General features: G+C 39.3%; 8 protein-coding genes across 23 annotated transcripts in view; 3 read left to right on the top strand and 5 right to left on the bottom strand.

The window, feature by feature from the left end:
• SGCE (sarcoglycan epsilon) overlaps positions 1-17,872 on the bottom strand; it is a 67,663-nt gene extending 49,791 nt beyond the window's left edge. The window contains exons 1-2 of one of the 3 annotated variants that reach the window (XM_079786291.1): positions 17,686-17,872; positions 1,822-1,929 (exon numbers count right to left, since the gene is read on the bottom strand). In XM_079786291.1, the coding sequence (XP_079642417.1) occupies positions 1,822-1,929; positions 17,686-17,794 (217 nt within the window). In that variant the 5' untranslated portion in view covers positions 17,795-17,872. The remainder of the gene's footprint in view (positions 1-1,821; positions 1,930-17,685) is intronic. The other 2 variants (XM_079786290.1, XM_079786289.1) reach the window with 2 other exon arrangements.
• A 1,381-nt stretch (positions 17,873-19,253) lies between these two features.
• PEG10 (paternally expressed 10) lies at positions 19,254-25,297 on the top strand (the record flags this gene model as incomplete). Its single annotated transcript, XM_079785329.1, has 3 exons — positions 19,254-19,292; positions 19,467-19,762; positions 23,909-25,297. The coding sequence occupies 3 exons, from the start codon at positions 19,254-19,256 to the stop codon at positions 25,158-25,160; spliced, it is 1,587 nt and encodes a 528-aa protein (XP_079641455.1). The 3' UTR covers positions 25,161-25,297.
• A 96,700-nt stretch (positions 25,298-121,997) lies between these two features.
• PPP1R9A (protein phosphatase 1 regulatory subunit 9A) lies at positions 121,998-357,819 on the top strand. 14 transcript variants are annotated; one of them, XM_079785689.1, is made up of 22 exons: positions 122,182-122,203; positions 122,881-123,089; positions 124,396-125,993; positions 253,432-253,564; positions 255,976-256,096; positions 266,209-266,313; positions 279,183-279,318; positions 284,366-284,431; positions 297,404-297,559; positions 310,080-310,133; positions 313,019-313,248; positions 314,731-314,827; positions 314,934-315,105; positions 327,304-327,461; positions 327,962-328,262; positions 336,531-336,618; positions 336,716-336,805; positions 346,214-346,412; positions 348,325-348,444; positions 349,366-349,389; positions 350,411-350,593; positions 351,908-357,819. In XM_079785689.1, the coding sequence occupies exons 3-22, from the start codon at positions 124,602-124,604 to the stop codon at positions 352,109-352,111; spliced, it is 4,029 nt and encodes a 1,342-aa protein (XP_079641815.1). In that variant the 5' UTR covers positions 122,182-122,203; positions 122,881-123,089; positions 124,396-124,601; the 3' UTR covers positions 352,112-357,819. The 14 variants fall into 14 exon arrangements, with proteins under 14 accessions (XP_079641808.1, XP_079641821.1, XP_079641811.1 ...); XM_079785682.1 differs by lacking the exon at positions 122,881-123,089 and having other exon boundaries at positions 121,998-122,203; XM_079785693.1 differs by lacking the exon at positions 122,881-123,089 and having other exon boundaries at positions 122,000-122,203; positions 328,016-328,262; positions 351,908-357,816.
• On the bottom strand, positions 140,297-151,516 carry LOC307108647 (U6 snRNA-associated Sm-like protein LSm3). Its single transcript, XM_079786800.1, has one exon. The coding sequence runs from the start codon at positions 150,444-150,446 to the stop codon at positions 150,138-150,140; it is 309 nt and encodes a 102-aa protein (XP_079642926.1). The 5' UTR covers positions 150,447-151,516; the 3' UTR covers positions 140,297-150,137.
• Positions 357,820-360,209: 2,390 nt separating the features above from the next.
• PON1 (paraoxonase 1) lies at positions 360,210-387,551 on the bottom strand (the record flags this gene model as incomplete). The annotated part of the gene is made up of 9 exons (XM_079785697.1): positions 360,210-360,379; positions 362,877-363,005; positions 367,188-367,269; positions 369,080-369,280; positions 373,803-373,929; positions 377,379-377,547; positions 379,239-379,294; positions 380,797-380,867; positions 387,481-387,551. 9 exons carry the CDS (start codon positions 387,549-387,551, stop codon positions 360,221-360,223), a joined length of 1,065 nt encoding a protein of 354 aa, XP_079641823.1. The 3' UTR covers positions 360,210-360,220.
• A 10,325-nt stretch (positions 387,552-397,876) lies between these two features.
• Positions 397,877-423,511, bottom strand: PON3 (paraoxonase 3). Its single transcript, XM_079785696.1, has 9 exons — positions 423,389-423,511; positions 421,739-421,809; positions 417,736-417,791; positions 411,318-411,483; positions 407,403-407,529; positions 403,878-404,078; positions 402,635-402,716; positions 401,991-402,119; positions 397,877-399,041 (listed from the first exon to the last, which is right to left on the bottom strand). The coding sequence occupies exons 1-9, from the start codon at positions 423,460-423,462 to the stop codon at positions 398,883-398,885; spliced, it is 1,065 nt and encodes a 354-aa protein (XP_079641822.1). The 5' UTR covers positions 423,463-423,511; the 3' UTR covers positions 397,877-398,882.
• Positions 423,512-428,062: 4,551 nt separating this feature from the next.
• On the bottom strand, positions 428,063-454,633 carry PON2 (paraoxonase 2). Its single transcript, XM_079786586.1, has 9 exons — positions 454,452-454,633; positions 446,163-446,233; positions 440,081-440,136; positions 435,815-435,980; positions 435,163-435,289; positions 433,336-433,536; positions 430,167-430,248; positions 429,339-429,467; positions 428,063-428,708 (listed from the first exon to the last, which is right to left on the bottom strand). Exons 1-9 carry the CDS (start codon positions 454,523-454,525, stop codon positions 428,550-428,552), a joined length of 1,065 nt encoding a protein of 354 aa, XP_079642712.1. The 5' UTR covers positions 454,526-454,633; the 3' UTR covers positions 428,063-428,549.
• Positions 454,634-493,437: 38,804 nt separating this feature from the next.
• On the top strand, positions 493,438-551,520 carry ASB4 (ankyrin repeat and SOCS box containing 4). The gene is made up of 5 exons (XM_079786820.1): positions 493,438-493,775; positions 504,464-504,763; positions 539,904-540,394; positions 550,169-550,282; positions 550,490-551,520. Exons 1-5 carry the CDS (start codon positions 493,589-493,591, stop codon positions 550,676-550,678), a joined length of 1,281 nt encoding a protein of 426 aa, XP_079642946.1. The 5' UTR covers positions 493,438-493,588; the 3' UTR covers positions 550,679-551,520.
• The last annotated feature ends 25,196 nt before the right edge of the window (positions 551,521-576,716 follow it).

The raw sequence follows: 576,716 nt of genomic DNA, 5'->3' as shown, positions 1-576,716 counted from the left end.
ACGTCAAATAGCAGCATGAAGTTTGAAAGAGGAAGAGATAATACCTCTATTAAAGGTCTTGGAATAGTGAATTTCCCCAAGAACAACACCACAGTAGACAACTCAACTGGGTTTAACAGCTGGTTAGAGAGTTCCTTTTTGGCAAATGAAATAGGAAATGAAGGGACATGCTCAAAGAGGACAGAAATTCTAGGGATCAAAGTTAAAGAGAAGAAATTGAAGAAAAAGGAAATGATAACTGCAATTTAGGACAAAATGGTGTCAAGTCCAGGGAAAGAGTCTTTGGGAATCTTGAGTGGGTCACCAGAATCAGGCAAGTCCCAAGTCTTTGGGAGATGGCAGAGGAGAGGAGCATCTTGCAGATGGCAACAACGAGGGCCACCTGATGAGCAGGACCAGAAAGTCTAGAAAACAGGAGGAGTGGATGTGCCAAAGAAGCCGAAGGCCCTCAGCTTGATTGAGGAACCAGCCAGATAAGGGTAGTCAGGGGTGATTTCCTTAAAGAAGCCAGGGAGAATCCCATGAGAATATCTAAGGAGGGTCTGGGGAGCAGACTATGACACAATGGGCTTAAGTCCTGGAACAAGTACATCGAGTGTTTTATAAAACAAATTTTTGTGATCTTTTCATGGGAAGTTCTTATAATAAAACTATATTTTCTTATCGATATTAGCAATGGAAATTACTTAAAAATGCAAAGATGTTTATTGGTTTGTTTCAAAGAAGCTGGGTAGGAAAACAATGGGATCTTCTGTCTTACTCTGAAATAAATCTGGGAATAGAAGATTCCAGCTGTGGAATAATTTGGTGCTGGCAGGAAAAAAGTTAGTGACCCCCAACTTGAAGAATGTATTAATAAAATGAGGTAAGCCAGGAATCGCTCCTACAAGGTACCCAGATTTTATTTGGCAGTAAGGCCATTTGAGCACATAAAATTGCTATGCTTTTCAAAATATTTTAAAATTGTTATTTTTATAGACACTTTAGTTGCCCCAAAGTTATAAAAACCAGGCTACTATTCTACTAATGTTCATGACCACATATAGTCAAAATTGTGTGTACGTGTAGTGGTAGTGGCGAGGAATGAGGTGCAAGAGGGATCATAAAGGTAAATAATCAAGAAATATAACACTAACTGAAAACTTATAATAATTGATATTTTGAAAACAACTAATATTTGGTTATTAATATTTTTCTCCCTGATGAAATGCAGTATTTCAAAGGTCTTGGCATATTGCTAATGGACACATTTATCCATATAAAAGAAAAAATGAAAAGGAACAATAAATCATTCAAGGGTCAGGTCATCTTTCAAAACAAAACAATTGGCATCAAATTATTTAATTGCAAAACATATCAATATGGTTTTGCACAAAAATCATTCAAAAAATCATCCACAATTAGCCAAAACATTTTATGACCACTTTTCTAAGGTTATATAAATACTGTCTTAAAATGATTTATGTTAAATGTACGTCTTAATGTTTTTCAATGTTAATTGTTATAATAACCACACTGGGACAATTTTTATAAGTGGCAAGCCAGTGACTGGATAAGGGGCAACAATAGGTTAAAAACATAATTATTTTTAGTTTTTTTTAAAAAAAAGCATATAACTATCACAAAGGAAAAACACTTGGGAAATAATGGATTAAGAACACAGGGAATCGGAAGTTTTAGAAGATTAGGAAAACAAATTTTAATCTTTTTCAGATTGACTTAAAAAAAACCCACACAGGACTAAAAAGAGGAGAAGGGATATTGGAAGCAGACATTTAACTGACTCCCCAAAAGGGATTCAGATTTACAACCTAAACTCACCATGTTTCTTCCCAGCAGCCATTTTTCTGCTGATAATAAAATTGTTGGCCTGTTGGGTCTTCCAGTTAACTGTTCCACTTATGCCATCAGCAGAGCTTAATAAAAAAGCTTTTCAGATAAAACAAATGCACAAAAAATGAAATTAATGTTAAATTAAAATGACTCTCATAGATTACCTACTATTCATTGGGATCAGAATGCCTCCAGCCCAGCCAGTTGTTTAATTCCATTCAATGCACATTTGTTGCAAGTCAATGCAAGGAATATATGGTGGTAGCAGGTAAATAAGAGACAGTTCCTGCCCCCCAGGGAGCTTACAATCTATAGGGATTTATAATTCATGTGTAGAAATATATACATAACATGTAATATAGTATATTATATAATAATCATACATAAATACACAATGGTAGAAAGCATAAGTGCTCCAAAAACACTGAGGGGGAAGCAATTATCTCTGGCTAGGAATGTCGAGATAAGTTTAAAGTGTCTTCTAGCCTGGCCAGTGTGGCTCAGTGGCTGAGCATCAACCCATGAACCAGGAAGTCACAGTTCCATTCCATGTCAGGGCACATGCCCAGATTGCCACCTCCATCCCCAGTAGGGGGCGTGCAAGAGGCAACTGATTGATGATTATCTCTCATCATTGATGTTTCTATCTCTCTCTCCCTTTCTCTTCCTCTCTGAAATCAACAGTAAAACTTTTTTTTAAGTGTCTTCTAAATTCACGGTTGCGTTTTGGAAACATTAGATTGGCAGCAATGAAAAGAACAGGGGTAAGAGGATACTAAATAGGGGACTATCTCTGGAGTGCTGAGTAGCAGCCAGCCCATAAATCAGCAGCTGAAACAAAAGGTAGTAAAGGTAGGGCCAATTATAAGACATCATGGAGATAATACTGACAATACTTTTCAAATAGCTAGATGTGGGCTAAAAGGAGAATCAAAGATGGCTTTGGATTTTTTATCCAGAATGACAGAACAGTGATATATTAGGAACCCCTCCCCTCAAAAAATGTTGGTTTCAGGATAAAGAAAATAAATTTGGTTTGGAATGTTAAATTTGGGGTACCAGTTAAATAAATATCCCAGGGAAACCATCTAAGAGGAATACTGAAATACTAGTAGAACTATGGTTCATAGGAGAATTTAATGGGGATTCAGATGCAGATTTGAGGTTCATCGCCTGAGAAATGATTGTTGAAGCCAAAGCCAGCAATTCCTTCAAGAGATCATGCTCCCAGGTAATACGCATTGGGCTCTCGTGTACAAAGTGATTGGAGAAGATATATCTTCATGCTCTTGTCCCATCTGTCTATTTTCCATCATACAAACTACTACTCTTACTGCTTAATTTCCAATTTTTCATCCTTACCTTTCAGACTTAATATTTGGGCACCATTTCCTAACCACAACATTGGATCTCTCTTCTGCCATCTCAGATATATTTCCTCCGGATTCAGTCTAAGAGTCCCTCAGGGGGTAGCCCATAGTTTTGTCCTAGCTCCTGGAGCTAAAATACAGCAAAAAGGAATGCACAAAAGTGGGAGGAACAGCAAAGGCAGAAGAACATGTTAATAAACACATTTACATAGCAAAAGCAGAGAATGATTCAGCAAAGAAGTAAGAGGCAGGCAGTCACAGAGGTTGGACAACTGAGGCTGAAGTGTCTTGAATGTCCACGGAAGAGATGTCAAGAAGGAAAGTGTGATCAGCATCCTCAAATACTGCAAAAAGGTCAGAGGATGAGAGCTTAGAAAAGACGGCTAGATGTGGGAAATAAGAAGTTATTAGTGACTCCGTTAAAATGGAGTTCCAATAAAGTGGTAAGCATAGAAGCCAAACTGCAAAAGGTCAAGATGTAGAGGCAGCAAATAAAGTTAATCTTTCAAGAACATTGGCCGGAATAGAGAAGCAAAGAGATAAAATGACATGGTAGATTGAAGCGCAGCAAGGTGGAGAGAAGGGTTGGTTATTTTCGTGTGAGGAAACAAATTTTTGTGCATAGGCTGGGGAAAAGACAGAAAAAGAGGATAAAGAAAAGGAACATAAGTGAAGAGAAACAATCTAAGAAACACTGGAATAGGTGGGACCAAGCATATACACAAATAAAATATACTTCATGAATCAGACAGTAAGGATGAGTGGAGACAGAAACATTTGCTGGGATAGAGGAAACTTAATGTTGAATCAGAGATGAAACGTACATTTCCTTTTCAAACTGAGCTTCAAGTAAAATTCTGAATTATGTGAAATACCAAGTTACCTTCCAAAATGAAAATGAAAATGCAATTCAAAACCCAAGCTGTTAAAAACAAGCAAACAAAACCTCAGGTGATCATTTCAGCGATACCTGGGAGTAGAAATCAAAGGCCCTAGCACCCCAAGCAAATAAACGACTTGATTGGTATTCAATTTTTAAAATATGTAAACCTAAGTGTACCAATTTTACATCTACTGAAAGGTCAATCTTATGGTTGATTCGGCTAATAAGTGGTTGATTCACTTCATAACTGAAATTATGTCCTTTTAAACCTTCATAAAAATACAGTAGTTATTTCCTAAATAATTTAAGCTAAAATAGGCTCATAAATGTTCAAAGACTCCTGTGGCAAAAATATATTACTTCCCAGGTTTATTCTGGTTGCATAAGAATCACCTGGGCAGTTCTCTAAAAATACATATTCGAACATACCCCAAAAAAACACATAATAAAAAAAAAAAAACATTTAAAAACACATAGTCATGACTTCGCCATGGAAAGTCTAGGTAGGCGGTTTACACAATTTCATCAGGTGATTCTCACATAGAAATCTGAACTCTAGAAGACCAAGAGAAGACCTACAGATCCCAAGGGTTATGTATGATATTCAACTGAGTCACATCATATCCACCAAATGTAGGGCCTGACCTTAGAACTGAAAACCTCACCCACTCCTACCTCCAACTGGCCCACGGAGGCAGCCAATGTGCAAGAACGTGTAAGTCACTGCTAGACAGTGGGAAGTCCCAACCTAGAAAAAACAGGAGGCAGCTGGCCAAATTCTTCTCTACAACTTTCCAAAGAACAATGACAAGCAGCACTTAGATTTAAACCTAGCACACCAACCTGGTCCTGAGCAAGGTGCGTTCATGCTTACTGTCTAACCTAATCCTTACATTACCAACCGCATCTAGTAACATGTCTGAAGATTACAGAGGCTTGATCTCAAAGGAGAATGGGGTAAATCCTGCAGGCAAGCAGGATTCTTTAGAATTCTCCACTTTTCCATGGATTGGGGAGCTACCACAAAGAAACAATCGTTTGCGTGTCTAGACTGCACCCCTTTTGTTCCTTCCTTTATTCTAGCCCAGTGGTTCTCAGACTATGTTGTGCATAAAAACTACTCTTCAGAGTTATATACACTAAACTGCACATATTGTACTTTAAGGGCAATTTAAAGAAACGACTAGAATAACTCTATAGGATTTTTTGTTTTGCACCCTGGCTTTTAGAGCCTGACTAAGCCAGTATATGACTGAGCGCTACTCCGGGTCCCTGCCAGGGAAGCTATCATTGCTTGTACTTTCCAGGTCCTATGGAAGGGCAGTCCAGTTGCCTTCCTCAGGATGAAAAATACAAACCTGACTGGGGCCTCAATGGTTATCAAACAGAGGCAGGGTAAAATAGTTTAAACACACCTCACAGATATTGCTCTATTTGAAGGCCAACGCTGCTTTGAGCATATTCATTTTTTAAAAGTCCATATTGATCCATCTAAATTCCTACTTTAACCACAGAAGACCACAGCCCAATAAATCTCAATAAAAAGACAACTTTTGGGGGCTCTACTCACAAGACAATGTCACAAAAGGCAAGACAGATTGTCACGAATGGGATGTCTACTTAAATATTCAAGACTCACAGCTTGAGGGAAAAATCTCAATAACATGAAAATAACCATTTGTTTTTAATGGTGTGGATCCACTTGACTAACTTCCTGTATAAAAAAGTTACTGCAATCTGCACACTGACAAATGCGGAATACTCCCAGGAACAGGCTAGTACTTTAAAATTTGATTTCCATTAGAAAAGCCCAACATTTTTTTTTTTCTGTGAGCACAAATTTCCTTACTTAGGATAGGAAAATATGACTTAATTTTTTAAATATTCCACATATAACTTTCAAGATTAATTCTAATGAGAGGGGAAAAAAGCCAGCATGTACAAATTGGTGGACTCTTTTCAAATATAATTGACCATCCTCAGAAATATTGAAAGGAACTCCACTGTGCTCACGCGTTCAGGATAATATATGCTATAATTGTACCTGGATGTGTTTTTGCTCTAATTCAGAAACACAAAAGCAAAGAATTACATGCATACTGCGCTTACACAGCCCCGACTAAAAAGGCAGTCGCAAAATTAGCTAGCATATCAAGTTATACAATTTATTCAATTCCTCAGTGCTCCCTCTGAAAAATCATCAAAGTCAGAATTAATCCAAAGGTGACTGGCATACCCTTGTATTCCCTAGAAACCATACAATACTTAAAGTTTGTCTTAAAATTCCATGATGCATTCAAGTCTTGTAGCAGCACGACTACCTTTCATCCTGCCTGGAGCAAGCTCTCTCTCAAGAGACAGGACTCTTTCCTAAATGTGAATAATTTGCTGACGGGGATGGGGGGTGGGGTGGCTACTTAATAAAAGCAATTGAAGAGTGAATAGTGACTGATTGCTGATGAGCTAATCAGAATGTCAAGGGATAGAAATAATAAAAAAAAATAATAACTTACTCCAACATCACTGTCCAAGTAAACAGCAGGATATGCCAAATGGAATTTAATGTGATTAACACACTCGCCTTACAACCAAGGTGAGTCCACTGTTTCATCTCTAGTCATATTTCCCTGGAAGGGGACACAGACTTTGTTTTCCTAGATTGGATGTATAGCTTACATCCCCTACATCGCTCCCCTTCTCTCACCGTTCCCTGTGTCACGGTGCTGCTCCCTTACTCTCTACATTTTCCCTTCATTTCCTTTATGCAACTGCCCGTGATACTTTTTAAATGGTCTCATATTGTTCTTACATTTTTCTCTCTCACAAAACGTTAGCTGACATTATTATTAGCTACCATGTTTTGAGTGCTAAGTGTGAGGCACTCCACTAAGGGATACATACATGTTAACTAATGTAATCCTTATGTTAACGGCTTTGTGGAGTACTTATTAGTTCCATTTTGCAATGATAAGAAGTCTTAGGAAATTATGTAGCTTATCCCGGGTCATACCTTCAGTGATTGGCAGAGTTGGATTTTTAACCCATTTCTTAACTGGTTCCAAAGTTCATATCATTTACTTACTCATCAATAGAACTCCCCACCCCCACCCCACCCTCCCGGTTAAATGCAAAAACAAGTTAAAACTATATATTTTAATGTCATTTGAGATATGACTATTGTTATTATTAGCAAGTCATCTTCAATTCATTTTTCTTTCCAGAAAAAACAAAGGCTTTCCCTGACTGCTGGATTAGAAATAGCTAGCAAGGAGGCAATGGCTGTGGAAATTAATCCCATATTCACACACACACACACACACACACACACACACACAACTCATTAAGAGAAGGTTAAAATGTTATATCTCATCAGGTATTTGCTGATGAGAACTCTCCACCTCCACCTCTGAAAGGAGTGAGGAAAAGCTGTCCCTCAGAGAAGTGCAATAGCAAGAACACCAGAGTAAGAAGCCTCCAAACTTTGTTAAAACAGAAGAGCGTGGCAAGGCATGACATAAGCAATTATTTAATACAATTAAGTTATTAGATATTTAATTTTAGCACAAGCTAGGTAAGACATTAAGCTTCAGAGTGAAGTAAGATTGGAGTACAGAAAAGTAGTGTATAATATCGGAGTCTCTGGAGACAGAGAGCCTGGGTTCAATCCCAATTTTTGTCCGTTGGGTAAGTTATTCCATGTTTTCATCTGGTAGGAAGCTGGGGTACAGTGCCCACTTCATACAGACATTGTGAGTATTAAATGAGATAATGCATTTAAAACCCTTAGAAGAATGCTTAGCATATAACTCAAACACCAAGTCATTATTACCTTTAGTCTTCAACTAATATTAAGAACATTTTAGATTCCTTTATATGTGATTTTTAAAAAACAGATGTTCAAATAAAAAATCTTATTGTTCCTATAGTTGGTATTATAAAATATAACACTCTCTTTTTTTTTTACTCATGGACATAAGACACATGAAAAATGATTATAATCTAAGGCAGCCTGGAGTAAACGCTCCGAGCATTTACCTCTGCTCAGAGCAAAGCAAGAGCCCATGGGCTCCAACCCTCCCAAACGCCACATGGCCTCTTGCAAGGCTAAGAAGATGGCATTCTAGCAAGACTTAATTCAGCGCTGGCCAAGGCGTACCTGTTGAGAGCTGCAGTTTAACCCTTCTGAGGAAAGCCAGATGCAATAAGAAGCGAGTTACATACTGATATTCGTCCCCTCTGACTCTCATCAACTCAGGTTTATGCTGAGGAAATAATGCAACAAAATCAAAACTGAATGAGCACGAGATTCAACTTTGCTTTACACATATGAAAGCTGAAGGGGGAATTAGTCAATAAAAAGAAGCGTTGGCTTAATACAAGAGTTAATGGCAAGGGAAGGGTTATCCACTTCTTGGTAGTTTTACTCTTTTGCTCAAATAACCCGACCAAGGCATATACAGTATTACTGGGTTTCCACTGCCCGGAAATAGAACTTCCTGTATTTTATCTCAGAAACGTTAGGTGAGTAAGGCGCACCAGGGGGACCCATCACGAAAGGGATACCTAGTATATGCGGTGATTATATGAACCATTACTATTTAATATCCTCCTCTGCAAAATGCTGGACTGTTCTGAAATTAATAAAATTAGTGAAAGGCAGACTACAAAACAGTATATTAGACTATATAAAATCTAGACTATATAATAGTGCAGTCTAGTGGAAGATTAAAAGGTACAGTGTGAGAGCTACTGGGTTAGGGAAGTAAAACTGTAGGGGGAAAAGCTCTTCAAAACAAAATATAATCAGCTTACAAGGTTTTCCAATTAAGAAAACTCTGAAAGAAAAAGACTCTCACCTTAGCTGTTTACTTGAAACTGTCATTAATTCTCTTTTTTATAAAAGCCATACGTTCTCCTTGTAATTCATTCCTGTCAAATAGTACAACCAGGGGTAGGGGTATAAAATATGAAAGTTTCCCTTTCATGTATCTATTGCCATCCCTCCAATGCCACTCTCAATAGTCTTTGCACCTTCCCATATTCTCTGTAAACATGTTTGCATACATGTACATATAAACACTTGTACTCTTTTTTACATAATGCGATCCCACTTTTTCACTTAGCCTATCTCTTGAACATGTTTGCATGGTATTACATAGTAAGGTTGCATGGCTTTATGTTGCGTGGCTCAATCATATTTTTTTTTAACCAGCACCTCAAATCCAGCCTCTCCAACGAGGACCCCTGATGGTTCCCTTTACAGTCTGGTCCTCCGGCATGCCTCATCCTCACGAATAGGAACAGAAATCTAGAAATCATCCTTGACATCCCTTCCTGCCCCAGTTCAATCCATGACCCACTGCTGTTGCTGTTTACTCTTTAAAATGTCCCTCCTATCTTCATCACCCCCCACCCCCCAGCCCAGGAGGTCATCACTTGCAGCCCGGATTGCGAAAAGTAGCCTTGGAGCTGATCTGCTGCAATCTCTCCTGACCCTTTCAACCCTCCCTGCACAGAGCCACCGGGGCACTCTTTTTGAAATGTGCATCTGCTCGTGCCCTGTTTAAACCCTCCAACTATTTTCTATAGGTTTTAGGGGGAAAAGGTTACACTCTTTGAAGTGGTCTAACGGGTTCTGCAAAATTTGCTCCCTCGCCTCCCGTCTCCCCTCCTTGCACACTGTGCTCCCCTTTCCCTCCCGGCTCCAACCTCACTGGCCTTCGTCCAGCACCTTCTATCTGCCAAGCCAGCTTGCCCCCGGGGCCCCCAGAGCTCCTTCTTCTATGTCAAATGTACCTTTTCTCTTCCCCTCAATAACATTTACTCATCCTTGGGCTCTGAGTGCTTCCTCAGAGGAGCCTCCTTTAATCCCCCTGTCTGTCTAAGTCCACGACTTAGAAATTCTAGCGGTGTTCGTAGCCTGTAGCACAGGTCGAGGGGCACATTTATGTGGGTGATTATTTAATTAATCTTTGTCAACCCCAACCGTGTAAAAGTTCCATAGTGGCTGGGAACGCGTATTCCCTGGGAACTCACACGGGGTCTCAAAACCCGTCGCCATCAAAAACATAAATGAATGAAAAGAACGATCGCTTAGTAAAGATGACCGCTATTTTTCTAGTTTTCCCATTATTACTACCAATGCTACAATAAACATCCTCATCCTTTTGTCGTTGAGCACTTTCACAAACAGATCTACGAGCTAAACGCTCAGAAGTAAAGCGGCTAGGCAAAAATAACACACATTGGGCATTCTGCTGCGCACATGTAGCAACCTGCCCCGTTTCCACCTCTGCAGAGCTGGTCTGTGATTGGAATCCACTCCATTAACTATAGAAAATGAAAGATGCTAAAGATGCTGCTCTAACGATGAACTATTTCATAGGGGAGAAAAGCTAGGGTCATTTTACCGCGAAGTGAGAAACACCAATTTCCTAAGGGGAGAAAAACAAAACAGCCTTGGGTTATTGTTTTTTTTTCCTCTCTTTTCTTCTGCATCCCGAGGTAAAAGAGCAACTTTACTTCTATTGCCTAGTCCTGAAGGAACGGGGAACTAAAATTTAGCCACCACAGGAAAATCAACTGTGATCTTTTCTTTCAAATTCGCAGTGTGCCCCAAATCTCCATAATAATCCAAGAGGTGACCAGATGAATGAGTGGAAAGCTAAAGAATGGGAAAGAATTTATACCAGAGCTGCCTAACCCCTAAACATTTTTGAAATGAGCGGCTTCGTTTGTCCGAAGAGAAAAAGTCTGCCTTCTATGTCACAACAGATGCCGTGGCGATTCCCGGGGTACAGAATGCCGGAGACCCATTCTAAAAGTCTGATTAGTCCCGAGGCAATTAAGCAGAAAGTGAGACATGCTAAAGAATAGTGCTTTTTAAGGAACAAAACACATTGAACCCTCTATTGCATCAATACTGCATAAAAATCCTTAGAGGAAGATACAAAAAAATAAAATAAAATAAAAATTCTACCCAAGTGACTCAAGAAAAGAGCACTTGAGCTTTTTACTAACAGATTGGTGTTTTGTTTTGTTTTTGAGAATCCAGCATTAAGAATCATGCCAGCAACTCCTGCGTTGAGGCTTCCTATTCATTTCTGAAATAAGTTCTCGAAATTTCAGGCTGTAAACAGGGGGGGCTCCTGCACCTCCCAGGCCCAGGAGCAGGAGCCCAGGGTGCCTTCGGGGATGGTGGCCAGCAGCCGCCCGGGGGGCAGGTGCGCCAGTGGTGCCAAGCCAGACGCTCCTCCCCGAGCATCTCTCTCCCGGGAACAGGAGCTCGGCCCAGGCCCGCCTGTGGCATCTTCGGCGGCCGGGACGCCAGCCAGCAGAGGTGGCCCTGCGCGCCGCCGCCAGCCCACAACAGGGCACGGCTCTTTGATAAACGGGAAAATAAGGAGGCACTTGTTCAACACGAGAAATACACTTCACCCAGTGCCTGCGATTCTGACCTAACAATTGGGGTAAAGGATGGAAGTTCTGGGTGTGGAGGGAAGAGGCAGGAGTAAAAAGAAAATAAGAAAAAAGGAAAAAAAAAAAGCAGGGAAAAGTGAGTGAAAAGAGATAACTGAAGAATGTTCTTGCTTCACATCTCTCCCTGGCGGTCCCTTTAGTTTTCAAGGCTCTGGTGCATAAAAATGGTTTCTGTGGGGCCAGATGCTTTACAGCCTATCACTCCTCAGGAGTGGAGTCCTGTGTGCATACTTGCACCACGTTTCCCAAGTTAGATAGGGTAATCAGGACAAACCATCAGTAGGCAGATGGACAGTCTGCCCCGAGACATGTTTGAGACACTGGGAATGTACCCCTGAGGCACTCCGAAACCGGGAAGAGAGAGAAGTTGAAAGAGCACAGTGCCAGAAACTACTTTTGATGGGAAGGTGTTTTTTTTTCTAGTGAAAATAAAGCAAACATGTTAAGTATTGCAAGGACATATAATGTGGGGGGGGGGGGGGGGGGCTGCAGAAGGAAGAATTGCCCCACGTGTCCCCAGGGGTAAGAGGCTCCACCAGCCGAGGGCTGAGCTGTCCTGGACCAGCAGCCAGCAGCAACCTGCTCCCCTTAACCCTGAGTGCCCCCGGCATCTGTGGCCACTCTGCCCAAGAAGCCTGCTCCCAGGGAGCTAGAAACCCGAGGGAAGGAGTAACTCTAGGAAGCAAGCAATGCTAGGACACTTTTAGGGGGGGGGGGGGGGGACGGGGGAAGGGAAGAAAACTTTAATTCTCTTCTGGGTTTTCATGTTTGAAATGGAATGAGAGAGGAGAAAGGAATGTATTCAGTTGCCCTGTTGCAGCAGTTTTCAAGTTGTAAGAGATCAACTTGCAACACGTAGGACTATTTGTTTTAGACAGTTGATCAGAAAGAATAAAATGTTCCCATCACAAGTATCTTTGCTGCCCTACACCAAGACGGTATCATGGCCTTCAAACGAAATGTTCATTGCAAGAAAGGTGAATATTTCTGATGTTTTAAAAGAATAGACTGAGTAAAGGTGTTAAGTCGATCGTCTTGCTGAGCTGCACTGTTAGGAAGGTCTCCAGTGGGAACCCTGTCACCCACTGGTACTAATTCAGCTTTCTGAAACAAACAGAAGAGTTTATGTCTACTTTTAGTCGTCAAGCTAAACATTTCCAGGCTCTTTGAAGATAGCTCCCACGACAGGACCGCCAGACCTCTCACCATCCCCACGGACGGCTCTGGAAGTTGTCTAATTTGTCAACATCTCTCTTTAAATGTGACAGCCAGAAATGGACACAATACTACAGATGTGGTTAATTAGAGCAGGGTGCTATTCATTTTTGTGACATGTGGGCACTATCCTATGACCAGAATCTAAATTTGATTTTTATTTTTTTTTGCAGCCACATCATGCTGCTGGTTCATATTAACCTTTTTTTCCCTCAAAAAAATCACCACCATGTAAAGCCACCTCCTTCCTCACACTTCAGTGAATGATGATGCATTGGCTAGTATAAAACATCTTTTTGCATAGCATTGCAACCTATTTAAACCATGTTAACTCTAAGTTCTGCTATCTAATTCTAACGGTGATCCCTTTTCAAGTCATGTATGGCTTTTACAGCAAGTGCCCTAGGTCCTCATCAAAGTCATTCAGAAAAATTTTGAAGAAGAGAAGAACCGAGGCAAAGGCGTGTCGTTCTTCGCCGGGGACCACTGCGGGACCCACGCTCAGTAACCCACACACCTGGCAGGTGCTGGTTCAACCGGAGTCACGCTTACAAAGCAGTCCTGCTGGTAGTCTGCACACCATGTCACACACAAGAGCATCCTAGAGCCCTGACAAATGCTTTGTTGAAAGCAAAATTCACTTATCTTTCGCAACGAAGTGTAAAAAAATCTACACAGATTAAAACGATAGTCATGTAAAAAAATATATATGCACATGCATCAGACTAGAAAACCACAGCATCCATGCACATGTTCTAATAGCAGACTGCGGGGATGGTTTTCACTCAATCCTGTCTTTGCTGCAGTTACATTGTTTTAAAAATTGAAGACCCCGGGAATGTTGCTTCCATCGGAGGCAATTCATGTGAAACAGCTTTCAGAGCATCTGATCCTACCAACCTGAAAACCCCAATCAGAAAAAATGGTCCTTTGAAAAGACTTGTTGATCCTTAGAAACACCAATTTCTCCTTTTTTTATTTTTTATTTTGCATTGCTGCTTTTGGTTTAATATTTCTGCAAACCAGGGAGATAGCAGACTGGATCCTAAAGTTTAGGAAAAGATTGGATTTTTTTGTGTGTGTGTCTGTGTGTCTGTGATGTCTGTCTCTTTGTCTTTGCTCATTGGAAAGAATGGAAATAAACACAAAATCACCATGTTACTATTTCTGTGAAGCCCCTGACTGAAACAGAGCTCCAGCCCAAGAATCTCTCACAGACACGTACACCCATAGCATCTATTCACCGAGAGTCCCTTTGAACACTAAGAGTGGAATCAGCAATAGAATTTGCACTGGTATTTAGAACGGAGGGAAGGATGAGTTTTAAGAAAAGGGGACTGATAGAGTAAGCGTGGTCAATCAGTAAAAAAGAAAAAGGAACAAAGTAACTAGTTATTTTGGACAAGATGTGATCTACAAATACGGCACATATTAGAATCCCACCCAATTTGAATATTTGATTGAGAAATTTTAACATGCCAGGTTTTCTTCACTGTTGCCGCATTTTGATTTGAACATGGTTTCCATCCATGGAAAGCCAGCGTTAGAGAAACTGGATACCTATTATCTTTATCTCTTTGAGGTTGTCTCTCACAAGTATTTTTTCATTACAGTAAGTGAAAATTCCACTTTGCTTAGAAATACAATTTGTCAACGGTACTAGAGTAAAGCTAAATATATGAGGTCAATCAACAGCTTTTAAATTTATGGCAAACTCTTACAATAAGTGGATAAAATGATCAAATACCAAGTCCAGTTAATATCTGACCACTGAAAATTTTACTTTGCTTAGAAATAAATTTTCCAACCATGCTAAAGGTTAAGCCAAATGTATATGGTAAATCAGCAGGTTCACAGATCCATAGCAAACTGTCATTTAAAATAGATAAAGTGTCCAACTAGAAAGTCCACTTATAATTTGACAAATGAAAATTCCACTTTGTTTTTGAAATACAATTTTCCCACCATTGGAGAAATTAAGCTAAATACATGAAATAAATCAACAGCTTCACAAATAAATGGCAAATGATCATTAAATAGGTAAGATGTCCAAATAGAAGTCTAGTTATTATTTGACAAGTGAATATTCCACTTCGTTTTGAAATACAATTTCCCCACTAAACTAGCAATTAAATGTTGGTGGTAAGTCAACAGCTTCATAGATTCAGAGAAATTTTTCATTAAGATGGATTAAAATGTCCAAATATAATGCCCAGTTCTCATTTGGTAAAATAGATAATGCACATTAGCAATGAAATGTAATCTGGCATTACATTTTGCTTTACATGTAATCTTGTGCAAAATAGGTAAGAAATAGTCAACACTAGGAACAAATACCTGAGAAAATCTAAAATTCACTTATGATTCTAAATGTCAAAAAGGTATTAAAGTCTTTGTTAATATCGGGGGGGGGGTAGTTTTTCATGTTGTTTTGTTGCTTTAGGTAACGCAAAAATGTTATCTAAAGTATTGTCTATTAACCCTGCATTTTGTTTTTATTTTTAACATTTTGTTGTTTTAGATAAGAAAGGTTAATCAAAACTAGTTATCTACTGATTTCTTCTCTAGAAAAATTGTATTGCTAAGGCAAAGTAAAAATTATTTCATATGTAGAAGAATAAACAACATAAGAAAATACACCAAAATGGTCACTATGTGTATGTTAGAATAGTGAAATCAGAGAAAATTCTCAGTTCTCTAGGTATAGATCTTTATGTACTAATGTTCATTTAAAATTCTAATTAGAAAAAATAATCACCATTTCCTTTTTTAAAAATCTGTGAAAATGTAATGTTATTTGACAGCTAAAGTATCCTTGAAAAGAAAATAATGGAGAAAATTCATTTGATCCCTTTTTTAATTTTAGAAATTATATACATACAACTCTCACCAAAATAGGTATTAGTTAGATTTAGTCCGAAAAAACAAATTCCATAATGCTTACCGGGGTTATCTTAGAATGAAGAGGTTACAGGTGATCTTGATTGTCTTCATTTTTTTTCCCAATTTTCTGGAATATTTTTCCCTTACTTTTTGTACAATGAATAGAAATTACTTTTTTGTGCAATGAATAGAAATTATGATAAAACTAATACTAAAGCTTTTTTTAAACAACAACAAAAATCCTGGTTAACATTTTGAAATTAAAAAAAAAATCAATTGATTCAAACTTGTTCAAACTTTAAAAATCTTGGCATAATTTATAAACTTGAATTTCCCCTGCCATCTATACTGATTTTTAATCTGACTTTTTGGAAAAGACTATCTATTGGTTAACAATTAGATGCAGTAAATTTTCTGGATTAAAATAAAGCTAAGCATTTGACAGTTCCGTGGTCACCACAGCAGTACTCTAGCCAACATAAGCAAGCCTGATATTCTTCTATCTTGCAGAAAAGGGTGCACATCCTAAAGATTACAGGGCACTTCTCAAAAGAAAACTGTGTCCCCCAAGTTCCTAGATAAATATCTTTCATTGTTGGAAATCTGCACTTCATTCATTCATCTATCTAATGGTCAATATTACATTTCTCAGCAAATAATGCTACAATTTTGTTTATTTCTAAGAAGCCTCGCTTTAAATAGGAGCCTGCCACCCGGCTATCGATAATGGGTCAAATTCTTATTTATTCTCTCCGTATAAAACAATCTGTGGCAACGTTACTAAACTGTGCTGAATGTTAGCCTTCAAATACAAACGTGTCTCATCGGTTTACGGAAACTTGTTCAGCTGCCGACAATTTGTTTTCCCATTTTAACTTAAACTTATTTTGCTCAGATTATCAACAGATTGTCCGTTTTCTCAGCGCCTAACACTTTGGGGCGCTTACAGGGAAATCCGCGCTAAGGCTTTTTTTTGAAAAAGCCTCCTTCCTCCTCATTTAATGGGTCTTGTAAAGCGCTGCCATTTCCTCTACTGTAAAACATACATGTTTATATGTGGAGACGAATCTCGGCATCGCAGCTGAAAGGCTTAATTAACACTGAGGTTGCTGTGACTAAAATGTGGGCATTCTCCCTAGGAGATTTACAAAAATGTAACGTTACGGGGAGACTAAATCTCTGCGAAAATCTCGTAATCACCACAAAAAGGCCGTGGCTGCGAGCCTCTGAGCCCGCCAGGCGCACTGGAGGCACCCACAGCTGGTTTTAATTGTCTCTGCTCTCTTGAAATAGTGCACTTGGTGGGGCAAATAGTGCTGTTTTCGGCGTCTCTAGCCCCCAGCCGGGGCTAAGCCTGACCTGGATGCCAGCTTAGAGCCCGTATTTCAAGATTCCGCTTCCCTACTCAGCCAGGACTAAGAAAGAAACCAGAGATCCGCCGCCGAGAAATGCGCTCAGGAAGAAGGGTAATCAGATGTTTCCAATGCACATTTTTTTCTGTTCTCTCCCGATCAGATTCAAGAAAAGGAAAAAAAATGTGTTTTTTGTAGAGAGGGACGCAGCTTGACACCCCCTTCCTATGGCTCGCCTCTGGGCCGCCGAGCCCCATTCGTGGGGTAACGAGCCCCCCAAAAATGGGCAATGACCCCCAGCCCTTTGTTGCCCCCCAACCCTTTGTTGCAGGGCTCGTAGAGGTCCACCACCAGGGTTGGAGATGGGGGGGTGGGGGGGACAGGGCTGGGAATGGAAATTGGAGGTAAAATTTCTGCGCTTTCTGGGCAGGGAGGGGCCCTGGGGGGTGCCAAGAAAAAGAAAAGGCCAAGGGTCAAGCCCGGGAAGCGACGCACAAGGCCCGGAAGTGGGGTGGGGGGCGTCCTGAAAGAGGGGTGCAGTGGGGACCCAGGCAAGAAGAGGGGCTGACGCCCAGAAAATGAACACGAGTACCCAAAACCTCGGTGGGGGGATGGGAGGGCGGAGGCCAGTTGGCCTTGGTACCTCCTGTCGCGCGCGCGGGTCACTAACCTGTCAGCAAGAAGGTGCCAGTGGTCCAGGGGCGCATCCTGCGTGTCCCCCGACCCTGTCCCGTCCAAGCACAAGGGTCTCCCAGCTCCCACCACGGGGGAAACTGCATTCTTGGCCTGCCTAGGCCGGCCGTCCTCGCTCTCCCCTCCCCTCCCTTTCTTCTTTCTTCCCAGCTTGGCCAGTTCAGCATCAGCATCCCGCACCCCCTCCGTAATCTCGTGCTCCCTCTAGCGGCGGGCCCGGGAAGCGAGGCAGCGCTCCCACCCCCATCCCTCCCGCCCCCGCACCCCTTCCGCCCCCCTAACTCGCGGAGCACGCTGGGATTTGGCGCCCCCTCCTCTGTTCAGCCTATAAAAGGCGGCCAGTCGGCGCTCCGGGTACACGCGCTTCAACTTCGGTTGGTGTGTGTCGAAGAAACCTGACTACGACCTGGGAAGAACCAGCGGAGAACATCGGAGAGGGTCCACCGAGCCTCGCGAAAGGTCCGCTGAGCGGGCTTCGCAACCGGAGCCACTCCGGGCTGCGGAGCACCCAGCGGATCCCACGCCTGGCACAGGTGTGGGACCCCGTCCTTCCTGTCTTCGCAGAGGAGTCCTCGCGTGGTGAGTATGCGGTGAGAACGTTTTTTGTTCTTTTTTTTTTTAGATCCCGTTCCATCTCCCGTTCTTATCGGGAGATGGAGTAGCGCCTCGGAATATCTCCACGAAAACCTTGTCACGCCTTCACTGGCTGAACCCCAAAACTGAGTGGAGAAACGAAGCCTTCAGGGCTTTGATTTCCAGAACCTAAGTCCAGATACGGGCTGTAGACAGACATGAGCTGCGGACGGACATGAGCTGCAGACGGACATGAGCTACAGTCCAATTTGGAATTGGCTCTGCAAATGCGCTACTAAGTGATACGCGCTACAAACTAATTGGCGCTTCATGCGCTGCAGAATGATAAGCGCTTCAATTGCGCTAAAGGCTGATAAGCGCTTCATGGGCGCTAGAAGCCAAGAGGAATTGCAGCGATATAGGAGCTGCAGATTGATTTGCGCTTTAAATGCGCTACAAAATCTGAGCTGCAAAAGATGAGCGCTACAAAAAATGATGATTGCACTGCAACAGTGCTTCATGGAGCTACAAGCTACAATGCACAGGAACTGCAGAGGTACATGAGCTGCAGAACAATTTATGCCCTCAAATGCGCTACAAAGTAATAACAGCTGCAGAGATGTGCAAGCTGCATTGGCGCTACAAAGAAACCAGCTGTAGAGGGATATAAGCTGCAGAGTAAAATTACTCTGGCTTCTTAGAGGGGGGACCCCACCCTTTGTCTCTAACATACCTTTTGGAATGGTTCCCACTACGTTTTTCTGCAGGTCGGGTCTCTGCGTGCTGGTGGTGGTAGACAAAATGGAGCCCCGGGCAAAAATTAGCGTTTAACATTCTGCCCACACCATTCCTGCTATATAGCAGTGGAGTGGAGGGGCCCCGACTTGAGTGTAAAGGGGAATATTTCGGTGGCGGCAGAGCGGGCTGCCTTGCCTAGCTGCGCTTGATGGAAGCGGCGGTCTAGTTGTAGTGATGGCGCGAATCCGCGTCCAGCAACAGTTTGTGGAAACTGTTGGTTTGCTTAGTATTGGGGAGGGATTGGATCTGGAGGGGATTGCTCTTGTTGCATGAAATGAATCTGGCTGTTGGAGACTGGTGGGAGGGGTGTCGGGAGGGGGGATCCTGGGAGAGGCTTGCAGCCAGTCTCAGACCTGCCCCGCCCATTCTAGCGCGCCTTCTCCGCAGTATCGGCTCAGAGCCGGCTTAGCGCCTCCTAGCGCCTACTGCGAGCGCGCCTCCTCTGCAGCGCGCCTCCTCCGCAGCGCGCCTCCCGAGCGCGCCTCCCAGAGCGCGCCTCCCCAGAGCGCGCCTCCCCAGAGCGCGCCTCCCCAGAGCGCGCCTCCCCAGAACGCGCCTCCTCTGCAGCGCGCCTCCCAGAGCGCGCCTCTTAGACCCTGCCTCCCCCCGACACCTCACTCTGAGCCTGCCTCCTCTGAGGCGGCTCACAAGACCCCGCCTCTCTCAGAGCCCCCTCCTTGGAGGTGGCTCCCCCAAACCCCGCCTCTCTAAGCCCGCCTCCTCTGAGGTGGTGGCCCCCCCCCAGGCCCTGCCTATCCAAAGCCCCGCCCCTCCCTGAGCCAGCCTCCTCTGAGTTGGCCTAGGGCCCCGCCTCCCCAGAGCCACCTGCGCCTGCGCAGTGTGAGCTACCCCTCCCCAACCAGGCCCATCTCTGCGCATGCGCGCCTTCACTACCTGAGCCTGGCTGCACAGCCCCGCCCCCCTGCGGTTTCTCTGCTGCGCCGCTTTTGCTTTTTATCCACTAGTGTCTAATATAATAATAATAAAGGACAGTTAATAATAATAATTATACCTGGAATTCATAAGCACTTTTTATAAGTGCTTTGCATATTAAGTAACATAATCCCACAATTTAAATTCTCGATAGTGGGCTTTAAAGGGTGCTTCTATGCTGACATGGCTGGCGCCTCTAAAGGCAATCCAGCTAAATGTTTTTACTACAAATGAAAAACAAAATGTTTTAAATACTTCAATATTTAAGGTTGTTGGTTTTGTTTTTTGTTTTTTTGTTTTCTTTTTGCGACACTACTAGATTTTTGTGGCGGTACCTGCTGGAATCCCATGCCTTGGTGGATACAAAATAAGAAACAACTTGTGGCTTATTGGTGCTTGGCCTCTGAGCGAGGATGAGGTGTTTAATTACGTGCTTATGAAGCTGGATTTTTTTTTCTCTTGAAACTCTAGGGTATTAGCTCTGGCTAACTTGTCTACATATTTATTAATTGTGCCTGGCATATGGTAGGCACTCATTAAATATGTGTTAAGTGACCAAAGTAAATTATTTTATTTGGTGTTTGCCTTGGTGTCTGCAGGATTTTTTTGGTGTCTTGCGCCTGGCTCTTTTCTGTGATGGATTGCTTGCCTTATCTCTCTCACATTTAACAGGAACTTTAAAATATGCATCTTAAAACTCCAATGTAAGCTGTAATTATAACACAACACAACTAAATTAATTCAAAATACTCAAAATAATTAGCTATTTTTAAAGTCAAAAGCTAATTATTTAAATTCGGGGCGAATGGATTATTTAATGGTACATAATTGTCATTTAAAATTTAAAATTTGTGTAATGTAACAAAGTGGTTACATTACAAAATATAGATTGAGGGTTTTAATTGGCATTATTAAACATCTCTTTAAAACAAATCCATACTTTATGGCCAGTCAGATGTACCATGTTTATGTTTCTAACTAAATGAAGAAATTTAAAAACCTGGTTCTATATATTATAAACCATGAGCCAGGACTTTGTTATGGGAGGGACTTGGGGGCTTTGGCTTCCCCAAATCTGTCACATCCCACCCCACCCCCAACAAGTATACAAACATGTACTTACATAATTACAGCTTTCAGTAAGTCCCCAGGCCCTTTGACCCACCTGGGCACCCTGACACCCCCACCCCCTCCTTGGAAACTTTGTATCTGCATTTCAAAGAGGTTCAAACCAGTGGTGAAAACATGTGCATATTAATGAACTTGCATTTCACAAAAGTACACATAGTACTCAAAAAGAAATTTGGACGTTTGAAAACGTAAAACAATTAAGTGTTGCTTAATGAAGTGTCATTTCCTAACAGAATGTTTAATGTACAGCGGTCTTTGGTGTGTTTGGGGAATAGACTTTTTTAGAGGTCATCCTGAAGAGGCAAAGATTAAACAAATGTATGTATTTAATTTCTAAAAGACTAACACAAAACTCTTTTTCATATGTAAAAAATGTCACCTGTCCCAGGTGACTTGGCTTTATGCTGGGTGTCCTTCCAGGTTTTAGCAGTGGGGCCCCCGTCTCCCCAATCTGGCCCCCCTATTAAGGGGGCATTTAAGGAGCTGTAATTTAAATCCAGTCTCAATGCTCCTGTTCCTTTATTAATCTGTGCTCCAGTTGCTGTTAAAACATTTTAAAACTTTCCTTACACTGAAAGTTAACCTACCTGCCCACTACCCTATCGTCTTTTTTAAGACTTCGAGCCCCACTCCAAAATTAGAGTTCCTGAGAGTGGGGACTGAGGCCTGATAACAGTAAAGGTCAGGGGTCACAACTGGTGACCAAATAAGGCCCTGAATTTGTTTGACCAGCACTGGATTTACATTTTTTTTAAAGATGTGAATGTATTTGGGAGGGGAGGCATGTATCCCCCAGTTACATAGCTGCAGCCCCTCCCTATTGTCTGAACTTCAGGTCTTCTCACTTTTCTGTTACCTTCCTGTCTACTAAAAACATGTTAATTTTAAACCCTTATTGATCTTGTTTCCCTAAACAATTCAGTGATTATTTGCTAATTTCCTAATGTGTTGTTATTTCTGACCTATCATTGTGTTTTGCAGATGTTAAAACCATCAGACCTGGGCCTCAATAAAGCCAACTCACTCCAGTGACTGGGATTGACATGTAGGTTAACCTTTCTGACCTGGTCAATCTGCACCAGGCCTCTTCAGAAGTCTGTATTTTCAAACTCCTAATATCTAGATGACAGAAATGGCACCTGAGTCACCTGACCTGTGCTTATTGGTTTTTTTAATGGGACAATAAAACTCTTTATTCCTTAAATTTAATAAATAAAAATTACATTATTTGGTGACCTTATATTCTGAGTGTCATCAATACGATTGTCTTTAATGTGTTGGAAATGAAATTAAATATCAAACTAAGGTGTGTTAATTGCATCTTCTACTTTTTAAAAACAAATATTTTATCTTAAAGGTCATTTATTCATTATTTTTAGAGCCTAAGTTATTAAAGTAATTAAATAGAAAGTTAAAACTATTAAAATGTCCCTTAAGGACTCTGCTGTATAGCCACTCCTTGGAGAGGCCACACCAACAGCAAAGGGCACAGGGCATATAGGGTGTCATTTTTCCAAAAATGACAATATGATGCTCATTAAAAAAATAATTGAAAAGTTAAAATAATTTAATTACTCTACATACATTTACCCCTGTACTCAGGAAGAATATAGGCACTGTGTGATTGTCACCATACACATAATTAGGACATTTAGTCTCTTCGCTCCCATACCCCCACCCCCACACCATTCAACCCAAGGAATTCAGCCCTATCCCACTCTAACTTACAAACTTTCAAGTAGGGCTCCATTGATAACTCCTTTTTAAAAAGCAGGGATTGCAAACTGGTGACCTGCAAGTCAAATGAGGCCCTGGATTTGTTTGACCAACACAATATTTAAAAAAATAGTATCTTTAGGTGGGAAATGCATGCCCAGATCGTCATATTGCAGCCCCTCCCTGTTTTAATCCCAACCTCTTTACACAGAAAGTAAATGTTTCTGCTTTCTTATTAGTTACCTTATCAATTAATATCAGCTAACAGTTATTAAAAACTCACTATGTGCTTTACCTGCATTATTTAATTCAACCCTTATTCTAAATTTGAGGTGTACTATTATTGGGCTCTATATATATAGCCCAGCTCCTCCTAGAAGGTAGCAACTGATATTTGTTAATTGCCTACATAATAAGGAGTAAAATTGATATACACATGTTGCTGCTCCGTGCCATTTCTGTCCCATAGGAACTTCTTTTTGGGAAATCAAATTATGGTCAGAAAACTATTTTAGACAATCCTATGTGTTTTCTGGCAGATTTTTTATTTGTTTATTTGCTATATTATCTGTAACTTCTTTAATAACTGTTTTAAAAACAGTTATCATTTTGGCTTTCTCTTGTGTAATTAATTTGGTAGCCATCTTACCTTGAACGTTTCTTGCTCTACTCTCTGGATTCAAAACAACCTGTTTGGAGTGTCTTGGCATTCTTTGATAGTCACAAAGCTAAGCAGTGTCCTGCTGATACAGTTATGTATTGTTGAATCATAATGAGTAGGTGATTTTTGAGGAGAAAAACATCATTTGAACATCAAAAAGAGGTGTTTTTTTTCCCATTATCTATGGTTTCTTTGCAGGGGTTTTGTTTATTAACTATTAATGTAAGCAAGTAAAGAGGTACTTTAAATACTCATGTATTATAAAGTACTTTATGCTTTAAATACTCATGTATTTAAAGTATTTTAGTAGGCACTTTCAATACTAAGCTCTTTTTATTGTGCTGCTTTGACTGTGCCTGTTGAGTTATGCTTCTATCCTCCTTTACAGAAACAAAAAGCTTTTGAAAGCAAAACGAAGAAAGGGTGGAAGAGGAGGCCAGGATCCAGGCCTTCATCCCCACAGAAGTGAAGCTACAGCCGGGAGGTCTCCTCCCACCCCAACTGCCACCCTGGGGCCCGCCGACTGCCCACCACCTCCTCCTCCTCCCCCCCCCAACGACCCCTCGGCCTCCTCCAACAACTGCCAGAGGGATCCGGGCAACCCCAGCCAGGAACGCCGGCGGCGGGAGAATCTCTCGCAGGAGATCAACGACCTCAGGGAGAAGGTCATGAGGCAGTCCGAGGAGAACAACAAGCTGCAGAACCAGGTGCAGAGGCTCACCGAGGAGAACTCGAACCTCCGCGAGCAGGTGGAGCCCGCCCCCGAGGAAGAGGAAGAGGAGGAAGAGGAAGAGGAAGAAGACGAGCTGGAGCTCTGCGGCGCCGCGGCGGCGGCGGCCCCCTTGCCCCCCGCAGAGGAAGAGTGCTCCGAAGACCTGCCCGAGAAGTTTGACGGCAACCCCGACATGCTGGTGCCCTTCATGTCCCAGTGCCAGATCTTCATGGAAAAGAGCACCCGCGATTTCTCCATCGACCGCGTCCGCGTCTGCTTCGTCACCAGCATGATGACGGGCCGCGCCGCGCGCTGGGCCTCCGCCAAGCTGGAGCGGGCCCACTACCTGATGCACAACTACCCGGCCTTCATGACCGAGATGAAGCACGTCTTCGAAGACCCCCAGAGGCGAGAGGCCGCCAAGCGCAAGATCAGGCGCCTGCGCCAGGGCATGGGCTCCGTCGTCGACTATTCCAACGCGTTCCAGATGATCGCCCAGGACCTGGACTGGAACGAGCCCGCGCTCATTGACCAGTACCACGAGGGCCTCAGCGACCACATCCAGGCCGAGCTCGCGCACCTGGAGGTCGCCCGGTCGCTGCCCGCGCTCATCAGCCAGTGCATCCTCATCGAGAGGAGGCTGGCCAGGGCGGCCGCCGCCCGCAAGCCGCCCACCACCACCACCACCACCACCACCACGACCACGACCACGCGCGTGCTGGTGTTGGCCCGCACCCACCACCACCACCCGGTGGACCCCACCGAGCCCGTGGGCGGGGCGCGCATGCGCCTGACCCAGGAAGAGAAAGAAAGACGCCGGAAGCTCAACCTGTGCCTCTACTGTGGGAATGGAGGCCACTACGCCGACAACTGTCCTGCCAAGGCCTCCAAGGCTTCGCCGGCGGGAAACTCCCCGGCCCCGCTGTAGAGGGACCTTCAGCGACCGGGCCAGAAATCACAAGGTCCCCACCGGATGATGCTTCATCTCACCTGCAAGTGATGCTCCAGATTCACATCCCCGGCAGACACACCCTGATTGTCCGGGCCATGATCGACTCTGGCGCCTCCGGCAACTTCATTGATCACGAGTACGTGGCCCGCCACGCCATTCCCCTGAGGATCAAGGACTGGCCGATCCTGGTGGAAGCCATCGACGGGCGCCCCATAGCATCGGGCCCCGTGGTCCACGAAACGCACGAGCTGATCGTGGACTTGGGGAATCACCGGGAAGTGCTGTCCCTGGATGTGACTCAGTCTCCGTTCTTCCCCATCGTCCTGGGGGTGCGCTGGCTGAGCACCCACGACCCCAACATCACCTGGAGCACCCGCTCGATCATCTTCGACTCCGAATACTGCCGATTCCACTGCCGGGTGTACTCCCCGATCCCAGCCTTCCTCCCACCGGCGCAGCCCCCCTTCTTCTACCCCGTCGAGGGGTTCAGAGTTTACCAGCCCGTGAGGTACTACTACGTGCAGAACGTGTACACCCCCGTGGACGAGAACGTCTACCCGGACCACCGCCTGGTGGACCCCAACATCGAGATGATTCCTGGAGCGCACAGCATCCCCAGCGGGCACGTGTACTCGCTGTCCGAGTCCGAGATGGCCGCTCTGCGGGAGTTCATCGCCCGGCACGTGAAGGATGGTCTGATCACTCCAACCATCGCGCCCAACGGGGCCCAAGTCCTTCAGGTGAAGAGGGGGTGGAAGCTGCAGGTTTCCTACGACTGCCGCGCTCCCAACAGTTTCACTATCCAGCATCAGTACCCTCAGCTCTCTGTTCCCAATTTGGATGACCAGGCCCACCTGGCCACCTACGCTGAGTACGTTCCTCAGATTCCTGGATACCCCACGTACCCGGCCTACGGCACCTACCCGACCTACCCCGTCGGATTCGCCTGGTACCCAGTAGGAAGAGATGGACATGGACGCCCGCTCTATGTCCCCGTGATGATCACTTGGAATCCTCACTGGTACCGCCAGCCTCCGGTACCCCAGTATCCGCCGCCGCAGCCGCCGCCGCCTCCGCCGCCGCCGCCGCCGCCGCCCTCCTACAGCAGCCTGTGAATTCTGTCACATCCTTCAGGATCTCTGCCCTCAGCGTGTGTTCCTGGGCAGCTTCTCCATCAGTGACTGTGTGCCAACCTGGGCCCCTGTATCTTCAGGCCAACCTGTCACCTCTGAAGAGCCACAGAAGGTCAGGGCCACCCTGGACTGGCGCACATCCTGAAATCACCAAAAAGATCTCTGGGAGCAACAGAATATTTGACCAACAAATTATCTTCCTTAACTGCCAATTCTAACCAAAATTCGCAAGTTGACTTCCCAGTGAATCTTGGAAATATTTACAGAGAAGCTGATGCCAACACACAAAATGCTGTTTTCTCTAAAGAGGGGGAGACAAAGAGGAGGAGGATATAACTTTCTTACAGTTTCGGTTTTCTCTTTACATCATGGGAGAACCGCCGCCTTATTAAGGAAGCCACAATTAACTGGTGCAGTATGAAATGGCTTCCGTGATCTTTCTGCTGCACCCTTAAAAACTTCACCACCTTCGAACTTCTCTTTCGTGGTTCTGTTATAATTCTCAAGGAGCAGCAACTTGACCAGTTCTCCCGGGAGCAGGCCACATCCCTGCAACACAGCCCCTCGAGCTCGAGAAGGAAGTGCCCTTTCGGATGGACTCTTTTGCATGTTGAGTGTGCCTTCACGTGTGTCCCCACACTCATGCCTGGGAAGAATGTCTTTGAAGGAGAGAGATTGGGGCACAGGATACTGTCTTGAGGGTATGGACTTCTGTAGTGAGCTTCAAATCCAGTTGCCAATGAATAAAAGGACTCAAAACAAAATGACTCAAAGCCACAGACAGCCCAAACGTTGTGTTCAGTCCAGTGACATCATCTGGTGTCTCCTGGGGACTGCCTGACTTCCTTTAGCCTGGTCCCTTGCTGCTACCTTGACCTGTTTGTCTAACCTCTCTTTCTTTTACTTCTTTACTACTGCCATTACCCTGCTGCAGGATTTGCGTCATCCTTCCTGCCTGGTTGCTGAGGCTCCATTTTGCTGCCACGCGTGGAGAAGAAAGAAGCAGGACTCAAGGAGTGTGTGTCAACACACAGTCTCCAATTGCCAAAACACCCCTTAAGCAGTAGAAAACAATGTGATATGTATATATATATATTTCTAATTGCCTATCAGGAAGAGGAGTTTAATGGTGAAGTTTCATTTTTTCATCAACCTCATTTTTCACTATTCATTATCATCCACCCTTATTCTTGCATGTTTAAATACTTAAATGTTTTAACTGTAGATTAGTGATGAACCTGAACTTTTAACTATTTTAGAGTGGGACTGCTCATATTATTACTATTGAATTTACAAAGTACTATTCGATTCTTACTGTGTTAGAGTTAAGCTAATTAAAATCGAGTAAGTAATGTAATGTAAAATACTGTGAACTTCTCTTAACAAACACTGTGAATTAGAGGCTCCTCGGAACTGGAGTTTTGTATAATAGTTCATCTTGTTCATCTTCAACCTTTTATTTTAACATCGTATATAATTTTAGTTTTATCAATTAGGCCTCTAAAAAAATCACACACACAAATATGCAAATCCAAAGAAGATACCTAATTGGCTATTTACTCCAAAACAACTTTCTTTTTCTTTTTCAGTGGAATCAGACAACTTGTCAGTCACTCATGTGTTTTTAAAGTATGTCATTATTTTTTAAATGGTGCATTTGTGCTTCTGGACTATTTTGAAGCGTCACTTCAGTTTACCTCAGATATCAATCCATCCTCCATATCTTTGAATTCAAGTTGTGTTGTGTCAAACTTACAGTTGTCAATTGATCTTTAAGCTGCAGGGGGCCTAGAAATGGCTCATTGTCTGCAGCCCCAACATGTGCACACGGACATTTGCCATCACTGCAAGCAAAAGTCTGGAGACGTTGGCCAGTGACAACAGTGGTCACGGAGAGCACGGATGAAGTCGCTGACACACATCTGGCTGTTTAGTAAAGCTTGTGAAAAACTTTGGCAGTGTGCACTATGTTGTATTGCTATATATGCTGTCTATGAATGTAGATGTTAAAGATAAGTGATCTCAAATTTATTGTTCTGTAGCAGCAGAATTTTAATAAGTTTCCTTTCAAGCGATTGATTTAATTTGTTGCTGTTGATCAACTTATGTTAATTGGATACTTTAAATTTTTTGGGCATTTTCCAACAGAGATGCCTTTATTCTTAAGAAAGAAAAGACCAAAGTAATTAAATTTTTAAAGAAACTAGGGAGCAGAATAAAAACATAAAGGAGATAAATAAAGCAATATCAATTACTAAACAAAGCCAATAGTCAACCCTTTGAAACAAATTGGCAAGATTGATTGACTTTTGGCCCAAATTCAGAGAGTTAATTAAAAAATCAAGGAAGAAGAAGGTATGAGCTCCCATTTTTAGGCAAACTTGGAAAACTAGCTAAAGTCATCATGCTAGAATATTGAAGAAGTTTACATTTTTGAACGGTCAATTCAGTTTGAGCAATTAGGTACTTGTAATAGATGCTGGAAAATGAAGAATTAGTTTGATTAAATCATGTGAGGTAGCACAGTGAACTAACAGGTGGACAAAATAAGGGGCACATCTATAGAGTGCAGTCTGAATTTCTGTTTAAGTTTGCAGGTACCTCTTAGACTCCTGAATTGATCCAGTTGTCATCTACCACAGACATCTAACATCAGATTGAATTTCAAGATTGGCAACAGAGAACACTGCTGGGAAAGACCTGGGCGGAAATGAAAGACCACCTGCAGAGATGAAAGCCAGTGGGAACCACACTGCATTTTCATCTCAGGAAGAGCACATCTTGTGGGAAAGTTCTTTGTTGTTTCAGATTGTAGAATGCTATTGAATTGGTCTGTGGAAAATTGCATTGTTTCTATTCTTTGTGTAATCACTTTAATGCATAGGGGATATATATAATCATAAGTAAGTTTAGGGTGGGAGGGATTAATAAGTAATCTTAAGTGGGTGGGATTAGTTACACAGCATGATTATATCTTAGATATCACTATAAGTAGACATGTGCACTTGTGATCCTTTATCCTGTGATTGCTACCTTTAATAATTTCAAATAAACTCGGAGGGAACTGCAGGGAGATTAACCTATTTAGGGTGACTTGAACATGGAAAAAAACCCTAGTGGGATAAAGTTCAAAGGTGATCAAATAGATCATTTAATAGATGGCTCTTTGCCTTGGGTATTAACTCCAGGGATTAAGATTGTGAGCAAAGTCTTTAGTGAGTTACAGGGTGGATAGATACCCTTTGAGAAATTGTTGCTGAAATGACATTGATATGATGTATGGTGAATATTCATGGAAGTTATGCAAAAATGATGAATAAGAAATGGAAGAGATGAGTAAGGAATGTTGCTCCCATCAGTCGCCCTCCTCTTTACCTCTTCTCCCTACCCCTATCTCACATCCCTACCCTTCCTCATTATTATTGCTGTATTCTCTTTATTTCTCTCAAATTACTAATATTGATGTTATAATAAATTCAATCAATAAAGATTTAGTGGTTAAGTGCAAATTGTGTCCTGATCATTTCAGCGTCCACCACCATCAAGGGAACAGGGTAGGGAAATGGAGGGGTGAGGGAGTGGACAGGATGGAGGGAATGGGGGTGGAGAGTGTGAGGTGAGGGAGTGGATGGGGTGGAAAATTAGATGGGGGGAAATGAACAAGGTGGCGGAGTGAAGGGGTGAGGGAGTAGACAGGATGGGGGAGTTGGAGGGTGGAGAGTCTGAGGTAAGGGAGTGGATGGGTGGGAAACTGGGTGGGGGGAAATGAACAAGGTGGGGGAGTGGAGGGGTGAGGGAGTGGACAGTATGGGGCGTTGGGGGTGGAGGGTGTGAGGTGAGGTAAGGGAGTGGATGGGGTGGGAAATTGGGGGAGGGGGAATGGACAGGATGGAGGAATTAACTGGGTCAGGGAGTGGTGGGGGAAGAAAATGGAGGAATTAGGAGGGTGGGGCAGTAGGGTTGGGGGATATGGGAAGAAGGGGTGTAGAGTTGAGGGTAAGTTTCCAAGTTGGGGATAGCTGGTGGGAAAGTGGGATAAAGAATACATTCATAAAAATAAATAAATAAAATAAAATAATAAATAAGAAAAAAAATACATTCATTAAGCAAGACAGTATCAATTATCCACAATACTTCAGGAAATCAACTAAATTATTACACAGCTGCAAAAGTTGTATAAAATGAAGTCACAATAGCAACTATTGACATAATATAAAGAATTAATGCTGCAAAGCTTTAACATAAAAAAGCCATACAATAGAGATTTAATTGACAATATATAAATTTATTTTTAATATCAACTTTACATGGAATACTTGAGATTTATTAATTGAAAATTATAAAAACATAAGTGAGGACAAAAAGGAAGACATACCAAATGAAGTCAGATAGTGATGTGCAGGAAATTAACACATATTTTTAACAACAATTAGTACAATATTAGAGTGACTATAAAAGTCATCTAAAGAAAAGTGACAAATGATGTTTTTGAAGTAATCATCCTATCAGATTTTCAAAACATAATGACATTACTCAAAGTTATAGAATAATAGGTTGCATATAGAAACCGGAACTAATAGCAGTAATCATTTCAATGTATATAAGTTGAACCACCATTATGCTGCACACCATAAATATTAGGTCTTAATAAAACTGGAAAAAATACACACAACAGATTGCCATCTCATCCCCACCCTCACCCCCATCAAAATAAAACAAACCTGAAAAAAAGACTCTTAATGAGGTATCAGTTTTGAAGAGTTGCTGGGTTCATATGACATGGTGGTCACATAAACACAGGGGTTTATTGAGAAGGATACATGGAGTACAGTGACTAAATGGGAAGATCTGGGTAATATAAAAACATAACTAAAAACTCTCCCGGGAAGCGAGGTACCCTGAATAGTTGTCCATCTAGCCCAGAGTTCACAGACTTTCATGGAGTGCAGTGTAGTGGATAGAAATGGAGAAATGGGGAGGGGCACACAATCAAATGACTATCAAATGCCTGGCTGAGGGATTACTTGTTTAAACCATATATATAAAAGCCTAAGTGACGGTTATGACCAAATGACCAGAATGACCTGTCGACCAGTAACTATGACATGCACTGACCACCAGAGGGCAGGCTCTCAATGCAGGAGCTACCCCTCTCTGGTGATCAGTGCGCTCCCACAGCCAACCTCCCACAGCCAGCAAACTCCCGCGACCCCTCCCCATCGTGGCCCATCAGGGGGACTGGCTGGGGGGGTGGAGGGGCCACGGGAGCTTGGCCAGCTGGTGGGGGGGAGGGGCCACGGCAGTGTGGTCAGTGGGGAGAAGGGGCCACGGGAGGTGGGCTGGCCAGGGGGAGGGGCCACGGGAGGTTGGCCAGCCAGAGGGAGGGGCTGCAGAAGGTTGGCTGGCCCAGGGGAGGGGCCATGGAAAGTTGGCCAGCTGGTGGATGGGAGGAGCCATGGGAGTTTGGGCAGCAGAGGGGGAGAGCCACGGGAGGTTGGCCAGGCGGGGGGAGGGGCTGCAGGAGGTTGGCCAGCTGGTGGGGGGAGGGCCACAGGAGTGTGGTCAGTGGGGAGGAGGGGCTTCAGAGGTTGGCTGGCTGGGGTAAGGGGCCACAGGAAGTTGGCCGGCTGGCGGAGGGAAGGGGCCGTGGGAGGTTGACCCCTCCCCCCACTGGCCCTCCTATCGGCCCCTATTGGGGGGAGGGGTCTGGCCAACCTCCTGTAGTCCCTCCCCCTAGCCAGCTGTCCCCCCTCCCCCAGAGGCCTCGATCGCCGGCCAGGCTGAGGGACCCCACCCATGCACGAATTCGTGCACCAGGCCTCTAGTGTGGTATAAAAGCTAGTAATCAAATCACTCTGAAAGGAAATTGAAATGTCCTATTCATCCCTGTTTTTTTATACCTAGACTCCTCCCCATCCTGACCCCTCCCCCCCCCCATAAATCATGATTAAACAAAAAAAAAACTAAGTAAAACAATAAAAGTTGCTAAGCCTCAAGATTGTATTACCTTTGATTATATAGCAAGATCACAAGGCTAGTCCAGAAAATTAAACTCACTGTACTCATCAATGGTAATATTTGTTGAAAGCCATGCCTGTTCTACGAAAAATTAAAAAAAGTGGCTTCCCAAAGTGATATCAACAAATCTATTTATAACTACAGAAATTGCTTAAAGAAACCCTCTAATGCAGTGTAGTCTATGCCAGTTATTAATCAAAAAACAATCGTTTAAAATGAGGACCACACTATATAACGTAAAACACATAAATGTACATTTACTGGTCAATCTTGATAGAGGCCTGTTTCACTTTATTGGAGCTCTGAGTTACCATTCTTGAATAAATTATATCAGTAACACTGGGAAAGTGCAGAACTCTAAAAAACATATAAAGCAATTAAATATTAGTGTGGAGGAGAATCAGTTTTGATCCTTACCTCAAAAAAATATACTAATAAATTCCAGATAAATCAAGAACTACAGAAAGAAAGAAGTGCTCAATGGTGGGGGTGGTAAACAAATTATTTAGGGATTAATAGTAGCAATCAAAATTTAGCTAAATGGTTTTGAATTCATAAAGAACATGCACAGCAAGAATGAGGAAATATTTGGTTCATGCCTATAAAATATGTGATAACTAACTTATTACCCAAGTACCTAATGCTTTCCTTAGAGAACGTAAATACCCAACTCCTACACTTTACAATTTTTCTGGCTTCTTTGAATATATATAGAAAGAAATCTGGATAGATAAATAATAATTAAATAAATAAATAGATGGATGGATGGATAGATAAATGAATAAATGTGCCAGAGATTAAGTAAATACCCAAACCCCTACCCTTTACTCTTTTTCTGGCTTCTTTGAGTACATATAGTGAAAAATCTGGATGGATAATTAATTAAATGAGTAAATGGATATATGGATAGATGGATGGATGAATGGATCGGTAAATGAATAAGTGAATAAATGTGTTGAGTGTTCAATAATTAATGATTTCTTTTAATGTGCCAGACACTAGGTTAGGTGTTGGAGGACACAATGCTGGAAACTGACCTTATACTGAGATACCTAATGCAGTTGAAGGATGAACACCTAATGATTCTCCAGGCAAGTACTCCAACTTTCTTAGGCACCATGGTTGCCCAAATTGTTTGGGGACAGGCACTATTATATCATCATTTAGTGCAGACAAAGAATTTGTCTTTCCTAATTTTTGGCATTTGAGTTTTTTTCTAGAATATACTCAATTTCTTAAATGTTTATTTTTATTAGTGTTTGAGAATTCAAAAAGATTAACAAGAGGAAGAGAGACTAGATGTTTTTTCCTCCCTAATTAACCTCCCAAGAAACCCTTTTAGCACACAATAAAGCGTCCTAATTCTATTTGCAGATAATCCCCAGAGATAGTTGATACATTACATTAGGAATCTTGCTTCCTGGTAATTCAAAATAAGTTATAGAATGACATTTAACCCAAGACAAAACTCTAAAGAGAGAGAAAGTGACCCCCTGGAAGATCTTTAATTACTATTTTATATCTGGCCTTATAGTCCTTACATAAGAAAACGCACTGAATTAAAATTAATTATCACGTCCAGCCAGCATGGCTCAGTAGTTGATTGTTCACCTATGAAGCAGGAGATCACAATTCGGTTCCCAGTCAGGGCGCATGCTCAGATTGCAGTGCAGGAGGCAGCTGATCCATGATTCTCTCTCATCATTGATGTTTCTATCTCTCTCTCCCTCTCCTTTACTCTCTGGAATCAATAAAAATATTTTTTAAATAATAAAAAATTAAAATAATTAATTATCACCTACATAATTTGTATCATTGGCTAATTCTACTCAAGGAGTCCATGTCATAAACCAAGAAAAAAATAGGTAGATGCTTTATCCTGACACAGCCCCTCATGAAAATTTATTATATATAAAAGAAATTAAATAATAAAAACATATTCTTTCTATTCTATTTCTAAGAGTTTTCATCATTTTCATATCTCATTTACATCAACCTGAGGGTAGAATATGTCTAATAAAATACCACAACATCCTATCTTCTAGCCCTAAATTGATTTCAAGATTATGTATTGCTCATTTTTATAACCTGAGTATCACACAGATTTTATCACTGACTGAAGTCTTAAGAATAATTACAGTAAGGTGATGGTACTTTACTAACATTAGGGCCACAAAATTGGCATATCAAATTATCCTGTCAGTCCAGCACTGACATAATGCCCAGTTCTGAAAACCAGATGTAAGCCTTATTAGTAGTATTAAAATCCAATGTTCACTAATCACTTCCCTTTTGAACCTACTTGAGAATGAACACAGGAAGTTAGGTGTGAATTAAAGTGTGTTTTCTTTCCTTTTTTTAAATTAGTTTTAATTTATATATAATTGACATATAGCATTATATTAGTTTCAGGTATACAGCATGATTCAATACATATAAATGATCACAATAAGTCTAGTGAACATCCATCATCATATCTACTTACAAATTATTTTCTTATGATGACCACTGTTAATTTAGAAACTTTTAAATATACAATACAGTGCTATTAACTGTAGTGCCATGCGGCACATTATACCCAAAGGACTTATTTTATAACTGAAAGTCTAACTTTTGACCACATCCACCCATTTTGCTCAGCCCCCCATGCCTTCATTTCTAGTAACCACCAATCTCTTCTCTGTATCTATGAGTTCTTTATCTCTCTCTCTCTCTAGGATTCCACAAGTCAGTGAGATCATATGGTATCTTTTTCTGTCTAATGTATAATGTCCTCAAAGTCCATCCATGTTGTCACAAATGGCAAGATTTCCTTCTTTCATATGGCTGGATAATATTCCATTGCATACACAGGGTGTCCCAAAAATGTATACACACTTTAACAGCTGATAGTTCAATTGATGTTCTTTTCTTTTCAAATTTAACCCATTGAAATTAGTAGATTATTCAAAGTGTATATCCATTTTTTGGGACACCCTGTATACACCACATTTTCTTTATTCATTCATCCATTAGTGGACACTTACGTTGTTTCCATGTATTAGCTATTATAAATAATGCTACAATGAACATGGGGGTGCAGATATATTTTCCAATTAATGTTGTTGTTTCTTTTGGATAAGTACCCAGAAGTGGAATTGCTGAATCATATGGTAATTCTACTTTTAGCTTTTGAGGAACCTTTATACTGTTTTCCATAATGACTGCACCAATTTATATCCCCACCAACAGTGTACAAGAGTTCCCTTTTCTCCACATCTTTGCCAACACTTGTTATCTCAAAGTTTTTTGATAATAGCCATTCTCACAGGTATGAGGTAATATCTCATCATGGTTTTGATTTGCATTTCCCTAATGATTATTGATGTTGAGTATCTTTTCATGTACTGTTGGCCATCTGCGTGTCTTCTGTGAAAAGAAGTCTTCAGATTCTCTGTGCATTTTAAAATCATATTGTTATTTACTATTGAGTTGTATGAATCTTACAAATTTTGGGTATTAACACCTTATCAGATATATGATTTGCAAATACTTTCTCCCATTTGGTAGGCTGCCTTTTTATATTGTTGATTATTTCCTGAACCGTACAGAAGCATTTTAGTTTGATGTAGTTCCACTTGTTTATTTATGCCTTTGTTGTGTGTGCTTTTAATGTCATATCCAAAAATTCATTGCCATGACCATTGTCCAAAGCTTTCCCCCTATATTTTATTCTAGGCCTTTTATAGGTATCCTTTATCAAGTTGACTTGAGGAAGTTCCCTTCTAATTCTAGGTTGCTGAAAGTTTTTGTCATAATTGCATGTTGGAGTTCATCAAATGCATTTTCTGTGTCTATTGAAAAGATCATGTGATTTCTCTTTTTTAGTCTATTGATGTGATGGATTGGGTTAATGGATTTTAAAATGTTGAACAAGCCTTGCATACCTGGGATATGATATCATGATGTATAATTCTTTTTATACCTTTTTGTTGACCAATATTCTTAGACATAGGCCTATCTTACTTTATTACTTAAAAAAATATATTTTTTATTGATTTTAGAGAGAAGAAGGGAGAGCCAGGGAGAGATTAAACATCAATGAGAGAAAATTATCAATCGGCTGCCTCCTGCACACCCACACTGGGGAATCAGGCCCATAACCCGGGCATGTGCCCTGACCAGGAATCAAACCCATGACCTCCTGGTGCATGGGACGACACTCAACCAACTGAGCCACACCAGCTGGGCTACTATGTTACTTTTAAAATGTAAAGTGTTATTTGATGTTTGTACAATTCATTTCAGTACTTCTGAGAAATGTTTTCTTAGTTATCTGAATCATATATATGTTCATGAACATAAAAACATTTAAATATACCTATATTTTTCATATGAAAATGAAAATATTTGTATGGCTATTCTGGAAGGTGAAATTTTGAGTGATAGTTTTGCTTTTGATTTTATTTTCTACACTAAATGTGTGTAATTAAAAAGGGAGCATTTTGCTTGGCTGGTGTGGCTCAGTAGTTGAGCGTAGACCTATGAACCAGGAGGTCACTGTTTGATTCCTGGTCAGGGCACATCCCCGGGGTTGCGGGCTTGATTCCCAGAGGCAGCTGATCAATGATTCTCTCTCATCATTGATGTTTCCAGCTCTCTCTCTCTCCCTCTCTTTTCCTCTCTAAAATTAATAAAAATATTTCTTTTTAAAAAGGGAGCGTTTTTTTAAAAGTGTATTTAGTTGGTTTTCTTTTAGTTTGCTATACAAATGTTATACCATGGCCATAGTTACATAGAGAAGTAATCATGTTTTTGAGCAGTAACTTCACAGTGTGGGAAATCTAAAAGCAAAAGCAGTCTTATGTTACTGGTTACATAAAAATTTTTGTGTGTGTAGTACTGTATGCACTTTAAAACTTCATGCATTACTTCTCTGCTTTTTCTTGCCAGCTGCTGACCTTCAAAAACAGCATATTATTGAGCTGACTCACAAGAATCAGTGGGAAACATAACGTGTTACTGCTGGAAGTTTTCCCTCCTTAGCCTGCTTAGTTCTATTTGGCAATATTGTATAAAGGAAGAACAAGTTATAAAAACCAAGATCAGAAATTAGTCCTGTCAGCATTCCTTTAAAGCACTATAATTTTGTTAGGAATGTGCAACAAAAGAATCAATGTTAATGATTCATTAAACAATAACATTTATTATGCAGAAGAAATAATGCATTACCAGCATCATAAGAGGAGATCTCTCCTAGGGTCTAACATAGCAAATACAAAGCTTTGTCAGCTCCATTGTAAGTTGGCTAACAACAGTTCACGTCTCTCAAATTTCTCCATACATTACATGAAATTATAGGCACAAAGATTATTTTATTAAAATGTTACAGCACTAGCATTTTTAAAATTTAATATTTGGGACTCATCTTATAAAAGTACTTAAGGAATAAGAGACAAAAGGTGGCCTTAAATATGGAAGCAGTGTTAGGAGGCATTTTCAAAATCTGGGAAAAATAAAAGAGTTCAAAGTGTTAACATTTTTATTTGCTGTGAAGAAATAGGCAAAATTTGAAAGTGAGATGGAAAGTTGGGTACCGTGTTTCTGCAATATCATACTGGGCCATAGCCACACACGGATTATCCGGGAACACGGTTCTCAAAATTCGCTGTGCGTTAGGATCACCTGAAGGACTTACTAACTCACAGATTGAATGTAAATCCCATCCGGGTTTCTGCTTCTCTGGACCTGATAATTTTTATTTCTAACAAATTCCAGGACATGCAGATGCTCCTGATCCAGGGACTACAAGTTCAGAAGTGCCTACTTATACGTACTGTACACTATCAATTAAAGTTTTCAGATGTTAATTTATAGACAGTTAAATTAATTAAACAAGGAGGCCATTAGAATGATGTGGCTCTAATCCCTGGCAGCCTATCTAAGCAAACCAAAATCTAAGCCTGCAAATGCTTCAAGGTTACAGAATCAAAACCTGAGGACAACCAATCACAAACACCCTACTACATTTAAAACTCTAGCCAAGGAAATAATTTCCTTTCTTGGCTGCTGATAGCTGAGCCCTACTAACCACTTCCTATTTGGTGCTTTCTGATTTGAAATTTTTTTATTATTATTTTTGCTTAAATAAACTTTAAAATTTTCTCACATGCCTCAGTTTATCTTTTAACAAGAGTTTTGTTCAATATAAGTGGAAATAGACTCTGTCCAGTGAGACAAATAACACTAATTATTATTGCCCTTCAAGACATTATCTTTTTTTATCTTATCTAAGCATCTTATCTAAATGCTCCTTGCATTGGTTTGAACAGCTTACTGGTTTCCTCATGAATGAGTTCAATAACATTTTGACACAGGTTAATATATTGTATGAAAATCCTGATTTTAATTTTATAAAATTATACTTTAATACATATAAATGAATCAATTGTAACTTAATTTTGTGCTTTTCTGGACTTTAATATATAATTTTAACTGAGTATTGTACACAAACCATTAAAGTAAAATGTTTAAATTAAAAATTACATTTTTTAAAACATTAAATTACTTCAAAATTCCTTAATGTTATTTTCACAGGCTTCCTTTTCTTGCCTCAGATTCATGTGCCTTTACATTTTCTTTTTTTAAATGTTTTTTTTTTAATTTATCTTTGCTGTTGAAAGTTACACAGATTTACCCTTTTTCTTCCCATTGACCTCTTCCAGCCCACTCCCACCACCCAACCCAGGCCTTCATGAAACTATTATTGTCTGTGTCCATGGGTTATGCATATATGCATATAAGTTCTTTGGTTAATCTTTTCCCACCCACCCATTTCCACCTTCCCTCTGCGACTGATCAGTGTTTTCCATTTTTTTGCTCTGGATCTATTTTATTAAAGTTTATTTTGTTTTTTAGATTCCACATATGAACAAGATCATGTGATACCTGTCTTTCTCTGACTGGATTATTTTGCTTAGCATAGTACCCTCCAGGTCTCTCCATGCTGTCTTAAAGGGTAAGTGATCCTTCTTTTTTACTGCTGCATAGTATTCTATGGTATAAATGGAATACTTTTTTATCCACTCATCTACTGATGGGCACTTGGGCAATTTACAGATCTTAGCTATGGTAAATTGTGCTGCTATTTCTAGTCTCTATGTCACTTATTTCCACTCTGATCTTTATTATTTCCTTCTTTATACTTACTCTGGGCTTTTCTTGTTGTTCTCTTTTTAATTCTTTAAGTTGTAGGGTTTGATAGTTTATTAACAATTTTTCTTGTTTTTTGAGGTAGTGCAATGAACTTTCCTCTCAGGACTGCTTTCACTGTGTCCCATAGATTTTGGGTTGTTGTGTGTTCATTTTCATTTATTTCCAGGAATTTTTTTATATCTTTCTTGATCTCATTGGTAGCCCATTCATTGTTTAGTAACATGTTGTTTAGCCTCCATGTATTTGGATATTTTTGAGTGTTTTTACTGTAGTTGATTTCTAATTTCATGCCATTGTGATCCAAGAAGACATTTGATATGATTTCAATCTTCTTGAACTTGTAGAGATTTGTTTTGTGTCCTAAAATGTGGTCTATCTTTGAGAATGAACCATGTACACTTGAGAAGAATGTATATTTTGCAAGTTTGGAGTGAAATGCTCTGTAAATGTCAATTAAATCCATCTGATCCAATGTGTCATTTAGAATCAGTTTCCTTATTGATTTTTTTCTCTGCAAGAGCTATCCAATGAAGTCAGTGGGATGTTAAAGTCCCCTACCATGACTGTATTGCTGTAGATCTCTCCCTTAAAGTTCTCTAGAATATTTTTTTACATATTTGGGTGCTCCTATATTGGGTGTATATATATTTACCAGGGTTATATCCTCTTGTTGGAGCTGTCCCTTTGGTATCATGTAGTGACCTCTACTGTCTCTTGTGATAGCCTTTATTTTGAAGTCTATTTTATCAGATATGATTATTGCTACCTCTGCTTTTTTTTTTCATTCCTATTTGCATGAAAAAAAATTTTCCATCCCTTCATTCTCATCCTGTGTGAGTCTTGTTCTGAGGTGGGGCTCTTGTAGACAGCATATAATTGGGTCATGTTTTTGTATCCATTCAGCTACCCTATGCCTTTGTAGTGGAGCATTTAACCCATTTACATTTAAGGTTATTATTGATAGGTACAGTATTTATTGCCATTTTAACTCTTATATGCCTATGTTTTTCTCCCTCTCTATTCTTATTATTACAGCAGTTCCTTTAGCATTTCTTGCAATGCTGGTTTGGTGGTGATAAACTCATTTACTTATAGCCTTTTTTTTTTTGTCTTGGAAGATATTTATTTCACCATCTATTTTGAATGATAGCCTTGCTGGATATAGTAGTCTTGGTTTCAGATCCTTGTTTTTCATTACCTTAATATGTCATGACATTCCCTTATGGCCTGTAGAGTTTCTGATGAAAAATCAGTTGATAGCCTTAGAGGAGCTCCTCTGTAGGTAACAAGTAGCTTTTTTCTTTTACCTTTAAGATTCTTTTTTTGTCTTTAATTTTTGGTATCTTCATTAAGATGTGTCTGGGCATGGGCCTGTTTGGCTTCTTCTTGCTTGGGACTCTCTGTGTCTCTTGAACTTGTGTGACTTTGTTCTCCATCAGGTTACGTATGCTTTCTGCCATTATTTCTTCAAACACGTTCTCTATCCCTTGCTCACTTTTTTCCCTCCTGGTACTCCTATAATGTGAATATTGTTACGTTTCATGTTGTCCCACAGCTCCTTAAGCTGTTTTTTAATTTTTTTCTTTTTTTCTTTTCGGTCCTCTGATTGGATTATTTTTTTCCACCCTGTCTTCTAATTCACTGATCCAGTCCTTGGCTTCCCCTAATCTGTTGTGTATTCCTGTCAATGTGTTCTTTATTTGTGCTATGTCATTTTTAATTTCTGACTGGTCATTTTTCATAGTTTCTATATCTTTTCTCATGCTGTTGAGCATACTTGAATTCATTATTCTGAACTCTATATCTGATACATTTCCAATCTCCATTCAATTTAGCTCCTTTTCTGGAGAATTCTCTTTCATTTTGGGCTTGTTTTTTTGTCTCCCCATTTTGGCTGCCTGTTTGGGTAGATCTGCTACAACTCCCAGTTTCCAGGGCTGGACAATTTCAGATGCTGTTTGTGACTGGCCCTGAGTACCCTTAGAAGCTATCAGCAATCCACAGCATGTAGTTCGCTTTGCTGAGGATGCTTGCCTTTGGAAAGAACCAAGATGTGCACTAAGGTCTGCTTTTCCTAGCTCTGGGTACAGAAGGATATCAGGCAAAGACTCAGAGCCTCCAGAGATTCTCCTCTACCTGCAGTCTGTTATTCTCAGTCTCAATGAGCCTCAGGCTATAGCCCACTGTAAGGTGTATACTCCACAGGGTGGGGCAGAGATTTTCCAACAGGGCGGGGCACTTGCTCCCCCTCCCATGGCAGAAGCTGCCTGGATGGTGGAGGTCTGTCTGCCTGAGAAAGATGTCCTCTACAGTGTGAGGGAATGACTCAGCACAGGAAACCAGTGTCTGCCTTGAGATATCTAATTCCAGAGCCCCCAACCCTGGCTTCTGCTCACACAGCTCCAATCTACTCTGTCTTCCCTCTGCTGGAGCCCAAGGTGAGTAGCTGCACATGAAATTTTGTGTATTGGCCCTTTAAGAGGGTGCTTGCATTTCCAGCCATCTCTCTCTGGCAGACAACAACCCCACTGCTTTTCACAACCAGATGTTATGTGGGCACCTTTCTCTGGTGCCCTGGGCTAGGGATCCCAGCTTGGCGTTTAGACCCCAGAGTTCTCAATGGGAAACCCACAGCTGAAATATCCCTCCAGAACTTCAGCTGCTGTCTGTGGGAGCCTGGCCACCCCTTTCATGTCTCCGAACTTCCCACCAGTCTCTATGAGGTCTCCACTTTCTGTCCTTGGTTATCAAGGTTCTCTCCAGTTAAGTCTTCAGTTAACTATTCAGGAAGGTTTTTCTATATTTTAGTTGTAATTCCAGTTTAGTCAGTGTAGTTTTTACTTAATCTGCCACCATTTTGAAAAAGTCGTTTTTACATTTTCTTAAAGATATGTCAGAAATTTGTATTATATAATGAGTATCAATCAGAAGTCTTTTCCTTTCCATTTTATTTAAGTAGCTTATAAATAGTTTTAAAAATACTAACATGACTCTATGTATGTTTTTCATAAAAAATTGGTGGCATCCCTATTAGATAGTAAAAAATATATATTTTGGCATAGAAAAGTAATAATAGAACATTGAGGCCAGATGTTACATGTGCTTCTAGGAGTTAAGTAAATGGCTGGGAGATTCATAATTACAAATTCAACTGCCAATTTACCATTCATTTCTTGTTAGTCATGGGAAATCACTACATTTTTTAATTCTTTTGTGTAATTATTTGCCAAGTATTGTAATATTTGTAGGTATATGATATAGTAATTAATGAAGTTGTAGGCAATGTTTATAAAGTGAATGGTCTAGTGCCAAAAAAAGTTTTGTATCCAAAAATATAAATCTTCAAAACCACCACAAGATAGTATTTCACATCCATTAAAATGGCTACTATTAAAAAAAAAAACACAACAAAAAATAACAAATGTTTACAAGGATGTGACAAGAAATTGGAGCCCCTGTGCTCTGTTGGTGGAAATGCAAAATCGTGTGCTTGCTATGGAAAACAGTATGGAGGTTCCTCAAAATATTAAAAATAAAATTAACATATGGTCCAGCAATACCACTGCTGGGCATATATGCAAAAGAATTGAAAGCAGGATGTTATAGAGATATTTGCACACCCATGTTCATAGTAACATTATTCAGAATAGCAGGGAGGTGGATGCAACCCAAACATATTGGATATACATACAATGGAAATCATGTCACATGCTATAACATGGATGAGCCCTGAGGACATTATGCTGAGTGAAATGAGCCAATCACAAAAGGACAAACACTGCCGTGAGGTATTGAAAGCAGTCCATTAATAGGATAATAGGAAAGTGATTGCCAGAGGCTATGGTAAAGGAGAAATGGGGAGTTGTTTAATGATTATAGAGTTTCAGTTTTGCAACATGCAAAAATTCTGAAGATGCATTACACAACAATGTGAATATACTTAACCCTCCAGAACTGTACACTTTAAAAAGCTTAAGATGGTAAACTTTATGTTTTTCTTTAAACCATATTTTCAATTAAATATAGAAAAAATTTAAATCTTTCTGGATAGAACTAACTTAATGATTTTATAAGATGGCAGTTAGGAGAGTGTAATTTAAGGCTTACCAAAGGATTCTCTTTTCTCTAATCTGTCTTTATGTCTTAAATGTCACCCGTGGAGCATCATACCTTGTGGTTATGACCACATTCCCTCGTGTGAGTAAATGCCTAACATAATGACCTATAATCAGTATTCACATTGTAAGAACATTATGTCAGATTCTTAGGAGTAAGCTTTGATGGGATAAGGGAAGGAAAAGAGCAGCAGGGCAAGGGGTCCTTGGTGAAGGGAAAGTCAGAGCCTGGGGAAGCCTGATTGTTTACCCAGAAATTCACCTATTTAACCCCACCTCCCACCTGCAGAAATATTTTTCCTTCCTACTTCCTGTTGCCCTGGGGAAAGTTGCCGTTACCATAGAAAAGGGAGTCTAAGCGTGTAACCTATGCATTCCTTTCTAGGGGCGGACAAAAGGAACATTGTGAGGGAATTACTTTCACAGCCCCTCACCTCTAGTCCATTAAGTTAGCATGCTCAGTTTTAAGCAGTCTTTTTCCTGATTTTGAAGTTAAATTACTTATTGATTGTTTCTTCTCCTTGTCACACCTTTCTTAAGTTCAATTGAGGAACATTATTGTATGATCCTTTCAAAGGAACCAAAAGTGTTGATCCATTTTAAGGTCAATTTAAACACAGACCACTTACCTCTCAGCCTTGTGCTATGAAACTTCTGGGGAAAAAACTTCATTTTTAATTTTGTGATCTTTTACACATATACTTAAAAAGAAAAGTGGTTACAGTGTGGTAAAGGCCAGGGGAGGGGGGCAGGGGTTGGGTGGAGGTGAGCAAAGCGGGGGGTGGGGGGTTGGGGGTTGGAGAATAGGGGACATCTGTAATAGTATCAACAATAAAAATAAAAATAAAAAAGAAAATTGGTTACCATGGACTCTGGGCAATAAGTGACTTGGTAACTTTAACAGAAGTGCATACTTGCTATTGCCAAAGCTGGAATAACCATCTATTATTCAGCATTTCTTAATTTCTTGGGTCGCTGGGATGGGCGTGGCTGGCTTGCAAACCACCACAGGCCCCTTGCCCAGGCCACCCCATGCCCCAAGGGAACCCCCACTCTGATCCGGGACACCTTTCAGGGCAAATCAGCCAGCCCCCACCCGTGCACCAGGTCTCTATCCTATCTAATAAAAGAGTAATATGCAAATTGATTGTCACTCCAACACACAAGATTGCTGCCCCCATGTGGACAAAAGATGGCTGCCACAAGATGGCCAGCAGGGGAGGGAAGTTGGGAGGGACCAGGCCTGCAAGGGAGGGCAGTTGGGCGCGATCAAGCCTGCAGGGGAGGGCAGTTAGGGGTGACCAGGCTGGCAGAGGAGGGAAGTTGGGGGGACCCAGGCCTGCAGGGGAGAGCAGTTAGGGGGGACCAGGCCTGCAGGGGAGGGCAGTTAGGGGCAAACAGGCTGGCAGGGGAGAAGTTAGGCATCAATCAGGCTGGCAGGGGAGTGGTTAGGGGGTGATCAGGCTGGCAGGCAGAAGCAGTTAGGGGCAATCAGGAAGGCAGGCAGGCGAGCAGTTAGGAGCCAGCAGTCCTGGATTATGAGAGGGCTGTCCGACTGCCCGTTTAGGCCCGATCCCGGTAGAATCGGGCCTAAACAGGCAGTCGGACATCCCTTGAGGGGTCCCAGACTGGAGAGGGTACAGGCTGGGCTGAGGGACACACCCCCCAACGCCGTGCACAAATTTCATGCACCAGGCCTCTAGTTGATGTATATATATTTATTAAGACATTTTCCCTTTTTACTAAGAATTATTTTCTTATAAAATTATGGGTTATTTTTTCACTAATATAAACCTATTGTTAATTTTAATTAATAACATTACTTAGAAACTAGTACATAATTATACAACCCAACATTTTATTTCTTTTTTGAAAATAAAGTTTTTATTGTTGACAGTATTACAGATATCTCTCATTTCCCCACCCTCCCTTTACCTCTGTCCTCCCAGCCCCTACTCACCCGCTCATGTCTTCACTATTCTATTGCCTGTTTCCATGGGCTATGCCTTATTAGTATATAACCTCTTTGGTTTATCTCTTCTTATCCCTCCAACCTCACATTGAGGTATTTCAGTCTGTTCCATGCCACCATGCTTCTTATGTTGTTGGTCAATTCATTTTGATTATTAGATTCCACAAATAAGTGAGATCGTGTTATATTTGTCTTTCTCAGATTGACTTATTTCACTTAGCATAATATTTTCCAGGTCCATCCATGCTGTCCCAAAGGGTAAGAGATCCCCTTTTTTATAGCTGCATAGTATTCCATTGTGTAAAGGTCCCACAGCTTTTTTATCTATTCATCTACTGATGGGCACTTGGGCTGTTTCCAAATCTTAGTTATTGTAAATAGTTCTAACTGTTTATCTATAATAATAAAAGGGTAACATGCTAATTAGACCAGACGTCCTTCCGAATGACCTTCTGGATGAAGCCGGGGCTATGAGGGAAGCCCAGGTCCTGGGTGCCAGAGGGAAGCCGGTGCTGGCAGCTGGGGGAAGGAAGACCTACTCTTGTATGAATTTTGTGCATCGGGTCTCTAGTATTAGACATAAAGAAACATTTAATAATATTGATCTAAGGATTCTACCATAGGAACCTATAAGCAAAAACTAAGTTCAAAGAAAGAAACACTAAAGATTAGAGGATAAATTTAAAAAATTGAAAATGACCAATTAATAGAGAAAATTAACAGAGCAAAAATGTGTTCTTTGAAAATATTAATACAATTGATAAATCCTAGAATAGAAGACATGCTGTTTGTTTTCTTCTGGGACATGAGCACGCTTACCAAAGAAATTCAGATATATCTGTGTTCTAGATAATAATATTTTTTTTTACCCTGAATAGTACCAAAGCAACTATGGATAGTAATCTTTATTAAAGCATTAGGTAAGACTTTGAAGTGTAAACAGTTAAGGGGAGGGAAGGACATTCTCGGTTATCCATGCAAAGACATCAAATTATGAATAAGCATCTTATGGTCACAGTTTATGAGAAAAATATCCAAAACTTGGAAATATAGCCAAGAGAGTACAGTGTTTATTTCCAATGTGATCCTGGATGATTATGTGATAAAAACATCTGAGGATTACATAATTCTTTAAGAAAATTAAACAGGCATGTTTACCTGTGTTTTACCATTCTCTTCAGTATTTGGTTAGAGCCCAGACACCCTGAAACTTATATTAGCTTCTGTGATAGCAAATTAACTCCTAGAATTATGTGGGAGGATTTTTTTGTTTGTTTGTATTTTTTACTGTAAAGTAACCAGTTTTGTATCTAATCTAGCAATCTTATTCTGACATTATTTTACTTAAGTGCCTGCAAATAGATAGTTCCTCAAAATGGTTTTTGAATGAGCTGTATCTTACTTACTAATGTAAGGAGACAACTTTCCCTGGATCTCTCACATTTATGTGTGTCTTATGAGCAGAGGTCCTAATTGTCTTCGTTCCGAATTATCTTGTCTCAGGAATGTTTGTGTAGCAAACAGCCTTGGCGGATACAGTATTTGCTCCCATAGCAAAGTTCAGGTCTGCGTAGAGCCTTGGAGGATCAAGATGGGTCTCCCTCTTGAGGGTGGGGAGGATGGCGGTCAGGCATGCTTAGACTATATTATCTGAGCTCAGCGTTCCTCTCCTGCATGTGCAGGCATCACCTCTCCTCCTTTATAGCACTGTGTGAAAATTGTCGTACGAAGAACTGGCATGAAATATGCTTGTGCTCTTGCTGCTTGCTGTGCCATGAATGATACGTTTCTTTTTGTCTCTGACCCAAGCATCTTAGGTCTTCGGCCAGCACCCATCGGTCCATGGCAGGTAACTTTTGAGCTTGCAAGTAGGGTAAAATCTTAGACCCTTCACAGTTCTTGACAGATTCTTCATTATTAAAAAAAAAAAAAAATGGACAAAATGTTTCAGTTGTGTTCATTCTATATGTATATGAGAGCTATGTTTCAATTCTTTGAAAACTGCACTTTAACATGTTGATAGGTCATTCCCTGCGATACTCCAGCGGACTTATCTGCTGCATTCAATAGAATAGCATTGTACAATAGTGAAATTGAATGAGCTGTTAAGCCAAGCATTTCTTTTCTTGGTTCATGTAGTGATTTCCAATCAACCATGTTAATTTGCCTTTACTGATTATTTCTCCAGTTTTCTCCCTTTCTTTCTTTGTTTTTTCTCCCTCCTGATTTTTATTTACTTTCTTGGTTCTTGGTCAAGTCTTTTAGTTGGTTTATGTTTTGTCTGAAGTGTTTGGACTAAGTCGCTTTCTACAACCAAAGTAGGGACAATGGTCTAGGAGGGTGGTCTTGACAGCATAATCAGTTGAGCACCTTGTGTGATTTGTGTGTGGCTAACTGATTGCAATAATGACTGGTAATCTATTTGTACGGTCTTGCCATTTAGTAATCTCTGTAAGGGTGATGGGGATCTGTTCTTTATCATGTAAGACACAACAGAAAATCTGGATTGTTTTTCCTGTTTGACTATTTGTGAACACTTATCAACTAAGAAAATATTTGCCCATTGGAAAGGAGAATAGCCCTTTGATATCTGAACTGTGGAGTTTTGTGTTCCATGTTTACTTTTACTTGTGGCTGAGGTTGTAGAATTAAAGCTGCAAGCTCTCTGTGGTTTTCTGTGATTGAGAAAAGTTTTTAGCTCCTTTTGGGTGATTTCAAATATTTTCCATCTCTCGAGAGTATTACTAAACTAGACTGTAAAGTCTTACAAAAGAAAAGAGCTCTGTTCTGATTGGTTTATGCAACTTAGATTATTACACAAACTATAATTCCCAGAATTTCTAAAATCTGAACTAGGTTTTTAGAATCTTAGTTCAGAATCATTTTAATTTAAGAACCCAAATTCACATTATCAAGATGAAAATCGTGGACAAGTCAAACTGGAATCATAATTTTGGTTTAAAATGGGGTTTCTCTACTTTAACACTGTTGACATTTTGGGCCAGAAAATAAAAATTTAAAAGATTAAAATTTTTTCAAAAGACATCTCTGATTACATTTTCATTTAAACACATCTTTATTTATTTATTTTTTAATTTTAAATTTTGGTGGAACAGAAATAACTTACTGGATCCATGGAACTAATGTAGAAAATCTTAAACATTTAAAATATAAAAATCTTAAACTCATTTGTACTAACAACATTATTTTGCTAAAAATTTTTACATGTTAAAAAATTAATAAAAAGACAGTGTTGATTTAAAGCTACAATTAAATTACTCTAGTTTGTCCAGAGTATTATCTACTTAAGAAGAATATCTTTTCTTGATTTCCAAATATAAATAAATCTCTGTAATAAAATATCAAACATTTTAAAGACTACGGAATTTTGCCAAAAGTTCTCAGTATTGAGATCTTCTTTCAAGTAGGAACCAAGTCCATTATTTAAACTCACAGTTAACTTTTCTTCTTCCAAGTTTCACTCTTGGCAAGGGAAAATAAACAAAAGAAGCACGAACAATTTAATATTTCCTCTGTCCCTTTTTTATCTTTGAAATTATTGACCTTATATATGCACTAGATACTCCTGGAATTTGCACATAACGACAGAGCAATGCTCATGAAGAAATTAATTTCCAAATTTCCCAAGAGAAGGAAATATAAAAGGAAAGAAAACAGGAAAGAAAAAGCAAGAGGAAGCCAGCTTAAGACAGATATAAAATTATCACTGTAAAAGGCTACTTGCCTAGATTCTAAAGGAGGAGAAGAGTTAGATGAAAGAAACACTATATTTACACATACACATACTGGAAGAAAAACATTCCAGTTCATTTAAGCAATGTATAAGGCCTTTAAAATTTCTATCAAACCTTACGTTTAAAAAGTTAGTACTTAGTACTCACCAAAGTAGGAAAATTTGAGGGGTGAGCTCATGTTAAAAAATAATCTCTCATTTGGAAACACAAGTCTGAGAATCTCCTCCCAAGGTTTTCTTCTCATTTGTTCTAATTTGTCTCTCAAATGATTCATCTTGTTCATTTCAGAAATAGCCCACAGTGGCCACCTTCATTCTAAATTCTCCTTGGTGAAATGAGGTCAGTTAGAGAAGTAGGTACATGAATGAAAGCATGAAGGCACACACGTGTGGCCCAGAGTGTCAGAGAAGACCCCGTGAGAAAATTGGCCCAATCAGCAAGTCTCACAGACTTCCAGCTCCAAGCAAAAGAAACTAAATGAAACAATTATCAAAGAAACAAAGGCAAGACTGAGGAAAGGTGTTACTAGGTTTGGATGGGTGGCCCAAGGCAGAATTCCTAAGATAAGGATGCTGCTCTGATGAGACCTGAATTTGTCAGGCCTTGTGGATAGACTGAGAAATAAACTATTGAACCTATGCTAATCCTTTCCCCCTGAATTTTCCCTTATGGACTCACAACAAAAAAGTGACATTGTGTTATTAGTACCAAGCCAGGTTTCCTTCCAACTATAAGAGTTTTCACATCTGACCAGATAACTAAAGGATTCCTAAGAGGATTCCTCATCCCCAATACACAGTTTCAAAGGACTTCCCCTGAGTCTATTAGACCTGAGCACAAGTGCAGGACCTATCTCCCTGCTGCAGTGGGAGGGACCCCTGAATGTGAAGTTCTAGAAGCCTCGAGGGTATATGTGATTTCAAAGCTGAGGGCCTTGAGCCCTGTCAACCAGGAGGTCTTGATCAGATATTATGGCCTACAGTATTGTCACTGTCAGTTTACCAAAAAAATAAAAAAATTTGTTGATCAAGCAAAGCTAAGTTTACTAAACTTACTCTGATAAGGGAGAGCATCAACTTGAAAGTTTTAGTAGTGTCTTCAGAGGGAGATTTGAAGAATTCCTATATGTAGGGTTTAGAGGGCTGGGCTCATAGGGTTTAGAGCAAGCCTCTCGTGGCAGGTAAATGGTTGTGATAGGATTTATGGACACAGCCAAGTGTTTTGATGAGTAAACTGTTGAAGGATAAGCTAGCTGTTTGCACAAGCCATCTATCTATTGCCCCAATAAGAGAGATGGTTATCCAAATGAACAAAATATTTGCCAGGAAAAACTTGGTTTTCAGAAATTCCCCCAATAAATGGTAAAATTTACTGCTTTATAGTCTCATCTTCTTGGGCCAAAATTCTCTGGAATAAACAGTTGTGTCATGGCGGCATAGGTGGTCCGAGTTTTCAGAACCTTTCTATTCTGTGACCTCTACTACAGCTTGTCTAGGGGTGTGCCAGGGAGGGAGGATTGTCTTAAGATGATGTCCCAGGTAAAAATCAGCTAATATTTTTCAGAGGAAAATTTTTCTTCTGTTTTCTTAGAATATAATATACTTTCTTTAGAGTGATATTATCCTTTTATTGATTTGGCAATATTTCTGTTTTCACTTTCTTTCAAACAATAGAGTTAAAAGAGGTTTTACCAGGGTTTGACTCTCAGGTTCTTTTAGGCTTTCTGGATGCACTTCCTTAACTTGTTCCCACTCTTATCCAGCAAGACTTCATCAAACCTCTAAGGCCAATAGCAATCTCTTTTGACTTTTATAATTTACAGTTATTTCCATTTCAACCCTTTTGTAAAGCACACAAGATGGACATTTTCCTTCTTACATGACTGGTCAAATAAAAATAGGATTACATATGACAAAAATCACTCTGGTCACTTGATAATATGAGCTATTTCATTATTTTAGGCTAGAGCAAAAATGTCTTTGTCAATGGTAATGCAACAAAGCAGTTGGAATAGAAGCCCGAAATGCATGTTTTACAGCACACATTTATTGAAACAGAGAAACTAAAACCTAAATTTGACTCAGTAAATTTTAGAAACATTTCTATAACCAACCCCAAAGAGTTTTTTAATTTGGCACGGTGGCTTCAGCGGCAGACTTACAGGCAATATAGATACATAAAGAAAATGATCATACTGTGTGTACAAGTGTCAACAGAAAGATCTTAAAAGTCAAGAGTGCAAAAACCAGACAAAGCCATGGGGATGCCTGGAATTTAATTAGGTGTCTTCTAGTATCTATAAAAATTATAGTCCTAGAAGATAGAAAGAAAGAACATTAATCAAATTCAAGATATGGTCAAGTCCAAAGACTTTTGAAGGTAGACAAAGAGATATTCAAATATCTTAGGAGACAAAGAAGTGAAAATCCAACTGAGATGACAAAGGAAGTGGCAAGATCCTGGTATGGGCTGCACACTTCTTTCAGAAGACAAAGGCAGGCATTTCCTGATTAATGTCAATAAACTGTTCCTGACATCAGCACTTATGCAAACAATTGTTAACAGAAGCCTGTGTCAATTATTTTAAGTGACAAAACTTTTAATAGTTAACCATTGTGGGGGCTAAAAAAGGTGCTTTTACTCCCACCTCCCAAAATTCTTCTAGCTGGGCTAATAATGGAATTAACAAAGAAAGATTAACAAGAGGAAAAAAAAAATCACATTTTAATACATGCCCAAGGGGAATTTACATAAGCATGAACAATTCCCAAGATGGTGAGGTAAAATTTGGTGTATGTATCATCTTGGACAAAGGAGAAAAGGGGGAAAGGGGTGTGAGACTTCAAAGGAAGTAGGCAATTTACAGGCAGTTGAGGAAGAGCGGAACATGAAGTTTTGCTGGGCAACCCACAAGCCCATGAGACACAGGGGTAATGTATAAACAGGCCCGCTTGACTCCCTCCCATCCGCCATACATCCTAAGGTTTCCTTTCTGGAGTAGGTCTTTCCTCTGAATCTCTTAGGCAGGAAAGGGGGGAGGACCAAAGATTATTTCTGAGTCTTTTGTTTCTTAATAAACAGCTTAAAGTCAATACCCTGAAAGGCAGCTTTAGGGTGGCAAAATTTTGGTTCCCTTCGCCATCAATTCAATGCCTCCAACCAATTTCTTAAAATAAAGAAAACACTTGGATATGAGTAACAGACTCTAATGTTGGGATGTGATGTTATTATAACTAAATGTTATGTTGTTTGCAGTAATGCTGCATTGTCTCTCTGAACACTATGGATATAATAAAAGTCACGTCTCTTTCTTAAAACAATATTTTTTTTATTCATTTTTGAGAGGAAGGGAGAGAGAGATAGAAACATCAACGATGAGAGAGAATCATTGATCAGCTGCCTGCTGCACGCCCCCTACTGAGGATTGAGCCTGCAGCCCTGGCATGTGTCCTGACTGGAATTGAACTGTGACCTCCTCCTGGTTTATGGGTCGACATTCAACTACTGAGCCACACCAGCCAGGCCACATTTCTTTTATTGAAGTTACAATATACTTGCCAAGGCTTCTCCATTGATTCTGTCATTCTGTCAATTATATTTGGATCACAACTCAAGGAAATTACCTTTTCATCATTCTGGTAAAAAATATTGCATTGAGCTTTTGGGACATAAATATACATTTCCTCCCATATAAACACCAACCTAAAATATTGTTTTGAGAAATAAATATGTTTTATGAAGTTAGGTGTATTAAAATCCAAGAGGCGTCCTAGTGGGAAAACTTTAACTGAGGAGAGGATCGGCAGTTTATGCCTATATTAGAAAATGTGTAACTTATTTGTGACTTGAATTCATGAACATGAACTATGTGAAACTCTTCTCCATCCCCACTTTAAAAGTATAGTGATTATGGCAAATGACTTAGTTTGAGGCCCTCACTGTTATCATTAAGAGTCATTCTAGAATCCTGTTTTAATAAGGAACAAAATTCTGACACACTACAACATTAGGACATTACGCTAAGTGAAATAAACAAACACACAAAGACCAACACTGCGTGATGCTACTTACACGAGGAGTCTAGAGTAGTCAAATTCCTGGAAGGAAAAAAATAGATGGTGGTTGCCAGGAGTTGATGGGGAGGGAGAAATAAGGAATTGTTATTTAATGAATATTAGAGTTTCAGCTTTTCAAGATGAAAAAGTTCTGGAGATTAGTGGCACAACAATGTAAATATTTGTAATACTACTAAAATGTTCTCTTAGAAATGGTTAAGTGGTACATTTTATATGATGAATTTTTTACTACAATTAAAAAGGACCAAAAGGGAAAAAATCTAGAACCTCATCTTACTCAGAAAGTGTTTTCAAAACAGTTTTTGGTGTGACATAATTATTTCTTTAGTGATTAAGCATCTTTTCACCGAGGAAAAATTAGGAGTATATATAAAAACCTTAAGAAAATGAAAAACATAATGTTAATAGTTTGCATTAAGAAATCTTACACATTTGCTACTATGTTTTCTTATAATGCTTATTTGTCTTATTAGCCTTGCAATTCCATTTTCTGAAGCATACTTTAGGTTTGTGATGTTAAATTCAATTCTAACTAAATTTTTGTATGTTCTTGAAAACATTAAGATAATTTGAGGTATTTATAAGTTTCGTTTCTAAGATTAGTAAGAGTAGTCAGGAAGACTAAGTTAGATCATTGTACTGCTGAAAAGAAAAGTAAATATTTTAACATAAAATGTTAAATGGAACAGGAAATTTAATAAGCTGAGATTTTTAAGAAATTTAATAAGGTTCTAAACTCCCCCTTAAAAGCAACTGTAAAAATTTGCTAGACTTTTTAAAAAGAATTCAAAAACTACAAGGTAAGTTAAAAGCTTAAGAAAGTATCAAACGAATACAATTTTCATTTAAAAAGCAACCTTTGTAAACCTCAGTCTTTCCTACACATAAAAGCTATCCTTGAGGGAATCAAAAATTATTGCACACTGGCAATAATATTGAATGTAAAGAAGAGAATCAGAGTTGGGTGGCTCAAGCTCACTGCCACAGAGATGGAGTGAGCACATCAGGTATCTAACAGAATAGAAATAGAACTAAATTCGAGGACTGTAGAGAACCACAGCTAAAAACACAGATGTGAGGTATTTGCCTTCCTATTTAAATGATCGAACCCTTCTTGGTAATTTTTAACCTCAGAGTCTTTCCTCAGTTCTTTTATTCATTAACTGCCTCACCAGCAGGCAATTTGTGAGTTCTAGGGTTGGCCTGAACCTGTGGGGCCACGACTACCAAGAGCCTTGGTAATGAGCAGCCTAATTCTCTCTTCCTCTCCGGGACGGAGTAACTTCTAATTCTGCTCAGGTGCAAAAGCAGTTTGAAACTGACGATGTCTCCAGTTCTCAAAGATTCCCCCCCCCCCCCCCCCCCGCCCCGCTCACAATCAAAAATAGATTTTCTTCTCTTTATCAGTAATCGGCAAAGCACCCTGCTTGGTAACATGTACATTGAATAATTTGGGGGGAAGATAATAAGGATGACCTGTGTGATACCATTTTAATGAGCAGGAAGCTCTGGGCCGCGTGAATCTAAGGTACATTTCTAAATGAGTCAGAATCACTCATTGATCACCCTCTGTGTGTAAATGACTGCGTTAGAATTACTGACAAGTTAAAGGAATAACAAAAGGAAAAGCTTTGGACTTCAAAGTGTTTCTGACAGCCTTTTGGGAATACGGAACTCGGGCAGGCAAGGCAACCTGCAGCAGACGTCTGTCAGCTTCAGGGCACCGGGTCACGCAGCAGGAGAGCAGCAAAGGAAATGAAAAGTAGACGTAGGCTATAAAAATGAAATTGCCTCCAAAGAACTCCTCAGACCCTGGTCCAATGGAACGTGTCTAGCAGGGACTAGAGAAACCCATCCAAAATTATATTCCTCACTAACCCACAAGACTCGGCCCAACTATCAGTTCAAGGAAGACTTTCAAATTAAAAAAAAAAAAAAAATCACTGCTCTCCCAGAAAGATTGAAAATACAAACAGACAACGCCAGAATATATAGGATGAGACACCTCCGTTTCACCACCTCTGCAGCCGCAAACCCTCAGGACTTGGTCAATGATTGCCAGCTTCTTCTAATTTTTACCCCAGCTTCCAGTTCAGGACTAAGCAGAGAAAGGCGAACATCTATTAACTAGCCAATCTCCAGCCTCCCCAGGCCAACAACCTCCAATCAGAAAATACGCGAGGCCTACCTCCAACCGCCCACCCCCATCCCTACTATAAAGCTTCCATGGTAGGCTTGGAGTCTCTGCTAAAAGCAATTGATAGTGGCTGCCTTTGAAACTCTCATTTGGGTGATATTCATGTATTTTCCACAGTTTTACTGGAGGCCCCGCCTAGATACCGTCTGAGCTGCCTGTTGCCATGGACGCCAGGCTTCAACCAATTGCAGTAGCCGCGGAGGCCCTGTGCCTAGCACCTGTGGCCTGTGGAGTGCTCTCCAATGCGGTAAGTCACCACTGGGTCTGCACTCTGCTGTCTGCATTGAGTTCCTCAGCTCTTTATCTGCAGTTTGATAAGCAGAATTTGTTATTGATTCCCTTTGGGTTTGGCATTGGTGCAATCAGTTCATCCTTTTTAACCTCTGTTGCTGTGTTTTGTGCTTCTGTTTTGGGTTGTGCTGTCTGAAAGTGTTCTTTGTTATAAAGAGAATCACAGGTGAAAGCACAGGTGAAGACCCTGTATGCCCGTTGTTCCAGCCAACCTCACACACTTCCAAATTTGTTGTTCTTACCAGAAAGACGCCCCTTTGGACAAACTCTGCTGAGAGTCACCAAAAACCATATGAGTTTCTTCTTCTGTCTTGACTTTTTGTCTTGAGAGCTTGGCTTTGATCTAGAAAGAGTGTTTGCACTCGTTTTCTGCCTGCCAGGTAGGAATTTGGGGGGCAGGGGGACAGATTATGGGGTCTGTATCAAAATGTGAGGTTATAGTTTATAAGCTCATAAAGACTTGGACTACTGACCAGTGCCAGCTCTCTCATGGAGTCATCTAAGCCTAAATACTCTCCTCCCGAGGAAAAGTTCCTTCTTATATATACACTCTCATTACAATTCTAATTCTTGCATCTATCTTTCTGAATGGCATAACTTCACGAAGGATGATTTGGGCCGTGAGAGGCCACTCTGGGGAATAATTTACTTGACAAAAGTGTCCATTTGAGGAGCACCCCCGAAAAAAAAGGGAATAAGATATCTTAGTCCTAATGAATAGCACATTTTGTTTAGTGTGCAGAGACCTCTAAATGAAATTCTGAATAAAAAGTTGTTTTACTAAAAGAGTCTTCGATCAGCCCTGGCCCGGTGGCTCAGTTGGTTGGAGTGTAGGCCCATACACCAAAAGGTTGTAGGTTCAATTTGTAGTCAGGACACGTATCTAGGTTTCCAGTTCCATCCCCAGTCTGGGTGAGTATGAGAGGCAACTGATCAATGTTTCTCTCACATTGATGTTTCTCTCTCTCTCTCTCTCTCCCCCTTCTTCTTTCTCAAAAAAAAAAAAAAAAGTCTTCAACCAATAACAAATTTAAGCAAAAACAAACATAGTAAGTCCTCCCCCTCTTTTTCCTCCACTTGCCTCCTTATATCCAGCTCCTTCTTCTTCCCTGATCCTCTGATTTCACTCCTTCTGCACCTCTATGGACTCCTCCCTCATCTTTCCCTGGTCCAGATACTCTTCCTTTTGCCAATGACTCTCCAAAGACCTGGAAATAGCACTTTCCTCCAAAGATCCAGTCCTCTCATTAGTCAGTTATGCAAGCAACTGTAAAATTTAAACCTTTGACTCTAGGTTAATTAAAAACTGTAATAAAGGATTTCCCTAAACCCAGACAAGACCAGCAACTATTCATAGATGAATTTATAATTCTTCTGGGTGCATATGACCCAGGGTTACCTGGCCTCTATACAGAGGTTGGTCAGAACCTCAGATGCTAAATCCTGGATGGCAACAGTTGATTGGATCAACTGAGGAAGAAACCTACAATATCCCTGTGTTGACAGTAAATCTGGAAAAGGCTCAAAAAAGAGGTCAAAGTCTCCTAAAAGCCATGCTTTAAACATTTTCAATAAAAATTGATTGGACTATAATTGAATTAGAGAAACAGAGAAAAGATGAAACTACAGGAATAGGTCCTCAATCAAGATTTAAAACATCTAATTTCTCTTGTGATTCAGTTCTGATATAATATGTAGAGGATACCGCACTTTGTTCAGAGAACAAGGAAGTCTGTAGAAAAGATTACATTTATTTGTTCTCAGCCATAGCCAAAAGAGACATAAAGCTTCAAAAGGTATTACAATTTTGCCAAAATACCACCCACTATTTAGTGCATGACCTAATTAGGAAGAGAAAAACACTCTTTCCTACTAGGTTAAGGACTATCCAAACTTATCCTGCACCAGTGGCAAAATGACAATTGAGAGGATTCTTGAGTTTCACTGGATATTGCTGACATTTGGTGCCAAGTCTTTATGAGCTTATAAACTATAAATTAAACTGAAGATCTTACAGTGCAGTTGACTATAGAGATGACTGAACAATCCTCAATTAGTGGAGATCTGGATCCTTAGCCTTCCCTGAATTGACCCAAGGGGTTGGGGTGGGGGACAAGAGACTACATATATAGACTGTTAAGGGTCAGACCATATGTGTAATCCAACTCCGACATACAACCTCTGCCCCAACTAGCCCCAGAAGAAACAGAACTTGATCAATGTCTGTGTTTCCCTAATTTTTTCCCTGGCTTCCAACTCAGGACGAACCAGAAAGAGCTGAATGATCTCCCCCAAACCAATCACAGAGGATGCCCCCTTTCTAGTTAGTTCCCCCCCACCTACTGTAGAGCCTTTGTATTCCCCGTCTGCCAAAGGCTAGTGATGGAGGCTGACTGGCTTGCTACAGCAAACTCTGAATAAATGAGCCCTGTCTGGCCTCATTTAGATTGTCTTTGTTTATTTCCACATCTTCCACTTAGCCTTTTCCCATTTGAAAATTTTTGATTTCTACTTATAAGTTCCTGAGCACCATTAATCATACCCAGAGCCAGTGTAAAGATTATGCTACTTGATCCTGAATTCCAGAGTCAACATTCCTGAATAAAAGTACCATTTTATCTTATTCTAAAGAAATATATAGACATATCATTTATCTGTGCCCAAAGCTGCATGGTAACTGTCTGTTTATTGAAAAACGATGGTGGTCTCCATTCAAAGGTTGTTGGAGTCAAGCTGACTCATCCGTGTTTGACTATGTCTTTAAAGAAATCAGGTTATGGTCATCTTACTCCCCAAACCAACCTCCAAAAATTAACCCTATAGCCATACATATGGATCCTGAGTAGTAAATTTCCAGTGACTTCAGTCATCTCCACTCGCAGAGATTTGGAGGGCTACTGGTCAGAAGTTAAGTTTGGGGAACACATTTTTTACTCATGTAGTTTTATAGAAATGTCAAAATTATACTCAGTAAAATACCAGCCAGCCCTGCACAAAGCTAACATATATCTCCACTCATGTGGTAGAAAAATTATCTGAAAATCAGAAATAGACAGAAGTGAGTACTGGGTATTCATTAAGCACAGTGCTGGGCTTGGAGCTTTGATTAATCTTCTGTTGCCTGCTTTGTTTTACAACTCTGTAGGGACAGAAGTCAATATGCAGATTTTTGTGAACCAGAGAGGCAAGTAACTTCTTTGTCCTGTAAGATATCAACCTGTTTAGTATCTACCCCCAGAAATCTAATACTACGATTCTTTTATTAAATTACCTACAGATTCCTGGCTCTTCAAATGCTCTCTGGACTAGTTTGAACATTTTACTGATTCCCTCATTCATTAATGAGTTGAATAAAATCTTTGACACATGTTCATTTGATATTTTCATGAGAGACATGATTTTACCTTTTTGAAAATTATACTTTAACCATTAAAAATGTAATCTCTTAGCCCGGCTGGTGTGACCTAGTTGGTTGAGTGTCATCCCATGCACCAAGAGGTTGCTGGTTCGATTCCCAGTCAGGGCACATGCCTCAGTTGCAGACTAGATCGATGTTCTTTCTCATCGATGTTTCTCTCTCTCTAAAATCCATTAAAAAAACATAAAAAAATAAAAAAATTTGTATCTCTTAACAAAAGATAGCATATGATTGGTTTTCTTCTTAAATACTATAATATGATAATACTTAGTAATAGCTACTCTAACATTGAATCAGCCTTAGATACCTGGGCTATAATATATATGATATTGTGGTACTATATTTGATTTGCTAATATTTGTATTTAGGATATTTGCATTTATAATTGTTATCAAATGTCAGCAAAAGGGAGAATCATGCCATTTATATAAATATCAGTTCCCTAAATATAAAAAGAGATGCAAAATAGCTCAAAGACAATGAACTGGACTAGAATCTGATACAGATGATACATAGTTTCTATTGAAGCACAAAATTTGTTTTTGATGATATTGGTCTGTAATTCAAATTTTTAATACAATTTTTATTGTATTTTGGTAAAGAATATATTTTTCCAACCCTTCCATCAAAGAAGAATTTTAAGACACATGAACATCAGTGGAAATGGTGGAGTAGGAACATCCAGGGGCCTGCCTCTCCCAAGAAATATAAAAAACAAACAAACAACCTTGCAAAAACTTTCAGAATTGACCTTATAGGAGGAACTCTGGAAAACAGTCAAAGGTTTGCAGCAGCCAGGAGAAAGGCCACAGATAGAGGGTAACATAATTTTGACAGTTACCTTAGCCTTGCCCTGCCCTCTCCCCAGTACAACAGCAGACTTGAAGAGTGTAACCTGTGTTCCTATAAATTGTGTTTTCTCTTTTGACCTGTCCATGGATTCCCTGAGGGACTGATGCAAGGGGCCTGCCTTTGTTTCTCCTAGCATGGAACTCTCTCAAGATGGAGAAGTAGCTACATGGAGGATGTTCCCCTAAAACATCAAATGTCAAAAGAATGAACTTTTGCCAACTGGAGCAAAAATAACTCTTGGGACAAAGGATACACACACAGAAAGCTGAGAATAAAAAATTGGAGAGTGAGAATTTTTAGAGGATAAGAGCTTTGAAAAGTTCCTGCCTATGACGGGGAACCTAGAAAGCCACGCATGCCCAGGCATGATGCCTGCTCAGAAAAGACCCAAGAAGAACATAACCTTTTACTTCTGGCTGATCTTTAGGTTCAATGCAAGCAGGAAGTAAAGGCTGAGAGTTGTGAAGAAACTGGCTAAGCAATAAAGGAGTGCCAATCTTCAAAGACCTGGAGTATATTGTTTTTCTTTCTTTTCTTTCCTCTTTTTTTATTATTCTTATTATTTGGGCGGGCAGCGGGGAGGAGTTGGTGGAGGGGAGGGGGCAGAAAGGGGGTTCCAGGAGTTTAAATTTCTGTTAAGCATTTAACTAACAACTAAACTAAAGGAACTGAGACCTCATAGACACATGACAAAGAATATAGTCTTTACAAAAATAGTTTAGAAAAATCATTAAAACCACTACAACCCACAGCAAGCAAAAACAAACAATCCTGGAGAGCCCCAGAGACAAGGAGGCATGGATCAGACTGCCGGACCTCAGAGGGAGGGTAGGGGAGGGCAGGGATAAAGGGGAGAGATCAACCAAAGGACTTGTGTGCATACATATGAGCCTAACCAGTGGTCAAGGACAACAGGGGGTTGGGGGAATGCGTGGGGAGGGGTGTGGGATGGGAATGGGGGAATGGGAACAAATATGTGATACCTTAATCAATAAAGAAATTAAAAAAAAATCCTGGAGAGATGGGAGAATTTAAAATTATGAGTTACCAAATCATAATTTTCAAAATGTACAGGTTTTTAATATTTTTTATATATTTTTATTGATTTCAGAGAAGAAGGGAAAGGGAGAGAGAGATAGAACCATCAATGATGAGAAAGAACCATTGATCAACTGCCTCCTGCATGCCCCACACTATGGCTCGAGCCTGCAACCCAGGCATGTGTTCGGACGGGGAATCAAACCATGACCTCCTATTCATTTTGTTCATTTTTCTAATATTTTTGTATATATATAGTGATTTCTAAAATAAAAACAGTTAATTTTTATATATTTATTGTTAACCATTTACTAAATTCTCAAACTATCTGTAATAGTTTTCAAAGTTGAGTCTTTTGAGTTTTCTAGGTACAGATTCATGGTAACTATAATTTTCTAATTTCAATAATTGTGCTTAATTCCTTGTACTTATTGCATTAGCTAGAATGTTTTAAAAAATGAATAATGGTAATGATATTCCTGATCTTCCTGTTTTTTTCTCTGGTTTTGATGGCAATGCCTTTAGTGTTTTTCTATTATGTATGACTTTTGTTTTTAGTGGTGTCTTCTTATAAGAACTCTCATCTTTATGGAATTTCTTTCTGTTCCTATATGCTTAGAGTTGTCATCAAGAAAGTCTGGTGAGTTTTACCAAAATCTCTAAACGTTATCACTTGATATCATCACATAGTTTTGCTTTTTGTAATTGTAAATATTACATTGATAGATCACCTAACTATAATGGCCTTTCTAGTGTAAATCTTACTGCTCTTTGAGTAGAATCAGACTTCCTCCCTGGCTCTGCAGGATCAGGTTCTGACCTGCCTCCCACATCTTTTCAAACCAGTTTCCCTCTTGGCCCTTGCTTACTACTATTTCTCCCCCCTGTCCGACCTTTTATTCCCCAAGATCATTGAGCCTTTCCTTCTTACCTATTGTTATCTTTGTCAGGAATGCTCTCTCCCTGGTTCCTCACATGTCAGACAGTCTCAAACCAGAGACCGCTGTATCTCTTCAGACAAGTTCTCCCTGACCAATCCATCTAAAGATAATTCTCTTCCAGGTAGTCTCCTTCTCACAAATCAGTTTATTTTCTTCCATCAACTTTTAAAACTATAATTATTGTTATAACTCTACAGTCTATTTCAAGGTCAGTGAATTTTTTCCACAAAGAGTGAGGTAGTGACTATTTTAGACTTCATGGTCCTTATGATCTCTATCACAACTACTCAATTATGCCACAGTTGGGTAAAAGCAGTTATAGACAATACATAAACAGATGTGGTTGTGTTTCAAATGAATCTGTGTTTCATTTTTAAATTCATATTTCTTCTTTGCACCATATTAAAGTGTTTTCAATTATGAAGCAACTGTTTATATATTTTTTATTGATTTTAATTTTTCCACATTTTAATGAAAGAACATTACTAACTCGATTTATATTTTTTCAAGTTTTTTATTTGCCCAATTTCAGATTATTTTTTATAATTGTTCATGAGTGTAATAAAATAAGAAACACATACAGTGACAGAGGTAGATACAAAATATTGGACAGTTGGTGACTGTTCTATTCAAAATCTCTATATTCTTAGTTATTTGATAAGTAAATATTAGTGATTGTCATCTCATTTTTGTTGTATTTTTAATCATTATAAATATCCCTCTTTTTGTTAAATTCTTTTAAATCATACTATATCTGATATCAATAATATCAACCACTAATTTTTTGTATTTGTATTTGAGTAATATATCTTTTCTCTATCCCTTTATTTTCATCCTTTATGGCTAGATTTTATTTTGTAAACCAATCTGAAAGTTTATCTTTTCATAGGGTAATTTAACCAAATCAATTATTCAGTTTAATTTTATTTGATATCTATTATATTTGCTCTTTAGTATATTTTGTTACAGTCTTGTTTTCTCTTCCCATATGTTGTTTGCATTGATCTTTTAAAAAATTCTTTTTCTTCTGTTAGTAATTTAATCTGTTACATAGCTCTATTTTAATCAATTGTATTTAAGACTCTAAGTTTCTCTACTGATAATGCCAAAATGAAGTAATAATTATTGTATTGCTCTGCCCCAACTCTGCTGTCATTCTCTGCTTTTTCTGATTTGGCGGGATGGCTGGTCTCTGAGCTACAAAGCAAAGCTGTGGAGGCACAATATCCACGCAGATAATTCTCAAGGTCTCTTAGCTCTTCTAAATGACTGTAGAAGGAATGAGCTAATGAGGAGGGGAGTACAGGGAGAAGAATTTCCTCCCTTAGAAAGTATCTGCACTGAGAAGGTGGCGTCCCCAGCCAATTTCCGTGTTGTTGACCCTCTTCCTGTCAGAGGGCTGGGCCCCTTCCCTGTTGCATTGTTCCAGGGCAAAAGGTCAAATGTTCATTGGCTATGATTTAGACTTCTTTAAACCTTAACATCTGCTTGTAATTAGTATGAATCCTTCCAAGATTGTGATATATGATGAACTCTAATCCTATGTTTCCAGAGCCGTTGCACATGTTTTTCTAATGTGTGTTTTCATACATATTACATGAAAAATTTGAGGATTTTTTGGTAGCTATTGCAAAAGTAAGACACAATGTTGCCTTACATTTGGAAGATACAAAAAAGTTCCCGAAAAGAAAATACCAATAATCCATTTATATAGATATAATATGTTATCAGAATGTTTTATATATAATAATCCTGGTCTTATATCTATTTTTCTAATGTAAGAGTCTATATACTTGCAAACTGTTTTATATTTGTGAATTTAGATATCATGAATATTTTTTTATTTCATGTAGTGTTCTTTAGCATTTTTGTTGTTTCTTAGTATTCCATCTATAGTTTCCAGAGAATTATTTTCAAATTTATTAGTAAAACTGTCTAGTATTTTCTTTTCACCTTTTAATATCCTCTATATTCTACATATATCTACTTTCTTATTCTTAAAGGCATTTATTTGTGTTTACTGCTATTATTGTTATTAGATACTAGAGATGTTATTAAATTTTGTCTCTCTCCTTTTTAAAGCAACATTTTAAAAAATCTTTGCTAAAATTTTATTTTAATATTATTTCAAACTTGAATGAATAGGACAGGAAAGTCCCATATGTCCATTATTTACATTTTGTCCATTTGCTGTATTATTTTATATGCATATGAATGTTTTATAACAAATATATATCACATATGTATTTCTACTACTATTCTTCATTATACTATTTCTTCTGAACCCTTTGGGTATAAATTGAAGATAACCCCGTTTCCCCCTGAATACTTCCATATGTATTTCCTAAGAACAAGAACTTTATTTTTTTCAAGACTAAGATTTTAATGGATGTTCAAATAACTAGGTACTATAAGTGCAGAATTTTTCACATGAATTGTCAATATAATGACATCAATTCTTCTATTTTCTTTTTTAAAAAAATAATTCTTTTTTGTTGAAAGTGTTACATATGCCCCCTTTTTTCTCCATTGACCCCTTCCAGCCTGCACCCTATTGTCTGTGTTCATGGGTTATGCATATATGCATACAAGGTCTTTGGTTAATTACCTCCCACCCACCCACCTTCCCTCTAAGATTCCAAAGTCTAGAATAAGGATTTTTCTTACTTAAGCACAGTATAGCTGCCAAAATTAGGAAATAAGATATTGATACACTATTGTTGAATCCATAGTCCATATTCAAATTTATCTATGACTCAATAATGTGCTTTGCCTTAGTTATCACATCTCTTTAGTTTTTCTTTAGTCTGGAAGAATTCCTCAGTCTTTATCTTTCCTGACCTTGATATTTTGAAGCAGGCAGGGCAGTGATTTTGTAGAATGTTCTTCAATGTGACTTTTATATTTCTTCATAAGATTTAGGTTATACATTTTGATGAAAACATCACAGAAGTGATGTTGTGTCATTCTCAATGCATCTTATGAGGAAAATATAAAGTGATGTTAATTTTGATCACTTGATTAAGGTGGTAACTCTCTACTTTAGAGAAATTGTTTATCTTTGTCATTAAAGGAAAGGGTAGGTGTGGGAGGGTAGAAATGGGTAAAGGGGGAACACTAAACATCCTATCTAATAAAAGAGTACTATGCAGATTGATCATCACTGGAACACACAATATAGCTGCCCCCATGTGGTCAAAGATCCTGCCCCCATGTGGACACAAGATGGCCACCACAAGATGGCCAGCAGGAGAGGGCAGTTGGGAGGCACCCGGCCTGCAAGGGAGGGCAGTTGAGAAGGACCAGGCCTGCAAGGGAGGGCAGTTGGAGGTGATCAACCCTGCAGGAGAGGGCAGTTAGGGGTAACCAGGCCGGCAGAGGAGGGAAGTTGGGGGCAAACAGGCTGGCAGCAGAGTGGTTAGGGGGTGATCTGGCTGGCAGGTAGAAGCGGTTAGGGGCAATCAGGAAGGCAGGCAGGCAAGCAGTTGGGAGCCAGCAGTCCTGGATTGTGAGACGGACATCCCTTGAGGGGTCCCAGATTTGAGAGGGTACAGGCTGAGCTGAGGGACAACCCCCCTCCGTGCATGAATTTCATGCACCGGGCCTCTAGTTTTTAATAAAAAAGTGAGATATGAGATAATTTGAGTCTATGAAAATGTCCTGATATTTTTAACATCTCTTGATGATTTTTACTTAATCATTGCTTTTGTATTCATTGACATTCACTATAAGAAAGATTATTTATTCTTTCCTTTTTACTTTTATCTGTATGGGTGTATGGATTCTTATGTTATTAAATTTGTTATAATCCATTGCTATATTTATTTTGATTGACAACTCATCCTAAGATTACCCAGTATATGAGTCCCTTAAACTTGTCATTTTATTCTTTTCTTTAACCTTCAAATTGCATTGCTTTTTCATCAACTCTATCAACTATTTCCATGTGTACTCATTAATTAATACATTGAATTGTGATGTGTAGGCGATGTAAGAAATTTCAAACTTCACACAGAGATCTCCAATTCTAAATAATCTTGACTTGGTAAGAAATTTTCTGAATTGGGTAAAACAGAACATGGTATCAGATATCAAATACACTAACCTCCTCTCTTTTGTTTTACACCATTTTAGTTTTTCATATGGTAACTCATGGAAAAGCATCTGTTGTTTTTGAGTTTGGGATAACTGTCTTCTTGATATGACATGGTAGGAGGGCCTCATTGGATTTGTTCATGTTCTAATATAACTTCTTTAGTGTTTGGACCATGAATCTGTATAATCCCTGATAAACTTTTGGTTTTCAGTATCATTTTACTCTCACTAATTGCAAGTAAGAGCTTATGGATTTTTACTCTTAATGCATTCCAGGCTTTCATTTTTAAAATGTTAACAAAATGTACAAGTATGGTATAATTTCCTCTGAGATTTTTGACCTAGGTATATGAAAAAAGATAGAAATGAGTCCGGGCCTGTTTTATAAATTTGTGAAGAGAAATCTCTGTTACTTATTATTCTCTTTGTCCTAAAATTGTATAACCCTCTTTGCATGCATATTAGAATCCTTTCTTCCTTGGCCTCTGGTCTTGACTCATCATGGTGGGCTTTTTATTTTTGTTACTTAAATGTCATTCTGAATGAGACTGTTGAAGATGCCAAAAGCCAGTAGGTATTTGGTAGAGACTTTGCTACCAATGGTGTCGTTCCTAGCCAATGCCACTGCCTGACCTCTCTACGTAGCAGTAGGGGCCACTGGCTACAGTCCATGCTTTCACCAAGGCTCTTGTTTAATTTTTTGACATATCTCTATAAGTCCTTTTATATTTATTTAAAATTTTAAGGAATCCTAGTTGTTTTCAGTCAAGAATGACATCTAGATAGTAAGACCTACATGCTAAAGTCTGATCATCATTACTAATGTGTCATTGATCCTGGTCTCTTTCAGCAAAGAGAACTAGGAAATATCTTTAACTGTCTATTCATATCCATACACTATGTCTATATTTTTTCTATGCCTATGTTTTTATTTCTACATCTAAATAAAATCTTTGAGTTTCATTTCCAATTCATTACCACAGGGCACCAACATTGGTTCTCCCCTTTCATATTTTTATTCCTGTTGCACTCTTCCTGAGCTATTCACTGATCCATTGGAATCTGGATTCCATTATTCTCAACATTTTATACTCATTTGCACAAGTCTGAACTACACAGAAGTTCATTCCAGAATTATCATACACTGAGAAAAGTAAGCCTACTAACAAGAACCTTGTTCACAGATTTTGATTTTAGGCAAAATTTATATACAGTTAGCCACACAAAATCTAAGACTGCAATTGATGAGTCTTGAAAAGTATATATATATATATATATATATATATATATATATATATATATATTATATAATCCACATCTTATCAAAAACAATTATCTATCTAAAAATGTAGAGCATTTGTATGAATTCAAAGCAAAGTTGTTATTAGCTTAAAATACTGTTATAAATATGTTTTATGCAAGTCTCATGGTAGCCATAAAGCTTAACCTATACTTAAAACATAAAAGGTAAAAAGAAAAAAATCAAAGCATGCCACTACAAAAAAAAATCATCAAATCACAAGGTAAGAGAATCAAGAGGATCACAGGAATAACAAAACAACCAGAAAAACATTAATAAAATGGCAATTGTGAATCCATACCTCTCAATAATTACTTTAAATGAAAAAGCATAAATTCTCTAATCAAAAAACATGGATTGGCTGAGTGGATTAAAAAACAAACAAACAGTCCAGCCTGTGTTGTGGCTCAGTGGTTGAGCATCGACCTATGAACCAGGGTCACAGTTCAATTCCCGGTCAGGGCATATGTCCGGGTTGCAGGCTCAATCCCCAGTGGGGAGCGTGCAGAAGGCAGCCCATCAATGATTCTCTCTTATCATTGATGTTTCTATCTCTCTTTCCCTCTCTGAAATCAATAAAAATATTTTAAAAAACAAAAAATCCAGACCCACCTATATGCTGCCTATAAGAGACTAACTTCAGCTTTAAGGACACAAACAGACTGAAAGTGAAAGGATAGATAAAGACATTCCATGCAAATGGAAACCAAAAGACAGTAGGGGTGGCTACACGTATGTCAGATAAAACAGATTTTGATCCAAAAACTGTAACAAGAGACCCCGGCAGAGAAAGATGGCGACCGGCTGGAAGGTAGGGAGAGAGTGCGAGTGAGGAACCCATAGAGGAGAGTGTAGACGTGTGTGGTGTGTGTGTGTGTGTGAGCTAGGGTCAGTTAGATTCTGCACGTCTTCCAAGGGGCTCCCTAACTGGGCAGTCCTAGACAGCGCAGCCCCGCGCACAAAGCGGACACTTCTCAGCGGCTGGTGCGGACGCGGAGACCACGCCATCTTGGGAAACAGAGCTGCCTGAGACGCGGATCCTGGCTTCTGACACAAACCAGGACCCTGCAGCCACTGGGGACAGAGAACTGCTATCACAGCTTCAGACCAACAAATAAGAATCCAGACTTCTCAGCAGAATTCCGTGAGTCAAAGAGCCTACCCCACTCCCAGCAGGCGCGCGAGCGCCATAGTAACTGATAGACCCGCCCCTCCCCCAAGCTGCTGAACGCTCACAGGCGCGCCGAGAGCACAGTAACTGATAGACCCGCCCCTCGCCCAAGCTGCTGAGCTTTGCGCAGGGACGCGCTCCCCACTAGGGAATTTGGCGCGGCACGGGACAGAAGCAGCTCCCGGTCGGGGAAATCTGTCAGTGCGCACAGAGGGCTCCCCTTCGGGGAATTTGGCTTGCGGGTCACAGCTCCCCCTTCTGGGAATCTTAGGGCGTGCACAGAAGGGCTTCCCTTCAGGGAAGTTGGTGCGCAGGACGGACTCCGCCCCCCTTCCGGGACTTTGGGAGAGTGCACCACAGAATCAGCTCACCTTCAGGATTTTAAGAATGTGCGCTCTAGCCGGTTTGGCTCAGTAGAGAGAGCACACACAGGACGCAGCTCCACTTCAGGGAATTTGGCACGCCGGACACAGCTGCCGGGGATCCCTGACTCACAGCGCATTCACACTAAGAGCCAGCGACCCCAATTGTTGGTGCATGCACACACAGGGACCCTGATTCTCAACGAGAAACCTCACAAGGCAACAGAGACTTTGACACTCGAGTCTTGGTGCAGACACAGGGAAACTCTGACTCCTGGCACATCCTAAGGATCTCATTTTCGGCGCATACCAACAGTGTGGTGCAGACAGGGCCCCTGATTCCAAGTGTGCACATGAGACCACACAGAACACTGGGGACACTGACCCTGGGCAAGTCTGGTTCCCACCAACCAAAGGCAGCCACACGTCCTAGTGTCAGAGCACTCCAGTGAAACTCGGGTGGAGCGAAGTCCCCACAGCACACGGCCCAGGTCCACACAAACGGAAACTTGAGCTTTCTGGTAATAGCCAGAATGGGGAAACGAAATATCTCACAGAGGAAACAAAATGTGGAGTCACCAAGAAAGGAAATTAGTGAAACTGAAGCTTGCAACATGACCGAAAAGGAGTTCAGAGTAATGGTCGTGGAATTTATACAACGGATGGATGAGAAAATCAACAACTTATGCAAGAATCAGGAAGAAATGAAGAGTGATATAGCTACAATCAAAAACACCATGGAAAGTTTCAACAGTAGACTACAAGAAGCAGAGGACTGAATTAGTGAGTTAGAAGATCAGGTACAGAAACAAGCTCAAGCTGAACAGCAATTGGAGAAAAAAATTAAAAAGCAGGAGGAAAGCCTAAGGGAGCTTCGGGACAACATGAAACGAAGTAACATGCGTATAATAGGGCTGCCAGAAGGACAAGAAGAGCAGCAGGGTTTAGAAAATCTATTTGAAGAAATAATGACAGAAAACTTCCCGGATATGGGAAAGATAAAAGTTACGCAAGTAAAGAGAGTCCCAAGCAGGATCAACCCCAAAAGACCCACACCAAGACATGTCATAATTTCAATGGCAAATATAAATGATAAAGAGAGAATCCTAAAGGCGGCAAGAGAGAGACAGAGAGTTACCTACAAAGGAACACCCATCAGATTGTCAAATGATTACTCATCAGAAACACAACAAGCTAGAAGTGAATGGAAGGAGGTATACAAAGTGTTGCAAAGCAAAGGACTGAATCCAAGAATACTATATCCAGCAAGACTATCAATCAAAATTGAAGGGGAAATCAGGAGCTTTGCAGACAAAAAAAGCCTCAGGGAGTTTATCACCACCAAACCAGCAATGCAAGAATTGCTAAAGGGAATACTGTAAAAGGAAGAAATAAACAGGTAAGAAGGAATACAGACACAAAAATAGATATGACTGCAAACAAATACCTTTCAGTAATAACTTTAAATGTAAACGGACTAAATGCTCCAATCAAAAGACATCGAGTAGCTGAATGGATAAAAAAACACGACCCATGTATATGCTGTCTACAAGAGACCCACCTCAGAACAAGAGACTCACACAGATTGAAAGTGAAGGGATGGAAAAATATCTTTCAGGCAAACGGAAATGAAAAAAAAGCAGGGGTAGCAATACTTATATCTGACAAAATAGACCTCAAAGTAAATGCCATAACAAGAGATAAGGAAGGCCACTTCATAATACTAAAGGGAGAAATCCAACAAGAAGAAATAATTCTGGTAAACATATACGCTCCCAATATAGGAGCACCCAAATACATAAAAAAAACTCCTGGAGGATATCAAGGGAGAGATTAATAGCAATACAATCATAGTAGGAGACTTTAATACCCCACTATCACCACTGGACAAATCCTCTAAACAAAAAATCAGCAAAGAAACAGCAATCTTAAATGACTCACTAGACCAGATGGAATTAATTGACATCTTCAGAACATTTCACCCCAAAGCCACAGAATATACATTCTTCTCAAGTGCACATGGGTCATTTTCAAAGATAGACCATATGCTGGGTCACAGGCAAAATCTCTTCAAATTCAAGAAGATAGAAATTATATCAAGCATCTTCTCAGATCACAGTGGCATAAAACTGGAAATCAACTACAATAAATACAATCCAAAGAAATCAAACACATGGAGACTAAACAGCATGCTATTAAACAAGGACTGGGTCACCAGAGAGATCAAGGAAGAAATAAAAAACATCATGGCAACAAATGACAATGAAAACACAACAATCCAAAATCTATGGGACACAGCGAAAGCAGTCTTGAGAGGGAAGTTCATAGCTCTACAAGCCTATTGCAAAAAACAAGAAACAATGGTAACAAATTACTTAACCCTACAACTCAAAGAGCTAGAGAAAGCGCAGCAAGAAAAGCCCAGTGTAACCAGAAGGAAGGAAATAACAAAGATCAGAGCGGAGATAAATGACATAGAGACCAAAGAAACAATACATAAGATCAACAAAACCAAGAGCTGGTTCTTTGAAAGGATAAACAAGATTGATGGACCTCTAGCCAGGCTCACCAAGAAGCAAAGAGAGAGGACCCAAATAAACAAAATCAGAAATGAAAGAGGTGAAATAACAACAGACCCTGCTGAGATACAAAGGATTGTTACAAAATACTACAAACAACTCTATTCCAACAAACTGGACAACCTGGAGGAAATGGACATATTCCTAGAAAAATATAACCTTCCAAAAATCAATCAAGAAGAATCTAAACAGCTCAATAGGCCAATAACTATGGACGAAATTGAAGCAGTCATCAAAAAGCTTCCGGCAAACAAAAGCCCGGGGCCTGATGGCTTCACAGGAGAGTTTTACCAAACATTCAAGGAAGAACTAAAACCTATCCTCTTCAGACTATTCCAAAAAATTCAAGTGGAAGGAACACTTCCAAGCTCCTTCTATGAAGCCAGCATCACCCTAATACCAAAACCAGATAAAGACAACACAATGAAAGAGAATTACAGACCAATATCCCTCATGAACATAGATGCCAAAATCCTCAACAAAATTCTAGCAAATCGGCTCCAGCAGTACATCAGAAAGATCATACACCATGACCAAGTAGGATTTATCCCAGGAATGCAAGGATGGTACAATATCCGCAAATCAATAAACGTGATACATCACATAAACAAATTGAAAGATAAAAATCACATAGTCATATCAATTGATGCAGAAAAAGCATTTGACAAAATCCAACACCCTTTCTTGATAAAAACTCTCAACAAGGTGGGAATAGATGGCTCATACCTCAACATAATAAAAGCTATATATGATAAACCCACAGCAAACATCATACTCAATGGACAAAAACTAAAAACATTTCCCCTAAGAACAGGAACAAGACAGGGATGCCCACTCTCACCACTCCTGTTTGACATAGTACTGGAAGTATTAGCCATTGCAATTAGACAAGAAGAAGAAATAAAAGGCATCCAAATTGGAAAAGAACAAGTAAAGCTGTCTTTATTTGCAGACGACATGATATTGTACATAAAAAATCCGAAAGACTCCGTCAAAAAACTAATAGACTTAATAAATGAATTCGGCAAAGTAGCAGGATACAAAATTAACGCCAAGAAATCTATGGCCTTTCTATACACCAATAGTGAACTTACAGACAGAGAGACTAAAAAGGCAATCCCATTTACCATCGTGCCAAAAAAATTAAGATACCTAGGAATAAACTTAACTAAGGAGGTAAAAGACCTATACACGGAAAACTACAGGACACTGAAAAAAGAGATAGAGGAAGACGTAAACAGATGGAAGAACATACCATGTTCATGGATTGGTAGAATCAACATCATTAAAATGTCCATACTACCCAAAGCAATCTATAGATTCAATGCACTCCCCATTAAAATACCAACGGCATATTTCACAGACCTTGACAGAACTCTCCAAAAATTCATCTGGAATAAAAAAAGACCCCGAATAGCCACAGCAATCCTGAGAAAGAAGAATAAAGTAGGAGGGATCTCAATACCAGATTTCAAGCTGTATTACAAAGCCACTGTTCTCAAAACAGCCTGGTACTGGCACAAGAACAGACATATAGATCAATGGAACAGAATAGAGAATCCAGATATCGACCCAAACCACTATGCTCAATTAATATTTGACAAAGGAGGCATGAACATACAATGGAATAAAGACAGTCTCTTCAATAAATGGTGTTGGGAAAATTGGACAGATACATGCAAAAAAATGAAGCTTGATCACCAACTTACGCCATACACAAAAATAAACTCAAAATGGATACAGGACTTAAACATAAGACGGGAAACCATAAAAATACTAGAGCAATCCACAGGCAGCAAAATCTCAGACATATGCCAAAAGAAATTCTTCACTGACACTGCTCCTAGGGCAGTGGAAGCTAAAGAGAAAATTAACAAATGGGACTACATAAAAATAAAAAGCTTTTTCACAGCAAAAGAAACCATCAACAAAACAACAAGAAGGCCCACTACATGGGAGAACATATTTGCAAATGGCATCACTGATAAAGGTTTAATCTCCAACATCTACAGGCAGCTTATGCAACTTAATAAAAGGAAGATAAATGATCCAATAAAAAAATGGGCAACAGACCTAAATAGAATCTTTTCAAAAGAAGACAGAAGGAAGGCCAAGAGACACATGAAAACATGCTCAACGTCACTAATTATCCGAGAGATGCAAATCAAAACAACAATGCGGTACCATCTTACACCTGTCAGAATGGCTATCATCAACAAATCAACAAACGACAAGTGTTGGCGAGGATGCGGAGAAAAAGGAACCCTCGTGCACTGCTGGTGGGAATGCAGATTGGTGCAGCCACTGTGGAGAACAGTATGGAGTTTCCTCAAAAAACTGAAAATGGAACTCCCATTTGACCCAGTAATCCCACTCCTGGGAATATATCCGAAGAAACTAGAAACACCAATCAGAAAGGATATATGCACCCCTATGTTCATAGCAGCACAATTCACCATAGCTAAGATTTGGAAACAGCCTAGGTGCCCGTCAGCAGATGACTGGATCAGAAAACTGTGGTACATCTACACAATGGAATACTATGCTGCCATAAAAAAGAAGGAATTCTCATCATTTGCAGCAACCTGGATGGAATTGGAGAACATTATGTTAAGTGAAATAAGTCAGTCAATGAAAGAAAAATACCACATGATCTCACTCATTTATGGATAATAAAGAACATTATAAAATTGAACAAAAAGATAGATACAGAGACAGTAAAGCATCAAACAGACTGTCAAATTACAGGGGGAAGGTTAGGGAGAGATGGGGGAGATAAGAGATCAATCAAAGGACTTGTATGCATGCATATAAGCATAACCAATGGACGCAAAACTCTGGGGGGTGAGGGCATATATGGGAGTGGGGTGGGGGGGGCAATGGCAAGATATGTACACATATAATACCTTAATAAAAAAAATTGGGAAGAAAAAAAAAAAAACTGTAACAAGAGAAAAAGGAAGTCATCAAACACTGAAAAAGGAGACAAATACTCCAGAATAGATAACATGTGTAAATATGTATGCATCCCAAACAGGAGTACCTAAATATATAAAGCAAACACTAACTGATCTGAAGGAAGAAATAGACAATACAATAATGGTAGGAGATGTTAAAAATCCCACTTTCAGCAATGGATAGATCATCCAGACAGAAAATCAATAATGAAATATTAATCTTAAAGTACATGTTAGAGCAGATGAAATGAACAGACATTTACAGAACATTTCACCCGTTAGCAACAGAATATACAGTCTTCTTAAATGCACATGGAACATTCTCTAGGATAGTTTCTATGTTCAGCTATAAAACAATCTTTAAAAATTCAAGAAAATTGAAATCCTATCAAGCATCCTTTCTGACCACAATGATATGGAACTAGAAACCAATTATAAAATGAAAACTGGAAAATTCACAAATATATGAAGATTAAACAACATGCAATTAAATAACCACTGTGTCAAAAAAGAAACCAATAGAGAAATCAAAAAATATCTTGAGACAAATGAAGATGGAAACACAGCATAGCAAACTTATGGGATGCACAAAAGCAATTCTAGGAGGGATATGATATCCTACATTAAGAGATAATAAAGACTCCAAATAACCAACCTAACTTTATATATGTATACACACACACACACACACACACACACACACACACACACACACATATATATATTCCCTAAAGATGATACCAAAAAGCTGTTAGATTAATAAATTAATTCAGTAAAGTTGCAGAATAGAAAATCACTACACAAAAGTCAGTTGTATTTCTATACACTAACAACAAACTACCAAAAAGAGAAATTAAGGAAATAATCCCATTTACAATAGCATCAAAAAGAATAAAATGCTTAGGAATAAATTTAACCATGGAGGTGAAAGATATGTACACAGAAAACTGTAAGATTTTGATAAAAGAAATTGAAGAAGACAAATACAAAGATTTTCCATATCTATGGATTGGAAAATTCAATAGAGTTAAATACAGTTACCTTGTTTCAAACTATAGTTAGATCTTTTTTCATAATATATTTATTTGAATTAGAATTGCCATATATTAATTTATTTGAAATATATTTATTTGAATTAGAATTAGATAGTAGAAATACCTACTTTCACAAAATCACAGATTCTCCAAGGTGAGCTCTTATCTAAGTCTAATGTTACTTTTCATCTGATACTTGAATCCCTTGAACCAAATCACTTATTAGTGATCTTCAACACTGGTAAAAACCCAGCCAAAAAATATATATATTATAAATATGACCTATTCTAGTTTTGCATATTACTGATGTTCCCATTAACCCATTGACTATGTGGTTTGTTTAGTTTGCTATGATTTCCCCCATATTTATGCTTAACTAACCCCTTCCCACAATTTTAAATAAATATCTTATTGAGAAAATGGCCTTTTCATCAAGTCAAGTGGCCTCTTTGGAACTGCTCTTTCTTCTTAGTAATCAAACTAAAAGAAACAAGTTGATGATTGTATATAGATATTGCTACTAACAAAATTGTATACATAGAAAAATAAAAGTTTTCCAACTTGAATCAACCTAGTACATGTTTAAATTGTCCTATTTTAGTAATTTTTTTAAAAAAAGCAAAATAAAGAATATATATATATATATATATATATATATATATATATATATATATCCCTAAGCAGCCATTACGACTGAACAATCAGAACGACCAAACAGTCGCTATGACGTACACTGACCACCAGGAGGCATATACTCAAAACAGAAGCTGCCTCCTGGTGGTCAGTGTGCTCCCACAGGGAGAGCGCTGCTCAGCCAGAAGCTGGGTGAGCTCAGCTGTGGTGGTGGGGGCCTCTCCCAACTCCAGCAACGCTACAGAGCAGCGGTGGGAGGTACAGTGGGCCGGGATGAATGCGAGCGGTGCAGTGCCTGTCCCAGCTCCAGGTCCTTCTTGGCCACCTGCCACTTGGTGCACTGCTACATCCCCTGAGGGGTCCCAGATTGCGAGGGCTCAGGCCAGGCTGAGGGCCCCCCGCTACCCCATGCATGAACCCATGCACCGGGCCTCTAGTATCAAAATAAACTCAAAATTATAACAAAGGGCATTTGAATTAAGTAACTCTTTATGTGAAAAATAAAATTCCTTTTCTTCACAAAAAATATATGTTGTGACAGTGGATTAGAGTTAAAAGATCAGTATAAACTCATGTTTAGCTTAATATAAATACAGATGGTTATATATGAAAATATTTATAATATACTAGAGGCCCAGTGCACGAATTCGTGCACGGGTGGGTTCCCTTGGCCTGGCTAGTGATCAGGGCCAGCCGGCCAAGGGGAGGGACTGCAGGAGGTTGGCCAGACATGGGAGGTTGGTTGTTGGAGCACACTGACCACCAGAGGGCAGCTCCTGTGTTGATCGTCTGTCCCCTGGTAGCCAGTGTGTGTCATAGCTACCGGCCGGTTGTCTGGTTGTCTGGTCATAATGGTCGCTTAGGCTTTTTTATGTATAGACTAGAGGCCCGATGCACGAAGATTTGTGCAAGAATGGGCCTACCTTGGCTGCCGGCACTGCCTTTGCTCCGGCCCGTAGCCACCTTTCCACCTTCCCACATTGCCCAGAGGCCCAGAGCTGCTGGGGTGGTGCAGAATGCCTGCGGCCGCTCAGCGTCTGCATTAACCCACCATCTTTGTTGGGTTAATTTGCATACTCACTCCTGATTGGCTGGTGGGCATCGTGAAGGTACGGTCAATTTGCATCTTTCTCTTTTATTAGTGTAGATATTTATCAGTAATTAGTAAACACACACACACACACACACACACACACACACACACACATATATATATATATATGTCCTTGCTCTATCTGATGAGAGTGCTTGAAACAATGGCACTCTGGGAACAATGAGGATGCCTAATGCCTACATCTTGGTTTCCAATATCATTCTCAAAAAATAAAATAAAAAAGGAAAAAGGGAACCAGGGCTTCATAAAGAAATGACTTATTCCAAGGCTGGGGCAGGAAGTAGACAAGATTAGCTAGAAGTATAAACATGCAAAATGGAGAAGAAACAAAACATGGTGGGTGCATGTCAAAGGGACACATTAGCAAACTAAAAGATTTACCAGTGGCCCAAGATGCAACAACTTGAGCAATTAAAAAAACAAAACAGTATTATAACACAAAGTGTAAAACAAATATCCATGAGTCTATACTGGATAGAACTAAATTATTGAATAAATAAATAAAGCAGAAGAGACAAATTTCCCATGCAGAGTTCCAAATAATTTGTGTACTTTGCTATCATAAAATCAAGTAAGATTTTCTCCACTCTGTGCATAGCGACTTGCTTCCAAAGGATACAGTATGGAAAGGAGGGGAAGAAGTCATTTTATAATGGAGAAACCTGGCAAACTACCTCAACCAGTTGACCAAGGTTAACATCAATGGTGTAAGTCATATTAATAGCAGATGCCCTTGATAGAAAATGATGGAAATGGCACTTTATCTCTGCAGTCTTCCTTCCAAAAATTCATAACCCAAGTCTAATGATGAGAAAAATACCAGAAAAATTCCAACAGAGGTAAACTTCTACAAAATATTTGGGAAGTGCTCCTTAAAACTGACAAGGTCATAAAAAGTAAGGGAAGCCTGAGAAATTTTCACAGCAAAGAAAAGACATGATAATAAATGGAACATAGTATCCTGGATGAAATCCTGCAACAAGAAAAAGACATCAAGTTCAACGTAATAATAATGTGTCAATATTAGCTCATTGTGACAGATGTATCATACTGATATAAGATGTCGATAAGGGAAACTGGATGTGTGGTATAAGGAAACTTTATATTATCATTTCAAATTTCTGTAAATCTACAACTATTATGAAAAATAAAATCCATATTTTTAAAAGTATATATTGAAATATAAAAAGCCCACAGTTTAGGATTGTATGTATAAACTCTTAGCAGTCTAAAGGTCAATTGAATTGAGTTATTATTTATTATTCTTTCCTTGGTTTGCAATGTTAACTGCATTCTTTTCATAAGATGATTCAAAGTTATTTACTTTCACTCCCTCAGGCAAAAACTTCTGCAGATGCTCTTCAATATGCTGTTCTGTAACCTCATATTGCAATACTTTTTAATAAAAATTCTTTTCAGAAACAATACATTATGGAGCTGGGTTTTCAACTTTATTGAGTGAAGGACATTAGTTCTTTCTGTTATAAGTTCAAATAAACTTTGCATTCAAGATTCAGATTTCACATATATTACTTTTTCTTTGAAAAGGAAAATATGCCTTGTGAGATAAACATAACACAGTGCAATCGTGGCTCTTGAGGGCTGAAAGTGACCCTGAAACAAGGAACTCCAGGTACCGCATTGTACAAATTATTCCAACAATGACTAAGTTATGGCAGCCAGGGTAAAAAGCAAAGTGAATAAACAAAACCAACTATAAAGCTCAAAGCATATCATAAGTTGAAATATTTATAAATGTTAAAAACAATATTCATATAATAACGGTCATTTTTTCCCCAGGATTTCTCAATGTGGCATAGAAATATATTTGGGTGTCTGTTTGCCATAGTTATATTAATATGCAGTCAATTCCTATGTTCCTATTTTTGGAATATTAACATCAAAGACTCTTCCCTGATATTAAAATTCTGTACAACCCTGGGAAAATTCCAGAAGAAAAGTTATTTTTCCCTTTGTACAAGAATGCATAATCTGCCCTGGCTGGTTTTAGCTCAATGGACGGAGCATCAGCCTGTGGACTGAAGGGTCCCGATTCGATTTCGGTCAAGGGCACATGCCCAGGTTGCAGGCTCGGTCCCCAGTGGGGGGCATGCAGGAGGTAGCCAATCGATGATTCTCTCTCATTATCGATGTTTCTATCTCTTTCTTCTCCCTTCCTCTCTCTGAAATCAATAAAAATATTCTTTTTTTAAAAAAAAGAATGCATAATCTATGATGCTAAAGGGGAGAAGTCAGTTAAAATAGGGGGCCTTCTCTAGGACCTGATAATGTTAAAACTACAGAAGGCAGCCTTTAGGTATTGGGGAAAGAAATTGGTACCACCAAAGAAAACTACACCAGTTCGAAATAGGACAAAAGCATGACTGTATATCCTTTTAATGTCACAAAGAACATTATCTAACAGGACCACCAAAGGATTATCTGATACTCTAGGGCAGGCGTCCTCAAACTATGGCCCGCAGGGCCACATGTGGGTGTTTTTGCCATTTTGTTTTTTTACTTCAAAATAAGATATGTGCAGTGTGCATAGGAATTTGTTCATAGTTTTTTTTTTTAAACTATAGTCCGGCCCTCCAGTTCACTGTCCCTCAGTTCACTGGCCCCCTGTTTAAAAAGTTTGAGGACCCCTGCCTAGGGATGTACCTTTATTTGACTTACTAGTTACCTTTGATTAAGGCCGAGGTTCTATGGATTACATGTCAATGGGATGGATTTGTTTTTTTCCTAGTAGAGGTACAAATGATTTCTCTCTGGTAAAAAAGATAACCCAAAGGGTTATAGTTTTATTGCCCTATAGGATATTAATCAGTTTTGTCTCTCACTGAGTAAACTTATTTCAGCAAGTCTTTTATTTTTCCTGAGTGACAATTAAAATCAATTTCTGTGTGAGCATATGTATGTGTGTACATATACATATGAACATACATACACATACATACAAACATATATACACATTATATCAATGTATAATATACACTGCATCGTATGGGATATGGAAGCCGAAGGCCTGTTCAAACACCTTTGCTGTCTGCAGTTACCAAGATAAAACGTCTCCAATTTGCACAGGAACACAAGGATTGGACAGTCGAGCATGGGAAAAAAGTCATGTGGTCCGATGAATCATGTTTCCAGTTGCATCATGCAGATGGCAGAGTGAGAATTTCGTGGAAACAGCATGAAAGCATGCACCCCACATGCATGAGTACAACCCTTCAAGCTGGTGGGGGCAGTGTTATGGTTTGGGGCATGTTTTCCTGGCATGATTTGGGCCCTTTAATTCGTGTGGAACAATGTCTGAATAGCACAACATACCTAAGTATCATTGCTGATCAAGTTCATCCTATCATGTTGATGGAGTATCCCAATGGAGATGGCTTCTTCCAACAAGACAATGCGCCATGCCACGGTGCTCATATTGTGCGACAGTGGTTTCAAGAACATGAGGGAGACTTTACCTTGCTTACGTGGCCCCCACAATCACCAGATCTCAATCCAATTGAGCATTTGTGAGACGAAGTTAAAAGAGCCATCAGGCAGCTGGTTCCACAACCATCAAATCTCACAGAACTGGACAGTGCTATTCATCAGGCATGGTGTCAGATTCCTCGCATCACCTTTCAACATCTCGTGGAGTCAATGCCAAGAAGAATCGCTGCAGTGTTGAAGGCAAAGAACATTATCTAACGAAGTACTGATGGGGTGGTCATAATAATCTGGCCACTCAGTGTATATTCTGTGTATATATGTATCTCAAATGTTCTTTGAGCCAGCTTAACCATTCTACTGACATGCTTATTAATAAGTCAAATACATCTTTGGCATACATTAACTTTATTCAAGTCATGTTCTAATAGAATGTTCCAAGTATTTACTTTTACTTCCCCAGGTGAGAACTTCCACATATGCTCTTTAACCCTCTAAAACAGGTCACCGAAGAAAAGGCTTACCTATAAATGTGTTGATTTAGAGCTACATTACTACCACTAGAATTCATCTCTTCCTTGCTGCTACATATGTTCCCCTCTATTTACAAATATGAGCTGCCTCATACAGTCTTTGTGAGCTATTATCAGTGGTGTTAGGATACGCAAAGTTGAACAGTGTGACCTTGTGATGGATGAACAACTTGATGTACCATAAGCTCTCAGAGCTTTTAAGCAGATATCAATTGGAGAAAATGCTTTTAACATTTACACTTTAAAAGAAAACCACTTCATTAATGAAAATCAATATTTACTCATCTTTTATCAAATATTATCCTCAAGGGAATGGAATGAAATACATTGCAGTCTGTGGGTTATATGAGGGATGAGATAACATAATTAATTAACATTATTTATCAAGCAAGTAGTCAATTCTAAAAATTGTCTCTTTTGTAATACAATCACCACAAGATCAAAGTCCATTACATAAATAATTGAAATACATAAAGCAAGGGTAAAGTAACTATTATGTAAAACTTCATGAAATAACCATGTAGAGAAATTAATGAACAACAAATCGTTTGGCAACTCTGTCAGTCTAGGAATACAGTTCCACAAAATGACAGTCATCCTTGAAACCTTCTTGTCTGTAGCTTCTGGGACAAATTAAATAAATGTTAACAAAGGTATCTGTGCGGTGTAACCAGTATTAAAGATGAGAAGGACTTAATTATTAGACTTTTCCATAACACAGTCAGCATTTTACAAATAAATGGTCTGAAAGTACAAATTCTGTCCCAGGGAGAAACCCTTGCTTTTCCTGCTTATATTCACTTCTCAGGGTTCTTACTGAATCTGTAATTTACAAGTCACCTTCAAGAACCAGCAAATAGCATGGCTGGGATTTGAATGCAAGACTTTTAACTTTTCCTAGTGCTTCCTCTAAAGGATGATAATATCTAAATGTTCTGAATATTTTGACTTTACATAATTTCAGATCATGGTTTATTAAAACCTTTTTTCATGCCCGGCCAGTGTGGCTCAGTGTTTTAGTATCGACCTATGAACCAGGAGGTCACAGTTCCATTCCTGGTCAGGGCACATGCCTGGGTTGTGGGCTCGATCCTCAGTGTGGGGCATGCAGGAGGCAGCCGATCAGTGATTCTCTCTCATCATTGATGTTTCTATCTCTTTCTCCCTCTCCTTCCTCTCTGAAATCAATAAAAATATATTACACACACACACACACACACACACACACACACACACACAAAACACTTTATTTCGTGCTTCAGCAAGGGAAACAATATTTTCAAGGTTTTACCCCATCGAAACATGATATATGCATATACAGTAAATTCTCAATTACCTATGCCAGAAAAAAACTTTAGCATAACAAATGAAAACATCATAACTAGCATACCACTTGAAATAAAGAAAGGTCTCAACTGCAAAGAAGTAAATGTTCTTTCAGATTTATATGTTACATGAAAAATACCATACATTCAGCTCCTAATTGTTTCCCACATATTTTCAGTCCAAAATATATGGTGCCACCCACATTGAGGCTTCCCAAAACACACATACTCAGAAAACTTGGGGGCTTTAATCATTCTTTTACTGAAGTACTATCTTTATTACAGAGGCAAATTACACTTTTGACCAAGAGGTCAACAAATCTAGCAAGCCTTGGGTTTTTTAACTACTTTAATAGACATACATAGCAGAACCATTTGGACAGTCTTCAAACATAAAGGTGACTTATAAGTAAGTCAATTGGAAAGGCCAACCACACTGAATTGGGGTCTAAGAACCTCGGGTTCCAATAGAGTTCACACTACAGTGGAAATCACCTAGGACTATTCTCCTCCAGTGGAAAACCAGGGGACTGGGCTAAATGCTAGAAAATGTCCAAGTCCTTTCTCTTCCGTATCATAATTCATTGACTTCTCTACAGCTTTTCCATTATGAAAAATAAGTTCTAAATAAAATTGTTACGTTTTTGAAAGTATAAATAAGCATCTAAAATTTAAATAGATATTTCTACTAGGGGAAAAAAAGAAAATAGTTGTTATAACTATATCTAACTTCTACACTTACTCAAAAAAGACCTTTCTAATATAACTATGAATTTCTGTTACTGAAAAAATGTTTAATTTATTGTAACAAACCCTGTAACTGTACCAAATAAGTCAAAATTGTAAATATTTCCTAAACTTGGACATTCTGCAGTATACTTGATATATTGATTAAAAATGTAACTAGCCCTGACCGGTGGGGCTCAGTTGGTTGGGTGTTGTTCCATACACGAAAAGATTGCCAGCTGGATGCTTGGTCAGGGCACATGCCTGCGTTGCGGGCTCTGTTCCTGGTAGGGGGCACGCAGAAGCCAGCCCTTCGATGTTTCCCTCCTTCTCCCTTCCTCTGTCTCTCAAAAATCAATTAAAAATCTTTTTTAAATGTTTACTAAGTGCTAAGGATTATAAAATAACTCTAAAAAATAAGCATTTCACAGATTAAGTCACTTATTTATCTATCACTTATTTACAAATTCTCATGAATAATTATAACATTCACTTTTCAGGATTACTGATGAAATCAATGGGAAAGCCTACATAGCTGAAATGCCCAACTTTGAAGATGAAAAAATTTGTAAGTGTGAATTCTGTTAGCTTTTGTTTTCTAACCCTCAAACTCTTCTTTCCCTATTAAAACTTTTTTTCTCTCACTTAAGTATTATCTTTAGATTTTTTACAGAGAGGAAGGGAGAGGGATAGAGAGTTAGAAATATCTATCAGCTGCCTCCCACACCCCCCACTGGGGATGTGCCAGCAACCAAGGTACATGCCCTTGACTGGAATCGAACCTGAGAACCTTCAGTCTGCAGGCCGATGCTCTATCCACTGAGCCAAACTGGTCAGGGCTATCGTTACAATCTTTAATAGCCAAGCCAATGTGGTCTTGACTAAATAATTTGGCACCTTAAATACAGCCAAAAAAAAAATTAAAACATGGAATTTTCTATTAGTGTTGGCATTTTAGTTCTGTTCAGAGACCCTCTCAAATTTAGCTGGAGATAGTTTCCATGGTAACTGAAGAATGTGCTCTTATGAGTCTTAAAACAGATAAATAAGAATGTTTGCTTCTACAAGTGGGCAACAATTCACCTCCTTAATTCTTAGACATTTGAATCTACTTTGGTTTCAGACAAAAGTTGGAAAAAAGCCAGTTCCATCAAGTATACACAGTCTGAAAGGTAGGTATTAGTAAAGTTGGGGTTAGTTCAGAATATTGGTATACATCCCATCTGTTTTAGCCTTCCCAAGATATATTTTCCTAAAAGATGAATATATTATTTCCTGATATTAAATATCTTATACTAACATGAAGAACTTTAAAAACGAATTTTCTTAGTTCAAGCAAATCTATCACTTTCCATTGTCATTGTTGTTTTTTTAATGAATTACTTCCTCTGGAATATATAATGCAGAGTTGTAACACTGCAAAAAACCAAAATGGTGTTTAATTTTTTTCATGGTTCCTTATGGGGTAGGGGAAAAGTTAGAATGGATTAGTGGGAATGTACAAGTCAGTACATGAGGGAATGAAACACTTGCAAACTAATTGGAAAGCAGGTACAGCTTTTCAGTCTTAAAAACACATAGGTGCGCGCGCGTGCACACACACACACACACACACAGACACACACACACACACAAAACAATGAACATAAAAAACAAAATTGGTATTGCTCAAGAATACATCCTGACCCTACTTGAAACTCTCTCTGCATAACCTTGTATAACAAAGATAATAAAGAATAAATCTACCCTTACCCAAAGACAAAATCAACAAAAAGACAGTCAACTCCCTGGAGAGGCATCTGTGTTTCCCTTGGTTGTGTCATTGGTTACCTAGGTAGTGATTATATTGAGAGGCCCGTGGCTAATAAATCCATTTTCTTGGAAACCTCAGGGGACTCTAAATCAAACAGACCTTTATAATGGATTAACTTGTGCTCCCTGGTGCTCAAACACCTGAAGCAAATGAAACCTCTTGTTGCAAAGCAAAGGCAAAAAAATCAAGACAATTAACGAAAAGTTTGGTTTAAAACTGCTTTTACTTCAACTTCCAGAACAAAATGTTAGGACATCTAGCAGCATTTGGAAGCCTGTGACCCAGGCATTTTGACTGACAGGATAGCTACTAGCCAACATTTGTGTGACTGAGAGGATGTGAGTGCAGGTGTTGGGGTCAGAGCAAGTAAAGCACAAGCTGGATTTCAGCTCCCCTCACACCTTCATCCAGACATACTTGTGCAGTATGCAAACTGGTGGCTCTAAGACTGGGTCTTGAGTATGCAGTGATAAATAGAACAGTCCAATAAATATCAATATAGAACAATGACTCGTATCTGGTCATTAAAGGACTATTATGATTTAAGTAAAATTGATTAAAATTCATTGAGAACCTACTATGTGCCAGGAATACTGTGTAAGGACTACAGAGATGGGATTTAAGAGGTTCTAAGATAGCACTGTGGTTCCCCATTCTTTGTGGAAGGATGTAATCCTAACTTCAATAACTGCAAAATAATTCTCATCACGTAAGGACTCCTCGAAACTTCTGCACTAAGAAACTTTACTAAACCAATCATGGCTTCTGGCAGCGTAAGGCCACATTCCGGGGACACCCAGCCCCTCTTAGAGTCTCTACCTGACAAAACTCAAGGCTGTCAAAAGAATCTGCTGTTTGTTTTATCCAACTCCTAATAATAGGGCCCTGCCCATTTCTTCCTTAAAATATTAACAAACAAAAAAAAAAGCTTATAATTATAAATCCTTCTCCCTCCCTTTGAGTTATCTATAATAATAAAAGAGTAATATGCTAATTAGAGCGGACAGCCGAACAAACTTCTGGACGTCATTTCGGATGTCCTTCCAGACGAAGCCGTAGCGGTGGGGGCTGAGGCAGAGGCGGTTAGGGGCAATCAGGCAGGCAGGCAGGCAAGCAGTTAGGGGCGATCAGGCAGGCAGGCAGGCGAGCAGTCAGGAGCCAGTGGTCCCGGATTGCGAGAGGGATATCTGACTGCCAGTTTAGGCCTGATCCCGCCCAGCAGTAGGACATCCCCTAAGGGGTCCTGGATTGCAAGAGGTTGCAGGCCGGGCTGAAGGACTCCTCCCCTCCATGCATGAATTTTGTGCACTGGGCCTCTAGTATATGTATATATATTTCCTAAGACTAATAAGTGTCTTCCTCAAGGACCTGAAAGCCATTCCTTCAAAATATAAACTTCAAGGATAGAACCCCTGTCTCCCAGTTTCTATGGGAGGATATAATCCTAACTAATCATTGCTAACCAGCAGACACAGCTGGCTTACTCGCCTTTACACTGCCTGATCCTTTTACCCACTTTTTGTAATTTGTCACACCCCTGACACTGCTGAGCACTCCCCTTTCTTCCTCCCTCATTCTTGCTATAAAACAGTCAGTCACCTCTGCACAAATTGGAATGGAGCTCAGTTCTTTCCCCTACTGTCAGCAGTTACTGAATAAAATCTGTTTTCGCCACTTTAACTAAAGTTTGGCTTTATTATCTTTGACAGATATAAAGAAAATATACTAGTGTGAAAAATATGTTAAAAAATGACCATAAAATACAGAATAACAATACTATGATAGTACATTTGATTACTTAAATTGAAATTAGGTAATATAAGGTCTAAACATTGGTGCAGATAATATATATATATATATATATATATATATATATATATATATATATATGCCTAAGTGACCGGCCAACCGGCTGACTGGCTGGTTGCTATCATGCACACTGACCACCAGGGGGAGATGCTCAATGCAGGAGCTGCCGATCAACCGCAACTTTGCAGAGTGCCCTCTTGCTCTCTGGGACCCCTCGGGGGATGTTGAACTGCCTGATCCCTGCAGGCCAGGCCGAGGGACCCCACTGGTACACGAGAGTCTGTGCACTGGGCCTCTAGTAATAATATCTGAGGAGAAGAGAAACATCCATTGGGCAGAAGAGGAAGGCATATGGAAGGAATAAAACTTTGTGTGGGCTTTAAGAGTTTGCATTTGAACAAGGGAAATGGAGAATTTAATTTAACATTGACATAGGTTCATGTTATTCCAGAAGACATAAGAATTGTCATAACCATACCAATAAATTCCAAGACCAATAAGGCGAGAGATCTTTTCAAACATGTTTGCATTTCTGTATCATCAATGTGTAAAATACAAGAGTCTCAACAAAAATTTCTTAAGTTAACAAATAAATGAGCATTATTTAAAAGTCTAAATATGTGAGCTAAAAAATCAGTTTATGTAAATTTTATCAGAAAAAAAGAGACATTACAATTGATGTCACAGCAATAAAAAGGGATTATAAGAGACAGGTCAATAAAGAGGAACCTAGGAGAAATAGATAAATTCCTAGAACAATTACAACCTATCAAGACTGAATCATAAGAAAAATAGAAAGCCTATAACTAGTATAGAGATGGAATCAATAATCAGAAATTTCACAGCAAAGAAAAGTCCAGAACTAGGTGGCTTTACTGGTAAATTCTACCCAACAGTTAAGAATTAATGCCAATCCTTATCAAATTCTCCTAAAAAATTTGATAGAAAATCTAAAGAAAACTATAGATCAATATACCTTATGAACCTAGGTGCCAAAATCCTCAACCAAATGCTAACAAACCAAATCCAACAGCACATTAAAAAGGATCAGACACCAATCAAATGGGATTTATTCCTGGGATGTAAGGGTGGCTCAACATGTGAAAATCAGTTAACATCATACACTACATTAAGAAAATAAAGTATAAAATCTCATCATCTCAATAAATACAAAAAAGTATTTGACAAAATTTTAGATCCTTTCATGATAAAAAAAAAAAATAAAACACCTCTCAACAAACAAGGAAAGTAAATCAACATAACAAAGGCATACATGAAAACCTACAGCTGACATCATAATCAATGGTGAAAAATGTAAAGCTTTCCCTCTAAGATTAGGAATAATGCAAGGGTACTCATTATTGAAATTTGTATTCAACATAGCGCCAGAAGGCCTAGTCAGAATAATAAGCAAAAACACTTGGGAATACATTTGCAGAGGAGTCTCTGATTCCTCTACTTGAACCTGAGGATCCTTGGTTAATAAATAGAATGTGTCAGGAAAGATGCTATATGAATTCTGAGGCTTTGTTAGCAAGTCTGTGCTTTAAAAAAAAAAGTGCCTCAATACTTCAGAATTATTATTATTGTGCTAAATAAATTTGTTAATTTACATAATGTGTTAGTATATATGTTTTGGTCAGATTGACTAACATGTAACACCTACAATTGTACTTAAAACAATTCCATTAACAAATTAAAAAATAGAAATAGACTCAGCTTTGCGTACAGCACTCAGCTTTCAAACCACATGAATCACAATCACTAAGAATAGAGCCCAGCTGGTGTGGCTCAGTTGGTTGAACATCATTCCATGCACCAAGAGGCTGCTGGTTCTGTTCCTGGTCAGGGCATACACCCTGGGTTGCTGGCTTGATCTCTAGTAGGGATTGTGTAGGAGGCAGCCAATTGATGTTTCTCCCTCATCGATGTTTCTATGTCTCTCTCCCTCTCTCTCTTTAAAAAAAAATCAATAAAAATATACCTTTTAAAAAAGAATAAAAGAAAACAATTGTATAAGACCATTTTTTCCTGGTTATTCTACAAAGAAGTTGTGAGGGGCTGGCCAGTGGCTATATAGTTGGTATAAAGGCAAAGTTTTAGGGGTAAAGGAAATTAAGAAGTCCAAGTCCAGGTCAACAAATAAGTTCACTAAATCAGAATGCATTAGATGAATTCAGTGTGGTACCATGGAACTAAAGTTGCCCTGTTCTAGACTAAACTCCTTTCCCTTCACTGCCTTAAGTAAAAACTGTGTAGAGGTCCTGAAATGCAGCTAATCCATTTACACTGAAAAGCTGAATTCACAGCACCACAGGTCAGCTGGCCAGAACATGTGTGAGAACAAATGAGAGGAGTGTTGCTAAATGGTGTTTGTATGTGTACAGAACGAGGGCAGCTGCAAGCAGAGCATCCAAACCCAAATTCATAGAGAACACATAAACAAAGCTTGCAGTAAAACTGCTTAGCAACAGAATGTGGGTGGGCAGACGTTGACAACAGCAATTAAATTTGCAGGAATCAGACTAAATGGATTGTGTGTGTGTTTTTCCAGCAGGACTAAGACATGCTGTCCATGACATGGAGATCATGAATGCACAAGGGTTGAGTGCAGAAACTATAGCTTCCCAGGAGAACAGCATGAACTTTCTACATCTGCCTATTCCTCTAAAACAAAACACGAGACTCTGTTTACTGCCTGTTCTCTCCCTCTGTTCAAGCTCTTCTTCTAATTTGAAATAATTTCTTTACTCCTGCTACCACTACAAAGACTTTCTCTACTTTAATATCTGGCCCAAATCTCCTTGACGGAGCTCTGCTCAATTTAATACATTTCACATATGATTCAACATTTTCCACGAATTTAATGTTGCTTTGTAAGTAGGCCTGAGGGTTATTAAGTGGATTCTATAATGTTGACTAGACTGTAAACTCCTAGAGGTGAGTTTCCAAATTTTTTCCAATTTTATTGAGATATAATTGGCATAACGTTGTGTAAGTTTAAAGTGTACATGTGTTGACTTGATACACATATTGCATTTTGATTACTACTATGGCATTAGCTAATACCATCACATCACATACTTAGCATTTCTTTTCTTGTGGTGAGACTATTTCCAATCTACTCCCTTAGCAATTTTTTAAGTATACATTACAGCACTGTCAACTATAACCACAATGCTGTGTATTAGATTCCCCAGAACTTATTTATCTTCTAACTGGAAGTCTGTACTTTTTGACCAACATCCCCCTAATTCCTCCACCCCCCAGCCCCTGGCAACCACTTCCCTATTCTCTGTTTCTATGAGTTTGACTTTTTTAGATTTCACATATAAGTGAGATCGTATAGTACTTGTCTTTATCTATCAGACTTACTTAACACAATGCCCTCAAGTTGCATCTATGTTGTCACAAATGGCAGGATTTCCTTTTTTCTCATGGCTGAATAACATTACATTGTATATATACTCCATCTTCTTTAGCCATTCATTCATTCATTCATTCATTCATTGATGGGTGCTTAGGTTATTACTATCCCAGGGCTATTGTGAATAATGCTGCAAGAAACATAACAGTCCAGATACTATTTTGATATTCTGTTTTCATTTCCTTTGGATATATACCCAGAAGTAGAATTGCTGGATCATATGGTAGTTCTACTTTTAATTTTTTAACCTCCATACTGTTTTCCATCATGGCTGCGCCAATTTACATTCCCACCAACAGTGCACCAAGGTTCTCTTTTCCCCACATCATCGTCAACACTTATTTCTTGTATTTTTTATGATAGCCATTCTAACAGGTGTGAGGTGATATCTCATTGTGGTTGTGATTTGCATTTACCTGATGACCAGTAATATTGAATATCTTTTCATATAACTGTTGCCCATATGTCTGACTTCTTTGGAAAAAAATTAGCAAATCAAATTCAGCAGTACATTAAAAGGATCATACACCATAATCAAGTGGGACTTCTCCTTGGGATGAAAGGATGGTTCAACATACACAAAGTAATAAATGTGATACATTAGATTAATAGAATGAAAGATAAAAATCATATGACCATCTCAATAGATGCAGAAAAAGTATGTGACAAGATACAACATTCTTTTATTATAATACCCTCAACAAATTGGGTGTAGAGGGAACATACCTCAACATAAGAAAAACTATATATTACAAGTCACAGCTAATATCATACTCAATGGTGAAAAACTAAGTTTTCCTCTAAGATCAGGAATAAGAGAAGTGTCCCACTCTTACCAAACTTATTTAACAAAGTTCTGAAAGTCTTAGAGAAATCAGGTAAGATTTTAAAAAATCATCCAAATGGAAAAGGAAAAAGTAAATTTGTCTTTATTTGCAGATGATATGATCATATATGTGTGTGTGTGTGTGTGTGTGTGTGTGTGTGTGTGTATAACATATGTATATTAGAAATAATCAATGACTTCAATAAAGTTGCAGGATAGAAAATCAACACACAGAAATCAGTTGTATTTCTAATACACTAACACTGACAAATTGGAAAAAGAAATGAGAATTGAATGAAGAAGGACTCAAAACAGTTTATTGTAAGTGTAAATGGGAACCAGATGGGAAAGAGAGGGAGAAGGAAAATGAGGCAGAAACAAGATTGGAAATGATACCCAGGAATTTTCCTAAACTAATGAAATATATAAATAGTTTCAAGAACCTCAGGAAATTCCAAGCAGGATAAAGACAACCACACCTTAGGCCCATTACTACTGAAAACAAGCAAACAAAAAAAGAGACTCAGAAAAGCAGCCACAGAAAAAGGCCCACTACATTCCAGTACAGCAGTCCTTGAATAACATTGTTTCACTCACCGCCATTAGTTATAATGTGGATTTAGAAAAAGAAAAATTGATTCCCAGCCAGGGTCACTCTGTGTAGAGTTTGCTGTCTGCCTGGGTTTTGTCTGAGTACTCTGGTTTCCTCCCACATCCCAAAGATGTGCGCAGGAGGTGAATTGTCAGGTCTGAATTGTCCCAGTCTGAGTGTGTGTGTGTGTGTGTGTGTGTGTGTGTGTGTGTGTGGAAAGCCTTCCTGCTGGGGGTAGATAGTGCCTGGCGCCCTGAGCTGCCAGGACAGGCTCCAACCACCCGACACTGAATTGGAATCAGTGGGTTGGAAAAGAATGATCTGCCTTGTTTTTATTACATGTGTAGCTCACATGTATTAGGAGTGTTCAGGTCTTTATTTAGAAGTTTGGTGATGTGTTTGTGACCAGAAATATGCCCTAGGAACTTAACTCTTGTTTATATCAATTAGCCTGTAGCAAAATTGGTTTTGTTATACGTCCTTTCACTAAAAGTCACAGTTTCCAAGAACCTATGGGGGATGATAAGTGAGGACTGATTGTAGTAGAAATAAAGCTGTCAGATTAACTTTTCAAAAGAAACGGTGGAAGCAGAAGACAAGTGAATGGCATATTTAAAAATGCTGAAAAAATACTAGCATAGGCCAGCATGCATGGCTCAGTGGTTGAGCGTCGACCTATGAATCAGGAGGTCCAGGTTTGATTCCCCGTCAGGGCACAAGCCGGGGTTGTGGGCTCAATCCCCAGTGCAGGAGGCAGCCAATCAATGATTCTCTCTCATCATTGATTGTTTCTCTCTGTCTTTCTCTCTCTCTTTCATCTCTGAAATTAGTAAAAATATATTTTTAAAAATAGCAGCATAACTTTATGCTCAGCAAAAATATTCAAAATGCAAGTGGAATAAAGATGCTTATAGACAGACAAAAGCTGAAATAATTGTCAGCACAGCCACAGTACAAGAAATACTAAAATAAATTATTTAAGCTGAAATAAACTGATGCCAGATAGAAGCATAGAATTGTGGGAAGGAAAGAAGAGTTTCTGAAAAGGTAAAGACGTGAGTAAGTATGCCCTAACCAGTTTGGCTCAGTGGATAGAGCGTCGGCCTGTGGACTGAAAGGTCCCAGGTTCGATTCCAGTCAAGGGCATGTACCTTGGTTGCAGGCACATCCCCAATAGGAGGTGTGTAGGAGGCAGCTGACCAATGTTTCTAACTCTCTATCCCTCTCCCTTACTCTCTGTAAAAAAATCAATAAACTATATTAAAAAAAAAGATGTAAGTACACAAAAAACATTACCAGTTTAAATCAGAATGACATCAATATCTTATTGAATTTATATGTAGAAGTAAAATATATGTTGGTAATATCATGAAGGCAGGAGATTGGTAAATGTAGTAAAACTGTCAAAAGTTTTCTAAATTATTTATAAAATGGTAAAACTACTAATATGATGTAATCTGAAATAACCACTTAAAATTAATACAAAGGGTACATCTAAGAATTTAGAAGAGATAAAATGAAATTATTTTTAAAACACTTGTTTAATACAACAAAAAGCAGTGAAGAAGAAAATTGGAGCAAAATAGAAAACAAATGAGATGGTAAACTTATAGCCAAGTGTATCTTTATTACGTTGAGTGTAATACTAATAAAATACTAAAATTAAGAGATGATAGCGAGACAGATTTTTAAAAATTGACCAAATTATTCTATTCACAATAGGCAGACTTAAAAATATGAAAATTGATAGGCTGAAAGAAAAATAATGAAAAACTATACTGTGCCATATTAACCAAGAGAAAGCTGATGTGGCTGTATTATTATAAGACAAAAATAAACTTTGATCCAAGTAGTATTACCTGAGTTAAAGATGGACATCTGATTATAAAAGATTCAATTCACCAGGAAGCATAACATTATTAATTCTTTCCACCTAATTATAGTATATATAATTAGATGAAACCCAAAGATAGAAACAGACAAATCCATAATCACAGAAGAAGATAGAAACACAAGTCTCTCAGCAAATATTGGAACAAGCTGACAAAAGCATCAGTAAGGCTATAAAAGAAGTGAATAATTCTATTAACCAATGTGACCTAAATGCCATGTTTGGATTACTACTTACATAATTGCAGATACATTCTTTTTAAGTGCCCAAGAAACTTTACCAAAAAATAGACCACACACTGCACCACAAAGCATGTTCCAAAAAATTACAAAGGGTTGAAATAGTGGAGTAATAAATTGAAAATCTACTTTAGAGGCAGAAGCAGAAAATCCCTCAGATGTGAGTATTAATAACTTTCTAAACATTTCACTAGGTAAGAAAAAAAATGAAAATTAGAAAACACTTTGAATTGAATGTAATGTAAATAAACATGACAAGACTTGAGAAATATAGTTAAATGCATAGAGAGAAATTGCTTACTTTAAATTCATATACTAGAAAAAATGTAAAAACAAAGTTTCCATCTCAAGATGGTAGAAAAAGAATAGATTGAACAAAAAAAACACACATATAAAAATAAGGAAATAATAAAAGTAAGAATGTAAAAAAATTAAATAAAAAGTAGATATACTATAGAGATAAGTGATAGAGCATAAAGTTAATATTTTAAAAATTTATAACCCCTAGAAAAACTGATCCAGAAATTATAAAAAAATGAGAAAACTCAAATTACACTATCAAGAATAGAAAGGTAGGGCGATATTATATACCCATTTTTAAAAATCAGCAGACATTGCAAATTTAATAGATTGTATAAAATATAAAAACTTATTATAAACATAAAAACAAAACTAATACAAAACAAATTAGAAAATCAGAAAACCTTTTTTTCTGCTACTGTAATTGAAACCTTCCCACACTGAAAATTCCAGGCCAGGAGGACTTCAAAGGCATATTATTTCAAACATTTAAGAAAGAAATAACGAAGTTTATTGACACAATAGAGAAAAAGAAAAGACTCCCCAATCTGTTCTATAACGCTAGCATAATCCTGATACTAAATTACCAAGTTCGTACAAAACCATTGCAAGAAAATAATATTACAGGCAATATCTCTTATGAATGTAAATTTTATAAAACCTGATCAAAATATTACCAAGTAAATCTAGCAATAAAAATACTATATGTGAACATATGTAAATTATATTACATATATGTTGTTGTCTTACATTAGAAATGATGTTTATTTCAGGAATGCAAGATTAATTTAATATTTGAAAAGCAAACAATGTAATTGGCCACATTAACAAAACAAATTAAAATAACCACATGATCATTTCAATAGTTTTTTTTTTTTTAAAAAAACAGCATTTAAAAAATTAAAATTCTATTTGTTATAAAAATTATTTTTTTCAGGGAACTAGGAATGGAATAGTATTCCTTTAATCTGCAAATAAAGAATCTAGAAAAACTCATTTCTACCATCATACTTAAGGGGATATATTGAATATTTTCTCTTTAAAATCCAGAACGAGACAAACTAAATATAAGCACAATTCTATCCAATATTGTGCTAGAGGTCTTAATTCATCAAGACCAAACAAATAAAAATAATAAAAAGGATGAGAGAAGAAAGAAAAAAAGTTTTAACCATATAATTTCATACATAGAAAGCCCTAAATAATCTCCAAAGAAACCATTAAATTAATAAATGAATTTAGCAAGATTGACAGGTTCAGGTTAAATATACAAAAGTCAGTTGGATTTCTATATACTAGCAACAAACTTTTGAATTTTTATTTACTCACAATAAATTATTGCAAGAAGAAATTTACATATATCATTCATATTGGAATTTTTAAAATATCAAATACTCATATAATCTATTGAAGGTGTTAAATCTTCTTCACTAAAAAAGTATACAGATACATTTTTAGTATTTATATTTACTTGTATTGCCTGAAAGTGTTACTGAACAGAAGGACATTGTCTACCTGGCACTAGCAGAGCCAAACACTAAACACGGAGAATTGCAGAGGCTATTTTGTTATGAAGGACACCACCTAGGAGAACAGGAAGCTAATGCTCAAAAGTCAAAACTCCTGGATGGCGTATAGGTTACAGATTATAAAGGGCAAAATCACAAGATACTGTGGGTTAGAGGGTTTGAGGTGCTGGGAACTGATTGCTTGGACTTGAGATAAATTAATGAATCATTTCTTCAGGTTTTGAGAATAGTTCTGAGGTCAGTTCAGGTGGCCCTCTGCCTGGTTCATGGGAAAGTAGCCAGGGGGTTGTCCCACCTTGGGGTGCAGAAGTTGCACCACTACAGTGTGGTAATGGTGGGGGGCAGCGGGGAAAGGCTATAAGAAGGATAAATGGCGATGGACGGAAACTTGACTAGGAGTAGTGAACACACAAAACAGTGTACAGATGATGTGCTGTGGAATTGTGCACCTGAAACCTGTATAATTTTGTTAACCAGTGTCTCCCTAATAAATTCAATACAAAAATAAAGAAAATCATACTATAAACAAAAGTGATTTTACTTTCCGTTACTTGTAATTTTGTTACTGGTTTTATGTTTTTGAAGGTATGTCATCAGGTAAATGTAAGCTCATAAATTTTATCTTTTTAATAAAATTTCTTTTATGATTAGGTAGTGGTCTTTTTTATTTGAAATACTGTTTGTTGCCTATTTTGCCTGATTATAATACAAACAAACCATCTTTCTCTTAAAAAAACAAAAAAAGATGTTATTTTAACCTGCCCAGGTTCAGACCTTGTGATCATTGGTCAGGTCTAGGCTACTGTTTGCAGCTGCCTGGGGTTGGGGGTGCTCATAATTGGGGGAAAGGCTAGGACTTTGAAGGAGAAAGAGATGATTTCTAGTTAGGATTTAAAGCTACAATTAATCAAAGTCATAAGAACCCTTGGTGTCAAAAGTAGGCATGAACCTTCTGGAGCAGGTGCAATTTATGTACTTAAATCAATAACCATATCAATTCCCATTTGCCCCAATTCTTTTCTCTTCTGGGAATATATGAAAAGAGTCTAATTAAATAGCACCCTACATGTATGAGGGTCTGTACTGTAGGCTCAGAACTGTGAAAGGGTGAGTCTGGAAGTTTAAGTAGGAGAGGGATAGCTGTGCGCCTTTACCTTCTGGGAGGAGAAGACTTTGCTCCCTAATGTAAACATTCCTTGAGAAGATAAAGGGAATGATCCCGTTCCCTTACCTTTGAGAGTGTAAATAATGTCTTTAGGGAAGATAAGCAAAGCATCTTTGAGTTTTACAATTGAGGTTTTATCTCCCATAGCTTTAGAACTTATCCCCTTGAAGTGAAAACTTCTTTATTGAATAAGTTCTCACTGTCTATTTGGTTAACATTTAATTTCCAAAGCTTATGTTTTAGCCCAGGTTTCAGCTGTCTTTGCTTTAGAAAGCGCTGATCATACAAAATCATTAAAAATAAAAACTTCTATAGCCCCATCAGTACTACTCAAATAATTAAAAAATATATCTTAATATATGTCCATAGATAATATTTTTAGTATCTTCATTGTTAGCAAAATTGTCTAGACAATACAATTCCAATCCAAATCTCAGAAGAAAATTCCCCAAGGAAATTGGGAAGCTGATTTAAAAATGTATAGGAAACCACAAAGACTCAAGACAATTTTAAAATAGACAAAGATATAGAGCAGACAGTACTAGATTTTAATACTAGAAAACTGTAAAACTTAAGGCCCTATGATATTAGTGCAAGGGATAGACAAAGAATCCAATAGAATAGAAAAGTGTATGAAAATATAGGCCATTAATACATGACCAATCGGTTTAAGACAAACAGATTAGTTTCATTTAAATTTCAAAAGCAAATGGATTGTCTTTGCAGTATTAATAGTATTGATCCAATTGGTTATCCATAGCCACATCTATATTTGCAAAGCCATTAATTAAAAGGCAAAGCAGTAAAGCTTCTGGAATAAGAGAATACTTTTATGACATTAGAATAAGCAATATTGCTTAAACAGAACACAAAATCCAACAAATTAATTTAATTATTAAATATTAAATAACCAATATTATTATCAGTCTGCAGGAAAACTCAAATTAAAACCACAATGAGAGAGCATTTCATATTTATTGAAATGGCTAAAATAAAATTTTTAAAACTGTATAGCAAAGTTGGTGAATATGGAGCAACTAGAACTCTCATACATTGCTGATGGGAGGAAAACTAACCATTTAAAAAAACTGGCAATGTCTAGTAAAGCTAAGCTTACATCTATTCTATAATGTAGGAAGATCCATCAGTTTCAATCCCATATTTATATTCATGAAAAATAAGTTCATATGTCCACCAAAATATGTACACAAGAATGTTCAAAGCAATTTTGTTCATCATAACCTAAAACTAGAAGAAACCCAAATGTCTATCAACTGGGGAATGGATGAATATATATATATATATATATATTTAAAAATTTCTTTATTGATTAAGGTATCACATATTTGTCCTCATCCCCCCATTCCCATCCCACACCCCTCCCCATCCCCCTGTTGTCCTTAACCCCCTGTTGCCCCCACCCCCCTGTTGTCCTTAACCACTGGTTAGGCTCATATGCATGCACACAAGTCCTTTGGTTGATCTCTCCCCTTTATCCCCACCCTCCACTACCCTCCCTCTGACAGTCTGATCCAGGCCTGACAGTCTGATCCATGCCTCCTTGTTTCTGGGTCTGTTCTTGTTCATCAGTCTATGTTGTTCATCATTTCCCCTAGATGAGTGAGATCATGTGCTACTAGAAATACACTTATAAGAACCGAAAATGAGACAAGCAATAATAGTTATGCTGAAAGGCAAATGAATCAGTCTGTAGTGAGTTTCTTTATGGGCCAACAGTTCTTTTGAGACCCAATTTCAATGTCAAACAGTTCCTTATGTGTACATGTTAGCAATGATATTTCAGTTCTGGATGGTGGACAAATGGTGGTAATGCAGGTCCGACCCTCTCTGGTTTGGTCCTAGGCAACCTGCAGTGACGCACAGCTGCTGACTGCTAGTATGGCAAGGCAACATCAGCGTCTTCCATCTCTGGACTGCTTCTCTTCTGTCTTCATGGCTGGAGTAGTCCTGTCGATTCCTCTCTGTTGCCAGAATCCACATGGTCTCGGAGTTGTTTTCTGAAAATATACAAACATATTCTCGACCAAAAGTTAATAAAGGAATATTTTCTACAAATGTGACTTGGGATCCTTTTTCATTTTTTGCCCAAATGATTTTCCTCTGGCTTGTTTTGACACCATGTGTGTTTTTCATGGGTGTCTTGCTGTTAGCATTACAATTAATTTTCTAAAGTACAAATTTTCTAGATGTAATTTACTTACAGGATTTTTTTTTTTACATGATATTCTTCTACTATCCCCCCCTTTTATTGATTTAAATATTAGGAGGCTTTTGAAAATTTTATAATGTAGTCTTGATAGCTTTTAAATTTTAATTTTTTGCACTATAATATAACTGCTTTAGGTTCATTACATGTTATGCAATTTTATCATGGGATGAACTACCAATAAAAATTTTAGTTAACACTTTAGGAACTGCTTTTTGTCCAGTATTATTTATTTTTCTAGAATATTCGCTTGTTTCAATTAGCCAATTTAAGTTAGCCTGAAAACTTGACTACTATTTTACTGTCAAATTTATTACTCTAACAACAATCTTATTTTACCCTGTAAATATTAGTGGAAAGGATTATTTGCCTTCTTGAGTAGGCCTTGAGCATTCCTGGTGGTAGGCTGGATTTAGATATCAAAAACCCACTTCCCCACACCATGGGTTCAAGACAACTCAAACAAGTCTTGTTGCAGTGAGAGAGCAGCTGCTGTCGGCCAAGTCTCTGTCTGTTACCCGGGTCCCGATTTGAGCTGGGCATGGGAAGTTAAGCAGCCATGGGGGCAGGAGACTTCCTTCAGAAGGGGATGAATATATTTTGATATGAGGGTAGTGCTAGCCTCATAAAATGAATTGATAAGGGTTTCCTCCTCAATTTTCTGAACGAGATGCCTAAAATTGAAATTATTTCACTCCTGAACATTTATTAAATTTACCACTGAAGCAATCTGAGCCTGGAGTTTTCCTTATACTTAAAAGGTATAAGATTTTCTATTTTTTTCTCAAGTTAGATTTGACATGTTATGTCTTTTGAGGAACTTGTCCTTTTAATATAAGTTGTTGAATTTATTGGCATAAAGTTGCTCATAATATTCTTTTGAAATCTTCTGTAATCTGAAGGATGTATAAGTGGCATCTCCTCTTTCATTCCTGATATTGGTATTTTTTATCTTCTTTTTTCATATTACTATGAATACAATTTTATAAATTGTACTGTTTTCAAAAAAAGCTTTAGATTTTACATTTTCTATTACACGTCCATCATTCTAAGATTTAGAATGAGTGAGAGATAGGTGGTTGGAGTTACAGTGAAACACTCCCCCTCCCTTGCCCCATATCCCAGGTTCTGAGCCCAGTGTTTTCAGATGGGGCTGGATTAAAAAACAAGGAGTTAGTACATGCACTGACCTCTTTTCCCTTAGGTTGTCAAATAAAAAGAATGACAGCAGCCAACACAACAACAGCTGTCTGGTGTGAAGGAATCAAAATTATACCTATTTTTTTGGTCAGATCAGCAAAACATATAATCTATTCTTTGGTGTGCTGCAGAATTTTTGTAATTAGTTCATTAATTTTTGCTATTAGATGAAAAAGGTTGAAAATCGCTAGTATAGGTCATATCAGTTGACTGCATTTGTGAAATTAAAGGAGAAACTAAGCAAATGCTGCAGGGGAGATATTTAATCAATACAGTCACAAAAATCAACATTGTAATAAAACAGTACAAATATTTAGCTAAATTGCAAAACTGTTATGAGTGTTCGCAGCATGTAATTTGGCATTATAACAAATCACAAGACAAACCTTCCCTATTGCCTTTGTGCAATAGCAAATGTGAAATGAGAAAATGAGTAAAACTATACAAGGTTGTTCACTAGCTCTAAAACAATTGTTTACTTGAATTTTTTATGAAGGCTTTTAATTAAATATGCTTGATATCTTGGGTAGCATGTCATCTTCTATTTCTTAGTGCTGTGAATGTTTCATATTTGAGAGCTATGTATTACATATTCTGAAAATAAAGCTAGGAAGATCATTTTAATGGTTTATAAATGATTATTTTATTGCCAAGTGCTCTTTTACTATTTACCAAATATGCTTCTGTCTAGTCACCTCTATTCTTCTAACCCATTTTAAAGCAGGAAATGGAACCTCCATGAACTTTTTCAAATGAGGATTGCAAAAACTTGTTAATTGGATAATTTACCTTGAATATATAATACTGCTTATATTGATACAGAGCTTAGAAGGATGGGGGGAGGTTAATTAGAATATATAGTTCTAATAGCAATATGATGATATCAAAAGTCAAGAAATAATTAGTTCTGCTGTCCATTATTATTTTTTTTTGTAGCTTTTCCTTTACTGTATGTAGCCACAGCAAACAGGAAGGAAGTCTTCTACTCTCACTATGATCAGTTTTTAATTTGGAACCCTGGATACATCTCTCAATATCTGTCCTTCTGAGTCAAATTTTCCAGTCTTAATTTAAGTTCCCATTTTTTTTCATTGTTCTTTCACTCCGCTTTTAATGAATATGTGCTTCATCGCTATAGGTGCTTATAAGTCTTTTGTTGCTATACTTTACATCTTAAATTATTCTTCAAACATATAGACTTGCAGGTGTGTGAAACATGTACATCTTACTATTTCTCTCTTCCAGTTCTACATTGTTAAGAATTGTCTAAAACTTACTGTGTAAAAAACCAATTTGGACATATTGGCTTTGCGCCAATTAAGGTATTACATATTTCACTCAGTTCATTTTAAAAATAAATAGTGAGAATCTATCAGGCATCCTCATTTTGCATCCCACAGGAAGCAAATGAGAGTGGCATTCTAAAACCTGGTTAGGGTGAGAGATTGCACACAGAAAAAGTCATTAATCGGTTTTAAATATATAGTGAAGGCCACATACAAAGGATATTGAATCACTACTTGCCAAATTGGTCAGAGAATATTTTATGTTTGAAATTCTGAGTAATATCAATGTAATGGCCATATTTATGGAATTCAATAAATTTATGAAACATTTGCATAGTGTCTATAATTTTCAAAAAATTTAAAAGTGACTCATGCAAATATACAATGAATACTTGTCATAGAAGAGTTAAATTATTAAGGAGGGATTCAGTAAGATGGTAAAGCTTGGTCAAGGACCATTTCGAGGCACTGGTTACTTACAGGCATTTTGGGACTGGTGAGAGGAGTATGTTAAATACAAGTTAGCATCCTACAGGACAATTGAATTATAACCTTTGTAGTTTCCACTTCTAACAAATAGAAATCCATAAGTTAACATGTCATTCGCGGTACTACTTGTACTGCAATCAAATAGAAAAATAGCAAAGTCAAGCATAGGCACTTTCTCTTATAGAATTCAATAGTCCTGGGATAGGCCTTTTATACAATGGTCTATATTACACTGAAAAGTCATACTGCTCCACCTCCTACCTCTTTCCAAATTTTGGATAAATGTTTTCAACACTTACCCCAAATTGGTTGCTGTAAGTAAATTACATAATTTCTTGGCCTCATTTTTTTTTTTTTTTTTTTGCCGATTGTTAAAAAAATTGACCAATTTTGTCCTGACAAGATTAACATATTCAATGTTAATAGGTCTTCTTTTTTATACTTTCTCATTTTCCATTTTTCTTTTCTATATTTATTCATATTTTTCTCTGGGACACTAAAAAAAAGAAAAATTCAAGATTTATTTTTCTCACAGTGTGGTTAATAAGCTACTGTGCAAAGATAAGATAAGATAACATACTTCATAGTTACTAATTATTAGTAATGTCCAACTCAATGTTCTTTTTTAAAAAAACGTGTGTTTTTTTTATTGATTTTAGAGGGAGAGAGGCGGGGAGAGGGAGATAGAGAGAAACATTGATCAGCTGCCTCCTGCATGCTCCTTGCTGGGGATCAAGTCTGCAACCCCAGGCATGTACCCTGACCAGCAATTGAATCAGCGACCTTTCTGTGCACACGAGATTATGTTCAACCAACTGAGCCACATGGGTCAGGGATCCAATTCAATATTCTTGAAGAAATATGTACACGAGATTCTAGTTTATCTTTTTTAAGGCATGTTTTTAGAGGTTAGGAACCTGTCTCTTTCCTATCTGAATTTCAGGTGCTCTTGTACATTTTGACTCATGGTAGACACCCAACAAATGATTGCTGAATGAATACCTAGTTTTTGTAGATTTCACTTTTTGTTAATAAGGGGTACATGGTGTTCAAATACACCTACTAATGACTTTTTTTTATTGTTATGGCCATTAAAGCAATGGTTTTTCTCCTTAAGTAAGCACCAGGTTCTTTATTCCAACAGATCTTGGTCTTCTTTGTAAAGATATTAACTTAGTCTGGAGAAGTATTTTGATGTCACACCACTGTCAATTGACAGTGGAATGGGGGTGTTATTTTTTTTATTAATAGCCTTTTGATATATTTTATTAGCCAAAAGTAAATAGTAATTCATCCACTTGTGTTTTTGTTAGCCTTTTAAAGCAACTAACATGTCAACACTTTTCATGACCAAGCATCAGATTGTTAATCTTTTCTTTTTTTTATCTGTAAAATAAGGAAGTCATATTTTATTATTTTTAAGAATCTTTCTAGCCTGTAATTCTCCTTTGAAACATTGAAACAAATCTTTTTATAATTTATCCACTTGGCTAAAAGCAACAACAACCTAATGGACCTTCATAGTTGTAGTTGTTCTTAATTCAAATACCGTAACAGCTATCTTTACTTGGCATAAATTTTCTAGTATCTTCACTATTAGAGACAGCATCATATAGTGAAAAGAAAAAAGTGTTGAGCTAGGACTGAGTGTCAATTCTGGCTGTCCCTCTTGCCAGGTTTAAAAGATCACATGTGATTAATTTTCAGGAATACATATGAATATCATAAAACTTAAAATCAGACAGGTACAAACAGACCTTACAAATCCCAAATGCCAGTATGTCTTATTTCTACAAAATATTTACATTTTCTCACTGATAAGAGATAGGAATATGTATAACAAAAATTCATTTTATTTTTAAAATATATTTTATTGATTTTTTACAGAGAGGAAGGGATAGGGATAGAGAGTCAGAAACATCGATGAGAGAGAAACATCGATCAGCTGCCTCCTGCACACTCCCCACTGGGGAGGTGCCTGCAACCAAGGTATATGCCCTTGACCAGAATCGAACCTGGGACCCTTCAGTCCGCAGGCGGACGCTCTATCCACAGAGCCAAATCAGTTAGGGCAAAAAAATTCATTTTATGATAATCATTTTATGGATACCAGATATAAGACTAAAGGCAAAAACATGTCCTAGTTACAGAAAATCTCACAGAAGCAAGAACTGTTCAGTTAGCTTGGACTGCGATAACATACCATAGACTGGGTGGCTTAAACAACAGACATTTAGTTTTTACAGTTCTGGAAGTTGGGAAATCTAAGATCAATCTGCCAGCATATTCAACTCTTGGTAAAGGCTCTCTTCCTGGCTTGCAGACAGCCACCTTCTTGCTGTATCTGCATGCACGTGGCAGAGAGGAAGCTCTGGTCTTTTCTTCTTCTTATAAGGGTGCCAATCCCATCATGGTGACTTCACCCTGATGACCTCATCTAAACCTAATTACTTCCCAAAGGCCTCAGTTCCTAACACCATCACATTGCGGGGTAGGGCTTCAAAATATAAATTTGGTGGCGGGGGTGGGGTGGGGAGTGAGGTCACAAACATTCAATACACAACAGTGGGTTTATAAACTAAATCCTCTGAATGTGGGGAAAAGACGGAAGAAGGCAAGGCATGTGTATTCCTCTGTTGACTCTCCCTTAATGCTTGTGAATAAAGAAGACATTGTATACCCTCCAGGTTAGTAAGTTGCTATAACTCATCTTTATGAGATCCTTTTTAAAAAAAGATTGATTGATTTTTTTAGAGTGAGAGAGAAAGAAACATTGGTTTGTTCCATTTATTTATGCATTCATTGGTTGATTCTTATATGAGCCCTGACCAGGAATTGAACTCACAACCTTGGCATATTGGGATGATGCTCTAATAAGCTGAACTACCTGGCCAAGGCCTCTGTGAGAGCTTTTGATTTAGTATGTTTGGTGCAATTTCTGGGAATATGCATTTTTATTAATCATTCTAACTGATTTTGACTATATACTCTTACTAAACACTGGATTAGATGATCTGAGAGGTCATTTAAATATCTAAAATGCTGTTTAGAAAAGCCTAATTTATTAGAATTCCCTCTGATTTTTCTCTGTGCTAGTACAGATTGTAAAAGAAACAAAATACTACCTGTGAGTTATCATGATAATTACCTAAGAAAGATTAATAAATCATCTTTGAGATTATTTTCTAAACTTAACTAAAAGAAATAATTAAGAGTTCTTTTTGTCCTCTGCTTGACATAATAAATTTTGCCCTGGTGAGATTAGATATTCAATGTTAATAAGTCTTCCTTTTCATTTTCTCATTTTCTATTTTTCTTTTTTATATTTATTCATTTTTTCTCTGGGACAGTAAAAATACAACTATGCATAATTCTAACATAACCAATATCATTATTGGTAAGTAATTCATGTGCTCCTATACATACTAGTCATTATTTTCCCTTTCATTTTGTGTTCACTTTTATGAAGAGTTCTAGGCCACAGTGTACTTTGTTTAGTTCAAATTGTTTCTAATTAGAATATCAGCCTCAATTGCTCTTTTATGATGCCCTTGAGCTATTCATTTCCATTAGTGTTTAAAAAAAGAGGTGGTGAGTAATGTAGGGGAAGAAGTCAGAGCATCTGACTTCTATAATCTTGCACAGTCTGTAAAACTACTTTGCTTCTCAACTAAGAACCTTTTCTGTGAGTGTGTGTTGTTTTCCATTTTCACGGTCATATGTGCCCACCATTAATAATTGACAGTACACAGAAGCTGGACCAAAAGAGCAATATGTCCTCGGTGATCGTCTTCCTTTTGCTCTGCCTCTTAATAGTACAAGAAATAAGGTTTCTTGGTGTAGTGGCCACCTCTGTTGTCAAGAGCTTTTGGTCAATTTCCAGGGCAATGAAGCTTCTGAGGAGCCAAATAATTTAAATGCCCTGGAGTTAAATTAAGGAGCTCTATTCAAGTAGACATTAGCAAAGGTAATAATACTTCCACAATTCCATTAACAAATCATGAATTCGCAGCAAATGTTGATGAGTTAATTTAATCACCATGGTTAAAACAAATGGAGCTTAGATTATGCTAGTTTTTCTTCTTCATCCACAAAACTTTAATTTGACTTTTTTCTTTTTAATGAAAATGCTTTGGAATTGTAGTAGGCTGCTTCATATTCTAGACCTAGTCCTTATTAATAGTTTTAGGGAGATTATGTAACCTCTCTGAGTTTTAGAGAGGTTACATAATCTCCCAACAAAGTAGGAAAATACAACCTACCTCATAGAGGTATTCAGGACTTGATATAAGAACCAATGTAACGTGCTTCATACAGTGCCTAGCGTATGTGTTAGACTTAATAAATGGTAGCTATTTTTTAGCAAGAGGCCAATATTGATGTAGATGAATGCGCATGCTTTCTTTCCTCACTCCCTTCTAATCCTTTTAATTATTTTCCCCAAGCTACAAAAGATGTTTTCCTACCTGCGCATCCTCCTACCCCCATGACTTCCATGTCCACCCCCCAGGTATCTGAGGGAGCCCAGGGTTTCCCACCCTGGCCTTGCTCTTCCTGTTGCTGTGCTATTTTAAAGAATGTCCTGACTCTATTGTTATCAAATATAACTTATCTTCTACATGGTTTCCATTCCTTCATTTCCATTCCCCATATACACTGAGTGGCCAGATTATTATGATCTCTGAACGCATAATAATCTGGCCACTCAGTGTATATCCTATATAATAAAAGGCTAATATGGAAATTGTCCCCTCAACCAGGAGGGGACAATTTGCATTATATATATATATATATATATATATATATATATATATATATACACACACACACACACACACACACACACACACACACACACACACTGAGTGGCCAGATTATTATGTGTTCAGAGATCATAATAATCTGGCCACTCAGTGTATTTTATAGGGATTGCACCAACCAAATAGTGGTGGATAATAGTGAAAATGACTTGCAACCAGGTAACATACAGGCATTTTTACTTGTATTTGGAAAAAAATCCCTTATCTTAGGAGTGGACATTATAATCACCATAGCCAATCCAGTAAATGAGGTATCAGTGGACAGGGAATCCTCACATGTGAACCTTGTCAGGGAGGCAAACCTTTTCCTCTACTCTCTTAGGTTCAGTACTGGGGGCTGTGACTTAAACAAATGGAAGACGGATTACCAGGAGAAAAGGCATACAATCTTTCTTAAGCTTTACATGCAGGGGAGTTCACAGAAAAGATTTGAAACTCAAAAAAGTGGTTAGACTTGGGGTCTTATATACCATTTTAACAAAGGAAAGGGAGTTTGAGAGATGATAAACAATAGGAAAGTGACTAGGCAACATACTAGCTAACTTATGGGAGATAAGGGTTATTTTAGTAAGGTTCATTTATACAAACTCATCTAGGTGGTTGTAGATTCCCCTGGTAGGGGTAGGAAAGGGCAAGAAACACCTTCACAAACAGAAATGTATGCCTGCTTTTAGGCACACGATAGGGAGAGTATCTGTTGGCTGTCAACTGCCTTCAGCTCAAAATAATCCTTATGTCCAAGTGGCATATTTGGGATTGACATATCCTGATGTTCTTCGACTTCACACAACACCTTATAACAGTTAGATGACTACCCAACACTTACTTACTCAGACAGCTCTACCTTCATGATGTGCTCACCATAATCTCCCACATGCTGTCAGCATCAACTGTGTGTCTCCTTAAAAATGTGGATGAATAGTCCCTCTTTCCAACCTATCTCTGGAGATGCTGATCTGCATTGTCCACAACCAGCCCAAGCGATTGTTATACAATTTAAAATTTGAAAACTTCATTAGTGAATCCTTAAGTACATACATATACTAACACAGCAATAATGTCCTTACAAATAACATTTACCAGGTTTTCAGGAAGGCCTGAATAATAAGTTGTAAGTTATATCTTGCAAGTACATGGAATCATTTTCCCTAAAGTAAAAGAGATTGCCTGGCATCCTGCTGATTTCCTTTGACCAATCCTGGAAGTTAGGGTTATAAACAGAACCAAGCTGAGTTCTATTTTGAGACATATTAACATCCCCTGGAGAGCTCTTAAAAATCCCAATGCCCAGGTCACACCCCAGAACAATGAAGTCAGGACCTTTTGGGGTGGAACCCATGCATTTTTTAAAAGCCCCTGAAGGCACTGCAACACGTAGCCACCCTTATGAATCAGTGTCCTTAGATTCATGATTCTCAACACTGACTGCAAATGAGAATAACCTAGGGAGGGCTTCCAGAGGACAGCTACTTGGAGATCCACTCCCAGAGATGCTCGTAATAACTGTTCTGCAGTTACCCAAGTTGTACAATGGATAGCCAGGTTGAGAGCAAGGACATTACAGCCACAATTCAAAGTAAGAGTGAGGAAGGAAAACTTACTTTTAGATTTTCAACAGAAAGAGGAAAGGGAGAATCAAGTTCAGAGTTTCCGAGTAGGAAAAAAGCTGGTTTACACCGAACGATCTGGCATAGGCACTGTAATATGAAAGTGAGCTAATATTTCAGGCACGGTAATCCTGAATGCACAGTCCAGGGGTAGACTGTTCCTATTTGAAAGACTAAGCAATATACCATAGGCTTTAGAGAGGCAGCTATTCTCACTATCATCAACACCAGGTGTGTTTTGAACTAGCATAACACATGTTAGAGTTCTTTCATTGGTGTTCAAGATCTGTGGTTGGCTAGATCCTCTTGCCCTTTCATGAACAGCCTATCAGAATTTACTGAGATCAATGGTCTATACCCTTGATACTCAAAGTGTGGTCTAGACTAGCAAGCCCAGCAACTGGAGGGATTTTGTTAGAAATGCGGGGTCTCAGCCCCACTCCAGGCCTCTGAATCAGATTTGTGTTTTAACAAGATCTGCGTTGAACATGATTTGTGTGTACTTTAAAGATGGGAATGCACTGAATGGCACCCTAGACTTAATATTTTGTACCAGCCCTGTATTCAACCATATAACTTAAAATTTTGTCCTATAACTACTGCTATGCTATGATATAGTATCTCCCAAAGAAACTTTTGTGCAAGAAGCTTGCTGGAGGGCCTGGAAAAATAGAACAGAGAATTGGGACTTCTTTGAACTGATAGAACAGCTTGTGTCTGCTTGCTAATAATAAGTGTGTGCATGTGTGGTGGCGTGTGGTCCAAAATTTCCTTCATTGTAATACATTTCAACTAGGAGCGAGGTTGTGCTAGCCTTTATCTCTAAATATCGGTGGCTACTTACAGCTATCCGAAAGAACCTAATTAATTATAAATTTAAAAGTAGATTTAAGTCAGTCACAAGGTTAGAACATTGGGGTCCAAGGAGGCTAGAAACTCACCCAGGTCCCATTGATGAATGAAAACTAGGACTAGAACTCAAAACTTCTGACTCTCAAATTTAGTCTTTTTGTTTATACCACCCTATTTCTTTAGAAAACCACTAGATCCTTTTTACTTTGCTTTGAAGTAGAGGAATGAAAATGAAGGTGAAGTAATGAAATTCAAGCTCATCAAGCTGGAAAAAGGAAACCTCAGTATTGCTTTCTCAGGCATCTCTCTGGGGTGTCTATGCACAGGGAGACCAGAGCCCTCTTACAAGAGATGCTGTAATTTTTACTTTACAAAATTAATTTTCATTTGTCATGCTAACAGCAAGACACACATGAAAAACACACATGGTGTCTAAATAAGACAGAGGAAAAATCATTTGGGCAAATATAAAAAGGATCCCAAATCAATTATATAGAAAAGATTCCTTTATTAACTTTTGGTCGAGAATATGTTTGTCTATTTTCAGAAAACAACTCCAAGACCATGTGGATTCCTGCAACAGAGAGGAATTGACAGGTCTGCTCCAACCACGAAGACAAGAGGAGAAGCAGTCCAGAGATGGAAGACACTGACGACGCCTTGCCACGCTCGCAGTCAGCAGCTGTGCGTCACTGAAAGTTGCCTAGGACCAAACCAGAGAGGGTCGGACCTGCATTGCCACCATGTGCCCACCATCCAGATATCATTGCTGACATGTACACATAAGGAACTGTTTGACATTGAAACGGGGACTCAGAACTGTTGGACATTGAAATTGGGACTCATTTGTTATTATATGTTTATTTCTAGTCTGCAGAGGCAAGATTTTTTAAAGGAAAGAAATGGGGAAAAAATAGATACAGAGGCAAAGAAGCATTGAACAAACTATCAAACTACAGCGGGAAGGCAGGAGAGGTTGCGGGCGGGGGGGGGGGGGGGCTGTAAGAGACCAACCGAAGGACTTGTACGCATGCATATAAGCATAACCAATGGATACAAGACACTGGGGGGGAGGGGCAGGTGAGGGCATGTACTGGGGGGTAGGGGAGGCCGGGGGGAGGTCAATGGGGGGAAAAAAGGAGACATATGTACTACTATTTGTAATACTTCAAACAATAAAAAAAAAAATAACTTGTCAAGCCAAAAAAAAAAAAAAAAAAAGAGATGCTTTAAGAGAAATGAAGGGCTTCTTCCCTAAAGCATAGTTTTATTAATATCACAGCTCAAGAATCATTTCAATTTATGTATGGCATTTTTTAGAATGCAAATTTCTAAAATATACATATTTCTCATATATATGTATATATATATATATATAAAAGAGCCATACATAAGTTGAAATGAGGAAGGGAGAGGAAGAGAGAGATAGTAACATCAACGATGAGAGAAAAGCATTGATTGGCTGCCTTCTGCACACACCCACACTGGGGAGTCCACAAGCCAGGCATGTGCCCTGCCTGGGAATGGAACAGTGACCTCCTGGTTCATAGGTCGATGCTCAATCCCTGAGCCACACCAGCTGGACTATGTATGGCACTTTTAAAATTCGGGGGGGGGGGGGGGGCGGGGTCAGGGAATTGTTAGCAAGTTAACAAATCATGAGTAATCATTTTAACTAGGTTAAAAGATAATTCTCAGAAGAAAGTAAGATAATTATTCTAATATACGTAGATCTTAACAATGACTCTCACATAGTGTTAAGTATGTTATTTTACTGGTTAATCAATGAGCGATTAATTGGTTGACCATGAATTTGGTAATTGCTAAACCCTGTTCATGCAGGGGCAGGAGGACCTAGGTAGTCTTCCTAACCAACCACGTGCCTTGAACAGCAGTGAAAGTTCCCTAACATTTCTTATGCTGCTTCAAAACACATCTGGTGCTGATAATAGTTACAGTAGTTGCCTCTCTAAAGCCTAGACTATAGTGTTGCTTATTCTTTCAAAGAGAAACCACCTATCCTTGGATGCATTCAGGATCATGGTGCTTGAAATGAGGGAACCAGATAGATGTCAACAGTGGCTCAAAAGAAAATTCAAAAAGCACACATTTATATAGAATAAAGGATCTGGATCACAAAGCGAGGCAAACTTTTTCCCCCACAGGAGTTAGAGAGGTCAAAGAAAACTCTATTGGAAAAAGGAGTTTTCATATCCACCACTTACTAGGTATATACAGTTTAAAAAGAGATGCAAAGTAGCTCAAAGACTATTTTAATAGAATTATTACTACACAGCTTGGAAGGATGTTATAGACAATGCATCATTTTTCATGAAAGCACAAAATATTTATTAGTAACTGATTAAATAACTCATTATTTCTTACTTTTTCCACAGCTATTGCAATGTCTATGTGTTAATTTCCCTTAAACATAATTTAGAATAATAAAACATGGTCACTACCTAATACTATAAAAAAACAGATTCCAAATAGATGAAAGACCTGATTGTGAAAAGCAAACCTATCATCTTAAAAAAAAAAAAGATACTATAAGAAAATATCTTTGTGGTACAGAGATAAGGAAGGGTTTCTTAAAGAAAATCTAAAAAGCAAAAATTACAAGGCAAAATATGAGTACACCAAAATAAAGATCAACACAGGCAAAGTTAGAGACATGACAGATTGGGACATGCGATATTTGCCATGTCTAGAACCAAAAAGGGTCTAATATGTAATATATGGGGACCTCAAAAAGGAACATGCATGAACCCCAGTAAAATAATGGACTGAGAAGTTTATCTAAGACTTTCTTTCATTGTAACATATTACAGGATCAGAAAGTCCAAACATTTGCCTTTAATTGAGAAGGCCTACTAATACTTTTAAAAAAGAATTCAATAATCATTGAATGGCCAAATTCACTTAGCAACATCAACCAAAAGTTTCTGTGATGGAAACTCTAGACTGGAACGTTTGGATGATGCAGAAGAGGAAGTAAAGAACATGAAACACTGAACTGAGAGATTCTTCCGGGGAAAGGAAATGTTTGTGGCCAGTAGAAAACAAGGTGACTGTCACCTTGGGAACTGAAGAGTACTAATGGAACCAGTGAGATGTCTACAGAGATGAATGCAGGACACACTTTGCCATCTGGGCTGGTCTTTATCACCTCTTACCCCTTCTGCTTACCACCCTGAAACCTGAGAAGCTGCTGTTTACAGACCAAGAAAACCAAACCTAAAAATGTACACACACATACAGTATATGTATTTATACAGCATGTCCCCCCAAAATGTATATACATTTTAACAGCTGATAGCTCAATTTTGAAAATGAAATGTATTTTAATAAACACTGCTTGTATAATTATTCAAAGTGTGTGTATACACTTCTTGGGACACCCTATATTTGTGGATTTGATCATTTACTTAAGTTTAATACACTGTTAATGATATACTGTGCTTTATGTAATCAACATAAATCCTTAGTAGATAGAGCTAAATTTAAATTTGTACTTTGATAAAATGAGTATCATTGGATATATACTGTATATCTAAGACAAGTTATATTACAAAGAACAGAGGAAGTATATAAATAAATACTTGCCTGGTGTGTGTGTGTGTGTGTGTGTGTGTGTGTATGTGTGTGTGTGTGTGTGTGTGTGAGAGAGAGAGAGAGAGAGAGAGAGAGAGAGAGAGAGAGAGAGAGAGAATATGAACTTCAAAGTAGGGAACAAGGGTACAGTCCAATGACATGGGAATTCCAGAGTTCAAACAGGAATTGGAGTCTTCTCTGGCTCAAATTCAGGGGATTAACTTCATGGCAGCAGTAGCAGAGAACTGAGAGACTCTAATTCATCAGAGCAAAGATGAATCCCAGTTCGGCTGGACCAGCTAAAATTATTCCTTGTCAGAGTGGAACATATCTCCACCTAATCCCAAAGGGGAGTCAGGATCAAAATGGCGCCTGTATTGATGATGAAATAGTTTGACTTTTTGTTCTGCATTAGTAAAATAAGAAGTCGGACCTGCAATTACAAATACAAAAGTCAAGGTTAAAAGAACTTTTACATCTATGCATACTTTCAAAGTATATGGCAATTAGATTTTATAACACAGCTAAGTAATAAAATGCCTAAAAAAGAAGGAAGCAATTTTCATTCCTTTTGAGGCATTTGTAAAACTAGAAATGTGAAACTTGGCAAAGCACACTTGTGTATGAATTATCTTCTCCTGCCAATTAACCCTGATTTTGATCATTCTCTGGGGACTATTATACATGAAACTGTTTTTCTTTGTAATGTGAATTATTCCTGACCTATATATCTAGTACTTTAAGAGAACCATTCAGTGATAGACAACAGTGTTAGTCAATAAAATTAACTTGATTTAAAATATCATACTAGACAAAGGCAATTGATTATGGGGCTGTAGACTTCATTATAGATTAACCAAAGGTATTTTTTACAGCTTTATTGAGATATGATTCACATACCATACAAATGACTCATTTAAATTGTACAATTCAATGTGCTTTAGTATAATCACAGAGTTGTACAACCACCACCCAATCTAATTCTAGAACATTTTATATTCCCTAAAAGAAACTCCATACCTTTTAGCTGCACTCCTCAGCATCAACCCCCACATCTTAGCCTTAACCAACCAGTAATTTACTTCCTATCTTTATAGATTTGCCTATTTTGAACATTTTGTGTAAATGGAATCATACAATATGTGGCCTTTTGTGATTGACTTCTTTCGTGTAGCATGTTTTGTTTTTATTGCCAACTATATTCCATTGGATAGCTACATTATGTTTTATTTATTCATTCATTATTTGATGGACATTTATGTTGCTTCCCATTCTTTGGCCATTATTAATAATGCTGCTATGAACATTCTATGTTAATCCAAGCGTTTGGAAATAAAGAAAGGAAACCTCATGGAGGGTCTGATGTCTGACATTGTAAGAAAAATATTACGGTTCAATAGAAAACTGTGCATTCTTCCAGGCATCTGATTTTAGTCTTTCTTTGTCTTTGAGTTGTTTTACACCTCTGCAGGTTCACTTGCCTTCTCCCCTTGCTGGGGAAGAAGTTATTTTTTGCTTTCATTTATACATTAATTTCAATATTTCTGGTCTACAAATGTGTGTTTTTAAAAAACGATCTCCCTTGAACTGGTTGTAACATCTTGCCAGTTTTCTCATTAATGAATTACATAAAATCATAACATGTTTTCATGTTTAAATCTGTGTGGGAGTCATGATTTTACCGTTTTTGAAAACCATCTTTTAACAGCATGCTGCATGTTTGGCTGCTTCCCAAATGCCTCCATTTTCTGGTGGAATTAGAATTTCAGTGGCTCTGAGAAGTACCCTCCAGTTGGTTGAAAAATGTCTGAAAGAAATCTCAATAAAGGTGACTAAATATTACGGCACTCTCAAATTTAAATACATTCTGTCTAAAAGACTAACATTTTCCTGGGTAGTCTTGAAGTTAGAGGAAAGTTTTGAGCAGAGAGACTCAAGGAGACTTCTCAATTCTTGGAAATGTGAGTACCACATTTAAAAATTTTTCTAGGCTGCTTGGATTAATGTAGAGAGCCAATCAGCCTGTAATTATAAAAATCATAGCAGGGAAGCAGGAGGGGCAGCATGATTTCTGATAGCTCCTATTCATGGTCCCAGAAGCTTCTTCACATATGTGACAACCCTACAACACAGGGTTCACCAAATAGTGATTCAGGAGTGAGAACTTCAGGGCTAACCTAGACATTACCAACTTACTAGATTCTAATATCAGTTACATCATCTAGTTAGTGTTTCCCAAATATCCATCTCAAGTCCAGCTGCACAACAGAATCCCCTTTGGGACATTTTGGAGTTTCTTTTGACTCCACCCGGAGATTCTTATCCAGGAGGGCTGGCCTGGGACCCAGGCGTGGAAATCTGATCATGCTCTCCAGGTGACTCTGACTTTCACATGGGGTTTGGAGTCAGTGGATATGATACTACTAACAAAGAGAAATAGTTTCTAAATTTTGCAATATAATTTGTGTTTTCTTACATTTATTTCCAAGCATGCTTTACAAAGACAAGAATAGCTATCCTTCACCTTTTGTGTCTAGCACTATGCGAGGGAATTAAGTCCAAATAATCAAACTTTCTATGAGCAAAGAGCATCGCAGAGTTTTATTAACTTATTTAATACAAATTCCGTAGGCCACATAATTGGTGTCTGTGAACCTAATGCACAAGGAGGTTTACTTTTTAAAAAAAAAAAATCTAAATTCTACCAAGAACTATTCAAAATCAATTGCACATTTGATTTCTACAGGGTGAACCTACAAGAGAGTAATTTATTAGAAACATTTTGTGTGATTTTATTGATCCCTTGGTTAGTTCTGAATTGTGTTCCTTAAATATTTCTTAGGTTTTACATAACCAAACATATGGTTAGAATCTTGCAGAGAAGTCATATCTTCCATAGTTGGAGACAATTTTATTTCAAGCAAAATGAAAGTCATTATAGTATGCAATGACCTTGCAATTCAAAAATCCCACAGAAACTATCAGAATGGTGCTAATGAGGTGATGATGATGTACATTTTGGAAACTATTCCTCTACGTAAATATGTAAGTTTCTGGGTCAGCACTCATCCGAGAGTATCTCAGTGTCAACTTGAAGCTTAGTGTTAGATTTTTGAAGGTGCATTTGCTTTTCAGAAAATAAAACTACATCACATAATAAATGACTATTTATTCATGAATCTAAATGCCTTATTTGGCCTTGGCTCAACTTTGGGCGAGCATATAGTAATCTATCATTTGATTGTTTGTTGCTAGCCTTGCTTAATTTTTGAGGCTCTTGAGGTGAGCTTAACTTACAAATTTGTAAAATATGTATAGTTTGCACAAGTTATACACATTATATTATAATACAATATATTCAAATACTTGTAATTTATTATAATAAAATTATTCAGGCTTCAAAAAATCAGATTAGATTGTTAGATTCTCAAACAAAGCAAAATTTTAAAAAATTCAGCTTCCCTGCCCTTTAAAGTTACAACAGGTCAAATTTACATTCCCAGCGAAGATATATTGTTTTTGTTTTTGAGACCTTGCTATTTAACCACCTTCTAAAATTTTAATTAATATCAGCTCAATTTCATTTCACATTAATATGTTTGTTTTTATTCTCAGTATCATAAAATATGAATTTAATTTCTTTTGAGGAATCAGCTAGGTATTAAGCTGCTTTCAACTATTAACTTTGCTGCTTCTATTTTCACAAAATAAAGAAGATGTTTAGTTTATTGTTTATGTTTTTGTCTCAATTCAGTATGGAGAATAAATAGCATATTTTCTATTTGCATAGATATATACTACCATGGTACCCATGTTTTTCTTTTAAAAGTAAATTGATATAAGGGAACAAACACTTGGCATGGTAGGTCAAATAATTTTAATGTAGAATTTAATAGTGTTTTATTCAACTACACAAAATCAAGAGTGAAATTAAGACACAAGATTTGTAGACTTACTGGTCTTTTTATTTTAACTTATATAAATACGTTTTTAGAAAACTAAAATCTTACAATTTCAGTTGGAAAGTGTTTTTCTGCTAACAACAACACAAAAAGCCCAGAAAGCATGTGATCCATCAATACATTTAGAATCTAATCAAAGACCCTAGTTGAATAAAGAACTTTGTAGTGTCTTATTCAAGAAGAAACAAAGTCCAGCAACATTTCCAAATATAGTCACAGGGCTGGATGACAAAACTAGGACCAGAACAAGACGGCTGGTTGCTCAATCTCTGCCCAGTGATTAGGACAAGCACTTGTTCATTATTTATCCAATTCAAAAATTTAATGGTGTAAAAACATGTAAGGTTTTATTATATATTTTAAAACTTTTTTTGAAACTGTGTTAAAATAGTGGTAATTAATAAGGATCTATTCCGGACATCAGGATTATGGCTAAGAACCTATGAGAAAGGTACTAACAACTTCATAGCAAATTTGTTATTATGTCTAAAAGCAGACAGACAATTGCACCTACAAATTAAATACTAGAATTTTTAAAAAATGCAGTTTGTTATAATTTGAATTTTATAATGGACCTCAAGGTGGTTTTATTACTAGAACTAGACTGTAAGTGGAAGTAAAACCACAGAACTCTCCTGTTTAACAATAGGCAAATGGGGTGTTCATTTATTTACTTTAATAATTAATTCACCAAGGCTAATGCCATGGAACTGAGATGCTGTTGAGAAACTTTGGTTATTCTCTGACTCTGTCTGCCATATTTTCACAAGGAAGAGTGTTTTGGACAGCTATGTCCCCCAGCAGTTGTATGCTAAGAAAAGCTGTGCTATCATATAACTCAAGAGCTAGGCTTAGCATCTCCAAGGTAAGAGGTACTGAATATGAACTCCAGTACAATGTTTTCAGTTTGAACCTCAATTTAACAATTTGCTAACTGCTCTCTTTGTGAAAGGTCACTGTGTCTCTCTCGTTTACTTCCGTTTTGAGATAATACATTATTCTAAAGCAGAATAGATAGCAGGCCAACCCCAAGGATGCCAGAGTTCAGGTGCACCTGTGGGTAGAGGACCGGCAGATAGAGTCCTGCTACTAGAATCTTCCAGCCAGAGGGCTAATCTGTTGAAAGTAAAATGGGATTCTAGAGAAGCAAATAAACACCTTACATTTCTTTTTTTAAACATGCAATTTACACCACTATAAAATGGAAAACTGAAAAGAACGGGTATAACCGCTATTGTTTCAACCTTAGGCAGTGACAGTAATGAAAACATCATACCAATGTCCAGTCCAATAAAACTCTTGGTTTTCTGTATTTTGTGTGGGCAACCAAATAAACTAAAATAAAGAAACAAAGAGAAGATGAATAACTTCAGCTTAAACACTGTGTAAATCTACATAGTTTATTTGTAAAGCTATTAATAATAACTTAAAAAATGACTTTAAGAAACAAGGTTATTACTTGTAGCAAATAAAAGTAGATACTCAAACCTATCATGAGCCTCCTTTTAGGCTGTAAAGCCAAGAAGCTGGATGTGTTGTAGAACAAGAAATAGGCTAAAATGACTGTATAAATTTTCAATGGCACGGCCAAGCCATGAATGCAGGTAGAAAGTCATGCTGGCTCATTATCAATTTATTTGGGCAGAAATGATACCTTCTAGATTACAAAATCCATTTGTTGATTTAAGCTTAATGTTATAGCTGTATCACAAAACCAGGCTGATCTGAAGGCAACAAAGCTCTCTGATATTGACAAATGTAGAATAAGCAGTTATAACTAAACTTTTGGAGAAAATGCTTTATTACTATCAACAAGTTTTTCTTATTAATATTGGTAAAAATAAAAAAGTAGTATGAGTAAAATATTCTTTTATGCTAAAGTTTTGTGTAAAATTACCTGTAGGGATTGCTCTTTCATTGCGTTGCCTACTCCATAAAGAAATTATTCTAGAGTCATTAAGTTTGTTCATTTATTTATTTTTTTAATGTAATTCTATTAATACAAAATCAGCCAGGTGCCTCCTGCTATAAATTTAGGAGTGGATAGGGCAGTCTGCTGACTCAGCTTAATCAATTTTCCTTACTGTTAAAATTTGATTCAGGCTTGATTTAAGCTTTCACAGCTGCAGCCAATATTTCACTTACACACAAAAATTTAATTATTTGAATAGTTACTTAGAATACTGGCTATGACAAACTTAAAAAATATATTTAGAATCCCTCTAAAACAGTGTAGGATACATTTTGAACTTTTTATCAACTAATCTTATGGTTCATTCTTACTAATCATGATATTATTGGTTAGAAAGGAAATCAGAATAATAGTCCAAAATATTTTTCATAATTTATGAAAGAAATCATATATGAACATCAACCCCCTCCCCCAAGTACATTGCATCTGAATACCTTGCATGTCAGTACAAAACTTCACTTTACATGCCTTAATACTGCCCCACTCCTTTCCATTGGAACATGCAAAATGTCTGACCTTGAATCTCAAATACATTAATGACATATTATAGAGCTGACTAGAGGCCCGGTGTATGAAATTCGTGCACGGGGGGGGGGTCCCTAAGCCCAGCCTGCACCCTCTCCAATCTGAGACCCCTCAGGGGACATCCCTCTCGCAATCCAGGACCACTGGCTCCTAACCACTCACCTGCCTGCCTGCCTAATGCCCCCAACGGCCCTCCTCTGCCAGCTTGGTCACCCCCAACAGTCCTCCCCTGCCGGCCTGGTCGCCCACAACTGCCCTCCCCTGCCAGCCTGGTCGCCTACAACTGCCCTCCCCTGTCGGCCTGATCTCACCCACAATGCCCTCCCCTGCCAGCCTGATTGCCCCTAACTGCCTCTGCCTTGGACCCCACCACCATGGCTTTGTCCGGAAGGAAGTCGGTCGTCCAGAAGATGGCCGGTCGACCTGGTCTCATTAGCATATTACCCTTTTATTAGTATAGATTTGTACCAGTAACTCATATTAAGTCACTATACCTCTTCTAATGTATAGAAATGCAAATTCTGTCCAGGACAGTCCAATAGAAATTTCTGTGATGGAAATGTTCTGTATCCACAGTTCCAGTAGGGTAGCTACTAGCCTCCTGTAGCTAATGAGTCCTTCACACATGGTTAATGGGAATTAGAAACTGTCTTTACTTGTATTTAAATTTAATTAATTTAAAGGTAAATAGTGTCACGTATGGGATTACTACTGGCCTAGTAGCGCTTTCAAACATTCAGATAAATGTTAGAAGTGGAAAGTAGATTTTTGCCAATCCATGAATCTTAAATTATCAGCATTATATTTTTAAAACTCGGTCATTGATTCCTTTGGTATGACTTTTTCTAGAAGGTTCACATTTCAAAAAAAGTTAAACACAAAGCAGTCATAGTCTTTAGTCTGCTTTTCTGTATGAATCGTCATTTTTTTTTTTTTTTTGCAAAGAGGTGAAAGACTGATTTTATTGCCAACTCTGCCCCCTCTACTATAGACAGAATTCAGTGATTAGGTTCCTGCATTTATTTAGGTTATTTTTTTCTAAAAATCATGGTTTCCACACTGCAAATAAATGACAGGAACTTTTCCATTAAATTCTCCAGACAGCACAAGTGTTCTTTCCAAAAGTGGAGACTAGAACCACAGCCCCCTCACATTGCCTGTTATATCTGTTTATACTTCTAGAAGTCACATCTACTTTGCAGACAGAGAATGCCAATTTCTTGGGAAAGCACCCAGAATGTGGTGAGACTTGAAGAAAAAATTGCACTCTTCAAAATAAAAGATACATAGATTAGCTACAAAGCCCTTTTAAAAATCTTTTCTGGGAGAAAAGATTTTGCTCCCCGAGTGTAGATTTGGCATATTTGCAGGAGTTCCTAATCAGCCACAATCACTTACCAGCTGATGAAGCTGTGGGGTAAGTTATAAAACCTAACCTCAGTTTTCCTATCTGAAAAATACATACAAATAACAATTCTGTTGGAAAAACTTGTGTAAGACTTTGAAATGGGCAAAAGACGACTGGGTGTCCTTTTGATGGAATGCTGGATGTTATCTGCAGGAATGTAGGGATTGCGTGGTTTTTCAGTAGGCTGCGCCTTGGACTGCCTTTGACTAGGCTATCATCTATAAACTTTAGAAATTTATGGTCATGTAAATAGTTCTTATCTATAGATAAGGCGAATTCTTTTGTTCCTTAGAAACAGTTGATTACTGCCCGTGGAACAGATCATTCAACACATTATATTTTAGTATCTGAAGACCATATTAACCGGTTTGGCCTTTCCCCTGATGGTCCATAAAGGCCTGTTCCTCACATTCTCATTTGAACGGTGTTGCAATATTTTTTTCTCTGGTCCCCTCCCTAATTAACGAGTCAAATAACATTTTTGACACATCTTGGTTTTATATTTCTGTGAGTCATGCTTTTACTTTCTTGAAACATTATCTTTTGAGAACTTCTAGTCCATAAAGTTTTTCAGAAGATGGGTTTAAAGGTCTATATTGAGGGTCATGATCAGTTTTATAGTTTGCAGTAAGGCTCTAACACTTCCACTATTATTATTATTTTTTGGGGGGAGTGGGGTGGGGGGTGGGATGATGTAGGAAGGGATACTGAGCATTAATTATAAGCGGGCGAAGACCTGAAAAACAATCTTCTGTCAGAAGACCTCCTCATCCCTTTCCTGAGCTGTGGAGGCTGAAGGTCAAGGTGGGTGCAGGTGCAGGTGCAGTGGCCTAGGTGAGCCCAAGGCACCTGGGATCAGGCCTAGGGAGGTGGACGCCTTCCAGCCGGCCAATGGCCTTGTGTGTGTGTATGGGGGGGTCTAGCTGCCCTGGGGTCACGGAGTTCCCTGCAGACTCCGTGGGGCTCCAGCAGCGGGCAGCCCCAGGGCCCAGCTCCCGCCGCACCGACAGCCCCGCAGGGCAGGCCCCACGCGGGCAGGCCGTGCCCCCAGCCCGCGGGCCCTCGCCCACCGCCGGGGGTGGGGCGGCCGCGCGGCGGGCCGGGCTTTGCGCCCTCGGTCGGCCGCCAGAGGCTCCCTCTCGCTCCCTCTCCTGGGATTTCGCTGCCGGGCTCCCTTCTCTCCGCGGCCCTCGGGTTAATCCCATCAGCCGAGGTGAGGCACCTGTTACCCCAGGGCTTCCTCTCCCCCGCGGCCTCTCCCCGCGCGGCACCCCGACTCCCCCGCGGCCCAACGGCCGGCGCGGGGACTGCACGTGGGCGAAGCCCCCTCCCGGGCCCGGCTGTGCGAGCGCGTCGGGGCGGCCCCGCCGCGGCGTTGGGGCAGCGCCGCGCGCCTCCCGGGGTCGCCCGCCGCTGGGCCGGGCGCGCGTGGGGGCCGCGGCGCGAGGGGAAGCGGCCGCCTCCGCCGCCCCCCGCGCGCGCGGCGCCGCGAGGAGCGGGTGGAGGGCGCGGAGCGGGCGGCGCGCGGCCGAGCGGCGGGCACCGGGGGGCGGGGGCGCCGGGGAGGAGGGGTGGGAGCGCGGCCGCCCGACCCTCCCCGCCGGCGGCGGCGGCTCCCGCTCGGGTAAGGGGGAGGCTGCTCGCGGGGCGAGGAGTTGGGGCGGGTGGAGGGGGAGAGGGAGGAAATCGGGACGCACAAAGGCTGAGTTGCAGGCTGGGGGTGGGGGTGGGCTGTGGTTGGGAGCGATAGGTTGGGAGATCGGAGGCATGATCAGTGGCATCTATTGTTTCCTGGCACATTGGGAGGAAAAAACAAAGGGATTTAGGAGCATTACCCTGTCTTTTTTTTTTTTTTTTGTCTTTTTTTTTTTCCTTTTTCAATGTGGGCAGGGAGCCCGGCTCTCCCCGTGCCACCCTGGGATCCGCCTGGCAGCCGCCGGCAGCCGCAGCCAAGGTGCTAGGACTCCAGGTGCTCCTTGGCACCAAGCTAGCCTGCGACCTCCTGCCATAGCGCCTGGCGTCACCTGCTCTCCCGGCCCTGCCCCGGGGCCGAGGGCCGGCGTCCCGAACCTGGCTGGGGGAAATCGGCCGCCTCTCAAGTTGGTGTTATTTATGTTTGTCTTTGGTGAGGGCAGGTTTTGAATCCCCCGGCTGCCCCAGCTCCCCCGCCCCCGCCCCCCCCCCTCGAGCTGGAATAGGCGGGGGAGGGAGTAGGGGGGATGGAGGGGGGGAGGGGAGGGTGTGTGAGGCTTGAAGCCAAGGTCCGGGTGGAAGGAGACTAGATCGATGATGCCTTACCCCCCAAACCAGGCACCACACTCGAAAGCCTTTCTTGTCTGTCTGCATGGGCCATGCATGCGTGCTGGGCCAGGAGCCGAGTTTGGCGACGATTTAAGTGAAAAGTGTGTGCAGGCTCAGCTGATGGTGCGTGAGGCTGATGTGGCTCGGCCTCCTATTGAAATCCCAAACCAAAACCAAATGCAAAAAAAAAAAAAAAAAAAAAAAAATCTTCAGAAGGACAGGGTCCGCTCCTCGAGAAGCTCTGGAAGTATTTATGGCTGTCCTATTGATAGGAAACCCAGCTGTGGGCTCCAGGAGACGAGCAAGCCTGCCTGGCGTGGCATGTTTTTGAGCTTGTAGTAAGTTAGAGGCAAGTAGGAATAAACAAATCAGGGCTGTTAAGTAGAGGTTTCATGGTACATTTGCTTTCTGATCATCACATTCTCATGCTTTTATTCCCATGACATCCTACATCCCTTTCTGTAATTAATAATATCCACTCTGAGGAAACTTCCAAATATTTGCTGTCACTGGACGGAGAGGGAAACTTACTGCCATTTAAGAACTTTGTTCTGCTCGTGTTGGTCTGATATTGCGCTAGTGTTGCTTTGGGGATGCTGTCAGTGAGAACCCTGGACCAGAAAGAGGGAAGTAAGCCTCGATAGGCATGCTTTGGAGTTTGTAAACATAGTTTCCAAACTTTTAATGGTTTTTAAACAGAAAGAATAACTTTTGTCTGATGTGAAGCGTCCCAAATGAAGTTCATTTTTTTTTTTTTTCTGGGCAGTTTGATGATTTCTTAAAGATGTACAAACATGCTTATTTCTTTTAAGGCGGTTCACAAAAGCAATCAAAACTTGGGCTCCAGTATTGCTTTCAAGTGTGCTTGTGTAACTTGTATGTGTGCATGTTGTGATTTTGGTAGAGCTCTCTCCAAATTGTGTTTGAAACATTTTGTTACCAGAGACCAGAGTTATAACTTTTAAAGTCTTGGCTTTTAAATTCCAGCTTCAATAAGTAATTTCCTCTGTTTGAGGCATGTTGAAAGGAAAAGTGTGTGTTAGTTGAGTAAACATAAATTCAAATAAGTAAATGAATTCAGAAATTCATTCTTTTCTATTACAGATGAACCTCTAGTCTTGCTTTGAAAAAGCCATTTTGTGTAACTCTTGACTGAATGATTTCCTAATACACCTGTTGCGTGGATCACTGACACAGTATGCTATTTGAGAGGTACTTTTTCTTGACCAAATACTGGTGATTAGAGAAGAGAGGTATATATATATTTTTCCTGATCATTATGAACATTGGCTTTTCACCCTGAAATAAAAATGTTGAAAACCGAGTCTTCAGGCGAACGAACCACGCTCAGAAGTGCCTCTCCTCACAGGAATGCATATAGAACTGAGTTCCAGGCACTGAAAAGTACCTTTGACAAACCCAAGTCAGATGGGGAACAAAAAACAAAAGAAGGTGAGGGCTCCCAGCAGAGCAGGGGGAGGAAATACGGCTCCAATGTCAACAGAATTAAAAACCTATTTATGCAGATGGGTATGGAACCCAATGAGAATGCCGCAGTCGTTGCCAAAACAAGGGGCAAAGGTGGACCTTCATCCCCTCAGAGAAGAATGAGGCCCAAAGAATTTCTGGAGAAAACAGATGGCTCAGTTGTTAAGTTGGAGTCCTCTGTTTCAGAGCGAATTAGTAGATTTGACACAATGCACGATGGCCCTTCGTATTCTAAGTTCACGGAAACTCGCAAGTTGTTTGAGAGAAGTGTGCTTGAATCAGGGCAGAACAACCGCTATTCCCCAAAGAAAGAGAAAGCTGGAGGGAATGAACCCCAGGATGAATGGGGTGGTTCGAAGTCCAACAGAGGCAGCACTGATTCCTTGGACAGCCTTAGCTCCCGGACAGAAGCTGTCTCCCCAACTGTGAGTCAGCTGAGCGCAGTGTTTGAGAACACCGATTCCCCCACTTCCATCATCTCTGAGAAGGCTGAAAATGAATACTCAGTGACGGGACATTATCCCCTGAATTTGCCAGCTGTGACTGTTACAAATCTTGACACCTTTAGTCGTCTTAAGGATGCTGATTCTTGCACTCCTCCAAGCAAACCCGGTGATGATGCAGAGGATGCTCAGAAGAGTAACACATCCCCTGTACCGCAAGTGGCTTCGAAAGGTACCTCTCTAGCTTTGATACCCAGTGAAGAGGCAGAGCAGAGCAAGGAAGCCGAGGACTCCACATCTAACCAAGAGACTCCTGACAGAGTTGACAGAGACGCTCCCGGAGAACCTGGTGCTGAGAATAAGGCAATGCCAGCGTCTGACATCCTCTCCCCCCAGAGTGAGCCTTTGGGAGATGCCAAAGCGAATTTGGTTGGCAATGAGGCAGCAATGCCACAGAAGCAAGAGCTTGCAGGTGGTGATTTTATCTCTGCTGATGCTTCTGGATCCAGCTGTGGGAAGGAAGTACCTGAAGATTCAAGTAATATTGAGAGTCCCCATGTTTACATGCACAGTGACTATAACGTATATAGGGTAAGATCCAGGTATAATTCCGACTGGCGAGAGACAGGCACTGAGCAGGATGAGCAGGAGGATAGTGATGAAAACAATTACTATCAACCTGACATGGAATACTCGGAAATCGTTGGATTGCCAGAAGAAGAAGAAATCCCCACAAATAGGAAAATTAAGTTTAGTAGTGCTCCGATTAAGGTAAGTAGGTTTTCTCAGTTTGTTTTGCAAGTTTTTTCTAAGTTTTCTTCGTAGTATTTGGGCCTAACTGTATGCAGAACAGATTTTTGACAACTAGAAGGAACTCAAGGTTGTTGATATACACATGTTGTTGGTGATTTTAAAAGTATGGGAGATATCCATCATAGTTCCTAATGTGCTTTAGAGTTGCCTAAGCCAGTATTGAGTAATATTAAAGTTGGAGAAGTTTGGGGATTGTAAGATACTTTCCAATGGACCAGAGTGTGGATATAATATTATGAACACTGAAAACCAAGGGTGTTAGTCTGAAATAGAGTGACTTCTATAACTAATTTTACCTAAAGTTACCCATAAATAATAACCTTTTCTGAATCTAAACACTAGGATATCAAGTATAACACACAAAAGGGAGCCTTATGGTAAGCTTGAAATAATACTCTTTATTTCCTAGCTTCAAAAAATCTGAGTTATCCCTTCCTTGAGTGTAAGTAGATTGTGAGGAATGTTGGAATTTTTTTTTTTTTTGTACTGCTACTTGGTAGTGAAAGTTTGATTCATGGCAATATATTAGCGGACTTAAATACTTTAATTGGAAAGCTATTACTGTAAATAGCTTTGCGTTCAGAATTTGATCTGTAGCTTTAAAATGAAACTTTGTGAAAGGAAGTTAAGTTGATTTGCCATTCATGGATTTATTTTTACCTCTTGAAAACTGGACAAATGCCAGCTGACTTCGGATGCTCTATTCTAACGACTTCACTTAGTTCACATTTGGTATGGAGGAAGAGCGCAGAGTGCATCAGCAGCGGGTGGTGAAACATTATTAGCTGGTGATGGCAACGGGGCTAAGGGGTTGAGTGTCAGAATCTCCCCGAGTGCCGTTTCAGAGTGGCCTTGCCACCAGCCCCGTCCCAGGATCCTGGCATGCCCTCCTAGGGGAATCTGGAGGGTGGCAGTGGCAGAATGTGTAGTTTCAAACCACTTTCTAGGGGCTTCTAACTTACACACTGTATATATGATAGATTTGGAATTTGAGATGGTTTCTTATTGAATTTTCTCCTCCAAATCTCTGACCACTGTCTGTTGTCACTTCCTTCTTATGAAACTCCGATATAAGGCTGTAAGATGTGCAGTTTACAAAGCAAAGAGAAATCTGATCTCGCTTTAATGGTGCAATACTGTTTTGAAATAAAGTTATAACCTGTGAAGTTGTCCACAGGTGTTAGACGGGAAACTTTCATTTCACCAATGTAAGGCACAAGTTCTGGATCAGACCGGGCCATGTCAAGGTCAACTGTGTGTAAACTAGAGGTGTGAGTCTAGGTCCCGAGCAAGCTGAGTTTATTTGCAGTGCTTTGCCCCCTTCCTTTGTTATTCTCCCCGGTCCCCACCCCCCCCCCCCCCCCCGCCCCAATTCCAGGTGCTCTCTTCAGTGAGCCTGTTCCGGGCTTGTTCAATGAGCTCCCGAATTTGACAGTTCATGTCCCCTTTGCAAGTGCTCCCATTTGAACATCATTGTTGTACCCCTTAGGAAGAAAGCAATAGGATTAAATTGTTTCACATTGAACAAAGCGAGAATAACTGAAATGAACTCTTCAAGGAGTTTGTTAAAACCAGTGACTGACTTTCTTTTTTTTTTGGGGGGGGGATGGGGGGCCGTCGCAGCTTATGAAAGTTGATCAAGTAGAATGCTACCCACTCAACCAAATGGGGCACTGGCTATGTATTTGGGTTCTGTGCTGCCCAAAATATAACTGCACAGGAATAGGTTTAATGAACTTTAAAGGATTTATCTTTGAAATATGGCTGTTCATATATGATCAAGCCAGTTTTGGGATATGGTATTTTGAAATTCAAATGATTTTTCCCCTAGTATTGCTTATACCAGTAGGCATTTTGCCTTTTAATTTTTATACAATAAAGATACTGTATATTTCATATAACAAAGAATTAAATAGATTACATATATTTAAATTTAGCATATTTCATCAAGAACATAGATCAAGCAAAAGATTTGTGCAGCAGAGAGATAATGCCCGGTTTTAGCGGGCAGTTAACAGCACTAGTTGGAGTGGATTAACTTTACAAACAGAGGATCCATTCTTTGCCCTTTGTAATGAATAAGACAATTACTCTTTCTTGTTGTTTCCATTGTTTAACATGTAAGTGTGGTTTCACTTGGAAATTTTGAGAGCTACTTTTCTACTGGGTGATGGTAGTATTTAGATTAATTTGCAATTAAGACTGCCTTAGAGAGTAGTAATACTTAACTAAATTCAGTGTGTATTTATTGAAGGCTTGTGTGTGTATTCTTACGCTGTTAGCTGCAGGAGAACAAAAACTTACTGGGTTATGTCTTGCCTCTGTGAGCTTGTAGAGTCGAGTCTTAAACACATGCTATTTAAACCCATGTAACAGTGTACAAACTTATGCCTAAGTGTCTAATGAGTACTTTAAATGTCCTTGGCTGTACCAGGTGCATGGAGTGAACAGGACCCGGTCAATCATTTGGAAGGGAATACATTCACCTATTTCATATGTGTGTTTCTTTATTCTTTTTATAAACCATTATTTATAGAATGAGAAGTTATGATTTTCAACCAAAATCTTTCCCTTTGAAATTTAAACACATTCCTTCTTTCAGAAGCAATAGGAAGCATATTTCTTACAGAAATGATCTTTAGAACTTTTACATACTTTCTCAGATACTCTCATCTTATTCTTCACAAGGATAAAAATTCTCAACACCTTTAGCCTCTTGTTTTAGATCTTGTTTATGATCTCGGTGTATGTGATGTCCTCAGTGTCTATTTCAATTCTCCTGTAGATATTTTAGAAAGATATTTCCCTTGATCATAAATCTAATTTTCAATCTGGACTTAGAAAATCATTTGAATCATACCTGATCTTCCTTGTCTAGCATATTCCTTATACATAATTGCTGGTGACTTTTAGAAATGGTTGGATTGTTTCTTAATGGATAGGTTAATGTGTTTCATAGTGTCCTGGAAAACTATAATGAGATTAATAATAGAAAACATAAAATCCAACTTCGAGATATGGAGTGAAGGAGTGTTATGAACCATGCTAATTTGGGACATGGAATTATGCCTTCATTCTCAGGAATTTCTCAAAACCAAGAGATTGAATTACTTAAATTTGTCTTAGATAAATCAAAGATAGAAAGGGTGACACTTTTTCATTATTTATGTTAATTCAGAACATTTACTGAGTCCTTACTATATGTTAGGAACAATGCAAATGTGATAACTATATAAAATGATTGGAGCCGGTCAAGTTAGAAACTGCTGTTAGGGGGAAGTGTACAGCCCATTAGGGATGCTTCTAAGGCTATTCTCAAGCCTATGCTTGGCTGATCTTTAAGGCCACAGAAACTTTATTAAGGAAGTCACACCCCTTTCTCTGTTTCTGGTGGCCTTATGCCCTTCGGATTGGTGCTCTTGAAACATAGTGTATCTGAAAAGAGATATTTTCCTAATTCTCAGCAAGAAGGAGATTGCAGGGTTAATGTTGAGGTGCAGTGTGCTATCCTTTTCTGAGTGTTTCCTCAAACTGTATAGAGTTTTACAGAGCTGGGTTCAAAGGGGAGTCGCCCAGGGCAGCAGTGTTGCTCTAAACCAGGGGTCCTCAAACTACGGCCCGCGGGCCACATGCGGCCCGCCGAGGACATTTATCCGGCCCGCCGGGTGTTTTTGCCGCCGCTGCCTGTTCTGCTTAGCAGCCGACTTAGCAGTGTGCATAGGAATTTGTTCATAGTTTGTTTTTTTTTAAACTATAGTCCGGCCCTCCAATGGTCTGAGGGACAGTGAACTGGCCCCCTGTTTAAAAAGTTTGAGGACCCCTGCTAAACCCTACATGCTAGTTGTTGAAAATAGTTTCATTAGCGTTTTCTTCCTCACTTGGGGCTCTTGAGTTGTCAGGGGGTACACAAAGCTTTTTATTCAGGATAGTGCTCAGAGCACAGTTCTGAGATCCCAATTTCTGTCCTTGTGGAGCTTTTTCTATCCATTTAGTTTTTCTATTTATATTTAGTTTCTATTTGCTCAGTGCTCCTTAAACTAAATATGCGTATGAATCAACTGGGGGTCTTTTAAAATGTGGATTTGTGATGCAGTAGGTGTTTTGTGGGCAGTTACCTTGATGCGATGGTTAGCCTCCAAGAATGCTACCAGCTATCCGAGGTTATGGCATACAGGCTCAGCAGCCAAATTAAAATGCTGGAGTCACACGATTTATCAATTTAGTTTAAAACCCACAGCCGGAAGCAAGAGGAAAGCCATAGAGTAAGTTCCTATACCTACAGTGCTAATGAGTTTGGAAGGACCCACTGCCTGAGTCCTGGGTACACAGTATTCACCTGTCCCATTCCTTTTTCACCTCAACCTTCCCCACTGATGGTGTGGTTATGAGGGCTAAAGTTGATATGTGAGTAAGGACTCCACCGACTAATGATGCCCTGCGCTAATGACACAGACTTGCTCCGACGCAGAGCGTGAGGACAGGTGCACTTAGATACAGCGGTAGCGTTGCCGGTTTGCCTGCTGCTGAGCCACGGGTTTTATTTGCATTTCTTGGGTAGAACACCTTTGAGTCTAGGATAGGACCATACTGAGTGTCCTCATGGGTGGCTGCAATGGAGAAGTCATAGCTGTCAGTCCAGATATGGCATGATGGTAACTTGATCTTTCCACCCCTTTCTATTGCAAGTAAACCTGTTTTTTTTCCATCATGTTTTCTATTTTGGCATGTCTTACAGGTTACTAACTTACTTATTTTTAACATATATTATGAATTTTGCTCTCTTCTTACAAGCTTTTTAAAAAAAATACATTTTTATTGATTTCAGAGAGGAAGGAGGAGAGAGAGATAGAAACATCAGTGATGAGAAAGAATCACCGATCGGCTGCCTCCTGAATGCCCCTCAGTGGGGACCAAGCTTGCAACCCGGGCTTGTGCCCTTGACCGGAATCGAACCTGGGACCCGGCCGATGCTCTATCCACTGAGCCAAACCAGCCAGGGCTCCTCTTATAATCTTTTATTACCTATACTTAATCGAGCCTCTGAGTGTTGCCTCTTTCATAAGCTACTAGCTTATGAAATAATCAAACATTATCACTTATGAGTTTCTCTACCTTTATAACAGAATTTAATATTCTCAAATAAATCAGCAAACTCAGAAAACTTGAGGTCCGGGGTGAGATTTTGCATTTCTAACAAGTGCTCAAGTTAGTGCTGGGCTTCTTTCTGGTCAAGAATCCTCTTTGGGATCTGATTTTGAATAACAGTCTCCTGACTTCTGAAAGGGGCTGGTCCTAAAGTACTGGGGAAGGTCATTTAACAAATCTGCTTTCCAGATGGGTCTGCTGTATATAGCTGGTTGTGTGGAATAATTCTTTGAAGATGAAACAGGTGTAAAGTTGTAAAGTGCATGAAGCACTCTGTCTCTGGATACCAAAGCGGATTATGACCCCTAAATTCATTAGGAGTTTGGATCATTAAAAATTCTGGACCCTTTGTGTGGTCGAAGTTTTTAAGTCTAAAAAGACAGGAGGAAGAAGTTCCCGATAGATTCAGAAATTCCATTTCTTTCATTATTGTGGAGTCTAAATTAATATATTTCTATAGAGAATATAAGAATTGTCCTCTTAGTTTGCTCTTATTTGGATAACTTTGATGTCATGACATTTAAATTGGATTTCCTTTTAAGTTTTGATGTTTTGTAACCTATAGTTCATAACCAGGTAAACATGTCAAATATTTGAATATACTATGTAAAGTCTAATACTGAATATTTATTGAATGAAACCCTTTTCTAATATTGAGTACATATACTAACACCCTTTTCTTCCCCACTGAACATTGGTCATTTGACATGTAAAAAAGCATTATTCTATACAGCAAAATATTATATATATTTGTTGTCGTTTATTTGTAATACAAAGATTTAAAGTTTCTTGCTTTTTGTGTCATCCATATATTTTATCTTCCTCACAAAGGACACTAGGACTTTAAAGATACGAGGCTGAATTTTGGGGAGAATAACTTTATTATGTTATTCATCTACTATTTACTTTATTAACCCAGTTATATGCCCCTTAGCAGTAATTCGACTTAAATCTCATCTGCATTAGCTTTTCTCTAACATCGTCTTCACCACTCAAAAAGAAAAAGATTTCAGAATTTCTGTGGAAATATACAGTTAGATATAGGATAACTTCTGTATAAACAAAACAAACATTGCTGTATTAAACTCTGAGTATTATTTCTTGGGTGCTCGCTTTGGCAACAAATATACTGAATATTATTTCTCAGTTTTTGTGTTGTTATCCAATTTATTTAATAGTTTTTTCATAATTTTCTGTGCTTTCTTTTTTCATCTATTTCAATTCTGTTCTTTTGCCTCCTTATAGTCTACAGTTTCTCATTTTGAATAGGAAGACAACATTTCAAATAATGCTTTATACTTTTATTCCTAGTCACTTAAAAAAATTTCCCCTTGTTCCGATCTCTTCATTTTGGTTTGTGACACAGCAACTTAAAGACGAAAAGTACTTAAACGTAATCTAGTGTAATTTCCCGCTCACTTCAGTTAGCCCTTGAGTGGCATATTGTTGACAGATGACCCTTCAGCTTCTGCTTGAATAATTCCGCTATGGGGAGTTTATTATTTTGCCAGGTCAAAGGAAAGTTAGCAGAAGGGACACGCTGTGTGTGTGAGTGCACACACGCATGCACATGTATGTGCTTATTTTCATTTACTTTTACCTTGCAATTTTCTATTGAGATAAAATTCAAATAACACAAAATTCCCATTTATAGCGTACAATTTAGCGGTTCGCCGTATATTTACAGCGTTGTGCAGCCGTCACTGTTTTCTAATTCTAGAAAATTTCCACCACCCTAGAAAGAAACCCTGTGCCTGTTAGCAGTCACTCCCAATTTTCCTCCTTCCCGCATCCTCTGGCAAACACTAATCTACTTTCTGTCTCTATGGATTTGCCTCTTCTGGACGTTTCTTATAAATGGAATCAGGAGCAGGCTTTTAAAAGGAATACAGGAGACACAAAGAGTATGACTTGGGCTATGTTAAAATTTAAGATTGCATGAGGACATCAGACTACAGGAAACCCAAAGAGCAAAGGCAAAATAATTTTCTGGACGGTGACATGGTCTAAAGATTAAGTGGCAAGAAGTGGGAGCAATAAATTCTGTCTGCACTTTTATGCAATGTCCTGGAGAGGAAGAAGACAAGAAACTGAGGAACAGCAGGATCCAGGAAGGGATGAGGGTACGTATTTGTCACCTGAGGAAGACTCGTGTATGCAGCAAAGAGGATGGCTGCAATAACTCCCTGGTTCGGGACACTGCACTTCTGTTCATGTGCTCTGAAACTGCTGTTGATGAAGCATAAGTCTCTGCTTCAGCAGAGCGTGTCTTTAAAGGCACAAATAGTGCTAGTGCTGATTTTCATCTTGACACTGGCCTTTTCTCTAGCATGTAGAGACCCTTACCCTTTTCTAATGATCTGATGCTTATTTGCATCCTACTGCTCTTATGTTGTTGCTTTCATGATTCTTTTATGTTGACTGGAATTGTTCATGGACAAACTTCACTGTTTATTTAAAATTTTTTTTCATCTTTCATTATTTCAATATAGATTTCAAATGCCATACTTAATATTCTCTGTAATATAACCATCTGTGAGGTGAGTAATTGTGAGTGGGCGTTTATTTAGTTTATTGCACATTGTCTACTGAAGTGTCTTATATATATATTTCTATTAAGTATTATTAACTGGTAATGAAAGTAACCAAGAGTGACTTGATATTCTGTAAACTTGGGAAAATTTTCCTCTTATGGTCTTCATTTTTTTATTTGTAATTAAGGCTATCTTACCTGTAATTTATCACTAAGACACTTTATCAGCTTTAACAACTTGTGATTTTTCTGTTAAACATATTTGTACAATACCATTATTATACATAGTAAATATCTGTGCTATCATTTCAAAGAGAACATTTTGGACATCCTTTGTTGAATTGTCAAAATGAATTCATAGTCAAGTGCTCTTGCGAATGTTATCTATACTAGACATTATAGTAAACATTTTTAAGTGATTAAAGTATTAAATCTAAGGGAGTACATTTTTATAGAGTGTACATCTAGAGTACATCTTCAGAGTGGCTCAATTATTGAAATTAGTGTTGAACTATATGTTAATACACCCTGCTGGGTACCTAAGAATAAAGAGAGAAATGCTTTGTAATACAGATGCTGACATATTAATTGCTTCACTCACTTTTGTTCTGGAAATAGCTGCACCGCATAGTTCAGCATAATTGAGATACTGGTAATTTTTTGCACAGTTCCTAAGTTTTCAGCCTAATTTGCTTCTCTTTCTCACGCACCTATCCTTACAAAAAGGACAATGAAATAGGCAGAGTATAAAAATATCTGAAAATACAATATTTTAGGAGAAAAGTTTTCTTCTTTGATTACCTAATCTATTTCAGAGGGATTTTTGAAAAGCATTTGTAGAGTTAAATCTGTTCCTTATATATTTATGTATGAGGAAAAGTGGTTTTATAAGAGATATTTCCAAATTATTTTCTGCACACAGTGGGCTAGATGGGGACACAGAATGATTGGCAAGGGTCAAACTGATAAACAGAGTCCTGACCGTGGAGGCTTCTTTCCGGGAGTGACCAGTTGAGTCAGTATTTGGTGTTGTGCCCTTGATGCTTTTGGACCAGCGTGGCCTTGAGAAGCTGCATGACTCTGTGCCCGAGTCTGTCACTCTGCAGTGAGGTGGACCTTTCTTTCATCCACTTCAGATCTCTCCTTCAAAAATTACTTTTTACTTTTAATTTTCTTTCAAAAACTTGTTGGGACAGAGTTTCATGGAGAGTACGTTTATACTGGAAAATTTATCTAGAATACAGGGACTTTAGAGTCCTTAAAGTCAGGAGGGTCTGTTCAGGCTACCGAGCGGTTTTTCTTCCTCTGTAAGTGGACAAGAGAGCTAGACAGGTTTATTGGTTGGTGTTTAAGATTCACCTGTGAGTCAGTGCTGTGTTGATGGGTTCTATTACTAAGCACTTGTTTCAGATGAAATAGATGTACAAAGTTGTTACATGAAGGAAGAAAAAGACAAATTTACCTTTTTTGTTATTAATCAAGTGGTATAAGTATTATTATTATTATTTTTTTTAAGAAACCATTCCTCGGGGGGAGAAGCAAAACTTTACTGTAGGGTGTTTGAATATTGTGCACCATTACATAAAACGTATTTATTTTTAGAAGTTTATTCTGAAGGTAGAATAATAAAGGGCAGTAATTTAAGTGGTGCATCATTTATTATGGACTGTGCCCAAAGCACCAATTTCCTCTTAGAAATTTCTAGGTTGAGCACGGAACATGAAAATAAATACTTAAACAAAATAAAAGCTGATCCAGAAATGAAAATCCATGGTAAAACAGGGAAATTAGAATACAGGGATGATAATAATGTAGATCTTCATTTACTTTTGGTATCTATGCATAACACTAAATTAACAATAAAAGGGAATTAACCCTATATACAGTTTTTTGTTCAGCATCTAGAGTTTAGATTATTTAGCTAGAAATCTAAAAGTAAAATTATTGGCTAAAATATGTGTAAGCCGTTGATGCATACTGCCTGAATTATTATAATTACCACTCCATTGGAATGGTTTGCTCACAATCCCTGCACGAGCACTTGGTATTATTTATATGCTTTACAGTTTTCAGTTTGGTAGATGAAAAATGTCTTTCATAATTTCTATGTATTATGTTGATTTATTGGTGAGTTTGAATGCTTTCATGTATTTACAGGCTTTTTAAGATATGAATGTTTATTGCCTTTTTTTTTTTTTGTCAATGATTGTTAGTAAGGAGTTTATCAAAGTGTTACTTGTCTTGGTAGACAGTTAAAAGAACTCATGTATCCAATAATAGAGAAATGGATAAATTAATTATGACATATACACATAGTGTAATAGGATAAAACTTTTTAAAATCATGTTTTCTAGAATTTTTAAAAATGAGAAATATTTTACAATATTGTGTAGGGTAAAAAGACTGGTTAAATATTTAATTGCATTTTTATCATTATTTTATTTTTAAAGTATATGTATTTACACCTAAAACAACGATCGAAAGCACATATATCAAAATGTTAATTCTCATTATTTCTGGATGGAGAGAATAAAGGTGATGTTTAAAAAATTACTTTTATTTTTTTAAATTTACTAAATTTTCCATAATGAACATGTTACTGCTTTAATTATATAAATATAAAAAAGGTGATGGGAGTCACAATTGGAATGGTCAGCAATAACAACTTAGGAAGTTGACAAAATACTTTCTAAGATTCTAGTAATATTTAATATAATTTTATTTGGCAGTCATTGTATCAGAGGAAAAACATTTTGGTTGAGGACTGTAAACTTATGGAATACTGAAGAAGGGTTGGGTGAACTTTTGACAGTTGAATTCATTAAGTGCATACTTTTTTACTTCTTGATAAAATTGATCCCACATTTGTGGCTAAGCTTGTAAATATCATGGGGGAAGACCTTTCAATGTATTTTAAATTATGGTGTAACATTTGTATATCTGTTAGATATTTTCCTTGAGTTGCTGTTGTGTTACTTAAAATATGCCTTAAACACTGGGCATGTATTCTGGATTTGAAGTGAAAAATATTTGAAAAGGCAGTCTTACTAAAATGAATACATATTTGTTTAAAGAAAGCCTAACAATGGTCTCAGGTGAGATTATGTCTTTCTTTTGATCTGTTAAATCATTAAGCCTCAACAGGCTTTCTCTCTCCAAAGATGAGACAGTAGAGAAATCAAATTTAGTATCTGGTCTATATGTAATCCTATGAAAACATTCAGTTAAAAACAGGATTTTGAGTTCTAGACCTCCACAGTGTCCTTTTGAATATGTTTCCTGTTCCAAAACACCAACCAGTATGTAGTTTCCTGTTGTTCTATTTAACAAAACTTTTAGCTGAAAAGAGAATCATTTGATGTAGGATTAGATTATATGGTAGTGTATAATATTTTTAGTTAGAGTCAAAGGGTCAGTTCCTCTCATACATTGGGCAGTGTTCTATCTTTGCAAAGCTTTTGTAGATAATGCTGGAGTGTATAAAGGAGAAAAATATTTTTGTTGGGTGGTAGAGTTTTCCGAAATTAGAAATTTAAAGTATTGCTTCTGGCCTAATTAGATCAACTGATAACTCAAATCTTAACAGTTGTAAGCAGTTTGGCATTTTATAAGCGCTTGTGAAGTCCTAATTAAATTGCCTTATTATTTAATCTGGTGCTACATTATAATTTTTCATTATGTATAGTTAAAGCTTACTATAATATGGCTAATAAATTCTATTTGTATTTCACCGAATATTGAGCTTATAGTGGTAATGTTTAGATGGTTGTATATTATTGTAGGGATTATTTAAAGAAAAAAGGCAACACTACTTTGCATCCCACCAAGTTTGAGATGAGATGTGTTTTTCCATTGGAGACCACCATGATTCTTGTAGAATTGTTATGTTGCCGGTTTCTTTTTTGAATAACGAGGTCTGTGATTTATATGTTTACGGAACTAGAGAGCTATCAGGAGGTTGCCCCATTTGCAGATGGAGCAGTCAGAAGTTTTAATTTAAAGTTACTTGGTTTTGATTCAATGAATTTCTCACCCTTAATCAGATAGGAACCATTGACTAAGTAGAATTGATCTATTTCGCTGGAGGGTGGTGGAAATATAAACTCTAAATATTGATATGAAATAATTTTAATGTTTAGGTAATATATTAAGGTTCTATTTAATGTTTAGATAATATATTAGGGTTCTCCAGAGAAGCAGAACCAAAAGTGTGTGTGTGTGTGTGAGTGTGTGTGTGTGTGAGTGTGTGTGTATGTGTGTGTGTGTGTGTGTGTGTGTGTGTGTGTATGAAGAGAGAGATTTAAGGAATTAGTTATGGAGGCTGTGCTGTTAAGCTAGAGACCCAGGGAAGAGCCGAGGTTGCAGTTCAAGTCCAAAAGGTGTCAAGCAGAAGACCCAGGGCAGAATGCAGGTTAGACACTCTGGGTTCAAGTCTGAAGGCTATCTACTTGAGAGTTCCTTCTTGCTCAGGGGAAGTCAGTCCTTTGTGCTATTTAGGCCTTCTACTGATTGGATGAGGCCCACTCACATTATGGAGGGCAATCTGCTTCACTCAAAGTTAACCAATTTAAATGTGAATCTCATTTAAAAAAATAATCTCATAGAAGCATCCAGAATAATGTTTGGCCAAGTGTCTGGATCCCATGGCTCAGTGAAGTTCACACAAAATTAACCACCACAGTCTGGGATTCCTATTTGGTTGTACCCCCCTGAAGATGTTTCAGGGAATGAAAAACCTACATTTTCCCCACATATCTTCGTGGAGGAGTTGTTAGAACACCTGCTAAAGGGGTTCTCGCTCTTGGGGCAGTAAGTAGTAGTAGCAGGTAGTAGATCACATGGTTTGGAATATCAGACCTAGATGCAGATCCTACTGACACATGATCTTCTTAAGAAAACATGTTTAAACTTTACAGGCAGGGACTTTGTCTGTTTTATGCTGTGTCTCTAGTTCTGTCATGTTGCCTGGCACATAGTAGGCATACAATTAGTGTTAGTAACCTTTAATGTCCATCCCCCATACTCCTTCAACCTTCCTATTTCCTACTCCCACAGGAAGGTTCAAAGTGGGATGATGGAGATAATATTTGTACATGTATAATGATTGTATAATTTATTTATAGGTAAAATCCTTCAAGTTAGCAGTTATAAATGAAAATGGAGTGATTCTATTACAGATTGTCATCTTTTTCGGCTCCTGCTCTGGTTTGCTGAAGCTGTTGTGCTCTCTCTCATTTGGGGAATCTCCATCTATTGCCCTGTAGTGACAGTTTATAAGTAACCAAAAGCAGTCATTAAAGTATGGTTGCATGAGATATGGCTGTGAGGGGAGAAGGGGGAAAGTATTCATTTTGCCTTAACTTTATTTCTGCTCTGAGTGATTGCCCAAGCTTGTAATTAGTTGCAACAGAATATAAAAATTGAGTCTCCATATAAAAGATGGAAAGTAATGCTCCTTATTTGAAATTGCAGTAATTTGCTACAACTTTGGTAGCTTGAATCTATGAGTCTATCTGTATTCTTACATGAAAAGTTAAAGAAGGCAATTAAATTATTTCTTACCATTTAGTCTTTTATCACCTTTTATTTCCTCACCTGTTTATTAAAATGTGTTTTTGTTGTTCTTGTGAGCCATTAGAAAGGAATTACCTTTTTGGATAATTTCTGCGTTCGTTTTTCTCAGTGACTCACAAGTTAGTAATAAACTTCATGGAAACAAATAATCCAAGGTCTTGAAATCATATTTTTGGTTTGTATGTTTCCTCCATGAATTACATTAACTGGAAGATGTCTGACAGTTGTTATTAGGCTGAAATATGAAGTGGTTTTGCTTGTTCATGTAAATTTGTTTATATACATAATGTATATCATTTTCCCCTGGCAGAAATAGCTTTTAATGGCACTTTAAGGAAGAAAATTGCTAAGCTGTTTTCTTTTTAAATAAAAACACAATAACTTTTCATGAGTTTATATACATTTCTAGAGACCTGCAAAAAAAAAAGTGTTTCATAAAAATAAAAAAACTCCATTTAGTGCTAGTGATGTTGGGGAGAACGTATGATAATATGAAAGTCCATTGTGTTATTTGAATGTTAAATGTTATGTTGTTACCGCTGATATTTTTTGTTTTGAGATTAATATGATTATAACATTTTGTAATTACTACATGGGCAGTAGTCAAGGCTGATAAATCACTTATTATTTGGGTGTTTATAAATAACTGGTTTGCTACAGTCACTTAGAGAGGCATTGTCTTCTGAATTGATAGTAGTCAACAAACATTATTAAATATACTTATTATGTGTTAAGCTTTGGGCTCTGTCTGCTGTGTAGATATTAATATAAATATGACAAGCCCTTGCTCCTCAAGAAATTTATAGTCTTGTGAAGGAGACAGGCAGAGAAGAAAACGTTTATAAGATAGTGTGATAAGTGCTATGATATAGGTATATGCAGAAGGTGACCATATAAAATTTATTGTCCAAACTGACTCGTTTCAGAAGAAAAGAGGGGTAAATAATAATTATACATATTTGAGAAGTTAGCTAGTCTGAGTCTGTTTGTTTATTTATTTATTTATTTATTTACTAATTAAATAAGAGTATAGACTGTTGCCTCGTTGTCTTTGTAGCACTCAGTGTTAGGGTGACCATGTAGTTTATTGCCGAACTGGGACACTTTTGGAGATTGAAAGAAATGCTGTTAATACTTCTGTTGGGACAATAGGCATAACCTAGGACTGACCCAGGGCAGCCAGTACACATGGTCACCTACCTATAACAGAGGTGCTCCTGAGTAGGAATGTCTACCTTCAGTAGGAGAAAGGGCATCATCAGGGAGGGCTTCCTCAGAGAGGTGGTACTTGAATCTTTAAAGATGAATAAGAATGAGGTAGATGTGTGGGACATGCTAAGTTGAAGGAAAAGCATGTCCCTGTTTGAGGTACCTACAAATAAATCAGAACAGCTGGAGGAACAGGAGGTGTGTGTGTGTGTGTGTGTGTGTGTGTGTGTGTGTGTGTGTGGTGTGAGAATGTAGGCAGGTAGTATTTCAAGGAGGGATTGTATTCTAAGGGGTTGGAAATTAAATGCAAAGTCTGGGGAGTCACTGAAGAACTTGAAGGACCAGATGACCTTATCATTTTGCTGTAGTGCCTCCCTCCCGTATATTGGTGGTTATGGAAGGTTGGAGGAAATCCATTGGTTCTCTTTCATTTTCTCAGTCTTTCAGTAACATTTATCTTAGAAGCTTTCAACCAACTTCTATTTAACCAACTTACTGGATTAACTGATGTTTTCCTTTTGCCGGAAAAGACGTACTGACTGATGCCCATCTGAATGATTCAGGTTTGCAGACTGTTCTTATGCCCTCACTACTCATCCTGCCAAGTTGAGTTGTAGGCTTTCTATGGGTTGGTTATTTATTTCTTATAAACCTGTTTTTGCTCATCTTTCTTATCTAAGTATGTATTTAATTGAATATTATGTAAATTGGTGAAATATGATTATGAGAAGAAATACCCTTTCTATAAATATGTAAATTGAATTTTTGTAAAGATCTGATAAAGAGGTCACTTAAAAATCTTGCTGTTGAATTAAGTGAGGGTGATATGAGTGAATAACACTGTTTGAACAAATAGCTAAGAAGATTATTTTGTGAGTATTTTAAGTTTTTGCTCCACTTTAAGAAGGCCATACTGGCCATCATGGCCAGTGCAAGAAAGATAATTCCTATCGTTAATGGCCCGATGATTGCTGAATGAATGTACCTTTAGGTGTCTTATATTAATATACACATAATAAAATATATATCAGTTTTTATGAATCCAGATTTTAACTGCCTCTCTCAATTAGCTGACAAATTCTTAGTCTAAATCGCATTTACTAAGATCACATCTTCTTGTAAAGAGTGTCTGTTTTAGACTAGGCACTATGATACCTAAATTACTTAGCAGAACAATCCTCTCTCAAAGAGCTGTTCCAGTGGGACGGATGGACACATAGGTCAACAGTTATAATGTAGTGAGAGAAACACTGTGATAGAGGTGTGCACAGGACACTGTGAGTGCAGAAGGCAAGGCACATGGGTTCTGGAGGCAAGTTAGGGGAAGCTTCTGGAAGGAAATAAAGCTCTAGCTGAGCTTTGAAGGTTTAGTGTTTGCAGAGAAAGGGGCAGGTGTGTAAGGTAGCAGGAAGGGACAGAAGGGAGAAAAATCTGGAATCTTTTGCAGATCTTTTGGTGTGGCTCAGTGGTTTAGCATTGACCCATGAACCAAGAGGTCACGGGTTAGACTCCAGGTCAGGGCACATACCCTGGTTGCAGGCTTGATTCCCAGTGGGGGGCGTGCAGGAGGCAGCTGATAGATGTTTCTCTCTCATCGATGTTTCTCTCTATTCCTCTCTCTTCCTCTGTCTCTAAATTAATACAAAAATATTTTTTTAAAAGTAGTTTAATATTGTTGGGACATGGTAAGGCACAGACAGATCAGGAAGGTTCCTTTGCAGACTGTTTTGAAACTTATCAGTCATTGGAAGGGATATTGAATGAAAGTCATGGTTGGATTTATGTATGAGAAAGACCACTCTGATAGAGAGTGGAAGATGGATTGAAGGGCAGGTGTGGATAGGGGGGTGGGGTGGGGATGCAGGAGTCCAGGTGAATAGGGAGGGATATGCCTGATGAATGTAAGAATGGGTATCAAGACGGGCAAATGGAAAACTGGGGCAAGATGGGTTAGGCAGAAGATGATGAGAGGTGCTGATTTTTATAAAATTAACATTTCAGTGCAAAAATTATATGCAACTGTTTCTTCTCATCTATGTATTTCTCCTTCCCTGCAAAGGACCTTTTCTGGTGCTTATTTTATAACTGGTATATACCTCAGCAAATGAGAGATAGTGAAGGAATTAGCCAGATACAAAGAGGGAGTTTGTAGTCTTTGGTCCAATATTTGCAAAATAGGATGGGTGAACGAATGGGGTCCTTGGAGCGAAGGCTGTGGATCTGATAGTTGGATCCAGGTTTCAGTGCCATTTGGGTACTGTGAGAAGAGAAAAGACTGGACTAAGGGATTAAGACCTGGTGAGAGTATTTGGAGACAGCATGGTAGTGCAGGCCTACATTTTGGAGGAACAGACTTTGAGAAATATTGCTTTGGAGAAAGTTTGAAAGAAAGATTTAATAAGTACAAAGGTTTAATGAAAGACCTTGCTGCCGGTACGTTGGTAGAAAAAGTAAAGAACTCTTACTAGTAAACTGGCAGATTTGGAATCAGTTCAGGGCCTCAAAGAACCAGTGCTGTGCTTAGCTGTCAGAGCCTTCCAGTTTAAGACTGGATGGCTAATGGGTCTGCCCACTACAGTCAGCTGTGCAGATTGCTGGTACTTTCTGTAGAATTACTTTGCATGGTCAGCTAGAAGTTTTTCTTTTTTTCCGTTGAAGATTTTTTTCAGCTGTATTTTGCACTCTGATATGATGGATCTGTAATGATTCTAAACAAAGTAACATACATGAATATTACTCTAAATCAGCAGTTGACCGCAACAGGATGCCTTTCTATCTTAATTTACTTTGGAAAAATACGTCCTCAACAGTAGGATACTGTGCCTGTTCTCTTTTCTGAAGGCACTGGGGGCTTCAGATGGTATTCTGGTTACTTCTTATTTATGACCCAATTGATTTCAAGCAATAGCCGTTTGGCAGGTCATTGTAAATTAAAATCTTTTTCCTATTGGCTGAATGTCATACAGTGAGATTTCATTCCTGGAAATAGATGCCACCTTATAAAAAATACTAAAATTAGTCATGAAAATAAACGAAGAGAACATACAACGAATGTTTATGCAAATATTACGTATACTAACCAACACAATAATAATGCTAACATTCCTTTTAGGGTATTTTTCTGCATGAATTAGACTGACTGTGGCTTCTTAAAATACCACTCTATGTGTAAGAATGTGTGCCTCTGAAAGTATTTGGCTGGGAGTGGCTGTTTCCATGGCTATTTCTTCTCCAGTGAATTTTTGCTGCTGAGTCTACACTGACCTGCTTTTGGCACTTACTTCACTTGAGGTAGGTGTTGGCCTGGGCATTAGCCAGTTTTAAAGATAAGTTTAGTTTTATTTGCTGTTTATAAGATAAGCTGGCAAATGCTTGTGCCTGAGCCTTTCTGTCTCAGGGGTGGAGAGAAAATGGTATTGGCCCTCTTTAGACAGAATGACTTATGATGGTTATTATTTTAAAACAAATTTGTATTTTCTAGCTGAAAGATGCTTTGGATTTTGTGCTATTATATTTTGCTTTCTGATTTTGTAAGTTGTGTCAAAAAGATTGACTTGCTACCAACGCCCTACTTGAATTCCCTAAAATGAAGGTGCTGGATTAGATGATCTTCATATCTAGAAGTCTCCTGTAGAAATAAAATTTTGAGCCTTTATTATATAATTCTTAATTTGCTACATGAATAGTTAGACCCCTTCCTTTTGTGAACATTGCTTTGAAGTGTGAGTTTAGTGTTTGCTAATTTATTAGAACTGAAGCCAAGTTTCAGAGAAACTAATTCTGGAAGTTATTTAAATTTGGGCCTATGTTAAAATTGAGAGAATATGTATTCACAGCATTTGACCTTGGAATTCTAAGTAGGAGTGTTTGAGAAGAAAAGGGGATGGTGGAACTCATTGTGACAGCTCGTGAATTAAATTAACCACCTACTCTGTCTATAATAATTATGATTCATCTTTTTTTATACTGCTCTTCATTTACTAAGATGGAGACGGGGATTCCAGTCTACCTGGGCCTATGCTTTGTTTGTCAGGAAGGGTGATAGGGTTTTGATTCACTCTACTGTCTGATTTCCTGCGTGACTGGTAATCACATAACTGTGAAACAGATGGTCGGGAGTGTAGTACACATCTATAGAACAGCACAGTGTGATAAAATATGCGCCTATGTGATTAAAAGTCAGGAAAGAATTGACTTTGACTATAACATTCACATTTTGCCTTTGGCTGTATATGTAGACCCACATCACTGTGCACATGTATGTATATAGCATATATAGTGTCCTGCTGTCATTTAGGAAAATTTCAGTGTTCTACTTATTAAGAACAGTTACATTATCAAACTACAAAGCTGAAAGAAATCCTCTGGGAACATAGTTTGCCATAATTCCACTGGAAATGTGCATTTACATGGCAATTAAGAGACAAATTTCCTCTCTGAAAAGTCAGAAATACAAGTTGAAGTTAAAATATTCGGAACTATTTGAATAAATGCCAGTGTAGCATGTGAAGTATCAAAATGCTTCTTAAGTAATCACTGAATTTAGATAGGCAGAGAGATCATAATAGAATTGAAGTGGGAGTCATTCTCCTCCCTTTTCTCAACTATATTGGAGACAGTTTCAGTGTGGTTAATGCTGTGTGCATATATTTGAAAGTCAGTGTGGTCAGATCTCCAGCCTGTAGAACTCTGTGAGCTGAAGAGTGGCATCATAGGGCAAAGCAGTGAGGTACAGTGAGATTAGGATGCTCACAGTCCCCAGGTAGTCGCCTGAGTAAATTTTAGTTTAATCACTTTGTCTCTATTCTGTAACCACCTAGAATTTCTTCATAATAGAAGGAAGTTTTCTAACCACTTGAACACTTCACAATAATAAAATAACAAGAAACAGCTTTGATTTTGGAGGTAAAAAAATAGCCTCTGTAGGTTCTTGAGTATAGGTAGGCTGTGCATTCCCAGTGGATCAGCAATCAAGTGAGATTTGAGTGCCTGCTCATCCTAGCTGCTGCAGTCTTCAGGAAATTCATTTGCATTCCACCTCACAAACTTTTATTTTTTTCAATATAAAAATTTTTTTGGTGATATTTTGTATTCTCTTTTTCATTTATTTAAGAAAAAGCTTAATTTATTGAGGTGATATTGGTTAATAAATTATACAGGTTTCAGGTAAACAGTTTTACAGTGTATCATCTGTATATTGTATTGTGTGTTCACCACCCCACGTCAAGTCTCCTTCCATCACCATTCATCTCCCCCTTTTACAACTTCTTCTACCTCCCCACACCGTCCTTCCCTTTGGCAATCACCACACTGTCTTTGGTGTCCAGGAGTCCTTTTTTCTTTGTTTAATTCCTCAAATAAACTTCTCTTTTAAAGATCCTTTTGTTATTCTGCTTCATCCAAGTAATCTACATGACAGTGAGCTCCTTTGGGGAAAGGAAGCTCTACGACTTTGTAATTTTTATGTCCCCACGGCCTGTGGCACCAATTAAGTGCTCATTAATTAATTGTGAATGAATGCACCTTTACAGCCATCTACCCATAATTTAGTTATATGAGCTTAGTCCTGATTTTCAGAGCTCTTAGGCATTAATTAGGCTAACGAAGCCTATGAATTATAAGTCCATGACAATAAGTGGTTTGGTTTCATACAGGAACTATATGAATCTCATATAAACTGATTTAAGAGAAAAATTGGAGAAATAAATAACTTTTTTTTTCTATCTGAAATTAAAAAAAAAAAACACCCACATTTTTATCTATCTGAAGAACCAGGTCATTGTATAGGTGGCCCTGATGATGGGTATTGGCGTTTCCTACAATATAGCATTTTGGATGGTTGCCAACCATCTCATTTCTTAGTTAATTCGGAATAACTTTGACAATTTGTTTTTTTTTTAAAATAGGTTTGTGATATTGCTCATGAAGGGATTTGTTCTTCCCTTGCCATTATCCCAGCAAATATATGACATTTCTTATGGGAGGGGAGCTGATATTTGAGATGTTATTTATTTAAATGACATGCTTAACTCCTTTTGCCAGTGGAGGGAGGTGCTTTATGAATTTCAAGCAACTTCTTACTATTACCCTTGTAGAAGTCTGGAGTTATACAGAAGTGGTGTTTCAATTTCTTATTTGTTTTTGGATTTTCTTTTTCATTTAAAATACTATGAAATATATTTCTGAGATTTTTTATATCATGATTACTTTATGTATAACTTTTATTCCCCCCCTCATTTGTTTTCAATGTTTTTCTTTTTATGTGGTTTAATTTCTTGCCCTGTGAGAAAGTAATTGGATGGAGCCCTTGAATCTGCTGTCTTTGTCTTTTGTAGCTTGTTATACACAAACATCATATGGTTGGAGTTGATATGATAAAAACATTTTTTTTTTTTTAGTTAAAAAAACTTACCTGTTTCAACAACAGAAATTTAAATTGGGTTTTATTTCGGTTGTAATTTGTTTATTATTTCCATAAGGTTCAGATTCCCTAGTTAAGTTGATATGTACAATTTTGTAACAAAATTGCCAGTTTAAGGCTGCCACTTTCACCCATAAACATCTTATAGAATTCCCCCTTTTGCCATCAACTTAATCAAATTTCTTGTTCTCACTTTTCGGGTTTTCCCTTTATACTCTTTTTCATAAGTTCCCTTTCTACTAACATTTCTTGCTGTTTTCCATTTCATTTTATTTTGCCTACATAACCATATTTGTTTCTCAATGGGAAAACTCAGTTTTAGAAGTGTTGGTTTTTCTTTTTGAAATTTTGCACAAGGCATTTCATGGAGGATTTCAAATGATTTACATAAAAACACACAATAAAAACAAAAATAAATAGAGAATCAGGATAAAGCAAAGAAGAGTCCAGATGCAGAGACTGTGAATGAGCAGATTGGTTACTCTGCTTGTGTTTCCCATGTGATCTTAAGCATCCTTCAGACCAGAATGAAAAGGAGGTTCATTCAGTTTACTTGCTCCTAACGCCTAAGGACAAGCAGCATTTTTAACCTCAGGAGCCACAAAACTTGATGATAATAAAAATAGCTAAAATTTACCCTACTAGGCACTACTTAAAGGGTTTCATTTGTGTTAATTCATTTAGTCCTTAGGATAGCCAGTCACTTTACAGCAGCAGAATTCTAGAGAGAGCACTTGAACATGGAGCCCACAGTTTATGTATGGCTGGACCCAGCATGTGGCCAAGGTGGTCTGGCCCCAGAGCCTGTTGTAATACTCAGTCTTCTGAGTAGGCCCTTCATGATACGCTGTGTTCTTTCTATAGTTTTACTCCATTTGGAAAAATAGTTTTCCTGCAAATACTTTTAACTGAGTTTAGAACTGGTTACCATTGTATAGCATGGTCAAATACATTTCAAATTCTCGATTTAAAACAAATAAAACTAACATTTTAAGTTTTCCTTTGTTAATGCTATTTTATTGACTAGTCTTTAAAAACTTCTGTGAAATAGTTTGTATTTAATAAACAGGGAACCTGAAGCAGAGTGTTAAACCCACAAGATCAGGGTAATTAGGAGATGGCCCAGGAGTCATTTGAAAGTAGTGTTCTGTTTGGGCAACATTTTGGCCTTTACAGGATGTACTTTTTACATCCAGAGTATAGCATTGGACCATCGATCAGTTAATGTGTTTTTCCTGTATCAGACTCCCTGACAGCTCAGGGAGTATAATTGAGTTGCAACAGCACACCCTTTACAATTTAGACATCAAACACTTGCTTTGAACATATTGTCCTTTGTTTAATCTCCTCTAATGTGACCTTTCAAAATCCCTAACATGTGGTATGAATTTGAGAGCTCAACCTTAACTGCTAAGATTCATCCTGAGTTTTAGCATCCAAATATTACCCTTGTGTTTATAAATTAGTATTTTTTGTCACAAAGATCTGGCCTTTGAATTCAGAACAGATTCATTGCAGAGTTAAGAAAATACTTCAAAGCAAATATAGTCAGCAATTCACAGTACCTGTTTAGTCTATTATCTGAACCTTTGTCTTTTCTTTTAGCCCTTTTACCTTGTTTTGTAGATTATCCTTTTAAAGTACATGCTTCTGGAGTATTGAATATAATGTTTTGATTAGCAAGAATTCTAACAGAATATTATTTACTAAAGTATGAGGATAATAGAGGCAGAGGTTGAGCTTTAAGATATATGATTGTCATACTTATCATATAGAGTGTATGCTCATAAATTGTGTACCTTGTGTTTTCATACATTATCTATGGAGAGGTAATTTTCACTGCCTGGAATTGGTCACCTTCAGTTCTTTTCTCTCTGCCAAGGACAGAAAGGATGCTAGGGGCTGTTCTACTACCTAAACATTATTCCTTTCCGTAGTCCTTCTTCGAGCACCAATGAGCAAGGGTTTTGTACAGTCTAGAGCGAGCATGTCAAACTCGCGGCCCACAACAAATATTTTTGTGGCCCAGACAATATAATGGCATGTAAGAAATGTTTTAATAAAAATTTCATAATTTAATTTTACAATATCCTGTTATACATAATGATTAATAATGAACTACACAACGTTCGCTAATTCCTGATTACTATAATTGTGTTGCATTCATTTCCCTTAGCGCCTTACGCGCAGGCGCATCATTTCTCTCCGCTAATACCAACAGCGAATATTCTAGCAGCCGATTGCCACGTCATTAGTCTTGGACTGACTTGCTTGGTGTGTGCAACAGGACATATTTCACTTTCAGAGAACAAGAAAAATAGGTTCATTTGTGTTACGCTTATTAATTTGTGCAGTTATTCAGTGTCTGGTAAGTTAATGTTCAAGTAAAAATATTAATTTTGATTAAAATGTTCTATTAGTTTATATTAACAATTACTCATTTATTTCAGTCCTTTGTATTCAGCATGTCTCTATCGAAATAAATCTACGTTTCTATGAAAATTGAAGCTTTTGTTTTTTGCGTCCCACATAAACTTAAACCTTGTTTATTTGGCCTGTGTTAGCCTTGGAGTTTGACATGCTTGGTCTAGAGTCAAATGACAAGATATGGTGGCATGTTCCAAAGATGTGTTTTACTGGATATTAGTTGTTTAAGAAGTACTGTGAAAAAGTGATTTTGTGGTTAAATATGTTTGGGAAACGTTTTACCATAGCCCTTCTTAGAGAATCACAGGACAGTTAGCCTTCTCCTGGCTCAAGGAGACCACACTGGTACATTTCAAAAAATATTCTCTTCCTGCCTTATTCGTTTTCATTTAGCATTCCATGATGTTATTTGGCATTCCTTGACTAATGGAGCACACTTTGGGAAAAATTGTTGTACAGTTTGTTTGTTTTTTTAAAAAAAGAAAACATCAAATTTAATTTAAATTAAAAAAATCAGAAATTGTCTGGAAAAAACAATGGAGCAAATTAATGCCTAAAAAAGAGGGCTGCATTTAGTGAACACATTTATTGGAAGGGTTGGAGAAAAATAAAAATGCCATTTAGCTTAAGAATTTGTGAGTTATGTGCAAATAAACTCATTTCAGGAGCAGAAGAATCCTTGGTCATTTATTAATATCAAAATTTACGCAGGTTTCTCTTTTGAATATCTTCTATTTTTAAAGACGCAATCATATAAAGTCTCCTAATTTCCACACAGGATATATTCTTTGTTTCAACCAACTCTCAATGGAGGGGAAACTAGGACAACACCATCTCCCCGGACAAAAAGCATTGGAATATTCCGTTTTGTTGATTTATATATCTCTTCGTATGTTTCTTCATCAATTTCTATAGTAGTCACAGTTTCTTCCACATCTCCCAATATCATATTTAAATGTTGATCATAAGCATGTAATCTACCTCGAAGCTCTCTGTCATTTCTCATTTTCACATAAATTCGCTCATCCAGGCTGAGCCTGATAAGATCCAGGGGCTCTTCCACAGTGTTGGTAGTTTGTTGCTGGTCCACGTCGTCCGCCATGTTTCAAACCCCTGTTGTACAGTTTTTAAAACTGAAATTTTCCCTTTAGATTACATTTCAAAAGTTCAGTTACTCTTATTACCTTCTCCCTTCTGCCCTCACTGATTATGCCAGAAAAATGAAATTTTAAAATGAATCTTGGGTTATGATAAAGTGATGTCAATTAATGAAAGTACTGCTATAATAAAATAGTTTCAATTTTCAGTTATGCTTGTTGATTGAATAAGTAGTCCATTTTTGCTATTACATTTTAGAAACCAGAGATTCTGCATTTTAAATTTTCTTTTAATATGAATCAGCCTGGATTATAGCATGCTATATTTTCTGTCTCTTGATAACCATATGCAACAAAATCCAAGGAATTTTAAAAAATATGTTTTCTTACTGTTTAATTGGTAAGAGTGAAGTAAATATTTTAGGCTATATTTATATTTGGAAAAGGAGATTTGAATAGTATTCTCACCCCTTAGAGATAGCCTGTTTGGATAATTAAGCCTAAATTAGTTTTCTTCAATCACTAGGTCTAAGTGTTGCTTTGTGGGTACCAGAGAAGGCATTGGCCTTGGAGTGAGGATTCTTTTAGACTTCCCTGGCTATATTCCTCTATCGGTAATCATTAGCTATTAGTGATTCTTTTATAAAGGGCCTCAATTTCCTCTTCTGTAAAGTAAGAGTCCTATTATATGATCTTTATAGGATCTGTTCTAGCTCCTAAAGTCAGTTTTCCTGAATTCTACATGTTAAACAAATTATTTAGGTTTTTTTGGCCTGGAAACGATTTTAACACCAAATCAAACTTAGGCCAGTAGCATTGTTTGTTCTTTGATAACTAGAGGCCCAGGAAAAGAGCTTCTCTGTTTTCATCCTACTATTTTCTGTCTCATTCCTTGCATGGCCTTCTTTATTCTGTGGATTTGAATAGAGCCGTCTTATTTGTGGAGGATCCATTTATTGTTGAAGTTTAAACAGAGAAACCTGAGCAAACATCATATGAGAAAATCTTTTGAAAGTACTTTACCCAGAAATAATAAAGTTGCTTAAATCAAGATATTAATAAAAATTTCTATTAAGTACAGGGAGAAAGAAACAATAAATACAGGGTGGGCAAAAGTAGGTTTACAATTGTTCATATGGAAATAATACAATAATTAATAAATAATAATACAAGAATAAACTCTGTGTTTCATGTAGAATTACTGAGAACTATTACCAAATGGTAAAACATTAATTCTGTAATATATTCAGATTAATAAATGACCAGCCCATGATCATTAATTGCTTCTTTGACTTTGAAAAAGTTATTTCTCTAGTTCTCAGACTCCTTAACACACACACACACACACACACACACTTAGAATTATCGAAACACATTTACATATATAAAAGTAAAAATAGGACCATGTTTTTTGTGGGTTTTTTTGGTCTTCATTAGTCTTCCTTTTTTCAATTAATAGTATTGAAAACTGTTATAGTCATTCCATGTCTCTGTATCATAATTTTTAATAGCTCCTTAGTATAGATGTTATAATTTATTATTTACCTTTCTTCTATTGATAAATATTCAATTATTTCCAAAATTGTTTGTGGTTTCAAGAAATGCTGCAGATAACATTTTGATATATTTTGTGCATGCATGTGTGTTGTGGGATAGATTCCTATTCAGAGTCTTTTCATGTAAACTGGGTTGCATCTCTCTCTTCTAAGCACCCAAAGCTCCCAGGGCATCCCTCTATCACAGTACCAAGCCATGTTTTATTGGAAGTGTGAGGCTGTCTCTTTCATTGGATGTTCTTAGGGGATACAGGTTGTGATTCATTTATTGTATCCTAGCACTGCGCACATAGTCATTAAAAATACATTTGAACTGAACTTGAAACTTGAAACTCATTATCCAACTTTTCCATTTTAAAGTCTTGGCCTGTATCTCAGAGACTTCTTTAACACTCCAGTATTTTTTCCCCAGTGCATTTGGATCGTGACAACATAGATCTCCTGATGTCCATAGCCATCAACATCTAGAGTAGCTCCTCTTCTTTGCAACTTAAGTTTCAGAAGCTTGGCGTGACCCAGTTTCACAGATGTGGTTTCTTACAGAATGAAATGTTTTACAAGTCTCTTGAGATAATTCTCCTAATTAGAAATCAGGGGATGAGAACTTTTATGTAATCAGCTTTGTGTTGGAGTGAAAAGGATACATACAGATTTTGGAGTCAGATGTTTGAATGCACCTTCTCTGTGGTATACTAGAGTCGTTTACACAGGTTAAGTTTATTGATCTCTGTGAGACCCAGTTTCCTCATCTGTGAAATGAAGGTAGTGTTATATATTAAGATGGGTTATTGGAAGGATTAAAGAAGGTCTTAAGTGTGAAATGTCTAACGTGGGACTTAGTTCAGGGTAGGCACTTGGGAAATGTTAGTTGCCTTCCCCAGTTACCTTCAGAGTTTTCCAGCCTTAAGGGGAACTGGCCTGACAAAGCATCCACTGTGGTTTTCTATAGCACTGGAATTCTCTGGTAGAGTAGAGGGGTATTATGCTTGACAGGCACTTCAAACATTTTAGATATTTACTGTTCTTTTTTTTTTTGTCATTCAGACATATCTTCTGTCTCCAAAATTTTTCTCCTTGGGATGAATATGTTGACTGTGACCAGGAGAAAAGTGCTCCTACTTTATCACTGTTAATGATTTCATATTTGTATTGCAAGTTCTTTCTCTGTCATCCTCTTTAATGAGCTTTATTTGAAAAATTTCCTTGATTTGTCCTCTTTCAAAGTGAGTCAAATTATACTTGTCAGAAGGTCAGAAATGGTCCTAGTTCTCATCTGTCTTGATCAAACCCATTTTTAAACTAATTTGTAAATTTCATCAGACCAATTTGTGAACAAACAGAAAAACTACTTTTGAGAGCATGTACTGGCAGAGATAGAATTAGTTGGTTCTTTTCTAAGTAAGCTCTTTTTGGGGTACAAAACTGAAATATGTTAGCTTTGGGAATTGAGTGAGTTCTGGCAATATTTTCTCATATAATCTTTGACAAGTATCATGATGTGTATATAATATTTCTATGTATTTAAGGGAGAAATAAATGGTGATTTTTCTTCCTTCAAACTGTGGGGAAAAAAGCATATGGATTTTATAAGAAAATGTATTATTATTTGTTTGCTGGTGTAGTTATGCTAAGCCAGGACTTTACTGATGTGTGATGTAGGTGAATCACTGTAGAGGATGGGTTTGGAGGGAGAAGATCCAGGTGTGGGACTCAGCTCCAGAGCTTATTTGTCTGGTACTGGTGTGCGTGTAGCTCTTCCCAGTCTCAATTTCTTCATCTAGAAAAAGGGATAATAATACTTCTCCACAATGTTGTTTTGGGAATTAAAGAAATGAATATGTGAAACCAATTTCTAAACTTGAAAGTGTTGCCTACGTTCTGTTACTATGCCAGCACATAATGCAGTGCTGGTAGATGGTGGGTAGACAGTAAGTACTTGGTCAATAAATGGACCCGAGAATTAAGCTGGAACAATTTGCTTCTTAACAAACATTCAGGTTCCCCCTTTTTATTTTATTTGTTCTGTGTGTTCTAAGTGAAGAAAAGAAATATTAATATTTAATACATAAATTTTTAGCAGAGACAAGATTTTGATAATAATGGACTGCTCAGTATTCATTTGCACTTCAGTCAACAAAAGACTGAGGACACAAATTATTTATATTGTTGAACAGTTTACATAATACATATTTGTTGAACATATACTGCGTACTTAGTATTTAATCAGTTAGGTAAACTTTGATTGGGAGCACACCATGTGTTCAAACCAAAGGGACTGTATAGTGTTATGCTTACTCACCCAACCCTGTAACCTGCCAGATATACTCTGTCTCTTCGCTTCCTCCCTTACCTTGACCTGTCCTGATTGCTGATGGCAAGTTCCACAAGTGCAGGGTTGTATCTCGTCCACTCCTGTGCTACCAGCATTTGGTGTGGTGCCTAGGGCAAAACAACTGCTCAGTAAATATTTGTTCAATCATGAATAGATAAGGTCTTGATTAACAGTGTTTGTACAGAAAAGAACTTGAGCCATAACAATCATAATGGCTAACCTTAATCAAACTCTTACGAGTCATGTCCTATGCTAAGTGATTTACAGGCAATAACTCATATAATTAGTATCTCATAATACCTTGAGTTGGCTACTGTTATTATTCACACTTTTACACAGGAAGACTTGGCGTCTCAGAGAGGTTAGGCAATTTGCCTGATGCCTTATCTCCCATTTCTTCTTTTCATCCATTCGGGGATCAAATATAGCATGACTCTCCTTTTTGTTTTTCTTTTGCTAAAACTTAGTTAACTTGAGCCTAGTCTATTTCATCCAGATATACAACATCCTCCTTAAGACTGTTTCCCTTCCCTCCCAACTCACTCCTAATTACTCCGAAGAATCTCTCTTCCCTTGATTTGTGAGCCAAAGATAATGCTTGCTAATCATAGTTCATTCATAAACATGACATCGGTATTGTTATATTTGTAATAAAAGAAAAGAAAAGCTTCAAGCTTTAAACTAAGATAAACCTCTAGAATCCTTGAAAATAATTAAAAGTCAATTCTGGATCCCTGCAAATATCTTTATCTGAAACCTGCTCCACTGAAACCTGCTTTTCTTCAAGACCAGAATGCAAGATCAAAAAATAAAGTAACATATACAATATTTTTTGGTAGATTCATAGAATTTGAAAATTGGAAACAAGCTTATTTTATTTTTTAAATTGGGAAAAACCTTTTATAAATTAGAAAACGTCAAAAAATAAGTAAGGAAACTAGAATTCTTGGTGTTAACTCTGCCAAAAAGCACCTTGCCAAGCTCCCATCTTTCTGTAAGCCATAAAAGTCTTTCATAAGCAAGAAATAGACCTCTTCGAGCAACAGTAAAATCAAAGAAGAGCTGAAAATCTGAAGGTTTCCATTATGCATACTCTCACTGTGATTCCTCATTGTGCCAGGGAGAATGAAAGATAAGTATCTTCTACTTGGATTGATGTTATCTATCAAAGACCAACCGTTTTAAAAATTGAGAAATAGTAGGACAGAGTAACATACAAGGGCTGAGATAAAATAAAAGTAGAGAGAAGAAAAGGTTTTTTAAAAGTAGTGAAATTTAGAAGCCTTTGCAAGATCAGGTGGAACAAACAGTAAGAAAGGCACAAAGAGGTCAATTTTGCCATGAGCAGGTGCTTGTGATGAGTTACGTAGGTGAGTAGATGGTGTGGGTGTGAGTGTGGGTGTGTGTATGTGACCTAAACGTCAGTGAAGATATGGACATTGGAATTGTATCTTTAGCCTTCTTAACTGGCTTCTGTACACTTGGCATATGTGACAGTGATTCATTGAGATTTTGTACCTCTTCCATGTGCTGTTTTTAAGAAGACATGAAAGTATGTTTGCATATTTCACAGAGGAGTTTATCTAAAGGGTTCCTAAAATATAATTTGACACCAAAATGGTCAAGCCTCAGTTGCTAACTTTTTTCCTTTTTTTGCCCTGGGTTGACCCATTTCCCAAACATAAAAGCCACTCGTATTTGGGGTCTGAGAAGCTTCTGTGGGCTGGCAAGTGTGGAAACCTAATTTCTATCTAAATCTTGATTTTTGTACAATTAACTTTTCATTTCTATGTATCTTAAAAAATCTTTAAAAACTCATCTTCATGATAAAAGTTGGAGTGCTTTCTTTATTTTTACAGCAGTCAAGGAAATGAGGAAAAATGATTGAATTTTTAGTGAGGCAATATAGTTTATTGGAAAGAGCATGGACTTGGTGATATAAGTTTCCGTTTTCACGTCCTTTATGTGACTTTGGGCAGAAGGGACTTTCTTTGACCCTGTTTCCTCACCTGAAAATGGCAATTTTTGCTTTACATGGTTTTGCAGATTACATGAAATGTATTCAAATGGTTTAGGTTGTGTCTGATATGTAAACTCACACAATAAATATTATTTTCCCCACTGCTTTCTTATTCTAAGTCAGAATATTTCTCTTTGATTCTTACCCTGGGACAATCACTCAGAAGCCACAACAGCACAAAAGTCAGTTTCCCTGAGCTACAGAATTCACTAAGAATTTAACATGAGCTTCAAATTAGCTCTCCTGTGTTGTGCAGCAGGAAACAGCCACTTCCTAGACTTGGATGGGGGCATAAAAAGAGTATGAATCCATCTAGGAATGAGTCAGCCATCTCATTAAAAGGCTTTCACCATAATTGAATAATTTAGAACAGAGGCAAACTATGACCCCTTGGGGCAAATCTAGACCTCTGTTTTTGTGAATAAAGTTTTATAGAAGACAGTCATGCCCATTCTGTTAAATATTGTCTGTGGCCACTTTCAAACCCTATAGGCAGGGTGAGTAGCTGCAACAGAGATTATGGCCAGCAGAATCTAAAATTTTTATTGTTTTCCCTTTACAGAATAAGTTTGCCAACCGCTTATTTAGAAAGCTGTGATAGTATATTAAGTGAATATTTCCTGATAAACTTTGGCTTAAATGTTCATGCTTAAAGAACTGCATTAATTTCCTTACTTAAAAATTCACCTTGCACCTTTTGAGAGTTTGCTACACTAAGTCTAGGTTAAAATGTGATCTGGAATTCATAGATCTCAATACTTTTCTATTTTGGGCTAATTAGGTGTTTTAGGTAGAACATGTTGTCTTTATTATTAATATTTCATGTGTTTTACCAAAATTTCAGGAAACCTTTTACAAGGTTACTAAAACTTAGTGAACTGAAGATTAAATAATTTTAAGTGTTTCTATTACTTGACACCTGTTTTTGGAAGCAAAGCTTTTGTCTGCATCTGCTTTATCTACTAATGCATTTTGCCCTATCATGGTGCACGGCGGTGTGTAGACCCTGGGAGATGGCAGTGGGTGGATACAATATTTATTGACTGAGTTTCACACGTAGTGGTAGGCCCTTGTCCATATCTACATTGTAATAGACAGACCTATGGATTATCAGTACTAGTATTTCTATGCATGGTACATAGTGATAGCTTATAAATAGGTTGAAATGTGTTATGGATTCAGATCTCTTGCAGTTGGGTGTGATTATGAGAGAATCAGTGAAGGACCAGTTATGGTCTACATTTTAGCAAAACTGGAATATATATTCTTTTTAAAAACTTTTCAATGATGGTTTACTTTCAGGATTATTTTGATTTCAGGTGTAGAACATAGATAAGCATATAGTTTACAAAGTGTTACCCCCAGTCAGTACCTATAGTCAGTAATATTGGAATACGTATTTCTTAAATGTTGTCAGTTTGCTCATTTCTGAATCACCCTGCCCCTTTGTTTATAAAATATCTCCCTCCATCCATCTATATGAGTTCCTGCCCTAATTCCAAATCTATTTCCAATAACACCTCCTCCCTTCCCAACACACATACCCCCTTTGATCACCTGCCCCTTTGGAACTATGATACTTAAATGAAATAATGTCGGATGTTACCATCAATAGGGTTCAGCATCATGTCCTCTACACACTTATTAAACATTTAACATGTAACTAGTAGTTTGTGACTATAGTAGAAATGTGCTTCACTGTTTAAAAAGAGGTCATTGCTACTGTTCCTTGGAGTTGACTCATGGTTCTTTAGATCAGCTAATTTTTACTTAATGGGGAGAAGGCCCATTGTTTCCTAAATGTGCACTTAAAAGTTAAATTTTGGCCCAGCCAGCGTGACTCAGTGGTTGAGTGTCGTCGACCTATGAACCAGGAGGTCAAGGTTTGATTCCTGGTCAGGGCACATGCCTGGGTTTCCAGCTTGATCCCCAGTGTGGGGCTGTAGGAAGCAGCCAATCAGTGATTCTCTCTTATTATTGATGTTTCTATCTCTCTCTCCCTCTCCTTTCCTCTCTGAAATAAAAATATATATTAAAAAAAGCGAAACTTTGACTAAAAAATATATATGTTTTGACAGTCTTGTCCAATTTTAGAAATCCTAATCCTTTTTCAGGGCAGTTTCTGTAGCCACTTTTGTATACTTTCTTGGGCTCTCCAAATCTTTTTTTCCGAAATAGTAGATTGCCTGGAGATGTATTCCATTTATCTCAGAAGAGAGTTTTGAAAGCTACTGCAGAATTTTAATTGAATTCCATTATTTAAGGGCATTGGGGGGTAATGCTTTTCAGATGTGCATGGATAGTTTGATTCCAAGGAGTCAAAGAAATAGAAATTCTTAATCAAATTTTCGATCCTAAGTCCAGATTCTCCACACAGTTCCAATGGGTTTTGGGGTGTTGGCCTATGATGTCTGTGTTATCAAAATTACATGAGAGAATATTTTTGAAAGTGCACGATAGCTCAGAGGCAGACATTTGTTTTTAAAGATCTGTTGATTGCCTTTCTTTTATATGCACTTTTACTTAATTTTCATAAGATGTACATGTATATAAAAAAATCAGAGCAGGATAGTAAGAAACACATTTAGGTTAGCTCTTTTGCAAGCTTGAACAACCACATGTAGGTTATTTAACCTCTGGTACTTTTCTTTCCTCTTACAAAATGAGAATGATTATACCTTCTTAAGTGGAGATTGTGAAGCTTATTATCATGACATATACAAAAGACAGGGATTCCTAAGGTCAAATGAACATAGCAGGGGTCATCTGGATAATTAAGGCTGATACCTTGAGAAAACCATTTTATGGGGGTGGAGTGACATATTTTAGGGAGAGTGTCTAAATAATTTAAATTGATTCATTATACTTGTCCCAGTTCACTGAAAAATGGCCAATATTTTATTTTATTTTGTATGAAATAGGCATAAAAGTGCCATCTTCATGATTTCATATCAAACATCCTCTTGCTGTTTAGTCACAGTGAGAAGACAATAACATCCTATTAAAGTACATCAGTTGAATAGGCTAAAATATTTATGAACATATGTTTTGAAACTTGGAAATGTTGGAGGAAAATAATAAAGATGTAGTAAATTTGTTTTGTTGAAACAGATGAAATCTGTTAAATAGTAATCTGACATGCACAAAGCACTATGAAGAAAAATAAAAGAACTTGTTAACAAAGAAGTTTGCATAAATACAGAATTTACTTTTTGGATTTTGTTTCATTATTCTAATAGTAATTTTAGTTTATTTTACTAGATCAGTGGTTCACATAGCATTAATTCTGGGAACTTCAAGTCATCAGAAAGCTAATATGATGCTAAGAATGTACAGAGATTCTTAATCAAGTTTAAAATTACACAGGGAAAAGAAGTATTAAGACTCTTCCAAAACTTAAGTGACACCTGTTCGTACTGCAGCAGAGGTTCTGAAAGCTATTTTCCCTCTAGAACTAGCACGTTAAAGCTCTCTGGGAATACCTTAGGTTAGTGGTCGGCAAACTGTGGCTCTGTTGACTAATGAGTTTGCCGACCACTGACCTAGACTCTCGATTCCAATAATTACAGGCTGTTGTTGTTCCTTGTGATTAAGCCCCTATCCCAGTGGTCAGCAAACTCATTAGTGAACAGAGCCGCAGTTTGCCAACCACTGCTTTAGGTGACTTACACCTTAATGCTCCTTAGAAAGCTTTGTTCTTAAGAGTGTGGCCCAACTAGAGTCCAGTGATTTTTGCTTTTACTTCCTTAAGCACAGCTGAGATAGGTTAGCATTTTCAAAGAGAAATTCTTCATTACGGAGGGAGAATGTGTGCCCATCCATTTCCAGTGTTTTAGAAGATTTATATGTATTGCTTTATTTAATTGGCAGCAGCATCATAGGAGTTGATTCCCCACTTTTATTGAGACACTAGAGGCCTGGTGCATGAATTCGTGCATGGGTGGGGTCCCTAGGCCTGGCTGGCGATCAGGGCTGTCTCGCCCAGTCCTGATCAGGGCCTGCCAGCTGGAGGGAGGGCCACAGGAGGTTGGCCAGCCGGCCGGGGGTAGGGACCAGGGGAGGTTGGCCAGCCACAGGAGGTTGGCCAGCCGCGGGAGGTTTGCTGTGGGAGTGCACTGACCACCAAGGGGCAGCCCCTGCATTGAGTGTCTGCCCCTTGGTGGTCAGTGTGCGTCATAGCGACTGGTCAACCAGTTGTTCCAGTTGTAACGGTCACTTAGGCTTTTATATCTATAGATAATTGACATACATTGCTATATTTGTTTGTGTTCAGCATAATGGTTTGACTCCATATATATTGTGAAATGGTTATCACAGTAAGTTTAACTAGCACTCATCATTTCATATAGATACAATAAAAAGCAAAGAAAGAAACTTTTTTTTTTTTTTTGTGATGAGCACTCTTAAGGATTTACCCTCTTGACAACTTGAATAATGTGGAGGTTAGGGATACTGAGTCAAAAATCTGCATACAACTTTTGACTCCCCCAAAACTTAACTAACAGCCAGCCTACTGTTGACTGGAAGCCTTACTGATAACACAGAGTAAACTAACACATATTTTGTATGTTGGTTGTATTATATACTATATTCTTACAGTATAAGTGAGCCCGCACAGTTTAAATGTGTGTTGTTCAAGGGTCAACTGTATATCATACAGCACTGTTAACTATAGTCATCATTTTGTACATTATATCCCTAGTACTTATCTATATACTAGAGGCCCGGTGCACAAAATTTGTGCATGGGGGCGGGGATCACCTCAGTTCAGCCTGCACCCTCTCCAATCTGGGATCCCTCAGGGGATGTCCAACTGCTGGTTTAGGCCTGATCATAGGGATTGGGCCTAAACCGTCAGTCAGACATCCCTCTCACAATCCAGAACCACTGGCTCCTAACTGCTCATTTGCCTGCCTGCCTGATCACCTCTAACTGCCCTCCCTGCTGGCCGGTTGCTCCCAACTGCCCACCCCCCCCCCCCCCCCCGCCGCCAGCCTAGTCACCCCCAACTGCCCTCCCCTGCTGGCCTGGTCACTAACTGCCCCCTTGCTGGCCTGGTCGCCCCTCACTAACCCCCCTGCTGGCCTGGTCACTAACTGCCCCCTTGCTGGCCTGGTTGCCCCACGCAGCCTGTTTGGTCATCCATTCAGTTGCGATGGTTGCTTAGGCTTTTATTATTATAGATATAAAAAGCCAGCGATTGGAATGCCTTAACAACCAGAACGACCAGTTGCTATGATGCCCACCACGGCCAGTGAACTGGCAGGATCTGGGGGTGGGGCCGGCCGGCCAAGCCCCTGCAACCCCTCCTCCCAGCCGGCCCCACCCCTGATCGCCTCCCCACCCCAATAGGGGGCGGGGCCGGCCGGCCAACCTCCTGAAGCTCCTCCCCCTAGCTGGCCGCCCCAATGGGCCCCCCACACCCCAATCAGCCCACAGCCCCTCCCCCTGGCCAGCTCCACCCCTGATTGCCCCCCCCACTCCAATAGGGGGCAGGGCCGGCCTGCCAACCTCCTGCAGCTCCTCCCCCCACCTGGCCCCACCCCAATGAGGGGCAGGGCTGCTGGCCAACCACCCATGGCTCCTCCCCCAGGTGGCTGGTCCCTGATCGTCCCCTGTACCCCATTCAGGGGTGGGGCCAGCTGGCCCACCTCCCACAGCCCCTACCCATGGCCGGCCCCACCCCTGGTCAGCCCCCACCACTCCGATTGGCCCGCGGCCCCTCCTCCCAGCCAGCTCTGCCCCTGATCGCCCCCCTACACACACACCAATTGGGGGTGTGGCTGGTCGGCCCACCGCCCACAGCTTCTCCCCTCAGCTGGCCCTGCCCTCAATCAGCCCCCCGACCCCAGTCAGGGGTGGGGCCCATTGGCCAACCCTCTAGTTTGTTTGTAGACCCTTCTCCCAACAGGCCTGGCCCAATCCTCCCCAATTGGGGCTGAGCCAGCCTGACCCCACCCATGCACGAATTTGTGCACTGGGCCTGTAGTTTATCTTATAACTGGAAGTTTGTACTTTCTGACCACTTTCCTCCTTTACCCTTCCCCTCCCCCCTTCTTCTGGTATCCACAAATGTGAACCCTTTTTCTATGAGTTTGGTTTTGACTAGAGTGAGTGGAACCAAGGTAAAGGGATTGTGTTATCCATACTACTGTACTCTTCCTGTGGCAGGGATAATCAAGAATAACCTGTAGGAAGTTCAGAGTCTTTTATTTCTATCGCAAAATTGGCCCAAAATAGTTCTCCTATTTCTTTTGATTCCCACTGGATGGTACTTCCTTTCTTGCTCTAATTGCTGTCCTATAAAAATATCCAAACATGACTTGTGTTAATTTTCTTTAGTTCCCTGAACTGTCTGGCCACTGAACTTCCTCCTAACAGGGGAATAGCTATACTCAGGACATTCTCATTTGTTGCGCATTGGTTGCTTCTTATGGCTTTAAAATTCAGTGCTTATTTGAGGGAGAGATAGGACTTAGCATTTCTTCATTTGTATATGTCTTCATTTGTAGTTTTGACATTGTAATAACCTGCATGACTAGGTGTCTCCAAATTCTACCAGTTAGTTTCCCTTGAGTTTGCATACTTTCTGAGTCGGTCCTGACTTTGGTTTTGGGGCTAATATTGTTTGGAGTTAGGGAGGATTAGTGTCCTATGTTCCTGTTGTATAGGATGGGAGTCTGTCTGGCTTCTTGTGTGTGGTTATCTGCCTTCATGGTACCTTGGCTGGGATCTCCCTACCTGCTGCCAGGTGTGCCTGCCCGCCTGCCAGCCTGTACCGGTCGCAGTGTTGCTCAGTCTATCCTGTTGCCTGAGGCTGTGCTCTCCAGTTACGACTGGCCCCCAGCTTGGTTGGAATCCTTCCATCAGGAATGCTGCTGGATGAACATCCAGGCCGGTCATCTCAGTAGGTATGTCTGATTTCCCAGGGCAGCCCATTCTGTTGGTAGCTGAACCCCTGTTCTAAAGTACCTGCGGGCATTTCAAAAGGGACAAAGTTAGTTTGTTACACAAGCTTTCAAGAGAAAATTAGCTGCAAGTAAGAAACCTTTCTTTATTAAAAATATATCGAGTATTAATATTCTTTGTTTGTTTGTAGTTTATTTCAAATAAAAATATAACCACCAATTGTGTGCCTAAAGAATAGAATTTTAAATCATTTATTTTGTGTATAAAGATGGATTTCTTAATTTTATTCTTCATTTTGCATTTCATATTTTGTCATATTTAATATGACTGAGCAAATGGATTATTTTGTATAGGACTGAAACACTACCTAGTTAATGTCTTTCATTTTTTTAGTTCTACCTGGTGATTAAGTTCTGTAACTCAGCAGTAGTTGCACTGTAGTATGACTAGCTAAAATTGAGCATAACGAAGTTTATAAGTTGATGCCGCGGTCGTGAAAAATGTTTTCAGAGTGTGCATTTTTGTCTCTATCAGCTATACTTTCAAGTACAAAGGGAAATGATAGCAGTAAATGCATTCAATTTCTCTTCTCAAATAATTCTGCCATTACACTGGTATCTTCAAGTAATTTTTCCTTCTGCTAAATTCCCATGCCTTCCGGCTTATGTTAACTTTCTTGTGTGAATACTCACTTATTACTTAAAGTAAAAAAGTAATATGTGTATGGATGGCTAGCCCTCTGAAGGCAAATCTTCCCTTTTGTTATTCCATGGTTCCTGGCTCAGTGATTGTCCACAGTGCCTAGTATGGCTTCAATCAACGTTTGAAGGGAACTAAAATCAGATGAACTACCATTGACAGATTCAGAGCTTCCAATTGTCAGAATTTGCAGGTAATTATAAGATAACTACTTTCTTACAGTTGTTTAAATCCAGATATCAGTATACACGATCATGTTTCCTTTTCACAAATAAAGTACTAAACATCAAAATGGTTTCTATTATACATATTTAAATATATCTTTTGAAATATAATGCTCATTATACACTTTATTTTTCTAGCATATATGAGACTTATAGGTCGCTGAGTTCTCAGTTGTTTTTTTGTCTTACTTTGGAACAGTAGAAACTTTGACTCTTTATATCCTTCTTTGTTTTAAAACTATACTGCAGTATGCTTTATCTGTTAAGAGGAAACTTATTCTTGGCACTACTTTGGGTGTTGAAGGGGAAGACAGTTTTCTGCCTCAGTCATTCATAGCATAAAAGGTTAGGACAGTGCCGACTCCATGCTAGTTACTCCAATGTCATACCAGATAAGGGCTGAACCTCCGAGTTCCTTATCTCTTACACATTTTTGTGCTGCTGAGTACAATCCTGTTAGCATTTCTGAAAACATTCTTGTGAGACTATGTCTTAGGGAATGGAGAATTTTGAGAAGTGATTCTGCTGGCTAGAAAAGGAGAAGAGAATGCTCTTGGGCGGCGGGCGGCGGGGTTCTGATGGAAGAGTGAAAGCCACAATTCTAGGAAAAGAGGATTAGGGGGCAGATGGAAGCATAACTAACTGGTTATGGTCAAGTGTGGGTGGAGCTGGATCCCAAAAATTAGGTAAAGGGGAGGGGGATTGTTGTGTTCTGTTCTGCTGTGGATATTTATTTAGGCTTTAGGTTTATTGTGTTATTGTAGTTGATATGCACCTCATTTTTAACTTTTTCCCAACATAAACTTGGTATATTAATAAAACTACTTGTTTTTAATTCCTTTTCTGTATATTATCTGTTACCTTTTAAATTAACTGTGTCAAATTTGGTAGCAAACTTTTATCTTTTAACAAGTGGAGGAATATGGACTATTACTATTTCGGCTGCTTTCTAAGGGACCAGCATATTCATCCAGTTTAAAACCAATACCTGAAATACTATACTTAGCCCTCTTTGCTGAAACCCCTCTTTATCACACCTCTTTTTGTAGGAGCAACAGTAACAGTAAGAAGTAAGCCATACCAAGTAAAGCAATGAGAAGTTTTTCTTTCTACCTTTGGCAAAGTAGTTATGAGAAGGCATAGGTAGATGTGATGGGCCTATCATCATGATTCTGGGTAAACATTTTACAAGCAGCTAATATTCTCTTTTAGATTAGAAATTGGATCAGTAGGTGAGGTATTATTGTTAGACCCTTATTTTTTATTAATCATTAATCAGCCACAAGTGTGAATTTTAAGTGTCAATCAAAGGCAAAACATAATGTGTATTTTGTGTGTCAGAAAGCCCAAGATGTGGTAGCTAATCTCAGTATATTCAACGCTTGCCAAGAACATGGTAGAAACTACTTAAATTTTGTGAATGATGTGCTGAAAAAAGTTGTAAATTTGCCTTCAGATTATCATGATCTTCATGCTTGAACTAGGCTCCTGACTGGCCTGACCTCCCTGCCTCCAGATATTTGCGTGGTTGGTCTCTGATATCCAGGCCTCTGTGCCTACATGTCATCTCCTTAGAGGCCTTCCTTGTTCTCTAGGTTAAATTAGGCTCTCAGGCCCTATCATATCTCACTTTTTGTTCCCACAATATAACTATCCATATCTGATCTTTCCTTCTTCAGTTATTTCTCTCCTACTAGAATCTGTGCTCCAGAAAGCAGAGACCTTGTCTCTCGAATGCAGCTCTTTATCCCCAGGGCCTAGTGTCTGGCACAAGACACATGCTCATAAATATTCACGGAAGGAATGCATATGTTTTCTCATTCAAACCCTTCCTTTGATTTTTATTTGTTATGATGGTACTGTGGAAGTTCTCATGGAAATAAATGATAGTTGAACTCTAAAACATAACGAATGGCCATGTCAGATTAGGTCTCTGAGCTCAATACAGTTTCATTATGTCATCAGCAATATTAAATTAAGCTTTGCTATTGTTTTTGCTTTCTTATTACATTGATTATACATTTATTTATATTCATAAAATTGAAACCTGGTTGTAATTGAAAAAATAAAAAAATGATGAAAAATATTGAAACGGCTAAAATCCCAGATTACATAAACAATTTCTCTTTTTAAATCGACTTGGACATTTTCTGTATTGCTGCTCACATTTCCTTCAGGGCTTTTACAACAGTAGGGCTTCAAATACCAAGGACGGATATAGTTATATATTTTACAGATTACATTGTTGGGAAACTAGTTAATGAACAACTACTACAAAATTAATGAAAACGGTTAATGAACAACTACTAAAAAGTAAAATAAAAGTTTTAATTTATATCCAAACCAAATCTAGAGTGTGATGATCAAAGGACACTCTAGTTTAGTTTGAATATAAATTAAAAAGTACAAAGTGTGTTAAGATTAGAAAGTATTTCATTTTACTGTTGGAAAGAGTCATTTAGTTATACCTTCAGTACTTAGTAACCACCTATAGTTGAAGGGGAATTCACATTTTATGGAATTTTAATCTTGTCCTTCATTCTGATTTATTTTATATGATGTTTTTGAATTTGTTTAGTATGATGGCTTTGGTACTCCTGTGCATACTGGTTGTGTGTAGAAAAAAGTATCCAGAAATTATATTGATTTTAAAAATTATTATTTGAAGTGACAAAATCTAATTCCTAGTTTCACATTTGGCTTATAAATTTAGTTTATATTAATCATATTATTCTTGTTATACATCTCTTAAATTTTAGCAATTTAAAGGTTTTGAATCATATTTGTCTCATTTACAAACTTAAAAACTTCAAGCCATTTAAAACTCTATATAAATTTTATTATATTTGATTTGAATATTTTTCTGAAAACATAATGCTTGTATATCTCAAAATTAAACTTGCAAATATGGTGACTCTGAAGTTCCCAGTGTATGTTAACACTATGTGTAGAGCTAGTGAGGTTTCTATTTATAATAATTGGCCTAAATCAGTTATTCTAGTTTGTATTTTATTTGGAATTACAAGGTTGTCCTATCACTCTATTAGGTCAGATTCTCTTAAAAGTTTCAAATACTTAAAATATAATTGAACTTATTATCCTAAAATAGTAATAATATGAGTTTGGTTTAAAATGAAATCTCCTCAGGTTTATATGCATCAGTTTTCTCAACCATGTGAGACTGCAAGGAATTTGAGTAGGATGCTTATCAGACTTTTCCGTTCATTGCTCAGATGCATTAACCTTTATTCATAGACTGGAGGCCCAGTGCACGGGTAGGGTCCCTAGGCCTGCTGGCGATCAGGGCCAATCAGGGCCTTCCTTCCCCTGGCTGCATCTGTAGGCTGGGGCCTTCCTTCATTCTGCACCGCCCCCTGTTGGTCAGCGCACGTCATAGCGAGAAGTCGAGCACCCGGTCGAACTCCCGGTAGGTCAAACTCCCGAGGGGACAATTTGCATATTAGCCTTTTATTATATAGGATAATAGGGACATAATGTCAGTCCCTTCTTAACCATATATATAGCCCACATCCCTATTCTACTTATATATAGAATATTGTCTATAATACTTGGTTGGATTTTGTATTTCTTTGGCTCAAAAGATAATTCAATACATTTTCACCAAACTTTAAAGACCTTTGAAATTATTCTTTCCATCTGGCTGGAGCACAGAAATCTTACTGATAATAAAGATATCTGATGAATGTTGGCATTTTGTCAAGACTTTAGTCACAACTTGCAAGGTCATTTTGCTGATATTAAGTATCAGTGAACTGTGTTAGTCTCTTGACCCTTCTTCAAGGGTTTGTGTATGTTCTGTGTGGTAGGAGGAGAATAAGAAAGTGCACAGAAAAGGTACACTGATGCTAATTGTTTGACACTTTATATTATAATAAGCTCTGTCCTTTTGGTTTAGGTCAAAATAAAATGAAGAGAGAACTCTGAAATCCTTTTAGAGAGTAGGAGAGGATGAAGGAAATAACACTAAACTGTACACTTTGCCAGGTGTTTTACACATATTATCCAATTTAAATTCATTTCATTCTTAGCACATACCTGTCAGATAGTCTTGTAGTTTCTCATAAAATGTCTTGTTTTACAGATAATGAGATAGTGGTTCAGTGGGGTTAATAACTTCCCAGAGGTCATAACACTGTTAAGTTACAAAGCCAGAATTTGAATCTAGATCTTCGGTATCCAGATTTCTTTCTCTGCGTTGACAGAAGATAAATGAAAATAAAATGGATATTGTGTTTATTTTAAAAATATGCTTCCTCATATTTACTTTCCCCCTGTTGGTGCCTTTAGTAGAAAAGCAAAGTGAATGTATTTCTTAAATCAACCCTCTAGGCTTTGTAGACTCACTTGTTGGCAGGGGAGATGCAGGTTCCATAGAGATGGCATCCACTTACAAGTTTCTATGGCCTTTTCTCTATGCAAATTGAATAGGTAAAAGGGGAGTTGAGTAATGTTATGATGCTTCTAGTAGGGAAGAAAAACTCCTAAGTTCGATACCTTCCCGACTCTGGTTTCTTCTCTTCTCTTTCCTCTGCTTCATATGAAGGAAACAAAGTTGACCAATAGAATGACAGATATGTCCTTGAAGGGGGATTAGGATATGCTTCCTCAACACATGCCACTTTGGCATAAAGATTACTTTGAGCTGAAGGAAATTAAGTCAAATTAAGAAAATGAATAACCTGAGTCACATACCTCAGGTGAATTCAGAGTAGAAAATCTATAATCTTTTAAATAAGAGGAAGACTGTGAGGTTTTTAATAAATATGAAAATATATAGATTTAGGAGTTCTAGCTGAATATTTTTATAAGGAGTTGGAGCACCTAAGGAATTAAGGTTAATTTTAGAAATGACTGGTGCCCCCTTTGCAAAAACTATTTTGAAATATTTATGCCCACTGTGGTAGCAAATAGTGCCAAATGGCCCCTTAGGCAGCCAATTACTATATGAAGTTTGAGTTAAAGTATTTGGAAAGTGTGTGCTTAGCCTTTTAACACACTCTCGTTTTACTTGTGATTTGAGCACGCATCCGGGAGCAGATTTTTACTGGTTTAGCCAATGTACCTGGGCAGAGCCTGTGGGTCGCTGTCAGAGGATGCTCATTTTGCATTAATTTATGAATATTGTTGATGATAACAAATATCTGAATGCTTTGTATGTGCCTAATATGAGTCTTTTGAGTGATATGTTGAATCTACTTTTTGAATTTTCAGTGGACTTTAGAATGGAAACTTACTTTTCACTCAAGTGAATTTCCTGAGATTCACTGGAGATCAACTAACCTCCTAGTTTTTATTTAGATCTCACTCTTCTAGAATTAGGGTGTTTTTTGTTTGTATGTTTGTTTTTGTTGTTGTTTTTTGAGGAAAGGGTACAATCCATCCGGTATCCATCCTTTACATAGAAATATTGGTTTATGTTCAATTCATTCTCAAATTACCTCCTGCTGTATTTCCATGTGGCTTACTGTTCCTAAAATTTGTAAATGACAAAAATGTACTACTGCTCAGATATCTGTTATTAACTTCACCAAGTATATACTAGCAACTCTAATGGCTTAGCTGTTCTTAGTTTTTTTCTTTCCCAATCCTCATCCGAGGATATTTTTCCATTGATTTTAGAGAGAGAAGGGGGAGAGAGAGCAGGACAGAAATATCGATGTAAGAAAGAAACATTGATTGGTTGCCTCCCATATGCTCCCCAACCAGGAATTGAACCTGCAATCTAGTTATGTACCCTGACCAGGAATCGAACCAGCAACCTTTTTGGTGTAAGGGATGAAGCTCCAACCAATGGAGCCACCCGGCCAGGGCTGTTATTAAATTTTTAAAGAACTTCCTGATAAAGCAAGATTGTTAGGTATTATTATGTTGGGTTGTCAGTTGAAACTAGTGGGTTTTAAAAAAAAACCTTCCACTTAATAGTTTTAAAAATATTCAAAGGAGATTTTCCCCCCTCTACGTTGAGGATGTATGACATATGACCCTAAATTGGATCTTCTTCTAAGATAACCTCACTTTTCTGTTTAAAGAAATGCAGAAATTAGTCCTTATATGGAGAACATCAGAGTTTTATTTATATGCATATAGTATTCAGAAAAAAACAACCAAAATCCTCATGTTGAAAATTCAGATAGGAAAATAGCTAGGAAAATCACCTTACATTAAAAAATACATTGAAATGATACATGTGGGATCTAAAAAATAAATATAACTTAAATGTAATGAAAACCACCTTAATTTCAGACCTGTTCTTGGGAATCTGAGTGACTACAGCATCATCGATGTGAGCATAAAAGGTCTAAGTATATCCCCGCTGGAGTTAAGCTAGCACATTAACACAGCTCCCTTTCAGTTTCTCTATCTGTGGGTTTCAGTGTAGGCAGAAGACTTGCCACAGAATAGCAGTATAATACATAGAACTCTTAGAGAAGAAATTTTCTTTTCTGGATTTGTTTCTTTTTCAGATATGCTTTATCAGGGAAATGATTTACTTTTGAATATATAAATTCACAGCTTTTAACATTTCAAATGGAAATAATTTAAATGCAGCAAACAGCTCTCTATTCAAGATGCTTAAGAAATCAAGCATTTAGGTTTCTAGAACCATATAGCCTTTTTACATGGACAACCAATTCTCAGAATATTAAACTAAAAGATATAAATTTAAAAAACATTTTTTAATGATTTGAGAGAGAGAGGAAGGGAGAGGGGGAGAGAGATAGAAATACTATGATAGAAACACTGACCAGCTGGCTCCTGCAAGCCCCCTACTGGGCATTGAGCCCACAACCCAGGTATGTGGCCCTGACTGGGGATTGAACCAGCGACTTCTTTCTTGGTGCATGGGATAATGCTCAATCCAGGAGCCACACCGGCAGGGCTAAAATAAAATACTTTTAATGTCAAAACTTTTTGAATATAAATACTTGTGTGTGTGTTTTTTAAATGATGTAAAAATGGCATTTTAGACATTTGGAATGAATTTTGGGTTTACCAATTAAGCAGAACTTAACTTTTATTAGTGAAGCATGGGGTGGAAGTTTGTGATTGAGGATTTTCAAGTTCTAATATGCCAGATAAATCCAGTTTCAACTAGAGTTACTAATTTTTATAACAGCTTTTTTGAGATAAAATTCACATACCCTAAAATTGCTTTTAGTATATCCACAGAGTTACTCAACCATCACCACAATCAATTTTAGAAAATTTCATCACCCCTAAACCAAGCTACTCTTCTTGCCCCTCATACCCCAACTCTAGGCAAATGCTAATCTGCTTTCTGTGTCTTGCTCTTCATGTTCTGTACATTTTATATAAACAGACTCATATAATATATGGCCTTTTGTGTCTGGCTTCTTTCACTTAGCAAAATGTTGCAGTATGCAACACTACTTTATGGCTTTTTATGGCCAAATAATCCATTACAGTGTGTGTACATACCATATTTGTTTATCCATTTATCAGTTGATGGACATTTGGGATTCTTTCCCCTTCTTGGCGATTATGAATAATGCTGCTATGGACATTAAATGTGTAAGTTTTTGTAGGGACATAGTTTTTGCTTTCTTTTGGACATATACCTAGAAATGTATATTGTGTATTTGAAAACATTAATTTTACATTGTTAAAGTAAATCATGTTCTATATATAATGAAATAAAGTAAGGAAACATCTTTGAGTAGTGGAAATGGTTTTTTTAATCCTTTAGTATTTAAACCATTTGTATCTCTAATTTCTTACATGGCAAATGAGAGTGGAACTGGAAGATCTCTGTGGTTCACTTAAACTCAAACCCTTTCTCTCGCTCTCGCTCTCGCTCTCTCTCTTTCCTCATTCAGCAAACATTTGTTCAGTATCTACTCTGTGGCTGGTTTGTACAAGGACTTGGGATAGTGAGGTTTTAGAGTAGCTTGGAGGCTAGTAGGAAGGTGGAGAGTGGGAATCATAAGTCAACAGTTAGAAACCAGTGTGTTTGGCCAGAGGAGGGTGGCAGTCACCAAACACTAGTGGACCATTGAGGAGTGGTAACTCACCCATTTGTGGGTCAGGGTATAGGTGCGGGGAGGTCTGAGAAAATCTCTTGGTGGAAATGACACTTAAACAATCCTCAGGAGTCAGCCAAGTGAATTAAAGGGTTAATGGCATTTTATAACAAAAGCTACTTGGTAATCTTTCATGCTTAAAATTTTGAGTAAACGAATCTTTAAAGTTGACCAAGAAAGAAAAGACTGTAACAATTTTTTTTTATTTAGTACTCATTGCCAGACTTCCTAGTCATTTTTTTCTCATTGCAAAAGAATGTAAAACAAGCTGATTAAGCTTAAAATAACTTTTAACTCTACTCGACCTTTTACTTGAACTATTCTAGTCACCTTCAAAGCTTACTTGAACTCTTACCTGAACTTTTCTAGTCCCCTGCAAAACTATTTGAGATCAGCATGAGAGAATTCAGTTGTTGTTTTTTTTCAAGAAGAAATTAAACTTTATTTGTTTAATCATTTAGTTTTTTAGTAGTTATATATCTCCTCCCAAGGAAATGCTTGGGAAGTGGTTTTGGCTGAGTGTCTCTGGGTGAGAAAGCCTCAGAGTGGAGTTGTCCGGGCATGGGTGAGATGATGCTTGAGCCTGAGTCTTGATGACTGCAATATCTAATGTGTGGAGGGCCACTTTTCTCCATGAGACCTGTCAGGTAAAGCCCTTTTTGTTGTTGTTACTTGTGAGGTTCTTGGGCCCTCCCTCCCTCCTTTCCTTCCTTCCTTCCTTCCTTCCTTCCTTCCTTCCTTCCTTCCTTCCTTCCTTCCTTCCTTCCTTCCTTCCTTCCTTCCTTTTTGAGATATAATTGACTTATAACATTGTGTAAGTTTAAGGTATACAGACTGTTGATTTGATACATTTATATATTGCACTATGATGACCACTGTGGTGTTAGCTAACACTACCATCACCCCATAATTGTAATTTCTTTTTTGTTGTGAGAAATTTAATAAGTAATCTCTTAGCAACTTTGAGGAATATAATACTGTGTGGTTAAACTGTATTGTAAACAGAACATGATTTACTTTAACAATGTAAAAGTAAAAGTGCATTAGATCTCCAGAACTTAGGCATCTTCTAACTGGAGGTTTGTACCCTTTGACCTCTCCCTAATTGCCCCACTCCCCCGGCCCCTGGTAACCAACATTCTACTCTTTGTTTCTAGGAGTTCAACTTTTTTAGATTCCACATATAAGTGATATCATACAGTATTTGTCTTTCTCTGTTTGACTCTCTATCTATCTATCTATCATCTTTAAAATAAAAATACAGTGATATTTCTGCCCTGATTATGATGACTGAGGTGCACACAGAAGATGACTGCAGGACATGAATGACGACTCTTAATTTTAATTAATAAATGCAGTTTTCTGTAGTAGTTTTTTTTTCAAATATCCTTGGTTTTGTACATATTATTTCAGAGTCTTGTTATTTTAATTAGGCAGTTTGTCTCTTCTAAGTGTTAGCTTCATGTCTATAAGTGGGTAAAATTCATACTGACCTCAGCTTTCATGATTTATTTCTTTGAGGCAAATCAAACATAGAACAGAGAGAAGGGAAACAAACTTTCTTAGATGAAGCAATACATTCTTACGCTGTTAAGATTTTTTTTTTTCTACAAATGTGACGGGCGGCTCATTCTCTGGCAGTGACCTCTACCTTGGCCCTGACTGAGCTGGTATGATGGCTCTTTGTGCAAATATTTTCTCAACCTTCAATTTGTCACAAGTAGCTAAGCATTATCCCATGAATAATAGATTTATGATTTTTTTGTAGCCTTAGCAGAACGGCTAGGATACTAACTTGTTCCAGCTGTGTTTCCTGGATTTGGTTTTTCTTTCGGGAACTGGCCTTTCTGAGCAAGAAGAAAATGAATGGCCAGTTAAATAGATTTCCTATAGGAATGTACTGTTGTGGCCCTGAGGAAGATTACTCTGAAGATAGGTTCAGATTACCTGTAATACCTTAGGTTTTTGATAATCTGAATATAAAGTGTTACTAAGTGTTGGGGCCAGGTAGCTACTAAAGGTAGATTGAATCTTAGAGAGACAGAGGGACTTCCCCCAAAGTGGTTTCATTCTTAATGTAATACTCACTTTCTGACTCCCAAGTTCCCCATTCTTTCTATTATTACACTCTAGTAATAGACCAATGAAATGAATAGATTTTTTATGGTGAGCAAATAGCTACTTCCTGGGCAGAGTAATAAAAAGCAAACAGCCAACCAACCAGAAGTAGCATTTACTTACTACATTTTCTGAGTGCTTGTTATTTAAAACTATAAGCCCAGCGCAAAATCGCACGGCCCCGTCCACCTGCGTGCACCTCACCACGCACGCAGCCTCCTGGTGACCGGCCTTTGGTTGTTACGGCGTTACGACCACTGGGTTCTTATTATATAGATAAAGGAGAGATTTTACTTCCTTCACTTTTTTGCCTTATGAAATTTTTGTCCCTTTTTATTAAATACTGTGAAAAGAAGGAACCATCACAAAACATAAAGTAAAAAAATCTAAAGTATTTTCTACCTTAGATGATAAAGTCCTACAGTTAAAAGGGCCAAACTATTTTTTAACCTAGTGTTGCTGAGTCTTGTACTGTTTATTGAAGGAATTATAGGATTTTTGTACTGTAGAGTGAAAAGAGATTCTTCTAGATAAGAGTAGCTTAAATAAAATCATGTTTTGGGGACAACTGGGATTAACTGATTTATTGGAATTGATGGGGCCTTATATCTGATTCCTGGGATTTGGACATAATTAAGGGGTAATAAAGACCAGCATTGGCTATTGTTGAGTAAAAGGGATCTTTTAAAAAAATGCTTTAGTAAGATTGTTGTCTAGGAGATGTGGAGTGAACAGAAGGCTAAAAAGAATGTCTAATAGCAATTGCAATAATGTGATGTGTTGAGAGCCAAGAAGGGGGTTGGGATTTAAGCTTTCCCATGAAAAATACATAGATAAGAGAGGAGTGGACATTGGAGATTTTGGGGAGTTGAGTTGGTGGTGGTGGAGTATGTCAGACTAAAATGAATAAAGTCATTTGATTGCATTTTGAATGAGGGTTTGTGACTAGAGTAGAGAGTTTATGGGGACTAGAGAGAGATAACTTGAGATCTGGGAAAAGTGTCTCTAAAATTAGGAAGCTGAGTTTTAATTATGGTGTGTAAGTCAAGAAAAGTTATAGGACATTGAAAATAAAAATAGTGTTTTAGAAATCTCAATTTGAGAAATTGTTGACACCATTTAGAAAATGGTTGTGGTTTTAGGATCTTGGACTCTTGTCCCAATAGGATTTGAGAGAGGAAGTATATGATATTGGATGAACTGAGTGAGTCAAGTCTGAATATAATGTAGAATTTCTCAAACTTGAATGTGCGTTAGAATCACCTGAGGAGCTTGTTAAAATTTCTAGGTAGCACTCTTTGAGGTTCTGATTTTGGAAGGATGGATAGAGTACCTTTATACTCATAATTCTGATGTTAGCGATAAACCAAAGTTCCCAGGCAGAGATACTGGGATAATCACAGATGAAGAAATGGAAATGAAGGGAATAATTTTGCAAGGCAAATTGTGAGTTTTATTTTGGACAAATTGAATGTGATCTTTATATGAGTTTGATGACGGGACATCCAAGTGTTTCAAGAGCTGTCTTGTAAAAATAGGACTTTGCATTGGATAGAGTGCATTGTCTGGCTGTGAGAATGGATGACGTATCAAGAGGAAGGGTTTGGAAAAAGAGCAAGAATATGACATTTTCTTCTGATTAATTTACCTCAGAAACACCAGGGCACTGATGAATCTCTTTGGTTAGGTCAGCCCAACAGAGCTTCACTCTTGTTTTTTTTCCTAAAGAACATTGATATTTCTTATTTTGTTTTCTTAGCTCCTGGGAAATATACATAAATATCTCTGGCAGAGTCAAAGCTGGTCTTGACATAGCTAACAGTGTTTTCAACCACTGTAGACAGCTATTTGAACTATTCAGTTGGGGCACATTAAAATGATTCATAAATAAGTACAGCACTGTTAATTATTATAGCACTAATCTGTGACAATATGTCAGTGACTTATTTGGGTCTATGCCCTCTATTCCTTACCTCTTTCAATGTAGGCATTGAATTGTTATTATGTTAATGGATTTGAAGTATTCCTGTATATATGTGACTCTCAATTCATATTTTTGGAAACCACAGAAAATTTTTCTGATAATTTTAGCTCTTATTTTTAAATTCTCAAAAATTAATTTTAAGTTTTCTTAATTTGGAAAACAAATGCTGTATTATACTATTTAGAAGAGTCTGGGTATATAAATTGCTCTGTATCTAAATCAAATAAGTAGTGACATTGTACTTCAACTTCCCAATGGATATGAATCACTGTGATAAAGGAAGTTTAGTATGGTCCATTCATAGGAAAAAAAGTAGCCTGGTAGCTTGAAGCCCTGCTTTTAGCTTTGCTGTACATTTTGTAAAATGGTAAGCAAGTTCATTCACCTCTGGACAAGCTGGAGGTCTTTGAAACTGTGCCATCTGAGTGGAAGAGGCCTAATACAAAGTGACTTATTCTTAAACATATTCAGAAATGCCGTGGGCCAAATGGAATCTCATGAAACCTAACCTATGTACAGATTGTTTCCAGCATACGAGCCAGTTGTGTTTCAGAAATGTATGTGTAAGGCAGCTGTTTGGAACTCAGACACATTTTTTCTCGGTCTTACTGAACTAGTATAAAAAAATATTGGCAACATTCCCAGGCCAGCTCACAAGTCTTTCAACCCAAACTGTACCTTAAGTTTTAACAATAGTTCTACTTTATTAAGTGGATATTTTTGTTTCTATGGGAAAATACATTCCAAGTCAGTTTGAAAGAAATAGGTTATCTTTGATTAGCTGGGTTAGGGTCTTCTCTGAAGATGTCACTGGTCAAGCTTGAAACCAGTAATTTATTAACTATACATTCATAAACAGCTATCCTCTCCCCATAAAACGGCATATTTTTAGGTCATTCATTCACCCCAGGGAGTGCTGTTTTAGAAAGATGACCTTAGTTTTTCACTCCTTTTCTATTTTCTCTTCAAATGTGGGTGCATGTTCACAAATCAGGGGTTGTCTGTAACAGATTTTGCTATAAAATGTATAGCTCTCCTCTATTTCATAACCAGCACTAATTAATAGGGTTGATCACTTTCTGTCTGAAATGAAGCTGGTGAGGGCTTATGATGTAAAGTTTGTTTGGGAAATTGCCGATTACCTGGCAAGAATGTTGATGATTGGTGCTATCCTGGGCAAAAAAAGTGAAATATCTACTAAATTATCAATGACATAAAATTATATGAAATATTATAGCATTGCTTGTTATATTGGATTTGAATGCTGTGAAACTTGGTGAGCCATCCATAATAAATTATCTCTATTACAATTAGCATGTTTTATTCTTAATCCATATTTTGTTTTGACTGGTCATGGTTGGTGAGTATGTATTCATTAGATGAAAGGAGCTCTGTAAAAGAATGATTAAAGCTGTTTCAGGTTCAACCTTGAGGACTGTTTTACCTTCATGAGATTGCTATTATTTTGAGTGGAATTGAGGATCTGGAACTTCACATTCATTCATTTCATTTTTCTCTCCACATATATTTTTGAGGGTCTTCTGTGTGTTGGGCTCTATTCTAGTTACTAGGGATAGTGCAGTGACCAAAAGAGATATGGTTCCTTCCCATATGTAGCTTATTATATTCTTGCTGGGAGTACAGAGAATAAACAATAACAGAAAAAGTAAACATATAGTGTGTCGCTATAGTGTGAAGGTAGATCCCACTCTGCTAACAGATTAGCTGTGGTGTATAAGAGTCAAGGATATAGGCAGATTGTGGCCTAAGTAACTGGAAGCATGTTATTGCTTTTCCTTACCACGAGGAAGACAGTAGGAGATGGGGGCTTGGAGGCACTTGGTAGATCAAGAATATAGTTTTAGCATACTAAGTTTGAGGTACCTATTAGGCATTTAAATTGAGATATTAAATAGGCAATTCAGGAGGAAGTCTGGGTTGAAGATAGAAATTTGGCAGTTGTCACTAGAGAGTGGATATAAAAGTGCAGAGGTCTTTTGGAATGCCCTGGAGCACTCCAAAATTGAGGGACTGGGGAAATATGGAATCAACAAAGGAGATGAGAAGAGCCAGTGAACAAGAAGAACCAAGATAGTTGGTGCCAAGTTAAAAAATGTTGCAAGAGAAAGGGAATGATCAGTTCTGTTAAAAGTTATTTATAGTGCAACTGATATGAAATTTGACCATTGATTGAGCAACATTGAGGACATCAATGACTTCTGACAAGTAATTTTCATGGGGCGTAGATACACAAGCCTGCATGGGGTGGGTTCAGGAGAGAATTTAAAGGGGAGAAATGAAACATATTACAGACAGTTGAAGAGGAGTGAGCTCCAGAGGGCATAGCGGCATTGTTTCAGGCTCTGAGGAAGGATGGGAGATGGGACCAGATCAAAGAATAGAGAGAGCATTATGGGGATGAGAGACCAGGTAGGTGGTGAAGTATGATTTGGGCTCCTTGAGCTTCTTGTGTTGACTGATGTGATGTGGAATAAAGAACATAATGCATTTAGCCCCCATAGTTTGCCAAGTAGATTGTGATGCAAGGCTGATGAATGTGGAGCTAAGGAAAATGTGGGTATCTGGCCAACATCACCTAGAGCACTAGGTTGTAGTCTTGATCTTGGCCAATAAAATGATTTCTTTTAGAACATTTTGCTAAGGAATAGTCTAGGAAAATAAGTTGCTCCAGTTTATCTGAGATTAATTGTACCTAAAAAGCAAACTAGTAAAGACAGAGCCAGCATGTTTTTAATCAAGTTGTAATTATAAACTAGACTAAATTATAAATGGCTTTTGAAAGGTTAAATGCTTGAAAGTATGGATAAATATTACAGGTTCACTCTCCTTTTAGTAATTTCTGAAGGCCTGATAAATAATTTTAGATGTGAATAATATTTTTTCCTACACATTTATTCCTTTCCTCAGGTTGCGTAAAAATTCTACATTGCCACTTCATTTCTCAATATTTTTTTCTGCCTTGGTCTTTTATTATGGGACTGCACTCATTTTCATTCAGCAATTTTTTTCTGATTTATTTTCTAAATAAACACCAGTCATATTTAGAATAAAGTCATGACCTCAGTATAAGTATTCTGAACACTGTTTCAACTTTTCAGTGTTCATACAAATTCAAGACTAATCCATTTTCATTATCCATTTGATTTGGGTGTTCAGAGTAATATTCCTTTCCAAAACATCAAAAATTTTAATGACAAAATTTGAGTTTTTTTTAAGTAAATTTATGGAGCTTTCTGGGCAAATTTTGAAGGAATAAATTACTCTTTTACTATTAGAAATTACTTATTTGAACAAACACTATTTTGTAAGTCTTTACTACAGAAATTACTTATTTAAACAAGCACTATTTTTTAAGTCAAATCTGTCATATTTGTAACCCAGATCAAATTTTTAGTTTCTTAGCCATAAATTGCTTTAATTTCAGTTTGATAATGATCAGGCATATTCCATATGTCTCTGTTAGCGAGTCTTTGTAGGACAGTATAGTCGTGAATAAGTGCCATCTGTTATATAGGTGTGAATTTTGTTGGAGGTCTCAATGGGATGTGTGGTGTGAGTGTATCACCCTTATATTTTTACAGAAGATAAGCACCGATGTTAAATGCTATTTAGAAAATGTTTACAAGGGGTTGGCAGTAATTTTAGGTTATGGCTAGATAATGTGAACTTAAATTCTTTTAAGAAAGACTTTTCAGTTGACTTGGCAGTTGTTTGTAATTTGCTGTTATCAAGGTCACCCCATGAAAGATCTCTGAATACTCATTGAGCCATGTGTAGCTCTCACCTCTTAATGTTCCACAGGGACAGTGTCTGTGGTAGCTTAGGTGGGAGAGGGAGGCTCGTTATCCAGTTTGTTTTGAATGGTAACTGTACAGCTATCTTCTATAATCTATGGCCATTTAACACAGTGGAAGCCAAATTCTAGTTCGATGTTATATAGGAATAAATCATAATTACCTATTAAGAGGAAGATAAAAGTTGTATATAATTCATATTGGTTTACAATGCAAAAATTACTGTATATAATTGTTATAGCAACACGTGTCACGTAAAAATGTTTAACACAAGTTTTTACCATTTATGTATGAGCCATTTTTTAAATTCTCAAAAACATTTAGAATGATTTTTTTTTTCTTTTGACTAATTTGCTAACTTACTTTTGTACCAATTGCTCCTTATCCCATACAATGAACATCAAGGATAAACCCCAAAGTAAACTATAGACTTTGGGAGATTATTATGTGTCATCATAGGTTCATCCTTGGTAAAATTGTACTATTTTGGTGAGTAGTATTGATAATAGGGGAGGCCTTGCATGTGTGGGGATATATGTGAAATCTCTGTACTTTCTTAATTTTGTTGTAAACCTAAAACTGCTCTTTAAAAAAAAAAAAAGCATAGAGTCAACAAAAGACTAGAATCAACTAACAAGGGAGGGTGTGCATTAGAGTCCTTTTAATTTTTTTCCATTGGAAAACACTGTAATCATTTTTCTCATTCTCAATTTCATTTTAGTGGTTGACTATAGAACTTGCCCATAAGGTGGTGGTCATCTTTTTACCAAACCATCCAGGTGATCTTGATACACTCTAAAGTTTTTGAACATAATTAGAAAAAGTCTTTGTTTTGATCCATTGTAAGATATGCTTCATAAAGCATTTGACCTATCAACATATTAAAAACTTTAATGGAAGATCTTTTAGTAGGGTATATCTTAAAATAGCATTTTTACATATAATAAAATGTGTCTCATAATTGTAAAAGAACCCAGTTTTAAGAGGCCAAGTGTTGTAATTTAAAGAGCGCTGAATTTATGTCAGGCCTGGTCTGTTCCCGTTTTGTAGAAAGTTGTTATAGAATTTGTCATTCACGGTGGTGATGAGAAGACAACGATAAATGCAGTAAGGCTCTTGTGATGATGCAGCTTGCTATTGGTATCTGTTTTCTCACGTATAAAATCTGGATGGTAGAGCCAACTGAGATCCAAGGTCTTCTTAAGCACCAACATTATGTGATATTTTGGTATTGCACAGTGGAAATCGTTAAGTGTGTGCTAAATTGTAGTTGCTCACCATTTCTCTTTCTCATTTTTCCCTTTGGTTTTCACAAGGGGAAAAGTTATTCTTTTAAAAATAACTATGGAGGTACAGTCAACATCTAATAAACTGTACATGTTTAATGTATAATTATTTGGTAAGTTTGAGCTATATCAGGTTAACACAGCCATGGAGATAATGACATATCATCAATATAAAAGTTTTTTGAACCCCTCTGTAACTTTCCCCATCCCACTCCAGACACCCCTGAGGTGCTTTCTGCTACTCTAGACTATTTGTATTTTCTAGAATTTATATAAATGGAATTATAGGGTTTGTACTCTATGTTGTCTGGCTTTTTCAATAGCGTAATTATCTATATTGTCACATATTAATTCTTCATTCCTTTTTTATTGTTGAGTAGGATTCTATTTTATGTTATACCACAATTTTTCTATACATTCACCTGATGATGCTATAAGGATTGTTTCCAGTTTTGGGTATTACAAATAGGGTTGCTATGAAATGTGCATATACAAGTTTTTGTATAAACATATACCTTTTTTGGAGGGTAAACACCTGGGTGTGGGTTGATTTGATCAGATGGTAGGTGTATTTCAACTTTTTAAGAAACTTCCAAACTGTTCTGAAGTGGTTGTACCCTTTATGTTCCCACTTACAGTGTAGGGAATTTCAGTTCCTGTAGGTCTGCATCAACACTTGATATGGTCAGTCTTTTACTTTTGGTCATTCTAATAGGTATGTAGTAGAATGTCGTGGTTTTAAATTTGTTTTTAAAGGATATTTTTTCCATTTATTTATTTATTATTTATTTATTTGTTTATTTTTTAGAAAGAGTGCAAGGGGGAGAGAGAGAGAGAGAAAGAAACATTGATGTGAGAGAATTGGTTCCCACCCCTGCAACCTAGGTATGTGCCCTTGACTGGGAATCTAACTTGCAACCATTCAATGCTTGGGGCCCATGCCTCAACCACTGAGGAACACTGGCCAGGACTGTTGTAATTTTAATTTGAATTTCCCTAATGATGAATGATATTGAGCATCTTTTGTTGTTGTTGTTGTTAATCCTCACCTGAGGATATTTTCCACTGATTTTTAGAGAGAGTGGTAGAGAGGAGGACAGAGAGAGAAACATCAATGTGAGAGAGTGGCTTCCTTCTGTATGAGCCCAGACCAGGGCCAGGGATTGAACCTGCAACTGAGATAAGTGCCCTTGACCAGAATCGAACCTGGGACCTTTCAGTCAACAGGCCAGCGCTCTATCCACTGGGCCAAACCGGCGAGGGCGATATTGAGCATCTTTTAATGAGCCTTTTGTTTTTCATCTATATCTTACTGTGTGAATGTCTGATGAAATATTTTCCAATTTTTAAAATTAAGTTGTTTGTTTTCTTATTGTTGAGTTTTAAAAGTTCTTTATGTACTCTGGATACAAGCCTTTATCAGATACATGCTTTTTCAAATACTTTTTCCCAGTCTAGCTTGTCTTTTTATTCTCTTAACAGTGTCTTTTGGATAGAAGAAGCTTTTTAATTTTGAAGTCCAGTTTAGTAATTTTTTCTTTTATGAATAATCTACTCAACTTTTTGACCATATGGTATAGTTATAATGATGGTTTTATGTCCTTATCTACCATTTCTAAAATTTGTTTCAGTTCTAGGTTGGTTTCAATTGACTGATTTTTTTTCAGCATCATGGTTCAAATTTTCCTGCTTCTTTGCATTTCTTATAATCTTTGCTGGATGCCAGCCATTAGTGGGTGCTAGATATTTTTGTATTTCTATAAATATTTTTGAGCTTTTTCCCTAGGGTGCAGTTAAATTACTTGAAAACAATTTGATATTTTTTGATCTTGCTTTTAAATATTTGTTGGGCAGGACAAGACAGCATTTAACTCCGTGACTCATTATTCTTCACTAGTGAGACAAGGCCCTTCTGAGTATGCTACACAATGCCCCATAAATTATGGTGTTTTCCAGTTTGACTGGAACAACTGGATATATCTTTGGGGAAAAAATTTACCTTGACCTCTAGCTCATGATATATACAAACATTAATTTGTGATGAATCATAGGAGATCATAGGAAAATATTTCCTTGGCCTGAAGATAGAAAATGATTTATTATAGAAAGCATTAAACACATAAGAAAAATTGATAAATTGGATTTGATAAAAATTAAAATCTTACCATCAAAAGCACTGTTACAAATGAGTGGGAATACTAGAGAGTAGGAGGAAATATTTGCCGTACATAAATCTGACAAAGACTCCTAGGTAAACAATTTAAAGAACTCCTGAAGCTGCTTTACCATTTTCTCTTTATCACAGGGTTTCAGTCATGTGACATTGATGTACTCTGGTGTGGTTTTCATTGTGCATTTCCCACTTGAGATTCTTCTATCTGCGTGTACATTACTTTTATAAAAATCTGGAAAATTACTGGTCATTATTTCCTCAAATGCTTTTGCTGACCTTCCCTTCTTTTCTTCTTGATTCTAATTTCACATATCAGACTGCTTAATATTGTCCCACAGGTTACTTAGGCTCTATTAATTTTTTGTAGTCCTTCCTTTTTCTCTTTTATTTTTGTTAGTTTCTATGGCTATTTTTCTTAATGTAATAATCTTTTCATTTTGGCTATTGTGTTTTTTATCTCCATAAGTTCCATCTTATGCCTTCCATTTCTCTTTTATCATATTTTGCATCTATTCAGATAAATTGTTTTAAGGTTTGCATATTTGATTTGTTTATTAATCTTTGCATTTTGTGGTCTGTTCTGTTCTTCTTTTTACTCATGCCTACATTTTTTTGATTGTGTGTCAGATATTACTATTAGGCTATTAGGTGACTAGATTTTATTGTGTTCCTTTAAATGTTTTGAAATTTGTTTCAAGGGGATGCTAAGTTACAGAGCTTTAACTTGAGTTTTTGAGTCCTTTTTTCAAAGCTCTGTTAGGATGGGTCTAGTGACACCTTCACGTAGGCTGGTTGAGCGCTACTACTAAAATGTAACCTTTCCGGGGAATCTGCTTAATGTCTGGGGTGTTCAATGAGTTTGTCTACGCACGTCCATCAGAACTTGAAGGTCTCCCAGCCCTGTGAAATCACCTGGAATTATTAGCTTACAGTTCCCTAATAGTCAGCCCCACCTCAGCGTTTTCTCCCTACATGTGGATAGTCTATGGCTTAATAGTCAGCCAGAGACTCAAGGTATCTCTGTGCAGATTTCTGGACCTCTTTCTCTGCCAAGCTCCCAACTCTCCAGTATCTCCAGTATTCTGCCCCACAAACTCCAATCCCTTTAGTGTCCCCCAACTCTTATTTCTGTCTCCTCAGCTAAGTGAGACTGTCATGAGTAACTTTCAGGAGGTGCCCCTCCCTGCACTCAGCTATGGAAAGTGCTGCCTGAAAAAAGAGTTGCACTCATTGGTCTGGTTTTCCTCACTCGTGGATCACAGTCCTGGGCTTCCTATTGTCCCAGTGTCTGAAAAAACAGTATTTTACATTCTTCTAGTTGTTTATGGTGAAAGGGTATGATCAGTTCTATTGTATTATGGCAGAAGCAGAATGGTTTCTGTTTTTAATAGAAGTATTTATTATTGCAGTCTTGATTTTGGATAGATGTGATCTGAGGTTATTTATTTTTGTAGTATTCTGAGGAACTCTTTTTAGCAGCAAAGCTCTTCCCCCTGTTTCTCCAATGAAATCCCACAAGGGACTGCAATAGAGAAAATAGTTAAAACCTCATCTGCTCTCATTTAAGTGAGGTTTGGAGCTGGCTTGGCTTCCACCTAACCCTGGAGCAATCTGGTACTCCTGAAAATAAAATGTGAAGAACAGTGAACTATTTACCCCTCTCATTTTACATGTGAGGAAACTAACTTCTAAAAGGGTCAAATGTTTAGTCCTAAAGTAATGAATCTTAAGCTATCTTGCTCATATGGGTTTTTCTAGCATTTGAAATAAAACCTCTTATATCCAAACTCAGTGTCTTATTCTCCTTAAGTCAGCTTGATTGGGGGGAAAAGGGTCCCTTTGATTTTGAGCTGTTTCAGCATGAAATTCTTAGAGAACTCCGTTTCCCATTAACCTTTGTATAGCGCATTGCACGTGCATGGTCTCTATTGTAGCTTTTACATGTTTAAACAATCTTAGAATAGTTTATTTTAAAACCAGCCCAGCATTTTGGTTTATTCTGCTTTCTCAGTGCTCTGTATATTAGATTTCTGCTTATCCATTTTACGAGAAATCTGTATGACGATGGCAACATATAGTTGTTTTATTCCTCCCTCCTCCAGTTATTGTGGTTATGTTACTTAATCTAGAAACTACTTGGACTGCATTCTAAAGAATGTCGTACTTTGAACTCTAAATAGTAGATCATTGGTTGTGACTTTGAATTGTTGGGGAAGTTTTTATGAAGGAAGCAGAGTGTCAACAGCTTGCATTGTGTTTCTTGGCAGGAATCTGCTCTGTGTACACCTGGGGCCCTCTGCATCCAGGATCTGAGAGTTTACACTTTCATCATTTCATCCTGAACGCCATCCTGTGTTCCTTAGTGTGTTTCAGAAGTGAGAAAAACACCATGGGTGGATGAGGGGTAGACAGGCAGGGTGCATATAACATTAGTTAGCACCTTCAGTAGGCTAGTTAGAGCTAGACTTTAATATTGAAGAATTATGATGCTGCTATTCTATTTTGTCTTCTTACTGAAAAGGGAAATGAAAGCAACTCATTTAATTATGTATTGTGTCCTTGTTGTAGAGTCTTAAAATGAACATTTCCTTTGAGTCACATCTGTGGTGACTATTCGGGGATCAAAGAATACTTATCCAGTGAACAAATGAACCAATCCCAATAAAATAAAGAAACATCCTAAAAGAAATGGTTGATGATGCAACTACTGAGTTGCATTACTTTATAGAACAAGAGGAATATGATCACTCTTTGGTAAAACCCGTTGAGTTACCTTGTTATTGTATTAAGGTTAATATTGAATAGATGTGATCTGATATGCAGTATTGATAGAGCTCTTCTTTGTGTGGTGTAGGAGGAATGACCTCTTACGCATCTGTATGTCCTTAGCATTCAGCAAAGTGCTTTCACGGCATGGGTGCTCTGAAAGTGTTTGTGGATTGAGGTAGTAAATCTGTTCTATTACAGCCCAGTGTGCCCATGGACAGGCCTAGCAGATCTTAAGACAGCTATTTTTTTCTGGCTGTCATGATCATATGTGGATTTTTACATGTGCACTTTACATACTTATACATTTACTCTCTAATTGTAAAGTAGTAGCCATTTCCTTTCCCAACATTGACTAGAAATTTTTATTTTTAAAAAATCTTTTATTTTTAATGTAGTATTTGATACCTTTTTGTATACTCACCCATATAGTCTAAATAATTTGAATTTGATTTATTTTCCTTTTCCAGGTGAAAACTTCCCACTTATTGGTAATTTAATTTGTAAATTTTTTTTTATTGATTTTGTCTTGTATACATGTATATAGTTATAAAAGATAGGAGTTTAGGAGGGGTTATCATGCCTATTATCTTGTTTGCTCTTTCAAATTCTTTGTCAGGTAGGTAGGCAGGTAAAGTAAGTGATGCAGATAGATTGTCTGTCTTAGAGTTACACAGCAAGTTAAGTTTCACGGTTAGGATTCCAAAATCAGTATTATTTTTGCTGATCCTAAACTGTCTATGGATATTATGTATCAAGAAGTGACATAATCTATTTGCTTTAATTTTTATTAGAATGACTTACAATTTTGAGTAAAGAGAATAATAAAGAAATGACACTGTACTTAGTGGAGGTAATATAATTTCAGGGGTTGATTCACATATATGCCATATATACATATATATTTAATATATATTTTAAATCTTATAATTTTGATTTTCTTGTCTTTTCATGTCTTAACATCCTCAACTAAACAATTTGTTTCTGATATAAGCAGATGTTCAGAAAAAATTGTTCTGAGATCTGTTATTACTGTAGTACTAATTTGATCTTCTACAGCATTTTGATTAAAGGGAGACTAGTTTGGAATTCATGTGTCAGGGGACCCATGTTGTTTAGCTTTCGAAATGTACTGCACTAGAATTCAGGAAGGTTGTTGTAAACAACAGCTTGGCCTGCATTATAATTAAAATTTGAATCTTTCTGTAGCTATTTCTTTGAGCTATTAAAAGTAAAAAAAAAAAAAGTTATCTTAATTTTGAGATAGAAAATTTGAAACTTTTCAAAATCATCTTTTTATCTCACATACCAAATAACCATTACAGTGGTAGGCATTCATCCTATATAATAAAAGCCTAATATGCAAATAGACTAAACAGTGGAACGACTGGTGGAACAACGGGTCGCTATGATGCGCACTGACCACCAAGGGACAGACGCTCAACACAGGAGCTGCCTCCAGCCCGCAGGCCCCAGGCCAGCCATGGCAGGTTCCAGCGCCCCCCTCCCCAATCGTCCTGCCAGTCACCCTGAAGAGGGAGGCGGCCAGCGGAGGCAGCAGGGCACAGGGCAGGCTGACGAGCAGGTTGGTGCCATCTTCCAATCACCCCACCAGTCGCCTCCTGCAGAGGGAAGTGACCAGCAGTGGCAGTGGGGCGATTGGGGGGCAGGGCCGGCCAGTGAGCAGGTGGCGCCAGGCCAGCCAAGACGGGTGCCTGTGGGGGCCCCCTGATCACCCCGCCAGTTGCCCCACAGATCGGCCCTGATTGCCAGCCATGCCTAGGGACCCTACCTGTGCACGAATTTCATGCACTGGGCCTCTAGTTTGTATATAAAGGCAGAAAAGTTGAAAGTCAGAGGTATTAAATCTTTGCAATGAATAAAGAACCTTTTTTTGATATAATACATCAAAAAGAAGTAAGTTCTGAGATTCTTATCAGTCTAATTGCCATGTGACTCCTGCCTGGACGCTTGTATGAGGATAATAAAATGCTTTAAGAGATTTTGGCAACATTGAAAATCAGTTGAAATGCCAATATTATTTTGATTTGTTAGCCTATTTATTTACAATTATCTTTCATTTTCCATGTTACTTGTCTTTTGGATTAGTGTTTTTTGTTCATCAGTTCAAGAGGAGTTAATTTTTACTGTCTTCTGAAAGTCGAATCTATCTATATCAGAAGTTTTCTAAATGTATTGAAGACAAAGAAATTCATTAAAATCTGATATTAAGCTCTTATTTTCCAGAGGCATATTTAAAAATCAAACAAAGGGAACTTGAGTGTTCTTTCTAAATGGCATTAATTCAGTTATGTCTACTCTGAAAGTTAATCATTGACAAACTAATTTGAAATGCTTTGGTGTTCATGTGAATATCACCAGCCATGCTTTTTAGAAAAGAGAACTTTGTAATGAGTGCCCTCTCTGTGGAGATTGAAAAGTGGCCTCATCTATGGTAAATACTAGTGTTGATCCATCAAGGGGGAAGCAGCTAGCCCTTCAGAACACTTTGTGGGAGTGAAAATTGCCTCTCATACCAAAACTTGTCAACTCCTAGAGTGGTTAAGGGGAGGCTCCAAACTGTCCAAAACAATGTGGTTAGAAATATATGAGTGTGGCATTTTAAGTATATGAATTACAACAAAAATTATGATATTACAGATTAGGATCTCTTCATACATTGAAGTTCTAATATGTTGACATGAATAATATGCCCCCCCCCCCTTTTTTTTAAGCAGAAGTCAGGATTATGAGCAATCTGGAAGTTTGTCCAAGTCCTATACATTCCAGCAAGGAAGGAAGAGTTGGAAGGCAGCTGGGTGGGTGTCCAGATAGGATAGGTGGTGATGGGAGTGGGCTTGTGCTAAGGGCCTAAAATAGAAGAAAAGTCTAGTGAAAGCAAATCAAATCCGTGGATGGATTTGTGGGCTTAGAACCTAGAGTTAATAGAAAATATACAGAATTGAAAGCTATTATGTGGCCTAACATCAGAAATAGAATGATCTAACAGGAAAGGAAAGTTTAAAAGGAAATAATCATTTCCTAGGAAAAACAGAACAGTGTAGGGTAGAAAGAAATCCTGGTATGTTTTTAACCTGAGCTTAGCTCATTGTATGGCATTATGGGTGTTTAACTCTCCTATGTATACTCTGTGTACTTCTGATGTCCTTACCCTATAATGAAAGTGTTTGTTTGAATTTACTCTGTATTTATATTCCAACAGTGAAAGTTGTACTAGCTATGCCTAGAAAAGGCAGGGCCTCATAACTCCTGAAATAGTTATCTAGTAAATATGTCTTTTGGGAACCTGTTCATGAGGCCTTCTGAGTGGGGAGTTGCCAGTGTCATTGTAGCATATAAAAAAGCCCTATCTATATATACTGTATATAAGCCTAAGCGACTGTTACGACCAAACGACCAGAATGACCAGAACGACCGGAATGACCAGTCGCTATGACGTGCACTGACCACCAGGGGACAGACGCTCAATGCAGGAGCTGCCCCCTGGTGGTCAGTGCACACCAACAGCCAACATCCCATGGCCAACCAACCTCCCCTGGTCCTTCCCCCCCGCCCCTCTCCCTGTCCGGCAGGTCCTGTCTAGAACTGGGCGAGATGGCCCTGATAGGCCCTGATCGCCAGCCAGGCCTAGGGACCCCACCCATGCATGAATTTCATGCACCAGGCCTCTAGTCAGATACATAAAAAGGATATGTGTTTAAAAAAGTGTGTAAGAGTAAGTCAGCAGAAAATTGCCTTTTAAAAATATTTATGTTTTCTCCTTAAGATTCATTAATACTTATATTAGGTGGTATTCTTTTTTTAACATATGTTTTTATTGATTTCAGAGAGGAAGGAAGAGGGAGAGAGACATAGAAACATCCATGATGAGAGAGAATCATTGATCGGCTGCCTCCTGCAAGTCCCCCACTGGGGATCGATGCCACAAGCTAGGCATGTGCCCTTGACTGGAATCGAACCTGGCACCTTTCAGTTCGCAGACTGATGCTCTATCCACTGAGCCAAACCGGCTAGGGCCAGGTGGTATTCTTAATGACTAAAGAAAACAATTGTTTTCGGTAGTCAGAGTCAAGCCTATTTTGAAAAACTGATGAGTAATTATTTTTGTCAAGAATCATGTATACAATATAGATCCATGCTTGTCTCTAAAATAAACAAGAAAATACAGTTCTAGGTTCTATTAGTTGTTATAAAACATGGTTACTCAGCTATTATTCTGTACTTGGAGCGGGGGGAGGGGGGATTTTCCCTGTTGTTTCCAAGTGGAATCATTTAGAAATTAAATTATATCATGTGAATGTAGAAACAAGATATTTTTAAGGGAATATTCCTTCAATCTGAAAACTCTCTGATAAGGAAACAAAAACATAACAATTGTTTGGTCTCTTGATATACAAATAAAAATCTTCCATTTTGATGAGAAACCCTTTTTTGATGAGAAAAATTTTAATCTTTATATAAATTTTTACAGAAATAATTTTGGCCTGTGCAACTTTCAATCCCAAACATAGGCCAAATACCTTCTGATTTGTTCGACCTATGACATGGGTTCTCAACTTGGGAAGCTTCTTAAAACTATCAGTGTGGTCTCATCCTCAGGGATTCTCATTTTGTATTGGTCTGGAGTGGGGCTTGGAATGGTTGAGTTCCATAGGTTATTCTAATATATAGTCAGAATAAGAACCACTGCCTTGGAAACATTCTGTTGCACTTTCTTTTGTCTTCCTTCATATGAAGTCAGAAGGGGAAGAGGAAGGAAAGAGTGACTGGTAGCATTAGCTACCATCTGTGCTTCTTCTAAGGGATCAAGATCAGGGAGCAGGTGAAGACCTGGATTTTTGCATCCTGTGCACAAGGGCACGTGGCCTAGTATGCACTGTTGGAAATGTTCTTGAATGTTGCAGTGTGGTCTCATTTCTTGCCAGGGGTGAAGGGAATGCTAGATTATTTTTGCTTCTCCAGTTCTGCTTGACTTTGAGTAAAAAGCTGACCATCTCATGCTCTTAGCATTTTAGGGGGAAAAAAATTATGGTACCAAGAGCATCAGGTAATATGTCAAAAAATATATGAATGGAAGAGATGTGTGTATCACCTCAAACCAAAGTTTAAGAGCATTCCTTTCTGCTTTCTGGCTAAGCTGTGGGAGTGTAGCCACTGAGAATTTTGTAAAGAAGTTTATTTTAAAACAGCATGAGAGCTAAAAAAAAAAAAAAAAAAAGAGCTTTTGGAGGAAGAGGGAGAACACACCTGTGTTATATTGTGTCTCCTTTAAAACTTGTGAGAAGGGTTTAAGTCTTTAAAGAAAGCTCATTTTGTCATTATCCCATTTCTGCTATACTTTTTGTATAAACCTAATTTTATATCTCTAAATTAGCTAATTTATGAATACATATTTATTGAATGGGTTCCCTGTATATGGATAAAATTATTTGAAGTCTCTGAAAAGAAGAACAGAGATCTGTCTTGTTAATAGCAAATCTGGACACTATATGCCTAAATCAACGTTTTGTCCCCCCAAATCTGGAGTAGTACATAGTAAGACTGGTGTCCTGTCAAGTATTGCTCCCCTGTAGTTATTACTTAAGGATGCTTTTTATCCAACATTTGCTGCTGCACACTGCCATGTTTAAGGGAAGGACACACTAGAAGGGATGATTCTTTCCCATTACCCTTCCCAAAGATCTGATGGGTGTTTCCTGCAGAAAAAAAGGAATACATTTTCCCCTCAATCATTTGGGTAAAGATTTTTTAAAAAAATACATTTTATTGATTTCAGAGAGAGGAAGGGAGAGGGAGAGAGAGAGAGAAACATCAACGAGAAAAGAGAATCAGCAATTGGCTGCCTCCTGCATGCCCTCTGCTGGGATGAAGCCTGCAACCCTGGCATGTGCCCTCTCCAGGAATTGAACTGGCGACCTCCTGGTTCCTGGGTTGATGCTCACCCATGAGCCACACTGGCCGTGCTAGGTAAAGATTTTTTATTATTCCAGAACAGAAGTGATGGAAGTAATTTTTATGGCAACATACACTCCTTTGTTAAAGTGGATTTGCATTTTGTTGGGTTCTAGGCCACTAGACTCTAAGTTCCATCTGGGCAGGGATTTTGTCTGCTTTGCTCACTATTGTATCTTCAGTGAAAGTTGAACTGTTTTAAATTTTGATTATGTCATTTATGTACTTCTATCTTTTTCCTTCTTGTTATTTCATTTCATAATTATATAATCCATTTATAGTTTTCTCCACAGGGCTAAATATAGTAGTAACATTTTATCATGTATTAAAGACAGTAAAACTAATGATTTGTGAATAATTTATGAATTAATTTAATAGAGAATAACAGTTTAAAAACTAATGACTTGAACATTAGTGTTGAGCCTTTCTCTTGTAATGAACTTTTATAAGAGTTTAAATAAGATTTTAGAGTGTTCCAAGGCATGTAAAATTCTATTTAGAGTCATACTGGTTTATTTACATTTTAAAACACTTAACTGTGTAAAAAAATTTCTACAGGATGGTTTTAAATTACCTAGTCATTTTAAACCTAATTTTATTTTCTAAAACTCAAATTTCAGATAATTCAGGACCGTATATATTATAAACACTAGCATCTGGTTATAGTCAACATCTACCAGAAAAGTTAATCTAGAATTTCTTTAGGATGTCTGGTTCAGAAAAATGTCATGCTGTATTTATAGTAGTCTGTATAAATAAGTGCTATAAACTTGAATTCTTTCCTCCCATGAACCAATGCTAGTAGAAAAAGTAATTAGCTTTTTTTCTATATTTGGCATAAATTATTCTCACCTAAAGGTATGCAAAAAATGAATGATGTGCAGAATCATACAATTTTAGAGGTGGAGCCCCTATAATCTAGACTTATTTTTAGAATCTTGATTATGGATTATAATTGTGTAAAAACGTGATTGTATTTTTATGGAGGGATATTATTATTAAGCTTTAGGTGCCTTACTATTCCTGCAATAGCCTTATTTGTTAATTTTTGCCATGAGTCCCACTGAGAGATCTAACTCCTTACTCCAATTTGCTACATAAGAATGAAAATAAATGGAGATCTTAGGAACATTTTCTGATGCATTTGATTTGTTAAAAGAAGGCTCTAAATAAGATGCACAACCTGTTACAACTAATATTTTTACAACATGCGAAATTCACTTTTCATTCAGTAGGCTAATGCCTTCTGGTAACATTTTGAGAGAAAAATCAAACTGACTACATTTTAATTTTAAAATTAGTTTGTCACACCCCTCCCCCGCTTTCTCAATTCTGATATGGTCTGCCTGAGGTCAGACAGAGTTTGCTTCTGCAGCAGTTCAGTTTTCTTACCACTGCCCGTTTCTCCCATCCTTTGAGAAACACATTTCAAGGTGTGTGTTTAAATACATGGTCAACCCTTCCATCTTTTGGGAGCAATCACTTTTCTTTGAATGGTTACCCTAACTTTTAGGTGCTTAATTGGAATATAGTTTTGCCCTAGGTTGTAAATTACCCTAGGGACAGGTTTCTCAACCTACGTTCTATGATTTTTAAAGTCTTCGTTTTGGGGAGCTGTCTTGTGCATTGCAGAATGCTTAGCAGTATTCTGGGCCTCTACCCACTAGATGCCAGTGGCACCTTCTCCCCCCATTTTTGACAACTAGAAATATCTCCAGACATTGCCAGATATGCTCTCGGGCCCAAAATTCTAGTTGAGAACCACACACGTGTCTCTCCTAATTGAATAATATGTAAAAAAAAAAAAAAGAAAACCACACCAATAAATTTTTACTGAATTGAAATAGTAACTTTATTTCAAGGCCTTATTGTATGGTGTTGAAATGGTAACTTTTATTTCCCAGCTTTTGTGTACAACAAATATGTGAAAACTTGAAGAGGACATCTAGTGTAATCCAAGTATAGTATACCTAAGAGTTGGTTTTGTTTATCTATTAGATCAGATTTGGATCCCATGCTTATTTTTCCATTTGTGTCTGTTACAGAGTTATGGGCCCTAAGTTTCAGTTCTTTTCTTCTGTAAAATGGAGATGATGTCTATTTCATAGTTTCGTTGTGAGGATCAAATTTCTTGGTTAATATATAATAGGCTAAGCCCAGCTGAAAATCAGATGCCTTTGGTGGATGTACTTTGGTGGTACCCTTCCCCACACTTTAACATTTGCTTTGGTGACTTACCAGTGTTACCAGCATCTAGGTATTAGGAAATTATGGGTTCCCCTTTGATTAGCACATTTCTAGACCTATCAGGGCTGCATCTCGATGACCTGTGATAGGAAGTAGAAATCAGGAGTAATCCATGGGCTCTTGCAAGTGCTCTGATGGGCTTCTGACAATCAAGTAGATAGGGCTCAGAGTCATTGGCCAAGCAACTAGGAGTTTAGAATCATTAAGAGCCATTCGAAATGAGGGAAATAAACATATGTATCCATGGCTGGTGAAGTTTGAAGAAGCTGGTAAGATATAAGGTGGCTAGAAGAGTGTACATGACATACCGCTCCCTCCTTCAATAGCCATGTTGCCCAGCTAGGTAGAGGGGAGGATAGAAGGCAGAAGGACTTAGCAGAAAAGCGGTGCTCCTAGCCACATAGGGTACATGGTCCTTCAGGATTTATAGACACATCAGGTGGGTAGCAAATTATTTGATTATAAGACAAACAGAAGACCTTTATAATTAAATCACTCATTTAATGAATGTTTTATCCTATTAGCCTTTGCATGCTAGAGACCTTATAAAAACATATTGAGCATTTAGTTACCAAATGTACTATTCGGAGGGCACAAAATTTTGACAGTTCCGCAAATGTTAATATCAAAGACTATTTTCAGATATTAAATTCCATACTTTCTTCTAAATACAATCTAACTTATAAAGTTATTCCATTTTTCTTTGTAAGTTTGATAATTATCTCTACTTTTAAATGAAAGGTGTTTTTTTCCTTTAATTTTACTTTCTTTTTTGTTTCTGTTGCTAAATTCCACTCATAATGAATATTTGTAGCAAGCAACAGGGGGTCAAGTTATATATCATTTAAGTTGAAGTCTTTTAGTGTAGCTACTCAATATTGATGGTGTATTGTGAGCAACACTTACGAATATCTTCTGTACTTAGTAGGTCTTTGAAGTTTTTCTACTTGTCTTATCCATTGGTTTACCTTAAAATATACAATCATAGTACACAGGGTTGTTTTTTAAATTCTATTTGCTACTCTTTAAAAAGATTGTAACTATTTTAATCAGGAAGAAATTAATCAAACTGCAGAGTAATTATATTTTAAATAACTCTCATTGGTAGAAATAACACGTTTCAGAGACTTTGGGGGAAATTAAAAAAAATTATTCTGAGTTTCTGCCTTCTGTTGATATAAGAGATAACATTTCAAGATTTGAAGATAAATAGTAATATTTGTTAAGAGAGCAATATTCTTGTATTGTTGTTCTGAGTTTAGTTGTATGTAATATTATCCTACCTAATAAAAGAGTAATATGCAAACTGACCGTACCTCTGCTATACCCACAAGCCACGCCCACCAGCCAATCAAGAACAAGCATGCAAATTAACCCAACCAAGATGGCTGCAGCCACGGAGAGAGCAGGAGGCTTGGGTTTCCCCGGCAATGGAGGAAGCCAAGTTTCCGCAGCCCTGGCCTGCCTTGGCCTCTGCTTAAGGCTACAAAGTTTCAATTATAGAAGATAAATAAATCACAACAAAAATGGCTGCAGCCACAGAGCGAGCAGGAGGCTTGGCTCTGCTCAAGGCTACAAAGTTTCAATTATAGAAGATAAATAAATCCCAGATACCAGGGCCTCTGCTTGGGTCACCGGGGGGAGGGGGGGCGTGGCCAACCTGCAAACCACCACAGGCCCCTCACTCAGGCTGCCCCAAGCCCCAAGGGAACTCCCACCCTGATCCGGGACACCCTTCAGGGCAAACCAGCCGGCCCCCACCCGTGCACCAGGCCTCTATCCTATCTAATAAAAGAATAATATGCAAATTGACCATCACTCCAACACACAAGATGGCTGCCCCCATGTGGTCAAAGATGACTGCCCCCATGTGGACACAAGATGGCCTCCACAAGATGGCCAGCAGGGGAGGGCAGTTTGGAGGGACCAGGTCTGTAAGGGAGGGCAGTTGTGGGTGATCAGGCCAGCAGGGGAGGGCAGTTGGGAGGGACCAGGTCTGCAAGAGAGGGCAGTTGGGGGCGATCAAGCCTGCAGGGGAGGGCAGTTAGGGGTGACCAGGCCAGCAGAGGAGGGAAGTTGGGGGCTACTGGGCCTGCAGGGAAGGGCAGTTGGGGGGGACCCAGGCCTGAAGGGGAGAGCAGTTGGGGGGACCAGGCCTGCAGGGGAGGGCAGTTAGGGGCAAACAGGCTGGCAGGGGAACAGTTAGGCATCAATCAGGCTGGCAGGGGAGTGGTTAGGGGGTGATCAGGCTGGCAGGCAGAAGTGGTTAGGGGCAATCAGGAAGGCAGGCAGGCAAGCAGTTGGGAGCCAGCAGTCCTGGAATGTGAGTGGGACGTCCCTCAAGGGGGTCCCAGATTGGAGAGGGTGCAGGCTGGGCTGAGGGACACACACCCCCATGCATGAATTTTGTGCACTGGGCCTCTAGTTGTTCATAAAAATACACAAGTTTCACTGATGTCAGTATTGCAGATAGCAGGTGGACAAAAATTGTGAACTGGTGGGTTAGAAATGCAGCGTGAGAAGAAAGCTTTTCCTTTTGAACAGAATTCTCTTTACCCTTGGCCTGAATTTCTTTAAGATAACAATACTGCCTTTCAGAATTCAGCCTTTTTCTAAAGACATTTTTCATATCAGCATATTGCATACCAAATATCTCATGCTAAATTTTATGTTAAATTTAAAATGAGAATCATCCATATGTTAATATCTGAATTAAGCACATCAAGCCTAATGTTATACTTTTAAATGTGGAAATTACAATAGAGCATTCTTTTACAAGGTTAAGTTTTAGATTATCTTACAAGTCAAAGCATCTGAAAAATTTTGGCAAGTGTGGTCTTGTTCAGAGTGAGTATGACTTCCTTTTTATATGAAAGTCCTGACAGATTGTGGTCTGTCTGTGAACTACTGATTGTAGGGGGAAATACATATGGTATTTATTTATTTTATTTTCTTGAAACTGAGCAATCAAGTTAAATCCTATGGTAATGTTTCAAAAGTAATCACCATATATGTGTTTTTATCCTTACATCTGTATTTTCTATGTAACTAACAAGCTGATTATAAAATTTACATGGAAGCTCAAAAAACCTAGAATAACCAAAGCTGTTTTAATTACCTATTGCTTCTGAACCCAAATAGTTGCTACTCTTTGTAAAACACAGTATTCTGCATTAAAACTTGAGAAGAAATATAGGATATATTCTGTCACAAAACTAGAACTTTAACTCTGCAACACAGCAAGTCATAAAAGAAAATATGAATTTTATAAAATTAATAAACTTTTTCTCTTAAAAAATCCATTAGGGAACACAAAGACAAGATTGGTGGAAAACATTTACAAAACATTTGTCAGACAAAGGACTTGTGTCCAGAACATATATAATACTCTTTCAATCCTATCTAATAAAAAGGGAATATGCTAATTGAATGCCATGCCCTCAAAGATGGCGGCGCCCACAGCCACAAGATGGCAGCCCCCACTACCCTCAGCCCCCCAGCCGCCCAAGGCCTGCCGAGGCTTGCGCTGCCGGCAGTGGCAGCAGCAGAGGTGTGATGGGGGCATCGCCTTCCCCTGATCGCCAGGTTGCCTCCCTCAGGCCGGGCTGAGGGACCCCCATCCAGTGCGTGAATTTTCATGCAACGGGCCTCTAGTTTAATAATAAGAAGACAACCCAATTATAAAAGAGTAGACAACTATTTGGACACTTCACAAAAGAAAATATATGAATGATTAGCACATAAAAAGATTGCCAGCATAATTTGTTATCAGAGAAATGCAAATTAAAATCACATTTTTATTGTAGAATAGGGAGCATATGGAGCAATTGGAAATTGTATGCATTGCTGTACATATGAATGCAGTGTAAAATGGTATAACTAATTTGGTAGACATTTTGGCAATTGCTTAAAAAGTTAAACATACATGTACCCTATAAGCCAGCCACTGCATTCCTAGTTATTTATAGAAGAGAAATGATAACATATGCCCACACAAAGAGTTGTACATGAATGTTTATACCAATTTAATTTGTAATAGTCAAACCTGGAAACAACCCAAATGTCAACAACAGGTGAAAGGATAAACAAACAGCGTCTACCCATACAGTGGACTTACTATTCAGCAGTGAAAAGGTGCACATGGCTGGTAAATGCAGCGTTATGGGTGAATCTTAAAATAATTACACTTAAAGCAGCCAGACAAAGAATACTTATTATATAATTCTATTTACATAGCGTTCTAGAAAGCCCAAATGAATTTGTAATGACAGAAGGTAGATTAGTGTTAGCTTGGCAATAGTGGTAGATTGAGGGATGGATTAAAAAGAGTTGCAGGTAGGTTCTTGGGGCTGGTAGAAATGTTTGTTATATTGACTGTAATAATGGTTTCATGGGTGTATATAAGTCAGAACTCATCAAATTGTGCATATTACATATATGTGGGTCAATTAAATCTCAATAAACTTGGAAAAGAAAGACAATTTTCAATTCAATACTTCATTATTTTTTAGGATATTCAATTTCTAAGTTTGGCTTTATCATACAAAAAGTACTCTATTTTTATTTGCTTCATGTATTTATGATTGTGGCCTCAAGAATGATTTGCCTATATGTTTACTTTTAGGTCCATCTAGTCCCATATATTTAGATTTGGGGATAACATAAAAGTAATTTAATTTCAATTGCCCTCATTTCCCTCCACTATAAATTTAGGGTTGTATCAGATCACTAAAGATTCTTCTATTACTGAAATTCTGTAATTGTGATTCTGAATCTTTGGGATTCAGAATCACCTCATAAGAGGACACTGTAGAGAGATCAGGAACAACTAATCATAGAGGTCATGATAATTTTTTCAGATAGTATTTTGAATAATTTTAGACCAACCTGCTAACGCAGAGTTGAACAACCAAAAAGCTGCCCAAAGCTAAAACCCAGTCTTTATCTGGATGAGCTAGTACTTATAATCAGGAATATAAATGAAATGTAAGAAAAAATAATTGATTATATAAAAATGAATTCATATTGCTTACTATGTATTTGGAATGATTTAGAAGAGCAATCGCATGCTTTTCTCAAGGAAATTCTGAAATTAATGCAGAAATTTTATGAATATATATTTAATGTAATTGCACATGTCACTATGCATTAATCTAGATAAGTTTTTCTTAGAACTCATGTAACGGGACAAGTACTAGATAACCTTAGAGATGGGGAAAGAAGAGAGTTCACCTGGCTAAATAGAATATGGAGCATGGGTGAAGAGAATCAAGAAAAGGGGTCTTTTTCTAATGTTAAGGAAAAAAAATGCTTTTCACTGCCCTTAGAATATGCTTATAAGTTTTATTCTAATATACTTGTCACATAAAGCACATCCTGTTTAATACATACAAATGTCATAGACAGACGTTCCCCAGGACAGAAATGAAACACCTACAGAAGTCGTTTGTATCAGGCCTGCACTGATATAATAGTCCTCTTTGAGCAGAGCCTGAAGCAGGGAGATAGCTTTACTGACCACACGTTGTGGTTTCACTCCTTAGGCCATGCTTAGACAAACAACGAGGTCAGTGTGAACAGTCTATTTGCGGGTTGGTCTCAGAAGAAATTCTCAGAGGTTATTTTTTAAAAAGCCAAGGAAAACAGAGCTCCTGTTTTTGGTGTGTATGTCACAACTGAGCCTCTCTGTTGAAGAGCTTCATTTCATATATTTTGCTTCTTGGAGTGTAAGCTATAGACTATATCCTAGACACTGTAGCATTGATAAAATGTTAATGTACAGAGGCTCTGTGTATTTTCTGCACCAAATACTTTCCTCTCTTACGCTGCTTTGCCACAAATCTTTTTCATAGGGTGAGGAAGTGTTTCACAGATGGCCAAGCCAGATTTTAAAAGATGGTGTGAAAACATCAGTTGAAATTTGTTATTGTTATTATTATATTTGTTGTTAGTAACTCCTACATGAATGGAACTTTCTAGTATTCTGGAAATGTAAGCAGGTTTTGAGTCCATTGGAAATAGGCCAGATTTTGATTTAGAAAAAGTAAATCATGAAAAAAATTAGGGAAATTATGATTGAGATCATTGGTATCAGGCAATAGCTTATGTTGTTAAAATTCTAAGCAATTTGATAGAATGCATACTAAATGATAATTAACTGTTCAATTATCAGTGAATAAACGGATCCCAAAGACCTGTTTAGTCTTAAGAAATTACAGAAGTTATGTGTGTGTGTAAAGTGAAATAAGGTGTTTTCCTCTTAATAAGTTCAGTAAAGTACAATTAGGTATAGCAGATTTTTAACACTCTATGGCTGAAATTATTATAAATAATTTTCAAGTGAGAGTTTTCCTAACAAGTCCTAGGGAAGAAAAACATATTTGGAAGCATGACATTTTTATCTTACTTATTAGTTATTTGCTTTTGGGAAAGTTATTTAGACATGTGTTTGATTTCTTATTTCTGGTGAATATTTTACTGAATCAGAGCTGACATAATTACCATAGTAGTTGTTTATTTGCTGTATTGAGTGATTGTTACAGGTCCTGTAGTTTTTGTTACAGTTTAAAGTGACAGTTGGCCTATCCTGAGCATTGTGGCTGGTACAGGAACTGGGGTGACTTCGGTAATGACAGTGCAGGAGTGGCGTCACAGTCGTATGTCCCTTCTCAGACTCTTCTTCATTTCCTCTCTCTGACTGTGTCCTTTAGTTAGAATTTTAAGTTTCTTTAGGGAACACTTTAGGTTTCTTCTATGCTGTCCACAGTGCCTAGCCCCGTGCTGGAGCTCTTTTTCCAAGTGTCATGCTTTAGTGTTCAAACCCAACTGAGTTTTGGGCAGATGTTTGAGAGCATCAATTTCCTCATCTGTGAAATAGAGATAATAGCATATATCTCAAGACAAGTGGTCAAATCCAAGTGAGATAATATTTAGAAAATGTGTTTTCAAAATAAAAGCGTTATTCAGATGTTATTTACCTTAGCTCACTGTTGAGTCAGTAAATTGAATTGAACTGTTAACCTTTTTGCAACCGGTGGTATTCTAGATAGCTGGTAGGTGCTATTCCACTTAAGTTCCCTTAGACCAGTGGTCGGCAAACTCATTAGTCAACAGAGCCAAATATTAACAATACAATGATTGAAATTTCTTTTGAGAGCCAAATTTTTTAAACTTAAACTTCTTCTAATGCCACTTCTTCAAAATAGACTCGCCCAGGCCGTGGTATTTTGTGGAAGAGCCACACTCAAGGGGCCAAAGAGCCGCATGTGGCTCGCGAGCCGCAGTTTGCCGACCACGGCCCTAGACTGTAGTCGGAGGAAAAACCATATATTTTAATATGTTTCATTGAAAACGTTTGTTTTTAATTTCACAGATTGGGACTAGGGAATGAGACTGGCATATACTTTTAGATACCCGATTTCCTAGAGGCAAATACTTTGTACTCAGGCTAGCAGAGTTCTCTTGTCCAAGGGTCAGGTCTGAACTTCTTATCACTGTAATGACAACAAAAGAGAGAATGTGGCAACCCAAAGGACAAAGAATAATTCTGGCTGCCTACTTACATTGTTGGCCGATCCAAAAACGAAATAGTAAAATTTGATAAGTCAGACCCACTTAAACTCTTGTCTTTCCTTTAGAATGTAAAAAAATATGTGTTTTATATACTTCCAGTTTACCCAGGAGTGGTTTTCCAAATATTTAACAATCAGTATGGCATAGGCACCAAATTGTTAGGGTTGGAACAGTGTACTGGGGGACACCCTGTTCTACTAGCGATTAGGTCTTTAGTTGTAGAATTGTGGTAATTTAGGCTAGTAGGTTCAGGCCAAGGGGACTGGGCTTGTGTGGGAGGGTGGCAGGGCTGCTGGCTAAATAGGACAGAAATCTGTATGTAACTATTGAATATTTTCCTGAATGTGTATATCCAAACTGGATTCATTCTACCTAATTTTAAATTTAATTGTACAGTACTTGTTCTTTTCTTCTTTAATCAGCTGTGGATGATAGTTGCAGGTATTACTTAATATAACATCAGTTGCCTTTTAAAGAAGGTATATGTAAAATGTTAGTTTTCTCAGAACTTATATTGTTATTTATTAAAGCTATTTAAAGAAACCTTATTTTGAATCCCTTCATAAAATGATTTTAATTTACTTTACATAATAATGAACTTTTATTTGTTAGTTTGGTCATAAAAGTGGTTCTAAGAAAGCATAGATTCCTAGATAATATAGTTTTGGAAGGTCTAACTTACATGTATTCACAGAGTTGGGAAAAGAACTAGAATGGTCCAATTCATGTGTGGCCAGTCACCCAGCTGGTAAATGTCAGAGCGAGAACGTCTGATGCGTTTCCTGTTATTCTACTGTACCTTGTTTGTATTAGAAGCAGTGACACTCTCTCCTCTGTCTTCTTCAGATCAGTTTGGTAACAATTATGATATATGGCCTTCAGATATGTGGCATGAAAGATACTGTTTCCATTTGACGTATGGGGTAGCTGAGGTCCAGTATTCTTCAGTTCCCGATCTGTTTAATTTCATGTTCACACTTGTCACTTTTCCTGCATAGCCAGCCACAGGTATACTCTCTATTCTCTTGGTTGGTTAAAGTCACAGTGAGAGTTAATAGACGGGGCAGACCTATGGACTCCTCAAATATGCATGTTGTGCACTGTATGACTAGGAAGAGAAAATCTGTGACTTGCATTTTTGCTAAGGCATACTCGTTTTTGGTTTTTTTTGTTTGTTTGTTTTTAATATATTTTATTGATTTTTTACGAGAGGAAGGGAGAGGGATAGAGAGCTAGAAATATCGATGAGAGAGAAACATCGACCAGCTGCCTCCTGCACACCCCCTACCGGGGATGTGCCCGCAACCAATGTACATGCCCTTGACCGGAATCGAACCTGGGACCTTTCAGTCCGCAGGCCGACGCTCTATCCACTGAGCCAAACCGGTTTCGGCGGCATACTCGTTTTTGTTTGTTTTGTTGGTGATTGAATGGAAAAAAAAAGTGACTCAGGGAAACAAGCTCACTCAGAAGATTTACTCCTCAAACTCACCTTAGGATTAGCGGAACTGATTGAATCCCCTCCCCATTCTACCCATACCTAAATCTTATCCTTTAAGGCACAGGCCAAGGGATACCTCTTTCTCTTGAGAAAGTCTATGTGACTTAAAATGGGAAATCAGACTAAACAACAACAAAATGGGGAAAATCTGAACGTAAAAGTTCTGTTTTTAAGGAGAACCTTTATTTTTGAGTATATAGCCTGCGTTACCTGGAAAATTGTCATGATCTAGTCCGACTGAGTTCTTTCAGTACACTTAAAAAAAATCTGCTCTTATTACAAAATATAACATACACAAAAGTGTATAAAATTGTGTATTATGTAAAATTATGAATAACTAGAAGCCCGATGCATGAAATTCGTGCAAGGGACTCGGCCCTCGCAGCCGCAGTAGCTTGCCTGGGCCCTCGCAGCCCCAGTTTCATCTGGAAGGTCTTTCGGCTGTCTGGTCTAATTAGCATACTATACTTTTATTATTATATATTATAAAATTAACACCCATGTACACACCTCCCACATGACTCAGTAGAATATTTTCATCACTTCAGAAGTCATTGTAGTTTTAAGAGGTAACCACTATCTCTGACTTTAATGGTAATAAGCACTTTATTGTTTTTCAAATGAAATTATTTTTTAACTTTTATATGTATTCCTAAAAGTTCACTTTACTCTTTCCTTTTTCCTATTTTTAAGTACATATTCAAGTCCTTTGTTCACTTTTTATTCTGTGGGCTATGTGTTTTTTTAATTTATCAGTTTGTAGAATTTCTGTATAGCTTTTGACTGGAAACCTATTGTTGCTTATATGGTTACAGTGTCTTGTTTCACTCTATACCATGTCTTTTCATTCTTTATTATGTTTTTTGTTGAACAACCATTTATTATTTTTAATTTAGTCAAGTTTATCAATTATTTCCTTTATGTTTAAAGCTTTTAGCATACTGTTTTTTTAAAATATATTTTTATTGATTTCAGAGAGGAAGGGAGAAAGGGAGAGAGAAACATCAATGATGAGAGAGAATCATTGATCGGCTGCCTCCTGCACGCCCCACACTGGGGATCGAGCCCACAACCCAGGCATGTGTCCTTGACCAGAATCGAACCTGGGACCTTTCAGTCCACAGGTCAACGCTCTATCCACTGAGCCAAGCCGGCTAGGGTATCATACTGTTTAAGAAATACTTTCCTCTCCCAAGATTATGAACTTATTCTCTTATATTTAAAAAGCTTTATAGTTTTGTCTTTTAAGGCCTGAAAATTTACTTGAAGTTTCTTTTTAAGTTCTTTTTTTTTGGGGGGGGGGGTGTGAGGGAAGGATTCAAGTTAATCCCCCCCCCCATGGATATCTAATTGTCCCAACATTGTTTATTGAAAAAACTTTCTCTACTTTCATAAAGTGCTACTTTTGTCCTAAATCAACTCTTCATATATTATGGGTCTGTTTCTAAGTTCTTTAGTGTGTCCTACTTGTCTTTTGTGTTTGTGTTGTTGTACCAATACTGTGCTATCTTTTATGTATTTTAATTTAGAAAGGGAGAGGGAGGGGAAGGAATGGAGGGAGAAGGAGAAATTGATTTGTTGTCCCACTTATTTATGCATTCATTGGTTGCTTTGTCTATGTGCCCTGACTGGGGATTGAACCTTCAACCTTGGTGTATCCAAACAATGCTCTAACCAACTGAACTGCCCAGTATAATAAGTCTTTTTAAAAATATATATATTTTAATATTTTATTGATTTTTTTTTTTTTTACAGAGAGGAAGGGAAAGGGATCGAGAGTTAGAGACATCGATGAGAGAGAAACATCGATCAGCTGCCTCCTGCACACCCCTACTGGGGATGTGCCCGCAACCAAGGTACATGCCCTTGACCTGAATCGAACCTGGGACCTTTCAGTCCGCAGGCCAAAGCTCTATCCACTGAGCCAAACCGGTCAGGGCTATAATAAGTCTTTATATCCGATAGAATTTTTCATTTTATTCTTCTGCAACATTGCCTTGTTTTTTCTTGGGCTTTTACATTTACATTTTACAATTAGCTAGTCAATTTCCACAGACTGTTGTAATTTTAGGCTGTGATTACATCGACTCCATAGAACAATCTGAGGAAAAGTGACCCTTTAATCCATATAAATGGTGTATATCTTTACTTATCTGTCTTCTTAAGTGTCTCAATAAAATTTTATAAACTTAGATATTTATTTCTCTTCTTAGATGTATTTCTATTTAGCAAGGTTTCTGGTGTACAAAATTAAAATAAAAACTAGTATATATAGCAGCAACAAACAAAATAAAAATTTTAAAGATACAATTTACAAAAACATTTGTTCTAAATATATTTCAACTTTTAAGGTTTAAATTTACCACCTTATTTTGTGCTTTCAACTCCTAAAGTTTGTGCTATTTGATTCTACCAAGATAGTGGTGTCCCACTTACCCACCAGTTTTGTACAGTTGTATCAATTAATCAGAATTATGATATATTCTAACTTGAGAAGTAAGAGGTATTTTACTTTACAGTGGTAATGGCATTACTATATATTCTTACAAATAATCACTTACTCCTTCTAATAGTCTACAAGTACAGCATTTTGGTTCCTGTTGTATAGCAGATGAAACTTAAATGTAGGGATGTTAATTAGTTTGCCCATTGTCACAGAGCTAGAGGGTTGTGAGCACCTGATCTGAACCAGGTTGTGTCTAACACCAATGTCCATGATGTTTTCACTTTAAAAAAATGTTTTTATTGATCTGAGAAAAAGAGGAAGGGAGAGAAAGATAGAAACATTCATGAGAGAGAAACATGGATCGGCTGCCTCCTGCACACAGCCCACTGGGGATTGCAACTAGGGCATGTGCCCTGATCGGGATTCAAACCAGTGACCTTTTGGTGGGTAGATTGACACTCAACCATTGAGTCACACCGGCTGGGTGATATTTTCACTTTTAACATTTTATCATATATCAGTGACTCCAGAATAGCACAGCATTATTTCAGAATGGGATGGTAATTGATTATGATAATTAGAAAGCTGAAGCATCAAAACACTAATTAATATTCATTTTATTTTGTTTCATTAAGCAAGAGAGAAGATAATGCATTTTGGAAAGATTTCCATTCAATACATTAACATAAAAGTTTAAATAAGTTTGCTGAGCTTTATGATTCAAATTCAAATTTTTTTCCTGTAGAAGGTAGGATGTATAATGCATAAATATAGTACTCATTAATGTTATCTGTTAATGTATAAACATGTTTTATAGTTAAGAACTCCACTTTTTACATAAAGCTCAATTCTTTAGAATAGAAAAATGTGAAACTTTAGCTTATATTTATATATCTTTTCTCCTTCTGTCAGTGGCTGCCACCTTGCCAAATCTGTGGGAGTTTTATGATCTGTTATCCTCTGAGATCTGTGGATTCATTTAACATTTTGCTGTGATTTTATTGGTTTTGGAATGAAGAACTAAAATCTGACTATAGTTCACTATTCATATAACAAGATTTAAGGATGCTTAGTTTTTAAAAGTTCCTTTGGTCCCATTAGATTTATTTCTGTTTGACTAATGAGTAGATGGAGGGAAAACATTCAAACGTTGCATATGGTTTCTAGAGGTTGTTTTAATAATAAAAAAAATCAGGTCTAGTCAATGAAAGCTTTCAGAAAATGATTTTATGAAAAACTCACATTCTTTTAAATCAAGAGTGGTTTCCCCTCTTCCCCCACCAAACTTAAATGTCAGTCGGACCACTTTTCTTCCTTATTCTCTGTCTTCATTTTTGTCATTTTCTTTAAAATATGTCTTAGCTGTGTGGAGATTTGCCTGAGAGCTGTTTCCTGCTGAGGGAGAGGTCAGTAACATGATAGCTGGAAAAACTCCATGTTGTCCACCATGAGGGCTAGGATGGAATAAAAGAAAAATTAGTAAATGCTGTTGTGATTTACAAGGGGTCACGATATAGATTAAACCCATTGCAATCAACTACTTATGTAATTACTAGAATAGTCTGGAAGTTTAAAAGTGTGTATAAATTTAAGGGAATTTTAAATGGAACAAGTAGAATAGAAAAATTAGTGTATTGCATAATAAAACTAAATATTAGCTCATGAAAATTTAGTATCAGTTCCACAGACACTTTGTTACATCAAATAGTGTATATCAGGGTTAATTAAAGAAACAGAAACATCTGTCTTAAGCTGGAAGATATTTAATGCAGGTAATATAGGTGCTTATAAAATTGATTGAAGATGTAAAAAATGGGTTTTAGGCTGTTCCTTGTAGAATGACTTCCAGAGAGAATAGAACTGACCCACCTCTCCCCACCCAAGAGCTGCTTACCCCTGAGGCTGTTGCTGGAGCTCTGAATTTACTAACACACTCCCAGGGCTGGTAACCCACTAATCAGCAAGCCAGAATTAAACTGCCGCTGCTGTGGCCACAATTACCTCTTGACACCCAGAAAATTGGAAAGTGCCACTGTAAGCACCGCTGTACAAAACCTCACATTTCTTTGTCTTGGTTTGCAGTTGAAACATCCAAAATTGCACAGGAAAATGGCCTTCGCTTCACTTTTGTTTTTATCATCTTAGATAAGTTGCTTCCATTTGCAGAACTAATTCTCACCCAGAATTTAAAGTACAAGAGAAATGTTCTTAATTTATTGACCTGTCCAACTGTCTAGATGGAGGGAAGAAGGACAGATGAGAATCAGTGAAAATTCTCCAACTCAGTTCACCCTTTCATTTCTCAGCACTCAAACATACTCTCCCACTCATGCCCAGGTTTCCAAGCAACACTAGTGGCAGAACCATGCGGCTGTCACTCTTATACAGGAAATGAGCTCACTTCTCCCCCGAAGGGGTTGAACGAAGTCACTTTACCCAGTGGATGGACTTTCTTATCCAGTAGAGATGCATACTGAAGTATTTGTGTGTTATCTGGGATTTGCTTTACAATATTCTGAGGCGGGGGAGTGGGGGGGCGGGGGAGGGATTGGGAGGAAGAGAGAGACAAGGTAAAATTAGCAAAAATGTTGATAATTATTGAGACTAGATTATGGGTACATAGTGGTCTATTACTTTTCTCTATTTTTGTATATGTTTGAAAATTTCCATAACTACAAAAATTAAGAATATATAGCGCTAGCCAGGTGGCTCAGTCAGATGGAGCATCATCCCGTACCCCCAAAGGCTGTGGGTAGTATAAATACTAAAACAATCAAACAAACATAAAACAAAGACGTTACAATAATCCATACCTAGGCAATATCATATTCAAACTGCTAAAAACCAAAGGCAAAGAGAAAGTCTTGAAGTAAGCCAGAGGGGAAAATTACCTTAGCAGTGGAGGGATAATAGTTCCTTGGTGGATGTATAAGCAAAGTTACGTATATTTAATGACATGTGTTTAGCAATTTAACAAGGATGTTTTAAATGCTTGCTAAATGTAATGTGTTATAAAAGGTAATACAGGCTAAATAAGGTCTAATACCCTCTCTCTTCCCCAATCAAATAGTTAAAATAAGATAGGAGAAAGTAAGAAAATACTACTACTACGACGACGACGACGACGACGACGACGACGACGACACATATTTTAAAGTTATCATAAGTGAGGTACCAAAACAGTGTTACAGGGGACTTAGGGGAGGAAAACAGTGCGGCTGGGTGGGTCAGGACCCAGCTTCATGATGATGATGTTAAATAGTTAATACTCAGCTTCCTTTTTCTGTTGCCCATAGGAGTTAACCCAAAACTTGACTTTCAGACATCTCTTTAAATTTTCATCTGCCTTTCACTTCCATGTCCCTGTGCAAATAGTGACAATCGAGAACTTAGACCTCTAAGTTCATTCCCACACTTTTCCTCATGCCACATCCAGTTTTCAGGAGGCACTTTTCATTTTCTGCAGAAACTGTGTACATGCTCTCTCTTCTCTGTTTCTGTGGTTACCACCTCAACCCTGGCCTGTCTTGTGTGATTTTCTTTCTCTCTCAATCCTCTCTTTCCAGCGCCCTCTGCATTCTCCATGAAACGGACTAATCCTGTCTCTCCCATGCTTACACCCTTCTGTGCTTCCCACATCGCCTACAGAACAAAATCTGCCTCTTTAGCCCATCTTTCCAGGACCTACACATTCTGCCCCAAACTATGCTTAGTGATTTCTGAGAGGAGATACCCCATGAAATAGTTTCCAAACGTATTTGACAGAAATATCCATTGAGAGTCTCCCGGGCCTCTAATGTTTGGCAGAGTGCAGCTTGGGAAATGCTGGGATTGCATGAAGAATGTGCACTTAGGGGGGTGGGGGCAGGAGGGAGAGCATGACTAAAGTCATCCCATAGTAACGAGCACGGAGCGGGGCCAGCTGTGTATGAGGTCATGACAGACATTCGTACACGATTCTCAAAACGCTGATTTCTTCTCCAAGATTTTTAGGAGTGATCTTCTGTGTCTGTTTATAATCTGAAAGACTCTGTCATGCAGAAAAACTAGGAGGGAAAACCTTTCTGCTCTTGCTCTCAGGGGAAAGGAGATTTTAGCCATGTTTTTGGAAACTTGCATGGGCAGGATTTAAAGCTTTCCAGAGAGCTCAGTTTTATTTCACCTGCAGTTATATTTCATTTTAACAATATGAGTGTAGGATTATTCGGCAAATTTGAGAAGAAGAATGCGTTTTCATTTCTCAGAAATATTCGCGCTACTTTTTATAGCCTCTCTAAAACATTATTTACACTTCTCCAGTTGTCATCCTAAAATACGTATGTGTAGTTGATAATGTTTCTATCACTAAAGCTGTGGTTCACTGAGTATTCATCTATTGAAATTTCTTGTGACTGGAAATACTTTGCTTTACTTGAATAGGGGTAATTGAGTATTAATTGTCCTGTCCTTAGGGATTAGTAAGCACTCTGAAGTGACTTGTGACACATCAAAAATACCAATTACAGTTTATTATATAATATATTGTTTTAGTTATTATATTATGGTGATTTAAAAGTTCATTGTTCCTTTGAACTGTTTCAGGACCTGGGCTGGCAGGCCAGTTTGAGGGACTGACCATTGACACTGGGTTTTGCAAATGAAAATGATAACTTTCCACAGGATCTGCATGTAGTTAGAGGGCAAAATGCATGGCAAGTCATGTGGTACATCCTTGGGAACAGAAAACTATTTGTAGGCATCACCTGTAGGTGCGGAGAGGGTCCTCATATCCTCATACCCTTCTGTGCCTGGCCTCATCTCGTTCCAGGCCTGGTTGGGGCAGGGCTGGTGGGTAGCTTCCCTGGGCTCTCAGGGAAGGCAGGTAGCCAGGAGTCCTACCTAGTCCAGTTGTGCATGGAATATACCTATTTAAACGGAAGTTAAAGCATCTAAGTTTAATATTATGCCATAAGCACTGACTTTTCAGAAGATGTAGAATTAGGAGTGGAGAAGGGGAAAAAAGCTTAGGAATGCCATGATACAAACGCATCATGGCAGTGAAATGGGTCTCTTTATGAAAATTTGGCTTAAAACCCTGAAATTCCTGCTGTGCTACTGCTTTTTGAAACTGATATTTTTTATTAGAAGAGTCAAAAGGCATGTCTCTTTAGATAGAGAACTTTTTTACATGAAATGAATTTAAGAATGCTATTTTACAATCCATTTTTAGTCTCATCAAATGAAAATAGCCAATGTTGTTAAAGCCATGCTTTATTTATGGTGCCTTGAAAAATAAACTATTCACTGTGATTCACTTAAGTTTTAGATCATTGGCAGTGTGTTGTTTTATTATGTGATCTCTAACTATCTCTGCCTGTGCAACCTCCATATTTTTCACAAGTGTATAATAATGGGGACCTCGTGATGTTCTGATAGAAAGTAAAACTTACTGATGTTGAATTTAGTCAGTAGATTGGCTAATGTTATTTTCATGATCATGACAAAGAGAAAGCTATCAAGCTACTAAAATAGAATGCTTCTAAAAGCATTATTCACATGTTGAAATAAATTCCAAATAGTCCTAGACTTCTAGCTGATAACTCTCCTTTTGGAATTATTATGTTTCTGATAAATATAAAAGTATATTTTCGCTGAAAAATATTCCATTAAGACAGATTTTAGATATTCTGTCTGCTATACAATTTTGCTAAGTTAGAACCAATTTTTTAAATGTTCTCCTTTCAAAGCTGGAGACATGGAAATGTTGCTACTGTGCAGTCACAGGAACACGTATAAAAAATGAGACTGCTAAATTAAATCTTCTTTACTTTTTAAAACTATGTAATCATATTCCTATGTGATATTTCCATCACTTAAGGGAATGAGATTTCAAATTAAATTCTAGGGAGACCTAAATTCCCCGGGGTTCTCCTTCACTGGAGGTGTGTGCATGCTATCAGGTAATTAATGGTGCCTCATTAGGATAATACAGGAAGAGCAGCAAGACTTACTTCTGCCTTCAGTAATTGCGCTGAGTAGAAACAGGCACGTTCCACTAAATAAATCCCCTTACTGTCTCTATAGTTATAACACTTTGGACAGTAATAGATAACATACAGCACAAAGGAGTGAGAAACTTGGAAGTGATGTACTCCTCTGATAATAAACTGTTCACACGTCATTTCCAAATGTGGACTGAACTTTCTACATTCCACAGGCCGCCCCAGACATTTCTTCTCTACTCCAAATTCTGCCTTTTGTCTTAATAACTCTCCCCAGTTCTGTCCCGAAAGACTAAGCCTGCTATTCACTAATTTGCAAAGGTTTTGAAGTAGATCAGAGGTAAGATTTACGTGGATCATTCTTTAGCTTGACCAAGATATAAATGCCACTTATCTCAGAAGAAAAATAACACATTGGATGAATTTGACCGGAAAGGAGAGACACCAAAGAAGCCCTAGACTGAGTGGGGAGAGGAAATGAGGCCATTACTGTCTTCTTAGTTGTTTGTAGTTAATTTCTGGTCACTGTCCCCCAGGGGCTGTTCTAAACTGCTTCCTCTCTCCTTAAATCCTGAAAGCCACACTTGATCCATCATTCTCACCTCCGGTTTACTGAAAAGATGGAGGCCACCTGAAGCGACTTTCCTCTCCTTCCTTCTCTTCTACCTTAACGGTTGCCCTTCATCAGCACATGTTCTGTTTTACTGTCTTTTCTACTGAATGTAAGTGAAGTTTAAAAGAAACAATGTGAGCATTTTGCCCCTGCATTTTGAAAGATAAGGAATATAATGTCCACTTTCTGTTTTTAACTTAAAGGGTTTAAATAAGTCTAAAAGAGGAAAATGAATATGAGAATGGCTTAAATTATACAGGGTGGTACCATAAGTAAGTTGTTGTTGTTCACAATCTTTTCCATTATTTGAGCTGGATATAGTTTGATCCAGTTTTTGTTAATGGCATAGATTTGTTTTAAAAGACTGCAGCAAAACTTGAGTGGGTTTAGTAAAGAGCAAGAATGATAAAAAGAGAAAATAGGTCCTAAAGTAAAATTGAAAAAGCTTGGGACTTTATTTTGTCCTTATAAAATTAGGTAAGATGACTAACTCCTTAAACTGTATGAAATATTATTATATTGACACATACTATACTTTCTCTTCAATATTCAAATGGAGAAAATGGTCTTAAATTGCAGCTACAGAGAATAATTGATTACTAGTATAACTTCTGAATAAAAGTGTTATTAAATTAACAGGCTACTAAAAGAAGCTGTAGAGTTCTTAGCACGGTGTAGCATTAAGATTGGGTATTATTTCTATTGAATGTTTCACATATTTTTTCTAAAAGCTGATAACCTAATAACCTCTTGCCTCATCTATAGCCATTTGTAATCTACTTTTTTATAACATCAGAATTTGGAGCAGCATTTGAAGCACTTTTTGTGTCCCTCTTTCATTCTATTTAACGTTTTTTCCAACTATGCCCATTTTTCTAAGAAGATCCTTTCTTACAAAGAAACGAATGCCTCCACAGTCAGGGATTCTCTGCTGTGGATTCCAGGTTATGGGGACATTAGCTGTTGTTTATTTGCGATTGACTTCTCATCTTTTTTTGCATACCAGTTTGAAATGGCTTTTTTTTTTTTCTTCTAAAGAATCTATCATCTTTGCCCTAACCGGTTTTGCTCAGTGGATAGAGCGTCGGCCTGTGGACTAAAGGGTCCCAGGTTCGATTCCGGTCAAGGGCATGTACCTTGGTTGCGGGCACAACCCCAGTGGGGGGTGTGCAGGAGGCAGCTGATAGATGTTTCTCTCTCATCGATGTTTCTGGCTCTCTATCCCTTTCCCTTCCTCTCTGTAAAAAAATCAATAAAATATATTAAAAAAAAGAATATATCATCTTTGACTGAATTAGATAGAAATAAAAGACCAGGGATCCTCAAATTTAAAAAAGCAAACAAACATTCAGATCTTGTTGACCCTGCAATTCCAAAATTATTTCTAAATGCTTATTACCAACTTGGTTGATCAAGTCTTCTTTCCTCAGATAAACAATGACCTGCAGCCATCTATGACCATGACCGCTGAGCTACATGTACTGTGATATTTGTAATGGAAAGCTTTGTTTCTATCTTGGTTTTAGTGCGGCCTCTCTCCTGGAGTTGTTGATTTCAACAATGGAGTAATTCAGGAGAGCAGAGAGGGACTAGTTAGAGCCCTCCAGGTTGTGTGTAACACACACCATTGTTGGCAGCAGCTGAGAGCCATTCCACATTTACCTCCACTGGAGTTAGAATCGTTCCAGCCCCAAGATTAAAGTCAACATGTCATCTTTTTGTATTATTTTTAATGGCTTTTTCTTTCTATAGTGTAACTTATGGTGGGGACTATTGAGTCAATTTTTTGAACAAATGCTTTAAAGTCCATTTTTTAGTTGTTGTGTACCAAATCAGTTACAGAGAGCCATCAATATTGTTCCACTCCATAATGACATAATCTTTAACTATCATTTCCAACTCACTGTAAACCTTTCCTTTTTAAAAAATCCCCTTCTTGAGCCATAATCGCTTTAGTTCTCCAGGATCTTTTTGTGCCTGTTGTGAATGAGCTCATTGTTCTTCACAGTAAAGAATGTTTCTGATACTGCTTTGTGGTAAATATAGTTGAGTGCCCTAGCTGACATTCTTGTTGAGCCCCAAAAGTCTATTCTGAGTACACTGTCTCTCAGACTCTACGCTTGCTGAAATGCAAGGAGAAAAGTTTGAAGAATTTACCCAACCTGACTAGGCTATTTTAGATGTCTTCAGTTTTCCTTTTGGATTTGCAGTAACTGTTGCCAGCTATGGAAATCAGTTCATTGGGGACCACTTCATCTCTTTTGCATTGTGGTATGAGGCATATATTTAAGGGGACACATTGTTGAGGCAGTTTTATTCTTTTAGACTTTGGTGGTTAGAAGTTATCCATATAGAGGATGTTTGTAGGTTGTTTTTTTTAAATGTATACTGTAGGCTAAACAGATAAACAAAATATAAGTATAAAGGCATGCTGGTTAATAATTATTTCCTTAGAACATAGTTTTATTTTATGAATATAGTTTTATTTTATAAATTAAAATATGACTTTAGTTATATTTGGCCAGATTTAATTTTTTTAAAAAGGTACAGCTGTTAATAGAATAAGAAAGACTTCATTATGTTTTTATTTCCTCATTTAGCTTTACATAAAACAAAATGTATATTCAATCATAGTACAAAAAGTCTAACATAAAACCAGCTGTAGTGCAAATATTGACCTTTATTTTTTTTTAGACTAAGATGATAAAAATTCAGGAGCATTTTCCTACTTAGTAGTGAGCATCCATTAAATCTGTCTTATGACTACTTGTATTATAACCCCTTCATTCATTTATCAATTTTAAAGTACTCATTCAAATAAATTATGTGACTGGCAGGGTTTTAAGATAAATAACTAACTTGAGAAACTTGGATGTGAAAGATAAAAAATATTATGCAAGAAGTACAATAATAGAAATATTATTAGAGCAGTTTATTTTACATAATCGCTTCTCTACTTTTTTTTTTTTTTTAAAGAAACCTCCGGAACAAACTTTATCCATGATTTCCACCTTGTATGTGTGTGGTGGGTGAATTGAAGGGTTCTGCAAGTCCCAGCCTTGACTATAGATAGAATTAATAATTGGTGACTTACATATGTACTACTGTTTTCCATATGTATTTAGAAGAAATCCTATTCAATGAAATGTGAACTTATTTATATGGTTATCAAATTCATAGTAGCTCTTTGGTCATCCTACACCTTTTTCAGTCAGTTGATGCTTAAAGTGCATCCACTATCATGTGATGAATCTGTGAAAATATTAGATTTTGAAAACGACTGTCCAGACTCTTGCTGTTGGATCTCTGGCCTTAGAGAGCATGTGTAGGCGCTCTTGGGGCTGTCATAGTTTGATAGAGAATTTCGAGTCTTTGCTGAGAATGGCTCTTTGGTCTGGCCTCCTTACTGATGATCACACCCTTATTGGGGTGATATTGTCGACTGTGTGCATAATGCTTTCATTTTGTGTTTCTATTAAGCTCCTCCTAAAAAACTGCTTATAGAGTTTATCCTGTGTGTTCTCACCTCATGATCAGATGCTACCTTTCCTAGAAGCCCTGAGCACTGACATTCCTTTCAGAACACAAGTTTTTCAAGCATTACTATAGTGACCCCTTGCTTTTAACATGAGGCCTGTCTGCCTTTTCATTTTCATCAATGAATTTTTGTTTTGCTCAGAGTAGTTTAAGTATGATATCAGCCTATGTCATCTTACTGGCTCATAATTCTTTTTGCTTTTAGAAAGTCTAATCCCTTTTGAATGATTGCAAATTAAACATGTGTGACTGATTCAAAACAATAGCAGTTAATAAAACTATAACAGAAAACTTTTTTTTCTAGAAAAGGTGGTGTTTAATGTCTCTGAAAATTCTGCACTGAGCATTTTCTATAGGTATCAGCATTCAAAAAACTTTGCAGTAGGTTTTAATTTTCTTAATTGTTTTCCTGTACCTGAGTTGACATTTGGAGATTTAGCAGTACTCCTAAGAAACATTTGTCAGAATATGTTATTTGGTGATGACGGGTAATTAGAGTATCCCCTTTGACTGAGTAACCTGCTCCTTGTATAAATATGGTGAGCTTATAGTTCTTTCTTTGCTTAAGACCATGGAAGATGGGTTTGTGGTTTTTTAAATTAAATTTATTGGGATAACAATAGCTAATGACATCATATAAGTGTCAGGTGTATAAACTTACAATACATCTGTATACTCCATTGTGCGCTCACCACCCAAAGTCTAGGAGCCCCTTTAGCTTCTTTGTTCTCCCCTCCTGCCCCCTTCCCCTCTGGCAATCATTATTCTGTTTCCTGTGTCTATGAGTTTGCTTGTTTTGTTTGTTGCTTTTTGTTTTACATCCCACATATGAGTGAAATCATGTGGTTTTTGTTCTTTTCCCTCTTACTTGTTTCATTTAGCATGATACTCTAAAGGTCCATCCATAATATCACAAATGGCATTATTTCATTTTTTAATGGATGAGTAGTACTAGTATTTCATTGTATACGTATAACCCATCTTCTTTATCCAATAATTTGTTAAAGGACATGTAGGTTGTTTCCATGTCTTGGCTATTGTGAATAGTGCTGCAGTGAACATAAGGGTGCACATATCTTTATGAATAAGTCTTTTCAGTCCCAGAGGAGGTATTGCTGGGTCATATAGTAGCTCTATTAATTTTTTTGTGGAACCTCTATCTGTTTTCCAGACTTAGTGGCTGTATTAATTTACATTCTCTCCACAGTGTATGAAGGTTCCCTTTTCTCTACAACCTCTTCAATACTTATTATTTCTTGTCTTACTGATAATAGCCATTCTGACAGATATGAGGTGGTATCTCATTGAGGTTTTGATTTGTACTTCCCTTATAACTAGTGATTTTGAACAACTTTTCATATATCTGTTGACTATCTGTATATCTTCCTCAGGCCCTCCGTCCATTTTTAAAAACTGGATTATGTGTTTTTGTTGTTGAGTTACTTGAGTTCTTTATGTATTTGGTTTATTAGCCCGTTATTGGATGTATCATTTATAAATATACTCTCTCATTCAATTTGTTTTGTTGATGTTTCCTTTTGTTGTACAGTTAATTATTACAACTTAAATAATCCACTCCTAATGAAATATGTGTCATGGTGTTAAAACAAGTTATTTTTGGGAAAAGAACCTTGGTATAAGAGGCAGAAAATTCAATTTCCTTGGATTACCTTGAGCTTTCACTGATTATCTTTCCCTCCCTGAACCTCAGTTTTCAAGTTTGATAAGGGGGATAACACCTTTATCGACCATCTCACATTATTAGTATAAAACATGTTTGGGAAAGGACTATACAAACTGTCAGTAGAGTCCCAGCTCGAGTGGCTCAGTGGATGAGCGTGGACCTCACAGTTTGATTCCTCCTTAGGGCATATATTTGGGTAGTGGCTCCATCCCCAGTAGGAGGCGTGCAGGAGGCAGCCAATTAATTATTCTTTCCCTCTCCCCTCCTCTCTGAAATCAATAAAACAAAACAAAACAAAACAAAACTATCAGGGGGGTTTACAATTAGAAGTTGATATACCTTTTGCACTTCTCTCCCACTTAAAATATTGCTATTTTCCAACTTCCCCATTTCTATTAAGACCTCCAGGCTAAAACCTTAGGAAGCTTAACTCTACCCACTCTTTTGTACTTGACATGGAATTAAGTCTCTAAGCTCTGTTAATTCTTCCTTTGAAACATCTCCAATATCGGTTTTTATTACCACTATTTAACTCCCAACTCTGCTGCCTCATCACTTTTTCCTAGATTACTCTAATAACATTTATCATGTTTGCTTTCTCTTCCACTCACCAAAGGCAGATTATCCTTTCTTAAAAGAGATGTTTGCCAACAACCTTCAATGACCCCCACACAGCCTGTTTGAAAGCATCCACATTTCTAGCCTGGTCAGTGAGATCTTCTCAAGTCCTATTCTGCATGTTAATTTCTGCCTCACGGCCATCTCCTCAGTTTCTTATTAATACACCCATTTCTGTGTTGCCCTCTAGCCCCTACTTGTTTCTCATTGTAACCTAGAATGTTCTACAGAGTACCTTTCTTCCAGGAAGCCTTTTCTGACAGCACCTCCCATATTTAATCTCAACTTACTTTATAAACTTCTTTCACTTATTTTCTGTTACATAGACATTGTGTACCTCTTCTAGCTTCCATGTATTGAGTACCAACCATAGGCCAAGAATAATATTCTAAATGTTCTGTTTAATAATTACAAAAGTCAATCTAAAGCAACCCAAGGAAGGTGTTAAAAGCAGTAATTTACTAACTTGTGTTATTATTTAACTGTTGTATATAAATGTGCTTTCAATCTAAAAAATTTTAAAGCTTTCAGAAGGCAAGACCTGTGTCTCATACTTTTCACTTGTACATGCTATTAGCAATATTAAGTTCTCACTTATACTTGTTAAAATTGCATATGCGTGATGTTTCTTATCATCCAGCACACTTAATACCTATGAATTTGTGTGTGAAAGAACTTTAATGGCCCAAGAACTTCTTATCTAAACAATTAAATTGGAATGACAAAAGTTCTGTGAATTTGCTAAATGCCTTGTAATCATTCATTATCCAGGAACAATTTTATGACCATGGGATTTATGAACTTTGAGCGGCACAGCAGATTTTTTCTCCTTTCTTTTAATACTGGTTACTTCAAACCCTGGGGCTCACAGTGGTTTGAGGTTAATGAAGTGTTGCATTCTTATTAGCCATGGTGAGTTTATGGTGTTACAAAATACCAGGTTTTTCTTGCCATTTGATTTTCTCCCTGCCATATCATTTTGCTGCATTTTTCAGTTTGCAAATTCTACATGCATTATGTTACCATATTCCCAGAAGTCACTTGGTGATAGCCAAGTTTGCCTGAAGTAATACCAATGGCATTTACAGCTGTATATAATATCAGTTCACATCATGCAGCTTATCACTGATCTATTTAAACCAGCTCTTAAGAAAAAACTGAATTTATACACCACTGAATCTTAAAAAGGCCAAAATCTAAATGAAATATTTATATTTGGATATTTGCTGTGTACTTCAGCCAGGACAGTTCTAAAAATAATCAGACACATCAGCACTAACATTTGTGAGACAACTTCAAATTACATCTAAATGTTGATTGACTAAATTATCAATGCAATTTACTGCTTTTAAACATATAGTTGAATTTTTATCTTTCTCTCTCCCTCTCTTTCCCTCTCCTTCTCCCCTGCCCCCTTTGTGACACATATATTGTTTGGAGACTTAGAAAAAAAAAAAAAAAGGGAAATTTATGACTTCATCAAAAGCCTCATTAGGGAATATGTTTGGCTTTCATGCTGAGTTTCTTCTTCTTTTTTTTTTTTTTGTGCTGCTGCTGTTCCCAAGAATTTCAGTCTTTGCACTCACATAATTTGGGGGATTTCAAATACTACATCATTTAGCCACAGCTGTTTTAGATATGCCACAAATTGTAGTTGTATGAAATGGATTTTTTTTTCTGAATGTGGAGAAAAGCAAAGACTACAGAAAAGAAAACAAAACAGGGAAAACTTAAACTGTCTCCATAGTAATTGAATAATTCATGCAGCCAAAACTCTATAGTTGAGTAGTAACTACCTAGCTTTTAATACAACGTCAAATGCTAGTGGTTTGTTTCTCATTTAGTGCAGATGTGGACTATTCTACATCTCTAGGGTGGTTTATAAGAAATTATGGTCATGGTAGAGAGGTTTAATTTGGGTTCGCTCCATGAACTTGAGGCATTTTTCCCAAACAGGAACTGGCGGATGAATTTTACGTATATTAAAGAAATAAATGCAGAAAGCTTGCACAACCTCTACAACTTGGAAAACCACCCCTGTATTTTATTTGTCTTTCTAATTCCCTCTGAATCATTTGTTAATAACCCTCTTCTTTACTTACTCAGTTTTATCCCTTCCACTTACCCAATTTTCTATTTGGAATAACGTTTTGTGTAACAGAAAAAAATTAGATTCCTTCTTTCTATACCCTTTCAGTATAGTAATGAAGAGAAATTAGTTATATTGAACAATTGTTCTTAAATTTGTTTCAATTACCTCCTCCCTAATCATCCATTTTTCTTCTCATCCATTAGTAAATCAGGAATTGGAAAGACTTTTATTCTGAATAACTGGAATAACCAATATTTGCCAATCAGAGAGTTACATAGAGGGATGGTTAAAAACCTGAGTACTAGAAACGCATGGAGAACATTTGGAAACATGTATATTCAAGTGTGTACCTAAAGGTTCTGACTTAGTACTCCTAAAATGGCCCTGTGAATAAGTACTGGAAATAATTGACAATGGCATTGTTCTTAGGTCACCTTAATTAATTTTCCAAGGCAGTGATTTTGAACCCGTGTGACCCAAGAATTTTTAAAACATACAATTCCTGACTATTTAGTCAGGGGCTGATCTCTTTTCCTTTGGATTGTCCAATAAAAAAATGACAACAGTCAACACAACAATAGCCATTCAATGTCAATTAGTCAAAATCATACCTCTTTTTGTCTGGCCATTGTGGCTTGGTGGTTGAGCGTCACTGACCTAGGAGGTAATGGTTTGATTCCCCATCAGGACTCATGCCTGGTTTGTGACCTCGATCCCCAGTAGTAGGGGATTTGCAGGAGGCAGCTGATCAATGATTCTCTCTCATTGATGTTTCTATCTCTCTCTCCCTCCTCATTCTTCTCTCTGAAATCAATAAAAAAAATTATATCTATTTTTTTTGTCAGATCAGCAAAAAAATGTATTATTTTTTTTGTGCCACAGCATTTTAGTAATTTGTTTTTGTGTGCCATGAGATGAAAAAATGTTAAAATTGCTGCAGTAAGGATTGGTTTAAAAAGGAAAAGAAAAAAACTTTTTGTTCTTTTATAGATTTACCTCTCAAAAGTCCTATCCTTAGCTAGACTGTTTTAGTTGGCTTATAAGTAAAAAAGGATGAGTTGGGCTAACCTAAAATAACTGGACTACTGATGGATCTACTAGTAGTATGAGATGTATTATTAGTAATATTAGATGGGTAAAGTGGAAAATGAAAAGAATTGTAAGATGCTTTTTCTAAAAAAAAAAAAAAAAGAAAAATATATCATAAGGTATATGTGTTTGTGCTGGAGATGGAACCAATCTAGTAAATGAGACCATGGAGTTTGCAGGGATAGAGTCTTTAGTCTTGTGTTAAAGGGGGAAGATCTAAAAGGGAGATTGGGAGGCAGTTATTAGGGAAGTGGTAAGAAGGCAGGAAAGATGTGTCCAAATAGTCAGGGCAAAAGAACGTTTCAAGGAGAGACTGATTAGTCTGAAGCTGCCATAGAAGTCAAGTAAAACGAGGTCTAGAAAGTTGGCTTTACCAAAGGAAGGCAGGGGGCGGGGGGAGAGATGATGGGTGGGGTGGAAGATTCTTGTATCAAAGACATATTTTTTAAACTTTACTTATCCGTATTTGTTTCCATTTTCTAATTATCATCCCATCTATTGTTCACTGGTTTTCTTCTTTACTTCTATAGGTGATATTGCATGGCTGAAAATAATCAAAATGTTATCAGAAGGTATATCTAAGATTCACTTCACAATCATTCCAGGCCTCTTCTACTCCTTTCACCTAGCTGCTTACAAACAACCGTTCTTATTATCCATCCATGTTTCTTTCTGCAAAGTTCCAGAGAAAACTATCACATAGCTTTTTGATACTTATGAAAATCCCGCTCTCTCTAAAGTACAATCGAATAACAACATAGGAATGAGCTCTCAGCCCAGGACTCTCAGCCCAGGACTCAGCCATGTGACTGTGTGATTAAACTGCCCAACCACATGTCCCCAAATAGGCTGTGTCCTGAGCACTAAAGGGAGACCTAAAGTTCATGTTCTGTTACTCCCTCTGTCTATGTCTGTTAACCCTGGAACCTAAGCAGTTGGCATTTTATGTGAGGTTGAATATGACAGAATTTATTTACATAAAGTGTGGGTTTTCAGGATAAAAGGTTCTGTGATGTATTAGCCCCTACACAATAAATTCGAACCATAATACTCCACTACCAGACTAGAATTTTAATTTTATTTCGTTTCCTCCATTCCCAATATGCACTCAGTCCTTTCAAGATTATGGAGACATTGGATCCCCATCCAGATCTCCCTTCAGCCCTTTTGCTTTTGTCCTCCAAGAGTGGGAAGAATACAGCAGTGTCAAAGAGTTGCTGAAAAAATGTGTGACTGAGATGTTTTGCCTTTGATGGTGGGAGGGATTAAGGTGCAGGAGAAGCGAACAGTCTCAGAGACCTAGCAGACAACTTGGAAATGGTCCTGAAAACGGAACAAACCCAACATGTAGCCTAGGTAGTTCTCTAAGCCAGTCATCTCCAGTGCCTTCACACCCATCAGGGTTAAAGCTTTTTATGTGTCCAGGCTGACTTAAGCAATCCTGTATTTGAGTTCTTGTCACATAGTTAGTTACATGAAGCTGGCAAGTAAGTGTCTGAATAAGCCGGACGTCCCACACTGGACACCTCTAGGAGTTCCAGGCAGCCATGCAGTTTGGCAAGGAGGTGGGTCAGAGTTGAGGATTTATAGAAATTACTTTATTGGGCAGGGATTAAAGGACATGCCAGGAATTGAACTTGGACACTAACTAATAAAGAGCCGATACATAAAAGAAAGGTGAAAGACAAGTACCACATTATTTCACTTATATGTGGAATCTTAACGAACAAAATCAACTAACAAACAAAATAGACTCATAGATACAGAGAACAGACTGACAGTTGCCAGACGGGAGGGGTGTTGAGGGGATGGGTGAAACAGATGAGGGATTAAGCAAAAAAAACACACAAATAAACAAAAAACTCATGGTCACAGACAACAGTATGGTGATTGCCAGAGGGAAAAGGGGGTGGGGAAGTTGAAAGAGTTAAGAGGGAGATGAATGGTGATGGAAGGAGACTGGACTTTGGGTGGTGAACACAAGACAATATACAGATGATATGTTATAGAATTTTACACTTGAAACCTATATAATTTTATCAACCAATGTCACCCCAATAAATTAAATATTTTTTTAAAAAGAAAGAAAGAAAGATAAGAGGCCATGTCCTTTTCATCAGTGCCTGTCAAGGTCTTTCTTAAGTAGTCCTGTAAACTGATCAAGTGTTTACATAAATTAGATAAAGAAGAAACTGAATTTTGGCTTGCTATATACTGCAGTTAAAGAAATAAGGTCAGAAACTCCCAAACTTTCCCCACAAGTTAAAATTAAGTTTATATACATCATCTAAATGTGGATTTGCAACATCAGAAATTGGCTCTTCGACTCCACCCAACTTCACTGGGTCAGGTAGCCCGATTCGCTGTAGGAGATTCATATTCCAATTTAGACATGACTTTAACATAAGAAGCTGGTAGCATGTAACAGCAAGCTCATATATACATCACTCAGCTCTACACTCTCCAAATGAGACCTCTTAGTGAATGCAAATATTCCATTAATCCCAGCACAATTCAGACTATGAATGTACATAGACTAGGAGATATTCCTGGTTTATGGGGCAGATGACCCAGGAAATTGGGAGGCAATAATAGTGGCTGGGATATGGAGTGATATGGCATGTACACATAGAAACTGCCTTCTCCTTTAAATATGTTATGTAAATTTATTACAACAGAATCCTATAATAACATGGGATGTTTAAAGTCATTTGTATTATAAGGAGAGTCCCATGTTCAGACAACGCAAACACCTGAATTTTCTGGTTTCCTGCCTTTCTAAGCTTGTGCTAAGCTCAATACAATGCTACCAATGGGGAGGTCTCTCTGAAAATCTATAGGAAGTTTTAAATATGTATGACCTAATATCAATAAAAATACTAAGTGAATAGGGAAAAATTCTGTAGGTGATATTCTAATAAATGCAGTTTAGAATATTATCACTTAGTGATAAAGTAATTTTTAAAAACACAATAGGCCTTTAAAATGAGTTATCATTCTTTGTGTGGCCTTGTCTCTGTTAGCAACATGATGCAGAGTAATGTCACTATTACACAAAATACTATAAAACTTTATTAATACAGAACAGTGTACCTGAAAATGACTTGTAAATTAATGGTTTTAAAAATAAAAAACAGTGACCTACTAGGCTAGTAAATGGAGAATTTGCTTAAAATACCTTCCTGATTTGAACAAACCTGGATTACCACGAAAAGATGCTAGCCTAAGGCTCAAATTCTTTTTAAATTAAACCACCAATGCAATTTAATTGAAAATAGCCCCATTAGCTTGTATCCTCTTGGTAATTGTTTTGGTTCTCATTTTCCCTTGACAAGGGCAATTGTGTATATCATGAAGATAGAAGCGTCTACTCCTTTGCAGGGCTGACGCGATGGGTGGAGTCAGGGGAATGAATTAGGTGACCTTTCAGGGTGAGTGGAGCATTCTGCCTAAGACTTTGTTATTGTACAGATTGAGAAACCAGTGTTCAGGCTCATACTTTCACCCTGGTTTTCCTGAAAAGCACATGACAATTAACATTGAGAGGGCTTAAGAAGGGAATTGCAAACACCAACTTCCCAGTCCCGCATGTGTTGGTGTGCAAAAGAGAACCAAAAATGTGCTTTGCTGGTCCTTCTTGCTTCTTCAAATAATTCAGCTGATAAATGAGTGATGTGTTTTGCCCTTTTAGTTGTGATTGTTGTAGTATGATTATGAAATTATACATTTTTCTTTGTATCACCCCTCCTACCCCCCCCCCTTTTTTTTTTGCTTCTAGCAGAGCCACTAAATGTCTTAAAGAAAGATATCCACAACAGGCTTCGCTGTCAGAGTCCTTGTGTTTGTGTTTCTCCTTTTATGAAAGGAGTGTTGCTTAGTAGCAGTAGGGCTGTGGGTGTTTGGTGGCAGATGGGGGACTGCAGGGCTGCAGCTGCAGTCTTGCAAATATTGTTAAAATAAACTTCCATTGCAAATTGACTGGTCAAATAGGGTGTCATTGTGATGAAGCAGAGTCGAAAGTCTAATGTAAAAAAGAGTAAAAGCATTTATCTGATTCATGGAAACTTTTATGGTGAGCAGTGTTGATGAGATTTTTGGGCAGAGAATCGGTGGGCTGTGACCCTAAGAGGCCCCTAGGGAATGACTGGAAAAAGTGTACTAATGGAGTATTTTGATGAAAGAGAAAGCAATTACATTATTTTTTCTCAGAAGTTTTCATTTCACAAACTAATCTTGCATAACCTTGTAATATGGGTTCTCATGTGTGCATAAGATAAAGTTTGGATGTGGTGAGTTTGCATATTAATTAGCTGTTACTTGGCGTGTACTGGATAGCACAGAGTGTTGCAAGAATAGTCATTGCAGTTCACAGCTCAGTATCTGGAGCTATACTGCCTGGGATTGAACCCCAATTTTAGCATTTACTGTTTGTGTGACTGCTGGGGCAATTAACATCTCAGTGTCTCAAACTTTCCTTATGTTTGAAATGGTGGAAAATATTAATATCTATCTCATAGAGTTGATGTGAACACTTAATAATTATGAAAAGGCACTTAGAATAGTTCCTGACAGCACAGAGTTATAGCATATAAGCTGTTATTTTTTCAAAGATTTATTTTAGGAGGGGGGAAAGTGGGGGACATCTGTAATACTGTCAGCAATAAAAAATATTAAAAATAATTTTTTATGATTTCTAATATTTGTAGATTATCCCATTTTAATGTTACTGTAATTTATTGATCTGTCCCCCAATATGGACTGTTGAGCAGTTTGCCCATTTCAGATTATATAAACAATGCTGCAAATATTGTCTTTGTTCTTATGATTTTGTACACTTACCCTATCTAATAAAAGAGTAATATGCAAATTAACCACTCCGCTACACTCACATTCCATGCCCACCAGCCAATCAGGAGCGAATATGCAAATAAACCCAACCAAGATGGCTACCGCCACAGAGAGCAGGAGGGAGGCTTGGGTTTCCCCGGCAATGGAGAAAGCCAAGCTTTCCGCCTGCCCTTGCCAGCCTAGGCCTCCACTCAAGGCTACAAAGTTTCAATTATAGAAGGTAAACAAATCCAAACAGAAATGGCAGCAGCCACGGAGCTGGAAAGAGCAGGAGGCTAGGGTTGCCCCCGGCAATGGAGGAAGCCAAGCTTTCTGCACACCCTGGCCGGCCCAGGCCTCCCCTTACGGCTACAAAGTTTCAATTATAGAAGATACATAAGTCCCAACAGAAATGGCTACCACCACGGAGCAAGCAGAAGGCTTGGTTCCGCTCCAGGCTACAAATTTCAATTATAGAAGATAAATAAGCCCCAGATACCAGGGCCTCTGCTTGGGTCGCCAGGGGGCATGGCCAGCCTGCAAACCACCACAGGCCCCTCACCCAGGCCGCCCCACACCCCAAGGGAACCCCCAACCTGATCAGGGACACCCTTCAGGGCAAACCAGCCGGCTCCCACCCATGCACCAGGCCTCTATCCTATCTAATAAAAGAGTAATATGCAGATTGACCATCACTCCTACACACAAGATTGCTGCCCCCATGTGGTCAAAGATCCTGCCCCCATGTGGACACAAGATGGCCACCACAAGATGGCCAGCAGGGGAGGGCAGTTGGAAGGGACCAGGCCTGCAAGGGAGGGCAGTTAGGGATGACCAAGCTGGCAGAGGAGGGAAGTTGGGGGCAACCAGGCCTGCAGGGAAGGGCAGTTGGGAGGGACCCAGGCCTGCAGGGGAGAGCAGTTGGGGGGGACCAGGCCTAAAGGGGAGGGCAGTTAGGGGTGACCAGACCTAAAGGGGAGGGCAGTTAGGGGCAAACAGGCTGGCAGGGGAGCAGTTAGGCATCAATCAGGCTGGCAGAGGAGTGGTTAGGGGGTGATCAAGCTGGCAGGCAGAAGCGGTTAGGGGCAATCAGGAAGGCAGGCAGGCGAGCAGTTGGGAGCCCACAGGGATCAGGCCTAAACGGGCAGTTGGACATCCCTCGAGGGGTGCAAGATTGGAGAGGGTGCAGGCTGGGCTGAGGGACACCCCCCCACCCCCCACCCCGTGCACGAATTTCGTGCACCGGGCCTCTAGTAGTATCTATAATAATAAAAGCATAATATGCTAATTAGACTGCACAGCTGAAAGACCTTCTGGATGTCATTCCAGACATCCTTCCGGATGAAGCCGTGGCAATGGTGGGGGCCGAGGCAGAGGCAGTTAGGGGAGATCAGGCAGGCAGGCAGGCTAATGGTTAGGGACGATCAGGCAGGCAAGCAGAGTGGTTAGGGGTGATCAGGTAGGCAAGCAAAGGGGTTAGGGGCGATTAGGCAGGCAGGCAGGTGAACAGCTAGGAGCCAGTGTTCCTGGATTGCGAGAGGGATGTCTGAATGCTGCTTTAGGCCTGATCCCTCGGGGGATATCCAACTGCCCATAGGGATCGGGCCTAAAACGGCAGTCGGACATCTCCTGAGGGATCCCGATTGCGAGAGGGTGCAGGCCGAGCTGAGGGACCCCCCTCCCGTGCATGAATTTTGTGCACTGGACCTCTAGTAAATATATAAAGTCCTTAAAGCATAGTTCCTGTGTCAAAGACTACATATTTTAAATTTCCTTGGATGTTGCTAAATTGCACTACACAATGTGTGAGACTGCTTTTCTCCTCCTGTCTTCTCCAGTACCAAACGTTACTGACTTTTCTGTTTTTGTTAATGTGAATAGCAACTGGTGATGATAATTTTTATTTTAATTTATATTTAATTATAACTAGACTCAAGTATGAATAATTTCAAAGTAGTAAAGAGGGATTATTCAGTAAGTGACATTGATAAAACAATGCTAACCATTTTGTGGGGGAAAGATAGATCGTAACTATTAGAGGCCTGGTGCATGAAATTTGTGCACATTGGGAGGTGGGAGTCCCTCAGCCCAGCCTGTACCCTCTTGCAGTCTAGGACCCCTAGAGGGATGTCTGCCTGCTGGCTTAGGCCCGATCCCTGGGCCAGCAGACAGACATCCCTCTTGCTGTCTGGGGCTCTCACAGTCCCGGACCCCTAGCTCCTTACAGCCCGCCTGCAACAGAGGTGGGAGAGGCTCTGGGAGCGTACTGGCCACCAGGGAGCAGCTCCTGCGTTGAGTGTCTGCCCCCTGGTGGTCAATGCATGTCATAGTGACTGGTCATTCCACCGACAGTCGATTTGCATATTAGGCTATTATATAGGACTAAAGGCCCAGTGCATGAAATTCATGCACGGGTGGAGGGGGTGGGGGGGAGAGTTGGATCTCTCAGCCCAGCCTGCACCCTCTCCAATCAGGGATTGGGCCTAAACTGGCAGTCGGACATCCCTCTCACAGTCCGGGACTGCTGGCTCCTAACTGCTCATCTGCCTGCCTGCCCGATCACCCCTAACCACTTCTATCTGCTAGCCTGATCGCCCCCTACCTGCTCCCCTGCCGGCCTGATTGATGCTTAACTGCTCCTCTACCAGCTTGATCATCCCCAACAGCCCTCTCGTGCTGGCCTGATTGCCCCCAACTGCCCTCCCCTGCCAGCCTGATCGCCCCCAACTTTCCTCCCCTGCTGGCCCAGTCGCCCCCAACTGCCCTCCCCTGCGGGCCTGTTTGCCCCCCAACTGCCCTCCCCTGCCAGCCTGATCGCCCCCAACTTTCCTCCCCTGCTGGCCCAGTCGCCCCCAACTGCCCTCCCCTGCGGGCCTGTTTGCCCCCCAACTGCCCTTCCCTGCCGGCCTGATCGCCCAAAACTGCCCTCCCCTGCCAGCCATCTTGTGGCGGCCATATTGTGACAACGTTGCACGAGGGTGTCGCACAATGCCACCTAGGCTTTTGTTATATAGGATACCAACATGAGTTTGTGATGGATTAAATATTTAAAAGGAAGAACTATTCTATGAATAATGTTTTTGGGCAGTAAATATCTAGCTTTATGTTTTCCTCAGATGTTTTACCAATATAATTTATTTAATAATCCATCTTCCTTTTACTATTTTGAAATATTGTACTTTTCATAAATTAGAGTTTCATATATAGCTAAGTTGGTTCTTCCTGTTCACTAATCTGTCACAGTCGTAATAAGAAATCTTAATTATTATATTTGAAATATATAGTTAAGTCCTCACTTAACATTGTTGTAAGGTTCTGTAACCTTAAGAGAAATGACATATAATGAATCCAGTTTTACTATAGGCTAATTGATATAAACAAGAGTTAAGTTCATAAGTTCATTTTAATGTTACTATAATTTGTTGATTTGTCCCCCATTATGAAATGACTTATAATGAAATGACAGTTACCTAAATGATGTTATTCGAGGATCTGCTATATTTCAAAAATTCTCTTATATTTAGCTCCTCTTACCCAACAGTGTTTTCTTCCAGATATTTTTAGGTCATTCTTTAGTGTGTTTTTCCTGGGAAACTTAATATCTTTGTCATATTTCAAAATAAAAGTACCATAAAATTTATAGGTTTTTAAAATTGAGAAGCCATTGGAATTATAAGTTCAGTAGGACTATCTTAATATTCAGTAGGACCTAATTCCTGAGATCATCATAAATGGGATATTTTATTCCATAGATTTTTTTCTCATTCTTGTTTATATAAGAGAAAGCTTTCATTTTATATGTATACTAGTTTTATATATAAAATGAATTAATTATAATGTTGCCAATATTATCCACTCGATTTTTTGTTTTAGTTATATTACTTGCAAATTATAGCTTTGTTTCTTTTCTTCCAATATTTATGCCACTATTTTATAGGTATGTGATACCTTTTATTTCTTTTTCTCGTCTCATTTCATTGAATGATTCTTTCAAACAAGTGTCATTTTCCAACTTTTTTGTGTAACTTTATTCTAAGAGATCCTTTTGTGTAAATATAGGTGACTTTTAGTTTTTAATCCAGTCTGGAATTCTTTTTCATGCAAATAAACTGACCAGTAAGCCATTATTATTTCAGCAGAATGTTTGTGATTTTACCAGCTGTGTTAAAGTTTTTGTTTCCACTGCATCCTTTGTTTCCAGTTTTTGCTTTATGGCCCACATTTTTATTTACACTTAGTAGTGGATCTTTACAAATTCAAATGATATACTCTGTGATTGTTTTTAGCTAAGGGATTATCTATTACCTACATGTTAAGTGAATATGAGGATATTAGTGTACTTTGACGGGAACCAGAATATACTACCACAAATATGCTAGTTTGGCATAAGGATTATTTTGAACTGAAGGCGACTGGAAAACAGCAAATATAGGAGGAACTATGTGCCCGCCCCCTTGCTTCCTAAAAGCAGGGAATACATTTTCCTTTGTAAAGGTGAAATAAAATTTTATTTGTAAAGGTGCCAAGAAGGGAAGAATGATTCTTATTACAGGAGGTGACTTTAGCCTGTATAGCAAACCTTGCTAAACAATCCTTATCTATCATCCATTTCCTAGTCACCTTCCCACAATTTATCACCCCTAGGGGCCCAAATCCCCTTTTTCTTTCTTTAATCACCTCTCCACAGTTTATTCCCCTTTGGTAAAATGGTTAACAAGCCCAGCCCCCAGGTCTGATCACCTCTTTGGGTTTTCACATTTTTTTCTGTGAAGCCCCCATGCATTTATTTTTTATTTTTATTTTTTTAAAGGAAGGATATTTTTTTAATATATATTTTATTGATTTTTTACAGAGAGGAAGGTGAGAGGGATAGAGAATTAGAAACATCGATGAGAGAGAAACATCGATCAGCTGCCTCTTGCACACCTCCTACTGGGGATGTGCCCGCAACCAAGGTACATGCCCATGACTGGAATTGAACCTGGAACCTTTCAGTCCGCAGGATGATGCTCTATCCACTGAGCCAAACCAGTTAGGCACCCCCATGCATTTAAAGACATTAATAAAATTTGTATGCCTTTTCTCCTGTTAATACGTCTTCTCTCCACTTAAATTGTAGTCCTCAATCACAGAACCTAAGAGAGTAGAGAAAAAAAAATGTTCCTCTTCTACAACTTCTTTCATCTTCCTTGATTTCTCCCTCATGTTTTTTACTTTTATTTACTTTGTTAAAAGATAATTTTCAGAAAAAGGTAAAGTCATGTCTTTTATACAGATTTAATAATGAACATGCATTAAATAATTTATTTAACTTACATAATATGATGGATCAAAGTAGATGTTGTAACAGGTCCAGAGAAAGTCAGAACAGCCCAGATTTATAAGAGATAAAGAAATGTTGAGATGACTTACAAATGGAAGCAAAATTGGTTTTTCTGCAGAGGAAGCGGGTTAAAACACTAAAACATGCAGGTCAGCACGCATGTATCTACCAGCTAACTATTATTGACAAAGAGTTACAAAACACCGCAAATATAATAATAGGACTAGAATTCGTAACCCAGGAGGATATGCTATGTCAGATGCATAGTTTCCGTTGGAACACAAGTTATTTTTCTTTGATTTTACTTTTACATAGGAAATGTTTATACTTATTTTAAATATTATTATGTAATTAACAGAGTTGTTTAGTCTTCATTCTCTATATTGGGGATTAGGACATTTTTTTCTTTAAAGGTCCAGATAGCAAATATTCTAGGTTTTGTGGAACACATATGGTTTTTGTCATATATTTTTTGTTTTATTATTTTTATTTTCTCCCTACAACTCTACAAATGTAAAAACTACTGTTAACATGTGGGCTGTACAAAACCAGGCTTTAGGCTGTATTTTGCTGACTCTTCTCTATACAAATGATTTGAAGTTCAGCAACAATCTTTTAGTAAAATCAATTTCCAATTCTTGAGATCTTTGTTTTGGTAAATCAAATATGCACAGACACAAACCCATTCTCCCGAGAAAGCTCATTAATGCAGTGTAGTTTTTTATTCGTCTCTGATGTTTCTCAGTGCTTTTCTGGGGATCAGTGACACACGAGGGACAGGGCAGTGAGAGTGATGAATCCTGGGTAGAGGCTATACTGAAGTGTGCAGGAGAGGAAAGCTTTTCTTCTACCCTTCTAGGGTTTTTTTGTTTTTGTTTTTGATGAGTCTAATAATTAAGTCAACATAATAGATTAACAGGAATAAAAGTAAATTTAATTTTTACTGTTCGGGACCCCCAAAGATATGAGACTTAAGGGTAAGTTGGACAGTTGAGGCTTATATGCTGTCCTGAGCTAAGGAATGGGAGTAGGGGCCTGAGGCTTCAAAGGGGAGGAGGGTAAGTCATGGTTGATAAAAAGAACAGGTATTTGGTAATTAGATGTTTGCCCTGCCATACAGATAGGTCTTTCAGATAAAAAGTTATCTCTGGCAATAACTTTCTCTTTCTTCTAATAGGCCAGGCCCCTTATTGAAATTCTTTTAAGTAGTTAAGGAAGAGGTAAAAGATTTTCTTGGGACAGCTGAGTCTTGATTGACTTTAGTCATAGTGGTGCGTTTTGGGGTGGCATATTCAGCTTCCCTTCAGGTGCATTGCCTGCAGAAAAATTTAAACTATAATAAAGTTGAATACAAGTTGGTCTAAGTTTATTTCAAGAGTAAATTCAACTTTTATTTCCACCCACGATGTACTAACAAATATTGGACTTACCGTCTTCCTTGAAACAACAACAAAAATATGTACTGTGTGAAACAAAGTAAAGACATTGGATATCAAGCAGTAAAGATCAATAATCCATGAGAAATAGGAAAAAACAAGACGAGCCTTATAATCACCCAGCTTCACCTGAAGGAAGTTACGGGAACAGGGTGCAGTTAAGTGGAACCCAGGCAGAGCTTGGCACTGAAACTGAGATGAACTGACAGAGCTGGGAGTCTGGGGAAGCCAAAACTGCTAGTGTTAACAGAAAACCGGAGAAGAACCAAGCAATACTTAGAGAGATGGAGTTACATTTATTACGCAGGGGTCCAGAGGAAAATGTCTCTCAAATTCTGGGCCCCAACATGGAGGAACTTTCCCTATTTATATGTTTTTACCTTCTTTGTCTCCCAAATATGGGGTGTTTCCAGCCCCCTTTGCAAGTCATTAAAGAGCCCCTATGTGCTGGGGCTTTGAGACCTCAACCAAAGGCTTGGCCTGGTGCCAGCACTGATAATTTCGTCCGGGGAAGATTTAATGGCCTCTCTGAAGTGGGAGTAGTCTTATTTTCCTCATTATTTAAGCAAGCAAGCATTTACAGAAGCCAAATAGCAGGGTTACAATTTCAAACAGCAGTTTTTATATAAGATGGATGCTTCACTAGAGCCTCCCGGGTAGAGTACTGATGAGACAGCTGCTCAGAGAGAACTCTAGAGAACTCCAGAGGGTCCTCCTCAAGACTGAGTTGAATACTGATTGGTGCATGCATGTGAGAAAACCACCCAAGGCAGGAGAAAGAAACACCGGAAAGGATTTCAGGGATCCATGCCCAAATTTTACTTCTGTTGTTGAATAGTGCTAATCTCCAGCAGCTAGAGTGGAAAACCTCATAATTCTGTCGGCACTGGTTAGAGTATCCCAAGAAGGGTCTCACCTCTTTAGAGGATAATAAATAAATAAATAAATAAATAAATAAATAAATAAATAAATATAAACCTAGGCTAAGTACCTCCATTCCTTCCTCATGAAGCTTAAAATCCGGACCTGAATGTATCAGTTTCCAGGTAAATTGACCATATCCCAGAAAAAAATAACTCAAGATTATTTGTGACACTAAAAAAATTTCTCAGCATCCAAGAACTGAAGATTGACAATATCTGGCATTCAATTAAAAATTTGCAAGCATTCAAAGAAGAGGGGAAACAAAAAGCATAATTAGGTAGAAACGTAAGTATGAGGGAGGGATGAAAGATAAAAAAAAAAAAGAACCAAATTAAACTTCTAGAGATAAGCTATGGAATTTCTGAGATGAAAAATACAGTGGTTGGATATAACTGCACATTAGACGGTCGACAAGTAAAGTTTAGTGGAACTGAAGATATAGCAATAGAAACTATCCAGAAATGAAACTGAGAGAAAAAAGACTGGGTGGAAGGGGGGCGGAGGGGTTGGGTGGGCTGAAGGTGCATCAGTAAACTGAGAGAAAACTTCAGTGGCCAAAAATACATGCAGTGACGTGAGTGGGAATTTTCTCCTTCAGAAAACCAATACTGGCAAAAATGGTCAGAATCACCTTTTCCTGAAATTAATGAAAGGAAATTAAGCAAAGGCTTGCAGCAGTTATGAAGCCTTTATTCAAGGAAAACAACCGAATCTCAGTAAGAACAGAAGCTTTGTGTTTCCACTTGCTCGCCACCCTCCAGGTCCTTGGTAGCCTTGAAAACCACCCTTTGGCAAGCACTGGTGGGGCCATATGGTACTGGAGCTCTTTTGAAACCCTATTTCCATAGAATGGTCATTATTTGACCTGTCCAGTGATCCCCTGGAAGACCCTGCTCACAAAGCTTGTCTATATTTGACCCGACTCAGAGTTATTCTGGTGCAAATAGTCCTTTATGGGAGAGTGGGTTTTTGCCACAATTGTCTAACATTCCTGCTGCCTTAGGTGGTAGATATCATTGGAACAAACAATAGGCCAAGCCCGTGGTCAGCAAACTGCGGCTCGCGAGCCACATGTGGCTCTTTGGCCCCTTGAGTGTGGTTCTTCCACAAAATACCACGGCCTGGGAGAGTCTTTTTGAAGAAGTGGCATTAGAAGAAGTTTAAGTTTAAAAAATTTGGCTCTCAAAAGAAATTTCAATCGTTGTACTGTTAAAATTTGGCTCTGCTGACTAAAGAGTTTGCCGACCACTGGGCTAAGCAAAAGCAGAAAGGGAAAGCTGGGGAATAAGATGTTCAGAGGGGGCTTTGTAGAAGCCCATAATTACCTGTGAATGCAGTGCTTCATTGTTTTCCACAGGTGTACCGTATGTAGCCAGGAAGTCCTTCTGTAGGCAACACCTGTGAACATCTGGAACTGAACTGAGGTTACTAGAAAGGATGGTAGAACTTGAGTGGAAGAAACTTCTAACTTGGTCATTTGAGAAGGGCTCATCAATGTAGCTATGTCTACATGGGATCTTTTATTTTTTACTGTAAATGAGTGTCCTGAAGGGTAAGCCATTTGTAAGATGGATAAGAGGATCATGAAGGAGAATTCTGGTCCTTTTAAGTAGTTTGAGATCTTGAGATTGCTGGAGATACTGATTAAGAGTGTGTCAGGGAGAGGATGAGAATGTTAAATGAGAGAATATTAAATTAAATCTTGTAAGATATGGTATATTGTTGGAACTTTATCTGGTAGCTTACAAGTAGCCAGTTGAGGTTTTAACAATTGAAGCAAACAATTTTATTTTTTGCTCTTTAAGCAAAGCAAAGTCCTGATGAAATTAGTGTTTTTAGAAGAGCACTTTAGTGACAGTGTGGGCTGATTAGAGTGGTACCTGAGTAGTAGCTGAGAATCTATATGTAATAATCAATGCAGTTTGTCAATGAGAAGAACATTTGTCACTGGGGAGGAGAGGAAGGAAACTCAGGCTATTTTAGGGGGAGGAATATACTGGACCTGATCCTCTGATTTCTACTTTAAGAGACTTAAATGGATGGAGGTGCCCTGGAAAGCCTCCATTTTTCTTTTTCTTTAAGAGCATGGTATTGTATATTACATGCTTTCTAACTTTAAATTAGAAAACACTGCAATTAGGGAACCTTAATAATAAAAGTAGATGAACTACACCCATAATTACCTGTTTGCTTGAACAAAATGTGTGTTGTTTTTTTGAGCTTAAAGTTTGCACAATCTTCCTTTTCTCTGATAAATTTGGAACCACTTGGGAGATAACATAATAAAAGGTATAACTGTAGAGATGAAAGTATCCCCTCTGAGAGACCGAATATGAGGATGTAGTTTAGGTTTGTAGGAAGAGCTTCCTAAATTCTGAACTCCCAAATTAGACTTACCTACCCAGTCCCTGCTGGCACGGGAAGACCACAGCCCAAGAGAAAGCCCTAAAAAGTACAGCATCGAGGGGCAGTCCAGAACATAGGCCCTTATAGACAGCCTGTTTTCAAAAGGCAAGGACAGTACGGAGGCCTAGTTTCTTATAGGCCAGGGTGGACCGGCCAGCGTGGCGTGAATGAGTGAGGGCCCTGGAGGCTGACAATAACTGCTGGCCCTCCCCATGGAAAATGAAGCCAGGGCAAAGGTGCTTTGCTCCCAGTCAGTGGCACTGATACAACTGGAAACTGTTCATGGGATGCGATGCTACTTGGAATTTCAGAGCAGAAAGTGATCTTGGAGACCATTTACTTCACTCCTCTCATTTTTACAAATGGGGGAAATGTGGGCCTAAAAAGGTCAACTTACTTAAGATAACACAGTGGAAGAGCAGATCTCTGAGTCACCCTGCCAACATCTATTTATAAGTAGGAATGAGAATGTATTGCTTTTTCTATAGAAAATTAAGTGAATTTTCTCATTTCCATCTTTTTTGTGCAGAAAACCAAAATGTGAGACTATTAAAGACAATGAAGCAAGTTCATAATTCAGCTACCTTAAAACAACTACTATCATTTTTATGTATTTTCTTTCAAGTGCTTTTGAACACATAAACCTTATATGTGAAGTATAACTAACTGATAGCCGAATGGGAGTTGTTTTCTGAGAGGGGCTCAATTCGGTTCATGTGAAAGGACTTATTTTGCTACTTGTCTTTTGTATAGAGAACCATTCTGAAGGAATACACTGTACACTCAAACACATCTGGAAATTATTGTTCCAGCATCAGCTTTGATTAACTGTGCAATCTTGGATGGCCTCCCCTGAAACTAAAATAAGAGAATAGACCAAGATACGGCAAATATGTTTGTTTTCCCCTTCCACTAACTTGATCAATTAGCAGTGATTGCATTGAAGATGCTGGGAAGATGCTAATCAATTGGCCATCATGATTCACCTGGTTCTTCCACCACAAGGAGGGGAATGGCATGGGTGGTGATTATTTGCATCCCTGTTTGGGCAATTGCCAAGATCCCATCTGGTGTAAAATTCTGTAATTGTATACTTTTAGAAGCTCCACCCTCCCACCCCCCAAATTAAACTAATTTATCATTTTAGTGGGTATTAAATAAAATTATTCTTCAGACTAATCAGGATGGCATACTTATCTATAGATGTTACTCAGGGGACCAGTCTTCTGTTTTCATATGATGGAAATAATTATTCCATAGAAACACACAAAGCCATTGTTGAACTAAGCCCAGAAAACTTCAGCTGAAGCATATGTTAGTTCTTGCTCAGCATGAGCAGTGATTTTCCACTGAGCAGACCCTCAGCCAGATGTCTGAAAGAAGAGAATGTAAGTTGACTTTCATATTGCATATTCTCAGAATTAAACCACAGTGTTCCCGTAACTAAGCTCCCTTGAGTAGTAAGTGGGATGTAGATCTTTGTTATCGAGGACCAAGGCTTTGGTAGTGTTTTAGTATTTGAGGTCAAAACTCACAAATGTTTTGTCTTGTGTTTTTATTTTGTCAGTGGTAGCTGTAAAGAATAGTTTCTGAACTGCTTGGCACAGTTATGCTTATTACATTAAAATTACGATTTTATTTTACATTTAAGTTTTATAAAACACAAGGTCTTTTTGTTCCTTAGTCTCATCATCGTGAACATTAGTCATTGCTGTATAAGTTAATGCTGGAAGTGCTATTAAAATATATTTTAAATTAATATAAAACCAGACAGACTTGCTTTTATAATATGTGGAAAGACTTATGCTCATCGATCATTCAAGATTTGGTAATGAGTGTTTTAAAATAACATTTATTATTTTTTCATTTATTTACTAAAGCTCTAAATTTTAGAAAATCCAGAAAAATATAAAGAAAATAAAATCATTTATAATCCTAGTACCTAGAAATTGTTATAACTGTATGTGTATACATAATTGGGACCATTCATATATGTACATACATACATATATGGTGTTACCATCTTTTCATATACCATATATATTTGAACATTTTTTGTGTCATAAAATAATCTTAAAAGAGGATGATTGCTATGCTATATCTGTAAGCATCAGTGTTACATCTTATGGATATGCCATATTTATTCACTAGAGGCCCTCGGCATGGCCTGTGGGGATCAGACCAAAACCAGCTCTCTAACATCCCCTGAGGGGTCCCGGATTGTGAGAAGGCGGTTCTCAGGTGACACACCCCAGAATCAGACTCCCTCCTCTCTGGTTCCTTATGTGTCACCTGAGAACCACAGCTGCCAAGTCACCGCAGTTCAGCAGCTCCTGCATTGAGTTCTGCCCCCTGGTGGTCAGTACATATCATAGCTTCTGGTCAGATAGTCGCTTAGGCTTTTATATATATAGATTCTTCCTTTTTTTGGACATTTAGATTTCTTTGAAATTTTTCCCTTTCGTAAACAACATTGTGATTAATGTCAGTGTACATGAATATTTCTGTGTATCTATAACTTCAATAGATTAAATCTTTAGAATCTATTAGGTCAATTGATACTAAAGTTTTTAATATTTTTAACACATTGCCCTCTAGAAAGTGATGCAAATATATTAGAGTGACTGCTCATTTATCCCTTTGCCTGGTTTTAAATCTTTGTAGATGAAAAATGAAGTATGTAATTTGCATTTCTTTTGTTACTAGTGAGTTTGAATTCCCCTATTTATTGGCCCTTTGCAGTTGTGGTGTGTGTGTGTGTGTGTGTGTGTGTGTGTGTGTGTGTGTATGTTTATTTTGTATAGGGGTAATTGTTTTATATTTTGGTGTTTCAATAATGGTTCCTCTTCTAAAGCCATATGGATGGGTTAAAGAACATGAACTTTTTGTTGTTGTTAATCCTCACCTGAGGATATTTTTCCCACTCATTTTTTAAAAACATATTTTATTGATTTTTCACAGAGAGGAAGGGAGAGGGATAGAGATTTAGAAACATTGATGAGAGAGAAACATCAATCAGCTGCCTCCTGCACACCCCCCGCTGGGGATGTGCCTGCACCCAAGGTACATGCCCTTGACTGGAATCGAACCTGAAACCCTTCAGTCCGCAGGCCGACGTGCTATCGACTGAGCCAAACCAGTTAGGGCCCACTGATTTTTTTTAAAGAGAGAATGGAAGGGAGGAGGAGAGACAGAGACAGAGAGAGCAATATCAATACGAGAGAGACACATCGACTGGTTGCCTCCCACATGCTCCCTGACCAGGGTCTGGGATTGAGCCTGCAGCTGAGGCAGGTACCCTTGACCGGAATTGAACCCACAACCATTCAGTCTGCAGGCTGATGTTCTAGCCACTGAGCAAACCAGCTAGGGCAAGAACATGAACTTTTAATTTAGCCAGACCTGGGCTTGGACTTCAGTTGCCCCTTAGATATTTTCCATATGTCATTGGGCAAACCTACCTGTCATCTGTGAGCCTGAATTCACTGATGTGCAAAATAGGACCATTATGAGATTTAAATGAGACACTTATCTCAGAAGAGTCACTAAATGGTAGCTACAATTATCCTCCTCTTTCTTATCTCCTTATGATCATCTCCCTTTTATTTCTCTGTTTAGATCTTTTTGAATGAACTTGAAGGAAAGGTTCATCCAAGTCTGATATTTGCCTGTATACCGAGTGGGGAGGTGCTCCATATGGCCCACCTAATGGTCACTGTTGAAACCTTTTTTTTCACTACTTATGGTTGGGGGCTGATTAATACTATACTGTTTACATCAGATACAGAGAGAAAGGAGTAGAAAGAGCCAGCAATGGAACAGGCCCAGCTACCAGAGAACCAGTCTTTTCTGTTTTGTGGCTGATAGTACCTTTTGTTAAGGGCTGGCTCCCTGTGTTGTATTTTTTGTGCTTCCTGTACCAGCTGCCAGAATCTCGGTGCCCTAAATGCCAAAGCTGCAGTGGAAGTGAGCAGGGTAGACCAGACAGTGAGGAAGATTCCTTGCCAGCTTATCTAGAAAACTTGAACAACTGTCTAAGTGAATGAACGGAGCACCTATTCAAGGGAGTTTAGTTACGGAATTTCCAAAAGAACTGTATTTATCAGACAGTCACCCTTGTAAGGCACTTCCATCAACAGGCATCTGTTGAGGAGGTACCCTGTGTCAAGCACAGTGCCAAGTGTTGGAGACGCAATAAGGAACAAGATGCTAGTCTTGTGTTGAGGATGCCAGATAGTGATAAGATTTAAACACATATTATTTACAAATAAAAGGCCAGATAGACCTTAAGTATTTGCTAGAAGACTCAGGAGTTTTGGAGAAGAAGGAAAGTGATTGAATATTGTAGATATTGTCATAATGAACCTCCAAAATATTGAAAAAGTTGAGTCCTGTATTTTGAAAGTGTTTTCTATTTCTTCCAAAATGAAAGGGTGAGGCAGAATTTTCCTTTGTAGTAAACGTTGCTTCTAAGTGCTTTGGCTCCATCAGGTGGAGTCCCAAGAGGCAAATGGGCATCTGAGAACATCCCATTTAGGATCCTGGGCACACACATTTTCCCTCCCCATGTCAGTCAGCATGGCAGGTGGAGATGACACGGGAACAGGCTGTGGTAGACTTGAGCTCTCACACCTGGATTGCTTGTGGGTTTTTTTGGTTTGAGAGCCACCATCCTACCTAATAATAGACAAATATGCAAATTGACCATACCTCTGACACACCCATAAGCCAGGCCCACAACCACGCCCACATTCCAATCAGAGCGGGTCTGCAAATTAACCCAGCCAAGATGGCTACAGCCCCAGAGAGCAAGGTTTCCTAGGTAACAGAGGAAGCCAAGCTTTCCGCCTGCCCTTGGCAGGCCTAAGCCTCCACTCAAGCTACAAAGTTTCAATTATAGAAGGTAAACAAATTCAAACAGAAATGGCGGCAGAATGGAGCTTGAGAGAGCAGGCCAGGGTTTCCCCCAGCAACAGGGGAAGCAAAGCTTTCCTCACACCCTGGCTGGGCCCAGGCCTCCGCTTAAGGCTACAAAGTTTCAATTATAACCCCAACAGAAATGGCTGCCGGCCGCAGAGGGAGTCCCAGGCCTGGCTCCGCTCCAGGCTACAAAGTTTCAATTGTAGAAGGAAAATAAATTCCAGATACCAGGGCCTCCACTTGGGTTGCCAGGGGGCGTGGCTGGCCTGCAAACCACCACAGGCCCCTCGCTCAGGCCGCCCCATGCCCCAAGGGAACCCCACCCTGATCAGGGACACCCTTCAGGGCAAACCAGCTGGCCCCCACCCCTGTACCAGGCCTCTATCCTATCTAATAAAAGAGTAATATGCAGATTGATCATCACTACAACACACAATATAGCTGCCCCCATGTGGTCAAAGATCCTGCCCCCATGTGGACACAAGATGGCCACCACAAGATGTCCAGCAGGAGAGGGCAGTTGGGAGGCACCCTGCCTGCAAGGGAGGGCAGTTGAGAGGGACCAGGCCTCCAAGGGCAGTTGGAGGTGATCAACCCTGCAGGAGAGGGCAGTTAGGGGTGACCAGGCCGGCAGAGGAGGGAAGTTGGGGGCAAACAGGCTGGCAGCAGAGTGGTTAGGGGGTGATCAGGCTGGTAGGCAGAAGCGGTTAGGGGCAATCAGGAAGGCAGGCAGGCAAGCAGTTGGGAGCCAGCAGTCCTGGATTGTGAGAGGGATGTCCGACTGCCCGTTTAGGCCCGATCCCACCGGGATCGGGCCTAAACGGGCAGTCGGACATCCCTTGAGGGGTCCCAGATTGGATAGGGTACAGGCTGGGCTGAGGGACAACCCCCCTCCGTGCACAAATTTTGTGCACCGGGCCTCTAGTCAAATAATGTTTGTCATGGATAGACCACCATGACCAAAAAATTAACATTTTTATAAAACTGTAAAGCAAGCATGTCAAACTCAAAGGCTAACATGGGCCAGATAAACAAGGTTTAAGTTTATGTGGCCACAAAAAACAAAAGCTTCAATTTTCATAGAAAAAAAGGTTTATTTAGAGACATGCTGAACACAAAGGGCTGAAATAAATGAGTAATCATTAACATAAAATGATAGAACATTTTTATAAAAATTAACATTTTTTCTTGAACATTAACTTACCAGACACTGAATAGCTGCACAGATTAATAAATGTAATGCAAATAAACCTATTTTTCTTGTTCTCCGAAAGCGAAATATGTCCTGTTGCACACACCAAGCAAGTCAGTCCAAGACTAATGACGTGGCAATCGGCTGCTGAAATATTCGCTGCTGGTATTAGTGGAGAGAAATGGTGCGCCTGCACATAAGGCGTGTAAGGGAAATGAAATCAACATGATTATAGTAATCAGTCATTGGCAAACATTGTAGTTTGTTATTAATAATTATGTCTAACAGGATATTGTAAAAATTAAATTACGAAAATTTTATTAAAACGTTTCTTATATGCCATTGTATTGGCTGGGCCGCAAAAATGTTGGTTGTGGGCCGCGAGTTTGACATGCTTGCTGTAAAGTGACTGCAGAATTTTAATCAGAAAATCCGCCACAGTTGTGGTACACGGGGTCTTTAACTGGTCCCAAATTAATTAGGGGCAGATGCTGGACGCAAGGCTACAAAGGGAGCCAACCACTCTTCTGTATTTACACATTTAATTCAGTGTCCAACCACAATTGAAATACTTTAAAATTCCTTCTGCCAACTCCTCATTTCAACCAGAAAAAGCAATATTTGATACTATTATATCTCTCAAATTATAAACTTTCATAACCAATAAAGCTAATTGCCCTCGACTGTCCTATTCCTATCAATACACTTTTTATATTAGTACTTCAAAATAGATTTAAAAAATGATCAGTTCTACCAAAGTGACTTCTTATGTTAGTCATATTAAAGTGATCAAAAAGGGAATATTATAAGATTTCTTGGTAGGAGCTAACAGGCCTTTAATAAAGGAGGTTAGTGGTCTTTTTTCATATCTACAATAGAATATAAAATTAATTTTAGTAAAATATTTATCCTTTGGCAATACTTGATCCCTGACATAAATAATTATTAAGACCATGTTTTTAGTCATCTCTTCTAAAATATAGCCTTGTAAAAGAATATGCTTAATGGGTATTATAACAGGTTTACTTGGCTAATTGATGATCACTAAAGATGATCCCCAGCTTTGTTTATGTGAAGACTTTTTTGATTCGAAGTTGTAAGTTTTATCTTATAGCTTTTTATGATTGGGGCTCCCTTTTGTCTTTTAAAGGTGCCTTTTCTTTTGTTCAGAAGCAATTCTGATGTGAGATGCCATGCATGTGCAGACCACTGATGATGATAAAAAACCCATTGCTTCTAAGACATTGTACTGTTAACAGCAGGTGATACTGAGTGTGGTAAACATTTCACCGTGTTATGTATATTAAAACATCATAATGCTAAATAATTGCATCACATTTTTAAGTAGATGCAATTGTTAATTTTACTTCAATAAAGCTGGGAAACAAACAAGCCAGTAGATGACAGAAAGATGAATAAGACTATCCCACACAAAGGAACTGACAGTTTATTTGAATAGAAAATGTGGTCACAGATAAATACAATATGTAGCAGAATGTTATAAATTCTATAGGTGAGATGCAAAAAAGATGAAAGAAAGCTTTCCAAACATATAACAAAGCAGTAATAGTTTTTGCAAGCTCAGGTGAGTGAAAGGAAGTGTTAGGTAAAGGCTAGTGATATAGGCAGGGGTCAGGTCTTGGAGAGCATTGACATCCTTCTCAACTATCTGAGCTTTATTTTTTAGGGAACGGTGAATGTCAGGAGGCTTTTCAGGGTGTCCTCTCCCACTAGAAAGTAACAATCACTGTACACAATTACAACGTACAGAAAAAGTGTGCAGAAGAAATGTAGTATCATTTATAAATTCACTCTCATCTCCCAATCTCATCTCCCAGTTCTGTTCCTGACCCACACTGCCAGGATTAGCGCCACACTGTGGGAATAGTACTCAGAGGTGGTGTATAATGCATTGTAGGAGAGCAGAACACAATGAGTATGTCGCAGGGTAATTTAATTATTAGGGATCTGAGCACTTAGGGAGGAATGAGAACAAGAATCCTTTTAAAGATTAAATCAACAGATTTGGACTAATTTTAAGTGGGTGTATGTGGGGAAATGAAGAGGAAGGAAGATTTGTTGTCTGACTGACTGCATTTTCAAGCCCGCATGACCAAAAGGACCCAGTTGACATCAGACGGGAGAGACCTTACCGGAGGCAGAGGATGGGAGACACACATTGGGCACGAGGAGTTTGAGGTCCTTCTATGAAGGCATCAGTCTGGCCCAGAGGGTGGACTGTCTCTGTGGAACCAGGGATCCAGGCAGCAGTGACAGTTGCACCCTCTTCTCCGTGTGCAGTGCACTCACCTGCTTTTAACATATCACCACTAAGCTTTGCTGGCATCTTTTTTCTAGGCAGTTTCTGAGGTTGTGGAGACAATTGACTTAAGAAGCACAGCAGTTCACATGGTATTTACAAAGCCATCATTTCCTTTACAAGATTTATGTATGAGGTCAACATGAGTGTGATGCAAGGGTCAGTGATCCCCAGATTTGACCATTAATCCTCTGGTAATGGAAGCGATGGCAGCTTTCACCTCAAACACACCAAGAGTAATGTGACAGCACTGTCCTCCATGTGTTTTGAAAAAGATTGCTGATCATTGTGTCTTCCTGTAAAGCACTCCTGCCCTTTAGGTTTTGCCTATAAATAAGGGAAGCATGAGACAGATCCCATTTGTAGATTTCACATATGTTTACATTTTCAAGGATGACCAGGATCGGTCAATTACATTTGACTCTAGTTCTTGGAGGAGTCTAAATGGAAGGGACAGTTTGTTTATAAGAAAGCAGTCTTTCCTGCTTTGTGGAGTAGCATGATTGATTTAACACTGGATCACAGCTGGCCAGAGCAGTCCTGCGTCTAGTCTTGGGTTTCCAAGCTCAGCCTTGTACCATAGCATCAGTGTCCTCATGTACATATGCATCCCTGAACAATTGGTTATTTGTGTTCCAGTTTTGTTTTTCAGTTTTCTCCACCATGTGATGTCTGGCCTCAGCCTTGCAGAGTTTAAAAATTAGGCATATTTCACTCATGACCTTTTACAAAAATTAAAATTTTTAGTTGACTAAGTAGGTCTCAGTTGGTGCTAGAAATGCTTGCTAAAACATTTTTTTTCAAAGCTCTGTCAGCATTTGAGCCTGTTTGAGATTTTAGAAAATTGTATAACTTTGGTTTTTATTATTTGACCCCTGGTAGATAGTGATAAACTTCTTGAATGGAGTATCTCTCTTCCAGAGACCAGCACAAAACTTAGGTGCAGGATTTCATGATTTCTATGTAATTTCACCCTAAAAACATTACAGATACATTCACTAATAGGTACGTCTTTTGTTGCTGTTTTCACTAACACGCCTCTGTTGTCCTGGCTGACCTTGGAAGGGCAACTTGAGTTCTCCATACCTTGGTTTACTCATGATCCTCTGAGATTGATGATGCTCCTGTTCTTGCCTCCCAGTCCTTAGCAAGAGCTGTGTGCTCATCTTCCTGCCTTCCTTCTGCTGTGGACATACCACTAGGCACACTTTAGGGAAAGTCATTTAGAACCTTCAAGGGCCTAGGTTCCACTAAGTCCTCCAAAAAGGGTTCCCAGAGCTTCTAGCTCATCTCTCTTCTTTCAGTCCTGGTCCCTTCTAATCTTCATAAACTCCCATTCTCTTTCAGGGTTTGAGCATGTGAATTTTGTTCACACAACAGATCATGCATCATAAAGCTCTTCCTACATACTTGTTTTCCCCATCTCCTGTCATTCACTCACCACTCCAATGTTGGCCATATTGAATTACTCCCTGTTCTATAATTCTGTTCTTCTCTCTTATTTCTATTTTGTACCTGATACTCTTTCTTCCAGTATGTCTTCTACATACCTTCCCTTGCTCACTTATTATTTGCTGGTACTAACCATAGCTGGTTGAAGTCTGTGCTTTTAGGTCTCTCTGGAATCCTTTCTTGCTTAACTCTCCTGCCCTCTTTTCCAGTTAGGGTTACCTATCTCCACTGTATGGCCCATAGCATCACCCTCATCCCTGTATTACAGCTCCTTTGTTGGTTACAGTCACAGGTCTGAGATGAATTTAGTATTTCCAGTAGTGACCACAGTCTACCTACTAAGTTTGTGCTCAATAAGAATTTGAAGTAAGAATCAATGGCTCAAGAAGCAGAGGAAGTGTGAAGGGTAATTATTTCTGCATCTGCTGACATCATTAATGGGTTCTGTAGTCTGAGAAGCTTGCACTGTCTGTTTTCACTTTAGAATAGAATGTAAATTAAGTGGAATTCTCTATGTGGATTAAATTTTTTAACAGATTGTTTCTTATGTGTACTGTTTACATTGACACATGGTACATAACACGTGTGTGCGTTGCCTTGAAACTGAAAGTTTTAAAGTATAATGCATACTCTTACTACTTGTAGTAAACACTGATGTTTTCTATTCTATTCTTTTCTATTTAACTTTCTCAATGCTGTTCATGACCCATTAGATTAATTTCATAAACCCCTATAGGTGACAGCCAGCATTTCGGAAGCCACTGATCTAAATAACTGTACTTTGTCCTGTGATGAAGACTTGAAGTGCAGGGGTATCAGTCAGGATTCAGCTAGAGAGACTGAACCAGAAGGAGATATATACTAAGAGATTCATTGCAAGGAATTGGCTTATGCAAATGTAAGGGCTGGGTATGCAAGTCTGAACCCTCTAGGGCAGGCCATTTAGAGGTGGGGGAAGGTGGGCCTCTGCAACAAGCTGAAGCTCCTGTCCACAGGCAACATTTCTTCTTCCTCCTGGAAGCCTTCACTCTGCTATTACGGCCTTTGAATCAGGCCCACCCCGATTATTTGGAGTAATCCCCATCCCCCCAAAATGGTGTCAGTAGGTGCTAATTAGTTCAATTTTTCTGTGCCGATGACACCTGTCCTATGGGAACTGGACCAGGGCCACCTATTGATTTCAAGCTGGCCACCAGTTGTCAGTTTGTAAAGCATATGTCTCCAATTTAAACCAAAGTCTGGTTGAGCTGAAAGAGAACATTGCTCATTTTTCATGGGTATGTTTACTTGTTTATAATAATTCGAAAAATGCTGTGAACAATAGGAGCATCAGTGGAATCATCCAATTTTTTTATTAAACTGTCTACTGGAAAAACTCACCAATTTGGGCTTCACTGTCTTAGAATTTGTCCAAATTTAGAATTAGCTAACTTTATATTTATTTATGATGGACTTTCTTCCTGGTTACTTCAGTGCCCATAAACTGTCTTTGCAATTAGATATTAAACCCACTTTAAAAAATTAAATACTTTAACAACATATTTGCAGAAAAATGATACTAATTATAATTTAATTCTATTTTTTTTAAAGGAAGAGATATAGGACCTTCTAATCATTTTGTTTCATTGATAATTTCTATATATTTGACCTTAATAAAATTCCACTCATCTTGAAATACTCTTTTTTGAAATAGTTTCATTAAATCAATCTCTCTCTATATTATGTGTGTGTGTGTGTGTGTGTGTGTGTGTGTGTATAATTTATCTTTCCACATAGTAAACCATAGTTACTCTAAATTTAAAGAATTTACATCCTCCACTTGTTTTTTTATTACCTATATATATGAATTCGTTGGTACTAAAGATAATATAAACATGTATATTTGATTTTATGATGGGTTTTGTATACATTCTACAAATATATCTGGGGATACGGAAATTTACAACACTCCAAATGATATGAGAAAAACACTATCAAGGTATGATGATCTTTGTCAGATGTCAAAAGATTAGTTTTTGCAGCCAGAGAATATTTTATTTTAAGGGATTTGTGATGGATAATTTTATGTGTCAACTTGGCTGGGCCATGGTGCCCAGACACTTGGTCAAACATTATTTTAGATGTCTTTGTGAGGGTGTTTTTGAATAAGACTAACATTTAAGTTGGTGAATTTTGAGTAAAGCAAATTGCCCTTTATCATGAAAGTGGGCCTCATGGAACCAATTGAAGGCCTTAATAGAAAAAGGCTGACCTCCCAGGAGGAGGAGGGAGCTCTGTCAGCAGACTGCCTTGGACTTGAACTGCAACATCAGCTTTTCTGGGTATCCAGCCTGCTGGCCTACCCTGCAGATTTTGGATTTGTCAGCCTCCCTCTATAACCTCATGAGCCAATTTCTTAAAATAAATCTAGCGTACTATAAATACAAATATAGTACCATGTGTATAATTACAAATATATACATACACATCCTGTTGGTTCTGCTTTTCTGGAGCACCCTGACAAGTACAGGATTCTTTGTATTGCCTTTTGAACTAGTGGGCTGTGCTCTCAGCCACACATTATGTAGAGTGTTTGTTTTTCACTTCCTGGTCTTTAGTTATCCATGAAAACACTAGGCTTACATTTAGTGAAATATTCCCTTTTCCTTTATAGACTTTGTCTTCATTAACTATCCTTATAGCCACCATGTATATTGCTCTCTGAGCTTCAAATTTCTTGTGTAAAAATATGAAAAGTGGGTGGATACTCTCTTACTTGTTTCTGCCTTACTTACTGGATCAGTTGGTACAAGAATTAATGATAATTTGTGTTAAGTTTTATATTGTCTGTAACTTCCAATTACTTTAGCAATATTTATGGGTTTAACTTTGTTTTATGAGTCTTCAGTTAGCATTCCAAAAACACCAATCAGGTATCCTCACTCTAGGTTTATTAACATTAGGGTTGTTACAAATAATTGGTGAAATGCGCAATATTGAAAATATATGGATTGGCCTTAGAAATGTTTTGTTAATGGACTTTGAGTCAGACAAGGCCAGCAAGCTAATAGCTTTTGGAGTAACACCTAACTCTAGTACTCATTTGGTACTGTTTTCTGATATGTAGGATTCTGTTGAGTGATTCATTTAGGAGGTTAGACACATTCTATCATAGAATACTATCACAACTGCTTTAAGTACACCTTCATGGAGGGTAGTTTTCGGAATACCTTAAGGTCAGACATCTGGGACTTTACTGAGCTTACATGATAAAGCTGTGGGTTTGTTTTTTCATCTTCCTGCTCATCGATGTTTTCGTTTGCAACAGAAAGCCCTCACTTATTTAGAATCTTTGGAGACCTGCAATGTTTACCTGCAAATGCCTGGTCATTGTGAATTCCAGTTTGGCTTACATAAGTTTGCAACAAGAACCTAACATATTCCCTGGCACACAGTAGGCATTAAAAAATTATCCCTCTTACTGTCATAAATCAGTGAACTGGCCTTGGTTCTGGGGAAAGAAAAAGAAGGCTGAAGTTATCATTCATGGTTCTAAAGCTGCCAGGATCCTTCTTTCAGAGGATGGTTTATTGCCAATTTTTTTTTCTAAAGCGTGGACTATCTCGTCCATGCTCTCTTAGTCTCAATTTAGAGTCTCTTTAGCAGAGCCACTAAAATCATGTGAAGGTGAGTTGGAATTCTACCAGGGAAGCTCGTGGTAAGTGAGCTTGGCTGGTCTCCAAGAGCACGCTGTGCCAAGCCATCATCTGAAACGCAGCATGCTAGGACCTGGGACACTGTCCATCTTTGATGTGTCAAGAAGATGAAGCGGAACCCAGACGACAGGCGGAACTGAGACCTCGTGGGAGCATTGTGGGAGATTCCTTCCAGTCAATATTTACAGAAAATTCTGAATTTATTTTGACCTGCATTGATTAAAGAAAATGTGTCATAGGAAGTAAAGGAAATAAGGTTTTTTTTCCCCTTATTAAAAAAAAAATGTTGCTGCTGTTTTGAAAGTGTTAAAACACTAGCTATCAGAAATGTGAAAAAGAATGATTCCAGTTGAAATCTTATAATTAAGCTAATTTTAACTTTGTTTTTCATAGCCTTGGATGACTGGGTGAGGAATGTCATTGCTAACTGTATTTGTAAACGTGTTACCCCTAAAAGCCTGCCTCTGCCACAGAGCAAGGCACAAGGTCTTGTTTTGTTTCTTTTGATAAAGGAACAGAAAAATATAACTCGTTGGCTTTAAAACAAGCAGTCTTAAATTTAAACATCATTTTGTTAGCTTTTCTCAGTCAAATAACACAGGAACCATGTGACGGTGACTGAACTCAATATGTATTTTTTGATGATGTTGAATATGAGGGTCCAGGATGCTCTTGCCCTTTAGAGTTTTTGCATTGCCTTAATATTATGAGGGGGCTCTGATTATTATCTGAGTAACTATCCATAGTTTGCAAAGCAGTTATGGTAACATAAGTAAAAATTGTAGAACAATTGTAAATATATTTAAAGAATGAAGACCTATTGATGAAACAGGCAGTTTTTACCAAGGTCAACTTACTGGCATGTCTGGGGTTCTTCCTGGTCAAGGCCAAACAGAGCATGCGGGTGCTGAGCCACTGTGTACTGACAGTGCACAGCTCTGGACACAGGTAGGGATTTGCAACACTGTATCCATGACAGTGATTTAACTCAAGGAAATCTCAGGGTAAAACCTATTTAATCTTGTATTAGTGCTAGTTAATGAAAATTGGTTTTTAAACACTTAAATTCAATGTCTTTAGGAGATTGCCTGCAATTATTTGTAGGAATTAGTCAGTGTATCGGGGCACATTCAATAACAAATATTGCCTTGATATACAATTTATAGAATCACAGTCTTTTATAAAGCTTCAGTTATAACAGTCTTTAATTTTTTTTTTACATGAAAGAAACATTCAGATAGTTCCTCTAACATGTCTCTCAATGGAAGCTGTATTCAAGAGGGGCATTAGGCCTTACCACCTCGCTACGCTGGCAATGATTATAACAAAGCAGTTGTTACAGAAAAGGTAGGAAGTCTGAGTGGTACATATTTTAATCCAGTTTTATGAATAATATAGTTTAGGGAACAGCGTTGCTTTCGCTGTTTTTCTGTAAGATACAGCTAATGCTTCATACAATCTGGCCTGGAAGTGGCCCATAGTTGTATGGAGAGATGGGGCATTTACCAACTTACCTTGGTTTTGAAATTTTAACTTCTTACCTAAGATGGTATGAGACATTGACCACTACTTTCTTCTTGCCATAGACAAAAGGGAATCACTCCTTGCAACACACCGTACAATTGATGGGGCTTAAAGTGGTGGCCCTGCATGCACATATCATGTATAGCATTGATTTTTCTTCACGTCGTTTAGTCATTTGCTTTAGTATTTCTAGAATCTGTGGCTTTGTAGGAAGGTCCTCTCTAGTCTGTTAAACATTGGCTCATATATATTTTTAGCACTCTTATAATTTTTTGTTCTTAATAATCTGGATTTAACTTTTGTTAATGATGTGAAATAGGAATATTTTCAGATGGATATCTCATTCTTTCCCATTTAGGAATATGATGTTGTGATGTTTATTATGGTAGAGAAATATGGTAGTGACCAAGCAAGTAGCATGAAAACATTTTGAAAGTCAGGAAGAAAAACAATTAATTCTGGTACAGATCCTATAAATGACATGATTTTGAGACATTGTACCATTAGGAACCACACTATGTCTGCTTCTGTATATGCAATGTGTATTCCTGGTTTATAGGTTACCATATCAGTATAGAAGAGTTGCCAGTTTTTCATTAATATGTGTGTAAAGCACACTTGGACTGTCAGAGGTGGCTTTGTAGGCAGTGGACATGATTTCTCCTCTGGCCTTCTGTTCTGCTTTCTATTTTTATTGTAGCTTTTTGTGTATATTAAAAAACAACAACTCATTCCTAGTTTTTAGGATTTGGGGGGACATTACAGAATTTTTAAGGCACAGTTCATGTACTTAATCATTATTGAATTTAACTGAAAAATGTCAGTTTTTATTATTCCTATTAATTGGACTTGATGAATAATAAGTTCCTTTCTATTAAATATTCTTCAGTGTATTAAGCAAAGGATTGCATACTTATTTTCAGTTACTTTTCAAATAAAACAAATATTTCAGCAGAAACAGACTTTCACATTTCTTATGACTATGTCTAAAGACCACATTCAGGAGTCTTTTGAATTGTTTAGGTAGGGAAGAAAGAGCTGGCAATCTCCTATTTGTCCTGCTGCTCTTGAGCAAGGTTTTGATAGCCATTACATAGAAAAGTTCAATGAGAATTTAATTTAAATCTACATGCAAGTAAAATGAGAGGTGACAAACGAGGGCTTAACATGACCTAATACAATATAGAATAGAAATCAATTTCAGCGATTCTGTGATTGAAAAACAATTATGGTGCTGATACCCTACAGTGTTGGGGCTTGTTTAGGTCCTGCCGTGAAATGGGTTCAGTGTGGGTGTTGGCTTAGATAGCTTCACGATGTTTTGCCTTAGTTGTATCAGGAGCCAGCATTGCAGCTCACATGTATACTCCGAATCCATAAAAAGAAATTAATGTTGCCATCCAAATAATGTATTCTGTGGCTCTGTTGTTTCTGAAATTGTTAAAAGTGGTAGAATGACTCACACATTTTTAAAATTAGTAAGATATGTTTATTCTCATTCATCCTCTTAACATCTCAATTGATTTTTTTAAAAACAAAACAGTTATTTAGATGAAATTCATGATACAGAATGTTTAACTTATGTACATTTAGATACTTAGATTTTTCTTTTTTTGTAATTAAGAAAGCCATCCTTTTGGGATTATCATCTTTTTGTTGATCTTTTCCTACAGGTTTTCAGCACATACTCCAATGAAGACTATGACAGGAGAAATGATGAAGTTGACCCTGTGGCTGCTTCAGCTGAGTACGAACTTGAAAAGCGTGTAGAAAAGTTGGAACTTTTCCCAGTGGAACTGGAGAAAGGTATATGATCTCTGCATCATTTGTAATGTTATTATATTCCTATGTTAATAATACAGAAATGACTTAGTTTTTCCCAAGTATAGCTGTTTTCTCCCCTAAGGATTGGATCATATTTTAATTCTCCTGCAGGAGTTTATTAAATTTCAAAACTAGTTGATATGAATTCTCTATAGATGGTGGATTGAAAGCTTCTCTCTAGCTGTCCACTCCCAACTGGAACTTATCCACTTTAGTTGACTGGATGATGGTTAGGAGTAGGGAGGCCTGAATGAGGCCTGGTGCTTGGTCGGTACTCCTGCAAAGGGCTGGCGAGGTGAGAGCCCAGAGAGAGCTGCTGGAGAGGGTGGGGCAGGGGGTCGTTTTTTGTTGTTGTTGTTGTTTGTTTGTTTTTTTGTTTGTTTGTTTTGTGGAGGGAGTGTGGTCATGGTTAGACTCTGAATATGGTAGATATGAGGAGTACTGGGCTTTCAGAAAATTATGGATTTTTGGAACAAAGGCAATGGACTGCTCTTCATCTCTGAGGAGAAAGGGCTAAAGGAGAGCAGGCAGACGGGAGCAGAGGGACTTCCTGCTGAATTATCTCCCTGGAATCACAGTCCACCTATTGCAGTAACTGGGGACCCACAGGACCAGAGGCCGCCATGTTTATTGTCATGTAAGTCAGGAAGCTGGGAACTAGACTCTGACCAATGAACAGAAGACTGTCACATCTCAAAGTTTTAGGAAAAAGCCCAACAGGTGACAACTTGAATAACAACAAGAAAGCAAAAAACAAAAAAAGTAAATAAGGATATTCAGGTATGGCTTTAAAAAGACATTCTTAATCAAATTAACAATAACACAAAAATATAATGATTTTTAAAAATAAAAATTTCAGTAGAGGAATTGAAGAGGAAATGATGATTTTGTTGAGATCAAATTGGTGACAAAGAAGTTCAAGCATAAGAACTGCCCCAAACTAATTCTCAAATGACAGAGCAAAAATCCAGGGAAAATTATAGAGACTCGACATACAAAGAAAGGGAAATGGCAATAGAGGATGAGAGAGAGAGAGGAAAATTTCCTGAGCTCAAAAACAACTTGATCCTTGTAGTTGCAAGGGCTTAGCCAACTGATTGCAAGGACTTAAAGAAAAAATCCACACCTAAGCATTGGCTGGACAAACACATGATTTGTAAACGAACTAAAAACAATGTGTTTTTTGTCAGTATCTTTCATAGGGCCAATAAAATGGAAACAAAAGTGAATGCCTGTCACGAAATGGTTGGATATGTTATCATTCTGTCTCACCATGAAATATTACACAATCATTAGGAGGAATTTAAAGCTGTTAAGTTGATACTCATGACGTATTATTGAATTAGAAAAGTAAGCTGAAGAGAAAAGTAGGTGTCATATGATCTTATTTGTGTAAAGCAAATAGGAAAGAAAAGCAAGCCATCTGTACACTGTAGTTGTTGATATGATTCTATCCTTGATGGCAGGACAGAGTAAGTACTGAAAGACACATCCCATCTTAACACGAATGGTGATCTGGAACAAGTAAAAACAACCCATATAAATGAAGGGGAAATTCCAGATATATTATGATCACATTTATTTAAAATAACATATATGGCTCAGCCAGGAAAAATTCAGCCAGAATGGTCAATTTAGAGTTATATTACTAAATGATTGAATCTCAAAGAATTTTTTTGTGAAAGGAGGACAACGAAAATTGAATACGTAATGGAAGTGAAATCAGACAAGCCTCCGAGTGACTAAAAGAGAATAGAGAAGGCACAGGTGGGTGGGTGGTAAAAGATTAACCAAAGAACTTGTATTCATATATGCATAACCCATGGACACAGACAATAGTGTGGTGAAGGCCTGGTGAGGGGTTGAGTGTGGCTAGAAGGAGTCAGTGGGGGAGAATGGGGGACATCTCTAATACTTTCAACAATAAAGATAATTTTTTTTAAAAGGCAATAGAACATTCTTTTCTCAGGAAAAGAAAGTTTGAATCAAGAATTTTATTACCCTGCCAATATAAACAAACAAAGCAAACAAATAAAAAATATGTAAGTTTTTAATTGTGTATGCTTTTGTTCTTAAAATATTAAATTATATTGTTTAGAGGGGCCATGTTTTTAGGCAGATTAATCACTCAGTAATCAAATTATTACCTTTTTTGGGGATCACAGTAAATAGCTAACTGCAGTAGTAATAAACTAAACTCATGAGCCTTTGGGGATTCTCATTTGACAGCCTTGCTCCCCAGCATAGGAAAAAATTTCTCTAAGGCAAGCATATATGATATGGACTATGTGATAATCCATAAAGAACAAAATTAAAAGGAACAAATAGGCCTCACCAGTTAATTGCAGAGTAGTGTAACACTTAGATTGTTGTATCTTTACCCATTTTCATAGATGAGGAAGGACTTGGCATAAGTATTATTGGAATGGGTGTTGGAGCAGATGCTGGACTTGAAAAGCTGGGAATATTTGTCAAGACAGTAACAGAAGGCGGTGCTGCTCAGCGGGATGGCAGGTAAGCTAGTCACTGCTTTTGACCGCTAAAATCTAGGAAACTTTTCTGGGAATTTCTTTTTTTTCAGCTTTCTTCTTTTGATTATTTAGGACAGAAGGTCAGTGTGTCTCATATGTAGAAAATGTTAAAAACTTGAATTACTTTCTGATTTGTAGGCAGAATACCTGATGAAAATGGGTGGATAGATCTATTATCTATGTCTAACTTGGTATCTATCCATTTATCTACTTATATAGTAGGAAGTGGGCAGAAACATGGGTGTATATAGTTTAAGAATATGTTCTGTGGAGATCAGCACATACTTCCACCTCAGAAATATCAAAACATTGATTGGCTACCTCCTGCATGGCCCCTACTGGGGATTGAGGCTCAGAACTGGGGCATGTACCCTGACCAGAAATTGAACCAGTGACCTCTCGGTGCACAGGACAGCACTCAACCAACTGAACCACACTGGCCAGAGCTAGATGTTCTTTATAGTTCCTTTTAACTTTAAAAGGATAAGAGTCTGGAGAGAAACCAAGATGGCGGCATAGGTTAAACACCTAACCTACAGCCGGGCACAACAATTTCAAAAACACAACTAAAAATCAAAACGGACATCATCCAGAACCACAGGAAAGCTGGCTGACTGAAATGCCCACAATTAGAAGGAAAGAGAAAACCACAAGGAAAATCAGGGAAGCCGTAAAAGCTTGAGGTATGGAGACACGGGCGGAGACACGAGCCCGCGCGTGTGCGGGGAAGACGGAGCCGGAGAGGAAGGGGCGGCTGACGGCCTGGCTGGCGTTCTCTGGCGGGAAGGAGATAAAAGCGCCAGATTGTGCTGAACCCCAGCTCCGACTGCACTGAACCCCAGTTCCGGGCGAAACCCTGGGAAGCCGGGCTCATGCTGGGGGAGTCTGGGCTGTGGGGCGGAGACACGGAGGAGTTGCGCCGGAGCCGCGCACGGGAATGTGCGCAGAGGAGGGTCTGTTGCCTGTGCCGCTGGATTGCCCTAGCGGGAGGGAGACAAGGGCTCCGGATTGTGCTGAACCCCCAGTTCCAACTGCACTGAACCCCAGTTCCGGGAAAGACCCGGGGAAGCCAGGCTCATACTGGGGAAAGCTGGGCTGTGGGGCAGAGGTGCAGAGAGGCGGCGAAGAGCAGAGCACCGGAGGCGCGCACGGGATTGTGCGCGGAGGATGGGCTGCTGACTGTGCCGCTGAGTCGCCCTGGAGGGAAGGAGACAAAAGCGCCAGACTGCGGTGAGCCCCAATTCTGACTACACGGAAACCCAGTTCCGGGCGAGAATCTGGGAATCCAGATTCATTGGGGGAGAGACTAGACTGTTTGGCAGCGCGCGAAACTCCAGGGCGCTTTTCTCTCAGAGGTGTTTGCTGGGAGTACAGAGGGACACAGGAACCTCATAGGGCGGGGCTGAAGGGAAGCCAAGGCGGTAGGCTCCGCCCTGTAACTCCGCCCCATCCAAGCTGAACACAGAGGCTTTTACAATTTTGCAAGTCTAGTTGAATGGGGCTGTCTCCCGGCATAGACACAGCTGATCCTCACAGCCAATTGGACTGGAGGTCACATCCTCCCAGTGTACCAACAGCAATCAAGGCTTAACAACACCAAGACTTTGCACTCAGCCCACAAAGGGGGGTATCAAGAGCGACCACCTAGGGAGATTGGGGAAGCTGAGCGATAGGGAGGCAGCCAAAAGGGGAAGACACCGAAACAGGTCACGAATATAAGGGATGCTGTAATTCATGCTGAGGGGCCACAGGGAGTAGCTGACCTACACTCCATTGGAGACCCAGAAACGAAGGCATCTAGTGGTCGGTGTGAGATGACACCAGATTTCAACCACTACCATAAGGGACACATTCAAGAGGCAGACGCAGTGAGCGCCAAAGCCTTGCTGCACCAAGACCCGGCACATAAACGTGTCTCCCGCACAGCAACTCTTCCTTTATAGACACAGAGGGTCCGCACGGCCAATTGGCCTGGAGGACAATTCCTCCCAGTGACACCAACAACAATCAAGACTTAACTATACAAACAAGGACCAAGATGGAGGCATAGGGCAGAAGCCTGATTGCTGCCTACCACAACAATTTTGAGACTACGACGGGAGAGCAGAGCAGACACCATCCAGAACCACCGGAGGGCTGACTGAGCAGATGCTCTACAACTAGAATAAAAGAGAGGGGTACGCGGGATGAAGCTGATGCCGGTGACCCAAAGACCACACTTTAAAAACTACGGCTCAGGCGACACAATGGCGGCCTGGATCGTGCTCGGTGCAGTTCCCCCAGCGGTCTCCGGCTGAGGGGAAGGCTTCACTCGCTGCCGAGCATGGACAGACGAGCCCCTGGGAGACATGGGGTGGGAGACTACGCGCTTGCTGACCTCCGAGTCCTTCAAGAATCTCAACACCCCGGAAGCGGCCAGGTGCGCACGCTCGGCGACCGGCCACCGCTGCAGACCCAAGAGCCGCCGCAGCCACCCCGGACCAGCCCACCGCCGCGCACCGGGCACACCGGAGCTTCGCCGAGCCCGCCGCCCAACGAGTTCTGCGGTGGCTGCCCTGGAACTCTGAGAAAATGGCCGAAGGAATTGCTGACAGGGAATTGACCAACAGGAATTGGGATCAAGAAGATGAAACCCCGCTGGGTCCCGGATCCGGGTGAAGCCGTGTGCCCCGGGGTCCGGGTGAGGCTGGGAACTGGGTCAGGGTGAGGCTGGGCCCCGGGTCCGGGTGAGGCCACGTGCCCCTGAGTACGGGCAAGGCCATGCACCCCTGGGTCCGGGTGAGGCTGAATCCTGGGTCTGGGCAAGGCCGTGTGCCCCTGGATCCGGGTGAGGCTGGGTCCCGGGTCCGGGTGAGGCCGTGGGCCCCTGGATCCGGGTGAGCCTGGGCCCCGGGTCCGGGTGAGGCCGTGGGCCCCTGGATCCGGGTGAGCCTGGGCCCCGGGTCCGGGTGAGGCCGTGGGCCACTGGATCCGGGTGAGCCTGGGCCCCGGGTCCGGGTGAGGCCGTGGGCCCCTGGATCCGGGTGAGCCTGGGCCCCGGGTCCGGGTGAGGCCGTGGGCCCCTGGATCCGGGTGAGCCTGGGCCCCGGGTCCGGGTGAGGCCGTGGGCCCCTGGATCCGGGTGAGCCTGGGCCCCGGGTCCGGGTGAGGCCGTGGGCCCCTGGATCCGGGTGAGCCTGGGCCCCGGGTCCGGGTGAGGCCGTGGGCCCCTGGATCCGGGTGAGCCTGGGCCCCGGGTCCGGGTGAGGCCGTGGGCCCCTGGATCCGGGTGAGCCTGGCCCCGGGTCCGGGTGAGGCCGTGGGCCCCTGGATCCGGGTGAGCCTGGGCCCCGGGTCCGGGTGAGGCCGTGGGCCCCTGGATCCGGGTGAGCCTGGGCCCCGGGTCCGGGTGAGGCCGTGGGCCCCTGGATCCGGGTGAGCCTGGGTCCCGGGTCCGGGTGAGGCCGTGGGCCCCTGGATCCGGGTGAGCCTGGCCCCGGGTCCGGGTGAGGCCGTGGGCCCCTGGATCCGGGTGAGCCTGGGTCCCCGGTCCGGGTGAGGCCGTGGGCCCCTGGATCCGGGTGAGCCTGGGTCCCCGGTCCGGGTGAGGCCGTGGGCCCCTGGATCCGGGTGAGCCTGGGTCCCCGGTCCGGGTGAGGCCGTGGGCCCCTGGATCCGGGTGAGGCCACGCGACCCTGGGTCTGGGAGAGGCCACGCGCCCCTGGGTCCGGGTGAGGCCATGCGCCCCTGGGTCCGGATGAAGCTGAATCCTGGGTCTGGGCGAGGCCGTGTGCCCCTAGATCCGGGTGAGGCTGGATCCCGGGTCCGGGTGAGGCCGTGGGCCCCTGGATCCAGGTGAAGCCGTGCCCCTGGATCCGGCCGAGACCAATCCAGAGGGAGTCGGACCTGCATTACCACCATTTGTCCACCATCCAGAGCTGAGGGATCAGTGCCGACATGTACTCATAAGGAACTGGTGGACATTGATATTGGGTCTCAAAAGAACTGTTGGACCAGAAAGAAACTCACTATAGACTGATTCATTTGCCTGTCAGCATAACTATTATTGCTCGTCGCACATTCAATTCTTGTAAGTATATCTCTAGTGACACATGATTTCGCTCATCTAGGGGAAATGATGAACAACATAGACTGATGATCAAGAACAGAACCAGAAACAAGGAGGCATCGATCGGACTATCAGGCCTCAGAGGGAGGATAGGGGAGGGTGGGGGGAGGGGGGAGAGATCAAACAAAGGTCTTGTGTGCATGCATATGAGCCTAACCAATGCTTAAGTTCAACAGAGGGTTGGGGCATCCATGGGGAGGGGTGTGGGATGGGAATGGGGGGATGAGGACAAATATGTGACACCTTAATCAATAAAGAAATTTAAAAAAAAGGATAAGAGTCTGTATTACACCTTTCTAGCTTGCCTTAGTTTTTAAATAACTTTTCCTTATTTAAAGAAACTCTTTTAATTTAATCTCAGATTTGGTCAGACTATTTTCAAGGGATGTTAAAAAATATATAGAAAATTCTTTTCTCCCTCCTTCCTACCCCAGCACAAGAGCCTTCTTATTGTGATTGCTTTTATCCCTTATGAACATCTCGAACTCTTACCACATTTTAAGTACTTTTATAAATCTGCCATGGATATGTATCTCCCGTGTCGTCCAGTATAGTTAAAAAGTTTTGAGTCCGTCTTGTTCTTTGATATTATGTTCCAGTTTCTAAATTTTCTCTTGTCAAGCTTTTCATGTCTGTCTGTATATTTTCAAAGGATGCCTGGAACATAGAGGGTGCTCAATAAATATTTGTTGAATGAGTGAATCCTTGTGCTTCAATCACTTTCGAAATGTTTACTTGGGCCTAACATTTTTCTTTTTATATTTCTTCTTACCTTTCCTTCTCCTTCTGCCCCTCTTCTCCCCCCGCTTCTTTTTTTCTTCTTCTTCTTTCTTCCTCTTTGTGCAACCTTGCCTCTTATACAGGGTAGTTTGTAATTTAGCTGAGTGACATGATAGCCATTTCCACCTTCTGTTTTTATTCTAATTTTATAGTAAAATAATATTAAATATATTAACCATTAATTTTTTGCTGCCATAAATTTTATGATTGTACACAAAACACTTTAACACACTATTTCTCCAGTCCTCTTTAATGAACCTATAAAGCAAAATGCATTTCATAATAACCCAATTGAAAATACTGGTGGAATAAATTACGTGGGTGATAACTGACAAAAGATGGTAACAATGCTGTGTTACAGAGGCAAATTAAAAATGTTCTTGCAATCTGCTTTGTTTTTGTCTCTTCTGGTTGTTTCTCAGCCTTTTGGATACCATCACTTTACAGCACTGTTCTTTCAGGTTTGGGGAGGGGGAATATCAAAAGTTAAATTAAGGCGCTTTGTAATTAATCCTTATTCAAGTGTTGGTTTTCAAATAATTTGAATTGTTTTTGACCATCTTTTCAGTAACACCAACATACAAAACAGGTGAAGAGTCTTATTCTTATGATTACCCTGCCGCAAACTCGCCCTCCCTTGGGCCCCTCTGTGCCCCTCAAGCCTGGGAGAACCCTGAATGGAAACTGCCATTTTAATTGTGCCCATCTGCCATAATTCATTAGCCCATGGTTTCCTCCGTGCCACACACTCCTGTGTCACTCTTCTAATCAAATATTTTGCTTGTTTCCCCCCTGAGCGAGTTGGGGTATTACTGCTTTGATAGGTATGTATTTTCATATGCATTCAGAGCTTCGCTATCTCGCATTTTGGGGAAGACTCTGTTGACCACTACTGTTGCTCCAGCTGGTCTCCCGTTCATTCATTGTTGGTTGCTTTGTTTGCATAAGCCCAGTGAGGTAGAGTTTTTGTTTTTGTTTCCCCTTGCTCAATATGTCATGTCAGTAAATAATTACCCAGTAACATTAAACAAATCCTAGAACAATCCAACTTATATATTTTATTAGCCTCACCCCCTTGGTACTGGTTTATAGATTCAGAATTGAGGGTTATCAGAAATGTCAGACTGCAGCTGAAGAGCAGTAGTGTTGCACACGTGTTTGTTAGCACATGGAAACTGTTGAGGAAATGGCCAGTACTAGATGCTGTTTATAGATTAGTCAGGTACATTCCCATGCATTCCATTCCAGTGGTCACTGTTCCAGCGGCAAATAGGCTATTTTCTCTGCTGTTGTGGAAAAATGTGGAAAATTCGGATTATACATATTCCTCATTGTGGGTTGGTCTGATGCAGAGAGCTGTCCATTTAATTTTTAGTGCCAGGACTCATCCCGTGCCTTTTTTGTGCTTCTGATTATGAGCCAGGACTTGAGAGGGCTTTTCAGTGTTACTATTCTGTGAGGTTGCATGAAAGGTTATTCTCTTTCAGAGAAAGAGATTCAAGCAAATAACAATCACTTCTTCAAACCGTTCTCAATTTAATATACACACTCAAGTTGTATGTATTTTCAGTATGTTCTTTCATATTCTATAGCTGGTGGATACTTTGCTTTAGAACTAACTACTATCCCTTTTCTGGAAAAACAAAAATTCATTTCATTAGCTCATCTGCACAATTATTTTTTTTTCTGTCACTATTGCTTCTAACATAGCTTCACTTATCCATATTAAACTTGAACTTGTGGCCTACTTAACTAACTTCTATTTAACCTGCACTGGCAGATAGGAACTTAATAATTGCCTATCATATGCAAGCAATTTAGCAGACTAGCAAATATCATTTTCCATAGCCACACACACTATTTTTACTTCTTAAAGTGCAAGGATGAACGCATTTTTTAATATAATACAAAGTTATAGTAACTTTGTAACATTTTAGCATATGCAGAGTTGAATATATAGTCATGTGCCACTTAGCTACAGAGATATGTTCTGAGAAATGCATCATTAAGTGATTTTGGCATTGTGCGAGCATCCTAGAGTACACTTACACAAACATAAATGGTATATACTACACTCACAGGCTGTATGATATATGTTTGATATAAAACTGCTTAATATTCCACAGAGATATAAACTATGCCTATAGGATTATCTTTTCTAACAGAAGAAAAGTATTCAACTTTTTTTTAGGACAAACATCTACAAATTAACATGCAACTACAATATGTCTAGGACTTTTAGTCAATGTTAAACAGTAAATCAATTAAAATACATTCCCCCAAATTATCCTTCGTTGGGCCTGTTAAGTAATGCACCTACATGACATTAAAAGGAAATGTTGCTCTTCTTTTATTCCTATTTCCAAGCTTTAAATAACTTTTCTTAACACATGGCACAACATTTACCTAGGGTGATTAGTCGCACTCAATTTTTATTGATGGGAAGAGTCAATGTGATAACGATACCAGTTTTCCATAAATTAATCGTAAAAATCAGTATAATGTTATTAAAATACCAACTAGTGTGTGTTTTTATAGAACTTGGCAAGTAAATCTAAAACTAGTTATGAAGAGATGCTCAAGAATAGCTCAGAAATTTTTGAAGGCCATGAACTAGGTAAAGAAATTGCCCTAACAAATGTCAAAACCAGTTATGAAGCAATATAGTATGCAGAGATAGACAAACAGACAAGTAGGAACTAATAGAGAACCAAAACATGTTGATGCACATTTGAAAACCATTACAAATCAGTGGAGTAAAAAGCAGACTCTTTATTAAATGTTAAGCCAATTGTTTATATCTTGGAAAAATATAAACAGATTGCTAACACATTATAATAAAAAAATAATATTTAGGTGGATATCTACCTAAATGCAGAGAAACAAAATGTTAAAATCTTTAGAAGAAACTGTAGAATAATTTTATAATATTGAGGCAGAGAAAGATTTCTTAAAACACAAAAACTACTTAATATAAAGTTAAAATTATAAATGTAATTATGTGTATATATCATTAAATTGTTTGCCTCAAAACCACTGTTTTCCAGAGAAATGTAAAAAGACAAGCTACAGATTGGGGCAAAAGTATTTGCTACATATCTAATTGAGACAGTGTTATTATACACTATATAGAAAAACATCTTATGTAAACCAATAAGAAAAAAAAGACACAACCCAACATCAACAAAAAATGAGTAAAAGACATGATCTAACAGTGAGCAAAAGTGAACAGTTGACTTGTAAACATATGATAAAACATTCAGCCACACAAGTAATCAGGGAAAATGCAATTAAAATCACAATGTGTATCTTTTTACATGGACAATATCTGCAGTAGGTGAAGGGTGTGAATATACCAAGTGTTGATGAGGGTGTGGAGAGTCAGAGCCTTTCTATATAATGCTGCTGAAAATATGCATTGGTGTAAGCATTTTGAACTGAACTTTATCAGTTTGTTCAAGTTGAAAAAGCCTCTGTTCTTTGACTCAGGAGTTCTCCTTCTAGGTATACATCCTAGAGAAACACGTGTGTAAAGAGACATGTATGAAATTGATTATTACAGTAGTATTTATAATAGCTAAAACTTAAAATAATATACTTGTCCATCTGCACAAAATGGATGAATATATTTTGGTATATTCATAAAAATAATAGTATATGGTTGTTAAAGTGAACTAGCTAAAATTGTATTTATAACCATGGATAAATCTCATATATAGTGTTGAGTGAAGCAAACTAAGTTGTAGAAAAAGAGATTTATGATGAAGTTTGAAAACTGGAAATGTACACGTATTATGCCTATTTGTGCATATGTGTTATTTGTATTTCACAACATCCGTAGAAAGGCTAACCGTCAAAATCAGTATGATGGTTACCTACCTCTGTGGAAGCAGAGAAGGGAATAGGATGAGACAAGTAATAAAGGGGCTTCAGCTTTCCTGTAATAAATTTATTTAGAAAAAAACTGACTCAAATATTGCACAGTGCTAAGATCTGATAAAATTGGATATTGGTACATGAGTGTTTATTATCTAACTAGTAGCCCTGCGCACGAATCCGTGTGCCAGTAGCTCTCTGCGGGGCCTGGCCACTCCATGCCCATTGCCTAGAGCAGTGATGGGCAACCTTTTGAGCTTGGTGTGTCAAACTTCGCCAAAAAACTGAGCATAACTCGGGTAGTGTGTCACTTTGAGGAAAAAACATTATTTCGCAAATGTTTCATCCTTGGCATGCGGCCGCCTCAGCGGCCGAGTGTCATCAGAAATGGCTACGCGTGTCAGTGCTGACACGTGTGTCATAGGTTCGCCATCACTGGCCTAGAGGCTCTCTGCGGCCCAGAGGCCCATCCGCGCCCCGGCCTGGACAGAGGCCCATCCGCTTGCTTTGTCACTGCAGCGATGAAGCAAGCATTCTGCCAGGCCGCTCATGCTGCCTGCTCTCAGTGTCTGTCTCCCCCCACCCCCCCCCCCCCGCCACCGGGACTGGGGGACGACTCCAGCAGGGCTGAGAGGACTAGACGCTGCCATCTTGTGGCTATGGGTGCCGCCATCTTTTGTGACGGAGTGATGATTTATTTGCATATTACCCTTTTATTAGATAGGATTTCCTCTGTATTTCTCTGTGATTGAAATACTTCATTTTGAGTAATTTAAATATATATATATAAAACATGTATGTAAATTTAAAAGCATGATACACCAAACAACACTAATACTTTATAGTGCTCCTAAACAAAATACACACACACACACACACACACACACATCCACCTTTATGTATGTACATATATAAATTTATATATGTGAAGGATTCCCTGCAATTCTTGTTGTTCTTTCTTGGAGAGGAGAGGTGGGACAAGGTATGAAGCCCATAGGGTATTTAAGATGCATTTGTTATGTTTTAAGTAATTTTAAAGACAAAAAAATATATAAATATGTCATACATTAACAGTCATCAACTCATTGTGATAGCAATATGGATGTTGGATAAAGTGAATCTCTTCATTTAGTATTGCCTATTTCTGTTCTTCAAAATAATCTTTTAAAAATATTAAGCATTTGACTAAGATCTAGAGCTTATATATAAAAGACAAATTTTGTATCAATAAGAGTATCTTAAAAAGCAGGTATTTTGTCAACTAATTTATTGTGATGGAAATATATTATTGTAAAAATTAAATATGGGTAATTTTTTTCCTCTTCCCAAAGAATACAAGTCAATGACCAGATTGTAGAAGTGGATGGAATCAGCTTGGTGGGAGTCACACAGAATTTTGCTGCAACAGTTCTCAGAAACACCAAGGGAAACGTCAGGTAAACATGTGGCTTCAGATCTATACAATTTCATTACTTGATATTTTGTTTAAATTTTCTATGATTATACTTATAGATATATGTAATTATAATGAGAAGTTTATCTAAATGCTAAAATTTTGCCTTTAGTTTTTTTTTCTTTAATGTAATTAGTTCATGCAAATGTAATTTAAAACTAAAAATTATAGTATTCTAGGAAGATATGAAGATAAGGAGTGTACAGTATAAATCGCTATGGTTAGTTTTTGAGCTTTTTTAGTGTGCCTTATTGCTAATACAATAAGAATTGCTATGACGATAGAATTTCTAGTTATGTCCTCAATAAATAAGACATTCATCCTCAAATCCTCTTAATAAAATCAGTTACACAGTAAATTGAAATGATTATACATATATTCAGTGATACATGTTTTTTAGATAAGCAGACTGAATGATTTGAGGTTAATAATGCTTTAAAATATTTTTATTGTTTTAAAGAGACAGATAAAATTATACTTTGGTAAACTATTACTTTTCCAACTTTAATAGGATAGAGGGTGCATTCTTTTGGACCTTAAAATTTATATCCAATCCTGGGGTTCTGAAAATTTTAGCTTGGAAAACAAATATACTTAAAAGTAGTCTTGAGTCAACTAAGGTCAAACTTCGAAATTTGTTTTATTTGGTCATAGGGTACTTATTTTTAAATATAATATTGCTATGTCTTATACTTCTCCAAATATTCTATGAAGGGATTCATAAGGGGACATTATTTAGTATGTGTAATTATGGAAGTGTTTTAGTGTTATCATCAAAATTAAATGGCCAAATGTCCTGAAAATATTGATGAGTTAATTGATCTAAAGAGGGTAAATTATGATTTAATTGCAGCATGTTTTATGTTGCAGAGGCATCAGTTTAAGAATTTAGACTTTTTTAAGTTGGAAAGCACCCATTAATGCTGAAGGGAATGTTTAAGAAATACAGCCTCAATAACTTTTATGTTTATGTTTCAGGAATACCCATAGTCCTGAGAAAGTATGTAAAATAATTAGCAAGAGTACATGTGATTATCTTTCGGGACTGTCGTATATCAGTATAGAACTTGGTTTGAAGTTGCCCATTAGAATTTAAAGCGAATTTAAAAGTGAAATAAGATATGCATTAAAGTTTGTGGTTACATGAAATCATAGTCATTCCTTTCTCTTCATAATTCTGTGCTGTTATTTCAAGCCTTGTACAGATCACCAAAGCCTTCTCAACTGGTCATCCTGGTTGCTAATACAATCTCCCTTTTTGAAACTGTCCTTCTCATTCTTATCCCTAATGGACAAACACAATAGCAGTATTCACATATATGAAGGGCTATGGGAAAAGGCTATTGACTCATTCTGTGTATCTCTAGTAGTACAAATAAAACCTGTGGGTAGAAATAGTGATTCTGCACATCATGTTCCTCTCTTCAGAAACCTTCAATGGCCCTCCACTCTGGGCAGAATCTAAATTCTCTATCCTGGTATTAAAAATCTTTCATCACCATATCTTATCACTTATCTCTTCCTATGTTCATGGTCTGGTTCAGTCAATACTAGTGTAGTCATTATCCTTTGAATATGACTTGTGAATTTTTTTGTGAGCCTTTCTCTCTGCCATCTTTTTCTGTTCAAAATACTGTTTAGAACCTTCTTATCTTAAAGATCGTATTTCAGATTCTTTCCTCTCCAAGAAGTACCCCTTCACCTCACTGTCCCCTAGTTATCTCTTCTTCCTGGTACACTAACCTTTTCATTCCACTTTTTTTTTTTTTACCTTGAGGTGATAGAACATTCTCCTTTCCTCTTCTAAAGGCATATATCTTATTTCCTAGCTCTCTCTGCAAAAATCTTGATATCAAAATGGGACCTTTAGGCTCCTTTGTTCCCCCAAATTATTTAACCCTGGGTCTCAATTGCGTCTTTTCTCAATTTTAACTTATTAAAAATAATATTTGAATCCACTGAATATATTTTATGTAGTTGTTCTTCATAAGGTATTAATATAAAATCAGGATCCAAAAATTAGACCTATAGTTTTAATGAACGGTTTTAAACTGAGGATTTAAAATAGGTATGGTTCTATATTTCTTATTCATTGATAACTTAGCTATCACATTCATTGGTTACTAAAATTTATTTTTTAAAGGTTATCTAAAAATTACTAAATGCAGTTAGTATTTTTCTAACTACAAAGCACATATCTAGGAGGAATTTGTTTATTTATATACCTCTGTATAATAATATGCAGAACAATTCAATCCAGAATGGCTCTAGATATAGCATGCTACATCATATGTAGTAGCACATTTACTATAGACTCCTTTGACTTTTGACTTTAAATTTTTACTAATCAGTATGTCTTTATTATATATGTCAATATTACCTGGTGCAACCTAAAAAGAAACGTTGTAACAATTATTTAAAAACTTATAATTGCCTAGCCTGCATGGCTCATTGGTTGAGCATTGACCTATGAATCAGGAAGTCACAGTTCAATTTTCGGTGAGGACACATGCCTGGATTGCAGGCTCCATCCCCAGTGTGGGGCATGCAGGAGGCAGCCAATCAATGATTCTCTCTTGACATTGATGTTTCTATGTCTCTCTCCCTCTCTTTTCCTCTCTGAAATCAATAAAAAATATATTTTTTAAAAAATTCATTTTGACAAAAACCTATAATCTTTTTAGTGGTTGATTTGTTTTGATAATACTGTTAAGAAAGTGAAAAAGCAATCTAAAGAATGTAACTTACAAAATGTAATATAGTTAGAAAGTTAAAGTTTTGTTCTCATTGTCAGATCCTTTCTTTGGTAGAAATAAACATTTTTTATATAAAAATAATTTAAATAGTTTAGATTCAGTTCATTTGAATCAGCAGATTTATCTACCTATTCACAATTGACTTTTATATTAGAACATACTAAAATGACGCTTTACTTGGAAATCCTGAAAAGACCCTCATATTTGTTGGCCCAACAATAAAAAAAAACAATTTTAAACTCAAAATTATTAATTTGTTAGAAAAAATAATAGGATATGGATCAAAAGATAACAATCACTGGTTGTATACCTATGGAAAGAAGACAGGAATCACCAGATGTTCACAGACTGATTCAAGATTGTACAAAACTACCTTATATTTATGCTCAGATATAGAATTTAGCCTTCTGTGATAGTGTTTTGCCAGCGATAGTCCAAATTTGGTTCAATATCTTGTGTTATATCTTTGTGGGCAAGAGAAAAATGTGTTTTGAATTATGGTATAGGTAGCAGATAGGTAAAAGAATAGGTGCTAATTCTGTTACCATATCAAAATCAGAATGAGGCATTAAAAGAAAAATTATTACATACCAATGCTCTTCATGAGCTTAGATACAAAAATCCTTAACAGAATTTTAGCAGATTGAAATCAGGAAGTTATGAAAGTATGGTAATTTATGGCCAAGTGACATCTTTGGAATGCATGGTTGATTTAATGTTTGAAATTCAACCTACGGAATTTCATAAGGGAAATTCCTCAATGTGATAACTAGCAGCCCAAGTGAACTGACAGCTAATATTACATTTAATGATGAAAGTCCAAATGCTTTCCCCTTATACGAGGACAATGCAAATATGCCCACTTTCCCCACTTCTATTCAAGTTGTACTGGAGGTCATAGCTTGTTCAGTGAAGCAAGAATAAGAAATGGAAAAAACTTAGATTTTAAAAGGAAGAAGTAAAACTTTATTCACAGACAACATGGTCGTCTATGTAGAAAATTCTATGGAATCTACAAAAATTGCTACTAGAACTGATAAGTGAGTCAAGCAGGGTTACAGGAGATAGGCTGTTGTACAGAAATCAATTCTATTTCTAGATACTAGCAACAGCAAAGAATTGAAAGTTCAAATAATAGCATTCATAATAATAGCAAAAACACTTAAGGATAGTCTGGCATAATATACTGAATATATCAGCCAAATTCTGAGAAAATAAAGACAACCTAAATGAGTGAAGAAATAGACTCCATGTTTATGGATCAGAATACTCAATATTGTTAAGACTTCAATTTCCCCCCAAATCTATAAATTAAGCACAATCTCAACAAAAATCTCAGAAGGCTCTCTTTCTTTGGTAGAAATAAACATTTTTTAAAAAGAACAAAGTAGGGGATTTTTGCTGCCTGACAGCTGCACTAACCACAGCAGTCTGGTTTAGGCATAAGGATATAAATATAGATTAATGGAATAGAAGAGGGAGTTTCGATATAGACCTGCATAGACATAAACAATTGGTTTTTGACTAATGCCCCAAGGTAATTTAGTGGGGGAAATTATAATATTTTTAAAAATCGGTGCTGGAAGAATTGGATAACTACATTAGAAAAAGCAAAGAACAAAATTTGGCCTTCCTTCCATAGTCTATACAAAAATTAACTCAAGATTGATCATAGACTAAAGTTCAGCAGCTGAAACTATAAAATTTATAGAAAACAGGCAAAAATCTCAATGATCTTGGGTTAATCAAGGATCTTTTAAGACATAAAAGCAAGAAATACAAAAGAACGAAATGATAAACTCATCAAAAATTTAAACATTTGTTTTGAAAATACTGTTAAGAAAGTGAAAAAGCAATCTAAAGACTGAATATTTGCAAAACATTTATCTGATAAAAGACTTATTTAGAAGACATGAAGAATTCTTACAGTTCATTAAGAAGATATATAACCCTATTAAAAATGTGCAAATCAATTAAAGAGACACTTCACCGAGGAAGATATACAGTTAAGCACATGAAATGCTGCTCAATGTCATTAATCATTGGGGAAATGCAAATTCAGTTCCCAATGAGGTGCTACTACACACACAATAGAATGGCTGAAATTTAAAAGACTGATGATACTATGCATTGACAGGGATGTGGAGCAGCTCTAGCATTCCTTCACTGCCAGCGGGAATGCAAAATAGCATAACCACTTTACGGAACAGTTTGGCAGGTTCTTATAAATTAAAACTAGAGGCCGAGTGCACGGATTCGTGCACCAGTGGGGTCCCTCAGCCTGGCCTGTGGGAATCAGGCCGAAACCGGCTCTCAGACATCCCCCAAGGGGTCCCGGATTGCAAGACCCCTCTTGCAGGCTCAGTTCCCAAGACCTGGACCCCCACTGGCTTCCTCCTCCCTCCTCTCTGGGTCCGGGGTGCGGGTGAACGAGATTCGGGGCTGACAGTGCCCCAGCAGCAACCTAACCCATGGCCGATACCGCAAGAAACCAGGCTTCCTTCTCTACTGGATGTAGCGTCTGCCCCCTGATGGTCATTGCGCATCATAGCTACTGGGCAAACGGTCGAACAGTTGGTCAGGTGCTTAGGCTTTTATATATTTAGACTAGAGGCCTGGTGCACAAAATTCGTGCAAGAGTAGGCCTTCCTTCTCGCGGCTGCCAGCACCAGCTTCCCTCTGGCACCCGGGACCCAGGCTTCTCTCGCAGCCCCAGCTTTATCCTGAAGGTCCTGTCTAATTAGCATATTACGCTTTTATTATTGTAGATGTACACTTACCATACCAGTCAGCAGTTCTACTGGCTATCTACTAAAAAACAATAAAAACATATATCAACCCAAGACTCATGTTTGCATATTCATAGGAGCTTTGTCTATAATAGCTGAAAACTGGAAAAAGTGAGTTCAGATGTCCTTAACTGATAAATTGTTATACACAATTTTTGTATCCCACAATATACAGGGGTGGGCAAAAGTAGGTTTATCATAACAATACGTAATACAATAACTAATAAACAACAATACAAGAATAAACCCATCTTTCGTGTACTCACAACTAAAAACCTACTTTTGCCCACCCTTGCAATTTATTTGTTTTCTGTTACATATCTTATCTCAAGAAGAACCCTGAAAATTTTGCAAGTATTTAGGAAGACCTGACCAGGATGGTAAGAAGTCTAAACATTTTCCTTCTACATATAAAAGTAAAAGGTTCTACAAACTTTTTCCTAAGAAATAGAAAAAATTTTAAAGACATGATAGCAATTGTAAAGCACTTGAAAGTGTGAAATCTGGGGAAAGGATTAGCGATTCTTTTTAACTCTAGACAGCTGACCTAGTACTGAAGGACAGCAGTTATGGAAAGTGATATTGTAGGAGAGAGATTGTGCTTCAGTCTGAGAAACGTCCAGAAAGTATATGTTTGCCCCTCAACACCATTCACATTTAACTTTACACTAGAGGCCCGGTGCACAAAATTTGTGCACTGGGCAGGGGGGGGAAGTCCCTCAGCCCAGCCTGCACCCTCCAATGTGGAACCCCACAAGGGATGTCAGACTGCCCATTTAGGCCCAATCCCACACAGGCAGTTGGACATCCCTCTCACAATCCAGGACTGCTGGCTCCCAACTGCTACCTGCCTGCCTGCCTGATTGCCCCTAACCGCTTCTGCCTGCCAGCCTAATCACCCCCTAACCACTCCCCTGCCAGCCTGATCAACACTGAACTGCTCTCCTGCCGGCCCGATTGCCCCTAACTGCCCTCCCCTGCTGGCCTGGTAACCCCTAACTGCCCTCCCCTGCCAGCCTGGTTGCCCTAACTGATCTCCCCTGCAGGCCTGGTCGCCCCTAACTGCCCTCCCCTGCAGGCCTGGTCGCCCCTAACTGCCCTCCCCTGCAGGCCTGGTCACCCCCAACTGCCCTCCCCTGCAGGCCTGGGTCTCCCCCAGCTGCCCTCCTCTGCAGGCCTGATTGCCCACAACTGCCCTCCCCTGCCGGCCATCTTGTGGCGGCCATCTTGTGTCCACATAGGGGTGGCCGTCTTTGACCACATGGCGGCCATATTGTGTGTTGGAGTGATGGTCAATTTGCATATTACTCTTTTATTAGATAGGATACTTTCTGGCTGGGACCTGCTACTTATTGATCATTATGTATTCATAATGTTTTTATCCCCAGCATATATATTTAACAACTTTTTGACAGTGAGCCATACACCACTACTGAAGGCCAGGATTTTATAGGAATTGTAGTTCCACACAATGGAAAACAAATTAATCTGAGGACCTTACATATCTCTCTGTCGTTTATGGAAGATGTTATAATATTGAAAAGGAAATTGAAATGAATGCTAAGTGAATTTTTATAGATACACACATTTTTATTTTGGATTCACACCTAGGCATATAATTTCTAAATATAGAAGTTTTGAAAAAAATTTTTTTCATTTAAAATCATTGGTGTATCAGAGATTTCGATTTGACATGCATTAAATCTTGACATGTTTTCACTTCATTTTCATCATTTTAATAAGAGTTTTTGTTGCCATTACACACCAAGGGGAAGTTGAGGTTTTCACTTTTTATCAAAGTGATTCTGTGGTTGTGCATAATGGAGTGTCGTATCCAGTGGAGGCAGTGTAGGATTGCCATGTTATGGAATCATCAGTCCTGCGGGCTTTCTGTTTACATCACTCGTAAGACTACACCCTTGCCCACAGACAAGAGAAGCAGCCACTGTGGGTTTCAGACCAGGGGTAGTAGAGCTTTTTAATCTTATATATATGAGAATGGTCAGCGGTCACTGTGATAAAAAGAAGATTAAAAACAGTGGAGATTTCAAAAAACTACTTTACAGAAGACTTTAGTTTAATGAGACATTTTCTGATGTCACTTTATACAGAATAACATTTTTTAAATTTCCTTTTAAGTGTTTATATGCGTAAATATTTAAACCTGACACAGCAATGCTAACTTTCAAGTAGAGTAATTTATACCTATTGCACAGTATATAGTCCTTGAAGTAGCACGTGGTAGACAATTAAAAAAAATAATTCAATTGCAGTCATGTGTCCTTAATGGTAGGGATATATTCTAAGAAATGTGTGGTTAGGCTATTCTGTCGTCACATGAACATCATAGCGTGCACTTGCTCAAGCCTGCTTGGCATAGCCTACTACACACGTGGGCTACATGGGATAGCCAGTTGCTCCCAGAGTACAAGCCTGTACAGCACTTTACTGTACTGAATACTGGAGGCAACTGTAACAGTAAAAACATGGCATAAAAGATTAAAAATGGCACACCTGTACCATGAATGGGAGCTTGCAGGAATGGAAGTTGCTCTAGGTGAGTCAGTGAGTGAATGTGAAGGCCTAGGACATTACTGGCCACCACAGTAGACTTCATAAACACTGTACCCCAGCATCACCAAGAATGTGCAAGAAATACATTGTGCTACATTACAATGGCTATGGCGATGTTACCAGGCGATAGAAAGTTCTCAGCTTCATTGTGATTATGGCACCACCGCTGTATACGCAGTCCATCACTGACCGAAATGTCATGATGCAGCACATGACTGTGCTCTGTTTTTACATTGCACTATGGTATAGAAAATGTTCTGATAGTTAGTATTGGGTTAGATACAAAATTCCTTTCAAAGAACTAATGCTTATAAATAAGTTTAAATATTTTAAGTCTAGATAGTGCAGGTCTAGCTTTTAAAAGCAATATTTTCCTAGATGGATTTTTTCAATGTTAAATATATCATATGTTATAGCTTACCATATGTCTAGCTAGAAAGAAAAGATATGTAAGAGTATGCAAGTACAAGAAAGAGGCAAAGCTTGGTTACATAGAACTTTAGCTACTAAGTTCTGTCAACATATTGTATGAAAGGGGCTGTACATACACTTACCACCACCTACTCAAGTAGAATTAAGTGAAATACTTAAAAAGCTACCAAGTTAATCCTGGCCAGTGTGGCTCAGTGGTTGAACATAGATCTATGAACCAGGAGGTCATGGTTCGATTCCCTGTCAGGGAACGTTCCTGTGTTGCGAGCTCGATCCCCAATAGGAGGTGTGCAATAGGCAGCCGATCAATGATTCTATCTCATCATTGATGTTTCTGTCTCTCTTCCTCTTCCTTACTCTCTGAAATCAATAAAATATATTTTTAAAAGCTACAAAGTTCAGAGTAAGAGCATAAAATGTGATCAAACAGGAAAAATGTTTTTACAGAAATGTTTAAAAGTACCAATGACCTTTGTGACCTAAAGCTCAAGTATTGTATAAGGACAGTAGGTCTTGTACAGCGATTTTTCTTTATATATATATATATATATATATATATATATATATATATATATATATATATATGTATATATATTTCAGGTTTTTGGTGTGCACACAATAAATATTTGTTTAAAGAATATATGAAGGAAAGAATTGATTATACAAAACTAACAACTAGATTCTGGTATAGCGTTTCCTTTTTTAAACTAGCTTAATTTCACATTGAGAACTTTTAAATTTTGACATCAAATGCCATTTTGACTAGTGTATCACTTTTATTGGAATAACTTTAGTCTGTAAAGCAAGGCACTCATAAATCATTTTTCAACATAACCTCTCACATCATTCACAGAGAATATGTAGATCTTTATGACTTCAAATCAGCAAATTTTAAGTCCAATCTTATAGTTGTTTGACAGCTCACCAGAGAATTCAGTAAACGAATCAGATGAATTCCATATAATCTCATCATCTAAACTACCAAGGACAGTGCATGGGCATTACTTGCTCTGATAATAGATTTAAAAAGAAAAACAAAAACTAATTCATCTGACTTTGTCTGTTATATCTCAGCTTGAGGGTGGCAGGGGGGAGTTCTTAGTGAAATAATTCACATTAAACAGCATGATTGTTTTAACACTAGAAAAAAGCCATGCTAAAAACATAAAGCTTAATTGTATATTTTAGTTTTAGTTTTGCCATTATATAGACATAACCTTAGAAAATACCTAATTTTTTATTTAAATATCCATTAGAGTTTGGTGTCTGTTACCTCATTTTTATAGTTAGAAAAATAAATCGATCACGCCATTTCTTGTTGAAGCAAAGAAAAAAGTTTAGAAAGTAACAAGAAAATATATTTTTTTCTTAAAGGATCTTGAAGTTTAGAAACAGGCTGATTTGACTAAACATATGTCATTTCATTTGGAGATAATGTCTACAATATATATCACTAATTATGTACAAATATCACATATTTAGCGGGACTGATTATTATAGACTTTTATTATATTTTTAAAGATTTTTGAAATTCAATTTAATGTGATCATGTGCTCCATACTTTTATCTTTCGAGGGTGACTTATAATAACGTGTTCAGAACACTCTAGTGCAAGTATTTTATTTTTTCCTGTGGTCATCCTTATCAGGATGAATTCTAATATTGTGAATATGTACTATAAATTATACTTGATTACAGAACTTTAAAAATGTGTACAGCTAGGTGCTATAATGCCACCCAAAATACCTGTCTGAATGAAGAGATGTATACTTTAACACACACTTTTAAAAGTGAGTGTATTTCATGAGAGAAATTGTCTATTTTATATGTAATTACAAATCACTTCTGTTTCATCAAACTGTAAAGTGATTTTGAATATGAACTAATATTGGGCAAATAGTGAAGAATGTTAAATTGTAGCAGTAAATTCAGAAAGAAAGCCAAGCTGTGATTTTGAGCAAGTAGGCCTTCATGATTTAAAGTGCTGTTTTCTTATGCAATATGGAACAATTCTTATTTCCTCTGAAACTTTGTTCATAAATAATTCTGGTTTGGAATTAGGGATTGTATTTTGAAGAAAGGAAGAAACTTGTAACATCACATTGGAGTTTTGATTATTCTATTGTATAATTACATAATTTCTTACTTAATATAATTTAGACTTTAAAAATAATATTCTGCTTTAAATTTTTTCACAAGGTCTTTCTTAAGATTCCTTCTTTCATCTCTAAAATCAGCAATTAAAATCAATTTCAACTATTTGGCAAGTGGACCACATCTTTTGTTTTTCTCTCCTGAATTGTGTTTACATTAGCTTTAAACACTTGCCTTGCGGAGGAAATAAACTTCTACATTCTTAGGGAAAACTGTTAAACTAAAAGATCTAACACAGTAATTCTCAAATGAGTTTAAAGAACTTACGGCTTAAATGAATGTGAATTCTAATTTACTTACTTTGAGCTTGGCAGCTGTTTTTGATTAATTTGCATTTTGTACATTAATTGCTTCCCTCAATCTCCTGTCAGATTTATAATAGGGAAGTTATATTCTCTTAAACCCTACTCTGTTATTCATTTAAAGAAAGATAAAAGACCAGTCTAGAAAATTAAGAAGTAAACTGCAGTTGGCAAAAGATAATAAATAGAATAAACACATACACTTATATTATTTGTGTGTTTATGTATATGTATGTATGTGCAATATATATAGATGAGGATATAGAACCATTGCAACTCAATAATAAAATGTCAGACAACTGGAGTGTTTTAAAAAATGGGCAAAAGATTTGAAAAGATATTTCACTGATGAAGACATGTGCATGGTCAAAAAAACGCATGAAAAGATACTTAAAATCATTAGTTATCAGGGCATTGGAAATTAAAACCATTATAAAATACAACTAGATACCCAGTAGAGTGGCTAAAATTTTAAAAGACAATACTAAGTGTTGGTGAGAAGGTAAAGCAACTTCACCTTTCATACATTGCTAGTTGGAATGTAAAATGGTACCACCACTTTGAAAAAAACAATTTGGCAAATATTTGAAAAGTTAAATATATACTTACTTAACATATGACATCGATTATTTGTCTTAAGGGAAATGAAAATTAATGTCCAAACTTGCACTCAAATGTTTATAGTAATTTTGCTCATTATATCCAAATTCCAATCCCAAATACCTATCAATAGACAAATAGACAAATAGATACACCAAATAAAGTATATCTGGTACAATGAAATACTATCCAGTTACAAAAAGAAACAGATTGCTGATACTTGTAATAACATGGATGAATGCCCAAAACATGATAGTGAGCCAAAGAAGCCAGACACTCAATGATTCCATTTATATGAAACTTTAGAATAAAGATACATCTAATATGGCCCCAGGGTAAGATGATTTACTAGAAAGGAACTGGTATATTTTAGTTGGATGGAAATAATCTATATCTTTATTAATGTGGTGTTTATAGGTTTATTCATTTGTCAAACTTATTGACCTTTACATTCAAAATAGATGTATTTATGTGAATTATACCTGAATAAAGATGAAAATTTCAGTGTTTACAAATTTTATTTATAGTTGATTCTTAAAGGAAAATAGCTCAATTGATGAAATGAACACCTAAACATAATATCAAAATTAAGTCCTGTTTAAAACTTCAAAAATTCTCCAAAAGAAATGAATTAATTCACCAACTCTCCTTATTTTAGTTTTTCTTTTTAAATCTAAAACTAACAAAACTACATTTACCCCCTTTTATTTCTTATCTCTAAAGTTATAGTAACTTACCAAAAAGTTAGTGCCTCTCTCTACATATATTTACCCACCTAAGGTATGCTATATCTCAAAAAGTTTTATGCAGTTTTTGTGTTATAAAGAGGACATTACTATGGAAATCTTAAGTTCAATGGTACAGGAAATTAGGACTTTGCTGCCATGTGTAGAGCATCAAAAGTGTGTATAGTATTGTAATACATCTGTTTTGTTTTTTCCCAAGGTAATAATTTTTTTTATATCTTTTATTTTTTTTCCTTTCTGTTCCTTAGGTAGGGCTGCCACAAAAATAACTTTGATTGCTCAGCTAACCTCTCCTGCCACCCATGCCTACCATTTTAAGTATAGAGGTTATTTTATTTTATTTTATTTTATTTTTTGAGGCTTCATGGATCTTGATGAGATATCAATCTTGGTCACTTTGCTTCATGGATCCTGAAATATCAATCTTGGTTACTTTTCTTAGCACTTTTTTTTTTAACTGAACAGTCTAATTATATTAGTCTCTTTAACCTTCCTGCAGATTTGTTATTGGGCGAGAAAAACCAGGACAAGTGAGTGAGGTTGCGCAGTTGATAAGCCAGACGCTGGAACAAGAAAGGCGCCAGAGAGAGATGCTTGAGCAGCACTACGCCCAGTATGATGCCGACGACGATGAGGTAGGCAGCCTGAGCTGACATTCTTTTCCTGCATTTCTTCTCCCTAGGTTCCTCCTTCATAAAACTCTCTTTACTTTATAACAGTATGGCAGGTTCTTTGCAGTTTCCCAAGGAGCGTGTGTGTATGTTCAATCTCACAGAAAAGAAATATTACTTGCTTTTATATTCACATATGAATCAAATATTGGTATTCTGTTGATAGTGTGAAGACTTTGGAGTCAAATAAGTCATCTTTTATCACACTATTAAAAGAAATTCACTGAAACAACCACAAAAAAAAAAAGAGTAAAAATACCAAACATGCAAATGGTTGCTGTCTTTATGGTTTGAATTAGGTGGGGGTTTTTTCTCTGTGTTTTTGCAATTTTTATCAAATTTTCAGCCAAAATGCTTTTTCCAAAAAATAAAAAATCAGTAAACATTTGCGTGAAAAAGCACACACATACAAACACAGAAAAGCACTAAAAATCACTGAGGTTTTCAGGCTTTTCATTTTGTCCAGGAAGAGAAAGTTCCTTGGATCTGCTCGCTATGATTTGTGCTAACACAATGCAGAACAAAGCTTTCCCACCAGCACATATTCCAGAGAGTAGATACATATTGGAATAATTTTGCATCCTGTTCTCTGTAGAAGATCAAGTAAATGAATAGAAGCTAACCCCCAAGTGAAAACGGCTGTCGGGAACCCTTGTGTGTTGTAATATAATACAGATGCTGGTCTATTTCTAATGTAAATGCCAAGTGTACATTGATATAATGGGACAATATGCTTTATTTTAAATGTGCATGTGTTTCATATTGGCATATCAAAAAATCCACCAACAATTTAGTTGTAGTATTTCATACTCCATAAACATGGTAAATATTCAGGTAAAATAAATATTCTTTATCCCAGCTGATTCAAGGACAGTGCAACTTCATATGTTCAACCTCTGTTCATCTGAATTTATTCTAAGTTCAGAACTTTTTAGGTTCCTGGCCAGAATGTAGTGAAGATTAATAAACAGACATTCAAATATTTTAATGTATTTTTAATCTGGAATGTTTTAACCCAAATGTATATTAATTTTTCATGTGCTTGTAGTATAATGAGGATGTACTCTCCATTTCTTAGAGTAGAAAATTTAAAATGATGCATTAGTTAACTTTTGATCAGAGTACCCGTAAAGTCTTCACGTCAAAGGCTCTCATAGTCCTGTTTTGTTGATTTTATTTTTTCACTTGCAGAATTCATATGAAATGGCGAGTATTTTTTATTTTACTGAGATATTATATATGAAAATGTTATCTTGGATTTAGAAACTAAAGAAGTGATTTCCTTAGATACTTGAACATTCATCTTACCTAGTCTTCCATTCTCTGTGCTAGTGTTTTATGTTTTAGCAGAGATACTGATTTGCTTTGGCTACAAGCCTATTTTAGGGTTGCAGAATGGACTCTGCAGGTCTGGTTTTTACCTGCTCGCTCTGCTAGAAAGAATTTGGAGCTGCGGTGCAGGGAGTAGGGGTGAGTGACATCAGTGGTGGAGGCTGAGGAGACTAAGTTTTCTGGTCTCTGTGGGCCTCCGTGTCTCTGGCTGTAGAGCACAGGGAATGGGATAAATCTCTGAATTTTTTCCAGCTTCTAATATTCCGTGAGCCTGTGAAATAAAGCATCTGGTGAAACAAGAAAAGAGGGAAAATAAAATAGTTTTTTAAGGTTCGTCAAGTGAAACTTTTAGATCGTATACTCCATACTTCTTCCAATTATTTTGAGGAAATGATCACATTCATCCCCCAAAAGTTTTCGATTCAAACAGGTAAAGATCTCCCTCTCTCTCTCTCTCTCTCTCTCTCTCTCTCTCTCTCTCTCTCTCTCTCTCTCTCTCTCTGTAGATATAGATATAAATATGGATATATACATATCTATGTATATTATTTTTTAATGTAATAATTTTAGTAAATGCAAAAGGAATGTTTGTTACTCAACATTTATACTTAAGAAAACATCATATGGATTTTTTTTTGCCAATTTTTGTAAGGAAAGCAGAGTTGATTGTCACTTAAGCAGATCTTTTCAGGGGGAATAGGGGTAAGTAAGTATTCAGTGCCAGGCACTTTCCCCACATAATTTCATGTATCTTTACAGCAAACAGAAAAGATTCTTTTTTTTTCTCTAGAAATGCAGCCACTGAAGCTTTTTCTGGTGTTTGACAGTTAGGATGGGAAGAGGAATCTTCCTGACTCCAAGGCCTGGATTCTGTACCACGTTGCTCTTTATGAACAGAGTGGACTGATGGGTCTGCCTGTGTTCAGGCGCACACAGACTCATTGGGTAACAAGAGATGCTGCAGAGAGGGTTCTTGTTTAAGGTGATGGAGTATCTTGTAAGACTTTGATGCTGTGACTCTGTCCTATATTTCTAATAATAAGGGAATCTAATTCTTGGAGGGTTTTTTACTTGAGGCAAATGCTTAATCCATAAGTATCCTGTGAAGATAGGACCTAAAGAGCATACAAATGTTTTACAAAAAATAGAGTTTAGCTTTAGGTTAAACTTTTTCTTCTCCTGCAAGTTGTAGAAATAGAAATCAGGTGCTACTGCGTTACTCCAAGTAACCCTCACTTTACTGAAATGTCACGCCGCCTTTTCCTCTGTTTCTCTCACTCATGCTCCTCTCTGACTTACGTGCTCCCTCTCTTGCTGTTGCACACCACCTCACCCAAGTGTGCCACGCTGAAACCAACTGTTAATTTCCTGTGCATAGGAGAGATGAAAGCTGTACAAATGAATAAAAGTCACTCTTGTGTAAACACTTTATCTATGTGACTTAAATTCATTTCTTTTACTAATGCTACCAAGTATTTTTAAATTGATTTGAGTGTTGTGTCCCTATTTTTTATTTACTCTCTTTGTTAATAAAAAGTAAAATGTCCAAAAAATGTAATGGAAATTAGATTAATCATTACTGGTTATCCAGTGGGTAAATGGTCCTTGAATAATTTAGTTAATTTGATATCTACTTGAGTAATTCATTGATTAACATATCTTTGTTAATCCAGAATTGTATAATCAATCATTTGGTTTCTCATGCTTTCTATTTATAGAATAATTCTGTGATTTCAAAGATAAAATCATTTTTATTTGACACTATCCCCTGTGACATTCCCTGGGCCAGCCAGGAAAACCTCTAATTAAATGCAGAACAACCAAGTTCATCCAAGTAATTCCATTGCCAGCATTTAGATCATCATTGTCTACGAAGGATAGATAGCTTCTGGTTTTGGTCAAATCATCCAAGGTTGATTCTAACTTGGAACTTGTCACATTGACAGAGGGGAGTTGCTTGCTTGAATTGCCTACAGGGAAAACACTGTAATGTGATAAATATATCCAGAAATTGTAAAAGTACAGTGGAACCATAGTTGGGATTAAAACTACTTTATCCTGTATAGTGTGTGCTTAGATATATCTGGTTTAATGCTTTAGGAAAGCATAAATGATACCCCAAAAGAATTAAAATATAGAGATAATACCCAAACTCTGAATTTCTGCATTTTTCTAGGCTTTTATTCTCCAAGTATTTAAACTAGAAGAGTTTATAATAAGCAAACAGCCAATTCAACATAATTTGCATTCCTATATCTTTTTACACTCAATGTTAAACATTCTGATTCTTTAAAAGCAAAGTGGCTTTTTAAAATGGCTCTACCTAAAGGCTAAAAGTGCCTTTTAAAAATGGCTTGTGAAAATGGTTTTACCTAAAGGCTAAAGAATAAAAGAGATTCTATAAAGAAGAGGAAGATATAAATCTGAAAAATTGAAAAATTTTAAATGTAGATCTGTGATTGGTGTTTGCATTTCTGGATTTAATAGAATTATTGTTCATTTCCCTTCCTCCCTCCCTCCCTCCCTCCCTTCCTTTTTCTTTTTCTTTTCCTTTTCCTTTTCCTTTTCCTTTTTCTTTTTCTTTTTCTTCTTTTCTTTTTCTTTTTGAACAATCTGGAAAGTAGCCATGGAGGATTTCAGTAAACCCCTCAAACAGTCAGCACTGTCCCATGAAATTCTGGGGTATGGTAAATTTTTCAACTAGATTTTAATTTTCAATAACAAATTAAATCTGCTGTCATACTCCACAACAATCAATCTTTAGCATTTGAGTGGTGAAATGATGTAATTCTGGTATGTTTTGTGTTCTGTGGGTCTTCTATACATATTTGGGGCATCTCTATCAGAGAGTATTTTGCAATGTGAAACACTGTGGGCTTAGACTGGAAATGAAGTTTGAACTGGTACTGTACTGCTTTTTTAAATTAGAAAATAAATATCGTCATTCACATTAAAATGAGCTATTTTACATGCACATTTAAAGTTATATGATCATTTTGCTTTTGCCTCTTTCTATATCCTTTTAAACTATACTATGCATTACATTTTAAAGGCTTAGATTATAGATAGCATTTCAAAGTCTCTTTAGGCAGTATTTCATAACTATGTTAATCATCACTCCAGTAATGGAGGCCCCCTTTTTAAAAAACATAATTTAATCTTTCTATGATTTCTTTCCATTACTGGAAATTAATATCATTATAACTATATCATAACAATAATAGTTAATTTTTTAGAATCTTTTAAAGTATTGAATACAATTTGGAGCAGCTACCTACATGTATATGCATTTTCATTGCTTGTGTTAACGTAATAATTGAAGGCAAAAATATAATGGAAGCTATGGTTTGCACAAGTGTTAAAAGGTTTACAAGAATAGAGTTTTCATGTGAAAGCATTAAAGGGATAGCATTGTATTTGACTCATGCTGTTTGCTGTTCCTGGTTGAAAACAGCTTGTGTTGCGTGAACAAGAGATTGCAGTTATTATGGATGGCTTTTTAACAATGTGAATTGACTTTATTCTGTGTTTATAAGAGTGGGGGCATTCTCTTAGTTCTTGAAAGTGTATGCTACATCAGGCACCGGAACTTCAGTGGTTGATTTCTTATCCTTTACCATTAGGCTGCTCTCTTTAGTGGGGTAAATCCTCCTTTAATTTTTGTTGTCAACTATTTTAGAACACGGTGGCTGACTTGCAAGGAGTGTCTGGCAACTGCAATAATAATAACAACTATTCCCTTAAGGTTCGTTTTCTGGTGGGGAACAATGCTTATCTGTACCTTCCTGCTTCGTGTGTGAAATGAAATCGTCTCTGTCTTATTAACTAGCTTGATGCTCACAAGATCTTCTCTGGAGCTGTGTGTTGTGAATGTTGAATAATAGTTTGAAGATTATTGTTTGAAAAATAACATTTAATTCTGAAACTTGAGTCTACATATCTTAGATGCAGAACTGGACTCACTTCCTAATATTTAACCGTGAATGTTTTTAACCCTTAACACTTTAAATACTTTGTAATTCATATTAAAGGGGAACAAAAGATATCTAACAACAGAGCTGTATGATGTTGGTACAATACAGCATACACAGTAATTTATATTGTCTTTAAATCCAGCAATTTTCTTTTAATACAATGTTCTTAATTTTTTTTAAAAAATGAGTGCATATATCTTTAAATTATCATAGTACTTACTTGCATGGTCTATATGGTGGATGTGCCAAAATGTCTAAAAATGTGTTATACTATAAATAAAATATTCTTATTATCTTTAGCTGCCAGTAAGAGAGAGGAGCTTGAAAAGAGAAGTCAGTTTTTCTTTTTTTTTCTTTTTCTGAAACATATGAAAAGATGCCCAACATATAAGCAATGAGGATGCGAAAATGAAAAACCAAAATGAAATATTCCATTCTCACTGAATTGATTTAAATGGGATATTTTATGTTTGGGCGAGAATGTGGGGTAAAAGGACCTTTTATTCTCTGCACATAGGAACATAAATTGGCCCAACAACTTTGAAAAACTTTTGGCCATTATCTAGTAAAGTGAATCAACAATTATATTTCTTACTAAACACCTTATGTACATGAGCTATAATAAATGTATAATATTGTTTTGAATAGAGAAAAAATTGGGTACAACTGCTATCTTTATCAACAAGAGAAAGTGTAAGTATATTCTAGTATAGGCATACAGTGGGGTAATATACAGAAGTTGTTTCAACAAACCACAACAACCGGTGGACTCTGAGGAGTGTACCATTAAAAACAAAAAGGCACAGAAGATTACAAACAATATGATTTCATTTATACAAAGTTTAAAATCCTATAAAAATAAATAACACATTGCTTAGTTATTATAAAAATCTTTTAAAAACGAGAAAATTAAGAGTGAAAAAAGCAGATTTACTCTGTAGGTTAAGTGTTTGAAATAGACTCAAGGAGACACACACACACATAGAGGACCATAATTAAAATGCAGTGGTTCTGCTTCTGTTCTTGAACTAGGTTATTAGTTCATTGGTGGTGGTTACATCATTATTCATTATATTTTCTATACGTTACAAAGCACCCTGTACCAACTCAATATTTAATGAAAAAGGTTAAAGTCTGCCATGTAGAATTGCTTCAATTTAGCAGTTATGTAGATATAAAATGAATAGTTCCTGCTCTTCAAGGACTTACAAAATGACTTAAGAACCTGTGTCTCAAACTTGCCTCGATGTGAGGATCTCATGGTACTTCTTTAAAATTATAGATTTCTACCTTGAGCCTCAGACCTACTGAAACAGAATATACTTGGTAGACAATCTAGGCTTATGGGAGTTTGTGGGGAAGCGGGTAGCTGCAATCAGAGCCAGGAAAACGGATATAAAGACCTTCGAGTCCTGGTATTGCAGAGATTTGCAAAAAAGGTATTGCTGCCAAGAACCACCAGATAGCCATAATGAGGAAAGGAGTAGAATTATTCTCCCTCCAAGGAATTTGTAAGATTGAGATTATTTTTATTATCAATTGATAGATAATTCATAGACATACCATCAATGACATTTTTGTTGATTTTAGTTTATTGTTTATATAGTCTATAGTTTATTGTTTAATATATATATATACACACATATAAATATATATATATATAACTTCTGGTTCTATTTAAGGACCTGTTAACATTTTTGTAATCATATGAGTCAGTTTTTATATGAACACACCATATTTTCCAAGATTTAATTTGTTGTATAATTATAGAATTATTCAAATAATGATAATACATATCACTTTGGTCAATGTAGTTGTTCTCTTCTGCAGATAAAATTCAAGGAAATACAAATCTCTTAGTCTCTTCCCACAGTTCTTCTGTTGGCATTAGAACAAGTGCTTCATTGTTTCCTTGGAAAGAAAAATGAAACTCAAGGAAGGCTGCCAACTTGAAATTGCAGTGTGACATTTGAATTACAGAGGTCTACTTTGGTCTGTTGACTGTTCAGTTCTGGGTCTCAGTGGGAAAAATAGGGATCACTGGTTCCCTCCTCACATAGAATATATTTATCAGGGACTTAAAGACAATAACATTTATGTCTTAGTAAGTGGGTAACATTATTAAGAGGAATTGAATTGGGACTATTGAGTCATGGAAAAATATAGTTTATACTCCCAAGAAGCTTGCTGTTTTGCTGTGGAAACAATAATAAATATATATGGTAAGGAATTTAAATCATTTTCAAGGCAACCTGTCAAAAGACCAGATAACCATAGTGTAAAAGAATCATCACAACTAAAGACATACAAAGTAAAAGCATGAATTTGAGATTCATGGTTTCAAATTTGATGGCAAGAAGTTTTTTTTTTTATTTTTGTTTAAATGTTTTCTATAATGGAGAAGCCAGCTCAATCCTATATAATAAAGAGGTAATGTGCAAATTGACTGTCACACTGTTACAAGATGGCAGCGCCCACAGTGGGGGTGAGGCCGGCTGCTCCACGCACCTGCTGCCGGAGTCCCCTCAGCCCCGCCGGGAGCCTTGGGTCCTCCTGCACCCCCCACTGATTGAGGCTCAGGCAAGCAGGGCCAGCCGAGGCACAGGCAACCCTTGGATGGCGGCTGCCCAGCCGCCCAGGGCCGGCCTGAGGCGCAGGTAACCAGGGCCCGCCGAGGCTTGCGCTGCCAGCAGTGGCAGCAGCAGAGGTGTGATGGGGGTGCCGCCTTCCCCTGATTGCCAGGTCGCCTCCCGCCCCTGAGGGCTCCCGGACTCTGAGAGGGGGCAGGTCAGGCTGAGGGACCCCCCCCCCCCCATTCCAGTGCATGAATTTTCATGTACCGGGCCTCTAGTATTGTATATATTCAAAGAAATAAAAAGACCAGTTTACCTGCAGAGCAGAGTATATAGAAAGGAATAGTGGTTGGAAAGTCTTTGAAAAGGTAAATTGAATAATATTGTAGAAACTTGAAAAATCAGCTGAATTTCTAATTTTTTCCCCATTAAATAATAATTGGCAGAAATGCTCTTTGATCTGAACTATCTTTTCAAGTGTTTGTGTATGAACACAGCCTTGGAGATAGAGATACTCTTTCCCTCTGGAGCAAGGGCAGTAATACTGCTTGTTATAAAAGATGCAGGTTACCCACACTCTGGGGTCCTCTCTTGTCATGTCTATGTGTGTAGACATTATCTGGCCCTATTCTCATTACTCTTTAGAAAGTGTGGCTTGAGGTTTCAGCGCAAAAATCACGATAGACTATATCAGCTAGTATGTAGAACAATTCTGGGTTAGAGGAAAGTTCTAACCTTGCTCAGGCAACACTGACAGAGAGACACACCCACACTGAGCATGAAAGGAAGGCATTTACAAACGCCATGGCAAGAAGCCTGGTAAATCTTTAGAACTCTGGCTGGTTCACTGAAGAGATAATGGGTCAGGGCATATAATGCTAGTTAAGGAGAAATAGCAACAGTTGTGCTGCCTTTCAACTCAACCTCTATTGTAGTTTATCATGCCAACTTTACATTAACTCAGACAGCAAAAGACCTCAGCTTTTTGTAGAGGGTCTTTGCTGCTCTGAGGGAATATTGGTCCTGTCAAGAAGATTTTTCTTGAGATAGACAAACTCATGTGAGAAACCACTGATGAGTATTTGGGGCCTAACCTGTTTATAATACTGGTGAAACTGTTCAAAATTCTGTCAGCCTCACCACCTTGGAAAACTTCACCATCCCTTATGTTCAAGCCAGATTCATAATTAGACTTCAGATTGAGATTTCCTCTATAACAGAGTCCCTGTTGTGAGAGTCAAGGCTATGGCTTCTGAGTCAGACTCCCCAAATCTAAATAGATCGTGTTCGTAATGATGACTCACCTTATATACTGCTTCAGGTGGACATTGGAAGTTTGGTTAAAACATGAGTAATTACTGCACTGCTCAAAACTGAAAACGACTGCACCTTATTACTGGCACAGAGCTGCTCCCATGCCCCTTGCTGCTTCCTCTCTCTATTCTGACCTTAAGGAGAAAGATGGCTAGGGCTAGGCCTGAGCTTTTTGTTCTCTAGAGAGACCAAATGCTACATGAACCCCTTGAGTATGCTGGGGAACTTTGAGAGGGAGGCACCCAAACTTTATGGTTCTGTGAATACTGGTTCACACATCTCCATCTCACCCAGTCCCATAGTGAGAAAAAGACACCCAAATTCAACTGATGTGTTTTGGCAGGGTTCATGGGAGGAAAGGAAGCAAAAATGGTCTTGTAGAGGTGACCCTTTGGGCGAATGCAAGGTGATGCTGTTATTGTTTCCACTGTTAGACATATAATGGAATTGATGTGTTATATGCCTGCACTTCTATGTCCCATTAGTGCCGAAATGGAGATCTCCCATTCAGGGACCACCACATGTAGAGCAGTAATAGTAGGACATATAGAGCACTCTCCCTGTTTTTCCCCATATGGTCCAGAAACAATACAGAATCCCAGGAAGAGAAGGGGAAATCATAGCTTATTTAAATATTTAATGGCTGGCAGGACACCCGGGCCATTTCCCAACACAACACTACCTGTCTGATGCAAAAAAAACACCAACCTCCCCCCACCACCACCAAACACACACACACACACACACACACACACACACACACACACACACACGAGGGGGGGCAGCTATTAATCTTCTATTAAATTCTTATGGAAACTGAAATTGAAGCCTGACTCATGGGGGCCATGTGACTCTCTTACCTGAATTATCTGTTTGAGATGCATCTACTTGAACTCTCTGACCAGTAAGATTATCACATGGAAATGATAAGTTGCCAATCTGGCCCAATAGCACCTTGGATTTACTTGAACAATATAGCTTTCCATTTAGGGAAACTTGACCTCTAGAAGCAAGGCCTCTAGCTCAGTGAGGCCTTCAGTTCATAGAGATTGCCTTAATGCATGGGCTTGGTTCGCTGATGGTTCCGCTAAGCTGTCCCGTGCTGCCTACTGCTTTCCAGCCTCCGCACCGGCTATGCTCACCCAGAAATGGATTTGGTCACTTTGTTCAGTCAGTTGGCAGAACTCAAGGGCATTCTCATAGTTCTGGCCTGAACTCCCCTTGATAAATCTTGTTATATTTTTACTGACTCTTGAAATGTTATCAATGACCTAGCTGGTCACTTGAAAAATTACAGACTGACAGGTGAAAGTCTGGGATGGCAAACAAATTGTGGCAGTTGATCAAATTCTTTGGGCTATTCATGTAACTGTGTTGGTCATAAGAGGCCTTTGTGTTTTTAAAGAAACACCATCTTTAGATCATCTTCAGCTGATCCACAGATCCCTCTGAAATGAGCTATTCTTGGTTACTCAGGGTTGCTTTCCTGGGGAATAGTTAATATGCATCCTGCCACCATTCTTAGGGTGGGACTCATTTAACTAGATGAAGTGGTACAAATTTTGACTGACTTTAGATGATGTGATCAGTGACACCACTTCAATTTTAGAAGGCATTCAGGTAAACCTCAGCTAGCTGGCCAAGGTTATTATGATAATAGAATTGCCCTGAACCCTGGATTTCCTTCTTGTGGGCCAATACCAAGTCTGTGCAATCACCGAGACATCCTGCTGTCTGAATTAATACCTTAGACAAGTGGAAAGGCCAGTGAAGAAACTTTAAGGAGAAAGCCAGCTGGGTTTCTATGGTAGACCCTGAAGGTTTATGGTATTTCTTTAGCCAGTAGGATCTGGAAGTCTTGGGGAACATGGTTGATCTAAGTACTGCAGGTTAGATTCATTCTGTTGCTTAGAGATCTTTTAATGGTGCTCTTAATTTTATGCAGTGAGATACAGAATGGATTTGGCCCTAGCCACTCTTGGTCACACTGAGGGAATATCATACTCATGGGAAAATTCACCAGAAGCCAAGATGGTGTAGAAAAGAAGGTAGACATGGTCTCTCCCTGGGTCTCTCACTTCTCGGCCTGCCTTGTGAGCAGAGACACTGATGGCCTTTGTTCCAGACTATCTTTCCAATGATGTTTGTCTAGTGAACAGCCTTATTAAAAATGTGGGTTTCCTAAGCTCACAATTCTTAACAAAAGGTTTTTTGCATACACCTTCTGCTTCATTTTTAGACCATGTTCTGGCAGTACCCTGGGTTTGAACTTTGTTTGGAATCCATTTCTTAACTTTAGAATCACTCAGGTCACTAGGGACATTTCCTGCTTTTTCCTTATAGAAGGTGAGAATGTTGCTAAGCTTTCTGCCACTATACAACAAGGATCCCCTTCCAGATTTCCATGTATAGTCTGTTCAAGGCAACTTAGGCTTGCTTAACATACCCTTCAAAATCCTCGCAGCCTTCATTCATTGTCTGGTTCCAAAGCCACCTTCCCGTTTTTCTGTATTCATTATACCCCCTTCCTATTGCTGTATAACAAATTACCACCAAAACTTAGCAACTTAAAATAAGTAACATTTATATATTATAGTATCTGTGGGTCAGTTTATTTGGATGCCTCTGACTCAGGATCTCTCCCAAGGCTGTAAATAAGGTGTCAGCCAGAGCTGCCGTCATCTAAACGCTCAGCTGGGGAAAGATCCGCTCCCAGTCTCACACACAGCTGTTGGCAGAACACAGAGCATCCACTCCCAAGCTCCCTCATGTGAACTGTTGGCAGGCTCCAGGCCCTTGCTGGCTGTTGGCCAGAAACATCCGTTCCTTTTGATGTGGGCCTTTTCCACAATATGGCCACTTGTTTCTTCAGAGCAAGAGGACAAAAGATAGGCAAGTCACACCAGCCTTTCTGTAAACTGTTCTGGTGGTTAGAAGTGAGTCTCTAGGTCCAGTCCGCATTCAAGGGGAAGGGCCTGTACAAGAGGATGATTACCCAGCAAGAGGGATCCCTAGGGGTCATTGCAGAGCCTGCCTGCCATGTTGGGGAATTAAGTCCCTCCATTTGAGGAGTATACTTTCTAAAAGGAAGGAAGGGGAGGACTAAAGAAGGCTTCAACATATTATAAAATCAAATGCTACTTTATGAATGGTCTACCACAATTGCTTGAACATTTTAAGGAGGGAAAGATAAGTTTGAGTTATTACAAAAGATTTTATGGGTAAATTGTAACTCTCTCTGGCCAGAAATTTTCGGAAGAATAATTCGTCAGTTGTATTATCAATGTCCTGAAGAGCTGAGCATCTGAAGGCAGGGAGCACTGAAGGCCATCTAGGTGACCTAGATACTGATCTTCAGACGTTTCTTGATTTGGTGCCCAAACAGTAAGGATGGAGTGAAATATCAGAAAACATTCTGAGAACAGAGATCGGAAAGAACATTTTGAGTGACTTGATTAGTGAAAGGAGGCATGGGCCAGGGGTCATTGGGATGTCTTACATATTTTATTTCTTTGGATCCTGTCAGTACCCCCACAAGATTGGTATCTTTTGCACCATTTTATAGAAGAGGAGAGCGCAATAGCTACCAGCTAAAGAACTTGCCACCGCTATGCAGCCATAACATTGTTCTTTCTGTTTGGGGGCCCTGATCTCTCCAGCCCCAAAGCCCATGCTCTTTTTTGGTGTGCTGCTCTGTGGCCTGGTATTGGAGAGGCCAGGGATGGGGAACATAACAGAATCATAAAGCCGTCTCCTCATGTAGCATACTCCAGGCACTGTGATGAGTACTTTGAATTTATCACTACTGGAAATTCTCCCACCAGACTTAGGAAGAAGCTGCTGTTATTTCCACTTTATAGATGAGCAAATGACGTTAAAAGAGACTAAGTGGCCTCACATTACAAAACTAGGGCACACAGAAGTCAACTGACAGCAAATGGAGAGAGAGGCCTTTGCAGAGAAGGGGATACTGTGCTGAAAACCATCTGGATGGTTGGCACAGATTTAGGAATTTTAAACATTAAAGTGTTAGTTGGAGGTCTTTTCTTCTCCAGATAAAAAGCAACTCTCTTCTATTCATTCACAAAACTGAGTCTGAAAATATACATAACCAAATTCAAATCCGATAAACAAATTCCAACACAAACTGCGTAATTAAGGCTATTTTTATGATTAGCACCATTTAGTTTCCCTGAATTTGCCAGAGCAAACATTGCTATAGCAAAAATTACTGCTAATGGTTGAGCCTAACAACAAGAGAAAATCCCCCAAAGGGTCACCTAGGCCCCAGCTACAGCTGTGCTTCACTGTATTTCTTACTTGAAAGCTGAGAATTAGCAGGAAAATTAGGCTCTGCCATGCTCTGCAGATGTAGCTAAGACTATTAATTTATTCAGCAAACATTTCTTTAGTGCCTCCTATGTGCCAAGCAGTGTGCTAGCCACCCTGGCATCGCAGAAATAAACCCTACCCAGCATTCTCAAATAGCCAAGTTTTACGTAGCAGCAACAGAAAGGGTTGAATTAGAAGAGTCTTAAGGCTGCAGCTTCATAGGATGTGCTAGGTAGATGGATAGTCACTTCCCATCACTGAGGTAGGAGGGGACCCAGTTATATGAGGAGAACAGAGGCCTGGACGTTTTCTGGGGTAGAAGCTGGTGTCTATTCCAAAACCAGAAATATAAGAGGAGGAGCAAGTTTACCGAATAGAGACATTTTACTTCAGAAATGACTGACCAATTTGCTTATAAAAGATTCTAGTGGCGAGGTCGTTTAGGACATTATATTAGCACTGTCCGGATATGAGACAGATTTGGAGAGCTTTAGAATGTTACTGTTATAGTATTAGTATCAGCAGCAGCAACAGCTGCAATTGCTCATTTTGAGCACCTACCATGTGCCGGACTTTGTGTTAAACACTTTACAGGCGCCATCTGATTTAATCTCATGACAACCTTGTTATCACAGAGCCAGGATTTGAACATAGGCCTAGGCGACTTCAGAACCAAGATTCTTTAATCGGTCGCCACTTAACCACCTCCCCAATGTAACAGATCGGTCTGTTCCTCTGTGCAACCCGGGCTGAGATCTGCAGCCTTCCTGTGTGTCCAGGGCTCTAGTGTGTCTACACGCTTCGGCCCCACAAGTCAAAAGTTACATGTTTACTAAGAGGCAGAACAGCTCTACTTATTATTGTAATCGTGTATTTTAATGAAATATTGAATTCTGTAAGTAATATGAGTGTAAAGGAAGTTTGTCTGTGAAAATGAGGTAAAATGCTTAGGGAAGCTTCAGTAAAGACTGGTAGCTCAAGAAAATTAGATGTGAGAAGGAAATGTAAGAGATATAAACCATAGACACCTAGTGGAATTTTGCACTCATTTTGCCTTGCAAATACGGTTTTTGTCCATTTTAAGACACTGCAGTAATTCTACAGAGTGTACGCTGTAGTTCTGGTTTACATAAGAAAGAGTGCATGAAACATCAGTCAGCCGACCCGGAAGCTAATCTTTTGAAGGAGATTTCTATGCACTCGCCCAGGGTGAGCATGTTATGAGAGAAAAGAAGAGGATAAGAACTTTGGAGCTCATCAGAGACACTCTTCAAATCTTCAAAGTGAATTGAATGATAATGTTCAAAGATGTGGAAGGGGAATCTCAACACAACAGGATTATGCACTGGGGTTTTGGCTGGGGAAATACGAAAGGAATGCATTTCTGTTTTTTTTATCTGCCAAGCTTTAGCTCATGTAGACTCCAGGCAGCATCGCATAGGAAAAAGAGCATGGGCTTTGGAATATGTTAGATGTAGCTTCAAGCACATAATTGAATGTCTAACCTTGGGTAAAGTCTCTGCGTTTTCGTTTCCTCAAATTAAGATGGCATAGTAATAACCTATAGCATCCAATTTTTAAGAAATGTGCAGTATCAGGCACACAGTAAGTTACAAAAGTAATTGTTATTCATTTTTCCCCCTTTTGGGGGGCCATTAAAAAGTATAAGCTAATAAGCAAGAAGGCAGACAAGGAGATGAAATGGAACATGTACTGTCCCTTCACTCCTTACATGAAGAACTATTCTTGCCCCATTTAAAGTGCATTTGCAGGTTGGGACAAAGAACTCTTGAAGAGTCTGTGTATGAAAGATGTTGAAACTGGTCAGGAATAAAGATAAGGAACTGGATGCCAATGGAATACTTTGTTGTAGCAGTTGCTTTTTTGTACATCATTGTCCATCATCCTCTGTAAACTTCAGATTCAGTTCAATCTAATTTTGAGGTTTATGGAATTCTGCTAACATATCATTCTATGTAATTTATTTCACTTACAGGTTTAGCATAAAAGTAATGACCATTTTCAAAGAAGATAAAAGAATCAGATGCACACATTATTCTTAGTCTACTAGATGTAACCTTTAAACCCCTAGGTATTTGAGGTTCTGTAGTAAATGCCTCCTTTATTCTAAAGCCAGTTCAGGGTGGGAACAATAACTGATCAGTGAGCAAGAACAGCAACGTGAGTTTTTAAACACCCTATCCAAAGCCTCTAATAAGTAATTAATATAATCAAGACAGTAAAAGAGACATATCTGATCCTCAGCATGCTTATAAGGCTAATTAGAAAAAGCAATGTTAGTAAATAAAAAGATGAAATGAAAAATAAGTATTTTAGCAGAATTGCAGGTAATTTGGATATTGGGACAGAAAGAAAATTAGCGAAGTCAAATAAAAGAATCAAGAGGAAGACTTCTTAATAACTTACATTTATGAAGATAATGTACATTTCAACTCATGTTTAAAATGTGCTACATCATTATCAGACTTTAAATTTAGCTTAAGATTTTATTGAGTCACTCATGATATTCATCAAATTGATGGTATAGAAGTAAATTTTATATACCTGGTTAGGCCCTCATAATAAAAGTGTGGCTGTGCTGCTAGTTATAATTATAGGGTTAAAAACTCTCAGCAAGGTTTCTTGAGATTGTGCATGTACCAGCCCTGCTACATTCCCACGGATTAACATCAGCTGGATTTATAAAGTTCCTATTGGTTCTAAATACATATAGAAATTAGAGGTGAATTAATTTACAGGCTATCACAGAAAAGAAAAACGTATCAAATCTGGAGTAAGAGTTCTTTTACTCTTTAAGATTTGTAGGATCTAATTATACCAACAAGTGGGAGCTCTCTGGAACCAACCAGCCCCACTCTTCAGCTACCTTTCCTGTCAGGGCTTAGGACACTGGGAATGGTATTTATAGCTTGGACTTTTTATAAACTGGTTTCGGAGGAGTCCTAGACTTCCAGGTACTTTTACACAAATGCCACCCAAGTCAAGGTCTTCATGATAATAACCTCTGTGTGGGAAGTAGAGTCTGAAGGATGCCGAGACAGTTAGTTCATTGTGATCAATGGTCCTCGGATCCCTTACTAGAAATTTTGTCTACTTCTGGGCTCCATGATTTAAGAGAAATGTGGAAAACTTAGAATCAGAATGCAGGTTCAGAGACAATCACAGAGACTGAGACCTATGAGAATTCTACAATTTTTTTTTTTTTACCTCAAAAGAAGTCGGAATGGCAGTTTAATAGTGGTCTTCCAGACATGAGGAATTATTACATTGAGGTTCATGACCATATTTCTTTCAGATGCAAACATAGCAAAAGAAATGAAGTTTCAGCTCTAGCAAGAACATAGCACAGAACCAAAAGACAAAAAGAAAAAAGCAATCAGATGCTAAATGTATTTAACCAAAAGAATAGATCACTCACTACACTGTTTATGAAAGTTTTTTTAAAGGCAATATGACTTCCTATCTGTTTTATGTATTAGATGGAACTACCTGAAGGAGCAAAGATGAATTAAATGAACTTTGTTTTTCATTGAATCGGTGATTTATCTTTCAATTATATCATAAGCTGTAGATTTCAAACAGTTATTATTTGGAATTAGCATCTCATAGCCTGATGTTGCCAGGAGCAGAGCTACCTTTTAATGTTAAGGAAGTTAGTGGTGAGGAGGAACATTTATTCCAGGGGTCATGGACTCAGATACCTTAGGGGCCTGCGGATATCATGAAGGCGGGAAGGTAACAGCTTGGAACAATATGGAGTTACAGACGTTGGAGTGTATTAGAAAGTGTGTGACCCAGCTAAAAGGGGTAACTACTGCTGACTCTGGCCAATTGTTAATCATGTTACAACGTGCCTATGTTGGCAGGTCGTTGGCTTTCTCAAGAAAAACTGAAAACCTAGAATATTATGTGAATCTTTTTCCTTTTTTAAGCATTGACAAAATGCTAAGATTTATCAAAGTCCTCTGCAGGCAAAACAGTACACTCATGTGGACTGTAAACTTAGAAACCTTGGGGTTATCCTTTAGGTCAGTAGTTAACCACATTAGTTAAATAAATGAGACAGAATGATTGAATTCTAAAGCTTAGGTGAGTTCATCTACTAAACTTGTGCAGGATTTAATTAAGGTTCCTTTCAACTCTGTGAATCTTTTGATCTCCCCTTCCTTTTTCCGTGTGCCTAGTATTGGGTGAGAATTTTAAGGAATTGTTTTATTTAATAAAACCATCAAATACTTCGATTAAAAACAACTCTTGTTGCTATACTAGAGATGCTGCTGATGATAGTAGCTTTTCAGAAATGCTCTTATACATGGCATAGACATGTCACTTTGAGTTTTTAAACTAACATTTGTTTATAACATTGGCTGCATGAGGCATGCTTGACTTAAAAGCCTACTTACACTTTTACCACTTTATTTCTCTTTCATAAAAAATATTTTCAAATCACCCGTCTCTCCCTGGGGGAGGGCAGCTAGAGTTCTGAAACCCCCTTCCTTCCAGACAGGAGAATATGCCACCGATGAAGAGGAGGATGAGGAAGGACCCACCCTTCCCGGCAGTGACATGGCCATTGAAGTCTTCGAGCTGCCCGAGAATGAGGACATGTTTTCCCCGTCAGACCTGGACACAACCAAGCTCAGTCACAAATTCAAAGAGGTAAGCTGCTGGTCTGCAAAGTACTTTTTATACCCGTCCATTTAATTATTAAGTATGTATTTTTGTTTGATAAATGTAGTAAGATTTATCAGTTTTCAAAATAGAGCCTTTTTATAAAGGATTGTCTTGAATCACATTGAATTTCAACGTAAATTTTAAGTGGACCTTTTTCCATAATCATTAATTTAAACCCTTGTTATTTGTCGTAGTGACAGCTTACAACTTGCCTATTCCATAATTTCAAACTGTAGTTTAAATGTGCAGTTTTCATGATAAGTTCATGTTATATTTTTTCAGTTTTATAGACATTTGTGGACCTGGTGATAAGCTTTCCTTTAAGACAGTGGTTTTAAAAGTTGTTGTTTTTCCTTTTCCTAAAATAGACAAGGTCCCAACAGCAGTCAGGTGACATAACCAAATGGTTTAACTGAAGAAAGTGTAGTGAATGAACTTGGAACAAAGCTAGTTGAACTACCAAGGGAAGGTGAAGCTGTTGCTGGCTTGATGGTAAAGAGGGAGGTGACCTTTTTGGAAAGGGGGCCATTCAACATCTGCAGCTTTGTATGATGCAGCCACTGCTAAAAACTGCATCTTGGGGGTAAGGGTAATGTATACCCAGTCCCTTCTCTCTTTCTGCTGATACCTCCCCGGGTCTAAGACAGGCAGGGGGGTCTGAGAGATGCCATCTTGAAACCTGAGATCAGTGCTCTCAAGGCAGGAGCTGTCTGAAACTACTCAGAACCCCAAGACCTAAAAGGGAAAGAGTGGTGAATGGGTCCACAGGCAGTTTATTCTTCATTGTTTTAGGGAACATCCTCCATTGTGAAGACAAGTACAGTATGTTATTATTTACAGCCTCCCCAAATAACCAGGAAGCACTGAGGCTCGAAAACCACTGTTGTGGTTTCAAGTCTGGTAGGGACTTGACCACTTCTGGGGACGGGGAGAGGGGGAATGTTGTCCTATACTTGAAAAGTAAATTTGATAATTGCAGATTCGTGATTACTAATTTTATTTGTAATTTCTAATTTTCATTTGGAATTTTTAATTTTGCTATATCATAAATAGGTCAAGTTTATACATTCTGATGTTATGCTTTATATGCCTAAAATGTTGACTTGCCCTCGCCGGTTTGGCTCAATGGGTAGAGTGTCAGCCTGAGGACTGAAGAGTCACGGGTTCAATTCTGGTCAAGGGCACATGCCTCGGTTGCGGGCTCAATCCCTCATAGGGGGCTTGCAGGAGGCAGCCAATCAATGATTCTCTCTCATCATTGATGTTTCTTTCTCTCTCTCCCTCTCCCTTCCTCTCTGAAATCAATAAAGATATATTTTTAAAAAATAAATAACTAAAAAATAAAATGTTGACTTACCTTTTTAATTCCTGTGACAAAATTTACATCTTTGAGACCAGTATTAAGGTGAATATACTTTTCAAGTATAAGTTTTTATGTAAAAAAACAACAACACACAAACCAACAAACTTAAGTTCATTTTAGAGTTTTGGAAAATGCAAAATTATATAAATATAAAAAATCTCTCATAATCCCAATGTTGTGGTATTTGGGATTATATAATATAGAGTGTGTTAAATTCCTACTCTTTATGTTTAAATTTGTAGTGTTAGGATTTTCCCATGTCACCAAATGTTCTTCTGTAACTAATGCCGCTTCACTATTCCATCTTACGGATTTTTCATGATTTATCTTTCTAATTCCTTTTTTGGGAATATTTTCTTTACTTCCAGGTCTTACGATTATTATTATTAAAAGTAAAATTGCAGTAAATCCCTTTGCACTTGTCTTTAGGATAATTTCTCACACTGGAATTATTAAATCAAAGAATATGAATATTTGGGGGCTTGTGATATTTAATGCCAAGTTGAACCAGAATGGCTTTTTTGGTTGGTGCAGAAATGTACTTATGAATTGAGAGTGTCCATTCCTTTCCACCCGTTATTGCTAGGTGGAACCATTTCCATTCATATAGTCCACAGAGTCCTTGAGGCAAAATACATGGATTTTTCATATGATTTATAACCATTCCTAGTTCTAAATCAGGTGTGACTGTCTCAGTACAACACAGTACCCTATTCTGTAATGATCACAAAACTCAGCATTCCCTTACAACAGCGCCTATCTTAGGACCATTTCTTATAAGGGACTTCTAGATTAACTGACATCTTCAAACCAAATACCACACCATTTCACTTCTAATTTGTTGATTTTCTTATGTTTTATATTTAACATATTTGGGAGATTGCCATTGAGTATCAACTACATGGCACTCTTACACAGTATCCGTATCTCATGCAGCGCCACTGTCAGTTTTAACTCTGGTTATGTGATTAACATACACGCCCAAATACTGTATAGCACCAGATATTTTTCATAAGATTATGCACAAAACCTGGGGTGGAGGTGGATAGTCATGCTGTATTGGAATCTGTACAAAGTCTCACAGTATTACAGAGGCTTCTCTTAATTACATTATTTCAAGCAAAAGCACATGCCATGCTATTTGGGCAAAGCACTTCACACTGACACCTCAGTCAGTGCTGCTTTGGGCCTGTTCTGTATCTTCCCTCGTAGACCCTAAGCTCCTCTGGCTTTGCTCACTGTTGGACCCTCAGCCTTTGCACAGTCCTGGGCAGACAGTGGTTAAATATTTGGTGAATGAATGTTGTCAAGCATAAACTGGAAACTTTTGTGTACAACACGACAAGTACCTTAGCTCAATTTATTCAAATAGTTAATAAGGTGGCTCACACTTTCCTTAAACACTAATTTATTTACCCCTTTTCCTCTTGTTGGAGGTTCGGCATCATTAGCTACTGAATTTGTGTTTTTACACTCTAGACTGCTTTTGGCTTTTATATTCTGTTCCATTTTCTCATTCTTTGCTGAAATATTATTAGAATACTAGAGGCCCAGTGCATGATTGAATCATGCACGTGTAGGGTCCCCTACACGCTTTCGCTTTCGATCACGGGGGAGCTGGGTGCCTGTCCGCTGGTGCACCAGGCCTTTCAGAAGCCTCCAGCGCGGCGAAGGCTTCTGAAAGGCCTGGTGCACCAGCGATCAAAAGCAAAAGCGTGGGAGCTGGGTGCCTGTCCGCTCAGGCACCAGGCCTTTCAGAAGCCTTCGCCGTGCCAGAGGCTTCTGAAAGGCCTGGTGCACCAGCGGACAGGCACCCAGCTCCCCCACTTTCGATGGTCCGCGGTGGGACATGAGCTCGCTGCCCCAGAGGCCCCTTCTGTGCCGCAGCACAGCCATGGCGCAGACGCTGAGCTCGAGCCGCTGCTGGTGACGTGAGCTCAGCGTCCCGCCGGGCCAATCGGTCCCCCCGAGTCCCGCCCCCCCACGCCTCCTGGCCAATCGCGGGCATAGCGAAGGTACGGTCAATTTGCATATTTGTCTATTATTAGGTAGGATGTGTTAAACATTGATGGAATAAATCCGGTCTATCTAACTTCAGATATTCCTTTACTTTTCAACTTATCCAAGAAAACATATGAATCACTTCATTAATTCCCTTGGAAAAAAACTTCTCTGTAATTTTGATTGTAATTACATTAAACTAGTAAATTAACTTGCAGAAAACTGGCATTTTTGTCACGTTGACTCTTTTAATCCCAGCTTATGGAATATAACTGTTTAATTCAAGTCTTTTTTTTCTGATCTCTAAAAATTTATAGTCCCCTTATTAGTTACATAAGTGCCCACCTGTAACAGAAAGTCTTCACTAGAGTGGATTAACCAAAAGCTGCCACAAAGGTTATATTCGCTTTGATATAAGTTAACAAGGTTTCTTTACTTTTCTATTTTCAGAAATGACTTTAATAAGAGACTTAATGACTTGCATAAGGTAGAAATTACTGTTCCCTGAAAGTTTGTCATTACCCAGCTATAAAACCATCTGTGCCTTTGTGGAGGAAGATTTTAAATACCTTTTATAATAGCTAATACTCAAGGTTTCAGCTTTTTCTTGGGCCAATTCTGATATATTTGCATTTCTCAAGAATACATTTCAAATGTATTTCCTAGGCATTCATATTTATTAACACATTTTGTAATATTTTAAGTTACTGAAATCTTTAATATCTATAGTTAGTTACTCTTTTATTCTTTCTTTTCTTTATTTGAATAGTTTCACTTTTTAGTTGTTTTTTCTAGAATTTTATCTGTAATGTTATCTTTTATATTCCTATTTTATTTTTAAATTAAAAAATACTTTAAAAATTTTTAAAATACTTATTTTATTACTTCCTACCAATATCTTTATTTGTCATCCTATCTCCTTTATTGGTATTAATCAATTGGGCTTACTACATTTATTTTTGATAACTCCTGCATTCTGTAAGTATTTGTAAATATAATTTGCATATATAATTTTTTTCTGAATATTATTTTAGCTACATGTCACAATTGTTTACATTTAGAATGCCATTATCACTTTGATCTATTTTCTTTTGGGATTTCTTCTTTTTCTTTAATATATATTTTTATTGATGTTAGAGAGGAAGGGAGAGGGATAGAGAGATAGAAACATCAATGATGAGAGATAATCATTGATCAGCTGCCTCCTGCATGCCCCCTACTGGGGATAGAGCCTGCAACCCAGGCATGTGCCCTTGGCTGGAATCAAACCTGGGACCCTTCAGTCCGCAGGCCTACACTCTATCCACTGAGCCAAACCGGCTAGGGCTAGGATTTCTTCTTTAACAAAAATTATTTAGTGGAATATTTTACTTTCTATATTTACTTTCTAGAACTATATTTTGCTATTCTTTGGTTATTGGGTTCTAACTCTGGTCAGAAAAGATATTCCAAATAATAGCTGTTTAGAATTTTCAAGGCTTTTATAGTTTAATTCATAAACAGGTTTGTTTAAATATTCCTCATTGATGCAAAAAGCACTTATATTCTATGTTTGGGTGTGAAAAATATATGTTTTTCATTTACATAAGAGTAATAATACAAGCACATTTTTCTATAGCCCAGTTTGCATTTTGTCTTATCAACTGATTTTGAAAAGCATATGATAAATCAAAAGCTACAGGTTTTTTTCTTATAATTCTGTCAATTATAGTTTTATATATTTTAAATCTTTGTTGCTATGTACATATATGTTCAGGTTTGTGACAACTTCCTGATTTATTGTAACACCTCTCTTGTAGCTTATGATGCATTTTACCCCAAATTCTAATTTATCTGATAGTAAAAATTCAACACTGCCTTTCTTTTTCTTCATATTTACTTCAAAGCATTTATTTTCTATATATTTTTTGTTTTTAGTCATTCTGTACCTTCTCATTCAAATCTGTTTTCTTTAGTCCACCTATTCCTAAATCTTATCTTTGTACTAACTACCCTGGGAGTCTTTGTCAGTTAATTGGTGAGTTTAACCTATTTATATTTACTTTGATCATTTTAATATTAGAACTTAAATCTTCTGAATTATTTCATATTTTACAATTTCCATGTTTTCTTCTTGTTTTTGTTTTATCTGTTTACCTATTTGTCATTAGATACATAAAATTTTCATCTGCTGCCTACAAGTTAAACATTTTATTCTATTTTTCTAGAGATTTTTTTCTCAGTTACTTTGACTCAGCCTTTAGTTATTTTCTCCTGGCATTATAGAAAACAGATCGATAGCTCTGTCATTAACATTTAACAAAATAACAGCCATAGCATACTCTCATCTGCTTCTCCTCTCTAGTTTTTCTGCATTTCAGGAGTTTCGGTTAATTATATTTATAGGTGTGCCTTTTACAGAACAAATAGTTCCTACACACCTGTACTTCTTCCCAGCTTTATAGGATTTCAGTCCTGCCCTGATGTTCATTCACCCTTGTTCTAGTGCTGCTCCTTTACCACATGGAACCGAAGGTTGAGTTAGTGGCCAGGATACCTAGAATTCAGGGCAATGAAATAGATTGTCTCTGATTTACCTCTAGATGCAGGCTTACCTCTGGTTGCTGACATTTTCCTGCTTCAGATCTTCATTTTCCCCTCAAATGTCTAGAAACATCTGTGTTCTGTCTCACAAGCTTTTTGTTAATTGATGAATGACAACCTGAAGCCCATTAGTATTCCTTTTTTCCCCTTTTGGCATCTCTAAAGTTGAATTCAGGCAAGACAATAAATAGCTTTTGTTAGTTTGCTATGTTGTACTAAACTGGAAGTTTTCTCCTACATAATTTAGTCATTTCCACTTTTATTTATTTTTATTAATTGCATTATTGTCCTTAGGAATGTTTAATTTCTTTTATTCTATTGTATTGCAATAAACAATTTATTGTAATACTTTATTGTTTAAATACAAAAGCACTTAAAGCTATGTATTTCTCTCTCTTTGACCACAGCTTTCATTTTAGTTTACATATGCGTTCTTCTTGTCATCATTTTTTGCGAATAAGTCTATATTTTTCATTTTTTACTATTTTCATTTTGCTTTGACTTGAATAAATGAGGAAACAGTTTTTAATTTGTATTTTTTTGCATTAATTTAATGTTTTCTTACATTCTGGTCAGATAATATTGTTTTTATATGTTTTTATTTTTTAGGGTAATGTTTTTATTATAGATTAATATGGGTATTTGTGATAAAAGTGATATGTGTTTTATACCTTCCATATCCTTATTAATTTTTCCTATTTAACTTACAGAGCCATTTAGTAAAATTACACCTCATTATAATGTATTGTGTTATCTATTTCAATATTATGTTGAAAGCACATAAAATATGACTTAAAAGACTTTTTTAATCCTCACCCAAGGATATGTTTTTATTGATTTAGAGAGAGAGGAAGAGAAAGACAGAATTAGAAACATCAATGTGATAGACATACATCGATCAGTTGCACCCCAACCAGAGATTGAACCTGCAACGTAGGTTATGTGCCATGACCAGAAATCGAACCTGCAACCTTTTGGTATACAGGAAGACACTCTAACCAACTGAGCCACCCTGCCAGGGCTGACTTAACATTTTTTCAGTATTATTTACCTGATGTTAATAATGTGCTACTTTTGTTTATAGTTACTGGATAAACACACTACTTTTAGCAGAAACCTAATTGCATTTTGTTTTATTGTAAATTTTTTATTTTTTTTATTTTTTTAATTTATTGGGGTGACATTGGTCGACATGATCACATAGGTTTCACGTGTGAATTTCTATCTTTATTGTAAAATTTAAAAATACTATCTAAGAAAATCTAGCAATTTAAATTGTTACAAATTTATTGTTTTTATTCAAGGTCTAATTGAGCTCATCTTGTTTTATGTTCTACTTTTTTATGTTTATTGATTTTTACTAGGGATTATCTTCAGGTTTTTAAAAAGTATTCTCTAGTTCTATAGTTTTTAATATTAAGAACAAAGCAATATCATTTGAATGTTCCATATAGAAGTTTTTGATACAGTCTTGGTTTCCAAGACATGATTGTTGTTAAAATTTAATTGTCACATTTTTAAAAACTGACGTTTCCAGTTAACTTAATAAAATACGTACCATACATAGTTTTACTCAGTTTCACCTCTTGGTCACTTTATACCAGAATTTCCTAATTCTTAAGTTCTAGATCCGTGGTCGGCAAACTGCGGCTCGCGAGCCACATGCGGCTCTTTGGCCCCTTGTGTGTGGCTCTTCCACAAAATACCACGGCCTGGGTGAGTCTAATTTGAAGAAATGGCGTTAGAAGAAGTTTAAGTTTAAAAAATTTGGCTCTCAAAAGAAATTTCAATCATCGTACTGTTGATATTTGGCTCTGTTGACTAATGAGTTTGCTGACCACTGCTCTAGATCTTTTATTTCTCAGAATACATCTTAATGTTTAAGTGCTTGTGGAGATTATAGTTTTCATGACTTTCCCATACTGAGAATGGGACAGTCTAATTATCATGACAGAAATAATCATTAGCTGGGTTTAATATTTTTATTTCCTGAAATGTAGTGGGACAAGCTTCATTGTTTTAGGCTGACATTACATGATGTAAAGTAGAAGTCTGATGCCAACCTAGCATGTAGATGCTTGGGCAGCACTTGGTAGTCGGTGTCAGGATACTCAGAGGCCACCAGAGTAACCCCTGGTTTCCAGTCAGAGAATACGTTCTCATCTGGAGGTGACAGCCATGACATATGCTGCCGGGTTTTTGTGAGGTTTAAATGAAAAAATGTATCCCAGAACTGGTTCAGATTAGGTGCACGGGGAAGGGGGAAACACAGGCGGGGGCATCAGACCTGGGGTAATTTCCACTCGACCACCTGCATCTGGGGCCTGGAAGAAGCCACGTAACTTCTGAGCCCCTTTCCCCATCTGAACAATGTGATTAATAGTGCCTGTCTTGCTTCCCTCTGACACATGGGCAATGCTAAAGGAAATGATAAAAAAGATAAAGGGTCCCCATGGAAAAAACCATGGAGTGAATTTATAAAACCCGGCTTTGATACTTGTTAGCTCTGCAACTTAAGCTACTAAAACACACTTTCTTTCTCTATAAAATGAAGGAGTTCAGTTAGTTTATTTTTTACTAGGTGTCCCTCAGCCCAGCCTGTACCCTCTCCAATCTGGGACCCCTCGGGGGATGTCCAACTGCCGGTTTATACCTGATCCCTGCAGACCAAAACCGGCAATCGGACATCCCTCTCACAATCTGGGACTGCTGGCTCCTACCGGCTCGCCTGCCTGCCTGCCTGCCTGCCTGATTGCCCCTAACTACTTCTGCCTGCCAGCCTGACCATCCCCTAACCACTTCCCTGCTGGCCCAATCAATGCCTAACTGCTCCCCTGCCAGCCCAATTGCCCCCATCTGCCCTCCTCTGCTGGCCTGATTGACTAACTGCTCTCCTGCCAGCCCGATCACCCACAACTGCCCTCCTCTGCTGGCCTGGTCGCCTCCATCTGCCCTCCCCTGCCAGCCTGGTTGCCCCCAACTGCCCTCCCCTGCTGGCCTGATCGCCCACAACTGCTCTCCCCTGCCGGCCATCTTGTGGCAGCCATCTTGTGATGATATGGGGGCAGCCATCTTGTGGTGGCCATCTTGTGACAACATGAGGGCAAGACACCACCTAGGCTTTTATTAGTATAGATGCTTTCTTGTTAATAGTGATAAATTTGTAGAAATTCTTTTAATGTCCATACAGGTTTAAAATAATCGCATATCTGTAATTTTAGGCCTGTCAATACTAAGAATACTTTGCACCAAAACTTTTGTCCATCTTCTAAATAATTACTTCATTCTGCTTTTTTTTGTATCTAAAGCATTTGGCTGCATTTAGGAACACTCGAAACTTTTATCAGGGTTCTGCTAATGAGTTCAGCTCTCTTCTGTTACCCATTTCGGTGAGGTAGGAGGGGTGGGGTAACTGAAGACCAACTTGCCTGTTGTCCTAAGTTTACCCCACACATCAGTGGGTTACTCTGTCACGTACATTCATAGGAATGAAAATGCTGGTTTTGGACAGGAATTTCTAGACTCTGCAACCATGACAACCATCTCTGGGCTCTCCATTTCATAAATGTCACACCTATAGTACTTGCAAGGGCCCTGGAGTTCTTCCCATCCAGCCCCTCATTTTTCAAATGGGAAGCTGCGGCCCAGAGAAGCAGCTTGCTAGAGGCCACAGTAATTGAGCAGAGAAAATCCAAAGTCTGGACACGGTGCGTGCAGTGCGCCTGGTTCTCCTACAGGGATTACCACTGAGAAAATAGAACCTGCACTCGCCCATCGTTGCAGTGTTCATTCTAAGATCTGCCCTTTTCACTCTTGCCACCCTTCAGATAGAACCAGAGGTGTCCGTTTTATTTCAGGTGTGACATTTTACAGCATTAATAACACTTCTTTACTGACAAGTGGCATTGAGGTAATCATATTTGACCTCTTCTGATCACTCTTTCTTAATCTTGGCTAACTTTATAGAGGGCTGATTATTTTATTAACAACTGTGCTAAAAGCTTTACATGGGTTATCTCATTTAATCTTCCAATAAGGAACTATGAGGAACTTCATTTTACAGATGGGGGAAATGAAGGTCAGAGAGGTTAAAATAGTTTTTCCAACATCATTACATGATAGGCCTGAGGTGAATTCAATCCATGTCACTTAACTACAGTAGGTCCTCATTTAACGTCGTAGGTAGGTTCTTAGAACTGCGACTAACTGATAAAAATGAGTTAAGTTCGGTAGCTCATCAATATTATAGTGAAACAACCGTCCACAGTGAAATGGACATTGAGGACCTGCTGCACTCTTCACACTTGGCACGTGGTAGAACGAGCAAGGACTTGATCTTGTCAATAATAATCGCACAGACTCCAGTTAGGCACGTGGATTTGCCGGGTGCCCAAGTGCGTGCACACTGAAGTGCAAGGTCTCCATGGAAAATAATTCCTTATAGCCATATACGTGTGAACGTGTGCGTGCGTGAATATATTCATGTTTATGCATAATTAATGTATCATGTCTAACATCTAAGCACTTTTGCCATTTGAGTTTATTAATTCATATTGGTAGGGTTGATTAACAGCGGTATTTATTAGAAGGAGAAAGAGTTATTTTCACATCACCTTGCACATAAACAGCTCTTTCATAAACGCCTTTGAATTAATCTCTAATGAAATGGCACTGGGTCAGGCACCAGAAGATCAAGGCTCCAAGTCCTGGTTGTAACAGCAGTTCCCTGTGAGCATTGGACCGGGCCAGTGTCTGGCCAGGAGCCTAGTTTTCCATCTCACGTGAGCGCAGCAGCATAAGGATGGGCGTTCTGCAGGGCTGTGTTCATCGTAAGGCCCACAGTTGGAGTGTCCACTTGGGCCCTGGAGTGTGTGAGGCTGGGGTGCCTGGCATGGTGGGGTCCCAGATGTCTCATCCCGGGGAGAGTGCTTCATCTCTGGAAACTGGTGGAGTGCAGAGGCCCAGGGGAACCAGGGAGGGTGAAAAGCGCAAGAGCCACGCGGGCGGGCGAGACCGCAGGAGTGGCCAGGTCCCCCAAGCGGGAGAGGAAGATAAGTGATGTGCGTGCGTGGGGCAGAACCAGATGCAAACAGCTGTCAAGGTCACCCCTCAGGACGGGACAGGGAGCAGTGAGCGCGGCAGCAGTGCAGACCCCAGGGCTTTCAACCGAGCAGGAGCCCTGGCAGCGCCCAGGCCGGAGCTCTCTGCTAGGAGCTCGGGGCTCTCAGGGTCTGAGCTTTTATTCTTTGGCATTTACGGATATTAAATCAACCTGGGCCTGATTCTGACTTCTTTCCCTCTTCATTCTTCCCATATGCCTTTAGTGGCCAGGTCAAAATCAAGAAAATGCAGGTTACAAACTAAAGAGAGAGCTGAGGTTTCTGAGGCGGCGTCACCTCCAAAGGTTCGCGTTTCTATCCTTCCATCAGGCTTTCTGATAAGAAAACCTTAGGCTTATTTGATTACAGTAATATTAGAAGTTTACAGTCCCTTTTGTTCAATCCCAAGTCCAATACGGTCTGAAAACAGATTTCTAAAATTCTTTTGTGGCAAACGCATTTGGGGGTAAACGTGACTCAAGCCGACAGGATATTATTTACAATTTCTATTTCCCTCACTTAGTGGAAATAGTCATACGCAAAAATATTCGTCGGTTTGATTACAGAGTGCCTCCACAGAACCTGCTGTGGGTAATAGCGATTTATGGAAAATGCTGCTTTCTACCTTTCTGAAATTGGAAGAATGCTGAATTCCAAACGCCATTTGGCCCCAAGGATCTGAGAGAGGAGGTTGTCAACCCACATATTGTTTTCCGTAAATGTTGGTGTATTTATCCCTGGAGGAAATGAGTGTGTTGTTTTCTTCCTTCACAGAGGAAAAAAAAAAAAAAAAGGTGGGAGGTAGGGGTGTGGGGTGGGGGGAGAAGCAAAACAAATGTAAATGGAGGGGCTCTCGTGCTAATAAACTGTAACCGAAGCTTTTGAAGCCCTGGTTTTCAACAGAAGTAGATATTTTGGAGGACAGAAATCTAGATCTGTACCTTTCCTGCAATTAAAAAATAAACACCGATTTCGCTGTAGATCTGCATCATCCTCGGCTCCCCCTTTGCAGCAAAAGAGCTGCTCAGCCTAGTGACTCGCGGTACCACAGCGCCACCTGTCCTCCAGCTTTGGAATGGCACCTTCATACAGCCACTGGCTGACTTTCCAGCTTATGCTTTTCAGTCCCAGGACTGCAAGGAAACCATTGCGTGGTATTCACATCCTAAAGAAGAGCTGCAAAGGAAGCAAGCAAATGTGTTGTCTTCTCTTTGGTCCCTGATCAATTAAATTCGTAACTTAATCCTCTGTTAGGGAGTGTAGGCCATAGACCCTGCGTATCATTAGTTTGCACCTAGTAAGTCATTTTTCGCATTGGGCATTTTAATTTACAACCTGCTGCCTGGCAGCACTTTTCTAGGCCTTCTGCTGTGCAACGCGATATTCTTCTTGTTGCTGAGACTTGAAAAATATAGATAGACTTTCTTAGTTCCGATATTTCTTTCTTTTCAATTTTCAGTTGCAAATCAAACATGCAGTTACAGAAGCAGAGATTCAAAAATTGAAGACCAAGGTAAGCGCAACAGTCAATACATGGAGTTTGAATTGTACTTTTTAAACTTCGGAGGCTATGAATAAATTCAGCCGTGGGACTAAAGGATTTGTTCCCGTACCTTCGAAAGAATACAAATGTCACAGGTTCATGTCCACTGTTAGGTGCATGGATGAATCTGGCAGTGCGAGTTGCACCACGGGGTGTGAGCACCCCTGTACCCCCTTAGTGAGAATTGCACAATATTTTAAAAATACATATTTACACATATGTAGTTTCCTCGGAGCTTTCCCCCAAAAGTGAATATTTTTAATGGTTCATGAATCTCAATTACATTTTGACCACTAATTCCTTATGCACAAGTTATTATATTGTATCTCTTTTTATTTTATTATTTTTTTTAATTTTAGGTAGATTTATTTTAGATAGGTTTAATCATTTATTTTTCGCTTATTCCTCAGAAACAATGTATTTTAACATAGCACATTAATTTTGCATAGAAAAAAATGTCAATTTCTAATAATTAAATATCATGAAATTTAATATGACATATGAATAGTTGCTTGTAGGTGCCAGATGCTTCTGGAAATTTTTAGTCATTTAGTTCACATTATTTAAATTTGTGGGGAAAAACAGGTCATGATGAAAGGTTTTATGTATTTTTTAGTTTATTTGTAAGACTCAAAAGGGCATTTTTTTTAGTTGGTAAGTTGTAAGGTAGTTGTTCATTCCTAGAATTGTGTGTAGTTTCATCAAATATGTAGTTTCAGAGATTTAAAAATATCTTTTGAATTACTTTAAAAACAATATTCTTTATTGTATTCATGGTATTTTTAAAATTAAGTCATAATTCCTCCTCCACCATTAACAATCTGTTTTTCTGTTCACATTGAATGCTTGTTTTGGTTTTTCCATGTGTTTTAAATGGAGATTAATTAGCAAGGCTATTTTGGTTAAATGGTATTCCCAGCTAATAACTCTGTAGCTCTTTAGTCAAAACATGCCTATACATCATTCATGGTATCAGCCAAGCTCTGTGAATAATAATTTTTAAATTAGTGATGGTTGGTAAATAAACAACTTGAGTGCAAAACATTGCTTATTAAAAGATGCAGTAAAATCCCAGTCCTGTTTTAAGCTGCTATTGTTTCTTGGCATAGAATGGAAGAATAAAAGTGTTTTTTTAATTGTCGGTTACAATTAGGGAAAAGATTCCCCTGTGATTTTAAGTGCTTTAACAAAGCATATGTTTTAGACTATAAACATTGAATTTAGAAAATCCTATAAATTAGTGTTTTATATTTTTCTCATTATTATATTGGCATATAATATCCACAGATTAGCTTACTTTACTATAACTCTTAATGTCTCTGTTGATAACACAATGCCTAATTTTGAAATGTTTTTTTACTACTTTTTACTTTGTAATCTGTTTTGCCAATATATGTAGTTTAAAATATATATAACATTTTTAAATTTGCTGAATGCTGTATGATTTTGGAATGTCTTGGAATTTGAAAATAATTTATAATGACTCTGCATGCTTTTGAACTTTAAAGGAGGTGTGTGAAATAGATGAAACACTTGTTTAAAGGTCAGATAGTTATTGTGAATAAATGACCTTGGACCCCTCACCTAAAGGATCAGCCTTGAGTTTCTGTAGAAATGAGGGGGTGGGAATACTATTATCTATTCCTAACCATCCCTAGAAGCAGAAATAAGAAGCTGCCTTTCTGTTCCACTGGAGGGATGTAAATTAATTCAACAATTATTTATATTTTTACTTACATTATCTTTTATACTTTCCTGCAGATTGGGGTTTATAAAGCTCTGAACACTGCCAGCAAAATGAGCTAAAAACTGTGTTCATGTCAATTGAAATAAAGGATGTAATAATATCAACAAAAGGGATAAAAACAAAATAAAAATAACTAACATTTATCAGATTATTATTATGCGCAAGAAGCTGTGCCAAGCACGTGCTAGTTAGAGAACTTAAGTTACTTGCCCAAGATTTAAAGACATTGTGATGGCTGTGCCTGGCGGCCAGGTGGGCTGCCTGAAGCATGGGGGAGGGGAACACTTGTAAAGAACTACTAACCACTTTGCTGTACTTCTGAAACTAAAACAGAATAATATTGAATGTAAACTGTAACTTAAAAAAATAATTAATTTAAAAAAATAAATAAAATGGGGAAAAAGGCTGGTAGTGGCCGGTCTAGGACTCAAATCTAAATGTAATGACTCCAGAGCGCCCCCTTTCTGCCAACTAACAGGCCACACTGTGCTTCTGCCACTTTCTCCTTTCCAGCTTGTCTCTCCTCCCTCCCTTTTTTACATATTATACATTTAAAAAAAAAAAAAGATCTAACTGTAATTGAAAAATTTTAATTAATTTTTAAAGGCTAATAGTGACAACTGGGTTCAAATCTAAACCACTCAAGTGTCCCCCTCCCCGCCAACCAATAGGCCACTCCGTGCTTCTGTCCCTTTCTCCTTTTCATTTAAATTTTAACATATTATATGTTTTTTAAAAAATATCTAAAGGAAAACCTGCTGAAATTCATTGACTAGAACTAGTCAAACTCTAAAACATTTTTTACTGCTCGCAGAATTTCAGACCACATTCAGTGATGGGAAGATAATGGGAATTGGAGTCAACCACATGTTTTGTCATTTATCAGATGTGCGGCCTTGGACAAAGCATTTCACTGTTCAAGGCTTCCATTTTATAATCTATAAAATAATGAAAATAATGCTTTCGCTTCTCATCTCAAGGTGTTTGGTGATTGAGTATATCTAACAATTGAATTTAATCAAAACCATGCTATTAAAATGTGGGGAATTTTTGGTACAGAAGTACCCAGATTATCTTTATCTTGACATTTTTTTTTTTTTTTATCCAGCTGCAGGCAGCAGAAAATGAGAAAGTGAGGTGGGAACTAGAAAAAACTCAACTCCAACAGAATATAGAAGAGAATAAAGAAAGAATGTTGAAGTTGGAGAGCTACTGGATCGAGGCTCAAACACTATGCCACACAGTAAACGAACACCTCAAAGAGACTCAAAGCCAGTATCAGGCCTTGGAAAAGAAATACAACAAGGCAAAGAAATTGATCAAGGATTTTCAACAAAAGTAAGCACTTCTAATGACTAAAAAATAGTATGCATATAAAAAAGGTTTATATCCAATAATCTTGTGATATCTCGTGGGATAGAAAAGAGGACCTCAGACTTATCCCAATAAGAAGCATAGTTAGAGCAAATATATACATAAGTTTTGGAAAATAGTTTTATCCTTTTTTTTTAGGAGATTATACTTGGTCTTATCATTTTTTTGGCAGCCAGTTACACCATGAAGTAGTTCCTTTGATCGTTAATCATTGATAGTTACTGTGAAAACATTTGAAATCTCTACTCTTCTTGAAACATCCCTGTAACTCAGAAGCAGGAAGCCTCGCTGAAGTCGGGCAGGACCGTTGGCCGTAGTGCATGCGGAGCAGCAATTGGGGCCTTGCTGAGGCTGTTCCCGTCTCCGTTCTTAGACTCAGTCACTGCAGGATGTCCCCACTACGGAGGGTATCCACATTGACGAGCAAGACCCCCTGCCCTGCCACTTCCCTGCAGTAAGAGACCCGCACCACAGTCTGCTCTTGAATTTAACAGCTCTTTCGAGCGGACGCTGCTTTGCTTCCATCTGTTGGATCTCGGTGTAATTTCAGGGAGACTGACGAGGGAGATTTGTACTGGATTTTTTCATCAGTTACTGCTAGCTAGCTAGAACAATTAAAAAGGAATGCCGGGCCCTCTTCTGGCCTACCATGCCAAGCCTCAGAAGCTAAGTATACCAGTATATGTAAGATTCACCATATCTCAGTTACTTCCTATCATGGAAATAATGTTTTCAATATTTAAAAGAAAATTCTGTAAAAAGTGTATTGTTTAAAGGGGGGGGATTGCTCTTTGTAACAATGAATTCAGTACATCACTATTTTCACTTTTCTTGCCAAAAATATAACTGTCATGTAACAATTTTGTAAGTTTTGATAAATTTGCATATTTTATAGTCCAGGCTCTCAAAATGGAGATACTTCTCCTTCTCCCCCTGTTATCCTCAGGGTAATAAATGACAACTCCCCCTCGGTTTTTATGACCCATCCAGCCCTTTCCACCGTCATTCATAGGAATCAATCTTACTATAATTTTCTTTGACTATTCAGTTTCACCATTTTGCTAGATATATTACTCTGTAAATGTAATTTTTTAAAAGGCTAATAGTGACACCACCTGACATGTAATTATTTCCACTAAATTACTCAAGGTGGATCATTGGTTTATTAGCTCTAAAATGTATGGGTGCTCTAGAATCAGGAGCTGCGAATGAAAATCATAGTAAGCAGAATCAAGGCATTTTTCTTTACTTTGTGCTGCATTAAAGTGTTTTATTTGCTTTCATTGCTATATATGTTTTCTCTAACTATGATTGAATTTTATTTATGTAAATAGCTGTCCAGTTATTTATCCCACTGTGTAGTTTATTGATTCCAATAACCACGTTCACATGTTTCCTCGTTTCTGGAGTGTTTGGTGCAATCAGAGCTGTTATTTTCTTCTTCAGAGAACTTGATTTCATCAAGAGACAGGAAGCAGAAAGAAAGAAAATAGAAGATTTGGAAAAGGCTCATGTTGTGGAAGTTCAAGGCCTGCAAGTGAGGGTGAGTGATGTGCCAAAGCCATGAAAATAATAGGATGGTTTTGCCTAGTACTTGGAGAGGAGTGCTGGGTTCGAGTTTTAAAAATGGATTTTTTTTTCTCTCTCAGATTAGAGATTTGGAGGTTGAGGTGTTCAGGCTGCTGAAGCAAAATGGGACTCAAGTGAACAACAACAACAACATCTTTGAGAGGAGAACGTCTCTTGGAGAAGTCTCTAAGGGAGACACCATGGAGAACGTGGATGTCAAGCAGATGTCTTGTCCAGATGGCCTGAGTCAAGGTTTGTCTAACCCTTGTTTAGACAAACATTGTTTGTAGTGACTGTAAAATTTGGCTTTACATTCTTTTTCTTATCCAGGGATTTAAATGTTAAAAATGCCTTTCTACCATGGGAAAGAAGAAAAGGTTTATCAAAATAGGAACTTATCATTTAGCACTTGTCTTATCAGAAGTAAATGCTTTGATGGTAAGAAACAAAATTCCAACTTACGCAAGCCCAAATATTATTTTAAAACCATCATACTATTGATAGACTTAATAAATTGCCTTGAAGTGATAGTTCATTTCCAGTGAGCTACACTACTTATCTATTAATGAGTAAGGTTTGAAATTTTTAAATCACTAGAATAACGATCTTTTTTATAACTACTTCCAGCTCTTGGAATTTGTTGAGTTAAGAGGTTCTACATAAGTTTTGTGCTTTTCTCTTGCTGTCCTATATGTAATTCTCATTCTTTTATTCTGTTTAAGACCAAATAATGGGACCAAAATACTGGAAACATTTTCTATATAAATGGTTGTCTTCTTTCATACACTAACCATAAATAAATCACTGATTTTCTCGCATACATACACACCTATACATAAATTGTGTGTATATGAATGTAAAGGAATGTCTTAATATCTATAGTATATTTATAGATTAAAAAATACATACAAATTTATACTTATAAATACATAGGGGGCTATAAAACTTTTGGTTAAAATAGATCCCCAGTAATCCCTGGGGGGAAAGGGAAATAAGAGAATATACAGCAGCAATGTCATGAGAGAGCCGATGATTGCAGGCAGGGATTGGACCCGCAGCAACGCTGTCTCCTGACAGCTGTTTGACTCTTAGATGGTCTTTCTCGTGTAGTAAAACGCCCCCATGAGATTTCTTTTTTATAAACAAGTGTTTAGATCATATCGTTAACTTGTAGAACTAAACGCTTAGCCATTAAAAATGAAAAGTATTAGAAATCTTCATTTAAAACTGAAGTGGTAGCCTGAGACTTGAGTCCATTCACTGAGCTTATATCCTTTTTCTGGGTTTTCCCTTAATAAGATATAATCTGTATATAATGCCTCCTGGGCAGCTTAAATGTGAGTATTTAGCTCCAGCATTACCATTCACTGAAGAGCCATGTGACTTCCTTAAGGTCATTCAACTCAGTGGGGTGGGTTTTACTGTCTATTATATATAAATAGTAACACTTCCTTCTTTCCCACCTAAAGGGTATTGTGAGGCTGTATGACTTAGTCAATGAAGTGAAAAAAGGCAGTTCTTTAGAGCTTTTAGAGAATTACAATGTTTATGTCTGGAACTCTGCAAGATTGATTTCTAAAATAAAATGTCAGAAATCAACATGTTTTGGAACATGGTAATTCCTAAAAGCAGTTGCACTTATAATAAACACGTGTCCCAGAATGGTGTGAACAAGGTATGACCTGTGGCCAGCAGCGCTCCAGCCTCCGACTCACTTCTGTTCCTTTCTCTCAGTTCAGAAATCTGTCTCTTGTCAAACATATAATTAATGGTATTTATTAAATTATATGACTGCAGAAGATCAACAAACTGTACTATTAGCATCCTGATTTAGAGCAAAACCTCACATTTCTTCTGAACCCTTCTTCCCTTCTATACCCTCCATTTTGCCACATAATTATCAGTTTCCCTAGCAACAGTGTCAGTTCACCGTGAGATGCAGGGACTACTAATTCTTGCTGAAACTCATCCCTGCTTGTGCAGTAGAGGTGGAATCTGTCATCTCCGATGTTAGTAGTACACATATCAAGAGGTGCTCTTCCAGTGTCGCTGCTGAGGACAGTCGGTGATAAATCTCCTAGAATTTCAAACTAAATGGCTTGGTCAGGAACTAGATAGGAATGCTCTGGAAAGCACTTTTCTAAATTGATCCTTTGCTTCTGTTGCTAGGGAACGCTGAAGTCCTAGAGGTTTAGAAAAGGAAGTGAAATGTGGACCAAATACAGGCCATTCTGCATTTAAGGATCCCTCCAACAAACACATTTTTGCAACAGGAGGGGTCCAGTGGCTGCAGTCAGTTCCCCAGCTCCTGCCCCTCAGACTCAGTGCTCTGCCTCCTGGGCACTGTCCAGTTCTGAGTTGCTTTCTAAGCACTGGATGTTTCACTGATAGGATGAGTTGATTAGCATATTTTCAGGCCTCCAGGCGGCTCATTGAAGCAAAAGGATTATCAATTATAGGTCAATGAAAACGATGTTAGGATGCAATAGTGAAGGGAGAAAGGAAGGGGAGAGTGAAGGAGTCAGAAAGGAAAGAGGGAAGGAAGAGCAGATAAGCCGCCAGTTCTTCGCATGCACACATGTTCTTCTAGGACAGAGCTCCCCAGCTGGGATGGATTCATTATGTGGCTCTCAGTATTGAATTATTGACAAAACCATTTTTCCAACCATGCACAAGTTTACCCCATTAAAGTTATAACTGAACATCATTTGTTTGGTTTTCTCTATAAACTAAGCCACTCAAATATCTCATTAATTTTTTGATAGAACATATATTACTTAATATACTTGAATGCTTTTTTCTTATAATATTTTATAAAGCAAATATAGCAATTATTTTTCATCAAGAGCCATAACAAACCCTAAATCCCTTCGAGTGCGCGGTCGTGTACTGGACAAATACAATGTTACATGTGTTCCAGGATGTGAAAAATAATTTTTTCCTACTGCCGTGTTTCACGTCTACAGATGACTCTGGTTTATAGAGTTCTCGACATTGTATCCAAGTGCCCTGAACTGACCAAATACACCCGTGGCTGCCCAGCTAGTTAAGTCAGCATTAGACTAAATGCAGAGAACAGGCATGTTAGAGAGATCCTGGTAGGAGAAACGGTTAGAGTCTTAGTTGGATTAGATTCCCTAGAAAAGTCACCTAAACAGCAGCTTTTCCTAAGTTTCTAGATATTCCAGGATCTTTATGATAATACCATTTTCGGCTTCAAGTATTTTAAAGGCTGTTTTTTAAAGAAAAAGTATGCATATTCCATAGAGATACTGAAAGAAAGACAAGGACTGATACTTCATATAGTAGAAACTATATGAAGGCAGATTATGAATATCCTATCGTGAGGGGTCAGAAGTAAGTACCACCCCTTTAAAAAAGTTACTTGGGATGCTGGAAGCCTGGTGGCACACTGACTTGTAAGAGGAAGGGTGGCTACAAGGCAAAAAGAACAGTGTTTGGGCCTGTTCAGTGTGCAACAAGGTATATGATTTGTAGGATGGCTGGGACCAAGGGTGAGGAAAATAATAAAGGGTTTGATATAAGACAGACAAGATACATTTTAAGAGATGAGAGGGAGTTTGAAGAAAAGAGAAAAACGAATAAAAATGGAATAATACTTTCCTGATTTGTAGACTTTATGTTAAAGGTGGAACCTTATGTTAATGCTGTGCCATAGGATATTCTTGGAGTAACTGTAGGCTTTCAATGCCTGAAGAAGAGTTTATACTTAATTCTGTAAGCATTATGACCCACTGACAGTATTGAGGCAAAACAGGAGCTGGGTCATGTGTTATCATTGTAGTCGAAGCATCTCTGATTTTTTTTTACAAGATACCGATTATTTACAAGATACCTGAAGACCTATGGAAAGACATTCAAGAAGACCTATATAAATCAGAAGAGGTAGGAAATTATAAAAAATGCCATTATGCCAAATTGATCTATACTAGTATATTCCACACAGGTTTGCTTAGAATTTAAATGGGGTCTTTATTATTATTATTATTTTAGAACTTGACAGGTTGTTTCTAAAACATATATGGAACAACACTTGGCCCAGAGTAGTCAAGATACTCCTGAAGTAATACATGCCAGGGCACTTGTTCTTTCAGATGCCAGGATTCACTGGAAAGGAATAATGATTGAGACTGAGGTGTAGTCTCAGCAATTGACAAGTAGACCAGTGCAACAGAGTAGAGTCCAGAAACAGACTGACCCACGTGTGCCAATCTGAGAATAATACAGAACTGACACCGCACATTAGTGGAGAAAGGGTAGACTAGCAAATGGTGCTAGGAAAAGTAACCATTCATATAGAGAAAAATGAAATTGGACCTGAGCTCACAGCTTTCATGAAATAGATTCCAAATGGATTAAAGATTCAAATATGAAAGGCTATATTTAAACCCTTTAGAAGAAAATGTAGGAGAATGTTTATATGGTTTCTTAAGATGCAGAATTCCAAATCATATGAAGAGTTTGATAAATTTGACCACAGTAATATTAAGAAAATCTAATCTTCAAAAGACATTATTAAGAACTTAGAAAGAGAAGCCAAAAATTGAGAGAAGATATTTGTAGCCCATATATTTAAGAGAAAAGGTTGCTATCCAGAATATACTTAAGAACTCAAATGAATAATAGAAAAACACAACTAAATGGACAAAAAGCATAAGCAGTCAGTTCTCAAAAGAGGAAACCCAAAGGTTGGTGAACACAAATATTCAATTTTATTAATAAAAATAAAGCTACTGGCAAAGGTAGTTTCATATGATTGCCAACATGTAGGCTACAACTAGAAATGGGGCCTAGAGGGCTTGAAAAATGCTAATATTATTTTGTAGGCTTGATAGTAAGTACATAAGCATCCTTTTTAAAAAAAAAATCCTTTTTCTGTGACTTACACATATGGTCAACATTTTTTACTACATAAAATATTTTTTAAACTATTGTTGAAAGTATTACATATGTTCCCTTTTTCCCACCATTGACCCCTGACTACATAAAATATTTTAAAATAGAAAAATGTAACGAGCATGATTAAAAGATAAGAATGAGGAAAACCACAAAAGATTTTTTTTTTGCTTCAAATATTAATTTAAGATTTAGTAAGAACAAAAAAAAAAAAGGCCAGCACTAGGCAGACATTTGCATCGCTGAAGTTCCTGAGGTCATTGGGCTCCTCCAAGGAATCGTTTTCTGCCGAGGCCAGACCAGGCCCTTGTCCTTTTGCCTTTCCCTGAGCCCATGGTGCCAGTGGTTCTTTTCAGATACCTGTGGCTATGAGGCCGGCCAGACCCCTACCACTGCATCTGATTTATTTCCTCATAGCATTGTTTTTAGCATTAGAACCCAGCATCCTATCTAATAAAAAACTAATATGCAAATTGACCATACCTCTGCTACATCCACAAGCCACGCCTACCAGCCAATCAGGAGCGAGTATGCAAATTAGCCCAACCAAGATGGCTGTGGACACAGAGCAAGCAGGAGCCTTGGGTTTCCCCAACAATGGAGGAAGCCAAACTTCCCGCACACCGTGGCCAGCCCTGGCCTCCACTCAAGGCTACAAAGTTTCAATTATAGAAGATAAATAAATCCCAGACACCAGGGCCTCCACTTGGGTCGCTGGGGGGCGTGGCCAGCCTGCAAACCACTACAGGCCCCTCACCAAGGCCGCCCATGCCCCAAGGGAACCCCCATCCTGATCCGGGACACCCTTCAGGGCAAACCAGCCAGCCTCCACCCATGCACCAGGCCTCTATCCTATCTAATAAAAGAGTAATATTCAAATTGACCATCACTCCAACACACAAGATGGCTGCCCCTATATGGTCAAAGATGGCTGCCCTCGTGTGGACACAAGATGGCTGCCACAAGATGGCTGGCAGGGGAGGGAAGTTGGGAGGGACCAGGCCTGCAAGGAAGGGCAGTTGGGGGTGATCAAGCCTGCAGGGGAGGGCAGTTAGGGGTGACCAGGCCGGCAGAGGAAGGAAATAGGGGGTGACTGGGCCTGCAGGGAAGGACACTTGAGGGGGACCCAGGCCTGCAGGGGAGAGCAGTTGGGGGGGACCAGGCCTGCAGGGGAGGGCAGTTAGGGGTGACTAGGCCTGCAGGGGAGGGCAGTTAGGGGTGACTAGGCCTGCAGGGGAGGGCAGTTAGGGGTGACCAGGCCTGAAGGGGAGGGCAGTTAGGGGCAAACAGGCTGGCAGGGGAGCAGTTAGGCATCAATCAGGCTGGCAGGGGAGTGGTTAGGGGGTGATCAGGCTGGCAGGCAGAAGTGGTTAGGGGCAATCAGGAAGGCAGGCAGGTGAGCAGTTGGGAGCCAGCAGTCCTGAATTGTGAGAGGGATGTCCGACTGCCCGTTTAGGCCCGATCCTGGTAGGCTTGGGTCTAAATGGGCAGTCGGACATCCCTCGAGGGGTCCCAGATTGGAGAGGGTGCAGGCTGGGCTGAGGGACACCCCCCACACCCCCCCCCCCCCCGTGAACGAATTTCGTGCACCGGGCCTCTAGTTTTAAAATAAAGTTCACGGCATGATTAAAGCCAGGCTACATTAAAGGCAAAGTCATTAAAAGGAAAGGGAGGGTGCTTACACTATACTAGGTGTACCAGTTAATAATGCGGATTTTTTTCAATAGATAGAGTTACACATATGTTGATATATATGTGATTTGATATATATGCTATTTTGTTTTATTGACAGCAAGCTTTAAAACTTCTTATGTCAAATTTGCTGAAGGTGTTAACATCATAGATATTTTTACGCTTAAAAAATGTCGAATTTCTTGCCAAAAAAAGAGCATTTGCAGGAAGTTTTAATTCATTATTTTGAAGAAAAGTGCTGCTGAAAGTTATTGTATACTTTGGGAAGCATATGGTGAACATACTCCATCTCAAGATACGTGTGAACCCTGGTTTAAAAGCTTTAAACATGATGATTTTGGTATGAAAGACAAAGAATGTCCAGGTCAACCGAAAAAGTTTAAAGACCAACAATTACAAGCATTATTGGATGAAGATGCGTGTCAAACTCAAAAACAACTTGCAGAAAGATTAAACGTTGCTCAGCAAACAATTTCTGATCATTTACAAGCAATGGGAAAGATTTTAAAGGAAGGAAAATGGGTGCCACATCAACTGAACGAAAGACAAATGGAAAACCGAAAAGTCATCAGTAAAAAGTCATCAGTAAAAATGCTTCAGCGGTACGAAAGAAAGTCTTTTTTGCATCGAATTGTGACTGGTGATAAAAAGTGGATGCACAAAATCATGGGTTCATCCAGGTCACCCATCAACAGCGACTGCAAGGCCAAATCGCTTCGGAAAGAAGACAATGCTCTGTGTTTGGTGGGATCAGGAAGGTGTGGTGTATTATGAGCTTCTAAAACCAGGTGAAACCATTAATACTGATTGCTACCGACAAGAAATAATCAATTTGAACCATGCTTTAATCGTGAAACGACCAGAATGTGCCAGAAGACACGGCAAAGTAATTTTGCTTCATGATAGTGCACCATCACACACTTCAAAACCAGTTAAAGACATGTTAAAAGATCTTGCCTGGGAAGTATTAACCCACCTGCCGTATTCACCAGACCTTGCTCCTTCAGATTACCACTTGTTCCAATCGACGGCACATGCACTTTCTGAGTAGCACTTCAAAATGTACGAAGAAGTGAAAAATTGAGTCTCTGAATGGTCTGCCTCAAAACAAGAAAAGTTCTATTGGGACGGTATCCACAAATTACCTGAAAGATGGGGGAAATGTGTAGCTAGCGACGGACATTACTTTGAATAAAGCACTTTTGATGTTTCTCTTGAAATTATTGTGTTTTCTTTGATTGCAAAATATGCATTATTAACCGGTATACTTGGTAATATCAGGAGTGTCTTATACAACAAACAGCGTTAGATTCAGAGCAATGAGGTGATTATTCCATGCCATACTACCGTTTAGTTCTAAATTGGGGTGGAGGAGAATTCTGGAGTAGATCCAAACTTTCTTTATTCTGAATTCAGATATAAGTTTTCAGTAAACTTGCACAATTTTCATTTTTTCCAGAACAAATTATTTTTAATAACTCTAAATCCCAGATAAATAATTTTGGCCATGAGATATTACTGAATCGTACTAATTAATGGGTGAACACTCCCAGTAAATCACTATGGAAAATTTTAATGAACAAACCAAATGAATGAGAAATCAATACTTACTGATTGTTTTCTGGCAAACCATTAAAGCCAAAATCTGTCCTCTCACTCAAAAAACAAACCACCTGAAGTGCCTGTCAAGTTTTGTGCAAGTTTTACATCTGTCTTTGTATAAGCCATAAAGACCCTTGTCTGCAACTTGCTTTACAGAATATACAACTTGCACTTAAGAATATCTTGCTAACCTTTTCATTGTCAGTGGATAAAGACATTTACTGAGTGATTATTATGTACCAGTCATTCTTCTAAGCATTTATGTATCTTTGTATGCCTTTAGTCCTCATAAAATGCAATTATTATTGTGATATGTTATTACCATGCCAATTTTGCAATTGAGGATTCTGAAGGACAGAGAGTTTAGGTCAATTACTCAATTTAGTGGCAGAGCCACTGTTCTGGGTCCTATGCAAGGAAGACTAACTCCAGGGCTACTCCCTAGGTAACTGTTTTGCACTGCCCCTGTGCAATACCTAAACCTGTCTCTGAATGCTGTGTATATGAACCCAAAGCCCCAGGGGCCCACCTTTTATGAATTTGCAGTAACTGATTGCAGATGACGTTCAAGTTTAAAAATGTCACCCCGTGTCTCATTATGCTCAGCATTTCCATTGATAATAGCACAAGCCAGGCAGCATGATGGTCTAGGTCTGACTGTTTTGAGGAGAATAACGCACGTAAGAATGCGGAGCAGACCCTATTGTCATGCTGCTCCATTCCCCTGCTTCCCCACCGCCGTCTGTGTCTGATCCGTGGGCAGCATTCCATTTACGTCAAAAATAACGTCAATCTGGTGAAAAAAACTGAATGACTCAGAGAATTACTTTAGGGAACTGATCTCTGTGAAATATGTTATATAGCATCCTAATTTCACAGAACATTTTTCATAACAGTTGCTAAAATCATATTCAAATGCATTAAATTGCTTTGGAGGATCCAATTCAAAGCCATAAGAAGACTATTCTTAAGATGCAGGTATTTTGAAGCCGAGTCCCACCCACTCAAAACTGCTCTATCATCAGCAACTTCATATCTTTTCTGTATCTCTCTCTCTCTCTCTCTGTTTATTGATTTACTTGAGTCCGCTCTTCTTTTGTATTTTAGTTGAATTTGAGTCTGAAAAAGGCTACTTCAGAGACTGGAGGGTCTGAAAGAAAGAATAGAGAAGAAAGGGGAAAGGAAAATGAAAATTCCCTCTAATTCTTATGGACAACAGAGCAAGGTGCTCTGGAGAGAAGCGGCAGAGGAGGAACCCAGAGCCTTGGCTTTATGAGAGCAACGGTGTGCTATTGATTACGATCTCTGTAGAGAATGAATGGCAGTGAGTGAGCATGGCCACCTGAGCCCTTACATTTAGTAGCACACAGCTTAAGTCATTAAGCCCGTCAGATTTCTCCTGCCACCTCACCATCCACAAAATTTTGACATAGTTTTTTTTTTTTTTTCAATGTAAGAATTTTATTTCTTGGGTAAATATAAAGCCAAATGAAATCCCTATATATATTTTTTTTTTCTTCTAGCACTATATACTTCTGGGAATTTGCAAAGTTAGCCCTGGACATGTATTTTTGTTTGAAACATAAAGTAAGACTGAAAGGAGGACTTGAAGAAGGCAGATTACCTGTGAAGTTTACTTTCAGGCTTGAGAGAGACCTTCTGGGAGGATAAGCTTCTGAAACTGAACTCTATGCAGACTCTTCCACAGACTGACTGTGCGTTACAGTTGGTAGAGAAGTTTCTAACCTCTGAGCCTTAGTTTTCCTGAGAAAGAAGGGTGGGCTAGAATCTTTCTGGTTCTTTTGAATTATAATATTCTGATAATTATATGACATGCTAGAGAAGATAGCTTATAGTGGTCGGACAGATCACTTCCAGTACCCAGAAGCATAAGTCCTATACACATTTCCTACTATTTCACTCATCTCCTCTAATACTCCTAAGGGGGTTGAGGGTGGTTACTTGTGGAATCTCCTGGGCAACATTCCTTCCAAGTTCCTTCTGGTGTGAGAGCTGTTGAAGTGAATGTTATCAGCTGCATTCCATTTTTACAGTTTTTGTACTTTAAAACTTTTTTTCTCAATTGGAATATAAATGACTGATTTGTAATCCATGAATCACTACTATAGAGTGGCCCCGAGTTCTTTGTTTTCAGACACTCAAAAGTTGTTTATTGGGTACCACGCTTTTGGCCACTTGGATCATGGATTTAAGGCACTGCTTTTCAGATTCCAGCTGGCTTCATCTTTGAAAGAGGTAGTTCCATGTGTGCCCTCCAGCGGGTTGAACCGAGTCAGTGCTAGCTGGTACTAAAGCAGATGCACCAAATCGCCATTTGGGGATTGACTGACACCAGGACCTGGCAAATTACCGAATAGTAATGGAGTCAGAAGTCCCAGAATAAATTCTCTATAGTCTAAACCCTGCTAATAAGTAGGTCTCCTGTTCCCTCGCTCTGTTGTTCAGTACCTAGTGATGGAGTTGAGTGCTATGCTGGGTCCACCACGGCCAGGAATCTATTGCAAGAGGAGCCATATTTACAAAAGTAGAATGAGCTTCCTCCTTAGGTCTTTTTGCCACCAAGTAGCCAAAGTTATTATTAAACCAACCAAAGAAGAAATCATTTTTCCTATAGTTTTCAATATCTTCCCTTTTTTTATGCTCTCTTAACACCTATGTGGAAGGTTAATGGTAACGTTCCTTATATAGCCTGTTGGAGAAGCGAATTTCCTAGAAGTGAATTTCCAGTCACACCAAATGTGATTTTACAGTGGAAAATACTGGACTCTGATGCCTTTAAAATCTTATTCTGTATCTTGTTCAACACTAACTAAATTGGAGAGTGGTAGCCTGGGAGTCCAAAAGCTAGAATGGTCATGGCAGCTTATCAGCTAGCTATGTAGATGACCTCACGTTACTCAAGTTCTCTGAGCTCAGGAGAGGGAAAACATACTTGGCTGCTTTGACCCTTGGAGCTGTTGTGAGGACACATGAGATGGTGTATGTGACAGGATTTCATGTCAAAGAACATAAAGTCCAAATATGAAACAGATAAGCATGTACGACAGTATATCTAGTGATATTATTATTGCTTTCATCTGTTTTGTGTTTCCACGTTTTATATGTAAACAAGAGCTTGTAAGGTTGATTCTCCCCAGTTATCAAAATTGATGAACTCTTAATGGGCAGCTGCAAGTTTAGATTTTATTGGAAGAAGGAAATTAAAGTGATAAAGGAGATTTTTTTTAATCTATTGACAAATAAAAACATAAAGAGACTACTAATTATAAAATATTTAGCTGTCCTTTATATAGAGCTGAATGGTTTGACTTTTCTGAATATTCACTTTTCTTTCAAATATGGGAAATGAGAAGTCAAAATCTTCTTTAAATATTGTCAGTCAACAGATGTATCTCCTAAGGAAAAATATGTTTGTTAGAATCACATGCCAATTGCTAACTTCCAAACATAAGGGAGGTACAACCTGAGGTGCTTACTCGTTTTTGGTTTTGTAACATAATATATTCAGAGTACAACTTTATCTTTACTGTGATAAGGAGTTTCCTGGGGTACTGCTACTGTAAGAAATTGTTTTATTCTATTAATATCAGTACTTATTTTTTGCAACTCCATTATTTGCTTTATTTTAATAATTTAAACCCAGAAGTACTTAATTATTAATTTCTTGAACAGCATGGTTTCATTTAATGACTGCCACTCTGAAAAGGTAAAAGGAAAAAGATAAAAGCCTATGAGTAAATTTTGCTAAAGAAAATTTACACTGATGCTCATCTTTTATTACCTGTGCTTGACCTGACACCTGACCTGCTTAGGTTTTTTTCCTTAGTTTCTAAGATCTCCCAACTTTGATAGACCTCCCCCCTTATATATTGTTCATCAAACACTCTAGCATGCATACACATAAATAAGGAAATGCAAATCAGTGCTTCTTATAATTAGGTTTTAGGAAGGTTTTATGGTCTTTGGATGTTAGATTTTTGTTGTTGCCTTGGTCACCTTTAGTGTCGGTTTTTCTCCCTAAGGCTTTGTACACTTCTCCTAGATCTCCCTTTTTTAAATGTATTTTTTGGTTACCTGTGGGATATTATACAGGCCATCATGGTTTCCTGCCTGGTGTTACTGATAACCCTAAGATTTTGTTATCAGTGTCTGTGGTCTCTTTATCAATCCTCTCCAAAGGTTTCTCTCCCTGATTATTTTGCAATGGTCTTTTCTTAGATTTGAATGAAGCAGTCCCAGAGACAGAGCGCCTGGATTCGAAAGCCCTGAAAACCCGAGCCCAGCTGTCCGTGAAGAACCGACGCCAGAGGCCCTCTAGGACCAGGCTCTATGATAGTGTCAGTTCAACAGACGGGGAGGACAGTCTAGAGCGAAAGGTGAGCGCCCTTGACCGTTTCCTGATTACAGTGTTGGGCTCTATCTTTATTCCTACAGTTTATTGATTTTTCTGCAACCAGATTCTATGGCCTCATTTGAAATAGCTGGAATAGTTCACATTTTTGTCTGCAAAATCTTTACTCAACTCAATACATTATTGTAATTCAAATTCTTTCTATACTCATTCAGTGAACTAACCAAGAGCATTATCTACATTGTCATATTTCATGATGGTGTTTTTGATATTCAGCAGTTGGTTCTACCTAGTAGGAAATAATGAATGTACAAATAATTGTTCCAATATGTCTTAGGTGTCTGTGTTAGTTACTATGGTAATATGGTGAGTCGTTGTGAACTATGGAGTCTCATTTGTAAACCAACAAATAAAATTGGTTTTCATGGGGATTCACCAAAAATAAGGTCGATCTGATTTCAAAGTAAGTATTACATGGAACTGATGCTCAGTGGCATAACCTCCTTTATAATCTTATATCGACAGCCTTCAAACAGTTTCTGTAACCACATGCATATTACCAAATCACTTCTGCCCAAGGGTTTGCGAACTTCTTCTCCAGAATCAGATTCTGGTGCTTCATCCCTCACTTCCGAGGCTGTCAGTGTGCCCTTCTCCAAGTCTGACCAGATAACTGAATCTCAAGGACCCCTGCACTCAGAAAGGGAGCCTTCCTCCTCTACTTGGGGAGACACTTCGCTCTCCTCTCCTTCAAAATCTGATCATGAAATGGAAGAATCTCCTTGCCATCATCAAGCCACCAGCAAGAAAATATCTCAAGAAAAAGGTACTGTTTATTTTTTTTCTTTCATTGTGTCTAATTAACACCTTGATTTCTGCAATATAAAAATAACCTTTTTCCTCATAATCCTAAGTTCTTTGTCTCCTCAGAGCTAATAATTAATATTGCTTTTTTTATGTTATGGGATAAGAGAACATTCCTCTTCCATTTATTTATGTTTATCTTTTCCTACCTAGTTAGTATTTTTATCTCTTCAACTCTCCACAAGTTTACTAATGAAGGATGTTATTCAGGAGGCCTTCTAGAGATTTTGTGGAATAGCAGCCAAGTTTCAATAAACACTAACATAGTCATATAGAAAAATATATATATTTATATATATGGATGAAAGTGATATAGGTATTAACCTATTAGTTTGGTTTTTATTTAGGAGAAATTTTCACAATAATGATTTATATTGCAAATGTGGTAGAAAGCTCTGATAAAGGTAATGCAGGGAGATTAGTGAATTAATTTTTATAAGAGGCTTCTAGAATTAACACCAGAATTTCAAAGCAGTGTCAGTACACTTTTGTCTTTTTAATAGTATGTTTTAATTTATAGAAGTAATGAATTCCTGTGTAAACAAGTTAAATGATGCATAGATGAAAAAAGAATAGGTTCATGCTCTTCCTGCCACATCTGACATGTTCCTTTGAAGTCATCAAGTATATTGGGTTATATAGTAACCCTTGAATGATGTGGACTAGGAGTGCTGACCCTCACACAGTTGAAAATCCACATATAACTTTTCACTTCCCAAAAACTTAGCTACATTTGTCCCTTGGTATCCATGAAGATTGGTTCCAGGATTCCCCACAGACACTCAAAGTTGTGAATGCTCAAATCTCTCATATAAAATAGTATAGAATAAGGAATACAGTTGGTCTTCCATATCCATAGATTCCCAACTGCAGATCAAAAATAATGTTTTTAATCCATGATTGGTTGAATCCACGGATGCAAAACCTGAAGATACAGAGGGCTGACTGTATATTTATTGAAAAAAAATGTGTGTATAGGAGGACCCATGCAGTTCAAACCCATGTTGTTCAAGAGTCAGCTGTATTATTTTTCACATCTGAAAAAAATGATATAAAATAAATATGTAAAAATCATTACCATGGTAAGTATAAGAGTGAAGTGTCTGCAACTTACTTTGAAATGCAATTAAAAATTAATGGATTAAAAAAATTAATGGATTAATAGATGAGTAGAGGGATGGTTATATGATAAGGAAAATGTAGCAAAATGGAAGTTATAGAAATTAGGGGGTGGACATATGTTTGTTCACTGTAAAATTCTTTTGTCATTTAAAAAAACTGAAAAGCAAGAAAGAAATCTCATTTCTCTCCATACTTAACTGGAGATTCAGAACAACAGACGTTTTGTGGAACTTGACAGGCTGATTCTAAATTTATAAGAAAGAAAAAGAGGCCAAAAGTACCTGAAACTCTTGAAGAAGACTGAAGTGGAGGGCCTTGCTTACCTGATACCTGGAATTATTTAATTCTGCATTTTGTTTATATAGAGATATATAAATAAACACAAAATAAAGAGCTTAGAAGCAGGTTTCATATACACATACATTTTATGACAGTTGCATGTGCAGATGTGTAGAGAAAGAATAGTTTTTAATAAATTGTTCTAGGAAAATTGGTTATCCATATTTTTAAAAAATTATAATATACATATACCATGTAAAAAATTCATTCAAGGAGGATTCAATACTTAATTAGATAATACAAAACTATAAAACTTTAAAAAGTATATAGGAGAACAAATAGGGAAGGTTTTCTTAAACAAGATGCAAAAAGCATAAACCATAAGGAAAAGATGGGTAAAGTAAAACTAGAAAGTTCTATTTCTCAAAAGACACAATAAAGAAGCCCTAAAACTTGAGAGAAGATATTTACTGCTCATGTAATTTACAAAGGATTAGTGTCCAGATTGTGTAAATAACTCCTATAAAGCCCTAAAAAAAAAAAAAAGACAAATAATCCAGGAGGAAAATGTGTAATGTCCTAAACAGGCACTTTATAGAAAATGAAAAAATGAAAATCAAATGCCTATAATATTTACAAAAAGCTGTTTAACCCCATTAGTAATCAGGAAAGTATGAAATACACCAAATGAGATACTATTTTATACCTACCAGATTGCCAAAAATATTATAATCTGATATTACCAAATGCTGTTGAATATGTGAGACAACCATAAATCAGATATTTGCTGGTGGAAGTGTAAATTGGCACAAGCTCTTTAGAAACCATTTGGCATTACCTAGTAAATTTGAAAATGTGCCTACCCAGCAAATCTTCACCTGTTTATATATCCAAAAGAAATCCTGCATTTGTCTACTAAGAATCATGTACAGGAATATCCATAGCAGTCCTGTTGTGTAATAGTAAAACCTGGGAACAACCAAAAACTGGTAATCACTAGAATAATCACCAGTAGAAAAGGTAAACGAATTGTAGTATATTTCTATAATGAACTGTGCAGGAGGGAAATTGAACAAACCACACTGAAACATTACAACAAGGTGAATCTCTAGAAAAAGACATTGAAAAGCAAATTACAGGTGAATACAGACTAATATATATGATTCTATTGATATAGAGCTAGACAAAGCTAGCAGATTACTTAAAGATACAAACATAATATTGAAGTTATGAATGGGTATGACAAAGCTAGTTACGTGGGGAGAAAGTCAGGGAGTAGAAATAGGGAAGTACATACGGGGACTTCATATGTATAAACTACAGTGGAGGTGGGATGACAAATGAAATGGAGGTTTGTTTTATTGTTTTTTCTTTAAACTCTGCAACCATCATATAAATAGTCTCCATTTCAGTATATAAAAAGCATAAAAGGACCACATATACAAAGTTAATCAATAGACTTTAATATACAAATAGCTTCAAGTAATTTTTTTAAAGCCAAAAATATGCTAAGGAAATAAACTGTCAATTCATTGAAGAGAAGATCTGCATTATGTCTAAAATATAAAAAGATGATGGAGAGATTGTCATGTAAATTAGATACCCATCAAAGTGCCAAAACCTTTCAAGAGTCTCACCAACCAGTGCCAGCAGTGATATGGGGCACACTCCTACATTGCAGCTATGATTGTAAATCACTGCATTTTTGAAAAGTCTATACTCATTTATCTTGTATCAGATCCAAAATTGTAAGCTTTCTACAAATATGTGGTGAACATAGAAATACAGTTGATTGTGGGAGCTCACTCTGTTTTGTAACTCTTGATAAGCATCATAGCTTTACTTCTGATATTTTTCCTGGTTTCCCTTCCTGAGCTTGTCAGTTGCTGGAATTATCTTCCATAGACTGGTCCTAAGCACAGCTCTTCTAGAAGTTTTGAGATATAAATTAAATACTTAGGGAGGACAAAATGCTAGTGGAAGCAAGAGAAAATATGTCCAGCCCACTAATTCATCAAAAGTGGCTGTCAAGTTGTTGAAGGACTTGCACTGTAATTTGGCCTACTTCCAAAAAAATGAAAACCTTCAAAAACTCTCATCAAGTCAGTGTTTTGAGAGCCAAGACTCTAGGCCTTAGTATTCTAAGTCTGGAAACTCAATAATGCATCCAGATTTAATCAAGTTCAGAGGGACTGATTCATGCTGTTCAACTTAGAAAGAACCAGAATGCTAACTTTTTATTTACTTTGGGAGGTATAACTGATATAATAACCAACATCATTCATATGTTTTGTACTCTCCTGGTTGTTAGATTCATAAATCAGGATGAGCAAAAAATTAAAGTTACCTGGATGTATGTGTGGAATATGCTCATTAGACTGGCTGACTGATGAATGCTTATTTCACTGCAGCATCACCAATCCTATAGCTCTTTCATGTCCCTCAGGGACTCTGTCTACCTAGTTCCCAAGATGGACCTCAGTATCATTAAAACATTAGGGAAATCACATGCTTCCAATTTTATGACATTTCAAGCTCCAATACAGTATAGATTCACAGAGTAGGATCTAGCTTTGTTGTTCTCAAAACCCAACTTGGAGAATAGCATTGTGGAAAATCCTGGAGTTCCTTGCTCTATGAGACTAATTCACTATGCAGACCTAGGCAGCACAAAGGTGAAGTATGGTTAACTTGATTTCCCTCTGTGTGTTTATATACGTGGTTCTTACAAGTCATTGGCTCATCAATAAATGAACTAGAATGGGGTTTAGCAGTACTCACAAGTACAAACTAGTCTTCACGTTTACATTCTTACCTACCATTCTAGGAAATGTCTAGTCCTTCTTCAGAGCCCAGCTTAAATCTCACCTCCTTTCATGGATCCCTTTCCATTCCCAGGCGGAGGGAATTATTCTCTCCTCTATGATCCCATAGAAATTTTCAGTTACTTCTGCTTCTATCCCTTTGTGTATGATAAGTGATCTAGTTGTCAAGTATGAGCCAAAGTTTTCTCATTCATCATGTTCTTCTTTGTATTCTTTGTCCCCCAAAAGAGTAAGGCATATAATTGATGCATGCTAAGTGTATTGGATGAATTAAGTATGTCTCTGCAGAAAACCAATGCAGCTCTTCTAGAACAGAGGTCATCACACCAAATCCAGCCTCCACCTGCCCTTATAAAGTCTTCTGGGTATCACACTCAGTTTGGTACTCTCTGCTTTCATGCCACAAGAGCAGAATTGAGTAGTTGTCACAGAGACAAGAGCCCACAAATCTAATTTTTTTTTACAGAGAGAGCTTGCTGACCCCTGGTCTAGACATAAATTTCCTTCTACTGAACATTGTCAGATAAACTCTGAAAGTGTCTTAGTCATTGGTTACCCTTTATCTAGATTTTTAAAACAGTAATATACCACTGCTTTTGGTCTGTCAATTTACTACAAAGTTAATGATTAAGTTATAGCTATATTGGATTGCAATCCTGAAAATAACTCGGTGGTGTGATTGAACACCTAATTGAAGTGAAAGATTTCTAACTCGAGTCAATACTGCATTCACAAGTCATCATTTTGTTATTATATTTGTGGGATCTTAGTTGAAACTAAGATAAAAAAAAAGTCCCATTGTAACTGGCTAAATGATAAACGTTTAGCCCTATTTGAGTTAAAATTAGAGGAAGTAAAAGACTATTTCTAGAGATTTATAAAACAAGTTATATGATAATAGGAGGCATGAATATATTGTCCTCATGCCTATTCTTTGAGTAACCTAATACTGAACTGCTGGTCTCTAGACTTATATAGCAATAGACCTTTATTCAGACAAGGTTAAGTAGAGTAAATTAAACACTATCAGTTTTCTACTGGTGATATCTAGAGATTACTATTCTAATTTTACATGTGACTATTAGCACATTGCCTGACACAGAACATGCCTTCAGAAATATTTGTTGAATTAATGTCCTGGCAAGTAGAATATTTACAGGATTTATTTACTATTAATATATTACATTAGGCCTTCATATATAATATTATATTAATATATAATAATATATATTAAATTGTATCATTGCTCAGAAGAGGGCAAGATTATATCCAACTGAGGTTGGCAAATAGGACGTTAAAAAGATCATACAGTTAGAGTAACGACTGAAGAACTAAAAAGGCAGGAAGGATAGGTAAGGAAGGCATGTCAAGCAGGGAGAGATGGCATTGCCAGAGATAGGCACAAGTAAGCTGAGTTTAAAGGAATGGGGCTGCCCCAGCCTGCCTGAAGCAGTTTGTTTATGTGTGCTAAGAGTGGTTGCACATAAAATTGAACCGTAGTCTGAGTCCACAGTTGTAGACTTTAAATACCTTAGGTACCTTGCCTTACTAGGAAACCACAAGATGTTTGAGCAGAGGAATAAGAATGAAATACACTAGGTATGGGAAAGATGAGTTAGGAGAGACTCTGAGGGGATCTCTTCTAAGGAGGAGCAGTGAAGATGCAAGAGCCTTTGATACAGACGTTGACTAGATATAGGGGGAAGGAAGTGAGGAGGTCAAAACTGATCACAGGCTTCTAGCCTCAGAAAATATGGTCTTGTCTTTAATAGAAAATAGGAAATCAGAAATATTATGGGGGAAAGATGATCAACTCATTTTGTAATAGAGGAGGTTGTACACTCAGGAGAGGAGCCAGGCCTCGGAGGTAATCAAGAGTCTTTTGCCCTGAGGTGGAGGAGAATGAAGCCCATAAAAGCCTTAGTATTTAGCTGTCAGGAGTTCTTTCAGTGCCTTTGGAAATGAGGACCAGGTCAGCAGACTTCTAATTGCTCATGAAGGTAGTATTGGAGAGATTTCAAAAAGCCTACTAGAATTTTACATACAGCTAAATTAACAAACAAAAAGGTAACATTTCTATTTTCCCCCTGAAATCATAACGATCCAATGTTGGTTTTTATGTAGACTAGAAGTTCTGATGTCCATTAAAAGGTACTTGATTGATTTAAAATGGGAAAGTGCATTGTTACTTAATTTTGCCTCTTCAGTTTTTTGAAGGCATTCACGAAAGTGTTCCGTGGAACACACTTTGGCAAATGTGTGAGATAATGATGTGAGGTTGCCTAGCAGCAGGCTCTGTGATAGGTACAATCGGGCTTTTAGTCCCAAGAGGTCCAATAACTGCAACTCTTAATAGGTCACAAAGTGCATCCAAGTACATTGTCTCATCTGGTCCTCTCACCACTCGTTAAAACATCTCCCATCTCAGCTACCTCTAATTCAGAAAATAATCAGGCAGTCTTCTTTTTAACTTTGCACAGTCCTAGCCATTAAGAGTTACTTTAAGATTGATCTGGAAGGATCCAACACTTTCTTTTCTCTGGCTTAGGAGAATTGAAATTCTGCTTCTTTTTTTTTTAAATGTCCATTAGCAAAACCACCTCAGAAGGTATCTGTGCTATGTCCATGGATTTTCTTTGTGTCTGTGTCACATCTGTGGCTGATTAATTCAGTTACCCAAAGAGTAATGATGCAAATACTCATAATAAATATTTCAGATTAGAAGTGGATTTGGACATGGATATATTTCTGACTCTTGTATTTTATTACTTTCATTTCAAGGAATTATTGTAATCTAAGTGTCATTGACTAAAAATATGAAAAGTTCATTGAGAAGAACCCTTAGAGTGTTTGTTAATATCCTGTGCTTCTTTAGAGCTTCGAACATAGACTCCTAAATGAGAACTGTGTGTTTTGTAAGGATGCATGTTAAGAAATTTCTCCTGAAATAAAATAATCCTTCATGGTTAATTGAACACTTTCTTAGGAGGACTATTCTCTCTGTACTCCATGCCAGGAAGTTGCTGGAAGTTTTTTAATTTTAAAGAGATAGAGATAGACAACAATAATTAGGGAGGAATAGTTTCACACTCTAATATGCATTGATATTAAAACACCCCTTGCTAATCATCTCAGATAACTGGATATGCTGAAAGATAACACCAAACAGCATCCTTTGCTAAATGGTTCCAGGTGGAGCCTTAGGAGTTTTCCACCTTGTCCAAAGTGGAATAAGTTGCACCAGTAGACTCTATCTCCTACATTTAATATTGAACTCCATTCGCAGAGTCTGTCTCCACTGCTTGGTTTTTGGCTTTATTTCGAGTGTGCCCATCCCCAGCAGCTGCTGCCATTCGGAGTGCCAGCTTAACTCAGGGGGCAGAGATCATTCAGCTCCAGACACTGAGGAGCATTTGGCATCTTCGCCATCACAGGAGGCCAGCCAAGTTATGCTCCAACCCAACTTCAAAGAGAGACCTTTCAGAGATATCAATGTCTTAGAGCTGAGTCCCTGCTTAAGAAAGTCTTCCCCGGGTTCTGCCTTCCTCTGTCCCCAGACTGGCCACAGGCCATTAGACCGGAAGGGAAAGCTATGCCTATCACTTTCTCCCTTAATCTCTCTGACTCTCAGGGGTGGCTTTCTGCACTGGACCTGAGAGAGAAGAGGACTCGATAGAACAAAAGGAAAGTTATGTTGGTCGCTGCTGTTAATGTAAGGGGTAACTTGAGAGTGTTTATTCCTCCTTATTTTGTTCATTTCAATATTTTTGAAGCTAAAGCTCTTTGTGATGTGTATCGGGCCTTGATCCATTAGGACATCTTCTAGCTTAACCGAATGTTCCTCAGCATAGCTAGGTTTCTTATATCTTTTTTAAAAAAGGCATCCATTATTTTCTTTTACAGTTAGAAATTGAGTCAGATCTCTTCAGAGATGCACTTACTTTTGACTCATAGCTTTACAAATAATAATAACTGGTCTTTCTTTACGTATGTATATATTCTAGACGGTGCCAAAGGTCCCAAATCACTAAGGGCGTCCAGTTCATTGGTGGTGCAAGGAGGGAAAATTAAGCGGAAGTTTGTGGATCTGGGGTAAGCACTTCATGATGTGAAAGGCAAGCCCTCTGTAAAAGAAGGATTAAAGGAGAACATGGCCGCTTTCCCTTTCTGAATGTGTCTGCCTTTATAGGGCACCGTTGCGAAGGAACTCCAACAAGGGAAAGAAATGGAAAGAAAAAGAAAAAGAAGCCAGTAGGTTTTCTCCGAGTAGCAGGTACGGGTGAGTGATTGAGGACACAGATTCATCTCTATAGCTAAACTCCCTGGCCCCCTTCCATTGTTCACCAAAATCAGTGGTCAGGATCTTCAATGTACCTATAGTGAGATGAAAGAAAAATTTCATAATTTATATGTCTTACTCCAACTAAAGCCTACACTGGGCCTTGGGATATCCATTGCCTTAATTGCAGAATTTTCACCAAATATTTAAGCACAGCATAAGGATGCCTATGTGGTATTAAGTACCTATTGGCTTTCAAGACTGTTCAATTCCCACGCATGTAAGAACGATGACCGTCTCCTGCTGGACTCAGCTATTCGTTGGTAGCCCCTGTCAACTAGGCATACTGCGCCATAAAGACTTTCCTTTAGAGAAGTGGGCTTTACGTAGCATGTTTTCAAGTTTTCCCAGTTTCCTTCTGCGATAACTTCATTTAAACTCAGCTTTGTAGAGGGAGATAGTAAAGCATAGAGCTCTGAAGTTCGACTGCCTGGGTTTGAATCAGAGCTCTCACCTTTTAAATCTTGGACAAGTTATTTAGCCTCTGTGTCTCCATTTTCCCATATGTGAATGAGGGTTATAACAGTACCTACCTTATAACATTAGTGTAAGGGTTAAATGAGTTTTCATGTAAAACCTTTAAAATGCTACCTGGCACATAGAAGGTATTATAAAAATAATAATAAAGATAACAATTTGCTGCTATTATTATTGTTTGCAAGTTACAGAGAAGTTTCACATTTATCATTTGATCCTTACAATAAGATCTGGAGAGCTGATAATAACACCATACTTTACTGATGAAGAACTTTACCTCTGTATAATTGAATTGATTACCCCAGGACTGTGCAATAGGCAATTGATGTCAATTAGCTGGGGCTTGTGTCTCCTGTCTAGATGTCTTTCCAATAATTCCTATCATCTTCAAGTACTTACGCATCTAATGGTTGGTTTTTTAAAAATTACAGTTTATATTCAATATTATTTTATATTAGTTTCAGGTATACAGCATAGTGGTTAGACAATCAGATATTTTCAAAGTGGCCCCCTCGATATTTCAAGTGCCCACCTGGGACCATACTTAGTTATTACAATATTGACTATGTTCCACATACTGTACTTTCATCCCCATGGCTATTCTGTAACTACTAATTTGTACTTCTCAGTCCCTTCACCTTTTTCACCCAGCCCCACAAGTCTGACAACTGTCATTCTGTTCAGTGTCTATGAGTCTGTTTCTATTTTGTTTGTTCTTTTACTATGCTCCTTAGATTCCACATATAAGTGAAATCATATGGTATTTGTCTTTCTCTGACTGACTTATATTTCTTTATGAAATTTGGGAATCATCTCAAAAGCATACAGTAAGAAAGATACAGGCAAAATGCTAAGAATAAAATACTGTGAAATCATTTGGGGACCATTTACCCATTGCATAGGTTGTCCTCTGCTGTTTCCTTGTTTTCTTTTTCTTTTTACTGGTATACCATGTGGTGAGAAGTTATACCTTCTCCCTGGGATTATAGAAGAATTGGGAGGGGGATGACAAAAGAGAGTTCCAAATTAATTATTTTTGTTGGTTGGGTTTCCTTTATGATGTAAAATGGAGAAAGGGTAGAAAGTTTTGTTTGTTTGGAGGACAACAATCTCAGTTAAAATAAGACCATAATGCAACTCAAAAGAGATTTAACTTTGTGTGATTTTGGAGTGAGAAATATAAAAGTCTATTTTGTGCCTTAAAGTTAAGAGTAGAAAACTATCAAATATACTTAGAGGAAATAAAAGAAACAAGTAATGAACCTGTTTAAGGGAGAGAAGCTCGGACACCTCTGAGTTTCTCCCTTTCTTCTCTGGGCCTCTGAGGCAGTCACTCCCTCTCACTTTTGAGGCTAAAAGGGGCAGAACCACAGGCATTCAGCAGGCATGAAAGGTTCTACTGAATGTCATGGCAGTAGCCAGAGTATTACCACTTTGTATAAATTCCAGATGAAAAGCAAGCACATCTGGATTCTGTTGGTGAGTGCTCATCTTACTCTAGGCCAGTGGTCGGCAAACTCATTAGTCAACAGAGCCAAATATCAACAGTACAACGATTGAAATTTCTTTGGAGATCCAAATTTTTAAAACTTAAACTTCTTCTAATGCCACTTCTTCAAAATAGACTTGCCCAGGCCGTGGTATTTTGTGGAAGAGCCACACTCAAGGGGCCAAAGAGCCGCATGTGGCTCGCGAGCCGCAGTTTGCCGACCATGGCTCTAGGCAAAACCTTGGGTGGCTGATGGCAGACTGTCATGTGCACACTGCCTCATCACAGCTAACGCCAGCTTTTGAACCAGCCAGACTTCCCCCTTGGCTGCCTGGCCAGCTCTGCAGCTTTAAAACACTAGCTCTGGTGTGTCTGCTTCAGTCATCACAGGTGGTTCCACGTGTGCCAACGCTATAGAGTAGTTTTAAATTAGGATCATCATTTTCAAATTATTTGTAATTATAGTAGAATTCTGACAGAACTGAAAGGAATTCATGTAATGGAAATAGTAGAATAGGGAAGAAGAGACTTTTTCTGTTTCAGAAAGGTAATTTTTTGAGCTATCACAGTAATTTGGTTAACACTAATCAAATCCAATGACAGCCTTTGTTCTTCTAAATAGATTGATAATGGGTCCGGAACCTTACAAAACATACTCCAGAAAGGACAATTACTGCCAGGTGGGAGCTTAGTGCAGCTGAGCTGGCTTCCTGGGTCCCTGGAGGTAGGTGGGTGATGAGGACCATTAGCCACAAGGTCGCACAGCAGCTGCGGGGAACTGGGAATAAATGCATCACCCCAGTGAGGCGTTCTCAGAAAGAGCAGTCTAATTCATGGATCGAGTTTGGAATATCTCCTAGGTGTTTCTTTCAGTTCTCATAAGGTCATTCTGAGGCCATTAGACATTATCTAAGTTACTAGAGGTCCGTTGCACGAAGAGATTCGTGCAATAGGCCTTCCTTCCCTTGGCTTCCAGCACCGGTTTTCCTCCGGCACCCAGGACCCAGGCCTTCGCTCTGGCTGGAGTCTGCCGCCTTCGTCTTCGCTGCAGATTCCGGCCAGAGTCTGCAGTCTTAGTCTTCGCTGTGGCCAGAGTGCCACTCGTATAGATACACCCCCCGCCCTCCCTCTCATAGCAGGTGTCCTACCCCGCCCAGCCACTCCGCGCCTGGAGCAGCTGGGCAGCCGCCATCTTTGGCCTTCTGATTTGCATATTCCCTCCTGATTGGCTGGTGGGCATAGCAGAGTGATGGTTAATTTGAATGTTTCTCTTTTATTAGTGTAGATAATCTGAGGCTATTAGACATTAAAAAGTCAAGATATTTGCTAAAACCAATTTGGTCTTGGTTTTAGTTTTTTTCTTCCCTAAGAGTAAAAAATTCACTTTATTGTATTCCTTGTGGAGACTTAGTGACTCAAACATATGGCCCACATGAAACAAATAGATGAGGTTAAAATAATCCTATATAATTAAAGGCTAATATGAAAATCGACCGGTCGCTATGATGCGCACTGACCACCAGGAGGCAGACACTCAATGCAGGAGCTGCCCCCTGGTGGTCAGTGCGTTCCCACAGGGGGAACATGGCTGGTGAGTGCAGGAGCAGTGGCAGGAGTCTCTCCCGCCTTCGTGGCAGCGCTAATGATGTCTGACTGCCGTTTTAGGCCTGCTCCCTGTGGGCTTAAGCTGTCACTCAAACATCCCCTAAGGGCTCCCGGACTGCAAGAGGGTGCAGGCCGGGCTGAGAGACACCCCCCTGAGTGCACGAATTTCATGCACCGAGCCTCTAGTAATAAATAAGCAGACAAATCCTACAAAGAAATATGGTTTGGTTTTATCCTTTTCAAGTATGTGCTCAGTAAACATTCTGATTTAAACAGGTAACATAGCAGAGAACAAACGCAGGAAACATTTAGTTGTCAGAGCTTCCTCTTCCCCTAAAGCAGCGGTCGCCAACCTTTGGAGCTGGTGGGAGGACCTCCCAGTTTAGTCCCTGAATGGAAAGCCCTGTGAGCAGATCTGTGTGTCTCAAGGCAAGGCTAGAGGGCGGCACATAGGAAAATGACAGGGAAGGGAGAGGGCACTTCTCTGGGGAAGTGAGTCTTCATTTATCTGAAGTGTGAACAATGGAAAAAAATACACTACTGAGTATTCAAGTATTCACCGAAGTATTCATCCTGATTCTGCTATAGGTAAGTCTGAATTCCTTGGACCTTGGTTTCCTTCCAAAAAGAAGTGAGGCGGACTAGAAGAACCTGGTCCCCAACCTACCATCCATCTCCATCTGCATTATCCAATATGGTAGCCTCAGGTCAGATGTGGCCATTGAGCACTTGAAATGTGGCTAGTCTATATTGAGATGTGTTATCAGAGAAAATGCGTGCTAGATTTCAAAGACTTAGTATAAAAAAAAAGGATTTTAAATATCTTAATAATTTTATACTAATTAAATGTTGAAATAATACTTTGAATATTTGGGGTTAAATAACACATATTATAAAAATAATTTTAAATAGGGGATGGGAAAAATAATTTTATCTTAAAATTTTTTTTCATGTGGGTGCTAGAGAAAAATTTTTTAATCCTATCCAAGGATATGTTTTTATTGTGTGTTTTTTTGGGGGGGTGAGAAAGGAAAAGAGAGAGAGAAAGAGAGAGAGAGAGAGAGAGAGAGAGAGAGAGAGAGAGAGAGAGAAAGAGAGAGAGGCATGGTTCAGTTGCCTCCCATAAGCACCCTGGCCAGGAATTGTACCTACAACCTAGGTATGTGCCCTGACTTACCTTGTATTCAAAGTTAAAACCAATCCCCCAAAATCACCATGGAGTGTTTACCTTAGCAATTTATTTTTGGGGTCCTAGCCCCAGGATATTCTGGTTCCAAGATGTATATAAATGAGTTAATTGTTCTATAGAGTTATAAACTATAAACCATTTATTGCCAGGAAACTTACTTCTCCACCTCATCACCCACCCCCAAATTACATTTTAGTATTACAGAGACTTAATTCCTTCCAGTTCCTAACAATAAAATAATCAGAAATATAGCTATGATTTGATTCTATTTTTCCCCAAAATGACAGCCATTAGTGTACAAGCTGTGAAGGAAATACAGAACACATACCTAGAAACTCTTTTCAGATCCATTAAGAATTCATTTCGCCAAAACCGGTTTGGCTCAGTGGATAGAGTGTCGGTCTGCGGACTGAAAGGTCCCAGGTTCGATTCCGGTCAAGGGCATGTACCTTGGTTGCGGGCACATCCCCGGTAGGGGGTGTGCAGGAGGCAGCTGATCAATGTTTCTCTCTCATCGATGTTTCTAGCTCTCTATCCCTCTCCCTTCCTCTCTGTAAAAAAAAAAAAAAAAATCAATAAAATACATTTTTTTTTTTAAAAAGAATTCATTTCCACTGATCTTGATTTTTCAAGGGGATTATGAATATAGAGTTAGTACCTTAGCCCATAACCTGCCCTGAGAGTAAAAAATGTTAAGAAAGAAAGGAGGAAGGAAAGGAAAGGAGGGAAGGAAGAATTTTACCTTATTCTTAATACATTTCTCCACCAAGTGCAACAGGCTGTAAGAGTGGTCAATAATAGAATAACTGTTACCAAAACTCCTGCGCTCCTTTTGTAGACTCAATAGTTCAATTTACCCGGAAGGAAATTGGCATTTATTTTAGAAAGCATGTCTGGAAAGCTGATAGGTCTATGAGTTTAAAGTAGTGGAGAGTTCGCTTTTTTAAATGAACATTCTCTACTCAAGGTCCAAGCAAATGGAAGCATGCCTGTTCAGCTCTTTGTGGATACTGGCAAACACACTGAGGTTATATCAGTGTATGGAGGGAGTGTTAGAATTGGGGATACACAAATAAACGAGGAGGACAGGATACAGCCTCAGCGGGGCACAGCCAGACCTCCTGGAGAACTGGGAAATATTCTTCAGAATACCTCAGAACCTGGTGGTTTACAGCTGTGAGGACGTGGCCATCTCCTTAGAAGTGGGCTTGCATTGCTTTCTATGTGACTTTTCCTCTGTGCCTTCCGTTGTCTTCATTGTTGAGAAAGCCTCTGGATATCACTGAGGCTGAGCTTCCCTCTCCTCCTTCATCACACTCCCGCTGTGGCCTCCAGGCCTGCTTCAGCGCTGGATGGGCAGGTGCACCTGGAATGATCAGTCTTGGATATTTTCCTGGCAGCGAGAATTTTATGGAAGCGTTTAGATGTGGTCTTCAGATTTTGTTTGAAATGTTGCCTGGCCAGGATTTGAACTACCCAAAGTCCTTTCCATATAAGTCATTAGAATGACAAAAATTAGGTACCAATAATCTTATTTCTTGCAAAAAAAAAAAAAAAAAAAGGTGGTTAGTGGTTCTAAAAGGGTTGTTACAAAGGCAGTCCACGTGGGAATAGGAAAAGATAGTCTAGCTGTCATTGATAATGGCCTATTTATAACTTAAACCGGTATCCATGTATCAAAGCACTACAATGCTTTATTTGAATTGTGGATGGAACACCTAAAGAATTTCCCACATCATTTGATTAATTCAGAAATTTATAACCAAAGGAGAAAAATAAATCATATGCCCACTTATAAGAGTGTGAGACTACTGAGAAAATAGTTTTATTTTAGAGCTTTCTCAGCATTTTTAATGGAATGTAGGGCCTGAGCTAAAAGACAAACCTCAGAAGTTAAATTATGGATAGACAGTGAGATCTACAGAGAGAGCCAACTCCCCAATGTGTAGTTCCATTTTTAAAGAGTGCGGATGGGGAGAGGGGGCTGAGGCCTCTCTATGGAGACAGTCCCAAGCTTGTAAAGCTGGAGATAACTTGTTTTATCTCCCCCAGGACTTATATTCCTTTCCAAAGGCTGAGAACCCAAGATCCTTCCCAAGTTGAATGTGTTTACATTGAGGAGATAGGGTTTCTCTCCCTCTCTCAGAGGCGAGGCAGGGACAGCTGGCCCTCTCCTATATAACCGTCCAGATTCATATTTTTTAGATTTCTCACCTACAGTGTAGACCAAGTTTAGGACATCTGGTTCTCATTATGAAGAGAGAAAATTACGGTATGGGGAACCAGTGCAATAATTTTATGTAAGTAAGTAATAACCTGTTCTGTTCCAAAAGCCTCATATCTACATTCAGGATCATATTAATAAATGTAGATAGTAAAATTTTTAAGAGTCAGCTCAGATATGTGTTAAAGTAGATTCCAGGTCAACTCCTCCCGTCTTTTCTCACGATTCTAATTCAGTAAGTCTGGGTGTCCAAGAATCTGCATTTGAACAGCTGCCCCAGCGATTCTTACCGGACTGCCCACGACCCAGGAGCAGAAAGCACTTCCACAGGAGACCTATCTGCCTCTGCAGCAGGCGTTAGCAATCTCCTGATGTGCAGTTACTGCATGTAGATATGAGGCTTTTGGAACAGAATAGGTTATTACTTACTTACATAAAATTATTGCCCTGGTTCCCCATTCCGTAGGTGGGTTTAAGAATACAACATTGTTCTTAAGCTTTACGATGAAATGGAAGGTTGGTCCCTCTCTGGTCAGTCTTTCTCTGTTATCCTTGCAGATTCCTTTGTGGTTTTGTTGTTGTTGTTGTTGTTGTCATTTTAAGAAATACACGGTTTAGCCCTGGCCGGTGTGGCTCAGTTGGTTGGGCATCGTCCCATGCACTGAAAGGTTACCATTTCAAGTCCTGGTCAGGGCACATCCCAGGTTTTGGTCTCCATCCCTGGTAGGGGGCATGTAGGAGGCAGCCATTCGATGTTTTGCTGTCACATCGATGTTTCTCTCTCCTTCTTTCCCTCCCACTCTCTCCAAAAATCAATAAGGAATAAAAAATAAAAATTGAATGGCTCCCATTCACTAAGAAAAGAAAAAGAAAGAAATACACCATTTAAATCATCACCTTTTCTGGAATCTTTAGCGTGGCCAACAGTTTTTCACCCCCAACCTGTGATGTCAGTATTCTTCCAAAACTTCACTGATTTTTCATTCTCTTTAATTATCATTCTTACAATCCCCTTACATTTATACATTGCTGTACAGTTTATAAGATGTTTTTACATTTATTGTCTCATTTGATTCTCACAATAATCTTTGGAAATGAACAGGAATTGTTAGGAGTTATTCTATTTATGTAAATTTGAAACATGTAATATTTCAAAATATTTGAAATGAGATGTGAGAAGATTGGAATTCAGTATCCACGTCCAACATTAGCTGTCTAGCTAAGGCGTTGAGTCACTTTTAAATGAAAGGAAATCTCTTTGTTGTCATGACATCAACAACTAACAAATTGTAGACACTGCATCAAGGATCATTTGGACGTTTTGAGAGTGACCTCTTCCAAGATGCAGACACTACTGCCCATTCCTGCCTCAGTTCCTAAGAACTGTTTTTCTCTAACCAGAACATAAGTATAAATATGCAAGATATTAAGAAAAATATGCTTTCAAACAGGCTTTTGAATCCTTTGAATGTTAAACAATAAGCATAGACCATTATAGTTTTCAAGGCACTTTTTACACATACTGTCTCATTTAATTCCTAACCACATATGAGATACATAAAATATCCACCTTTCACAGATAAGATACAGAGGCTGAGTGAAGGCCCATGGTTCAGGAGGTGGGCCTTCAAGCAGAGCATTAAGACTTCAGGTCTGGTGTTCTTTCTATGAAAAGGCACTAAGATTATGATGAAAAACCAACCAAGTGTATGTTCTGCTTAAAGTATCCTGAGCCCTGAAATTCCCAAATTATCTAAGTATATCATTTTCTAAAGTTGAGACTCTTGGGAACCTGAGTTGAGAGGAGGCCAGGAAAGAATGCTCATCAGGAGCTAAAGTCACCAGCAGTGAGGCACTGATGTATGTCCCCATTGAGGGGATGACTAACCTCAGAGCAGCTCCTAAATGACATGCTTCTCCCTCATGTTAATTCATCCACATACACAGGCATTGGCAAAAGTAAGTGTACAGCTGTGAGTACGTGAAACACAGGGTTTATTCTTGCATTACTATTTATTAATTATTGTGTTATTTTTCCATACAAATAACTGTAGACCTAACTTTTTGCCCATCCATGTATTTATTAGGCACATTTCATAAAAATTTGCCATGGACATAGCAGTACAAAATGTCTGTCATTACAGAATCCATTTAGACGCAAAAAAAAAAAAATAATAATAATAATAGTAATAACAATTAGGATAAATGTTCCAGTCAAAAATGGGGGGAAAAAGTATCTGTTGCGTAGGACAATTTCTCAAATTGTTACGTCGAACTGTGTTCAGAGCCCCTTCAGAGTTCAGTTCAGTCAGTTTCACGTCTTCCCTTTCTTTGTCTAACACCCCCATTCTTTTCATGAAACAGGATCTTCAGAGGCAGGCTGGACCATTGGAAAGCGAAGCCCTCTGCCGCAGCGCCGGCCTCCCCTCGCTCACCTTGCATGCCTTTCTCCTGGTTTCACGAAAGCCGGAAAGGATCCTATTCCTTCAGGAACCTGCCTTCACCTCCAAGTCCCCTCCAGCCTTCTCCTGAAACTCTAATTTCAGATAAAAAGGGGTCCAAGGTAGAAAACACTTGGATTAAAAAAGCAAACAAGAAAACCCCAAATCTCTTCCTCCTCTTCAATCTTTGGGAAGCATTCTCAACTTGTGTGTATGCTCTGGATCCAAGAAACCAATTGATAACACTGCAATAAACAGTGCATGGTACTTCCTGTGTGGGGAGCCGAAAGGCCCTTTAACCACCACCTTCTTTAATACTGGTCTCTGCTAGATTGTGCGTTAATCTTCGATTTGCCTGTCTTTTCACATATTGCTATTTAATCTCCGTTTGACAGTGAAACCATGCTGGGAAAGATGCATTTGAATCACGGCACAGTGTGATAGATCTGTTTACCAAGCATTCCAGTTTAAATTACATTACCAAACTATTTTTGCTGCGCTCGTCAAGATTTACTGGAAAACAGATAAATTTGGGACTGGATATGTGTTCAATACATCTAAATGAAACTCTTTAAAACAAACCAATGCTGACATAGCACCCTTACTTATTTCTTCTCTTAAATCAAGCTTCCATGTCGAACAGCTGTTGTAATTCTATCACGAAAGTTCTTTAACTTGAGCAGAATTAGGAAGTATGTGCATGGATGCTACTCGTTTTTAAACGCATGATGGTTATTTCCAGCATGACACTGCAAACCTTACCTAACATTTTACTGAAACACATGCGGTGGCTAACTTTCACATGTTGTGTGGTCTCCTTTTATCTGTGTTCACTTTTCTTTCTCAAACAGAAACATGTGGTTAAAGTTACTTGAATTTAATTCTTTTCTTGTGGTCAACAGCTCACAGGGTTTTGATGGGCTTTGGGGTTGTGTACCAAATGGTAATGTGCTGTGTTGAATGCTTCTGCTTAAATGCTCTCCTAGCCCAGCTCCGTGCTCTGATTCAGTCTTCTCTGAACATCCAGCAAACCCTGCAGTCTGTTTGGTACTGAGCTCTCTAGCCTCTGGCATGGCATTTATTCTTGACAGCCAGCTAAACCAGTACAAGAGAACCTAATGGAAAACTGACAGTCCAATTTCTAAGGCAGTGGAATAGGAAACAAGATGGGGTTGGCCAAGTTCTAAAGCGTCCCCGGGAAGCAATTAGAAAAGAAGTTTTGACAGCAATAGACCACTTTGGCCTTGAAACATTTTCAGCATTGGGTCTGATATATCTCAATGTTGTTTAAATAGTTCTACCATTATCTTACACTGGAGAGACTCCAGATTTGGTTTAAAATGTTTTCACAAAGGCAGCTCTGAAGTCATTGTGAATGTATTGGATTTTAATGTCCACTGAACATTTTAATGAGGTTCTGGGGAAGTTTTCTTTCTACCCCCAGGTAACTATTTGGGAACGTGTGTCTGTTCGTAGTGCTGCCACGTGAGAGCTGTACTTGAGCAGGTAGTGCAGTCAGATTGTGACCTCCCCCAGAACCCATCATCTTTGAAGGTCACATCCTGGAGAGGCTCTGCCATTCCCCACAGCATTTATCACAGCCAGCAGGGACCTTCCGGGGTGCTCGGCTACCTTTCTAATATGGATTGCCATCTGTTCCTAATAACTCAGGCTCTCCACACCACCTTGTATTTTTTACTTACACTGTTGCTCATCACCATTAGGGTCAAAGAAGATAGGCTCATTAATATCACTCCTCTGAGCAGTTGCAGAGGATAATGAATGCTGCACCCTTGAAGAGAGACTGCAGAATCATTACTCCAAAACACCTATCCTCTCACCCGGCGGAGAAGCGCTCAGAATTCCCCATTCACCGCAGGTGCAGTGTCCGACACTGCCTGGCCGAAGGTCATCGCCAGCCCCAAAGTGAACTTCTAAGATTACTTCAAAGTAATCGTCTTAGAGCTTGCAAACCCACCTACCTTGGTTCCTTCACGGTGCTCTTTTAACACTGAGCTTCGTTTATTGTTACAGAATTTTACCTTCAACGATGACTTCAGTCCCAGTAGTACCAGCTCGGCAGACCTGAGCGGCCTAGGAGCGGAGCCCAGAACCCCGGGGCTCTCTCAGTCCCTAGCGCTGTCGTCAGATGAGGTATGCTCATGTCACTCACAGAACTGCTATCCCAGGTATACGTCCTACCCGTGAACTGTCACAGGGAAATGTGTCTAAGGTAGACTTTGCATGTAGATCATTGGAACCATGACCTTTGCTAGGAAATTGGTGTCTCCCTCTCTGTCTCAACATGAAAGCAAACTGTTGTTTCTGAGGCCCTCGGAGCCATCCCTTACTGTATACTATATCCTCGGCCTTTCTCTGATCCCAGTGCGATGCCTCTCAGCAAAGGTGTGGGGACGGGAGGCTGGGCACTGGAGAGAGCAAATGTGGGAAACAGCTCAGAAATCTCACGGAGTTCACCAATTCGCCCTTGCTTTTCTCCCTCACCTTTCCCACCATCACCCCCACCCGAAGAATCTGACATTTCTTCTGAGTTGGGTGTGGCCCCTGATTAGGATTCACTGCAGTGAAAAGGGAAGAGATACAATTCTGAGAAGGAAGGACAGCTATGTAAGACCACTGATTTAGATGCGAGGGTCAAAATAACATTCCTAAGAATTCTCAGGAGATAAATATATGCAAGAGAGGCAGGAAATTACACTAGCGATGGACTTAGTGCCCCAAGAGATAAGGCGAGGAAAAAAATACCAGAAATACCAGAAAGATGCCACAATACTTTGAAATGTGCTTTTACATATCTCTAATGTCTTATTGGGGTGGAAGGGAGGGAGGGAGGCATTGTAAGTAAAGATAGTTTTGCTCTAAATATGTGTTCTTAGTTCTTTCTTTCTAACATGTTGTTTTGTTTTGTAAAACATTTTTTTCTCTTAAACCCTTTTGCCCATATTCTTCAGGCTCCACATGACTTTAATTTTATAAGACTTTGTACTGTATATATCGTGTGTCCTGTTTCTGTAACACTTTTCTCTTTGATTCCTTTGTTGCTCCCTCGCTCAGAGCCTGGATATGATAGATGACGAGGTGAGCTTTCAATGGGCTGTATGGTGGTTTTGGGTATTTTGTTTGAACCTTTTCTCTCTTTGCAGATGGTTGAAAACTCAAACAATACAAGAGTGCTTTCCTCTGCAGCGGGGGTGTTCCTTGTGTTCTGTAGTTTCACTTTGCCCTGGTCTATGTCTCAGTTTAAACGATATTCCTGATTCAAGAGGACCTTCAGATCCCACCTCCAGAGCCCCGTGATGTGTCCCCATCACCATTACCTGACTGACCCAGTTCCCTCTGTTTCGCCTCCTCTGCCTTCATCTCGGCTTACCCATCATCCCCTCTTCTGTTCTCTGCCCGTCACTGAGGTGGCTTCTGTCTCTCCTCCCAGACCCATCATCGCCTCATCGCCTCTCAGCGTAGTGGTTCTAGGAACCAACCTGCCCTTTGCACTGTTAAAAGTAGTACTCTGCATTGGACAGATCTGTGGGTGTTCAGAGCCTCAGTTTCCTCATTTATTACAAGTAATTATGGATACCTCCTGCCCCACTGCCCTCACGGGTTTGCTTGCCGTGCAAATGAAATAATGGCTGTGAAATTTCCCCCTAAAAATACCTGAGGGCTCAATGCTCTCCTCTTCTAAGTGAAAGATGCCACAATACTTTTAAATGTGTTTTTACATATCTCTAATGTCTTAGCAGAGGAGAAATGCAGAGTGATGTATTGACCATAGGGATTAATGACATATTTGTTTTCTGCATCTGATAATCTTTCCAAAGTGTTTTCATGTAAAAGCTTGCAACATTAGAGTGGATTTGTCAATATTAAACTTCTACATTGAAAATGCTGTTTTATTTAGGGGAGTTTTTAGGTTTCCAAGCATCTAAAAACATGTAGGTAATAAATGTGTATGTGTGTTACATACACAGCGAGAACCATTCTGTGGTTTAGAAATAAAGATGGCTCTAGTAGGCAAGACATTCCCTTGGATAGCGCAATATGCCATGCTGAGCCACAGCACTTCAGCCCTTTAACAACACTGCGTGACATTCCTACTCAGATCCTTGATGACGGACAGTCTCCCAAGCACAGTCAGTGTCAGAATCGGGCCGTTCAGGAGTGGAGTGTGCAGCAGGTTTCTCACTGGCTCATGAGCCTAAATCTGGAGCAGTATGTATCTGAATTCAGTGCCCAAAACATCACTGGAGAGCAACTCCTGCAGTTGGATGGAAATAAACTGAAGGTAAAGAATTATATCTGTCTGTGTTAGGTTACCAAGCGTAATTTGTATTGCTCATAGCACCTAAAATGTTTTCATTAAATAAGAGCAGTCTCCCTATGGGAGAGGTAATTCTCGTCAACCGTCAGCAGAAAGGACGGTGGATTGTTTGAGTAGTAAATGAAGTTTCAGAAAGTCATTAGGGGATCTAACGAGTAGGCTGCTGAGTAGGAGAGGGAGGGACTCACTCCATTGCTTCCACCTAGCAACACATGGCCCATGTATTAACTCTACTTACTTCTATGTAGTATGAGTTTTAATAATGGCCAATGTGGGCTCTTTCATCACATAAGAGTTAAAACCCAAATCCATTAACCTCCCCTTCTTTATTCGTGTCTCCTCTCCATCCCGACTGGTCCCTGCACACCAGGGACCACTCCAAAACCGGGATGATGTTTTCCCCAGAACTTTCTTCTCCAAATATGTGCGGCAGTGTCTTCCCTCCCCCTCCATCGCTCTCTCATGTTCACCTGTCCAGTCCATCTCTTCAGAGGCTGAGGTGGCGCCCATCCCTGCGGAGAAAGGGTGAAAGGAGCTTACAGCCAGCTTTCCACCCCTGACCTCAGCCCCTGCTGGGAGGACAGGCAGATGAGTATTGCGTGACAATCTTGAAAAGGTTAGAGATCAATGAATAGCCTGTAAATATGAAGTTCCATTGACAAGCCTGTCCCCTTGGGGAGATGGATGCATCCCGCTGTTGATGCTGAAGGTCATGAAGCATTTAATATACTATGCAACCAACTCCCCTTTTTCTGAATTCCAGGCTAATTGAGCAACCTTCTCATTATAATCAGGCTTCCTTTATAGGTCTGCCTACAGGGAGCCAATGGCTAGTCTGCTGACATGAGCATTCTGGTGCTGAGTACACCTTGGGTCCTCACTGTCAATGCATACATTGGCAGAAAGGAAGCCATGTCGATTCTTCCTGCCCTTCTGGGAGCCCCCTGTGGCAGCAGGGGCCCACTCCTATCGTTTGCCTGTAAATGTCTTACAACCTAAAGGTTGGAGAAGCAGAATTGTGACCTTTTTTCATTCATTCACCCATTAATTACCAATTGGAAAACATTACTTAGCGAGGTTTAGGGCTAAGGGACTTCAAAGAACAAAAGAACAAATAAAGCTTGTAAATTTTTGGCAAATGTAATCAGCTCTTCTTTAGTTTTCACCACAATTGTGTTTCAATTAATTTTTGAGTTAGAACATATTGCGATATCGGCCTCATCATAAGCAGAGAGGTCACTGGTTTTCAGATTCAGTTTGTTTATATTTCCTTCCTAGGCTCTTGGAATAGCATCATCGCAGGACCGAGCAGTGGTCAAAAAAAAGCTCAAGGAAATGAAGGTGTCTCTAGAGAAGGCTCGGAAGGCTCAAGAGAAAATGGAAAAGCAGAGAGAAAAGCTGAGGAGGAAGGAACAAGAGCAGATGCAGAGGAAATCTAGAAAGACAGAAAAGATGGCAATAGAGGGTGCTGGGGAGCAGTAACACACCCTCTTCCAGGCGGGTTGCTCCAAGAGAGGGCCCACTCTTCCTGTCCCGCTCTCCTCCGGGGGAATGAAGAAGAAACTGAGGACGGGGGTAAAGTGCTGTAGGCAGATTGGGGAACCTGGTGTTGAATACCTGCATTTTCTGTGATAATAGAATTCCTTTCATTTCAACCTACTCAAATAATCCCAAGCCACCTTTAGTTTATTAACAAACCAAGGAGCTCATTGGTGCGATATGCAAAGCAGCTATGTTTCCCGCTTCTCTGACTTACCAACAGCTTGTGTTGTGCTGGGTGGGTGTGTGTGTTTCGCTTGGAAAAGAAGCATGACAGTGCCCAACAAGAGCATGACCCCCTCTGGTGTTGTTAAATGGAGTGCCATGGATTTCCAGCATGGGGTCCTGACCCTGGGTGTTGGTGTATGTCTACATGGCTTGAGAGCGCCCTCCTGCCATGAGATCTGGGCTGCAGGATCCTCTCCAAAGTGGGATAAAGGTCCCCCTTATTTCTGTGTCTGGACAGTGAGCAACCCCACTGTGGAAACGTGGGTGCTCTGCCCCAGAATCACTTCCCGTAGCAGAAGGTGAGCAGACTATTCTGCTTGCTGAGCATCTGAAGGAGAGAAAAGAATTCTAGTATGTGTTAACTCCAGAAGGAAGCAAAAGCCTTAAGAATGTGGATGTGGTATTACCTTGGGATTCTGGGGATAATATTTATCTTCCAGATTTAGCCATACAAAGGAAAAATCGGACGTTAAAGCAGCCATGGGATATTGGGATCTGTTGTTTACTTTGCTGCTGCAGCATCTCAGTTTGTCAGCAACACTGACACACACAACAAAATTCCTTTTCCCCAACAAATTGAACAGGAAATTGGTTTTTAAGGAAACCAACATTTTCAGGTTTCCTCTCCCGGGGAACATTCTGGCTAGTCTGCAGCCTGGTGATGACACAGTCGGGAACTCGTCACATATTTTCTACTCAAGATTTCCCAAGTGGACTCAGCTAGTATTTTAACAAATGTACTTTTAAAAACAATGGAAATACCAGTTCGAGAAAACTTAGATTTGAGTAACAGGCAACTAGAGAAGCAATTTTACTGAGCACACAGAATGTCCCCATAAAGGTGAGCTGTCAGTTATGTTTAGAGATGCTCTGAATGTTTTTTCTGAGCCATTCTCTCCCATTCTTTAGGGATCTTCATTTAAAGTTAAAGTTTGTTTAAGATGGTACCCAGAATACAGTCTAGCGGTGAAGCTCATATTTTAAAGCCAGTATTAAAGATTTCAACATTTCATCAAACTAATTCAAATGCCAGGGACTAAGGCAGAAGGAGGAGAAACTAACTCATCTTGAGAAATTTCAAATAATGGATCTTTTTGTTGATGTTGTTGTTTTGCTTCTTATGTTTATGCATCTGGTTCTGTTTGCTGCATTGGCCCCTAAAAATGAGGTTACCCACTTTCCAAGGGGCGGGTTCCAGAATCAGAGTTGAGGGCAGACTAATTCTTGGACAAGTATTTTGCTTCCTTTTCTGCATGGAGAGTCTCAGTCCATATCTTGCACTGGAAATGTTATATACACAAAGCTTGGCGGGGCTCTTGGAGGTTACAGGTAACAGATCATGCAAAGGGCTCCGGCCCCTATAGCTCCATCTCATATTTTGAACATTGTGTTTTGCTTGTCTTTGTTTTCTGCTTGTCTGAATATGGGAAATCTGGAATAATCTAAACTAGAAATACACAATTCAGTTCTTTCCCGAAGGCCTGACTCCTTTTTAGTGACAGAGTATTGCCTGTTGGGCTTCAGTGCTTCTGTCACTAGCTATAGATCATTCGCTGTGTTTTACAGTTATCCGTCACTATGTATATTTTCCCTGTCTGTCTTCATTTTGGGGTATGATAATGAAGCCTCCATACTGGATATTCTATTAATATTTTGAGATGTATGGTGCTTTGCTATTTATTAATACCATGAGAAACAAGGAACCACTATTACTGAACTACCAATTCCAGCAAATCCTTTCTAATACTAAAAGACAAAATTAGTCAAAATGTGGTAATATTAGTGCTTGCTAGTGTACATTTTTGCCATCTTTGAAAATAAGTGATCTGGATCACACTGGAAATTTCACTGTATTCATTTTAAAGAATGAAAATGGAAGGATGATTATCTTATGTTTACACTTTGATAATATTTGAAAATGGATGTAAATACTGGAAATGTCTATAAGTCTCAGTCTCTGCACATAATTTATGATCTATTATATTGCATTTTCTTAAAAGTCTTCAAATATTGTTTTTTGTTTTCAGTTTATTTGTATACTTCCAATGTTTAGATTAATGACCAACTGACAATATTGTTAATCAAATTCTTTTTCTTCAAATCATTTCATTTGTGTTGTAACTATTTTGATTTTTTAACTTAAATTATAGTAATTTTCATCTGAATGAGTTATTTTTTAACATTACTATTTAAAACTGCTGAAATTATAAGAGGCACTTGATTTGATTGTCCAGCAAAGGATAAAATGTAACTGACTGGTGAAAGGCATGAAAACAGAGTGAAGGGCCTCGGGACTTGGGAGCATTTTGTTTTCCTACTATTTTTTTTTTTTATCAACTCTAGTGCATGATGCCTAAGTGAGGTACCAGTGCCGTATGCAATTCCTGCTCTAATGCTAGTGGTTTTCAGTGTCCTTGCAATTTAACACAGAAATGTTGCTTCATGAACCTTTAAGACTTGGCTGTTTTTTCTTTATCAGAAAATGAACAAAAAGGGAATATCTGGTTATATTCTCTAAACGACAGCTCTATATGACTCTGACAATAGCCAAAAGTGTTTGGGGGTGTAGGCAATGCTTTGAGGGGCAGGGGGTGTGTGGTGAGCAGTGTCTAGGTCAGGATTTTCCATTGAAGGACTAGTTTTGTAACAGAATTACTTTCTTTAAGTCTATCTCCCTTAAAGTAACTCACAGTTCATGTAATAGTTTTGTCATTCTCATTCATATTCTCTCTCTCTCCCTCCCTGAATCAGAAGTTAACTATGCTGTCTTTCTTCAGCTGTGAGTTGATGAATTTCCTACCCTCAACATCACATAAGCATTTTTAACTCCAGCACTAATGCCAACCTCAGCTTTTAAGAGGGAGGCAATGGGAACACCTGCCTGGTGCTCCTGTTATCCTTGGAAACCAAGTGGCAAGAGGAAGAGTGAGGACCCAAATTAACCCTCGCCACTGCCTGTTATTCTGCAGTCATCTCTAGTCTGAAATCTTAAGATGTCCAAGGCCCAATCACAGATTGTTTGACTTTAATTAGCCCTATGGTTTTTGCTGAAGACAAATAATTCTCATCTAGGTTCTTTGTGTCATTGAATTAGCATGTGCTTTAAAATACATTTTAAAAGGTAAATTTTGCATTTATATGGATATTCTAATTTATTTAAAAAGTGTTCAAAGTTATGTAGACCAAGCCTAAAAAGAGAAAACCATGTGTTTAACAGTGGGATTTAAGAAGATTCTTAAGGGAGGTGTCTTAACAATTTTTAAAGAAGTAACTACACTTTGAATGTGTGGTAGCCCCCTCGTTACATTGAGATATTTAAGAATTACCAAATTCCATCTGAGTAACTGAATGTACCGTCCCAAGAGAGACAGCAGCACCGGGGTTCATGTCACCTCCTTAAGTCCTGAGTGGCTTCTGAATTTTCAAATTTGATCAAGGATCTACCTGTAAACTATTCTGAAGCTAAGCCTTGAAGGATGAGTGAATAAAATGTCCATATTTTCTACTAGAATTGTTTTCATTATGATGATGGGGTGGGAAGTAAATTTCTAAAGAAAACAGGGTTGTAAGAAATATGAATGTGGTTGCTACAATTCACTCCTGAAAAACAGTCCTAGTCTGCAGGCAGATTTTATTTATGTTTTCCTTAGTTATTTAAAGTCTCAGGAAACTGAATCTTGGTCCAAAACACTGGGGGGGAGGGAAATAACACCAGTAGTACACCAGTAGTATTTGCATAACAAAGTAGTAGTAGTATAGAACAGACTCAACCAAGAAGTCCGAGGGCGAAGAAGAAGCCTACAGGATCGATGTCCCCCTGGGAAATGAAAGCCTCGCCTTCTCCCCAGTGGTGAACAGAGGATCCTTACATGTGATGAGGGAACGATTGTTACTTGAAGGCTCACATACCTAAGTGTGTGGACAAAGTACAGCACGTGACCCACTTCCAAATCTACAGAGTGGGGAAGTCAAGAAACAGGGTGATTTCCCATCCTTGGCCCTACCCCAATCTTTAGCGCTAAAGATTGAAGAATGAGTAAGAGGCAAGGGATAAGGAAACAAGAGGCAACTTCTCAATGACGTGCATGCCACTTGTGTAGCTATACAGACTACATATGTGTGAATCTCTCTCTCACCTTGCACACATATACCGCAACGACATGGCATTAAACAAATAGATGCTGTCTTTGGAACTTGGTGTTGTCAGTTAGAACCCCCAGCAGTAATCATAGCCTTATTGCCACTTTTTGTGTTGTGTATACATTGAATGCTCATAAGATTTTAAGAGATTTTTTTTAATGTATTTCTTCTACTAAATGCACTTAATCCTATATGTCTATATATTTTGGTAAAATTGATTTATAAGAAACTTGGTATTTTAGTAAGATAAAAGTTTCCTCAAATGTTTGGTTAATGCTTTGATGTCGAGATTGCACATCGCTGAGTTGCAACTCAGAAGTTTATGCCTCTTCGGGCATTTTCAACTGCGGACCGCAGTGTCCTTTGCTAAAAATCGCACTGCGTGTTCTTGTGCATTTGCTCATGCTCTAACATGACATTTTTGGTAGCTGTGATGCATAAGCCACTAACTCCTGACTCTCTGATGGCAGCACTGTCATCCCGTGACCATTTATTTCCTCTTTTGCTGAGTGATGGCCTGGTTAGGTCATTGCCAAATGGACATGAGTGTGAGCATGTTGTTGGAAGGTGTATACTTCTAGCTCTCTGGCTGTTTTATGGACACACCCAGGTTCTCTGTTAAGGATTTCATCTTTCATCTGTGAAAGAACAATTGGCCAAAGATAGTTAAATTACATTAAAAAGTGGGAATTAAGAAGCACTCTGGCTAGAAAACACCTCCCAACAACATCAGACTTCGTTAGTGCTTAGTGAAATCTCTTAAATATTTATGTGTATGTTTTCCTTAATATTATTTATGGTCATCACTACTGCTTTTGTATTTTTTAATGGTGTTACAATGGAACCACAAGTACACGTGCTGCATATGACGAACAAACTGGCCGGATGAAAAAGTGAAAAAAGAGAGAGAATGAATTCTGTCCCATTGTAAGAAGTTGGTTTGTTTTAATCCTTCTTTATATAAAGGAAAAAAGTTGTTTGAAAGTCATTTTCAGTCCAATAAATATGGATAGCATGTTATCTGAACCTTGATTTGTACCTTTTGGTGTCCAATCATTTGCATGGAAGAGACAATAGTGCCACATCCGAATTGTTCTCTGTGCTTGGTTAATATGTATTTCTCTAGATTGTTCCATTTCAAATGACATTTCTTACTCTTTGATTTTCAGAGGCATTTGAAGCAAGATATCCTTTGTTTTCTGACCAATCTAAAAATACGTGTGATTAAGTTTAATTTGTTAGTGTAAATAAATTTCTTGCCAATGAGTATTATTGTTGTTAGACAACGAATGCAATAAAAAGAGTAATACTGAGATCTGTTGACGTCATTGTTTTTCCTCTCCCATTTTCACCTTGACTGGGTAAACCTGTATTAACTGTCAAAATGCATCTATCAATCAAGAGCAAAGTGCACATTTCCATGGAAATGAAGCTGAAAATACATTTTAGCCCTGCTGAAGTGTAAATGGGCACCAGGAATTATGTTGAAAGCACAATTATGGAACTGGGCATAAAGTTAAAGATCTCAGCTTCCACTAGAAGTTCCCTCGCCCATCTCTTTGTTCCCATTGTGGCTTCACCATCACCGTTTCTGATACCTGTCAGCCAGGAAAAGGTCGGTGACAAATCCGTAAGCAGTTGACCTCACACAGTCACACAGCGTGGTGTGGGGAGCTGAGAATCAGACCATCCCAGAGTATGGGGCTTCTCTCAACAATTTTACTTCTAAAGCTTTAAATGGTGAGAAAATGAATATATCAAATGAAGGGTATTAATTTCTCTCTTTCACACATACATGCACTCCCTAATTTATCTGTGACTAAACCTTTGGCAGTGCAAAAAATTTAGATGAAAGCATCAGAATACGTGAGTTCAACTGTTTACCCTGGAGCATGTTAAGAAATTCCAAACCAAGGGAAAGCTTGTGTCCCTTTCTGAATGATCTTTCATGGAAGCTATGTTAAATTGGATAACTTTCTCTTGGGGGAGGGCGGTGGCCAGGGGACAGAATTTGCTTATTTTGTTAAAAACAGGAGAACAGACTATGGTCATTTTATTGATATCAAGAGATTCTCTTTAAAGGAAATATGTGGTTGCCCAGCCGGCATGGGTCAGTGGTTGAGTGTAGACCTGTGAACCAGGAGGTCAGTTTGATTCCTGGTCAGGGCACATGCCCAGGTTGTGTACTTGATCCCCAGTAGGGGGTGTGCAGGAGGCAGCCAATCGATGATTCTCATCATTGATGTTTCTATCTCTCCCTCTCCCTTCCTCTCTGGAATCAATAAAATTATTTCTTTTAAAAATAAAGGAAATATGTAGCTTTTTTCAACCTAAGCACCACAGCTATTGATCGTTTCCAAACAATAGTTCAGAGACTCCAGCCTCGAGGGCTGTGAACAGCATCACAAACCAGCTCTCATAGGGCACATGGCGTCATGCCCACGGAAATTGACTAAAAATAACTTTTATCCTGAGGTGAGGGAAGTGTTTTCGATCCAAACAAAATGTCCCTGTTTATTACTTTAAGTCACTGGTCTTAAACCAGGAGCAGTTCTCAATTTATCAGCAAAACATCTCTCTCCAAATGCCAGACCATCATCATGGCAAATGCCCTAGAGAAACTTTCTAACCTGACTGCCTTAAGTTCGCAAAGCAACAATTCATCCCGGAAAGACATACCTTAGAACAGGCAAATAAAGGAGGACAGGTAACCTTTTCCTCGGCTTTCATAAAAAAAATAATAATCTTTTTTCTGAGTCATGTCCCTCAGAAGACAGCCAGAGGTTGTTGATCATTTCTTCTTCTTTTGTTTCCTTTTCTATTGTCTTCTTCTTAGCCTCTGTGCCAAGTTAGAATAGAAAAAGAACCACCACCACCTTAACAACAGCGTTGTCTTGGGGGACACTGAGCTTTACCTGAATCAGTCATGGGTTTTGTTCTATATCCAATCACTGATGTGAACAATCTTCTTCTTTTTACCAGGTGGAAGAAACTAAAATGTACAATGTGTGCTGAGATAACAGACCCTCGGGTAATTTTCAAGTGTGACAACACTCCCAAGAATTTAAGATTTTCCTGCATGCCTTTTGCTAGAGGAGAATTGGGTAAGCAAGAGTAGAAGGAAAGTTGGGGTACTTGAGTTTGTATTTACCAAGAAAGTCATACGTAAAGGGGGGGAACGTAAGTCTGATGTGCAATATGTCTAATGGCTTTGCTTAAGGATAAGTGCCTGGGGTTGAAGGGTCATTTTTCGTGCACACCCAGTTTCTGGCATGTGAACTGGAGTCCCTGGGGCTTCTGGATTTCTGATGACCTGTAAAGCCAGCCTGCTCTCCTGTTTTCTAAACAAGAATCAGCAAGGCAGCAATAAGTCATGTGCACTCAGGAACACATGTCTTAGGGAAAGTGCCTTTTGGGTCACATACTGTTCCATGACCACTTTAGGCATTTTATTGTACAGGATTTTTACTGGTAAACAAGTATCCAAGGCCATTTTGATTTTGTACTTTCAAAAAACCTGACACATCATATCTATTCTCAGTTAAACAGCACCTTCATCCCTAACCATGGCCTAATTTAGGGTCAACGTTCATTGTTTAATGAGATCACTGTGGTCCCTCCGAGCTGGCAAGCCGTTGAAATGGCGGGCTCACAGTTCCCACGGCGTGGGTGCAGATGGGCCTGTTAGAGCTTGCAGTAAAGAGCTTTGTGGGACACCGTGCCAATCAGCAATTTCCCCTTGTACACAGAGGCCACTGAACTTCCTTGCAACACTGTACCATTTTCTGCATAAACCACTGTGACTTTGGGTTCTTCTGTTAAAATGTTCTGGATTTGGATCACCTATCAAAGAAATAACAATTGGTTAGTTTTGTTTAAAGGTCACTTAAAATGTAACTTTAAATATGGATCATTTCTCCAGAAGAAGCTTTTAGGTAAATCATATTTTGTTCCAAAATTACTCTCTATATAAGACGCCTGTTTCCTTATTGGCACAATAACAGGTTCTGATCTTAAACAGAGATAGCGACACAGGCCTACAGAGGTGAGGCAAGAAATATAAATGAGTTGCACAACTTGGGTGTGAAGCCTTAGGGAGCAGCAGTGACTGGTAAATTGTGGGGAGGGGCTGTTCGTAATAGTAAAATTATTGCCATGCTGGCATTCAGGGTAGTTTTTTGTGTATTTTCAGATAAACTAGGAATCTGGATGTTTACACTTAATTCTTGGTTTTTAAATGCTGGCAATAAAAAAAAAACAAAAAAAACGGCCCAAAAAGAACATATCTCTGTACCACACTTATCCATCCCTTTAAGGTCTCAACTATAAGATTTTATAAGTTCCGTTTCCTTCATTTCGTTAAGCAGAAATATGATGGTATCATTCGCAACGATGCAGTAGCATGTTAGACTGCTAAACGGCCAATATTTGACCATTTTGGCTGATAAATGGCAATTTCACACTCTCCACCCTCCTATAAAGGGCACACGGTGAGTGTGGAGCCCAGGGCTGTGCCTTGGATGTTCCAGTCGCCATTGGTTTCTCATCTGTAGAATGAGATGGGTGGGATTAGGTTAAGCTCCCTTTCAACTCTAACCTTCTAGGGTAAAATACAATGACCTGAAGAAAGGATACCTACATGCAGAAACACCAAATATGGCAGACCAGGAACCCAGTGTCTGGAGAGAAAAGGGTCAATGGAGCATTTAAAGGGACCTCTTTAAAACAACTGGCACCAAAAACAGATGTTTCAGAAAATTGCCATAGTGTTGAAGTGTAGTAGTTACTTACTGGGAAACAGTTTATGGAGCACCTGGGCTTAAGTAATTAAACCTCTTTCAATAAAACCAAATTATGCTTCCATAGGGCAGTGTATTAGATAATGGACTGTTATTATTTCTTGCTATGTGTGCTTGAACAGATCCATCATAAGAAAGGAAGTATTTTTTTCCAGAACAGTAAACCAAGTCCATGCTATGGCAGATGACCCAAGTTCACCAAATGAGCCAACAAGCAAGAACAAATTAGAATCTGACATGCTGAGTTCCAGTGACCACACCACAGCATACATTTCTTTAAGTCTATTAAATATACCACAGGGCATCCTCCTACCTAAGAATGAGCAAAAGGTACAAGGGATTGCATTTGAACACCATCACAATTATCCTGTAAACCTAAAAATAAAAGGTATGAAGGGCCATCATGTAATTAGAAATACACATTTGGGTGAGTGTTTAATCCAAGACACAGGCTATAAAATATTTTTTTTCTGGTGGGGTAGCTTTAAAAAGAGCAGTAGACCAATTCAAAAATGATAACCTATAGTTGATGTAAATAGCAAGTATAATTAGTACATACTGAAAACGCACACTAGCAAACCCCGGTTAAGTCATAGTAAACATGAAAATGCCTGTGGCCAAATGAGTTTCATGTTTTACACGACAAAATAGTTCACTGATTAAAGACCATGGACACAAATAGGGCCTCTGGGTAGTAAAACTGAGGTGGAAGGAAAGTATTTTAATCCAAAATAATTCTAGCAAGTAATATACATTCCCAATGGCAGGGAAGGTAGACGCTGCCCATTTGTGTTTTAGGACTGGTCCCTGGTGTCAACTTTGGCACGTACCGAAGGGGGAATTGAATAGGAAGGCAGGTAACAAATGCTGAGACCATGGCAATGTGATACATTATATATATATTTTTAAACCACTATGAATTCTCAAGTTGGAGAAACTCACTATTAAAATGAAGATATAGATCCTAACCCAGGCCCCGGGTCCACACTCCACTCTCCACTCTGCTCAGATGAACAAAGACTGACTTAGAGGGATCTCTTGCCCTCCAGCTCCCAGTTAGGATTGACCAAGAGGCATTGGGGGATGGGAGGTCTGAGGCCGAGGCAAGGCACCTGTTCTCCAGGCTTCCTTCCTCCCTGTGCTGGTTGGCTGCATCCCTCAGCCCAAGGCCAGGTTCTGCTCAGAAGACCTTCACACAGAGCTCTCTTCATGTCTGGCTTCTGTCAGCATTCTCTGCCCCCTGCTAGCCCTGGGGTTCTGCATTTTCCCCTGTTGATTTCCCTACACTCTGCCCACAACTGTGTACATGGTGTCCTTGTGTAATTCCCTCAAATTACCCAGTTTAAGTGCACCATCTGTCCCCTGCCTAGACTCTGCCTAAAATGCCTCCCCAAGTCAAAGTCCTTCTTTCTAGCTGATCACTTGGACCAGTTATCCGTGCCCCCACCCTCTTTTATTTGCCCATAAAATTGAGAATTATGTTTTCAACTAGAAAACATCTGGGAATAAAGTCGCTGATCTCATTCACTTTTCCAACTAACCTCTGATGCAGGAACGTGCTCCGGGTCGTAGAAGAAGATTCTCATGCCATTGGGGTGGCACCCAACCCAAAGGTCCCCTGTCACAGGGTCCACGGATATGTTATCCACGAGTGTGTTAAAGGCCACGGACTTCCAGATTAAAAACAAAGAGAGAACAAAAGACAGCAAATGAGGGGGTAAAAATTGAGAGATGATTGAGCAATATGGCAGGGAAAGCTACTGTCTTGTTCTCGGTCACCACAGTGTTGGTTCCAGGGACACAGCAGTTCTGCCCCTTTCAATAGCGCCCAGGGAATTCCATCAGCTTCCAGGACAGATGAGGGAGCGGGACATACAGAAAGCCAACAGCCCTAGCCGGTTTGGCTCAGTGGATAGAGCGTCGGCTTGTGGACTCAAGGGTCCCAGGTTCGATTCCGGTCAAGGGCATGTACCTTGGTTACAGGCACATACCCAGTGGGGAGTGTGCAGGAGGCAGCTGATCGATGTTTTTAACTCTCTATCCCTCTCCCTTCCTCTCTGTAAAAAATCAATAAAATATATTTAAAAAGAAAAAGAAAGCCAACAAAGGCTATGAAAAGTTCAATAAAATCAGTGGACGTAACATCTGTGCATGACCCTAAAACCGAAGGGGAAAAAATGTTTTAAGTGCAGCATAGAACAGTTCATTTCTAAAACGGCATGTACAAACGTTATTTTGATCAGCATTCAGAACACAACCAGGAAAGATAGGTTCCTTTCTGATGGGAACTTCAATGAAATGTAGGCTCTTCTTTAATGGCTCATCCTAGGCTGTGAAGCCAGAGGACAAATGATCACTCCGGGTCTAATTTTCGCGTTGGAGTTGGGAAGAAGTTTCTTCTTTAGTCTCCTGATATTATCCAACTCTCCGCTCTTCTGCTGTTTATTTTCTAAATATAAGTTGCAAGCATGTGATGACTGCACAGATTGCTGTCGAGGCTCTGCACCAGGATCATAAATAATACCAACGATTCTTAATTCCTCCATTCATCATCTTGGCTGCCTTCTACCGGGAAGAAATCACATCTATTTGTTTGCCTCTCACGCTCAGTTGGAGAAGCAATATCTACCGTGTACCTCCAACAGAGACCAGCATACCTCAGCACCCAGAGACCCTGTAATAAGGGGCAGTAACACATTGCAAAGGCCAGAGCGTGGGCAGGCAGCTGCAGGGAGCCAACGTGGGCCTGTGCTTCCTGCTCAAAATGAGAGCCATCCCCACATGTCCCTGAAGGAACTAGAGGGTTTGAGCATCTCGGCAGAGTCTCCTTTTCACCTTCGTGCAAAACCGTCGCTCATTCATACCCTGGACACAGGCAAGGCTGGCCAAAGGAGGCGGCTGAGTGAGCATGCTCTGTCAAAATCAGCCTCAGGCCTTCTCCACAGACCAAGCCCCATCTATCACAGAGCCAGTCTACTCTGATCAGTTACTTTCTTTAAGTGAGGGAAATGTTTGTGTCAGGACTCTGCGATTATCTTTGGAAGGGGTAATAGCTAATTGGTGAATTCCATGGCAGATAAAAGCCTGTAGAATTGGGAGTCGGGGTGAGAGTGGGAGAAGGGCACTCAGAAGTCCGGGGTCCCATTCATTCAACACACAACTCCTGAGCTCCGGCCATGTGCTCTGCAAGGAGAGAATGGAGTAAGCAGCAGACCTGGCTCCCACCGAGGGAATGCTGAGGGGCCAATGGGGAGCCTGTGCTGGGCTCCTGCCATGCAATCTGTGATTCCAGTAATACTGACGCACCGCAGTGCACGCACATGCCACTGTTCACGCCTTTCCAACGCCAACTGGAAAATGTCACATGCCTGGGTCACGGAAACTTAATAAACTATTGTCTCGGGGGGAAATTGTATCCTTTGTCAACAAATATCCCAATTTTTAGAGAATTGTAACTCATGGAAGTGGGACTAATTCATTGGCTGTCTTGATTTTTTTTGGGGGGGAGGGATTATTTCTATTGTAGTCAAATATGCATAATGTGAAATTTGTCATTTAATGCAGTGGCATGAAATACATTCACAATGTCGTACAACCATCACCACTATCCATTTCCGGAAACTTGCATCATCCCAAACAGAAGTTGTGCCCAATAGCTCCCCATTCCTCCCTCTCCCAGCCTTTGGTAACCTCGAATCTACTTTCTGTCTGTGAATTTGCCGAATCTGGGTACCTCCTACAAGTGGGATCCTGCACTATTTTCCCTTTTGTGTCTAGCTTATTTCACTTAGCATAATATCTTCAAGGCTCATCCATATTGTAGCAAGCCTTAGTACTTCATTCCTTTTTAAGACTGAATAATATTTCACTGTATGTATGTACCAAACTTTGGCAGGACATAAACCCATCCACATCTCATTGAAAATTCTAAGATCAGTCTCAGCTATCTTATCAAATTTATTGGCACTCCAGGTATTAATGAACTGGTTTAATTAATGTGAACCTTCCAAAAGAAGAATAACAGTTCAGTTGCAAGGGTAGCTTTAACTGAGTTATGTCAGGAAACAGGCGTGATCTGTTGCCAAATGTGGAAGCCAAACCTGAAATTGTGCTCCATCTTGCCTTAGCAGGAGCCATGCCTTTATCATTGTGCATTGAATGTTTATTGAATTGGGTTCTATTCTTAGAAAATTCTTTAACTTCCAATTGACAGCGGTAGGTATTGCTATAACCACAGTTTGTTCTTATTCCCTCAGCCAGTATGAGTGTGTGCAATTCCATTTTACTTCAGCTAATACCAAACTAGCCCAGCCAATGATTTTTAATGTCAGACATAATGTTACATTTGATGGTGCTTCGAGGTAATTTTCTCACAGTGAAGCCTCTCATGACAGTTCCTCGGATGTGCTGATGGGAAGGGTCACTGTGCCTGGTGACAGCGCTTCCTGCTGTGGGTGGTTATGGCAGGAGAGAGACGTCTTGTTTTTCAGGGGGAGGGATTACGTGCATAATGTTCCACTTCGCTCTTACTTTCTCTTTCCTCTCTCTTGTGTTTTTACTTCTTTTGACCCAAATCTTCAAAATGGATCATAATTGGTGGGGGTGGACGATGGACCCCTGAAATGCCCAGCACCATCATAGTAATTTAACAAGTGTTTGTTGAATGCCTAGTAGGTGCTGGGAACTCTTCCAGGAGCAAATGGGGGTGGGGGAACCTGTCCTTGTGGAGCTTATACCCTGAGGGAGAGGCAGCTAATGCTAGAGGGAAAATAAAGTTGTATGGGAGATAGGAAGAGAGAGAGAGAGTGTGTGAGAGAGTAAAGGGAGCAGAGTTGCAAGTGTACATTAGGCAGCTGGGGAGGCCTCACTGGGTGACATTCTGGTAAAATCTGAAACGCTATGAAGGAGAGAACCAGGGAGGTCTGGAGGAAGATCCCACCAGCAGAGGGAACAGCACCCCATCCTGAGGCAGGGCCCTGCCAGGCAAGCTCCAGGAATATGAGGCAGGAGCAGAGGGACAAGGGTTGGCAACAAAGGCAGCAAGGTGATGGGCCGCTGGGGCACTGGACGGCCATTGCTACTACTTGGGCTTTATACATTTTGTGGCGATCTCTGTCATATTAAGCACCAAGTTTAATTGCAGTGCTTCTCTTAGTTTGTCAAAATAGGGGCGAACCCCAGCTTCTCTATGTCAGGGGATAGTGGGTTCTCTCCAACACGCTGCAGGAAGGCCCTTTGACAATCAGCTCCTTGTTTTAGGCCAGAGAAAGTAAGAGAGAAGACACGATGTTTGACCTAGATCTGAGAGAAGTCTTAACGGCTTGACTATTCCATCAACATAGAAAGAAAAAAAAGAAAGGGCAGAGGAAGAAAGAAAGGAGAGGAAGAGGAGGGAGAAGGAGAGATAGAAAAAGGGAGGGAGGAGGGAAAGAGAGGGAGGGAGGGAGGTGACTACCCAAAATGCGGCCACCAGATTAATGCTGGTCTGTGAATTGTTTCAGGGCCGCCACCAGCTAATAATGTAAAGGAAGGAAGGAAGGAAGGGAAGAGAAGAGAGAAGAAGAAAGGGAGGGAAGGAAGATAGGACTAGGAAGACAATGCTAAGCTTAAAATTGATTAGAGTAGAAAAAAATCAAAGTTTCATAGGTCAGATGTGTGGTTGGCTTCTTCCAGCTCCACTGCCGAGTAAAAGTGAACAACAAACACATAAGATGCGGATGGCTCTTAATAAAGGAGTAAAAAATTGGTTCTCATGCACTCCAATTAGACAATCCTTTTTTCCTCACTTAATTTCACAAATCAATTAGAATCTAATTATCACTCTGCAAACATAGAGTGTTAATATATCTTACCTTCAATGAAGTTAAAGTCCAATTAGCATGCTTTTCATACACATGGATCTTATGAGCCAGAAGTTCAGATATATAGACATACCTTCAAAGAAGGAAGAGCTACATCAAAGCACTCGAAGTGATGCAATCCAAAAGATGACAGTGAAGTTGTGGTAACTCTTCCTCAAGAAGAACTTGGCTTAGAGACTGGAACATGGAACCACTCTCAAAGCTCGTCAAATTCTGAAAGCACTAATGAGTTTACAGAGCACACAGGAGTTTTAATCCTGTAGTTATTTCTAAGGGTAGAAACCTAGTTGACCCTCTTCAGTAGGGAAGGAACTTAGCCCTACACACCAGCTCTTACATCTGGGAGATAAAGCATTGCAGTGCTCCTCTTAGTTTGTCAACACAGGGGTGAACCCCAGCTTCTGCATGTCAGAGGATAGTGGGTTCTTCCCAACAGACTGCAGGAAGGCCCTTTGACAATCAGCTCCTGGTTTTAGGCCAGAGACAGAAAGTATGAGAGAAGACAAGATGCTTGTCCTGGATCTGAGAGAAGTCTTCCTCCCCTCCTACCCTGAGTCTAGTTGGACCCCGTGGGTTTAGTATTTTGCACACAGTGCAATGCCACACTCATCATATAGACCTGTGGTCAGTCTAAGCACAGTGATCTCGGAACAAAATAAGAGACGACTGCTTGATTATCTGCTATTTTTGGAGACCAGGAGATAATATGAATAATTGCAAAGCTGTTCATGTTGCTTTCTCTAAATATGTCACTGCCCTGGCCAATGTGGCTCAGTGGGTTGGAGCATCATCCCATACACTGAAAGGTTGTGGGTTCAATTCCCAGCCTGGGCACATACCTAGGTTATGGGTTCAATTCCCAGCCCAGTAAGAGTGAGTTCAGGAGGCAATCGATTGATGTTTCTCTCACACATCTATGTTTGTCTCTCTTATGATTCCTCTGAAATTTGCAATGATACAAGATGAGGAAGGGAATAGATGGATGGAGACCCGGTGCACGAAATTCATGCACAGGTAGGGTCCCTAGGCCTGGCCGGAGATCAGGGCCGATTGGGGCCTTCTGGCTGCCAGCCAGGGCCTTCCTTCCAGCTGTTGGCTGCTGGCCGGGGCCTTACTTCATTCCGCGCCACCTCCTGATGGTCAGCACATGTCATAGCGAGCAGTCGAACTCTCGGGCAGTTGAACTCCCGAGGGGACAACTTGCATATTAGGCTTTTATTATATAGGATATACTGTATATATATCAGTGCTACCCAAAGTGAAGTCACCAGATTAATGATGGTCTGTGAATTGTTTCTGGGCCACCACCAGCTAATAATGTAAATCAGCTACATCACTAAGCACACGGCTGAATTGACTTTTTCTTCCCCATAGTAACACTTTTTTGATGAAGGAAGCAGTACCTTGATTTACATTTTGGTGCAAGCTCTTTATCTTGTCAGAAACCAGCACTACCGGAATATATATACATATAACTACATTCTGTTAATCTCATTATAGACTAAAAAGTCTTCCCTCAAAGCAAAGCTATTTAGTAATACTAAATGATTATCACAGTATTATTTAGTAGTTCTAAATATTGCAGTATTGTTTAGCAATACTAAACAATAATCACAGTAATATTTACTAATACTAAATGTTTATTCACCCTTTTGAAATGTACTTCCCCTATAAAAATTTTTTAAAGTATGTCTCCACAAAATAGGAAATTTTGATTTGATAACTTTTACCTCCTGAAAATTTGCTGTTTTACATTTTTCTTAATTTCCTCTTACTAAGATAACATGTTCAAATGTATCACATAATTTAGAAAAGGAATATGTTCAAAAGATATCTAATGAAAATATGGAGAAATGCATGACATTTTTAAAAAGATTCCGTACTTGCCATCAGGTGAAACGTTGATTCCATTAGCAAAATCAAATCCGTCGGCCACCACTTTAACTTCATTTGGACTATAGTAAACCACATATGACCATGATAAACCCAGGTAGACCTCCCAGGATCTCAAGTAGGGGTCGACAAAATAGTGATCGTTTGTGGCATAGAAGTGCTCAGGTCCCACTGCAACAATATCATTCAAACTGCAATTCAAACACACACATAAGAGATATACAGATGAAGGTATTGTACATTACAGGGTTATGCACAGGCATTCGTTAATGTCTATTCCTAAATCAAGATGTGGGATGGAGCCTTCATACTACCTGTTATGGAAGAGAATTAATATGAAATCAGCCCCACCTATACAATCCTCAAAGGCAACAATTACTCTAAGAAACCCTAAGAGGGCCTTAGCCAGTTTTTCTCAGTGATTAGAGCGTCGGCCTGCGGACTGATGGGTCGCTGGTTCCATTCTGGTCAAGGGCACGTACCTTGGTTGCAGGCTCGATCCCAACCCTGGTCGGGGTATGTGTGGGAGGCAACAAATGGATGTACCTCTCTCACATCCATGTTTCTCTCTGTCTCTACCCTGCCCTTCTGCTCTCTCTAAAAAATCAATGGAAAAAAATGTCCTCAGGTGAACAAAACAAAAACAAACAAAAAACAAACAAAAAAAAGAAGAAAGAAAAGAAACCCTAAGAGATGATTACAAGCTTACTAATAAAAGCCTAGGTGGTCCTTACGCCATCACACTGTGATACCCTCACGCCATCACAAGATGGCTGCACGCACAGTGGGTGCACGCAGGTGGGCAGGGCTGGGCTTGACACTGCGTGCGTGGCACAGAGCCTGCCTGGGAGTCCCGCCTCCTCCTAGCTCCGTGCGTGGCCAGGCCTGGGGGTCCCGTTCCTCCATGCGGGGCGGAGGAGGTGGCTCCGGCAGGTCCCCACATGGCGCAGAGGCCTCGGGGGGGGGGGGGGGGCAGCCTCCTCTGCACAGCACGGGGGAGGCAGGGCCGGTGGGTCCCCAAATGGCGCAGAGGTTTGGGGGTCTGTGGCTCCGGCCTACCTCTTTGGGGCAATCTATCGAAGAACCCGGATGGGTGGGCAGGGCCTACCTCTTTGGGGCGATCTATCACGGTGCTCCCACACTGTTACAGAGCACAGGCCAGGCTGGGAGACCGCCCCCCCCCCCAGTGCACAGATTTCATGCACCAGGCCACTAGTGTAATATAAAAGTGCTATTTACTGTATCTTAAAAGTGCTATGGTGTGTGTGTGTGTGTGTGTGTGTGTGTGTGTGTGTGTGTAAATACTAAATTCAGTAGACATTAAATTAGGCCAGGAATCATTATCAGGGCAAAACTTATTTATGCTCATATAGCACTTATTCTCATAGAGAACATCCAAGGCATCCTCAAACAAGAGAACAAACATTGGCAACACTGTGACTTGCATTTTAGTCAAAGCTCTGCTACTATTGCTATGTGACTTCGGGAAAATCAACCATCTCACAAGTCAGGACCTCAGTTTCCTTATCTGTAAAAGGAGGAAGAGATGGGCTGATCTCTTTCCACTTTACAGAGTCACTTCCAGCTTTAAGGTCTCATGATTCTAAACTGAGTAAAATGTCCATGAACAAGACTACTCAGAAACAGGATGCTATGGTGTTTTCTTTTTCCTTTCTGATTTTGATTCTCTCTCTGTTACTGAAAATCCAAGATATATGAGTCTATTTTTCTGCTTTAATAGGTACAACAGCAAACACATAAGTGAGTCATTCTTTGCTGATTGAGGTGACAGAAGTTTCCCGGAGCTATTATCTGGGAGAGAATTATCTCTCCTCTATTGCGGAGGCCCTAATGGCCAGCACATCAGCGCTGACGTTGCTCTGGGCTCCTGGGCGAGTTAGATAAGTGCACAAAGCCTCAGTTTTCTCATCTGTAAAGAGAGGTTAAATGATTTTCCCAAAGTCATACAGCTCATTAGTATAAGAATAAGGGTCAGAATCTTAATTTGTGGAGTTGCAGTGGGAATTACAATAATAATGCCTGTCCCTTGCTTTGCTAGGAGCCTGCCACTCACTAAACCCTCAATCAATGGCAGCCACTATCACTAAATGAGAAAAAAAAAAGTCTAGGAATTTAAGATTAGTCTGTATAGGCTTCAGGCATAAACCTGCAAGTTAGAGGCTTTCTTTCTCTCTCTTTTTCAAAAGCCCATTTCCAAAATTAGTATGCTTTACAATCACTTGCTGATTTTCATACAAAGGAGAATGGTTTAGAGCAATAGTTTTAAAACTGGATGGAGTCCATTTGAATCCTGACTTGCTTGCTATCATCTGTGCGGCCACAGCATGTCACTGAACTCTGAGCCTCAGTTTCCACTCTATACCTTCAAAAGCTCCGGTAAGAATGAAATGAAATAATGAATGCAAAGCCCTTGGCACCATGCCTCTTATATAGTTAAATGACAAATAATGACCATTGTGTTATTATTAATAACTAGAGGCCCCATGCACGAAATTCGTGCACTGGGGGGTGTGTGTGTGAAGGAGGGTCCCTCAGCCTGGCCTGTGCCCTCTCGCAGTCCGGGATCCCTCTTGCAGTCCAGGACCCCTCGCTCCTTACCACCCGCCTGCTTGCTGCTCCTTACCTCTTGGCTCACTGCTCCTTAGCACTGCCACAGAGGTGGGAGAGGGTCCTGCCACGGCCGCTGTGCTAGCCAGCTGTGAGCCTGGCTCCTGGCTGAGCAGTGCTCTCCCTGTGGGAACGCACTGACCACCAGGAGACAGCTCTTGTGTTGAGCGTCTGCCCCTTGGTGGTCAGTACGCGTCATAGTGACCAGTCGTTCTGCTGGTCCTTCTGCAGTTCGGTTGATTTGCATATTAGGCTTTTATTATATAGGATAACATGCTTAAATCATAATACATTAGTAAGTCAAAAATTAATGCTATAAACAACAATTAAATACAATGCGGAAATTATGCAAGGGTAGTTCTTGCATTGAGATAGCAATGAATGGGGCACTGGAGTTATTTTCAGTTTGGTTCTACATTGCCAAAGACCAATATTTTTGCAGTTGGCTCAGAAAAAGAAATCCTGGGAAATTAGACATCTGAATTTCCAAGATGAGATAGTGAAACAAATAGCTTTTCACTATTTCATAGTGGCCCAGATCACCAGCTCCAGAGTCAAGCTACCAGGATTAAAATCTCAGCTATACCATTTACTGATGGCGGCATCTGGGGCAAGTTAAATACTCCAGGCTGCAAATGTTTAAAATCCAAACTGGTATAAGAATGAAACCTAAACAAGAAGGCATTTGTAAAAAAAATAATAAAATAACCTGTTTAAATTGGTTATTGCAGCACCTAACATAGTTAAAGCTCATTATGTTACTACTACTATATATACGTTTCCCTAATTTAGATCTTGGTATTTGGCACATTCTCAGTGTCCTCATTCTCTTTCTAAAACATATTTATGGAATGATTGTATGAATAAATTCTCCCATAAAAGATCTCTGAATTTCCACTCATCCCTGGGATGCAGAAGAAGACCTGGGCCATAGTTCCTCATTGGCCACTATGTGATTGATGGACCTTCCTCCAGTGACTCAATTTCTCTCCAATCTGATTCTTCATCTTCAACACCACCAGGTAAGAAAGGAGAGAAAGGGCATGGGTAACACTCAGCGCAAATTACGTGCCAGGTGCTTGGCTAGGTACCTGCATGAAAGTAACACGTGGTTTAAAAGAAATCTAGATTTACAAATACCGAGGTAGTTGAATACTGCATGTCAATCATTCAAACAGAGTTTGGGCTTCTAGAAAACCATAATGATTAGAGGATAATAATTGTTTGGGAAGCTAGTGTCAGATTATTATCCTAAATCTATCACTTGCCTCATGAATCAAATCCTAAAGAAGTCAACTTTGTGTGGGGTTGATGGGGGTCTTTGCCTGTGTCCTTTTTCCATATGCTATGTGGTCCGGGAGCTCAGGATGGAGCTGAGTGTTCCCACAGACCTGCAATTTCACCAGTCGTGCGCAACCTCACTGAAGTAGAGGCAGTGCAGGAAGGTCTTGGAGGCATCTGCTTTCAGATCTGCTCGTGGGCATGTGTTTCTAATTCATATAAACATCTAAGATTCTTTTTTTTAAATATTTTATTTTTTCCCCCTTTTTTTCAAATTTCTTTATTGATTAAGCTATCACATATTTGTCCTCATCCCCCCATTCCCATCTCAAACCCCTCCCCACGCATGCCCCCACCCCCCTGTTGTCCGTGACCACTGGTTAGGCTTACATGCATGCATCCAAGTCCTTTGGTTGATCTCTCCCCCTTTTCCCCAACCTCCCCTACCTTCCCTCTAAGATTCTATTTTAAAAGACATCAAAGTAAATAACCAAAATAAATACATTCAAGATGCAAAATTCGCCTATGAAACTGGTTTGGGTTTGAAATACTAAGTCTGTTCTTGGCAAAGAGCAGAGGCCAGGAGTCATAAGCCAGTATCCAGCCTGCCTGGGGAAGGGGCCACAGGGAATGGGTCCTATCTGAGGGCCTGGGTCCTCAAAAGTTTCTGCAGGACTGAGCACTTGGAGGAGTGTGTGATAATTAGAAGGGAGGGGAGAAGAGCCATTATCCTCCTTATCCCCCAACCAAAAGGAAAAACTACAAATGAATGAAAGGGAAATAGAAATCGATGGATTTCAGTACCTAGGTAGAAGTTCGTGTCTGATAGTTTTCAGATGCAAAAGTGATTTTTCTTCTTTTTGAAATTTAAACAACTCAACGGTGGACTTAGCATCTGGATGGTTCACCACCAGCAGGTACACGGTATTATCTGAGAAGAGATTAAAAACAAAAATCGAAACATTAACTGAGCTCTCAGCTGTCAGAACTATCTCCAAAAAGCAATTTCAACCCACCTCCAACTGGCACTTAGGGTGTCAGGCAGATGGACTATTTTCATCTCTTTGTAGAGAGGAGCATTTGCAATTGTTCCAAAGAGAAATGACTAAAGGAGGAACCAGTGACAGTCTCTGAAAACTCCAAACTCCACCAGGGGAAAAATAACCTTAAATTAAGAATGAGCGGTGCTTGATACTAAAACTCCAAAGAGCATGTTAAACTTTCTCTTGCAGATGGTCTCAGCGAGATGCGGAGTTGAGCTAAAAGAGGTGGGGAATACTAATATGAGAAGGTGTGTTCAGGTACAGTTTACACAGTGAAAGATTATAAATTCCATAAAAAGACCTGAGAGAGAGCATCAAAGGGAAACCGCTCTGTGAGTCCGTGTGACTTTGGGACATGAAAGACACCGGTTTAAGTGGCCAAGAATGTGGCAAGTGAAATTAGATGATAGTCTTTGCCTTATGAATAAGTAAATCTATAGAAATCTTTGACATGACCAAATAGGTTTTTAAAGGAAAACAATGGAAGATTTAGTAGGTTGACTGAACAGATTGGAGCAGAGAAGCCAGCTAGGGGGTTCTTCATTCCACAAACAAGTATTTAATTTATTTTAGTTGGTGTTAAGTGATACAAAGAAAATAAAATGGAACAAAGGGATGGAGTGTAATGAAGTTTTCTTCATGGAAGTGGAGGAAGTTCTCTCTGATGAGTAGTATTAAAGCAGAGACCTAACTGAAATGCGAGATGAAGCCATGTGACTATCTGGTGAAAGAGTATTCCAGGCTAAGGGAAGAGAGTGTGCAAAGGGCCTGAGGCAGGAGCTTCCTTGACACATTCGCTTAATGGTAAGGTTGTGCTTGCAGTAGACTGAGTGACAGAGAGAGTGGGAGGGCTGAAGCCATAGAAGTAGGGAGCCAAGGTTAGTCTTGCTAGATCTCAGGGTAAGGATCCAGGTTTTACTCATGGGGGATTTAAGCCATAGAGAAACATGATCTGAGGCTACAGCAGCGATCCAGGCATGTGGAGAAAAGGGACTGGGCCAGGAGGAAAGGCAGGAAAGGATATGAGAGGCATTTGGCTGGAAATATCAGAAGTCCTGAGGAAGGAGGAAGTCAGAAAGAAAACATAAATAAGGATTAAAACCCAGATTAATATTTTGCATAGCAAACTCTACCTCTAGAAATTTATCCTAAGGAAATGTTCACAGAAGATAAATGCACAAGAATATTTATTTTAGCATCGTTTGCAATGAGCATAGAATTAGCTACAGACTAAACAGTCATTAACAGCCATTGCAAAGTAGCTCTAAATGCGCTGTCATAGAAAGGAGCAGTGTTTAATGCAAAAGTAACTTATAGAAGGGTTTGTGTGGTATTTCCTTATCCTATATAATAAAAGGCTAATATGCAAATTGACCGAACAGTGGAACGACCGATTATTATGATGCGCACTGACCACCAGAGGGCAGATGCTCAACACAGGTGGAGCACTGCATTGGTCAATGTGCTCCCACAGGGGGAGCACTGCTCAGCTAGAAGCCAGGCTCACAGCGGTGTCAGGAGCCTCTCCAGCCTCCACAGCAGCGCTAAGAATGTCTGACAGTTGGACATTTCCCAAGGGCTCCCAGACTGCGAAAGGGTGCAGGCCGGGCTAAGGGACCCCACCCTCCCCCGAGTGCATGATTTTTGTACACCGGGCCTCTAGTTTTTATTTAAAAGAGTGTACACACAGCCCTTGCTGGTTTGGCTCAGTGGATAGAGTGTCATGCTGGGGACTGAAGGGTCCCAGGTTCAATTCTGGTCAAGGGCACATGCTCAGGTGCAGTCCTCAATAAGGGGCATGCAGGAGGCAGCCGATCAATAATTATCTCTCATCATTGATGTTTCTATCTCTCTGTCCCTCTCCCTTCCTCTATGAAATCAATAAAAATATATTTAAAAAATAAAAATAAATGAGAATACACACACCACATACTATATTTCTTTGCATTTAAAATATTTTTAAATAAAATATACGGTTGATAAATACATAGAGAGATCATTGAAAGGGAAAATATATATGAAGGGAAGTCATATGGGATAAAAGTAAAGAAGGGAAGATCAAAAGATAGAAAATCATTTGGCAACATTTGAGTTTAAAGTGGCTACAGCAAAGTGGCTATACCAAATAGAAGTATCTAGTAAGCTGAAGGAATGGAACTGAAGAGCTGATTAAAAAAAAAAAAAAAAAAAGAATAGCCCATTGGGGTGTTCTCTGAGAGAGAAGGCACAGTTTAGTTGTGACGTGGTTGAACTTTCTGACATGCAGAAAATAAAGAAGAGGCAAAAGAGCAGTCTTTTGGAAAATGCTCAGAGATTTCTAAATGAGTGATAAAACAATTAGCAGGAGAGAAAACTTGCAGAGAGAGAAGCAAGTTGCTTGAAGAAGGAAGTGGTCAACAGCATAAAATAAGGTGGGTGGAGGGAGGGAGGGAGGAGATGGGAGAGAAGTGGAGGGAAAGGAAGGGAAGGGAAGGGCATGAAGGAAGAAAGAGAGGAAGAGTTGAAAGGGAGAGAGGTTTGTTAATAAGGACTGAAGACTTTCAAAGCAGCGATTTTAGCCACCCCAATGGGTAAAGTCTGGAATAAGGACTAAAGAAGGGATTGTGTGATGAGTAGGTAGAGGCTGTGGGTGTACTAGTAGACATGGTCCTCAAACCTAGCCTTACATTTTTATCACCAAGAGAACTTTTAAGAAGTACTGCCTCCCAGTCTCCCCTCAGCCTGACTGACTCAGAATATTAGGGGCTGGGGCCTGGGCATCAAGCTGTTTAAAACTTCACAGGTGCTTACGTGTGCAATTTGGGGTTAAGAATTAATGTAGAGACCAAGGCAATGGCTAGAAAAAAAAAAAGAGGAAGAAATGGAATTGAAGACATAAGGGATGGAGGGGGCATGGCAACGTATTAAAATGTGGAGACACAGTCTGAAGACAAAACAGAGTAACCAGTGGACAGGGAGCCAAAGCTGACCATGGTGAGTTTCTGTCTCCGGATCTATAGGCTGCAGGTGCCTTATGTTAGACAATCTATTCCTGTGCATGCCTGGATCTGTAAAATGGTTTAAAATGGAAAACCCATCCTATTAGGGCTGACCACAGTAATTATAGAGATGTGAATGTTGGTAGTAGTTTGAAAAATTAGGTGCTTTAGGAAACTTCAATATTTTAACATTCTCAAGTATTTAAGTAGTTACGATATATTTACTTAACGTAGGGGGTAAGTTTAAAATGCAGAATAAAAATATTACCCATGATTATACTTTAGTTGGCTGAAAAGAAATACATGGGTTAACTTTCTAAAATTTGGTTTTATTTCTAAGAAACATTACACATTGTTACCTTCATCTGTGAATGTGCTGATCCCATGCGGGTTAAATGAAGACATATTGAATTTACTTCCAGAGATCCTCAATTCTAATACCGCTGGATCTTCCTCATTCAGGTCCATCAGAAGTATTTTTCCAGGCATATTGGGGTCAAATTTCTTCATTCCAGGGTATTTTAATCCCTTATAAATAATGAAGGAGAAAAACCGGGCCCATTACAAATGGTGATGGAGGTGGTAGATGGCCCGTGGGTTCACTCTGTCTGTTTCATGCAACAAGGACACATGGGCAGCCCATTGGCTGGTTTGTGCAATGGGTCCACCGAGGGCTCTGCAAACCAAATGCTCCATCAGGGGACCCCTCACTCACAGGCACAGACCAGACCCATGACCAGCAGCGAAGTCATATGTGTCTCATATCACACCTACCAACCCATGAGAAAGATAAAAAAATGGAAGAGCAGGCCAAAGGGGCATTTACTAAAGGTGTTTAACAATATACTAGTAAACAATTGCTGGAAGCTAATTCCAGCATGTCATAAATGCAAGAAGTTTCATCAAAAGGTTGATGGAACCTTGAGGCTTGCCTACTGGAAATGGCTAAGGGCATTTCCCCACACCTAAAGATTTGCATAGATGATTGTTTGCTGTCAGACAGCTGAGGGCATTTTACTCTACATGTTATTGCCTCCTACTGGCCAAACACCTGAACAGCCGTAGGCAGTTCCCCCAATCTGACAATGGATTCTGTATACTAAACCTGCCTTGCCTTTGATATGTATATCTACCTTGCTTTAGGACAATTTGTGTTAATAAAAAGCAAGGGGTCCAGCGAGACAAGAGAACTTGGTTCATATAGCCAAGCTCCTCTGGTTCTCCAAAATGCCTTCCAAAATTATGTTCTGTCTCTAGACTCTTTAATAATTTATAGCAGCCCCTTCTCCAGATTCCTGAACCCTTCTAGATGCTGGACAAGACCCCCGGCATTAACAAGGACTATGAAGAGAACATTGTTTATGGTTTTCAGACCATCCCCTGGCAGGTTCTTGAAAGCATCTCAGGCACAGAGGTTTAGGGAAAATCTAGTGAGCCCGGATACAACTCCTTCACCTTCAGTTAGAACAATGCAGCTCTTGTTTGTTTTAGACATTGGGGCCCTATATGAAATTCTGCTTGAAATCTGTATTCTATTGCTTTGAAAAAGGTTTGCCGGAGACTGTTGTAGAGGATGACAAGTCCTCCATCTTCATAAGAGAAAACTGGACTAAATAAATTACAACGGGCAGCGAAGGGTCTTCAGCAGCTGGATGACTTGTATACTGTATCCTCTGAACTCCTTCATCCAAGCCTAGAGGGTCAACCCCTTTCGTTTGAGCTGTATGACTACTACAGTGATCTGTACGCATGAGAGTTTCCACAAATATGGTAGACTCTCTCTTCAAAGTCAGGAAATTATGGAAGAACCTATCAGCAATTTTAAATTAAAGAACTTACTCTGAAAAGTATAAAAAGCTAAAAATCTAATTGACATGTGGAGTGGTATAAAAGTACACTAATTTAGCAAATATTTGAGGACACCATTTAAGTGCTTTGAGGGATAGACAGTTGAATGGGGAGCCATTGTTTACTCACTGGGCTCACAAATTGTTACAATGGAAGATAAGATAAAATAAGAGTTCAGTGTGCACACCGAGATACAAATGTGCATGGAACACATGTGGTCATAATTATAACACCAGTGTAAATGCATATACAGTTTGCTTTTGGAGCCATAGGACTGCTCATTTTATTTGAAGGTAAGCATGGGTATATAGAAGGCTTAAATGAAAGACTTAAGCTACTGGTTCTAGAAAAGGGTCTATTGAAACACTTACAGAGCTAATCAAAGCCAGTCCATTAGGAAGTATCTCCAAGTCTTCAGAGCCCATTTCTGCCAGGAAAGAGAATAGATAACATATTGTTTCACACTCTTGCAGGAAGCTCGTGGTCCCCCCCCCTTTTTTTTTTTTATCACTCCTAACTTGAAAATGGGGCTATATATTTAGCTCTCTTTGAGAGGGTCAGAATAATTAATCCTTTCCTTTATTTGTCTAATTGACCAATGTGATTATATAAAATTAAAAGACATTAATATAATTAAGTATAATTAAAATTTACACTTAATATATTTGTTTTAAATTGATAGACTAAAAGTTTTTCCTCAGAGTCTGAAATCTCATGTAAAGTTCATGGAAATTCACAAAATGTGCAAAAGGTGCAATAATTTGAAATTAGCTTGCTGTTTATTTTAAAGACACAGAGTAAACTACCAATATATATTGATTCTTAAGAATTCCAAATCAAATAAACTCTTTGAAAAACACATTGGAAACATAAGCAAAATCTAATTGTTTCAGTTAAAATGAGAATATATTTCATATGCAGAGTATGCATTTACTATTAATTACAAACATGAGTAAAATATCACTAAGTTAGTTATACTTTAAATACGTGTAATCAACCATTCTAGAAACAGATGAGATCTTTTAGTTTTGTATTGATACTCTTAGTGGAGAGTTTGTTTTTCCGATATCTAGTAACATTTAATATCAATATTTATTTGTTTTTTAGAAAAAAATTGCACTATGAAATATCTGACCAAGCTTTACATGCTAACTGAACAAGTCATCTGGTCTAGCCTTTCTAACCTTAGGCAACTAACATAAATAATTCTAAAAGGAAAAAAAGAACAAACAAAACAGAAAGCAACCTAAGTATGTATCTCAAATAAGCCGTGCTCAACTAACAAAGCTGGTTGGTTGCAATCCGATGGGAACTCAAGTCTTGTGACACTCCCTGTTGGATGCCTACCCCAACTGCTCCTCCCCTGCCCTTTTATGTTTGCTGACAGAGCCTGCCTCCTACAAAGGAAGTCTGATAATTACTTTTCCAGCTTCCTTTGCAGCTAGGGCACCAGTCGGTTGTTTAGCTCTGACTAATGAGATCCAAGGGGAAATCTGCTGAGAGCTTCTGGGGAAAATTTTCCTCCCTGATATTAAAGGAGAGAAGCATGAGGAGAAGCCTTGTGGTAATTACAAAGGTGTGGGAGGGCTTTCTAAAAATCGACCCTTTACTCACTGCTTTTTCTCCCTCTTCTATCTCTCCTCTGCCACTTCCTCAAGTTATATCACAGTGAAATCTAACGTTCCATTGTTTTTGCTAAATGGGCCAAACAAACAAACAAACAAACAAAAAGATCCAAACACCACGGTCCACACCTTGGCAATGTGTTAGTGAAGGCCAAAGTAATTTATTTTAAATTACCTGACTTAATAGTACTCTTCTGGCTCACAATTTAATTTTTGAACAAAATTTAACAGGTGTCCTAATTACATAAATAGCAAGATCATACGGCAAGTTCAAATAAGATACTTCCTTCTCTCACATACTTACCTATTCCTTTCACTAAATTACAGTTAGGAAGGTCTACTGGTTCTACTTCTCGAAAAGCTGTAAGTCGTTTTCTGGGGGGAGAAAAAAAAGGGAATAAAATACACATAAAACTATTCAGAAATTATAATTAAGTTGCAAAGGTAAGTAGCCAACAAAGTTTTCCTTAACTGTACTTTGCCTGGGTTTCAACCCCAGGGATTTTGGTCCTTGGAACTTGAGCAATTCTACGAGGCAGGGCCAGAGCCAGACACGTGGGGTTTCTCATCACAATATGTAGTATCTATTAGGCTGAAGTAAATAGATACACAAAGAAGATACACTATTAATATTCTCTCCTGGGCTCTATGCACTCTGACAGGAACAGGAACTATTTCATCTGCCCTGTAAGGAGGTCTAGGTGGAAATTTGAATTAAATAAGCAACATGGTTCCAATTTATTCCATTGATGTTTTAGAGCTGCTGACAGATGGGCCTCCAGCCCGTCTGCCCATTCTGACTCCAAAGTCGGGACTGGGCATCTGCTTTCAGGTGTGTGACTTGAAAAATGCAGGTGTGCTTAAAAGGATTTATAACTTCAGAAAATCATACCCAAGGCCAGCATATAAAGAGGCATATTACACAAACATACCCAAAGGCAGTGTATTAAATCAGAGTTCATAAGCATCAACGGGGACATTGGAGTGAAGGACAAAGGGAAAAAGAACAGATGTGAGAAGGAAGTACCAGCAGGCTGCCTGAGTAGAGCAAAGCTATTGATGAGGCATTTGAAAGAAATGGACTAGAACATTAGCATCGCCAACAGATTTAAACAATAAACACTTTTTATAACTAATGATACCATATATTACCATAGCCATAGTGAGCAGCAACAATTATCTAAGAACCCTGGACATCTTATTTGGCTAAAGAAAGGCCAAAAATAAATTACCTTACTGATAATTTAGTCTCACAGAAGGAGAAGGATGGGCTAGAGGAGAGCAATGAACAATTTGGATAAAATACCTACCAACCTGGTACACAATGACAGGGATTTGGGGGCAATTGATCTTTCATTATTCATTCAGAAAAAAAATGTAGCATGGCCCTACTACCATGCCATTGCCTATCAATTTCACCTTCTAAGAGGGTCTGACCTAAAAGGCTAGGAGTGAGGTCCAGTAACTGGCTTTGTTAAAGCACCAAGTTCATCCTAATGTTCAACCAAGGTAGAGAACCACCAGTCTGGCTGCCAGAGATCCAGAGAAGAGGACGGCCTAGCCTGCAAGGAGCTGGCGGTTCCCTAAATGGTGAACATGAACTTAGAAAACAAAATTTAGCCCTGGCCAGCGTGGCTCAGTTGGTTGGGCATCATCCCCATGCACCAAAAAGTTGCTGGTTCCATCCCGGTCAGGACACATGCCTGGGTCGCAGGCTTGATCCCCAGTGGAGGGAGTACAGGAGGCAGCCACGATGTTTCTGATGTTTCTCTCTTCTCCCTTCCCATCTCTCTAAAAATCAATAAACTATCCTTTAAAAGAAAGAAATATAGAAACGCAAGGAAGGAAGGAAGGAAGGAAGGAAGGAAGGAAGGAAGGAAGGAAGGAAGGAAGGAAGGAAGGAAGGGAAAGAAAACGGACTTTAAAGGAAGGTAGGCATCTGCCCCAGGACATGAGAAACTAAAAGGCATTTCAAAAATGGGAATCTGACATACAATCACAAAAATGCACAATAGAGAAATAAAAGGGGAAAATGAAGGAACAGTGGCTTGAAAATTTTTAGACTGAGACCCACATTAGGAAAAGCATTTTGCATAGTAGAAACACTCATCACACACGTTCACACACCCACACACCACACCCATCTGAAATAGGTTCACAAACGAATTCTTACCCTAATGCATGTGCTAGGTACCTCCATGACTTTTCTATTTAATTTTATTTCATTTATTTGAAAATGCTGGTCATAATCTGCTGCATGGATTTTGTGATCCACCATTTTTAAAAACACCGGACTAGAGTAAGTTCAGTGAATATTCATACGGTGCCCCAAGGAACTCAAAGGAGCGGTACAAGATGTTAAGGGAGAAGATATAACCAAGGGCAGTACAAAGAGTGGCATGGAAGAAGAGAATCAAGGATGTGAAATTGCTGAATGGGCCAAGTCTTGTGAAAAATGTCAAGGAGAGCCAAATTAGTTCATCTTAGAGTCAAAACCACACCAGAAGAGTGGGCATGCTGCCTGGTTCTCAAAGTTCATTAAATGTGATAGGTTCATGGAGGGCAGAGAAAAGCTAAACTACCCAGCCCCTATTCTAATTCTAGCTTCTCTTTCATGGAAGACCATCTCAAACGTGGAAAACAGAATGATCACAGTTAAAACCAGTCCAGGGTAGGTAAGGAGGCATTAACTCAGCACTAAGTGGCTTTGAGTTCAAATCTGTGGCCAAAACAAATCAGATCTCAACAGGAAAATCATTGCTACTACATTTCAAGTACTGTATATTCCCTCATTTAATCCACAAACACCTTGCCGAGGTATTACTTTCCCTATCTTACAGGTGACTACGATTAAGTGGCTTCCCAAAGCCACAAAGTTATGAAGTGGCTGAGCTGGGATTGGAGCTCAAGTATGAATGCCATGCTCACAGTCAGTCCTCTACGCAAGCAAATTTTACAGAGAGCAGTGCTTACAAGCTGGAGGAAGCACCGGAGGACAACTCTGCCTGTGTTGCTATAATCCTCATATTTTTCTTTCCCTCAATGATTAGGAAATATCTTGTCAAGAGCTTGATTAAGTCCAAATGTTCCAGGTCTGAGGGATAAAGTGCAATGGCTGAGATGTGTCCCTGATTCATATGCCTCTGAATTCTGGCTGGAAATCACATATCCCCTGGTGTGAATTATTTTTTTTGTAACGTGCTTGCTCTTACAAAAGAAAGTGAGGCTCTTTAGCTACAGAGTAAGAAGTCCATTCTGGAACTTTTCTTGGGGCCAGACTCACCCTGATCAGTCTATTTTCTGTCACTGCATACTCCTCATTCATTCATTCATTCATTCATTCATTCAATATTCCCTATTGGGGTCTACTAGGTGCCAACCTTTGTGCTCAGGGATCTCACACATACTTCCTTATTTAATCTCCTTAATCACCTTTGAGGCAAGGACAAATATTTTACCTGTTTCATAGGTAAGTAAACAGAGGCACAGAGAAGCAAAGTAGTTTGCCTGTGTCCATCTATTTAGAAGGGTGGAGTTGAGATTTGAAATTAGGTGTCATGATACCAAGGACCCTTGCCTCTATCACTTTCACGCTTCTTTCTATTTGCTCAGGCTTTTCTCTCCACCTAGAACATCCTTTACCGTCTAACTCACTGGGAAAACTCCTACTCATGATCTTCTGTAGCTCCTTCTTATCTTCTGGGATAGGATTACTAACTCCTTCATTTATCCTCATAAACCTTCACATCTCTCAAGTCTTATACCATGTTGTTTTATAGTTATCAGTTTGGGGTCTTGTTCTTCACAGTAAACCCTGAAACCGGTGAGTGAATCCTACAACCATCATCCCCATGACTTCCAGCATAAACACAGTGCTCACAGAAAGAAGGGACTCAATAGGTGTTTGCTGAATTGTTTCATGGAATTAGTAGGTGTGTGTTGGATGGAGGAGATGGTGTTGGTTGCATTGATAATGTAGGCTGGTGAGTTATATGTCTTTAGCTTAGGTCTCAATGAGGTAGTACCACAATATATATCATTATTAGGTAGACCATTCATCGGTGGATTTTTGAGAGAGCAGATAGCAATAATAAAAGCTAACATCTATAGCCCTAACCGGTTTGGCTCAATGGATAGAGCGTCGGCCTGTGGACTCAAGGGTCCTAGGTTTGATTCCCGTCAAGGGCATGTACCTTGGTTGTGGGCACATACCCAATAGGGAGTGTGCAGGAGGCAGCTGATTGATGTTTCTCTCTCATTGATGTTTCTAGCTCTCTATCCCTCTCCCTTCCTCTCTGTAAAAAAAAATTAATAAAATACATTTTTTTAAAAAAGCTAACATCTATAGAGCACCTTTCATGTGCCAGATTTGATAGATATTCTACTGTGATATGGATTATTCCATCATTTTTAGATGGTGAAAAGTCTCAGAATGGTAAAGTGACTGGAAAGTTGTAGAAATGAGATCCAACTAGGTTGAAACACACCACTGCCCTCTTCCCAGTAGAGTGGGTTGCCTGGAGGAGGCATAAGGGGTGGCAGAAATGCAGCAAGAGGACTAAAGCTAGTATTGCGGTCTCCTTCTAATAAAGGGAAACACATTGGCCCACCCGTTGCGATCAGCAATTTAGGAATGGGGAAGTTGCCACGCAGACACGGGGCTGCAACGCTGCACACTCCAGGGGATGCTGTCGATACCGAGTCCATTCCCTGCATTCGCACAGTGCACCCTTGCAAGGACACAGGCAGGTGACTACGAAGATGGGCAGAGAGACTGTTGATGCAGAGGAGCTCTTTCAGTTCCTTTGCCTGTGCGGCTATCACCTCGGAGGAGTCAGGGACAGAGCCAAGACACCCCTTGTATCCTCCCACCAGTTCCCCCTAGCCCCAGGCCTATGTAACTTCTGTGAACCTGCCGCGCTCCCATACACCCATCTCTGAAGAAAAAAAACATGTATCCAATGGAGATCTGGCTTGGCCCTGATGCAGGCCTCTGGACATAATCTCTGCTCTTCTCTCCCGTGGGTAGATTCATGATCTTCTCTGGGACTCAGCGGCCTTATCTCTAAAATGGGGATAAAGGCGTTTTACTGATCCTCCAGGATCTTTTGATTTTGTCCTAACATGGGTGATGCAGGAGTTGAATGTCCTTTAGAGAAGGCACACAACTCCCCCGGGGAGCTTGTTCAGTAATGCTGATTTTGATTCAATAGTGTGGAGTGGGGCCTAAGATTCTGCAGGTGCAGGGAGCTCCCAAGTGATGCTCATGCGTCTGGGCCATAGCCCCTTTGACTAGGGAAGCTTTAGTGCCTTTCTGACAGTGGGAGAAATCTTTCTTCCTGCCCCTGTCTGGGCTGCTCCAGCAGGCTCTGCAGCCATCCTCCATCACCCTAACTACCATCTTCTCAACCCTGCATTGCTTCTATGCCTGCTCTTCAAGCCCTCTTTCCATTCTAAAACCAGAGGTCCATCCCACTCCACTTTCTTTTCCCTACTCAGTCATCAGATCAAGCCACAAGTTTGAGGACTGAAGCTCCCTCCCCACCAGAAGACATCTCCATGAGGGACAGCTGGCAGCGTGGAGGCAGAACAAACTGAGGTGCAGCTGCGAATGGAGAATCCAAAGGAGAAAGCTCAGGTGAGGTGTTAGATGGTTCCATACCACCTCTTTTCTTTGCATCCGAGGGTGAAATCACAATGCACACATATGCTGGAGCACATACAGATATATTCCCCTTTGGTAGCAAATAGTTCCATGATGAATAAAACCCACAAACCAATTTTCACATTATTTAAAACCTCAAATCACTATGTCTTACTTTTTTTTCTAACTGTTTATGATTCAAAAAATAACCAAGAATTAGAAGGGGGGAAAAATGTTTAAAAAATCAATTAATTCCCTAACCGGTTTGGCTCAGTGGATAGAGCGTCAGCCCGTGGACTGAAGGGTCCTGGGTTCAATTCTGGCCAAGGACATGTACCTTGGTGGCTCAATCCCCAGTAGGGGGTGTGTAGGAGGCAGCTAATTGATGTTTCTCTCTCATGGGTGTTTCTAACTCTCTATTCCTCTCCCTTCTTCTCTGTAATATCAATAAAATATATTCTTAAAAAATAAGATAAAATAAAAATATCAATTAATTTAAAGAAAACACCTCTTCTGAATGTAAGCTTCTAATTAGTCCATACGGTTATAAAATTTTTAAACTCCAAAATGTTCAATTTGACTTTTAGTAATGTTTTACTTCAAAGTCAACAGCAAGGTAGGGATTAAATGATCTCTAGACTTTGAACCCCTGTAAAAAGTTACCACAAAACAACTGATACATTCTTAAAACTAGCCCCCTCCCTTCAGTATCTAACAACATATCAATTCTTTAAGGGAAGTAGGGCACCAACATTCACCCAGTAGTTGCTATGTCCCAGGCACAGTGTTAGTTGCTTCCTATATGAGTGAAGCAGCATGTTAGAGATGTAAAGGGATTTGACCAAGATCCCACAATGGAAGGGACAGAGCGAGAACCCAGGATATCAAATGCCAGTGCCAGGGTTCTCCCCCTCCCCACCCCTTCTCCCCAGTCCCTACTGGAAGACATGGGCCGCAGTGGGGACTCCTTTCCCTGATTCACACAATATCAGGGGGGCCCCCCAGTCTGGTGATCTGTTTTGAAGGGAGATTGAGAAGTGAGTCTGTAGCCAGGCACACAGAACTTCATGAAAATTAATTCCTGTACGCCAACTAGGCCACTCACAGCACTGACAACTGTCTCCTTACCCCATCTCGCAGACCTTGAGCAAGGACATGTTTTCAAGTGTCGGACGAAAGTTGGACAGTCATGTACGAAACCCCTGAGGGATGTCCATCCAGCACTTGCCTGCAGATTTTCTGTCAAGAGCCTGGACCCCACTTTGGGGGGTGGGGGTGTCCTGGGCTGGGAGGGGCTGGGGTGGGGAGAATAGGTGCTGCAGCCCACACCACAACCCGACTTACTGGTAAGAAGATTGGTGATCCTTGAAGCATGTCATTGCCAGCCCCAAGAGGGTGAGCACCAGCTTTGCCATGGCCGGGGGCAAAGGAACGGTGATGGCCTGATGCAGCCACTGCGCCAGAACCTGCCTGCCTGCAAGCTTGCACCGTGGGAAATTGTCCCCCGCCCCCGCCGGGGTCCCGCCCCTCCAGCCAGCGGGCGGCTCATCCTGGGGGCAGGGCACACAGAGGGTGGCTCTGGGGTTGGGTCAGCACTTGCCTGAGGTCCGGAGCTGCGAGTTCCCTGAGACTTTAAAAAGAGGAACAACTGCCGAGACAGGCAAAGGAGAGGAGAACAAGCAGGTCGGAGCTGAAGGAGAGCCAGGCTTTAATGAGCGCTCACTTTGCGCCAACCAGGTCCTAATCCTTGTGGTTCGGGGAAGGGGTGGGGGAGGGCGGGCGAGGGGGGTGGGCTTAGTAACTTGATGCCCCTGACTCAGCCAGAAAAGGCATGGAATGAAGGGTTGGCATAGAAGGTGACCACTGTGTGTCCTCTTCAAACACCTGGGTATCAAGCATCTCATTCTCTCAACACCAATTCCTGACCTTATAGCTCATCAAGGACATTGTTCTGGTGTGCATAATGCACGTATTCTATGAAGAAGTATAGAACAGTACCGAGGTGCCATTTAAGGAAGGGGGGTCAGGGAAGGTCTCCCTGATAAGGGGACTTCTGAGCAAAGCCAGCTGGGAGGTGCCTCTGCGAACCCATCACTCCTGTCTTATGAATCAGGTGTTTCCTGCTTCACTTGTGGCCAGCCCCTCCCTTTCTCTGGGTCCCTTTTCTTCTTTCCTTCTTAAAGATTTTGGTCCCAGTTACACCTTCTCTGTTCCACAGCATCCATTCTTCCTCTTTTCTGGACTATTGCCATCAGACACCAACATGCTTTATCGTTGCTCACAGTTTTCTGGGAAAATGCTCTTTGATCCCGCATCCTAACGACTGCCCTCTTTCTCTGCTCCTGTGAAAAAGTAAAATCTCTCCGAAAGACTTGTCCACGGTAGCTGCTTTCATCCTATTACTTCTTGTAACAGATTAATGATGGCCACCAATACTTTGACACTCCGCCCATTGAGAAGTGGGTAAAGAATCCTTCCCCTCAAGTTGGTGCTGATTCTGTGAATGCTTGGATTCATAAAATATAGTGGTACTGTTTAAGTGTGAAGACACAGCCTTGGATACTAGCAGCTTCCACCTCCTGTCACTTGGAACACTTGCTCTTTAACCTTGAGCTTCTGTGTAATAAATCTGACCACCCCACTGGAATGTCTTTGTGAAAGTCCCTGAAGACATGGAGAAGGAAAGTGGCCAGGAAAGCCAGGCTTCTAGCCATGTCTAAGGCAACAACATATATATGAGTGAAGCCTTCTTGGGCACTCCAGACTAGTCCAGCCACCAACTGAATACCACTGACGCACCTCAGTTGACACAATGTGGAACAGAAGAATGGGCCTGCTGAGCCCTGCCCAAATTCTTTACTCCTTGTTTAGGAGCATCAGAAAATGAGTGCTTGGTTTAGCAACTAACCTTAGGGAGTATCTCTAATCTCCCATTCTTTACTTAACCCATTCTAATATAGCTTGTGTTCCTTTCACTTATCGTCCAATTTGTTCTTACTAAATTGCCCATACATCTATGTTATACAATCCAGTGGTTTCTTCTCTGCTGTAATTGTATTCAACTTATAACCACATTGGGCACAGATCACCACACACCTTTAAAACAAAACAAAACAAAACAACTTTCCTCTCTTGTATTCTGTGATCCCATCCTCTCCCAGTGTTTCTCCTACCTTGTTGGTCTTCTTTGCAGGGTCCTCCTGACTCTGACCCTTAAATGATGAAGCCCTAGGGCTGGTTCTGAGATGTTTTCTCTTTACACATTCTTCCTCAAGGAGATCTCATCAATTCCAGTGGCAATTTAAATGCCGTCAGGATGCTGGAGTTCCTAAAATGTACACATTTAGCTCAAGCCCCTTACTGTGTCTTTAACAAATCATCCTTAATCTCTCTAGCATGCCTGCCCCCCCCCCCCCAACAACCTTTGGCATTTTCCCATTTTTTTCATTACTTATTGTTTCTGAAATCATCTTGTTAATTTGTGATCTGTTGCTGACTAATGGGATAGAAATTGATTGAAGTTTGTCTTGTTTCACCCTATGACCCCAAGGCATAGAAAAGAGCTTGACCAAGAGTGGTCCCTTATTAGGCATTTAATGATGGTTGGCTGGTCAACACTCACTTTGTATTCATTGACTGGTGGCTGGTTGACATTACCACTGGGATGTCTCATAGTCACTTAAAAATGTGTCCAAAGCAGAACTCTTGACGCCCCCATCCCAAAAGGTTATATTTTCTAAACTCTCCATGCTTCAGTAAATGGCACCACTACCATCCAGTTTCTCAAATCCAAAATCTAGACATCTTCATCCATTCCTTTCTCTCAAATCTTCTTGCACCAATAAATCAGTCAGTCCCATTGGCTCCACTTCTGAATTAATTATCTATTGCTGCACAACAATTAAGTCAAAACCTAGCAGTTAAAAACAATAGACATTGTTATTTCATAGTTTCTGTGGATAGCTCTGGCTCAAGGTCAAGGTCTCTCAGGAGTTGGCAGCCAGAGCCATGAGAGTTAATTTTATGTGTTAACTTGACTGGGCTAAGGGATTTCTAGTAAATTTCTGGTAAAACATTACTTCTGGGTGTGTCTGTGAGAGTCTTTTCAAAACAATTAGCATTTGAATCAGAAGACTGACTAAAGATCAACCTTGATCAAAGTGGGCTAGAATCATCCAATCCTTTGAGGCCCTGAAAGGAACAAGAAGGTGGAGGAAGGTGGAATTCCCTCTCTTTACTTGAACTGAGATGTTAATCTTCTCTTGCCCTTGGACATGGAAGCTTCTGGTTCCTTGGATTCCAGGACTTAACATCAGCATCCCCCTCATTTCTGGACTAAATTACACTACTGGTTTTCATGGGTCTCCAGCTTGCAGACAGCGTATTATGGCATATCTCAACCTTCATAACTATGAACAACAATTACCATAATCAATCTTTATCTATCTATCTATCTATCTATCTATCTATCTATCTATCTATCTATCAATCATTAGTTCTGTTTCTCTGGAGAACCCTGACTAATACAGTTGTAGTCTCATCTAATTTGGTATACATGTGGCCACAAATAAATCTTGATCCCTACTCACACCTTAGCCTAAAATATACTCCAGATAGGTGATAAATCCAAATCTGGAAAATATAACAATGAATCTTTTATAAGATTAAAAAAATAGCATATCTTATAATCTATGCAAAGATTTTTTTAACAGGATGATAAATTGAATTTCATTAACATTGTAAATTTTCTGTTCATCAAAATAACATGATTAAGAAGGTGAAAAGACTCACCAAAAAGTAGAAGAATATATTTTCAATACTGAAATCCACAAAGGACTCATACCTACAAATCAATAAGAAAAATAATGTCAATCAAAAATTTTAAAAGGCCAAAAGTTGAACATTCACTGCACAAAAGAAGACTCCAAATGGCCAGTAAGCATAGGAAAAGGTGTTCAATTCCATTAGTCATCTGAGGGTTGCTAAATTTCACAATGAGATATTTCTACATACCTATAAGAATAGTTAATTTAAAAGAAAAAAAGAATAAGAAAGAAGAAAAACTGATACTATTAACTGTTGGCCAGGATGTAGAGCAACTAGAACTCCCCAGCATTATGAATGAGAGTGCATGTTGGTCTAGCCACTTTGGAAAACTGCTTATCAGTACCTATTCAAGCTGCACATATGTATACCCCATTAGCCAGTAATTCTAAGTCTGCATATATTTACAACAGAAATGCTTATATATGTGCATTAAAATATATGGTACAAGAAAGTTCATTAGCCCTGAGTTCATAATATTAAAACAAACAAACAAATACAACACATGTTCATCAATAGTAGAATAGATATATAAATTGTGGTATATTCATACAAGGAAATGCTATAAACAACAAACGAAACAGAATGGATTACTGCAGCATGCTAACCGGAGGCTTACAACAATGGTTTATTTATTGCTCATGCTACTACATGTCCACTGAATGTTGGCTGAAGGTTGGCTGCAGCTCTGTTGCCTATCATCACCAGACCAGGATCCATCTGGCACACAGACTATATCTAGAATATTACCAGTTTGGGGGCAAAAAGAAACAGTGAAATACATACCGACTCTTAAATTTCTACCTGGAAATGGCATATGGTTACTTCTAATAACATATCATTGGCTAAACTAAGTTCTATGGCCACTCTTAAGTTCAAGAGCATAGAGATGTATCCTCGGCTCACTGAGAGCAGCATGCCAAAGAGAGAACCAGGGTAATTGGGCAATTGTTGTCCAACCTACCATAGAAGTTGAGAAAAGTGACTATCTAGCTTCTCTCCTAGGCAAGTAGAAATCAGGCTGAATGTCTGTGTCTAGTGTCTTAGAAGTAGACGCTGAGAGAGAATTTCAGAAGCACATAATTTAATGAGCGAGTGCCTATTAGGAAAAAATCCTGGAAAGAAGTGTAGGCAGCAAGATAAAGATAAGGAAAGGATGGACATATTTAAATGTGTTAATGGCAGGGCACATCTGACTTTATTATTTCCACTAATTATGTATGTATTGTGTGTTTGTGTGACTTTTAGCATATAATGTGATTGCTTTGAATATCAGCGGGCTTTTCATAGAATTCATTCACGAACAGCTTATTTTCCAAAGATCTTCATTTACATTCTACCTACAAACAATCTTCAGATTCACTGCAGAAACCACTATTTTTTTTTTCTGGAGTGGAAATTGCTAACAGTCCACAGAATGTTCCGTCTGTTCTTCATTTAGGTTTTACTTCTTAATGGAATCAATGACATTCTGCAGGTTTATGTGATTCAGCTGAACTGTTTGAAACCACAGGATTCTGCTGCCGGCCAGTGCCTGGAGCTCGGTGAACACAATTTTGAGGTAAGTCTTTATTTCACCCGTTCCCGAAGTCATCCCTGATGGACTGAGCTTTTTCTGCTATGTCTGTTCTAGACAGTATCAAGCCGAGTGTTAAAAGTTCCCATTGCATTCTCTGCTCCTACTTAAGCACATTCTTCTTGGTTTTCCTCAATTGGATGACTTGCCTTTGTGCTAATTATGGTCTTTCACATCTCCAATAAATTGCTTTTCTGAACACCCTCATTTCATGGGAAAGTGAATTTCAGCCAAAGGTAAGTGATGTGTTTTCATGCTATAGACAATGCCTGCAGTATTGTGACAATACGAACACAGTACATCCATCATAGCAAGTGTGCACCAGGTGCTCTGTGATGGTGTGGTGGAGGCACTAAATCAGCACTTTCCACCTCTTTTCCAATATCCTTTGGGTGCAGTGTTTTAAAACACTGGCTACATATTAGAATGGTGTGGAGAGATTTTGTAAAATACCCATGCCTGAACCCCAACTGGGTCGGAGGTGGTGGGACTCCATTTTTCTAACGCCTTCCTGCCCTACGAGGTAGAAACTAGAACCTATATTTCCACAAATCTCTTGAAGCCACAATACAGCATGCAATTGTGTGTCTATAAATCAGAATGGCTTGAGCAGCACTAAAATTTGAAACTAACTGAGGGAAGAGGCAGGATTGCAAGTGTGATTTGCTAGTATGGACCTTGGTACAGACATGGCTCTGAACCCTATGGTGCTTATGACTCCTTGAGCTCTGGTCTTACCTCTTGTGGCTGCAACTATCTACACTCTTACCAACCATGCACAAGGTTCCTTATATATCCCCCTTCCATCAACACTTGGTAATATCTAGCCTTTTTCTGCTAGTCAAATAGATTTAAAGTGATTTAAGAGTGCTGCTTTAATTGACACTTCTCTGATTACTAATGACTCACAGCATCTTTTTCTGTGCTTAGTCCCCTGACCCCCTTCTGTAAATTGTCTCTTATTCATTGGGTTTACTACCTCAACTTGGTTATTCTCAAGAGTTCCTAATATATTCTATTTATTAATACCTTGTGAGCTTAACATTGCAAATATTTCTCATTCTTATATTAATCTATTATCCTTGTCAATGGTGTCCTTCCCTGAGTGAAAATCCTCTATTTGATTACTCAAATTTAATCAACTTTTTTGTCTTCGAGTTTATATTTTTGAAATTTTGTTTCAGAAGTTCTTCCCTACTTTTAGGTCAGAATGATACTCTCCTACATTATCTCCTATTAACTCTAAAGGTTATAGACCCTTGTTTGTTAGTTAGCTAGTGAGATTAAGTAAGACATACTTTTATTTCCTTCCCTAGAGTGAGTTCATTCTCCCACTACCATGTCCTAAACAAACATCCTTTCTCTATCAATTGGTACTGCCAACTTAATCTTATACTAGTTCCCTAAAGAGAAATATGTCTGAGACCTCTATTATACTCCATGTATACATTTGTTTTTTTCTTGCACAAATACTAAACCATTTTTATTATTAGGCATATCCCTGCCCTTCATTTTATTTTTTGAAGATGACTTAGCTTTTACATGTACATGGGAAATCTATTGTGGGATATAACATATATACCTTAAGGTTTATAAAATACATATGTGCAGTTATGGAGTAACTAGAGGCCCAGTGCCCGGATTCATGCACCTGTGGGGTACCTCGGCCTGGCCTGCACCCTCTCGCAATCCGTGATCCCTCGGAGAATGTCGGATAGCCACTTTCGGCCGACCCCTCCAGGCCCTATCCAGAAAGGAGGGGGCCCGATCCTGTGCATTGAGCGTCTGTCCCCTGGTGGTCAGTGCGCTTCACAGTGACTGGTCAACCGGTCATTCAGTCGTTCAGTCACTTAGGCTTTTATATATATAGACTAGAGGCCTAGTGCACGGGTTTGTGCACCGGTGGGGGTCCCTTGGCCTGGCCTGCAGGGATCAGTAGACCTCTGCACTGCCACAGCCCAGCCTTACCTGCCAGCTCGTCGGGCTCTAGCCTTCTGTGCGTGTCGATCCCGCACAGCACAAAGTAGTGCATGAAGCAGCAGGTGGCCAAGGAGGAGCCTGAGCCTGGGTTGGGTGCCCCACCACTCCCTCTCATTCTGAGCCGCCACTGCTTAGTAGGCTCATTGCCACTCCACTGCAATCTCTGTGTGCCTGTCCTAGGGAGATACCAGCGCGCCCATGACTGCACAGCCGCTGCTCGTCATTGCAGCCTTGCTCCTTGCACAGTGTGTGAGCTCACACCCAGTCAGTCCTGATCCTGGTCCCAGTTCAGATGGGGGAGGGGCACACAGGGAGAGTATCTGCAGGAGAGGCTCGCGCCACTGCCACAGCGTGCTCGCCAGTTGTGAGCCCGGTGCCCGGTCAGCTGAGTGGAACTGCTGCTGTGGGAGCGCACTGACCACCCAGGGGCAGCTCCTGAGTTGAGCGTCTGCCCCTTGGTGGTCAGTGCACATCATAGCTACCGGCCGGTTGTCTGGTCATCCAGTTGTCCAGTCACTTAGGCTTTTATATATATAGATTATAAAAGAAATATTGATGTAAGCCACAATCTAGGTCAGCAAATGTAATATTGCCAGTACACCAGACATTTCCCATGTACCTTGCCCTGACCACAGTCACCATCTTCCCTAGAGGCAACCACTATCCTAACTATGTGATAACTATGCCTCTCTCTAACTTAACCACCTATCCATGTGTCCTCAAACAACACTGTCTAATTTTGCCTTTTTTGGATTTCTCCCCAAGTAAAATTATACACATGTACTTATTTTTGTGTACTTTAGCTCATTATTATTTGTTAAACTTACACATGTCATTGCATGTAGCTCTAGCTGTGGTATACATTCCTGTATAGTATTTCGTTGTATGAATTAACTGCAAGTTATTTATCCATTTTAACTTTATCAACACTTGATTGTCTCTTGTTTTTAGTTTCTTTCAATGTGAATATTTTTAAATTACTAACTCCATTTCTTTAGTGGTTTTAGAATTATAATTATTTCCAAAATCTTCTTGAGTCATGTTAAGGAGCAATGGTTGTAGACACTAGCTACTTACCCAAATCCCTCCTTTCTGGGCACAAGGCTACTCAGATAAACTAAATTTCCTAGCCTCCCTTCTAATTAGATATAGTCATATGACTATGCTTGTATTAATAGAATATCAGTGGAAGCAATATTCTATATTCTTTAAGCCATTTTATTTGGGGTCACTTTGTTTCAATAGCTTAGTGTGACCTTTAAAATATAGGATTTGAATTTAGAAGTGGGATTCTAAAAATAGCATCAAATAGGTGGTTAGATTAGAAATGAGGAAACAGATATCACAGGTTGCACAGTTTTTGTGAGCAAGATAGAAATGGCAAGTTTTTTTTATGTAACCTAGCCTCAGACATCTCACATCATTTCTACTGTGTTCTATTATTTACACAGAAAGCCATACTTGATGTGGAAGGGAGTATAGAAGGGAATGAGTACCAGGAAGTAGAAGTAAGAATCCTTGGGGCATCTTGTAGGTGTCTACCACATTGATTTTTGTTCTTATCTTTTTTTCTATTCTCCTCCCCCCGCTCCCCCCCCCCCCCCCCCGCTTCAGATTAACCACCCCTAATCATTACCCTACCAGTGATGGCGAACCTATGACACGCGTGTCAGCACTGACACGCATAGCCATTTCTGATGACATGCAGCCACTGAGGCGGCCGCATGCCAAGGGTGAGACATTTGCTGCTCCTGAGGATGAAACATTTGCGAAATAATGTTTTTTCCTCAAAGTGACACACTACCCAAGTTATGCTCAGTTTTTTGGCGAAGTTTGACACAGCAAGCTCAAAAGGTTGCCCATCACTGCGTGTTCACAACCCACATCTCTGATGATTTAAATAGAAAGATTGGGGAAGGGAAGACAATGAGTCATCAAAATGCAGCATTTATTGTGAGGGGCAATCCCTGCCCTGCCCAAGCCAAGTGAGAAAAGAGGCTAAAGATAATCACAAGAAGATTGGGAGTGTCTACATGAAGAGGAACCCCAGTGCCTTGTGACTTTCCTAGGCCCTTCGGCCCTTCCTGTGAAAGCACACACTGGCCCCTCAGCAATCAGACCCCCCAAATCTCTCCGGGGGCGGGGGGGGGGGGGGGGAGTTATCAGCCACTTACTCTGGGGAGAAAGCAGGGCAGAGCCAATTCTCAGGAACCCACTAGCATCTTCAATGCCCTTAGTTTTTCCATCTCTGACTCTTTGTTCTCCCTAATCTGGTAAACGTTCTCTAATATAGTGGGTGTAAGGGTTAGGAACAGAAAGAAACACAACTATTATATTTTTTAAAACTGTTATACATGCCCTGATTTATTATTTTTTCAGTGTCCACTTGGTTATGCTTTAGGAACTTAAAACCTGAAAACTGATTTTATGACATCTGCTGAGTCATTCCTCCCCTGAAGCAATGGACACTATAGTCATACTATCTAAATCATAGTTACATGGGCTAAAAAGTAGAATATGACTCTGCTACAAAACTTTTCATCAAAACTTGCATTTAACTGAGCAAAATAAGGAGTCCTCCCCCACTCCCCATTCCCATGAGAAAGGGGGGCAAAACCAACCACTTCCCAGGGAAAGTCACAGAAAGGGAAGGGGGTGGGGTGCTTGGGTATGCTGATTCCCTTTAATGATTGCTAAAGGCTGACCTGGTGTTTGACCAAGAAAGGGACATTTCTATTTATTCTAATCAAACTAAGGTTGATTTGGTCCTTAGGATAGAACTTTAGGCCAGAACCAAGTTATTTATTTCTGTTCCTTAAGGCCAAGTCTATGGGACGTTATATAATAAGTGTTTATTAAGAGCAAGTTTAAAGAACTCCAAGGTAACACCGCTGAGGTTCTATCTCATGGTTCAGAGCCAAGCTGATTACATTACTTAAGATTCAGATGTCACAAGAGTAGTTTCCCTTATCTGTGGGGAATATGTTTCAAGACCCCCAGTGGACAGTGGATGCCTGGAACTGTGGATAGTACCAAACCCTGTCTGTACGATGTTTGTCTTATACATACATCCCTACAGGGCTGGGAAAAAGTAGGTTTACAGGTGTGAGTATACGAAACAGTTTATTATTGTGCTAGAGGCCTGGTGCACGAATTTCTGCACAGGTGGGGTCCGGCCGGCCCACCCTGATCGGGGTGGATGGGGCTGATCAGGGGTGGGGCCAGCTAGGGGGAGGGGTTGCAGGCAGTCAAACTCCTGGTCAAGGAAACAATTTGCATATTAGCCTTTTATTATATAGGATTATTATTTATTATCATATTATTTATTTGCATTATAATTGTAAACCTACTTTTGCCCACCCCTGTATAATAGTTTAGTTTATAAATTAGGCACAGTAAGAGATCGACAGCAATAACAAATAATGAAATAGAACAATTGTAACAATATACTATGATAAAAATTATGTGAATGGCCTTGGGGCCATTGTTAGGTAAAATAAGGGTTACTTGAACACAAGAACTGTGATTCCACGTGACAGTCAATCTATTAAGCCAGAGGGTTACTAAGTGACTAAGGGGCAGGGAGCATATACAGCATGGAGACACTGGACAAAGGATGATTCATGTTCCAGGTAACCAGGAATGGATGGCTCAAGATTTCATCACAGAATAGCACACAATTTTAAACTTTTGTTTATTTCTGGAATTATTCCTTTAATATTTTTGGATTGTAGCTGACCACAAGTAACTGAAACCATGGAAAGTGAGACCATGGATTAGGGGGAGACTATTACACATAAAGACCTAGTACGAAGGAAGAAATCAGCTCTGCTTGCAACTAAGTGAGGCCTCCCTGACAGATTTTCCAGAACCTGATTTCCTGTGTCTGTATTGGGAAGAATACAAGTTTCAGGAGGTCTTTGGAGAGAGTTTCATGATGCCAATTCTTGCTTTTATCCATGGGCTGGACATTTGATGAGCAGTGTGTGCCAGTGCAATCGGAGAAAGCGAAGGGGAATTGTAAATATTTGAACATTAGCTTTCCTCCTGAGCTGGCTTGCAGCAGGCTCAGAACATGACAGATGTAAGAGGTGATTTTGGCACACAGCTACCAAGGAGTCCTAGGTGGAAAGAATACTGGGAGTGTTGGACAAAAACAGTTGAGAGATGTGGCTCATTGTTGGACTGTCACTATCTTGACTTGCAACTTGGTGAATATTATGGAATCACTCTGCTTCTTTAATTCTATCCGTAAGGAAAGCCAGACACACTTTTGTGGGTGTTTGTGATTTACTTGCAGTTCCCCTCATCCTAGAATTAGGGTTTTACTTTTCCTAAACATGTAGACTCTTGGCTTATCTGGAGTCTAGAGCACACAGTACAGAGCTTTGTGAAACACGGTGCCTATGAGAAGTCTCCTGTTGTGCACAAAAGCCACAGAGCTGCCCTGAAGCACAGAGCCCGAGTTGGCATACTCGGTGCTTATCCTGGGCTTCTCAGACAGAACATCCTGGATGCGAAGTACCTGCCAAGAAGAGAATAATTGTTAGTGCACTATATGAGCAAACAGCTGCCAGTGATGTTTTCCTTCCCAAATACTCCAGGACTAATATGTTTCTCACAAATCAATAAGCTAAAATTTGTATATCTTCATTTTTTCTTCTTTTGATGGTGACAATATTAATGTCCTAATGATATCTATGCAGTCTGACATTAGCCATATCCCTCAATACAAACACAGGAAGAAATGAAAAAGGGACATCCAGTTAGCAAGCCAACCCAACCTGGTAACCAGTAGGATGGTAGTTGTCACAGCTGGAATCCCTCGCATCAGAGAAGTGGCGAGGAAGCATACAGAATGCATACTTTGAAGAATTCAATCTGACACATCACTACTTCATACTGTTATTGATCCCCAGGATTAACACACTTTAGGTTGCCAATCAGTAAATATGTAAGCGCTCAGGTTTCCAAATAGGCTGGGTGAAGTTCACTCAAACAGGACAAGATAGGAATTAAAGAAAACCAATTCGAAGTTCATGAGTCATGAGTCTATATTGACATCTCCTATTAAAATAGTTCAGTTGAGTTTTGGCTTTTTATCTTAAGGAAAATCCTATAACTTCTTCTCAAATTTGTTACTGGAAAATATTCAAGCTTGGAACTCTTGTAGAAAACATTATGCTCAACCAAAAGGAAAGGGTGTCAGTGACTGTGAAGAAAGAAGTCTTATCTAAAATAAACAAATGAGCCCTGGCCGGTGTGGCTCAGTTGGTTGGGCGTGGTCCAGTGCACTGAAAGGTTGCTGGTTCGATTCCCGGTCAAGCTCAAGCACATGCCTGGGTTGTGGGCTCGATCCCCAATATGGGGTATGCAGTACAAGAGGCATGTTACTCTCTCTCTCCCTCTCCCTTCCTCTCTCTCCAAAAATCAACAAAAAAAAAAATTAAAAAATCTTTAAAATAAACAAATGATTAAACTTGGAAATAGAGACATGAAAAAGATCCTAAACAATTTTCAAATCATCTTATAGATTGCATTTTCATTCTTTTAATGCAAGTGTTGTTGTAGAATACTTATTTTCATTCTTTTAATGTAGGCGTTGTTGTAGAATAGTTATATTATCTCTTTTGGGGACACATAATCTAAGGCAAGAGTAGCATGCTATTTATGGTAACAATCCTTCAGGCTTTAGGTTCAGGCTGGACTCTTTGTGTGTTTTTTTTTTAATCCTCACCCAGGGATATTTTTCCATTGATTTTTAGAGTGAGTGGAAGAGAGAAGGAAAGACAGAGAGAAACATCATTGTGAGAGAAACACATTGATTGGTTGCCTCCTGCACAGGCCTGACCAGGGCCCAGGCAGGAGAGAAGCCTGCAACCAAGGTACATGGTACATGCCCTTGACCAGAATCAAACTCCAGACCCTTCGGTCTGCAGGCTAACGCTCTATCCACTGAGCAAACTGGCTAGGGCAGGCTGGACTCTTGTTTCTTTTTACATTTCTTGCTATTTTTTTTAAAAAGCTGTGGCTAATGTATTAATAAGAGAAACAATTATTTTTTTAAAAATACTGAAGGACAGCAATTTTGTAAGCAGAAATAATTGTATGTTCTAATTTACCCCTGGGCCAATTATAAGGCTAGGGTTTAAATCTCAATTTCCCAACTCCCCAAACCTAGATTCAAACATTTTATCTTCTTTCAAACCTTACCATCTCAATGAGGCCTACACTGCTATTTATATTTAATAGTAGGACTTGCCTTCCCCCCATTCACAGTAATTCTGATCCTTTTTACTCTATTACATTTTTTCCCCATAGAACTTACCTTTGTCAAATTACTATATAACTTACTATTTCTTATGCTTGTTGTTTATTGTCTGGACCCCCTCCCTAAGAGCAAGGATCTTTGTATATTTTGTTTACTGGTATATCTTAAGTATGAAAACAAAGTCTGGTATATTATAATTGCTCAACAAATTTTTGTGACTAAATATCTCAGATTATGTCGGCCAAGAATTAATATGTATATTTAAATTCACTTGAGATTACTTTATTCTTAATCTCAATGCTATAGAAAATGAAATGCATTATGCTCTTGCTTTTAATGTCATAGAAAATCCAATGGCATATGCTATTGTTTTAGAAGCGATGTTAAATAATACAAATACCATCTTTAAAATGAGACATTCTTTAACACTATCATTTATGGTCCTTAGGCCTGGCCTGTGATCAGGGCCATCTTCCCCGGCTGCCTGCAGCCAGCCCTGCCCCACCAGTCACCCCATACACAGAGAGCAACCCACGGTGGGGTGGGGGCCTTGGCCTGGTGCCATCCGTGTCCCCCGCCACCCAACCCCAGTTCCCCATTTGCCATTGGGCAATCAGAGCCTGCCGGCTGGGGAAAGGGACTGAGAGGTGGTCAGTGCGCCTCACAGTGACTGGTCAAGCTGTAGTTCTGGTCATTCCGCCATTAGGGTCCATTTGCATATTACCCCTTTATTATATAGGATTAGAACTGGGTGGCAAATTAATTTTGTTTTGTGATTACAGTCATTTAAACCCTTTCATTTGAACTTCATGTTTGGTAGTGTGAAAGAAGGTGGTTCTGTATATGACTCTCCCTTTGCCTAATTTCAGGGCCTGTTCTGAGCTTATATCCTGATTGGAAATAAGAATAGCAATCTGGGTCAACATGAATAATCAAGCGCATATTTTTCCAATTATTCCCAGTGGCAAGTATAGCCTTTGCTATGATGGGGCACCTTGTCTAGCACTGATGTTAAATTGGTACCTGGTAACCCGAAAAAGTTAATGGGCTATATCTCTTCATTCTAACAAAATCTTTACTCTGTCCATATGTACATTTGTTCCGTTCTGGAACATCCCATGTGACCCAGTCAATTCTTCCACGTTGCCTTAACAGCTTGTTGTACAGCCTTGCCTGTGAGCTCAGAGAAGTGTAGGAACTTACTTCTGACCCTGGAGGATCCTTGGGGTTATAGATCAGCAACTTCATGGCATTAGGATGGCATCCTGCCAAAATATCCCCTGTGTCAGGATCGATGGTTAAGTTATCCACTAAGGTGTCCAACTGTATTACCTTTCAACAAAGAGGAAACAGTGAAGACGTTGTTCCTTACCCCTCCCCCCTCGCACCAGCTCCTTCTGGATCCTGAAATTATTATTATTATTTTTTGGTTGATCCTCAACTGAGGATATTTTTTCTATTTATTTTTAGAGAAAGTGGAAGGGAGGGAGGGAAGAGATAGAGAAACATCCATGTGAGAGAGACACATCAATTGGTTGCCTTCCACACTTGCCCTAACCAGGGTGGGATCAAACCTGCAATGCAATTACATGCCCTAGACCTAGATGGAACCTGCAATGGTTCAGTGCATGGGCTGACACTCTAACCATTGAGCAACACCATCCAGGGCTAACGTTAGTATTTTTAATGGGCTTTGTTACTGGTTATTAGTGGTGCAAGAACACACTCTCACCATCAATATTTTTTTTAACTACTCATGTTTTCTTCATTCAAGGAGCACATTCCCAGGTCAAGCGTGGGAGCTAATGTAAGAGGCCATGTTGTGTGGGAAGCCAGGGTACTCTTACCTTCAGTCGAGTTAAATCCCAGTTATCATGAATTTTCATTACATGAATGTTCTTAGCCATTACATCAGCTACATAGATATACCTTTGAAGTAAATCACATTTACATTGAAGCAAGTAGTATTAAGAGATGACATTAAATTTTATTGTGGAGAAGATGTATAAAAATTCACAATAGTTAAAGTACCACTGCACTGCCATTTTAAACCACAGCGAAAATAAAAATAAAAAAGATAATGGAGTGGTATTTTTAATATTCTTGAAGTGCTTTATATAAGTGTTGAATATGAGATATGACTATAAAATAATGAAATTGGTGTTTCTAGATGACATATAGACTCAATCTCATTACTTGGGAATCTTTAAATTGAATGTCTTTAAATTGAATGGAGGTAAGTGGACCTTTAAATTGAATGAGGTAAGTGGTCCTCTTATAAGACAAAAAGACACTTCCAAAAACTAGTCCTTGGCAAGAAGAATCAGATGACCATGAAGCTCAATCACAATCATTTTTAAAAAGAGGAAGAACATGGGGAAAAATAAAGAGGGCATGTATGGGAGTGGGGCGGGGAGGCAATGGTAAGATATGTACACATATAATACCTTAATTTAAAAAAATGGAAAAAAAATAAAAAGAGGAAGAACATTTGGAGCTGTTTTCCACAGGGATCATCTCTATTAATTATCTCAAATTTATATATCAATACTCATAGTACTTTGCTTTTTAAAATACCTTCCATTTTAAAACACTTTAAGAGTTTTCCATAAAACTGCCTGCTTCATAAAACGTGTTTTTTCATAGAAAATTCTGCTGCAGAGAATCATTAAGTCTTAAACTTATACAACTTAATGTCCAATCTAAGTTGGGACACCCTCTCCGATAAGAATTTCGGGGTAGCAGAACTTAGTATAAGTGGTTAAAGGCCTCAACCTCATAAGAGACAGAGGTATCATGCTTTTATTCTCCATTTTAATGTGCTAGAGTCACATAAGAAAATTGGGACAAGGACTTTATATCTTTGAGTCAAAATGCCTCATTTCATTTTGGGATAAGAGTGGAGTCTAAAGTGTAGGAAGGCATATTGGTTTGCTTAAGACCACACATTTAGTATAAAGCCTGGCCATACCTGATCCCTCCACTCATATGTTGACTATTTAAGCTAGGAAGTAACCTACCTCTTAAGGGAAGGAGTCCACTAATATGTCAAGATCAAAGGGTAGAAAAATTATAAATGAGCTTACTTACTTTTTGTCTGGTGAGATTGTGATCCCATTGGCAGAACTAAATCCTTCGGCCACCACTTTGACCTCCTTTGGACTATAGAAAAGAACATATGTCCACTGAAGATCTATGAATGTCTCTAATAGTGTCAAGAATTGGCTGGTAAAATAGTGGTCTCTGGTGGCATAGAACTGTTCTGGTCCGAGAACCACAATGTCATTCACACTAAAGTGGAGAGAGAGAAAGAGAGAGAGAGAGAGAGAGAGAGAGAGAGAGAGAGAGAGAGAATTTTAAAATAGTGATTGTTGTCAAAATCACCAAATTTCTACAAAGACCAATATGTTCATCAACTTGAAAAAGTATACATGAACTAGTATGAATTTTAAAAATCCACAGAAAGTAAATGATTTTTGATTGCCCTGATTTTTTTTAGCCATTTGTTATTCTCGTTCCTCTCTTTTTGCAGAAGTCAGTAAAACCCAATAAATATACAAATAAGCCTCAAACTCCAAATCTTTGGACTTGTAAATGTTTACAATAGTTATCTGTGGCGGTCATAGTGCAGTTTGCCAATGGTGCTGGTTCTTCTCTTTCTGCAATTAGGTTTATCCAATGTCCTTGATGTTAGGCATGGCCATGTGACTAGCTTTGGCCAATGAAATGAAGTGATTGTGTGTGGCTCTCAGATGGAGGACTTTAAGAGCTAGTTCATGACACACCATGCTTCCCCCACTCTTCTATAGTAACCAGCAACTTTCCTGATGATGCATAGTGTGGTTCTCCTAGGGTCCTACAGGAGGATAATATAAAACCGAGTCCCCATATCACCTGCATTAGAGGCATAGCATGAGAAAGAAAAGAAAACTTTGTAGAGAAGGTAGGGTTTTCTTTTCTGCTCTTTTAGCATAACCCAGTTCATCCTGACCTTATTTTCTTTGAGTAGGTGAAATTGTAGTGCTATTCCTTCCATTTGTGTTCTTTAATACCATTACATTTTTTAAATGAAGTAAGTCTTACTCTTACAACATAAAAAAATAAGTCATTTTCATTTTGGAAAAGTAAAAAAGAAGACAGTGACTTGAAAAATGTAAAAAAAAAAAAGGTTAAATCTTTTTAGATTAAATTGGGAAAGAAAACTGGATGAATCAGGAAAATATTTTTAGGTTTTGATGTATAATGACTTTTCCAAGGTCATCTTTCAGGTCTCAGCGTGAGCATTCCTTCCTCTAAAAGGTATTGCCTGACCCCATAGATTAAATTGAATTCTCTCAAGAATAGCACCTTGTTCTACTCCTTAAAATGCTTGGTCCATGTGAGTATCAGAGCACTTCTTAAGGTTCTCTTTAGATCCTCTTTAGAGCCTGACTTGCCCTGTTCCAGTTGGCACTTCTTCAACCAGCTCTTCAAGGGATCTGGCAGACTTTCCACAGTAGGCTTTATGGTGCTTTATGGTGCCTGTGTGGGTCTCTTGCTACCACTTTCAGGCTTCTGTGTTGACAACAAAACACAAGCTATCACCAGGCGTGACTTGTTCAGGTACCAAGTGAATAGCCCTTGAGGCAAACCTTTTGACTAATGGGAGATAAGGCTGGTAGATAAGCTCTTCTCCCTTTTTTACCTGGCCAAGGTAAGAAAGGGAGAAGGATGATGTATTTGCGATAGACTGTCCCCCATATGAGTTTCTAGAAATGCTGCCGTAACAAAGCGCCACAAACTAGGTGGCATAAAACAACAGAAATGTATTGTCTTGCAGTTCTGGAGGCTAGAAGTCTGAAATCAAGGTGTTGACAAGGCCGTGCTCCCCCTGAAGTTCCTGTGGTAGAATCCTTCCTTGTCTCTGCTGGCTCCTAGTAGTCCCAGGCAATCACTTCAATCTCACACTCCATCTTTACCTGGCATTCTCCCTGTGTGAGCCCACCAATATGGAGGGCATTAACTAATAACATGTACCAATGATCCTATTTCCAAATCGGGTCATGTTCTGAAATATTGGGGTTAACATGGCAACATGTCTTTTTGAGGGAACACAATTCAACCCATATTACTCCCTCTTCCCTGCCTCAAGCTGTTCTCTCACTTTTGCATCCTGGGATTGTACTCCCTAATCAAGTTGTCATGTATGGAGTTTTCCCTTAGGCTGTGATTTCTGAGGAACTCTTCCTGTGAGGTCATGTTATTGTATCTAAGCCTCACAATCACCTGTGTGGTGAGATAGACCAATAAGAGAACCCCATTTTGCTCAGGAAATTGAAGCACAGGTTAAGTGATTTGTCCAGTTTCCCAGTCACTCCATAGCTGTCCTGGTTCCCACTGAGCCTCAGAACCCAGCACAATGTGTTAAGAGAGGAGTTCAGCATGGCTGCCATGGCTCAGTGGTTTAGCATTGACCTATGAACCAGGAGGCATGGTTCAATACCCGGTCAGGGCACATGCCCGGGTTGTGGGCTTGATCCCTAGTGTGGGGCGCCCAGGAGGCAGTCGGTCAATGATTCTCTTTCGTCATTGATGTTTCTATTGCTCTCTCCCTCTCTCTTCCTCTCTGAAATCAATAAAAACATTAAAAAAAAAGAGAGAGAGAGAGAGAGAGGAGTTCAGTAACTTCAACTAATCTCACTTTTTCTGCCTTCTGCTTTTATTGCTCCCAGATTCTATGGGAGAATTCCATACATGATGTTGAGAAAGATAACAAAGACAAGAAGGTGAACTTCCATTTATTTTCCCATTTTTCTGTCTCATGAAAAGATGAACCTCTACTGTTTTGGAACCTGTCTTTCAGTGTTGAGTCCATTTTAGAAGACAAATTCATTGTTTGTTACAGCCTTGAAACAGGCAACCTATCCACTAAAAAACATACTATTGTTTTGCAACACAATAAGAAGGATGTTTAGCATTGCCCTTGAGAGCACAGCTTTGAATTCAGACAGATCTAGGTTTACACTCTGGGTCTGCCACTTACAAATTATGTAACATGAGCAATTTTTTAATCTAAAACACCAAGTGTCAGCTTACTCATGCCTGTTATTGAAGGCTGTTGTGAGAATTAAATTAAGTATTTTTGTACAATGCCTGGCACAACACCGAAGCTTGATAAATGTGAATTTTTATATGTGCCCACAGGCTTTTTTTTCAAATTCCACCTTGAAGCTCTCATTGAACAAAGGAATAGCCCACCTTGAGGTAGGTTGGTTGTAACACCCAGAGGGTGTGGCTCTCAGACATGACCTACCAGGATAACTAGAAATGGGGGTAGGTGTTTAAAGAGAGCCCCATAGTTCGTATTGCATTGTTGTGGAATTAGAGCTGGGAATCTAATTGAGCACTTTCATAGGATTAAAATGCTTTTAAGAAGTTGGGAAATATAAAGATATTCAATACGAATACAGCAATTTCTAGTGGGATGCTGGGCAGTGTCACCATGGGAACCTTTAGAAAGCTCCAGAAAACAAGGCTACAGAACAATAGTTTGAGGAAGCCCACTGAACCCAAGAAAACAAAGCACACAGCAGAGGTGCAAAATAAATAGAAGTGCAAAATACTTTAAATCCATACCTTTGGAGGAGTTCGTGTTCTATAGTTTTCAGGTGAACCAGAGAACGTTGTTGTGCCTCAAATTTAAATATCTCCACAGTAGACTTCATGTGGGGATGATTCACAACATAAAGGTACACAGTGTGGTCTAAGTGGGAAAAGGCATAATTTCCCATAAGTTTACTCCTATTGCAACTTTTATTAGACTTGGTGTGCAACTTGGTCACGTCCAAGAGTTTTTCTCATCTATCTTGCATTGGATTCCCACAGTCCACTTGATAGGCAAGTCAGACAAATGCCACTATCACTATTTTATTGAAGAAATTGAGACTCAGAAGGGGAATGATTTGTCAGCAATTTTACCATCACCAAGTGGCAGAGCCAAACCCTGATGTTTCCACATAGTCTCTTCATCCTCACCTGCATTCCCCTTTCTAACAGGAAGGTACAGAACTACAGCGGTGCATGGACATGATATGGTTTCCCCAGATGGCTCTTCAACAGGAGAAGTGGACGCAAGCAAACAAAGCTTTGCTGAGAATTCTTTTCGGTGGATGTTTCCCACATTGCAACACACATTCCAGAAATGCCAGGGCTGTGTGAATATCTTAAACTAAGCAATACTTCCCAGCTAGAGAATGAACTTCTGATGCAAGTCAACCACCTGAGGCTGCAATACCAATATTTAGTGAGCCTAGTGGACATGGAAGGTAAACATGATTGCACAAGGAAACAGAGTACCTCAAGAGCGTTCAACTATCTGCTTTCATATCGGACCGTTAACAGCTGTGAACAGGATTGAGGGTAGTAATCCGACTTCTCAAAGTACTGTTTCCTGACTTCTCAGGAGCTCCAGGTCAAATGAGCTCTGGATTTTGAAAAGGCCAGCCCCCATCCTCCTACTGGGCTCTCCCCTATTCCCTCCTTTAATGGGGTTCCTAAGCCTATAATGGAGCAAACCCGGGCCCTGAGCTGGTTCCTGAAACACACCGATACCTTGACTTAAATTAAGAAAAGGGGCTCCCTCACAGATGAGTCTTTCATTTGGTCTGACCCAGCTCTGGTCCGGGGCCAGGGGCTTGGCAAGCAGAACTGAGTTGGATTTTAGTCCTCACGTGGCCCGTCAGCCAGACACTCCTGCCAAACACGGCATGAACAATATGGGTGCTGCCCAGGCTCTACCCTTCTTTAGGCCTCCACTGGGCCCCTCTTTCCACGTAAGCAATGCTTGGTGAGAATAATGTTCTTCTCTGTCTTCTCATTCCATTCCAATGTATACGTGATGTTTTGGCCTTAAGAATTAAATGCATAATTAAGGGAGGTGACTAATAAAATAAGATGTCTATCATAATATACTGAGCTTCTGAAATCCTGATTAAATGCCTAAGGGTTAATCTGAAAACTGTAAACTGGTCCCATTTGAGGAAACAAAAACCTTAAACCAATGCTCACTCTCCTCTCCCCACCTTCACCCTCCATCCCCCCGCAAAGAAACCTCCTCCTCCAACACTATCCCATGAAATAAAATAGCTCTGGGTTAATCTGATTACTCATTACAACTTCTCCAGTGAAGCAGTATGTCTAGTTTCATGTCAGGCGAAAAAAAGTGGTGACTTTGTATTATTCAAGTAGAGCCCGAAGCCTTAATTTCACCCAAATGAAGAACATAGGATTAGAAGTAAGACCCTCTGGGGTTCCAGTTCTGGAACTGCCATTTACTCATGAGAGAAGTGAAGCCATACTTCACTGCATTTCTCTAAACTCCATTTCTCCATCTATAAAACTGAGCATTAATATCTGAACTGGCTGTGCCATAGGGTTCATTCATTTATTCATTTAACACATCTTCTAGAGCAGCAGATATGGTTCTAGACTCTGGGAATCCAGCAATGAACAAGTCACACATGCTTTTATGGTGATTGTATTCTAGAGAGGAAAACAGGGAGGAAATGAATAGTAAGTAAAAGAAACGGAAGTGGGAGATGCCTTCATAGAGTGCAGCCACTTGAACAGTGACAGGTAAGCTTGGCTCCAAAGATTAGAAGGAGCTCACTACAGAGCAATAGGGGGCGAGGAGTAGAGGTTGGTACCTTTTAACATTAATAAGAAAACACTAGTTGCTATTCTGATGAATGCTAAAAGAAGTACATCGCATGAAATATAATAAGGTTCATGCCCTGAAACAGTTGTGGGGAGGCTTCCCTAAGAAGGTGACACTTAAGCTGAGGCCTGAGGGATGAGGATGAGTAAGCCAGAAGTAGTGGAAAGATATTCCAGGCTGGGGGTGGGGCAGGGGGGGGGGAGTAGGGGAACGGCAGATGCAAAGGCCCTGAGGCATTAGCATTTTGGGGGGCTAAAAGAAATCCAATGTGACTGGTCCAGAGAGTCAGGGGGAGAGTGGTGTCTGGTGAGGCTGGAGGGAGCACCCAGATGCCAGAATGTGTAGGAGTAGCCCCTAGGAACCCAGGTTATTTTGAAGATTTGGGGTTGATCTTCAGAGTAATGGGAACAACATGGAGCATTTTAAGAAGAGAGTGACATGATCAGATTTGCATAAAAAATAACTCTTGATTATAGAAATGGATTGAGGTAGCATTAGAGGGAAGGTGCAGTCATGGGAAAGACGTGTTTGGCGCTTGGACTGGGATGGCAGCAGTGAGGATGGGAAGAGTGGACAGCTTGGAGAGATGGTAAGAGGGAAATGAGAGCATTGTAACTAGTTCACTGAATGGCACAGGGAGAGGAGAAGTCTCAGGTTGGAACAGGGTTTTATTTTGTGACTAAATAAATCACATATACGTGAAAACGCTCTATAAACTATAAAGCAATACAAAATTGTTATGTGACTGGTTAGGTATAATTACCTTTTAAAGAAGGACTTGCTAAGCAAGCAGATATATAGGGGTGGGCAAATGCACACACACACACACACACACACACACACACACACACACACACACTCTTACAGTAATACTATTCTTGGCCCTTCACCCCTGGGGGAGTGAATCTAATCTTCAAGCTTTTCATAGAATAACCCTTCTATGCCTAAATCTTACTGGAAAGCTGGCCCTCCTGCAGGCAACACTGAAGCACACCAGAGAAGGTGCTCTGTCCTCTGACATTCTCCTTAAGGCACCACACCTGGAGGAGAGAGCCGAATGCCGAGCTACAATCTTCCAGACCTCACATCTGTTATCATCAGTCAACAGCTTGTTTCTAAGGAAGTCACACCCTTTGTTTGCTGCCTACTCATCAAATTCCCTACCAACTCCCTTTGTCCCACCTCTTTCAGGGCTAGTCTGAATCAGGTGGAAAATCTTAGAAGGTTTACAGTTGTTTGTATTGAAAAAGACATGCAGGTTATGATTATTTCAATAGCTTTATTAACTCAAGAGAAAGTCACAATTGCACAGTAAACCTACTTTTCCCCACCCCTATGTAAGATTTCAGGGGAATATTTAACTTACTTCATAAAATAGTGTTCAGCCATTTTTAAAGATACCCATTTATTTAAACTTGAACAAGTCTGTTGGTGCAGACCAAACTTATTGGATAAGTGGATGGAAATAATTATGAATCATTAAATCAGTCCAGCAAATTTATACTTAACAATACATTGTAATTCCACTAGGTATTTGGAAGAATTAAAGCACCATTTCTTTAAACATTCTGAATTGTAACTCTTCCCTTTATGTAGTAACCATTAGGTTTCACTGTTCTTATTTTCTACATGTTCTATGGACCCACAACCATTTAAAAACTAAATTAATTTGGAATTAGGAACTACCAACAACTAAAAAATAATATTTGAAATTGTTTTAAAGCATAAACAATGTATTAATATGTATGTTTTATTTTGATAACAGCTTTTCTGAGATAAAATTCCCTTGACATTTCCCTCATTCTCCCCCTTATTCCTAAGCATTCAAGCTTTACCTTTGTCAATGAAAGTACTGATCCCATGTGGATTGAATGATGCTTTGTCAAAACCATCACTGATTGTCAGTGCCTGGACCCTTGAGTTCTGCTCATTCAGATCCATCATGAAGATTTGTCCTGGCTCATCTGGTGCAAAGCTTGGCATGCCAGGATATTTTAATCCCTTTAAAAAATAGAGAATAAGTATGTACATATATACATATCAAAACAATGTTTTCATAAGGAAATTAAAATCTCAGTCTAGCAAAGATGTTAAAAAACTCTAAACTTCTTTTAGATTTCTGGGACATTTTTATCTGTCAGCTGTTGCCGTTATCTAATCTGAGGGATTAGCAATGTCATCTAAACCATTGGGAATGGAAGAATCCAAAGTCAGTTTTTAATATAGAAAGAAAGGGTTTAGACAAAAAGTACCGTGCAAGAGACGAGAGGCTGTGTTACTTTGTGTGGGTCCCATGCCTGTCTGTGCCTCAGGTTCCTCTTTTAGAAAATGAGGACGTTAAAATGTATGATATCTAAGACTATCCAGTCCTGATATTCTATAACTGACCGTCCTCAAAATGGAGAGAAGGGTGTATAGTTTCATTGTATTGCTTCCATCCTGACATCCATTACATTTCATAGTAGAATTAGTCAAGAGTTAACTGGGGAACTAGTCTCAAAGAATTGTCTATTTCTGACATATTTTGTTCTTATAGATATGTCTGAAAATTCAAATACGAATCTTTTTCTCTAAGTAATGCAAAAAGTTCTTGAAGAGTGGCCCTGTTTATTGGAGGACCAGGTATTGATAAACCAATCATAGGCATCCTGAATGTATTGGTCCTTGGCTGCATCCCTGGTCATTGGATCAAATCTTGGGGTTGACTTATTCTACACAAGTTGCAACTTCCTCCCCGCATTCCTCCCCCAACACTCTGATAATCTCAACCTTAATATCAACAACGCTGTATCTTTTCTTGTACCCTCGTTTTTCCACTTATACTCAATCTAAATTTTCTCTTCCTGCTCTCCCTTCTCTCTCTCCTTTGCCCCTCCTTTTCTTATAAACTCACACACACACACACACACACACACACACACACACACACACACACGTGCATGCACGCACTTACACACTTACAGTAACACTATTCTTGGCCCTTCACCCCTAGGGGAGTGAATCTAATCTTTAAGCTTTTCTTAGAATAATCCTTCTATGCCTAAATCTTACTGGAGAGCTGGCTCTCCCGCAGACAATACTGCGGCACACCAGAGAAGGTGGTCTGCCCTCTTACATTCTCCTTCAGGCACCACACCTGGAGGAGAGAGCCGCATGCTTGGAGCTACAACCTTCCAGACCTCACATCTGTTATCATCAGTCAACAGCTTGCTCCTAAGGAAGTCACACCCTTTGTTTGCTGCCTACTCATCAAATTCCCTACCAACTCCCTTTGCCCTGGTCCACCTCTTACAGGGCTAGTCTAAATCAGGAGAAAAAACTTAGGTGCAAAGTTATCATCCCAACTTTAATCAGACATCCAATGATGTTTATCAGCCTTTTTGTTCATTCTAACAGGTAATCTATTGCATATCTCCAAATGTTTATCCTAAATTTATTTCTTTATCTTCCTCTTTACCAGTATTCTCAATGAGTAACTTTACCTCCTATTTCTCTGGTGGGAAAATTACAAACAAATATGCCATCCAACATGAATTTCCTCTGACTCCCTGCTTTCTGCCTCAATATTTCTTTAATTTTATCAGTTCTCTTCTTTTCTCCCTCTTTGACAGAGTTGACAGAGTTGAACTTTAATTTCCTCTAAATAATTTCCAGATGGTTAAGAATGTCTTTCTATGTATGGTATTTTCAGGAGCTAAATAAAAAGCCATTTATTTGCTTATGTGGTAATTTTTCAGCAACATGCCACATTCGTTTTAAATGTTCACTGCTGACATTAAAACTTTGATGTTCAAGACACCTGTATGGGGGCCAACAGCACACTCTTTATCAGCATGTCAGAAACTGTCACCAGGACGTGGCACCTGGGAGAGAGGGCTCTGAGGCATGCATATGTAGCAATTCTATGCTGTGATGTCCACTTTCCTTCTAAAAGGAGGGCACTAACCCAATGTCTGAAGATGTTCTCCTTTTTTCTTTCTGCATCTATAGAATGTAAGCAAGGAACTACTTCAGGGGAGAAGAAAGGAAGATATTAAAGAGGGAAGTAAGGTAGAATTTCTTGATTCTCCTATCTATCTTCCTGGAAACAGACCCAGACTGGAACTCAGAGGACCGAAAGCTCATCCTCAAGCCTGTCTCTTTGCTCCGTTAATGAATCCTCTGTACCTCAGTTTCAGTCAGCCTTCCATTTTTATTTATTTATTCATTTATTTATTTATTTATTTATTTATTTATTTATTTATATTGTTGACAGTATTATTATAGAAGTCCCCATTTTTCCCCTTTTTGCCCCCCCTCCATCCAACACCTGCCCCACCCCCGGCCTTTTCCGCACAGTTGTCTGTGTCCATGGGTTAAGCAATCATTAATTGCTTCCCCTCCTCTCAACCTCCCATCCCTCTGAGATCAGTTATTCTGTTCCATGCCTATGATCTATTTTAGTCATCAGTTTATTTTGTTCATTAGATGCCACATATAAGTGAGATCACATGATATTTGTCTTCCTCTGACTGGCTTATTTCACTTAGCATAATACTCTCCAGATCCATCCATGCTGTCACAAAGGGTAAGAAATCATTCTCTCTCTTTTTAAAAAAAAAATATATTTTTATTGATTTCAGAAAGGGAGAGGGAGAGAGATAGAAACATCAATGATGAAAATCATTGATTGGCTGCCTCCTGCACAACCCCTACTGGGGATCGAGCCTGCAACCTGGGCATGTGCCCTTGACCGGTATTGAACCTAGGACCCTTCAGTCTGCAGGCCGACGCTCTATCCACTGAGCCAAACCAGCTAGGGCAGAAATCATTCTCTTTTATAGCAGAGTGTCTTCCACTGTGTAAATGTACCACACTCATCTATTGATGGTCACTTAGGCTGTTTTCAAATCTTACTTATTGTAAATAATGCTGCTATGAACATGGGGTGCATATATTCTTTCTGATTGGTGTTTCTGGATTCTTAGGATATATTCCCAGAAGTGGGATCGCTGGATCAAATGGCAGTTCTATTTTTTATTTTTTGAAAAATCTCCATACTGTTTTCCACAGTGGCTGCACCAGTCTGCCTTCTTCTGTTAACTCCACCACCTGTTTATTTGATCTTGTTCTCTAGGCCCTGTCTTCAGAAAGTACATCCTCTCTCTCTTGCTTTAGCACTTTTTTTTTTTTTTACCAATGTCCCCTTCTTTTGTTTGAAAAATTGCTCGCTTCTCATTCCTCGAAACCAATGGTCCCCTAACTTTACTACTTCTTCAAACATGCATTTATTTTGTCTTCCCTTCACTGTCAAATTTCTTGGAAACATCACTTGATCTTGTTACCAGATTTGATTTGTTCAAACTTTCAGAAATCAGTATTCTGTAGTTTATAGATATACCTCTATAAAGGTCATATCAATGGCCTCCAAAATATCCCATGTGAAAACCTCTGTACTTTCTCTTGCTTATATCTCTGTGGCATTTGACACTATCATATATCCCTTTGAAGAAGGAAGAGGAGGAGAAGGAGGAGGAGAAGGAGGAGAATTTGCTGATATAAGTCCTGCTTCTCTTACTGCCTCTTCCTCCTTCTGTCCTCATCCATCCCTCTTTCCTTCTTGCTCTATACTCTTTCCTTGCAGATCTTAGTCATAACATTTCAGATATTTCTTCTATACCAATGACTTTCAAATCTACACATTTAACAGGAATTTCTCTCTGGAGTTCTAGCTTGCATTCCCAACTTCTTCCTAAGAACAGCCCATAATCAAATTGTCAAAACCAATATAAACATTCTCTCCTCAAATCCTGCTGCTCATTCATATCTATTATTCTTTTTTAAAGGCATCACTATTCTCCCTAATATCAGGCCATAAAATCCAGTCTTTAAGTCTACTCTTTCCCCAATAGTCAATTTGTCATCAAGTCCAGTAGCTTAGATAATGGCACCATTGAGGGGGGAAAATGTCAGAAACATATAATCCTTCCCTTTTTACCTGGGGAAAATTAAGCCTAGGGAAGCCAATTGTTTAGATTACTCAGATGGTTAATTATACAGCCTCGTTACCACACCATAAAGAAAGGTTTGACAGTAGAGAATATTGCCCAGGAAGACGGGTCAGGGCAGAAGATCACAGCAAGTACCATGGTAGCTTGGGGGATGTGAGGGCATTGCCAACTAGTACAAAGACTTACTGTTCTAGAGATGAAGGGTGAAGCATTGCAAACAACTTGGCCTAGATTAAGTGTCATGATGAATGAAACACCTCTGATAAAATGACTTCTCATTCACTTGGTTTTCTGTTTAAGGCAATTGCGTAAGAATTTGTGGCAATTGACTACAAGCAATTGTTTTTATATCATTCACCACTGAAAATGGTGAAAATCACCTGGAGATGCAGGCATCTTATTTTCCCCAACATACTACAGGTATGTGTGGACAGGCATTGAAATCCTCCACTGGCCTCATTTATGAGCACATGCATTCAGTAAATATTCAAGCACCGGTGTATGCCAGGTAGTGTGTTAGGTGCTGAGTATGGTCATGAACCCTCCAAAGTCCTGGCCTGGAGGAACTTGAAATCTAGGGAGACAGCACCAAGCAAGCTCATCAGATATGGTATTGAATGTAAGGGTCTAAGCACAGGGAATCCAAAGCACCAGAGAAGAGGGCCTCACCCAGCAAGAGAGCGTTAGGAAAGAGTTCCCTCAGGAACTGAGGTGACACTACAGCGAAACCTCACAAAGAACTAAAAATTAGTGACGTGTAAAGAGGGGAGTAACCTTGCGGGCAAAGAGAAGCATGCCAAGGGCCAAGGTAAGGAAGCAGGTAGACTAAAAAGATCTACCGCACACAATTACCCTTGAAATCAGCAGCTTCCAAACATGTTCTAGGATGGTAAGGAAGGGTGACAGGAAAAAATAAGAAGGACTTGAATAATCTTTATTAAAGTCATAAAGATTAAAAATAAGCAACGACCATCCTCCTTAGCCTATAGTTTACAAAAAGACCCCCATTATTTAAAACTTTCAGGTTACCGTATTTTCCGGCGTATAAGACGACTTTTTAACCCAGGAAAATCTTCTATACGCCCAGTAGTCTTATACGCCGGAAAATACGGTAATATTTCTCATGGCATTATTTGTGATGGAAATCTTTGTTGTCTATATAGCAGCAATTCAGTACGTTCAGTTCCAATGAAAATAGAAAAAGCATACTGTAAGAACTGCAAATATAATTTCCTAACACGCAAAGAAATCTCCTAGCTATACAATAATCATTTCAAAAGATCTATTTGGCATAACATTGAAAAATCTAAATTGGCCATAGAACATTTAATTCAACAAAGAAAAATATTTTCTAGACAGTTTTGTTTTATCTTTGGTTTTGAAGGAAAACTAAAGAAATAAAATCTCTCCCACTTGCCCACCCCGACACATACCACCACCAGAAGCAGTTTAAAATAAAAATGAGACCTTAATGATACGGTGCATATGTAAGAATTTAGAAATTCAGACCATGAAGGATTATTATATGTGCCCAACTTTTTTTGGCCAAATGATATAGATTTAAAAGTTCATTTTATTTGGTAGTATTTTCTTGGCTAAAATGGAACATTAGGACTTGCAATTCCATAAATCAGAATTTACATTAAAAATGTAGTCAGTAAATCTCTTTCAACATATTCCATCTCATTTCAAATTGCAATTGATTTAACAAATTTATGACGATGTTCAATATCTTCAGTTCCTTACAGTTTCCTGATCATCCCAAGCTGTGAAAGTGGTAATGGGAATAAAATGCAGGCTTTTCTCTACTTCTCTATAAAGGGCTGGAAAGAATGATAAGGAACCTAAGGCAGAAAGTGCTTAAGGTTTTGAATTGAGTAACATGGTTTAACATTCAATCTACAAACATTTACTGAGCTCCAAAAACAGGCAAGCATGGTGAGAGGAATACTAGTTACTGAGAAGGTGACTATTCAAAGCTGAGGGACAGATCTGGAGATTAGTTTAGGAATTGAACAAAAAATCATTACACATTTATTGAGTCCCCACTGAATATGAAAGTGCCCACAGAGAGCAGGCCTGAGCACTCCTGTGGTGTCCTGATTAGCTCTCCAGAATCCTGTTTTGGCTTTTTTAGTTGACTGGTTTACCCGCAGGTGGGATGGGTGTGTAGAGGTCCATCTGGCAGCTGTAGTCGGCAACATTATTGTGCTGTCTATACAGTTATCGACATGAGTATCCGAGGGGTATGGAAGATACTCACACTGGAGATAAAAGCCAGCCCACTAGGGAGTATATCAATATCTTCAGAGCCATTTTCTGCAAAAGAAGTAGAGGATCAGAAAGATGCGTGTTTGAAAGCTTAAAAGATTAATCTCACAGTCAAAACTTTAAATTTCTTTTTGGAAACTCCATTGACTTTTTGCAACTATTTACTTGGGAAACTATATTAACTTTCAAGAATCCCACAGGCAGGCATACTCTACAATGAAACCTGAGTCAGACTCCAATACAAAATTTTTTTTCTTAGAATTCCATTTCAGGAGAAAAAGCAAATAACTATAAAATAAATTGATATCCTAGATTTACTCTTCAAATAATGACATCTAGCTGAGAGATTCAGCTTTACTCCCCATAGAAAACTTGGTCTACAGACCAAGTGATAACATTTGGAAAGTCATCGTTTTGAAGGTCTCTTCAAGGCCTCTCTCCCAAGCATTTCTCTTCTTCCAACTTGTTGAGGCTTAAAAATTCTACTATTGTCTAATCATATGGGAAATTTTTGAGTGATTTCTCTCTTTTACAAAGGCAATAATGTCTTAAGAGGGACTATTAGATGTAAATGAATGTAAAAGAATTTGGTCAGATCTCTTTCCATTGAGAGCTGGTCCTGAGCATTTTTCTTTGGGAAGAAGCATACAATCAGTAACTTATGACTGAGACCAGGATGAAAAGGGGCTTGCATGTCTCCTAGTAGAGAGACAGAACCACAGGTGATATGGCCCAAGCAGGCAGGACTGAGAGTGAAGGCACTGGTTATCTAGTGTGGCAAAACGTATGTTACAAATATGGTAGAATCAATATGTATCAAGTCCACATGCTCTTTTTAAAATGTGATGTTCATACTCTCCCATCAAGAGGTAAAGTCTATATTTTCTGTTTACTTGAACCTGGGCAGACCTTTGTAATTGCTTTGACAAATAGAATGAACTGGAAGTGATGCTATAGGACTGACATACAAATTTAAAGTCACAGCCATAGCTTTTGCTAGTGTTTTCTCTCTCTCTCTCTCTCTCTCTCTCTCTCTCTCTCTCTCTCTCTCTCTCTCTCTCTCTCTCTCTCTCTCTTCTCTCTCCCCTTCCATGAATCTTGGGAGCCCTGAACCTAAATGTAAGAAGTCTGGCTACTTTCAAGCTACTGAGGAGAAACTATAAAGAGGTCACACAAAGTAAAAAGAGGAGGCCCTAAGGCACTCTTAGAAAGAGTCATGCTAAAGCAGGACTACCAATTAATCCTATAATCATGTCACATTTTGGAACAAAGGTTCTCACAGCCAGCTAAAAAAACAAGTGGAACCTGCTATGGAGTAATATGGCATTTTTCCCCTTCTATCCCAGCCAACTTCCTTTAAACCATTCTCTTCAAAATATTTGGATAATCAGTATGTTGACTTATGTCTTACAACATTAGCTGTAGTTTCAACTTCTCAAATCTGTTTGAATTACATAATCTGAGAGTAGACCTAGATATCATTTAATCCAGTGATTTTCTTTTCTTTTTTTAAAAATATATTTTTATTGATTTCAGAGAGAAAGAGAGAGGGAGAGAGGGATCTAAATATCAATGATGAGATAGAATCATTGATTGGCTGCCTCCTGCATGCCCCCTACTGGGGATCGAGCCCACAACCCGGCATGTGCCCTTGACTGGAATCAAACCCACGGACCCTTCAGTCTGCAGTTCCAACACTCTATCCACTGAGCCAATCCAGCTAGGGCTAATGCAGCGATTTTCAACCATTTTCATCTCCTGGCACACATAAACTAATTACTAAAATTCTGTGGCACACCCAAACATTATTATATTTTTATCATTCTAACAAAACAAGTAGGTATCATTTTGATTCATTAACACTGGACAGCTATTGTTGTGTTGACTGTTGTCATTTTTTTTTATTTGACAATCTAAGGGAAAAGAGGTCAGGGACCCTGACTAAATAGTCAAGTATTGCATGTTTTAAAAATTCTTGTGGCACACTGGTTAAAAATTGCTGATTTAGACAATTCTGCCACTTCCATGTCTTACATGGGCACCTGACTTTGGTTCAGGCTGGGAGACACAGTAAAAACAATCCAGCCTCTTAAAGATGCCTTGTTGCCATTCCTTCCCAGGTCTTGTGTCTTCCCCAGGATACTGCCAGGCAGGGGGGTAAGGGTCCCTGTTATTTAAAAACCCCACATATTCTCATTCCTTCTCTATCAGAATCCCTTGCAGGAGCTCAGATTTTGAAAATGAAAATCAGGAAGGAGTTGGTCTTCAGCTCTTTCTGCTTTCTAGCCAGCAGCACAAACCTCCTTTAAGACCAGGGAGCACAATGGCCAGGCAACTTTTTGCAGAAATTGGGGGGAGGGGAGATGGGAGGGAGAGAAGAAAAACCAATTAAAAATCAGCATTCTTTCTGATTTTGTATATCTATGTTACAAACTCCTATCACAATAAAATATGCTGTTATCCTGTCACATATTGATAAATAAGGCAAAGTCCTTGACCCTAGGGAGTTTGCAATCTGATATTGGGAGAAAGAGAAAACACTAGTTATAAAATAAAGCATGTGATAGGTGTCATAAGTGACCCAGACTTTCAGAGTGCTGCGAGAATTTAGAGGTAGGAGGGAAATTTGTGGCTGATTTCAGCAAGCAGAGATTAAGAAATCAGTGAAGGGAATTGCATGAGCAAAGGTGAGAGAGTGAAAAACACTCATTCTCAGAACAGTGAACAGAATCTAACTGAACTTTTCTTTCGAGTAGAAGTGTCGGGAAATTGGAGGCTCAGAGCCCAAATAAGCAGTCTCAGCAGTCACTAGCAAGTGAGATGAGCCCTGTGTGGGGGCGCTTCTGCAAGCAAGTGTCAGGTGAACAATGAGGCACAAAGGAAAACAATGGTTCCTGTACTGTGAACTGAGTCTCTTGGAGAATGGGGGTGTCATGCAGGCAGGTCTAAGGGTGGAGGTTATCTAGAAGGAGCTGGTTGTGGGTGGGGATTTAAGGGAGAATATACTAGAAATGTGAAGTAGAATCAAGTTAATTTCAGACTGGGAAAGAAGGCCTGCCATTTGAGAGGTTTGGGATCCAGCTATGGATTTTCAAGTATTTTATTTATTTATTTATTAATCATTATTGTTGAAAGTACTATATAGGTCCTCCTTTTCCCCCCATTAACCTCTTCCAGCCCACTTTCGCCCCATCCTCAACCCCCTAGGCCAGTGATGGGCAACCTTTTGAGCTTGGTGTGTCAAACTTCGCCAAAAAACTGAGCATAACTCGGGTAGTGTGTTACTAAGAGGAAAAACCATTATTTCGCAAACGTTTCATCCTCAGGAGCAGCAAATGTTTCATCCTCGGCATGCGGCCGCGTGTCATCAGAAATGGCTATGCGTGTCAGTGCTGACACGCGTGTCATAGGTTCACCATCACTGCCCTAGGCCCTCACCACCCCATTGCCCGTGTCCATGTGTTATGCATATATGCATACAAGTTCATTGGTTGATTTCTTCCCACCCACCCTCCCCTGCCTTTCCTCCGAGGTTAAAGACATCTCAGTAGGCTGTGATGCAATTATACATGGACAACACTTTGTAAGGATAAGGGCTAAGGGATATTCTTCTTGGTACTTGCAGGTACATTTTGAAGGAAATAACAACGAAGCCAGAAATATCAAGGAGAGGGAAGAATTAAAAAGAGAAGTAAGATGGGCAACAAAAGAAGACAGAGCGGGGAGCAAAATATCACAGAAGGGACAGGAGGAGAGTTTGGCAAAGTATGGGCCAATGGCACCCTTCAAATGACAGAGAGACATCAGTAAGAAAGAGAACTGAGAAAGAGCTACTGGTTTTGACATGAAAGAGACGCCTTGAAAAGATGGGATGAGTTAGCTAGGTAAAGTGGAAGGTCTAAGGAGTAGCAGGAGGTTAAATCAGTTGGCAGCCTCATTCAGGCGGAAGGTGACCAAGAAACGGTGCTGCCCTCTTGGTACTGTCACCTACATACCAATTCCCTCAATGAGGCGGCAGTTCTGAGGTTCCACTGGCTTCACGTCTCGATGTGCATTAATCCTCTCTCTGTGGACGATAAAAACACGGGAGGTCAATGTTCGACTTCCAAAATTGATGTCTACACATGGTTTTTAATCACCTTTATATTCATGAACTCTCTTGCATCATTTATGGGTAATATAACAAGTAAGTAGGCAACTCCTTTTATTTATATTTATTTATATAACATGGACATTATGTGGGTAATATGCCTATGTCAGTTAACCTCACCCAATTATTGTTGGAAAGACTAAAATGCAATTATACATGGACAACACTTTGATAATATTTAAAAGTATGGGTAACTGCACAGTATTATTAATTTAAATGTACAAGTTGTATTATTTAATTTGATAAAGGATTGTCTATTATAAATCTGCACTTTGGCTGCCCTTAATTCACTGTCTTTGCCTTTTAACCCACCTCCCCCTCTCAAACTAATTTCCCCACATTCAACACCCCCTAATAACTAAACCCTGCAGTCTTTGCTTTAACATTATTATTTTAAAATTTTTATGCTGACTTACTTTGTAACTTATCCAACTGACCAAAATCTAAACAACTGGCTATATTGTTTTTCAATATAGTTTTGTTTCCATAGTGAAACTTTCTTTTAAATACCAGGGATAAGTTTAAATTTTTATTAAACAGTATTTAGGAAGACTCTACACACAGACTTATCTTACTGTCACTTTTTAAAAAATACACGTTAGATCTACTTTATAGTAATACTTGTTTTTATGAGTCTCTCACTGGGTGCACTGGGAGCAATGTTACAATGAACATACGCAAGCTGAACTAGAAGGTATTACCAAAGGGCATCAGCCTCCTCAAGAGATCCCGGCTTCTACTTAGAGAAATAAATAAAAGCTCCCCGAAGACAACTGAAGACAAACAGAGCTTTTAGATCTGCTCGGAAATGTGTAGCATCACCTAACATTTCTTCTTCTGAGCCCAGTATTGCCTCTTCCTGAGATATTTCTATCACCACTAGGATCTTCCACTTCAAAAGGTCAGATACCTACAAAATGCCAGTTAACATCTGCAAATTTCAGCTCATTCCCCGCCTCCTGTCTGAATAGCTCTTAATCTGGGATGAGTTCAGCAACCCAGCCCTCCTCAATGTTTAACAGGCCCTGGGCCAGGTCAGAGTCGGCCACAAACACCCACCTGGTAGCCTGTCCCTTCTCTCGAATCCAGCCCTTCCCGCGGAGTTTTTATTTATTTTTATTTTTTCTGAATGTATTTTTATTGTTGATAGTATTACAGATATCTCCCATTGTCCTCCCTCCCCTCCTCCCCACCCTACCCGCCTCCGCGCCCCCTCCTCTCAGCCCCTACCCACCCCCTAGGTCTTCACTACTCCAAAGCCTAGAGCGACTTGGAAAGAGGGCTTGGGCGGGTGACTTTCAGAAAATAAATGGGGGCATGCCTGACCTAGTATCTTAGGAAAAGCAAGAACTTTCGCTCCCTTTCCACATCCGTTTGCTGGGTGGCACTGAGGAGTGAGGTCACCAACACTGTCCATTCCTGCTGGCTAGGAAGCCGGCACCGGGCAGCCCGGACTTAACTTGGAAGAGGAGAGACAGCCAAGGACTCAACTCACCTGAGCGCCACAAACCTCTCCCCGAGCAGGGCCAGGCCGACCCCGAGCAGGGTCAGCACCACCAGCTTCCCCATAGTCCCGGGTACCCAGTGCCGATTGCCCAGCAGGTTCCTCCGGGAGGCGGGGCGGGCAGGCTCCCAGACCCGCCCCGTGGTCGCCGCCCCCCCGCCCCGCCCCCGCCCGGGGCCCCGCCCGCCCGCCCCACCGGGCAGGTGCGCTGCCGGGACGCAGGGCTGCGGGGCGGTGTCTCCGGCCACTCCCCGCCCCGCCGGCCCAGGTAAGGCTGTCTTCCAGTGGGGGTGCGGGAATCCAAGGCTGCCTTTACGCGGGAGACTCAAGGTCATCTTTAGGCGTGAGGTTCAAGGAGAAATCTCGACTAGAGGATTCTTCTCTTTTTTCTTTTCCTTTTGCTCCAGGGCGCAAAGTACAGGGATTCTTTTCTTTTCTTTTTTTCTGCAAGGCTCAAAGTACAGAGGGAGCCGGAGCCGCAGGTGAAAGTCTGGTGTTCCTTCTCTTGGCAGCTTTGTCAAGAACACGCCCAAGGGTGGGTGTACGGAGGGAGTGTGCTGCCAAAAGCTGCGTAATTCAAACTCAGCTCCTCCAACGAACTGCAGGGAGCTCTGGGGATGCGTTCAGGGCGCCAACGTCAGGTTTCTGGAAGGCAAGAAGTGAGCTGAGCTGGAGAATTGCTCTCAGGACAGTGGGAGAGCTGATAAATGCATGTAACATCATCGAAGCGCGGGGCTTTAACGCACCCTTCTCCGAGATTCCCGGAACAAGGCCTTCGCGCCCTGCTTCCCAGTCAGTTTGTGGAGTGGGTGGATTTGTAACTATCAGTAACCGCGCACCACCACCATTGTTGATGGAATAATGAAAAATCGGGAAAAGTGAAAAAAAAAAAAAAAAAGACTTAAGTTACGGGAAGTTGAGCAGAGTGGGGGTTCACTATTAGTGTCTGGTTCACTATTGTATCCTAAAGCTATTTCTCCTGGAGAGGAGAAATAGCTTTGGGTGGAAGTTAGACTATCAAAAGCCTCCTTGATCCTTCTTTCGTCTGGGTCTTCTGTTCCTGCCCGGTGAAGAATGCATGCCCCCCTCTCCTAAAGACCACCAGGCTGGAGGGAGAGGGGCTGAGGGTGGGGATGGCCGAGGAGTCTGAGCCAAGCAAAGCAGCATCTTCCGGCATGATCTGTTTTTATTTACAAACGGAAAGAAATACTAGTTCTAGTGAGTTCAACTGAGTGAATGTGTGTTGAGAGAACAGGATTCACTCAACCTGGAACTGCAAGAAGTAGTAGTTCTAGTGAGTTCAACTGAGTGAATGTGTGTTGAGAGAACAGAATTTACCGGCCTGGAGAGAGTAAGAAAGGAAAAGGTGGCCCCTGACCTGTGGGATAGATAGGAAATGGGTTGGAGAGGGAAAATACTGGTGCGGAGGTGCTCACTTGGAAAACTTTGGATAAGAAGTAATAGAGGGCTCAATGTGGGGCTGGCAGTGGAGATAGGAGAACAGCTCTGAGCTCTCAGTTGGAGATAGAATCAGGTCAAGCTTCTGATGGTTAAGGACAAAGACAAAATCAAGGATGACTGCAAGGATATTAATTTTGCAGTATAGACAGTCCCTGACTTACAATAGTTTGATTCACGATTGCTTGACTTTACGAAGGTATGAAAGTGATGCACATTCAGTAGAACCTGTGCTTGGACTTGCGAATTTTGATCTTTTTCCGGGCTAGTGACACGCAGTAGCATAGTCTCTCCTATGCTGGGCAGTGGTCGTGAGCTGCAGGTCCCTGTCCGACAGGCGATCACCAGGATAAACAGCTGCAATTCTACAGCAGCGATTTTCAACCATTGTGCCACAATAATTTTTAAAACATGCAATAACTGATTAGTCAGGCCACTGACCTCTTTTCCCTTAGATTGTCAAATAAAATAAATGACAGCAGCCAACACAATAGCTGTCTGATGTGAATGGATCAAAATTATACCTATTTTTTGTCAAATCAGCAAAAATAGAAAATTTTTAGTGTGCTGCAGAATTTTAATTAGTTTATGGGTGCCATGAGATTTTTTAAAAAGGTTGAAAATCACTGTTCTACAGTATACTGTGTTGACGGTGTATTTCGGATATTGTGTTCTACACATGGTTAACGTAGGCTAGGGCTAAGCTATGATGTTCAGTAGGTTAGTTGTATTAAATGCTTTTTTATGGTATCTCCAACTTGCTTTCAAATGACTCAGAAAAACAAAACCCTCTATACTTGGAAAGACAAAGTAATGTTGCAAATTGATAGCTGGTGATTGGTAGATATAGGTAAAGTGAATAAAGGCAGTCATGGAACTGGCTTTTCAATTTCCCCCCGGCTCTAAACTTTTCAAAGTTGGGGGGAATTGGTTTCTCTAAATTGTTCTCTAATCACATTTGCTTAGTTACTTCTAATCACTCTCTCTCTCTCTCTATCTATCTATCTAATAACATATTTTCTCATTTGTTGAATCTCCCATTATAATATAGGCAGTGTCTGGTTCACTGTTGTATCCTAATGCCTAACTCAGGGATGGCTACAGAAAAGCTATTTAGTATACTAAAAATTTTTAAGTCAACTGAAAATTATTTTTTGTAGTTAAAAACTACACTAGGCTCTTTTATCTTCTTCTCTGCCTTCTTTTTATAGAAAATCTTGAAAACCAGGAGCAGAAAGCTAAGAGAGCTACTGGGATCCTCCCAACCCTTCTCCTTCTCTCACACATGGAAATCCTTTCATGGAAAGCCAAGTGAGTAATGAAAAGTACAAGTAGCCAAAGAAAGGTGAGGTGGGTGGTGTGGTGGTGGGTGCTATTAGTTCTTCACTGCTTTGCCAAGTACACATTCCCCAGCCTAGGTAGGTTGTGACTTCAAGAAATAATTAAACTGAACAAATCAAACTCTAGAAAAAAGATCGGCCTTAGATTATTTATTATTAACCAGTTACATAAGCAATACACAAAATGAGACCAAAATGCTGTAATATAGCTTATATTTTATTTTCCTTGTTCCCTGTATTAGATATTCATGTTTACATTTAGCTGTTGTAGAAGAATGGAGGTACTGTGAAAAAAAACAAAAGGATATTTATTGTCACTGAACCGGATCTCGGATTAAAAGGAATTAGCGTGCAGACACACACACACACACACACACACGCACGCACGCACGCACACACACACACAGGCACACGCCTGTGCTCGCAACCTATATCTACCTGGTGGTGACATAGCTCAATTGCAATTTCAGTCTTTTTGAATGACTTGATCTCTTAATAACCAAACAAATTGTTCAAACTCAATACATGATCACAGTAAGAGCACCATAAATAAACACACAATATACTTATGATAAAATAGAACCCTTCATGGCCCAGAGGCCAAAGTTTATTTAAAAATTATTTTTGTATTTTTAAGACAAGGAATACATGTGCTTATTAACTTATATTTACTTTTGTCCAAATAAAATTTTTAATAAGTACAATAAAAACGTTTATTTTGTACCTACTATATTCTGGTACTTTTAACAAAAGTAGCTTTTTAGATAGTCATTGTTATAATCTAAAATTAAAATTTATGCTTCTTGGTTTTGGATCCCTAGTGAATAGTATTTAATCTTGCTTTGTTCATCTATGACTTAACATTTTCCTATGGATAATGGAAACAGCAAAAAACAGTAATTATTTTAGCAAAAAATAGTTCCAAGATAACTTTAGTAACAGAGTACTTAAAAATTAAATAAAAACACAGGCCAAATGAACAGAGGCCAGGTTTAAGAAAACGTCTGTAATTTACATTAAAAAGCCATTAAATGACTCATCTAAAAGCAGAAATCCAACTAATAATAAAGAAAATGAAAGAAACTCTATATGAGAGAAAGGAGTAAATAACAAGATACTTGTTAGTTGTGTGGCAGTAGCTTTCTGTAAAGTGGAAGCTGGTCCAGCCTCTGGCATCAGAAATAGAGGACCACCCCTTACTGGGTGTGTGACTGAACATCTGTGAAATGTTAACAGTGATATAACATCAGTACCTACTCTCTCTGGGCTGTACTTAGGATTAAATGAGATAATGAATGGACCATTTTTAGTGCATTGTTTGGCACTTGGTAAGTAACACAAATATTTTTATGATAATGATGCTGAAGATGGGGAAAACCATGAGAAGTGAAGTCAAGTGCTTTTTGGTACATTACAATGGAAAGTCTCAAGGGCTTAAGATGGTTTTATAGGAAGTACAGTGAGTGGAAAGAACTCTCTGCCATGAGGCAGGCACTCTTGGCCTCGATCCTAGGCCCTGGACAGCTGACTTCAGTCTCTCCTGATGAAGTTCACAGTTGAGTTCAATGAGGAGGTTGTTTGGCCTTCCAGCCCCAACATTGATCTCTTCTTTGTAGGTAAAGTAGGAAGAGAGCTGATGGAACACTCCATACTAATGGAGAACTTGAGTTGCCCTATTTAGTTGATTGTTTTATTTTATTCAAATAAAGAGCTCATTGACATTCAGCTTTCAATGAGAAAGGAGAGAAATCAACATTGCCAAACATTGCCATGCCTGCTTGTCCCAAAGAAACTCCACGAGGAAACAGCCACTTTCCCATAGCCCCCGAGGACCTGCCTTGAGAATGAAACACAGACCAAATGATGATAGGATTTTAGTTAGTCTTTAATACAACTCCAACTCTTTAATAGTAAACAAAGATGTAAGTACAAAACATCCATACACGTTACCTATCAGTAGTTCCGAACAGTCACAGTGGTCACACTGTTAGAGCAGAGGGCACTCACATTTTAAGGAAATGAGATCTACCCTGATTCAGTGGAATTCGTGCTCTGGCAGTTGGAAGGAGGAGGTGAGGCTTATTTTGTGCAAAGTATATTCACTTTACCGAAAGCAGCCTTCTTCTCTCTCCTTTACTTGGCATTTAAAAAAACAACAACAACAAACCTGTTCATTTTCCTTTATGTTAAAAGTGCAACAAGGACTGAAGAGGCCTTTCCTTCCTGAAATAAAATTAACTATACACGTCATACATCCTGGCTCAACTTTACTAGTTCAATTCCCTCAAAACGAGCCATTCATAGAAAACTAATTGTTAAGAGAAGTGAGCACACTTGCATACCCGAAGTCCACATTAGAGCTCACAATACAGGGCTCTGTGGTACAAAGTGCCTATGAGCAGCTTCCTATCATATACAGAGGCCACAGAACTTCCCTGGAGAACAGATCCGTTGTTGGCATAAACGATGGTCACTGTAGGCTTCTCTGAGAGAATATTCTGGATGCGGAGAACCTATTCAGGAGAGACAAAGGATTACTATAGAACCATCATACACCCACATCTCTCCATCACCAATGATCCCTGTCTCCCACAACCAAACAATGATTAGGAGGACATGCTGTTGAAAAATAGCAGTTACCGACCCTTTTTAATGCTTAAATTAAAGTACTTTCTTAAACCCTCAAAGAAAGTACTTTCTTAAACTATCTAGTTATTTCCTGCCAACACAGGATTTAGTGTTATTATAGTAATTGAGCATTAATAGGAATACTTCCACACTAATGTGCCTACTTTGACACAACTTTAGCTTGAACAAAAGCCATGTCATGTGGTGAGCTGACGATAAGCCAGGTATTTAAAAATTGCCAGGATACCACATAGGGAGCCCACATGTCTTTATAAAAGTGCCTTTTGACTAGCTGCCACCATAATTTCATACATCAAAAGATTACCTTTCTAAAAGTATTTGAGCAATGTGAAATTCTGCCAATTATTGGCTTAAAGCAATTACAAAACCACTACATTAGTTTACTGTATTATTGGTTTAAAAGGACTACATAAACCATCCCCATGACAGTTTATTGTGTTAGTAGTTCAAAAAGACTTGAATAATTAAGGTTGAAAAACGAAAACTATAAAAACCTGTGAGGAAGGAGGATTGTTCGGATCATAAATGAACAGCTTCTGGCCGTTAGGATGACAGCCTACCAAGATGTCCCCCGAGGAAGGATCAATAGATAAATTATCCACCAGTGTATCCAACTTGAGTACCTTCCAAATTAAAAATGTCAATAGTTAAATGACATGGGGAACTTGATTAAATAATTTAGGGCTAACCTTTTCTGCCTCGGTGGCTGGGGGAGGGGGGATTACACACACCTCCCTGCTGCCAGCCTTTTAACAACAATATTGGTTCCAATAAACTTAATCAACTGATTTAGAGTCACTTTTCATCTTCCCTGAAATTAAGAAAGTTAGGCTAATAAGCAACCTCTAAAAAATGAACTCCTTAAAAGATGCATAATGATCAGTAAGTTCAAAGAACTCATTCAAAGCAAAACAGGAAATTCTTAACCAATCCAAAATATGTGTTGTCAAGTAGGAAGAACATAATAATGGTGCGGTGCCCAATTTCTACCTTCATTTATTATTGAAAGAAATGACAGCGTGCATAAATCTTCATTTCAGAATTCATCTATTAGTCTTTTCAATTGGGAAAATTCTTATTGGAATGCATCTGGTGACATATCACTCCCAGCCCACCGCTGCGTGTAATGCCGGTCAGTTCTCATGACTGCTGGAATAGGAGACTTGGCCGGTTATATCACGGGGATATTTAAAAACCCAAAATAGCAACACTGGCATCCATAGTCTGTTCTACGTGAGGTATTGCAAAAGCATAGTATAACTATGAAATTTCAAAGTATATTAGATTAATGTTGACTTTATATATAAAAAGAAATATTTTACCTTCACTTTCGTTAAATTCATATTATGCTGTTTTTCCAAAACATGAATTTCATGAGCCAATATATCAGCTACATAGATGTACCTTTGCAGAAAGGACACACTGGTTAGGATCCATGACAACATAAAGCTTCATTAATACAGTATGCAAGAATGAGTCTTAATAACCTGCCAAGAAGTTAATCAATGATGGGCCCTCAAGCAATGCTTGATAAAGGTCAATTTTTATTTAAAAAGTAAGCTTTCAAAATCAATTCTGTGTTGCTACAACAATCACGAAATTGTTCAATTATTTTTCAAAAGGTTTGTAAGGAAAAGTAATATAGGATGTCATTATGAATATAAAGTGTGTGATGTTTGCCACTGAAAGGACAATAAAATAGATGTTTGGCTTCAGAAAAAAAAAAGGTTTTATATTTCACAATATAATTTGATACTTCTAGATGTCATTTACATGTTATGGTACAGAACAGAACACATTTTACTAGAATGTGTATTAACGTATTTAATAACATATTTATTTACATATCGAGAATTTTAAGCGTAAGAGCTAAGTATCTATTCAGAACAGTCTGTCTAAAGGGCGAATTAATGGACTACTTTATGGTAATTTCACTCACTGAATTGACCGTTCCATGGCAACTGTTCTATTGAGCAATTATCACGTGTAAAGCCATGAACTCAGTATTGTGACAGATAGAAACATAAAAAAGACACAGCCTTTTTCCTGAAATGTTTATAGTATATTGGAACGATCAGACTGGTTTATACACATTAAACAAATAATGCAGCATGACGGCTACCATAAGAAACACTTCCGGTCTAGAGACTGAAGAAATGTCTAACTCTTGAGAACACAGAAGGGCTCACAAAGGAAGGGGGATCTGCAGTGATATGGAACTAGAGGCTGGAGTTGAGGCTGTGAGGACAAAACACCTTCAAGACAGGAGAAAACAGGTGAGCAAAGGCACAGGGGCAAGAATGAGAAAGGCATATTTGCTAAATAATGAGTTCTTTGTCTAAAGCATGGCCTGTACCAAAACAGTAGAAAGGGGAGGTCTGAGTTAGCCTATTAAAGAAATTCCAACCTTTAGCCTGCCTCGATTTAGCAATTGGGTTCCGCTGAATTTTTAGAATAACAAAGAGGCATGATAACAAATGGTCGTTCCACTCAACAATTACTGGGCATTTGCTTTGCACCTGGCAGGGCCGAGCAAGAGTCAAAGATGAAGCAGACAGAGCTCCCTCTTTTGGAGGCTAGAGAAATACAGAGAGAAAAATTGGCAACGGAGGCAGAGAATGGAAGTGGACTGGAAACAAGTTGGAAGGATGTCTAACACTCCAGCCAGAGAGGATGAGAAACTAAGCCAGGCAGATGTCAGTGGAAAGGAAAGAGGGTGAGAGTAGGGGACAGACACAAAGGTAGAACCAACACAACTTGCTCACTGTTTAGCAAGGAATGGTGCAAGAAGAGGAGTTAAAGCTGAAGGCCCTTTTATTATTATTTTTTAGCTTGAATGATTGCAAAGTTTGACTCTCAGCAAGATGAGAGTTGGAAAGAAAAACAGATTTGGCTGGAGAGGTTGCACTGGGTCAGTTATAGACAATTTAAATTAAATGATTAGACATTCATTTTCTGTCGTCAACAAGAAAGAAGAAATTGTTTCATGAAAATAAAGACATTTAGTTGTCAAGGACTGCAAAATTTATTTCATATTATATTTGTAGTAGTTTAAATTGTTCAGATGGTTAAGGCAGTACAAGGGAAAGTTAATAAAGAATATATCATCCTGCCATGGCTGGTTTGGTTCAGTGGATAGAGCATCAGCCTGTGGACTGAAGGGTCCTGGGTTCAATTCCAGTCAAGGGCACATGCCTGGGTTGTAGGCTTGATCCCCAGTGGGGTGCATGCAAGAGGCAGCCAATCAATGATTCTCATTATTGATGCTTCTATCTCTCTCCCTCTCCCTTCCTCTCTGAAATCAATAAAAATACATTTTAAAAAGAATATATCATCCTTTCTATAAGCTGTGGTTGAACATATAAAAATAGTAAGATACTTATGGAAGGCAATTTGACAATATCTATTAAAGATGTTTGAGAGGCTCACTCTTAGAGCAAACAGGCCTATTTTAAGGGTCTGTCTGTACAAATGTGTAAGAGGAGGGGCTCGTTAGCACCACGTTTAGCCATTGCCCAGCTGGCATTTGAACTGGGGTCTGTATGACTCCCAAATCTGAAGATTTAACCATTATAACATAAAGCTACCCTAGGAAGTTTTTCCTTTTAAAATATTTGGATAAGTTTAAGTGGTAAATGAGAAATATAAGATGGTATTTATACAGAAAAAATTAACAACCTACATATCCATCAACAGAGAATGGGTTAAATTATTTTAGTAATATACAGCCAATATAACAATGAGATATTCATTTAAAAGGAACCACCTACCTGATACTTTGATGTGTATATATAAATATGATCCTATCTTATTAAAAATTACATTTATAAAACTAGATTCTATAATGATATATACCAAAATTTAGATATTGTATGTAAACATATAATATATAAATACTAGAGGCCCGGTGCACGAAATTTGTGCACTTGGGGGGGGGGGGGTCCTCAGCCCAGCCTGTGCCCTCTTGCAGTCCAGAAACCCTCGGGGGATGTCCGGCTGATATCCTTAGTGCTGCCACGGAGGCAGGAGAGGCTCCCGCCACCACCACTGCGCTTGCCAGCTGTGAGCCCAGCTCAGGGCTTCTGGCTGAGTGGTGCTCCCCCTGTGGAAGCACACTGACCACCAGGGGGCAGCTCCTGCATTGAGTGTCTGCCCCCTGGTGTTCAGTGTGCGTCATAGCGACCAGTCGTTATGCTGTTCAGTTGATTTGCACATTAGCCTTCTATTATATAGGATAATACATATAATTACATAATTAATATATTTAATCATGTATCACATAATATATTATATATAAATATCACATATTATATAATAAACATATAATCATTATAATGTTATGTTAGTAATATAATATAAAATGCATACATATAATATTTATATAAAATACCTTCAGTAAGCAATTTGCACACTGAAGAAAAAACCAAGTGAAGAATTTGGCCCATGAACATGACTGAGAAGAAATAAAATGACTTTTATAAGGGATCATACTTTTTATCAGGTGAAATGTTGATTCCATTAGCTGAGTCAAATCCTTCTGCTACCAGTTTAACTTCATTTGGACTATAGTAAACAACATTTGTCCAGTGTAAGTTCAAGTATGTTTCCAAATACTTTAAGAAAGGATCAGAGAAATAGTGGTCATTGGTGGCATAGAAATGTGCAGGTCCAACAGCTATGATATCATTCACACTGAAAGAGAAAAATAACATGTGAGAGAACATAAAAAGCCAGTTGGTCACCACTTTAAAAATTAAGAATCCAGAAGGTTTACACAATACATGCTTTAAATTTTTGGTAAGAGGTTTCCCAAGAAAAGCTCAGCTAAAATCACATGGCTATTGTCATATACAATCTACTATAAAATCATTTGCCAAAGAACAATTTTGTATGGTACCAGGTAATTGGAAGACATGTCATTCAGCAATTAAGGCAGGATTATTATAAAAGATAAAAGGTCTTGGTGCCAACAGTATGTTTTTTTAAAATATATCTTTATTGACTTCAGAGAGGAGGGGAGAGGGAGAGAGAGATAGAAACATCAATGATGAGAGAGAATCATTGATTGGCTGCCTCCTACATGCCCCACACTGGGGATCGAGCCTGCAACCCGGGCATATGCCCTGACCAGGAATCGAACCCTGACCTCTTGGTTCACCAATGAGCCATGCCGCTGGGCAACAGTATGTTTGTTGACAACAAGAAATGTAGGAAACCAGCTATCCTTTATAGAGCTGGTTTGCTGGTTGGGAAGCCAATAACATTTGCCTGCCTTCCATTTACTAAGTTGCTGGATTTTCCCAAGTTTCTCTGCTTAGTAATTAGTCAAACTCAGGTTGACTGTTCAATTTCTACCTAACTCAGAAAGCCAACCAGCCGAGAATGAACAGGCACTCCATAAACACTTGCAGAGAGATGGATGATGAAATTGCCATAATGCAATGCTTCAGGTGAGAGATTTATATGCTAAAAACAATTACATTTTTAAAACCAGTTAGGCAAGAGTGTTATTAAATTTAAATTCCAATTACCCGATGCAAAATTGTCTGAAAGAGCTGCTTTCTCCTTTGTTAAATAAAAATGGAGCTACAGGGTAGGTGGGTCACCTCATTCTGAAAGAGCTCTATCATGCAGAGGCTCCCAGGGTGGTATTTATGCTCCTATTTATTATGAATCATTCCGGAAGAATGATTGGAAGTTACATGCTTCCCTAGTTAGGAAAGTAGAAATTAAAAATATCCATCAAGTTCAAACTCTAAAGAAGCAGTAGGCTAATGCAAACTGAGCTGGCGAGGAACACAATTCTCTTTCAGTCCCATTGTCAACCAGTTGTGTGCTCTTGAAGTAGTAGCAACCCACTTCCAACCCGAATCTCTCCAGTTCTGTAGGGTCATTAGCCCACAGCTACCACTAACGCTGTGAAAGCTCTTTGTGTTAGTTAGTCCCATACAAAACATGCAAACTCCATATAAAGCAGGCTACCATTCCTTGACAGGCCAGGTATTATTGTTAGTTGGGTGCTGAGTCATCTGAGTTGGAAGGTGAAAGCAGGAGAAATGGTGAGGTTTGCCTAGTACTCCCAATATGGCCCTGAAGAGCATCTCCCCTGTACCAAGCATTTCATCATTTCTCAAGAGAGTCCACATTGAACACTGATTACTATAATGAGGGACATTGACTTTCCCTGCTCTAAAAAGACACACACACACACACACACACACACACACACGCATACATACGCATACATGAGAGGACCACCGTGAGGGATATCTAAAAATGTTGGAGATAAATTGGAGAATGAACAAAAAGACTAAGTACCTTGGAAGAAGCTCATGCTTGACTGTTTTTAGATGCAAAAGAGAATTATCTTCTTCTTGAAATTTAAAAATTTCCACTGTATTCTTGAATTCTGGGTGGTTTACAACAAAGAGATAAACCGTGTCATCTGAAAAAATTGAAAGAACAGAGTTAATTTACAAGACAGCCATAGTACCTTCAGGCAGACACTGACATTTAAATACCAGGCAAGGAAAGGTTAAATGTCTAAGCTGTTAGACGACCTAACAGATCATTCTTCTTCCCTGTCTTTCTCATCACTGTTTGTCTGGTGTTATTTCTGATCATTGGTCCCCTGACCTTTAAGAAAGAGTGTTTCTCACTCCACACACAGAATTCATGAATAATCTGTTTATAGTTTAATTCAGAAATATAGCTATTTTTTAATGCAATGATCATAGGTATGTAAAAAGGTCATGAAATCTAAGCATTCTTTAAGGTGCTGTTAGAAATTTCAAAACCCAGCATAACTTACAGTTAGTGGCAGAGGCAAATCAACTTATTTGTATGAAGAATTCAGGAATAATTCATGAGTTAATTGTTCTCTTACTTCAGACATGATCCGAATCTATTTTCCACAGTCATTTACACACCATTATAAGTTTCTTAATGTTGGTAGCTCATCAGCTCTTACCGCTGTCTATGAAAGTGCTGATACCATGTGGATTAAATGAAGCCAAATTAAACCCACGGCTAATTCTTAATTCCAATGCCCTGGGGTTTTCGTCTTTTAGATCCATCATTAGTATTCCTCCAGGCTTGTCTGGTGCAAAGCTGTGGAGTCCTGGATATTTTAGACCCTTTTCAAAACAGAGAGAAAGGTTAAGTATAAAGGCTTACGTATTTTTATGGACTAAAGTGGGAACTATAAATAAAAGATAAATAGAGGCTTTGGTTAAAGGTGGTGGCATAAAGCTACAAACACAAAGGAAGCAGAGGGGAGACGATAGAAAAAAATAATAATTGGGAGCTGAAAAGCTGAAAGATGAACAATAACTGATTTTTCTGAGTTGAGGCAAAAGACCAGGGGCTGAGTCTCTTCAGAGGGCAACCAGAAGGTTTGTGGACTAGGAGACACCCGGTGGAGTTGAAGGTGGGGATACATGAAAGTTTACATACTGACTGTGGATCCTCCAGCCCACAGCCTGCACTTTGCTTCTATGAAGCCAGAAGACTCGGTGAATGGAGTCAGTCCAGACTCCCCTCCTGTCTCACATCCTGTTGACTCTCCTTGAAAGTATGTCCCTTCCTAAGGATGTGAACATCTTTCACCACTTCCTCCATGACTGCCCCTGTCCAAACCACCACCGCGATTACGCAGTAGCCTCCTAACTGGCCTTTCTGCCTCTGTCCTTAACTCTCTGCAGAAATCTAGTCTTACATCAACATCCAAATTTTGTCAGCTGATGTCACACATTGGATCAAAAACTCCCATCTTACTCAGATTAAAAGCAAAAATTCCAAGATAGCCTAAAGGCCTTATATGATCTGCCCTGGTCATCTCCTTTACCGTACCCCACCCCAAACACGCCATCTCTGCGCCCTCACCCCCTACCCTGTCCTCACTCATGTTGCCTTGGCCATTGATGCTCTTCAAACAAACCAAGCACATTCTCACCTCAGGGCCTTTATACACCCTACCCCTTTTGCCTTGGAATACCACCCCCCCCCCAAAAAAAAACCACACACACACACCAAGCTTTAGGACTCCTTCCCTCAATTTCTTTATATCATATCTGCACCAAATGTCACTTATTGCTATTTGACATATACACATATATATATATATACAAATATAAATGGCAGCCTGACGCTACCCTCACCTCAGCTGCCACTCTCCAATGCCTCACCTTATTTTATATTTTGCTCAAATGCTGCCACTACCTGACATATATTTGTTCTCCCCCCGCTGGAACATGAGTCAGGACTTTGTCTCATTTGTGCGCTGCTAGAACCCAGGCACTGGGTCAGTGTGGGGCACACAGTGTCCTTTTCCCACTGATTCCGAATGTCACCTTTAGCATGCACTACATTCCTGTTTACATATTGGTCAGTTTGGGGACTCATGCATATTCACATGAATTACTATATTATTATTAATTACTATAGCTTTATTTATAAGATATGAGATATAGATAGATATAGCAAAAATATATATATATGTCCCCATATTGCACACTCATTGCTTGATCTTTACACAATAGTCTTAAATATTTCTGCTCATTTATTTTTCTGTATAAATTTTGGAGAAGTTGGTGTGCTGAATAAAACATCATCATCATCATTATTATTATTATTATTATTATTATTACATTTTCTATTTGGTTTTTCTTAGTGCATGAGAAAGCCATTTAGTTTTATATGTTCATTTTGAATCCAACCCTTAGAGTATTTAAAAACCAGGTGCCCACACTATCTGAAAATAATCGCAGTTTTGTCTGTTTTTTACCTCATATTTCTTTTTCTTGGGTTATGAAGAACTCTAGTCGATTGATAGTGGGTATAGTGTTGGGGGGGGGAGCATTTTCTTCCTTCTCTAAACATTAATGGGAAGGTAACTAATATTTAACCACTAAGAATTATGTTTGCTATAGGTTTCTGTAAAGTTATCTTCTATTTCTAGTTTTCATGGACCCTTTAATCAGGTTGAATTTTATTTAATACTTTTCTGGCACTCACTGAAATAATCCTCTTTCCTCTTTTAAAAGTTTTCAGTCATATTCTATGCAAATTTAAGAGTACTAAAAGAAGTCTCCTTCTATGCACAAAATTGGACATAAAAGAAATTCTCTCCAATTAAAAAGAAATCTATCAAAATGACATCACTTCACGGCTGGCAGGGCCAGCAAGTAGAATAAACTGGGACTTCGCTACTGCGATCTGGCAACACCACTTTAGTGGTTAATAATCTCTATTCTTTATGAACATCCCATAAAGAATAGCAGGGTTTCCACACACAGGGGATGGTGATGACTATTCCTGGTTATTTTAATTCTCCCTAACATTTAAATCTGTTTTTCCTCTTCTTTAAAAAAAATTATTTTATTTTTACGTACAGTAAAAGACACACAAACATACCACCTTCACCATATTAAGTGTACAGTTCAGTAGTGTTAAGAGTATCCACACTGCCATTTAAATCATTTTTACAGTCGACTCTATGTCATCCAACTCCTCATTAAGCGTGATGTTAGTTTTGAGGTGACCCTCAAATCCATTACCAATGAACAGAATGTGTTGGATGAACTAAATTGCTTGGAAGAAGAACAAACAACTGACGTGATGTAGGAGTTATTCGTTTAGAAAGGAGCATATTCTGGGAAATATTAGAAACAATGCTGAGTAAATTAAAGAAACAAAGTGGGCTCATTTCTAAATTTGAAAAAAAAAAGAATAGAAAAGAAAGTTATATAACCAAGGAAGGATACACACACAAAACAAAACAAAAAAACACCAGAGGCAATTCTGTTGTTGACAGTTATAAGATCACTGTGGCTATAATAAGCTCCTCCGCTGAAATTGCTCTCGATTTATGTATTGGGAGACTTCACACCTCTAAATTCAGATTTATTCCTGTGGGGAGAAAATCTTGAAATGGGTGTGTTCTGGGTTACAAAAATCTCTGACAACACCTCCTTTTCAAAAAAATTAAAAAAGCAACTGCCTTCTACTTTACTCAGGATTTTTGCGTCTCCAGTTATGTATAATTTTAACTATGAGTCCTACTGTTTTTTTTTCCTAAGCCGACAGACATATGTGCAAACAGACAGAGTCCTACAAGAAATACTGTTTTACTAATTCTGTGTAGCTTATTAAATAAACTTTTTTTACAACTGTATTTTAAAAATGTAATATAAACATTGGTGTTTCTGCCAAAGCCCACGGCATTTCCTTTTTCCCTCAGTGCTAACAACCAGCCGCTCACTGTCTTTCATATAAAAACCATCAGGAGCCTGGCGAGTGGTCTCGCCTCATTCTCATCTAAGCTGAGTTCTCTCACCTTCCTCCTAAGTCTGACAACTGTTTTATTAGTGTTGTGACTCTCTTCTAAAGCATCTTCAACTTTTTCACATCCCCCCCAGAATCTCAGAGCCTGAAAATAAGGGATGCTGAGAGGGAAAAGAGTAATGACAGGCTGCCTTCAAAGGTGGAGCCTGCTTCCTCAAGCAAAACTGAACCCACGAAGATGCCCAGCACCCTCACTTGGGCCCTGGCCAGGGAAGAAAGGCCTGTCAGCCCACGTATACAGTTTTCCAATTGCAATGTACACTGATGCAGGCCAGCATCTCATAGGCCAATCACCTTTCATGTCTTTCTAACGTAGGCCTGCAGAGGTTATTACTTTTCAGCTTATAAGAATGAAGGAACAGTGAAGGGGTTGAATAAAACTCAGTGAATGGCTTTCTATTTATGACAGGCTATTCAGCGGGAAAGGAAGAGAAAGGAAAACATTGGCTCGTCTGGGAAAGTTGTCTATTGTCTGAACATAAATAAATAATTAACAGCAAGAAGAGCTCAAAATTGAATATCGAATGGGGAAAAAAAGGTAGATGCAGTATTTGAAACACTATAATGTAGTATCGAATATTCACAATAATGCCCCCAAATATTCTTTTTCACAACAAACTTTTAAGACACAGATTGCAATGGGATATTTAGTGCAATGCAGCGGGGACATAAAGAACAATAAATCAACTACTAAAGACTTTTTCATCTCTGGATTCAGATAAGTTTGAGGAAGTTTTCCAAGATCCTATTTGATCTGTTTTTTGTGTTTTTTTTTTCCCCAAAAAAATGTTTTTAAAAGTGAGGAATTTAAAACATAAGATACTGCTCTGCCGGCCTCATCAAACCCCCTTGCACCTCCTCCTCTTAGATTGGGGAAAAAGAAGGTACTCACCACACTAAGGAAAGCCAGGCCATTGGGAAGGATGTCAATATCTTCAGCGCCAGCTTCTGCAGGTTCAAGAAATACATAAATGTCATGTTCAAATTCTGTTATTTGTTAAACAGAGCATAACTAGGACTTTGTTTACTCCACCAGTGTCCGTATCTTTAGGAATGGTTCTGATTTTTTTCCAAGGAACTACTCTCTTCAATAAACGTCAGTCTAAATCCCTGCTTGCAGTGAACTTCTGACTTTAAATGTTAGATATTTTACGTTTACTCCCATCAAAGTCAAGTAATCACCACATTTCCAATGATAATACAGAAAAAGTTGACATCTGCACACGCTGCTGATAAAATCCAGATGTCTGTACAAAAGTAATTGACATCAGGGGAATATTACTTTCAAAATGAAGGGCTCCTGGCCATTTAACCATGCAAATAGCCTTGTCCCTTTCTCTGCTCATTCAATCTGAAGCAATCACAGACATCTCTCTCATTAACAGAGATAAAACACCTGGGATTACATAGTCCCTCTTTAAAAAACAATGCCTGCTTGTTCTCATGAGCAAAGAAAGCTTTCTGTTTAATCTTTAAACTTAGGCTTTAAATTACAGGGAGGAAAAACTAGCAAAAGAAAATTAATGAAAAATACCAGGCACCTAAGCCAGTTGAAGCTTCTAACGCTTGTCTCTGAGGCAGACTACAATTACTATTGATTGTTTATCGATTGTCTGCAGTACACTCCACACAGCACAGCAAATAATTAGACATAAGGCCTTCCCAGCAGTCTCACTGTGTAAATTCCGCAGACAGATAATAGACCCAAACACAAGAAAAGAGGAATAAAAATGGCTTAGATTAAGCCAAATCATGACATATTCTTTGAGTCCACAAAATCCAATCTTCCCTTTCAAGAACTTTCCATAGGACTCCACCAAGATTATTGTCTAGGTTGTCAAAAAAAAAAAAAAAAAAGACAAACAAAAAACAAACAAACAAAAAAAACAAACCCAGCATCTACCTAGTCATTTTTGTTTTGATTCATGAGTTTGCATTTGGCTGGTTGTTTCTAGTGTTGCTGGCTCTAACATAGTAGAGAAAAGTAAAAAAAAAAAAAAAAAAAGGAAAAAAGAAAGAAAAATGCCAAGAACTTCACTTTGTAAAGATGATCCATCTGCCTGTTCCTTAGAAAGGAGATTTAGTGAAAGAACTTTTAACCTAGGATCTGTGGATCCCTAAGGAGTCAAAATGGGTTGTAAAGAATCTATGAATCTTTTGAAATTCTATGCAATGTAAAATGTTTCCTGTATGTGCAGATGTTTCTGTGAAAAGGGTCTTGGGCCTTTAGCAGATTCAAAAAGGGTTTGGGATACTCAAAAAGTTTAAGAACCACTAGGCTCTAGTCCCATGGTGATTCTCAACTAGTAGTGAGCAGAGACCAGGGGAACTCTACAGCACATACACATGATGTCCCCAAAATGTATTCACACTTTAACAGCTGATAGCTCAATTTTGGAAATGAAGTGTATTTTAATAAATACTTTCTTTATAATTATTCAAACTGTGTGTATATACATTTTTTGGGGACACCCTACACACACACACACACACACACACACACACACACACACAATTCTAGTTCAAGTTTTGCTTTCTGGATCCATTTAGTAGGAGCTCAATTAAAAGTTGTAGTTCCTAAAAATTATTTAAGATCATTTTTTTTCAATGTATACATCCTTACACACAGACAAAAATATATAGAAAAAAATCAATGTTTCTTTGCATATTAGGATTATGAGTGATTTTCATTTTCTTCCTTATACTTTACTTTAATTAAAAATTTCTACAAATATTAGTATTGTTTAAATAATCAAGAAAGAAGAATGTTTTTAAAATATATTTTCATTTCAACTGTATTGTAACTTCTTTATGTTTAATCCCACGGCCTAATTCCAAGGGGAGGGGGGAAGGCGGAAATGTCTTACCTGTAGCTTTCTTTAGAATGTTTTCCAGATCTATTCCCTCATCTTCATTTCTACTGCCATTACTATAGTAGGTGTTTATCATCTCTTCTCACCTCTATCACCTCTTAGGTGCAATTACTGAAAGGTAGTCAATGCTGGAGAATTTTTTTCTCCAACAATAATCATAGTAAAGTAATGGTAGTAGCTATTTACATGTATTGTTTACCAAGTATCAGGCCCCTTTTAAGTACTTTATATACATCTTTTCATATAACTTTCATAACCCTAAAAAGCAATATCATTATCTCTTATTTTAAAGTACAAACTATGGAGACTTTGAAAGGTTAAGCAAATTATTCAAGATCACAGACTGGAAAGCTGGGACTTAAATCCTTTTGTTCTGACTTAAAAGCACATTGGGGGGAAAATACAACCTCACATTTAATGAATTTTCTGTCAGAACCATCCCCTGGTTCCTCTCTACAGACACTTCACTTTGTAAATTCAACTGCAGTCAATTCCATATGTTGGCTTTTGCCCAAAAATGCTTGCTTCCATGCCTCTCACCAAGATCTTTACCAGCTCATATCCTGTTCTTTTCTTTCAAACTTTTCAAAACTCTTTTTCTCTAGACAGTCTTCTAGCTTAGCACATCTGATTTTGATCCCTTCTTGTTCCGTTAGCAATTACCTCTCTGTGTCAGAGATGGCCACCTGCTCCCCAGTATCCATATTCCCTCTTTTCGGCTACAGGCACATAACAACAGAGCTTTGGATATTTCCTGCTGGTCATTTGTCTACGTTTAGGTTAATGGGATCTGATAATACAAGATGTATGCAACTACTAGGTAAAATAAAGTAAAACTAATATGCATGTAAATTTTCATTCTTCCCCTTTCTGATGGGAAATGGCAACTAACCAGAGTTCTAGTCTTGGACCAAGATGGAAGCGATATGTAAACAAGAGTTGTGTTGCTTCACCAGCCTTTGTCCCAGGATGACCATGTCATGTAATCACTAAGCCATTTGCTTATCTTTGGACTATCATGTAAGAGGAAATAAGTTTCTCTCTTCTCTACGTTCCTTATTGTAACTTTATAACAGCAAATCAGCCCTCGCCATACCCAATAGAGTGTCCAATATGTAATATAGCCTATTTTTTCTACTTTTAGTTTACCACTTAGGCATGTGTATGAATCACTCGGAGAGAGTGATACTAGAAAGAGAATTTGCAAAAGTTATTCCATCTCTCTGAGCCTTGGGTCTTTATCTGTTATAAAAAGAAAAAAAAAAGTCTATATCTCATAGTAATGGGTTTTTGTTGTTTTCCTATTCATAGGCATACTATAAAGTACTTAATGACAAAGGCTACAAATTTTAATGCTGTTTTTAAATCGCCCAAGCAGCAGTTGTTGTAAAGGTCTTGATTGCGAAGTATATAAAATTGTTAAATCACTTGAGAGAGACAATACATTCAAAATTTTGTTTTAGCCCATGACTCTGAATGCTAGCATTTAAAAAAAAAACATTTAAAAAATTTTGCAAACTTTCAAGCCTCAAACAGAGTTAACTAGTTCTAATTGTTATAATTTTTATTATTTAGATACTGATAGTATGCCAAATCTTGGGTGGGTAAAATTTTAGTTTCTTTCTGTAAGATATACTGGGAAGGAATAAAAAAAAATGGAACAGTGAACTCATTCTCTGTTCCACAGGAGGTATATATCTTATATTTTATGTGGTAGGTGATTATTATTAATGAAAACAGAGTATGTATGTATAAAGCACCCAAGAGTTGCAAAGAGTTCATTTCCAGCCGTGGTAAATGTAGCATTGGTGTGTGTGCTCCGGGGAGCAAGGGTGAGGGGAGTAAAGGGTACGGGGGTGGTGGTCTTATCTCTTGGAGGAATTACTTGGTCTCAAGTATAGGCTACTACTGTTTCCAAAGTAGAAACTAAAAATGAGAACCTCTCTATCCCTGCTGCATACCCTGAGAAGTGCTTTTGCCTACATGGGAAAGTATGCCCAGCACACTGCTACTCCTTGTAATCAAAGACCACCAGATAAGCAACTGTTGTTAAAAACGTATAACTTGTGGTTACAAGCTATTATTAACCATTATGCATCGCTAACATAGCATTCGACAAATGTTCATATAGTGTGTGCTAACCACAGAGCATAAGCCAAAAGAAAGGGGAAAAAAAAGGCCCAATTCTAATTAGATCTAAAAATGTATCCCAAATGTGCTTCTAATCACTCATGGTCTTCGCTCTGTTGCCTTTTGAAGCGCCTCAGAGGCATTAAACACTTCGCGGGAGGGGCCATAGGTGACATATTTCCCCGTTCTTTCCAATTCCAGACAGCAGCTCACACACATCACAACATAAAGGTCAGCAACACAGACAGATGCTCGTTCAGAATACAAATGTTGTTGGGCTTGTTTTTCTCTGAGGAGCCGTCCATCCCCGTGAGTTGTAACAGCAACCATTTGGCAGTTTGTCCTGTTCTGTGTCTGGCTGTGCCCTCCTGTCTATGCTGGGACTTGAATTCACAGAAGGTGGGCTTCACAAGGCCAAGGGCCGCTTAATAATTGGATGATTATTAACTCAGCAGCGAAAGTAACCTTAAAGATCACCGCCTCGACCTCCCCCAACCTTGTACAACATTCCTTCCAGATGCCATCTGGCTTTGGCTTAGTGACCAATTCTGAGGGGGCTCTTCATGATGGCAGCCAGAAGGCAGGAGGCCTTGCTGAGTTTCTTGGGATTCCAGGCAACTTTAGTTCTAGAACTGTCTGTATTATTCGGCGCAGATCTGGCCCATCTGGTCCTTGAGACTGAGTGTGTATCCTCCTGTTAAGTGTTTGGGCAACTGCAACAAAGAGAAGCCCCACGGGGAAGGAGTCTCGGGGAAGAGAGATGGGACCAGGAAGAGTAGAAAAGCAGCAACGGAAAAACGGAGCCAGAGCACAGAGGAAACAGATGTGCAGAGGAGAGGCGAGGAACAGAACGAAAGAAACTCTGAAGTGCAAGAGGCTCTCTGGAAACGCAGAGGGTTCATGAGCGTGAAGCCTTCTTGGGTGTGATTAAGAAAGGTCACCACACTTTTTATTTCTGCCAGAGGAACACTCTGAACCCTGTGTGGAGAGAAGGTGGTCATGAATATGCGGTATTGAGTTTATGCGTGTTGCCGATTCGAGGGCAATATAGCATTGACTACCAAAACTTTAAACATATACACTAACTGAACAACAATCCACTGTTAAGGATTTATCCTACAGACAAACAAATGCAAGAGCTCTACCTACAATGATGTTCACTAATTAGTGTGTCATTGCAAAAAATTGTAACCACGCAGGTGTGTATTAAGAGGGAAATGGTTAACTGAGTCATGGTACATGGAAATATCAAAAAGAATGAAGAATGGGTTAGATCCACATGAGCTGATGTGGGAAGCTGCTCACACTGTGTTTGGAATACAGCAGGTTGCAGAATATAATCTTATACTAAGATGCCACTTGTGAAAAAACGTAGATATATACTAGTATGTGCTTCCCTGATGTTGATTTTTTTACAAAGTGAAACAAAGACCCTCCACTAGCAAAAAGACTGCAGCTCACTTTATTGCGATAGTCACTTTATTGCAATGGTCTGGCCCCAAACCAGCAATATCTCCGACGTATGCATGTATTTGTTTGCATTTGCATTGGAAATATCAGGAATAGAGATGTTTGTTGAGAGATTTTTATTTCCTATTTTATAACTTCTTTTCCTTCCGTCTTACCTCTACTAGCTGACTACTAGGCTAATGGAACGCAGACCTTCGTGGCCACATACAACCAAGAATACATCCTTTACAAAAATAGTTCAGAAATGTCACTAAGCAAGCAAGAAAGCAAACAATGAATATAGGATTATGCAAATAATAAATTACAATGAGAGTAAAAGAGAAGATTAAATAAATACAAGGGGCATGAGATCAAAAGAGATTGGCTAAAGAGGTTTTGTTGCTCTAATGTGATTGTTCCTCTGATAAACGGTAATTGGCGTGCCAAAACACTGTTAATGAGTTGTTGAATGTTGGTGGCCAAACAACGGAAGGTATACAACAAGCATTTTCTCATACTCACCGATGCCTTTAATCAGGTGGCAGTTTGGAAGGTCTACGGATTCTACTTCACTGGAGGCTTTAAGTCGATTCCTGTTTAAAAAAAAAAAAAGAATTTCACCGGTTTATGTATGTATTCCCTGCTTTGTTGCAGAAAGGGTTTAAGAGGCTTACAGCCATACAGAAAACACAGCAGAGAAAAGAGAAGGCAGAAAGACAAGGGGAGGAATATAAAACATAGAATGAAGTTAAAACAACAATGCACATCACCAAGTTCTATAGGTGAATCTGGGTTGTAAAAGAAAGTCAATACTCAACAAAAAAAACTTCCAATGCGCGTTTCTATGCAAATGTGCACCTGGCCGCAGGTCACATGTCGCACAGCTCTGGTGTGGTGGGAAGAGCTCCAGGTGTATAACCAGAAGTCCTGTCTTCCCTTGAGGACCCAGGGGAGCCAGGAAGTGCTCAGACCCTCTGCCAGAGGGTATGGTGACGAAAGGGAGGCCAAGAGAGAAGGGCATTGTTCAGAGCCTGGCACACAGAGGACACCCCACAAGCAGTTATTCCGGGAGAAGTGGAGAAGGTCCCATCCCCGGGACACTATCTATTGGAGTGAGAAGGTTGGAGAACACCACTTACTCTGGAAAAGTACTTGCTGTTGCTGTTTCAGGAAAACGAAAGTGCAGAAATAATGAGAATAATGTTGAGCTCTAATAAAGTATTTTCCCTCTCCCCTCCCTCCCTAGAGTAGGCCACAAAGCAGTTTGGGCAAACACATTTGGGATCTATTGTTTTGAAAGCCACGTACTGCAGGCTTCCCCACTCCTCTCCCGCTGTCTCACCTTCCCCGTGTGTTCTCTGCAGTCATAAATAATGCCAATAGTGCAGAATAGTTTACATTTTCAAAGTAGTTCACCCATCCACACTTTTAAGAGACCAAAGGACAATTTGCCACTTGTCTCTCTCCTATTTATCTCCTTGACAGCGTCTGACTTCTAGACATTGAATATGGGGGAGACTAGTGGTTTCTCAACAAAACAAAACAAAAAACAAAAAACTAGGCCTAGATAACCCAGAATTACCAACAGCTGGTGCAACTACTATATTTTGACATATGTAAAGTTTCTAATTAAAGTGTTAATCACTATGTATTTAGAATCATAAAACTCGAATAGTGGTACATTTCTTGAAACAATATAGCAATAAAGCAATAAAAAATAAATGAATAAAATAAGCATATAAAATATATAACTATAATAAAAATGAAAAATAAAATAACTAAAACTTAAAAATAAAAATTATAGTAACTCTTACGTTTGTGAGTTGCAGGAGTGATTTAAAGAGGATGACAGCTATATTTAGCCTATTGTAGTAGCAGTGGTAGTAATACTAGTGATGAGGATGCTGTTGCTGATAATTATGGGTGTTAAAAGGAAATCAATAATAAAAATAGCTAAGAGGTCATTGATTCTGCCACAGTTCTATGTGATTTCCCTGAAAGAATTCATTTAATTCTCAGCACAGCTCTAAGAAGTAGGTACCATTATTCCTTTTTCAGAGATGAGAAAATTGACTCAAAGGTGAAGGAACTCTCCTGAGATTTGGCACCCAGCTAGGAGGTACCACATAGAGGCAGTACTCGCATCCGCTCTTGCATTTTTCTCAGAAAGGAGTGAAACGCTGTGTTTCTGTCATAACAGTAAGACTGCATGATCATCAACAAGTCAGTCCATCTCCATAGGCCTCAGTCTTCTTTAGGTATGAAATAAAGATGAGATTAGATGACCTCCCAGGTTCTGCTGATTCCAGGTGTAGCTATGTCAGTAGGTCACAGCTGCAGTTTTCATCAAGTTTCTGTATCGCTTGTTTAAGTACCGATTTTATACAACTTACTATTACACCCATTTGACTGTACAAAAACAGGGATAATGATGATTACATCTACCTTTTTCGGAGATGAACTATATGGATTAAATAAAATCCAGATGTGTCTGAACAGTTTAATATGGCGTATTTTTCAGAGTCAACTTAGTTTGCATAAATGACTGATGATTACACTTTGCTAATAGGGCAATCTTCATCAACTAGTTTAGTTATGCAATATTATCTCTCGATATGCAGACTGCCTGCTATTAAAATTGAAGAGTTACACAAGGGCCATGCATAACTTCTAGTTAATCAAATCATGTTTTCTTGTCTTTATGATAAAAGAGAGAATTTCACTTCCAGTCTTTGGGATCCATCAAGTTTCAAATTCTTTCAGTAGAGAACTGCTAGGCTTTTTGTTGGCAGAACTACCAGTTCCCTGCTCATTAGTGGGCCTCTAATTCCAGAGTGGCAGACCCTACTAGCTGACAAACCTAAAGTCATTCTAACCGTCTTTCTTCCTCGAACCTTTTCACTGCAGAGGCGGGCAAGCCAAATATTTGCTTTCCCAGCACCCTTTGTATTTCAGGATAATCACATAACCCAAGCTTTTGGCAAAGATAGTTTTTGTTCCTGATGGAAAAGGCAGACACAAGAAGACAGTCTATTAAAGTGGACATTGAAGATGAAAGCTATTTGCCTTCTCTGTTTTAGATTCCTTTTGTTTTTCTCACTTTTCTTTTCTTTTTTCATTAAATTGTGCTTATTTTCCTTTTAGTTACAAGTATATGATAGGTGTAATACAGGAAAGAATATGTACTGCTTTCCTTCAACTGAATAAGCAATTATTCTTCAGATGATGGCCACCAAAAATATATACCTCAGGGTTCTCAATCTGGGGTCAGTGACCTTCAAGGAGTCCATGGGTTAAAATTAAGAGATCCATGAACTTGGATGGAGCAAAAATACATCTTTATTTAAACCTCTAACTGAAATTGAGCATTTCCTTTGATAATGAGTATAGGCAACAAACCATAGAACCTTCTACCAGCAGTACCAGCAACTCTGTCACTAATAGAAATTACAGAATTGTTATATCACATGTCAGTTGTGGTAGACATCTCGAAATATCATTTATACTCACCACTACTTCAAAATATCTACTGTTAGATATGCAATTACCTCTAGATCTTTTTAAGGCTTTAATAAAGAAGGCCATGCTGCCTGGCTGGCATAGCTCAATGGTTGAGTGTCGACCTATGAACCAAGAGATCACGGTTCAATTCCCAGTCAAGGCACATGCCTGGGTTGTAGGCTTGATCCCCAGTAGGAGGCATGCAGGAGGCAACCGATCAATGATTCTCTCTCATTGTTGATTGATTCTCTCATCATTGATGCTTCTATCTCTCTCTCCCTCTCCTTCCTCTCTGAAATAAATTATATATATATATATATATATATATATATATATATATATATATATATATATAGAGAGAGAGAGAGAGAGAGAGAGAGAGAGAGAGAGAGAGAGAGCGCGCACCAGGTTACTATATCATATATTAGATTTAAAAAATATTTTGGCAAAGTATTTAAGCATTTAAATGAATTACCTTAGATAGTGTTTAAGTTTGTTTGTACTCCCATGTATTTTATTTTATGCATTTAGAAACACGATGCTGAGAGTCAAGGCTTCAGCAGGCTGCTGAAGAGATCTACCACATAAAAAGTCTAAGAACCCTGCTTGCACATCTTTGTCATCACAGGTAATTTTACTGAACACTTACCATGTGTCTGACATTGTTCTAGTACTTTCCAAGAATGACCTCATTTATTTTCCTCTGCCCCACTATGCAGCAGGTAGGATTATTATTCCCATCCTACAGGTTAGGACACTGAGACACAGAAAGGTGAAATAAAAAGCTAAGGTCTCACATAAATAGTGGACCTGGGAAAGGAATTCAGGCTTTCTACCCACAAAGCATGAACCAATATCATTACTATGAATTGATCAGTATTTCTTTCATTCAGGAGAAATAGTATAACCCACCTGGAGTGGACTAAGACAGGGGCGGTTAGTTATTCCCTTGCCTCGCTGGGTGATAGCAGTAAGGGTGCACCAGGCTGTGGTATTAACATGTCTTGTGCAAACTGGAACACGGTATTACTTCCAGGCATTACTTTGTTCCATATCTCACAGCCTGAATGCATAAGCCACCGATTGGGCTTTATCTTTTAAGTACAGGCTTAAATACGGACAAACAGGGGCTTTATCTTTTATATACAGACTTGTAAAACCCTTCGGAATTTACCTCTTGAGCCCCTGTAATGCCTGCACTTAGTAACCTAGAATTTGTGCTTAGGCACGCAGAGTTGGGGAAAATCTATTCCAATGGCAGCAAAGCTCGGAGGTTGTGGGGGATCTGGTGAGCGGTATTTGGGTATTTAGAATCGGAAGACCTAGCTTAGTGTACAGGATCAGCACTAATTACCTGTTGAACTAACTGGTTAATGTCTCCCAGCCTCAGTTTTCACATGTATAATATAGAAAGGAAGGTATAATATAGAAAGGAAGGTATATATAAAGTCAGAAATGTAAAAGGGCTTATCTTCCAAAGGTCAGAAAAAGTACATTTTGGTTTAATATAAAGAACTTGGACACTTCTCACACAGGGACAAGCATACTGTAGACACACAATAAATGCTAAGGAGGGTGGGGTTGAAGGAAAGAGCCTGACTCTTCAGAAGTATTCAAAAGCAGACTGGATAGCGTCCTGGGCAGCTGTCATAAAAGGTGTCAGGAAAGAAGCAGAATGTTCAGGCGCTTGTTTGGGGGTTCCTGCCCACACACAGGTCTCTGATGTACTCAAGTCCCATGACTCATTCCAAGGTGTGTACTTTGCATCAGGGAGCAACTGGCCTGGGGATGTCTGTGTGTGTCTATTTTCCCTTTTATTGTTCAACCAGGGAAGCGTAGAAAAGTGGGGTGTATTATACCATCCTCCCCTGGGAACCTTGGCCAGTTACAGTTCAGAAGGAAAGAGACAGCTTTGATTCCATTTATCCATCTGGGACACACTTATGCTAAAAAAAAATATTCATTGTTTATCTGAAATTCAAGTTGAAATGTAAGTGGGCACCCTGGGGGAGAAAAATAACTTGAGTGCCAAAGTACCATCTCTAAAAATCTATACTAATAAAAGGGTAATATGCTAATTAGACAGGGTCGACTGGACATCTTCCGATGTCCAACTTCCTTCCAGACAAAGCCACGGTGGCGGGGGCCGAGGCAGAGGTAGTTAGGGGCGATCAGGCCGGCAAGGGAGCAAGCCGTTAGGGGTGAGATCAGGCCAGCAGGGAACAGCAATTGGGGGCGATCAGGCTGGCAGGGGAGCGGTTAGGGGGTGATCAGGCAGGCAGACAGGCAAGCGGTTAGGAGCCAGCAGTCCCGGATTATGAGAGGGATGTTCGACTGCCGGTTTCGGGACTAAACTGGCAGTTGGACATCCCCCGAGGGGTCCCAGATTGGAGAGGGTGCAGGCCGGGCTGAGGGACACCGCCCCCCCTCCCCATGCATGAATTTCGTGCACCGGGCCTCTAGTAGAATAATGAAATAGCAGGTACCAGATTACAGCAAAAAACAAACCAACCACACACACACACACACACACACACACACACACACACACGCCACACACACTTTTTGAAGAACCTTTCCTTATGGGGAAGTGGGGACATGCTGCTTTTCAAAATAGACTCTAAATGTCTAAAAGGAGAAATGTCATGTATGCATTTGAGCGTTCCACCAAACTCTGTAAACAATAGGTACTTGATATTCTACAATCATAGAGTGGCCAGCTAGAATACAAGATGCCTAGTTAAATTTGAATTTCATATAAATAATGAATGATATTTTAGTATAATTATATACCAAGTATTATATATGTTATGCTTACACTAAAAAATGATTCGTTGTTTATCTAAAGTTAAAATTTAATTGGGCATCCTGCACTTTTATTTGTAAAATCTAGCCGCCCACCAGTCATTCCAACATTCTCACATCAACCAATTTGGGACTTCAACTATCCAATGAAGTTACTACCCTATAAAGTCACTGCTCAATAACATGTATTATAGTCAAATCTTTATTAAAAAGTGTATTAAATTATAAATTACCTATCAGGTACATTTTATGTACATAAGCTTTATTTACTTTTTCTTAGGTTTACAACAATGACATTTATCATTAAAGGAACTTAAATGTAAAACTTTAAGATCAGTAAGAAGAAAAGCTTGTTGAGAAAACTTCAGCTGGTAGTAACACTGGTGGTTTGAAGTTTAGGGACAACTTAATGAGCTTGTGAAGTATGGCGGACTTGCCTTGGGAACTGAGAGCTGGTCAGATCAGACAAAATCATCCAACTCAAGAATGTTCTGCAGAGCAGGATGGGCATTTACATAACATGAAAATTAAGGTCAACATGTCCATTGTCCTGTCAGTAAGTGAGCCTCCTCCATCTCTAACTACCATCCCGCCCAACACACACACACACTGTTCCTCCTCCTTGCATCCCTTCATGTGCAGATGAAGCTACAGCTACTGGACAGTAGAGCTGAAAACTCTGGTATCTATCACCTGTGACTGCTCCCATTTCTGGGGTTCCAGCATTTGGGCCCCTGCTATTCTCTCCAAGCTATTGCAATACCTTAACTAGTTTCCCCATGTCTATTCACTCTCTATTCTAGTACTTCTCAACTCTTAACTGCACATAGAATGATCAGAAATTTATAAAAAACACACATGCCCGGACCCTACCCACACAAACTGAATCAGAATCTGTAGGGGTACAGCCCAGACATCAGCCCCCAGGAGGTCCAAATGCACAGCCAGGACTGAGAACTACCACCCTACTCCAATCCATCCTTCCAAGTTCATCTCTACCCAACACAACTGGCTGTGCTTTGTGTGGTTTCACAGTTCCTGTTTAAAACAAACAGAACATATAACAAACAAACAAAACATAAACAAGCATCAGTAGTTCCCCTTTTCCTATCAAAGCAGGCCCCAATTTTGTAACATATCTCAACATATCTCATCTCAAATCTATCCTCCCCTCTCCTCCTACTATTCTCATTCGGGCCTCCTTCATCCCATATATGTTCCATTCATCCTTCAGGGCCAATGTCCAATGTCTCTTCCCCCTGAACTCTACCTTTAGGGGATGTAATCTTTTCTCCTTAAGCCTGTAGGTTGGAGATATACACTGAGTGGCCAGATTATTATGATCTCTAAAGGCATAATAATCTGGCCACTCAGTGTATATCCTATATAATAAAAGGCTAATATGCAAATTGTCCCCTTGACCAGGAGTTTGACCAGCAGTCAGGCCGGCCAACCGCCCATGTCCCCTCCCCCTGGCCAGGCTGGCTGGACCCCACCCATGCACAAATTCATGCACCGGGCCTCTAATATACACACATACACACACACAGACACACACATACACACACACACATATATATATATATACTGAGTGGCCAGATTATTATGCGTTCAGAGATCATAATAATCTGGCCACTCAGTGTATATGCTTTTTCTCCTCCCCTGTAATAAAGTAAACTTCTTAAGGGTAAGACTGTGCTTTATTACAGGAGCCTAGAAAAGCGCACCATACACAGGAAGTGCTCAGTATTTCTGGAATTCTTTTGCAAGTGGCTTATAAAGTTTGAGTTGATAATTTAGGAATGCTGACGTCCACCCACCCCTGTTTTTTCATTATCACTAAAGTGTGAGATGGACTAGGCTTGTATTGTCGGGAATTCTGGTTTCAGGGTTCCCGGGTGAAGAGGTAAATAAGGAAGTGATGTAAGACCAGAAGCTGAACATTACAAGTATCTTTGACCCGCCTCGCCAAAGTCAGAGAGCTCCGCAAACTATGCAGCAGAGAGATGGAGAGCAACTTGATGGAAGGGGGAAGCTGGTTTGGGCTACAAAGAGAAAGCAGCACCAGTGACCCGGAATGAACCTTTATAATTAAGTTTCAATGCATGAGGAATCATGTTGTTTTCAAGTGAAAGCGCTCAAGTTTGCCCCTGCTAGGACTTGCAAAGCACTTACTTGCTTGCCCATCTAGGGAGAACAGAACTTTGCAAACGGCAAAGAGTTGTAAACTTTCCAGAAAGTCTCCAGATTCAGCCCAAACTGTGCTGGGTTTTGCTGGAAGCTGGGGGTGGGTTCAGGGGTTCAATGAGGGGAGGGGGGGCGGGACGCAAGAGCAATCCAGAGAGCAATCACCAGGCCGATCCCCGCGCTAAGTTAAGCCCTCGGCGGCCTTCGCCCCTCCCGCAGCCGCGGCCACGGGAGTCCGGGGACACGCGGGCGGGGAGGCTCCCGGGCAGGGCGTCCCGGCAGCGCCTGGACGGCTGGATCCCAGAGGGCCCCACTTACCTGAGCGCCAGGAGCCTCTCGCCCACCAGCCCCAGCGCGATCCCCAGCAGGCTCAGCCCCACCAGCCGCCCCATGGCGCGGAACGGAGCTGCCGCTCGGGCCCGGCCGGGTAGCACTGTGGGCGGCGCCCGCGTCCGGCTCCAGGGCGCGGGCCGCGCTCCGCCCCGTCCCCGGCCGAGGCGGGTTCCTGACTCGGGGCCGTGGCGACTCCGCCCTCGCCCGGCCCCGGGCCTTTGTCAACCCAAAGCTCACCTCCCCTGACACCTTCGCTGGGACCGGGAACCGCCCTCCCCTGCCCCAGTTTAGGCTTTCCAAGGGCTTGGAACGCGGAACTCCTGCACCTCCTTTCCCAACAAGCGGCCTGCCCGTGTCCCTTTCTCACTTCCCTAGTCTCCGCAGACAGTCCGGACTCCACATCCCGGGAAGAAGCTGGAGGCGGGTTTTAAAGATTCTTTATTACAGGGAGGGACACAGGGTCCACGTCTTGTAAATAGTTCATGTTGGAATCACTACTTTTTATAATAGGATGTGGGTGAAAGGTAAGAAACACCCTACTTTTAGTAATGCTTCATCTGGAGACCTAAGGACTTGGACACTGCTTTTTGATCTAAACTTATGGAAATAAGGATAGTCTTTCTCTTTCTTTCTTTCTTTCTTTCTTTCTTTCTTTCTTTCTTTCTTTCTTTCTTTCTTTCTTTCTTTCTTTCTTCCTTCCTTCCTTCCTTCCTTCCTTCCTTCCTTCCTTCCTTCCTTCCTTCCTTTCTCTCTCTCTCTCTCTCTCTCTCTCTCTTTCTCTCTCTCTCTCTTCCTTCCTTCCTTCCTTCCTTCCCTCCCTCCCTCCCTCCCTCCCTCCCTCCCTCCCTCCCTCCTTCCTTCCTTCCTTCCTTCCTTCCTTCCTTCCTTCCTTCCTTCCTTCCCTCCTTCCTTTTTCTTTCTTGTACTTTAACAACCATAACACGAATAAAGAAAACAGTATAAAAGAGAAACTTACCCATTAAGATGGAGACAGTTATGAAAAGTGAGCATGCCTGAAATAAGCTGCTCATGGTGCCAGTGTTTAATCGCCACCTTACAGTATATAGGCAGAAAATGCCACAATTGCCAATTTTCAGCAACTACCAGTTTTGTAAACAAGTAGTAAATAAAAGCAGGTGCCAGACCTCACCGGGTGGCTCAGTTGGTTGGAGCATTGTCCTGTACACCAAAAGGTTGAGGGTTTGATACCCGGTCAGGGCACATCCCTAGGTTTTGGGTTTGATGGGAGGCAAACGATCACTGTTTCTCTCACATTGGTGTTTCTCTTGCTCTCCCTTCCTTTCTCTCTAAAGTCAATAAAGATATATCCTCAGGTGAGGATTAAAAAGAAAAAAAAAAAAAGCAGATGCCAGTTTCTCCTCCTTCCCCCCACCCCCCCCGGAAAAAAAAAAGATCCTTCTACTTCTGTTGCGTGTATCTCTGATTGAGTCCTAGGGGATGTTAGTTTATATGAATGGTAGATACAGGACTAAATAGCTGTCCTTTGAAAGCCCAGGAGGCTTGCCTTGCTTTGTGCCACCGGCCCCTCTGGCAGGAGTGAACCTATAGACACCTTCCCAGAATCATACTTGTAAGTGCGTACAATCAAACCACAAGATTGCCAAGGGGAACAACTACATTCCGATGCAATTATCAAAATATTCTTTAGACTACAGTAATATAGTCATGTAATGTGTGCTACATTATTAACACAATACGTAAGGAGACACAGCACCATTCTTTCAAATAGTGATGAGTATGAATGTTATTTCAGGATACGTGCAACAGTGCAATGAAATAATGAAAATAACTATTTCCATTAATAGCACAGTCACAAGTACTACTAATGCCTTTGAGTCAAACTTGCTTTCTACTTTCATTGAATTCTATTGAGGGACATGCCAAATTCCATTTGAAATCAAGATCTTTCTCTTTCCCAAGGTCATAAGCCATGGGAATTCTATCCATGGACGACTTTGGTTAAGGATGCTGACATAAGTTACCTTAGGAACTGGTAGCCACTGACAGATCTCCATTCAGGATGAAGCCTAGTCATTATCATGGTGCTAGGCCACCAATCAGAACAACGCCCCGGAGTTTAGGACGAAGGACTTTCAAGTCCAGCAAAATCTACCTACCCTCAATCTCAGAGAATCTGGGAGTCACCTCAGTGGAAAGTTATTAACATCACCAGTAAGTTCCCTCAAATTTGGCCTCCTAATCCCCCCATTACACTATGTGAAGAGTACTACAGCTCCATTCTCTTTTTCTTTCTGAGTGTTGCCGTGGAAACAGCTTCTGCAGAAGTGGCCCCTTCCTGCCCCCTATCCCCACCACCATGCTAGGGCTAGGAATCACCATTTCTCACAGACTGATGGGGAAGAGAGATCTTTTCTGACTTGGAATTCAAAAGCCTTTCTTCTCCATTGTAAGAGGTTGGAGAAGACTGGTTATTAATTTTATAGCACATACCAGTTATTGAATTTTATCTTTTTTATTTGAATTTATTGGGGTGACATTGGTTAATAAAATTAGATAGGTTTCAGGGGTACAATTCTATAATACGTCATCTGTATATTGTATTGTGTATTCACCACCCCAAGTCAAGTCTCCTACCATCACCATTTATTCCCCCTATAACCTTTTCTAACTCCCCACACCCTCATTCCCTCTGGTAATCACCATGAATTTTATAGTATATAGCTTAGCAACCTTTTGAGACACCTGGGTTTATAGGCTACACCAAGAATATAACCCAGGGTTTATGTTATTTCATGTGCTTAAATAATCAAGTTACTGAATACAAACAAACTTGTTCTGGAACTTGTTTGTATGCTGGCAACTCCCTACACTTGGCATGAAACAGTGTTTCTCAAATAATGACATGCAACTAGTTTACAATTAGAAATTTAATGGGTCTTTGGCAAAATTTCTGAAACAATAATACCTTTTGTCAATGCTTCTTAAATGATGTGTAGTGAAGGACAGATTTTTCTTTGACTTTCGAAGTACAATGAAAATAAATTACCAGGAAATGAAATAAATGAAGTAAAAAATCAGACATACAAAAATACAAGCCCAAATCTTTTATTATTTGATTCAACAGATGTAAAATTACTTTGTCAATTTTCTATAATAGTTTCTAAATGCCTACTCTCAAATTCTCTTACTTATCTCACCATGGACCAGAAACAAAGAGTTCACTGACTAGAAATGCTCCTTGGAGCACACTGTCAGTGGACTGCCTTTCATGATTGTACTTTTAACTCTTTAAAGTTCTCTGCAGCATGTTATCATGTACAGTGTTCCTGGTAACTCGTGAAATAAGTGACTCATGATTATTGCCATTTTATATCCTATGTGGTAGGGAGTTGGTCCCTCCGGATCCCTTTTATTTCCTTCCTCTCCTTACCTCTGTTTTAAAAAAGGGGCAAATCTTTTAACCCAAAAATACCTTCAAGAGATGTTATAAAGGATCATTATTATCAGTAAAGGAAAGATTTGCTTTGTAAATGCTTCACTTTAGGGCTTCTCAGAGGGTAAAGGAGACCCCCTCCCCTTCACCCTGCTCACTCCCCAAGCCATTTTCTGAGAATTCCAATACATTAAAAAGTGAAGATATGCACAAACAGAAAAATGGTTGCATATATTTTTAAATTATAACAAATTAATATTCTTCAATTATTAGTTTGAACAGTGTGAATTTGCTGTTTATAGAAAACACACACAAATATAAAATACAATGGAGTATGCTAGCTACAAATAATTATGCAATTTATTTTTTAAAATATTTTATTTCTGGTTTACTATAGGTTGGAGTGGTCCAGTAACAGAACTCAAGTTTAAAATGAATGAGTTTCTCAGTTGTGTCAATGTATCTCTATGGCAGAATAATAAAAAAAAAAAATTCTGAGATAATGTTGAAAGTCAACCAGATGGCCCACCCGTTCCTGCTAGACTCAAACCTATTTCTACAGGGGGCTGTAGGATTGGTCTTCCAGGAGCAGTCAGACCCTGGAGGGAGAGGACAGAGGGGTAAAAAACACTGGGAGAGAGAAAATTCAGGGACATCGGGGACAAAAACTTTCACTCTCCTTCATAGACTATGAGATGGCCTGAACTCTAGAAAATACATGCATGTTTTGCAATATAGCAAATAATGTTTCTAGTTATTTTTTTTAATGGACTGCACTTACAACTCTTTCAGAATAACCACCACAGCTATTATGTATTGAACATTTCCTATTCCATACATTTTATATCTACCACCTCATTTAATCCCCATAATAACAACCATGTGAATTAGGTACTATTATTATTTCAATTTATGAGTGGTGAAACTGAGGCAAGAGCTTAAGGATCTTGTCCAGGATTACACGCCTAGAAAATGATAGAGCCAGAATCCAACATAAGACAATTTATATGAAGACCCACATTTCCACCCTTGATCTATCTTTTGCTAATTATCAAATTAAAAGATTGCTATTCCTTTGCTCTCCACAGTAAGAGCTGAGATGAATGAGCAGGTGGTGAGAATTGTAGAAACCCATCTCCTGTCAAGTCTTGTCACTGGTGAAGAGGTTCTTGTTCTCCCTCAAGATAGAAATCAGAAGAGGTGGCAAAACAGATTCAAAAAAGAGGTTTACTGCAAACAAGGTGGAAGGAAAGGGGAGAGGGGGCATCAAGGGAACATACACTAATGGAAGCACGGCTCCCGAAACTGCTGGGCTGGGCTTACATAGGGCTGGGTTCTTCACACAGGGGCAGACATTTCTTTGCTTCCCAGGCTCCAGTGCTGGGGTCCAGCGCTGCAGGTGCAGAGTGAAGCTCTTCGGGGAGTGCCGAAAGAGAAACTTTAAACTTATTTAGGAGAGGTTTAAAAAAATAACTGGCGCCCGGTTGGTGTGGTTTCAGTGGTTGAGCATTGACCCAGGAATCAGCTGGATTCCTGGTCAGGGTTCAATCCCCAGTAGGAGGCATGCAGGAGGCAGCTGATGGATGATGTTTCTCTCTCATCGGTGTTTCTATCTCTCTATCCCTCTCTTTTCCTCTCTCTCTAAAAATCCATAAAAACATTTTTTATTTAAAAAAAAAAATAAATGCAGAGTATTCCCTTCCATTTAAAAGAGGCCCAGCTGCTATAGTCTTTTTCGCCACAAGGGTTCAGGAATCTGGAGAAGGGGCTGCAATGTAAATGAATTGAGAGACTAGACAAGAAATATAAATTTGGAAAGCATGGGGGAAAGCGAGGCAGAAACTTAGCTCTAGTGACTAAGCTCCCCGAATCTCTGAACCCACGCTTTTTATTAACACATTTTGCCTTTAGCAAAGCAGATATACATATCAAAGGTAAGGTTTGGTAAACAGTAAAGGATTATCAGGTTAGGGGAATTGCCTTCCGCTGTTTCAGCAGCAGGTGATAACATGCAGATTTTCAGCCCTGCTGAAAGAGTCCATTCAACCTTTTGAGGATTTCTTGAATTTATTATGACCCACTGGACTTAGCCTCCAGCACCCAGCCTGTCTCACTCTCATGAGAGAGAGTCTTTAAAACTACGTTGCTTTTTATAAGTTTCCTCTACCTGCTAGCTTTGCGCCAGTTAACATTTATTGAGCATACTCTGCATCTCCAAGCAGTAATTTGGAATTCAAAATAAAGGAGGCTCATTTTCCTGCCTTGTGCGAGGTCATAGTCTAGTGAGAAAGAGAGGCCGCTGGACAAACATATGCAGTGTTCTGTGTCAAAGGCTAAGAACTTCGATCTTTATTCTGTTTGAGAAGGGAGAAACATCTGCATTTTACAAAGGTCACTTTGCTGGCTGTGGGAAGGTGAGTTGGAGTAGACTTCCCAAGTCTACCAGAGAGAAGTTACAGATCTGAACAAGGCAGAGGCAGTGGGGAGGGAGAAGAGGAGCAGACTGAAGGAATTTTAGAAGTTGAATGAATAGAAATGGTGACTAACATGATTTGGGGAAAAGGAGAAGGTGAAGATAACTTGGTTTGTTCAAATGGGCAAGTGGGTATACACTAACTGGGATGAGGTGGCAGGGACAGGAAGGATTGAAGAGTACATATGATGCAGCAAAAACCCAGGAGACAATTTCAGACAAGTTCTGGTTCTCAGGAATGAGGTCTTGTATGGACATGGGGACTTGTATGGATAGAAACACCGATGAGAGAGAAACATCATCCTCAGCAGAGAGTGCAGCATGCAGAGTAGATGGCCTTCAGGGAGGTTCAAGGTTGTAGCCTGAAGTGAAAGTGAAGGTCCTAAATGCTTTATGTGTGTGTTAGTGGTTGGAAGGCAGGCTGAAAAGTGGGGAGTAAGATGAAGAATTAGGAATTGAACTGAGTTTAGGGATTGCCTTAAACTAGGGAGAGCAGACGCTGGCCTGGAGATGGCCACTTGCCTTTTCTCCTGAATCTGGATGGGGCTTTGAAGTTCTTCAGTGCACCAGGAACTCACTCCCTGTCCACGGAGAATGAAACCCGTTTGCTCCCCATCCATAGGGACTGGAAACCATGTAGAAGATGAAGGTGGGAAAATTGCAAAGACATCTCCAGAGTTAGTTGTGCTTGACCTAAGACAGCCCCTCTCCTGGCCTTTACATCTCCTCTGGCCGGAGGGGCAAGAGAGCCCAGGATCATGCTTCTGGCAAGAATTCTCTCTTCTTCAGCACTCACTGCCTGTCCTCCAATATCTGTGTCACCTCATTAGAACCTTTATGAATATGTTATGTGATCACCATGAGATGCCCAGGCTCCCTAGTCAACTGTCATCCTTCAGACTCTCTTTTCATATGGCTGTATCCTTTCTCCCATCTCTCTATTTCCCACCCCAACTTCCCAAACTCTTTTGTTGTGTCCTCTGGAACTCATCGTCAGTCATAACAAAATCATCTATAAGCATGTGTCCTCAGCATCTTCTCTAAACATTCTCTTCAACTTTCTGTGTTATGTACTGACCTCCAACCCTGGGACACTTTCCTATCTGTCCTAGAAGGTTCTTGCTCTTGGCTCACAGTCAACCCCTTTTATACTACATTGTGAATGTTCTCGGTGATTTAAACATCCACATGTATAACCTTTCCAGATCCAACTCTTTCGTTCCATGGGCCCCTTTCTGCCAATGACTGGATCACCTAGGTCTATGGTGATACTTTAAGATGTTGTTATCGCCAGTAATTATACCACCTCCAGAATCTCAATTTTAGAGTATCATTTTACAATCACCACCTCTCATCTTTTTAGCTCCCTCCTTCTGGTACTCCTCTTTCACACTGTTTTGATGTCTGACTTCTTTTTAAAAACCATTGCTTTTCACGACGTACAAACTCCATTTAATTCCCCTTTGCATAGTGCCAGTTGTTTATAATATGATATTATACTGAATTAGCATAGTAATTTGTAAATACAGTATAGTATACTGTAACTATATATATCCTTCCTAAGTTCTGAGGGCATCCATATAGTCTTATACAGTAAGAGCTGGTGAAAAACTATTCTGGTATTTTCTTCAAGTAGGGGAGTTTTCTGAAAAACGTACCATTTCCTTCTTTAAGTGCCCCTTCATGCCCTTTGTTCTTTGTTCTGGTGAACAGCTTTGACTCATACAGCTGGACAAAAAGAGTGCAGGAAGTAGAACTGGACCTGCCACAGGAAACAAAGGGAGAACCTCACGATGGATTTTAGTTTTAGGCAGAGACTGAAAGCTCATTCAAGGAAATATCCGAGGAACAGAAGTAGAGATTAGCCAGCTGACTGTCGGATTCCGAGGGTAGGCCTTGACATTGTCAAGGACATTGTGACCTGACTGCAGCCTGGTCAAGAGGACAGGCCAGTGTTTTAAAGAGTGGCAGCTGAAAGCAGCCATTGTTGGGGTCAGAGAAGGGACAGCAATGGGCAGTGGGAGAGGCCAAGAGCTATCTCCGGAGAGGGCAATGTTATAAAGACCAGGACACTGCTCACTTGGTTAATGCTCCCATTTCCAGAAACACCCCCCCCCCCTTTGCTCATGAACTATGTGTACACAGCACCGACAAGCAGGAGGAATTTAGATTTTATTATGTATTCTTTTAGAAGCGTAGAACCTTAAGGAATTATTTTGGAGACCTATTTCCTTTTCTGCCTTTCATTTATTTTTTTCTGCGAGCAGTGTTTTATTATCATTATTTCTTTTTCAGCCCGTACATTTTCTTTTATTATTTTATATTTCACAGAAGCTGTGGAACTTGAATTTGCCTGGATGCCTTAGGGGGAAGATGAGCTCACTTTTAGTGTGGAAATTGCAGGCTGGCCGATTCCTTTCTTTCAGACACAGATAGTGGTTATCATACAGGTTGACCTAACACGCTATGATGTAAAAACATACTGGCTGTTTACACAAAGTATGATTAATTGCAGAGCTGGAGCAAGGCTGCTAAATTAAGTCCTCAGTATTCTTTGTAACCTAAGATTCATGTCTGATCATTTCTTTTACATTCTTTGACACTGATACATATGTATAAACCTGTCTCTTTAATGTATTTGAAAACTTGTGCAAGCCCCTTCTCACATAATCTATTCCAAAGATTCCTCAGCGTGAAGTTCAGGCATCACCCAAGCTCAGTTATATCACCCTTCTTTCTTGCTCACTTGGAATTCTCCACCTCTGCTCTGTGTCTTATCTCTCTTCTCTCCACACTGTGGTATGCAGCTCCCAAAGAACTAGCAAGATAATTAACGCATATGGCACTGAAGATTCAGGTAGGTGGGGGATGGAGGAGAGTCACATCCCAGCTCAACCAAATGCAAGTTATTATTAAGTGTCTTTATTGTGCCTGCCCTTGTTCTAGTTTTCACGCATCTCCATCCCTGGACACATCTCTCTGGTCTTAGTTCTTTCTTGTGCTCAGTTATCCCAATCCATTTATCCAGTACCTCTCTCTCTCTCTCTCTATCCCTGCCTCTCTCTCAGGTTTCCAAGGGCAAAAACAATTCTCTGTGTTGTTGTTTTTTTATTGCCCCAGGAGAGCACTGAAGAATGTTTCTCTATAAATCCCTATTGCCCTTTCGTTGATTAATTGTACCTAACATCCTATGTGGGAACAAAACTGATCTTTATTGCCGGAATCCCTAGACACTGCCCTCTGTGGAGGTGGTGGGGTGGGGGAGCCACTGGCCACCTAGGATTCCTGCAGAGTTAAGTTCTGCCCAGAAATTGGGTGTCTCACCTGGATAGCCTGGGACTCTAAGGCTTAACTTAAAGGAAAATTGGGTCAAATATTTCAGCTCCTGGCTCTGGTTTCCAGGTCACAGTGGGGCTATCTCCTGCTCCAGGCAAGTTTTTACAAATAATTTAAGCAAGGAGTTTTGTAATCCTATTAGATATTACTGAAGCTTTAGCCAGGGAAGACAATATGTACTAGTGATGTTTTTCTTAAAGAAAAAAAATAATAAAATTTTAAATCCCATAATTTTACAACCTAATAAAATGGTCTAAGCACAAGTTTTTACCAGATAATAGAAATATTAAATAAATGTCTCATCTTCCAGGAACTTTTGTGTACCTGCTCCGGTGTTGCCTATTTGTTCTTTAAGAGAGGCCCATCCTATCTAATAAAAGAGTAATATGCAAATTAACCATCACTCCACTACACCCACAAGCCACACCCACCAGCCAATCAGGAGCAAGTATGCAAATTAACCCAACCAAGATGGTTGCAGCCACGGAGTGAGCAGGAGGCTTGGGTTTTCCCAGCAATGGAGGAAGCCAAGCTTTCCGCACACCCTGGCAGGCCCAGGCCTCCACTCAAGGCTACAAAGTTTCAATTATAGAAGATAAATAAATCCCAACAAAAATGGCTGTGGCCACGGAGCAAGCAGGAGGCTTGGCTCTGCTCAAGGCTACAAAGTTTCAATTATAGAAGGTAAATAAATCCCAGATACCAGGGCCTCTGCTTGGGTCGCCGGGGGGCATGGCTGGCCTGAAAACTACCACAGACCCCTCGCCTAGGCCGCCCCACGCCCCAAGGGAACCCCCACTCTGATCTGGGACACCCTTCAGGGCAAACCAGCTGGCCCCCATCCGTGTACCAGGCCTCTATCCTATATAATAAAAGAGTAATATGAAAATTGACCATCACTCCAACACATAAGATGGCTGCCCCCATGTGGTCAAAGATGGCTGCCCCCATATTGACACAAGATGGCCATCACAAGATGGCCAGCAGGGGAGGGCAGTTGGGAGGGACCAGGCCTGCAAGGGAGGGCAGTTGTGGGCGATCAGGCCAGCAGGGGAGGGCAGTTGGGAGGGACCAGGCCTGCAAGGGAGGGCAGTGGGGGTGATTAAGCCTGCAGGGGAGGGCAGTTAGGGGTGACCAGGCTGGCAGAGGAGGGAAGTTGGAGGCGACCGGGCCTGCAGGGAAGGGCAGGTGGGGGCAAACAGGCTGGCAGGGGAGCAGTTAGGCATCCATCAGGCTGGCAGGGGAGTGGTTAGGGGGTGATCAGGCTGGCAGGCAGAAGTGGTTAGGGGCAATCAGGAAGGCAGGCAGGTGAGCAGTTGGGAGCCAGCAGTCCTGGATTGTGAGAGGAATGTCCGACCGGGATCGGGCCTAAACGGGCAGTCGGACATCCCTTGAGGGGTCCCAGATTGGAGAGGGTGCAGGCTGGGCTGAGGGACACCCCCCCCCCCCCCCCGTGCACAAATTTTGTGCACCGGGCCTCTAATAGATAATAATTTTAAAGGGATCTTGATCCAAGGATACTTGGCTTCACTATTAGGACCCTCCCAGTTTTGCCCTAAAATGGAATCTTTATGCCAGGGATTTGAACCTTTCCTTTGTTCTGCCTTCTCTTCCAGATCACACCCTAAAGCCTACAATTTCACACCTAACCTGGCTACAGGTTCTTTTGCTAGCAAACAAACAAAGAGACTTAGCTCCTCCTTTAGCTCTTTGAAAATAACAAGTGTTTCCATCTTGGAAAATATGGCCTTGTGTGTTAATAGCTTACCATTTTAGAGCTCCTTTTTAAGCATACTTTCCTACGTCTTTCATTGACATTCCTTAAATTATAGGATGTTTCACCTCTCACCATGGTAATATTGACAAGTACAACTAAACATCAATGGTGGTATCAAAATTATATTCTGAGTCTTATTTGTATTTTTTAGTTTTACCCATTATATAAAGTCCCTCAACTGGGGAGGTGGTTGTAAACAGTAGTGCCAGGAGAATGGCTTTGAGTTCATCTGAAAGGAGTGAAGTTTACTCCCTCTGACACAGAGTTGGAAGTACATATGTTGACCCTGAATATTGAACCCAAATGGGTACACATAACTTGACAAAGGATTTTCTTTATTTTTACTTACACAAGCAACACGGGAATACTTTCCCATAGCAAAATATTCAAAAGTGACTGATAAAATCAAAACCTTCCTGACCTTTTTCTGAGGGAAAACACCATTCTTTGTTTTGTATGTATTCTTTTCTTTGTCTATTATTTTCTTATATTTGTATCTATAGAAATGTAAGGTATTAATGTGTGTTTACTAAACAATATTGTCAACTCACTTTTTTTTTTTATTTTATGCCTTGAGGATGGCTTTCTGCTATAGAAAACACACTTTAGGGGTATCTTTGGTTTTAAAAATTAGTAGTATATTAAAGTTTATGAAACCTAGATCTTAGGTGTAAGGGAGAGCTTACAAATCTTATTATTCTGTTCATAGAAAATTTTAATAATCCCTTGTAAGAGGTCTTTGATTAATATTAAGACCAATTTATAAAATTAGTTAAACTTCTTTATTTCAAACTTTTTTATTCATGAAAGTAATATACTATATATCTTTTTTATTTATTTAAATAAATTTATAACATATAGATCAGTAAATCACTTATAGAACATCATATTGATTAGAAATGTTTTTTTATTTTTTAAAATTAAAAAATGGAAATGTGTTCTTATATATGTCTGTTGTGCACATGTCTGAGAGCTTATTTGGGGTGTACGCCTAAGAGTAAAATTGCTGGGTCATGCAATACATATACCTTCTACTTTCTTAGGTATTTATAAATTGCACTCCAAATAGGTTACTCCAGTTTACACTTTGGGTATAAAAACATCAATTTTTCTTTATCCTCATTTGCCAGTTTGATGGATGATTTAAATACAGGGTGGGGCAGAAGTAGGTTTACAGTTGTGAGTAGGTTTACAGCAATGTGAATATATTTTCCTCCAATATTTACCTATTAGTGATGTTTTATTTATTTGCCAGACTGTTGCATGAAAATAGGTATTTTATTTTCCTTTTTATTTGTGTTCTTCTGAATCTTTGTGAGGCCATGAATCTTTCTGGATATTCATTTGCCATTGTAATTTTTCTGCAATTTGGCTTTCATATATTTTCAATTGATTTTTAGAGAGCGAGGAAGGGAGAGGGGGGAGACAGAGAGAGAGAGAGAGAGAGAGAGAGAGAGAGAGAGAGAGAGAGAGACATCTTTGTGAAAGAGAAACATCAATCAATTGTCTCCTGTCTCCTGTATGCACCCCACCAGAGGATTGAACCCACAACCTATGTATGTGCCCTGACTGGGAATGGAACCTATAACTTTTTGGTGTATGAGACGATGCTCCAACCAACTGAACCACTTAGCCAAGGCTTTCTTCTATATTCATGAGTTTTTTTCTAGAATCTTTAATTTTTATATTGATTTTTTTTATCATGCCAATAACACACTATTTAAATCATTATGGATTTATAATATGATTGCATATTAGGTTGAATAAGTTTTATTGTCCCAGTTATTTCTTTTTAAAACAAAAATATGTGGATTATTCTTTAAAATTTCATATAAATTTTATAATTAGCACATCAAATTTATTAAACATTCTATTGATCCTAGACATGGGATATACTAAATTTATAGATTGATTTTTGGAGAATTGACATAATTAAAATGATGACTCCTACCATCCATGAATTTGGATTTAGCCAACAGGTATTGAAGTCCCCAATTATAATTTTGGATTTCTTCATTTATTTTGTTTCATGTACTTTGTAACTCTCATATTCAATGCATAATACTTAAGATTGTTATTATGTAACTAGTGGCCCGGTGCACAAAATTCATGCATGGGGGGGGGGAGTGTCCCTCAGCCTGGCCTGCACCCTCTCCAATCTGGGAGCCCTCGGAGGATGTCCAACTGCCAGTTTAGGTCCGATCCCACAGGGACATCCCTCTTGCAATCGGGGACAACTGGCTCCTAACCACTCACCTGCCTGCCTGCCTGATCGCTCCTAACCACTCTGCCTGCCAGCCTGCTCACACTCAACTCCCCCCCCCCCGCCCCGCACTGGCCTTATCACCCCCAACTGCTCCCTCTTGCCAGCCTGATTGCCCCCAACTGCCCCCCCTGCCAGCCTGCTCGCCCTCAACTGCCTCCCTGCTGGCCTGCTCTCTCCCAACTGCCCTCCCCCACTGGCCTGATTACCCCCAACTGCCCTCCCCTCCTGGCCTGATCACCCCTAACCTCCTTGGCCCCGCCACCATGGCTTTGTCTGGAAGGATGTCCAGAAGGTCTCCCAGTCTAATTAGCATATTACTCTTTTATTAGTATAGATAGAGGCCTGGTGCACAGGTGGGGGCCAGCTTGTCTGCCCTGAAGGGGGTCCCCTTGGGGGGTGGGGCCAGCCTGGGTGAGGGGCTTGGGGCAGTTTGCAGGCCAGCCACGCCCCCATCAGGGTGGGGGTCCCCACTGGGGGCGGTGCTGGCCTGGGCGTGGGGCTGGGGCAATTTGGGGGTGGTTTGCAGGCCAGCCAAGCCCCCAACTTTGTCCGGAAGGACTTCCGGAAGGTCTCTGGAAGGTCTCCTGGTCTAATTAGCATATTACTCTTTTATTAGTATAGATAGATTATATAGGATAGGATTGCTTAAATGGGGGGAAAAGCCTTTTTCATCAGGAGAAGATGCTCTTGGCAGACAAAAATACTTAATCCCTATATCTGGACCAATAGCCAGCCATATGCACTATACTGCCAAACCAGTCATTAAAAAATTGAACCACTTACACCTTACACCAAACAGCTATTGCTCTTAAAAACCCTCCTCAGCCCCCACCTTAGGTTCTGCCTTTGCAGTTCACCCAGATTAGGTTCTGATTGGTCGGTTTCTATGCCAGTCAGCATCTCCGGGCCTATCAATGGGCCTGATCAGAGAGGCGGAGCTGATCAGCAGCCCCAGTGGAGGCCCGAGAGAAAGAGAGATGTGGCTGCTGGCCAGGCCTGGAGCGAAAGAGAAAGGCAAGGGCTGATCAACAGCTGTCACGGAGGCTATGGATCAGACCCTGCTTCTCTCTCCAGGCCTCTCTTCCAGCCTGATCCGCAGCCCCCTTGGCAGTCAGTGCTGGGTCGGGGCACCCTTAGCGGCGGCATTCAGTGCTAACTTCTGGTCGGTCAAGACTTCGGTTGTTTTGGATGTTACAGACCCTGGGTTTTTATATATTAGGATAACAATCCTATTGGCGAATTGATGCTTGTATCATTATATAATGTCTTGTTTTGTCCCTGGTAATTTTCTTTGTTCTAAAGTCTACTTCATCTAATATTAACATAGGCACTCGGACTTTCTTTTGTTTAGTGTTTGCATGCTCTATTTTCTATCCTTTTACCTTTAACCTACTTATATCATTACATTTGAAGTGAGTGTGGTATACACCAGATCGTCAGTCATGGTGTATACCAATCTTTGCTTTTAATTTATGTACTCAGGCCATTTGGATTTATGGTAATTATTGATATTTCAGAATTTATCTGTTGTTTTATTATTTGTTTTGTTGGTTCCCTCTGTTTTTTATTCCTCAGTTTCCTCTTTCTTGTCTTTTTCTGGGCTACTTGACCATTTTTTTAATATTCTATTTTAATTTTTCTATAGTGTCTTCTTTTCAGATTAAGTTTATTTCTTCATAGAGGTTTTTTTAAGTGGTTGTTCTAGGGATTACATATATAGGTTATTGTAATTTACTATTATCAATATTTTATCACTTTAAGTGGGATATGGATACATCACCATCATTCAGGTCATTTTACCCTCCCCTTTATGATGTAGTAGTTGTCTAAAATATTGAGAACTGTATCAGACATTATTATAATTTTTAATTTTAACTGTTAAACGAAATTTTAAAAAAATTGCAAGGAAAAAATAATCTATTGGATTTACCCATATATTTACCCATTATGTTGTTCTTTATTTATTTCCAGTGTTCTTAGTTTCCTTTGGTATCATGTTCTTTCTGTATGAAGAATTCCTTTCGCTGTTCTTTAATTCTGCTGGTGATAAATTCTCTTAGCTCTTAAAAACATCTTCAAATGTATAATTCTTATTCCTGAAGTCTACTTTCACTGGATATAGAATTTGGGGTCAAAAAAATTTTTTTTAGCACTTGAAAAGTTTTGTAACACTTTCTCTAAACTCCATGATTTTTAATGAGTAATCAGCTATTATGTACTTGAATCATTATTTCTCTGTAGATGATACATTGGTTCTTTTCTAGCTACTTTCAAAAGTTTTTCTCTTAATTTTCAGAATTTTGACTATGATGTATTTAGATATGGATTGCTTTGTGGTTCGCTCAGTGTCTTGAATTGTAGGTTTATATATTTAATCAAATTTAGGGAGTTTTTAGCCATTATTTCTCAAATATTCATTCCTTTTTCTTTCTTTCTGGGACTTTGATGACATGAATGTTAGGTCTCTTATTATCCAAAGGTCTCTAGGGCTCAATTTATTCAAATAAAATTATTATTTTTATTTTTTAATTGAATAATTTCTGTTGACCTATCGTAAAGCTAATTGATTCTATCCTTGTCCTTTCCATTCTGGTATTGAACCCATCCAGTGAATTTTTAAAAATATATATTTTTATTGATTTCAGAGAGGAAGGGAGAGGGAGAGAGAGATCGAAACATCAATGCTGAGAGAGAATCATTGATTGGCTGCCTCCTGCACACCCTGACAGGGGATCGAGTGTGCATGTGCCCTAGACCTGAATCGAACCTGGGGCCCTTCCGTCCGCAGGCTGACACTCTATCCACTGAGCCAAACCAGCCAGGGCTCAGGTGAATTTTTTATTTAGTTTATTGTATTTTTCAGTTCTAGAATTTCCATTTAGTTTTTCTTTACATCTTCTATTTCTTTGCTGGTATTTTCTGTTTTTTAAATTTGTTTCAAACTGTTTATAATTGCTTGTTAAAGCATATTTTGACCGCTTTTGAAAAACCAGTTTATACAAATCCAATATTTGTTAGATATTATCAACTGTTGATTGTCTTTTCTCATTTGAGTCTAGATTTTCCTGGGTTTTGGTATGACAAATCATTTTGTACTGTATTCTGGACATTTTGAATATTGTATTATAAGACCCTGCTTCCTATTAAATCTTCTTTGTCAACTTGTTTAGGTTCCGAATGCATATCCTAATACTCATTCTGTGTGTTATAGCTCAAATGTCAGTTCAGGTTATCAAGTCTGCCGTGTTATTCTGATCTTTTTTGCTTGTGTGTGGCCGCGATGACGGCACTGCATCCCACAGTCTCAGAACTGAATGGGTAGGTGGAGGGGTACCACCTCTTTATTGCATGGCAGAGTTTGGAAGACAAGGTTTCATCCTCTGACTCACATGGGGAAGGTCACCTCCCAGTAGTTGAAGTGGGTCAGAGATCTGTAAGTCAGAGATCTAGAGTACAGGCTCTGGGGGCCAGGGGCACTTCCCTGTTCCTGCAGGAGGAAAGTCAAAGTCAGAGTTCTGCCCAAAAACTCCGCAGGGAGGAGCACTGCCTTTTGCTACAAGGGGGGCCTGGAGAGGTCAGAGTTCTGCCCACGGGGCACACCCCTCATTACTATAGAGGGAAAGAGTGGAAACAGCTCTGCCCTCTGGCTCTGCCACTGCAGTACCTATTGTGGTGAGGGCAGGGTATGGTATTATTTTTTCCCCCTGAGTGTTCACACCAAGATCAGGCAGGTATGGTTAAAGTGTTTCTACTCTGTTGGGCCAATATTTTCCTAATGCTCTGGTTAAAGAAAGCAGTCTGTCATCTAGAACCAGAGTATAAAGAATGTTTATTTCTATAAATTTATTCTATGTAAAAGACATAAAATATAAGACTAAGACATTTAAAACTCACATAACAAATCATGCTTATTGAGAACGAGGAAACCATATGCAAAGCAATACTAATTTCAGCAAAAATATCAATTATTGAAGCACATGAATATTTAAAACTGGAATATTTTTTACTTTACATATATAAAGGAATACCACAGAGACAAACTGAGCTATTGGATTGAGCTGCTTGTGAAAAAACCGACAGCTATTGATTTGGGAATCGTTACTATGGTTGACTCCATGGCAACCGTTGAGATGAAAGGTGAATGAGAAGGAGAAAGAGGAAGAATTTAGGTGATGGGGGAAAAGGAGGACCTATGTAATACTTTCAACAAAAAGATAAAAAAAGAAAAATCAAAGGAAATTGCACAGTTCACTATGAAAGTTCTTCATTTATAACAATTTATCCTTTTTGTAGCAGAACTTGCTAAAATTTCCCTAACTTAAATTTATCAATAACATTGTTTGGTCAGAGGGAAAAAAAGAATTTAGGTGAGAATCCCAAGGGAAACCCAGAGAAAAGAGAAAGAAGGAGGGTCACAGAGGGACTTCTAAAAAGATTTATCAAAGGTTTAAGAGGGGACTGGAGGATCAGTGAGTTCTCTATGACTATTGAAATAGGAAAAAAAGTACCATTTTGAAAAACAACCATGGGTTGATATAAGTTGTCTTTAACTTAATCATCCATTACAATAATTACTATTACCGTTTTACCACTAAAATGAACATAATTTATAAAAGTAAATAATTATGACAGTTATGGGCATGTAAGGATTTTTTGTTGTTGTTAATCCTCATCCAAGGATATTTTTTCCACTGATTTTTAGAGGGAGTGGGAAGGAGAGAGGGAGAGTGGGAGGGAGGGAGGGAGAGAGAAACATCCATATGAGAGAGACACATAGATTGGTTGCCTCCTGCAACCAACCAGGGCTGGGGATTGAACTTGCAATCCAGGTATATGCCCTTGCCAGAAATTGAACCCAAGTCCCTTTGGTGCATGGGCCCACTCTAACCACTGAACATACTGGCCAGGGCCATGTAAGCATTTTACTTAAAGAGGAAAGACACCCTATTGCATTAGATAGCTTAAACAAATTATTTATCTGATGAGTATGCATTTAAAACAGATAGATACAAGTTTTATAGCTTAATAAAAAAATCATTGACAGGTTTTCAATATTTACAAGAATGTTTTATTTATTTACTTCATAGCAGTTTAATCTTTCACTATACAGTTGAGAGTGTGAATTTAGAGGTTGTCGGTTAAATCTTTTTGAGTAAATTGAAAGCTAACTCGTAGCCTATACCCGAAAATGAAGTTTAATTATGTTAAAAATTCTGAATCATATTATTTGAACATAAATGCATTTATATGATTTTAAAGTAATTACAATAACATCAGTAATGAATAGCAAAACATTACTGGAGATTCTGTTAGGCCTAGATTAATAAATGAATTAAAATTATAATTAGCAGCTTGTGAGCAAATGGTGCTTAAAAACAACAAATGCAAATAGTGCTTGAAAACAATGCCATAAATATCTCCCATATTTTGTAATTATTAATTAGCAAACTACTCTTTTTCAGATTGGATCAAGGAAAGCTTCAATGCAGCTAATGAAATTATCATAAATTTGAAATTACCCTGGCCTGAATTATATTTTGTTCTAAAGCTAAAAGCTTAATTTACATTTTAAAATTTAAATGCTTTTCATTTTCCTTCTCTGAAACCTTTTCTCAAGCCTAACAATTTTGTTAATAGTCAACCTTTCTCTCCATGAGTCACATCAATAGTAAATTGAATGAAATCAGGATTCTTTTCAGCCTTTTGAAAATCCGTTTAAATTGCTGGGATAGGGGCTATGTGCACCAGCTTTGAAGACACTTTATGTTACCAATCTTGACTTATAATGATCTCAATTCACACAGACTAGGGAAAGGTGGAGAAGTTTTGTGTGTATCATCAATGATAACTTATTTTCCTCCATATTAAACTCTACATTCAATCCTATAAAGAACCTCTAATAAAATCTTTTATTATACCTGATGGCTAACATGAGTGTTACCTTTAGGAATACTACAATAGTCCATGATTTCTGTTACAGAAAAAAATGAAATGATACCTTTGAAGAATTAGAAAAATGATTAGTACTCATATGCCAATGATCTCAATAAAGCTAGGGGGGAAAAGATGAATACTAGGGAGAAAATATTTGAAAATGCAGTACTTCATTCTTTTCTATTCCATTTCAAATATGATTTCATATCTAGTATTCCTACAGTCATTATTATTATAGTCATATTTTATCTGAACATACCTAGGTAATAGCAAGGCACAACTGTGGGGAGTGGGGGTGGAGGGGGGGAGGGTACCATTTACAATTGGCACAACGTGAATGGTGCCCCCTAGAGGCCCTGGCATCAGTGCTTGCTCCTACACAAAATACCACAATGTCAAAGATCAATATGATGCAAACAGTCTAATTAGGGGAAACAAATATGTGGAAACAAACTTTTGATGGAATCCAAAAAGCAACAAAGAAATATGTTCAATATGCTATGGGAGTGCAAAGGTAGGATGTACAAGCCTGAAGGAGTCCCAGAAGGCCTCCCAGGCCCACAGCCTTCTTTGCTTTTAAAGAAGTGTCAACTGAGAGCAAGTCTTCACAATTAGAACAGGGCAGTTAGTTATAACAATGAGCTGCCATTTCCTGAACTCTCAGTAGGTCCTAAGCCCTATGCCAAGTAATCAATCTGCCCTGCTTTCTATATAATTCCTAGAGCCATCGCATGCCATCAGTATCATTATCATCCCCATTTTACTGATAAGGAATCTTGATGTCCGGAGAGGTGAAATAGCCAGTCAAGGTCACACAGTTCTTCTAAGAGGTGGAGGTGGTATGGTGGGGAGCTGGATCTAGCAGGTAAGGGTATGCAGTGAGGGGCCTCTTTAACACGTCAGAGTGTGAATAGTGACTGATCCCTGCAAGGGAATTGGGTGTATTCTCACTAAGGGTCAGGGTTGTGGATTAGTAAACGGTGTTTTTAGGAAACCAAGGAAAATAAAAGAAATAACATGCAGTCCTGAGATTAGCATCCTTGAACAGTGACTTTTGTGGCAAATGTATAGCTTCCCACTACCCTACTCACGTCTGGATTCAAATCCTGCCTCTATCAATGTAGCTTTTGTGACTTTGAGAAAGTTATTTAACCCCTTAACCCTTACTCCTCTTCATGAAAACTACATGAATTATTCTTTGCTAAAACTCAATAGTAAGCACTTCATAAAGGTTAAAGTACTTACTATTGACCTCAGGGAGTAGGGTAGGATGAGTTGGGGATGAGGGTCACAAATCCTCAGAAATACTGTGCGAAATTTTGTGTGTGGGCGCATAAAACTATAGAGAGAATGGGAACTTACATTTATATATAAGTGTGCAAAAACCATCACATTCTTTAATAAACTTTAAATCAAATTAAACTTGACCTTAAGGCCCCATCTGCCTTGGACAGCAGCAAATCCAAGCTTGGTCATTATTGATACTCTCCCAGCCCCATCCTTGGGCAGCACAAAGGTTCCCGAATTTTCTGGGAGGCCTCCCATGAATGGATTGGCAGGTTATGCTCTACATAACCTCAGGGGCACCATTCACATCTCAAGAGGCTTGACCACATTCTAGGAACAGGAGGGAGGTACAAATAGAGCATGAAATAACCCACCAATTAACATTTCAATAAATTATCCAGCCACAGGCATTTTTTTCTTTTTTTGAAGGAAGAAGAGAGTCCATACCTTTCATTAGATTCTCAATGCAAAGAGGGAGGCTGATTTGACCCAGCAAAAGAGATGGATGTCAAACCTCTGCACTCCACAAAGCAGGAAAACATCACATTTGCATTGATTATAGACCCTTTTCATAGTACTGACACATCTATGAGCTTTGAGTGGCCTCATTATTTTTTTTATTAAATTGGGTAAGGGTGGGGCCCCCCATTCAACCTAAATGCAGATGGGGTCATTGTGATTGAACCGCAATATACACAATAGGTAATAAATTCTGAGAAAATGAAATCTGTCATCAGACCACTCTTTCACACAACAACAACAACAAAAACTGAGATGGGGTGTAACATTGGGACTTGAAGCAAAGAAGTCTCCAAGATAACGAGGCAGGATTGCATTCACTGTGTTATAAAGCATTTGGGGGCCTCTTCCATGGATAAAACAGGAAAGGGCCATTATTGATTCAGTAAAAAGTATATAAAATGATTTACTGGACACAAGATCATGTAGATAATAGAAGGAGCCTGTGGAACACACAAAGGTTTTGTAAATAAATGTGGATACCTGAATGGTAGCATCATTATCAGCCTCATCTTCAAATACAGGGAAAAAGTACTTTCAGCGAGTTAATAGGAAAAATGCTCAGATTAATGAAGAAAGCCCACACTAAGTCATATCTGTCATTTTAAGTGCTTATAATAAAAATTATTTTTACCAGCATTTAATTTTTATAAAGCTCAATTGATCAGACCTAAATCCATGATTAATCACTTGGGTATGACTAGATGTAAATGGGTACTAATGAGCAGTACGCGAATGGGGACTCTTAATGAGTCCCATTTTTAGTATTGTTCTTGCACTAAGATGTGTCCGCTTTCTATATCCCATTGCCTTTGCATGAATCTGGAAGTTCCTATTTCTTGACAGTTCAATTTAATCTTTTGTCACTTTGATTCTAGAGTTCTTTAATAATTTAAAAATCAATGCTCTTAGAGTTTTTGACATGTCATACAATCATACTTTCTATTTCTTTGTCATCACACACAAAAAAAATCATCATTCATATAGATAGCTGAATATTCTTCACTGGTGTGTGGGCAGCATAGAATAATGCAAAGTACCTGAAACTTGAGTTGGAGAGGTTCAAATTATACAACCTGTTTCTTTGTTTGTTTCTTTGTTTGTTAAATGGGCACATGCATTGCAGTGCCACGTGTAATATTAGTACTAGTGGCTCAGTGCATAAAATTTGTGCACATTAAAAGGGAATTAATTAGAGGAAATATTTTAATTGCTATTTGCCCTTTCTCTATAATAGAAGTGTCAGAGATGAAAGAAAATTGGTAAAATGCATATGAAAATCTCCCTCCTGTCAGAGTCTGGGGTGCACCATGGGACCTAGAGTCAAGTCCCTGCCCACCACCCGCACGCACTTCAAAAACACAGGAGACCCAGACCTGGCTGGCCCCACCCCTGTCAAGCCCCTCCAGGCGGGGGGCACAGCCTCAGGTCCCACGATCTGGCACTGGGTGGGTTGGCGCAGTCTCAGGTTCCCCATCAAGCCCAGCCAGGTGGGGGGTGCAGCTTCAGGTCAATTGATCAGACCTAAATCCATGATTAATCACTTGGGTATGACTAGATGTAAATGGGTACTAATGAGCAGTATGCGAATGGGGACTCTTAATGAGTCCCATTTTTAGTATTGTTCTTGCACTAAGATGTGTCCGCTTTCTATATCCCATTGCCTTTGCATGAATCTGGAAGTTCCTATTCAGGGCCAGGGCAGGGGGCAAGGCCTGAGGTCTCCCAGCCTGGCGCCGGGGTGAGTGGCACGGCCTGAGGTCTCTCGACTGGTACTGAGGCGAGGGGCATGGCCTGAGGTCCCCATCAAGCCCTGTAGGGTGGGGGGCACGGCCTGAGTCTCCCATCAAGCCCTGCGGGGCAGGGGACACAGCCTGAGGTCCCCTGTCAAGCCCCGCGGGGTTGGGGGTACGGCCTAAGGTCTCCTGGCCCAGTGCCGGGGCTGGGGGCATGGCCTGAGGTCCCCCACCAAGCCCTGCCAGGCAGGGGGTGCTGCCTGAGGTCCCTTTCCCCAGCCAGGCGCCATGCAGCCTCATGTCCCTGCTGTTCAGTTGTGACATTACGGCGTCCCGGCTAATTTGCATATTCCTCTATTATATAGATAGATTATATAGATAGATTATATAGATAGATGTAAAATGTCTAGCACAGTGTTGGGAAATGATCATTTCTGAGTAAATAGTTTTTCTTAGTTCAAAGCAAAAGTACTAAATTACTTATAGGCAGTCTATTTTATCTTGTGAGTTTCGGAATGATGGATGTTTTGAGCTGGAAAGGCCTTCAGAATAAACTTTTATTTTATAGTGAGGAAACTGAAGACTTGAGGAGTTGAAAAGACTTGTTCAAAGGAAATATCTAGTTTTATCAGTAAATAGCTATTTGTGAATTAAAAAATGATAACATTACATCATTACCAGAAACCAATTACTTATGTATTAAATAATGATCTATAGCTGGAACAGTGATTTTCAACCTTTTTCATCTCATGGCACATATAAACTAATTACTAAAATTCTGCAGCCAACCAAAAAATATATTTTTTGCCTATATGAATAAAAAGTAGGTATACTTTTGATTTATTTATACCAGCTGGTTATTGTTGTGTTGGCTGTTGTCTTTTTTTTTTTTCAAATCTAAGGGAAAGAGGTCATTGTCCCTGACTAAAACGTCAGGTATTGCATGTTTTAAAATTTCTTGTAGCACACTGGTTGAAAATCATCCTAGAAGTATGGCCTAGCACCACATGTGACAATGTTAAATGTAAAATGTGAAAAAGAATGAGAAAATTTGAATTCCTCTTCTTAGACATATTTTTCAGTTTAATTTGTTTATTTAGTTAAACAGTGGCATCAATTTATTGTTCTAACTAATTACCTACTTACACTTTTATCATTATTATATATTCCATATTAAAGAAAAGGACTAAGTCACATGTGGCATATTATGAGAAACAATAAGCCATGTAATTGTGGATCATTGTCCATTTATAACAAAATAGAATTATTGAAAATAGATTCATTAGCATATAATATGGTTCATTTGGTCTATTTCTGATGTTCAAAACTTAGTAAATTTTATTTCCCACTATAGCTGTTTATCAGATTTATATACAAAAAAAAATCTAAAGAGGTAGATTTCCATATAAAAGAAGAAGTCATGATATAAAATAGTGGTTTTCTAGAAATTGCACTGTGGCAGTTCTGCCTTCCTGTGGTTATTCAACAACACTTCAGCTTATATAATTACCACACTAGCCTCCCTTACAGAGCCCACAGGCACCCAGGTCGGTCACCATGGAAACAGATTCTGAATCAGAGTGGCCCCATCCTAATACTGTGCAAAGAGCCTCTTCTTGGAAAAAGTTATTTTATTTTTTATTTTAAATACATTCTCCCAAATTACAGGTATACAATTTCTGAGTACTTGTTCTGGTTTCTTATAAGTGTAATCTGACCACTAAGTGTCTGAGCACACACAATTTCTTGAAGAGCAATAGAAAGCTGATGCAAACATTTAAATACAGATTGTGTTTTGATTCTGGGCACCATTTTGAAAAGAAAAAGAAAATAACATTTCAGAATAAAAAACATCTAAAGCAATAGGTAGGGGAGAGAAAATCAACTCTCATCTTTATGTTGCAGCAAGAGCTCTCTTATACTTGTTTTTTAAAGGCTCTTCAGATGCATACATTTAAGCAAATAGAGGACTATTTTTTCATTAAAATATTTGTTAAAAATAAACACGTGTGACAAGGGCCATGTTTGTAAACACACAATAAAATTCTCTTGTATCTGTATAGCAGAGAGTACACAGATTTGCTAAAGATTCCCCCGCATTTCCAGGAAGCCAATAAAACCTTTGGAGACTGCAGTGGCAGCTACTTTCTCATTTCCTGTTTGCTGTTTGGACAGGCTTTGCAGCTGTGGTGATGAATATAATCAGGAAGGCTGATAAAAAGCTCACAGTTACATAATAGGATTCCTCATCGCACTCCCTCATCCACTAACTCATTTGAAACGAAAGGTAGGGTTTTCTCCCACCCCGTGCCCCTTTAGGAAAGATATTTATGTTTCATTTCAAGTTCCCTCCTAATCTAGGACCAAGCAAGAGAAAGAAATTCACACAATAACTCATTGTGTAGTATTCTGGTTACAAAGTCAGCTCAACTTTTTGTTTCTTTTCTTCTAGAGCCTTAAATTCAACTCTTACTTTATGCCATATTTCCATGTTCAGCCGTCCTTGATACCACTGATACCAGGCATTTTAAAGCTCTCTGAAAGGTCTCCCTTTTTCCTTTCCTCTTGGCTCCATTCCTACTGTGTTTTCTAATATGGATAATCCTTCCTGACCCCCATCAGCCCTGTAACTTAGGGAGAATGTACATTCTTAACCGCATCCTACAGATGAACACATGTGCGGTCCCACAGAAAACAGGGCTAGCGTCTGAGTGATGTTGGATCCCCAGAACTCTGGTCTCAGGGCTCCTGTGAATTTCTCATCTTTTTCCTGTGGGCTCCCTCATTTGCAAAACAATGTGGATTCCAGTCCTTGGCTTTCTAACTGAAGGAAAGAGGAGGAAGGTCCGGGTGGCTGTGTCAGGGACCTTTGACACTGCTGTGCGGGCCAGCTCCACTTTTTCAGACCCCAGTATATTAAAAAATGAAGAAACACTGACGTAGGGTTATACTGCAGTTACTATATTCACAGTTGGCAATTATATTTCTTTAGAGAAACCAAGGACCTTCCAATGCTGCCTGTGTCTCTCTGTGACTGTCTGTATCATTTGGAAATAAAAATAAATGTCCACATTTTTGGTCCTTAATGAATTTGAAGTCCTGGCCCAAAGCCCTCTTGTATCCATAGAGGAACGCTCCAACATAAACTTGAGTAGCTCAGAGGACAGTGGTGGTAGCAACAGAGGACTTGATGTAATTGCGGCAAAGATGGCAGGTTAATAACACTTAATACCTGTGTACCAGGGACAATTCTAAATATTTTAGGTCTGCTCACATAGTGTTTTCTTAGGCAGGTTCAATTGTTATCCACACTTTTATACATGGAGAAACTGAGGCACAGGAAAATAAATAACTTGGCCAAGTTTGCACAACTGGTAGCAGGATTGAGCCGTTGCTCTTACTGGACACAGAGCAGAAAGCACAAGGATCAGAGAGGGAGAGGGAGTGTCCTCAGACTCACAGCAAAGGGAGGTGTGTGGATGTGCGGTGGTGGTGAGGACTTATAACATCAGGAATAAAACAGGGTGGGGGCAACACGTGTCACTTTGGACGTCCCCCCCCCACCCCCACATGCCTGCATCCTGTGGTCAATTCCAAGGGCAGAAGGAACTGGACAAACAAGGTTGATATCTGCACTCACATTCTCTCCCCAGAGGCCATATGATGTGTTCAAATCACAGTCAAAAATGCCTTTTTTCAATGACACCTGGAATCAAATCCAGCTTCATGGGCCCAAGACTTGGGCAGCTGTGCAGGCCCTTGGGCTCTGAATGACCCAGCACTTGGATTAATGCTCTCCTGTCACCATCTTGAAAGTCTTATTAATTTTTGAACCAGGGGTCTTGCATTTTTGTTTTGCACTGGGCGCCCCACCCATGCTGCCGTCGGCCCTGTGTGGAACCCTGAGCGATCTGCAGAAGTCTGTAGCTCCGATCTTCCAGGGGAGGCAAGATTCTGGTTCCCCCGATTCCTCCGGAACTGCAGGGCTAGAAATCTGCAGTTGCCTGTCAGCGGATTTGCATTTGACTGCAATGTCATGCTTTTCCTCACCGGGGAAGGCAGTCAGCTCTCACTAATAGGGGCTTTGATGAGGCTCTGCCAAGGTCCACGTGCACCGCCTGGAGGGAAGAGGCTCAGGCCAGGCTCCAAATTCCACAGCGGGGTTAACTACAAGGGACCCTCTTTGCAGAATGATAAAACACCGTTAACTTCAGCAAGGTTTGCAGCTGGCCCCAAGGAGCGCTCCTGCAGGGTGACGCAGGTCTGTGCATAAAACACCACTCCAGTCCTCCCGGAAATTTGTATTTCCCTTTCCACAGAGTGCGTGTAACTTAGGCATGCTGTAGTTAAGTCAAGATTTGCCAAAACCATTTCTCAAGTAGAGAAAATCCAACTGCCTCGTACAAGGAAGCCAATCTGATAAGTCCTCTATTTCCTCTCTCGATGCTCCAGCTGTTTGGCACTAGAATAAAGGATGGCTCACCAGTGAGTTTCCATGGAATCGGTTGCTCCTGAGGCCCTTTCTGACGTGAAAGGGGAGTGAGCTGATTTTCTCCACCAGGGCAGTAATGATACCAGTGAGAAGAAACTATGAGGGGGGGTTGGGGGGAGAGATTTTAAGAGGGGAGGAAAGCCAACTTCTCAAAGAAGACAAAAGGGGAATTTTGCGCCTCTATCCTTCAGGGGAGCCTGGACACTCATCTTCAAGGAGATCCGTGGGGCTGCGCTGAATGAATAATGACGGCTAACGTCTTCTAGCACTGACTATGCTCCAGATGCCCTTGTAAGGGCTTTACACATGTCAACCTAGTTAATCCTCACAACAGGCCAATGAGGTAGGCATCATTATTATTATCTCTACTTGGAAGGTTAAGGACCCCAGGCACCGAGAGGGTAAGCAGTTAAGTCAGGAAAGCAGCTGCGGGCTGCAGGAGCTCCAGGTTCATCCAGGACAATAGCAGGCGGTGAAGAGTCCCCGGTGGGGCCTGGCTGCGTGTGCAGCTGCAGAGGCTGCGTCCTGTTCGTCCTGACAATAAACCCCCATTAAGGAGGGAAGCGCGATTGGCCGCCCTCGCTCTTGCAACCTGAAAGAGCCTATAGAATACAGATCCCATTGTGAATGCTTTTGTAATTTGGAGATTCCTTTTTTTTTTTTTATATGTCTAAATGGAATAATCGGCCCCTTAATGTATCCGAGGGGAATTCAGGATAGGGCTGAAGAAGCGGCTCCTGCGTTTGAGGCATTTGCAATCATTGTTGGACGGACAGGGCCAACAGATGGAGAACAATAGTGAGGGACTCGAGGGCTGGTGTACGCAAATGCCAAATGCCCCTGTGGTCTTTGGCCATGAAGGATGTGTGAAAGGAGAGAAGGGAAGGCTGCTCACTCACTGGCTAGCAAGTTAGGTGTGATGGGTGCGGGAAAGGAGAGACTGGGTGGCTTTGGGCATGTTTTTTTAATCTTTAGACTTCACCTTCTTCAGCTGTAAAATAAAGTCATCAGTGATCTCAAAAACGCCTTCCAGATTTAAGATTCAATAAAATCCCGACCTTTTTTGGTAGGGCTGGATTTTCATGTACGGTTTCTGCTAAAAGTTGAGGCACAGGGTAACTGATATGGCCCAGACTGAAGACCACAGGGTCAGGCTGATAGTTTCCTGACCTCACATTAGCTTCCAAGAGTATTCATGTCGTGAACTTTAGCACTTTAGCTTTTCTTAGTTATTCAATTTATTGATTGCCCCAGCCATATACAGGGGTGGGCAAAAGTAGGTTTACAGTTGTTCCTATGGAAAAATATAGAATACAAGAATAAATAATAATACAAGAATAAACTCTCCATGTACTCACAACTGTAAGCCTACTTTTGCCCCACCCTGTATATGTCTTAGCCATTTGTTATTTTTTTTTGCTAAAATATAAAAATAGGATATATGTAGACTGTAGCACTTAATAGCTTCATGTTTTGATATTTTTAAAGAAATAAAATTTACCAAATGAAATAATCAGGCAACTTGGTCATTATCGTTTAAATTTTTTCCTTGTGTTTTTATTGTTTTTGTATATTTCTTTCAGCATTCTAAGTTATTTTAACCCCCAATAACTGATTATAATTGCTTAACACACAGTTTCAAATCAACGGGTTCTTTGGCAAAGATTAAACACATTTTAAAATTCACTTTATGTCATTATGCACAACATATTTTCAACAGTAAAATGGTTTTTTATCCCAAACTGGCATGTGGTTAAGATAAATAAATTATCTGGTATTTTTTATCATTGAAATATAGAAACAATAATGAAGGAAGAGAGACTCAGGAGGTATTTTTGCAGTACAATCCTTAAGATGAGGTGACTTTCTCTAACCTGGCAACTATTCTATAGAGCCCATAAAGCAGTTGTTCTTGAGTGCCAGACCGCAGCACTGGCATTAAGCCAGTTCTCAGGTCTCACCCAAACTTCCAGGGGCCCAGCAGTCTGTGCTATGACAAGTATTCCCGAGGATTCTGAAGTACCTTAAAGTTTGAGAGCCACTATCAGAATCAAGGCTGCCCATGGAATAGAATAGACCATAAATTATGTTGAATGACTATCTCTCCTTACACCAAAAGGTGTGAGTGCTCCCTGCTACAATGCCCCAGCCCCTCACCCTCCTGTGTTTTGTGTTCTTCTCACAGTACATTCTACTCTGACTTGTGTAGTCAGTAATGTCTACTTTCTTGGATTAGACTATAAAATTCCTGAGATCGGGGCTGCATCCTACTCATCTTTCTTCCAGAGTATATCAGTGTCAGACGCATAATAACAACTCAATAATTGTAGAATTGTGGGAGGGCTTCCAGCCAAGTCCAGAGAGTCATCGGATAGCTTTCGGACAAAATATTCCCTTGCAGATGACTGACATTCATTCTTTGGAGATTTATAGAAAGCTTACAACCCATGTTTAAAATACCAAATCCACCTAAGAGGGATCGGGAAATAGAAGAAAGAGCTGGAGGATGAGCCTAGCTCTTTTACCCCCTGGAGCTATCAAGAGGCAGCATATAGACACTAGAAAGGAACAGAGCTGGGAAACAGGAACAAATCTTTGATTTCACAGTCTTGCCTGGGGCCTTGACTGACAGTAGCTGCTGTTTTAACCTCCATCTGTGGCTTCACGCCTTTTTAGAAGAGACTCACGAAATCTCACTCTGGTCTTATAGGGAATATTTTCAGCCTCAGAGAAAAATTGTGAGCATGAGAAGCAAGCTCATCTTGCTTTCCCACACCCAAAGACAGAGAGACTCATAAAACAATAACAATCTGAAAAGAAGAACTGAAGACACACGGTACAAAACATAGTTAGTTTGTTATCTTAGGTGCTCTTCTTCTGAACATCATTGTGTGAAAACAAACAATAAACAGACAATTCTCTCTCCCTTATAATAATGATTAATTTGTATTTACGTATTTATTTGCCACTGGTGTCTTGAAATTCATTCTATAACATCATAAACCCATGGCAAATTCTGAACAGAGAAATCCATGGTAGGAAAATAGGATCAGAAAAGATATGGTGTATGTGGATAAAAACCCCCCAATTTTTCATCCATATTTGTGATTTCATCTCAATCACGACTTATCTGCATTGGCTCAGATTTGTTTTTTTCTGGGATACTGCAGCTGGTTTCACAGGTTCATTTGCCGAGGAACACTGCCATCAAGTGGCCGACGCGCTAAAGACAGGTCATAAACGATGGCTGGCCGCATGGTTTTCCTTCTGATTCTCTCTCCAGAAAAACGCTTGTGGCTTTAAAATGTGCTTTGTTGCTTGCAGCTGCATTTGTTGATGTATTTTTTAAAACAGCATCCTTCAAAATATTTGCCAAAAGATGAACTCCGTGTCAGCTTTTGAATCCCCCGAGTATACAGGGACCACATCAAAAATATCACATATGTAAAATAAGCATTGATCCCTGTTTATTTTATAAATGTGTGAAGTTTTCAAAGATGCATCCACTTTAAAGAGGGTAGGATAGCTTTCTCATATACCCCAATGCGGCTGCCTATCTTTTCCTCACACTGATAAGTCAGTTTAAGGAGAGGAGATAGAGAACAAGAGCTGTGTGGAAGCAGAATCATGTGGTTCAAAAACTAAAGTATGAAGCTTGGCACCAGGTTGGAGTCTCCCCTTTGCCACTCATCAACTATGTTGTCTTGAGCAAGTCTCATAAACTATCTGGCCTCAGCATTTTCTTTCTTGACTAAGTACACGAGTCAAAACTGTTTTCCAGTTTATAATCCTGTGATCCTACTTGACAAGCAAACAAATTTTTGTAAAAGCAGGAATGCTGTGTGTTGTTGTTTTTAAGGTGGATTATTTCCCTATGGTGTTCCTGTAAACATGCTCCCGTTCCTCCCCTTTCCTCCCCCAGCCTTGACTGCAGCTTTGCCAGCATGACTCATCATGCAAAATTCTCTCTGCAGAACCCCAGCAAAGCTCCAGCACAAAGGGCTTTCATGCAATCTGGGGGCATTCACAGTTTAGGTATCTCGATGTATAGAAAATCATGTTGACCAATCTCTGCAATTGGTAAACAGCTTGCTGGTGTCTGAGAACTGTCGGTCTTAAAGAACATTCCAGAATATTAGAAAAAAGATCATTCAAAACAGCTTGATGTCTGTAACACCTGAAAGGGATGGGCAATTTTCTTCTCTAACGACACCTTCTCCTTTATGCATTTGTCTGACATGAAAAGAGGATGCAAATGCTGCCTGGAGTACAGGCGTGAGGTTAATGTTCTGCGGAGACAAAATTATGGTAAATTATTCCCTCGAGTTGATTTTGTGATGGGTGAGGGATGGCAATACAAGCTGGTGTTGATGCTTAACTGCGCTGGAAGGACATGTAAATGCAAGTCAGTTGCTAGGAGACCCAGAGCACAGAGCTAATGGCCACCCAGTGTGCGCAGGGATGTTTTTATCTCAAGCAACCTTGTCTTTCACAGTCAACGATGACATTAAATGAACAGTCTGTCAAAATTCAGGTGGACCAGTGCTTATTTATTGCTCGCGTCAATCTGACCGTTCTGTCATCCGCCACCCATTAAGGGGACCATTGAAAGAGAACAATGTCACATGGTGCCAGGGACCAAGATGCTCCAAGAAAGCTCCGAGTGATTCACTGCAGATTCACTTCAAATACTCTCTCGTGAAAGACAGCTGGGTTGTTCGCTGATATTAGCTCCAGGAAGGGTGCCGTAGTGGCTAATGAATCGCTCTATCGTGCCAAAGTGAGGATGTCAAGCCCCAGGAAGATGTGCTTAACTAGGACGTTAAAAAGCAAGCATTTCAGCCATTTGTGGCATTAAAAAAACACAAAAAAAACCACAACCCGATTTTATGCTAAACACATGCTTTCTGTGTGTAATTACCATCAGGATTATAGATATGCAGAACTTCAGAACTGGAAGGGCTTTGAGAGTTCTTCCAGCGCCCCCAGCTGGTGGGAGACGGAGGCCGAGCCTGCCAAGGGCGATGGGCAGCCTGTTCAGAAAAATCATGGCAAGGACATCTGTCTTGGTAAACGCTGTCAAGCTGTGCCAATATCCAGGAGACACTGTATTCCATGGGAGAGAAGAGATCAAAAACAAACCGGAAGGCTGAGGAATGAGTACAGTACGTCTCATTTTACTTAAAAGAAACTGAGTCACTGAGAGGTGTTTTGACTGATTAGCAACACACAGCTGATTATCACCAGAGTGGGAGCACCATCCAGGGTCCCAGTCCAATGCCCTTGTACAGGAGCACCATCTAATCTTCCTCGGGAGAGTTATTTATGATGTCGTGTTAGCACACTATTATCAACGGCAGCAGTAGTAATCCTGGAATGCTTCAGGAATGCTTCACAATGTACAAAACATGTTTATGCACATGGTTTCTTTGGAGTCTTACAAACATGGGAAATATTCTTACCAAATAGTACACTTAGCACAGAGAATGGATCTGCATTGTTACAAAAGTATAGATCTAATTGCACTAGTTTTCTAGATCCCTATTATAATCCTATTGCCATGCCCCAATTACCCAGGGTGATATAGTGGACTCGAACAATAGAAGATTAACACCCTAATATGGTTTGGAAATTTTTTGTGTTTGCTCCATCTCAATATTGAATCTCCAAAAATAAAATAAAATGTGTGCTTTTCTGCTTATCTATGGAAAATATAAAACTATCATCACTTATAAATTATTTTTGAGAACCTACCGTGTGCCAGGCCAGACCCAGCAATTATGAAGATGCTGTTCTAGGTTTAACTTTGGGAGAACTGGACTTGGGTTCAAGGAGCAGAAGAAATGGAATAAGTGAAAATCTCTCAGTTCCATTCCCACACTTTATTGAGCTTCAAAATATTTGAAAAGAGGTGAGGCATCCTAAGGAGGACGGCCTCCTCAGGGGGCCTTTTCCTTGTCTCAGGACCTCCCCCCCCCCCCGCCCCGCAATGGCATCACCTTGTCAGAAAGCTCCTCATTTTGTCCAAGAGCAGAGGACACTCTCCTAGCATGTTGTGAAACACTAATAAAAAACTCATTTTTAGCATGGAAAATTTTCATTTTTAAGAGCAAGAGGATACAGGAATTTCTGTCAGGCCTGAATAGACGGTGTGAAATGTGTCCACTGTGTTAATATGGCCTTCTGAGATGGTGATTTGGAGACATGGTCTGAATAATGTAGGCAGGTCGCAAATCTGTTTCATTAGCATTGGTCACATTACTTCCTATATGTTAGAATGACTTTGATGGGCAATTTAATTAAGCTCCTATTTGTTTTGTAAGCACAAATAATAATCTCTTAGTTTTATCCTCTGCTGCTCAGGTAAATTGGTCAGTAATTGATTTTTTTTTAGCACAATACAGATGACTTTCTTAATTTTATACATTTCTTCAGGATAGTTGGCTATGTTTTCTCTAATTCTTCCACAAAGCTTAGATTTATTTATTTTTACAGCTCTGAGATGGAATTGAAATAGCTTCTCTGAGAAAAATTAAAGTCCTCTGTTTAGGTTAAAATGGTGGTGTTTCCCAAAGTTAAAGCAATGCTATTTTATTTCTTTTTGAAATTTTGCTCCTTGAAGCCTCAGCCTTCAGGGCCAAGTCTGGGGTTTGTTAACCCAAGGAAAGAAAGTATGGGGAGCACCGCAGGACAAATTGGCCACTGATCAGGTTTAAGTGTCAATGCTGAGTTAGAAATAAAATAGTTGTGAAAATCAGGCATTAAGAAATGGGGATTTTTCTAAATCATGTTATCTTCTTTATATCAGGAATCATGCCTGAAGGATTCAGATGATGGGTTTCTTCCACATTGCAAAAGGGCAACTCTTCCACCTTGGGGGTCGGGGGGGAGAAGGTCAACAAGCTTGCTGACCTAGGGAGAAAAAGGAAAGGTCAAAGGGGAAGTAAAAGTCCAGAACTGGACCCTTCTAGCCAGGAATACGGGAAGTCTTGAGACATTATGATAGGGGTATAAGTTGATCGAAGGGTTAGATGCTATGCTCTCATCTTTGTACACACATTTCTTCCAGGATTGCACTTTAGTGGAGCAGTGAAGAGGAGAAGGGACTTGGAGGGAACCTGAGGAGGTCTGAAGACACTGAGATTAGTGGTCCAGCATCAGGGAGAGCACGGACTCTGGAGAAGTCCAGCCTTCTACTTAGGTGCTTGCCCATTCTAGCCCTAAAAGAATGGCAAGAAGGCAGCTGCCGAAAGCTGCGGTTCTTCATGGTCTTTGTATGAAGTGTGGGGGAGGACACAGAGATTCTGAGTATACATTGGACTGACATAGTCAAGAGGCTACAGTGTTTACGGATATCAAAATAGGAGGCCAATGACCAGGATCACCTGCTCCAGTGGTGGGATCCAGAAATCTGAATATAGCCAGATAAAAGAGTCACTCTGCCACAGAGATCAGCGAGGGCCCAGAGGACAATGAGTCCCCCTGAGGACCCCCTCCTCCTTCATGAGGTCATATGAGCTGTCCTTCTACCCTTGACTGATATTTTCCTGGTAGACACTTGGTCTGGCCACACTGGTTATTTATGGCCTGTCTCTTCATTGGCACTGGTTGTTCAATATTACTATTTTCAATATTGCTTCTATCCATATCCCATATTTCCAGAAACCATCTTAGAAGGAAAGTCATAACTTTAAAAGGTATGGAATGATATCCAAAGAGACTGAGCATTTATTTAAAGAGACTGTTAAATATTTGGATCAGACTAAACATATCAGGTTGGAATAAGATTAAGTTGCCCTTCCTTTGTTACTAAGGTGGAGAACCCAGAAGGGGGATCAAAGCCATTAATTGGATATAAACAAACTATATTATTTTTGTATGAAATTCAATGAATTGCAACTTTGTGTCAAATTCTAGTGTACAGAATACTGGAAAGATCTGAGAACTTCCATGAGCACTTAAATTCATTAGCATTCAAAGGTCTACAAAAGCAGGGATTTTTGTCTGTTTGGTTCGCTGCTGTATCTCCAGTACTCAGAATAAGTGTCTGGCACATGGTCGGTGCTCGGTAGGTATTTACTGAAGGGATTACAACTATTACATGAGGCAGACTTGCAAAGTGCCCCTAAGAATCCCAATAGAATTTCAAAAAAAACAACAGTGAATTCTGAGTGTCATCCATCTTAATCCGTAGTTGTCAGCTCCCTCTAGGAATATTATGTTCCATTTTAGGCACCAAGATTTAAGAGGAGCATTCATTAATAAACTAGAGAGGATCCATAAGGGATCGGGCAAGACAAAAGAATTCTGGAAACCACCCCAAATAAGGAACAGTTGACACTACTTCAGAAGAACATTATTATGAGAGATATGATGCTATTTCCAAATGTTCGGAAGGCCTTCATCCAGGATGAGTCTGAAGTAAATGTATGATTGTATGTTCATACTTAGACCCAACGGGAAGAAGTGAATGGGCAAATTTTGGCCCAATGTAACAAAGAAACTTCTGATGCTAATTTTCAAATAATGGAAGGGATGGCTTTGTGAACCAGGATGTGATAGTTAATTATATATTGATTGTCTGTTGTCAAACTAATAAAAAAAGGATCATATTTACATAAGTATTCACGAGAGCTTCATCAGTTTTGCCAGGGCCTCTCTTGATCCTTTGATATTGCAATGATTAGTTATTATATTAGTAATAACATAAAGCAATATCCTTTATCTTTTGAATGACTCTTATTATGAAATTGGATCAGAGAAATTATCTTCCTCAGAAAATAGTAAACATTTCATTTCATGAGTCTACGAATTATACAATTGCTGTCAACCTCAGTGTTATTAAATATGAAGTGAAAAAATGTTCCCCATAATTTTTCTTTTATTTTTGAAGATGAATTTTAAAATACCCCCCCCCCCATTTTGTGAAATTTGATCTTCATTTTAAGTAGAGTCAATTTTAGTGGCCTTTGCACTAATTATCCTCACATAATGCAAAATTCTTGGATGTCTCTGTTTCCTATATTGGGAATGCTCTTTTTCTTCTAGTTTTGTCAAAAATGGACAAAACATATTAATAAATGCTATATATCTGCTTGAGTGACCCAGAGGACTTCAAAGGAAGAGTATCATATTTGCCCCCAAGCATGTGCTCAGGACATTATAAATAATTAATGATTAATTCTTTATACATTCACTCTTTATTTATTCATTTGGGCTAGGTAGACACTAAGGACATGAGAATGATTCACTTCCCTCCCTCATGGAATCTGTAATTCTGTAGTTATTCTGAGTCAACACGTTATCCTTATTAATATGTTCAGCATGGAAATACCTTTTTATTACAAATGTAATATTTGCTCATTGTAGATGAATTCACAAAATAAGAAAGAGATAAAGAAGAAATCTGATATAATCTTACCACTGGGAAATAAAAGTCGATGATATTTGATAATAGATGCTTACAACTTTCCTTCCTATGTGTCACATATAGTACATATATTTATACATTTGGTACATTATATAAATATATATGAATTATATACATATATGCAAATATATATTCCTAAATTATGTAAGTATAGACATTTTAAAAAGATGTTTATTCTATACATATTATTTTATAAATTGCTTATCTCACAGATATTTTAAAATAAATATAGATCTATCTAGTTATAATGACTGAAGGGTATTCCATTATTTGTATATGCCATAATTTGTTTATCAATTTTTCTATGTTGATCTTTAGATTGCTTCTATTTTTTTTTACTATTATTAACAATGTAATAATCCACTCATACATTTTTATTTACTTATCCTTTTTTTGCAGGACAAATATTTTATACTATGTTAAGCTTGAAATTTTATCTTCTTGAAAACTTAAACATTAATAATATTAACAAAATAGCCTAAACATGGAAAAAACAAGCAATGCTAATCTATATTGTTAGTTGTCGGGATAATGGTTGTCTCTGGAGTCAGGTGTATATTTTGATTGGAAGGGGTTTTAAGTATATTTGAACTACAGTAATCCTCCCTTATATAAAGTTTCGCTTTCCATGGTCTCAGTTGCCCACTGTTAGCAGTGGTCTAAAAACATTAAACGTAAAATTCCAGAAATAAACCATTCATAAGTTTTAAGTTGCTTGCCAGTCTGAGAGGCAAGCTTAAATCTCCCACCACTCAGCTCCATCCTGCCCAGTGCATGACTCATCCATTTTCCTAAGTATTCACACTGTAGATGATCCCCACCTATTAATCACTTAGTAGCCCTCTCAGTTATCAGATATATTGAGAGAGAGCACATTCACATAATTTTTGCTACAGTATATTATTACAATTGTTCTGTTTTTATTACTAGTTGTGTTTATCTGACTGTACCTAATTTATAAATTAAAGTTTATCAAAGGTATGTATGTATAGGAAAAAAACATCATTTAGTTAGTTTTGGTTCTATCCCCAGTTTCAGGCATCCACTAGGGGTCTTGGGATGTATGCCCTGAAGAGAAGGGGACAGAATTCCATGGGGGTTGATTTCACTTTGTAAAAATTTAACAAGCTGTAGACTTGACTTGTCACCTTCTACTTTCTTGTATTTACGTTACACGTCAATGAAAAAAGTTAAAAATTGTGTTACAATTTCCATCCATGTTTTACATCCTTTGGTAAATTCTAAGAATTAAATGCTATTATCATTTTAAGTTTTGACTCTCATCAACAATATATAAAATGTGATTTTTGCATACAAATTAATACTTATTATGATCATTTTCTAATTTTCCATGATTTACACATTTAAAAAAATTGAGTATTTTCCTCTTTAACTTTTTATTTGAAAACATTTCAACTCTAGAGAAAAATCTAGAGAAGAAGCTAAGAGAATAATATAGTAGACAACAACTTTACACTTTTTGCTAAATTTGCTTTCTCTTTCTGTCTCTATTTACACACATACAAATACACACATACACTTTTATATGTATATGTGTGTAAATATGTATATTTATTTTTATATTTCTGAACTTTTTGTAAAGAAGTTTTAGACATCATGACAATTTACCTCTAAAATATCAGTTAAGAATAAGAATATTCTTTTAAATAGCCATATACATTTACCACACCTTTAAAAATGAACAATAATTTCATAGTATCAAGTAATATCTAGTCCATATTCATATTTCCACAATTATTCCAATATGGTCTTTTGTAACTGACTAAAAAAAAAAATCCATGATTAAATAAATTCATTCACTCACTGGATGTAGCTGTTTTGTCTCTTTAGTCTCTCTTTATCTGAAACAGTCCTCAGCCACCAGCATCCCACCGCACTTTCCTTTAGGACATCGAACATTTTCAAGTTTAGGTCACTTGAAACCCCTCTGTTTTCGAATGTGTGTGACCATGCTTGATTTTGCAGGCTTACATTACAAAAGTATTTTAGCTTTTCAGAAGCACACGTATCAGCAACTGGAACAAATTTATAGTTGGGGCTATCGGTTAAACGGAGCAAGACACTGGATCTCCAGTTGGGCACCAGATGTTTTTACTGAGGGAAAGAGAAGCAGTAAGCGCTTTTAAATCTCACAGGATTACTTTGATCATCGTGACATTCCATCCTCTGAAATGTATCAGGAGGGTTTTCCTTCATATTGGCATGGTGTCTTATTCAAGAATCAGTTAGTATAGGACCGGTTTTAAAGACTTGGGAATGCAGTGGCAGCCAAGAAGGATATTTTGAAGTTTGAAATGATCCCTATATAAATAGAACGGATCAGCATAACTTTGGGATAAAATTAGCCGACACTTTGTGGGCTCTCCAGCGTGTGCCTGTTTGCTTGGTGCCGCTCTCCTGATAAATCACAACAGAGCTGCCAGAGGAAGAGGAAGGATGGACGGCACCGCTCTCCCTGTCAGTACACCCGCAGCTGCCAAGCTAGTTAAGAGAAATTTCCTTGAGGCTCTAAAGTCAAATGACTTCGGAAAATTGAAGGCCATTTTAATCCAAAGGCAAATAGATGTGGACACAGTTTTTGAAGTTGAAGATCAGAATATGGTTTTGGCATCTTATAAACAAGGTAAACATTATAGGTGTAGTTGGTACTTGGTAAAAGATTTAGGTGTGATTGGTAAAATCGATAGAAGATGGAGTTTTTTAATGCACAGCGTCAGTCACCCACTCTCAATCAATGACTCTGTTGTTTCTTTAAGTATATATTTGAAAAATATTTCTAATTTAATCTTTTCTTTCTCGTTAAACTAGATTGCAACATGGAGATATATGTGTACTTTTTTTTTTTTAAAAAAAAGTGGTCTCCCTTTTTTTTCTTTCTCTAACCTTGTACTTGGAATTTGAAATCCTGGCCAATCATATTGAGTAGTGCACTTTCCTTCTATTTCTAACTTTTCTTTTGCCTATAATGACATAGCATAAAGAAAACATCTCTAGATTATGGCAAAAGAGACTGCTCAGATGGTATGAGTGGCTTGGGGACAGGCAGATAAGTCTCTTTTAACACAGCCACTTAAAGATATGTCATCTGTATGTCCCTCTCTATCAACAAGTGGATTTTGCCCCCATTTGGAGAGTTAATGAATGCGTAAGGTTGTGCCTTGATGCATCTTGATGGGTCTCATCATTTTAATGAGTTTTCAGTTTAGTCAGGAAAGCTGAACCAGAAAGAAAAAAAAAGTTAACTTTTTCCCTTGAATAATAGATCCAACTTGTAGATATACTTAACACAGATTACCTGTGTTCTGAAGAACTAAGGATAACAAAAAATCAGAACTGATTGTTTTTTAATCAAGGGACTTTCTGGAACTCATGGTTAATGAATCAGAAATAAATTAGAAGAGTCCAGCTTCTGATTTCCCAAATCAGCTAGTTATGGGGGAACCTGAGTAGCGAGGCCATCTGGTGAGCGGACTGCAAACAAACACCATGTTCAACATCACTTCTGTTTAATAAAATAGATAAGGTCTTGTATGTGGCATTTAGAGAGAGACACCCATTCTTTGTTCATGTTTAAAATGCATTCCATGCATATATAAATCATCAGCACCATCAATTTTCAGCAACTAATGCTAAGGGTATATAGTTCTACATTAATTTACTATGCTCTGATTATGAGTTCTGAAGGGTAGAATAGCTGAGGCCAGTTTATAATTAATACTTGCAGGCTTTAGAATCAATTAACATTGCTATTTGATTGGAAGATAAAAATGAGGTCTGTTTTTAAAAAAGTAGTTGATAGGGGGTTCTGTTAAACAGAAAGAGAGGATACTGTAAAACGAGGTTACTTTCGTCGCATGGATTTGTTCCGTGAAAGACGATCTGAATGCTCAATACATGTTTAAGGGTTTTTTTTTAAATTTACATTAGGGCCCAATGTAAAATAACTTGGGTCTAAGTCAGTGGGTAATTTGCCTGACCCTGAGTTGTGAAGACTGCCTTTTCTCATCTCCTGAGCATGCGGAGGTTCTGAGGTTGTGAGAAAGGAAGTTTTAGGGGCAAGCTCCAGGGAAGAAAGGTGCTGTTTCTCTTGCTTCCAAAGGTGTCATCCCCCCTAAATGAGAAGAATTTTAAATTCTTTCTGTCACTCTGAGCCGACTCCTGTGGTCCTCATAGAGCAAACATTTTCATTCATGCTAATGGGTATTTTCATAGTGTTAGGACTATGTGATGTGGCTTTCAATTAGGGAGACAGCAAATTACACCCTCTGGGAAAGGAAAGGAACAGTTCTGTTCTTACGCATGCCAGATGGATGTATGCACAGAAATAATAGGATTTATGGTCATATCTTCAGGGTTGATGCAGGAAATTGTATGTGTCTGTGTGCGTATAGAAAGCAATACACTCACTCTCTGTTTGATATGAATGTGGGTATGTGACTATGCAATCTGAAACCTGAATTAAAGCCTCCTTTTTCTTCAAAGTTTCCTCAAACTTTTTCACACCTCTTCCAGCCTAATTATCAGATCTTTTAATATTTTAGTCATGGTGGAAGTGATAAATAGAATCCCAGTTGCTAGCCAAGCAAAATAGACCTAAGTGGTTATATCAATTTCTTAAAGCCACAGAGGAATTTCCAGGGAACAGCTGAGCAGGCTACACTGGTCGGTTAGTTAGTTAGTTAGTGTGAGTTAGTTCCTTTCTGAATAATTCTAATGAGACCTTTTTCTGTGCAAGATTCAAGTTTGTGAGGCTTTATTAAATCACAGGAGACATCTGGACGTGGAATTGTTATGCACTAGTTTTTTACTTTTTTAAAGCACTTTGGAAAGCTCTATGCAGAAAAGTACACAAATCATAAGAGTGCAGCCAAATTAATTTTCACAAAATAAACAATCCTATGTTTCCAGCATCCAGGTGAAGAAGCTGAACATGGCTTGTTTACTTTTCAAGTGTAAGAATCTTCCTTCAGGCTTGTTATTTTTGTCTTAGTAAGCAAGATAATGTGTAAAACCTATAACAGATACCATGCTACCTCTAAATTTGCTTGTGTCGTTAATAATATAATCTATCTTCAACATCCGATTGTCCCGGGGAAAATCAACAGTGGCACAATTAATCCCAAACCATGTTTATTTCTTTTAGGACATATCATAGCACTTTTCACAGGATTTCTAAGAGTAACCACATTTTCCCTCTAAAGATAGTACGTCTAAAGCCAGTATGAAAATGAGGTTATAATCTTTGGAAAGGTAACCCAGAATTCTATTGGCAAAGAAATCAACTTGGGATGTGAACATTGTTCCCCCAAATCCACAATCCAATTGGTACACCAGCAATCAAAAGTTGACCTCCTGAGCAAATATAGAACAAAGCAGCTGAAAATGCACTTCTCTTTCCCGTGTGATAGAGAACAGGCTTAGAGGCCAGCGTCCAGAGCTCAGGCTCACACTGTGGGACCTGCCGAGCCCCAGCACCTACTCATGATTCTTAAAGTTAGATCTCGTCTTATTGGGTCAAGTTATTTTTAAACCACATAATCCAATCTTCAGATAAAGTCATGTTTTATTAATTTAAAAAACTTCTCTCACACTTTGTAAAGCAAACATTGAAAAACATTTCGGTTGGCATTTGAGATATGTCCTAGAGAAGGGCAGAGATATGGGTCTTAAAAAGCAAACACCAGGAAGCAAAATGACATCTCCCAGACGATCGCTTTAAAATGGGAAGAAAAGTTAAACACGTGAACAACTTTTTAACTTCTAAATGCAATAAATAGCTGCATCGCCCAGGGATGTCAATGATATAAAGTTTATTATATGCCAAGAACACAGTATATAGGGTAAAAGCCGGGTCTCTAAGAAAACTCAAAGCTGTTCAGATTGCTTCTCAGAATAGTGGAAGCCTGAACATCCATAAAACTGTTTCCAAAGGTTTTCCCAACTACACATCTCTATTCTCCCTCAGATGTCTGAGTCCTGGCTTATACGTGATCCGGGCAGAATATCATCTGTATCTCTTTGGGATGAAATTCTCTGGTTAGCAAGGTTAACCAGAGTCCTTTTATTAATCAGTGTAATGCAGTTAAGTCCTCTGTTTATGGCCTCAGCCACAGGTTCTTTGGTCGGTGGTGGTATTTTTAATTAAAATAACCAATGAATGATTTCACTGGAAATCTTTCTGGCGGGTACTCTATCTACTTTACTAAGTAGCACCTGCCATCCAGATATCTTAAACCAGTGATGGCAAACCTATGACACGCGTGTCAGCACTGACACGCGTAGCCATTTCTGATGACACGCGGCCGCTGAGGTTTATTAAATACAATTATATATAACAATTATACATTTATGTTATTTAAACTGTAAATATCGCGAAATAATGTTTTTTCCTCAAAGTGACACACTACCCGAGTTATGCTCAGTTTTTTGGCGAAGTTTGACACACCAAGCTCAGAAGGTTGCCCATCACTGTCTTAAACGCTCTTATTTCCATTCTCTTCATGAATAATCTCTTTTTCACCTAATTTTCCCCTTTGCCAGAAATTCACTCTCCAGCTCTCCTAAGACCCTCGTAGGGTTCTTCTCCATTCCTTGGTGTTCAAATTTTTTTTTTCTTTTCAATTTTACTTGTCAAGCTTACTTTTTCCCCTTCTCTCTCTCCTGGGAAAACTCTGAAATTTACCCCCAAAATATTAGCTATTAACAAATAGCCAAGACTTGTGCTGCGGTCTCTAATCCTTCAGGACTGTGTAAATACATGGACACAGTTGGAGCAAATGTCTGCTAATCCAGGCGCGAGCAAGGCGTGTAATCTTTGGCTGTAACAGCGGAGGCTTCTCGGGTGTGGGCTCTCGGACTCAGATAACATCAGAGCTGGTAACGGCGGCAGAGCTCAGGCTCAGCCGAAGGTCTCCCCGAGGGGCGAGGTGCATGCAGCCCCCGAACCCTGCAGCAGGATCACGTCTCCTTCCCGAGGACGGCTGAACCCTTCGCTCCTCGCCAGGATTCCTGAGCCCGGGGCCTCCTCAGCTACGCCGGCAGCTCTCTTTGGTTTCTGATATAAACTGCACACACATGGGATTAGCCTGCACATTTTTTTGGGGGGGTCAAACTTCTAACATTCCTTCAGATCTGTCACCTACAAGTGACGTTGGTTTCGAAGTGAACTGAATGTTGCCTTCAGATTATGGAAGGCTAGTTAAGATTTGGGGGAAACAGAATGTGAGTTGGCCTCTGTTTGTTAGTGACTCAAACACTCAGACTTTATGCTACTTAATCTATACAAGGTATTATCCTAGCACTGGCCTGTGTTGCTCAGTGGTTAGAGTGTTGGCCTACGTACTGAAGGGTCTCGGGTTCGATTCCTGGTGAAGGGCATGTACCTGGGTTGCAGGTTAGATCCCCAGCCCTGGTCGAGATGCGTGTGAGAGACAACCAATCCATGTGTCTCTCTCACATTGATGTTTCTCTCTCCCCCTTACCTCCTTCCCTTCCACTCTATCTTTTTTTTTAAATATATTTAATTGATTTTTTACAGAGAGAGGAAGAGAGAGGGATAGAGAGTTAGAAACATCGATGAGAGAGAAACATCGATCAGCTGCCTCCTGCACACCCCCTACTGGGGATGTGCCCGCAACCAAGGTACATGCCCTTGACCGGAATCGAACCTGGGACCCTTGAGTCCGCAGGCCGACGCTCTATTCACTGAGCCAAACCGGTTTCGGCCCCTTCCACTCTATCTTAAAAAAAAAAAAAAAATTCTCCAATGAGGAATAACAAAAAAAGAAGGAAAAAAAATATATTATCCTATTTGTAAAGTGGAGGCTCTGTGAAGACCCTCTCTAAATCCTGTGCTTGCTGATAATCTCTGAGATTAAGAAGGGGAATTACAGGCACGGATAATGTGGCACGGTCTGGGGAAAGGTAAAAGGAACTGGACACTTTAAATCCACACGGCCATGGCCTGGATTGGAAGTTCCCGGTGGGGTTTTTGCAGAGGAGAGGAACCTGTGCCCGCGTATCCTCAGTTAAGCTCCTTGCTCAAGCAGAGGTGTCCTGCCAGGAGCCGCCGCTGCACCGACGGCAGACCTGGGCCAGCGTGTGTGTGGGTGACATTTGGGGGCGGCAGCAGCTTTTTCACTGCCCCCAACGGCTTTGCTCCCAGGTTCTGCTCCACCCGGTCCTTCCTCCCGTCTGAGCACCTGCAGCGGTGAGCAGAGGGGCCCTTCCCAAGACACACGCTAAAAGTAAATCACATTCTAGGTTCTGAAGCCCTGGGACCATTCTGCTGTGGAAACAAGGGAGGGAGGAAAATAGGACTCCGCCTGGGTTCACCCTATTTCTCTCGGGCTGTGCCGGTGGGTGATGGTGTTTTGGAGGACTAATTCAGATCTCTTGACCTAGCAGCATGGACACCAGTATGTTAATAGGCGCTGCATGGCTGTGGGTTTTTGAAGACGGCTTTGCCTCAGGTTTGATCCTCAGTGAGGCAGGTGTGGTGGAAAGGACATGGTTGTACACAGTGACCTGTGGCCGCAGCCTCATTTTAAGGTGGTGATTGTCTTTGGGCGGCCTCTTGGGTATGGGCTGCTCCTGTCTCTGCAGCAGGCTTTTCTGCTATGCTCCTGAGTTGAATTATCCAGAACGCCCTCCCCTCACACCACCACCAAAGCTCTGCAACCCAGCTCCAAGATACACGTCAGGAGACCTTGATCGTCTCCACCAGTCTGACCTCTTCCTATTTCTCCCACCTAGGGGCACCACCCACCTGCACACATCCCCATCTAGGGGAGGTGCACTATTCCATGCAGGGGTTCGGCTGAATTCCAGGACCTAAGGCTGTCCCAGCCCAAGGTACCGGTTAATTATTATAGGAGACGAGGATGCAGCTGACTGAGAGGCCAAGGATGATGGATGCATGTAATAAATGGGCAGGATAGAGTCTCTAGGTGCTATTGGGAATTTAAGAGGCAGAAAGAAATCAACAAGCAAAGGCATTTCCAAATCAGAGATGTGACATGTTATAGATGAATCTGGGATCTTCCTTCCTTCCCCGTGATTTGTGAAGCAGGCTTGGTGCTAAACCTATTCTGCTTCCACAAAGACAAAGACAGATGGAAACCCTGCATTGCAGATATCCTGAGTCCATTAGCTTGGACTGAGGCAGGAGACTTATGGCTCCAGCAGTCTGAGAAAGTGGCAGTTTTCTCATCTGGAAAATGAAAGACTTGGACTGGATAATCTTCCCTCCAGCGCTAACATTCTGTGTGTCTTTGATTTTACATCAAAATGGTGTTTTCTTAATCAGCTCTCTGCTGCTTCCTTTCAGGGATCATTTTTCTTCCCATTGCAGAAGCAGGCATGAATTTCCAATCAGCGGCTGCATAGAGCTGTCTAATCTTTGCTGCTAATCGGCAGGCAAAACACACCCCAGGTTTCAGATCTGGAACCAGCTTCTTTCCAAGACAGTTAGAAAAGATTGCCTTTGCAAATTGCTTGTTGAGGAAGTTTGAGTATTAAAATGACTGATTGAGTATTAATGTTAAATGTGATTCACTCATTATCAAAAGTAGGTTGCGTACCATATAGTTTAACAACTCTGTTTGGAGCACAGATGCAATGTACACAGTTACATAAAGATGTATAAATGGGTATATAACACAGATTATGTGTGCATATTTATTTACACACACACACACACACACACACACACACACACACACACACACACACACACACACACATTACAGGCACAGGACTGGCATTCCCCAGCTATCTGATACTATTTGTCTCTGCCAGGGAAAGTCCGTATCACCAAATACTTTCCCTTCTCAGCGACAATAATCTCAAATTAGTATCTTAGAACTTAATTCTTTTTGTTGAATACAGATTTCTACCCAAATTCAGATAATCCTAAGAGGGTCACACTTTAAACCATCCTCAGTTCATTATACCTTAGTGTGAATTAACTTTGTATTTCTTTTAAAAGAGCAGATTTAGATAATGGAAGATTTGGGAAGAAGAGAAAGTAAAATGGCCCTAAAATTCTGATGGGATGAAAAAGAGATTAAAGTGTGTGTGTGTGTGTGTGTGTGTGTGTGTGTGTGTGCGCGCGCGCACGCGCATGCGTTAGAAGGTGGGCTGCAGAAAAATAAACTTTGGTTTGAGCTCCATTACTTCAGAATTAATGAGCATTATGCATGACCCTCTAAATGGCCTCTTTAAACTATATTATTTCCCCCCTCTGGATAGGGGGACAATAGTTTATTTATTTCTATAAATAAGAATACATCCACAGGGCACTACATGTAAAAGCTCAAAGAGGGCATTCAAGGACAAGGAAATCAATGGCCTAGTTCCCCGACCCCCCAGTTCTTAGAGACCACCACTGTACCAGTCTCTTGTTTTAGGTGTTTATAAATATACACACATATGATGGCATATTATACACACTGTTCAGGTTCCTGCCTCTCTCTCTCTCTCTCTCTCTCTCTCTCTCTCTCTCTCTCTCTCTCTCAATACTATATCTTGAGATTTTTCCATATCAGTAAACACAGAAGTGCTTTGTAATGGCTCCATAGTATTAGATTGTATGGATGTACCATAATTTATGTGCACTGAGGTTGTTCATAATCCTTAGCCATCGAGAACAATGCTGTCGTGTAGTGCATGTGGTAGTGTGTGTTTTTGTCCACAGGCCAGGCGGCCAGGATTCATAACTCCTGGGAACTTCATACCCTTCACAAAGAGTTTCACATTCACACTTGACTGATTATACTTGTAGGATAAATACCCAGGAGGAGCACATAGGTAGTGTTTTTCACTGAAATGAGAGAATGTAATACCTGATCCCCTGGTCTTCATCCTCTGAGTGCCCCCAGATGCTCAGAAATATCACATATTCTAGATTTATTCTGACCTCATTCTAATCAGGGAAGAATACAACTCGACTTCACTTGTTCTGGTCCCTACACTTTCATTTATGAAACTTATGATTGGATTAACTTTTTGGCAGCTCCATCCCCCTGTTGGCTCATTTTGAGATTACTGTCAACTCAAATCCACAGGCCTTCCCTCAAATAAATTACTATTAAATCATATTCTGCTTACCTAGTATGTGTATAGTGGAATTTTTGTAACCTGAAAGCAAACTTCTGATTTATCCATGTTAAACTGTATTTTGAGCCATGGCTGGATAGCTTAGTAGGTTAGAGCATCATCCCAATATGCAGGTTCAATCACTGGTCTGGGCACATACAAGAATCAACCAATGTATGCATAAATAAATGGAACAAATCAATGTTCTTCTCTCCCTATTTGCTTTTCTCCTCTCTCTCTTCTCTCCCTATTTGCCTTTCTCCTCCCTCCCTCCCTCCCTCTCTCTCTCTCTCTCTCTCTCTCTCTCTCTCATCAATAAAAAACATTTCAAAAATGCATTTTGTTGCTTCAACCCTAGACTCTCTTCTATGCTGATGAACTATCTCTGCATCTTCATCTTGCCATCTATATTTCATCTTTCTGTACCTATTTTCATTCCCCACTCATAGTGAGCTTAATGCCATGGCTCTAGGTATTGACACTGAAAGAAGATTCATAAAGTTATTTTTGTTATAGCTTGTCAAATATGGCAATTGTTGGAGCCTTGGATAAAAAGAACTAGCCCAGTGTTCAGAAGTCAGAGGTTAGAGGAGAAAAGGAGAGAGAAAAAACATTTCAAACTAATGAGAAAAATGTATCTAAGATTTCACTTCTAGGAACAACTATGCTTCTCCTGACCAATTAATTTGTATATAGTTTGTGAGCATAGTTAATTGCATAGCATAGGTTTTCCTATTTATTTCCTGCCAGGAAGTTCAAAGGCAAACTTGCAGTGCAGTTCTAGTGTGTAGATATGGTGTGAATTTTGTGTCCCTATCTTACCCTTGACCTCTTTTTATTTTCCTACCTTATTTTTTTGCACTTATTTTCTAGGTTATTAAAAAAATTCGTGTAAAATTTGTGAGTTGCCTTAAATTCTTCTTTGGAAAAAGGTATTGTATAAACTGACAAACAGGCAAATAAAACCTTGGTGTGACAAATTTTGTAAAGACATCAAATACATTCACACCTTAGATTGACAACAACAGCAACAACTATTTGGAAGAGAGCTGTGATGGAATAAAAATTTTAAGCTTGTAATTAAATCTTTGACATCATTCAAGACAATGATTGGGATCTTAAAAATTCTTAAATACTAGGGGCCCAGTGCACGAATTCGTGCACCCTGAAAGGAGCTGTGGGCCGCGAGGCTGCAGTGGGCACAGGGGTGGGTCTTGGCCCATCCTCCTCGCCCCCGCCTGGCCCCTCCTGCCATGGCCCCGGTCTCGTGTCTGCTGGCAGACCTGCTCCTGCTGCCGCCACTCCCACACACTGACAGTGCTGTCCCCACTTGCACCCGCTGATGGCGTGGAGTGATTGGGGCCGACACCAGCAGCAGGTGCAAGCGGGGCCGACGCCGTCAGTGGGTAGAAGCAGTAGCTGCTGCCCTGATCACCCCTCAGGAGCAGGGGGAGGTGAAGAAGCCCTCAGGGGCGATTGGGGCCAGCAGCTGCCATTCACACCCACTGACGGTGCTGAGCAATCAGGGCTGGTGCCAGGCGCCAGCAGCGGGTGTGAGTGGCGTCTCCGGTGTCAGCAGCAGGTGTGAGCTGGGCCGGCATTGGCAGCAAGTGCGAGCGCCTGGCGGCACCGCGGCATGCAGGAGCAAAGAATTTTTAGTAACTACCCTGCCTTGGTCTGGCGCCCCTGCTCGCCTGCTTCACCATCCCACCACAGCTGATGCCTGCCATGTTCCATGCTCTGCCACCTGCTGCCAACGCCCACCATGTTTGCGTGCGCCCCCTTGTGGTCAACGCACGTCATAGCAACTGGTTGTTCAGTTGTTCCGCTGTTCGGTCTATTTGCATATTAGGGTTTTATATATATAGATGAGTCTTGTGTAACTTACCATATAAAATAAAATGCAATCTCAAAAATGAAAGTCTCAAACTCAAATGCCTGGGAGAGCCAGGAAGGTAAAGTAAGTAAAAGAACAAACTAATAGAGGCTGGTAGAAATAGTGAGTACTCAAGAGCACCTGTCCCCCTTTGTACATGTAAATATGACACTTAACTAAGCATTTGTAAACCCATTAGTTACTAGTTTACAACTTCTGAATCATCTCCCTGCCCCAATTTTATAAATGTGACCAAAGTAAAATACTCTAAAAGTCCTCATAAAACATGGGGAAGTCCTAGGCCAAGAAGCTAAACTTTCTTTCCCTTTCTTTTTCAGGTTATTGGTTGCCTAGTTATAAGTTAAAGTCTTCTTGGGCAACAGGCCTGCATCTCTCTGTCTTGTTTGGTCACGTGGAATGTCTTTTGGTGCTACTGGACCACAATGCTACAATCAACTGTAGACCCAATGGGAAAACTCCTCTTCATGTGGCTTGTGAAATGGCCAACTTGGATTGTGTTAAGATCCTTTGTGACCATGGAGCAAAGCTCAATAGCTACTCCTTAAGTGGACACACAGCTTTGCACTTTTGTACAACTCCAAGCTCCATTCTGTGTGCCAAGCAATTGGTTTGGAGAGGTAAGCCTTTCTGGGTGGCTGACATTGTCATCTATTTGCACATTCACGGGTTTGAAACTTGGTGATCCTGTCTTATCTCAGACAATGTAGTAGGTATATTCATATATTAAGCGTAAGTCAGGGGCCCCTAAAAATACTTAGATAGATAGATAGATAGATAGATAGATAGATAGATAGATAGATAGACAGATAATGTTACGTTGGTGCAGGCCATTCAGTGATGATCTCATTGGAATCATGTTTTTTTTTTTGTTGTTGTTTTTTTAATTGTTGGAGGACTATTAACTTACACAAGTATTTATTTAGCTCCTATGATGTATCAGGTAATGTGCTAAGTAAGTGAAAAAGAAAAAATAGTTTCTGCCTTTAAGGAGCTTATATTCTAGTAGGTGAGATAAATGTTATAAAAATAAATTCATAAATATAAAATTATCAATTGGGAAAAGAGCAAAACAGACACTATGAAAGAGAATGTCATGCAGGAACTATTACAAAATGTTTAAGACTTTTCTAAAGATATGATATGTAAACTGAACCTTTATAATGGGAAATAGCTAGCCATTAAAAGGAAATGGATCCAAAAAGAAGAGTCTAGGTCTGGAAAATAGTAAAGTATGTGTAAAGTTATTAGGAGAGCAAAAAACTTGGAGTATTCAATAAATGTAAGAAGGCCAGTGAGGCCAGAGTATCATGGTTATGGGGTTAGGGTGGGAGGACAAGAGCGTAGAATGCAGTGTCACAAGATGACACTGGATGTGTTAGACCACATATGACCTGCTAGAGGCCAAGGTATGGGGATTAGAAATGGAGCCATTGAAGAGTTTTAAGCAATAAAATGACATGGTTTAATTTTCACTTAAATTCATCATTCTGTAGTTATGTAGAAATTAGAGGCCCAGTGCATGAATTCATGCATGGGTGGGGTCCCTCGGGGTGGCCTGTGGGGATCAGGCTGAAACCCACAGTCCAATGCAGCCTGCAGCTCCTACCTGCCACTTTTGCTCATTCTGACCCCACTGTGCCTGCAGTGGGCTCATGCCCAATCAGTCCCCTCTCGAGGGGAGTGGCCTGCGGGATCAGGCTGAAACCAGCTCTCTGACATCCCCTGAGGGATCCCGTATTGTGAGAGGGCACAGGCCAGGCCAAGGGATCCCACCGATGCACGATTGGGGCTAGGGAGGGACCACAGGAGGGCTCCAGGGCTTGTCCGGCCCCATCTTGCCCACTCCCAATTGGCCAGACCCCAGCAGCAAGCTAACCTACCAGTCGGATCATCTGGCCCCTGTAGTCAGTGCACGTCATAGCGAGCAATTTAGTGGCCTTAGCTTATCATTAGCATATTACACTTTGATTGGTTGAACGGTCAACCAGTCAACTGGACGACCAGACACTTAGCATATTAGGCTTTTATTATATAGGATAGGGTTGGAGGAGGCCGAGAATGGATGCCAGGAGATGATCAGAGAAGCTATTGCAATAGTGTAGTTGAGAAAAGCAAACTTGGATAGGAAGATTAGAAGATGGGTTTGCAATATGTTTTACATGCAGAATTGATGTGATTTGGAGATGGATTAGAAATGAGTTGGGGGGTGATCAGTGAAGGAAAAGGAAGTTGTGAAAGTAACTGTATGATTCTAGCTTCAGAAATTGGGTGGATAGCGATGTTATTTCCTTAAAATGGGGAAACTTGAGGAATAAGCACGTATACGGGGAAAATCTTTATATCAGGTGGTGTTTTTTTAAGGCAAGTTTACATGAGCATAATTTCCATACAGTAAAATTCACTATTTTTGAGAAACATATAGTAGTGAAAACATCACCACAATCATCTCAAAAAATCCCCTGATGCCCTTTGTAGTTAATCACCTCACTCTTACCCCATCTCCAGTGACCAGTGATCTGTTTTCTGTTTCTATAGTTTTGTCTTTTTCAGAATGTCATATAAATTAAGTTATACAATATGTAGCCTTTTGAGTTCTGTTTCTCCCAGTTAGCATAATGTATCTGAGATTCATCCAGGTGGTTGCACTGACCAGTAAATTAGACCTTTTATTGCTGAGTAGAATTTCTGGTGTAAATATAACACAGTTTATTCATAAGAAGGACATTTTTATTGCTTCTAGTTTTGGGCAATTTTTATTTTATTTTAATGTTTTTATTGATTTCAGAGAGGAAGGGAGAGGGAGAAAGAGATAGAAACATCAATTAGAGAGAATCATTGATCAGCTGCCTCCTACACGCCCCCTACTGGGGATGGAGCATACAACCTGGGCATGTGTCCTGACCTGGAATTGAACCATGACCTCCTTATTCATGGGTCAATGTTCAACCATTGAACCACACCAACTGGGCAGTTTTAAGCAATTTTGAAAAAAATGCTGACATAAACATTTGCATACAGGTTCTTATGTGGACATGTTTTCATTTCTTTGGGTAAGTACCTAGAAGTGGGATGATGGATCATATGGTAAACTTATAAGAAAGTGCCAAACTGTTTTCTAAAGAATCTTACTGTTTTTCATCCCCACCAGCAATGTATAAGAGTTCCAGTTGCTCTTCATCCTTGCCAGAACTTGGTAATGTCAGATTTTAAAAAACTTTATTTTAGTCATTCTAATCCTCTCTAATAAAATGGTAATATGCAAATTAACCATCACTCCGCTACATAAGCCATGCCCACCAGCCAAGCCACGCCCACCAGCCAATCAGGGAGACTATGCAAATTAACCCCCATCCAAGATGGCTACAGCCACAGAGAGCAAGGTTACCCAGGTAACAGAGGAAGCCAAGCTTTCTCATAGCCGTTGCAGGCCTAAGCCTCCACTCAAGCTACAAAGTTTCAATTATAGAAGGTAAACAAATTCAAACAAATGGCGGCAGAATGGAGCTTGAGAGAGCAGGCCAGGGTTGCCAGCGGCAACAGGGGAAGCAAAGCTTTCCGCACACCCTGGCCGGGCTCACCCGCTTAGGGCTACAAAGTTTCAATTGTAGAAGGTGAATTAACTGCCACAAAAATGGCTGCCGCCCAGGAGGGAGCAGCAGGCTTGGCTCCGCTCCAGGCTACAAAGTTTCAATTGTAGAAGGAAAATAAATTCCAGATACCAGGCCTCCGCTTGGGTTGCCAGGGGGCGTGGCCGGCCTGCAAACCACCACAGACCCCTCGCTCAGGCCACCCCACACCCCAAGGGAACCCCACCCTGATCCGGGACACCCTTCAGGGCAAACCAGCTGGCCCCCACCCGTGCACCAGGCCTCTATCCTATCTAATAAAAGAGTGATATACAGATTGATCATCACTGCAACACACAATATAGCTGCCCCCATGTGGTCAAAGATCCTGCCCCCATGTGGACACAAGATGGCCACCACAAAATGGCCAGCAGGAGAGGGCAGTTGGGAGGCACCCGGCCTGCAAGGGAGGGCAGTTGAGAGGGACCAGGCTTGCAAGGGAGGGCAGTTGGAGGTGATCAACCCTGCAGGAGAGGGCAGTTAGGGGTGACCAGGCTGGCAGAGGAGGGAAGTTGGGGGCAATCGGGCTGGCAGGGGAGCAGTTAAGCATCAACCAGGCTGGCAGCGGAGTGGTTAGGGGGTGATCAGGCTGGCAGGCAGAAGCGGTTAGGGGCAATCAGGAAGGCAGGCAGGCAAGCAGTTGGGAGCCAGCAGTCCTGGATTGTGAGAGGGATGTCCGACTGCCCGTTTAGGCCCGATCCTGGTAGGATCGGGCCTAAACGGGCAGTCGGACATCCCTCCAGGAGTCCCAGATTGGAGAGGGTGCAGGCTGGGCTGAGGGACAACCCCCCGCCGTGCACGTATTTCGTGCACGGGCTTCTAGTAGGTATATAATAGTATGTCATTATGATTTTAGTTTGAATTTCACTAATGACTAAAACTATTGAATATGTTTTCATGTATGTATTTACCAGGTACATATTCACTTTGGTGAAATGTCTATTCATATCTGTAGCTCCTTTTTTTAAAAAAATGGTTATTTATTTCTTTATTATTGATTTATGGGAGTTATTTACATATTTTGGATACTAGCCCTTCATTAGATATGTGGTTTGCAAATATTTAAGCTCATTTTTTGACTTTTCATTTTCCTACCAGTGTCTTTAAAAGAACAAAATTATTTAATTTTGATAAATTCAGTTGATCATTTTACCTCTTATGGTTTGTGCTTTTTGTGTTCTAGCTAAGAAATCTTTGACTAATCTAAATAAATATTTTTCTTCTATTTTTTCTTCTTAAAGTTTTAAAATTTCAGGTTTTACTTCTAGGTCTTTGATTCATTCATCTTGAGTTATTATTATTATTATTATTATTATTATTATGGATATGGTATAAGGTAAGGGTTGAGGGTCTTTTTTTTATAGATGTCCAAATGTTTTGACACATCATTTGTTGAAAAGTCAATTCTTTCACCATTGAATATGCCTTTTATCTTTATGAAAAATCAATTGGCCCTGGCCGGGTAGCTCAGTTGGTTAGAGCATCCTCCAGATACACCACTGTTGCAGGTTTGATCCTTGATCAAGACACATATGAGAATCAACCAATGAATGCATGGATAGGTGGAACAACAAATTGATGTTTGTCTCTTTCTTCCCCGCCCCCTCAAGTCAATCAATAAAAAAATTTTTAAAAAAAATTAATTGGTCAAATATATATGGTTCTATATATGTATGTATATATGTATGGTTTGATATACAAAATAGATATACAAACTTTAACAGAGATAGCTCAATTTTGAAACTGAAATATATTTTAATAAACACTGCCTTTATTATTATTCAAACTATATATATATATGTGTGTGTGTGTGTGTGTGTGTGTGTGTGTGTGTGTGTATATACATATATATATGTGAGTGTATATAAAATGTTTTCTGGATAATGCTCCACTGACTTGATTGCTGTGGATTTATACTAATTCTCAAAATCACTTCTAATCTAGGAATGACTCCTCCCAGATTAGTTTTGAACATGAGAAGTTTCAGATCTCTTTGACATCAAAGTGACTAAGTCAAAAATGCACTTGACATAAAAATATGGATTTCAGAAAAGAGCTCTGGACTAAGGCTGTCAGTGTAGAAATTGTTGGCCTATAGACTATAGTTGAAGCTAAAGAAATCAATGAAATCACCTAGATAAATACTGTAGAGCAGGCGTCCTCAAACTACGGCCCGCGGGCCACATGCGGGTGTTTTTGCCGTTTTGTTTTTTTACTTCAAAATAAGATATGTGCAGTGTGCATAGGAATTTGTTCATAGTTTTTTTTTAAAACTATAGTCCGGCCCTCCAACGGTATGAGGGACAGTGAACGGGCCCCCTGTTTAAAAAGTTCGAGGACCCCTGCTGTAGAGAGTGAAAAGAGAACCTAGGACAAAACCCTGATAAATTCTTACATTTAAATGTGATGGAATGGAGAGAAGCCAAGAAATGCGCGTAAAGGGGATTGGTAAATACAACTGGAGAAAGCCCAAGAATATTTTGGCATCACAGAGACTAAGAAAGAGGCAGTTCAAGAAGGAGAGAGTGGTCAGCCGTACTGATAACTACTTAGAGGTTTAATTAGATGTTCATTAAATTAAGTGACAGAGTTATCACTGACAAAAATAGTTTTAATGAAATGGTGGGTATTAAAGCCAGATTAGAATGATATAAGGTGTAAATGGGAGGTTAGAAACTAGAGATGGCATATGTTAATTATTGTTACAAGAAGCTTGGCTGCAAAAGTGAGCATAAGAATAGAATGATTGCCCTGGCCAATGTGTGGCTCAGTTGGTGGGAGTGTTGTCCAATACACCAAAAAGTGGCAGGTTCAATTCCTGGTTAGGGCACATACCCAGGCTGTATAGGTTTGATTCCCAGTCGGGGTGCATGTGGGAAGCAACCAATCAAAGTTTCTCTCTCACATTCATGTTTCTCCCTCTCTCTCTCTCTCTCCCCTTTCTCTCTTTCTCATTTTTAAAAAAATCTTTATAGTTGAGATTATTATAGATGTCCCTCTTTCTCCCCCCATTGCCCCCCTCCACCCCGTTCCTGCCCCACCTCAGGCTCTCGCCACCCGATTATCTGTGTCCATAGGTAATGCATATATGCATTTAAGATCTTTGTTTAATCTCTTCCCAACCCCCACCCCACTCTCCTTCCCTCTGAGAATTGTCAGTCTGTTCCATTTCCATGCCTCTGATACTATTTTATTCACCAGTTTATTCTGTTCATTATATTTCTTACTCATTTATTTTTAGATTAAATTGTTGATAGATATGTATTTGTTGCCATTTTGTTGCTCATATTTTTTTTATCTTTTTCTTCTTCTTCCTCTTCTTAAATAATACTCTTCAATATTTCATATAATACTGGTTTGCTGGTGATGAACTCCTTTAGCTTTTTTTTTGTCTGTGAAGCTCTTTATCTGACCTTCAATTCTAAATGATAGCTTTACTTGGGTAGAGTAATCTTGGTTGTAGATTCTTGAATGTTGGTACCCTTGAAGTTGTCCCAGAGGCTCCTTACACTATCTTCATATTTTTGGATTATTTTTCTCTTTGCTCTTCTGGTTGGGTGTTTTTTGCTTCCTCATATTTCAAATCATTGATTTGATTCTCAGAATCCTCTACTCTATTGTTGAATCCCTGTGTATTATTCTTTATTTCAGTCAGTGTATGCTTAATTTCCTACTGGTCCTTTTCCATTTTTTTGGAGGTTTCTAGAAGATTATTGAATAACCTTATAACTGTTGTTCTGAACTGTATATCCAGTAGTTTGCTTTCTTCCATTTCTTTCATTTGTGACATGTTTCTTTGTCTCTGCATTTGGCTGCTTCCCTATGTTTGTTTCTATGTATTGGGTAGACCTGCTATGTCTCTTTGAGTTGGTAGAGTGGCCTTGTGTAGTAGGTGTTCTATAGGGCCCAGTGGCTCAGCCTCCCCAGTCACCTGAGCTGAGAGCTCTAGATGTACCCCTTTGTGGGCTGTGAGCACAGTCTTGTTGTAGTTGAGACTTGATTGCTATTGGTGTCACTGGGAGGAATTGACGTCTAGACCAGCTGCAACTACAGTGGAAGAGCTGCTGTGCAGGAAACACTCTATGGAGCAGGACTTGCTTCAGAGGGGCTTTGGCGCTCACTGAGTCTGCCCCTTGCGTGTGTCACTTATGGATGTGAAGAGTTGTAATCTGATATGGTCTGACACTGACCACTGGTACACTGGCTCTTGGATCTCCAGCAAGGTGCAAAGTCAGCCACTGCCTGGGGCCACTCAGCAGGAGCTACAGAGAGATCTGCTGATTCCTCCTCTTTGTATCGGGTTTGGAAGTGCCAAGATGAGGCCCAGCTGTCAAGCAAGTCAGGCTGGTGCTGGTGCCGGTGCCGGGTCTTGGGCCTTTTATTGATAGGTTTGGGGCTCCCTGACCAAGCTGAAGCTTGTTTGAGATTTTAGCCTGAACAAGGACAGGGCATTCATTTGCAAAAGCTGCTGCACACAGCTTGAGTGAGGTTGTAAATTGGATGAGGTGGAGTCTTAGGGAATCATAAGGGCAGAGCAAACAGAAATGGCTGCCAGTCAGCCCTGCGACCAGGGAAGTCCCAGCATAGGAACAATGATCCCTGCAAGCACCTCCATCTGGGAGAAAGCCGTCCCCGAGTTCCTGCCCTGATGCCAGACATTCCAGTTCCTCCTCGTATGTGTCTGTGTTCCCCAAAGCCTCGCCCTGGTGCTGGAGCTCAGAGGAAGCGGGACTTTGTAAGTTCAGTTTGTGGTGCCGGCCTTTTAAGAGGAACAGCTGGGTCTCCAGCAGCCTCTGTGTCACTGAGCCACAATCTGCACTGGTTTTTATAGTCCATAATTCTTACTACCCATAGGGACTTCTTTTCCCAGCTCTGGGACCCTGGGCTGGGGGGCTGGTGTGGGGCTGGGACCCCTGCTCCTCTGGGCAGCCTCTGCAGAGACAATCTCCCTCCCAATTAAGAAGGGGGCACACGTGAGTGCCAGCCCAGACTGTTTCTCACCTCTGCACATCCTACCAGTCTCAGTGTGCTTTCTTCTTTACTTCTCTAGTTGGAGGACTCCCATTCAGCCAGCTTTCCAGTGGTTCTGGATGATGCTTGTTCTGTATTTTAGTTGTGATTTTGATGTGGTTGTGGGAGGCGGTGAGTACAGGAGTTTACCTAGGCCACCATCATCAAATCTCCCCCTTTCTCTCTCTTAAAAAAAAAAAAAAGAAAGAATAGCATGATTGCTGAAGGGGGTTAGGGAGTCACAGGAGAGTATTACCTACAGTTGGAGAGAAAAGAAAATGTTTGTATACTGAATGGAATGATTTATAGAAAGAAAACTGTTGAAGATGCATTAGATAGGATAACTGAAAGGTCCAAATTTTAGAGAAGTTGAGACAGGATAAAATCCAGAGACCATAAGACATATCCTCAATTTTAACAGATGGGCTGACGTACAAGATTGCTTTAAATGCCAGAGGCATTCATAGATTTGGTTGTAGTATGATGACAGTTAATATCTGATGGTTTTTTCCTCTGAATAATGTATGAAGCCAAGTCATCAGCCAAAAATGAGAGCATAAAGGGTGAACATTTTGATGAGAGAGGGGAAGGTATGGAAAAGTCATGGGGAAATGATGGGAGAACGATTAAAGGGTTCCATGGCCTTCTCAACCTGTGAGAATTAAGAAGAAAACAAGCAGCTCAGCTTGTGCTCCTGGGCGGAAGGGCCTAGTGCAGAGACACCTGCAGAATGGTAGGTGTCATCAGTGGGAGCTTATCCACCTGACCGCATGTGGCCATCACCTCCTTTCACATTTAGTTTCAATTTAGATTTTAATTAATGAACTTAAACGTTTAAGCTTTTTATTTTTAGATGGTTAATAAATTATATATTTGTTTAATTCTTGACTTTTATATCAATGCCTTCGTCAACCACTGGCTGACAGAAAGCTGCCATCCCTGTCACTCCTCAGAGGTGTTACCACACACCTTTCCAGGAGGACACAGTTATTTCCCACCTCCTTTACCCCTGTCCACGGAGGGAGACTACCCAGAGATTGGAAGGATTAGGCTGATAACAAGGAGAAAGAGTGGAAGTCCTTTCAAGATACACTTACTCTTTAGAGCCATGGCACCAAAGGCCAAAGCCATAATGAAAAGAAAGATCAATTAGATGAAGCAAAAATATTCAATGTCTGTGTGGCAAACAGACCTTAAAATTAAAAGGCCATTATAAAATGGGGAAACTATTTGAGACTACATGACAGAGAGGGGGAGAGAGAGAGAAAGATGTAAGAGAGACACATGGATTGGTTGCCTCCTCCCCGCTTTCTCCCCCAGCCCCACTGGGGCTAGGAATTGAACCTGCAACCCAGTTACCTGCCCTTAACTGGGAATTGAACACGAGACCTTTCAGTGTGGGGGCTGGTGCTCTAATCACTAAGCAACACCAGCCAGGGCAATATACAAAGAAAAGTATTAAAACTTGAAGGAGGTTAACAACGAAGAGAAATTTTTAAAGAAAGAAAGAGCAAAAGGACCAAGAACAGGAAAAGATATTTCAGGGGGAAAAATGACAAATAAAGATAACAATGATCACCTACATTGGGAATCAGTAAAATGTCAATTAAAGTAACAACTTATTGTTGTTTATTGTGTTAACAAAGATACAAAAGATTATAACTCGTATGATGACTAACTTATTAGGAAGTGCTTTCATATACTCCTAATGGAGTGTAAATGCACAGCTGGGGGGGTTGGGGGGCAATATCTAAAGCTTAAAACCTTCTTTCACTCAAAGTTCACTTCAGGGATGAGATACTAATTTGAGATCCTTTGGTTCAGGGCTTTCAATTGTGACTGTAGAGCCTCAAATTCAGGCTGTGGATTATTACCAAACCAGGTTATACATTGAGTCAAAGAGATAACTGATGAGAAAGCAAGACATTTATCACGTAACAGAATTGTGCTAGGTCACATGATCTATATAATACACTAGAAGTGGAGACATTTTCCTAATTCTATAATAGTCTTCAAAATAGTGTAGTTATAGTGTATTTTATTGTATATTTTTGCATTAGAAGGTTTGATTGGTTAAAGTATACATTTAAATATACCACAATTTAAAACTGGGTATATTGGCATTTATTATTTTAAAATATATTTTGTCTCAAAAAATTGTCTGATTTCTTTTGCCCTTGAAAAGTCATTTAAAAAACTAAAAAATATTTGAATAGCTAATAGAAGAATTTTGAGCTGTATTACTTCCACAGCATACAGACATTAATAATGATATTGTCCAGGAATATTCACTGACATGGAAATATTTTTTTAAAAAAGTTTATAGGAGAATATGAACTGAATAAACTTATTTTTTAAAAATTTATATATGATTATGCATACTGAAAAATAGTATCCAAAGTATCACAGTCAAACTTGATACCATAGCTAATGGTTAGCTGTAGCAAAGCAACATGAAAAAGGAAATGTTATTTCAGATCCTTATTCCTAGGATAATATACGTGTGTTTTGAGAGTGGTACCTGGCAAGTATTTTTTTTAAATGTGAATAAGATAATCAGGGAAATTTTTACCCATTTTATGAATAGATAAATAGAGAAAGGGGGAAGGTCAATGCTTGGAGCTGAGTCTGCTGGTCTGGAAACTCTAGATGACTGTGAGCATCTTGTATCCTTTCTTTTGTATTTTATGTCTTCGGCCCCTTGGACAGGCCTCGGTATATTGGGAGTACTCAATAAACGATCCCTCACTGATCTCAGAATGGCTCCAGGAGCCCTGAGCACATGGATGGGAATGAATGCCATCTAATACACGGAAACTTATTTCATGGTTAATGAAATGCTGCCGTTGGTCAGTTTTACCCTCTCAGTCTCCAGGGAGAGAGCGGAAGAATGGAGTTTCTCTCTCTTGGATTATGTGGTAGGCACTTTGAGGAGAAGTCCCATACATCACTTCGTGGCCGGACAGAGAGAGTTGAAACAGCCTACAGACAAGAAAAATAAGTCAGGCTAACATTAAACTCAGGACCAGAGAAGTCCATTAGCGGAAAAACCAATGCCATGGCAACTGAAAACCAATGTAATTTCATTTGCTATTTAATGGCCTCTTTATGGAAAAGTGCTCTTTGTGGGAAAGGCTAATTGAGGCCAAAAAATTGCCTGCAATTTTCTCTTAAAGGACTTTTTTCTCTCTCTTTTTTTTCAATGTTGCAGAGCCTGCTTTGTCCCCATGCTGTATTTTTGTCTGCTAATTTTCTGTTGGCCTTTCTACTTAATGCTCCCCATCCCCTGGCCTTTGTTTCCTTTGGTATTAGTATAATAGTGTTCACCGGTTGAGAGGGCTTATTTACCTCAATGAAAATGTCCTCTCCCTGAATCCTGCATTTTCCTCCCAATAAAGAGAGTCAGGTCAGGTTTAGCTGGCTGAAAAGCAGCATATTATTTCTACCTATTTCCTTTCGCCAGAGGAAAATAAAAGCTGCTTGCTTTACTCTGCAGGAAGCAAATCCTGACAGTGGGAGGAAAATCTGGTCCTGCAGGAGAGCCATAAAAATTCAAATGTTTCCTGGTGGAGCATGAGGGCAATGTAAAAGAGACCGTGCCTTCTCAAAGACTGTCCCTGCTTCTTGGTGTGACAGTGACACAAGTTACCAGCATGTTAGGAAAGTCTCTAGTTAATGGTGACGACAGAGTAAGGCAAGATGTCACTGGACTTCTCTGTTAGTAAAAAAATGGTTATGCTGGCTTGACAGACACCTGTCTCACCACCCATCACCTCCCATCTTCACTTATGTTATCCCTCGTAATAGCACATGTCTGACCACCCTACTCATTTACACACAACTTGGGAGATTTTTTGCCCCATATGCTCTATTGTTAGTATCACCTGTACAATGGAAATTTAATATTGTCTTCAAATTGACATTACTTACTGAGTTTAATTTTAAAGAAAACTTCATATCATTATACAAATTAATTTAACATTGTAAAAATGATGGCAAAATCCTTTGCCGTACATAGAAGGTAATAGTAACAGTAAATAATGAGTAAATTCTTGACTTCCATTGGCCAAAACCCTTGTCTTTTGGATGGCAAAGAGTGATCCTAAAAAGCCTTGTCTTCTGGTCGCTGATGCTTCTAGAAGCACTGTCTCCAATCATTCTGCTGTGAATGAGTGAACTTGCAGTTTATTTGAAGGCCACCTCTTTTTTTTTTTCTTTTTTTTTCTTTTTTTTTTTTTTTACATATAACACTTTATACTGTATAATGCAAGAGGCCTGGTGCACGAAATTTCATGCATGGGGAGAGGGGGTGTCCCTCAGCCCAGCCTGCCCCCTCTCACAGTCTGGGACCCCTTGCTCCTTACTGCCTGCCTGCAGCAGAGGCAGAAGAGGCTCCTGCCACCCAGCCGTGAGCCCGGCTTCTGGCTGAGTGGCATTCCCCCTGTGGGAGCGCACTGACCACCAGGGGGCAGCTCCTGCACTGAGCATCTGCCCCCTGGTGGTCAGTGCGCATCATAGCAACCGGTCATTCTGCTGTTTGGTCGATTGGCATATTAGGATTTTATTATATAAGATACAGTCCATATTGAATTTTCCCCACTGGTCCCAATACTGTCATTTACATCTATTTTTTTTTCCCCATCCAGGATCCTATCCTAGATCACACACAGTCGTGTCTCCTCAGCCAACTTTAATTCCACCCAGTTCTCCAGTCTTTTTCTTTCTTCCATGGCATTGATATTCTAGTAGTCCAGCCAGTTGTTTTCCAAAATGTCCTTTAATTTGTATTTACCTGATTGTTTTCTCATTACTACATTCAAGTTAAATATTCTTGGCAGGAATACCACCAAGGTGCTATTCCTAAAGATTTAATTTTCTTGAAATTTAGTAGCTTAATTTAAGATGTGTATTGACATTAAGCATTGTGTAATAGATTTTGTGGAATAAAGTACCTTTTCAATTTCTAGATTCAGTTCCTTCTGCAGTTCAGGGAAATTTTTTGTATTTTATCATTAACTGTAGTTGTCTCCATTAGATCACCCGTGTCTGTCTGTCATATCTATTAACTCTAATTGTGTTGTCATTGGTGTTTTTCTTCTGCATACACTGTAATACACCCAGTCAGGCAGCAGGTACCTCTGCCTGGTAAAGAATGTTCCACATAAAATCATAGCACACTTTGGGAACCACTGCCTTAAGCAATGCTTTGTGAAGTTGATGGTCTACTTAATGGTGACATTTTAGAAGCATCTCCTTTAGAATCAGAAGTGAAACTAGTTTGCTGCTCTCAACATATTTCTTGGGCTCTGTCCTGGAGGTCCTAGCCAACCCAAAGAGAAATAAAATATATGAAGACGGGAAAGCAGGAGGTAACACTGCCATTATTTCACACACTTTCTTTGTCTACATAAAAAACAACAACCAAGAAACTCTAAGGTTAAATGGTTAGAATTTATAATTGAGTTTAGCAGAGGTACTGCATTTGAGATCAATATACAAAAATTGATTGCATTTTTACATACCAGAAACAAGCAGCGAGAAATTATAATGCAAGGAAAGATAGATTTATAATACCACACAAACTTAAGGGGCCCAGAAAATATATTCAACAAAAGGGTGGGAAAAATACAAAAATTGATTAGAAGACATTAAGAAGATACTACATTCGAGGTTTATTATGAAAAATGCAGTTCTTGATTACTCCCTCCTCAGAGGCAATCACTTTCACTTATTTTAGCTGATGAGTTCGATATTTATCTCCATATTGCTAAATAAATATCATTTTTCTATGCATAAAATTGAAAAGAATAAGTAGCAACAAAAGCAGTTTTCTGATGATCTATTGATCCATCGTAATAGGTGAGGATCTGGCTTCTCTTCCTTCCCCCTATCCCCCAACCCTACCTGCCCCCATACAGGAACCTTTCCTGCCCTCCATTCTCACAATGGAGTTATAACTATGCGGTTTGTACTAAACTAGGATGCCTTTTCCTTCTTTTTACAACATTTTGTTTTTCCCTACAGTTAATTGTCTTTTTTTTTTGCTTTAGGCTTTAGTTTTCTATGTATAATCACTCTTGTAAGCCCCAACCTTTTCCCAGTAGTTTTAATCTTTTCTGAAAATATTTAATCCAACAGTTACTTTGTCGGTTTGTTTTCTTGCGAAAGTTCCTCTGGAGCCTTCAGATCTGCTCCAACCACTTTCATCCGGGAAACTCCATCCCCTCCAGTCCACCTGGAGACTCCCTGTGCTTCCCTGCCGTGTTGCGATTCCTGTTTCCTGGATCCAGGGTCCTCTTGTCTCTTGCTTTGTTGCCTATTTGGGTTGTGTGCATCCTCTTTCTGAGAAAATGTGCAAGAGAGTACACATGCTCCAGAAGGCATTGATTCTCCCCTGATTTGGCATAGAATTCTGGATTGATAATCATTTTCCTTTAGAATGATGAAGGCATTCCTCCATTGCCTGCCAGTTTTTAGTACTGTTGCTAAAAAATCAGAAGCCATTTCATTTCTTCATCCTCTCTAAGTGACCTATTATCTTACCCTGAGGTGAGGAATGGTTGTGTGTGTGTGTGTGTGTAATTTGCATTTTGTCTTTGATGTTCTGAAAATTCAATGATGATGTGCCTTGATGCGTTTATTTGCATCCATTGTACTGGATCCTATCAACCCCCAAATTTGCATGTCAGTTCTAGTAAATGCTCCTGGATTACAGGGTGGGGCAAAAATAGGCTTATAGTTGTATTTGAAACACAGAGTTTATTCTTATATTATTATTTATTAATTATTGTATTACTTGCCATACGAACAACTGTAAACCTACTTTTGCCCCACTCTGTATTTACTGCATGACTTCTGTTTTCTGTATGCTCTCTTCCTTGCATTGCTATTATTTAGATATTAAACCCCTGGACTGTTGCTCTAATGCCTTAGATTGTCTCTTCAGTTTTTATTTTTTTTATTTTTATGCTTTACTTTCTGGGAGATTTACTCCAAATTGTTTTTCTCTGTTTTTCATTGTCTCTGTCTATCATCTAAATCTATCTTTAGATGTTTTATTAATTCTTGGTGGTCTGCTGATATTTAAGGCTGAGTGACTAAAAGCTGATTTGGAAGTTAGGTGTAAGGGTAGGGTTAGCTTCACGTTGGGGGATGTGGTTGTACCTTTTATCTGATAAATCCCTGACATAGTAACCTTAGATCTTCTTTCTAAGCTGGTAAGAAAACCCTACCAGGATTCTCCCTGAAGGGCCAAGCCCTGATTCCAGTATTCTAGGTGCCATGTTGGGGCAGGGAATGGGAATGCAAATGTAGTGTAAATGCTTTCTAGAATGCTCTACCCTCTCTTCACTGAACTTTTATTCCTATTTAAGGCCTTAGTTCAGACATCAATTTCAAAGATCATTTTCCCGAATTCCCTTAAACCAAGGTGGGTTCCTATGTTATTCTGTAGTCTGTAGCATGTTGTACATTTCCTTTGTGGCACGTAACACTTTATTTGTTTAACTCTTTGACTACTTTTCTCCCTCACTTAACTATCCATCTCATTAGAGCAGAGTTTGCTCCTCATAGTCCAGTGCATAGTACATATGGGTTGTTGATTTTTGAATTTTTATTGAATGTTCAATTAGGAATATAAGCATGGAACAGACTTTGGAACCTCAGAAGGAAGGCAGTGGAGGGTGGGTGGGTGAGAAGAGATCAACCAAAGAACTTGTATGCATATATACATAACCCGTGGACACAGACAATAGGGTCGTGAAGGCCTGGGGTGGGGGCAAGCTAGAAGAGGTCAGTGGCGGCGGGACATATGTAATACTTTCAACAATAAAGATTTTAAAAAAAAAGAATAAATGCTAGAGCTAGGGAAGAGTGTGTGAGCAACACCATCACTGGAAAAAATGACTCCAAGTTTATGGTTTACTGCACCCATTGCTTCTTTTCTGCTATGAAGAAAGTATGTCAGGAAGGAGGGAGACATCAGAAGTGTCGAATACTACTGAGAAACCCAGTAAGTTGAGAGTTAAAAAGTTTCCATTGGATTTAGTGACATAAAAGGACTTGGAGATTGTAGCCATCAGTTGTGTGATGGATACAGAAATCAGAAGGGGAGGGATGGCTAACTAAAAAGAGGTTGTCTATGAGGGTGAACAAGTAGTGTTTGTGAAGAGGAAGCAATAGGGTAGACAAAGAGGGAAATGCAGTTTAGAAAATGTCTCACTTTTAATGACCAAAACCTGAGCATTAAAAAAAAAATCCACTAATGGAACAGACATTGAAGACAGAAAGGAAGGCTGATTTATGGTGTGAGGATTCTGAGAAATTTGGGAAATTAGATCTAGAACCAAGTAGAGGAATTGGCTCTGGAGAGATCACTTGTCCTGGTGTAGCTGGAGGCAAAAAAAAAAAAAGGAGAGGGCAGGAGTTAATGTGTTAATGTGTGCGGTGGTAAGGCTTTAAGGAAGTTTCCGTAGGAAATGTATAGTCTACGTAAAGTAAGATGTGAGGAGGTCTGAGAGTGAAGAAAGAGGAAGAAGGGTTAAAGATTGAGGAGTGAAAAAGGTTTGAGATTATTATTGACAGGGAGGGGATAAGTTAAACAGAGAAATAATGGGTTGCTGAGCAGTCTTGAAGACCCAGTTGAGTTTTTATGTGTGACTTTATGGCGGTACCAGTCTTGCACACATGGCACATCACCTGAAGAGTAATTTTTGCCACACATCTCTCAGCTGCATAGAACCAGGTAGGTGCTATGAAAAGTGGGAGGTAGTGGAAGGTCTGGGCAAAAGAGTTTTTGAAATGATGGAATATGGAACTTAGCTGGATAGGTAGGGAAGGAGAGTAGTACATCTAATGGACGACGAGAACACAGAGGGGTTCTAATGAAACCAAGATGTGAAGATGCAGTATGGGCAGAGCATCGAATGTGGAAATTTGTAATTTCTGGAGACTGACCAAGTGAAGGTAGTGTTTCAGTCCTGGTATGACTGTGGGTGGGAGTCACCAGGTCAGAGAGGAGGCAAAAGTCACTGGAGAAAACAAGATCCAGACATTGAGAGACCTGGACATTGGGACTTAAGGTCATCTAGAATTTGTGTGGAGATACATAATGTGCCAAAATCTTCAGGAACTGATGGGGAGATAAATGTATTCAGGAAGGAGGGCAGGTGGTACAGATGAAAAAGTAAAGCCCCAAAGAAGCAAGGATGTTCTTTTTCTTTTCTTTTCAACAGAATTAGGGAGTAATTGGAGGCAGCAACGGGGAGTCAGATATATGAAAAAGAACACCCAGCTATATACCTCAGGCCAGAGTTAAGCATCCTGCATCCGTTCTTTGAGCTTGGAACAGGGCAAAGCTAGTTTGGTTGCCATAGTGACGAACGCCCTGTCTCTGGGCTCATTAATCCTGTGTTCCAAACTAAGCACTTAGCGATAGCTTCTGAATAAATGCAACAAAGCTCTGCATACTGAAAAGGGCATATTCATGTTAAGCAGGGAAAAAGGTTTTCAATTTCATTCATTAAACTTGAGTAAATAATTTAATATATTTGTGCGTCAGTCCTCTAGCTAATGAATAAGGATAAATGCTTAATGGAAAATTTAGCCTAATAAAGTTAACAGCATTGGCTTTCTATACAAAGGAAATTGATGTTGCTGGTATATATGCATATGAAGGGGAAAATGAAAAGGAAAATAATGTATGTTAAGCATCTAGGATGTGGAATGTCAGGTACTTTAAAATAAAATGTTTCATTTAATCCTCGCAACAACCATGTGAGGCACATATTATTCTCTTAATTTTATAGATGAGTAGTCAGAACTCAGAGGAAGTTCAATAAGGCCCTCATTCACACAGCTGGTGGGATGCAAGCAGGCCCTTTTCTGTATGGTTTGTGTCCATGATGGTCCTACTGTGCTTTGCTGAATATTGTATACTTCTTATCCTTCTGGGGCATTCTGCTAATTAAAAAAATAGGAGAAAAGTTTGTGCTAAATTGACAGTGCCTACAGAAAAGAGCAGTTTAAATGCTGTATTAGAATGCCATTAGCTTAAAAAATTCACGACCATAAGATGTTTTTAAAGGCTTTTCTTGAAAAAAATTATGAGTATTTTTATGAGTAATTCTGGGTTTATTAGAAGTTTAGTTAAAAGATGTGAAGAACTATCAATACTTCTCCCGTTTGGCTCAGTGGATAGAGCGTCAGCCTGCGGACTCAAGGGTCCCAGGTTCCATTCTGGTCAAGGGCATGTACCTTGGTTGCGGGCACATCCCCAGTAGGAGGTGTGCAAGAGGCAGCTGATCAATGTTTCTCTCTCATCGATGTTTCTAACTCTCTATCCCTCTCTCTTCCTCTCTGTAAAAAATCAATAAAATATATTTAAAAAAATACTTCTCCCCTCAAAGCAATCACTTATCCCCACTTTGCCATTTTCTGGTACCTGGAAGGTTTGGAGTTGCAAAGCAGACCCTCAACGCAGAAGCTGATCTTTCCGTTCTGCCTTTATTTGGCTTTTCTGGATTTGCTCCAACAAAGGTATAGCTAAGTGATTGAACAAGATATATTAAAATTCCATTAATTATTTTTTCTTAAAATTCAACTCTTTAATTAAAAGCAACACTTTGATTAATTTTCTAATTTCTAATTTCTACCTCTAACAATGTGATATAGCAAAGATTAAAATAAGTAGAAGCAAGAAGTGCAAGTTAAATATCCCTGACACTAAATTTAGGTGAACAACTTTTAAAAAATCCCAATACTAATTGCTTTGGTCTCACCTAACTGACTATCCCAGGTCTATTGTGTGAAATTTGGGTTGCTTACTGCTTCCCAGAGGATTCCCAACTGCTCTTTCAGAGGGAGTGTTAATTACAGCCTTCTCTCCCCCTTAGTATTATATGCTTCCTGCTCCCACTGGCTCCCCCTACTGTCAATTCTCTGATCAAAGGCCATGTGTGATTTGTGCTGTCAGTTTTCAGTCTGGACATGTTATCGTTGCTTTATAACTAGAAGCCTCTGAAATGAGAAATTAAAGGATGAAATTTCCTTGGACCTGCTCTCTCCTTCTTCTCCTTCTCCTTCTCCTTCTCCTTCTCCTTCTCCTTCTCCTTCTCCTTCTCCTTCTCCTTCTCCTTCTCCTTCTCCTTCTCCTTCTCCTTCTCCTTCTCCTTCTCCTTCTCCTTCTCCTTCTCCTTCTCCTTCTCCTTCTCCTTCTCCTTCTCCTTCTCCTTCTCCTTCTCCTTCTCCTTCTCCTTCTCCTTCTCCTTCTCCTTCTCCTTCTCCTTCTCCTTCTCCTTCTCCTTCTCCTTCTCCTTCTCCTTCTCCTCCTCCTCCTCCTCCTCCTCCTCCTCCTCCTCCTCCTCCTCCTTCTCCTCCTCCTCCTCCTCCTCCTCCTCCTCCTCCTCCTCCTCCTCCTTCTCCTCCTCCTCCTCCTCCTCCTCCTCCTCCTCCTCCTCCTTCTCCTGCTCCTTCTCCTGCTCCTTCTCCTGCTCCTTTTCCTGCTCCTGCTCCTGCTCCTGCTCCTGCTCCTGCTCCTTCTCCTTCTCCTTCTCCTTCTCCTGCTCCTGCTCCTGCTCCTTCTCCTTCTCCTTCTCCTTCTCCTTCTTCTCCTTCTCCTGCTCCTGCTCCTTCTCCTTTTTTTTTTCCTTCTTCCTTCTTCTTCCTTTTTCCTTCTTCTTCCTTCTGCTTCTTCTATTGCACCACTCTATTTTTTATTTTTTTTACTTAGAGGAGCCTGGATCTTATTATCCCCTGAAGATTTTAAACACCCTTTAGCCAAAGACAGGTTTATAAACAGAAATGCAAGTATTTTCTTTGTAATCTCCATAAGTAATAAACCATTTTAGAAGGAGACTCAAGGGCCCAGATTAAGAGGTGAATCAAACAAGAGCCTGAGGCCCCATCTCAGTTTCCCATTTAGCTAACCAAGAAAATACACAAATAGGGGAAGTGACCAAAGCACCAGAATTGGAGGCGAAAATTCAAGCTTAGCCCAGCTTCCCGAAGTTTCTACTAATTAGAACACTAATGGGAACAGAAGCAGAGAGGACCCTCTCTTTCTGAGATAAAACGTCTCAGTAGCAGTCAGAAGAGGTATCAGCCGCCCCACGGAGAGCCATAGAGGGCTAAATACTGCAGGGAGGCCCCAGAGCCTCCTTCGCCTTTGTTACCAGCAGCCTCAGAAGTCCCTGCAGCCCTCTCACTAATGAAGACAGCAGCACCAACCAAAGAACTGAGTAGTAAAGGCAGGAAGGAAATTCACTCCTTAAAGCAAAGTTGAATTAACCTGGGTTCGGGCCGGAGAAAAAGGTTGAATAAAAGTCCCAGAAAAGGTCTGCTTGGACTTAATAATTATGCATAACCCCTAGATAGACAATAGTGTAGTGAAGGCCTGGGAAGTGGGCAGGAGCAGGGTAGAGGGGGTCCATGGAGGGGGGAAATGGGAGACATCGTAATATTTTCAACAATAAAGATATATTTTAAAAAACAAAAGTAATAACCTCAAATGGCGTTTCTATTGCATGTCTGGCATTTTATCCATATCCTCTTTTAATCCTCTCCACCATCCTATGGCATTAATGCTATCATCTCCATTTGCAGATTAAAACACTGAGTTGTAGACAAATTGTTTAATGGTAAGACTGGGTTTTGAATGCCAATTGACCTCGATGCAGAGCCAGGCCTTTGCCACTAGGTGGTACTGCCTCTCCTTTGCTACTTAGAATCCCCGCAGAACTGCCCAGTTGCCCAGTCCTGTGACTCTCCATTATAGACTGGGTGTATCCGTCAATGAAACTGCCATTGGCTCACCTTCTAGAACTGCCTTGTTCACAGTCTTTGATGAAGGGAAAGTGTCGGTTGCTATGTTCTCTAACACTGGGTCCTTCCCCACCACAGCTGATTAGATCAGGGGGCATATTCGACCCAAGGGGCTCCAATATGGCTTGCTATGAAAGATTAATTGAAATGTAGTGTTTAAGAGGATAGGTACTGGAGTAAGCTTGCCTGGGTTTAAATCCTGACTACCCTGCCTCCCATCTCCAATCACTATCTACATGAGTAAGCACAAGATTTAATCTCTTCGAATACCAACCCTCACTTACTAAATGGGAATACTGATAATGATCCAAACCTATTCTAGGGAGCTCAAGCAAGAACTCATGGAACTTCGTGTGTGGTTCTTTCCCCATGTCTTACTTTTGTATTGTCTAGAAATGCATTTCCCAACGTCTATTAGAGTAAGTACTGGTTCTGGAACTGTTGACAGGTGTTACAAAAAGCAAGTTCCTAGGTCAAATAAATTTGGGAAAACCCAAGTTAAATTAGACAGATTTCCTTACCATAGTACTTTCCGAATCTTTCATATGTTAATGTAAATTGTAAGTATACAAAGGTACACAGAATGCACAAATTTGGTTAAATTATTATTTTTTTTAGTCCTCACCCAAGGATCTTTGTTTTCCCCACTGATCTTTAGAGAGAGAGTGAAAGAAAGGGAGAAGGGGAGAGAGAGAAACATCAATATGAGTGAAACATCAATTGGTTGCCTCCCACACCCACCCCAATTGGGGCTGGGAAGCAAACACTCCCGCCCGCCGCACCCCCCCTCCCCCCCCCCCCCCACGTACATGCTCTAGACTGGGAATTGAATCAGACCAAGGTCCTTCGGTCCTCGGGCCAGCGCTCTAACCACTGAGCTACAAGCCTGGGCTACAGAGCCTTTATTTTTTATGCCTCTTACAGTACTAATACATCACAGAACAGAATATATTGGCTTAAAAGAATGAAATGGGTGCATATAGTTAGAAATGGAATACATATTTGGTGCAGCAAGAACTGCACTTAGCTCTGTCTACAGTAATCATTCCTCCAGCTTCCCATCTGAGGGCAAATTTTATCTTTTCTGTCGTAGGCAGAATAATAACCATCCAAAGATGTCCACTTCATAACCCCTGAAATCTGTAAATGAATATATTACCTATGTGACAAAAGGGATTTGTCAGATGGAATTAAATTAAAGACCTTGAGATGGAGAGATGACCTTGGATTACCCAAGTGGGCCCACCTCCTTAAAATTGGAGAATCCATTTTTGGCTGCCGGTATCGTTCCCATTCATACCTCATCATCTTCCCATCTCATTCCAGACCTGCCTCTGTGTGCTAAGGGCCCTTCAATCTTGGCCACCTGCTGGTCTGGGTCCAGAACAGACAGAATTTTGTCCCTGGGTAGAAAAAGAAGTCATTATTCACTTTTGCCAAATTCCAGGCCTTAAAAAAAGGATAATAACAGGAATCTTCCCAGGATTAACCCCCCCCCCATTGGATGACAATAATAACGTTCATTTTCTTTAGCACAAACACTGTCCCAATCATAAGATATGGTCTGACTTTATGAGCCCCAACAAGATTAGCACGAAGTAGCTAAATAGTACGTTTTCCAAAGTCTGAGTTCATCGGTCTTATCTATGGTTACTTTACTAAATTTTAATCAGGGTGTTCTTTTTTTAACGGAAGAGATAAAAAAATAAAATAAGTATAAGGTGACGGAGCTCAGTGCCTACATGTGGATTGTTCATGTCTGGAAAGATAGCTTTTCCTTTAGGTTGAAGTAAATTAAAAACAAACATAAGAATAAATACTCATGGGCTGGATGAGAAAGAGGCTGTATCCCAGGGGATGAGAAGCAATATTCTGTGGAGTTGAGCGATAAGCTTTGATATGAAAAAGATTTGCTTCAGGAGACAGAAGGAAATAGTTTGTGATATTTGCTTCATGGTTTTAATATGTTTTAAAAAATACAGGCGGCTGTCAAAGAAGAAACTTGCTAGAAGAACAGAGTATGTGAAAAAAGGGCTTGATTTAATGGCGTTTGTAGAGCTGTTTTCTACCCCTTCCATGGCTTTTCTTCAGCCCTGTTTCCTGGATTTGTTTCTCTTTTCTACGTTTAAAAGTTGGTGGGTCCCAGGTGAAGATATGCTTTTCTCATCTAAACTCACCTTGGTGATCTTATTTGTTTCTATCAATTCAAATCGCACCAAATGGTGTTAGCTCCCATATTTTCTCAGCCTGACCCTCTTCCTCTGAACTCCAGCTCTTCTGCCCAACTACATAAAAACCTATCTCCACTCACACTTACCATGTCCAGACTGAAACTGGGTTTCCCGTCCCTGCCTCCGTGCTCTCCATCTTAATAAATGACAATTCTGTTTCTGCAGGTGCTCAAGCCAAAACCCTAGAAGGCATCTGTGTTTCATCACTTTCCCTCACATCACAACCCCCTACCCCCCCCCCCAAGACATGATGGTGCCATTAAAATATACACTGAGTGACCAGATTATTATGATCTCTGAACGCATAATAATCTGGCCACTCAGTGTAGACTGACCACAGAGTTGGGATTTTAAAATAAGGTTTTTCCATGTATAAGAACTGCATTGTGGGTAGTTAGAAAGAAGCAGAGGACTCACTAGCCAGAGGCTGGGGGCCACTATCTCCTGGTCCCTTGACACATCAAGATTTGCAAGCTTTCCCTTATACATAAGTACACTGAGTGGCCAGATTATCATGCGTTCAGAGATCATGATAATCTGGCCACTCAGCGTGTCTCCAGTCAGACAATTTCAAACCACATACACTGAGAGTGCCCTTGCCCACATCACGCATTTCTTTCTGGTCTACAATTACAGACTTCCAATAATTCTTCTGCTTTCACTCTTGCCTTTCGTACAGCCCACCCTCCCCCAGCCAGGCGAATCAGATCATTTCCCTCCCCAATGTTTCCCTCACGTTTAAAATATGGTCTGAAGTCTTTTTGTGACCTTCTGAGCCTGACATCGTCTGACCCCTGCCTGCCTCGCCAATGCTGTTTCCAGCCACTCCTTCTGTCACTCACCTCTGATGATGCTTGCCTTTGTTGCATTTCCTGAGTGCATCCATCTTGTTCCTGCCTACCTCAGAGTCTTTTCTCTTGCTATTTCCCTCAGGCCAGGAAAGACTTTTCCCATTATCTTCAGATGGTTACCTCCCTGCTGCACCAAGGTCACATCCTCAGAAAGTCTACATTATAAGTATCACCTTCTTCCCTCACCCTTCTCCATCACTTTACTCAGCTTTACTTTTCTTCACACGTGATTTATATAACATCACTCACGACCTTTTTACGTATATAAACATAATGTATATATATGAGTTTTATATATATATATATATATATATATATATATATATATATATATATACACATATATATAACCTATTTTGTCTCTCTTCTTCACTAGCATGTAAATTCCATGAAATTAGGGACATTGTCTGGCTAATTGACTGTGGATTCCAGAGCCTAGAACAATAGTGGTTCACAGTAGGGGCTCAACAAACATTTGTTGATTGCATGAATGTACCAGACACAAGGGACACAAAGACAAATAGAAATAGCATCTGTTTTGAAAGATCTTAAAAGGAGAAAGAAGACACCCAAATCTGTTATTCCTGAGAGTGATAATAACATTTTTGCTGTGGAGAGACAGTCTGGGTGTGAAGGAAGGTTTTCTGGTCGACATGGAGCTGACTTGAAGGGTGAGTGAAGGCAGTCAGTCAAAGAAAAAAACTGAAGGGCTTTGCAGTCCAGGAAACAGCATAAGCAAGGGCATGTCGGTGTCTGCACAAAACCTGAGCAAAGGGCTCATTGTCCAGGGACATCCAGCGATGAGACCCCTTAAAAAATCTCTCTGGGAACCTGGATCGGGGAGACAGACTTGAGCCTTGCCTCCTGTCTCCTTGCCGGTTGACCTTGCAATAAAAGCTTTTTTATTTTCTCAAAAGCTGGTGTCATAGGATTATCTTCTATGCACGTTGGGCAGTGAGCCCTTGTTTGGTAATAAGATCAAGATGTTTGGTAACGGTAATACAATCTGCCCCAGATTTCAGAATTCTGAGTGTGAATGTGTTGGATGGGTCATCTGCAGAGCTATTCCAGGATGATGTCAGGACACAGATAAAAGAGAGACTGCACCAGATACCTGTGTCTTCGGAGAAAATGGGAGAGTGACTAAGAGCTTACGAGATCGTAGATAAGAAGGGAGCAAGAGTAACCTCTTGGGTGACATCACCCTTCACGGATGAGGGGTGTACACGAGGGTGGCAGAGTAATGGTTCCAAAGCACCATGGTGGATCTGGAAGTAGGTAGTTCTCAACTCCAGACCCAGGAGAATGGGAGAATTAGAGAAATGGGGCCTTAGAGGAAATGGGATTTCATTTAAGATTTCATTTAAGACAAGACTATGAAAGATACAGGGCAATATATTTGCCAAAGATTGTAGATTGAAAAGGGCAAAATTGAAACTAGAACAAAGCAGCCAACTGAAAATATGCTTTGGTGACAGTTAATAACAAACCTGACACTGCACAGAATTGCATCCTTGACAAAGAAGCAGACTCGAGAAACAATCGCAGAAAATGAAAGGCCCTGAATAGAGAGAGAGAAAAAAGTCTAATCTTCGAATAATAGATGTTTCTGAAGAATGCTCACTGTTAATAACAAGCGAGACAATATATGTAAAACTCCTCGTGAGGGCTTGAAAAATAGCAGATGTTATGAATATTTTCACAAAAGAACGCTGAACAAATGTGCCGTCTTTTACCTGCACAAAAGCCTATGCGAGTACAGTTTTGAATGGAGGCAGTTGAAGTTAAAGCTGCTGAGAATGAAGACATCTCTGACAAAACAAGGAGCTAATGAAGATTCTAAACTTTTACCTCAAGTTAATAAGTTGAACCAAATGTCTTCTCAAATTCTTCTTATTATAACCCATGATAATAACTCGTGTCACCTTATGTTCTCTCACATATACTTTTCATCCTGTCTTAGTGCTTTATATAAGAAAACTGTAAGTTTTTAAGGTGGCGTTAAAAATTAAAATCACGAGTAATGGACCATATTTTCACACATGCATTTGAGAATTAGGGCTTAAAAAATTGTAAGAGGAGATTTCTTTTCAATGACCATGACTAGATAATTGGTGGGTGAGGACCATTAAGCAAAAAGAGGTTTTATAAGTCTTTAATACATAAAACACTGTTTTCTTTCTTAATCTGACCAATATTTTAAAACAGGGCAGAAAGCAATGTTTTACTGTGTAGAAACACACATCAGGTGGAGATGAATTGAGCAGGTTTGGTTCCTGGCAAAATAAGTTAAAAAAAATATAAACCTAGATAAATCTTTAATAAAATATCAATTTTCAATAATAGAAATAGTAAAAGTATACAAACAAGTGAGTAAATAAAAAGTAGATTGCTTGTAAAGGACCAAAATGTTGGGGGACTTCCATTTCTTTATACTTTTCAGTATTAGAAAAGAGTAGAACAAACTTATGGAAAATTATGGATAAAATCACCCAGGAATTCTACACTCTTTAAATATGATTTTTAATGCAGGATGACAATAGAAAAATAGTCTCAGGTATTTGTGTTTTTATAAAATTTACCAAAAGATGCCCTCCCTTAAACATTTACTAGACACGTGACTATTAACTGGATCATGCAAAGTACATGGAATGTATTCATTTACAAAATGTAATTTTTGTTTTCCAGTATTTCTTTAAATTGTTCAGAGGATCTAGCTTCTCCTCTACTGTGGGAGGAAAACTAAGGTGGGGGGATGTCTTCTCTGGTAATGCTTAGGTAAGGAAAAGTTATATAGTCACTTTAAGTTTCGCAGGTGAGTCTCCATTCAAAAGTTGGACTTCCAGAGCAAATAATTCAAGCTGGATTTAAAATAGTGGATCGTCCCTTTTGCCCTTGCTCAAGTCAGCCGCAGACCGGAAGCAGGCAGCTGGGGAAGGTGTGTACCCTTCTCCTCGCACTCAGCACTTCGATTCCTTTTTATCCGTCTTACTAATGGCGGTCTCCAGCCCCTGCAGGGCTGGTGCGAGGGAAAGGAAGGAGAGACCAGCCGAGAAGGTGAGGTCCTCCTTCCGGGAATCTACCTCGGCCACCTTCTGGAGTTGGTAGATGCTGAAAGCACTGCAACCCAATAAGTGCATAGAAATAATGAACATAACTGTAGTTTAGTGATTACAAAATCAAATGCAGCAGTTAAAATTCGTTTAGAAGGGCAGGTCAAAGAAGTGGGGGATTCTGTTTCCGATCTAGTCAAGGGCTGGAACAGGTGGCTCTAAGAGAAGTCCTGGATGAAACCGCCTCAGTGGAAAGTTAGTAAGCTGAGGGGGCACTCCTTAAACACAGGGACCATGTATGGGGGTCTGCCCATGCCCCTCTGGGCCAAACTCCCACATGTTTATTTTATTTATTCTTATTTTTCAACTACAGTTGACATTCAATATTATATTGGTTTCAGGTGTACAGACAGCACAGCGCTTAGTCATTTATAGAACTTCCGAAGTGGTCCCCCGGATAAGTCTATATTTTAGAAGTTTATTATTTAGCTTTTCATTCGCCTTTGATTTATCTGAAATTTAACACACAGGCACATACACACAAACACTCAACACACAAGCTCAAATTTGTGCTTGTACGAAACGGATAGTGTTTGGTCCCAATATTTTTATTAAACAACCCATTACTTCTCCACCAACTGGTACTGCCCCATCTGTCATTACAGATGCTGTTTGTAAGTAGGTTTGTTTCTAGCCTCTCCATTATATTTCATTGGTCTAGTTGTCTCTCTATGTATCAGTACCACAGTGCTTTAATTATAGTTTGCTTGGATATCTGATAGGGGAAGTACCCCTTCTTCACCATCTCTTCTTTCCTTTTCATTTTCCCCCACTTTTTTCTAAGGTTCACTTGCTCTTTATTCTATACAAATTCTGTGAAAATAATGTTTTAATTGCATTAAATTTATAGATCAATTCAGGAAGAATTGCCATCCTTACAGTAGTGGATCTTTCTATCCATGAACATAGGAAAGCTTGCCCTTTATTTAAATTTAAGTCCTTTGACTTCAACAAAGTTTTTATTGTTTTCTCAATAATGATCTTATGTATATCCTGAAAAATAAATAAGAAAAACATAAAAATCCCAATGAAATGTGCATAGAGGCTATGAATAGACAATTTATACAAGTGGAAGTCTTGTTGCCTGTAAACATATGCAAAGACGCTCAACTTTACTGGTAACCAGGGGAATGCAAACTAAATCAAAACATCTTTTCATACCATCTAATTGGCAAACATTAATCTGTTTGACAGTATCCAGGGTTGGAAGTACTTAAACTGTGCCAATGTACATATAAATTGATATAAGCACTAATGAGTATAATTTTATATAGTTGAAAATGTTCATACACTACTACTCAGTAATTCTATTTCTTTCTCTCAAAAAACTCCTGCACAATTTGAAAGGTACTTGTTATTATAAAAAAGCTAAAACAACTTAACTTTCTTTAGCAGAGGAATGCTTAAGCTGTAGCTTAATTATGCAATGCCGTTCTATTCAGCAGTTGAAATAAAAAAAAAATCAGTTCCCCACTCCAAACATAATGTGACTGATCAAAACAGATTGCAAAAGTGAGATACCACTTACACAGTTTTTAAGAACATATAATGATAGTAAATGTTGTTTGTGGATAAATATACGAGTAATAAAAGAACAAAAGTTTACAATGACAAAAATCAACTTTAGTGTAGTTATCTCTGTGGAGACAGAAAGGGATAGAAGAAAAGAGAAATGGGCTGGGTTTTTAATGTAAAATTTTATCTTGGAAGAAAGAAAACTAAAGCAAGCATGGTGACAGTTTCTGTAGAGTCAGAGACCTCCTCTTGCTCGCACTATCATGTAGCTTTTGAGGTGATGGTATTTGGGAGGCTGTGAGGGCCAACTTGTATCCTGCAGGGAGTAGCAAAGCCCAGCAGATGGAGCCACAATGGTGACACTCAGGATCCTCCAACCTAACAACAGGCACTGGGAAGCAGTTTAACTTTATTTGGAAAGAAATAAGGAATATGAGGTCTTATCACCAGGATTCATAAACTTATTCTCCATTGGGGGATAATGAAAGGAGACAACCGCACAGACTGGGAGAACAGAAAAAAAATTAATACTGGCTGGTACTGTGTCCCTCAGCAATCCTGGCTTCAGGATTATCTTTTCCCGGGGCCTGGCCTGGCCTAGCTGGCCAGGTCCCATTTCTTGGGGCCAACTCCCACTTTCTGTTCACATTGTTACCCTATCTCCTCTCTTCATCCCACTCTTGGTGCACACAAATCCATGTCTCCTTTGCCTACTGGTGAAATCTGGAAAGTCCTTGTTTTTTATTAAACAGTACAAATGAAAATTTTTAGTGCATTCACTTGCAACCATTCCAGACTACTTCTGGAGACCATCTTGCATGAATTAAAAGGTTCATGAAAGGCCTTCTCTCATTTAAAGCTACTTTGTCTCAGAAATAATTTACCCTGCTCCTGTAGAATGAAAATTACTGCAAAAAAAAAAAATGGGGTGGGGTAATAAGTTTACAGAATGGAAAGAAAATCTTTTAGAGAAACAGACCATGTTTTTGGCTGGAAAGACTTTATATTGTAAGACTGTCAATTCTTCCTAAATTGATGTCTACACCAAAATAAGTTCCAGATGAGTCCAATATTAAACATTTTAAAAATCTATGATAAAACTGAATTTTAATTAATCTGGATAGTTTTGCAACCTCTAAGAGGAGTAGGACATTCTAATGTTTAAAACACACACACACACACACACACACACACACACACACACACACACACTTGTTTGGCCCTGTCCAGTGTGGGTCAGTTGGTTGGATATTGTCCCATGCATCAAAGGGTTGCTGGTTCGATTCCTGGTCAGGGCACATGACTGGATTGCAGGCTCGATCCCTGCAGGAGGCAGCTGATCTATGTTAAGCTCTCACATCGATGCTAAGCTCTCACATCGATGTTCCTCTCTTCCTCTTTAGCATCATTGTATTTAAGGAAGTCCAAGTAAACTGGTTTAAAATTTTATAACAATTATGAAAACACAGGATTACACCTTAATTTAATGAAGGACTCATATATATTATAAAACAGAAAAGCTTCAATATATAAAAGGACAAAAATTTGGACATTTAGCCAAAGAAGAAATACCACTTGTTAATAATTACAGAAAAAATGTTCAAAATCTAAAAGTTAAATGAGTTCACATTTTTTAAAAAGAGACCTTTTTTTTTTTTACTTCTAAACTAACAAAACACTTAAAAATATATATAACCACACACTGGTGAATGAAATAGCACTCTTCCACATCAATGAAAGATATATAACTATAACATTTGGCAATGATTCATTAAGCCCCTTACAATAGTTCATGGTTCATCTTAATGACTCTATTTTGGGGGAATTTATGCCAAGGAAATAATCCTGAAATTTACTTAAGAATTTATTAATTGTAGTATTAGTCATAAGATCAAAAATTTTTAGAAAAAAAGTTTTATACCCAATAGTAAGGTAAGCTCACTCTATGGAATATTATATAGTTGTTTTTAAATGATATTTAAAATGATTATATGACAACATGGAAATGTTTATAATAGTAAACAAAAGGCAATGTTGGTCAATAAAAATATTAAAATATGGCTAACTGAATTATTAACTAGGAAAACAAACAGTCATACACAATGAGATGTCACTACACATCCACCAGATTGATTAAAATTAAATAGACTGAAAATACCATATGTTGACAAGAATATGGCACAATAAGAACCCTCACTCATGGCTTATGGGAGTGGAAACTGGTACAACACCTTTTTTTATACGCTCTAAGGCTGTCCAATGCCCCAGCAATTCCTCTCATAGGTATGGAGCTCAGGGAAACCCTGCCAAAAGTCCCAGGGTTCGAGAATCTACAAGAATGCTCTGGCAGCAGTATTTGGAATAACCTGAAACTGGAAATGCCCAGCACCAGTAGGATGGATGAATTGTGGGTTACTCGTGCTATGAAGTAGAACACAATAAAATGAACAAAGGAGAGTTAAACACCACGATACAAATTATTCTCACAAATATAATGTTGAGTGAAAGAAGCAAGTCATAAAAGAACGTGCTTTTTAATCCATTTACATAAAGCTAAAAATGAATGAAATCAAACTATTTTATTTAGAGATATAAACAAAGGTGGTAAACTATAAAGAATTACAAAGACATGATTATCATAAGAGTCAGGATAATGGCCCTGACCAGTTTGGTTCAGTGGATAGAGCGTCGGTCTGCAGACTGAAGGACCCCAGGTTCGATTCCAGTCAAGGGCATGTACCTTGGTTGTGGGCACATCCCCAGTAGGGGATGTGTAGGAGGCAGCTGATCGATGTTTCTCTCTCATCGATGTTTCTAACTCTCTATCCCTCTCCCTTCCTCTCTGTAAAAAATCAATAAGAAACACAGATTTTAAAAAAAAGAGTCAGGATAATAATTATCTCTGGCAAGATGGAGGAGTTGAATAGAGAAAGATAGATAGGAAAGGGATTCTCTGGGTCTGAAAGTGTTTGATTTCTTCTTCTTCTTCTTCTTCTTCTTCTTCTTCTTCTTCTTCTTCTTCTTCTTCTTCTTCTTCTTCTTCAGTGTTTAATTTTTTGACCTGTGATATGATTACATGAGAGATTGCTTTATTTACAATATTTTTGAACTGCACATATGTATTTTTATATATTATTTAATGCATGTTACATGTTATGGGTTGAATTGTGTGCTCTCTCCCCACCCCCCTCAAAAAGAAGGTATATGGAAGTCCTAATCCCTAATACTTCAGTATGTGAAGACAGGGTTGTTGCAGATGTAATTAGTTAAGATAGATAGGAGCAAGATGGGCCCCTATTGCAGTAGGACTTGTGTCCTTATAAGAAGACAGGCCTGTGAAGACACAGAGACACAGAACACCATGTGAAGATGGAGGCACATCTTGGAGTGACATCAACAAGCCAACGAACACCAAGGATTGCCTGCCATCACCACAAGCTAGGACAGTGGTCGGCAAACTCATTAGTCAACAGAGCCAAATATCAACAGTACAACGATTGAAATTTCTTTTGAGAGCCAGATTTTTTAAACTTAAACTTCTTCTAATGCCACTTCTTCAAAATAGACTCACCCAGGCTGTGGTATTTTGTGGAAGAGCCACACTCAAGGGGCCAAAGAGCCGCCTGTGGCTCGCGAGCCGCAGTTTGCCGACCATGGAGCTAGGAGAAGGCATGAGACAAGATTCTCCCTTAAAGCCCTCAGAAGGAGCGGGAAGAGCCAGCCCTGCCCACATCTTAGTTTCGAACTTGTAGTCTCCAGAACTATGAAATAAGCCACCTAGTATGTGGTACTTTGTCACAACAGTTCTAGGACACTAATGCATTGTATTTCTGCATTAACAATATATTTTTAAAAATTCCCCAAAATCTAGAATTAAAAAATAGTTGCCCTAACCGGTTTGGCTCAGTGGATAGAGCGTCGGCCTGCGGACTGAAGGGTCCCAGGTTCGATTCTGGTCAAGGGCATGTACCTTGGTTGCAGGCACATCCCCAGTGGGGGGTGTGCAGGAGGCAGCTGATCGATGTTTCTCTCTCATCGATGTTTCTAACTCTTCTATCCCTCTCCCTTCCTCTCTGTAAAAAAATCAATAAAATATATATTTAAAAAGAAAAGTAGTCAAATCATCCCACTTTACATATTCCCTGGAAATATAAAGCATTCAAAGACACAATCCAAATACTATAAAAATAAGGACCCTCTATTCAGAAAGGGAAACTGCGCAGCCTGTCTAGTTGTACCAAGAGGTCAAGGATCAATTACAAATGTCCAAGTACATTTAAAAATAAAGAATGTGGTTTGTTCCGATTTGGCCTGTAAAATTTTCATCCTGACCCTTTGATTCCCTTCCTTACTGGAAACTCTCCAGCATTTCCGGTGACCCTGAATAAGGCTTCTGGGAAGACATTCTTATTCATTGCTTTGCACTCCAGAGAAAAAAAGGGCTGACCTAAAAGGAGACCTGACCCAGGACTTCTCTGGGGCAGAATACTGATGAACACAGATGGCTCCATGCATGACAATCTTTGGTTATAATTCTGCTTTCTGCAAGTTGGGCTACTGACAGTCTCAGAGTTTACAGAGCAATGTGCCCTCAGAAACCTCACTGGGGGTTGATTTTGTATAGAATACTGAGCACACTTGTAGGAGTATTGCTTTTCTCAAATATGTTCTATATGATCAGAGAATGCCATAAAAAAGGGCATAGAGGAGCAATATTTGGAGAACAGATATTTTTAAATTAACAAAATGCAACATGATTTCTATACTACTTTCAAGTTTTCAAAACCGAGAGTAAAGTACGGAAAATTTTTCTAGAAAAATAACGAAGTGTAAAGAATACAACAATGGTAAGAGATTTTGAAGTCAGGCTGTCTGTTTTATTATTATTATTGATTAAGGTATTACAAATGTGTACGTACCCCCCCCATTGTCCCCCCACCCCCCCAGTCCTGCCCTCACCCTCACCCCCTGTTGTCTGCATCCATCGCTTATGCTTATATGCATGCATACAAGTCCTTTGGTTGACCAGGCTGTCTGTTTTCCAACCTCTTTACTTCTTAGCTTGGTATGGTTATTAGCCTAAGTACAAATTTCTTTAGCTATAAAATTAGGGTAAAAATTATACCTACTGCCCTAACTGGTTTGGCTCAGTGGATAGAGTGTCGGCCTGTGGACTGAAAGGTCCCAGGTTCGATTCCAGTCAAAGGCATGTACCTTGGTTGCGGGCACATCCCCAGTAGGAGGTGTGCAGGAGGCGGCTGATGGATGTTTCTCTCTCATTGATGTTTCTAACTCTCTATCCCTCTCCCTTCCTCTCTGTAAAAAAACAATGAAATATATATTTTTTAAAATTGTACCTACTGCAAAGAAATACTAGGAAGATTCCATGAGGCGACATATGAAAAGCTTTTAGCTCATAATGTTGCCCATGTTAAGTGCTTAATAAATATTTGTTGCTGGCATAATAATAAATATCTTAAGATTTATACTTGAAGTAACTATATAAATTTCCAGTAGAATCGATAATATAGTAGGCCCCCAAGGGTCATTTGGTTCACCCCTTTAAGTTAGGCAGAGAAGGAAAATTTCAGCTTTTCAAGTTGACCATTCTAGTTCTTAACATTTCCTATCAGAAAAATAAAACTCACATCAGTTTCCTGGCCTGTTATATAGGTGGGTTGAATTAAATAATTCCTAAGGAGTTTTCCAAGTACTAAAAATTTATTTCTAACAGCCATTGTCTTTTTAAAAAAAAATATTTTATTGATTTTAAGAGAGAGGAAGGGAGAGGTATAGAAACATCGATGAGAGAGAAACACCAGTCAGCTGCCTCCTGCATGCCTCCAACTGGGGACCAAGATGGAAACCCAGGCATGTGACTTGACTGGGAATCTACCGGTGGCCTGGTTCTTAGGTGGATGCTCAACCACCAAACCTCACCACTGGGCTTGTCTTTCTTTCAATGGGTATTTCCATTATACTACTGGCTTCCTCCCCTTTCAATGGAATACATGACCTTAAGGCTAGTTGGAGGTCAAAGTATTTGTGGTGGTTGTTTCCTCCCCCCCCCCCCCCCCCCCAACTGCATTCCAAGGGAGCCTCACAGCCTTGGGCGGCTCTAGTACTGGACCAAACTTTCAGGCTTTTCTGCTTGGAAAGAAGAAAAACATGATTTTGTGAAACATTCAAAGAAACTGATGATTTTTGAAACTACTTGTATGAGCTTCAAAGATTGCGGTATCAACTTTCAATGATGTTTGCTATTTTATTGATTAAAAGTGATTAGTTATAGGAACCACTTTGTATTTCCCAACCCACCTAAAAGTAAGAACTAAAACTCAACAAACAGCCTGAAATCCTTTGCTCTCCACTCCCACCACCCTGACGCCCCACCCTAGTGCATTTGCTGCTTGTCCAGCAGATGGCACTGTTGTGTCAAAGGAGTGGCTTCCATGGGGCCCAGAAAGAGAATTGGGACACCAGGGGTAATGCGTGGCAGTCAGAGGTTAAAAGGGAAAGTCCTGTTTAATGAACCTTGGGCATAAGGTCAAAATAAGTTTAAATAATCGGCTTCCTCAATCTCCCTTCCTAGGGGCGAACGTGAACATGAAGACCAACAACCAGGATGAAGAGACCCCCTTGCACACAGCCGCCCACTTCGGCCTCTCGGAGCTGGTGGCCTTCTACGTGGAGCACGGGGCCGTCGTGGACAGCGTGAACGCCCACATGGAGACGCCCCTGGCGATCGCCACCTACTGGGCCCTCCGCTTTAAGGAGCAGGAGTACAGCAGGGAGCACCACCTCACCTGCCGCATGCTGCTCGACTACCATGCGGAGGTCAACGCCAGGGATGATGACTTCAAGTCTCCGCTCCACAAGGCAGCCTGGAACTGTGACCACGTGCTCATGCACATGATGCTGGAAGCGGGCGCTGAGGCCAACCTCATGGACATCAATGGCTGTGCGGCCATCCAGTACGTGCTGAAGGTCACCTCCGTGCGGCCTGCCGCCCAGCCTGAGATCTGCTACCAGCTACTCCTGAACCATGGGGCTGCTCGAATATACCCGCCACAGTTCCATAAGGTGAGCCTGTGTCTCCCGCAAGCGACTCAAGCTTGGGGCTTGCATCTTTGGGTTAACTACCTCTGATCCTCTACCTGGCCTTCCGTTTGCGCATGCAATGAGAGCAGGCAATGAGCAGAAGAGGGGCAGATCATCTTCCATGTCTTGGGTGAACACCAGGGAACTGGCAGTAGCTTCCTGAGGGACTGAATTGAGAAAGATCAGAAGCCACTTTCAGTCTGCAGGAGAGGTGAATGGGGTCAGACAGGCGTACACTTGCTATCTCTTGAGCAGAATGTCTGATCTAAAGATGACTGAAACTGCTTTGGAATTAATTGGCATGAATGGGCCACTCAGTTTTGCATTTAGTGAAAGCTAATGTTTATTGAGTACTAATAATTATATTTATTATATATAGTGAATTGTATTTATTAAGCACCCTGTTATAAGCATTTTGCATTTTTAAATTTAATTCTTATCACAACCCTAGGAGAGGAACAATAATATGATCCTTACTCTATAAAGGAGGAAACGGAGGCACAGAGTAGTTAAGCAATTTGCCTGATTTCACACAGTGGCAGTGCCAGGATTCAACCTTACATCATTTGGTCTAGTGTCTATTCTTGCAATATCACACTGCATAGCCTTTATTTAAAAAAACAATCTATTGATCATCTCCAATGGGCTAGCAGGGGCCAGACGTTAACAATGCTGATATGACTAAGACATAGTACCTACTTTCAGGTAGCTTAGAATCTAGTGGGAGAGAGAAACACATAAAGAGACAATTTTAATATGCCATGGTAAATGACCATAGAGGAATTAGGTTGATGACAGTAATTAACTTGAAAACCAAAATGCATTTCACCTTAAAATCAATCAAATAACACCATACCTAGGATCTCACTCATTCTAAAAAAAAAATTAACAAGAAGCAGAGGAGTTTCAGGTATAAAGCAACTAAATAATGTAGGACCACAGAAAGCCAGCTGACAGTTTTATTAAGTTCACAGCCATTTTCTACTTCCTCCATTGGTAAAGTATCAGAGACTGATCTGAAGTCCTGCACTGTGAGGCTTAATTGGAAGACAAGTTTCACTAAAGAATTTAAGGGGAGTGTACCCAGTCAGGGCAAATTTCACATGGACAACCCAGGGAGTGTTCAGCTGTAGATATGATGTCAGTGAGTTTTGTAATCTCATAAGGGATTTGTTTCTTATCAGTATTTCAATGGACAATTAAGTCATTTTTCCTTTAGAATTATATGTAATACTCACAATGTTCTGGAACATAATAATTTTTTATAGAAAATTTCAAATGATTATGATGAAAAGGAATAAAAAATAAAAATAATGTTATGATAATGTCCTTTGTTGAGTTCTCAATTGGCTTTTTACAGATTTCATTTTATTTTTATAATAACCTCTGAGATAGGCATGGGCATTACCTTCATTTAAAAGGTAATAGCATTGAGATATTTTCCTAAAGTCACAGAGAGTAAGTGGTCAAATTTATTCATTTTATTTTAAGAAATATTTACTGAGTACCTACTATGTGCCAGGCATTGTTCTAGGAGCTGGAGATAAAACAATAAACAACAGCAATAATAATAATAATAATAATAATAATAATAATAATAATAAAGGTCTTCATGGAATATACTCTCTAATGCGAGACAGGAAAAAAACAAAACAAAATAACAAACAAATAAATATACTCTGATCTGTTCGGAGCTATGGAGAAAAATAAAGCAAAGTAAAGAAAATAAAAGAAAGACCTGACATCTCCACCTGTATGTTTACATATATGCTGTTTTACAAAGGTGATTAGAGAAAATAAGGACATGGAGGAGCAAGTCATGTGACTATCTGAACTGGGGGAAGACCAGCCGAGGTATAAGGAAAAGCAGAGGCAAAGATCGTGATGTAGGAGAAAGCTAAGCATGTTTGAGGAAAAGCAGGAAGCCAGAGTGGCGGGAGTAGAGTGAGTAAGGAGGAAGAGAAGTCAGAGAGGTGTACATGAGGGTGGTTTACAGACCATATGTATGGCCTCGTAGGCCATGGTTATGTCCTTGGTTTTTCACTCTGAAGGAGAGAGGAAGCCACTGAAGAATTTTGAGCTGGGAAGCGTAGTCTGATTTATATTCCATAAGGACCCTTTGGACAGCCTGTTGGAGAATAACTCTAGGGGGGCAAAGGTATTGCAATAATCTAGATAAGAAGTGAGGGTGGCTTAGACCCACAGTGGAAATGGTGAATGTGCTAAGAAATGGTCAGATTCAGGGCAGGTTTTGAAGAGGGTGTCAATGAGTTTTGCTGGTTGATTATTTGTGGACCGTCAGGAATAGAGAGGAGTCAAGGATAACTTCAAGGATTTTGCCCAAGGAATAGAAAGAATCAAGGGGCCATTTCCTGAGATAGAAGCAAGGCAGGTGGAGCTGAATTTGAAGAGAGGATCAAGGTTCTGCTTTGCTTAAGATACCCACTATTCATCTAGGAGGAGATGTCAGGTAGGCAGGTTGATGTAGGAATCTGGTGTTCAGGGAAAGGTCCTGCCCAGAGGTACAAACTTGGGAGTCTTCATCATGATTATGGTATAGGAAGCAAGATGCAGTGAACAAATGATGGTTATACATATTGTTATTACTACATGTCCACTGAGTAGTGGAATCAGTGCTTCTGGGTGTGGTTTACTCACAGGGGCCTTTCCAACTAGGAGAGACAACATATGAGACTGTCTAGAGACTAAATGCTGAGCTTTATTCTGAAACTCACTGCTGGTTGATTGTGGATGAAACAGGTCTCTGAGCAACTAAAAGACCCTCTCCTCATTCTCCTTCAAGAGCCAGATTAGGGAGAATGAGCCTTTAAACAGAGTTTCTGTCCTCCAGAAAGAAGTCTTGTGAATGTGAGGAAGGCCCCAGGTCCTCTTCACAAAAGCAGTCCTCTGAGAGGGACCAACGAGAAGGATTAGGGGCAGCAGCTTAGTGACCAGGGGCATGAGTTTTGGCTTGGCCATTTACTAGCTGTATGGGTTCTGAACAAGCTCCTCAATCTCTTAGATTCCAATGTTCTCATCTGAAAAATGAAGGTAAAAATATCAACTTTTCAGGATTGTCTAAGGCAGGCGTCCTCAAACTACGGCCCGCGGGCCACATGCGGGTGTTTTTGCCGTTTTGTTTTTTTTTACTTCAAAATAAGATATGTGCATTGTGCATAGGAATTGGTTCATAGTTTTTTTTAAACTATAGTCCGGCCCTCCAACGGTCTGAGGGACAGTGAACTGGCCCCCTCTTTAAAAAGTTTGAGGACCCCTGGTCTAAGGAGTATGTAAGTCCATCATGGACATCATTGACCCTGGTAATGCTCCTCAACAAAATTGTTTCCTTTTCTCCTCTTTCCAAAATGAACACTTGGTCCAGTGCAAGAGTCTTTCCTTTAGTCTTGATGGCTCCTCTAGCCTGTGAAATAGGCACACAGTTATGTGTGCCAAGGAACACTTGATCCATCATTAGCATGTTCTTATTCAGTTCTGTTTTGCTCCTCTGTGTTCCTCTAGTTTGGCCATACACTAAAGTGATTTAGGATAGAGTTGGCCACTGGTGGATGACTGGTATTATAAACATTTTGTCCTTACCCAACAGTAAAAGAGAACTGGCCCCTTTCCAAAGGAAAACTGAAGAAAAACTATTCAATTTACTGGTACTATGCAGATTCTTCACAGTGATTTAGAACAACTACTACCCAGCCCAACTTTCCAAAGAGAAAGTCATCTTTACAACAAGTAAATGACTGACTCATTTATACAGAAGATAAAGTGATTTGTTCTCTTGTGGATGGGGAATTCTGTTTCCTTATTTACAAGGAACAAGGTCAGAGAGCTGAAGATGCTGTCTTCCAAATACAAAGCACATTTGCAGAGGGTGTATTTCACCGAAAGCCAATGTATAAATTACATAAGGTGGGGGAAAGAATTATATGGTCTGCAATTGCTTCCCAGGGTACAAAAGGACATTTGATTTTTTTTCCTCTCAGCATAATTCAAAAAGCAGTGACACCCCAGGGAGCCAAGATTGGGTTTTCAGGTAGGGCAAGAAAGACATTTTTCTAGGGGAGGGAAAGGTATGTGAGGGTTTGGGGAGGTAAGGATGATTTCTGCTGTTGAACAGTGCTGTATATGATGCCCAGGGTACAAGACGTCTCTTTAATTATAAAGTACCTTTCTGCACACAAATATATTAACATAAAAGGGCAGAAGTAGCTTTAGAATTTTTTTCCTGAAGTGACTTAAGAGGTGCCACTTGCCTTGGAAGGATGACAGGAGATTTATCTTGAATCTGTTCTATAATCTATATTTTTAGGTGTAGAATGATGAGGCAAAAAGTATCTAAAAGTCTCTCCAGTTGCCACCACTGAATAAAGAGCTCTTTTGACCAATTGTTCTTCCATGAAGGATGACTAGAGACACACAGAAGGTGAAGTTCACGGGGCACCTTCTGTTTCTCAGACAGGAAAAAAAACAGCAGAAGCTTCTCGCTTCTAGGTCCACCAGACCAGTCCTTTCTCCTGTGGTGGTCAAGGTTCCCAGGAGTCGGCATCTAGTGATGATTTAGAGTTTGCTGTCTCTTAAGGGTCTTTTGTGTTGTTGTTATTGCTTTGTGAAATAATTACTGAGGCCTAAAGAAGGTGTGCCTAGCTGTCTTAGTCCTGTAAGAAGCCGACCTGCCAGTGAAGATAGCTGAAGGGTTGTCAGGCTTAAGGAGCCTTTCCTGCCTCGGGCCCTGTCTTCTGTTAGCAGAAAACTTCGCCATCTGTGTCAGCAAAACCTAATGACAGCAGTGGGAGCTTTTGGAGTCTGTGCATCTAAAGACTGAAGGTTAAGAACTATTTGATTTTTTTTTTTTTTACTTTAATGAAAAGGGAGAAGTTATCTCCCTGTGATATATGGGAGTAGGCCAGGTGCAAATTGAAGCACCAAATGTGTGAAGTGAGGCTCCTGACCTGTGAATGAAGTCCGTTCCTGTATCCATAACTTAGTCTGAACACTTCCTGAATAGGGGCTGGGAATAGGGTTGCCGGAGAAAAAAACAGGATGCTCAGTTAATCTGAATTTCAGATAAAGTATAAGTAATTTTTTTTTAAGTATAAGTAATTTTTAATATAAATGTGGACCATGCAACATTTGGGATATACTTATACTAAAAATTCTTTGTTGTCTATCTGAAATTCAAATTTAATTGGACAGCCTTTGTTATTTTTATTTGCTAAATCTGGAAACCCTCGTTGAGAAGTAGGTAATACGTTGTAAGGGGAGAGTAACTTTCATCCACATCTGTTCTGTGTCCTCAGTGTTGGCAAGAAGGGAGAGGTAAGGAAGTCCTAGGGACAAAGTACCTGTGTTGGGGTGTGGGCACTCTGTCTTTAAATATATCCAGTGTGGCTTTCATGAAGAATGAGTGTGGCCTGGGAAATTGATGCAGAGCATAGAGCTCAGTTTTCTGAGTGGACAACTAAGCCATGTGCAGAGCCTCATTATAAGCTTTCTGACTTCTTCATGCTTTTTTGTTTTCATAATTCCAGTATAAGTAGATGCTTGATTCAGGCCTTGGATTAATTTCAGCTATCATCCCTGTACTGGTAACTCTTAAATTTAAATCTTTATTTTGGGTTACTGAAGTAATTACCAACATACTTCTCACCATGGCTCATTCTTCCAGAAGGGATGCGTCTGGAGGTCTTTAGAGAACAATGTGTATGGAGGTCTGGATGGATGTTATTTTTATATCACTAGCAACATCTTTGCAGTGACAAAGGCCCAACCTAAAATAATTGTGGAAGATAGTCTCTCTTGTTTTAAAAGTCTCTGCAATGGGATTTGTGTCCTCAATCATTTATTTCACCAGTCATTACCTAAGGATTAAAATAAGATCATGAGAATGTACTTGAAAGAGCACTAAACTCAGATGAAGAAAACACAAGACTATGCTTCCTCTTAATTTGGACCTCTCTGGGTTTCAATTTCCTTATCTCCAAATTAGGGGGATGGGATAATCTCTAGGGTTCCTTGCAACCCTAACATTCTATGATACTATGATCGTAGTTTATAACTAGTGTTTAAAGCAATTAGTCAGCCTCAAGTTTTCTCTGTCTCTTTTGCATAGAGCTACATATATGCCATCCTCATCTCAGCTACAGAAAAAAAAAAAAAATCAGGCCTATTTGCCTGAGTTTTCCAAGATCAAGATCCTGGACAATTACCTGCCTACCCTGATAGCAATGTACCCAGATAGAAATCCTTTGAGTTACACTTTCTGTAGACTCAGAAATACTGTCTCTTCAGAAGTCCCATAGCAATGGATCTCTGGCTCAAGCCCATCTGCATACCCGCTATGGGTTGATGATAGCGGATTATTCTTTATTTGTTTAGACCTGGCTAAAAAAGTCATGCTCAGCAGCTTAGCTTTGTGCTCTGTGCCCAGAATATGTATGTGAATGGAACCTCTCATTAAACATGTTGTGCTTTGCTGCATCCATTTACAGCTAGGGTTCAGGATCTGGAGAAGGGGCTGTGCACAAATGGAAACACTAGACAAGAAATATGAATTTAGAAGGCATGGGGGGCCAGGCTGGAAACCTCTCGCTAGTGGAGAAGCTCTCTGAAAACCTGGACCTGTCAGCTTTTATTCACCTGAATACACATTTGCCCTTTAGGAATGCATACAGGCATATCAAAGGTAAAGTTTGGTAAACAGTAAAAGGATTGATTATCAGGTTAAGGAATTGCCTTCAGCCATTGAGCCCACAGCAGGACAATATTATGCTGATCTTCAGCCCTGCTGAATATCAAAATCCATTGGCCTTACAATGGGTCTTTTTGCATTTATGCTAACTACTGTTGGTTTTAGCCTCCAGCAGTGCTTATTTGGACCCAGACACTGGACAGGATGATTCTAATGCTTTCACTGGTTTGGAGCTTTAATATATACATTTAGTTTCAATGGCTTATGACTGTGCTTCTTAAAGGCAGGCACAACCAAAAGCAGCTGTATGCTGGCATTGGCTCACAGTAGCTCATGAGAGCTGATGGTTAAATTTTGTAAGCTTATTGTTAAGCACAAGCATTGTGCAAACTTAAATCATATACACCAACAAATAAAGTATACTAAAAACAAAGGTAATAAATATTCAAAACCTGTTAGCTCTTAATTATTTTACTCTACATATCTATACTGTTGATGTTATTTGCATCTATGGTGTCTGTATGGTGGAAACACGATATAAGGATGTTACTGCCCATTTCTTCCCAACCATACACTCAGTGACCTCATGTTGCTAGCTTCAAATTCCTCATACCATGGTCCTCTATCTTTTCCATTTATACTTACGTATAGTATTATTGAGCCTCATAGGTTTAGCCAGCACATTCTCTGATGGTACAAAAATCTCCATCTTCACCTTGCCTGTATAGCAGCATCTACCGTGTACATGTTTGACTGCCATGAAGACACTGCATATGAAATATTCTCCTGCTCCTCATCTGCCCATCTCCAAATTAGTCTGACCTTCCAATTTCCTCATTCCTTGCTCTCAAACGTCAAAGTTGCATTCTTTATTCCTGATATCTGATTAGTCATTAAGCCCGGATTCTTTCTCAAAGTTTCACTTACCCTTCATTCTCATGATTAACAGTGAGACCAGCTGAGAAGCCATTGGGTGCATCCCATTCAGCCTCTTCCCTGCTCTCTTCACTGTGGGGTCCCTTATCACGTCCCGCATGTTTCAGGGTTCCCGTTCAGGTCCGGTTTCTGGAGAAGGCCGCAATCAAAATGAAAAGAAGCTAGAAAAGAATCAATTTGGGTAAATGGGGGGCCAGGCGGGAGCCCACCTCTAGTGGGAGGACTACCCACTGCTCTGGCCTTTGCCATCCTTTTTATTGGGGTTCTGAGATACACCCATATCCTTTAGGCAGGAAAATCCAATAATAGACAATCAGCAAAAATTTACATATGATTAACAGGTGAGAGTTGCTTTAACTACCAATGTCTCAACTAAACAATGAGTGACTAGCTCTGACCATTCAGAGTGATTAAGGTTGACCAAAGCATTCCGGATTCCCTTTTCACATTTAACTTCCAATGTCTCAATGTTCGGTTTCCGGCATTCCCTGATATCCTTGTTTTTCTACTGTGTGCTTTGCTCATGGAGTTCAAGGGACACTTAATGATCTTCATCATAGTCCCTTATTATTTACTGGCTTATATTGCTCTCCAACTTCAAATATCTATATCTTTTCTCCTCAAGTAGGTTGCAAACTCCTTAATGACAAAAAGCAGGTCATGAACTTTTCAGAATTAGTGCCATAGTGCTAACAGAGTGCCCAAGAAGGCTTACCAATGCAACGAATTGGTTGAATATAACCCTTTTTTTTGTCAAGAATATGTAATAACCTCCTTTTGCCTGTTAAGTCAATACCTCGCTCCTCAGACTGGCATTCCAGGTGTACTGTCCACTGCCTCTATCTTACTTGCTCTTATCTTTTGCTCCCCGACATGGACCCTCCATTCAGATTGACCTCCAATCAGGTGATCTGGGGACACACACACACACACACACACACACACACACACACACATACACACTGGTATTAAATTTAAAATCTCTCTGTCTCAGTTTTGCCCAGGGACCCAAGACGTTAGGTATTTTTTTTTTAAATATATTTTATTAATTTCTTACAGAGAGGAAGAGAGAGGGATAGAGAGTTAGAAACATCGATGAGAGAGAAACATTGATCAGCTGCCTCTTGCACACCCCCTACTGGGGATGTGCCCGCAACCAAGGTACATGCCCTTGACCGGAATCGAACCTGGGACCTTTCAGTCCGCAGGCTGACGCTCTATCCACTGAGCCAAACCGGTTTTGGCAAGACGTTAGGTATTTACTAGCACATTGAAAAATGCAATACCAGACCACCTATGAAGGACTGGTAAAGGAGGTCAGGAAAACTAGAAATAGGAAGTTTTGTGACCTCTTCCCCAATGACAATAGGTTGAGATTGAGAAGGACTTGGAAATAAGGGAGAAATTTCTTTGGAGAAAGTTAAGTAAAGACATACCTTCTTTACAATTGTAGTGTTGGGGGCTTCCTCCTCATCTCACGTCCAGTGAGAGAGGCTTTCAGAGAACTCTGCAGGGAGCTTGATACGTTCAAGGGAAAAATGAAATTGATGTATAACCCATGATGAGAAAATGTAAAGGAGAAAGTCCATGGCAGAAGCTGCTTGCCTGTTGGCAAAGGAAATGAAGGTGACAAAATTAGGAATCATGAGTGCTTTTGCTGCTGCTGAAGGGACAGAGATACAGGTTTCTTGTGGACCAGTTGTAGGTCACATTGAAGAGCCAGCTGGGTCACTTTGAAATGAAAATAGGCCACACCCGAAGGATTTCCAGAGATAGGGCCATCTTGGCAGAAAGGAGCGAGAGGTCTTCTGGTGGTCACAGAGGCTGTTGGGAGGTGTGAGTGCTGTAAGGGCAGGGCATGCATCTCAGCAGGCTCCCACCTTCTTTGTTAGAACTTTTTTCTCTTATCTGGATGGTGAAGGAAATTAGTCTGATGTTATTAATCCTTCCATCCGCCATGGAGGCTGGCTGTGTGTGGATACTTAAAGTCATGAGCCTTCTCAAAAGCATTTCAGCATTCCAAGGAGCCCAATAGGTCAATACATTCATGAAGTCTCTGTGAGTGGAATGACTGAATCATATATGTACATTAAATAAACGGAACTCTGCTTCATCTGCAGGTGATACAGGCTTGCCATTCCTGTCCCAAAGCAATCGAAGTTGTAGTCAATGCCTACGAACACATCAAGTGGAATGTAAAGTGGAAACGGGCTATCCCTGATGATGACTTGGAGGTAAAGAATCAATTCACTTCCTCTGGTTTTCACTATAAAGTACTTCCAGACTGCAATGCAAGTACCGAAAAGTATCTGTCTTGCTATCAGAGACCCTAGAAAGCTGCCATTATGTAGAAAATCAGGCCTAAAATCATCATTGTTGATTTCTTTGGATGGCAACTGGGGGGCTTTTCTGACTATAACCTGCCTTCCCTTCCTTTTCAGAGATACTGGGATTTTTACCACTCTCTCTTCACTGTGTGCAGTAACTCTCCAAGGACTCTCATGCATTTATCGAGATGCGCCATCCGAAGAACGTTACACAACAGATGTCACAGAGTAATTCCTCTGCTTTCCCTCCCATTGTCATTGAAAAAGTACTTGCTTTTAGAGCCAGAGGGAATCATTTATTAAGCCTTATGAGACAGAGGTTCCCAATCCCAGATATTTAAGTGGACTCGCTGGGTAGACACCGTTTACATAAATAAAATGGTACTTGGGTTGATTATAACACTTCAGGGATTTCAAAACACTTTACAAACACTATGTCATGTCATTGATCCTAGGGTTTCATGGTGAGGGGAGATAAAGAAGCAAAGCTGAGGCATTCTCAAAGGCAAGAATGTATCCAGAAGGTACAGGCAGAACAATAATAACTAACAGGAATAGGTGCTCTTACTAGGTGCCTGATATATTTTTGTTAAATTTTCCTTTATTATCTCATTTGAAATGGGACCCAGAGTTTCCTACAACCCATCTCCCCTATCAGTGATAAGTTTACATTACTGTTCATTTGGCAAAATGGCAGGCTTAGTGATCAGCCTCTTAATCTTGGCGCCTTCCCCCCATTTCCACTTAGCCGATATTACTAGTTGCTAGTGTTGCACACTGCTGTACCCACACCGAACTCCTCACCTTATTCTTAGTGAAGAAAGCATGTGAACGTAGTCCAAACAGGGAGACCTTTGATTCACCTTAGAAATGAAAAACGAAGGGCAGTCCACTTAATAGTCAGAAATGGACGTTTCAACACACTCTCATTGAGCCAGAGACTGGAGATGCAAAGATGAGCCCGAAGCAAGGACTCCTGCCCTCCAGGATCTCACCGTTTAGCAGCGGATCCGGACATACAAGCAGGGAAGTGCAAGGTCAAATGTCAGGGGCAAGAGTACAGGTGCTGACTCATTCGTAGTGCTTGCCTTCCAAAGCCGTGTTTCTGACACTAAGTGTGGTTTTCTTTTAAGCATGAAGATAGAGTGAAGGAATTGTGTGACGTGGGGGGGAGGAGGGGAGATGGGTGGTCTCCTGCTGCTGTGAGTGGAAATGTAATCACTTTAAGTTTCTCCACCCATCTAGATATTGTTTTATTTCAGCATGATTTCCTGTTTAGTGTGAAGGGAAAGACTTAAGTTGGTTACACTGGTCTTTTTATGTAACAGACTGACATTTCAGAGCATTTTTGCTAGAAGGTCAGGAGTGCTTTGCTCGCAATGGCTGGCTATAGAAAGCAAAGGAAAAGACATTTTTTGAAAATGATAAAAGTTTGAAAATGTTGGAGAGAGAAGTATGTTTAGACAGGCTTGTTAGTTAGTGGTTTGCTGAAAGAGAAATATAGATGATGAACGTCTGGACCTCATGGCTTATGAGGCCAACTTGCTTCTTTTTTTTCTCTTGCTGATTCCCTTAGTAATGCTTTTGAGATGTCAGAGCAGAAGTAATTAAGCACACACAAATCAGTTTGCCAGGTGTGAGCAGGTTTCTTTCATTTGTGTGGTTCTCCACCTTATTTAACTTTAGATGCTTGAGTTTTGAGTAGAGATGGTATTAAACAATCCACTGAGAATGTGTTTCTAAACTGGGATTCTCATAGTCTAGGCGCCATGTAGGAAAATCATAGCTTTTCGAAGTATCAGTTTTACTCAAAATTTTGGGAGACATACTTTGTACTAAGACAAGACCTATATTATGGAACAGAATGCTGGATTCGTCTGAACTGTTTATATAAAACACCATCCTTCAGAAGACAGTTTGCTTACATCAAGTTGTTAGGCCACAGGGCAGAACTCCGAGTGCAGGCAGGTTCATGCTGGCCTCCACCTTCTGGCGGACACATTTGTGATGCACTGACTTGGGCAATAAAGCGGAAGCTGCGGACAAACAGAGATGATGTTCCTTCCATGGGAAAACGCTGGCTTTTCTCAGTCTGCTTGCTTGTACTGAAACGTCGGGTATAATACATGACTACCTATTTCCAATTGTTTATCCATGGGTTTGAAGTTCTTTTTTCTCTCATCTTTGAACTTTTATTCAGAGGACTTAAATAAAGCTCTTCTGTTTCCTTTCATCTTCACGAGTTGTTTATTTACTGAGAAGATCTTTTCCTAACTGACTTTTCAGCAGTTTGCCCTGAAGAACTCTACATGTTTCATGGCTTTCTCCCACATTCAGAAAGAAAAAAGAATAAGGAGATGCTCCTGGAAATAAATAATGTTTTCAAAAGAAAGAAAAGGGCAAACACAAAAATGCAAGCTATTGTGATAGGAACAGGAGTGTTTTAATAACAATAAAGAAAGTGTAGGGTCATTCTCTCCTGAGTTATCACCATCTCATGCCTCCTGGGTTTTTAATTTCCCTCCATTCTAACCATTCACACAACCCGGGGCCATAGCAACCGAGGAAATTACATCCTCATGATGCTTTTGTTAGTTTCTATAAGCAGTCATTTAATGGCCTAAAAAAGTCCCTCTTTTGTAAGTTATATGTGAGAAAGCACCTTGGTTGGATATGAGATCACCTATCTGGTTTTCTCCCCTTCTCAGGATCTAGACACACTTGTGCTCAGTTTTTTAACTACCCAGTGTTACATCGCTCCTTTGCCCTGCCCTCCTGAACCCAATGGCTTCTAATAAAAAACACAGCAGTCAAAGCTGATTATAGAGGTAAGGGAAGTGGCAAGCCATTTGCAGTGGGCTAGCAAGGTGGGAAAAAGCAGCTGAGCCTTGTGATTTTGTTGCTCATCCGATTGTTTGTGAAAACTTCATGAAGTTTTGAACTGGCACATGTTCAAAACTTTTTAAAAAGAATCCAATTACAGGGGCAAGCGTACAGGTGCTGACTCATTCATAGAGCTTGCCTTCCAAAGCCGTGTTTCTGACACTAAGAGTGGTTTTATTTGAGACCCTGGGAAGGTTCTCCAACCTAATTCGTTCAGAAGGCTGTTCTAAAACGGGATCGCTTTTCCCCATTAGAAATAATATAAATTGAATTAATTCATTCCAGACCAACAAAACACACACACACACACACACACACACACACACACACACAAATATTCACAGCACAATTTCCTGAGATGTTAACAACGCCAGGTTTAGTAGTAAACTGACTCATACTCGCACATTCTCTCTTTTGTCACACAGGTATCAGCACGAAAGTTTTGTTGGGATGAGGACCAAAGTTTTTGTTTAACAACTGGGACATTTTGCCATGAACAACTTGGTCAAGAACTGAACTGTTTGAGATGGGAGATGTTCAAAAAAGTTAGAGATGGGAGACGTTTGAGAACTGATTTTCTTGAACGTCTCCCAGTTGTTCTTCCCATAGAATAATAATTACAATAAAATGGCATAATATTTATACAGTATTTTATAATTTTCAGAGCATCTCCATGATGCTTAATATAGATAATAGCCTTTCTCAATACCCTCCACTCTCTGCCATGCAAAAAAAATATATATATAATTCTGAAGATTTAGTTGTGAAAAAAATATCTAATCATGACATTAATTAACCCTTTTCTTCTCATCTAAAACACTACAATCATATGGACTGATAGCCTCACGCAAAAAAAAGGGGGGATTATAATCTTGCATTTTTAAAAATATCAAAAGCTAAAGAATTTTTTTAATTGCACAAAGAAGGGGAAAAAAAGAAATCTCTCATCCAGTACATTAGAGCAGCAATTTTCAACGCTTTTCATCTCATAGCACACATAAACTAATTACTAAACTTCTGCACGCACCAAAAAGATATATTTTTTGCACATCTGACCAAAAAAAAGTATAATTTTGATTCATTCACACCAGACAGCTATGGTTGTATTGGCTGTTGTCATTTTTTATCTGGCGGTCTAAGGGAAACGAGGTCAGTGCCCTAGACTAAATAGTCAGATATTGCATGTTTTAAAAATTATTGCAGCACACCAGTTTAAAATCGCTGCCCTGGAGGATGAAGGAACAGAGGCAAAATTTGGAGTCCTAGGACTGTTTATAAGTCTCGCCAGGGCAGTGTTCAAGTGACAAATTGCTTACAGAAGCCCTGACATAATTGCGGTCCTGCAGGGGCCCGGGGACTCCCAGCGCTGCTGAACTCAGAGAGACGATGACAGGCCTCTTCTTGGATGGTCCATTAGGGAAAGCTTAGGCCGAAGCAAATTGTTTCTAAGAAACCTGTGGCTAGTTCTCGGATAGAGATACACACAGAGAAAACTGCAAAGCCATGCAGTGTGGCACAGGGGGAATGTTACGGATTTTGAGATTCCACATTGTGGATTTCCATCCTGATTGTGCCACTTAATATCTATGTGAACTTGGGCCCGTTTCTTAACCCAAGTATCAATCTCTATTTGAATAGTAATAATTAACTACCTGGTTTACACGGTCGTTTGCTAACTAACTGAATGACCTAAGTAAAGCATCTCACGTAATTTCTTGTGTGTAGTTGAACCTCAGTAAATGCTCAGATGGCACTTATGTCTGGTATGGGAGGGTATTATGTAAACATCGAGAGTTTTCTAAGACATTCGTGGGCTTGGGACAGAGATGTGACTTGTGCTTTCTACTGTATTTGGACTGCAATGACTTTCCTGTGATATAAACTCTCTGAGTCCAACCGTTGCCAGCTGACTCAGCAGCGGCTATCGGCGCTGGGCAGCTTGGCCTGAAGGAGGCAGTGTAGGAGCACTTCCTGCCTGCCGTGAATCAGCCGGGGATGACTGGCCTCTCTCCGTTCTGAAATGCAGCCTGGAAGGAAATTAAACAGGAAAGCTCAAGAAAGGCAGAAAGGTATTCTGTGGGCTACTTTCATAATGTCCTGGTTTCGGTTTCAAACAACTCTGCTCTGCCCTTCATTGGGAAGAGATCTAGGAATCAGGAAGAGATCTTAGAACCACAGGGTTTTATCCTGTGGTTACATAATTTGGAAGGAAAAAATCAACAACTCAGTTTCTTTCTGTGGAGCACTGAAATAGACAACTTCACCATTCGTCCCATTCATTTAACTTCCCTTCTTTCTACCCTCCTTCCCTTCCTCTCTCCTTCTCCCTTCTTGTCTTGTCTCTTTGGGTGTTTTCCTTTTGGTTGCTGCTGCTGTTTTTGTCTGTTTGCCCGGCCAGGACCTCAGTGTGAGCAATGCAGAGGCTCTGGTGGTGCTTTCCCGGGGATTGCCAACGACCGATGGCACCAGTGTCTTCTGCAAAACTTTGCTTTGGGTGCATGAAGGTGACACGGAAGCCACCCAGAAACTGGGAGATTGTGTGTTCCTATCTCCCTCTCTCCTTCTTTGATTTCTTTGTTCTCAGTCTGAAAGCCACAACATTATGGAAGAGCTTGCTTTCTTTTTAGCAATAGATCACAGGTGAGAGCTTTGGCCAAGCTAGAAGCAAAACCTACCAGAGGGTAACAAGGAGGAAACCTTCCAACACGAGGCTTTCACGCTTCCGCCCGCCCTGGCGATGCCCGCATCTGATCGGAGTTCCTAGTGTCCCACATATCGCTACACAGTCAGAAAACCTGTCAGTAAGGTAGAATTTCTGAGACAATCTAGCAGAATAGCTGGTCGCACAGACACACAAACGGGGTCAGCCGTGCCGGAGTTCCAATCCCTCTCTGCCATTTACTCCCTCTGAGACAGGTTCCCCCTTTGCGACGAGGGGCAAGAGTTGCCTCTTGGTAGAGTTGATGGGAGAGTAAATAAAATATCTTGAGCGTGCTGAATGCAATGCCAGGCATATGGCTACTGTTTGATAAATTACTATTAGAGTCCCATCTTGCTTGATTTTTTTCAGCTGAATTCTAGATTTCTATAAATGGCTGACAGACCCACACTTTCCAGGGAAATTTAGACACACACACACACACACACACACACACACACACACATCTAGCAAACAGATGTGAATAGAATGCATCTCTTCAGTGATATGCCATCAGTGTGTGTTGTAGCCCACAGAAAGAAATATGCCCATTTGAAGACACTGAGAACACCTAAATAAGTCAGGATAGGCCCTCTTGCAATGTGTGATATTTGAGTTGCTTTTTAATAGTCCTTAAATATATATTTCTGCCTTGACACAGGGTTAACTGACTCATTTAACAAGTGCTGCCTCTGTATAGCTTACCTATACTAGTGTCCACTCCCTACCTACTCTTTTAAAAACCTTAATAAGCTAATTAGGTGAAATGCTTCACTCACCACATCATGTTGTGAATGTCTGTCTGCCAGTCTGTCTCCCCAGCCAGCCTGGAACCTACTTAAAGGAACGGTAATCTCTTCCATTTTATTTTATTTTTAATTAAGGTAAAATTTACATACAGCAAAATACCCATCCTTTAAATATCTAGTTAGATAAATTTGTACAAAATGTATATACCTGTGTAATCAAAACTCTAAGATAAAGGGCATGCTTATCACCTCAGAATGTTACTTTCTGCCTCTTTCCAGGAAATCCTCACCTCCCATTGGCAACACTGTACTATTTTATATCACCAGAGGTTAGATTTACTTGTTCTTGAACTTCATAGGAATGGAATTATACAGTTAGTATATACTCCTTTGTGTCTGCCTTCTTTCTCTTAACATAATATTTTGGATATTTGTCCATATTTTTACCAGTAGTTTGTAACTTTTTATTGCTTAGTATTGTTCTGTTGTACCAGAAATATGTTTATTCATTCTCCTGTTGACAGACATTTGAGTTATTTCCAGTTTGAGGTAATGATGGTTTTGATAGTTAATTTTAAATGTCAATTTTGCTAGGTTACGGTACCCAGATATTTGGTCAAACACCAATCTAGATGGTGCTGTGAATGTATTTTTTTAGAAATAATTAACATTTAAATCAGTAGCTTTTGAATTGCCTCTATCTCAGTGGTCGGCAAACTCATTAGTCAACAGAGCCAAATATCAACAGTACAACGATTGAAATTTCTTTTGAGAGCCCAATTTTTTAAACTTAAACTATTTAGGTAGGTACATTGTTATGAACTTAATTAGGGTACTCTTAAGCTGGCCTTTGCTAAAAACTCAAGGAGCCAAAGAGCCGCATGTGGCTCGCGAACTGCAGTTTGCCGACCACTGCTCTAACTCATAATATCCCATATTGTGGAGGCAGATTACCCTCCATAACATGGGTGGGCCCCATGCGATCAGTTGAAGGCCTTACGAGAAAAAGACTGAGTTCCCTAAGGAAGGAAGAGTCATGTGTCCAGACAGCCTTTGGGCTCACGGCTGAAATGTTGACTCTACTCTGGGTCTCCAGCTTGCCCGCCCGCCCCTACAATCTCCTGAGACATTCCCTGTGTTGTTAGAGAACCCCGGCTAACACAATAGACAAACTTGCTATAAACATTCTTGCTTAAGTCTTCTTGCGGACATGTCTTTCGTTTGGGTAAATATCTAGGAATGGAATAAAATAATCAGTCAACAGACATACATTTAACTTTATAAAGAAGCACCCAGAAGTTTTCCAAAGGACTGCACAAGTTTTCACTTCCATCAGCCATCTCTGAGAGTTCTGGTTGCTGCACATTCTTGTCAACATTTAGTGGTGTCCGTCTTTTTAAGTTTAGCTATTATGATGGGTGTGTAGTGATATGTCTTTGTAATTTTAATTTGCATTTCTCTGAGGACTAAAGATGTTGAACAGCTTTTTATGTGATTATGGGATATTTGTATATCTTCTCTGTTGGACTGCCTCTTCAAATATTTTGCAATTTGTTACATTTTAAGTGTCAACTCCTAGCATTTAGTAGTCGCTCAATACATAACTATTGAATGAATGAATTAACGTTATATCATCTGTCAGTAGTGATTAATCTGATTATTAAATCTCTATTTATAATGCTTATAAAGTGCTGAGTATAATGCCTGACACACAGCAGCCAACAACAGATGACTTTTAACACCATTCTTGTTTTATATGCGAAGAAATGAGGATCAGAAAAGTTATGTGACTTGACCAAGGTCACCTGATTATTAACTACCAAAATTGCTGCTCAATTCTGGGATTCTCAAGTTCTGTATTTCATATTTTGGCTTTTTTTTTACTCTTCTTATTTCTTGATGCAACACCTTTCATATTGCTGAGTATTTCATTTTATTAACATTTACTTTTTATTGAATACTAGAGACCCAATGTATGAAATTCATGCATGGGGGGGAGGGGGAATGTCCCTCAGCCCAGCCTGCACCCTCTCCAATCTGGGATCCCTTGATGGATGTCTGACTGCCCATTTAGGCCCGATCCTGGTGTGATCGGGCCTAAATGGGCAGTCGGACACCCCTTTCACAATCCAGGACTGCTGGCTCTCAACCACTCACCTGCCTGCCTGCCTGATTGCCCCTAACTGCTTCTGCCTGCCAGCCTGATCACCCCCTAACCACTTCCCTACCAGCCTGATTGACGCCTAACTGCTCCCCTGCCGGCCTGATTGCCCTAACTGCCCTCCCCTGCTGGCCTGGTTGCCCCCAACAGCCCTCCCCTGCAGGCCTGGTACCCCCAACTGCCCTCCCCTGCTGGCCTGGTCACCCGTAACTGCCCTCCCTTGACAGCCTGGATGCCCCTAACTGCCCTCCCCTACAGACCTGGTCCCCCCCAACTGCCCTCCCCTGCAGGCCTGGGTCCCCCCCAACTGTCCTCCCCTGCAGGCCTGGCCGCCCCCAACTGCCCTCCTCTGCTGGCCCGGTCACCCCTAACTGCCCTCCCCTGCAGGCCTGATCGCCCCCACCTGTGCTCCCTTGCAGGCCTGATCCCTCCCAACTGCCCTCCCCTGCTGGCCTGATCACCCACAACTGCCCTCCCCTGCCAGCCATCTTGTGGCGGCGATCTTGTGTCCACATGGGGGCAGTCATCTTTGACCACATGGGGGTGGCCATCTTTGTGTGTTGGATGATGGTCAATTTGCATATTACTCTTTTATTAGATAGGATATTTGGGTGACATTGATTAATAAAATTACATAGGTTTCAGGTATATAATTCTACAGTACTTCATCTGTGCATTGTATTGTGTGTTTACCACCCCAAATCAAATTTCCTTCCATCACCATTTATTTCCCCATTCCCTCTTCTACCTCCCTCTAACCCTTCCCCATTCCTCTGGCAATCACCATACTGTTGTCTGTGTCCATGAATCTTTTTTTTTTCCTTAATCCCTTCACCCTTCTCACCCAGCGCCCCCGCCCCTCCCTGGCAGCTGTCAGTCTGTTCTCTGTATCCATGAGACTGTCTCCACTTGGTTTGTTAGTTTATTTTGTCTCTTATAGCAAGATTAATTTTAATCATGTTGAACTTGAGGGGCTTATGGGACAACAGGATGGAGAAGTCCAGTAAAACTATGACACTTCGGAGAGAGTTACTCAGGGGTAGAGGTGTGTATAAGACTGTGTACGCAGTAAACTACAACTCAGTATAAGACCATACTAGAAAAGGTGTGTTAGGAGTGGTTGAAGAAAGTGCCGGATACATTAGAAATGGAGAAATTCTACTGGTTTGATTTCAGAAAGTTCTATGATGACCCATTTGTTTCATGGACCTACCTTGTCCATAAGATTAGGTCTGTAATGGTGCAATCATGATCTCTAAGTCTGTCCACAGACACTCCACAATGTTTTGGCTCCTATTAGAATTTCAGACAAGTGGATCTAGGTTGCCTGCCCATGGGGCCCAGGAGCTCATGGTCATCTGATAACCCCTTTTTTATTTCCTGGAAACCTCAGCATCCCCCTCAGGGGCCCCTCAAACCAGGCTGACTAATCCTTCCTTCCACTCTGATTTCACGCTCCTGAAAAGGTAGTGTGAGGAGAAGGGAGTGAGTCAGTCCCTTCAAGCTGGCAGTACCCAGAGCTGGTGTTAATCTGTGTTATCTTAGCTCTCACAGGGTGAGTAATCATGCCTAGCGAGATCTAACCCTGGAAGACAGGTGCAAATTTCCAAAGGAGGCCTTTGTGACCATAACAGGAGGTTAGCTGAAACTCAATCTATATTTATTCCCTGCAACACAATATCTTTTTGGACCATGGTCCGCAGGGACATTCGGGTTCCCTAAAAATTGATTTCTGCACCAATTATATGGGCATCTCAGAAACACAGCCTGGACCGGGGGGCTAGCCAAACTTGTGAGGACTTGCACAATGGGGCTGAGCCGAGACTTCCTCCTGACACCCCGGAGAGGCCAGGCCGTGGGAGGGGAGGCTGTGGGAGGCGGAGAGGGACTAAGCCAGGCCCTTCCTCCTTGGCTGCATACACAAACAGCGGGAACATGCTGTTCTCTGGGAGGTTGCCAGAAACTTATGAGAGAGGTAGATCAATGCCAAGAATAGATACCAAGGCCTCTCTACGCCTCAGGAGGGGACACTGTGTGGTGCTGGGTTGCCCAGCCACTCCTTGCTCCTCTAGCCTTCCACCCCAAGAGTACAGACTGTTTCCCTGCGTTTATCAACCCCTCGGTTAGGTTTTAAATGATTACGACTATACATTTATGTAATCACGCTGGTTAACGCCAAATGCAAATATGTTCCTTCTATGTTTATTTGTTTTGCACCTCAGAGCCTCAGGCCATGGAGCGTGAAGGTAGCACCTAAGGACAAGAACCACTATCTTTGCCCATTTCAAACAGGTCCAAGCAGAGTCTGCGCTGCTGCCCTCCCAACATAGCCTCTGCCCTAGCTTCAGCAAGGAGCACAAAGGCTAATTGAAATTCTGCCAGTGCAGGCAAAGCAGAGAGAAAACTTTAATCTCACGGAGGTAATAGCTATCTCTCCATCAATTACCCAGACTTTCTAAATCCTCAGTGTCTCCATCTTGGCCCAGCTCTAAAGCCAAATATTTAGAAATATTCCTTCCTCTCTAATAATAGTAAGAATCAAGGGTCAATTTAAATAAAAAAAAATTTTACATTTTTTACATATTCCCTCTATTTGTATAAGGTATAGCGTCTCGTTTGAAACTGTTTGCATAGTTAAGTTTCTAAGATTCAACTACTTTTTTGGTTTACGAACTTGACATAAACCAGGATGCATTCACATGGTGTCAACTACCTGAAATGTAGGCATTCACTCCATCCACCCAACATTTTTTGAGTTTAAAGTCCCTACAAGCAACTAACCAGCTTTTATAGCTTTAAAGTTGAGAAATTACAGTAATTAACAGATGACAAATGTACATAGACCGTTCTTGCTTATTAAGCAACTGAAAATAGAAAAGCTCAGGGGAGAATGATCTGTGTAAATGTTAAGGATTCATCCATGGAGAGATTTCACCAACCATAGGCAACTGCAAAATATAGCAAGTCAAGCCCAGGCAGGATAAGCTCATTTTGGGCTTGGGACCTGCTAATTGGTGTCACATGTATGTAGCTGGAACCCTCGCAGGATTTGATTCTAATATGGGGAGAGAAATGAAATATTTCACTGGAAGATATGTCTGAAGGAGGTGTTAGGACACTGGGCTGAGGCTATAATCAGTGTCAAGGTGAGGATGACACTTCATTCAGGGAGATATTGATGGTCAAAAAGAACTCAGTATGAATGCTATTTCACATTTCCAAAGCATGACCTTGGGCTAGTCATTAATATGATTTATTTATTCAATACTTATTCAATAATATTTATTGAGCCCTGTTATGTGCCAAGCATGATGTGATGTGATAGAAATTCCCCTGCCCTCAGAACATAACATTATTTATGCTTCACTTTCTTAAGGTGTATCAATACCTGTCATGCAGAGTGGTGTCAAGTTCATGTACACAGTACATGTGAAAGGATTCTGAGTGCGACTTTTCTGACTGTCTCAGAATTGGCAACTTGGTTCTAAAGTGGGAGATAGATAGATAGATGATTGGGGTTTATTAAGAGGTGAGCTCATTCCTCTGCCCCGGTTATTCCTCTCTACTCACTGAACTGATCTTGAGGGAATGAATGTATTGTAATCCTCAGCCTCCGAAAGAGTTCCTGTCTTTTCCTTCCACTCCTGGGGGTGCTCCTTCTACATTAAGCCATTGGGGTGTTTTAGGAAAAATGATTTGTAGATATGGGGGTGGAGGGTGCTGGCAAGAGGGTAAGCCTGGAGTTTTGATTTTATGTTGGCCACCAATCTATGCAGTGGACTTGCTGACCTGCCCTTAGTGCCGATTTCAGGAAAGGGAAAGAGATTTAGAGAGACAACTCAGGGTAGGGCACACTCCATTATCTGGCAGGAAAACACACACACAAGTCTTCCTGTAGGTCAGGTGGACACCACTGGAGGCTTGAATTTTGTGATAAAGCCCCACCCTAAACCGTGACCCACTCAGAGAAGAGACCACAGCAGCAAGTCTGCAGGGTGGATTATATGAGGGGGGCGCTGAGGGAGATTGGGAAAGGTCCACTGGAGCTGATTTGCTATGAGACGTGACTGTGCAGGAAGGCGGCCTCCCAAGGGCCTGCCAGAGGATCATCAGGTGTCTCCCAAGAGCAGCGGCATTTGGATGGCTGCCATGGGGGAGGTCAGAGACCACATGGCAACTGGTAAGTAAAAGCATTTCTGCTTCTTTTGTGAATTCTCTCTGTCCTTGACATAGAAAGGGACCCAGAAGATGCAGGGGGTCGGGGAAAGCATTGATAGAAGCCCCTTCTTCTTATCCACATCCATGCCTCAGGGCTGTCCCTGGGTCTAAGGGAGGGAAGGGACATTTAATTTGGATGAAAAACTGAAGCGGATGGCACTGGAGTATATATTTTACCACCTGAGATGGTCAGCAAACTGGCATCTGCTGGAGGTGTCATAAAGACTTGGGAAGGAGTTCATGGTGTTTAATAAGCTGCTGGCGAATGGAGATGCTTAGCAAATAAATACTTGGTGCTACACAAATGGAAGATATTATTATTCCTAGTCACCCAAAGAGAATAAATATTCAGAAAATATCTACATATATTTAAATATTGAAGAACAAATGCAATGTTTCATGTGCTAGTCAATCTGCTTGGCATCCATTTTCTCAACTATAAAATGGGAGTTTTGACAAGGACCACATTGAATAATTGTTAAGGTTAATGAAATGATTATGTAAAGCACGTAGCACAGGGCTAGGCACACAGGTGATGGTCAAGAAATAACTGTTTTCCCCTTTCTAAGGTTGCAGGGTCAGAAGATTCCCCCAGGTTGGGAGGGGAGCAGCAGAAAAAATACACTGACCATTCATTTGCTAATTCAGCTAAGGGTCATTTATGGGACATTATTAAGAGGAGCCATAGAAAATCAGGACACTGTTGGACCAGAACCACATACTGGTATGTTTGCATTTATTTCATAATATATTACTATCCTGGTATTAATACCATAGTTTATTTAAAAACAGTGTTCAGGATTTAGAAAAAAATTGAAACTAAATATTTGCTATATTTTGCATATAAAATAACTATATATTATATAACATTGAATGAAAGTTAAATTTCAAAAATAAATATTAAACATATATTATCATTCTAACTTATGGTAGGGAAAGACAATTAAGATAAGTATACAAAATAAGTGAAACATTACATAAAATGTTTCACTTATTTTGTATACAGTCTTGAAAAGTGAAAACAAATTAAAATCTTTTTGCAAGAACAATGTGTATCAATGGCTTATCTTGAGTGGTGAGCATAGTGTTTGGGCAAGTTTTTTCAACCACTGGAAAAGCTTTTACCTAGTTTATGCTAATTGGAGGAATAGTGAGGGGATACACATAAACTAAATCCAACTATTTTGCTTTGAACTTTTATCTACAAGTAATCTCATACGATGCCATAAAGGCAATCTTTTGGAAATTTTTACTTCTGTTAAAGACTTTAATATTTTTATTGGCTATCACGTTTGTTATTACCAAGGCCCAGCAGTCCATCTGCAAGATGCCTGGTTCTTAGCTTGTGCTGTGAAGTAGCCTTTGTTTAAACACACAAAATAAATCAATCGGACAGATAAGAAGTTTCCACTATTAGACACTGATTATGTTCCCTATCACACTGACACCACCGGGAGTGCAGATATCTCAAGGGTAAGACTAAGTCTTTGTTCTTTATAATTCTCTTTCAGGGAGGTTCTCTTTCTTTACAAATTCAGGGAACACTAAAAAGAAAAAAAAAAAATCCCAACGTCTTTGAAGAAGTGGAACTAGAGCGAATTTGATATGGGGAAATCTGGGTTAGTGGTCCAGTCTTTCTCACTTACTCAAATACCTTGAGAGATTATAAAGCATCCCTTTTAATGTTGGGTTTAACTCTCTAGGTACTTCTCAAAGCATACATGTTTCAGATTTCAGATTTTTAAAATACCGAAATAATGGTAGCACACTATGGGGACGGAGAATTTTCCCTTCTTTTCCCTCACAGTGTTTCTGGTAGCTCTAATAATCAAATTGACCTGAGACAGAGTAACTAAAGAAAAGAACCAAATCCATTACCTATGTACATATGGGGGTTTCATAAGAATATAGGGGTTGGGACAAATCAGACAGTTGAGGCTTATATGGCATCTTGAGCTAAGGAGAAAGGGAACAGTGGTTTGGGCTTTAAAGGGAAGGTAGACAATTTACAGGTAGGATGAGAAGGAACAAACACTAGGTGAGCAAATTCTCACCGGGCCCACCAGAAGCACCAGGACACAGACAGGAGTCTAACGAACAGACTGGCTAGACTCCTCCCTGTCTGCTCACTGAGGTCATGTTTGTAGTTATGTGGGAGAAAATGGGGTTCTATAAAAAGTAACTAACTACACAGTGTTCTGATCATAAATTCCTAACTGGACAGGTCATGGTAGATTACCACTATGCCTCAGGCATATAACTTTAGTAAAAGGTTTATCTTTGCCTTAAGCAAGTCCTGTCCACTGTTTCTGTGCGTCAGTGAACCCAGACCCCCCAAACCCCAGCTTCTGAAGCGTGAGAGCATATAATCTTAACGAACCTGTAATCTGACCTCACCTTTCTATCATCTCCCTTACATCTCCTCCTTAATTTCAAATGCATAAAAGAAACTGCAAAACTGCTGTTGTCTGGAGCATTTGCAATCTTGCTCTCTGCAATATGTCATCAGTTTGGTTCCAATAAACTCTAAAAACTCTCTACAGGTTTGGCCGTTTCTTACGTCAACATTATTTATGGCAATAGCTCTCTTCCTGGAGCAGGTCCTCTATCTAAATTCTTTTAGGCATTTAGAGGGAAGAAGGGTTCTTCCTGAGCTTTCTCTTTCTTAAAGAAGAACCAGCTTAAAATAATCAATATTCCAAGCAAGCATATTTTGGGGAAACAAATTGCTCCCCTTAACACCAACAAAAATATCGGTGCTTTGGTACTTAATTAATGGCAGGCTATACTGGAGTTCTAGAATATTGAAAACTGACACCGAATCACTAATTAAAACCATCTGGCTCAGGAAGTTTTCCTCCATTAAGTGACTATAGTGTCTAAATTCCACTTTTAGAGCAAGTCCACATTGATTTAAGGCAACTGTTTAATGACTTGGCATAAATTATTTATCAGCAAGTAGTCGAGAATGGGACCCAGATCAAGTCCATTGTTTTTTTGAGGTTGGACAGGGGAAAGAAAACAACGTGTAAGGAGGAGCATAATCATGATTTTAGGATAGAATCCCAGAAGGGAGGTATAGCAGATTGGCCCTGGAACACCTTGGGCTGCCTCCTGAAGGCAAAGTGCACTTGGAAGAGATGTTGATGGTGTCAGGTGTTTAAAAATAAATTAACCGAGTAAATTTGGAGATCTAATTGGCTTTATTAAATGACTAGAGGCCTGATGCACGAAATTCATGCATGGGTAGGGTCCCCAGGCCTGGCTGGCAATCAGGGCCGATCTGTGGGATGACTGGCAGGATGATTAGGGGGTCCCTGCTGGCACCTGCCTTGGCTGGCCTGGGGCCTGTGGCCTGGGGGCAGCTCCTGCATTGAGCGTCTGCCCCCTGGTGGTCAGTGCGTGTCAGGGTGAACAGTTGTTCCACTGGTCATTCCATTGTTTGGTCGATTTGCATATTAGGCTTTTATTATATAGGATTTATGAATCAGGCAGCATCCCATCTAACAAGTAGAGAGATACCCTAAGGCAGTGGTCGGCAAACTCATTAGTCAACAGAGCCAAATATCAACAGTACAACGATTGAAATTTCCTTTGAGCCAAATTTTTTAAACTTAAACTTCTTCTAATGCCACTTCTTCAAAATAGACTCGCCCAGGCCGTGGTATTTAGTGGAAGCCACACTCAAGGGGCCAAAGAGCTGCATGTGGCTCACCAGCTGCGATTTGCCGACCACTGCCCTAAGGAATTATACAAATAAAAGGTTTTTATAAGAAGAAGCGTGGGGCAAGGGATCTATTAACAAATGAAAGAAAGGGTGTTTTTAGGCCAGGTCTTCTTATTTGAGGGGGAAGGCAATGGCAGGACTCTTTATTTTTCCTTCTTCCCCTGGGGGATGGAGGGAACCCTGCTCAGATTACCTCAGCATTGCTGACCAGAAAATTCCAGGTTGGTTGATTAAGATTACATTTTGGGAAGGAGCTGAAACTACAATTAGGTCAGGTACTAAATCTAGGTTTGGGATCATGGGCTTTATTTAGCATGAGTGATGCCATTTTGGGCCTGTGGTTTTCTCCTTAACACAGTAAAGGGCTAGAGCAGGCGTCCTCAAACTACGGCCCGCGGGCCACATGCGGGTGTTTTTGCCATTTTGTCTTTTTACTTCAAAATAAGATATGTGCAGTGTGCATAGGAATTTGTTCATAGGTTTTTTTAAACTATAGTCTGGCTCTCCAACGGTCTGAGGGACAGTGAACAGGCCCCCTGTTTAACAAGTTTGAGGACCCCTGGGCTAGAGGGTGGATGGACATCTCATCTCCAACGCCACAGTGATGAAATTGCTAGTGAAGTATGGGTTCCTGTGGAGGGGGATATTTTGAGCCATATTTTGAGGAGAAGTTGGATGTGGGTTAATAAAGAGGAAATGTCTTTGGCTCCTCTTCTTACAAGGTAATATCAATTCCCAGTGCCTTATTTTCCAGCAAAAAGAGGAAAATGGACTCAGTTCTGGAGGTTTTTCTTTGTATCTGAGATTTTATAGAACTTAGAGGATCCAGTGATTTTCTTGCTGTTTGTTGTTTTCTATAAATTAAGTTTAATTACGGTGTCTTCCCAGTAGCATAGTTTTGATATAGTGATTTTCTTTCTCTTTTGGGATGAAAAGGAAAGCTAAAGCTTTAACAAGATTTCCTTTAAAGCAACAGCCTTTTTTTTTTTTCAAGGAAAAAAATTTAAGTTGAATTAAGACCAATTTCCTCAGATCATATTTTAAATAAAGGATTTGTTAAAAAGTCACATTTATGTCCCTTGAAGAAAATAGGAACATTATAAGAGAAGTAGCAGCCATAGTATTTTAAGTCTGCCAGACTTTAGGTGCAGACTTCAAACTGGTGGGCTCTGGTAGTCTATAGATATCCACCAAATAGTTTAATCTATCCAATTTTTTAAATCTATAATTCAAATTTTAATAGAGTAGTTGTGATTCAATAAGTAAAATAATTATCAGATCTTTTTTTTAAATCTTCACCAAGGATATGATATTTATTTATTTATTTATTTATTTATTTATTTATTTATTTATTTTAGAGAGAGAAACATCAATTGGTTGCCTCTCGTACGTGCCCAGACTGGGAATCAAACCCACAACCTTCTGTTGTACAGGACAATGCTACAACCAACTGAGCCACACAGGCCAGGGCTCAGATAAAATTTTTAACATAACATTTAAGATTCTATACAAGCTAACAAAATCTCCACTACCTTCACCTCCTACCAGCTTTGCTCTGATCACCCAATGTTTTTTAAGAATTTGAATTTGTTGCCAGCAATTTTCTGTTCCTGTTCCACCTGACACTTTCCCCACCCTTGAATTTGCTCCACCTGAGAAACACTGGAACTCTCTTGGGGTTGCATTATGGTGAGGGGTGAGGTAGATGATGATGGATGCTATGGGTTGACTGGTGTCCACACAAAGGATGTTGAAGTCCTAACACAGAGTACCTGTGAATGTCACCTTGTTGAGAAATAAAGTCTTTGCAGATGATCAAGTTATGATGAGGTCATTAGGGTGGGCCCTAATCCAATATGGCCGTGTCCGTATAAAAAGGGACACTGAACACAGAAAGAGGGAGATCGTGTGAAGACACAGGGAGATGACATCTCCCAGTGCAGGAAATCCCAAGGCTACCAGAAGGTAGGAGAGAGGCAGGGAACAGATCCTCACATCCCTCAGAAAGAATTAACTTTCAACACCTTCATTTCAGGTTTCTAGCCTTTATAACTGTTAGATAATAAATTTCTGTTGCTCAGGACACCCAGTTTGTGGTACTTTCTTACCACATTCCCTGGAAACTCATACAGTACAGGAGGGACCTTCACCATCACCTTCTAACAGAGGAGTTCCAGGGCAGTGCGAATGGAACCCAAGGCTTAAAGGTTGAAGTCAAAGCACCTGTGGTAGTTTTTAATCTTTAAAAAAAATCTATTCAATGGTAACAGAGCTAGGAAACAAATATGAGGCACAGAAAACATCCTATACTTAAAATTTCAAAATCGTGCCTTCCCCTTTCGTGGATCCTTCCTTCTGAAGTGACTTTACCTCTAGCTTCATCCCACACCATGTGTCTTTCTGACGTCCATCCCTGATAAATGTGAGTCTCTCTTAAATGTAAAAGCCAAAGAAGGTATTTTATTTTTTAATATTAAAATAGGTATCTAATTTAACTCTAATTTCCCTATACCTCTGCCAACCTTGAGTGTCACCAAAATTCAGATTGGACCTCCACCACAACCTTAGTCAAACTCTTCGGGGAAGATCCGTAACATTCCTCAGTGATCTGTTCCAGTGTATCACGTTAAACAAAACTTTTCTCAGCCCAAAGCCTCCCCAAAAGAAAGGGTTTATTGAGCCATATGCTGGCCAGAGAAGCCACAGGTATTGGGCATGAAGTCTGAACCAGTGGCAGTAGGGATAGATGGAGGGAACCACACGTCTGTGGTCCTGGAGTTGATGGGCTTTTTTACACATCACGTAGGGGAAGGAAGATGTAAGTTGTTTAGAAATAATTTACATGGGCTATGGGTAAAGGGGCTGTGAGAGGATGAAGCAGGGGTAGTTACGGGACAGGTGCATCGTCCACAAGGGAGAAGTGTTTGTTCCTTTGGATTGGTCGGGGGCAACAGTCCAGAAAGTTTATGCGTAAGCAAGAAGCAGAACCTGATATCTCCCAATGTGTGGCTATTCTCTTTAGGTGATTGCAAAAATAGCCACCTGGAAATTAATTCCAACTTACGCTCAGGAATGTAAGCTGTCTTTTGTTGGTTTTTCCCCACAGTTGTTAACTGATCCACTTCTCTTGTCTCTTCCACCCTCAGGCCTGCTGTGATTTAACTTAGGATGTCTCCGAATTTTCTCCTTGTCAATCACTTTAAGAAAATCTTTGGGATGCCCCTTGAAACCATAGTTCAAAACAAGTGTTTGTTCTTGCATTATCTTTAGTAGAGATAAAAACTGTTATAAAATAAATCTATGTCCATTGGGGGAAACGTTTTAAGTTATTTCCAAGTCTTTACTAAATTACCCTATTTCTTCTCATCTTAAAGGTTTTGGCTTTCAACTTTTAGTCATCTTAATTCACAGGGAGGGATCCCGCATCAATTTCTCCATGTTATGATATAAGTTGTTTTCCATAGTGCTGTACCAATTTACATTCCCAACCACACTGAATGAGGGTTCCTTTTCACTGAAACAGTATGGCAGTTCCTCAAAAAATTAAGAATTTAGTTACCATATGACCCAGCAATCCCTCTTTTGGGTATCTACCTGAAAAACTTGAAATATTTATTCACAATTGTTTTTACACAAAGATGTATACACTTCTATGTTCATTGCAGCATTATTTATGGTGGGTGGCCGAGGCATGGAGACAACCGAAGTGTCCTTTGATAGAGGATTGGATAAAGGAGTACCACTCAGCCATAAGAAAAGATAAAATGCTGCCACTTGTGACAACATGGATGAATCTTAAAAACACCATGCTAAGTGAAATGTCAGAAAAAGCTTAGAACCATATGGTTTCACTCATATGTGAGATATAAAACGGAAGCTCATAGACACAGAAAACAGTATAGTGGTTACCAGAGTGAAAGGAGGCTAGTAAAGGGTAAAAGGGGCCAAATATATGGTGATGGGAAGTGATTTGACTTTGGGTGCAGGGCACACAATGCAATACATAGATCATGTATCATAAAAATGTACTCTTGAAACATATACAATCTTATTAACCAATGTCACCCTAATAAATTAAATTTTTAAAAAAATCCCAAGGATGAAAAAAGTTTAATATTAAAGAAAAGATACAAACTAACCCTCGGAAATAAACTTTTAATGCATCAAGTAGGAATAACTAGTTATGCATGTTGAGAGGAAAATTTTCCACAAGAAAATTTCTAGATAGAAGTTGAAGACTCGGCACATGTTTCTCCTCAGATAAAAATAACATATGCAGTTCTTTAATATTTCCTTTTAAAAGAAGATACAAAGATGTGGTGAAACTATTTTGCTCACTATGTCAACATTCCTTTGAGAGGAAAGAAAGAAAATGATATGTTGTTGGGAGTTCTTTAATTTAGCTCTACAAAGATTGAAAAATGTTTTGACTTGCAAAGACACTTTTACTGAGCTGTGAAACTGCCTGTCTCCCTCCCAGACTCTCCAGTATACAAATGCATTTCTAATTTTTATAAAATGCTACTTTGATCATTTAGCTCCTTGGTCAAAATGGATTATAGCTTTTTACTGTGTGTCAGATCATGGCTATAGTTTTCAAGATTCTTTTTTTTTTTCTCAAGATTCTTGATAATCTCTATCTTTCCCAAATTTTTATTTCACATTTCCCCATCATAAAATGTATTACTTTATTTTACTGCCTTTTAGTCCCCTGTCAATTCCAATACACATGGGTTTACACACACAATACTCTCTGTCTCTCTCATACACACACACACACACACACACACACACACACACACACACACACTATATTTCATATTCTGGCCATGGGATTCTTACTTATACTTTTTCCCTTTTCTGATGTCTCCTTATATGTTTTTTTTCTTCTTCTTCTCCTAGCCAGATTCTAAACTTCTTTAAAACTTCTATTTCCTTCTAGGAATTTCTGTGTCCCTGTAGGAAGCTGCTCTGACATTTATCTCAATTATCCCTGCTACTTATGAACCATGAGACTATCCAGTGCTTGATTAAAGACCAGTTTTATAGTGCTCTCTAATCTTTTAGAGGCTATATTATAATTTTTAAGCTTTTTAAAATATATATCTCTCACAGTCCTGAGCACATAAACAAACATTCAATTTCAATAATCCCCTCCCCCTGCTTTCTGTAGAGGGCTGCAGCAAAGACTTATATGAAGGCTGCACAACTTCCTTATATGAAGAACCAAAGCTACCAAAAATGTCCATCAACACCCTTCTGCTGGGTGGGCAAAGGCAATCAGGCTCACTGGCAGCCACCATAGCTATCACCGTCCCTGTGGACCAAGAAAAGAGGCAACGGCCCTCCCCACCATCAGGCCTCCTCCTCCTCTCTCCAGATCTGAATTCTGTGAGACCTGGTCTCCAGGCACTGATCAATGACAACTCTTCATAAAGCCTATTTTCTTCAGTAAGCTTTTGATGCAAGACCCTCTATTTATCATCTTCCGTGTTCTGACTTTCACAATACTCACCTCTTTTGACAATATCACTTCTTTTACTTCTTTTCCAAACTCCTGTGTCTTCTGAAACTCGGCCCAACACATCAGTTAAGTGAACATTCCTTTACTATATTACATTAATATAAACTTGACATTTCCAAATTACTTCTCCTGAAGGTTTCATAACAGATATCTCAGGGTCAGAATGTGTGATTACAAGATCCATGTCTTCCTTATTTCCTCATGCCACAGCTGGACACATGACCCAGCTTTCATAAAAAACAAAACAAAAACAAAACTATAATTTTGTAGCTCCTGCCAATCTCCCCATTTTTTGTATCTTTCATTAATCTCTGTTATTATCATACCAGAAACCCCTCTCTGTTACTGTCATACTAGAGTATGCTCATTAGATTTCCCTTAACAAACTCTTGCACAGAGCAGAAGTTTTCATATTAATAAAATCGCACTTACCAATTTTTTTTCCTTCATAGATTAAGCTTTTGATGTTATACTTAAAAAACTCATCACCAAAGCCACCTAGTTTTTCTTTTATGTTTTCCTTTAATCATTTTACAGTTTTGTTTTATGTTTATATCTATAATCCACTTTGAATTAAATTTTGTGTAAACTGTAAGATTTTTGTCTTACTTTTTTTTTTTTTTGCATACAGATGTCTAATTGTTCCAGCATTAATTGTTGAAAAGATAATTTTTTTTTCTCCATAGGATGGTTTTTGCACATTGGTCAAAATCAGTTAACTATATTTGTTTGGGCTTCTCTGTGCTCTCTGTTCTGACCCATTGACCTATGTGTCCATGCTTTCACCAATACCATGCTGTCTTGGTTACTGTAGCTTTAGAGTCTTTAGTCTTGAAACCAAGTAGTATGAGTCCTTCACCTTTGTTCTCCTTTAATTGATATGATTACATGAGTTTTCTTCCTTAGCTTGTGGGTATGGTAGATTACATTGATTGATTCCAGTTTTGCATTTCCGGAGTAAGTCTCTCTGTCCTCAAACCTCTGACCCTCTCATCTTCTCCCTTCTCTACAAATAAGCTTCACAGCCAAAAATATGATCCACCTACAACTCACATTGTTTCCTCTTGCTATAAAGAAGAACATTGTTTCTTCCCAAAGCTACTGGAACTCTCTCTCACCCCCCGCCTCCACTCTGACCTCAGCCTTTCCTGCCTAGTGACATTCTTTTGGTGTGCCACCATCCTTGCCTCCGGGGAAATATCTCTACCCATTTCATATTATCTTGCTCAGTCTATATGCTTCAAGTTGGACCAACTGTCACCACTGTAGCCCACTGGGAGGCACATGACCCAGCCTTGGACAATTGTAATATTCCACTCCTGTGTTTATAAAGGCATCTGACCAAAGCAGGGCCTGGTCACTGTCCTGGGGAAGGTGACACTATCTTTTCCGCTTGAAAGGCCTGTCTGAAAAGACTGAAGAAACATGCAGAGTTGGAGACGAATTTGGCCCACTCAAGGAGCATCGGGAAAGCCAGCGTGGCCCTAGGGGAAGCAGTCAGGGGGAGGTGGTAGGAGGTCAGTCTGAAGAGGAAGTTGGGCCAGATTTTCAAAACATAGCAAAGAGTTTTGATTTGATCCCAAGAAAAACGGGAAAGAATTGCAGGGGTTTTGTTGGGAAGAAATGTGATCCGATTCACATCATTAACCTCGCTTTCCTTCTTGAAATGCTCTCTGTTCTTGGATTCTTCTGATTTTTCTCTTACCTCTCACAGCCTCCCACTCCTCTACTCAACTTCTAACTATAAATCCTTTTTTGGTTCCTATGCCTCCTTCTCTTTTCACCCCACAGTATTTCTTGACCCACACCCCAGTGTTTCTATGACCCATTTTTATTCTGACTATTCCCAAACTTAGGTATTTTTAAAATATGTTTTTATTGATTTTAGAGAGAGAGAGAAAAAGAGAGAGGGACATCGATTTGCTATCTCCTGCATGCTCTTTACTAGGATCAAGCCTGCAACCCAGGCATGTGCCCTGACCAGGAATCTAACCTGTGACCTTTTCGTTCATGGGACGATGCTCAACCAACTGAGCCACTCCAGCTGGACAGCCCAGACTTAGATCTTGAGTCAGATCTCTCTTTCTGAGTTTTAGCTTTCACATATCTAATCGCCTCTTTGACATGCCCATCAGGATGCTTCATAAGCACTTCAAGCCAACACAAAAATAACCAATTTCATAACCTTCATTCTGAAACCTGCCTCTCCTCAAGATACCTACCTCTTAGTAAATGGGACCATCCACCCACATAGTCCAACTTCGGACTATTTCAAAACTTTATTTACTCCAACTGCCACACATTTGTCAAATCTGGCTGCATTTCTTTATTCTCACTACCACAAATGTATTATTGCTAACTGCCCTCACCCCCATTTTTCATTCTGTTTTCAAGTAAATCCATTCTACACAATGTAGCTCCACCTGACTTTTAAAAATAACAACCAGAAATTATGCCACTATCCCCACCTAAACACTTTCCTGACTTCTTATTGCCAGATTGTAAAGGAAATGTTCAAGGTTTACCTGCCTTTCATGGTTTGGTCTCTACTTATGTCTCCTAATTCATTACCTACCAATTTCATTTCTACTCTAGATATCAGCCACACGGCTCTTCTTTCATCTCACTGAAACCACCACTCAGTTATCTGCCTTAATCATCTCATGTGCTGCACCCTCGGTGCTACACCTCACCTACCCCACCTCTACTAGCCCTGCTTGTTTTCAGCTCTAATTTCTTCTCCGTGCCTCAGGCTAAATGTCACTCATCGGGGATATCTCCCATGATTCACCTCTTCCCCACTATAGAATAGATTTGATCTCATTTTACTTTTCCATGGCACTCTGGACATCTCCTTTGTGATGGTCACAGTCTTCATAATTGTCAGGAAGTGAATCTATTTATGTGTTTGCATCGTTGGGGATTTCAGGGAAAATTTGGCTGGGACCTATGTTAAAGGACAGATCTTGAAACTTAAAGATAACTGAATAGATAGATAGTAAGAGACTTACCTCTCTGGAAATATGTGCGTATTTCAAGGGATGATAAAACCCTGGGGCTTGGAAACATTCTAAGAATTGTAAACTTAGAGAAACTTGTGCTGTATTCTAAAGGGTAAAGAACAAAGGATCCTTCCTATTCTCTTCCAAAAGAGAGTTCCTGTGCCTTAGGGAGCAGTTTTCTCTCACTGTCATAGGAAGGGGAAAAGGCGGGACAGCCATCCCTCTTCTATATTAATTCTCAGATTTTTGAGGGTTTCTTCACCCCTAGCACAGACCCCAGTAAGTATAAGGTTACATCTGGCTCTCACTGCATCACCCTAGAAGAGGGAGAAATTGGAACCAAGGGAACTGATGTAAATTTTACTACAAGTTAGTACAAAGCGTTTGTCCCTGCCTCCAGAAATCTTGTATCTAACCCTCAGGATAATATAATGAATACTGATATTAAAACATATCATTTAAGACTTAATCTCTATGTTCACAAATAAACTATAATGTCCTTGAGCAAGGGAATCTTTGGGATTCTTGATGGTATTTCCAGTGCTTGACAGCATGTGGTGCTTAAGAAACCTTTGTTGCTGCTTATTGAATAAGTAAGTGAATTGCCTTGATGCTGTAAGAATGTCCAAACCTGTAGAGAATTTTTATAAGTTTATTTGAGCCAACTGACGACATATTTCAGGGCGCAAGATCACAAGTGCTCCAAAGAATAACAGTTTTGCAGTTTCTTTTACGCATTTGAAATTAAGGAGAGAATATAAGGAAGATTATATGAAGGTGGTAAAAAGCAAGGTATGGACTGGATGACAGGATAGTTAATTAGTTTATGTGTTCTCTAGGTGGTCACTTTTAGAAGCAGGGGTCTGAAAAGGTATTTCTAAAAGGCTCTAAACTAGATACACAGAAACAGTGGACAGGGCTTGTTTAAGGTAAAGAAAGGCCTTTTACTAAAAGTTATATGTGGGGGCATGACTACCCACCAAGACCTGCCCAGTTAGGAATTTATGATCAGGTCACCCTATAAGGTTACTTTCTATAGAACCCCCCTTTTTTATCCATAACCCCCTTTTTGTCCACAGCCTCAATGCCTGAAAAGTTTCAGTCAGTAGCAAGTGAGAGCTGGCTTACCAATGCAAAGCTTTGATGGCTCTCAAGCAGATAGGACAGTCTGATCATACTGTCTGAAGAATCCAAGGGCCAGCAACTGTGCTGATGTGGCCAGTAGCAGTGTTCCCTGTCCCTGTAGATTAGTTATGGGCTCCTCATTTGCATGATCTAGCTCTGATTTGTTGCTGTGCTTTTTACATTTCTCAAAGAAGTACTGTGTCCTCAGAGCAAAGTATACAGCAAACCACTGGAGTCATATGGCACCTTGGATC

This window comes from Cnephaeus nilssonii (assembly GCF_951640355.1).
Source record: "Cnephaeus nilssonii genome assembly, chromosome: 12".
Classification (NCBI taxonomy): domain Eukaryota; kingdom Metazoa; phylum Chordata; class Mammalia; order Chiroptera; family Vespertilionidae; genus Cnephaeus; species Cnephaeus nilssonii.
Note: the sequence above shows the minus strand (reverse complement) of the source record. Positions and strands in the feature narration are given on the sequence as shown.

Excerpts from the sequence above, each read along its gene's own strand:
- PPP1R9A (XM_079785682.1), top strand. The coding sequence starts at position 124,602 with ATGTTGAAAACCGAGTCTTCAGGCGAACGAACCACGCTCAGAAGTGCC. Across the intron at positions 284,432-297,403 it reads ATAACAACTATTCCCTTAAG|ACAGGAGAATATGCCACCGA; the intron begins GTTCGTTTTCTG and ends CCTTCCTTCCAG. Across the intron at positions 350,594-351,907 it reads TGGATGGAAATAAACTGAAG|GCTCTTGGAATAGCATCATC; the intron begins GTAAAGAATTAT and ends TTTCCTTCCTAG.
- PON3 (XM_079785696.1), bottom strand. The coding sequence starts at position 423,462 with ATGGGGAAGCTGGTGGTGCTGACCCTGCTCGGGGTCGGCCTGGCCCTG. Across the intron at positions 411,484-417,735 it reads GGCTGGCTTTTATCTCCAGT|GGATTAAAATATCCTGGCAT; the intron begins GTGAGTATCTTC and ends TATTTTTTAAAG. Across the intron at positions 404,079-407,402 it reads GAACACGAACTCCTCCAAAG|TGTGAATGACATTGTGGTTC; the intron begins GTATGGATTTAA and ends TCTCCACTTTAG.
- LOC307108647 (XM_079786800.1), bottom strand. The coding sequence starts at position 150,446 with ATGGCGGACGACGTGGACCAGCAACAAACTACCAACACTGTGGAAGAG.
- ASB4 (XM_079786820.1), top strand. The coding sequence starts at position 493,589 with ATGGACGGCACCGCTCTCCCTGTCAGTACACCCGCAGCTGCCAAGCTA. Across the intron at positions 540,395-550,168 it reads ACCCGCCACAGTTCCATAAG|GTGATACAGGCTTGCCATTC; the intron begins GTGAGCCTGTGT and ends CTTCATCTGCAG. Across the intron at positions 550,283-550,489 it reads TCCCTGATGATGACTTGGAG|AGATACTGGGATTTTTACCA; the intron begins GTAAAGAATCAA and ends CTTCCTTTTCAG.
- PON2 (XM_079786586.1), bottom strand. The coding sequence starts at position 454,525 with ATGGGGCGGCTGGTGGGGCTGAGCCTGCTGGGGATCGCGCTGGGGCTG. Across the intron at positions 446,234-454,451 it reads GAGAGGCTCCTGGCGCTCAG|GAATCGACTTAAAGCCTCCA; the intron begins GTAAGTGGGGCC and ends TTTTTTAAACAG. Across the intron at positions 430,249-433,335 it reads AACATTTCACCTGATAAAAA|GTACATCTATGTAGCTGATA; the intron begins GTATGATCCCTT and ends CTTTCTGCAAAG.